General features: G+C 49.9%; 3 protein-coding genes, 3 long non-coding RNA genes and 1 other non-coding gene across 12 annotated transcripts; 5 read left to right on the forward strand and 2 right to left on the reverse strand.

Annotated features, from left to right (window-relative positions):
* Window positions 1-12,152: 12,152 nt before the first annotated feature.
* Fbxo7 (F-box protein 7) lies at window positions 12,153-30,926 on the forward strand. Of its 3 annotated transcripts, none has more exons than XM_046429449.2 (9): window positions 12,153-12,405; window positions 15,918-16,212; window positions 18,811-19,038; window positions 20,363-20,504; window positions 22,265-22,348; window positions 24,920-25,015; window positions 27,022-27,198; window positions 29,042-29,079; window positions 30,247-30,926. In XM_046429449.2, the coding sequence occupies exons 1-9, from the start codon at window positions 12,284-12,286 to the stop codon at window positions 30,628-30,630; spliced, it is 1,566 nt and encodes a 521-aa protein (XP_046285405.1). In that variant the 5' UTR covers window positions 12,153-12,283; the 3' UTR covers window positions 30,631-30,926. The 3 variants fall into 3 exon arrangements, with proteins under 3 accessions (XP_046285405.1, XP_046285407.1, XP_046285406.1); XM_046429451.2 differs by lacking the exon at window positions 12,153-12,405 and adding an exon at window positions 12,492-12,621; XM_046429450.2 differs by lacking the exon at window positions 12,153-12,405 and adding an exon at window positions 12,497-12,621 and having other exon boundaries at window positions 16,070-16,212.
* Window positions 15,029-15,132, forward strand: LOC124083176 (small nucleolar RNA U13). Its single transcript, XR_006848676.1, has one exon. It is a non-coding gene; the product is annotated as a small nucleolar RNA U13 (small nucleolar RNA).
* Window positions 30,927-36,538: 5,612 nt separating the features above from the next.
* On the reverse strand, window positions 36,539-464,268 carry Syn3 (synapsin III). 2 transcript variants are annotated; one of them, XM_046429615.2, is made up of 14 exons: window positions 464,158-464,268; window positions 424,510-424,943; window positions 396,248-396,305; window positions 359,233-359,324; window positions 306,946-307,102; window positions 303,508-303,597; window positions 96,094-96,156; window positions 60,675-60,817; window positions 55,528-55,602; window positions 51,727-51,829; window positions 47,800-47,934; window positions 46,969-47,056; window positions 41,885-42,176; window positions 36,539-38,755 (listed from the first exon to the last, which is right to left on the reverse strand). In XM_046429615.2, exons 2-14 carry the CDS (start codon window positions 424,818-424,820, stop codon window positions 38,623-38,625), a joined length of 1,740 nt encoding a protein of 579 aa, XP_046285571.1. In that variant the 5' UTR covers window positions 424,821-424,943; window positions 464,158-464,268; the 3' UTR covers window positions 36,539-38,622. The 2 variants fall into 2 exon arrangements, with proteins under 2 accessions (XP_046285571.1, XP_058430310.1); XM_058574327.1 differs by lacking the exon at window positions 464,158-464,268 and adding an exon at window positions 458,398-459,071.
* On the forward strand, window positions 112,517-121,850 carry LOC124083058 (uncharacterized). Its single transcript, XR_006848587.1, has 4 exons — window positions 112,517-112,659; window positions 114,292-114,542; window positions 118,915-121,433; window positions 121,535-121,850. It is a non-coding gene; the product is annotated as an uncharacterized LOC124083058 (long non-coding RNA).
* Window positions 251,564-301,838, forward strand: Timp3 (TIMP metallopeptidase inhibitor 3). Its single transcript, XM_046429617.1, has 5 exons — window positions 251,564-251,964; window positions 290,903-290,985; window positions 297,043-297,154; window positions 297,742-297,863; window positions 298,083-301,838. Exons 1-5 carry the CDS (start codon window positions 251,844-251,846, stop codon window positions 298,278-298,280), a joined length of 636 nt encoding a protein of 211 aa, XP_046285573.1. The 5' UTR covers window positions 251,564-251,843; the 3' UTR covers window positions 298,281-301,838.
* On the reverse strand, window positions 274,580-277,529 carry LOC124083060 (uncharacterized). Of its 2 annotated transcripts, XR_009225451.1 has the most exons (3): window positions 277,012-277,529; window positions 276,595-276,665; window positions 274,580-275,693 (listed from the first exon to the last, which is right to left on the reverse strand). It is a non-coding gene; the product is annotated as an uncharacterized LOC124083060 (long non-coding RNA). The 2 variants fall into 2 exon arrangements; XR_006848594.2 differs by lacking the exon at window positions 276,595-276,665.
* LOC124083059 (uncharacterized) lies at window positions 343,689-436,199 on the forward strand. 2 transcript variants are annotated; one of them, XR_006848590.2, is made up of 4 exons: window positions 343,689-344,169; window positions 356,197-356,284; window positions 412,115-412,186; window positions 413,766-414,339. It is a non-coding gene; the product is annotated as an uncharacterized LOC124083059 (long non-coding RNA). The 2 variants fall into 2 exon arrangements; XR_006848592.2 differs by lacking the exons at window positions 412,115-412,186; window positions 413,766-414,339 and adding an exon at window positions 434,730-436,199.
* Window positions 464,269-487,587: the final 23,319 nt, after the last annotated feature.

Genomic DNA, 487,587 nt, shown 5'->3' on the forward strand with positions numbered 1-487,587 from the left:
AATGGGAAAGAGAGGAAGAACATAGGAAGAAGATTACCTCTAGATAGGGAAGAGAGGTGGGAGGGAAAGGGAGGGGGAAGTGGAATTGCATGGATGGTGGAAGGAGACCCTCATTGTTATACAGAATACATGTATGAAGATGTGAGGGGGAAAAAGAATAGTGTTACCTTAGATTAGGTAGAGAGTAGTGATGGGAGAGGAGGGGAGGGGAGGGGGAGATAGGAAGGACAGTAGAATGAAACAGACATTATTATTACCGTGGGTATATATGTGACTGCGTGACCAATGTGATTCTGCAACCTGTACACTCAGAAAAATGAGAAATTATATCCCATCTGATTCAAATGTATGATATGTCAAGGTCATTGTGGGGTCATGTATAACCAATTAAAACAAATAAAAAAAGACAAAAAGAATCCCTGTGCAAATAGAGACAAAATGGACAAGTATATAATAAAATAAACAAAAATGTGACATGTACTATGCCATATTTTGGATGTCAAATATCTCCAAATGCTCATTTGTTAAAGGGTTGTCCCAGCAGGGGACATGGGAAGTAATGGGACTTTGGGAGGTGGAGCCTGGTTGGAGGTTCTTATGTCACAGGGGGGCACACTCTTGAATGGGATTGTGGGATCCTAGCCCCTTTCTTTTTCCCTCTGTTGCTTCCTGGCTGTAAGTTGAACAGTTTTGCTCCATCCAAAGCTCCCCACCATGATGTGCCCCCTCATCACAGGCCCAAAGCTAACTAGCATAAACTAGGATCTCTAGAACTGTGAGTCAAAATAAACCTTTTTGCTTTATAGGCTAACTATCTCAGGTATTTTGTTATAGTGACGAAAAGCCGACTAACACCTACTATGAAGGGAATAAGAAAACGTAGTTGGTGGAATGGCCAGGCAATTGGGGGAGGAGGCCTGCTCACTTTGTTAGGATAGTTAAGCAGCCATTTCTGAGATGGTGAGATTTGAAGTGAGATCTGAGCAAGTAGAATCCAGCCAGGCAGAACCCTAAAAAGGAAAAACATGGAGGGAATAGCAAAGGAGGCCAGTATGTCTGGAATAGAACGAGGGCAAATCAGTAGTATTCGACATTGATATGGTGACATCAGAGGGGACCTGGAGTTCAGAGCAGAGGTTGCCTGAAGTATGAATTTCCAAATCAGCATCTAGAAGTTGAAGAGATCATCTGAGGCAGTTTCCCATGGTGCATGTGCTCTTGGAGGCATGGGAGGTAATTTCAGACGCTATACAGATAGGCTCTTGAAATTGTACTGTGGTTGTTCTCAGTGCATTAGAAAAATACGAGCAGATATAGATGATGAGTGACCTCACATATCATGGGGAAAAAAATTCATGAATTTCAGTATCTTCCTTAGATGGTGACACCAGTTTCTTCTCTTTCTCCTTCCCTATCTCCCCCATTTTAAGAAGTATACAAGTTTAGCTTTTATGGTACAATCATCCTTTGGCATCCATGGGGGATTGGTTGCAGGATCTCCTGCTACCGGAATCTGTGATGCTCTAGTTGTTTATACCAAATGGTGTAATATTTCATATAGGCCAAGCACACCCTCCTGTATACTTTAAATCCTCTCTAGATTACATAGTATGAAGGCTAGGTAAATAGTTGTTTACTGTGTTTTTTAGGGAATGATGACAAGCAACAAATTCTGTACACGTTGAGTGTACCATTTTAGCTCAACGTTAGTTGAATGGATGGATGTGGAACCTACAGACATGGAAGACCAGCTGCATTTATTTTTTTACAGTTACCCTCTTTTGGAATTAGTTTTCCCTTTACATTTCACCCCCTTTTACATAATTTATGTACATTTAAAGAAATGGGGAAAACAGATCAAGTGGAACGCAGAATAACTTCTGAAAGGGGGACTGGAATAGTGAAAGTTCAGGAAACAAAGATCTAAGAAGAGAGCGTGGTTTGCTTTGTTTCATTTGGAAAGGATTGTAGAAACTGACTTTCCTTTCTGTTCAAGGAATTATTTAGGGCAAATTTGCCGAGTTCATCATTAAAAACAACAACAGAATCCAGGTTCGTCTTTGGCCTTAGGTTTCCCTATTTGACTGAAGATTTGCTGGAAACTCCTGTTTATTCAGCCACTCATGATGGCAATCTAGATTAATTATTTCACTTACGGATGGTTGACAGGGTATTATATTAGTCTTTGCAGGTCAAGGGACACCTTTAATTAAAACTCCCAAAGAAAAGTCATAATTAACTAGGTAGAAATAATTGTTCATTAAAGGGAGATGCCCAGATATGGCGTGAAGGGACTGAGCACCCTTAGTTCTTTGTTTCTACAATGTGTGGGCTAATCACACATAGAAAGCCGCTGTCTGCAAATCAGACTTTTTTGAAGACAAATTAAGCTTTCATTTTTTTTAAATGGGAGTCAAATTGGGAGGGGACAGAATTATGTGTAGGTTTGGAGGACAGACGGGACAGTTTTGGAGCAAAAGCCATTATGAGCTCAATATTTGTCTAAGTGAAATATGGTTAAAAGAAGACCCTGAGCTGGACTTGGTGCTGAGGAGGCTGAGGCAGGAGGGTCTCAAGTTCAAAGTCACCCTTGGCAATTTATGGAGGTCTTAAGCAATTTTGCAAGACCCTATCTCAAAATAAAATATTAAAAGGGCTGAAGAGAGATGTGGCTAAGTTATTAAGTGCCCCTGGGTTTGATCCCTGTACTAACAACAACAACAACAACAACAATAAGGCGACCGTTAAAAAGGGTAAAAGAGAAAAATGAGAGCTGACATTTATTGAGCATTGGTTATGTTTTGGATGGCATCTGTATATCAACTCACTAGATCCCTACTGAGACTGTGAAGAACCAATACAATCTCCCTTCCATAGGAGAGGAAACGGAGAAGTGAAGCCACTTGCCTGAACTTGGGATGCAGGACCTGGGCCTTCTGCTCCAGGAGTCCTTCCTGTTAACCACTATCCTATGCTGACTTTTTAGGAAGGTCACTAAAGGGCAACCCACAGCCCAGAGAGAGGAGGATGCTGTTGTTGCTAGGCAACCCATCTGGTTTGCCCAGCTGCTGAGTCTGTGTGAGTGACAGATACATGTGTGTTGAACCACTAGTTTATTCCTGATTAGAGGAAGTGGCCTCAGTTCATTTGGTTCCTGAGACTGAGTGACCCTGCGGTCTGGCAGGATCATCCTGTTACCTGGCTGTAGCTCCTCCTCTCTCCCCTGCTCTGTCCTAGGCCACTCTCTCTTGAGGTCCGTGAGGATGTTTCCAGGTGGACACCAAAGACAGATTCAGACCATTGCCTCTCCCACCAGTGACACTCTGGGACAGTTCCCAGTACTGACTACCTCTTGGTTTAAAAAGATAAACCTACTCACCCTAGTTCCTTCCATTATTATTAGTTACCTAAAAGGGAGTCATATTTTATTATCACAGTTTAACATGAGTTTAAATTCATGCTAAAATTTAAATTCACCGATGCATGACTGTTTAGAGCTATAAAGGATTTTGGCATCAGATAAACAAGATAGTGTGATATTACTCGGAAAAGTCTGGGAATCACCGGTGTGAGTCCAGTTCAAATAGAAGAGGATCTCTCCATTTCAGCCAAACAGAACAGGATTTCTGCACTTCCTTATGTCAGTTGCAATTCACATACTAATTCATAATTATGTGACTTATTTGGGCTACATAATTCTTGAATGTAGGGGGCTGACATGTACACTATAGAATATTTGGCAGCATTTCTATCTCTGCCTCTTAGATGCTGGTAGCAATACTCCTTCCCACCCCAGTTGTGACAAAAATGTCTCCAGATGATGTTAAGTGTTTCTTGGCCGGCAAAGTCATTATACGTGAGAACCTCTGAGATAAAGTATAGTCATGTGCCACATAACTACCTGTCAGCCAATGATGGGTGGCATGTAGGATGAGGGTCCCATGAGGTTGGAACAGAGCTGACAAATTCCCGTCACCTACTTAAGTTGTAGCTATCATAACGCAGAGCAATGCATGACGCTCAGTTTTGTGGTGATGCTGGTTGAAAACCCGCTGCACAGCCAGTTGTATAAAAGTACAGGGCACACAATTATGTACATAATACGTGAATAATAAACACCCATGTTATCAGTTTATGTATGTCACTGGTTTATGTTTGGGTTTGTGTGTGTATCCTTTCATCATTATTTTGGAGTGAATACCTTCCACTAACAAAAAATGTTTACTTTAAAACATTTGCCACACCACACCAGCAGGAGTCTCATACGTCTCATGTTCACTGTGTTTCTTGATTGTATCAAGAGCTCATGTCAAATGATTTCCTTATACCTAGGTTTGGGTAAGTACAATCTGTGATGTTTGCGCAGCGATGAAATTGGCTAATGACGTAGGTCTCAGAATGTGCCCCCATCATTAGGCAACACACGAGGGTATTCTAGATGGTGGTTGCAGTAGTAAACAGCATTCTTGAGAATCAGATGCCAGTATTCCTGACATTTTTCTTATCTTCCTAATAAATACATGAACACATTCTTGGGTAAAAGATGCAAATAATATTGGTTTCCAGATCAAGCTGAACATCCTTAAGCACCCTCGATTCTCTTCACCCCTGTCTCTTTTACGCTTCCTAGTAGTTTGTTTTCTAAGAACTGTGTTTTTATTTATTTTTTCTCAATAGGCTCCAGACATCTTCATTTGGTCTGTGGATAGAGCTTTAGCTATTTCAACAACAGCTGGAGATTCTTTTTCTAAATTGCACTGTTCTGATCTCTCCTCATATTTTAAAAGGCTGACTGCAATTTCTCACCAAGCACAGCTACCTCTAAATCTTTTATATTATTTAAAATAAAAACAAAAACCACAGTGAGATCACATGGTTCTCAAAGTGTGATTTTACTGCAGCATCAATGTCACTTGGGAATAATGAGACATGTAAGTCTCAAGTTCCTTTCCAGGCCTGCTAAATCTGGAACTCTGGAGGTAAGACCTAGAAATCTGTGTTTTATTTAAAAAATTTTCTTTGACAGTGCTGGGCCTTGAAGCCAGGGCCTTGTACATGCTAGGCAGGTTCTTTACTGCTGAGCTAGGTACCCAGACCAATCCATGTTTTAGAATCTTTCCGGGTGATTTTGATACATCTGCAAATGTAAGGGCTTTTGGTATGAAGCTTCAGAATCAGAAAAAAAAGGATTGGATTTGTAAAACAGCATCCCAACCTAAGGCCACCCTGACTTTCTCTAACAGAGACAGAGTGAGGATTTCACTTTTTCAGAAATACTAAGAACCCAGAGACAAGCAAGAATACCTTTATATACTTTTTATTTTTTAGTACTGGGGATTAACCTACCACACGAGAGGCAGATACTCTACCACTAAACTACATACTAAGCTCTTTTTATTTTAGTTTGAAACAAGGTCTTGCTAAATTACCCAGGTGGACCCTGAACTTGGGCTCCTCCTGCCTCAGCCTCCTGAGTAGGTGGGATTACTGGTGTGCAGGATCGGAGAAAGGCTGGTGAGTCAGTGAGCATCCCGTGCCCTGACAGGTAACGTTGAAGTATATGTTCCCAGTGCCTTTGGAAGGATAGCAGGGAACAACACACTTCACTTGGAAGGAAAACTATTCCAGGTAGAAGGATCCTATGTGCAAAATCAGAAGCATGTAAACTGACTTGGTTAGTGGGGGTGCTGACTTGGTTAGTGGGGGTGAGTGGAAAGGGGAGGTGTTTGGGAGCAACGCAGTATGAATAGTCTGTAGGTAGGAGTCATGGGACAGAAGGAAAAAAGTGGTTTCTATCTGGATTATGAAGAGTTTTCATTATGCAAAGAGATTTGAATTTAATCTGGAAAATTAAGGGAAACTCAAGAACAAGAAAACCAAAAACCAACTAAAAAGTGGACAAAAGACCTGAACACGTCTCACAAAGAAGACAGACAGATGGGCAGCATATGAAAGGATGCTCAGCATCATTTTTTTCTCTTGGAATTGTAAATTAAAGCAATAAGATGTTATTCCACATCTACTGGAATGGCTAAAACCAAGCCAAACCAAGTCCTGTTTCTCTGTCCCCTTGACATCACAAACCGATGGCAAGGGGTCAAAGGAACAGGACTTCTTGTTCATTCCTTGTCCGTGGGAATGCGAAATAGTACAGCCACTTTGGAAAAGAGTTTAGCAGTTTCTTAAAAAATGAAACGTGGTCTTACTCTACGACCCAGAAATAGCACACCTACTGATTTTAAAAGTTATCTACCTGATCGAAAACTCAAGTCCACATAAAAACCTGCACACAAATGTGTCTAGCAGTTTTATTCATAACTTCCCCAGCCTGAAAGCAACCGTGAGGGCCTTCAAAAGATGAACGGATAGACAAACTATGGTCATACAGTGAAGGTTATTCAGTGATTTTAAGAGAGAGAGAGAGAGAGAGAGAGAGAGAGAGAGAGAGAACACACTATCAACTCACAAAAAAGGCCTGGATGGAGCCAGGAGCGGTAGCTTGTGCCTGTGGTCCCAGCTACTCTGGAGGCTGGAGACAGAAGGATCCCTTGAGTCCAGGGTTTTGGAAAACACAGTGAGACTGTCTCCAACAAAATAAAACAAAAACAAATAAACAAAAAACAAAAACAAAAAACAAACAACAACAAAAAACATGGATTAATTTTAAATTCATGCTGCTAGTGAAAGAAACTGGTCATGAAGCTAGAAAATGCTACACCCTGTGTGATTTCAATCATGTGACATTTTTAGAAAAGGCAAAACTAGAAATGTTAGATCAGTGATTGCTAGGAGGTGGGGTGTGGTGGAGGAGGAGTTGAAGCACAGTGGAATTTTTTTTAGGGTCGTGAAACGTTCTATTTGATACTATAATGGTGAACATAAGACATTAGGCATCTGTCAGCTCACAGAATTTTACAGTTCAAAGAATAAACCATAATGTATGTAAATTAATAGGGGATGGAGGGATCTCAGATACAATACAGGATGTAACAGAAGCATCTCAATGTTTGAAACAACATTACAAATGTTGAAACATCCTAACTGAGAGGTTAGCTGGGAGTAAGGTGCAGGTCTGAGTAACTTCTGGAATGAATGGAGTCTGCCAGATTACAGGCAACCGGAACAGCACACATTATTATCGGCTAATAATCTTGAAACCACTAGACATGCAAACTAGAATTAAGCAATTAACTAAAAGAATGGTGGAATGTTGGAGCCGGGTCTCTCATAGTTGGATTGGGAGGTTACAGATAAGCAAGGGAGGAGGCCATATGACTCATGTAGTAATGGATCAGAGCAGGATGCATGGGGATGATCTCATGCTTGACTTAACATAGATACAGATGGTTACATACAGAAACAGTATTCTATTATATGATAGTGCATATCCTTGCTCTGTCAGCTGAGAAGCCTTCCAACTTAAGGAAACTCCAGCAGCAAAGAGCATACCTCCTACCCAGATCTTGGCTTCTAATACCATTCCCCCCAAAAGGAAGTAGCTAGGGCTTCTTGGATAAAGGGCCAAGCCTAAGACCGGAACAGGAAGTACACAAAATGATCCTTGAGTGTCTTGTAGCACCAGAAAGCAAGAAAATTCTCAAAAGTAGGACAGAACAAAATACATAAATTTATTTCTTAAGTACATAAATCCACAATGATGTCAAATGAATATAAGAGTGAATGGAAAGATCTGAATAATAAAAAATGAATTCGTATTGGGTTATAATGCAAAATATAGAATAACAAGTTCATACTGACATAGTAAATGATAAAATAGAGAGGGGAGGAAAGAGCAAGACAAAAAAGTCCTGGACAGAAGAAATCCCAAGCACTTCACGGAGACACTTTACCCCTGAGGAGGTGGAGCAGAGCTCCTACTCAAATTGTGGGCTGGGCACTGTGGCTTTCTTCCAAGGGACACAATATCAAAGGGAGAATAAAAGAGTAACTCTACAGCGAGAAGCTAAATGACAGGGATGACACCAGTGAGGAGTCCTGTGGATGCGTGCACTGCGGATATGCTGTGGAAGAGTGGAACTTCACCTCTGAGGTCTTCCTCCCAGGAACACATGGCCTCAGTCTAATCACGTGATGAGTGAGCATCAGACAAATCCCAACGGAGTGACACTTTACAAAACACCTGACCAATACTCCTCAAAACCGTCAAGGTCATAAAAAACAAGGAAAGTCTAAGAAACGGTCACGACAAAGAAGAGCCTGAGTCTGATGTTGGAATCTAATGTGCTGCCCGGATGGATGGGATCCTCCTGGAATAGAACACGGACGTTACCTAAAAAGAGGAAACCCCAACGGAGTGTGGACTTTTAAAAAATGCATCAATACTGGCCAGGGTTGTGGCTCAGCGGTAGAGCGCTTGCGCAGCATGTGCGGGGGCCCTGGGTTTGATCCTCAGCACCACATAACAATAAATAAACAAAATAAAGGTATTTGTCCATCTACAACTCAAAAAAAATTTTTTTAAAAATGCATTAATACTGATGGATTGTGACACATACTAATCTGTTAATAGGCAAAAATAGATGGTGTAGGATATTGAAACTTAAGCTGTTTTTAAAGTGAAAGTTGATTAAAAACAAGCAAATGAACAAACACTTGAAGGGAGCCAATGAATGGATTCCCACAGGAAAACAGGAGTGTTCTAGTAGTATTCTATGAAGTGGTCCATTTTTTTAAAAAAGGAAATTTAAGTTTCTGAACTCTTGGAAAGTTTCCGTGTCCGTAGCTTGTAGACACTTTTAATGAAGGCAGCATCCTGCCAAAATATATATATGAAAAAATCCTCAGGGAATGTTCTGGTTTGAATATAGGTGTCCCCCCAAAGCTCCCATTAATGCAGGGATGTCCAAAGGTGAGATGATTAGATTATGAGAGCTGTAACCTAGCCGTCCATCCTAGTTTGAATGGGCTGACTGGGTGGTAACTGTAGGCAGGTGGGGCATGGCTGGAGGAGGTGGGTCACTGGGGCCCGCCCTGGAAGGCTGCATCTGCCCTTTGGTCCCCTCTCTGCTTCCTGGCTGCCACCAGGGGAGCAGCTTTCCTCCGCTGGGCCCTCCCACCTCATGTGTGGCCTCACCTTGACCTAGAGCAAGGGAAACTGAACCCTCTGAAATGGTGAGCCCCAAACAAACTTTTCTTCCTCTAAGTTGTTCTTGTCAGGTATTGAGGTCACAGCAACACAAAAGGCGACGAAAGCAGGGAGGGCGGTAGCTGAAGGAGGATATCTAAGGTTCTCTTGGACCTTTGGAGGACTGCTCCTCCAACCACTTCAAACCTTGGCAATGCCGTGGGGGGTGCTGGTTCTCTTCAGGATCCTTCCACACTCCTGTGGTCGCACCACCTCTGCCACTGACATTGGTAGTTACACCGTGCAGGGCAAAAAGGACTCTGACAAAGATCCCCGGTGTGTTAGGTTTTTATTGTCACCCTAACAAATTATCACAAACTTAGTGACTTACAAAAAAACAATAATGTATTATTTCTTTAAGCTGTTACAACACAGCTGTCTGACATTCTTGTTATTATTGCCTTTTTTACAAGTGGTAACTGATGCAAGTTTACATAGTCCTCAGGGGTGGACTGGCCTCCAAAGATGGCCACCACATTAGCCTTGCACTGTTTTCTCCGAGTGTTATTTCAGAGAGAAATACTTTCATCCACTGTTGTGTGGATCTGTTAGAGCAACTGAAGCTATTCCTAATATACCTCCTGAGCATAGTCATTTTCCACATTTTCTTATTTCTACCTCTGCAACATCTTCTCTATGCATGATTGCTGCACCCCATCATTCCATGAATTCCTTTCTTCTCTCAGGTACCAAAAGAGTCTCCTAACTGAGATGATTTCTACAGTGGTTCTTAAGGTGACTTTGCCTCTCACGGGATATTTGGCAGTGCTATGATACATCTTTGGTTCTTACAACTGGGGAAGGAAAGGGTTCTACTGGCATTTTGTGGATAAAGACCAGAGATGCTGATAAACATCCTACAATGTACATAACAGTTTCCCAGAACAAAGACTTATATGGCCCAAAAGATCAATATTGTTGACGTTGTGAAGCCCTAATCTAATCCACCATTCTCTACCACTGATATATTTTAGATGTGAGCATGCCCTTAGGGGTTCATGGCTTCCTATCCTCTTTTGAATAGCTTTCCCTAAACTTGGGTGAGTTCCAATATTATGAGTCCTGCCTCCCCAACGAAGGAGTTCAGATTCTGAATCCCAGTCTCCTTTGTAGGCAGGACTTAGGTGTGGGACCCACATTTCCTCAGTCAGATGCACCCCTGTGAGTCTTTGATTTGGAAATGAGGTGGGAAAACACAATGATTTTGGAAACTTGGAATTTTATCAGTACAGGTGGCTACAAACAACAACAACAACAACAAAAATACCTGTGGCAGCCATTCCCCAGTGGTTCCTAGAAGCAGTGACAGCAATGTCCTTCAGCATGGGGTGGGTAGCAGCAGCAATCTCAGACATGGTAGTCCTCATGAGTTCTTCTGCATGGTTCTGAGCTTTGTTTATGGAAGATTAGTCCGGGCCATTTCTCTAGTCCTCCCTAAAATTCCCTAAGCTATATATATATACAGTACCCTTCAGATATACCCCTTACCTGTGTAGTTTCCCAGAGTCAGCTTCTGTTGACCAGATCTATGGACCATGATAATAAAATCATCCCCTTACAAATCTCTATCAGCTTCTCATATAGTCTAGAATGCATCCTAAACCCTTTACATAGCCGAAGGCTTATTATTTATTTTTTTGGGGGGATGCATTCACTCTGTCATTTATTCTGGTCACACAGAGTCACTCTGGTCCTGCCACCTTTTCTCAATTTCATATTTCTTGCTATTAAAGAATCCTCCTGCAGAGCATCCCCCCTCGATGTATCTATCTGTATTATTAATGGGACATTTTACACGACTGCAAGAGTTGATTCACTCAGTTGTGAACTGCATGGGCAGGACTCTGTCTACAACACTTGGTATGTGATCTGTCACAAGCAGGCAATCAAGACGTTTAAGGAGTGAAGGGCAGGACACGGACAAGTGCTGCCACCTATGGAAGAAACTTTTAAATTTTTTTAAGTTGTAATTGGACTCAATTTTTAAATTTTATTTATTTATTTTTGTTTGGTGTTGAGAATCCAACCCAGGGCCTCGCACGTGCTAGGCGAGCCCTCCCAGTCCCTATTGGAAGAAACTTTAGTCAACTCTTATGAAGACTTGGACAATGGTTCTGAGAACACAGATGAAATTTGATAATCTCTCTCATCTAAGTTGACCCTCTAAGTGTAGCCAGACTCCAGGATGGCCCCCAGTGATCCCCTCTATGGCTAATCATGCCTTTGGGTTGATCCTCTCACACTGAAGGGCTGATTTGGCTATGACAGAAGCAAAGGTGACTTGAGGCTAGCCCATAAAAGACATTGTGGCTTTTGTCTTGGTTTCTCTCTTGGGTCACTTGCTCTGAGGGAAGCCAGCTGCCATGCTTTAGGGACACTCAAACAGCCATCTGGGGTGATGCATGTGGTGAAAACAGGTCTCCTGCCAACAGTCCTGTGAGCGAGGCATCTCAGAAGCTGATCCTGCGGCCCAAGTTCCAATTCTCAGATGACAGCAGCCCTGGCCTACATCTTCACCGTAATCGCACGAGACCTTGAGACAGCACTAGACAGCCACACCACCCCCAAATTCCTGAACTACAGAACCCGTGGGACAACAAACGTTTGCTGCTTCAGCTAGTAAGATCTGGGGGAGACTGTCAAGCAGCAACAGATGACTAACGCACGGTCCAACCAGAGCAGCGACCACGGTGTTTTACGTCCTGTAACAGGACACACCCGGAGCTGCACTCAGCCTCACGCTTCTGAGGGCAGTGCCACGGGACACGGGGTAGGACCTGGTCCTCGGGGACTGGTGAGCGGTGCAGACCGCAGCATCCTTTCCGGCGCCAACGTCCCTCCAGCCACAGCGCAGCAGAAACTTGCGGACGGCCCCTAGCTGCGGCGGACTCTGCGCCTGCGCAGTGCGCTTCGCGGCCCAGACCGCGTCGTCGAGCGCCGAGCCATCGATCGCAGGGGCCCCGCGGCAGGCTGGCGGCGCGGGCTCCAGGGGGCGCCCTGCCTGGAGCGCCAGAGAGCGGGCGTTCCAGAGACACGGCAGGAGGAGCGGCCTGCGCCCGCTGCACCTGAGCACCCCCAGTCAGCTGCGGCGGTCGCCGCCGCCCAAAGCCCCGCGGCCGAAGTGGGACCGCCGCCGCCATGAAGCTGCGAGTGCGGCTGGAGAAGCGGACCCGGCCGCTGGACGTGCCCGAGGCGGAGCCGACGCTGGGGCAGCTGCGCGCGCACCTGAGCCAGGCCCTGCTGCCCACCTTGGGGTACAGGTAGGCGGGCGCCCTGCGGGAGTAGCGCGGGGCGGGCGTGGCCGGGCGGCTCGCGGGCGCGGGACCGGGCTGTCACGTGGGGGCTGGCTCTCGGGGCGTCGCCGCCCGGGGGACCCGTGACTGTGACGCGCGAGGCCGGCGGGGCGCTGGGCCGCTGCGCGCCAGGCCGCTCGGGGACCATGGCCCAGCCTCCCGGGGGCGCCGGTCCCCTCCCGGGTGAGTAGCCGGCGGCGTCCGCGGAGCGGAACCGGGAGCCGGACCCACGGCGTGCACGCGGCTTGCGGGACTCGAGGCTGGAGGCGAGCGCGCTCGCGCCACCCTACCGTTAGCCCGAGTCCTCCTGAGCTGCTGGGGTAGTTCAGTGGAAAAGTTCGCAAAGTTTTGCGCCCAGAGTGAACAGCCCGGTCCCCGTCGATGCCGCCCGCGCTTGTCCCCCGCTGCAGGGCCACGGTAGTGTTCAGCCTGTGGAGTGCGCGGGTGCCGCACCGGCGGGCTCTGACTCTCCCCCTGCACTTTAGCCAGGGAAGCGTGCAGGTGGGATTCAGGTCTGGGAGTTTTCCTGGGCGTGATGCACTTTTTTTTTTTTTTTTCCCTCCTCCTAACATGGAGGTAAACGTTGTCCTTGTCCCCGGAGAACTTGAAATTTGGGGCCGAGAGGTTGAGAAAGATCAAAATTGTCATGAACTTAATGGGGTTGAAGATGAAGCTGCTTTGTGTCCTTGGAGGATACGTCTGGGAATAATGATAATCTGGGGGTAGAGAGGACGATGTAAGGATGGCCTCTCTTCAAATGCAGAACTTGTGAATTTGAAATTTTATTGTGCCCAGAAAAAAATATTTGCTGGGGCTTTTTAGGCGAATTTTTCAAAAGAAAACCTTTTGAAGAGTATAAAAATCTTTTATAAGAGTTGTACAAAGACAAAAAATGAGGTATTATCATAACTCCTTTGAAACATTATAGTCAATGATATGTTTATTGCTACTGCTTGGGGTCAAGCCTAAGTGTATGTGCTGGCATCATTACCCCACCAAGCATTTTTGAAGTTCTCTTGAAGATGTGTGTGTGTGTGTGTGTGTGTATCTACATGTGTATGTATAGACATACATGTTTTGTTATTTTTTAAATAGGCAGGATAGTCTTAAAAGGATGTGTAACCTAAAAGGATATGACTGCTTGCACAAGAACCCAAGTTAGTTTCTCTTTCAGGTTTGTTTTTGCAGTTGAGGCTGGTTAACTGCCAGGAATTTAAGTTTCAGTTTGTGAAACTAAATTCATTCTTTTCAAAGTATTCATTTGTTAATAATGTGTTCATTTGATAAAAATATGACATGATTATTTTAAAGTGTCTTTACTGAGCAAGTGGGCTCAGAATTACTATAAAATATTTTTTAAAAGCCTGGAGTTTCTAGAGTTTCATTTTTCTGCTAAAGTTAACCCCCCGCCTCAGTTTCAGAAAATAGAATCTTGGAAAACTACATATAACTTTAGCAGTAGTTCTTCCCTTTTTCTAGAGTGGGAAGGAAAGTTGACATTTTTATTAGGCAAACCATTTTCTACAAATAGGTATTTAAATATACATTGTACTAGATACTGCTTGTAAAAAAAAAAACTCACCCTTTTGCAGTGACTAATGCAACACATTATTCATTTGAGGTGTTTTTTTTTTTTTTTTTTTTGTCAAAGTTGGAATGGTGTTTCATGGGCAGCTTGCAGATTTTCAACTTTTTGTTTATTAAAGCATTTAGAAAAAGCAGAGCCACTTGTGTTCTAATGAACAGGAATAGTTTCTACTTTAGTAATTTCTCTATCAAGAAATGTATGTGAAAGAAAAAAATGAATTACTTTGGAGCAACTTTTCAACACATAGAATTTTAAGAAAAACATAGAATTTGATTTTCAGAGGAGTACATCTTCTGTTAACCTCTCCAAAAATTAATCACAATATCATTGCTAAGTGTAAATGTCTTATAAAATATTTTATAATGCTTTGGTAATTATGCCTCACCACTATGTGATAAAAAACAATGGTATTCTTCCCAGGTCTAACAGTCCGTTATGCAGAATGGAGAGGTGTTCATTGATTTGTGCTTGGAGTTCTTATCTTGTGTAATAGTGGTTTTTGGGTTTGTGCTGTATTCCATATAAAAAGACTTTTTTGCTGATTATCAGTAGGAAGGATGAACCTTGTCTTTATTTTAAAAAAATATATATATATTTAGTTGTAGTTGGACAAAATACCTTTTTTTTTTTTTTAATTTATTTTTATGTGGTGCTGAGGATTAAACCCAGTGCCTCACATGTGCTAGGCAAGTGCTCCACCACTGAGCCAGAACCCCAGCCCTAAACCTGTACTTTATATCAGTAGAAGGATGGATTTGTAACCAGTTATTTACATACATTCATCTAACTTTTTATGGTTATGAATATTTGGGGCATGGTTTGGTTATTTTGGTATCAATGTAAGCATATTGTTCTGTAAGCACATTGAATAGGCAGCCATAATTTTATCATCATTCCAGTCTTCCAAACTCATATTTGGTGGTGTGTCCATTCCATAAATACTTTATTTGCCAAGAGCTGGATGTACAATTTCAAACTAGATACAGGAGATCCCTGATCTGGATCCTTTTTGATTCATAAGCGTGGTGATTGGGTGTTCATGCTATTGTGTGAGATGTGCCTCCCTCTAAGCCTGTTACGAAGTTGGCCTGTTAACCTGTCTGACATGGGAAAAAAAAAAAAAGATCCCTGATCTTCTGAAACTTAAGTTCTAGTGGTAGGTGTGGGGAAGACGGAAGATAGACAAGTAAAGGCCTTGTTTTTATACAGTGGTGTTGCAGTAAAAATAAAACTTGAGAATGAAATAGAGAGTGCTGTAGACTGGGTGGAAACCTTTTCTGAAGTGACCTTTGAGCTGAGCCCTTAGTGATGAGAAGGAGTCAGTCATTTTAAGATCTGGAAAAGCTAACCAGAGGCCCAAAGGCTGCAGTGAGTTGATCTACTCTTCTGAGTGGCTGGGTGGAATCTCGTGACAGAGCCCAGTGAGAGAGAGAATGAATGGCACAGGTGTGGTGGTGGTGGTGGGGGGTTGGGTTTTGGAAGCCTTGGTGAGGATTTCATTCAAGTTCAGGTCGGAACCCTTGGAGGGTTTTAAGCAGAGGAATGATGTGATCTCATTTATGTTTTAGAAAGAGTATTTCATTGAATTTATTTGTAGCCAATTATAAGACACATTGCTTTACTTAACACTAAGGGGAAAATGCTGTGAATTAAACTAGTATGTCATTGCTTTTGAGAAGCATCCCAATTTCAAAGATGTCAAAATATAAAAAACTATGTATCTTAGAAGTGTTGAAAACATGTATTGATGGTAGGGAAGTAGGCTTAAGTTTTAGCCATTAGAAATCTATAATCTAGAGTCATGCCATATACCTTATATATATTCCAGCTGTATCATTTAGGGTGGTGGTAATAGGTAGCTCTTACTATCCTTATCCGTCTTTCTTGGCAGTTCTGATACCCGATTTGCAATTACATTGAACAACAAGGATGCCCTCACTGGAGATGAAGAGACCTTGGCTTCGTATGGGATTGTTTCTGGGGACTTGATATGTTTGATTCTTGAAGATGCCATGCCAGCACCTAACTTACCTTCATCCACAGATTCAGAGCATTCCTCACTCCAGAATAATGACCAACCCTCTTTGGCCGCCAGCTCCAGTCAGGCCAGCGTACCTGATGAACAACGGAATGATTCATTCCAAGGACAGGCAGCCCAATCTGATGTCTGGAATGACGACAGTATGGTGAGTATAAAAGACAAAGAGAGTAAAGTAGTTGATAAGTCGTTGACACCTCAGCTAACTTCTGTGCTAGTGGGTGTAGTTGGCATCAGTATGTTGCAAATCACGTTCTCATAGAACATTTTCTTTTTAACTTCTAAATACCTGGACCAAGGTATTTGGGCTGGCATTCTGAAGTACCTAGCTTTGCTCCAAGTATTTTGTTCAAGTACTTACTCCTTCAGATCAATTATCCTTTGGTTTCTGTCACTGTCTCTAAGCTTAGGGTGCCCAGTTTTTCTTCTCTGTTCTATTCCAAGGATATGTAATGTTCTGAATTAGGAAAATCATCTGTGTCCAGATATTTGGATATCAGTTTATTTTAGAAGAGTTATTTCTGCCTTATGCAGGTAATCTGGGGGAATGAGTAAGGATATTTAGCTATATATTTAAATTACATTTCTGAGTCTTTTTTTTTTTTTTTTCTGATAGACTCACTCAGAGATAACTTTAGTAGAAGGGCAATTCCCTTTAACTTCTGTGTACTTTTTAAAATAGTTCATCTTTATAGGATATGTGATAGTTACTACTTTCCCTTTGAAAAATTTTGACAAATTAATGTTGCCACAAGCTAGTAATTTCTTAAAATCACATTATTTTGTATTCTAAGGTTTGTATAGGGTAACTGTAAAATTGTAGCAAGAAAACTGAGCTTGATGCTTTAAGTCCTTGAAGCAGTATGATCTGCTAAGTAAATGTGGAAGGGAACATTAAAAAGGGAAGTAACACAGATGAGTAAAACTTGAAACCAAAGGAGGTGAATTTTATAAATTAATATAAATTAATTCCTCAGTTCATTGCATTTGGTCATTCATCCAGTGCCTGGTCTTTAAGGAGAAACGGGGATAATACATATCAGAGCTGAATGCTGTTCTAATGCAGTTTGGTTACTGCTTTCTGTGTCTTGTAAATGATCTGTGGCAAAATGGTCTGTGTAGATGGTGTCAGTGTTTTCTTCATGTCCACCCATGGGAAGGACATGATAAACACTCCTATCAGAATGGCTCAGAGGATGGCAGTTGGAGAGAGGAGTTAGGAGTCAGGCTGATAAGCCCATGGGGAATTCAGATCTCTCACATGTAGTTTTCAGCTTAGTGTAACCCTTTGTTAATTTTCCAAATATATTCTGTCTCACAATACTGTGAGTAGTAAGTGGCCCAAAGTTAGACATTATAAGCTCTTATTTTTCATAATTTAGCTTCATGTTAAGTGGTTTCTGTTTGCTCAAAAAAAAGAAAGAAAGAAAGAAAGAAAGAAAGAAAAATCCCAGACAGGGTTTTGTGCATATGTTTTATGTAGACAGTGTGAATTGTCATTGGCCTCTGGGCTTCAGCAAGTGGATTTGGATCGTTCCACAGTAGGGCTTAGATCCTCAGAGATTTTGGAATAATGTGAAGTATGTATTGCATATAAGAGCCTTAGACGGTGAGTCTGGGGATGTGGGTTGGTTTCAAATTTTTATTAGCTGGCTACCTTGATTGTGTTATATAATATTTCTGCATTATATCATCTATAAAAAGGCATTATCATCTGTCTTGCCTAATTTATAGGATCATTGTAAGGCACAAATGAGAAAACACTTTGAAATCAAAAACATTATGCAGTTGTGAGATGTCATCCTCTAACATCTGTTTGACAGGCATTTATTGAGTATATTACTATGTGTCAGGTACTGTGTTGGGGTTACATAATGGGTGACTTGTGGTCTGATCCTAGAAGAAAGTGAATGCAGGATGGGTGAAGGAGCAGGGGATGAAGGGCCTTCTTTGCTAAAGAGTTTAGGAATTTTGATTTAATTTTTGTAGACTTGCATTTCTCAGTGTGTCCTCTATGAAAAGCATGTTTTATGGGATTTTAAGTGTCACAGGGATATTGAGGAAGGACAGTGTGTCTTGGTTAAATGTTACACATTGCTGTTATTTTTAGACTTCTCAGAGCTTTTATAATACTGATGTATTTTATGAATATGGTGAGTGAGGTTAGCTGACTGTAGCTTGGAGCATTTTCCATACTTATTTGATTGTGCACTGACTTTTTTCCTAAGAATGTCAAGGGGCACCAACTAAGCCATGATTGAGGGAAATTCTGGTGCCTGTTTTGGGGAAATACTGGTGAGTTTTAAACTGGGACATAGGACATGATTGGATTTTTAATGGCCAAGAAACTGGCAGCAGTGGGTAGAATGTACTAGAAGACAGAAGGTGGAGGCAGGAGGAAGCTGCTGGAAGTCAGGAGACAAGAATGAGAGGATGTTCCAGTGGAGTGGGAGGGGCAGCTCGTGGAGCCGCTCACAGTGAGTGTACTGGTTTGGGGTGGGTTAGTGAGGTGGAGGGAGGACTCAAGGATGACTTCTAGGGTGTCTTTGGCATGTCAGCCAGAATTATTGCAGTCACAGGACCTGGGGTGGAGGTTAGGTTCCAGGCTCACTTCTTCATGAGGGCTCCCTTAAAATGTCATCTGTTTCTAAACCCAGTGTTGTGCTTTGGCTTTGAGCCTAGGATGCAAAGTGTACTGTATAAAGATAAGTATTTTGAATGAATTCTTTTTCCTTATCCTCTTCAGTCAGGGCCTAGTCAAGCCTTTGAAGCTGAGTCAACCCAAGATGTCGTGAATATGGAGGAGGGCTCAGGCTTCTGTCCCTCAGAACCCATGCTCTGCAGCGAAGCCACGGAAGGGCAGGTGCCACATTCCTTAGAGACCTTGTACCAGTCAGCCAGTTGTTCTAATGCCAGCGATGCCTTGATAGTGTTGGTCCATCTCCTCATGTTGGAGTCAGGGTACATACCTCAGGTAGGTGCCACTAGCAGCACCCACACACCTCATGGGTGTGTGTCCACTGCATCAGTAAACGTCACCAGGGCGTTGTAGTGTTCAGGCTTCTTTATTTAATGGGGTTGGATATTGAGCATAATTGTCGAACACAGTGATAGGCATTCAGTAAATGTGCCCTTCCCTCTTTTCCTTCCTATTTTTTTTGATTCTTCATTTCCTTTTTCAGTATTTAATATTGCAGAGGTAATAGTAACTATAGTTTAAAAAAGACAAAACATTATGTATGATAATATGTACTGAGTGTGGGTTGGGTGTGCCTAGACAGCTGGTTATTTTTTATGTTAATGGCTTTATGAAATGCCAGTAATTTAATATGACTGAGTTAGGAAGAGAGACATTGTTCTTATGTTGTAGTTGTTTATCTGTATTCTCTCATCCATTTGTTAACCGATAAGCATCTACTGATGTCAGGTGCAGGCTTTGTCCCTGCTCTCTGATTGCTCATACAAGTGGGTGATCCCTATTTGCAAGTTGCTCAGAGTCTGCAAGTGGCAGAGATAAGTAAGCATATAAACTGTAATATGGTCTGGGTTAAGTTTTAGGAGAGACATGATGTATATGGGATGCCAGGGATCACAGAGGAAAACATTTTAAAGTAGAGCTTCTCAAACTTTAATGTGCTAAAGAATGTCTGGGGTCCCATTAGAACACATATTCTGACTCAGTAAATCAAGGGTGGAGTTTGAGCTTGCATACTCCTGCACATGCCCAGGCTGCTGGCCCCTGGGCCACGTGGTGGGTTTCAAGGTGTGGTCATTCACAGATCCTTCACACACGTGGTGTGCTGTGTACTGGGCCAGGAATTAGAAAATCAAAATATTGAACACCCCTGTGCTCAAGTCCATAAATAGATGAAAGAGATAAATAAAAGGAATTATAATATAAATAACAAATAAATTGAGAACATAATAAAACTATATAAAAATACAAACAGAATGTGAGGGAATGACAGGTGTTTTGAAAAGGGCTTTACAAAGAAAGCGATATTTGAAGTTGGGATCTTGAATAATGCCTGCTTTGCTGAGGGGAGAAGTATCTTTGAAGAAATTAACCCTTATTTCTATGATGTTATTTTACCTATTCAAACAAAAATTTTAATAGAAAAATGTTACAATATTCTGTTCTTCATTAATGGTAGGATTACTGATGGGGGGGCACATTTTATTAAGGGAGCTGTAAGGAAGGCTCATTTTTAAACAAGTTAGGGGTCTTTTGGATCTTTAATTTTTTTGAGAGTAATGCTTTTCTTCATTGTTCATTTTCCTTTTATTTTATTCCTCAGGGGACTGAAGCCAAAGCTGTGTCCATGCCAGAGAAGTGGAAGTCGAGCGGTGTGTACAGACTGCAGTACACACACCCTCTCTGCGAGGGTGGCTCTGCCGCACTCACCTGCGTGCCTTTGGGAAACCTGGTCATCGTCAATGGTACCTGGATGGCACAGTCATGGTTGCTGGTTCATGAATTAAGTACAGAGCTTAGGAACTTAGTGTGTTTCTCTTCTGAGTCACTTCAGTGATTGGTGATCATGATGTAATTGAATCTCTCAGCTTTCTTTAGTTTCTAGACCAACGACAACATGTGTCTGAGAGATTATAGAACCTGAGATTGATGTGTAGGCCAGCAGCCTTCAGTCTTGGGGCAGCCATGCTCTTTTGATATCTTCACCTTTGCTTTGGGAGCAGCTGTGATAACAGGAGTAAGATGAGTCATATGAACTCTTCCAAGAATATTTTTCTTTTTTTATGCTTGTCGCATATGGCTTTACTTTATATTTTTAATGAAAGTTTTGAACTAGGCTGGTGAGATTGGGCTGAGGCCCCTCTTCACACAGTTTGGCATCTGTGTGACTAGCAGTGCATAGAAACACTGCTAAGAGTTCTGAGACTTTAGTGTGTATGTTTTTCCTTCCCTTTTCCCCATGAAAGTTATTCTGAATGAACAATTTTTTAAAAAGTTCTCCTCTTTCATTGAGAAATCTCACTGAGAGACAGTACATTCCTTCTTGTATTTCATTTTAGCTCACATGCCACGTGGGTCCATACCGGCTTCCAGTATTCTCTGGGATTGTCTCATTATCACACAATCTGGGGGTTCATTTGAGTGACCAGGATTTTTTACTTTTATTCTGTTTTCTTTTTGAGGTTTGTCCTTTTAGCTGGTTAAGACGGTATGTAAGATTGGAATGACAGCATTTTTATTTGTTTCCCGTGTTTGAAAAAATGTAGGCATTAGGATGACCATCAGCATTTTGTCAACAATTCTTCACAGTTGGCCTTCACTGTTAGCCCGTGGAGCTTTTAGTTTGACATTCTTACTCGCAGAGCTTCAGTAGCTTCTGCCTTTATCTAAATGTTCCTCTGCGCACATCACGGTTAAAGTTACCAAGTAGTCAATGTGAAGTTGTAATTTTTGCCTCAATTTCTTAAGAAAGCACTTAATGACATGCATATAATAACCTCTGATTTCTTAATTTATGATTAATTTCTTATTCTGATGTTTTGTGCCTTCACTGTTCTTGGCAATTGGCTACTTGAAGGCTTGTGTGGCAGCCAGCCATTCCAGGCTTGGTACTTTGAAAAGGAACAGTGTCCTTAAGTCTCTCCTCACCCAGGGCAGCCTGCTTGGTGCACGTGTGGGTGAACACATCACTGGCTCTTTCATGATGTAGATGAAGTGCGCCTTTGTATGCACGATTAAAATTGAACCCTGTGGTGATGTCAAGAATATTGGTCCTTTGGGCCTAGAGTGTGATGATGCTGTGAAAACTAGCAGGATTCTTTTAATGAACAAGGATAGAACCATTGCCAAGGATTAAATTTTAAAAAAAGAAGAATGTTGTTTTTAGTGACTGCATTAGAAATAATGGTTTTATTGTGTTTGGCTTTCTCCTATTGACCTTGTTGCATATCTCTCAATTGCTAATGAGCGGCTGTTGGTGATTCTTAGTGGGCTGTGTATAAAGATGCTTACTGTAGTTTTAAAAGGTGGCGTATGAGGGTGAATTCACTTCATGCAGGTTTACACTTTTGACCTTGCAGTGGGAGAAAGAAATAGGTATAGAGCAGTTTGTTTTATATAATGTGTCCTTAGTGCTTGTGGGCAAGGAAATGCAGGCCTGTCTTAAAAAAGGAAGGCGATTGATAAAGTGACATTTAAAAATCATATTTCTTTTGCTTATTTATAGCTACACTAAAAATCAACAGTGAGATTCGAAGTGTGAAAAGATTGCAGCTGCTGCCAGAGTCCTTTATTTGCACAGAGGAGCCAGGTGATGTAACTGTGACTTGACATGGGTAAAGCTTTGAGAAGTTCACTTTAGAAAAACCTAGAAAGATAATGTTCAAAATAAGCTAATCCCACAAAGCCAAAGGCTGAATGTTTTCTCTAATATGCGGATGCTAATTCGCAATAAGGAGGGGGGGCACTAGGGAAGAATAGTGTTACTTTAGATTAGGTAGAGGGAAGTGATGGGAGGGGAGGGGAGGGGATATGGGGATAGGAAAGACAGTAGAATGAAACAGACATTATTACTGTATGTATATATGTGACTGCATGACCAATATGATTCTGCAACATGTACACTCAGAAAAATGAGCAATTATAACCTATCTATGTATGATATATCAAGTGCATAAATGCATTCTGTTGTCATGTGTAACTAATTAAAACAAAAAAATTTAAAATAAAAAGACTGAAACTTTTAAATGAGATTAAGATGACAGGAGATTGTTCATAATGTCTTTGGTTGAACATAGAACTTGGGCATTAGCTGAATTAAAAATCTAATGTGAGATTAGACCAGTATTAACCTTGTTTTTTTTTTTTTTTTTTCCTTTTTATTAACTCCCCTGAGGAGTGTTTGTAAATTTTTTTTCCTTAATTGCTCTCCTCCATTAAGCTTTAATACCACAAATATACTATGACCCTTTGGAAGGTCACAAACACTTATAGAGCTAGGGTATTGTTTGCTCTCCAGAACCAGGTTTTGTTCCCTTGGGGGCGATCTTGAATTGGATGCATGAACTAGACTGATGAATCTATAAAGGTGCCTTTCTATTAGAATCATAAAAACTTGAAATTCCGTGGCTGTATCACTATATTCATCTCTACCAGGGAGGACTTTGGTATGGAAGAAGTACCCTACACTCTACAGTAATTTTTTAATGACAATTTGATAGGTCAGTAAATAGGTCTAGAGGAGATTAAGTTGCTTCACAGGTATAGACCTAATAAATAGGGGGATTTAGAATTGGAATAGATACATCTGGCTGCTATAATTTTAAAAACAGCTTCTGTAGAGAATCTAGCTCAGATTCTTCTTAATCTTATTTCCCTTATGGAAAAAGGAAATGGAGGCAGAAAGTTAATACCTTTATATAATTTTATGGACTATTTCAATTAAGTATTTAAAAATTTTTTTTTAGTTGTAGATGGGCACAATGCCTTTATTTTTATTTGTTTTATTTTTATATGGTGCTGAGGATCGAACCCAGAGCCTCACCCACATTAGGCGAGTGTTCTACCACTGAGCCACAACCCCAGCCCCTAATTAAGTATTTTTAATAAGGTGCTTTTATGTTGGGTAGAGATTTGCTGTTTGGCAAGTCATTTTAATGAATTTTACTGTGGGTTATAGTGTAGACCCTAGTAACTTTCTGTAAGTACTGTTATTGGACCTTTTAAGTCCCTAATTATTTATAAGATAGGTTGCTAAAGGAAAACACTGAAAGAAAATCAGTTTCACACTTGAGGAAAGGCCTTGAAACAAGCTTATTTTTAAAATGAGGTCTGGACATTAGATTTCAGACTTGAGATTGCAGGTTCACATGGCAAAGATTTAGAGTTTAACTGCATCTATTTCCTTGTGCTTGTGAATCAATTGATAAATAGCATGTTGCTATAGATAGTGAAGTACATAGACATGGGTGGGAAGGGAGCAGGCAGGTGCTGTTGGTGTATTATGCACTATGTGTGGAGCTTTCCATTTTAACAACTCTTCCCAGGTAGTGGTGGTCTCTTCCTTAAACAGGTGAGAGTTTGATAGGTAGGTAATTTGTTCCAAGTTGTACACTTGGTAAATGGCAGAAGTAGAGTGGGAACCTCGGGGCAGTTTGGTGTGCTTCCACACCTTACTGTACTTGTGGATCCCCTGGGATCTTATTGAAATGCGGGTTCTGATTGGGCAGGGCTGACATTGCCTGGGTGATGCCAGTTCTGTGGGTCCATGGGGTAAGTTCTGTGGAGCTAGATACCCTTAGGTTTGTACTCTCCCTGCTCTGCCACTCACTGTGGGGCTGTGGACAATGCTTATTGTACTTTGTTCTATTTTTAAAATGGGAATAATAGTATCTGTCTTTTTCTTAGGGGAGAATTGCTGATGTGAGAAATGCTCAAAAAAATGCTTGGCACTGCTGATACCTAGTCATCATGGGATAAATACTGTTATTTTACTAAGCTCTGAGCTCCATCAGAGCAATTCCCTGCTGTGTGCCCAGGGTCCAGAACGGATTGGTGGACAGTCTGGAAATCCCTGCTTTATGTGTGAATCTCACACAGCAGTTTTCTCTGTGGTCATAGCCTAGGAGCTAGTGGGCTGGGCACAGCTCTGGTGATTTGATTTGGGAATTTTAGCTTTACCTCTGTGATCTATTTTAATCAGTCATGCACTCTGCCTCTTTCTCAACTAGGGACTTTGGTTGCTGTTTATCTATGAAGGAATTACTTATGAATATTGTTTACCACCTTGATTTGGTGGATACAGAAGACAGTCGTCATTTCAAGTTTTTCTACTTGAAAACACTTTTTGTGTTTTGATTTTTATTTTCTAAAAATCTTCTAGGGGAAAATGCAGCCAAAGTGTACAAAGACCTTCAGAAGCTGTCCCGCCTCTTCAAAGACCAGCTGGTGTACCCTCTTCTGGCTGTCACCAGGCAAGGTGAGGAGCGGTGAGGAGTCGCCCCAGTTTAAGACTGGGAACAGCAGTCAGGGGACATGGTATGCTTGGTGACTCTGATGTCTCCCTTCTCTCTTTAAGTTTCTCTTAAGACTGGGCTTCAGTTTACGTCTTCAGTGGTATTACGTCCTTTGTGTGTATTTTCGTAGCATTTTGTCTGTTTTCTTATTGTAGCTTTTTACAGTGTCGTAATTGTGTGATTTCTTTCCTTGTAAGGTTGTGAATGGAAAGTAGAGGTAAGTCTTACTCACTTTGACATTCCATGGTTTAGCACAGATCCCCAAAAGTGTTCAGGAAACACACAAATAACATTAATAAATAGCTTGTACATTGGGCCTAAGTTTTTTGTTTTTGTTTCTTAAGCCAACATTGACTGGGGACTCTGTCCAGCACTTTGTCAGATGTTTACAAGCTGGTGGATATTTAGTGCTAGTAACATTGAAGTAGATTTTATTACACTTGCTTTATGGATGACAGTATCGTGATTCTGTGAGATTTATAGTTCAGTCAAAAGCCTTGTTATTCGTTTTCTCTTATTTGTGTTGCAGTAAAAAATATTTTAAAACTCTTACTCACTTAAAGTGAGCATTTTTGTCAGTCGTGTGCATGTGGTGTGTGGTTTGCTTTCTCTCAAGGTGTGGTCTTTAGCCAGGACATGCTCTCCCTGGGGCAGTGGGAACAGTGAGCAGTGGCCCAACACTGTGTGGGATCTTAAAGCTTTGGCCCAGAAATGAAGGGTCACTTCCGCTCACATATCACTGGACAGAGTAAGTCAAAAGGGGCCAAACCTGATAGTAGGGGCCCATGGAAGTCTAATCACGGTGGGAAGTAGTTGAGAACCAGCATACGATTTACCACAGTCCTTCAGCTGGTAAGGAGTTTCGGACTTGCACAAACAGATACGTAAGCTTTATGTACTATTTATATGTTGAGAAATAAATATTTTTGATTTCAAGCTGCATGGTGCCCTGGCTATTATTTTCTTCTTTAGTTGGTGATGAGAGAATTTGAAATTTGAATTTGAAAACTCTTGTTTGTTGGGTTTTTTGTTTTCTTTGCTAGTACAGACTAGCATTGTAAATATTGCAGAGGAGCTAGTATAGGTTGAACATCCCCAGGTCTGAAAGTTGAAATCTGAAATACTAAAAAATTGGAAACAAGACCTTCAAAAGGTTTTGGATTTTGGATTTTTGGAATAGGGATGCTTGATCAGTGAAGTTTGTGCAAATATTCTAGGATCAAAAAAACTGAATTCTAAAACACTTCTAGTCCCAAGCATTTCAAATGAAAGATACTTGATTTGTAATTAAAAAAATAATTTTCTTTTGACATTGGTACATATTCTTCTTTGTTTTCCTTTCTTGGCTTTGCTTCTGAATTTCTCTATCTTCCTTTTTCTTTAGCCTGCTAAATGTCAGATAATAGTTATTTCTAACTCTTGAGTGCTTGTGTTACACCAAATGTTTTCTAAACATGGTGCTATTTATGCATTTAATTTTCACAACATGGTAAGGTAGGTGCTAGGTAATACTACCAACCCACTGTGCAGGAAATTGACTTAGTTTCACTTGTCCTGAGGCACAGAGCTGGTAAAAGGCAGGGGTGGCGGGGGTGGAACCATTTCTGAAAAGCCAGTGGGTTGTCCATTCACTGCAGCTGAATAGAGGGATTTTATTGCAGTGAATATTGCTGGAGGCAGAATAAGCCAGTGGCAAGTATTTAGCAGTTGACCCTGATATTTATTTAATCTGTATTAAAAAGTATATGTCTTTCTGCAAAATGTAAAGAGAGTGAGGAGCCTAGAGTTGTGTGAGTTCGTGGTAATAGAGTCAGGTGGGGTTAAAGATGTGTGTGGAGGATGCGTACTGGGATAATCGAGAATGACTAGTCTGTCACTGCTTTAGAAAGGAACAGGTGGCAGCTTTTGTGTGGGGAAAACCTGGATGCCCTTGACTCAGTGTACCTGCTGCTTCTCTCTTCTCTTTTAGCCCTGAACCTTCCAGACGTGTTCGGGTTGGTGGTCCTCCCATTGGAACTGAAGCTGCGGATCTTCCGACTCCTGGATGTTCGCTCTGTGTTGTGTCTGTCTGCAGTCTGTCGGGACCTCTTTATTGCTTCAAGTGACCCGCTGCTGTGGAGGTGTCTGTACCTGCGGGACTTTCGAGGTGATTTCCGTGCGGCCCTGTTAGCTTAGGAAGAGGGTCTTTCTCACTCTGGCTGTCAGGGCCAAGGGTACTTGGCTTTGCCAGATGGTTTGTTTTTTGAGTTGCGAATGATAAGGAACACCCTTAGCATAAAGAGATCCTAAGTCTTTGCCTGTGTTCCAGAAACTCTTTCCACTCATTTTTGTGTTCTCAGCAACACAAATAACCCCTTAGACTCAGTGTATTATTTGAGGATAGAGAAGTGAAAGTAAGACAGGTTTGTTCTCTAAAGCCCCCTTCAGCGTCTTGGAAATGAGCTGCGCTTCTTACCCAGTCAGTGGTTGAGGCCTGTTTGTAATTAGGGAGCTGCTCACCATTGACACGCTAGGGCAGTGCCAGGTTCATATGGTCACACTGAGGTGACCTGGTGATCATTTTGGTGGTGGCGATGACATTAGAATCTGTTTACCAGGTCAAGGCCAAAAGCCTGCTCGTGGCACTTCTTTCTGGTGCCTCTCGGTATGTTACTGCATGTGGTGTCTTTCAAACTGTTTGGCCCTGGAGGGAGTCGTGATGTCAACTTAATGTCATTTACAGAAACACATGCACCAAAACAAAGCAAAGCCACAATAGAAAAATCAGTATTTATTTTTTATAAACAGTATCTGTTTATAAAATAGAAATAGACTCCTATTTAGTTATGTTTTTGTAGGTATAGTCTCTGTTGCAGTGCAAAATACATCTTGTGGTTCATATAATAAAAATGGATGATAAGATTTAGCATGTCATCTCAGCAACTAAACATCTGGGGCTAGAAGCCTTTTTTTAAAAGCAGGATACCATGTGTAGTCATTTGGACTATTAAAATTTTTGTTTTTTTTCTTTTAAAACTTCAAAATGTGGGCAGTGTGCGTGCCCTGGTTTGTTCTTTTCCTTCTCCCTGTTACCTACTCTCCTGAATCTAAAGTCTAAAATGCTATTTTGTCATAATTGTCAGCAAATATCATTTTTAAAAGTTTTAAAAAATATTTTAATAAAAAAATAAAGACAAAGTGATGAGCACATCTGGAGAGCGGATAAGGATCGCAGGTTGTGACATGCAACAAAGGACAGACGCCCTTCCTTGCATGTTGCAGTCTGGGTTTCCAGGGGGATCCAGCTCTCTCATTTCCAGATTGTACTCACAGGCTCCTCCACCAGCTGCATGTCCCTGTGGACAAGTGTTGCAGAGTTGGAGCCTTGACTCTGACTTCTGTGGTTGCAATAATTGGTAGAGAAGACATCGCCATCTTTAATCCAAACTCTTCCGTAGTCCTAAAGTTGGTTGGTATCTTCTGTCCTCATGTCACATATAAGATATAAGCACACAAAAAAGATTTAATTGTGCTCATACTTTTGGTAGTTGAAATCATTCTTTGTGGTTGGGAGGAAATAATCTAACCCAAATATGGAAGAAAGCCTAAATCAGCTTGCCCTGCAGCAAAGAATGAGGATTATGATAGGAACCTTGTTTGGTGCAACAGGGGGAGCAGCTGGCACACCTGGATGAGGCTGGAGAGGACAGTGTGCATGTGACCGGTTGAAGGGTGGGGCGGCCACATGACCCTCCAGAGTCCTTGGGATCACAGTGGGAATTACCACAGTGCACTGGGCAGTGACAGCCGCCCCCCCCCCCCCCCCCCCCCAGTGCTATTGAGAAAGGGTTTGAATTAGTTTCAGGAAAGGAATGATGTGTTATGCAAATGTCCCGTGTTCCTCTTTATGCTAAATGGGTAAGTTTCAGTTTCTTTAGGACAAAAACAAATGATGTTTAATCCAGATGAATGAAATGTTTTAATTCCTCATTTTTTGTTTTACTTTCTAGATAGTACTGTCAGAGCTCGAGACACAGATTGGAAAGAGGTAGGTATTTTTAAATATCAAGGCCAGTGTGCTTGACCCAGAAGTATCCAGTAAACTAATGCATCAAGAGTATATTTTCACTTTTATTATGATGTAATGAAACCTAGCTTCAAAAATGAAAACGTTTTCAACTTTTACTTTAGATGTAGTTCTTGTGTTCCTGTAATTATACAGAAAAGAAATTTTTTTTACTAAAAAAAAAAATTATTTTTTAGGTGTAGATGGACACAACACAATGCCTTTATTTTTTTTTTTATGTGGTGCTGAGGATTGAACCGGGTTCTGCCTGTGCTAGGGGAGCACTCTACCACTGAGCCACAATCCCAGCCCCAGAAAAGAAATCTTAACAAAAAGCCTAAGATTGCTTTCATCTTTACATAAAACATTCTTGCTTTGTTGCAAAAAATAATTTGATTTGTTGTCCTAGAATAACCTTAACCATTTAGCTAGTTAGCATAGTGTATTGTGCAAAGAACAAACGATATTGATATTGTTTTATTTGCACGTGATTACTATAAAATACTTTGATAAGACTGAGAAAAATTCTTTAGAATGAAGGACTATTATTATTATTCTTATTCTCTATTCAGCACTCATCGGGTGAATAGAGAAGAATAAAATTCAGTGAAAGTTCTCAAATATGTAAAAAACACAGTACTATTATTTAGGATATGTTCCATACTCAAAAATAGGCACTTATTTTGTATTTTAAGTGGAGGTCCATTGGGGATGTAATTTAGGTGAAAAAAATGAATTAAGTGCTGCCCCTCATCCTTCCAATACCTGACTTTATGTTTTGTGGCATGTCATTTTAAACACATATTTAAATTTCCCATTTTCACAAAAAGCTAACCTACACTTGCGTATCAGCTGGGAGCTCTGAAAAGAATGCCACTCACTTGCCCTCTTTGGATTTACTGTGACCTCAGATTAGCCCAGTGGCTCAGTTGCAGTGGTGTTCAAGAGCAGAACTCACTTGGTGCTGCGCTGAGCGGGGCTGCTGCCCTGTCTGCAGAGACACGCTGGCCTCAGCTCTCCTGCGCACTGCTGTCTGCCTGGACGGTGTGGGAAGGAGGGTGGGGACGGGTGGACGCTGATCAACTTGACTGCTGGGGAAACATCTAAACCACTTACCATATCTTGTTCTTTTTTTTTTTCTTTCTGTAGTTATACAGGAAGAGGCACAAACAAAGAAAAGAAGCTCAGAGAGGGCGGCACGTGATGTTCCTGCCGTCCTCCCCCTACCCCATCCCATTCTATCCCAGCCCCTTGCACCCCTTCCATCCCAGCTCACTGCTTCCTCCAGGAATCATCGGTGGTGAATACGACGAAAGACCAACACTTCCCTATGTCGGGGACCCTATCAATTCACTCATCCCGGGGCCCGGGGAGACACCTGGCCAGTTCCCTCCACTCAGACCACGTTTTGATCCAATTGGCCCACTTCCAGGACCAAACCCTATCTTGCCAGGGCGAGGGGGGCCCAATGACAGATTTCCCTTCAGGCCCAGTAGAGGTCGGTCACCTGACAGCCGGCTGTCATTCATGTGATAGTTTGCAATCTCACTCTGAAGCTCGACTGGTTTTGTTTATGTGTTTTAAAGCTGCAGATGCCGTCTCCCTGGGGTGCCGATCTCTAGTGCTGATCCTGAACATGTGGTGAGAGTTGCACTCCCAGAGCTTTCTGTGGGTATTGACAGCTTCAGGGGTGGTGTGGCCTGAAGGCTGCTCTGTGGAAAGGTTGGCCACAGGAATAGTTGGCTACTGAGTTCCCTGATCTGGATTCCTCTCTAGAACGGAGTTGTTATACTGATAATGTGCAACAGATTAAAAAACCATCTAAGTTACATGGCTATCTTGACTTCTTTTACAGAAAGATATAGAATAAACATTTAGAACAAGTGCACAGTGTTACTTGGATATTTTAAAAGTATCAAAGAACCTACTGAGTTAAGTAGATTATTATTGCAGGGAATTTATATGTTTCTTTTCTTTTTCTTTTTTTAAAGTGGTCTTCCTTAAGTGAAAACTGAATTTATAAAATCAATAAAAGCAAAACTAGTTCTGTTAAATTTGGGCTGGGTGCGTGCTTTCCCTTTCTCTGTAGCTCTTTCAGGTTATGGTGGAACTTCTGGGCGCTGAAATAGCCCTGGCTGAACACTGCTGGCTTATGGGGATTCTTGGTACTGGAGCTGGCTGGAGCGAGGTTGTAGAGACTTCTCTCCCCTCATGTTTTGAACACAGTAGCTTTATTTATAATCTAAATAGATGTCTTCTTTTTACAACGGTTATGCTTTGAGTGCTGATCAGCTACTTGCTTTTCAAAGATAGCCTCTTATTTGAAGAACATTTGAAGAATATTTGCTTTTACACAAAATTCAAGGTTTATTTTTCCTACAACGAGAAAAAGGCCAAGCACAAGTGACTTATCATATATATACAAACAACCATAGAAACATGCTATAGACACGGATTATAATCTGAATCACAATAGGAATAAAACATGAATAGCATTTGCAGAAAATATTTAGGAATATTGCCAATGTCTTCCTGCTTTTTTAAAAATCTGTTTTGCATATAAGGAGATGGCTTGGAATGTTATGTGCTGCAAGAATATTTTGAGTCATATCACAAGCGTAACCTTTTTTTTTTTTGCTACACATGTACATTGAGTCTTTCCATCACAGTGAAGAAAGTCCAGTCAATATGATTTTCTAAAAGCCACAAGACCTTTAGTAGCTTAATGTATGAAAGCGGATCAGGGCTGTTGACTTTTCTTTCTGTGGTATTTTGTAATATCTGAGGTACAGGTCAGTCTTTTTAAAATGAGTTTCTGCTAGATGCCATATGGCTTTTTTCGGCGGGGAGAGGGTCTTGGCTAAAAGGGTCACCCCGAAGCTTTTATGGGCCCAGATATATTCTAATGCTCTGTACACCTCTTTGTGGCCATATAATGTTGAGTCACACTGAATAGATTCTGAGAGGGAGGGAGGTGGGCGTGGGAGACGGTGATAACCAGAAGCACTGGTTTTCGGGATGCAGTCATTTTTGAGCAGTCCTCAAGAGCCCACGATGGTGCTGGCAACCATGGGTACAGGAGCTGCTTCCCTGCCTCTGCTCAGGCTTACTGGCAGGTGTCACAAACCCTCTCAGTTTAGAATTTTGGCCACGGGCCCTAAACCTCAATTTGCGCATCTTTTACAATAGTTCATTACATATTCTTAAAACAATTTTCAACATTTTTGCTCATGACAGTAGCTAAATTCACAGAAGCTTGTGAAACCCTACAATCCTGTCCCTAGACTGAGACTTGTGAGCTGCACATGTTGCTGGTATGTAATGGGAGGGAAATGGCGGTTTGGCAGTAGCCTGTTCAGCGTGTGATTTTCTGACATCAACTTGACCACAGAAGCGAGATGGAGCTCCGGGGCAAGTGTCGAGTGAGGTGCAGATCTACAAGAAAGACTTGAGTCTGTCTTTGGTCCCTTAAAATTCCCCCTTTAGTTATTTTGAGTAACAGGTGCTTGCTCCCCTCTCCCACCCCTACTTATAAATGAAAATTATTGGTTTGGAGGGGCTGGTGATCCAGACATGGGAGGTGGGCTTGCTTTCCAAATTCTCAGTTTAGAATTTTACTGGGATTCCTTGTGTAAAACTCTTGGATTCTGACCTCTCTGGCTCTTACTTGGTTCTTTCCAATGGCTGAAACCACTGCTTTGCTCAATATCTCTGTACTACTTTCTTATTCCTCCCTCTGCTGTCTATTCTCAGGGCCCTGCTCCTGGGCAGTAGTGGCCTACTTACAGAGCCTCCCAGAGGAGCTGGGCAGCCCGCCCCTGTTCTCCTCTGTGCTGGAGCATGGGCTGACTCCTGGGTAGACTCCACCAGACTGGAGGGCGCAGGGTGGTAAGATTATTGCAGTGGCCTAGGTAAGTCACAGAGATTTAACTAACATCACTGTGTCCCCTGGGATTCCCTGACAGGTTGGAGGACTTGTTTCTGATATTCCATAGCAAAATGCTGATGGACAGGGAAATGTCCACTTGCTGCTTAATGGAAGACCGTGGATAACAGACACTTGCAATAGGAGAGTTTGGAGAATGAAATTAAAATTGGCAGAACCAACCGTGTAGATATTATAAAAGGTATTTAAGATTTTAAAGGATTCACACGCGTGCACACACACACACACACACACACAGAGGCGATGCTTCAGATGGGTTTTCCTTAAAGAAATGCCTCACTAATTCCAAAACCATTTCCCAACTCTTCTTGCCTTTTCCTCTTGGCCTATCCATTGAGAGCTGAGCACAAGGTCTAAGTGTCCACATCTCATCTCTGTGAGCTGCTTGTTTTGTTTGTGGAAACACAAGGGAGCTTTTATGTCCTGTTTTCACCAAGCTTGATCAATGGAGCGACTTGGCCTGCTTGTTGCCCCGCCGTCCATTTGTGTTCAGCCAAGCCCGAAGTGCCACCTCCTATTAGAGTCTAAATATTAATTAGGCTGAAACCGTTAATTTAATCAGTGGCCACTTAGGGGCCTGGACAGCTTTTGACCCTTGTCAGTGTGTTTAGTAACCAGCCAGCTCGCCCTCCAGGATAAATGCATGCTATACACATGAAAGGACTTGGGCACTGAGCTAGTCCCCGTGGATGAATTAAGCGACTCCTTGTATCCACAGGCTGGCTTCACTAGCCCAGCCCCTGACCAACCTGCGTCCTTAGTAAAATTCCAGATACACAGAACAGAGTGAGCCACCCAGCTGTTTAATGGAGCTGAGTAAAGTAGGAAAGATTGGCCTGCTTGCTGGTGCTGGGAGGGCAGGGCTGAGGCTGTGGGGAAGCTGTGTTCTGGGGAGGTGTGATCCATATGGCTTGCAAGAAGGCTGCTTCCCGCCCTTGGCCATGGCCTTGGCTGCACTGGCCTCGCGGCACCCAGCTGTGGCTCCCTAGTCCTTCTCCGGCTCCCAGCAGTGGCAGCCATGGGTCCCCTGGCCTCAGGCCCATGCTCCCCAGGATGGCTGTCTCAGGCTCATTCAGGTGGCTCCCCTTCCTTTTCAGATTCAGTTTAGAGGAGATCTTTCTGAGGTTAGAAAACTGTCTCTGATTTTTCCAGTTTCTTTATTTTACCACATTTTACTAATCTTTGGTTTGGTTCTAGGCAAGTGACTTCCTTACAATGATACACTTTGAAAGACAGCCTTTTTCTTCGAGTTTAATCTTTTATATTTTATTAACATCACAGTTTGCTAGGAGGGCCCACTTAAAACATGCCCTGAGCACCTACTACGAGCCATGCGTATACTCTGCCTCATGCACAAGGTACCCCACTACAGGAACTGCAGTGAGATTTCCTGATGTTCTGTTTCATGCTGCTGTGTCTGTTATCACGCGGAGAACACCCATCACCCCTGGAATTTGGGGAAGGTAGCACTGACTGCCCTATCTATGCGCAGGGTGTGAATATTAGGAGGGAATATAGTAATGAAAGAACCAGGGAATGGTGGGAAAGAGGATACACGCACTCTGGTGTCCCTGGAAAGGTGACTTGAACCTGTAAGCACAGTACCATTTTATCATGCTGATGCAGGAAGATCTGCAGGAAATTTTCCCTGGCTGGCGGGTGTCCTCTGAAGCTGTGTTTTTAAATCCCTACCATTGTGCACAAATTGAATGGATCTTTGTTGTATTTCAGCTTCAACAAGTCAGCTAGGAGGGAAAATGCTGGCCTTTCTTTGGGTCAAAGTGTAAAACAAAGCAAAAAACAACAAATGTAACCTTTCCAAATCTATATACAGTGACTCCCCTTTTCTTTCTGTCCTTTCCAGTTTCTAAATGCCACAGTTATTAAAGGTTAGATTTTTGGAAGGAACATGTGCTAGTATATGGGAGAAAATAGTCCATTTGGGGGCTCCAGGGTCTCCATCCATAGGCCTCTCCATCCCTGGCCTCTAGATGCATGTATAGACCCATGGAAAGCTATTCAGATTTGTTGACTATAAACTAATGTTGTTTGTCATGGATCTAGACATATCTGTGATGGCTGTAAAGTTCAGGATGATGAGGAGTTTAAAAGGACTGTTACTGTAGTTGGAGTATTAGGGAGGACATTTAAATGCTGAGATGTTTCTAGGAACAAGGGACAGAATATAGGAAAGCGGGAAAATTTAGGCCATGTGGTCACTGTTTATGGAGCCACGAATTTGGCTCCTCAAGGGACCAGGTCCCAAGCTACTGGTGACTGAAACACATCCAGACCAAACTGCCTCTCGTGCCCGGCCTCCCGCCCAGCTGAGCTCAGAGCAGCTGATCTTACTTCAGTAGACATGGAAACACCACCAGGGAGACTGGCCGAGGCAGGTTCTGGGCCCCTGACTAGAAATTCTGACTCCTTTGGTCTGAAAGGAGGCTTCATTTGCCTTTGTAACCACTCTGCACAAGCCACGGCCACACTGAGAAGCTCCCTGCAGCCTGTGACCACCTGGCTGTGTGTTTGGAGCTGTGTGGTATCACAGAGCGTTGGGGGGGTGGTTGTCAAGGACTGATGATGGCCACTGGGTGTCCCATGTTCTTCAGCTCCTACAGCACGTGGACTCTGCGGTCCCACATCCTGGGACCTACAGTTCTTCTCTCACCCTCTGATTCAGAAAGTAGCTCAGCATTATTTCTTTGAAGGATCTACCCATGAAAAATGGGGGCAGGAAATATACCTTGTAAAGTAGAAGAACCCAGACTGCAAGTCCTGTGACTCTGCGCTGGAATCATGTGATGGACACCTAGGGGCAGAGCCCCTTGGTCCTTCTACGGGAGCAAACTCAACTGCCACCATCAGGAGAGAAGCGAGGGCCCCAGGCCTTGAGGCCCCTGAGGCTGGGGCTCTGCTTCTCTCAACATGGGACCTACATGAGTGACCCCTAACTTCTCAGGGCCAAGTGGGAAAGCCGTGGGTTACTGAAGCAGTTGTCAGAGACCCCCTAGAAAGAGAACTACAAACTAAAAGGTGACAGGATTTTAGGATGTACCCGTGTCCATGTCCAGTGGTTACCTCGGCCTGGAATCGTGGGCACTGGAACTTCCAGGATCCTGGATCACTGACTGATCAGGACTAATGAGCAATCTTACGTGGACTGATATTTACATGCTCTTTGGCTAGGTGTACCGGGCTGGGCTGTGGCTCAGCGGTACAGCACTTGCCTAGCACGTGTGGGCCAGGGTTCAATGCTCAGCACGACAAAACCACAGCTTTCAAAGGCACCCGCCTTGGACACCACTGTCTTGTTCCCTTTGTCCTGCCCGGCCCGGTGTCCTCGAGAAGTTGTTAGGAAGAGGGAGAGAAGGAGGTCAGGTAGCAGAGGAGAGGAAAAGGAGGAAAAGCAAAGTTCTGTTAATTATGAACTGATCTGTTCCCCACCTTCAGATGACCTGCCCAAAGCCGGGGTGGGGGGGTGGGTGGGGCAAGTGTTGGCTCTAAGGCCCCCGCCGCCTCCTGCCTGGGGGTGTAGTGAAATATGACGAAGGTGATGCTCCCAAGGCAGCTGCGGCTCCCTCCAGGCGACAACGCTGGCCATCTCCCAATCTGAGCTGCCCCGGGATGCCCCTGTGGCTCCTGGCCAGTAGTGGCCTGCTTACAGTCCTGCCACAGGGCACAGGCTGAGAGGGGAGGAAGGAGATGCGGCACAGTGAGGTCTCCCGTGCCACCAGGGATCGTCCCAGAGACACTGAACTCAACAGGACACAGGCACAGAATAAGGGAGGTGGGGTCTTCTGGGTACTGGAAAGAGAACCAGGCCCTCACCAGCTGTCCCCTCACCTCATGCCACGGCTGGGTTGTTTTGTTTTGTTTTTTTTTTTTTCTGCTGATCCTAGTCAGGGCCAACCAGGCCTCGGCTGCCAAACCATGGCTCTGAGTGGTCACTGACAACAGGAGCTCTCTGATGTTTCTTATGCTGGAGCTGCTACTTATTACTGAATCCAAGACCAGGGATCCTGACCAGGAGGAGGAGAGGATCTCTAACGTAGCTCAGGCTCTCTTACTATCAACACTGACCTGATCATGAGGGAGGAAAGAGGGCAAGATGGGGATGACCCTAAGGTCCAAGTGGGCCTCTGTCAGCCAGTCAGGTTAGCACTTTGATACTGAGCCAGTATCAGTCTCTAGCCATTAACCCGTGAGGCCCAGGGTTCTAGTGACCCAATGCAGGAGAGAGTCTCTGTCCTTGTCCTCACCACTTCAGTCTGGGTGGAAAGGACACAAAGGTGGTGACTGTTTATGCTCCGGGGAACCTGGCTAGGCCTCAGCTGATTGCTAAGCAATCTGCAGGGCTGGTCATTACTAGAAGCCACTCCAGGCCACTTTAGTTTCCACCTCCTTCCCGAGGACAGTGAGGGGAAGACATACTCAAGTTTCCCAGTGGGCTGTGAGGAAAACATGGTGAGGTCACAATACTCTGGGACCGGAGGCTGCTTCTGCACCTATGATGTTTCTAGCACCAGGTGCTTGGTGACTCGGGACCGCTCTGGCTCCACTGATCACAGGAGGTGGGCTGGGACAGGGGAGAGAGTCCTGTCCACTCTGCCGTTCACTTGCTTGGTCAAATAAGTTGGATAAAATAAAGTTAGAGCTGATCTTTTGTCCTGCAGGAATTCCAAGAGCCTTTGCCACCTACTTTGCACTCTGCGTCTCCAAAGGAGTCCCCTAACAGCCCACTTGGCCATGGGACCCTCTTGGAATTGAGAGGCCCACCAGGGCCTTGCGGGCAGGGTCAGTGCAACGCTGACCTGGAGCCCTTCGGTCCCCTGTCTTGGTCCGCTGATTCTCCCTGGGTCCTGACACACGGGGAGGTGGCGAGGATGGTCAGGATTCCTACAAGAGCCTGTGCCCACCGCGGCCGTCCAGCTAAGGGCAACCCTCGGCCTGGGGGCACCCGAGGGCGTCTCTCTGCTTCTGTTGTTTAAAGGCCCCACCTGTCGCCCAGGTCTGGCTTCTTCCTGTTACCTCAGGTCTCCCTCCCCCGCCTGCCCTGGCCGTGAAGGGCCTTTGCCCGCTGCTCTGAGGGCAGGTGCCCAGCATGGAGGGTCAGAGCGAGCTTGGGCAGGGGGTAGAGTCCCTGCTGGGGTTTTTCTTTCTTTGCTGTTAAAAATTATTGCCTCCTGTGTTGCTAGGTCAACTCCAGGGGCTGCATTGGATCGGGGTGGCCAGGGCCTGGGAGGGGACCCGGCCCAAGGGCAAGCACAGCACTAAGGAGAGATGTGGAAACTGTGGAAACTGGGGCACAGACGTCACTGGTCGGGGCAGGGGAGCCAGCGAGGGGACGGCGGGTGTTGCGGTCTGTCTAGAGGCCGATGTCGGGGAGCCGGGCGGCTCTCCAGGGCCCACCTCTCATTCAGACAGCGCTGGGGTCATGACGAAGGACAGTGGGGACACATGGAGATGGTCAGTCAGTTCCTGGGTCGAAGACATTTAGAAAGTGTGTTCTCGGGCCCTGCCTCCTCTTCCTGCCAGGAACGAAGGCCGAGGAGGAGGCTGCCCTCCGCCCGGCGGGGCTAGTCCGAGAAGAGGCTGGCGAAGGACTTCCTCAGGTTGCGGATGGTCTCGGCCTTCGCCTCGTCCTCACTCGGGGTCCCGCGCTGGGAGGTGTCCGAGGTGCTGAGGCTGTTAGTCAGGGACTGAGATTTGCTGCAAGACAGAGGCCAGGAGGTTGCGGGGCCAAGGCCCGGGCTCCCGAGGACATGGGCCTGGGGCTGTCCCAGAAGCCAGAGGCCTGAGAGACCAGAACCCAGGTGTGGCAGCCCTTACCTGGGACTGGTGGGGATGTCACACAATCTGCAAGCGCTTGCTGAGATCCCCGCTTGTTAGGTACAGTGGCAGAGGCAGGTCTTGCTCTGGTGGACTCTCACAGCCAGAGGGGGCCGCCCCCAGGGCTCAGCTCCTTCCGCTCACCCAGGCTGCCCAGGCAGCAGGCCTCGCCAGGGAGGCCGGACCTCCCTAGGGAGGCCAGACCTCCCCCGGCCTGTGTGCTCAGACGTCCTGGGCCAACTAGGGTGCCCCACAGTGGGAATCCAGATCTGACCCTCTGGGCTTCTGTTCCCACCTCTTTCCCGAGGCCTTTACTGTTGCCCCCACCCCCACCATTTTGGAATTTTCATGGTCCCAGCTGTTGGGACCCCAGTGCTTCACAGGAGCTGGCCTGCAGCCATCCTGCTGAGCCCTTCCTGTGTGCCAGCCCCGGGGCCAGCTGATGGGGTGCAGGGACAAATGCAGCATGCCCTACCCTTGAGACCTTCACAGTCCAGGGGAGGTGACATAGGATGGGACGATGTGGATACGTCACGAGTTTAAAGGGTCTGCACACCGTCTTGTCAACACATTAAAAAATGGAGATAACTCTTCCAAGTGGGGACTAGTTTTGCCCCCCGCTTATGACCCCACAAAAGCCTTATCCAGGATGAGGCCCAGAGTGGGTATCTGGTAAATATCTGCCAACTTGAACTAAATAAAACGATACTCTAGGGCTACGGGTGTAGCTCCGTGGTGGAGCACTTCCTAGCATGCACAGGGCCCTGGGTTCATCCCCCAGCACTGCCAAGAAAATAAAGATGAAAAAATAATAAAGGATATGCTAAACAAGGAGTCAGGAGACGTATGGGATTCCAGCTAGATGACCACAAAGCCAGTGCCCAAACTGGCTCAAGTTCCAAAGCTCTCGCCTGCCCTGTGAATAGCTGCGGTGATCTTTGTACACGGGGACAGGCCGCGCATTTCCAAGCTTGCCTGGTGCCTTAACATTCTAAGCACACACTGTGCAGAAACTCATTTCATTCTTACAATAACCCCGTGAGATACTGTCTCCATTTGCATGTGAAGACACTGTAGCACAGAAAAGTTGAGCAATTTATTGGAGGTCATTCAGCTTTTAAATGGTGGATCTGGGATTGCAACCCAGGCAGTCTGATTGTAGAGCCTGTGCTGTCAGTTACCTGAGGGTCACTTGTTAATATCTATCAAACTGGGTATTTTTTTTCCCCACAGTGACAAGGAGTCAAGAGATTTATGAGTTTCTAGCTAGATAAACCACAAAAAAATAGATGTTCAAGATTGAAACATTGTTTAAATTAAAGCCAGATATTTACTTAAGTGGACTAATTAGATAATCATAGTACAACAATGTAGTGGAATACTATACAGCTATTAAAAATCTCAATGAACAGGGTGGAAGAGGTCTAGGTTGTATTGTTACTGAAAAGTAAGAAGCCTAGTGGTGTGGATAGGGCCATAGTGTAAGAAAGCGAGGAGGGGATCAGAGGGTACATATTTCTATTTGTATAAGGAAACACTGGCAGGACAGACAAGGAATCAACAAATATGGTCATCTCTAGGGACCAGGGGAGCAAAGCACTGGATGGGAGTGGGGTTGGTGTGAGGCTTTTCAATGTCTATCTTTTATATCATTAGTGTCTTTAAAATCTTTGAACCATGTGAATATATCACCTATTTGAAAAAAGAAACCATGTTATCACGGATGCCTTGGGTTCTGTCCTCACCCTTCTATCTACGAACAATGGGAACTCGGCCAAGTTCTGCAGTCTCCTTCTGCTTATTCATCTGTACGACGGGGATAGTGAGAGTCTTTAACTTCTAAGCTCACGGGGACCTAAGAAAACCCAACCTCACAGAGTGCTTGGCCCCGAGCAAGTGGGCGGTGGTGTGGTCTGGGGAACTGTGATGATCGCTGTTCGTGTCCAGGTACAGGGACAAGTTTCCAGGAGCCACATGATTGGGATCCCTCTTCCTGTAAACTAAGAGCGAGCCCTGAGGGGAAGCAGGATGTGCGTGTGTGTCATGAGGGTTATTTAAAAAATGACCAGGCCGGGCTGGGGTTGTAGCTCAGTGATAGAGCACTTGCCTAGCATGTGTGAGGCACTGGGTTCGATTCTCAGCACCACATATAAGCAATTAAGTAAAATAATAACCATCAATAACTAATAAAAATATTAAAAAAAAAATGACCAGGTTCCTCCCACCCTGTGGGCCACCCATTTGCAAGGTGCTTCCTTCCGCCAAGACTCTTTCCCCACCTTGTGAATCTGGGCACGGCCAGGTGACCTGCTTGACAAGGGCAGGTATTCAGCTTCCCAGCCGGGTCCCCAACGCCTCAGGCCTCTACTTTTGCCCTGTTAGAAGCAATCCTACCAGGCGAGGAGGAGATGCCCTGGAGACAGGGCCAGCTGACTGCCAGCACCACCTGGCCCCAGTCAGTCCACCAATCCACAGGAGTGACCCGGGGAGGAGGGCTGCCACACTTGGCAGGGAGGAATTCACGTCACCCAATTCAATTTACATTTCAGGCGAAAAGCAAGTATATATTTTTAAAGTATCAACACACCCCATGCAAATACCCCAAATGATTCACGGTTATCTGAAATCCAAATCTACCCTGGTATTCTTCATGGTACCCGGAAGTTCTCCAGGAGACACAGCAGAAGAATCGTCCAGCTGTGTTAAACTCAGAGTAAACTGCCGAACCCCCAAATCGTGAACAAAGGAAAATGGTTGCTTTCTTAAGCCACAAAGTTTGGGGGAGGTTTGCTAAGCAGCAAGAGGTGACTAGTTCATGGCTTCTGGAGGGGCACACTGGAGCCCTTCCCCGTCTCCCTGGGCCCTGCCCCACCCAGGCAATGCCCCAGACCAATTTCCTCCCATTTAAAGCCCAGGAGAAAGGCCTCATGGGGTCTGTCTTTGCTCTGAGTCCCTGACCCTGAAGAGCCCGGCACCCAATCTCCTGCTCCCAATGGCCAGAGCACTTACTTGAGATGGGGATGGGGTGGTGCTGTCTTCTTGGACTCGTCGCCCTGCTGGGAGGTGCTGCGGCCCTGCACGGGGGGCCGGGGCTGCGAGGCGAGGCTGGTGCCCAGCTTGGAGGCCTGGTTCGGGGAGCTGCCCCCAGATGCCCGGGAGAGCTGTGGAGATCCTGGCGACCGCTGCTGCTGTGGGGATCCAGACTGGGGGCTCAGGGGTTGCTGGCCTTGCGGGGAGAGCCTCTGTTGGGAGGGGCTTCCGGATCTGGGGGTCTGAGGAGACTGGGCTTGACGAGGACCCCCTGCAGGCCGAAGGAAGGGTTAGGTTCGCATTCATGAGGCTCAACAGGGCTGTGCCCAAATTGTTGTTTACAACAGTAAACACTGAAAACGAAATAAATACAAAGCCATAGGAAGTCTTCAGGTGCCCCGAGGCGCATCTGTCCAGTGGAAGAGGCTGGGGTCATCATATCGTAGGATGTGGCAGAATAGCATTAAGTGACAGGGATGCTATTGATGGTATATGCTGAACACATACTGCTAATAAAAGTGGCTTATATGACAGCATAGATGTTTTATTCTTTTGGCACAAATACATAAAGCTATGTGGAAAAGAAAGATTGAAAGTTGTTCATAGAAAGTTGTTCATAGAATCCCTGGGCCTAAAACTCCAATGTGCCCATGGATCATTGGGGATCTTGTCAAAATAAAGAACTTGACACAGTAGATCTGGGCTGGTGATGCGGACCACATCGTGTACCCCCAGATTGGTACGTTGAAGCCCTAACCCTCAGTGTGACCGCTTTTGGAGGTGGGGTCTTTGAGGAGGTAATTAAGGGTGGAGGAGGCTATCAGGGTGAGGGCTGGTCAAGTGGGTGGGGTCCCCAGAAGAAGGGGAAGAGACATCAAATGTGGGTGTGCGGCTGGGGAAGAAGGAAGCAGTTGCCGTCTGCCAGCCAAGGAGAGAAGCTGCACCCAGAACCAGACCTGCTGACACCTTGGTCTTGACCTTCCAGCCTCCAGAGCGTGAGAAATAAAGCTGCTGTGATCTACGGCCCTGTCTACGGCTCTTTGTTGTTACGGCAGCTGGAGCAGAAAACTGCAGGCAGGACCCGCAGATCTGCGTCTCCTACAGGTTCCCAGGTGATTCTGCAGCTTTGAGTTACAAGGCCCTGAACATGACCGCAAAGGCGGGGGTCATGAGGGACTCGGATTCTTCTCTTGCTGTTGAGCAGGCAGAAGAGGTGTGGCTTTGAATCATCCCTGAGTTTTGGGATTGCTCTCTACATTTTTCTAAGAACTTTCGAGAAACTGGTGGAGAAGATGCGACTCTGCTCTTTGTGCAGAGGTGGAGACACAGTCCTTCCCTTCCCAGGGCTGCCCTGAGTCCTCACGACATCTTTGTGTGAATTAAGAAAATTTAGCTGCTTTCTCTGGTGGCAGCAGCTCTGGCCAGGTGCAAAGGGAACAAGGACTAGATTTTAGCTGACCCTTCCCCTTGGACACGGAGCCAGTTGGGCACATTTGCCGAGGGCATGACCTGTCTGACTGGTGGCCCTGACTCTCTGCTGGCCCCAGGAGCCCCAGGAGCCCCAGGTCCTGACTCAAGCCTTGTCAGGAACTTGCCACGTGACTGTGGGGAAGTCACACAATGAAGTCATTGGGCCATACACCAAACAGCCCTCCCAATTAAACATTTTTGTGTGCGTGGGGAACACTTTCTAAATTGGATTAAATTACAACCCCAGTTTAGCAAATGATGGCATGTGGCTTTGAACCTTGACCTCTTTCATGACCGTAGATGGGAGGACCCCTTGATTTCAAACTCCAACACCTCCGGGCCAGGCGGGTATGTAAATAAACAAAGTGGAGGAGTGTCAGAAAAATAACTGCTTTAAAAAACCCTTCCCTCTGGACATAATAACAGTTCAGAGAACTTTCTCTAAAGAGGTGCGAGCCTAAAGAAAATAGCCATTGACCGCCTGTCACCCTGGAAGTGACAACACAGAGGAGCAGGGCCTGAGGCAAAGGCAGAGTCCTTGCTGGGTCCAGGGATCAGCCCTTACTAGCCTGCAGCTGATGGCTCTATGTAGGAAGGCAGACTCACTGTTTCTAGAATTTCTGTATCTGTCATTCTAGTGGCTTGGGAGGCTGAGGCAGGAGGATCAAGAGTTCAAAGCCAGCCTCAGCAACTTAGTGAGGCCCTATGCAACTCAGGGAGACCCTGTCCCTAAAATAAAAAGGGTGGGGGGGGGGAAGGCTCTAGAAATTGACAGGGGGGGAGGGTGGGAGGCTTAACATAAAATCTAGATGTTTAAGTAAAAGTTCCCGATTTTTAAATGTTGGAAACTGTTTTATTTCTAAACCCCCTGCAGGTCAAATAAAACATCATGTTTTCTACATGGTTCTTAAACTCCATCCCCACCCTGGGCCAATAATATTTTGAAAACTCTGTGTGCTCAACTCATCAACTTTAAGTCTCTATATATCCCTTGGATTCATTAAAAGACACCCTCGTTATTTCTTTTAGTTTTTTTTTTTTCGGAAAAGCATACAATTTAGCATTTTTTATTTGAGCACAGACACAAAATATTATGTATAAAAAGTCTTTGCCGAATCACAGGATTGCTGCTAGAAAGCAAAGTTTATTGAAAGGAAACCTTCACTGTTACTGAGTTTGAACAATAATGTGATCTTGTCATTGGGGGAAATTGGTGAAAACCTCAGTCTTCAATTAGGCTTGTTTGAGAAGATAAATTAGCCTTGTTATTTTTAATCCGGATTGATAATTCTTGGAGCGTTTTCTTTAGTTACCTTAACTGGTTTTAAATCGATTATTTTTCAACGGACTAGAAGTGTGTTGAGCTGCATGTTCCTTAAAATAATCTCTCTTTATCCGGCGTGTTTCTGCTCTGGGCAGAGAGGAAACCACAGTCAGTAGCTCTCTGTTTTGAAAGGGGGCTCTGTTCAAATGTGTTTTTTAAAAGTCAGACCCGGGCATAGTGGGAAAGAGGGGGCAGGCAGAGCAGGCCAGGAGGCTGGGGGGTGACGCGTGTTGTTTGGAACATTTAGAACTAGGGAAGTCTTGCGAGGCAGACAGAGGGGTTGCGTGAGGTACAAGGATCCTTGATGATAACCAAGAACAACCTGGTTTTTAGATTTGTGAGTAAGACAGGTTACTACCAGTCAGAGGTTCGGAATGGTTGTTGACAGTGCGTGACAGTAGGAAGAGCTGATGTCTTTAGGCCTGCTCTCTCTGTCAGACACCTCGCTAACTTCTTCACCCGCATTATTCTGGGGACAGTTCCTCATCAATACATGTGACCACTGCTTTGTCCTCCTTTATCACTGAGGAAATTGAGGCTGGGAGAGGGGATGACGTGAGGTCACTGGGGTGTGTTCTTGAAGGGCCTGTTGGGACCCCGGACCCTTCTTCTCTCTCTGCCTCCTTGACTTGAGGGGAACAGGCTTCCTCAGCTAAGTCCTCCTGCTGTCCTGACGGACTGTGCCCCGGGCCCCAAGCACAGGCGCACATGTAGTTAACATTCAATAAATGTGGCTTTCTTTCAGCCCTGGGGTTGAACTCTGGGGGTGCTCTACTACTGAGCCACATCCCCTGCCCTTTTTATGCTTTATTTTGAGACAGGGTCTCTTTAAACTGCTGAGGCTGGCTTTGAATTTGTGATCCTCCAACTTGCAATCCTCCTTCCTCAGCCTCCTGCGTCCCTGGGATTACAGGCGTGCAGTACCCTGTGCGGCCCTAGTGTTACTGTTTTAAATTGTAGAGGGAACTGAGCATCAAAACTCTGGGGATTTGTCAGAATAGAGAATGAGAGAAAACTTCAGGACAAAGAAAAAGACAGGAGCAAGAGTAAGCGGGGAAAGCCTTCTCTGGCCTTTACAGTGGATGTGAGTCTGAATAAGCCATTGTACTGCGAGACCATGCAACTACAGACACGGAGGCTGAAAGGTCAACTAGCCCAGCGTTTTGACAAGTGTGGTGATTTTTAGTCTGTGGTCAAATATAATTTCGATAATTGTGCATATATTTTGGAGTGTATCGGGGGGAAATAGTGAACATCAAATTCATTTATGTGAAAAAGTGAGATAATATAAAAGAATACACTGAATAAATGACAGTAACAGAGAAAGGGAGGGAGGAAGGAGAGGAGGAGGAAGGAGAGGAGGAGAGAGGAAGGAGAGGAGGGAGGAAGTCCTGAGGAAGGAAGGGGCAATTTTCCTTAGATTTATGGAAGAGGAGACCATCTGCTGCCTAAGGTTGATTTTTTCCAAGAAGCAATACATGTATTGTGTTCACGATTGTGGCTGGGAGGCCAGACGTGATAGAAGCTCTTTCTTTCTGGTCAATTTTAAAGCAGATCTTTAGAGATTGCAAGGAAGCTGCCCGGCCTGGTGGCTCCCTGCAGAGCTTCTCTGGAGCTGCCGTGGACCCTGGACCCCAGGAGGGCAAGAGAGCAAGGAGGGGTTTCCTCCCTGCACCTGCTGGCTGCATGGGAGAGCACCTGGGCCGCACAGGTTCCCGGGAAGTGCTCCTAGCTGTTCTTGCCATCTGGTCTCATGGTGGTATCCATACTTATCCGTCCCCTGACAAAGGTGGCATTTATGTAGTACTGCTGGAATGTTTTTGAGGAAGGATTTCATTTGACAAGTCATGTCTTGTGTTCTGCTTTTTCTCCTCTCTCACTCCAGCAGGTTGGCTCATGCATCTGGGAGCTAGAAGTGAACACGTTCTAGAAGGTCTAAAAGGCCAAACTGTCCATCTGCCAATTGCTTCTGCCTCCCTGGGCAAAGCTTCCACGGCCATCGCAGAACAAAGGAAATACGGATGTCTCCCCCGTGGAGAGCTTGGGAGGCTAGAAAGTGCCTAGCCCCGTGCACAACCCGCACTGAAACGCAGGTCTACGTTCTCTTTCCTTCCTCCTTCCCTGTCGCTAAAGGTGTGTCGTGACGCACCTCACGGTCGGTGTGGAACAGGTGTAGTGTTAAGATGGATTCTTCCAGGGTGCCCTCTGGAGATCCCGTGCGCCACCCTCGACATCCTCCCTGAGGTTCCAGGGCTGTCCTGGCTCTTACCTTGTGGAGGTGGGCGTGGCTGGGGCTGTCCCAGCTGAGGCCCCAGCTGGCCTGGCCCAGGGGATTTTGCGGGTTTGGTCTGCGGGGCCTAAAGCGGAAGAGAAAGGAAGTCTGTTGCCATCCCCGTGGCCATTTCCTTCCTGGGTGGCGCCAGCTTTGGAGAGAGGGTCCTTTACTGAGGTGAGACCTAAATGCAGGCGTTCTTAAGTGTTCTGTGTAACAGATCTCACACAGGTACGTGTTGGGGTGGCCACTACCCAAGACAGAACATTCCAGAGCAGAAGGCCACCCGTGCCCTCCTCAAGTTCAACCATCAACCTGACATCTGTGATCATGATGAGGTCTTGTGGGGACAGCAGGATCTGGGTGGGGGCAAGAGCAAGTCTCGGATGAGACTGCAGCCAGAGGGTTCTCTGCAGAGTGGGTGGGTCCTCCTTGGTGGGGGCTGTGAGGGGAGGAGCCTTGTGGGAGCTTGTCAAATTTGGGGTTGGGGGCTCAGGAGCACAATAGTCTCCATCATCTGTGCCCTAGGAACACACAGGGGACCTGTGAACACAGGCTCTTGTTCAGGCCCAGGATGCGGGCAAGGGATTGTGACAGCTGTCAGTGCTCTCTGCCCACAGGTGCCTGAAGGCCAGGTGGGACCAGATCTCTCTCTCCAGTAGGGAGGAGGGGCCCCTAGAGACGTCCTGAGTCCCCCCATGGGGACGCCCACCTCTTCCCACCTCATTCCTATCTACCCACTGTGGCTCCTTCCCTGGGATCCCTCTGTTGGATCGAGAGGCTCCAAGTCCAGACATCCAGCATGTTCTTTATTCTGGAGAATCTTACCCATGGCTTCAGGGGTGAGGGTACTGTGCCCCCTGGCATTAGGAATTGGCTCATTTTGGAGACAACGAGGTCAGCCATCAGCTGCTTGTCCTCTTCCACATGCTCCCCGATCAGGGGCATTGAGCTGTCCATTACCTGTGGGAGAGAAAGGAGGGGTGAAGGACCCCATGCCTGCATAGCGGAGGCAGCAACGTCCAGGAGCAGCCCTGGGCTCAGGACCGAAATGACCACTAGATGGCGATGTCCTCCATGCAAACCACCCAGCCCTGCACCTCCAGCTGCAACTGGGCTCCTCGAAGACATTCTGTTCCCCCCTGTTCAGTCTAAACCAGCTCCCTGGGTTCAGCTCTGGTCTGCCTACAGATGTTGGACTAGGGCAACGTGACCATGACCCAGGCTGGGAGTCTTTGCTGACCTTTTCCGTATTTTTCTTTGGGGAGCTGGTATCCGCCCCCTCCTTTCCCACTGGGCCCCCTCCAAGGGTTGGGTCTGGCCTCCTCTCCTCTGGCCCAAGGTCAAGACTTTCCACAAAGCCGGAAACAGTAAAGGTGGGGGCTCCATCAGGACCAAAAAAAAAAAAGGGGGTGGGGTGGGGGTGGAGGTTGGAATTGACCCAGGGTTCAGAGAGAAGAGGAAAGAGGGGAGGGTTGTTCTGTAACACGCAGGCCTGGGGCCAAAGTCACTCTGCAGAGACCTGGCCTTTCTCTAAGGAGACAAAGAGGTGGCCTGAGAGGTGAGGACTGCCATTCTGCTCTTTCTACAGATGGAGAAACTGAGGCCCAGGGATAGAAGGGATTTGCCTGAGGCCACATAGGACAATGACCCGGGTGAGTCCCTGGGCAAGGGCAGCTATGGAAGGCCCTGAAGGAGCGTGGGCCTTGGCAGGCCTGTGAACTAGCTGTGTTCTCACCCTGTCTCTCTCTTCTACCTCTGGAATCCAGCCGCCAGTGTTCACCTGCTCCACCCACCTCAAACCTCCGGACTGCTCTCCCCTCGTCACTGGCTCTGGACCAACCAGCTTCTCGTCCTCTGGGTCCTCATGTTCATGATTTGCTCTTCCCACTCCTGGTGGCCTGGGTAGCTGCTCCTCCCTCAGGGAGCACCTAGCCAGCCCTTCCTCCCGGAAGCTGTCTCAGATGGAGGGAGCCAGCTCTGGGAGCTGATGCTCCTTCTGCCCTCACTGGTTGGCCCACTGGAGAGCTGTGCTATGGGCTGTGAGGTGGAGTGGGGGGACGGAGGTCCTGCAGCCGCCCGCTCATCATGCTAGGGGTGGGGCCTGCCCCGTTGCCTTGGGCACTTGCCAATCTCAGTAGCTCTCCGAGGCAGGTCTTGTTAGTGTCCTGATCACGGTGGTGGGGAAACCGAGGCTCACAGAAGTGGCACCTTCCTTGTCACCAGGAAAACTCTCACCGGCTCTCCAGGGTCAGAACCCAGAAGAGGCAACAAGGGTTCCAGGCCTGGTTCTGCCACAGACTTGCTGTGAGACCCTGGGCACGTCACTATTCCTCGGTGGGGCTGTTTTTCCCTTGGTGATAGACTGAGGGGTTTGAGCAGCTGCGAAGACCCCTCCAGCTGGACCGGCGGGATCTGTGAGTCTAAGGCACCCCCTGAGCCTGGGAGGCTGTGAGGCCGACTGCCCTGCGGATTCCTGCAGGGGCCTGAACACTCCTCAGGGGCTCCTGGTCTGTGCCCAGGTCTGCGATACCGGGATCCCAGTGCCCGCCACATGGACAGTCTGGGTTACAACAGCTGTGTTGAGTTACAGCTCTGGAGTCTGTCCCCGGCCTGTCCTGTCCTCTCCCCCTGACCCTGCCTACCCTCTTTTGGCCTGGTGCGTTCTCCACATTCTCTGCAATGGAAAATAGTGACCACGCAACCTCAGGTCACACAAGTTTGGAATCCCCACAGTGGACACAGCCGAGGAAAGTGGACACTTGGTGTCCCCAGGGAGACATGCTTCCAGTGAGCAATGTCATTGCCTGGACAGGTCAGAGAGGGCCTTTCCCCCGGGGATTTCACTGTGAGGATCCTCACCAACCATCACAAACGCTCTGTTCTCCCCACAGTGGTGGCTAGGAATCCATAATTTTGGATCTCTCCTGCCTTTTTCTTTCCTTAATAGGAAAAAAAAATACCTTTTAATCTTAGTGGCAAGCTTCCCCTCTCCCCTGATCCTACCCCAAACCCAAAAGGAAGGGGAACAACCCCGTAATGTTTCTGAGAGAAAAGAAAAAAAATAATTCGAAAGCCACTTTTTTCTGGAACATTTTTGAGAAGCTGTTTTCTTGTGTCTTGAAGTCCAAGCCCACTGCTTCTCTTTCTTTTTGATTTGTTTTTTGTTTTTAATGTGAACAGTCTTTCATCCCTGAATCTGTGGGGGCAGGAGCCTGGGCCCACGGGTGCACATTTTTCCTTCCTAAGAGTGAAAGTTGAGAAAACCCGGAGGGGCAGGCCCTCGGGGGACCCCTAGCTGCCACTTATGGATGGCGGCAGGGCCTGGGCGGGCGTCTGGCGTCCCCGGGGAGATGGGAGCGGGAGGGCCCGTGGGGTCCCAGGAGCTCTGATGTCCCAGGCAGAGGAGCTGTCACCCCGCGCTTGCTCAGAAGCTCCCAGGGTCTCCCCAGGAAAGTGGGGGACTGGCCCCTCCAGGGTACTGTGTCCCTCAGTGATTCTGTCCCTGGCTCTTCAATATCTCCTCTGAGGAGGGGACACTGGGGAATTTGAGGGACAGTGACAGCCAGACGGAAAGTGTTCTTGCCCGGAGAGGAGCCCTGTTTCCAGGGAAGGGCTGGCTCTCCACGGTAGGGGCCACTCATCTGCAGGGAGCCTCCTGGGGGCGCTGGGGACGCTGTCCGTCCTGGACTCCCGAAATCGCCTCCCTGGTCACGTGTCAGTGCCCACTGAGTCACCTGGTCCTGCTGCACTGTGGCTCCCTGGGGAGCCTCGAAGCATGAGGGCCTGGGGGATGGCTGGCTCCTGTGGTCACCCTGGCCATGTGCTTCCCATTAGCGGCCCACGCCCTGGGGAGGGGGCAGCCACAGGCCTGGTGTCAGCACCGGCCTCCCCTGTGCTGGGGAAGTGAGTCTCACGGAGGGGGGGGGAGGGCGGTGTGTGCGTGTGGGGGGGCACGTGTGCGTGTGTGTGTGTGCATGTGTGTGTGTGTGAGCATGGAGAGCCCAGGCCAGAGTGGACAGCAGCGGACAGCAGGGCAGGGAAGGAGCTGAGGAGAGTGGGGAGGGCTGGGGACCAAGAGGGCCACGGGGAGCCACGGAAGTGGGGGATTGAGGGGTGGGGGGCTGTGCAGAAGGAGGGTCTTGGGGGGGCTCGCCGCAGCCCCTCTGGGGGTGTCCCTTACAACTTCGTTTCCCAGCATCTTCCCCCGTCACCCCTGCACACTGTGCCCTTCTGGACATTTGACACCCGTCCTTTACCTGTTTGTCACCCTCTGCCCTGTCAGCCTGCAAACTCCATGTGCCGTGGGTTCACTGCTGTGTCCCCAGAGCCACACGCCGAGCCCACAGGAGCCCCTGAAGCTCATATTTGTTGAATGAACAAATGACAGAGTCTCTGCATAGTGGCCAGGGGAGTGTGTCTACACGCTTGGACACGGAGGTCACTGACAGGGCCCAACGGGACAGGATCTTGCTGACTCTTGGCCTGCCACTCTTCTGTTAGGGTCACAGGCCGGGACAGCTGTTCAGCTGTGTCCTGAGCTCTGGAGGCCGAGCCCCTGATGCTGCTGAGGTGGGACGGGGCGTACGAGGGGCGGGCAGAAGCTTCTGGAAGCTGCTCACTACAGCCTGGGCTGCCTGTGCCAGGCCAGGCGCAGGCGCAGGACACAGCTGACCGTGCTGAAGCCAGGACTGGAGTCTCCCCTCTGGCGCCTGCCAGGTAGAGCCAGGCCGGGGACATCGCTTCAGGCCTCACCTCAATGATGTAGTCCCTGCCGTCCTTGCTGTGCACGGCCTTGACGGCACAGATGTCCAGCCCGCCAAACATTTCTGAGCAGCTGTCCACCCACAGCCTGTACCTGTAGGGGAGGACAGATGGACAGAGTGAGTGCTGGGGAGGGCAGGGGGAGGGGTCAGGGGGAGGGGGAGACACAGCCATGCAGAGGCAGAGAGTCCCAGCTGACAAAGAGGAGATGAGAGACTGTGAGGGGCATTCAGGAGAGACAGGGACACTGGGGGTGGGGGGGTGGGGGGACAGGGAGCCACGCTGGGAAGGAAGGCAGAGGGAGAGAAGGAGTGAGTGTCCATGATCTAGAGACCCTCACCCCTGCAACCCGGGCCCCGCCGGCCCCCCAGCAGTGGGGAGCTTGTCCTGCTCCTGCCTGAGCCTCTGCAGCCCTTTTCCCTTGGGAAAGCTGCTCCAAGGCTCCAAACATCCCCCTGGGACCAAGGCCTGCGGGGGACAAAGGGCGCATTCTCCCCCAACTTGGGGTGGGGGTGGCCGGGCGGCCTGGCAGGCTGCTCCCGCCTGGCCCCGGGGCCTGGGCCTCTGGACCCTCGGCTTTTGTTCCCTTTCCAGCCACTCCAAGGCTCCAAGGCCAGTTTGCTTTGCTGGGGACAGATCTCAATGCTGGACTTTGACCTTGCAACAAGGGGCCGGTTGTATCTGGAGAAATCTTCCCGCCTGCACTTGGCTTCCCTTGTGGGCTGGATTTGGGAGTCACAGGGGACTCTGTGTTAATGTTCTTGCTTCTCTCCCCACTCTCCAGGGTCACACGGGGCACGCCTGCTCTCAGATCTATTTGTGTCTCTGAGCCGTGAGGCCCAGAATGAGGAGGGATCATGGCTGAAGTGCTCTTAGAACTCACTCTCTTATGAGTGCCACTGAGGCCCAGAGAAGGAGGGCGGCTTGCCCAGGTCACACAGCAAGGCAGTAACAGAGCCAGGATTACCTAGGTCTCCTGGTTCCTGGCCGGGTTCTCTCATTCAGCCTCAGCGAGAGTGCAGCACGATTAAAAGGAAGGATCCAGGCCTTCTGTGCCTGGGGGACCGACTCCTCATTCCTACCACAACTCCATTAGGGAGGTTTCAACCCCCCTTTATTGATGGAGAAACTGAGGTTCAGAGAGATTAATAGAGACTGTGTGGCTTCCAGCCCTAAGTCCTGTCTGATTCCCGATCTCACGTAAGCTGCGCTTCCTCTCGCTCAGGAAAGCCACAGCCCTCCTGTCCCTCCTCAGTCCAGGAGGCAGGGACGTGGACTATTGCTACTATTTCCTCAGCAGTTTAGGATGATCCTTTCCCTCTTGCAGCCTCAGTTTCCTCATCTGTGAAATGGAGTGGCCAGATGGGGTTCTGGTTGTGTGCTGGAATCACTGGGAGCATTCAACCAACACTCAAACAAGTATCTATTTTTAAAACGCTTCTCATGTGAGTCTGATATGTGGTCACATCGGGAGGCAAACCTTGGAGGCTCTCAGAGTCCTCTGTGTTCTGATCAGGGTCCCTATATTCGGTTCCCAAGGCTCACTCGTGGGGCACTAGTTTAGGGACAGCTGCTCTGAGACACTCGTGAATCAGGCCTCTGACAATGGAAGAGGGATGTCTAGACCTCAGGCCAGAGGCAATTGGCTTCCAGAGCCTGTTTTCAAACCATGAGTATCTGGGTGGCCTTTGGCTGCACCCAGGCGGCCGGTAGCCAGGGTCAAGGCAGGGACTGCAGGGTGGAACCCTGTGGGAGAGGCTGGAGAGCGCGGGGTCCCTGCCCGCTCTGGCCGGGCAGGACTATCACCAACCCAGCCTCATCCCTGGCTTTGCCCAGGACTCAGCTACCTGGTAAAACCGTGAACCAGGCGGAAGTAGGGGCCAGAGCCTGGTTAAAGGGCCCCAGGGATTTTGGCCATGTGGGCATGGGACTGAACAGGCCCTGGGGTACTGCCCTTGACCCTAAAGGGAAAGTGAATTCCAGGCCAGAGCAGCCCCATTCCTATGGTCGGTTCCTGCAGAAATGGCCCTTGTGGCTTGGGGCCAAGCAGAGCCAAGAAGATGGTGGCTTGCTGCGGACATCCATGAGCAGCTTGGGAGGCCCTGGGGAGGGCTGGGCTCCCATTCCTGAAAGGCTGTGGAGAAGGGATCCAGGAATGTCACATGAATACCCATGGGGAGAGGTGTGGGTCCACTCCAGTCCATCGGACTCCCTGGAGCCAGGTGATGAGCTCAGCCTCTCCAGGCTAGTGAGGGCAGGTGGGCTCCCAGGTAAAGGCAGCAGCTGCCAGGTAAGGTAGCTGGGAAAACAGGCTCTCCTCCCTGCCCCGGGCTGGACTGGGTCAGGCACTGCATATCCCTCTCTTCATCTTTGCTGGAGCACATAGCCTTCATCTTATAATTGAAGAAGTTCAGAACAGTTCAGAGCTTCTCCAAGGTCACACAGCATGGGTCAGGGCCACTCACTGCAGTTCATGGGGACTTTCTAGTCCTAGAACCGGGCCTAGCTCAATGACTGGCTCCCACTAGGTGCCCATCGAATAGCTGACAAAGAGATGAAACAAGTACCAGGTCCTCTGACTCCTCCATTCTTTAGGACGTCATCAGGCACCATGTCCTCGAGGGACCCTTGACCATTCCTCCCTGGTCCCCTCTGGGCGCCCCTTCTCTGAGTGCCCACTGCCGGCTTAGGGCTCCCTTCCGCCCTGTTCACCACCTCGCCCTCTAGTTGTTTCTTTGTCCCCGTTCTTAGTGGGGAGCCAGGGCAGGGGTGGCTGCTGGGCTCTGTCCCAGTCCGTGGGTCAGTTATTTTCCCTCCATTTAAAGACTCCTCGACGCCCCTCCGCACTGATCGGCCGCAGGGGGGCGGTCCCATCCGACCTCCAGGGGTGGAGCCTGGCCTGAGCCCATCCAATCACAGCACGCGGCCTTCTCGGGCACAGTGATTGGTTCAGGAAGGGTCACGTGCCTCAGCCCCGGCCAGTTAGTGACTAGGGCTCAGTCGCTGGCTTTTCGGTTGGTCCCTGGGGAGCTAGGTTTTCCGTCTGCCGGACCTGACACCCTGAGGGCCCAAGCCCGGAGGCTCCGGGGCCGCCATAGGAGAAGCACCCGCGGGAAACGCTCTCCTGAACAGGGTGGAGAAGGAGTGCCCAGGCCTCCCGGAGCCTGGCCCTCAGGAGGGGAGCCAATAAGTCCTCAAAGCAAGACCCCGTCACTTGGACCCTTCAAACGGATCCAGAGTTCTTAAAGGGAATGATTGGATCTTTCTACTGTGGCCTCTTTAGTGCTCAGCCCAGTAGGGCATGCAGTTGGCACTCAATAAATGTTTACTGAATACTTAGAGCTTTCTGACCCCAAAGCCCGCACTAAGTGCATTGCTACCGTGTACTTGTGAACAGAGGTCACCCGACAGGCAGGAAAGAATGTGGGTGATTGGCCCGGGAGCAGGTGACAGCCCTATTTCAAGTGAGGATGGCTTGCAGCAAGTGTTTGGAGGGAGAAAGGCCTGCATGAGGCGCTCAGCCAGAGTGCAGCCAGGAAACACTCGAGGAGGTCAGCCCTTCCTGCGGGGAGGATCAGGAATCTGGGAAAGGAGCGATTCCATTTCCCCTGGTGCCCTAAAAAGGGTGCTTCCTAAAGAGAAGCATGGGGACTCCCTGCTCCCTTCCCAGAGCAGTGGGCAGGGGAGGCTCTGGACAGGGTGGTGGCATGCTTCACAGGGCTCCTTGATGTCCCCTCCCAGGTCCTGCCACAGCGGCACACCTTGTCTCCCTGCTCCCCATCCGTCTCTTACCTCTCAGTCATGGCCACCTGCTCCAGCATGGCGGAGCCTGTGTTGGCCTTCCAGTTTCCAGAGATGGAGGTTCGCCTGTGTCCAAAGACAAAAACAGAACAAAACAAAAACAAAACCCAACAGTACATCAGGGACATTAGGGATCGCTGTCACTGGTCTATTTTCCTTCTTTGCTTTGGTTGTTAGGAGGCTCTGTTTCAAATATCTGGCTCACATTAGTTGTGGTATGCACCTTTTTGGTATGTACCCTGTCCTCAGCCTTTTTTTTTCCCTGTTTTTATTTCCTTTTATCCTGATTGCTTTATTTACTTGTGGATCTTATGTAACTGTTCTCTAGGAAGGTTTTGGAATATAAAGATCAAATTTAAAATATACTGATACCATCAGATAAAATCCCCCCAACCTTGGTGGTATAGGTTGGAGCTAAAGTGTTCCCAAGAGGCCCACATGCTAAAGCTTGGTCCTCAGCTTGGTGCTATGAGGAGGTGGAGGAATTTTTTAAGAGGTGGAGCTTCATGGAAGGAAGTTAGGGGGATACTGAGACACTGGTATTTTTCTTCCTTGGCTCCCTGGGTGAGCAGCCTCCTCTGCCATGTGCTTCTGTCACAATGTACTGTCAGCCCAGGCCCAAGGCAATAGGTCTAAGTAACCATGACATGAGATCTCTGAAACCAAGAGCCAAAATAAATGTTTCCTCTTTGTAGGTTGATTTAGCTCAGGTATTTTGTTACAGTAACAGTAAGCTGACTAATATACCTGGTGTCTCCTTTTTGAGGAGAACTAGGGCCATGTAGCTTCTGATGATTCTGGAACTTTTTGTGGGCCCCAAAATGTAGGAAGAATGATCCTTAGAGACAAGTGGTTACTTTTCCATGATGAAAAGCAGGACGTTCTGGCCTGTGCCTGATTTGACACCCTTCTCTGTTCCTTTTCTGCAGCTTGATCTGCTCCAGCAACACCTGACCTCCCTTCCCGTGCCCCAGTGCACATGGCCCCTCCCTAGGTCATGGCCTGCACACATTCTGCCCTGTACCCTGTGTAGCTTTTGCCTCCAGCTTGCCCACCCCACCCCAAGTTCTGATCATACTTAGGCTTCATCTGAAACATGCCTTCCCTCCAGTCTACGTTATCTAACAAACGAAGACTGCTTGGCACCACCCCCTGCACTAAGCTCTGCTGTGCTGATCCAGCTTGTAGTGATTGCTCTAGTGTCTTGTCTTTCCTGACGTGGGGATCCCCTGAGGGCAGGGGATCTGTTTCAGTGCATGCCCTGAACCCCCAGAGCCCAGTGGAACCTGGCATGTAGTAGGTGCCCAGTAGCTACTGAGTGAATGAAGGATAGTGTATGCTGTGGGGGAATCCAGAGAAGCCACCAACCACCACGGCACCTTTGCACCCACCAAAGACCCAGTGAGCTTAAGAAAATGGCAGAGGTGAAGCCGTCTGTCTGTCTTAGGGGCAAGTGAGGGTATGTGGTTGAGATCAAAGAGTGAACTGGGGAGAGGGATTGACCCAAGAATATGTCTATAAAGAGAAAATCAGATGTGTAAGTGCTGAGAATTCATGGCGGCCACAGAGTGGACACAAGTTCATTTTGGTTCCGTTCAGATCGACTTGATTCAACTCGGTTTGGCAAATGCTCACAGGGCCACCCTGTGTCCTGGGCACTGGATGAGTCTGAGTGTGCTGAGATGACTCCTTGGGCTGCTCACGGTCTTCAGGGTGGACCAGCCTTGGAGCCAGGGGCTAGTCACGGTGGGGTTAGCAATGGACACAGAGTTAAGGGCTCTGGGGAAGTCAAGGTGGTAAGAGAAGGTAAGAACTGATGGGAGTTATGCAGACGTGAGTTTGCATCTTGGTTCCAGGGTTTTCTAGCAATATAACCCTGGGCAGCATCTCGGAGTCTTTATATCCTCAGTGGTAAAATGGGAGTATTTGGAGTCCCAGCCTTGTAGGGACTTGTGTACGTGAAAGACCGCATTCCCATAGGCCTCCGAGCACAATGGGAGCTGCTATTATTTTTAGTAAGTGGACACAGGACAGGCAGGCAATCTAAGGACTGAAAACTAGCCAGATGGCGTTCCTTCCAAGAGGAGCGTGTAGTGATAGCTGATGTCTGAGGAATGCTTTCTGTATCTGAGACACGATCCAAGGGCTTTATAAGTCCTGGCCCATCTCAGCCTCTCCAAATCTCAGGGGATGGGCATTCTTCTCCTTTTTTCTCACTGTGTGGCAGAAGCCACCAAACTGTGTTCTTAACCTTGACTTGATCTTAACTTGTTCTTAACCCTGTCTTCTTAACCTTGACCTTGACCTTCCATGGTGGAGCCCAGGGGGCCCATCACAGAGGGAGGGAAGGAGGTCTTGTTCTTGGCCCGAATGTGACACTGTCCCTGGGATTAGGATGAATGGAGACTGTGACAAGAGCATCCACCTATACAACAAGTTGGCTTAGTCCACTTGGGCTGTAGAAAGAACAGAGATTCGTGTCTCCCTGTACTGGAGGCCAAGAAGCCAAGGTCAAGGTGCCAGCCCACTCAGGGTGCGGTGAGGACCCACTGTCTGGTCCCGTGCTGGAGGAGGCAGGGGTCTTTCTGAGCCCTCTTTAGAAGAGCATTAGAAGGATCCCATTCTTGAGAGCTCTGCCCTCCTGCTCCGATCCACTCCCAAGGTCCCTCCACCTCATGACATCACCTTGGGGGTTGGGATTCCACACGTGACTTTTGGGGGACAGAAACATTTAGAGCACAACATAGGGCTATGGTCTAACCTCATTGGAGCAGGTGGAGGAAGAGGTGCTGAGTGACTTTGGACCGAGTGGGGACAGTGTGACTGAAGATGAGAGGTACTGCACCTGGCTGTGTGCTACGGTGGGTAAAGTCATCTCCACGGCAATGGGTGGATGGGCTGGAACTGGACACATAGATAGATAAGTCAGTGGATGGCTGATGGGGGGAGCCAGGATCTCCTCTGTTGGAGTGGGAGGGTGCAGATAAGCAGTCAAGAAAAGGCCAAGAGGAACCACATCATGCCAGATAAAAGTCACAGACATCGGTGGGACTGTTTTGAGCTTAATGTCCATAGGATGGCTATGTAGAGAAATGATCGTGGACATACATGTTCGTGTGGGTGAGGAGTCACACTCCTATTTCTTTGCCATATCGGACGAGAGAATCTAAAAGCTGTGACACCTTAGTAGCAGCCACCACAGCCTGCCCCGGGTGCAGGGCAGGATGTGGGCCATCGAGGAGGCTGAATGGTCAGGGCAGGGAGGACATTCCTCCCTGAGCTCTGGCGTGAGCCGCCTTCCTTGGATGTGAACAGCCCAGGGTCCAGGAAGCGCCACGGCATGTGCCAAGTCGGAGCTGTCAGGCCAGCGAGGCTCAGATGAAGAATGGGGCAATGAGGTCATCCTCAAGAAAAGAAACTGGGACAAGGTGTCGTCAACGTCAAGTGCCAGCTCCAACAATGCAGACAGGAGGAAATGATATCATGAGGGCTGGTGGGGGCCTCAGGGACGTCGGGTGGCCTTGCTGCATGTGGCGTGACTCAGAGGGGCAGGGAGGGGATTTTATCACCCTGAGGACATCTGAGAGCAGTGGCAACTCTGGCTCTCCCTGGGGCTGGGAGAGGGTGATTGACGAGGCAGGAGAAGGATTCCTTCAGCAGGGGCGCCATCCCTTTCCTGGGACTATCTGCCATCATCTCCCCCAGTGCCCCAGGCAATGGCAGAGTGCAGTGGTGACAACAGAGACGGCAGGGTCCTCAGAGTCTGACATCACCATCTGGCCCTTCACACAGGTCTGCTGACCCCTGGCCTAGGCCATCCAGGTGTTGCAGAATCAACTCTCGGCAATCCAGGGGCAGACCTGCATGGCCGAGAACAGCAAGACTGTCTTTACAGAAACAGGAGGCAGCTGGATTTGGCCCGGGGACTGTGACTTGCTGACCTGACCCTGGGCACTTGCTGTCCTGTATGGAAACATGTGGACAGAAAACCTTTCCAACTGTCTGGGACAACCGTTGAGGCTCACCTACAGAGCCACGCAGTCCGAGCTCCGTACACCCTTGGCGGTCAGGCTCTCTGGGTCTCATCATTGCAAGTGGAACATTCCAAAGTGAAGACAGAAGTGGCGTAACAGCTGAGTCCTCTCCAAAGAACGAGATCTGGCTACTCCAGAGCTCTTACGGCCTCAGCCCTGGGGGGTCCAGCACTGCTGAGCCACGTCAGGGGTGCAGGTGGGCTGGGTCCTTCTGTCTCTCATTTCTTCCTTTTCCTTTAGATACGGGACCTCCATTCCCACTGGGGAATGGCCCTGAGCGCATGGCACACCTCCCCTCTGGGACGCCCCTAGGGGTTGTCTGCCTTTCTCCAACCAATAAGAGCATGGCCTAACCTGGCTGAAGCTTCCCTGGTCCTGCAACCGTGATCTTGAGATAAGCCCTGAAAACGATTAGGACAGGTTCCTCGCCAGCCGCAATGCCCTGGGAGCTGCCTAGTATCTCTGGCTCTCAGATCTTGGGGCCCGCTCTGGATCTTGACATTTCTAAACTTGGTAATTCAGAGGCTTTTTTTTTTAAGTTTCTTATCACCCATTGTTTTCTAGCCATTCACTTGAAAAAACAAAACAAAACAAAAAAACTCTTAAGATAGCCAGCTGTGGTTTCTGTTCCTTGCAGCCAGAGAAACCCATGTCACCTTTGGTCTTCTGGGATCCAGAGAAGCCCTCCTGCAGCTCACGGTCCCCAGTTATCTTTTTATATACCCAGATCGGATCATGTGCAGAAAACTGAAGAAAATCCTAACCCAGGCGTCCAAAGGCCTGCTTGACTTGTCCCCAGACTTTCAGTTTTGACTGCCAAGCGTGCTCACCCGCCTAGCTGCAGTCCCCAGACAGGCCAAGTGGCTTCTTTCTCAGAGGGGAGCAGCCCTTACTTGTTGGAGGTCCACCACGGTGTCCACCATGACACACTATGAGCCCCTCAGCCTCACAGACCAGAGAGGAAGGGCAGGGAAGGAGGCAGAAAGGGCCAGCCGTGGTGTGTGGAGGGAGGTGACCGTGTTTGGGTGGAGGAGATGGCAGCAGACACCCCCATCCCTGTCGCCCCGCCCCTCCTCCCAGCCCCCAGCCCTGCGGGGGACTCACATGTAAGCCTTGTAGTTGGATCCGATTTTCTGGATGCGGATGTCATACTTGGAGTCGATGAAGGCCTCGGTGGTGGCATAGGTCTTGGCCATGGCCACCACGCTGGTGATGTCCTGGTAGTCGTGCTGGTTTTCTACCTTGATCTGTGTGGGAGGATGAGGGTGTGAGGGCCACCCACCCCGTACCAGCTGCACCCCCCAGAGCCAGGATGGCGCTGTGGAGAGGCGGAGACCGAGAGGGCCACCCGCCCAGAAGAGGGACAGACGCAGAGGCAAGTCATCCCTCTACCTACGTGCACGAGGTAGAGGACGAAGGAGCCACCCCATGTGGGAGGTCAGGACCCCTCTGTGGAAGGGCCGGCTCTGCAGGGTCTGGAAGGACGACTACAGGGTGTGGATGGGCTGTGTCTGTCGCACAGCTGGTCTTTGGGGGCGCAGCAAGAGCCTGGGTCACAAGGTGTGGTGGGGAAGGGCCTGGCCCATGGGGACAGGAGGGTGGGGACAGCTGGGTGGGGACTGAGGCCGTGAGAGCTCTGATCAGGAGCTCAGCCTTTAGCCTGAAGGTTCTGGAAAGTCACAGGAAGAGTGAGAGGAGTTCAGAGAGCAAGTGGTTTACTTTGTGTTTTTGAAAAAGTCACTCAGGCTGTCAGTGAGTGAGAGGCTGCTCCCCTCTGAGAGGGTTAAAGGGAGGAGTGTGCAGGGGGCACAGAGAGAGCCGTTGGAAAGGAGTGTGTGTGTGTGTGTGTGTGTGTGTGTCGGGGGGAAGGGCCTTGCTGGGAGTTGTGCTTGATGTTCAGTGTGGGGAGCAGGTGTGTTGTGTCTGCCTGTGGGTGTCACATGCTGCTAGTGTGTGTGTGGGTCTTTGTGTGTTCGTGTGGGGTGTGTGTGTGTGTGGTGTTTGCTATGTCTGCAGAGTGTTTGGGTGCAGTATGGAGCATGTGATGTGTGGGCAAGCGCTGGGCATGCTGGCTATGGGTCCCAAGGCCTGGGGACAAATTCTGTTTACTGGGCTCAGGCTGGGATCACAGGGTGGTGTCCAGGGGTCAGGGAGAGGTCCTATCCCAGGGGAGCTCACAAGGCCAAGTGTAGGGGACAAGGCCAAGACTCCAAGACAGTGATCTCAAGACAGAGCAGAGGCTCCCAGCAGCCATGGACAGCTGGGTGTGCTGCCCCCTGTAGGTGCCCTGCAGCTGGCCATGGGGCCCCTGCTTGTTCAGGTGGCTCTCTCCCCCTTCTCGCCTCACCCAGATAATGGAGGACTCTGCCGGCCCAGCGCAGGCCAAGTCCAGAGGCCCTCAGAGGGCCGGGCTCTGGGCGGTCAGTGTGTGGGAGGCTCCCCCAGCCCTTTCCTGCCTGCCCCTAAGTCTCAGTGCTGACCAGCCATGCCTCCCCGACGATGCCCCCGCTGTGCGGGCCAACCTCAGAGCCTTGTGAAGTGACTTCACAGCTCTCCCAACAGCAGTGCGAGGCAGGCAGACTGGGCACTGTCAGGGCACTTTGCAGAGGTGCATCTGAGGTGCCTTGGCTTGTCCCAGGCAGACGGCAGGTAAGCCCAGAGCTGGGAAGGAAGCGCTGGCCTCCTGGGCACAGCTCTTCCTTGACCACCTCAAGGCCTGCGGTGGAGGCCTGCTGCTCTCCCAGGAGGGCTGAACCCCGGGGCCAGCTTGGAGAGAGGCTGGCAGGCCTTCCCTCTGTTGGCCCCCGAGAGCAAGGACTGGAGCCCCACTTTGCAGAGAAATAAAGGAGACCAGCAGGGCTCCCTGTTTCTGTCCCTATCGCACTCATCCGATTCCCTCCTCCCTCCCTCTACTCTTCGTTCTAATCTTCGGTGGCTCTGACTGCTGGCTGCTCCCTCTTCCTTTAGTAAGAGGACCCCTAAGTTTAAGTGGGTACCTGGTGTCCCAGCTAAATTACTTTGTTCCTGTCTCCTGTATAGATACGGTCAAGTTTCCAAATCCAGCCAACAAGAATTGAGCCCATGGGATGTGAGCAAAGATGAAGGGAAGCCTCCCTTTCCCTTTTTCTCTTTGGCTCTGGCTGGGATGTGGACGTGATGGTTTGATCAGGAGCAGCCTTCCTGGCCCCTGAGAAGGAAGCCCCGTGTTGATGATGGCTGAGAAGCCAGATGGTGTTTGGGCCTCCAGCTCTGTGGAGCCCCCTCTCCATGCTTGGCTGTTATGCTCAGACTCTTACAGGACACAGAAATCAGCTTTGATTTGTCTGAGCCACTGTGACCTTGGTCCTGGGTAAAGCGGCCACTCTGTTTCTGCCCCGTAGTTTGAGCCTCTTGCTTTTCCTTGGTTCTTCATCCTGGGGATCAGCCTGATGGAGGATCTACCGTCCTGCTTCTCGCCCCCAGTGACTCACCTCTGTGCCTCTCTGGCTGTCTCTACACCCTCATGTCCCACACCAGAGGCTCGCTCTTCAGATGTCACTCCTCCCTTCCCAAGAAAGTGCATTGGTAGAGGTCACCTTCGACGCCCTCGCGTGCGTCCTGCAGGAGCTCCCGGGTCTTCCTCCTGCTGTGGCACTCAGTAGCATCCAAAGTCCGTGAGCTTTTAGAGGTTTGGTTTCCACCCACCTGCCCTCTCAATCCTTTCCCTTTCTTTCTGGAACCTTCTTCCGTCTATCTTGCCTTTGTCCATCTTCAGCCGACACCTGGGGGTCAGGTGGGGGGAGTTGGGGGAACCAGAATGGAAGGTGGAAGCTCGCAGGGAGCCCTTGTCTAAATCCCCATCCCTGGTGGCTTTGGAAAAGACCGGAACTGCTCCTGCCCCTCGGCTTCCCAGGACAGCACAGCCCCGGAGGCTGCCTCGGAGGCGCCCATTGTCTTCACATCCATCTCCTACTTCTACAGCCACCGAGCATGAATGCTCCCCTTCTCCCTGGTATTTTTGTGTGGCCACGTGACCCCTTTTGGACAATGGGGTGTGAGCAGAAGAGGGGTGTGGACTTCCAAGGAGAGGAGGGCTCCGTGTCCTCTTCCTCTTCCCGCTGGCTAGGGATGTGGACGTCCTTGGCTGGTGGCTGAAGGACGGACGATCTACAATATGGAGGGGGCCTGAGGGCTGGGAGCCACAGCCCTGGGCAGCTGCTACTCCATTAGGTGAGAGAGAAAGTCCATTTTGAGTCTTTGTTGAGGCGGTTGAAGGCTCCCAATTGTACATCACCTGGGCACCACAGAGCCCAGTCCTGTCCCTGGGTCCACTGGGCCTGTCTCCCCATTAGAGTGTGAGCTTCCTGGGGACAGGGTGAGTCTTGTTCCCAGCCACAACCCTGAGGCCTGGAGCATTTGGGAGGAATTTAGAAGACGGGATGAGACCCTCTCATAATTGGGGGAGGGGCAGGGGACTGGAAGGGGAAAGAAGGACGCTCAGAAAGGAGGGGGGATGTGTTTCAGGGACATTTATGTTTCGTAAGGTCAATGCTTGGCCTGGATGCTACGGGTCAAAGGGACACAGCTTCGGTCCTGAGTCCTCAAGAACCTGGGGACAGACAGCTGGGTCCCTGGAGAAGTGGGCAGGAGGTCTGGAGCCTGGGTGGGCAGAGCTGGAGGGGACTCTGGGAAGGTCGCCAGGCCAGCGGGTGGCTGGGGTCAGAGGGTGGGGCGCTGTCGCGGCAGGGAGCCTCGCACTGTGCTTTATTAACTGGCGGGAAAACCTCTCCAGGGTTCACAGGGAGAAGCAGAAAACAGGAAGCCCCGAAGGAGCTGCGACTCAAGACTGTCCATGTGCTGCAGAGGGGCCCTGGGCGGGGCTGCCACCACCAACGGGGGCCACCCTGCGCCTCCCCTCCCCCTCCTGCTTCTCCTCTGGCCTCTTCCCCGTCCCCCACCCTTCGCCCTCCACCCCTTTCCTCTCTCTCCTCAGGTCACCTGTCCCTTGATCTTCGTCCTTTGTCATTTCTTCCTGGTTTTTCTCCAGTCCCCATGGCCCTCTCTCCCTCTCTCCTGATTTCCTGGTGCTCCTGGGCGTCACCTCCCTCCTCTGCTCAGCCTCCCGCACCCTCCGGCTCCTTCCCTTCACGTCCCCACTCAGGGTCGCGCACGCACCTCTCCCCACTGCGTCACCTCCCGGACCTGCTGACCTGTGCTTTGTCCCCAGGGTGACTGAGAGGGAGAGTGGACACAAAGAGGCAGAGAAACCACAGGGGTCAGGACCTGAGTGGGACTCAGCTCAGACTTCCAGCTTCAGGTAGGAAGGGCTCGTCATCCTCAGGGGCTGCCCACTCCTGGCCCCATTTCTGCAGCAGCAGGGGACTCTATGTCTGTCTGTCTGTCTCTCTGTATATCTATGCCTATAGATAGTTCATTCATTGTTTAGTCTATAATTACATCCAATATGCTCCAGAACTTCTGCAATGAGCCTTAGGATGCCCCAGAGACCACAGAGGAGGTCCAGGATTTGGATGATCACTGGGAGGTAGATTTGTATCTGGATGGATAATTGTGTTAAAGATATTTATTGATGTTTCGTTGTCAGCAAAGATGATCATAGTAGCGCTGGGGATGTGGCTTAGGGGTAGAGCACTTGCCTACATCTCTATCTGTCAATCTGGATAAATATAGGTAGATATCGATCTCGTTGTTTTGGTACTGGGGATCTCACCCAGGAGCATTCAACACTGAGCCGCATCCCCAGTTCTTTCTTGCATTTTATTTAGAGACAGGGTCTCACTGAGTTGCTTAGGACCTTACTAAGTTGCTGGGGCTGGCTTTGAACTCTCCATCCTCCTGTCTCAGCCTCCCGAGCCACTGGGACAGGTGTGCACCACCGCGCCCAGCTCAGGGAGCTCGATATTGAGCAAAGTTCCGATTCCTCTTTAGGGAATCTCTCTACCTGGTTCTACTGTATATTGTGCCTAGAATGAATGAAAGGTCCCAACTGATGGTTTTAACCCTTTACCTGTATTGTCAAGTCCACTGGGCAGGACAGCACAGAAGGACCTTATGCTCTGGTAGGTTATCATAGTAGTGAAAGTTAACTCACCAGGGGACTGGGAGGGCACCGACTTTCCCACACTAAGCTCTGTTACAAAGTCGCTTGAAATAATCCTGTATGACTAAGCCACAGTGTGGTACATGGTCAAGTTGAGTCACTTCATTTTGTTTTCTATTTTCAGGAATTGTTTTCCTATGTTTGATCTATTTTGTCTTAACATTATATAACCACATTTACTTGGTTCCAAAATTAAAGTTATAAAGCAAGGTACATTCAGAGGAGTCTAGCTCTCTTCCTTGTTAACTTCCTCCCAAAGCACGATAATTAGAGAATGGATAAATGATGAATAAATAAATGAATCTAATCATCCTCTAATCCTCCAAATAAACAGACATTTAGCCAAGTAATTTATTTAAGCCTATAATTATTACAATAACATCTAATATGTTCCAGAACTTCTACAATAAGCTGGATAAGCCTTATGATGCCCCAGAGACCACAGAGGAGGTCCAGAATTTGGATGATCACTAGGAGGTAGATTTGTATCTGGATGGATAATTGTGTTAAAAATATTTATTGGTGTTTTATAGTCAGCAAAGAAAATCATAGTAGGGACTGGGGGTGCGGCTCAGGGGTAGAGCACTTGCCTAGTGTGTGCAAGACCCTGGGTTTGATCCCCAGCACTGAAAAAAATTCTAAAAAGTCTTAATCCTGCAAAGTAGTAGTTATTATCACATGTCAGAGATAAGGAAGCTGACGCTCAGAGAAGGAACATAAGTGACATCAAACAGCCGGAATAAGGCATGGGAAGGGAGAGGGGCTCTTAGCGATTCTCACGATCCCTTCTCATCGGGTTATGGAGGGAACTGAGGGGGAGTCAGCAGGTCAGAGACAGAACCAGCGCCAGAAGGTGGAAGGACAGAGATGGACCCGAGCTGCCCTCCAGGGGGGTAAATGCACTGTCCTCCTCTGGAATTAAAGTGTGTCAGCCACTCCAGTCCACACTCAGGGAGATCCTGAGTGTCCAGATTTGTGTTTAAAAATGACCCAGAGGGGGCTGGGATTGTGGCTCAGCTGTAGAGCACTCGCCTAGTACGTGAGAGGCCCGGGGTTCCAACCTCAGCAAGGCATAAAAATAAAATAAAGCTATTGTGTCCATCTACAACTAAAAAATAAATAAATAAAAATAAAAAATATGATCTGGAGGTATTGTCTTAGGAGAGCTCCACATGGACCTTGGAAAAGCTGAGGTATTAGGCTGCATTAACAGACATGCGATGGTGGATGGGCTCAAAGCTCCCCTTGGACAGGAATCATAAGCCCTGCAGCTGTACTGCCCAGGGGACTTGTTCCCTGCCTTCACGCCCTCAGATACAGCCCGGCCACTACTTGTAAAGCATCTAACTGTCTTGGAGGTGATCTATAGGATACAGGAGGATGCATGTCAGTTGGATGAAAATACTTCACCATTGAGATCGGTGACTTGAGCCCCTGCAGATTTTGGTGTCTGGGGGAGGGAGTCATGGAACCAATCTCCCGTGGATACCTGAGATACTGTACTTAAGTATCATTAACAACCATTAAACAAATTCATTGAGTTGTTACAGATGCTTGTTATTGTTTGGATCTGGAATATTACCCACAGTCCCATGTGTTAGTGGCCCAATCTGTGGTGCTGTGACCTAGAGTGGGGAGGGGAGTTAGGTCACTGAGGGAATACCCTGAAGGGGATACTGGGACCCCAATCCCTTCCTTTCCCTCTTTGCTTCCTAACCACCACAAGGTGGGCAGTTGTGCTGCCCCCCGATGTGCTGCTGCGCCACAGGCTCCAAAGCAGCTGGACCAACTGACCCCAAACTGGAACCTCCCAAACTGTGAGCCAAAATAAACCTTTTTAAAGTAGATTATCTCAGCCATTTTGTTACAGTGATGAAAAATGGCCTACACAGTGTTTAAAATACAGCCCCCCCTTGCAGAGTTTATTTTCTAGTGGAAGAGTCTGGAAGAAAGAAAACAAACAAATAGATAATGGTGGGACGTGGTGGTTGAAATGCTATGGAGAAAAATAAAGCAGAGTAAGTGAATGAGGAATGCTGGGTGGGAGGAGGAATCTCACAGATGGCGCTTGTTGGGGAGAGAGCTCTGAGCACAGGTCTGAGTGGAGAGAGGGCGTGGGCCCGGCAGGCGAGGAACAGAAAATGCAAAGGCCTGGAGTCAAGAATATGCCAGATGCATTCCCGCAGGGACAGGGACAGTCTTGACTGATCTCTGCTGGTGAAACCACATCTGGAAAATGTTGAGTAATTCTGAGGACCATGTCGTTTGATAGATTTTAAGGCACAGAAGGTCTGGAGCTGGCTTGTATTGGGAGTGGGTTAAAGAAGAGGGAGACCCAGGTGTACCTGCGACCTGTGTCAATACTCGGCACATGGCACTTGTTCCCTGAGTATTTGTTCAATCAGGAAAAAACAAAACCTGATACAACGTAACTATTCACCCTTAGTGGAAAATATCCAATGGATTTTTCAAAATTGCTAAGAAATATATGATTTTATTCAGAAATCCTATTGTTATAATAATAATGCTGCTATTTAAAGACATTATAATAGTAATAATGTTGATGCTCTTAGGAGCCAAGATTTTTTTTTTCTGTGCTGGAGTTTAAAACTAGGGCTTTGTGCATCCCAGGCAAGCTTGGATCCAAGAGTTTTTCAGTGTAAATGAAAAGGCATGCATTTTGAAAATCAGAGAAATTAAGTTAGATCTGTATTACCTAAAATGTGAATTCAAAATGTCAGTATGAATTTCTAATGCATTTTTCTCTTAAAAACATTTATGAGTTTTCTCCTATACATCAACAATGCCTGGAAGCAATGGCCAATTGGCTTTTATTAAATTTTATTATTAAATTAAATTGATTTTATTAAATAGTAATGAACAGATTTAGCACTCAGATTGCATTCCCTAAAAAACTATATTTTTATTAAAGGCTCCATTGGGGAATGGCTGATTCCAGCTTTTAGATAGCAAATGTGCAAGAGGAGCTTAGAATACGTCACTGTGGTAGAAATAGGGTAGCTGTCCTGTCAAGATCATAAATCAGCTTGAAAGGCTCTTACTAGCCACAGAGGGGACAATATAAGAAAGAACGATGACTTCAATGGAATGATATATAGCAAATTGTTAAGAACTGTTAAGAAAATGTCATTGGTCACCTTTTGGTGGGTGCTAAGACACTACCTCATCATTCTGAACATGGGTAAATAAGGGGAGGAAGAAATGTTCTTTTTTGATGAATTTCAGGTAGTAAATGCAGGAGCCGAGGGTTAGAGAGTCGTCTTTGGCAAGCCCCAGAGCAGTTAGGAGGGAGGGTCTGGAGATCAATGAGAGACAATTGGGGAATGTGGATGAGGCAGGCAGCCCCCCACTCAGACCCACCTTAACATCAAAGAGAAGGTAAGAGAACCCCGCACCTCCTCCACCCGCCCAGCCCAGGGATTATTCCCCCTGCAACTCAGAGCTTGAGTCAGACCAAGTCTCAGGACCTAAGTGCCAGTTTACAGGTGATAGAGGAGCACCGTGGAGCTGCCTGCCTCCAAACTTAGAGAGTAGGAGATTCTGCAGGAAAAATGACCTGTTTCTCTCTCAGTAAATAAAGGGCACAACACACACACACAAAAAAAAAAATGGAGGGACTTACGTCACGCGGGTCTTGTTTGCATGTCATGAAAACAGATCCATGAACTAGGAGTTATTGAACGCCGACTAGGTATTAGTATTAAAGAATCATTACAGTTTTAGGTGTAATAGTGGCATTTGGCTCTGCTAAAGAATAAAGAAGGTTGGGCGTGGTGGCGCATGCCTGTAATTGTAGCGGCTCGGGAGGCTGAGGCAGGAGGATCGCGAGTTCAAAGTCAGCCTCAGCAACTCAGTGAGGCCCTAAGCAACTCGGTGAGACCCTGTCTCTAAATAAAATACAAAATAGGGCTGGGGATGTGGCTCCGTGGTAGAGTGCCCCTGGTACCGCCCCCTCCCCCCAAAAAGGAAGAACAGAGAAGGTTTTGTTTCTGGAATATCTATAGGTGAGATGGCATGCTCTCTAGGATCTGCCTTAAAATCATCCAGTGATCCACAGAGGTGCAGCAGAAGAGGGTTACCACGAACAGGGGGAGGGGGATGGGCACTGGCTGCGGGCGTGGGCCGAGAGGTGTCCTGGAAGGCTGGGGTGGTGATGGCTCTTCTTGTGAAGACACTAAATAGCTGCTGAATCACATACTTTGGAAGGGTGAATTTTATGAGGATCAGATCTCCTTTTCCAAAAGTGAAGAAAGGTCTCTGGTATCTGAGAGGAAGTGTGTGTGTGTGTGTGTGTGGGGGGCACGTGCAGGACCAAACTGGCCCCCAGGGGCTGAGGTTGAGCTTGGTGGTGGGTCTGGGCTGCAGTTTGCCATTTCCCTTTCTTTTGTGTGTGTTTGAGAATTTCCATAAAAAAACACGAGAAAACAGCAGGACTAAAGGAAAAAGACAAATGGGTGAGGACCCAAATCTGTGCCTAGAATAAGCTTGAAAGGGCGTCTGGTGATGTGTGGCGACGGGCTGACCCCTTTGGTGGGTGTCCACTGGAAGAAAGGCAGCTTGGGTCAGTTTCCTCCAAGAGGAAAAGGGCCGCGGTGCTAAGCGAACCCCAGCCCGGCTTCAGCAAAACCAGCATGACATGCTCCCAGCTCCTCCTAGGGACATGTCACAAGTGTCAGCCCCAGAGTGCTCGGCAGAGGCTGGATGGCCCCCGCAAGGCCTTTCTGTGCAGGCTCCGTTTGCTCTGGAGGCTGGAAGCCCAAGGTCAGGGGGCCGGCATGGTGGGGCCCTGGCTTGCAGAGGGCCGTCTTCTTGCTGGACCGGGGGGAGGGAGAGTGGGGACAAGCTGTCTGGCATTTCTTCTTATAAGGACACTGAGCCCATCGCGAATATCCCGCTCAGGTGAACTTGTCTGAACCTCCCACAAGGCCCATCTCCCAGCACCATCACGTTGAGCGTCAGGGCTCTGACAGATGAATCTGGGGCAGCCCAGAATTCAGTCCCGGCGTCTCACATCTTCACGTCCTTTTCTTAAAATACGGTTCAAAGAAGACAGTTCACAAAAGGCCAGTAAAATGCGATCCAGGGATCACTTTGATCTGTTTTTTATGAAGTTTTTTTTTTTTTTTGTACTGGGGATTGAACTCAACCACTGAGCCACATCCCCAGCCCTATTTTGTATTTTATTTAGAGGCAGGGTCTCACTGAGTTGCTTAGGGCCTCACTAAATTGCTGAGGCTGGCTTTGAACCCGCAATTCTCCTGCCTCAGCCTCCTGAGCTGCTGGGATTACAGGCGTGCACCACCACGCCCAGCATAAAGTTAAGTTTTTTAGTTGAAAAAACAATATACATGTGTGATAAAAAGAGTCCAAAATACAAAAAAAAAAAAAAAGAATCTGGAAAAATTCTAGATCTTACTGTCAACCCCAGGCATCCTGGTGATAAAATTTCTTTTCTTTTCTAGAAATATTCTGTGAACAAAGCAGGGCATGGTGGTACAGGCCTGTAATCCCAGAGACTTGAGAAGCTGAGGCAGGAGGATTACAAGTTTCCAGGCCAGCACTAGCAACTTAGCAAGGCTCTAAGCAATTTAGTGAGACCCAGTCTCAAAAACAAAGCATTAAAAGAACTGGGGATGTGGTCTGGGGTGGTGGCTCAGTGATGGGGTGCTTGCCTCTCATGTGTGAAGCACCGGGTTCGATTCTCAGCCACACACAAAAATAAATAAAATAAATAAAGATATTGTGTCCATCTACAACCAAAAAATAAAATAAAATAAAATAAAATAAAATAAAATAAAATAAAAGGGCTGGGCATATATCTCAGTGGTTCAGTGCCCCTGCGTTCAGTCCTCAGTACCAAAAATAAAATAAATAGAAAATGATATGAGTGTGCCTATCTTGCTTTGAGCTGAGGCAAGAAGACAAAGAAGCCACCCACCAGGCATGCTGTGGCGGGCGGCTGTGTCTGAGGGCTGGCAGCCTCGCCGGGCGGGTATGGCCAGGAGGCTGTTGCAGATTAGAGGTTTTTGAGATAATAGTTTATGGCAGCGCTGCCTCCCCTCTTCACACACCTGGTGTGAGCTTCAGGGGGACACCCAGCAAATAGTACGTGCCCTGCATGGTGAGACGGGGCTTGGTGGGCTGTGTGGAGCCCCCAGGCCACCTTCAGCCAGCACCCCACAGTTGATCCAGGCCCAGCACGAGAGCTTCCTGTGGACCCCAGTGGGAGAAAGGCCGGCTCAGAGCCGCTCCAGATCCTTCGTGGGGAAGCAACAGGAGAGACGGACACCTCCTGGGCCACCAGCCTGGCCTAAGCCACCATCCCTGGCCAGACCACTGTGGTCACCTTCTTAAAATCCCCCTTGTCCAGGCCAAAGGCCGGGTGGTCTGGAGGGCGCTGGGTGGTGCACTTGGCAGTTCTGCATGCAGGGCTGTGAGCAGCCCAGGCTGTGTGACTGGACCCGGCTTCTGGCCTTCTCTCCTTGGCCCAGCCCTGCTCTGCCCAGCCTCTGCGCCTGCCGCCTGCCTCTGCTCGGAGCCTCCTTCCCTGACACCTTCCCACCATCGGCTTCTTCGGGGCAGACCAGGCGACCCCTCTGTGGGCCTTTCCAGCTCCCTGGGGCTCAGCTCCTCCCTGCCAGCTGAGCACCCTGGTTACTGTGAGTTTCCCCATCACCTCCCACGACTGAGATCTTTGGTCCGTTGACTGTGCATTTACTGGAGATTCGGTCTGAGTGTCTCCAAAGGCTCAATGCTGGAAACCTCAGTCCTCAAAGTGCTGGCACTAAGAGGCGGCGTGGTACCCGTAAGAGGAGGCCCCTAGTGGCAGTGGCTGGTCACGGGGTGCTGCCCTTGGGAGGAGGTAGCTCCCGTGGGAGCCTGGCTTGTTCTTGGGGAGGGTGCTGTAAAGGAGCAGGTGGGGCTCCTCCCTGCTCTCCGGGGTGCTGTCCTGCCAGGTCCTGTGCCATCAGCTGTGGGGATCCTGTAAGAGTCCCCCAGAGGCCAGCGCCATGGTGTCGGACTTCCAGAACCAGGAGCCTTCTTTACAAATTACCCAGCATCAGATATTTTGTTGTCAAAAGAGAAAAAGAGACTGATAACTCCTCCACTGAAGGCAAGCCCATGAGACCAGGGACCTGGAGTGTTGCTACAGAGGCATCAGGAGAGCCTTTAAGAAAGCCAGCTCAGGGGCTGGGGATGAGGCTCAAGCAGTAGCGCGCTCGCCTGGCATGTGTGCGGCCCGGGTTCGATCCTCAGCACCACATACAAAGATGTTGTATCCGCCGAAAACTAAAAATAAATAAATAAAAAAATTCTCAAAAAAAAAAAAAAAAAAAAGGCCAGCTCAAACCCCAGTTCAAATGGGAGTTACTGACCTCTGTATCTCTCTTTCCTTATCAACAAGATGTGACTCACTCGTTGGCTTGCTGTTGAATGTCAGATTTTAGTTGAACATTAAATGAGATACTACATGCAAATAGTCTGAAAGAGCACTAGCTTATCACAAGCATTTCTTTATTTTTCTTCCTTCTTATACCACCATGCCCAGCATAGGGCTTGGCACACAGTAGGTACTCAATAAATATTTGCTGAAAAGATGAATGAAGGGGCCCATCATGGGACCTCCTGGGAAAAGGGGCCCTGAGCAGATGTACAATGGCCCTGTGGCCAGATGCTTTGAAAGAGAGTCACCAACCCTAGCAGAGAACCAAGACTTGACATCTCAGGGAAATCCAGGGCACATCAGGATCCTGGGCTGAAGAGGGGTGGTCCACTTCCCCTTTGGAATGAGCTCAGGGAAGGGGGCCCAGATCCTTCCCGGAAAATGGTTTGGAATCAACTCCCGTACAGAGACGCCTGAGCTTGGCTGAACTTCCCTGCCCGACTTCAATCCCCTAGAAAACACTGAAGGCGAGTGTGACCAGCTGCTCACTGTGGCCGAATGACCTCCATCAGGTCTCCACCCAAGACCCCGCGTGGAGCGTGCTCTTTCCCGGGAGGAGGCTGAGACACACTTGTTTTTTAAAAATGAAGAGAACCACATGAGATGGTTCCTGACCCAGGATATTGACACATCAGCTCAAAGCGGGAGGATGTCGACCAACAATAATAACCGAGGGCCGCCACAGTGCCCTGTGGGCTTTCTTTCTGGAAAAAACTAGCTGGCAGAGGCCGCTGGAGACCCAGGCGTCTCCTCGTTCAAGATAATAAAACCACAACCCGGCACACAACGCACAGTTGTTCTCTGTTTTTATAACAGGAAGGCAGGCACCCAGCACATTCCAAAGCACCATCAGCTCGTTAAGAACTAGTTAGCTGGAGAAAGAAGGAGGGGCTACCCTGTTTACCCTGGTGAGATTTTAACCAGTCCAGTAGCCCCTGGACTTGCAAGGCAGGACTGAGATGGACTTTGTGGACATAATATGGACATCAGGCCACGTGCACCGCAGAGCTCAGCCTCAACTCAGCCTCAAGAACCTTAAGGCAGTGGTTCTCGAACTTTCTCAGCTTAAGCCACCCCACTCAAGAATTTTTTCACAGTAGTCCCTGGACCAAAGAAATGCTGACCGATTTCACAATTTCATATATTAAGTAGTAAGAACTAACCAGCCTAGCATTTATGTAATTGTTTCAAATAAAAACAATGTACATAATATTGTCTCCTTTTCAAATAGCTATAATCACGTGCTAATGGGATGTGTGTGCATGCTGTGTACTGCACAAATTTCCAAACCACTGGACATCTTCACCCTCGTCTCCTGTTCCACACCTACTTTCACGTAGCACTTGCTTTTTAACACAACTGTCATTAGAAAACCTGGTTTACCCAAGGTGTGATGGTGTGATGGCATGTGATCTAATCTATGCACTCTGAACTACTTTGGCCAGTAATCTGCCCAGTTTCTGATAGATGACAAGATGACATGATGCTTCTCTTGGGAATTTAAACTATATTGTGCTGCTCCTGTGAACGAGGGACTTCCAGATTGTCCTGATGGTGCATCTGGGGACTGTGAGCCTAGTGTCGTTGATTTCTTTTGGGGTTCTCATCCAGAAGCCTCTGCTGGAATCCCCCCAGTGGGCAAGCCTATCTGTTCTTCATGGAATAGGTAAGTTGGGAAACCGATGGTGGGAACATCCAATACTCTAGTCCTCACTTGAAACCTGTCTGCACCTTAGGAAAATCGAGAGGACGTCACTCCTTTAGGATGGTCTCAACGCCCTTCGAGATGGAGGCCTCAGGACCCTGTTCTTCAGCACAAACCAAGGTGGGTAGTTAGTGGGGCTGAGCTCACCGTTTAGACGAGTCCTCAAACATGTGGCGAGACAAGTCATCCAAGTGCTGTAGGAAAAGATACTGAGATACAGTCCCTGTGCACCCATGGAGGTGACAGCCCCTGGGAGACACGTGGAGGACACCTCAGTAGAGAGTGACCAGCCAAGGACAGAGGCCACGGCAGGATGCTGGGGTCCATCTCCGCACTGACATGAGCTGAGGGAATAGGGCCCAGATCCTGCCCAGAAAGTTATTTGGAATCAACCCCACTGTGGGCACGCTGCAGAGGCACCCTCACCCCCCAGCAGGGAGGGGATCCCAGGCGAGGCGAGGGACTCCATCTCACTTTGTCTGAAATGGACAATGGATGGTCTCTTTCCACAATGTTGGAGAAGAAGATGAGCCCCGAGTCTGCACCTGGGCACTCTGACAACTTCTCAGGGTCCTGCAGACAATGACTGAGGAGAGCCACATGTAGGGCCGGAGCTCTCCATCAGCCTTTTTCTGTATTGATACATTAAGACCTCGTCTGGAAGAAAAGCAATGTCTAGGGGTGCAACTCGGTGATGGAGAGTGGCCTCGTGTCACGGGGCCCTGGGTTCAACAAACAAATGAGCAAACGAAAATGGTGAAAATACTCTTCAGAGTGGGTGCTGGGGGGGGGGCTCTCATCTCAACATTTTCACACTCATTCTTTCAAATACCGCATCTATTTTTTTTTTTTTTTTTAATCGAGCACGGGCTACGTGCCAGGAGCTGCACTGGGCAGTTTACGTGTAGTATCTCATCTAATCTTCAAAAACAGCCCGGGGGCCTTCCGGCCACGATGGACCCAGACAAGCCCTGTCCTTGTAAACAACTCATAAAACTAGAAAAATATGATGAGGCAATCGTTTGTCGGCAGTGGGAACAGGAGATGCCAGGATGTGATGGCCGAGAGGAGGGACAGGAGGAGGTGGGCCCCGTGTGGCCCCATCCCGAGTTCGGCCCGGCCGCCAGCGAGATACTCATGTGCTGTTTCCCTGGCACACCCTAAACAACCCGAGCTCTTTCCTGCCTTTGGGCTTTTGTGTAGACTGTTCTCTGCCCAGAAAGTTCATCCCTCTTGCTTTAGTGCGCGGCTGGCTCTCGCTCATTCTCATTTTTCATCCTTGGCTGACATGTCACCACCTCAGAAGTTTCCTCTGATATTGGAGCCATGTCTTTCTCTCATTTAACAGCTTATTTTCCTGCCCAGGGCTAAGTAGAGATCATAACTTGTGTATTTATTTGCTCATTTACGTGTCATCGGTATCTCCCAGTGGATCATGATTTCTATACCCAGGAGTTAGTACAGTACCTGGCACGTAGTAGGTGCTCAATAAACAGTGCTGACTGAGTGGAGGAGAGAAGCACTGAATTGGTTCCTGCCCTTCCTGGGGGAGCTGAAGTTAGGAAAGTTGAGAGGGGGAATTCCTTTTCTCCTTTTACAAATGCCACCCAAGCTCAGAGACCTTGTTGGGCGGATCTGAGAAGGCTTTGAAGGATCTGGGACAGACAGGAAGACAGTCCACTCAATAAGTCCTCCCTGTGACCTTGAGGAGTACTTTTTATTTCACAGACAAGGCTCAGAGAAGTGAAGAACTTGTCCAAGGTCATCCAGGTAGTAAGTGGAGGAATGGGGACATGAATTCAGAACTCCGTGTTCTGCCCTGGATACTGCAGAGGAGAAAGGTGACGTTTCTCTTTTCTACCGACCCTTTCCCCTTTCCACTCACCCCATCTGGCTCTCGCACAAGCTCTACTGACAGATGTATCGGAGCTGGCCAAGTGCTCCCGAGAACACCCTGGGGCAGGTGCCCAGTCTCTTCCTGGAAGGACCCAGGAGGGCAAAGCTACCAGCCAAACCCCATGGCCAAGGTACCCCCCCGCTGGAATTGTGTCCTGATGATTCAACCTCAGGGCCCCTTGGCCAAGGCGGCCTGTGCCAGGGGACCCCAGCGTGGCTGAGTCACAGGGCAGGCTGCCACCACCTGAATCACTCACTCCACCTCTGGTTGGGGAGCCTGGGGTGGGGCACTGGCTGAGACCATGTGACTCAGCCTGAGAATAAATAATAATGATGATGATGACGGCAAGAACAACAGGGACGGGCGGTGACAGCTGCTTCTAATGGGTGCTACTTTATGTGCCAGGTGCTAGGCTACAAGCTGTGCAGTAATTCATTTAGTCTCCATGATAATCCTATGAGGTCAGTACTATTATTTTCCCGTTTCATATATGAGAAAAACCGTGGCCCAGTATGTGAGTCCTTTTTTCATTAGTGAAAGACCTGCATAGAGCAGCTTAGGGGGCAAAGTTTATTTGGGGTTCATGGCTTCAGAGGTCAGTCAATGGTTGGCTGACTCCTGTGCACTGGGCCTGAGTGAGGCAGAGCATCAGGGAGGAAGAGTGTGACCAGGGAAGCATCTCAGCTCATGCACCCAGGAAGGAGGGAGAGAAAGAGGTGGGGAGAGAGACAGGGGGGGAGGGAGAGAGAGAGAGAGAGAGAGAGAGAGAGAGAGAGAGAGAGAGAGAGAGAGAGAGAAGGGTTGGGGGAGCTCATGAGCCCAGGGGGCCAAGGAGCCAGGGACAGGATATAATCCCAAAGACACACCCACTGACCTGCTTTCTCCAGCCACACCCCACCTGTCTACAGTTCCCACCCAGTAGTCCCTTCAAATTATTAATCCATCAAGTGGATTAATCCACTGATGAGGTTACAGCTCTCATAACCGAATCATTTCACCTCTGAACGTTCCAGCATTGCTGAGCATGTGAGTTTTTCAGGGGACTGCTCATATCCAAATCATAAGACCCAGAAAGGTTCTGTAATTGGCTGCGTGACCTGCAGTTGGCATATGGAAGACTGAGCTTCCACCTGAGATCTCTTGGACTCTAAAGCCCAGTCATTCACTTGACAGATGTTACTGAGCCCCAGCTATGAGCCAAGCACGGTCGTAGGTACCAGGGATATAATGACAGGGTTGGGTGGAAAGACAAAGAACCCTGTGTATTAGGTGGCATGGGTGTTAGAGGAGAATAAGTCAGGCCAAAGGGAACGGGGATCACAGCGGGTCAGGGCAAGGCTACTTCCTGTGGGGCTTGTGGGAGTTTTCCCTTGAAGGAGGCATTATCACAGACCTAAGTGCAGCTCCCTTGAAGGAGGCATTAGCACAGACCTAAGGGCAGCTCCCTTGAAGGAGGCATTAGCACAGACCTAAGGGCAGCACAGGTACCGGTTGCAAGCCAATCCCAAGGATCCAGGCAAAGAACGCAAGTGCCCAGGTCTGGGGCTGGAGACAGTGATGTCCTTGAAGAATGCAGAGAGACCATTGATGGACGCAGTGAGTGGGCCAAGGGCAGTGTCGGGGGAGGCTGAGCAGAATGTGGGGTTGGGTCACACGGGGTCCAAGAGCCATGGCAAGGATCAGATTTTCCTCCGAACGGCTGAAGAGCAGGGGGACCTTGGAAAGCTGGTTAAGAACACAGCGAGAGTCAACAGTGGCCTGAACAGGGAAGCAGATTCTAGAAATATTTTTCAGGTGGTGCTGAAAGTATTTGCTGATGGGTGGAATGTGTGGTATGAGGGAATGCAGGACGGAAGGAGGGCTCTGGCTGTGGGCTTGGGACAACTGGAAGGTTAGGTCCTTTCCCCTTTTGCACATGGAAAAGGCTGGGGAAAGAGCAGGCTTTGGGGGGAAGCAATTGTCTGTGCATCCACCATCTGAGGTCCTTGTGGACCGGCCTCCTCTGGTGGGGAAAGGACATCTTCTCCAGGTCTGTATTCCTCCACTACAGGGACCTGAGCAGCCCAGGGTGCAGCCAGCACAGAGGACCTGGTTCGAAAGGAAGCTGGCCCTGGGGCTGGAGAGAGGAGATGGAAATAACCTGGGGCCTCTCTGATTTCACCCGCCCCGGCCCCAGTGGGAGGTGGAATTTCCCCTTACTTCAGCCAACAATCTCGACACAGGGTGGGTGTGCTCACTGGCTCCTGGCCCCCAGCTGGCTTCGCTGGCCTGCAGGTGTCTGTGGGAAGGCCTCTTGCTCGGGTCTGCAGTAGGATTTTTCACTCTAGAAGGCCCTGGGGGCCGGGAGTCCTTTTCTCTGGCAGCCAAGTACCTTGGGTGGCGAAAGGGAGTCTCTTCTTTCAAAGGCCTGCAGCTTCCTTCCATGCGGTGGGAGCGGCCCCGGGCTGCTGGCTTCATCCCTCCCCGTGGGGCCCATCGATTCCCACTGGAGGGTTTGCAGGAGAAACAGGGCGAGAGGAGCTCGGCCCTCCGCCTCCCCTTCCTCTTTTCCCACGATGAGTGTGCCATCTGCTCTGCTCTCCAATGGCAGGTTTTCCCAGGTCAGGCCTGGGAAGCAGAGGAGCTTTGAAGAAGTCGCATTGACATTGAAGATCAGTAGACTTGACCCCGTGTGAGTGGAACCTGTGATTGTGAGGAATGGAATGTCGCAGGCAGAGACCTGCGATTATCCTGGGCTATCTCAGGACTTTGAAGAAAAGCAGCCATTTACTATTAACCTTGGATTTGACCTAATATTCTCATGACTGTTAGGTGAACCTCTCAGAATGTGTTGTGAAGCCTAACAGACCTCCAGCGTCCCTAACCCATGGGTGTCCCACCTGATACCCGTGGGAAAGATCAGCGGTCGCCCACCCACCAAACGCTCCCACCAAAGGATCTTGAATGTGAGATTTATGATTTTTGTTCTGTGGCTTTAAACGTTCATGTAACCTCTTCCACAGCGGAATATGTCATCCAGAGTAACTGGAATCCATGTCCCTGGGCCATGGCCTCTCATATTTGACTCAGGAGAAACTACTTTCTTATTTCCTTTAGAGCAGAGTTGTTATTTTATGTCAACAGGCTCCTTTGTGGGGACACCCTTAGGGCCCAACGCTGCCTGGTTGATGGGCAAGTCTGTCTAATTCTGGGGACGGGTATTGAGAAGCCCATCGAATGCACAGTCTTCAGGATCTTTATTCATACTGAATGGTATATTTGGCTTTTCAGATTTCTTCCCCTGTCTCCTCCCACCCAGAGCCAGCATCAGGGCTGACCATTGGAAAAGCACTTTGTAGGGGTGAAGTGGAGCCCGAGGTGGGTCAATGTCCTGTAATGCAGCCTCTGATCTCTGTTGTCAGACAAAGAGAAGTGCCCGTTCTGTCCAAGACAGCTCCCCCACCCAGCCCCTCAATCAGTGGCTCCTCCTAAGAGACCACACGTGATGATACCTAATGGCACCCTTCCGGGAAGTTCTGAGAGATGCTGACACTTGTCCAGACCCCTGGAACTTGCCCCCTGCCCTTCACCATCCACCCTGCGTGGCTTCCTGGCTATGTCAGGCTGGGAGGCCAGAAGGCTCTCTGAAGGACCCATGAAATCTGTCCTTTACTCAAGGGGACCCTTGTTGTCTCCCCGTTGGGGTCTGAGAATCGTGCCATCTGGGTTGGTTTGGAGAAGCATCACTCACCCATGCAGTCCTCTGCCCCTGCCATGGGCCAGGTCTCTGTCCAGCACTCCCTATGTCTGATCTCTCATGCACAGTGCCCAACACTGGACACTGGACTTGATTGGCTCTTCCAGCACTTTTTTAGAGCTAACCCCACTCCTTCCTTTCCACTCAACAGGAGAATACAGGGGCTCTCTCCTTTCCAGCTGGGGTTCCAGGTTGCAATACAGATAGACAAAGCTAAGCAAATGGTGCCCAAGCCTGCTACGATTCCAAACTCCATTGCTCGGGGCAGGGTATGCAGGTGTGCTGCTCATGTGCCCTCCTCCCCGTCGTTGGAGGTCAGCCTGGGCTTTCATGGGAAGGACCATGGCCCACTCAGATGAGGAGAATGCACACTGGGGACCTCACGGAAGCAGCTCTCCCTCGGAACTGTCAGCCCAAAGTCAACCACAGGAGTTTAAGTTATAAAAGTAAATCGAGGCTGCAGATAGAGCTTAGTGGGATCGGAGGAAGAACACGTGCCAGGCCCCGAGCTGGATTCCCAGCACCACCGAGAAAAACGACAACAGCCAGAAAGTAAACTGAGGTTAAGAGTGCGGCATCTCAAGCCAGCTCGGCTGGGTTTGGATTCCGACTCATCAAATGCTGGAGTGAATTTCGCCAGTGACCCCTTCCTGCTCCCTCAACTGCGGAGTGGTTGTTAGAATCCACCTCAGAGGCATTACAGGAAGAGGGTCGGGTAAGTCAACCCAAGCAGAGGCCTCAGGCCGGTGCTTGGCACATAGTACGTGCTTAATAAATTCATCATCATTATTACTCCTAAGAGGCTCACAGTCCGTAAGGGAAATGAGACAGGCCACTAGTGTACGAGTGTGTTACGGATGGGCCCCGGGATCTGCGTTGGCACAATGTGGGTACAAAGTGTGTGGGGGGCGCTCATGCCAACTGAGGGACGGGGGAGAAGTTCAGGAAACTCTTGAGCTGAGTCTGGTGTCAATGAGGTCGAGACAGAGGTAGGGTAAAAATGAAGGGGAGAGACAGAGAAGCATGGGACAGTGAGACGCTTGGTGTGACAGGAGCACGAGGTGTGATTGAGGAGGTGTGTGCCCAGAGGACCCTGCAGAACTGGTGGGTTAGTGTGGATCTTTGTGTCCGCAGGTTTGACTAGGGACAGCATGGTGTCATGGTCGGGTTTTAAGCAGAGGGATGTGACAACCGCTTCTGAGTTTTGGGATCCCCCATTTCAGCAGCCACCCGGGGAATGGAGGAGGGGCCGGCCCAGAGCAGAGAGATCCCTGAGGGGTGACTGCTGAGCTTTGGACTCAGCGCCTCCACGCGTCCCGGAAGACCAGGCTGAAAATGAACATGGAGTCACTCCTGCTAAAGTCCCAGTCACCACGCGGGGACGAAGCTGTTAATCTCCCTTGTGAACAATCAGGATTAGAAGAGGATCGCCAAGGTTCCCAAATGGGTCATTTTCAATTGTCATAATGAAGTTCCCTCTTCCTCAGCCCTTCCACAAAAAAATGTAACCGGAGTAACCTGATATCAGTCTCGTTTAGGTTGTTCCCTGTCCCTGCCTTACAAGGTCAGTGACTTTGGAATGACCACTCCCCTCTTGGTTTTGTTTCTCTTTCCTCCAGCCCCTTGATGTCTATATATATATAGATGTCTATATATATATAGACTTATTCTATTTTGTGAAATGAAGTGTTGCCTGATTCTAGAATTGGAAAATAAGGCCCATGAAGACCTTGAACTTGTTATCATTTTGAGCACCCAACATGGAAGTCAACCGTAGAACCTTCTGGAGGGTCTTCCGTCTGCCAGGTATTGTTCGAAGTAACGTTCCCAAGTCCACTCAGCTAGCAAATGGCAGGGGTGTGATTCAAAGTCTGTGAGAGCTTTAGTTATAAATTAGAAATGATAAATTTTATAAGTTACAATTATGAATTTCAGAAAAGTTTTGTTTTCACACTAAAAGTATAAAAAGAAATGAGTGAAATTAATTTTAATAGTATATTTCATTTAACTTATTTATTGTGGTGTAGATATGAGGTGTCCCGCCAAAAAAACTCATGTGTTAATTCAGGAATGTTCGGAGGTGAAATGATTAGATTATGAGAGCTATAACCTCATCAGTGGATTAATCCATTTGATGGATTAATAATTTGAATGGACTACTGGATGGTAACTGTGTGTGTGGGGGTGTGGCCAGAGAAAGTAGGTCAGTGGGTGTGTCTTTGTGGATTGTATCCTTTCCCTGGATCACGAGCTCCCCCCACCCTATTCTCTCTCCTCTCTGCTTCCTGGGTGCCTGAGCTGAGCTGCTCCCCTCTGCCACACCCTCTGCCATGACGTTCTGCCTCCCTTCAGGCTCAGGGTTACGGAGTCACCCAATCATTGGCTGAGACTCCTGAAACCATGAACCCCAAATAAACTTTTCTTCCTTTAAATTATTCTAGTCAGGCCTTTTGATCACGGTGACACCAGCATATCAAAGACTATATATTCAGTGTATTAAAGTCACGAAACCTCCCTTTCTCCATGCCTTTGGAAATCCTCTTGAACCCTGATCCTTGGGAGCCATGAAGGGGCCAGGCCGAGGGAGCCTTCCTATGAAGAGCAGGACCACGACAGACTCATCATGCCGGGAGCCCAGGTCTGAGAATGGGGTCCAGTTCTTCAGCCGCCACTTGCTCCTGAGTCATGAACTAGAGATGTTCTGGGTGATGTTCTTGATTTCCTTCACCTGCCTGGCATCCAGGCAGTCCCCCAGGTCCGTTCAGTGCTGCCTGTCCCATGTCACTTAGCTGTATTGTCATCTTTTGGCTCACTGCTTCGGTTCCTGCCTGGAGTCAAACCCTTACCTTCTTCTCTGAACTGCTGTGGTTTCCTCCCTGGGGGTCCTGGCCCTCTCCTCTCCTTCTCCCCATCTCCACTCCTCTCTGAAGCTTGTCACTGCTGTTATCTGCCTGCAATTATCTATCTCATCTTTTGGAGGTCTTCCCTGGACCCTTCCAAGGCGCTCCCTGTTCCCTTGACATTTCCTTCTGTGAGGATTTAATTGCAGGTTGAGCGTCCCTAATTCTAAAATCTGAAATCCAAAATGCCCCAAATCAGAAACTTTTTAAGCATTTATGTGACTCTACCAGTAGAAAATTCCATACCATGAAACGTTTTTTATGCACAATATTATTAAAAATGTTACATAAAATTACCTTTAGGCTCTGAGTCTATGGTGTGTACTACACACAAATGAAGTTTATGTTTAGGCTTGTGTCCCATCCCCAAGATCTCTCATTATGAATATGCAAATACAGGTTGAGCATCCTTATCTAACATCTGGAATGCCCCAAAATCTGAAAATTTTTAAGCCTGACATGCTGCCATGAGTGGAAAATTCTATACCTGTCCTCAGGTGATGGGTCACAGTCAAATTCAGGGGCACCAAAAATATTGTAAAAAAAAAATTACCTTCAGACTGTGTGCATAAGGTCTATATGAAACATGAATTGTGGGTTTAGACTTGGGTCTCATTCCCCAAATATCTCATTACTTACATGCAAATATTCCAAAAATGGGACTAAATCTGAAATCTAAAACTCTTGGAGTCCCAAGCCTTTCGGGTCAGGGATACTTAACCTGCATTTGCTCACAGGGCTGCCGTCCCACCCCAGGGAGGCACGGTGCCTCTGGGTCTGACCGTCATGTCCGCGTGCCTCAGCCAGTGTCTCTCTCCGCGTCACCTGCTCTATGGATAAACGGGTAAATCGCCGGCGATCGTCCTCCATCGAGGCTCAGCTTCACTGTAAGCCCTTCTCAGTGCTTGGCTTGTATTTCTGCGGCAGGACTTATTTCATTCTGCTCTGATTGGGCACACGGTCTGCATGGTCTTCGGCCACCACCTGTCTCCCTGCCCAGAGCTCATTGCCTGCTCTTTCCTACATCAAACGTTGGCTGCAGCCCTGCCCCAGGGGCTCATCTGCTGGTGTCTCTCTTTCCCTGTCTTTCTCCACCCCTGGGTGGCCCATGCTTCCTTTGAAGAAAGCCCCCCATCACATCCCCATCACGCTCCCTCCCTCCCCGCAAGCATCTCTCTTCTTCAGGGCCCTTCTCGTCACCTGACATGTCACAGATTTGTTGGTCATTCTTTAACTACCTGTCTGTCCCCTAGAGTGTCAGCTCTGTGGGGACAGAAGCTTTGTGGTGCTGGAAGTTGCATCTCCAGTGCTAGAATTAGTGCCCGACATGTAGAGGGGAATCCATGGATGAATCCATGAACCAACGGATGTGATTTACTTTCCAGTAAACCCTGGGCTCTTCCAACTGTGGGTTTGAAATGGGTCAATCAATTGACTGGGTCACAACTAACATCTCAAAGAAAGAAATACACTGGGGCTGGGGATGTGGCTCAAGCGGTAGCGTGCTCGCCTGGCATGCGTGCAGCCCAGGTTCGATCCTCAGCACCACATACAAACAAAGATGTTGTGTCCGCCAATAACTAAAAAATAAATATTAAAAAAAAATTCTCTCTCTCTCTCTCTCTCTCTTTAGAAAAAAAAAGAAATACACTGGATCAGGAAATATCAGAATGGTGTGCACATGGTAAAGGCAAGTATTAGTCTGTGAAGCTTCTCTCTCTCTCTCTCTCTGGTATCTGGGAGTTGAGTGGCAGGGCAAAATGTATTACTCATTGAGGTTGCTCTACAAAATTTTGGAAAATCGTTGTATTAGGCCAGGGATTGGCAAACTTTCTATAGAGTCCAGTGGTAAATATTTTGAGCTTTGCAGTCCGTAAAAATGATTCAAGTCTGACAGCATAGTGAAAAAGCTGCCATCAGCAATATGTATGCAAATAAGCAGGGCCATGTTGCAATAAAACTTTATGAGCAAAACCAGGTGTGTGTGTTTTTGGGGTGGCTGGATTTAGCCTGTGGGTGGGAGTTGGCCAGGCTCTGCCATAGAGTATCCACTAGGTGTGTTTCTGACTTGTATAAGTAAATTCCCTGCCAGGAGCCATGTCTGGATCCTAATCAAGAGTCCTCCACCCGACATCTAGCACCCGGCTTGCATAACAAATGTTACAGGATGTTATTTGTTACGTTACTCGTAATGTAACATTAGGGAGGTAACAAATGTTCACAAAATATTTGTCAAAATATACGGTGAACATCTATTGACTCCTTAACTTTAAATACCTGGGCACCAAACCCCCCAATATTTGTTGAATGAACACAAGAGCCATGCCCTAATCTATGTGGGCTTCTCTAGGAAACGACCTTTAACTGTGACATTTATAAGTACAGATACTTATTGCTCACAGTTCTGGGGGTCGGGAAGTCCAAGATTAAGCTTTGCAGTCCATAAATACAATTCAGTGTCTGGTGAGGGTGTCACAGATGTGCCCATCCCTGCGTCCTCCCATGGCTGAAGGGGTGAGGGAGCTCCCTCGACTTCTCTTACAGAGCACCAACCCCATTCAGGAGGAGTCCCCCTGACCTCATCACTTCCAAAGGCCCTACCTCTCCATGGGGTGCCTCCTGTACCAGGGTCCAGCTTTAGAATTTAGGGAGGACTCTAACATTCAGACTGTCACAAGCCACTGGTCTCATTCTCGGAAGACTCTGCCCCTTCCTAAGGCTTCAGAAGGTCAAGAGACCCAGCCCAAAGGATGTGCTCAGCCCTGGCTGCCCGGTCAGGAGCTGCCAGGGGCCGGAAGAGGTGGTGGAGGGCAGCAGGAACAGGGAGGGCTTGATGGCTGTCGGGGACTATCTATTATCCTCTTATCAGGTTGCCGGTTCCTTCCATTGCTTTCCCCATAATAAATCAAATCTCCCTCTGTTGGTACTGAGCGCTGGGGTCACTGCTTCTTTCTACCACACTTTACAGAGTGACAAATGTGACTGGGAGATTGACTGGAAGGGAAGGGAGTTTCCAGGCCGGTGTCAGCCTGCAGCTCCCTGCTCCTGCTCACTGTGGAGGGCACCTGGCCATGCCCAGGCCCTGGCTGGATGGGGAGGGAACAGCGGGTGCAGCTTATGACCCATGGGGTCCCCAGTCTAGCTGGGAAAGAAGAGGACCAGGCTGAGTTAAAGATGACCCTAGGCTGGGGTGAGTGAACGGACCCCCGAGGGCCGAAGCTGACCCTTCCAGCCCTCCCTGTTGCTGCTGCCTCCTTTTTAAATAATGGAAAATAAATTAAAAGAGCGATGTTCTATGAAAAACATGAAACTGAGATTTCAGTGTCCATAAATAAAGTTATATTGGCACACGGTCACATTCATTCATTGACATATCGCCCGTGGTTGCTTTGTACCGCAGAGCAGACGGAGCAGCTATGATGGAGATCACAAGCTGAAATATCTACCATCTGGCTCTGTGCTGAGCCAATTTGCTGACCTCTGACCTGGATCACGAAGTAGCAGCATCAGCATTACCTGGGAGCTTGTTAGAAATGCAGAACCCCAGACAGGCACCACCCCAGGCCTAGTGGACAAGAATCTGCATCTTAACAGGAGCCCTAGGTGACCTGTGTGCACAGGGAAGTTTAGGAAGCCCTCAGGTATTGCGATGTGAACAGCATGTTTATCTATAGATTTTTAAAAATGCTTTACTCCCAGGGTAACCCCTCACTCATTGGGGGGGATTTGTTGGGGCCATTTTATGGATGAGAAAGATTCTAGTCAAATGCTTGTCTAAGGTTATATACTTAGAAAGTGGCTGACCTGGGCTGACCTGCCTTAGGCTCCATGGTCCCCTGTGGCAAGGTCAAACTCAAGTGTCTGCAGTTCGAAGCCTTGAACTTCTCCAAGATGCAGTGACTGTTTTATTGGACATAGACCATATTTTGAAAGACTTTAAGATTACTTAAGATCATATTGGAGATGCAGGAGATTGACTTCTTAGAATCAGAAGACCAGGGACCCCTGGGCTGTATGGTCTCTCGTGGTCCTGACTGGCTGGAGCTGAGTCGTGGTTGCCCTTGTTGGCTGGCCGTGGCTTCTCTTGGTCACCAAGTCTCCAGCTGGGCTCCTGAGTCATTATGGGAGTCGCCTGTTCCCTTGCGCATCTGAGTTTGCATCCCTGGGTTCCACGCTGGCTGTGCAGAGCAGCCCGGGACTCACCTGGGAATCTTGTTAAAATGCAAGTGCCGATCCCATCCAGCAGGTCTGGGGCAGGTTAGCATCCGGCATTTTGAGGAAGCTCCAAGTGTTGCTGAGAGGCCTGTCTGCCCCCCAGGCTAGACTCGCTGGGCCCATAACTCAACCCCTCCCAATAGGCGCCTTTGCTGTTATCTCTAGGTGGCCGGGGCCCCAGGCCCTGCTGGTCAGCTCCGGCAGCTTTCTCCATCCACCTGCTGAATTGTCTAAATGCCACCGTTTTCTACATGTGACATGAGGCGGAAAAGGCTGAACAGCATCCCCTGCCCCACGGCACCCCTCCTGCACATTTCAGGCCTCAGCCCTGGAGGGGGAAGGGGTGTTGGTGCCGAGATTTCCTGGGCTGAGGCCAGGAGTCAGGGCAAGAGACGGGCTCTGCGGTGCTGTGTCATTTCTTTGGTGGCTTCATGGCACCTGAGAACTGTGCTTCATTCAGGTAGTCGCGTCTAACACCCCCGCCCCCCCACCAGCACACACACTCACAGCGGAACAAACCCACAGTTTACAGCCTCCCTGGCCTTCCTGGACAAACATGCCTGCCGCTGCCCCCTGTCAGTAGCCCAGTGCCCCAGGCCCCAGGGAGGTGGGGCGCTGTTCCTGTCTCCAGACACCACTTCTCCTGCCCGCTGACAGTCAGAGGGGCCATGCCTGATCATTTGGGTCAGTGAAGGCCTCAACAGACTCATGGGCTGTGTTCTCAATGGGCTGGTGGAACTCTCTGGAGGCCCCCCTTTCCCTGGCATGAGCATCAGAACCCACAGAAAGAACGTGGGCGTGGGAAGTGCAACCTAATGCGGGTCTTCTCTCCTCCTTGATCTCAGCTTATCTCATTTGTAAAATGGGTATCGCGATAGCACCTCAAAGGACTGCCTGGAGCTTCCACCAGCTCCCAGGGCAGACTGTGGCGATGACAGGGCTCCTTACCCCGCAGGATGGGAGGTGCACCTCCTCTTTCTCAAGGTCTCCGAGGGCAAAGCTTTGCTGCCTTCATTATGCACAAGGCAGGCAGGGTGGACAGGGGTCACCAGGAAGCAGAGAAAAGGAAGAAGGCAATCTTGTGATCCTCAAGGTTGTCAGTTTTAAAAAAATAATGATACCCAGTGTATTTCACGGAGGGGGGGGGGTGTGTTCTGACAGCAGGTGACTTACTCCTTCCAAATGAGGTTATTCCTGGGCCTCTGTCCCTCTTGGGAAAATGGGGCTTGGAGGTGGTGGGGGTGCAGGCTGTCTTCAGAACACGGTGCCTGAGCTGGTAGTCAGCATCCTCGTCACCCCTTGAGAGGCGTGTTCCTGGTCTTGGCCTCAGGCCTGGTGTGAGATCAGTGTACCAAGACTCAAGAGCAGTTCATCTGTAAAGGTCAGTGCTTGTCTCCAAGGTACTGACGAGCTTCTGAGGTGGGGCCTGGAGGAATTCTTTATAAATCCACTCTGCAATTAAGTTGGCTCGTTGCCTTGCGATGGGAAGAGATGATTCTACTAGGGCGTCCCGGGGGGTTTCTGTCAGCCAAAAGAAAAGGGCCAAGGACCTGCCGGCCTTGGCTGCAATCCTGCTCCAGCTGGTACGTACCTGTGGCCTTAGCAGGAGTCTGTGCAGACCACGGTTCAGCTCTACCTCTCAGGGAGCCTCTAGGGGTCAGAGGAGAGGACAAACAGGCACACGGCCTGGCCCAGGGTGCTCAGGGACTGGGCATGCCCTTCCCTCTCAGCCTGTGTGCACCCTCTGATCTACTTTGAATTATCCCACATAATTGAGGCCCAGCGGAATTAAGAAATTTGCTGAAGGTCACAGAGCTGGAGAACGGCAGAGGCCAACTTACAACCTGGGGATAGCATTGAAGTCCAAAGCCCACACTCTCCTCAGCTGTCCTCCCCATACCACAGTTATGCAGAAGTTCCTGATATATATATATATATGCTGGGGATTGAACCAAGGACCTTTTGCACGCGAGGCAAGCACTCTACCGACTGATCTACATCCCCAGCCTGACCCCTTTTTTTTTTTGTTTCTTCTTTTGGTACCAGGGATTGAACCCAGGGGCATAAACCCTTGTACATGCGAGGCAAGCATTCTACCACTGAGCCACATCCCCAGCCTCTTTTGTATTTTTTTTACAGACAGGGTCTCACTGAATTGCTTAGCATCTCACTAAATTGTTGAGGCTGGCTTTGAACTTGTGATCCTCCTGCCTCATCCTCCCAAGCCACTGGGATTACAGGCGTGTGCTACCAGACCTGGAGAGCTTCCTGCTTTTAATGCATTCCCTCACCTGCTCTTCCAAGGGATGGGGTGAGGACAATCATGCATCACTGAGTGTGGAGAGACTGCATTTATGGTTATGTGACTGGCCCTTAGGGACACTGCTGGTCCTGGCGGGTGCAGGGCTGGCAGGACAATCCAGGCTGCCTGAACCCAAGCCAGGGCTCTTTCTAGTGAGCCAGGGGCGATGCAAGGATGTGGGAGGTGGTGGAGCAATTGTCGTTAAGTCAAAAAATGGGTCTGTGATCCAGATGATTCCACCTGAAACATGTCAGTTGTCAGGCTAGACAGAGTGACAGATTTCCTGTTTGCTCTGTGCTTAGAAGCATGGTATTTTAGCATTCACAGGCAGAAAGAAAACGTAAGGACGCTTTACGGGTTGTGTGTCTGTTTTTCTGTGTGACATACACAAAGTGATTATCTCTCTTCATGGCAATGATGACCTGTCCATCGTGTAGGCATGTTGTATAAAGCTGAATTAGCAAATAAGAAAGCATGGCTCCAAGGAGAAGTACAGGGTTGGGTTCCTTGAAGCCTCAGGTGACAACATGGTCATTGACTGATCATACATACCGTTGTTTTATGTGTATTTCTATTGAAAGACCCTTGTTTAAGATATACTGCTGATTCACCACCCTGAACTCACCACAGTGCTGCAGGGCGTACCTGAGCAAGACTGACTTACCTGTCCCTGCGTTTTTCCTGTAAAGAAATGGAGCATTGCTTAGGGCCACTAGACGGCACTTCAGCCCTATACTTGGGGGGTGTTTAAACAGTGGGAAATAAAGTATGAAGGTGGGTAAACACGGCACCAGAACCTGGGAAGGACTGTTTACAATACGAGAGCTGGAACAAGAAGGCAGAGGGGCACCTTGCTCCACTCAAGTTTCCCACCCGTCAGCCGATGTCCATGAAGGACCACGAAAGCCTCCTGAGGGGGCATTTTAGGTCACAGATGGATCTCGGGCATCGAGGTGAAATCCAGAACCACCAGGTCTGATTGTACGTCTCTCATTAGGAGGGACAACCTCATGCCGGAGGCTCTGACAGGGGACCCCAGGGCCCAGGATCTCGATCGAGTGGTGAAGGACCAACAGATGCCCGTCTAAGGGGCCATATTGCTCAAGAGAAGCAGAGACTCAGTGAGGCTGGTGGTGACAGGAAGTAAAGGTGAGAGGGCAGAGGAGGGACATGGGTGATGCGCGCCTCGCCTCCTTTCCTCCTGGGGTGGGACAGGGCCCCCTTCCACACTGCTCCCCTGCACACCACGTGGCCGAGGCCTGTCCTTGCTCTCCCTGGGCCTGGCCTCTGCCGACCATGAGACACACAGCCCCTCCTCTCTGGCGGCCTCCAGTTGTGATTCCTCACGGGTCCCCTGGTGCCACTTCATATTTTTCTGCTCTGTCCAGCACTGAGCCACCTCCTCCCACTTCAAAGCGGATTGTGCCAGGAAAGCTAATCAGGTGAGTCAGCCTAGGAGACGGATCCCAGTCCAGGTCGCCTGCAGCTGATGACAAGAGCAACCCGGGCCAAGGAGGCGATGCCGGGGCTGCTGGAAATGTCACATCCAGAGCTGCCGCTCGTCCTCCAGGACGGACAGGGCTGTTGCAGGGGTGACTCAACCCTGTCTCTCTTAGGAGGACGAGAAACCCTGTGCGTGCAGGCGGAATTGTTGGGACACAGGGGTCTCGGCTTACTAGCCTGTCATCTTGTCAGTCCTGAGCTCAGCCAGACCGTCTGGGGATGTGCTCCAACTCCACCAGAGCCTGTCTGTGCCTCGGTTTCCTCATCTGTAAAAAGGAGGTACCAGCAGTGCCTACCTTGTTGGCTTGTTATGAGGGCTGCACTCAGTGAATGTACATATCAATAGAGCATTCATTTTATTACTGAAGTGATTGTAGTCTCCTCTTACCTCTAGTTTTACCTTCTTTCTTTCTTTTCTTTTTCTTTTTTTTTTTTTTTTGGTACCAGGAATTGAACATCCCCAGCTCTTTTCATTTTTTATTTAGAGCAGGGTCTCACGAAGCTGCTGAGAGCCTCTTCGCTAAGTGGCTGAGGCTGCCTTTGAACTTGTGATTCTCCTGCCTCAGCCTCCTGAGTCAGTGGGATCATAGGCAAGCACCACCATGTATGGCTCTATAGTTTTACTTTCTATGGTCAACTGTGATTTGAAAATATTAAATGATCAGTTCCAGAAACAAATAATGCATAAGCTTTATATTGCACGTTGTTCTGTGTAGTGTGATAAAAAATTGTGTCCCGTCCTGTTCCAAGCTGCCCTGGGTGTGAATCCTCCCTTTGTCCAGTGTATCCATGCTGTGTACACCACCTGCCTGTCACTTGGTAGCTGTCTCAGTTGCCGGACCTACTCTGTAGGTACTGCATGTGGTGCTTGTGTTCAGGTGACCCCCTTTTACTTAATGATCTTAAGCACCAGGGTGGTGACTCTGGCAATTTGGACATGCCAAGCTGTGCAGTGCTGTAGATATGGGGTTTGCTACTGTCAATGGTTTCAGGCATCAGCTGGGGGTCTTGGAATACATCTCCCCTGGGTTGGGGGGACTATTATATTATTATTATTATTATATTTATTTATGATATTATTCTTGTCTCTAAAGTATGGAATGAGGCCAAATATTCCAAAGGGGTTTCTTGCCCTTCCTGTTTTTGGGACGCTTGTGGATGGGTGGCCCTGGGCAAGGCCCGTCCCCTGTCTGGTCCCGGGTTCTCATCTTTTGATTGAGGTGCTGAGGCTGCATCTCTGATGGCCTGAACCTATGAAATAAGCATCATGAACGGCCAGGGCGGGGTTAGCTTGCTATCTTGGCCTCACCCTGGGGATGTTAGAAGATGTTTTCTTTAGAAATTTACCCAGAATTTAATTAAATTCCCTGCCCTTTTGGTTTATTATGAACAACTGCTTATTTCAGCTGAGATAAACTATTAAGTCATCAAAATAACAGTTGATATCTGCAGTGGGCTTTGAAAGTCCCATTCACTCCATGTTTACCAGACACCTTCCTAAGTCTGGATCAACGTAGTCTATCATTATTACAACCCCCAGGAAGGACATTATTATCCCTGTAATAGAGGAAGTTGAGGTCAAAGAAATTAAGCAACTTGCCCAAGAACCCACAACTGTAAATGGCAAGTCCAGATTCAAATCAGAAACCCTGACTCTGGACTCTATAAACTTGGTCCCGTGAGTACTGGCAGTTGGCCTTGAACTTGACTTCTAATTCTATGATGGTAACCTGACATTATGCCGTTCCTTTCAATAATTAAAACCTCAGAATCTCATCATTGGAAGACAACAGGGATCACCAAGGTGTCTTAGTTGGGTGGCTCATAGGACACTGTGAGAAGCTGAAAGAAGTCCTGGACACTTTCCCAGCAAAACATCCATGTGACAGCCACAGAGGCACATGCGCACAGATGCGCCTCAATTTCAGGGGTTCAAACACCTCAGACGGAGAAACTCAGGTAGTTCCTCCTCTTCTGATAAACATTCACTTTTGCTTGGCTTTTCCGGAGCTGAGAACCTCCCACCTGGAGAACCTGCGGACTCCGCTGAGTTTGCCTTTGATTGCTACAAAGCTGCTGCTTCAACTTGATTGACATTCCATGACTTTGGTTCCACTCTGCCCAGCAGATGTTGGTACAGAATCAACCTCCTCCGTCTTCCTGCGACAGCCCTTCGTGATTCTGAAGAGGTGGGTCACATGGTCTCTGGTCCTTCATTAATTGGTCCATTCTTCATAACTAGTTCATCAATGTCCCTCTCAAATGCCCAGAATTGGGGACAACCCAGAATGGGACAATCTTTGGCCGTACACTGATCGGCATAGTGGAGGGCTCTCCCTTTGTCCTGGGTCTCATACCTCCATGAACACACCTTAAGAGTGGATTACGTTTTTAAAACTATCTGATTTTGAAATATAACAACTATGGAGAGGGGCACCCACAAAAAAGGACAATTCAATGAACCAAAACCAAACATCACATCACCACCACCCAAGTCAAGACACAGAATATCCACCACTTCTGCCTCATCTCAACGACCGTCCTCTTTCTGCTCCAAAGAGAACTTCAGTCTGACTCCTCTTTTTTTTTTTTTTAAGGTGGTGAGGTAGGAGCCCAGGGGCTTGTGCATGCTAGGCAAGTGCTATACCCTTCAGCTACACGACCAGCCCTTCTTGTGCTTCTTAAAAGTTTTATCACCTAAACATGTACCTCAGTCAACACTATGATTTTTCTGGGTTTTGAATTTTATGTAAATAGAAGTATAGGAATGGGCTTTCTTTGCTCGACTTATTTCACTCATGGCTTGTTTGTAAGATCCATTCATGTCGTTACGTGTAGTTTAGTTCATGCAGTGCAGCTGTTGCTGAAAATATTCCATTTGTATAAATGGACTACAATTTATATTTTCTGTTGTTGATGGGCATACAAGTTTTGGAAATTATAAACAAAGCTATTATAAATAAGTGCTTTTGTTCATACGCGGTTCATACATGTATATATTTAGGTTGGGCAAATCTGAAAGAATCCTGCACAACTTTAACTTAGCAGATAATCTTAAACTATCTTCCAAAGGGGTTGTACTAATTTATACTTTCACCAGGTGTGTATGTGTGTGTGTGTGTTCCAATTGTTCCATGTTTTTACCAACACTTAGCCTTATTAATCCTTTTAATCTTGGCTCTTCTGGTGGTTATATATGGCATCTCGTTGTGGTTTTATTTTGCATTTCCCTGGTGACCAATGAAGTCGAGGCCATTTCCATCTGTTATTTGGCATTTGTCGATTAGAACTTTTGGCAACCCAATACCCGTCTGACTCACACAGACTGGGAGCCAAGTGAAACAAAGTCTCTGACATAGGATGCTATTTAGTAATCTCTCTCCTATTGACTTCAGTTGGTTTCCAGAGCAGGTCAGATATTCTTAATTATGATGATGGATAATATTCATTCAGTGTTTCAGGCACTGAGCTGAGTGCTTGCCATGCATAATGTCCTTTGATCCTTGCAACCGGCTTTTGAGGTCAATACTATCATTATCTTCATCATAAGAAGGAACTACGGTTGGGGAGGCTCAGCAACTTATCTAAGCTCTCCCAACTTAACTGTAACTAGATTCAAATTAATACCCTTAGTTGCTATAACATACTGTATATGAACAAATTTATGACTCTGAAAAGTTCTGCACTGAAAACTTACTTTAACACAATTTTTCAAATCTATTTGAACAAAATAGATCCTAACCTCCTGAATAATTGCAATTTTTGGAATATAGTATCGTCCCTTGGTATCTGTGCAGGATTGGTTCCAGGACCAGTTCTACAGAGACCAGAATCCACAAATGCCCAATTCCCTTACATAGCCTGGCACAGTATTGATATATAACCTGCACACATCCTCCTGGGTATTTTAAATCTAGATTACTTACAATACCTAAAAGGCTATAAAAATGCTGAATAAGTGATTGTTACACTGTATCATCTAAGAAATGATGTCAAGAAAGCAGTCTGCATGTTGAGGACAGATGCAATTTTTTTTTTTTTCCCTGAACATTTCTCTGTGTTTGGTTGAGTTCATGAACATGGAACCCATGGACCTATAGTCCCCACGGCCTCCTCTGGTTTCTAGTCTGGTAGAACTTTCACCAAAGGAAATTAAGTTAGTGTTGTCCAGGGATCTCAGCCTTGACACATTGACATGGGGCTGCATAATTCTCCTGGGGGACCGTCTCATGCACTGCAGGGTGCTTAGCAGTGTGCTGGCTTCTACTTGGTAGGGGCCAGTAGCATCCTATCCCCCCACCAAATTGTGGCATCTAAAATTGCCTCCAGATATGGCCACCCCCCCCCCCCGGGCAGCAGACCCCCAACTGCTGGTCTAACCTGGCTTCTGAGTGCGGTCTTCTTTATTCCCGGTGATCGCCTCTCACCTGTCTAAGCAGTCTCAAAACTGCCCAGCATGCCAATCTATTCTTAGGGAACAAGGAGCATTCTCCCACAGCAGAAGAACGCGCCCGCATCACGCATGCCCTCTTGAGTCTGCAGGGAGAACTCGTTTCAAACACCGCTATTGCAATGAGACACCAAGAGAGGTCGGATGGTGACTCGCTGGAGGTCACAGATACCCAGGGAGCAGAGGGCGGGCGACAGGTGCCCTGGGGAAGCGGGGAGTGTGTCCGCGGTCATCGACCTGCTTCACCTACCTTGCCCATTCCGGCGTGGGCGTGTCCCAGCTTGATCACCACCGGGAAGTGCGGGGCTGTGAGCTGAAAGAGGCAAGAGGAAATCACCTGTTAGCATCTCAGAGCATGGTCACCTGGGCTGTGGGCACTTCCTGTTCTGAAGTCAGGTTCACCCATCTGATGCTGCCCTGGGTCCCCACGGTCATGCTTTGTGGGTGGCCATCCTGCCGTGGCTCACGCATCCCACCCACCCGCGCTTTTGGCTTCCGAAAGGGAGCTCTGAGCTCTTCAACCAGCCTGTCTGGGGCACCCGTCAACCCACAGAGACAAGAAGGTCCTTCATGTCGCTCCTGTGCCTTTGAGGTGGGTTGTTGATTTCTGGAAGTCTATTTTGGGTTGCTTGAAGGCAAAGTCCCCACACCCCATTGTGTCATGATAATGCCACTCCCTTCCATTTAGATGACCTCCAGCCAGAGGTCACCACGACCCACGCTCTGGGCTGCACAGATGTTCTGATGCCTGTCATTGGAGTGTCCCCTGGCAGAGCTGTCTGTCCTGTCACACCAGGGCACCGAGGAGCCCAGCTTTCCCTCTGGGTGGCTAGTGCCTGGTCGCTCATGTCGTAGCTGCTGTCACTGCTGCAGGAGGGTCCCTATAGGTCACGAAGCCATTCTCTGGAGCTCATCCTTCCACTCCCAGGTGGCCCCGGGATGCAATCGGGGAAGGCAGCTTGTTACCACTTCACAGACAGGGGAACTGAGACTCAGCTCAGCAGCTGGGAGGGGTGAGCTGAGGACTTGAACTTGACCCTGCTGGACTCCACACTTGGGGTGAACAAGCTTCCTGTGGTGGACTCCGAGTAATCCCCCTCCCCCACACCAGGCTACGGGTCACCACACCCTGGTGTCGAGAGCAAGCACACGCATTAAGGAAGCAATATTTGATTTTGACTCCAAAAGCAATATGCACAAACCAAGAAATTGGGAAAATAGAATAAAGTGGTAAGTTTAAAGAAGATTATGACGATCACCCTCAGACTTCCAACAGTTTCAGTGTATTATATGTTGGTCTTTTTTTTTTTTTTTTTTTTTAAAAAAAACCCATTATGTGTTTCTCTCTTGATTTGTTCTGTTTTTACAAAATTGGGAGTGTAGCACATATCCAGTTTTATTTCCTGTTCTTTCCACCTAATATTATGTGGGAGAATGTCCCCGGCTGTTATTTGTTAGTTTAATAGGTGTTATGAAATGCTTCACATATGAGAAAAGCCTCCATGAACCCTGTTGTGGGCAGCACCTTGCTTAAGAAATAAAACAAAGAGAGGAAGCCTCTGCTCTCATTCTTTCTATCACACTCTCCCCTCCCGTCCCACAGGTACCCCACATATGAATTCTGTGTTTATTAGTCTCTTGCATTTATTCATAATTTTCCTATTATACATACTTCCCAAGCCATGGGTCACACATTTTTAAGCTTCGTGTCAGTGGTACCAAAGAGTCGATTGCATGTCTGTTTCCACATGCTTGTGAGATTCACGTGCGTTCATAATGTAACTTGGACTCATTTTCCTGCTGCATGGTATTCCATTCCTTGGATACGTTACCATTTACTCGTTTTCTGCTGATGAACATTTAAGTGATTTCTGTTTTTCCAGTTACAAACAAGACCACTGCAAACCCTCTTGAGTTGGACCTCCTCTAAGCACGTGGGATGTTTCTCTGGGGCACATCCATAGGGAAAGAATTGCTGGGTTTGGGGGACGCTTGTCTCCATGGTCTAGATGTTGCCAGATTGCTCTGCAAAACGGTTGTAGCAACTTAGGCTCTAAAGGGCAGAGAGAGGGAAGTCCCACTAGCGGGGGTTCAAAGTCTCACATCTTACCCATCTCATCAGTGTGAGAGGCCGAACCCAGGGGTGTATTTTTATCCAGGGGCTTTTGTTCCCCAGCCATCCATGCAGACTTTAAGCACCCCCGGGAGTCCAAGGACTTGGGATTTCACTCATCTCATTTTAAGGGGGGGGGGCTCGAGGTGGAGGAGAAATGGGTGTTCTTCTCCCTTGACCCCCACCATGGACACTGGTGTGCCAGAGGCCCTGCCATTTGCTCTCTGTTTAACCTTGGGCTAGCTATTTATCCTCTCTGAACCTCAGTTTTCTGACCTGCAAAATGGGGCTGATAATGCCCAAGTCCCAGGATTGTTGGGAGGAGAGACAAGGAATGTAAGATGCTCAGCTCCCGATGATGCTAACCTGGCATGTAAAGAGGGGGGCAGGGAGGAGATACCGTGGGGAGGTGGGAAGGGGCAGGGAGACTGGATAATGGAGGAAGGAGAGTGGAGACTGTGGCCTCACAACCTCTGATAACACTGGAGGGAATGAACCGAAGACACAACCAGAAAAATCAGAAGCTCACACCAGAGGGAGAGGCCAAGGTGAAGACCATGGGTCCGGACAGGGGGTGGGCATGGTGGATAGGGTGGGCCGCTCAACGAGGTTTCCTTTCTTTCTTTCTTTGGTAGCAGGGAATGAACGCAGGGGCACTCCACCTCTGAGCCACATCCCCAGCCTGATTTCGTATTTTATTTAGAGACAGGGTCTCACTGAGTGGCTCAGTGCCTCCCCGTTCCTGAGGCTGGTTTTGAACTCGAGATCCTCCTGCCTCATTCTCCTGAGCTGCTGGGATTATAGTCGTGTGCCCCGTGCCTGGCTAAGTTTTCTTTTCTTAAGTGACGCTTTTGAATTGAAATGATAGTGTTAAAAGGGTTATGAAAATGAGAGATGAGGTGGACACAACCCCATCATTTAATCAAATCAGTATGTATGGGTCCACGCTGTTTTATTGTCCTCATTTTTATGCCCAATTAGAAAATCCAGGACAGTCTACGATGTTAGAGAGAGAATTTTACATCTACCTCATCACTTAATATTATACCATCAGTATTTTCCTATTTTTGCTGCAGACATATTTCTTAGCTCTCCTCCCCGCAGCCCCAGGTCACTAATCTTGCTTGTTTGGTGCATCTGATGTCCACCCCCCAAGGTCACCTGCTCCCTCTTGTCAAAAGTGGCCATATGGCTGATTGAGGGTGATTTTTCCCCCCCAAAAATAGCTCTCAAATCCTACCAGGCACACCCCTCTTCCAAGTTCACAGGAGCGGTCCTAACCCCACAATTTTATGACTGCGTAATATTCCACATCTGAATGTTCTGAAATCCTTCCCAAAGCTGCTTTCCTGGTAATGGGTGTCTGCAGTATCCGTCCTCTCTCTGTCCCCATCCCACTCTGCTCCCTACAGGCAGGACGTCTCTTGGAACCTCTGGACCCAGGTCCTCATGAACTTGAGCTAGTGTTTTGCTTCCTGGAGGCCAGGCCAAGAGCTTTTCTAAGGGAGACCGGCAGCATGTGGCGATGTTGCACTGTCAGTTGTTGGAGCGCAACAAGTGGCAGTGGGCATGGCCTGTGCACTGGGGAGCCCACCCAGGACATCTTCTCCTGGGCAGGCGTGACTGGGCTGAGTGTCAGTGAGGGCCGGGGAGGGGAGCCAGGGACCACGAGCATTAGCGGCTTTCCCTGCCCCTCGTCACAGGGAAAAAGGCGGAGGCCAGCCGTCGGTGCTGCTCAGGGCCACCAGGCCTCCCCCTACCCTCCCTCCGGCTGTTGAACGGGTTTCAAAGGCCCCCCCCCCCATTTCCACCTTTGCCACTTGCCAGCCGCTCCCCAAACACAGACAGGTCACAGAGGACAGAGCATCTTGTTGGCTGTTTTCTGTCTTCCTTTCCCAGCAAGAGCTTCATTTGTTGGAGGCCAGGCCAGCCTCCCCCAGGCCCGTCCATCATGGGCCCCCAGCGCTGCAGAGTCCAGCTGCCCCTGGGGGAGGCCTGGCATCCTGTGGGGGGGGGGGAATCAATTTTTGAAAACAGAGATCTCCACCCTGCTAAGGGCGTATTCAAACGTATCCCCAGAAACTGCAGTAGGTGGGGGGCCTGCGTCCCCGCAGGGTGCTCCGTGGGGAGATCAGAGGCAGAACAATCTAAGCCCAGAGGGTGGTGGGCCACCCTCGCCCTGGAGCCCCGGAGCTGGACAAGGAGGCCCTCAGCGCCTGGCCCAGCTTCCCACCCAGGGAGGCGGGTCCCCCCTAGTCTGGGCTCTGGCACTGGGACCATGAGCAGTGTCTGACCCTGGCTAAGTGGCAGTGTGACGGTGTCCCCCAAGGTTCTCCTGTGGGGCCCTGGTTCCCAGTGCACTGGTGTTGAGGTGGAGGACCTTTAAGAGGTGGGGCCTAGGGGAAGGTCACCAGGTCACTGAGGTGCTCCCTCAGAAGGGATTAAGTCGTTCTCGTGGGATTCCGGGGCTAGTCCTCAAGAATGGATTGTGAGAAATAAGCAAGCTCCCCTCCCCTCCCCTCCCCTCCCCTCTCTTCCTGCCTCACCCTGTGGTGGCTTCCTCTCCCATGTGATCCTGCCACTGTGATGCCACTGTCCCAAGAGCCTCACCAGAGCCGAAGCCGATGGGGCCATCCAATCTCTGACTTTCAGTTCCTCAAACTGTGAGTGCAATAAACTTCTATTTACTGAGTACCGGCCTCGGGAATTTCATTATAGTAACAGAAAACAGACCAATATAGTGATGGAAAAAGCAAAGCCAAGAAAAACTTGGAGGAACTCACTGACCAAAATCAAGGACGGAAGTCTCCCTGAAGAAGTCTGGAAGAGGTGGAGGGGGAACGGGGCCTCCGCTCTGTGACTATGAGATGCTGCCTGACCTGGCTTTTGCCTGCCTCTTCTGTTTCATCTTGTACTTTTCCATCCTCCCAACTTCAACTCTTGGCTACACGTTATGTTCCAACCCACAGGCCTTTTGGTTCTTTACTAAGTGGACCATGTTACCTGAAGCCTCAGGACCTTTGCTTATGCTGCCCTTTCCCTGAAAGACCTTTCCTAACACTCTTCAGTCCCTTCTCATACTTCACGTCTTTATTGAAATGCTCTGTTACTGGACAGCCCTCCCTGGCCACTGTTCTAAAGGAGGTGCTTCCCACTGCCTGTCTGTTGTATCCTGAACTCTTCCTTCATGCGCTAGTCACCAGTTGCATTTATATATTCATTTCTCTGTTGTCCATTTCTCTGCTCTCCTATAGGTGTTCTGAAGGCAGGAAATGGCTTGTTTTGCTACCACTGTGGCTCCTGGCTCCACACAAGATCCGGCACACAGCAGACACCCTGAGGGCAGCATTGTGAGTCACATTTCCATTGCTGTGACAAAATACCTGAGAAAAATAGCTTTAAATAGCTTTATTTTGGGACATAACTAGCAGTTTCAGAGGTTTTGAAGTGGGCACCCCCTTTCTCCATAGAAAAACCCTCTTCACCAGGGCTGATTTTAGGGCTATCAGCAAAAGAGTCTCTGAGAAAGAGTCCAATGTAGATAAACTTCCTATTATTGTGTTGCCCCGTTGACTTGGCCACTGGCCGAGAAGATACCAGCACTCCAGGTGCTGGACACCCCCGACTAGTTTTTCACAAACATATATCCAGTAAAGTACTTTGTAGAAATGTGCAAACAAGGCCTCTGGCCTTGAGCTGGGCTTCACAGAGCTGTCTACATTGTTAAGATAAGTTACAACTGGGCCCATGGTGACAGCTGGCAGGGGAGGAAAGAGAGGGGAGAAGAAGCTCTCCCCTTCTCAGGTGCTGTCCTCGAAGGGTTAACTTGCCCAGAACAGGGAGAGAAAAAGCTGCTTTTATGTGAACTTCTGCAGACTGTGAGCTTCTGAGCCCCTCCCCTTACACACTGGGGATAAAACTCCAAAACTCCCTGAACTCGGGGTTCAGGGGCTTGACTGATTACAGCAAAAGCTGTGCCCCCTGAACCTGGCTGCAGCCAAACAAAACTGTTTCCTGCTGTCTTGGGTGCCCTGTCTCGGCTGTCCCTACAACAGTTTCAGTTCACGGTCAGCTGACGCATGGCCTTTGGGCCAATGGCAAGGCAGAACAACATGGCCGGAGCATGTGGTGGAGCAGTCGCTCGCGGTGTCCAGGAGGTGAGAAAGGAAGAGGATGCCTGAGTGGTGTCTGAACATCCCCTCAAGGGCACGCCCAGTGGCTGGATTCTTTCCCATCGGCCCGCCTCCCCCCAGTTCCACCACCTCCCTCCAGCGCCTCAGGCTGCAGAGGAGATCTTTGATGCCTGGGCCTCTGGGGGACACACCAGGTCTGAGCTCTAGCCAGGGCTCAGTTTGGTGACTGCCCGTTAGACGGAGCCTCCCAGGACAGGAGGGGGGTCCTGAGCAAAGAGAGTCAGAAAGACCCTGTGGGACAGGGTCTGGTAAGGCCAACTCCAGTGGAAGGTTTCTTGGGGAGAGTTGTGACTTTGGGTGAGGGAGGACGAATGGGGAGTGACAAGCTTGTGAGGGACCCAGTCACCAAAGGTGGGAGTGGGGACAGTATCTGAGGTCACCGGACAGCTATGGAGGGTTTGGGCACATGGGACAGCCACCCACAAAGCAGGTTCAGGAAGATTCTTCTGCAAACGGCTCTGGTTCCTGAGCACGTTGTGTGCCAGGCCGGTCTCGGGGTGCTGTGGGGAGGGGGCACCTGTTTTTTTATTCCCTTTTTATACAAAGGAACATGAAGGCCAAAGGGGGCGGAGTTTCCTGCCTAAAGTCTCATCAGGAAGCCACAGAGCTGGGCTGCACCAGAGCCCCCATCCCGCCTCTGATGCTCTTGGCTCCCGTGTGCCCAGACTGTGCCCTCTGGATTTGGCTGGAGTGGGGATACTTAGGACAGACCGGCCACTGGTAACCGAGTGAGGCAGGGTGAGGTGGCAGCAGCTCCGACTTTGGACTCAGAAGGACCCACGCTCACGTCTGTGGGCCGTCGGGCACGTCACTGAGCTCCATGTGACTCAGTTTCCACCTCCCCGGTTAGAAGATCATTTAAACCCCACCTCTGTCACTGCAGTGTCAGCCACAGGGACTCGGTCCCTGACTCATCATGGCCAGGGCAGAGGCGTGGGTAGAGTTGGGGGGTGTCCAGGGCCTGGCATGTGACAGGTGGCAGTTCATGTCGTCCCCGTGCTGTCTTCATCTCTGGTCTCGGGGTGAGGTGACAGGGGTGGGTGGGCCGTTGTGGGAGGCCGATTGACAGGGCTCCCTTGCCCCTTGGATACAGAAAGGCCCGGGAAGCAGGAAGGAAACCGGGGCCTGGGGGGTGGGGCGCAAGGCTCCTGGAGCCTTTGGCAGGAAGCGGAGGCCCAGGAACGGCACAGCTAGAGGCACTGCGCACAGATCCCTCCAGGGAGTGGAGCAGCCGCACGGCTGCCCTGTGAACTCTGCCCTGGTCGGTAGCATCTGACAGACTCCTCGGAACTTAAGCATTACAAGTGAAGAAACTCCGGTCATGAGGGAGAAGGCCCTTTGCAGTCCTTTCATGTGTGACAAATCTACAAAATACCACCTGGTCACGTGGCGGACAAAGTAGGTCAAGATGAAACTCCTGCCCATGGCCTCCAGGGCTCTGTGGGGTCTGGCCTCTGCCTTCTTCCCAGGCCCGGTCCTTCCCACGCTCCTCCATCGGCCTCTCTGCCCAGCCTCGCTGGCTTCCTTCCACACCCTGGGCACAGGGCCTTTGCATGTGCTCTTCTTGTTTCCTGGAAGGCAGTCCTGCTCCTCTTCATTGAGTCAACTCTTAACCTTGCTCAGGTCATAGCTCCAATGTCCATGCCTAGGTCACCTCTCTCCTGCTTGGCACTTCCATCGTTTGGATTCATCTGTGTGCTTGATCCACAAGTGTCTGAGGCCCTCCCTAGGCTGCAAGCGTTCTGAGAAGCTGTGGGTCTCATATCCTGATGCTCATGACGGACCCTCAGGCCCCTCCTGAGCTGCAGACCCGCCTCCTGGCCTGGCCCCCCGGTGGTCCTGCACCGGCTACTCAACACCTCTGACTCCACATTTCCAAACAACTTCAAGAACTTCAAGAACATTCTTCCACCTGGGTTCCAACCTCAGGCAGTGGTCCCACCCCCCACCGGGTGCCCAAGATAGATATCCTGCCTCCTCCTCCATCCTCGCCCAGCCACGGGTCTGGCACGCAGGCAGCCCCGGGACTGTCTGCTGAGCGAACTCCACAGGCTTCCTGCCCGGCTGAAGGCTCTCTGCCCCTGGGATTCCACCTCAGAACCCTCCATCACCTCTCCCTCCTCAGTGTGTCTTGGAAAAATACCGGCAGCATATTTAGAATAATTAAGCTAAACCTGCCCACCAAAGAGCAAACATTCCTTTCTCTTAGGTTTCCTGTTTCCCTGAGAAACGGAATCATCAGGAATAAACAACCTGATAGTATTTGTCTGTAAATAGGCTTTTCTGGTTCTTGCCTGCGTGATGTTTATGGTGTGGAACAGGCTCAGGCGGCCAGCCTTTCTCCCACGAGGCCCTTCCCTAGGGATGCAGACAATATCCTCATGGGGGGCTGAATGACCCTGAGTGGCAGGCTGCAGGAGACCCCCCTGGTCCAGCCATGAGAGCCATAGGATCTCGAATTTCCTGGGTTTTCCATCATAATGTGCAGTATGTATTATTTATTTTTATTTTTATTTTTTTTTGTACCAGGAACTGAACTCAGGGCACTTGACCACTGAGCCACATCCCCAGCACTATTTAGTATTTTATTTAGAGACAGGGTCACACTGAGTTGCTGAGGCTGACTTTGAACTTGTGAACCTCCTGCCTCAGCCTCCAAAGCCGTTGGGATTATAAAGTCTGTACCTTGATAGGAAAGTTCTAGAACCATCTCTAAGTGGAGAAAGTGCCCTTTGCAATTCAGGTGATCCTTAATATGGGCACTTACAAGCCTCTTCTTGGTGGCTTCAGGAAATAGCCAATCATAACCGGGCTACTCCAGCATCCAGTTCTGGACTTCAGTTTATGTTCCCACATACAGTGTCCTAAGATTACAGCACCGAGGTTGCAAAGGTGGACTTGGCGTTGCAGACGGCAAATACTGCTTCCCTGGGGCATAGGCAAAGGACACGCCCCTTGTCTGGTTCAGGGAAACTGTTTGCAGAGTGCCATGGAATGAGTGGAAGAGTGACCACAGGCTGGGAGCCGGTGGACCTGTGTCTAGGCACCACTGGTGGCCTCCCTATGCCCCCCCCCTCCAGCAACGTTCTGAGCTGCTCAGGTCTCTGTCACTTCCCTGTAAACGGGGGTGAGCGCTCCAGCGCAGGACATCACTGTCAAGATGAGAGTCTGTGTGTGAAGCACATGTTACACTTATCTGGATCTTGGACAGAAGTTCTTTGGGAATAATTTAAAATGACATTCACTTAAAATCCATCTGAATAACCCCCAATTACCACTTGCTTCAGTTATGGATATTTTTTTTTAAATAAAAGATTTTCTTTTTTTACTGCTGTTTCTTATAAAAATCTAATTTGAAATTATTTGAAAACTTATCAGTTCATGGATATAATGGGTTTATCTGACATTCCTTACATGCGGAATGGTTCTATATGCATTTCCTACGTACAACGATACCCAGACTCTCATTGCGACACCCCGCCTGGTTTTCATCCCTTAAACCTTGGGTAATCTTTTATTTAACACCATGACTTCTGATCTCTATAGTTCTAGTGATACTGCCTGAATTTTCTTTTTAAATAAAAGCTTTCCTGAGATAGAGTTCACATACCATAGAATCCACCCTTTTAACATGCACCATGAGAGCCGGGCACAGTGCTGCCCACCTGTAATCCCAGTGATTTAGGAGGCCGAGGCAGGAGGATCGCAAGTTCAAAGCCAGTCTCAGCAACTCAGTGAGGCCCTAAGCCCTGATCTCAAAAAAAAAAAAAAAAAAAAAAAAAAAGCATGATTTGGTGTTTATATTCTATTCACAGAATCGAGCCACCATCGACACTATCTAAATCCAGAACATTTTCATCAGTCAGAAAGAAACCCTGCCACCACGGCCAGTCACTCCTCATTCCTGCCTCCCGCCAGCCCCTGACAACCACTGACCCACTTTCTGTCTCTGGATGTGCTGATCCCCGACATTTCCTGCACACATGTGCTCCTGCTGGTGACGGGCTCCTCTGCGGGGGCTTTCAAGATTCCTCTGTGCTGAGCAGCCATCAGTGCTTCGCTCCTTTTTATTGCTGCATAATCTGTTGTATGAATGGTGTTTGATTTTTAAGTGTATTTCTAAATCAGTTAATTAATCAGTTAATTTACTTGCTTTTGTGGCACTAGTGACCAAGTCCAGGCTCTTGCAAGTGCTGAGCACGTGAGTTACACCCCAGCCCCAATATAATAGTGCGTCCCTTGATGGGATTTCCTGTGTCTGCAGACCCTGAGGGCAAGTCCCTGTAGGTCTCTAAACTGTGGTCCATCCTTTGACAACATCCTAGATGAGACATCATTACAATAGCCCCTTGACTTCCCCTCTGGGCAGGAGGAGGGTTTCACTGGCTGATTCCGGCTGGAGGGACTGCATCCTTTGGTGGCGCGGGGCTCAGACTAGATCTTGAGTGTCACCACTGGAGCAAGGACTATCTCTGCTTTCAGCTCCTTCTTAATGAACCTCGTCATCCCATGAATAAGCTGATACCGCGACAGGGTCAGAGGGAAGAATGTTTCAGGCCGAGACACAGTAATCAATGTGTGTTTGGTTTTTGCTTTGCATCTCCTGACACAGAGCTCCCTAGACCCTGTCACCCCTGAGTGACAGGGATGCTTGGAGCATCTTCTGTTCCAATGGCAGCCTCCTGGATAGCTCAGGTGGGCACTGGTCTCCGATGGACCAAGCCATGATTAGAATCCGGGAGCTTCAGCCCCACCTCCGTCCTTGAGAGGAGAGGGTCTGGAGGCTGAGTGGGTCACCCATCGTGCCTACGTGTAGTGACCTCCAGAAAAAATCCCTCAGCTGTGGGGTTCAGAGGGCTTTGGTGAACACACCCTGTGCCAGGAGGGTGGAACACCCCGATGTCCTGGGGGCAGGAGCTCCTGTGCCTGGGACCCTCACGGACCTCACTCGGTGCACCTCTTTATCGGGCCACCCTTTGTTCACTCTGCAGTGTCCCCTGTAACAAGCCAGGATGGCGTTAGCGTCGTATGGGCTATAGGTACATGATTCCTGTAACTGCAGCTGTCTTCCTCCATCACTTTTGGAGGGAGAATCTGAGCCAGGAAGAATCAGGGGTCCCATGTTAAAGGTGGGCAGGGAGTGGATGGGCTGTATCTGCAGCAGATGGTTGTGTGTGGGCATCAGGAAGGGACATCCAGAGAGATGGCTGTGAGCCCAAAGAGAATGATGGACAAGGGCCCCTCTGGCTCTCTCCTGGGCTGGGGCTCAGGCAGCTCTGCTTATATGGCAGAGTGATACGACGGTTCCTCCAGGGTTACTCAGCCACCAAGACCCCCGACTCTTCATCATACTGCACCAGCCCCACCCGCTGCCCCAATCCGTACAACAGAGCGACTTCATTGCACAGAGGAAGAAACGGAGGCCCCCAGAGCAGAGGCGGGGCAGGGTGGAGTTCAGTTCACACCCTCCTGTTGCGGGTCAGGCTGCTCTCCTAGACATTTCATGAGAAGTGAGAGTGGAGGGCGGTGCCTCCCTTTGTAAATAAGAAAATGTAGGGGGAGGTCCCAAAACAGAGTTGCAAAACCAAGACTTCAACTTAGGGGTCAGGGCCCTGGGAGTCCAGCGTCCCATGCAGCCAGTCTTGACCTCAAACGAGTGCTACAGAGCACACGCCGCGCACCCTGGAAGCCGCTTACTGCCCGGGTCCCACCGCAGTGCCTGGAGGACTAGGGGTGGGGGGTGGGGGCATGGGCAGGACCCGGGTCCCACCCCGCTCTGCCTCATGGAGCCTTTCAATCTGCAAACGCCACGAATGTGGGAACAGTACTGTCCAGCGGGGAGAGCAGCTGTGGGCGGGGGACAGCTGTGGAGGAGGGACTGGACTTGGGGTACTAATAGGATAGAAGTTGTCCTCAGAGGCTGGCCATGGGGGCGGGGGGTTAAACAGTCAGAAACAGGACGGTGTTCAAAGACGGGGACAGTCATTCCCCTCATAGGTGGGGCTGGGGGTGAGTGGGGTCCAGGCTCACCTTCCCCCTCCCTCCGGCCGACCTGGCCCGGGGCTGGGCAGACAGTGCAGCCCTGGAGGCAGGAGCCTGCTGGTGGGCGGGCTCCCCCACACAAGGGGACCATAGGTCACCATGGCCTGGCCCCGGCATTCCAGAGGGTTCTGGGCCAGCTGCAGGGGAGCAAGGTCAGGGATGGAGGGGCACCCAGGGGCCTGCTCTCCTTCACAGGGAAGCAGGAGGTGAGGGTGGGCAGGAGCCGGGGCAGCATGGCAGAGCTGGTCCCCATCTGCCACTGTGGGGCCTATGGCTCAGGACCAGAGGGAACCTTTCAGAAACTACCAGGACGTGGCAGAGGTGGGGCTTTGTGACCAAGGGCAGTGTGTGTCTGGCTAAAGAGGCCCGGTTAAGAGAGGATTGCTGCTTGGTGCGGTGGTGCACGTCTGTAATCCCAGGGACTCTGGAGGCTGAGGCAGGAGGATCTCGAGTTCAAAGCCAGCCTCAGAAAGAATTAAATTACAACAGATGGGGTAGAGAGAGAAGATGGGAGGGGAGGGGAGGGGGGATAGTAGAGGAGAGGAAAGGTAGCAGAATACAGCAGTCACTAATATGGCATCATGTAAAAATGTGGATGTGTAACCGATGGGATTCTGCAATCTGTATTTGGGGTAAAAATGGGAGTTCATAACCCACTTGAATCGAATGTATGAAATATGATATGTCAAGAGTTTTGTAATGTTTTGAACAACCAATAAAAAAAAAAGCCAGCCTCAGCAACTCAGTGAGGTCCTAAGCAACTCAGCAAGACCCTGACTCTAAATAAAATATAAAAAAGGGGTGGGGAGGAGGCTCAGTGGTTAAGTGCCCCTGTGTTTGATCCCCAATACCAAAAAATAAATAAAAGTTGCTGCTAACACTGATGTGGGAGGCCACAGTTGTCCCTGCTCTCCCAGTGGCCGGCTCTGCCCCAGCAGCAGAGACATGGCCTCTGATCCACACCAGGCCCCTTCACAGTGCCTGGACCTGATTCCCAGCCAGGACCCGAGACTGAACTAAACACCGTGTCCAGGTGACACTGGAGGCAGAAGCTGTGCCTTGGAGCCGGATGGCCTGTCACGCTAGCCCCAGGGGGCACAGAAAAGACCCAGGCTCTTTCCTGAAAAGCCTCCCGGGCTGGTGGGGTCAGCAGATACTTTAATGAAAGAGTTCAACTTGGTGATGTCAACACTTAAGAGATTTATGATGAAAACACTCTAGGAACAAAAAACAGGGAGTGGGGACCAGGCTTATTGACACCGTGTGGCCAATGTATCATTTACAGTGGGTTTTGCAGGTCAAGTAGGAGTTTGTCAAGTAGAGAAAAGCATGTTCCAAGGGGGAAGTACTCACAGGAGAAAAGGCAGAAAGGTGCGAAGTCTCCTGGAGGATCCAGGAAATGTCAGGGTGACCACAGGACCCGGAGGGGGGTGGAGGGCGAGCCTGGGAGGGCAGCTGGCCAGGGTCACGTTCGAGAAGGATCTCAGATTAGATCTCCATTGCTCAGTGCAAATGAGGGTAGACACACTGTACTTTGTGCGGGTGGGCGTGCATGTGTGTGTGCGTGCATGTGGGTGTCTGGGAGTGTGTGAGGATGCATGTTACAAACACTGGTTTATTATATGTGCACATTAAAACTGAACCACAAATTTGGTTATCCTGTCTTGGTTGTTTTCCCTACAAATTCAGAACCCCCAAAGATGAAGACCTGCCCTCACCTTTCAGGGTCACATGCTGAAGGATTCTCCCATGGAAGGACAGAATGTCCTGGGATTTGGCTGGGCGGGGAAGCCAGCCAGGTGTGCGGGGACAGTGTTGGGCCTGCCTTGGAGCCGGGCCCGGGCACACGGGAATTCCTCACGTCCCTCTGTGTGTCCTTCGGCATGTGTTGGGACATTTCCCTCGTGACCCGTGTCTTCTGGAGGGACTCCCTCACTCTGCACGGTTCCGGGGAGGCTTGGGTGTCCCCTTCCCAGTGAGTGACAGGGAGGGGGACCTTGGGCCTGAGAAGCACATGGGAGCCAAATTGTAAAAAACCTCGTGAACTCTCCTGAGAGGTTTGGACTGGATCCTGGGCATGGTCGGAAGCCCAGCAAGGAATTTTTGGAAGGGGGATGCCACCGTTTTGATTCTCCCTTGGGAAAGAACAGCTCTGGCCGGAGCCTGGAGGGAGGAGGGGGCGGGAGTGGGTGGGGGGAGGGGCTGCCTTCTCCTGCAAACTGTCCCTAGGTGGCATCACGGCCAAGGTCACTGGCAGCCATGGGACAGGAGGGAGAGAGAGCCAAGCAAGCAAGACCTCTTTCACCCGTGGGCCCCAGCATCGCACTGTCCGAGACACTTTTCACAAGAGGCATCCGAGTGCCAAGAGGTCAGCGGGGGGCCTGACTGAGGGTCGCCCTGGCTGGACTAGGGGTAGCCATGCCATTCCCCAGGCCTGCAGGACGCCTGGCCGTGGCCGATGGCTGGATGGAGAGTGAGCGGCCCGGGCTCCCCGCTCACTGAGCCTCTGCTGCATGAGTGGATGAAGCCAGCCCAGCGTCTGACCCGGGAGCGGAGGAGCCCTCAGTCAATGTCCGTGGGCTCAAGTCAATTGATGTGAAAACGTCGGTTTCCAAGCCCAGCGAGAGGGGCCGCGGTCTCCTTGAGGGAAAAGCAATCTCCTCTCGGCCAGAGCTTCCAGAAGGGCCCTGCTCTCCAGGCTGAAAGGAGCTGGGGAAGCCAGACCAGGCTCAGGGTCTGCCCACTACCACGTCAGCCCTGAAACTCCCGGCTCCATTTTTCTCTGGTTCCTTGATGTGTGCTTCCTCCATTTCCGATGGATGGATGGTGTGTGTGTGTGTGTGTGTGTGTGTGTTTTATTTCCATCTAAAAAAAGCTTCTAGATGCTTTTAAATTAGGCAAATGAGTAAGGGCAATGCTCATTTCCCCCCCTTTCATTTTGAAGATGTGTGTCGTGCCAAAAGGCCTTTGGACGGAATGTTCAGAGGCTGCATAATAGAACAAGAGAAGCTGCCAACCTCCTAAATCACTCACCAGACAGGACAATCTCAGGCCCTGGGACTTAGTGACCCCTGGGCAGCACCACAGCCGAGTCCCCAATAAACGGAAGGATGCCTCAGAGCCTGCGGTCCCGGCAGGAAAGGAAGCCCCACCTTGAGGAGCTGGTGGTTCCAAGTGGACCACAACTCCCTGAGCTCACTGCTCTGAGAATTGCCTAGTGATGAAGGAAATTGGGTCCCAATCTACAAAATCTCAGAGAGTGGGCTCGATGCCAGTATTTCTTCTCTGAATCTCAGTTTACACGTTGGTCAAATGGGTCTAATTGAGGGACTGCATGAGAATAGAGAGGGCTCTCATGCAGGGATGCCTACCTATAAGCACCTCTCTGGTGGTCCTTCCTTCTCTGGAATATGTGAGGTCCTGAGCCTTGATATTCAAAGTTTGATTGCAGGAGCAGCGGCGCCAGCATCAGTTAGACTCTTGCTAGAAATGAGATAGAACCACCCCAGAACAACTGCTCAGAGTCTGTGTCTTAACCAGATGCTCCGGTGGTTCCTGTGCAGGTTAGGGTTTTCAAGTGCTGCCCTGCCTGACCAGATGACCATTGCAGTGGACTCAAAGTCATTTGTAAAAGGAAAGCAATTCCTTGAATGACTCTAGATCTGAAATACTGTACAGTTTGAAGTCTGCTAACCCCTGGGTGTATGGCGTGTTTTCAGTCTTGCTATCTCACACTTCAGTTTCCTTTTACAAAGTGGAGGCAATCCTTCTGCCTTTTGTACCTTACTTATAGTAACGAGGAAGGCAGGGTGAAGTGGAGATCCAGGTCTGTTCACTGGAAGTGGCGCCCTGTCCCTGGGCTCGGCCTCTTGGGCCTCAGTTTCTTCCTCTGTGCCATGAAGTGGCTCCATGGTGCTGACGGGTTGCTGTGTCTGTACTCAAGTTCACCAGCCAGGAGATGGCAGAGCAAAAGCAGGTCTGTGATCGCCCTGATGCCCCGTTGGGGCTGAGAGTTCTGGACTCAGAGCAGCCTCACCTGCTGGCCCTCAGTGACTCCCCTCCAGAGAGGGCAGAGCCAGGTCTGTAGGCACAGGGCTGGGCTGGGTCTGAGCCCCACAGAGGGCTCTGTTTGCTTATAGTCTGCACAGCGGGGCTGGATTAGTCCAGCTTGGTAAATAGCTTTGGAGACCAGCAGGCTGGAAAGTCGACTTTGTCCAGCAGGAATGCACAGGGCCCCGCCCACACGCATCAGTGTCCCCTGCCGGGCTCCCCAACCGGACCTCTCTGTTTCATGGCCCATTTCCATTTCCTTCTCTGGGCCTCAACTGAATATAAAAAAAGTCTCTTGGCACTTTCTCCCCCAAGCCCTGTCCTTACCCCAATCAGACTCTCACAAGACACAACAGAAGGAGCCACAGGACAGGGGAGTCCTCTCAGGCCGGCTTCCCTCAGTTCTCTGGGTCACCTGGTGAGGTCGACCGGTGCTGACTTGGGCCCCGCGTCCTGAGGAAGGTGGAGGCTGCATTTGTGCCACTAGCCAAGCCCAGGCTGCCTCATTCCCCAGGGTGGCCCGCAGGGTGGCCAGGTGGTGGCCTCGGAGGAGGGCAGCTGGAACATGTTTTCTCACAGCCACACTCCGGTTGACATTCCAGAAAGTCAGAGCAGGGAGGGACTCACGGAGCAGCAAGTCTGCACGGTCCCGCTCTTGGACTCCCAGTCGGGCTGCCCGGGCTCTGGAACTTCAGGAACTGGAATCAAAATGGCCCTGTGTGCAGGAACTTGACAGGGCTGCAGGGAGCACTCCACGTTCCCTGTTTCCTAAAGGGGGCTGAGAGGCTCCCCCTAGAAGTTCCAAACGTTGTCAATTTCTCGTTTGCCTTGCGTGTTATGTACTAGGGGAAACTGAGGCCCAGGGAGGGAAGTGACCCGCTCAAGGTCCTGGCCAGGATTGAGCTCAGCTGAGAGCACATCAGAAGTGCAGCCCGGGCCGGCAGGGGGTGCGGGGGCGGGGGGCGGGGTCGTTCCCTGAACACCTCTCCCTGGGGTGGGGCCTTCTGTCGGTGCTCTCAGGCTGGTGGACCCCACAGCTGTTAAGAGGGGGATTAAGGGCTTCAGGGGAGGGACTGAGAAGGTGAGACTGTGGACCAGAGGCTGCTCCAGAAGGTGGCCAAAGTTTATCAACTAACACCCCCAGTGCTGGTGATCAAACTTGAGACTCGTGCATGCTAGGAAGTGCTCTGTTACAGTTTGGAGATGAGGTGTCCCCCCAAAACTCTTGTGTGAGACAATATAGGAATGCTGCAGGTGAAAGGGTTCCATTGTGAGTGTTGTAACCTAGTCAGTGGATTAATCCTAATCAGTGGATTAATCCACATATATGGGTTCACTGGACAGTCACCTGAGGCAGGTACGGTGTGTCTGGAGGAGGTGGGTCACTGGGGTTTTGTTCCTGGTCAACAGACCACCCTCTGCCTCCTGGCCACCGTGTCCTGGGCTGCCTCCCTCTGCCACGATGTCTGCTTCACCTTGGGCCCAGAGCTATGGAGAGAGCCGACCGTGGACTGAATCTCTGAAACCATGAGCCAACATAAACTTTCCCTCCTTCTATATTGTTCTTGTTGGGTCTTTTGGTCCCAGCGATGAAAAATGGACTCAAACAGGCTCTACCACTAAGCTCCACCCTCAGCCCAAAGAACCTGTCTTTTAAAATATGGAATGTGTACCTCCAACCCCCACCTGCCCACCCAGCTGGCCACCTGGGCAAACCGGCGTATGCCCCTGGGTCCCCGGAATACGGGCACGTTCCGTTCTTTACTCCCTCCTCCCTGCTATCCATCCAGCCAATACTGATGGATTTCTTAATTCTGCCCCAGACGCCAGGGATACAGCAGTGAACCAGGCCCCTGCCTCCTTGGAACTTATTCAGATGGAGAAACCTGGTGACATTTTCATGGCAGAGGGACTGCGGTGCAGGGTAGGGTGGCACAGCTCTGTCGGGAGACTTTTTGGAGGTGTCCCGCCCTCCCTAAGAGCGGGTCTGCCGGGAAGAGGTGACTCTGGTGCTCATTTGTTTGAGATTGGATGTTCTTCATCCTGACAGGGTCCCCGAGGTTTTCCTGACTCCAAGGACACTGCCACCTCCCGGCTCATAACAAATGATGCTCAGGAGCATGCCAGCCCTCCCGCTCTATGAGGCAATCCTCGGAGGCCCTTGCCAAGATCAACTGTTTGGCCTTCTGCCTCGAAAGCTGATCCTCTTCCGAGTCTGATTACTGCTTTTCTGAAACACAGGCACCATGACATCGTCGCCCCCTCCCTGGCTTGGGGATCTGATGGTCAGCATGAAGTCAGGTTTGGAGAGGTGCCTGTGCCTGGGGCGGGGGCCCTGGAGTGAAGCAGGCTTTGGGGGGGGGAGGTCCCCAGAGACTGGGAGGGGGTTTGCTTTCAGATCTGTCACCAGCATCTGGGTCTGCCCCTTGGTGCACGGGGACGCAGCCTTGTGGTGGGGGCAGAGCTGACATTCCGTGGAGACGCAGCGGCCTGGTTTGACTAAGTTGTATTGGGATATTCCCAGTGTTACGGGGAACCACCCGCGGGGTGCCTTCCTGTCACTCCAGCTCCCCGGGCTCTCCCCTGGGCCATCTCTAAACAAATCCTACCACCAGCCACCTCAGGCACCTGTCCAGCCGCCCTCTGCCTGTTGGTGTCTGCTTGGTGAACAGTTCGGCCATCCCCCCAGGACAAGGGGTGACACTGTGAGGACTCAGGAGGCCCGTTGGTTGTGGGGCACCTGCCGAAAGACACTGTCATGTGAGAGGGGAGGCTACGTCTTAGGCTCACAGGTCAAGGCCCTGTGGACAGGAATCCCCTCTTGCCACTGCGGGGCCGTGGCCTTGCATCAGAAAGGGTTCCTTCGTTTGCCAGAAGCTGGGAGGACCTCAGGGGTCTTCTAGTCCTGCCCACTCATGGCAGGAGAGGAACCTATAGCTCAGCACGAGGTCACTTGCTCCTGTCCTGTAGCAAACCGGCAGCCTGCCTGAGCTTCCCGACTGTCCCCACTACACCGTACCCGAGGTGAGAAAAGATCTTGACGCAAAAGACCTCAGAGATGTTCCAGACATTTCTCGAACCCCTCCCCTCTGCCTTTCTGCACCCGGGGTCACTGAGTTAGAACACCTGACAGTTCCTCGAGACTGAGTGGATTTTAGAGCCAACCTCAGTCAGGGCTGGGGACAGGGCTCAGTCTCACATATGTGACTCAGAAACCTGGAGACCCCCCGGATGGCGGTCTCCAGACGGCAGCCTGCAGGCCAGGTGTGGCCCGCAGACCTGTTTCACCGGGACCCCCGCGAGTTGCTGGTGTTCTGATTGAACAGCTGGCCGACCTTCACAAAGTGGGAGACTTCACACAGAGTGTTTTCTTAAACGAGGGATTTTCTTAAAGAAAATCCAGCCACCGGTGTGCCCCATTTCTCCAGGCAGGGCCAGCTTCTTGTGGTTGGGACACATGCCCTAGTTTGTCCCCTTCTTGCTAGCTGCTCTCGGTCATTCACTGGCCAGGAGGCACCCGAGTGGCTGGCCGGGGTCTTTCTGGTGGCCTCCCTTGGGCCATGTGTGTCCTAGATGGAGTCAGGCCCACAGGAGCATCTGGGGTCCTTCTTCAGGCGCTCAGGCCCTTTTGGGCCAGGGAGATGTTCAGGGCCTCAGGACGGTCACAGGACTGTTGTCGATCGACTGTGATGTTGGACAGCTGGCTGGGATGTTGGACACCCCCCCCCCCGCCTCTGTGCCCATCTACCCCACAGTGCCCTTCTCTCTCTAGCCAGGCTGCCCGGGGCGGACACTCCCCAGCTGGGCTGGGCCTGGTTATTCTCTCAGGCAGGTGTTTTCTGAGCCCCCGGAATGGGAACAGCAGGGGGCTGGCTTCACCCAGGAGGGAGACAGAGTCACAGAAGATGTAAGTCACGGGCAAATACGTCTTTTGAAAGCTTCCAAAAAGGATAGTGGCTCACAGCTACGGGAGGAGCCAGGGCAGGCTTCATGGAGGGGGAGGTGTGTGCGGTGGGCCTTGAAGTTCAGGGATGAGAATCGGGGAGGGGGAGGCAGGGGAGCGGGCTCCAGACAGGCAGGGGGGGGAAAGGCTGGCGGAGGCCGGGGTGGGAGGAGGCGTGTGCTGAGTGTGGCTGGCCCACAGAGGCAGGGGGATGGCATTTCAGACACGGCCCCGTAGGAGCTGGGGTTAGATCAAGGCTAGGAATTCACTCCAACATATATAAAGGGAGGAGTCCGTCAGGAATGGACATCTTTGACTCAGTGAGGCCGGGGGCAGGTTTTGCTGAGGGAAGACAGGAAGCAGGAGCGTGGCCGTGCCCCTGGTGGAGGTATTTGGTTCTTGTTGAAATGCTAGTGTGGCCTTCTGCCCCAGCTGACCTGGTACAATGGTAGGGAAGTCCCAGGACACCTGCGGCCTGGTATCATTTCCACATGAATGTTGCTGTGTGTCAACTGTCTGTCCCTCCAAAGCTCAGGATGACATCTGCTGGTCCCTTGGTGGTGTCGGGAGGCGGTGCCTTAAGATACGATTAGGTCCTTAAGAGGGTTGTGGCCTATCTCGTGGACCCGGGCTAGTTACCGCCAGAGCAGGCTGTTAGAGCTCAAGGCTGCCTCTACCATACCTCTTGGCCCTTCCATTGTCTGCCGTGCGTTGAAGCAGCTGGGGCCCTCACCAGAAGTTGAACTGATGCTGGCTGGCACCATGCTCTCGGCCTCACCAACTCCAGAATCATGAACTAAAATCAACCCCTTTCTCTTATAAACCATCCAGTCTCAGGTGTTCTCTTATAGCAACAGAAAGTGGACAAAGACAGTATCATCTCCTTCACCAACTTTAAAGGAAGCCCTCAAATGATACGGTTAGGCCTTCCATGGGCTCCCAGTTCCCAGCCAAGGCCTGCCACTGGCTCGGGAGTGGAGGTGCAGTGAGCTGTGTGCTGTTCCTTCCTGCCCCCCTCTTCCTGGGCCTGTTATGTAAGTGGGTGGTGGTGCCCAGCAAGCTGGTAGCTTCCTGCTGCAGTGGCAGGGCCGGGCATCCGAGCTGGCACCGCTCAAGTTCCCCGCAGCATTCTGAACATTCGGGAACACAGGAAGGGCTGCGACGTTTAAGCTCCTTTTGTTTTCAAGGAGGGTTGGGAGCCCATTGGGAGGAGAGGAACAAAACCAGGAAGGCAGACTTGCTTTGCAAAGACAGTGTGTCCGCTTGCTCGGCCTCTGGGAGACCCCGTGCGCCCCTGACTGCACAGCCACACGTTGCCACCTGCTCACAGGCAGGACACTCCCATACCCCTCCACTCACCTTCCTCAGGCACCCGGAGACGCAGACACACGGGTCCAGGCACACACAGAAGCTGGGGCTTCTGTACACAGGGCCACCACCTGAATCCGACATCTGGGGGACATCCACACACAGAGATGGGCAAGTGTACCCAGGTGGCGCCCCATGCAGAGACACCCAGACACACACCACACAAGGACACCAGACACAGACGCACAGAGACATTCTCTGAGTCTCAGACACGTCCCCTTGGAATAAGTGACAGGCTGGACTCCCACGTTCACGCGCACCCCCATCCTGTCTCCTTGAAGAAGCAGCTCCACAGAAAATACAGGGAAGAGTCCCTTTCCCAAGGGGCCAGGGGGCCTGCCCCGCCTCAGCCCGCTGCCCCTTGGGCCTCGGCCCTGAGGAAGGGGTGGCAGGCTAGATAAAGTCCCACCAGGGCTCCACGAGGGGACGGCAGTGAGTTCTTCAATTTTTCTCCTCCCCGTTTATCTAGAAGATTCCACGCCATGTCCTTGATTGGGTTCCAAGTTTAGATTCTTCTTTCACAAAGTGAATGGGTTAAGAGTTGAGGGGAGAGAGGGCTGGCGAGGCCCTGGGGGAGGTGACTGGGGCTGGTGGAGCCGCCGCCATCTCCCCAGCATGGAGATTTCTCTACCTTCCGTCAGCCCCAAGCTGGAGCCTCCGGGGGCCGACAAAGGAGGTGAAAGAAGATCTCAGGGGTTCCCCACAGTGTCTCTGACAACAAAATGAGAAAGATGCCCAGGCCATTTGCGGCGGGGGTGGGGGTGGGGGGATGGAGCTTGGAGCTGGGGAGGAGGAGGAGGAGGAGGCGGAGGAGGAGGAGGAGGAAGCCAGGGCTAGCAAATGTCCGAATGCCTCCCACACCTTTGATGAAATCACACCCTTAGCCGTTGGCTCCTGGATCTGGGTGAGTGACAGCAGAATGGCAGCCGTGGAGGTAGAAATGGAGGCTTCCCCAGCCTCTAGGAATTTCCATGAAGATACCAGAGAGAGTGAGCTGCATGAAGGCCCCAGAAAACCACACCTAGGTCTCAGAGAGGCCAGGAGAGGGGCCCAGTGGCCGTCTGGGCAGCATATGGAGAGGCTCTGCAATACGGTAGGATGCGAAGACAGATCAGCGACCCTTGTTAGAACATGTACAAAAACCTTCCTCAAAATGTTTGTGTCCAGGGACTGAACCTCACCGTGAAAGAGGCTCCCAGGGTCCACAAAGGCCAGGGGCGGCCAGCTCTGGCTTTCTGTCCAAATAGGTGGTGTGGCGTGGTGGGGAGGGGCTTCCTGGGCCCAAAGAGCCAGCCAGCTCTGTCTTTTCTGCCAGCTGCAGCCTAAACACCTTCTGAACGTCTCTCTCCTGTTCTGCCGCAGCCTCTTCCTGGAAATCTCTGCAGCCTTCCCTCTCAGCCAGTTCCTGGGACAAAGCCTCTCTCTGCACGTCCTGCAGGGGTTCCTGGAATCCTGAAGGTGCCACTGGCTGGGAGAGGCCGCAGTGCTGTGGGATGATTAAGGGGAGGCACCCTGGAGGGAGCCGGGGCTGGGAGACCAGGCCTGGACTAAGATAAGCAGGGTGGACACTGCCTGAAAATCACGTAAAGAATGAGGTGAAGGAAAACAGAATGAAAACTTCAGAGGCTGCCTCCAAACTCATTAGTTAGAACGATTTCAACATCATATTTTAAAAAACGAGCATCAGGCAAATCAATCCACGGACATCTTCAAGAAGGACAGGATCTGGGCGGGCGAGGGCCTGAGCGGCCTCCCTGGCCTCTCTTGCCTCCCGGAGGCCGGGCCTTTCTGGATTCGCATCTCAGCGCTCCTCCCGCGAGGTGGAGGTGACATAGAGTAAACTGAACGTGCCTCAGGAGGGAGATTGGTAATGACCTGCGGCCCAGCTGTGTGACCACATCTGCGTTGTGGCACAGGGGCCCTGCAGGATTTCCTTTCTTGCTTAGAACTCTGTGTGGGTTCTAAGGTGAAGGCCAAACCTGTCGCGCTAGCCCCTTCCCTGGAAGCCAGAAGACACCGTCCGTCTGCCACACTGTGCTGCTGAGACCCCCGGGCTGACCTTGGCCCTGAACTTCACATCATCCCAACCCCAGCCCTGACCACACCCCGAGGGGCCTTTTAAAGTGCCTTGGAGTCCCGGTGATGTTCGAGGTCTCCTCTTTTGCATCTGTTTTGAAGCCCTGATCTCTGACGGCCCTTAAGACATCGGGGGCAGCTGTGCTTAGGGCTTAGGTTTGGAGATACTATGGTTCCTTCAAGGGCAAGGAGAAGAGAATATAAATTCACCAGCCGTCATATAAGTTCACAGATCCTTAAAGCAGGCGAATCTTAGGAAAGCACTGGATGCAACTCCGGGCTTTCAAAGATGGGCAGCTTTAGAGTTGCATCCAGAGTTTTCTAAGACCCTCCTGCTTTAAGGATCTGTGAACTTATATGACATCTGGTGTCCCTTTCCCAAGGTCACAGGAATAATTTTATTTTTTGTTAAACAGCTACTATGTGTCATGCTTCAAAGTGTTTTATATTCATCAGCTCATTTATTCCTCCTATCACCCGTGAGGTGGGGACTGTTAAGATTTCTGCTTTCTAGAGGAAGTACCTGAGGCCCAGAGAGGGAAGTGACTTGCCCATAGTCACACAGCAACATGTGGTAATGTGGTATCTGAACAAGGGTAATCAGACTCTAGCACTTCCAGGCTAAAGTCTTCTTTGCTCAAGCCAGATTTCTCTTTATGACACTAAAGGCAGGGAATGAATAATCTATGAGGTGAGGAATTTGCTTTTTGGCTCTTAGATTTACTCCCTATGAAAACAAGTCAGAGAGCGAAGGGCCAGGATCCTGCTGCCCCTTCTGTTGGTTGACCAGGCGCCAGAGGGACGCCATGGCTCAGCAGCCAGGGTGGGGCTGCCCCGGACAGATAAAGGTCTAGTGCTGATTCTTGGACCAGTGACTTGGCTGCACAATGCAGGGTCAAAGGGGGTGTGAGTGCCAGTCCCACATCACCAGGCACAGCACGGCCCCAGGAGTCCCAGCATGGGCTGCCGTGATGGAGACCACGTCTGTGAGTGCGAGGTGCTGGGTGAGCCCTCCGTGAGTGGGACCAGCAGGGTGGCTCGGCCTCCAAGTTACTTGGTCATCTGTGAACTAATGGGCGTGGCCGGAGGATCTCCAAAGCTCCTTCCTGCCCTCGGATTCTATGACCCTGAGCTCTGGGCTCCAGGGTGTGGGGCAGGGAGCGGGGTGCTGGAGCATCAGCCTCCAGATGGCCAGCAGCTGTTTGGAAACACCCCGTGCACCTTCCTCGTCCTCTCTATTTCTCGGCTTGGCTCAAGGGCCGATTATATTACCAGTGGAGAAATAAACCAAAAACCCAGGGAAATGGCTGCTTCCCTGTTTTCTTCATCGCATTTTCCACGTACGTCATGCACAAGGCTTTTGCAAGAGCCGGGGACCGCCATCGGCGGGTTTTGCTCCTGCTTCCATTAGTTCATTGGGTGGTTATAGATAATGACATAAAACTTGTTATTGGGCCAGCCCTGGATGGTCTCTGGAGCAGTCATGTGGGTCCACTCTGAAGCTCCTTCCCGTGGAGGCGTAGGACTTTATTTCCACTCGGAATCTCAGTTTCCTCTTCTAGGAAATGAAGGTACTAGAAATACTGTTTGTCCCACAGGAAGGGCTAAGAGGAGGACTGATTGATTTAATATCCTGTAAATCCAGGCCTAGAGGAATAACTGGAGGATTAGCTGCTGTTTTTACGAAGCACTTCGTGTTCGTTTACGGATCTGACGCATCCACCGACGCCACCCGGCTGATGGGATCTTACGAACCTGGTTCTTGACTTCAGAATGAGAAATAGTGACTTGTTCCGGGTCACACAGTAAGTGGCAGGGCCCCTAGTTTCTAGGGTGGCTTTTTTGAGACCAAGGTTAGACTATCTTCTGTTTTCCCACTGCCAGCTAACTTCTGCTTGTCCTTCAGGACCACCCAGACATCACCCCTCCCAGGAACCAATACTTGGTCCCCCAGGCTGGCTTCCAGGACCCTGTGCCCCCTCTGCCCACCTCTACTTCCCCACTGCGGGCAGAGATGGTGTCTACGAGGAGCACTCACGCCGTCCTCAACTCTGTCTATCTTTCATTTAACATCTTTCTGTCTCTTCCATCCATCCATCCATCCAGCCAGCCAGCCATCCTTTTATCTTCTTGACTTTTCGTCTTTGGAGTTTGCTACAGTCTTCGGCTTACATTTGGGGGCTCAGTAAATGCTGGTTGAAATAAATGGATGGGAATTCCCAGGGGCTCTGACAGAAGGAGTGTTTGTTCATGGCTGGTGCTGGGTCAACCCACAACTCCATATTCTTCCCCCCAATCAGGACCTATCCACAGACACACAGTGGTGCCAAATATTTGAAATAGGGACACCCTGGAACATGGGTGTGAGTACTTGAGAGATGCGTTGAAGGTCCCCAGCGTGGTCCTGGGTTTCAGGGGCGGGTGAGTTTCCTGGCGCCTGGCGGGGTGCCTTGGCAGGGTGTCCCTGGATGCCGTTCCTCTGTGCAGTGTGCTAAGGTGGCCAGTTACATGGTCTGCACGGGGGTGACGGCCTGTGTTCTCATGAACCTCGCCTCCTCCCTGGGGTTTCTTCTGCTCCCCAATGATCATGAGTCAGGCTCTTCTGGGCCGAGGACTGGTGTGAGCCCATGTTGGAGAGCCCTGGATGCTGCTCAGCGTGGCTCTCGGTGACATGGGTCCCACCCCTCTCATCAGATCCCGGTCCACCTCTTCAGCCTCACACTCCTACTGTCCACGCGTCCCACAGATTCAGAGCCAGCTGCTCCCGCAAACACGAAGGCTCCTCCTGCCTCTCCCCCCTGGGCTTGCTGACCCTCGGCCTGAGATGCCCCCTCTCCCCCTCCCTCTGCTGGGTAGGACCCCTGTCCTCAAGCCCGTGTAGACCTCCTCCTCCAGGAAGCCTCCTGCACCCTCAGGGCGTGCCAGTGGCCTGCCTGCCCATCCTCCCCAGATGGGCTTTCTCCTGTGTCTCCCTCTAGACCTGGGGGCACACTCGACCCTTCGCACTGTCACCTGGAATCTACGGCGGTAACTGACCCAGGCAGCGCTTCAGACCTGTTGGTGGACTCACGAAGCGCATTGATCTCATCAGAGGGAGGACGTGGGTGCAGCCTGTGGGCCTCGGCATCCGGGGACTCCGCTAAGGGACCCCAGGGGCCACCGCTGGAGCGGGAGGTGCTGGGCTAGACCCCGCTTCCAGCCCTGACCCCCTCGTAAGCACATCCCTGGATTCACTCTCCTAGAAATCAGTCAGGAGGGGGGTCATGGGACGGCCGGGAGGCCGGGCTGGCCCTCAGATCTCAGCTGGATGGCGCGCCCCCCCCCGTCTCTGCAGCAGCACAGGGACAATCAGACTGGCGACAGAGTTAGACCGAGTCCCGTGGCATCATCCCATAGGAAGAGACCTTAGGCACTGTGCACACACGCCCACCTGGTGGTGATGACCGGCCCCGGGCAGCGCTGCCTCCTTCTGGCTTGTGACCCGACCAATAGAGCTCACCGGCTCCAAGTGAGCGTCACTCTCCGGAGTTCAGTGGTATTATGGGATGGATCTTAAATGTCCCCCCAAGGCTTGGTCCCCAGTCAGCAGTGTCCCGAGGTGGAGCCTTGGAGAGGAGACAGGATCAGGAGAATTGAACCTCATCAATGGATGAATCCACTCTGAATTCACAGCCTCACGGGCTATGGGAGGTGCTGGTAACTTCAGGTGGTGGTAACTTCAGGAGGTGGTCTTAGCTAGAGGAGGTAGGCGGGTCATGGGGCACGCCCTGGAAGCTGTATTTTGTCCAGTTCTCCCCGCCCCCTCTGCTCCCCGATGCCAGGAGGGGAGCAGTTTTGCTCCTCCAGGTCTTTCCACTGTGGCCTGCTGCCTCATCAGGGGCCCAGCCACGATGAAGCCAAGTGCCCATGGAATGGACCTCTGCAACTATGACTGAGAATAACCTTTCCTCTTTGAAATTGTTTTATCTCAGGTACTTTGTCACAGTGAAGGAAAGCTCACCCAGGGGCTCTGAGAATCCTGTGCACTTCAGGATCCCTGGGGAGCTAAATGTCCAAATGCATCTTTAGGGTCTCTTCCGAGAGTTTGATGTAGAGGGTCTGGAGGTCCGGGAATCTGCACTTTAGTCAAGTGTCCTTCACTCAGAAGTTCTACCCTTAGGTGTCTCTCCAAGAGAAATGAAAACATAGTGTCCACTTAAAGACGTGTGTGTGAAGGTTCAGAAAGCTTTATTCACATCAGCCCAAAGGTGGACACAGCCCACGGGTCCCTGGACTAATAAATGGATGGGACGCTGCTCATCCATACAAGGGGCTTATTAAACCACCAAAAAGGGACGAAGTGGTGACGCATGCTACAACATAGATGGCGCTCAGAAACATGCTCAGAGAGAGACGCCAGACTCAAAAGGCCATGTATGAAGTGTCAGGCAAACCTATAGAGACGCAGAGCAAATTAGTGGTTGTTGGGGGTCGCCGGGGGCTCAGGGATGTATACTTTAATAAGTGAATTGCACAGTATGTTCATTATATCTTAATAAAACCATTATTAAAAAAATACCAAATGAGTCGCCCCTGGGAAGGTGGGAGACCCAACTATTTGAGAAGCATTTTTCAGAGGCGTAGACTATGCCTCCCTGGCCTCTAGAGGGGGGGTGTCCCTGCTTCCAGAGCATGTCCTTTGGAAATTCTCACACTGTTTCCAGTTAGGAATTCCCTCCATTTTCCGGAAGGGTAAACCAAGGCGTGAGCTCTGAAGGGACTTGGGGTGTGATTGGTATCCAATCCCAACTTTTTTGATCAGGAACCATATCAAAAACAAGTGAGGCTGCATCTTGGGAAGGATGACTAGTTATTTGCTTTAAAAACTCACACTAAAAATTATGCTTGTACTCTATACGGATCCACTATGAACACCGTGAAATAAACACAGTTTACACCTTAAAAGGCGAGTTTCAACAAGGACAAGAAAATCCTCTTTGGGTAAGACTTGAGCAGAGAGCTAAGGGAGCTTAATTCTCACCCTCTCCTGCGGTTACCCAGAGAGCCCCAGGGATCATTGAGCTGGGTATAATGAGAGAGGCTTAGGAGAGGGCATATGGGTCAGCAGAGCTGGCCCTTAAGGCCAGACAAATGAAGAACAGAGACTGGACTGAGGAGAGAATGCCACGGGAGATCGAAATCAGAAGAAATCACGTTCAGGCCCCCAGGTTTCAAAATTCCAATATTTTACTCTTGGTGTGGACTTGACCTTGACCTTGACCTTCATTTTGCAAATGAAGATGATAAACACTTCTAGGATTCTCCAAAGCACTAACTGAGGATGTATTTAAAGACAGAAAAGAGAGAGTCGGAGGGAAGCAATATGAAAGGAAGGAAATAGGGAACAGATTCCAGTTTCACAAACATCGATTGAGTACCTACTGTATGCAGAAACTGCTAAAGAGGAATTTCACTGGAGTCTCTAAGCTTTAGGGAGCCCCTGGTTTTGTGGGAGACAAGACCTACAAGCAAGAGCCTCCGTACCAGGCCATGGGGAGAGGGCCAGGAGTATCAGGGCAGGAGATGGGAACAAGTCACAGCTGAAGGTAGGTCCTTCTATGTGCTGGGTGGCAGCTGTCCTGCCAGGCGAGTGCCCAGGGCCCTGGGGTGCCTTTGCAGAGGCCCTGGCTCCTGGGCACCCTCCCACATGAACCCCTGCAGTCCACCCAAGCAGGGCGCTTGCGGGGCTGATGAAGGACACGGGCACAGGAGCAACACAGCGCCCCAGGTCATCCGTTTCTCCCCTCCCGCCAGCCCCTTGGGGCCATCAGTGACATTCCTTTCCCTCCTAAGCAAACACGGTTGTGTACTGCAGCCTGCCAGGAAGTGGAGCGCCCCCAGGGACAGCCCAGCCTCCTCCGGCCTCCCTCCCTCCCTCCCTCCACGCCTGGGCTGGCTGCACGGGCCTCCCCGCGTGGTGGCCTCGGCGGCTTTCTCCTCTTTCTCCCAGTTCCCAGAAAGGGGAGGAGGGGACGGGAACTTGGCCGAGGCCTCCTTTTGGAATCGCCCTCCCCAGCTCCATCCTGGGGAGCAGTTTCCACTGCGGTGACCTGCGGTGGTTAGCGGGCGGGTGGGAGGACAGTGAGAGGTGACACGTGGGGGCGAGAGAAGAGGCCCCAGTCCTGTGAGAAAACGGAGGAGGTGGACAGCAGAGGACGCGGGGCCAGGGATGGGCACTCGGGCTGTGATGTTCTTCCCTCCAGAGCAGTTTTCTTAGAAAAATTAAGAAAACAAGTACAAGGAGCCCACGTCCGTCCTTAAAGCCAAAGAATGAAAGTGGACCTCAGGGTCTAGGAGTGGCCAAAAAAATGCCTCCTTGTATTTACTTTTTCTTTTTTGGTACCGGGATTGAACTCAGGGACACTCGACCACTGAGCCACACACCCCAGCTCTGTGCTGTATTTTATTTAGAGACAGGTTCACTGAGTTGCTTAGGGCCTCACTTTTGCTGAGGCTGGCTTGGGACTCGCGATCCTCCTGCCTCAGCCTCCTGAGCTGCTGGGATGACAGGCGAGCGCCCCTGTGCCCCGCCACCTCTTAGTGTCTTAAGCTCCGCAGCTTTATCTGTTTGCTTTTGCGCATGCCCAATACTTGAGAGGCTGGGGGTGTTTCTGAAATGTTAATTGGTGACTGTTTTCACCGTGGTATGTCCTTGCTCTCTGGAGAGCCTCCCGCTTCGAGCCACATGGCTGTTCCATGGCTTCAAGACAGAGTTAGGAAAACCAAAATAGTTCTCAGCAGAGCAGATCGTAGATTTGGGGAAAATGTGGGGAGCAAGCCCAAGGCTTCTCCTCTCTGAGATGGGAAAAGGGCTCCCCTGACTGGAGCAAAGGGGTGCTGAGCAGATAAATCCACAGATGGGGAGATTTTTTTCTTCCCCTGGAGGTGGTGATGGGAGCTGAGCCCTGGTTCTGGCGCATGGGCCCCGAGGCCGGTGTCTTGGAGTTCAGGCTGGTAAGGAACTTGCACGCCATTTCCTGGGGAGAACTGCGTGATGGGAGAGGCACAAGACTCTACAGAGAGGAAATGGCTCCAGGAAAGGCCTGGGAGCATGGAGTCCCCGACAGCATTTCTGGTGCCTAATGAAGTATGGACATAGCAGAGAGATTCCTGTGTGGCAGGAAGGACACGGAGCTCAGCACAGAGAGCTGAAGTAGACCCCAGGGATGGGATGGGCGACGGACTTAGAAGCTGCCGTGAGGCCCCTTAACTGTGTGCCACAGGTGACGGCTGGCTTGGCTCCCATGGTACCCATGACATTGACCCTCCCCTCCCTGTCCACTGGAGCTAGCTCACGCTCCAGAAGTTTGACACAGCTCTAGAAGGAGGGGAGGGGATCCCAAACAGCTTCATCCATGTTGGTGCTCAAAGTAGAAAATACACTGAACCCTAGAAACATCCATCGAACCCTAGAAACGATCCTACCTTGACCGCAGCCGAGTCCTCCTGGGGTAACGGACGGAGGCTCTGACTCCTGTGCTCACTCAGGGTTGGCAGTTTCAATACAGATGGATGTCTGAGTTCTAAACACTTCTTGAGCACTTCTTTTACCAGGTTTTTTGGGGGATAATAGATGAATAAAGATGCAGTAGATGTGCTTACGACGGGTGCTCCAAGAAGTTTTCAAACACTGCGTTACCAAGGCAAGAAGACCCCAGGGGGGTTTTTGCAGGCCCCACAGTCTGTGGAGGGTGTTTTCTGGTGTTTGAATGAAGGACAGAGGGACTCTAAGGGGCCTGATTTTGTCAGCAGAGGTTGAGGAACCATGAAGTGGAGGGGGAGAATGGAGGCAGATATCGCAGGAATACTAACCAGCAACACTGCCTCCTCTCCCTGTGGTTCTCCGTTATAGGAAACATTCAGGCAGAGCAGTTGGAGTGAGAGGAGACCTGTTCAGCTCATGGGAGAGGTTTTTGGTGAACACTTCTGCACTGATAGTAAGAAGTTAGGAGGAAATGCAAGGCCTGAATCTCCTGAAGCCACTGGCTGAAATGTTCCAGGACGTGAACCAGTTCAGGTCTGTATGTTGCTGCATCTACCAAAAGCTTGGGACTGTCTCTCACCTGTTTTTATTTTTATTCTCTCTCTCTCTCTCTCTCTCTCTCTTTCTTTCTTCCTTTTTTTGTGTATACTGTCAACTTTCTGTTACTGTAACAAAATACCAGAGATTATCAATTTGTAAAGAGGAAAGGTTTGCTTTAACTCATGGGTTCAGAGGTTTCATTCCATTTGGGTCTGTGTTGAGGCAGCACATCAGATAGGATCATGTGACAGAAGGAACTTCTCGACCTCATGGCAGCTAGGAAATGAAGAGAGACACAAGAGGACGGGGTCCCCAAATACCCTTCAAGGGAACATGATGACCCAACTTTTCACGAGGTCCCACCTCCTAGTAGTGCCCCAAGCTGGCAACCAAGTCTTCAATGTGTGGCCTCTGGGGAACATTCCAGGTCCAAACTCTAATGGTATGTGTGGGTTTTAGCTCTTCTGTCTGTTCTGTGTATCATGGGACACTGCTCTTTGACCTGGAAGATGCCACCCAGTTCACCTCTGCGGGTTTATAAGGAGCAAATCCAAGGGGCCAGCAGGAGAGGGATTGAAGGACCTCTACAAGGTCCCCTGGGTCTTTTCTCAGAACCTACTGTGGACTCTCCAAGGCCACAGTCATGTAAGGCAGGGCTGGAGTTCTGGGGTCGGAGATGATTTTGGGTGGTGCATGGATAGATCAGTGCACTGACCCACGTACTGAGAAAGGGACTTCCTTCCCATTAATTTTGTAGCCTTGAGATTCCGTCAATGGAGTCTCAGTTTGGTGCCAGAGCATCTAGAACCTTCCCAATGCTTGTAAGCTTCTAACTCTGGGAGACTGGAGATTGTGGCAGGCGAGAGTATCCAGCATGAATTTAATAATATTGCTGTGTGTGTGTGTGTGTTTACATCTTTTAATGGTCATTTTCTTTTGTTTAGGGCAGGAGTTGTTGGTCTCCCTTTTAGGCAGTCCTATAGAGTTTCTCTTGAAGTAACTTATTCATTGAAGTTAAGATGGAGGAGATTTAAAGAACAATCAATAATTAGATCAATCCTAGCCTCGATCGTATACAGCATGGTAAAGATTGTCATGGTGGTGACCGATGACTGAAGTTTGCGAAAGCTGGACTTGAGGTCTTGGTTCCAGGGAAAATTCTGTCTTTGGCGGTTGAATGGGAAGGACGCAGCACACCTTGCTGCCAGGTACCTACGCTGGCGACTTGGCTTGGGAAAGCTCTCCTTGGGGCCAGTGGGTGGCTTGACCTCAGGTGGTTTGCTTCACTCCAAGGCTCCAGTTTCCCCAGTTGCAAATTGGGACTATCCCTGGGTGTTGGGGCAGAACGCTCAGAGAAATCTCTTGAGACAGAGTCTCGTGCTCAGAAAGCAGAGTTTATCGACAGGAAAGGCTGCCAGTCTGCCCAGCAGAGTGGCACAGCAGCCAGAGTCTCTCCAATAGAGGTTTTATGTCTCTTTAGCAAGGAACAAGAGCAAGCTGGACTTGACCTTGGGGCAGGTGGCTGGGAAACAACAGATTTGTGCATTTAGGGACCTGGAGGGGGCGGTTACGGGAACAGCGTATCTTCAAGTTTTCTTGGCACTTTATAAGTTTCAGTCCCAGGATTAACATGGGGTTACTAATGTCTAGGTTACCCCATCACTAAGTCCTGGGGAGGTGCGGGGTGAAATGGGGTGGCACCCGCAGAACAGGCAGGCTGAGCTCAGAGCCTGGTGCACGGGAAGCACCCAGTGAGCAATTGCGGTTTTTGTGGTTAGAAAGATTTCTGACCCGAGGTGCCGGGCGACAGTCCCTGGTCACTTATACCAATGAGCGTGTTTCACACTCTTTCTTCATCGGGAGCTTGGATGGGGGAGGTGACGCGGAAGCCCTGCATGGGAGGGAGAGTTGGAAACAAGGAGACAGGCTCCTCCTGACCGTCTTTCAGAGCAATTGCCTCCTTTGCCCTAATTCTTCATCCTTCTCTGTGTCGATTCCTTTCCAGGTGACCCCTCTAGTTTGAACATGATCTGTGCCTCTGAGGTCCGTAGGCCAGAGACTTGGTTCCTGATATAACGGTATTCAGAGGCAGTTTTTAGGAGTGGGGCCTCGTGGGAGTGAGTAGGTCCCTGGGCTCCACCCTTCTCGGGTTGGTTACATGAGGGTGGGTTGTCATAAAGTGAGTTTGGTTTGCTCAGCTTGTCCCCTTGCTGGGTGACCTCTCTGTCCCATGCGTTCCTGCCAGGTGGTGCTATTTGCCCTCATCAGGAGCTGAAACTCATGCCCTGCTCTTGGGCCTCTTGAACAGTGAGCTAAATAAACCTCTTTTCTTTTTAAAGTAACTAGTGTTAAGGCATTTTATTATAGCAACACATTTTATTATGGCAACTTTGTCTTTCCTTTAACGGAAGAATTATACTTCCCCTGTCCTTAAATTGGGCAAGGCCACGTCACCTGCTTGGATCAATGGGATATTAGCAGACACAATATAAGCAGTTGCTTAAAGTGCATAGGTATTTGGGCATTGCCCTCTGCACCTCTTTAATGACCAGAAAGGAAAGAGTTGAACTGACGAAACAGCAGAATTTGGAGGCCCCCTGTCTGCTGACGTGGCTACGTCATGGGAGGAGGGGGTGGGAGAAGGAACACGAGGTGACTAAGTGCCCAGCTGAGACCAGGACCAGTCTTGCCCATAGTCATCCCCGAGACCACACCAGCCAACATCATAAATCCAGGACTGTGACATCACAGGGTGACTCAGGCAGGAGGTGGCAGGACAGGGAAGCCCTGGTGAGGGGCTGGCCCGTCGTAAAACCTCAGTCTAAATAGGGACAGGGTGGGAACATTAGGAGACAGGGCTGGGCTGCGGCACCGGGTGGTGTAGGTCAAATAATAACTTGAAATTTATTTTGGAAAATATTTTCCCAAGTATCTCGCTGAGCCCACGGGAATGAGAGGTGGCAGAGGAGTGCCCGGGGGAGGCTGACAAGGTCGGGGCGGGGCTTCTGAGCAGCAGGGCTCGACTTCAGGGCATCGGATGTTCCTGGGGACAAACCCCTACCCATCCCCAAACTCCCCTGCTCCATGAGTCGGGTCTGTCTTAGGAAGGACTCCATCCCAAATCCCTGGACCCATTCTCCAAGGACCGTGGCAACAGCCAGCATTTGCTGAGCACCGACTGAGTGCCAGATGCTGTTCTAAGCTCTTTACACCTTTATTGGCACACTTGTCACCACAATCCCGTGGGAAGAACTCCCATGAACTCGATAAGAGAAAACAGCACAGAGAAGTGGAGGAGGAAGCCCAAGATCACACAGCGAGGAAAAGAGAGCTGGGGCAGCCGGCAGAGAGGCTGTTCAGAATGACTGTAGTGTGTGCCTGCTGCCCAGCCCTGGGGCGCTCTGAGTTTGTTATTAGGTGAGAGGATGCACGTGAAGCACTGAGCTCACTGCCTAGTATTCAAGAGAGGCCCCCAATAGTATAATGCCAAGTGTGTTTGCTCGTTTGTGTCCCTACAATGAAGTACCTGAGGCAGGCTCACTTTATAAAGAAAAGAAGTTTGCCTCACTGTTCTGACCCAAGGTCAGAAGGTTGCATCTGGTGATGGCCTTCTTGCGGACAGAGTCCCCAGGTGGCACAGAGACAGGGAACTCATGTGAGTTTTTGTGTGTTTCTCTCTGCTGAATGAAGACACCAGGGTTCAATCTCGGGGACTCCACCCTGATGACCTTATCTAATCCTCGCCACCACCCGAGGCCCCCACCTCTAAACACCGAAGCTGGACGACGTTTCCGCCTATTAAAACCTCACAGTGGAGATAAACTCTCAACCCGTGAGACCCAGGGGGACACTCAAACTCTATCCGGACCAGGGCGCCAAGTCCCTGTGGTACTGATGTCCACCTGCTTTCTTACCTCCTGGCAGTGACCTCTGTGGTCAGTCCTCCTTGGGAAAGGCCATCTTCGGGGCCGGGGGGGGGATGCCCTGGTCCATGACTGGGATAGAAGGTGACTGTGCTAGGACTTGGGGTCAGCGGCAGCAAGGCCTCAGGTGGCACTGGCTGCCCCTGGAAAGTCAGGGAGAAGAAACTGGAGATGGTGGCTGACCTCGAGGGGGCCAGGGCCAGGGGGCGGGGCTCCCCAGGAGGTGGGCGAGTCTACCCAACACGTGGGGCTCAGCACTGGCCAGGGGTGGCGTGGGGGTGGTGGCCCTGGTGGGGGATCATGTCCCCAAGGCTGTGGATTCAGGAGAAGATGAGCCCACCACTGACTTTTCCCTGGGTTCTAAAGGGACATGGGGTAAGGTCGTGGTCACCTGTGTCATGACCAACGTGCTGGCCTCTCTGTGGAGCGCATGCTCTAGGGTGGGGGCTCTCTCTCCCCCAGGGCCAGCTCGGTGCTGGACTGAGGGCCAGGCGAGCAGATAAGGTGACTGGGCCCTTCTTAGTGCCTCCTGGTGAGAAGGGGCTGTGTGCCCTGGTGTGGCCTTTCCCACCCGCCCGGCGCTTCCCGAGGTGCTGCCGACGACGCCACCCCGTCCAGGCTGACTCCTGATTCGGATCAGGGAACCGTGTTGCTGGGGCCTGGTGGCCGCTGACGGTAGGGCAGTGGTTGTCACCCGGGGGAGACTCTGTCCCTCCGTGGACACTCGTCCATGTCTGGAGACACTCTTGGTTGCTGCAATTGGGGCAATCGTGACCAGCGTCTAGCGGGAAGGGGACAGGGAGGTTCCTAAACATTCCAGAACACGCTGGTCTGTCCCCACACCAAAGAATTTTCTTGTCCCAAATGCTAACAGCGCTGAAGCCCAAAGACCCTGCGTTCAAGGGTCACGGTTAGGAGCAGATTTACTGAAATCTAAGAGAACTGGTTGGAGCCCACACCATGTCACTTGCTTCAGAGGCAGAGGGGACCATTGTCTTTACGGAATGGTGCTGGAGGGTCAATTTGAGTCTGTGTAACAGCTAGCTGCTGTCCTCTTCTCCTGGCCGGTCCTCACCCCAATACACACACTCTGTGCAGAGTGGGTGGCCAGGGTGGTCCAGGGCCTGGGGACAGACCTTGTCAGAGCCCAGGGGCCTGAAGGTCCATGTGCTGCTAGTGGCGAGGCCAAGCGTGGAGAAGCGCATCCTCTGTCCCAGGATCCAGGACGTGGAAGGTCCCCTTCCACGTGCCTGAGTCAGGGATGTGATCCGCTCTGCGGCCAGTGGCCTTAGCTGCCTGACACTCGGGGACAGCATCGAGGTGCCACAGAGCTGCAGACACTCACGCGCAACCAGGCAAACGAGATCCATATAAACGTCTGGTTTCCCCCAAGGAAACTCTTTCCCGGGGGGTGGAGGGGGCAGCAGCTCCGTGCTAAGAAGCAGGAGCCGGCCTAAGGGAATCCACGCCATAAAAATCTGTCCCACATGGACAGAGCCTCAGAGCGGGAGGTGACGTCAGAGACCGCCTTGTCAAGCCCCCTCATTTCCCATCTGGCCGTCTGGGACCCTAAAGGGAGGAGACGCTTCCTCAGGGCCACACCCTGGTTATGGGCAGTGAGGAAATCAGGGCACAGGGCTCCATTCTGATTCCCAGCCGGTTTGTAGGCGAGGGGAGGCCCTGCCTGGTTGGATGGGGACATGGTTTTGCCCCCCGAGTTTCCAACGAGAACTTCGCACCAAACAAGAATTCGATGCTCGACCACGGCCTGCGACTGGACTTTACTGCTGACTCTTCTTCTCCTGGCCCAGAGGCAGCACTGAGGCAGTTCCCTGCGAGGGCCTCGCTCCCTGTAAACACACACACACACGTCGGCCACACACACTCACACACACTCACACAATCACACACTCACACACACTCACACACACACTCACACACACTCATACTCACACTCTCACACTCACACCCAAACACACACACTCATACACACTCACACACACAATCAAACACACAATCACACACACTCACACACACACACCACACACCCAAACACACGCGTGTGGTAAGAGAGGCCTAGAGGATGCCCCAGGCTCTAGCACTTTCTATCAATGGTAATAATGATGTCACCTGAAAAATCACCACCAGGCTCTGAAGGTTGTTTTTTGCTTTAACTTATGAAGACCTCTGCTGTCCAGCCCAGAGGGATGCACAACCACAACAAAAGTATGAAGAAAGGTCAGGAGACATGGTGAGGAGAAAGTGCTGACCTGCTACTTCCAACCAAAGCTCGAGTTGGTGTCCGTGGGAGAGGATCTGGGGACCGGGGATTGGAGAAGGTCATGAGGGTGGGACCCTGTGATTGGATACAGAGGGCTTTAGGAGAAAGGGGACAGAGATTGGAAGAGACACACATGCACTCCCTGTCTCTCACCATGTGATGCCTTGTGTCACCTTGGGATTCTGCCAGCAGGAAGGATGTCACCAGAAGGGGCCCCTCACCCTTGGACTGGCTCTGTGAGCCCAAACAGACCTTTCTTCTTTATAACGTATCCAGCCTGTGGTACTGTGTTATCAGCCGCAGGAAACAGACAGGCACAACCAGTATGTCATTCCATGCTTTGAGTCTCTGGAGGGCAGGTCACACAGACCTTTCAGTGGTTGCAAGTCAGACCTAGTCTGTGTTCCGATTCTGGCTCTCTATGTGCTTCTGCTTGACCCTGCACGCAGGAAGTCTCAGTCTGCTTGCGTGTGAGATGGGTAAATACAGAACCAACTCATTGACTCTCAGGAGGGTTCAGTGACATGACCCCAATCAGGCGCTTGGTCCTTGGTAAGTGCTCAGTGTGTGTCAGAGAAGTTAGTTAACATACCGAGCTCACAGCAGGGAAAAGGAGAACCGGGATTTGAACCGTAATCCAGAACCCACTCCTAACCATTCCTCAGAGCCTCCAAGCCGCAGCCTGTGTTAGGTTGAAATTGCCAGTTTTCATCTGATTCCTCCGAGGCCTTGGAGCAAAGACGGTGTGTACTTGATTGACTTTGTAACCCTAGCAGAGAGCTCAGGGTCCATTGTACTGTGAGTGCTCACATACATAGCGAATCCTCCCTTGGTGCCCAAGGGGATGGGCTCCAGGACCCCTGTTAAATCTGCAGTTTCTCAAGTTCCTCACATCAACAGTGTCGTGTTTCTATCCAGCCTATCCACATCCGCCTGCGTACTTCAGATCATCTCTATGTAAATAGTCATTATATTGTATTGCTCAGGGGTAAAGCCAGGAAAAAAAACGTCAGTCCACGTGCAGTACAGATGCGATTCTGGGAGGACATTTTCAGTCTGTGGTGGCTGAAGCTGCAGATGTGGGACCCACGGATACGGAGGACCAATTCAGTTTGCATTTGGAGCCACTCAGCAGCAGGACAGCAAAGCCACCTGGAACCCAGGCTCCAGAGCAGCCTCCCCAGACTCGAGGCCCAGCCTGGCCCCACTCGTCACGAGATCCCGGGCAATGCCTTCGCCTCCGTGCGCCTCCTTTTCGTTTGTATTGAAATGGTGTGACGGGCTGCCTGTGGGGCGGCTGACTTCGGGCTTAGAGAGCAGTCAGGGGAGAGGCTCGTGTCGATGGTGAACCGTCTGCAAGTTTTGCTGGTATCCTCGCCCCTGGTTTAGGACCTCGCTTGCAGGCCCTGAACCAGCGTTGGAGATGAGTCTGTGGTTCATCCTGCAGGTTTGGGGCTGGAGGAGTTCAGCCACCTCGGGCCTAAGGGATGATGGTCAGCAAAAGGCAACATGTGGCTCAGGCCTGCCCTCAGGATGCCGAGGTCCCCGTGGGCTGATGTGAAGGAGGGAAGTTCCCCTCTCACAGTTCTGGGGCCAGGGTGCCCAGGATCATGTGCTGGAAGATTCTGGGTTTGGGGAGGCTCACCCCCTGGGTCATGGATGGCGCCTCCTCACTGTGTCCTCAATGACCCGAGAGGTCGGTCCCTCTCTGGGGCTTTCACAAGGGAACTGATGCCATTGACCATCTCCTCACAGTCTGATCACTTGGGAAAGTCCCCTTCTCCAAAGGCATCAGCTTGGGGTGAGGACTTCGACACACGTACTCGGGGGACACAGCCTTCCTTCCAGAGCGCTCCTCGTGGGCTCTGGCTCTGCTCATGGCTGTGTGAGACGCGTCTCTCCTGCTGGGTTAGAGGCTCTGGGAGGCTCTGGTCCCTGACACCACGCAGGCTTGACATTTTGTCTCTGCTGTTTCGGTGGCAGTATGATGTCAGGCGCGGCTCCCATCTCGTGCGTCCTCAGTGAGGTCATATAACAGAACCGATCCCAAGGCGGGGTGGCGGGAACTCGGGGGACTCACCACGTCTCTGGCAGGTGCCAGCAGCACAGGGCAGACCCTCAGCCAGCGTCTCCTCGATCCTGCCCCTGGGGCCGTGGGCGCCTCTCCTTCCTCCCCAATCTCCCACAATGCCTTGCAGAGAGCAAGTGTGTCACATGATGCTTGCGGAGTGGATGAAGGGAGGCTTGTTGAAGTCCCTGAGATGGACTCAAGGACATTAAACTAGCTGAGGGGGAGGAGGGAGGAGGGGGGACCCTGGAGGGGACTTTGCCATCCTACTGGGATGCAAGACAGGAGGAGAAGAAAGGCAGAGTCGGGGTGGGGGAGGCGTGGGAGTCGGGGAGGCCCAGAGGAAGGCAGTGGGTGGGCCTCGGGGTGGGCCCTGCAGGCAGCTCGGGACCTCTGCGCCCCGGGGTGAGTGGGCGAGGCCTGGAGCAGACAGCTCCTGGGAAGCAAGTGTGATCCAGAAGGTTCCGCGGGAGTCTGTGCGAGGGGCTCATGCTGGAGGCTGATCCTGGGTCAGGGTCGCACAGCACAGGGCAGGCCTCAGCGGGTCAGAAGCCAGGCGGCCGACATCCCGTCCGCGAGAGCAGACATCTCTCAAGCTGGGGAGGCTCTGTCACTTACGCAGCCTACAGGATGACGGCGGAGTCACCTAGGGGGTCCACCATGACGGGCGGATGCCATCACTCGCATCATTCAGGGTGTCAACGGGATTTCCATGAGGAACAAGCAAGAGGGTCGTGTACACGGGCAAGGAACTCCCGGCTGCTCAAAAGGGGACTGGAATTTGAAGAATGAGCCCTTGTCCCACTGAAGGGAACAGAGAGGGGGATGTTTCACAACAGGGAACAGCATATGCAAAGAGGTGAGCAGGAGAGAGCCTGGTGCACTTAGGGACAGCCACAGGAACGGCACCGGCATTGCGAGCACTCCACCCGCTCGGCCCCACCATGAGCTTCACGTGGGGATTCAGTCAATGCTCAAATGACGCAGTCTGCGGGAGTGCTGTGACCTCTGCTTTATAGATGAGAAGGAGGCTCAGAGTGTTAAGTGATCTCTTTAAGGTCACAATGATAAGGAGTGGTAGAACTGGCACACGGGACAGGCAGACAGTGTGACCAAGGTGGTGCGGCTTAGCCGGAGGGGATGAAGCATTCGGCCAGAGGGACGGAGCAGGACGGTGATAAAGGAAGGCACTTGGATTGTGCCCTGTAGCAATGGGGAGCCACTGATGGTCTCGGCAGGAGGGTGTTGAAGGTCAGCGTGGCACAGGGGGAAGATATTTGGAGATCTAGCCAGACCAACCGGAGGCTCTTCCCAGCTGGATACCCATGGCCTACCTGGAGCTCAGGTTCACATTCCAAAGGGACATGGTTATGCGGCTTCACAAGCTTCTTCTAGAAGACAAGGTCACTCCCTGGCCCTGTGACAGGGCTGTGCTGCCCACATCACATTTTGTGTCCTCAGTGCCTGCCTCTCGGCTCTCTCTATGTTCCCGGGATTGCTGGATACTTTTCACCTCTTTATTCCAGTGCTAGCTGGGGTTCCTTTTGTGCCCTAGGGGTGTAGGCCAGTCCTGGGGTCCTTGAAAAGACATTCCGGGAAATTCTCAATGGAAACTCTCCCACCAGGTGTAACCCAAGGCAAATGCCTGCTTCCTCTTTCCTGTGCTGCCTTGCCTTGGTCCTCACTTGACCTGGGCTGACCCTGCCTGGCCACCAGTGGACATGCCCACCAGTCCCAGCTCTGGGACTGGCTGTGTCACTTTGGGCCAGTCACTGTACATTTCCAGGAAGCACCTGAGAGGGAGGAGGTTGTACTGGACAATCCAGACAATCTCCTGCAGCTTTCTAGAACGTTGATTCCAAGTGTCTATTTCATTCATCAGCCCGACTTTTGTTTGTAGATCCAGGCTCTGCTAGGTGCCAGGTACCACCCTGTGAGCTAGGCAGGCCCTGGCTCTCATTCCAGGGGCTCATTCCATTGAGGCTCCAGGTGCCAGCACCCAGGAAGGGTTAGGATGTGGGTCAGACCCGAATGAGCTTTTCATCCAAATTTACCTCCTTAAGGGGAGGCCTGGGCCAGCTGAATGTGCACAGGGGTCTTCTGAGAGAGTGTCCCCTTTACTCTCTGCCACTACTGCACCAGGCCCCGGCTTCTTTGGAGTATTGCTTCCAGGTCACCCTGTCTGGTAAGATAGTGGTGAGGTGGAGCTGGCCGGGCATGCCCACCAGGGGGCGGCGGTCCAGCATACTCCCAAGCAGCCAGGGTCATTGGGAAAGAGCGCCCTCTGTTGGCAGGGAGGGGAGACCTTCATCTCTCCAGGGGCCTCCGGTGGGCCTTATCTCAGCCCAGGTCTGGTCCTTCTGGAAAGTCCTTGGGAGATGCAGGAGTTGGGGCCACGGGAGGAAGAGCATCTGGGCAAAGGAAAATGGCGTGACATATTGCTTTCTTCAAGCCAGCAAAGCTTTCCAACGCGTGTCCCAAGGTGTCCTGTCCCCGTCTACATTGGGTGGTCTCCTCTGGGCCCGTCCATCAGAATCTTGCTGGGTTGAATTCGCATGGTCTCCTTGCCTGTTATCCTCATTCTTACAGCTGGGACCACGTCCAGGCCATGCTGGACTTCCTGGTGCCCACACATGACCTTGCCCAGAGTCAGGATCAAAGTTCTTCCTCGAGTGAACGAAGCTTATCTAACCCTAACTTGAAGCCGACTGTATTACTCGGTACCAAGGCCCCGGTAAGGGCATCGTGGGGCATTGACTCTGTCTTCAAAGATGTGGGAATGGCAAGAGGCGCCAGCGAGGTGCAGTTCCAGATGCCCCCGTGTGTGTGACCGAAGGAAGGACTGGGATTGCATTCACATCTCATGCTGCCCCAAAGACGACCATCCTGTGCACACGACTGGAAGGACAGGGGAGAAGATGGGAAACCCAGATCTGGCGGGGCCAGGTGCCTACTGCGGAAAGCCGTGGCCTTTAATCTGGGTTTTACTTCACTTCCATCCCTAACCAGGGAGGAAGCAGTGAGTCTGGGGGTCCACCCAGCGGGACGAGCAGATTCAGCCTGTTTCTCTGCCACCCTCCTTCAGGCCCTTGGCGGTGCCACCTGGCGCCTCCACCTTCCCGGCTGGAGCTCCGGCAGAGGGGAGAGCGGGCAGAGCCTTTGGAGAGGCCCAGTCTCCTTTCATCCCAGCCCTGGCTGAAGCCAGCCCGGGAACAAGTGAGGAGCCCCTCTGGAAGGAAGTGATTCAGAGACCGCGATGGCCCGATGGCCCGGCGAGCGGGCGGCTGCCGTGACTCACAGCCCGTCAATGGGGGGATTGTCTGTGGAGACCGAGAATACCAAAGCTCTTTTCTTTCCTTCCTTCCTTCGTTTCTTATTTTTTTTCTTTCTTTTTCGCCTCCTTTTGGTGCGATGAGCAACCTCAGAGCTGCCCAGCAACACGTGTTTCTCATTATCGGCTCCAGCAGCCACCTTGGGGGACGGGGAGAAGACAAGACAGAGGAGGGCCCGGGACACATGGGTGGGTGGGAGGTCTCCCTTGAATTGCTCATCAACACCAACGTCCTCAGAGAGCACCTGGAATTGTCAAGAAGAGAACGTTGGGTCATGGAGAAAGCTTCGAGTACATCTGTTCAAATACCTTTGTCTACAGATGGGGAACCGGAGGCCCCCCGAGAGGCTCTGAATGACCTGACAGATGTCCCACAGCCGGGCTGCATCTGGCATCTTGCTGTAGTGACTGCAGTTTGACAAGAGATTTTTTTTTTTTTTCATAAATTGTAAAAGGTGAGCGACTGTCCCCGACTTTGGTTCTAAATCAACAACTGGTCCTTTTCCTTTGTCTCCCCGTCTAGGGAGACTGTTCTGCTTAAGGTCATCTGCAAGGACAATCACGAAATCTGAAGCGCTTCTTGCAGTTCTCCCTGCTCGGCTACCTCTGTAGAGTGGGACATGGCTGCCATCCTCTTCCAGATGTCACCACTCTGTTCCCCTCCTCCCTCTCCAGCTTCTCGGTTTCTGCTTCTTTGGCTCCTCCTGTGGCACCTCGAATGTCTGAGGTCCACAGGGCTCCGTCTGAGGTCTTTTCTTCTTATTCACATCCACACTCAGGGTGTCAGGGGTCACCTGTCGGTTCGGGACTCCCAGATCTCATCTGCAGCCCGTCCATCTTCCCTGAGCCGCAGATGTGGACACACTTGCATCCTCAGAGCCTTCTTGGGACACCCTAAGTGGAGGCCCCATTTCCCTCCAAAGCTCTTTGGCTACTTTGATTTTATTGCCCAGCAACTATAAAACCAGTCTGGTGAGTGCCCCAAACCACAGAGTCTTTGGCGTCTTGAAGACCTGGCGGGGCCTGACTCCCAGTCACACTGTTTACCTAGCCATCGGACCCTGACCAAGTTACTTGACTTTCTAATTTCTTGGTCTGTAAAATGGAGATGATAGCAGCACCTGCTTTGCAAAGCTCATGAGTGACATGAGCAGACACCTGGCAAATAGCACATGCTCCGTTAATGCTGAGCTATTACTTTTCTTGGGTATCTCAGCATCCTCCCCACCAGAGCCACACTAAATTGGCACCGTTTGTTTCTCAAACACAATAGCCCTTGTGTGACTGCAGGCTATTCTGGTTTAGGATGCACTTGGTACCACGCACTCTGAGGCCAACTCTGCACTTCCCAGGTGGGCTTCACCTGCCGTTTCCCTGGGGAGAAGTGAGCAGCTCCTTCCTTTGTTCTTAGGGGGTCCTGTGGTGGCCCTGCCGCAGCGTCATCATGCCGAGCCCTGGCTTCCGCCCCTGTAGCTCATTGCCCCGTGACGCCCTCACAGAAGCCACGTTCTCCCATGGGGCCTCTTGCTTGGTGCCTCTTCATATTCTGCTCTTTCTTCTTGGAAGACCTTTCCCTTCAGGGCTCACTATCCTCGAAAAAGACACCTCTGAGGATCCTTCTGGAAAGCCCAAGTTTGGGTTTCTGTCCCTTCTCCTGTCTTCATAGTGCCTCCCTGAGTTTCTCTAAGGCAACTCCCCGGGCACCGTGAGGAGTCATGTTGTGTTAGCAGAGGGAGATGTAAGGACAGCAGGGCTGGCTTCCTGGGTGTGACCCTGCTCACAGAAGGTCCTGTGCTTGACTTAATGTTCCCCGGTTGCTATCTTGAAATTCCTCATATGTTCACCTTTGAACTTATGTTTTCTAAGTGATAACTGATGGGACAGTGGAATGTGTTTGTGAGCAGAGGGGACGCAGGCAAGATGCATGTCTACGGCTCTTCCTTGCTGCCTCATTTGCATGAGCACAGAATCCCCCTTGCCCAGAAGACCCTCAGAAAGGATGTCAGGAGACAGGCTCCTGCGTCAATAAAAACAAAAACAGCTGACTTGGTTCGCGCAGCCTTTCCGTCATTCTGGCGAGAATGAGAGACCTACCTCTGCGTGAGCTGTGAGATACGAATCCTGTAATTTCCTTGATTCTGCTTTTGAGTTCCGTGTCCTTCTATTTGTATTTAAAATTTGGCATTGCCCAATGTAAAAGTGGACGGTAAAATTCTTGCTAATGTTGTATGATTTTATTTTATGGATGTATTCAACTTACAAGGAAATGAAATTGCAAATAAAAAAACCCCCCAAAACCAACACCATGACAGGCCCAGAGACGGAGGTTGTAGAAGAAAGGAAAAAGTGTTCTATTTGAGTGACCTCAAAGGAATGCTCCCCCTGCTCTTTGAAAAAAGGGACCCTGCCCATGATATGGCCAGCACTCACCGAGAGGGCGGGAAGTGTGTTTGAATGTGAGACCTGGGTGGAGGATATGAAAAGGATCTCAGTGGTCCCCTGGTCACACCTCTGCTTGCGAAGAAGCTGAGATCTAGGGGTGGCCTCAAGGTGACACAAGGAGCCAGCGGGGAAGCCAGGACTAGCCCAGCCTACTGGCAGGGTTCCGTCCTGCACCAGCCTCCTGCACCTGCCGTGTGCTCCCGTGCCACCAGGACCTCACCTTGGAGCTGGAGAGAGGATTTCTCCTCCAGCACAGGGCAGGTGAGACCCAGAGTCTGGCTGGACCAGGACTGTGTTCGGGGACATCAGTGGTCAGGGCTGTGGTTCTCAGAGTTCCTGACCTAGCAGCAGTCTGCAGTCACCTGCTATTCCAACCCCTGCTCCCCTGGGCTTCTAGGACCTTCTGCCCCACCCACGGGGGGGGGGGCTGCCGTCGCAGGGCCCTCTCCACCTTCCTGGCTTTGTGCCCTTGGAGGGTCCCAGGGTTGCTTCTCAGACCTTTGCTCTCCGTTTTCGTCCCGCTCATTCCTTTAGTGACCTCATCTGTCCGAAGCCCTGACAGGTCTCCCTGTGCGGGTGACTCAGGGCTCCAGCTCCTGCCTGGACCTCTCCCTGAATTCCCTCTGCTTACTCAGCCTCTCCACCGCGGTCGGCAGGGGTCACACTGGACCTCCAGACCAAGCCCTCCACTCCCCACCCCGCCCTAGACTGCCTCCCACCCCGGTTCAGGCCGCGCCATCCCCCAGCTGCTGGGGTCAAACCCCAGGGTGGCTCTGACCCTGCAGCATTCATCTGTCACCTCCAATCGGTAACCGCTCCCATCAGGTTCCAATAGGTGACCCCATGGCTCTGCCTGCCAAGGACGTCTAGAACCCCCCAAGGCCCAGCAGCTCCACTTCGGCTTCCCCTTGGTCCTGGTCACCGTCACTTCCTACCTGGGTTATTCCAGTAGCCTCTGACCACTCTCCCGGTGCTGACCTTGACTCTTGCCCCCAGAGTCCTGTCCTTCAAGTGCAGGTCGGGCCCCGCCCCTTCTGCCCAAACCTCCCAGGGGAAAGCAGTTCACATCACACTCACAGCAAGAGAGCCGAGAACCCTGCAGCCTCGGGGACCTCTGGGCCGTGGCTCTCACTTGTCCCCAAGTCCCCTCTCTTCTTCACTCCAGCGTGTGACCCCCTTCTCCTCCTCCAACTCACCAGGGTCTCTCCTGCCTCAGGGCCTTGGTCACCCTCCCCAGGAATGCGCTTTCCCCTGAAATCTGCAGGCTCACTTCCTCCTCATGGAATGTCACCTTATCGTGACACCCTCCCTGGTCCCCTTGTGGACCTGCTCCTCTACCTCGCATCTCTGGTTTTATTCCCACAACATGACCCCGTCCAGCACAGCTTCTGCCTATGTCTGTCCCGTCCCTGGAGAGCAACTGCTTGTTCAGTGCTTGGGGAGTCTGAGCTGCCAGGCTGCGGGCTGGGGTCCAGATCCCTTATGGCCAAGACCAGGTGTGACAATGACCGTGACCCATGAGCTTCTGGGACTTGACATTCAGCCTTGGTTCTGTTCTCTGAGTTGGAAGTCATGCCATCCTTCAAGGTCTGATAAACTCTCCTCTTGGAAGCCTTCCCTGATCCCATCTCTCCTGACCTTGATTGACCTTCACCCTACCAGAAAAGTAAGCAAAATACAGCTGAGCCCCTCCCACGACTGCTCAGCGAGATGGAACAGAACACAGCGAGGAACGCGAACGCGCTGGGTGTTGGGAAGGTGGCCTAGCACAAGCAGAGTAACACGTCACGCCTTCGACCAAGGATCCCCTTCCAGGAGCTTAGCCACAAAACATGGTCAACACACAAAGGCGCGTGTGCCCAGGTGCCGCAGCACGGCTGGCCATCGGCAGAGCCGGGGTGGCACCTCTTAGTGCTGCAGACTCCTCCATGCTGACGGAGACATAGGTCATAGTGTGTGTCAGGTGTAGACAGTGTCAGCTGGTGTAGACAGATTAGCCCATTGCTCGTAAAGAAACAGGAAGGGGGGAAAGCAGGGGGGCGGGGAGGAAGCCGGGCAAGAAGGAACCGGTTGATGTTACTCTGAGGTTTGGTTCTGAGGTGTGGAAATCAGACAAAAAGTCTGCACACGGTGAAAATATCCCTGAGCACGTCCATTATGGACCCCGCACAGAGCCCCGCCATTCTCCCTCCATAGTCCTCTGCCATGGGATCAGATCCTGGGGTTTGGCCTCGAGCCCTGGGTAGGGCAAGGTGAGAAGTTATTTAAAGATGGCAGAACACCTGCGTGCGACTCGGTTCCGGGAGGCAGTGGTCCAGGCCTCCCTTCCCGGACTCCTCTGGAGCAGGAAAGGGAGGGAAGGAGTCCCAGGGTTCCTACAGCTCATCTCTGGCGCCATCTTGGTCTGTTCGGCCTCTGAGCCCACGCACCATGTTTTGAACGCCACCTGACCGCACACAGCTACGTGTGTGACTTTACCCTCCTTTGCTGTGTTTGAACTTCATGTAAGTTCACTTTCATAACGAGTAACGAGATGTTTGAAAAAATGGCTCATAGTCACAGAAATTAGAGTCCACACCAACCATCTCTCCATCAGCTCTTTAAAAAAGTCATTGTTTAGACGTGCTAAGAAGCAGCTATGGGTGATCAGTTCTTAGGTGATCATATTTTCAGTGTCTCTTGGCAAAGGACTGTTTCCCTTCCCTTCCTCTGTCCCCCCTCCCTCCCTCTCTGCCCTTCCTTCTGTGTTCGTCATTGTTAGAAGCTGTAGGGGTCTCAGGCTTTAGCAAGTCCCTTGCAGAACTAATGTCAAGGGATCGGCTGAGCATGACATTAGGACCATCTATAATGCATGCATGGGACACGAAATCGCTCCAGGGGAGTCGAGTTGGGGCGGGGGGCAGGGGTAGGGAGGGGGCTGGGTTCCAGCTTCACGTGGTCCTCTGCTCTTCAGGACCTCGCCATCTGCCCCATGAAAGGCCTCAGTGTTCCCAGCTCTCGCTCACCCACCCCTGGCCTTGCTGCGCTCAGAGGGAGCCTGTGTTTCTAGGAACTGCAAGACTTCCCCGAGTCACCCTCCAGCTTGCCACTCTCCCAGCAGGGTCCTGGGCCACGGGGACACTTATCGAGAAGAGCTGGCCTTCACGGAGCCACACCAGGGTCGCCTTTTGTAGTCTCTCAGAATCCTACCAGGCAGGTAGGGCAACCTGCGTGTCGCAGAGAGCCACCGAAGCCCAGTCCGATTTAGGCTGATTTCCCCTGCAGGCGTGTGGGTCCGGGATTTGAAACCAGGTTCTCAGGACGAGTCCTTCTAGACGCCACCCTTTCCTGCCTCCAGGACCTCTGTGTTGAATGAACCCTGAGTGGACCAGACTCGCCCTTCTAAGGGTCCTTTCAGAAAATATTTCTCATATAAAGTCGGGTGGGTGTAGTGTGCAGGCAGAGCTGAGTCATTCACACTCAGCTTGTCACTGTCACGAGCCAGCAGGTCCGAGAGGGCCAAAGACCTTTGAGGAAGAGGCAAACGGAACCAGGTGGGTAGTTCCAGTTCAGCCAGAGGTGAGAGGGGCGGTGAGGACCCCTGCCCCCTGCAACTGCTAGGGCGGTGGCAGAACTGGTCAGGGTCGAAACAGGGACGATAACAGCCGTAACAGTGGGCACGTTTTTCTCCAGTCTCCATCCTAGCCCTCTTCTGTGGTTACAGAAGTCGAGTCCATGGATTCCCAAAGTCAAGGCTCTATTTCCCCGAGTCATTTTAAGTCAGTTATGGCTATATGATTCTTTTCTGGCAAGTGAGATTTAAGTGGAAGTGTTGTATGACAAATTCTGAGAAAGGTCTTGAGAGGGGACTGACACACACTTTTCCACTCCTTCATCCTTTCCTCCTCCTGGTTGGATGAATACAGGTGTGACGGCAGGGATAGGAGCAGCTATCTGGAGCTACAAGGGCAGGGATATCAGTGTGCACACTGCTTATAAGGAAACTGGAAATGCAATCGATGAAGGCAGCAAACTAGAAGGAGTTTGAGTCTCCAGGTCTTCCTTGAACAGAGCCACCGTACCTCCCCGGCTTGCTTACTTCTGATGCCTAAGTAAAGGTTTCATCGTGTTTAATTAATATACATCATCTTGGTTTCTTGGAAAGAATTTAGAATTGATAATAGGAAGACTTGTTTTACTTCTTTGGCCCTTGCCTTTAGCTCACATGATTCTAAGTTTGTTTTTAAGATAGAAATCAGAACTGAATATAACTCTCTTACACACATTGATTTTTATGGTGAGATATATTTCATAAAAAGGAAGATAGAAAATTGAGAGGTGAATGCCAAAAAGTTTGAGAGGTATGCTCAGATTGTCTTTGGATTTTTGGGTTAAGAGGGAAAAGAAACCTTCATTAATTAATCTAAGCACAAAGAGCGCACACTGGTTCGCAAAACCCACAGGTGCGTCTGGGTGTCAGGAAAATCTGGATGGCCAGTTTCCTGGCTCCTGGCTTGGCCACTGGGAAGGGGTGGGAACTCTCTGGCTCTCTGCTGTCAGTCCTCCCAGGGAAGAACCTGATTGGCCCGTCTGGGTTTAGCGGCTCTCCTTGGAGACCAATCAGTGGTTGCCAGGAAAGGAAACGTGCTCTGCGGGAGAACTGCCTGCAGAATGTGGGCTTTATGCGGCTGTATTGAATGCGCATGTGTGACTTTTGGGACTACTGAAATAGGCCTGTAAGTAGGCAGTGGGGAGGTGGGCACTGTGCCCAGAAGGTGGAGCTGACAGCGCCCCCTGGGGGCTGCCATTGAAGCGGCACCCCCTTTCTTCACTGAAAAGTCTTAACTGGGCCTCTCCAGAAATCTTCACCCAGACTGATTTTAGGTCAGCAAAAGAGTCTCTGCAAAAGAGTTCAATGTAGATAAACTTCCTGTTTTCGTGTGGCCCTGTTTACTTGGCCACTGGCTGAGAAAATACCAGCACTCCAGGTGCTGGACACCCCCTAGTGAAAAAAACCACTAGTTTTCCACAAACGTATCCAGTACAGTACTTTGAAGAACTGTGCAAACAAGGCCTCTGGCCTTGAGCTGGGCTTCACAGAGATGTCCACATTCCTATGATAAGCGAAGTTATCAACTGGGCTCCATGGTAACAGCTGGCAGGGGAGGAAAGAAAGGGGAGAAGAAGCTCTCCCCTTCTCAGGTGTGGTCCTTGAAGGGTTAACATGCCCAGAACAGTGAGAGAAAAGGCTGCTTTTATGTGAACTTCTGCAGACTGTGAGCTTCTGAGCCCATCGGGGTTCAGGGGATTGATTGATTACAGCAAAAGCTGTGCCCTCTGAACCTGGCTGCAGCCAAATAAAACTGTTTCCTGCTGTCTTCGGTGCCCTGCCTCGGCTGTCCCTACAATACGTTTCCAGGAATGATCCTCTAGCCTTGCAGCGCTGCGCAGGTGCAAGAACAAGCTCTGGGTTCAGCCTTGACACCAAGTGGCTGCGTGCACGTCCCCTCATGGCTGTGTGCACGTCCCTTCCTTCAGCGGGTCATAGCTTCTGCATGCCTGGTGACGAGGTTGTTTGGACTCTCTTGAATTAACCCGGTTTTTTTCAAAGCTCTTTTAGTTTGCTGAGGTTCTAGGGGGCCAGAGACCCCCACCAGGTCTTCTTCCCATTCCCTGCAAACCACCCCCCTCTCCTGGACCAACACGCTCACATATGCAACCATGCACACTCATACACACTTGTTCTCACATGCGCGTGGGCACAAGCATGTGAGATGCACAAGATGCACCCCCAGTCCATCTCATCTCTATTTGTATCTGTTATCCGTGTGTATCCATCTAATATTTATCTCTTTATCTTTTTCGTCCATTAACTCATCTTTATCTTCCTCTCTCATCTGGATCCATCCTTCACCTGTCATCGATCTCATCTCTACACTTATTTTCTCTATATCTATTTAGCTAATATATCTCTTATTTATCTCTGTATGTATTTAATTTATATCCGTATCATTGTCTTTCAAATCTCTAGTGTATTATCTTTCAATACCTGTAGGTCAGGAACAAGATTACAGAATTTTATAGAATAAAAAGTAAAGGTCTAAATATCTGTAAGTCAGGAATACAATGATGGAATGATAGGGTTTTATGGAATATCTTTGGATTTGGAGTTACTTTCTCACTCTACAGTCACCCAGCAGAGAAGCCCGCTGTGTGGGGCTGGAGGAGAGGCCCGGGAAGGTTTTCCTGAGTGGACTTTTGGGTCAGGCATCTCCGCCCCTCCCCAAGCTGTCCAGCTTGCCTGCTGCCTGGGGCCAGGGCGGCCCAGTCATCTCTCGCTGGTCCCTGTGATCACTCCACAGGACACTACGCCCCTCTGCCTGGTGAGAAAACAGATTCTCCGCAGCACAAAGCCGTGCTGTCTGGAGCTGGCAGCTTCCTGTGTGGGAACTCAAAGCCACTCAACAGCTCTTTCTTTCTCCCTGTGTCCTGTGAGCTGGGGAGGCAGCCAGCTGGGTGGTTCCCACATTGAGAAACTGGGTGGGGCCTGGGGAGCCCTTTGGCCTTGGTCAAGAAGCCAGACTAAGGCCTCTCCCTGGGAATTCCATATAATGTAGAAATGGTGAGAGAAAGAGGGCTTTGTGGAGTGTCCCTTCCCATCAGGCCACCGACATTGGTTTGGGCAGGAAAAAGTGGCTGCTGTCTTATCAGGGCCCAGGCCCCTTGGTGTGAGAGTGGGGGTCTGGTGTGGACTTCCTCCTGGGTGATGCAAAACAACAGTGGTCCCCCTTCCTTCTCCCAGGAAGTGGAGCACAGTTAGCACAACGAGCAAGGTTTCTTAGGGCCAGGGGTGGGGTGGGGTGTTCTCTGGCCAAGGAGGGTCATGCTGCAAGGGGGGTGCTCTGTGGACATCTGAGGGTGGAGAGAGAGGAGGAGCCGTCCCCACACAGAAGGGGGTTGTGTGGAAATTGTGGAAGGAGGTGGCTTCTCCTTCCTCACGTCCCTTCCTCCAGCCAGGGAGCCAGCTCATGGGTTGTCCCAACAAGACTGGACACTTGGCCCCATGAATCTGCATGCAAAGCTCTGGCTGTGTTGTGATGGTGCACGGAAGAGACCACCGTGTCTCAGTGAGCAAGAGGCACTAGCCACCCAGGAGAGAGGGTGGCCGAGCCCCCAGGCAGATTTGGTACATGGGGAACCAGGCTTTCTGCAGAAAGCCAAGTTTACCTGAGTGTTCTAGGGCCAGCTGGGAACAGGTGCGGAGTGTTCCAGAGGAGAGGAACTAGACCTGCCAAGGCCGTGGGGCAGTGAGAGAGGCTGAGGTCCAGAAGTCCACATCCAAGAATGTGCATGTGAAGGCCCCGGGAGAGGAGGTGAGGTCAGAGAGGCAGGCCCGGGCCTGTACGTGCAGGGCAGGGCTGAGGTGCCTCCTCGAGGCAAGACACCCTGGTGCGCGCTGAGCTAGCTCGAGGAGGGTGGCATGGCCAGGCGTGAGCTTCAGAGTGTGCGCTGTGGCTGCCCTGTGGAGCCGGGTTAAGGGGATAAGACCAGAGGCCACTCTGAGCTCCAGGGCAGAGATGGTGGGGGCAGTGGGATGGATGGACCCAGGCAAGGACAGGCTGGCTGCGGGGAGCACGGGACAGGCAAAAGAAGGGGTCAAGTCTTCTGGGGTTGGTGGTTTAGAAGGGATGGAGATTTTCTAAGCTGTGACTTGCGCCAACTCTGCTGCCCACTGAGCCCTGTGGGACGGCTCTGGAGTCAGGGTCAGCGGTGGGGAGAGCCCAGGAAAGGCCTGGCCCTGCAGATGCCGTGGTCCCCTCGGAGACCCAGGCTGTGGCTTGCGTATTAGTCACCTGTCTTCCCCATGAGAACGGTCGTGTCACCAGGGGGGGACTCTGCTGGTGCTGTTCTCCATTGTATCCCAGGGGCTAGAACAGTACCTGGTGCCCAGCAGCTTCACAGCAGATCTGTGTCAGGTGGAGGAATGACGGAGGCCGCAGCTGGAGGAGTGAGGGGATTCGCGGTTCCCGTCAGTGGGACGGAACGGCCAGATGCCTTTGGTACGTCCCAGAAGTGTCATAAACGGGGCGGGTTTCATCATTCCCTTTATCCAAAAGTGACCAGGATGGTGGAAACATCCAGAATAGAGATGAGGGATGATGGCCTAGGTATGCACATGCAAACAGACGAAGGAATGAAGGACACACTCTGTGGGTCAGTAAGGAACCCCACGCACAAAGCAGCCCTGATGTCATTGCCTGGGTCTTGGTTGTCACTTGTAACACTGAGGGAGACCTCAAGGTACATTGTCTCGCCTAATCGCCACCGTCACTGTGGAGTAGATCCTGTTAGGATGGCAGTTTCACTGACCCTGAGAGCAGGAAGGTAACCGAGGGGCCCCAAATCACGCAGCACGGACGTGCCAACCAGGAGCAGGTCTCCGAGTTTAAGCCAGGTTCCCCACCCCCTATTCCGATCTCCTGTTCTATGGACGAAACAAAAATGCGGTGGAAAGAGAGATCGCGGACAGAGAGAAACCCCTGTGCTGTCCCAGGAGGCCCCTGGGCTCTTCAGAGTCGGAATGGGCTGGAAAACAGTGCTCTGGCCAGAGCTGGCCAGACGGTCAGTGGGCAGTGCTCTCTCGTTATTTATTCATCTGTCATCCACCCTTGCTGTGGGGCCTTGCCGTGAGCCTTGCCAAATGGTTTCCAGACTGGACAAAACGCCAGGAGACCCTCACCTAACACAAGGCCACCCCAGCTTTCCCCCAAACCCTCGCCAGGTGTGTGTGTGCTTTCTGGAACCAGGGGCCGAGGCCTGCTGTGTGGGCTGTCAGTCAACGGCCTCGGATGGAGCACATTGGCCTGGGTTGCTTCTGGGGCCACTGGGCGCTGTGAACAATGGTTTCACCAACTCCGCACCCCGCCCAGCCCTGGAGCGTTGAATTTCTTCTATTGCACCCCAGGGCACAGTCGGCAGAGATGAGTCACTCCTCTGGGGGAAGAAGGTTTCTGTGGAACCCGAAATCAAAGGTGCCACCTGACTGAGTGTCAGGCTCCAAGCCAACAAGGCAGGAAGGTTCACTTTTGGCTTAGGTTCTTTTTCTTTTATCACTAAAAGCCTGATTGAAGGTCTCCCTGAGCTAGTGGTGAGGTGGGAGGTGAGGCCACGGGTAGGATCTGAGTGAGGGGGCTCTGACCACCTTTGTCCCAGGAGAAGCCAGAGGTCGAGTGAGGGCTCAGGTGTCCTGATCATCACTGTGTCAGGAGGACCGCGGGTGGATTTCTGGAGGAAGTAGTGACCCTCAAGACCCTGCTCAGTCCTTACCCAGACTTACTGTGTGGTCAGTTTCCTACCCAGGGGTCCTTAGGTCTCATGAGCCCCCAGAGTGGCCTCTGAGGAGGGACTGACCAGGCGAAGAAGGGAAAGGAGGGTTTCACCCCAACTCCCCCTGGGGAGCCCTCCAGCCCCACCCTGTTGCTCAGTACGAATGGCAGTACCAGTACTAAAGTACTCAGCACTCAGCACTCAAGGCTGCCCTCCATCCAGCCTCCTGCCCGCTCCACACAAGGTGTTGGCTTGGAGAGGTGTCCTGGGCAAGGCCCACAAGCTTGCCCATCAGGGTGTGTCGCAGAGAACGGAAGCCAGAGTTTTCCATCCGCAAAGGGCTTGGGTATTTGGAAGAGGGAACAGGTCCCAGACAGCTTGGCACCAACAAGATGTATCTGGACCTTTGTCAGGGAAATGCCAACTTGTCCCGGGGAGTTTCCCTATCTGCCGAAGCCTGGAGGTGCGCGGACGGGGCCAGGCGCCAACCCAAAGTCTCAACCTAGCCTCTGTCCTCAGATGCACGCCAATCATAACAGCTTCCTATTTCCAAACAGCGCCATGTGCCAGGCCCCGAGCTCCAAGCTCTCCACAATCTTGCTTCATCCTTCCTCCAGCCAAAGACAGCCGGGATCCTCCCTCCCTGCGCAGGTGAGAAACAGCCTCGGAGACCACGATGAGTCCAGCGCTAGCCAGTCTGGCTTCAGAGTCCAGATACTTTGCAATTTAATTCCACAAGTCCATATCGATAGGACACATTTGTGTGGAGGACTCCATGCTGGATTGAGAGATGAATAATACTGACCCCATCCTCAAGGAGTTTACTAATCATTTCAACACTCCTGAAAACGGTACAGCAGGGATTAAGCACATGCAACTGGAGGGGCATCGAAGGTGTGCACGTGGTTTGCTCCCAGTGGTTCACGAGGTGGAAGCTTAGTGTCCAGGGTGGAGGAGTGGTGGGCCTTCAGGAGGTAGGGTGTTGCGGGGTGTGATTGGGTTGAGACTGCCCTCCTGAAGGACTCGTGCTGGTCTGTGGGTTTGGTCTGCCAGGAGGAGATCAGTTCCTGGGAGAGGGGGTTCTTATGAAAGGGACAACCTGGCCCCCCACCTCCAGTCTTTTGCTTCCTCATGGACACAGAGGCCAGTCCTCCTTCCACTCCTCCACCATGGTGTGACAGAGTCAAGGTGGCTGTTTGAATTTTCCAGCCACCTGAATCATGAGTCAAATAAACATCTTTTCCTTATAAAATACCTTGCCTCAGGTATTTTGTTATAGCAACAGAAAAATGGACTAAGATAGAAGGATTCACTTTTTCTGAGTGATCAGTGATAGTTTCCTTAAAAGCACTGATTCTTCAACCAACTTTTAAACTAGTGGGAGTGTGCCAGGAGAACCTTCCAGATGCACAGATGCACTAGAATGTGGAACTTTCCTACGAGGATGTTTACTGTACCTTGTTCATGGAAGACTGTGGGGGAGTGTGACTATCCAGCGCTCACTGGTACGGGAGTGGCTGGATAATTCCATTCACACCAAGGAGTGTTTTGAAACCACTGGAAGGAATGTATTAGAGTCATATCAAAATGACACTACATTTTTTTTTTCTGCATAAAGCAAGCTGTAGAAAGTGTTTTTGGGTGTGTACGTGCGCACACATTCAGATAGCCACACACCTCAGAGGGACGCAGGAGGCTCCCGGAAGCGTGAGGTCCTAGTGAGGGCTCGACTTGGCAACTGGGTAGGCATCGCCAAGTGTTTGCCTGTGCTGGGGAGACTGCGGGCTGAGTTTGGACCAGGACTTGGTGACACGGTCGTCACCATCGTGGACCGCGGGCTGGGCTGGGTTGGGTCTAGATTGGGAGTCCAGCAGGAGAATCCAGGTACCAGTCTAGAGCAAACCCACTGTGGGCTCTCAGAAGTCCCTCCCCTCTCTAGACCTTGCCTGTCTGTCCCCAATTCCCTCAGAGTATAGGGTGTGGGATCACACACCTACCCCAGGTGAGATCCTGTAGCAGTTAGCCCAGGCAGGACAACAGACTGTAACAACATCCCTGGACCCACGGCTCCCCAAAGATGCTCGGGCCCAGCTCCCCGAGGTCCCCAGCATGTCTTTCTTCTCACGTCTTCCCTCGGGAGCACGGGGCTCAGGGAAATGCTCTTCCTTTCCACCCTTGGCCTTTGGTTTTCTACCTCCATCTCTGCTGGTCCCTCTTTCTTTATCTGAAATCTCAATTCTATCGCTTTAACTATTCACTCATGTTAGAGGGCTGGTGCGATACTTGGCCTCCATGACCAGCGTATTCCACCTGGGGCTTTGTCCTCCAGATCCAACCACGTTGTCACAAACCTCAGGACTTTCATCTTTTTAAAGGCTGAATAGTATTCCATTCTATGTATACATCACATCTTAACTCTCTTCATTTAATTTTTAATTAAATTTTTTTTGTAGTTGTAGATGGACACCATGCCTTTATTTTATTTTTAAAAAATTTCTTATGTGGTGCTGAGGATTGAACTCAGTGCCTCACATGTGCTAGGCAAACGCTCTGCCACTGAGCCCCAGACTCAGCCCCAAATCTCTTCATTTCTGGATGGGCATTTGGGCTGCTTCCACATCTTGCTTGTTGTGTCTACAGTCGCAGTGGAGAAGGAAGTACAGCTTCTCTTTGAGATCCCGATTTCAGTTCTTTTGGATATGTACCCAGAAATGGGATTGCTTGATCACATGGTCACTGTATTTTTAATTTTTTTTTGAGGAAACTGTTTTTCTCAGTGGCTGCTCATTTGACATTCACGTCAATGGTTTACAAGGGCTCCAGTTTCTCCAAAAGCTTACCAATGCCTTTCTCTCCTCCTCCTCTTCTTCCTTTTCTTCTTCTTCCCCTCCCTCCTCCTCCTCCTCCTCCTCCTCCTCCTCCTCCTCCTCCTCCTTCTCCTCCTTCTCCTCCTCCTTCTCCTCCTCCTCCTCCTCCTCCTCCTCCTCCTCCTCCTCCTCCTCCTCCTCCTCCTCCTCCTCCTCCTCCTCCTCCTCCTCCTCCTCCTCCTCCTCCTCCTCCTTCTCCTCCTCCTCCTTCTCCTCCTCCTCCTCCTCCTCCTTCTCCTCCTCCTCCTCCTCCTCCTCCTTCTCCTCCTCCTTCTCCTCCTCCTCCTCCTTCTCCTCCTCTTCTTCCTCCTTCTCCTCCTCCCTCTCCTCCTCTTCTCCTCCTCCTTTTCTTAAAGTAACAGCCATCCCACCAATATAAGGTGACGCAGTTTTGATTTCTTTCCATAATGGTTAGTAGTGCTGAGCAATTATTGGCCTTTTGCATGTTATCTCCAGAGAACTGTCAATTCCTGGCTTTTTTTTTCCCATCAAGAGTTTAAAAAATATTCTTTTTTTGCTATTGGGTTTTAGGGATTTCTGGTGCCTTTTGGAAACGCATGCAGGTTGCCCATGCTTTCTCCTGTGCCACAGGCGGCTCTGCCACTGTGTTGGTTGCCTCCTTGGCCACGCAGACACTTCTCAGCTTGACAGGACTTTTCAGTCCTGCTCATCTGTGTTGGTGGGCTGCCTGTGCTTTTGGTGTCAAATCCAAGAACCCGCAGCTGAGACCAAAGTCAAAGGAATAGAAGGGGACAACTGTACGGTGTTTCCAGGGCACAAGGGGCAGGGTGGGGGTTGTTCTATGGGATAAAATCGCAGTTGTGCAGGGTGGGCAGTGGACCAGGATCCCAGGTGGGGCGTGGGGGGGGCGAGAAGCCTGACGTACTTTGGTGAGCTGAGGAGAGGGTTTGGGACGGTGAGGTCACAGAGGGAGAGGGGTTGCAGATAAAGCGGAGCCCAGGGCCACTCTGACCCCAGGGGATATTTGGCAATGGCTGCAAACCTTTTTTGGTTGTCCTACTGGTGGGGGGATGTGTTACCAACATCTGGTGGATAAAGGGCCAGAGATGCCGCTAAACATCTTTCAAGGCACGGACCCGCCACGCCCGCCCCACAGGAACCGTCCAGCTTCAAATATCAAGATCATCAAGGTTGGGAAACTCTGGATTCTCAGAGCTCAGGACTCTGGCTTTGGCTGCAAGACGGAGAACCTTTTGGGGACTTTGAACAGAGGGGTGACAGGATCTGACCTAGTTTGATGGGAGCCTCTGGGGGCCGTGCTGAGGAGAGATACGTGTCAGGTCGGTGGCGGCGACTTGGTGGCGACTTGGTGGCGACTTAGAACAAAGCAGCCCGAGCGGGAAAAGAACATCAATCAGATGCCGGCGGAAACACCTGTCAATCAGCCAGATCTCCTGACTAACGCCTGTCAATCAGCAGGACCCCCTGGCCAGTCCTGGAGTTCAGCCAACTCCCCTGACCAACTCCAAGGGGGCAAGGGACCCTAGAAACACCTTTTCCTGTCCCAAGCCCTGCCCTTCCTGCTGTAAGCCCCATAAAAGTCCAGTCCAGTGGAGCTTCCACGTGGTTTCTCCTCAGACCCCTCCCCTGTCCCCTCTGTGGGTCGGATCGAGTTCCGCCCAGGAGTGATATCTCAATAAAGCCTGTTCAGTGGCCCTTTTAAATCTGCCTCCTCGGGTCGCTGCCCGCCTCGCCTGATCTGGGGGAGGGGCCGGGGGGAAGCAGGGAGACCAGTCCAGATGATGCCGGAGGGTTCCAGGCCTCGGACACCAGACCACCCCACCCTCCTCTGGGGTGGAAGGTCCTAGAAGCCGGGGAGGGAGGGCAGTGGCATTCATGGAGCACCGAGAGGGACCGGCCTCCACGCAGACTGTGATTTCGTCCCTACCTGACCTTTGTGAGTGCAGCCCTCCTTCAGCCTGGGGTTGAGGGGCAGTGGTTGGACTCTGGATGCCAACAAGGCTTTGAGCAGGAAGAGGAGGGTGTGTTTCTCTCACTGCTTCTCGTCACTCAGTGTTCGTTCTGGGTGACGCTCTTCTGTCACCAGCCTGGGCTGAGGCGGGCCCAGGCCCTTCTAGAGGCACATGAAGTGGCAGACCTCTTGGGGATGCCCAGGCAGAACCTCCCACGGTGCGCATGTGCCTGGCAAATACGCCCAGGGCGGCCCCTTGGCCCGGCCGCCTGGGTCACGCTCCGATGAGAAGGAACACTCGCGCCAGGCCACTGAAGCCAGGCAACGGTTGCCATTCTTTCTTGGAAGAGTCAGACCCTTGCAAACACCTGTGTTAGGGTCTTTCCTCCAAAGACTGGAAGGGCCTCCCTCCAAGAAGACAGACGAGGAGATGCTCCGGGCGCCGCAGGAGCAGGGGGCAGCTGCGGCCAGCTGGTGGGATGAGGGTCCAGCTCGTCCCTGTCCCCTGTGGTGGCAGCAGGGTACTTCACGGACACTGTGGCCGGCTCTGCCTCTGCTGGGGAGAGGACTAGCGCAGTCCCAGTTGTCACAGCATCTTTTCTCCATCTTAGTGGCCTTGCGTATCCCTCGGTTGGTGATCAGCCGGAGCAAGCCCCTCTTTGGGGGAACTCGTTCTTCTAGAGCCTTCTGGGGCCCTTGATAGCCTCTATTTCGGGTGTTTCTTCTGCCTGGATTAGTTTCCCAGGGCCTCAGAGAAGCAATGGGCCACAGTCTCTGTGACTTAAAACGGCAAAACCAATTGTCTCTCGGTTCTGGAGCCGGGGAGTCTGAAATCAAGGTGCCGGCAGGGCCACACTCTGAAACCTGAGGCCGCCTCCTCTTCTAGGTCCTGGTGGCTCCGATGGCGGCCCGTGTGCTCCTCGGCTTGCAGGTGCATCACCCTGATCTTGCTTGCGTCACCACACGGCGCTGCCCCAGGTCGCTGCTGTGGCGTGGCTGTCTTCCCAGGCCGCTGGCCCACCCTGCTCCGGGATGACCTCAGCTTAGCTCATTACATCCACAGTGACCTGTTTCCAAATAAAGTCACATTCTGAAGTCCGGAGCATTGGGCGGGGGACACCATTTAACCCATAGCCATGTTTCCTCAAGGTCAAGTCCATGAGCAAGGCTGGGCAGTATTGCTCCCTCTGGGAGGATTCCCAGACTCTCGGGAACGGATGAGGTGGAGTGCTTCAAATCCCTGCTTTGCTGCTCCAGTGGCCTTTTGGTCAGCTCTTATTTATTTCGAAGGACAACAATGCCATCCCCACCCATGTAATCTCAATGGAGTGTCAAATAGAATGGGGACATTGTTTGGCAGCAGTGGTTGATCAGCCAGCAGATGTCCCCGGGCACAATGACTGATCCAGAGGTGTGCCCATGGCCCAAGAAGTTACAATCAGAGTTCCCCTGTGAAATATTGAGACGAGGCATCAGGAGGGTGAGTCGCCCCTTTCTTTTGGGCTCATCTCAAGAATCCAGCAGGGACAAGCACAGGAGAGGAGAGAGAGAGAGACAGAGCCTTGATAATATCATTTCAGGCCCTGGATCCAGCTGTACCTGAAGTTATTACCCCTGGACCTGAGTTAAAGAAACCAATGATTTTCTTTTTTTCCTTCTTTTTACTTGGAGTCGGGATTTTTTGTTGTTGTTGTTGCTTTCAAAGGCAAGAGTTTATCCATTCAGCTGCCTTCCACCATTGACAAATTGTTTTCTCAAAGAGCAACCACATAGCCATCAAACACCACCAAAGACTGACTTCACAGAGCAGAGCGCTTTACAAAGCACATCCTTCTGTTGAAGGCACTGAATCATGATCTCCCTTGCTGAACTCCGAGCCCTCAAGCAGACTATGCATTTGGCCAAATGCCTTGAGCAGTTTTTCTTTCTTTGTATCCATTGCTTTTTATTTGACTCTCATGAAAAGGGATGCCTCATGCATTAAAGCGTTTTCTAAACTACAAGTCAGAAAATGTGGGTTCAAGCTGCAAGTCTCCCAGTGATTAGTTGTGTGACTGAGGATAAGTTGCTGGGATTCTTGGAGCCTCAGTTCCACTGGGTAAAAGGCATCCTCGATCCTGCCTACCTACTTACCAAGATTATTGGGAGGCAGAAACAAGACCGAGCAGAGGTCCGCAAACTCTGACTCATGGCCAGAGGCAGCCTATGGACCTTCTGCAAATAAACACAGTTTTGTGGAACTCAAGGACGCTTCATTTTTCACATATTGTTCTCAGCTGCTGTTACAGGGAAACAGCGGAATAGTTACAGCAGAGACCTTCTGGCCCGCGGGCAGAAAACCAACCTTACGTCAAGGGCATTTTCTACTCTCTTTATTATCTGGTCTTTCAGAAGAACTTTGCAACCTCTGCTCCCCAGACTTCTACAAAAACAAGGCATGGTTTCTGTCCTCCTCTGGGTCCCCTTACATGCCTCACATGCCTCCCGTGTCCCCTCCAGGAAAACTCTTGGGGGAGTTTGTCTAAAGTGATAACATCTAGTATTGGCAAATCCTGGTGGATGGTGGAGGAGCAAAACAAGCTCTCGGGAGAGCAATTTGACAACATTAAAGCCCTAGAGTTACATCTTTCCTCTTGACCTTATCATCCTGCCTTTAAGACGTTGTCTTAAGAAATAATCAGAGTTGAGATGTGTCTACAAATTTATGAAATGAGGGTGGAATAATTGCATAAATTATTCAGCAAATTATACAGTCATTCCAAAGCTTGTTTGCAAAGAACCTTTCCTAATACGAGAAAGTGCCCTGGGATCGTATTAGTGACCAAAAACAAAAAAAAGGCATTGTAAAAAGTTGTTATATTGAATATGACCCCGATTTTATCAGGCGGGGCTGGCAGGAAGCATGTGCATGTTTTGATGGTAATTTGCTCCAGGTAGTGGAATTACAAGAGATTTCGGAATGTTCATTTCACTTTTCTTCTAGAATTTCTTTTTTAATCAGAAAAGGGGTCATTTAGCAAATAATCATTGGTTTGAGAGAGAATGATGATTTGAACTTACTCTCGTCATTATCTAGAAATAGGGGGTTCCCCTCAACAGGGGCCAGGCCGGGCACATGTGTGCATGGAAGGGGGTGAGTGGGTGCTGGGATGAGTGGGACTCTGTGTCTTGCAAAGTGGCATCTGTCACTCCACTGCACTGACCCTCGCCACATGGGCTGCACTGACCCTCGCCACATGGGGATCTGCGTCAGACTCAGTGCCCTCTGTCTTCTAGATCCTCTCTCAAGACAAGCTAGACATCAGAGTGTGATGGGACTTCACCAATGACTAAACGTTGGGATCTCAGAAACACTCCCGTTTCCTGAATCCAGGCCCCAGTCGCCCATTTGAAATGCCTTCTCTGGAACCAAGAGTCTTCGGAGGCCACAGGACAGCTGCAGATTACCTGCTCCAACCACTCCACTTGATTTCGACGCTGTAAATGCCTTGTCCAGGTCTCAGCTCCTGCAGAGGTGGAACTGGGGCCAAGAGGTTCCGATTCCCAGACCAGCACTGTTCTCTCTGACACCGTCCCTGCCCTGCCCCAGCCTTCTCCATCCCAGGGAATCAGGTGCCCAGGGTGTCGTCCTTGGCCCCAGTCAAGCACGTAGGTTCAGTGTGGCTGGCCCAAGTCCTGCTGCCCTCTCTTTCTGTTGCTTCCCCCTAAATCCAAGATCCATTGCCTCTCAACTGGCCAACTGCATTAGTTTCTTCTTCTGCTTTTTAATTATTTTTTATTTGTTTACCCAGTTATCCTACTCCTCAGTCTGTACCCAAAGGACTTAAAATAGCGTACTACAGTGATGCAGCCACACCAGTGTTTATAGCTCCCAATTCACAACAGCCATGCTATGGAACCAGCGTAGGTGTCCTTCAACGGATGAGTGGGTGAAGAAAATGTGGTACGTGTATACAATGGACTATTACTCAGCCATAAAGAAGAATGAAATAATGGCATTTGCCGGTAAATGGATGGAACTGGAGACCATCATGCTGACTGAAATAAGCCAGTCCCCCAAAACCAAAGGCTGAACTCAGTTCACTCTGGTTTGTGGATGCTGACCCACAGCAAGGGACGGTGGGGAGGGGAAGAATAGAAAGCCATTGGATTAGACAGTTGCATCAGCTTCTTCACTTCTCTCTGATCATTCCCCTCTTGTTTAACACCTTTCTTGTTTCCAAAACTTAAGATCAGGCCCTGCACGGCCCCGTCTGTCCCCCCAGTGGATGCTGCCTCTCTCCCCTTGTTCAGGCCCGGCAGCTGCTCTGAGCCTGCTGAGGGACTTTGTCCTTGTCACCCCACCTGTCTGGAATTCTCTCTCCCCATCTCTCCCTGTTGTTAATTCCAGCAAATCCTCAAGGTCTCAGCACACGGCAGCCCCTCCCATGTGCCCCGTGTCAGCTCTCGTGATTTTTAACATGATCATCTCAGCCTAGATGCCACTTCCCTGCGGAGTTCTCCCCCAGTCAGGTCACCCTGTGGTCTCCTTTCTAGCAACTGGTACAACCGAACTCCTAATGAGCTGTTTTTATGTGTTTCCATGAGTGACTGTGTCAACCTTGTTCAACACTTAAAACCCCAGTGGATGTCAGAATGCAAAGAGCAGGGCTTAATAAATATTTGTTCAGTGGCGTTGAGTCAATGCTTGTACTCCAAATCCAGGTCAACTCTAAACTCCAGCGGCACCTCAGCCCACTGCCCTATTTGCCATGTTACAGATGAGGAGATCGAGAGTAAAAGGGTCAGCAGGTGGTTCCAAAGGCCTGTGGCACATGGGAACACAAATCCCCAAATCTGAGTCCATAGCACGGGGCCCCGTCCCGGGCTTCTGGCCCTGCTGGCTGGGTGGCTGTTTACTTCTGCTGGTTCTGACTTCAGGACTGATAAACATCTATATTTTTCGGTGAAGCAAGTCTCGCCTTGGGGGATTGTGGCTTGCTTTAAGTCTGGGGAGAGAGAACTGCGTTTCCCTTTGTTAGCCGGCTCTGGGCAGCTGGAAACTCTTGATCCTGGCTGTCTGCTGTTCTGGACATAATGACCTGCTTTCAATCCTTTTCAATTACGGGATTTCTGATAGGAATTTGGAAATCAACTCCTAAATCCCATGGCTTGGATAGTAGCCCATGTCTCCTGTCCACGTCTGTCTACCCAATGGGACAGAGAGGTGTTTCTCACGTGGCCCCCAGGTGGAGCCCCCTCCTGCCCCCTGCCATTTCTCCCCGGGTCCCCACCTGGGGGCTGTCTAGCCGTGCCTATTTCCTGACTTCCGTGCTGGGTGACACCTCCTCTTACCTTCTGTATTGGACTGCTGTCCAGGGAGGAGAGAGGCCGCTGTGGACAGAGCCTAGAAGTAAGCAAAACCAGGTCTGCTTGCTTCTTCTGGGTTAGTCTGGGGCTTTCTGCACCTGACCTGAGAAACCCAGACTCAATTTCCTTAACCACAAAATAGGAATAATAATATCCATGTTTTGGGGTTTGTGGCCCAAACGCCCAATTCAAAATTATTTCCTTTCCTCTTCTAACTTTTGGCAGGATTGGGGGTAGTGGGGATGGTGCATGGGTTGAAGATCCACAGATTGAGTGGGCAAAGGAGGGTGTCTACCAAGACCGGGCAGTTGAGACCCACGTCTGGGGCAGTGGCCAGGGCAGTGTGAGCCTTTGTCGGGTGTCCGTGTGAGTTCCATCCAGGAGCGCACCGTCAGGGGCCTTTGGACATTAGAGCCAGGTAGACCTGGTTTGAATCCTAGCTCTGCCACCCAATGTGGCTCTTAGGGACCTAAGCTGTTATGACCTTATTAGGATTCGGCCACTCCCACAGGGAGCAGCAGTTTTACCCATGTCCCTGAATTGTGAGGTCCCTCTAGCTGCCAGTGCCCCAGGCTCACTTACTGGACTGTCCCCAAGGTGTCAGGCAGAAGATATGGGGAGGGGGTGGCGGTGGGGATTCTGTACCTGCCCTGAGCCTCCCACCAGCTGGGAGTTCTGGCAGATGGAAGGGCAGATTGGATACTCCCAGGAGGGCGGGAGGGGGAGCTCAGGACTATCAGGAGGGGCACCTGAGAGAGTTCTGACCCCAGGGCAGGAGCCACTTCCCTTCATTTCCTCTTCCCAGTGGGAAGGGGAGGGCCCTGGCCCTTCTTCCTGCAGAGGAGAGGGGATGCCCACAGGCCTGGCACTCCTGAGGCAGGGCCTGCACCACAGGGGGGAGGCGGTGGCATTGGATATGGGGCCCGGGCTGCAGGTGAGGGGTTCGGGGTGATGCGTCCGTGGAGTAAGTCCCCTTATTGAAGCTGATTCCTCAGCCCCCTGTGGCCCCCCTTTGGTTTCTTTTCCAGAACATCATTGCTGTGCCTTCCTGTCCTCCACCTGCAGTCTCGTGGCCTGGCTGAGACCCGGCCCCTTTCCCCTTTCCCGGACCCTAGAATAGCAATGCAACATGATTGAAATTCAGGAAGAAAACTATTCTCAGGACAGCTCCGTGCTGTCACACGGGCCAGGTGTCAGACGGGTCAGGAGGAGGCCACCTGTGAAGGCTGAGCTAGAGGCAGTTGTTCACCTTCTTGAGCTGCTGATTAGCTGTGAGGAAGAACTTCCCTTAGGGTGGAATCTGGGAATGAGTAGCGGGGGATGCAGGCAGCCTTATCTCCTGGGAGACCTCAAGGAGGGGGCAGAGGATGGCTAGTCTTTGGTCATCCCTGCAGGAATGTCCTTTTCTTGGCTCTGTAACTTTTCATACCTGAGTGTGGCCTGCCAATTAGCATGCGCTTAGGCCCTGTGACAAGCAGAGCCCAGCACATGTCCTCTGGCGCCCCACATGCCCCTTCTATTTCTGTCTTGTTGGCTCAATATGCACATCAAAAAATGACGGTCATTCCTTAGAGCCCAGCTCCCGTGTCACCCAGTTTCTGAAGCCTTTTCTAGATCTCTCAGGCTTGATGAATTCCTCCCAATGTCCTTTGCATGTCCTGCTACCATGGCACTTTTCATATCGTGCTACACTTCATAGTGAAATTCCATCTAAAATACAGGTAGGACACATATTCTCTGTACTCTTCTGTTAAGTAAAGAATAAAATCACTCCCCCACTCCCCAATCCTTCCAGCACCATTCCTCAAAGCTAACCATGACCAGCCACTTCTTTGGAGGGCTTCCAGAAATGTCTCTGTCTAAGGAATCCCGGAGAAGAAGGTTTGTATGGATAGTTATTTAGTGGACCCAAAGATGTCATAGAAAGTTAATTTTCTGCAACTTGTGCTTTTTTTTTTTCTTATTAAACTTGTGGAGGAGCACACCCCTCACCTGAATGCTCAGTTGGACATGTTTGTTCTAAAGCTGTGGCTCCATTTGATTCTCTTTTTCAAATAAAATGCTGACTTTGTTTTCTAATTGTTTTGCTTTTCTTTCTTTCCTCTTTTGTTTGGATTGTGACAGTTCTCTTCTTCCCTCCTTCCTCCTCCTAAGGGTTTGGAAAGTTTATATAGTCTGTCTGAGTTGGTTACCCTCAGACTTTAAACAGTGTCCCTGGGCATCACTTTCTTGATTTACCAATTTTATTTGATGTTCGCAGACTCTGCGCTGAGAGAGAAGCAGAACCCCGGGGCGTGTGCACCTCTCCCCACACCCTTCCTCTGTCACTGCTGCTCGTTAAACTCCTTCTTTTTATAATATTGTGGTTTAGGACATTTACATTCTGTTCTGCGACCATAATCCCCACAGACGTTTAGCCTTAGTTTTGGATTTAAATGATCAGAATGTTTACCATCAACTCTTGTGTTTCATGAATTCTCCCTGAAATGACAATTCTGATGGCCTTTTGGGGGACTTAGATTCCTAATGAAGCCTGCAACCATCCACCCCCACCGCCGGGTGAATTTAGGAGCACTCTGTGCTATTTTCTCTGAGTCTGTGTTGGTGAAATCTGTGGTTAGGATAAGTGTCCCCCATAGGTCCATGTGTTAAAGGCCCCCAGAGAGGTGCTATTGGGAGGTAGGAGAACCTGTAGGAAGTGGAGCCTTAGGTCATTGGGACTGTGCCCTTGTAGATTATGGGGCATCTTCTTCCTCTTCCTCTCCTTTTTCTCTTCCTCCTCCTCCTCCTTCTCTTCTTCCCTCTCCTCCTCTCCCTCTTGCTCCTCCCCCTCCCCCTCCCCCCTCCTCCTCCCTCCTCCCCTTCCTCCTTCTCCTCCCTCTCCTTCCCCTTCCCCTCCCCCTCCTCCCCTCCCCCTCCTCCTCCTTCTCCCTCTTGCTCATCCTCCTTCTCTGGTTTTTTTTTTTTTTTTTTTTTTTTTTTTGGCTTCCTCTCTTTGGATGTAAGTGGTCTGCTCGGCCAAGTCCTTCCTAGTACTGATATCTGGCACCTCCACTAGAGGTCCAAAGCAATGGTTCAGCCTGATTTTGCACTAACACATGCAGAACAGTGGGCTTAAATAACCTTTTTCTCTGTATAAGTCAACTTTTTCTCCCCCAGATATTTTGTTAGAGGAATGCAAAGCTGACTACTATGGTAAAATCTTTCTGCTACTTTCATATGTGAAAGACCAACATCAAATTTGTCTATCAATTTTGAGGTTGAACTTATTTCCTTTAGAATTTTATTGCTAATATGTCTTTTGGCAATAAAGGGTAAATAGATGTTGAAGGATAGCCTGATTTTTCCCTTAGAATATTTAATGATTTTGCTGTTGCAACGTTTTCCATCAAAGTCCCATGATATATTAAAGGTATTTTAAAAAAAATTTTATTCTGTAGGTTCAGGCACTTCTTTAGTTGAGAAAAGTTTTCTTCTATTATATCTTTGAATATGTTTTGTTGCAGTATTCTGTTCTTTTTTTCAGGAATGCCCAGTATGCGTATATAAATCTTCTTTGGATTTCATAATTATAGACTTTCCACCATTTTATTTTGTTATCTTTATTATTTCTGTATTTTTTTCACTTTTGATAACAACTCTTTGTGTAACTGACTCTGTTCTCAACTGAATAAACTCCACATGTTTTAAGGTACTATTTTTTCTCTCTGTAATAGTTTTTATGATTATTTTTTAAAAAATTCCACCCCATGTTGGGTTCTGCCTGATTATTTGTGGGTTTTTCTTTGGAAATGTTTTATGATTGCCTGCAATTTTCTTAGGGATATAATGGGATGGGAAGGGAAAGTGAGCTCACAGATTCCCCTTGAGTTCGTCATCTTAGAATTTGTTACCAACGGTGCTCTGCCCTGGGGGGGCACCTCTCCCTGGATTTTCAAGTATTTCTCTGGATTTTCAAGCATTCCCTGAGCATGTTTGTAAGTCATAAGGAAGGACTCTAGATCGCAGGTCTTCCGATGGGACCTTTCTTCTGGAGACAAGCCTCCAGGCGGATTGTGCCCCCCCCTTCCTCCTGACCTCTCAGACACTTAAGCAACGGTGCTCTGGGTTGGAAATAATGATGCAAACTGCTTCCTTCAGCCCTGTGACCCTTGCCCCTTTACCTTATGGAAACGAGTCAAGTTTGGACACCCCTCTTTCCCAAGGTCCACCACAGCTCTGCTCCTTCTTTCTCCATGAAATAATCATTTATAGTCCTTTGGGGACCTTTTATGACTCTCCAGGAGCTCTGGCAACACACAGGACTTCTTTGGATGAAGTCCAAGCTTCACTGAAGGGCAGACATGGACTTCAGCCTGTTTCAGTTGGAATCACGTTAGGTTATTTATTTTCATTATTATTATTTAAGGTTCTGTAACAAACAGCTCTACTTTCTAATTTCCATGGTTTGATGTGATACAAGTTCATTTCTTCATCGTGTAAGAGTGCAGACGTTCCCGGCCATCAGGCACCTGCCACGTGGTGCGTTAGAGATCTGGGTTCCTTCTATTTTGTGGGGTCGTAGAATCCCCTGAATTCAACCAGGGAAAGGGATAAAGAGTGAGGATGGAGACGGTTGCCCACCTCTTAATTGTCTTGGTCTAGAAGTGACCCAGATCACATCTGTCCGAATGCCCGCTGTGAGGACCAGGTGTGTGGTTCAACTCAACTCAAAGTCCAGACCGGGACATGTGGCCCCTGCCTGGGCAGCTGTTCTGCCCATCATGCTCTTCTGGAAAGACAAGAATGATCTCTGGATAACACTTCCTCACCTCATCCCCCAAAGCCATTTCCTAGTTTCTCCAAAGATGGGATTTTCTTGATTCAGATTGTTGTGTTCTGTGGGTTTCAGAGAAGGGCGCAGAGTCCACCCCTAACTCATTTACAATTGTGGTGTCTCTCCACTCCCCTGGGCTTCCTCTGAGGGAGAGGCCTTCAAATGGGAACCTGGCCTCACTCTTTTCTAGATCCACACCCAGCACGATGGCTGACACAGAGTCAGGGCTCAAGAACGTGCTTCTTGGATGACAGTGTGAGCGAATTCCGGTCCTGAGTGGGGGAAAGCGACTTTCCCTTCCTCATTCTTGGAGTCAGGAGGAGGAGTCACCAGGGCGGTCCCTTCTCTCTCCACTGGCCCTTCCCGTCCGGCTTGGCTCCGGCCTTTCGTCTCCTGTTTCCCTGTCCTGGTTTACCCCTCCCTTGAATGAAATCTGGCAGCATCCGGCCGGCCCTGTGGCTCAGCAGGGCTTCTGCTGCCAAACCAACGCTGATCCTGTGCCTCCTTGCAGCTGGGCTGTGGGATCGGATGCTGGGAGGAGAAACGCTCTGTCTGTCTGGGGAAATAGCTCACTGGTTAGGATGCCAGGGGCCGCTCCACTCCAGCTGGTGCTCCAAGTCCTGAGCCCTAAGGAGGCCGGGGGTGTGGGTCAAACACGTGCACAGGCGCGTGGCCAAGGAAAGACGCCCTCCTGCTTCGCGTTCTCCCTCCTACGTGGAACACCAGCTCTGGCAAGTTACTTTTATGAAGTGGACAGTCCCCCAGGGGTTGGGGGCATCCATAGAAAAAAAGTACAACGGAGTAGGCCGAAGTGGGAGCATGAGAATCCAACAGGCCTGGGTTTATATTATGGTCTACCATTTATTGGCCGTGTGATCTTGAACAAATTATTTGAGCAATTTAATTTCAGTTTTTTCATCTATAATAATATTGAGATAACCATATCTCTCCTGCTGGGCTGTTAAGAGGTTGAATTGAATTTTAATCTTAGCACCAAGGAGATATTTGATATTTGTTGAATGAATAAATGCCAAATGTACCTAAAAAAGTTTTTCACACCATTCCTGGCACGGGCCAAGTACTCCATAGAGGATTGGTTACGTCAGGAACTGGAGTCCAAGTTTGCTAGGTTGATTGCAATAGCAAACCCCCGCAAATTTCATGTCTTAAAACAAAGAAGGTTTGTTTTAAGTTTGTGCTACATGTTCAGGGAGGATTCTGCTCCAGGCCATCCTTAGGCTGATGGAATGCTGTCAGTCACTCTTCCTTAAAAGGCAGCGTGGTCATCTGGCTGACTCTAGCCAATGGGATGTTAATAGACTTGGAGCAAGTAGAGGCTTGAACAAGAACTTGCGCATTTTTCTTGGGCTCCCGTAACTCTGCCGTCAGCTTGATAACATGCCTGAGCTAGGCCCCGAAGCAAGAGAGACCTGGAACAGATCTGCCATTCCCCAGTTGTCCCAGTCAAGGCTGTCCCAAATCAGCTGACACCCAGCTGCCCCCAGACACGTAAGCGAGATCAATCAAGATCAGAGATGATTCTAAGCCAACCCTTACCAACTTCAGATTCATAAGCCATAAACACTGTCCTATAAGTAGAGGCCCAGGGGTTGGTTGTTACACACCATGATCGTGGCAATAGATGACTGATATACCTTGTGTTGACCTCAAACTCCATAGTATAGTGCAAACCTCTTTACATTTCTCAGAAAAAAAAAAAATACACATGTGGGTTTTACTGAAGACCTCAAGAGAAAGTCAGAAAGGGTTTACCATCACATAGATTCAGATGTCACCAGTTCTGGTGGCTTCTCTGAGATCCTAACCAGGGCTTTTCCTTCACTCTTCCCTTACACCACACATGATTCTGCAAGCTTTTATTTACTCTGTTTATCCTCCCCTTAAAATCTCTCACTTTTTCTTTCACAGAACAATTCACCATGTTCCGAATATTCCAGACTCAAGTACGTGGCAAAGTCCTTCATTTGTGGGATTTACTCTCCTTGGCAGCAGACTTATAACTAACAAGAATCCTTGTTTGTTTTTCTTTATCGCTAAAATAGGCAGGGAAGGTTATCCTTAGTACCTAGCATAAGCTCTCCGATCATTTTAGGCAGCTATTAAATGCATTTGGAAGTGGTTCCTGGAAGAATTCTAAAGCATCCACACACTTAATATCATTTCTTGGTGCGTCAGTTCAGAAAATAAATATTTATCTCTCTGCACTTGAGGAAGACGAGAGACACTAGACTTCTGCAAGTACTCAGGGAAATGAGATGGTGGAAAATGGATAGCGTGTTCCAGGATGGCGAGGTGACACACTGTCTCTGTTTTATCTGTGCAAGATCATGAGGCCCCCAACAGGTTATCTAGACCCAAGGTCAGAAAGTCAGTAAGAGAGAGGTCAATGGGAGACAAGCATCTGGATCTTTTACTCTCCACTGAACCAGACATTCAGCCCTGGCGCTGGACGCTCTCAAATTTGGCCCAGTTTCACATAAAGCTTGGCGCAGAGTCTCCCATAGCTCCATTGAGCTTGGCGGGGCATGATGACAATTGGCCCAGATAGGGTCCAGGACAACACCCAAACGCAGCAGTGTCCCCAACTCAGACCCCTTGTTTGGGGGGCTTGACCTGGATGAGAGCAGGGTGTTGGCGATCCCTGGTGCGTGGACCGAGGTGGGTTCTGACAACCCAGAACTCCGCATGGGCTGCTGGGCTCCGTTTAGGAGAAAGGAGGTTGCCAACGGGCAGGGAGATGGAGCATTCCGCCCGGCTCTTTTAATCCTCTCTGGGCTGGAATGTTCCGCTGTAGAAACAGCAAAGCCTGCAGACAGGAGAGGGGTGCCAAAAGCCGGGAGGGTGGTGGAGGAATAGCTCTAATGGGATTTAGGGTGGTGCGGATGGGGTGGGGTTGGTTGGACTCCATGTGAGTCCGTTGTGTGACCTTGGACAAGTCACATGCCCTCTGGGGACCCTGTTTCTTCATCTTCAGAAGCAGAGGCCATCATGTTATGTGAGATTCAATCAAGACAAATTTCTGAGAATTTAAGAACCATTTCAGTTGTGAAGTCCAAGGTGGGATTTGTTTTTGTTTTTAATCTATAGAACCTGTCCTGCACCACTGCATAGATTTTAGACAAGCATTTTTTTCCCCCCAGAAATAGGGTGTATGTCACGGGGGGGGGGGAATCTCAAAGGGACAGTCCACTCCTCAGTTCAATTCTAGGATTGCAACCACCTTGGGACAAGGCTCATAGCTTGTGCTTCCCCACACAGAATTCCTCTGAACTTAATAAATGGAAGGGCCCTTTGAAGTCATCTGCCCAGTTTTCTCAGTTTTATGTGGGGAAAGGGACCAAAGGAAGGAAGTTATTTCTCAATATTATAGAATGAGACTCAGACCCAGATCCTAGGTTCTCTGATCCTCAGAACAAAGCTCTTTCCAACGATTGAACATTTCTGCCTGGAATTTGTGGTCTTTGAATTCTGTGGACTTCAGAGGGTTGCCTTTTAGAACAGGTTTGGCTCTTCCCTTCTTGGGGCAACTTTCAGGTTGACTCAGGGATTGACCGTGGAGATGGTCAGAGTCTGAGGGTCATGGGAAGTCTGTGAAATTCCAAAGGTATAAGTCTCCCTTGGGAACCCTGGAGATTCCTCCCTAGAAGCTCAAGCTGTGGACAGCAGCTCCTTCCTGGAAGGGTCACGGCCTCCTGCAGAGCTGGTCCCCACTCCAGACCCAGGATAGGACTTCTGAGTTGACATAAAACAGCCCTATTGTGCAAAAGGGAGGGCCGTGACCCTTTATGGTGACTCACATGCTAATCCGAAAAGTCTGCCTGGAACCAGAGAAACAACAAGAACAATGAAACTCGGAGCAACTCTTCAGACACCGGAGGCTCAGGAACATGAGAGAAAGAATCCCTGATGGCCACGGTGTCACTCACAAACATTCACTCAGCATCTACCGGGTGTCAGGCAATGGGTCAGTCACTCCGGGGGATACAAAGAGGAAAACGAGCCTTGCCTCGGAGACCTCAGAATTTAAGGGGCCTGTATGGCTGGTGTTTCCAGGTAGCAGACGGAGAGCAGCTCATCTGTCCCCCAAAACCTGAACACTGTGTAAGACCAAGGAGGTCCAGCCCAGATCTCTCTCTTGAGCTTCAGTTCACAGCCTAGGCAACGTCACCGGCTTGTGTGTCTCTCAGGCCAATGACATCTTCAAAGCGGCACTCTTGATCTTTCACCTCAAACTTCCACTCTTCGGTTAAAAAGTAAATGATACCATCGTTTACTCAGTAGCTCATTCCAGAAGTGGGAATCATCCTTGATAACTACCTCACAACTGGTCGCGGAGTCATGGAAACCGTGAATGTACTGAAAATATGCCTCAAGGTGCCTCAACTGTTGCTCCCCTGTGTGCGAGGCAGCATCGTTTCTTGCTTCAGTAGATTCAGGATTGACCTTCTAGAACTTCAAACCCATTCTCCACCAAGTAATAAGACTTTTTTTTTTAAAAAAAATTTGATTCACTAATCTTTCTGCTTAAACTGTCTCAGTGAGGATTTGTGATCGACCTGTGGATGAAGAGCTGCTGTGGGAAAGTCCTTTCTACTGTAAACAAGTAGAAACTGGTTTACAATGTTTTTCAGACATGGAACAACAGTAAGCAGTGGACTGTGGTTCCTGAGAGAAAGGAAAAGCAAGGTGAGCCTTTGATTGCCCAGGTCATGGCTTGAAACTAGCATCCAGGCTGTGGCACAGAAGAAGAGAAGCAAAGGCCCATAGTCTCACTGAGCTCAGGAGATGGCGATTCACATTTGGGGGTGCTGAAGCACCTAGAAATTGTGGGCAGAGGAGTAGAGAGGAGGAAACTACAAACAGGGAGAGAGAGAAAGAAGGAGGAGGAGGAGGAGAGAAGTGAAGGGAGAAGAAAGAGAGGCACTCCCAAGCTTCACTGAGTTTCCCTTGAGTCGAAAACTAAGCTGAGCAGACACAGAGGAAGATCCATGGCCCTGGGGAAAACATCCCTTGAAAAGTAATGGGCCAAGTAATATCCAGCATCACACAAGGACGGGAATAATTTGTGACCTCAAAAGTCAGAGAGGAGAAATCACGTAGTTCAGGGTTTTGGGTAAAGTCTTCAAAGGGTCACACCTTAGTAATGATACTAAATGAGTTCCTAAGTAAAAGCTGCTTTGGATAAGTCAAAACAAACCTTAAGAGAAATCCCCTAAAGGATAAGAGGACTCCACATTTACCTAACGGCTCACCAGAGTCACAGCCAATGCTCTTGAAATACATATAACAAAATCCAACACACATCAACATCAAGAAATTCACAGTACCCAGTATCCAGTAAAAAATATCAGGTATGCAGAGAAGCAGGAAAATATGAGCTACAACCAGGAGAAAAGTCAATCAAGAGTTGCGTCTAGAAACAAGCCAGATGGTCAAATTGGTAGACAGAGATTACTAATTTAAAAGCTTTTATAAGTCTTATAAATTATGTTCAAAGATATAAAAGAAAACATGAGTGTGAGGAAGAAAGAAATTGAAGATGTATAAGGAGTCATGTGGAACTTCTAGAAGTAAAAAATACAATATTTGAAGTGAAAAATGTATTAAATGGATTTCACAAGGGATCTGCACTGCAGAAGGAATGGTTACTAAAGGGACTTGAAGTTGTCCCTACAGAGTCCATCCACTGTAAAGCACAAGAAAACAGAAAGCAGTGCCTCGGGGAGTTGTGGGACATTATCAAGCAGCCTCATATAGGTGTAACCGGAGTCCCAGAAGAACAGAGGTAGGGTACAGAAAAAATGTTGAAAAAAAAATTAATGGAAATTTTAAACCCAAGAAACTCAATGAATCTCAAATTGAACAAAAACTAAAAACCCTACTATGGAATTTATAATCAAATTGCATAAAAACAATGAAAAAAGGAGAGGGGAGTCACCTTAATTAAATACAGAGGGACAAAGACGAGAGCGACCGCAGACTTCTCGTTGGGAACCATACAGACCAGAAGGAAATGGGTAATAAAAGTGCTGAAGCAGAACATGCCAAATTGGAATTTTGCATTCCACACAATGATGTCTTATAATTAAGGGAGAATGAAGGCTTTTCCACATCCACCCAAATTGAGATAATTCCTTGCCAGTAGATCTGCACTAACATAAAGGTTAAGGAGAGGGAGACCAAGGGGAGACCAAGAAATACAAAGGGGGAAGCTGAGGGAAGAGAGGAGGTAACCGAGGGGTCCGTGGAAGACCTGCTAAAGGAGACCAGAAGGTGGAGACCCCTCAAGTGGGTCAAGTCCACGTTCATCAAGGTTGTTTAGCGCCCTTGGCGCTGAGACTCTTTTTGGCCCTGACCAGGCAGGCGCATGCACAGCCCACTCTTCTCCCTCTTTTCAGGAGAGCCTTGTGTTGCCCTGGGCTTCCTCCCTCTCTCCCTCCATGTCCCTAACCCTCGTCTTCAACCCAGTCGGCCCTTTGCCTTCTCCCTGGGCCCCATCTTTCCTGGAGGCTCTGGACATCTCTCTGGGCCTCTGCGCATCACTCCTTCAGGAGGCTCTTTTCCTGCGGCCTCTTCTGCCGTCCTGTCCGTGATGGATGCTCACTCCCCTTAAGATGATCTCCTGTGACTTTTACTCAGTATAAGCCCATGTCACCTCCATCATCATCATCATGATGCTAATGATCTCAATAAAGACCCAGGTCGGTAAGGAATGAACGCACAAAGGCAGAAGGATTCCCAGGCCCAGGCTATCTCAAATTTAGAGGCAAGTTTAGAGGACTGTGAGCAGACGTGGACGTGTTTCTAGTCTCCCCAGGAGCGGTGGGGACTTGCCACATATTGACCAGGATTGTTAGCGTAAGTCAGGAAAAACCCAGGCCGCGTGGAGGAGACTTTACTCATCTTCCACCCCTAGACCTCAACTTGGAACCACAGTGGTTCTGAGAAACGTGGGCCTCCACACTCCTTTCCCAAACACCCCTTGCTCAGAAGCTCAGAGTCCTCAGCCCTGCTCAGCCTCCTCTTTGCTCGGACCATGTGACCCCATGAGAGGCACAGAGTCGTTGATTTCAAACTGACCAGGATTTGCTTTCTGCCTCTTACTTGTCTGGGTCCCTACAGATAAGTAACCATCACCTTCTGGAGATTTGGTATCTTTTCCTGGGACCAGAGAGAGCAGGGCCTGCCTCTGGAGGCTTCTGGGGGGCCCCAATGAGACAAGTAGGGAGACCAGGCATGAGATTGCACTGTTTCCCCGTCTCCTCTCTGTCCCAATGGATTGACCTCTAAGTGCCAGTGGATTGGTCTCTTGTCTTCTGAAATACCCCATGGGTGGGCCACTTTACCTAAGCCTCTGTCTTCTCATCTGTAAAATGGGCATGATTATACCCACCTCATAGGACCAACGTGAGAACCAGGAAGGAATGTACAAGAACACTTTGTAACTTGCTGATCTCGAGCACAGATGAGAAACTGAAGTTTGGAGCTACTGGATAATCTCTCAGGATTGCCCCATCTGTGGTATCACCACTTCGAATTCACATCTGAAAGCTGGATTCTTATTATATGTAAATAAGAGCCACTTATGCAACTGTTAATGCCTTCTAGTGATAAAGGAGCACTAGCTATCATTTATGAAGTGTGTAATCTGCAGCAGCCCCAGAGGGGCTGGTGGAGGGGTTGACGTGGATGACAGAGTATTTGTCACTGGCATTGTTTGGAAATGTTGGTGTGAGTGGATCATAGAAAGCAGTTGGGAGCTCCGTCAGCTCCATAATGGTTTTTAAATGATCCACAGATGACGCACCTTCTTGCCTGCACCCCAGGTGGCCAGTCTCTCTGATCTGGTGACGGGCAGAGTGGGCAACTGTAAAAATGATTCTATCTGATGTTCATAGCAACCCTGCGAAGCACGTGCCCGTCCTCCTCCACCCTGCATCTGCAAATCAGGAAACTGAGATGCACTTGAAGACGTAGCCCAAGAAAGATGGAGGTCCTTCCCTGAGAGGCTTGGATGGTCTCTTGGAAAGTGTTAAGATCAGGGGCCTTCCTGGGCCCAGGTGGGGGGGACCTCACCTGGTGAGTTGGGGAAAGTGGGTGGCCCCGGTTCTCTTTCCCCATTTTTAAATGCAGGTGGTTTGGGTCAGGAGCTCCGAGTCCCTTCTGACCTTAATCCCATTGACCTCCCACTCCTCACATTTTCCTGTCTTTCCAAGAGAAAGGTGCCAAGTCCTCTGCCCAGCTGTGGATGCACCTTAGGAACCTCTGAAAGGACCAAGATGCACGTTTTGGTGAGGACCTCTGGTCACCTCTCACATGGGCCCCTGCAGGCCATTTCCTGGTTTGGGGAACTGGGCCCACAGCATCACTCCACGCTGAAAGAATGTTACCACGGGGCGCAGTCCCCTGGAGCTGCTTGGGAGATGGGTTTGGCATGGGAGAGGGGAGCGCCCAGGCCCTGCTGGGCAGTGACAGGAAGTGGAGCCAGCTCCTGTCTCACAGCCAGCAGAGGGCAAGAGCACCAAGGGGCTGAGGTCCCAGGGCAGTGTGGCTCCGGCTGCATTGTGGTCAGTGATGCTGGGCTTTCTGGAAATGTCCCAGCCTTGGCTTCATTTGGCACTGGAGGAAGTGGCCATCTTGCAGGCCCTTCCAAACTGAGAGGGACAGTCATTTTCTGGGCGATTCTGGCTCCAGCTCTTGTCTGCCTTCATTTCAATTATCCAAGGTCACCGCGGGAATTCTGCAGAATGACTTGAACTGCGTCTAACATGAACCCAGAATAGGAACTAACCGCTCGACGGGTCGGATCTGGAACCAAAGCCCAGTATTGATGTGCTTATTATAAGTGACACTTAAATGGGATCCATAAATTTTTTTTTGTCTTTAAACAAAACAAAACCCAAGTAGAACCCGCATCAAAACCTCTGTTGTGTTCTAAAATTACTGAACCAGAACAGAACCAGAACAAAATTGGGAAAATCAAAACATTTTTGAATGAAAACACTGTTTCATCAGTCTTTTTGGACCAGGATATGTTTTATGTCTCTTTTAAAAATGGGACAAACATCTACATAGGAAAACAATGATCCCTCAGTACAAAACATTCAAACTCAAAACAGTTTAAAGATAAATGTCCCTTGCAATCCCACCAGTGGGACATTTCTATAACTTTCTCAATACTCATATTTTCTCATTTTCTCTCCTCTTTATACACAAATGTAATCATTTTATAAGAGCTATTTAATCACCTGCTTTTTTTTTTGTTAAAAATCTCCTGTGGAAAAGTTCTGTATCAATATGTAGAAAGCTCTATTATTTTTAGTAGCTGATGGGTACTCTGTTGGCTCTATACCGGCTTCTTTCACTAGTCTTCTAGTGGTAATTATTTAGGGTACCTATATTATTTTACTTTTACACATAATGCTTCATTAAGTAGCTTTGTATATGAATCTTTATACCTTGGATTGAGTTTTTGGGGTAAACTATCAAAGGGTTTCCAAGTCAAAGAATATACATATTTTTTGGTTTTCATACATATTTCTGACTCCCCCACTCAGAAAGGTCATAATAATTTTCATTGTCACCATTAGAGGATGAAAATGCCTATTTCTACATCTCCTGGCATATTTGTCAGCTTCTCATTACTATAACAAAATACCCGACACAGGATACTTATGAAGAAAAAGATTTATTTATCTCACAGTTTTCAAGGTTCAAGGGCATGGGGTCTGCATTGACTCAGTTCTGGATAGCAATGGTGGCAGCTGATGTCAAAGCCAGACATCTTGACTTGAGCCAGGAAGCAGAGGAAGGGAGGGACCAAGTTTGCTCCTTTTCCAAAAACCCTCTTACAAGAATGAAGATGGAGTCCCACAAGAGCTACCTCCTGAGAGCATGTGTCCAGTGACTAAGGACTTCCCATGAGGCCTCACCTCTTCACCCCCCTCAATACTATCACTTTGGGGACCAAGCCTCCCATCACTTGGGCCCTGGGTGGGACATATAACCATAGCACCTGGCTACCAGAGACATGTCAAAGATGCCTGTCACTCTACTTGTCCTTCCAGAGTCCCAAAGGGGGCAGGTTCACCCACAGACATAGGGGGACTAACTGTCCCAGTTTGCTCAGTAGAAGGGGCCTCAGACAGGGGAGGTTCAGTTTGAAAAACCAGGACATTCTGGGAAAATTGGGACAAGTTGGTCAGGATTTTTAAGAGAGGCCCACATGCTCCAGTGCTAAGTTTGGATAGAGCTGGTTGGACTGGAGAGGACACCTGGCCCGGGGACAGCTCATTACTTGGCATGAGGAGACAATTGGAGCCAATTAGATTCCCCGCCCCTGAGATATTGTTTGGTAACAGGGAAAGAATTGATGAGCAGCGGAAAACCATCTGCAAGTTCATTAACTAAAGGGTGGCAGGAAGGTTCAGTCAAGGAGTGAGGGAGAGGGACTTGGGGGTATGGAAGTGGAGCTAGTGCATCGATGGAGAAGCAGATTCTTCAAGGCCTCCTGCCGGCCCCAAGGTCTGTTTTGTTCTTCTTTGAATTTCTCTGCCAGTGTCCTCAAAGTAACTGCGTAAGCCCCTGCCCTCTAGTTCACTCGCTATCACTGGTGAAATCTCAGTTCCTCGCAAGCCAAGAGGCCTTTTCAACACCCCTCGGCGCTGCCCATCAGTTTCATCTTTGGCCTCCAGCCTGACCGGCCAACATGGGCTTCTCACCTAACTTTGTTAGAACTTGTACATCTTGAATGATGCCAAGTTCAGAAATCTTCTTGGAAAAGTTGCTTCTGGGTGGTAGCCTGTGGGCCAGGGGCCGGCGCAGGAGGGGGCCCAGGATGAGACTGTCTGGGTCCCCTGGTGGGGTATCTGGGGCCCTCGCTTCCTGACCTCAGCCTGCCTCCCCTTCCTACCTCCTGGCCCTTCTGGCCTCGCCTAGGCCACACCCCTCTCTGCAGCTGAGAAGGGAAGATGTCATGTTGACCCCTCCGTTGACTGCCGTGCCTTGGGTCTTTCCTCTGCTGGTCACACTATAGCTTTCTTGTCATTCAGGTTTTAGGTCAAGTATCGGCTCCTTAGGGACATTACCTGTGCTGTCTCAGCTACTCTCTTCTTCCTCTCCCCAGCTCTTAAGAATTTTTTATTTTTTTTGGTACTGGGGATTGAACCCAGGGATGCTTAGACTCTGGGCCACATCCCCAGCCCTATTTTTCATATTTTATTAGAGACAGGGTCTTGCAGAGTTGCTAAGTGCTTCACTAAGTTGCTGAGGCTGGCTTTGAACTCTCGGTCCTCCTGCCTCAGCTTCTGGAGCCGCTGGGATTACGGGTGTGCGCCACCGCGTCTGGCTCTCAGGCACCTTGACAGCACTGTTCTGATTTATGTTCTCATTCATCTTCCTGCAATGTCAAACGATGTGACTGCCTTTGGTGTTGTTCTGTCCCCTGGGCCTTGGGCAGGACTTTCTGCCTGGGTCTCTCCAGAGTCTAGGACGCCACCTCCCAGGGGAGCAGGCACTGTGGCTGGGTGAGTCCATCGGTGACAGGGAAAGACAGCTTGCTGCAGTACTAGCGGTTTGGCCCCCGTCATGGTCAGCCTAAGGGGGCAGCTGGTGACCATCCTAGCTTCCAGACCATGAGTGTGACTTGGAATCCTAATGCTTTTAGGGAATGGGGTATGCTTTGTGGGAATCCTCTAATGTCTTTCCCCTGCACACGCCGTGGCAGGCTCTGCAGGGCTTGACCTCAGATGACCAACGTCATCTCCTTCCTGTGTTCCTTTGTCAATCAGCATCTTGTCATTTCTTGAGTCGGGTGTCTCTGGGCCTCCCCACACACTGCTCCCCACGCCCAGACTGTGCCTCCTCTTGTTTTATCTGCAGCCCAGAGAAACCTTGCAGGACCTCACCGAGCGTCTTCCACAGGACTTTGGCTCCAGGGATCCCCTTACTCATTTGCTTATTTGCTTTGGTGTCATCCGACCGGCCCTCCCCACCCAACTCCATTCAAGTTTCAAAGTGGAGACATCATCTTTTTATTTTTTTTTCCTATCTCTATATCCCCAAATCCAGAACATATTTGATAAATATGGATTGAACGGATGAATGGAAGAATGAATAAAAAAGCTGTTTTAAAACCAGAGCCAGGCGCCGCGGGAGACCATCTCCAATATTTTACTGACTTATGGCCAATAATTCTGCACGTTGCATGATCCCATTCAGTCACCTGTCAAGGTTTGCATTCAAGGCACCTTCAAAGGCACCTGAGGAAGTCTGTGCTTCAGAATGAACGCTGTGTGTTTTACGGAAAATGTCTCACAGGCTTTCAGCTTCACCCCAATTAAAAATGTTCCCGTTCCCGGAGCCCCTGTGCTCTGCAGGGACACCCCCAGTCCTTGCTTTGCTCCTCGCACAGGCCTGCACTGGGCCCCAGCTCATTTTCCAAAGATCACCTGGGCCTGTCATTCAGCCCTCCTTTCCCAGGTGGGCTGGGCCTCCTTCAGAATGGATGAGTTCTTGCAAACAGATGCTCCAGAGAGCATTGACATCTACAGGAGCATCAGAGGAAACCAGAGCACAGAAAACAAGACGCTGCTGAAAGATCCCCTCCGGTGGCCTTCCCGGGGCCCAGCTCCTGGAGATTAGGAAGGAGCTCTCCCTCAGGGTGAGCTCAGGGAACTCAGCAAGAGCCGTGTGGCCTGATCCCACATGCAGCACAGGACAATGACCTCCTCACAACAAGCAGCATCTTTCCTGAGTGCTCTGAGAGGAGGGTCTGGCCTGTCCTTGGGAGGAAGTAGCCAAGCCCTGGTTACCCCCAGAGGGTTTGCATTCCTGCTCAGATCATCCCTGTAAAGCAGTGAAGTCTGAAGACCTTTTGTATTAAGTGGAAAGAGTGTCACCCCAGACTCTGGTCTTGTTCTGCAACTGGATGTCATGTGACTCTGGATGGCTCCCTTCCCCTCTGTGGCCCTCGGGGTCCCCATCTTTAAAACGAGGCTGTCTGACTGGACTCTGAGGGTCTCCCTTTTTTGTTTTGGTGGCTCTTGGTCTTGGCTGCAGGTTAGAATTGACCTGGGGAGTGAGGAGAGCCCAGGAGGTGGCATTTTTTTAAGGAGTCCCAGAGGTTCAGAAATCTGGCCTGTTCTAGCAGGTCAACCCAAGGAGTGGCAGGTTCGAAGACAGGACCATGAGCCTGTTGAGGCTTTTAGTTGTTTTATTTTCTAGAAGTGTCTGTGGTAACTCCAGATGACTGGATTCTCAGTATAGCTGGTGGCCTGTCTTCCAACTGTTGAATGGATTCTTCTGCACCTATTACTTAAATCTCCTCGCCCACCCCACCCCACAGGACCTTATGATCTCTGATGGAGATAAGCTCTGGGCTGCTACTTCCTGGCTGTGTTGGGACATTGTTTTGATCTTTGTTTCCTCAGTTTAAAACTGTAGGTGACCTGTGCCTCTCTTTTCCAGTGCTATGAGAATTGCAGGAGGTAATGCACATACAGCGCCCAACAGCATTCCTGGCACATGATAGATGCTCACTTAATATTACCTCCATTCATCTTCCCTGACATATATTAAAATGTCTTTGCACAGGACTACTTCCCCCCAAAGTACATTCTGAGGAGTACTGCTTCCTGTACAAGAGGCTTCCCACAAGATGTATTTTAAAGGAATTTTATGATTCAATGAATTATAGGAAAATCTTTATGACATACTCTCTTTTTGAGGCAGTATTCGGTAACATACTGTTAAACCAGTTTACTTAAAACCCACAAATAAAACCCCAGACTTGTAGCATTTGCTGGTTTCTGGGTCTTAAATACTCCTACTACGGTCAAGTTCAAGTTCCCAATGTAGCATATTGAAAGGTAAAAGCTGACTGCAGCACACTGCTGAGATCGTTGTTAGCATGCCGTCGACGCTGATATATTCTCTAACAAGGCTGTTTGGCTTAGTTCACTGTTTCCCAAATGTGTCAGATCATGGAACCCCCTTGTCTCCTCCTCATCGCTTCCATCCTGCAGAAGTGGCATTTCCTGGAAGTCACTTTGGGCATGGCTGATGTGAGATGTCGTATGTGTCTGCTTATTTTTTCCCCCCAAGCTTCATCAACACTTCATCATTAAAAAAAGCGAACGTGTGGTTCACACAGTTGGGGTGCCCTGCAAGGAGAAGGGTACAGAGAAGCCACCGCTCCCTGCTTTAAGGAGGAGATGGAGGCTCAGGGTGGCGTGACAGTTGAGCAGGGGTTAAGCAGAACACGGAGGTTTGATTCTCTGTGCCGAGCATGGGCCCAGCCAGGGCTGGGTGGCTGTCAGCTGAGCCTTGGAGCCGGGAGGATGAGGGCGGTTTAGAGAGAAGCAGAGGAGATGCTGGCACTGCCATGGGTAAAGGCTGAACAGAGACCCGGACAACACGAGCGTGGTTTTACCTTTTGTTAAAGGTGGAGTGTGTGACGCTATTCCTACACATGTTCACAGGGGGTGCTGACCAAATCAGGATAATTTGCATTTCCATCTCCTTAAAATTTCTTTGTTGGGGGTCTTGGAGCTCTCCTATGGTTCTTCCTTCAACCACAGTCACCTGGGTGCACCACGACGGAAACTTCTTCCTCCTGAAGGAGCTTGTTTGGCTGCCCTGCCCCCACCCCACCTGGGTCCTTCAGATCTTACCTCGAGCCCCCAGAGCTCCATCTCCAAAGGGCAAAACTCCCTATTTGAAGACCACGCCCCTTCCTGTGGCCTCCTCAGACCTGTGTGTGTCCGTCTCTGACACAGGGTACACCTCTTCGCGCCTGTGTGCTTCATGGTCAGCTCTTCTGAGGGCTCCCCTTGCAACCGCGTTCATGGGTGGAACCACGCGGGTGCTTTAGAGTTCGATTCTCTTGGGTGGAAGAAGTGGCTGGAGCCTCATGCTGACCCTGAACTTGATATTGAAGGAGAGCACTCTTTTTCCGGTTGGCAAACATTCTGTGCCTACCCTAGAGCCCCATGAGGAGCAGAGCCACCCCGTCAAGTAATAATAGGGGCTGTTACTTTTTTGTTGTGGTGAAGACACACACATCACCTAAAACTTGCCATTTAAGTATACAGCTCATTGGCACTAATTTTTATGCACCATCACCACCATTTCTAGAACTTTCTCATCTTTCTGAATGAAAACACTTCATCCATTACTAACTCTCCATTCACTTCTCCTGCTCCGTGGGTCCTAAGTGCCACCCTGAGACACTTACATATATCAATCCACTTAACCTTGATGTAACCCATGAGGCAACTTTCTCCACTTTACACAGGAAGAAACTGAGGTCAAGAAGCTTGCTCAAGCCACTGAGCTAGCAAGCAGCAGACCAGAATCCAAACTGGGCTAGATCCACCTCTGAGCCCACCGTGCACTACTTGGGCTACTTTGTCTGACCCCCTGGGAGGCCCTTGAGTCTCCTGGGTGGGTGAAGGCTGTAAGTCCCCAGCCCCTGGGGGACCAGTGGCCAGCATGTCCTTCTCTCCCTAATCAGATGAATGAGGCTCTGGCAGAGATCTGGGGTAGCCAGATCACCCTGGGCCGTGAGCCCAGTGCATGTGACTAGCAGGGAATCCGTCTCCCTGGGTTGTATCTAGACATGCTCAGGAAGGAGTGGGACCAGGTCTGGCAGTCCCAGCCTCTGAGGTGGCTCTTTATCCTGGAGGTGGCAGTGGGAGGCTCAGGGTGATGTCAGACTTGGGCAAGATGAGGGCTGGGGCTCGGGAAGTGCCGGGCAAGACAGGCTCTTGGCAGAGGCGGCTCACTCCGCACTTGAAAACAGCCACCTCGGAGCCGCCTCCAGCTCACAAGAATAGTCAGGCTGGAGAGGGGGGCGGAGGTGAAGGATTCCTGGCGGCGCGCGCAGACATGTGGAATCTGACTGACAAGGCTGCCGAACACCCTCCCTGGGGATCTGACGGGAAACCCAAGCTCTGGTCTCGGGTTCTGTCTGCAACCCTCCGTGGCCTCCCTCCCTGGTGGCCTCCCCTCCAGCTCGCCTGTGGGCGCATGTACGCATGGACGTACCTCTGTGTGTTCAAAATATTCAACAAGCAGGCTTTCTGTAGCTATTTCAGGTCCAATCACGTCAAGCCCAGACAGAGATCCGAGGCGACTAGCTGGTGTTGCTTCCTGTCAAATTCCTCGGCCTTCTTGGAATCAGACTCACAAGGTTCGCTTACAGAGCCAGGATGTCTTTCTCAGCTGCAGCGGGGCGCCCAGGGAGCCATTGTGGCCATATTACTCCCAGACTGGCGGGTAGGCGACGACGGGGAGGGGCCCGGGTTGGGGCGTGCACACCCTGATCCCCACGCTCTTCCATATCCCCTCCGGTCCCCGTCAGGATCGCCCGGGTCCTGTCCCCACCCAATACACCCATCCTGGTCTCTGCTATGTCTGCCGTGCTCCTCGAAGTCTCGCTGCTCTGCCCTCCAGCTCTGCCAAGGAGGAGAGCAAAGAACGGCCACTGAGGGGACGCCAGGGGGACCCTGGACCCAAAGTCAGCCAAGCACGCTATGAAAGGACACCAAGGGACAGGACGAGGCAGAACGAAGCACAGGAAAATCGACAACATCATCGGATCCACAAGTGGTCTGCACAGGGGGTTACCAGCCACAGGCTGGTAGCTCATCGATACGTTCAAGGAAATCAAACAAAAAGGGGACAATTTTCACAAGGGACTTGAAATCGACAGTCAATTCCAGAACTGAAAGGTGCACGATGCGTTTTAAGTAACCAAAATAAAGGGTTAACATAGTTCAGATGCAGCTGAAGGAAGGGCCAAGGACCAGGGGACAGGTGGGTAAAGCACCCTGAGAGGCCACCGTGATGGCGCCCATGCACCTGTCTCTCTCCACCTCTCCCCGTCGTCACCTGCTCTACAGGCACCCAACGCCCCCTGCGTGTTCTTGCGTGTGTCTGCCCTGCTTCCCAGAAGCTTTCCCTTTCCATCCGATGGATCTACCCTTGCTGGTCAAGGAAGGCCATTTCCTTCCCCCAGGCCCCCTCCCCAGGCTTCTCTGGATTCTTTCCTCAACCCCTTTTTGAGGGCTGGGCGGGAGGTGTGACTCCTCCGAAGCAGTTCTTAGAGCCATGACTTGACATTCACGGGTCTCTCCCTCCTTCTGGACTAGGACCTGACCCAAGCTAAAGCACAGGGACCTCTTATCTTTTTCAATTCCTAGTGAAACGCCTGGCTCCCCATTGGTGCTGCCAATCACGGTGAGTGACACAAGGACCAGATTCCTGTAGGACGCGGCTGAGCATCTTCCTGACCAGTGACAAACCAATCCAGGGGAAGCTGTGATTTGAACTTGAACATCTTCACTTGTTTGTTTGTGGCTTTCTCCCCCACCACATCTAAACTCCATAAGGACAGGGGTCCTTATGTCGGTCTGTTCATGGTTGGATCCCAAATGCCCAGAATATACTTGGTGTTTAAGAAATGTTTGTTGAGCGAGGAAAATACTCCTTCTAACACCCTCAAGGAGACGGGGCCAAGGACGGACAGCGGGCCATGCAGCTTGGGTGTTTTGAGTCCACTGAAGGTTGGACTCCAGAGGCGACAGACCCCGCAAGAGAGGGGAGAAGGCTGCAGGGAGAGGCTTTGAAGCCGCCCAGGGACTTAGCACGTCCGGAGAGCAGCCTTCTCTCTCTAAGTCTTGGTTTTAGCCATTTAAGGGCAGGGGTAGTACCTGCCCCGTGTCCTCCTCTGTGAGCTGGACCTGGATCCTGAGAAAGGAGCATGAGAGACTGTTCTGTGGGTTACCCACATTGTGTCATTTGGCAGGGGGTCACCTGAGTCACCTGAGTTTGTCTTCCGGTTTGGTCACAGATTGCCTGTTCCTTCCAGTTTGGACACACCGAGCTCCGTCTCCATCCTGAGCACCTCCGAGGGGGTTTCTGTGCTCTTCTCAGTGGACCTCGCTACGCACCCACAAGATGATTGTGGGTGCTGGTTAAAATGAGGAAGCAGCCCAGAGGAGCCAGATGACTTGCCCAGGCATTCCCTGGGGAACAAGACGGCTCAGAACTCCAACCTGCTTCTTTTTGTGTTATCCAAGCTCATCATTCTGGCCTGCCTCGTTCAAGGTCATGTGCTCGGCCAAACCAAGCCTAGAACCCAGGTGTCCAGGACCTCTGTCTCGTGTCATTGCGCTGCCTGACAGACAGCCAGGTTGGGACTCTCACTCATCACCCCGGGGTGCTGTTTGGCCAGCTGAGAAAACTTAGGAACAGAGTCCACAAGTTAGGCACCGTGGCCACAAACCTAGTGGCCTTCCACCGTGCCACCCACAGCTGGCACCCGGCAGCCCAGGATGAGGAAGCTGTTATGAGTGTCGCTTGACTTGGTTCCAGGCCTGGAAGGAACTCAGCATGACTGGACGGCCGCCCGCGGCTCAGAAGCCCCCTGCCCAAGGCCCTCTCCGCCCTCTGGGGACTCTGCCCTGCTGCACAGCCCCCTCTGGGTACCCCTCTCCCTGCCCCGGAGGGAGGGAGGGGGAGCAGCCGCTCACATCCGGGTCCTGGGGGTTTCCAGTGCCCGGGCTCGCGGAGCTGTGGCCGGAGCCAGAGGGTCTGGTTTCCATTAGCTGTACTTTTGCTGTGAAATGAAGTGCTCTTTGAACCTGTGGAGCAGGAAAGCCGTTTACACCCTGAGAAGAAGGGAGCCGGCTCCAGCACATTCCCTGCCTTTTATCTCCTGGGCGGGGCCCTTGGCAGGCGGCTGCCCCCACCTTCTGGCCCAGCCTGGGGAGGGTGGCTCTGGGGTGGGGGGATCACGCCTCTCTCCCAGGTGGGGGGGGAATCACACTCCCACTGCAGGAATCTACCCTCTTTCATGTCCCCATCTTTCTCCTGGTCCTTCCCCTGTCCAGGGGGGCTTCAGTAAAGCCCCCAGAAATGGCCCATCCATCCACCTGCTCATCCTTCCATCCCTCCACCCATCCCTCTACCCATCCATCAGCCATCTATCCTTCTGCCATCTATCCACCCATCCCTCCATCCATCCACCCATCCCTCCATCCATCCACCATCCCTCCATCCATTCACCATCTATCCATCCACCCACCATCCCTCCATCCACCCACCCAGCCATCCATCCATCCTCCATCCATCCACCCATCCATCCATCCATCTGCCCATCTATCCATCCACCCACCCACCACCCACCCACCCATCCCTCCATCCATCCACCATCCATCCATCTACCATCCATCCATCTGCCATCTACCCACCCATCCATCCATATATCTACCCATCCATCCACCCACCCACCAACCCATCCATCCATCCATCCATCCATCTACCATCCATCCATTCATCCATCCATCTACCCACCCACCAACCCATTCATCCACCATCCATCCATCCACGTATCCATCCATCCACCATCCATCCATCCACGTATCCATCCATCCACCATCCATCCATCCACGTATCCATCCATCTAACATCCATCCATCTAACATCCATCCATCCACCCACCTATCTATCCATCCACCATCCATCCATCTGCCATCCACCCACCATCCATCCATCCATCCATCCACTCACCATCCATCCATCCTTCCATCCACCCACCTACACAACCATTGATCCTGATAGATTCAGACAACTTTGGAATCAGGAAAGTCCTTGGGTACAATCTGGCGCATTCTTTCGCTTTACCAATTATAAAGTGGAAACCCAGAGAGTTAAATTGCTCAAGGTCATACAGCAAGTTCATGGATTGACTCCACAAATAATCATGGAGCACTTGTTAAGTGCAGGATTCCTGTCCCACCCGCACCTGTGTACTGTGACTATAGCTGTGAAAACATGCATGCAAGTGTCTCAGACTTCATTATTATTCTAGTTAATAAATGAACATGACAATATCAGGTGATGGTAAATGCTTCAAACTACAGCAGAGGTGCCAGAGAAGAGTGACTGGGCTGGGGGCGGGGGGAGGGCAGAGAATGAATGCAGACAGGGTCTGGGTGATGACGAAGGATCATGCCATGGGAACCTCTAAGGGAGAGCATTTTAGGTCGGGGTAGCTGGTGCAATGGCCCTGTGGTGGGAATAAACTTAGCTTACTTAAGAAGCCTGGCACAGCATGATCAAATGAGCAGAGGAGGCAGGGTGTAAGACAAGGCAGAGGGTGAGTTCATCCTGAAGGGACTACAAACCCCAGCATTTAATTTTTTTTTCAGTTGGAAGACATGAAGGGTCTTAAGCTGGAGACTGGCAAGAAGGGTTTTCTCAAAAAGGCTTCTCCATCCACCACCAGAATAAGAGTGGCCAGGGAGGGGTGTGGGGGAGGCTGGCTGCAGGGTGCAGGGACAAAGAAAGTAAAAGACGAGGGTGGTCTCTGATCCTGGCCCACGGCGGGGAGGGCAAGAGTCGGGGCACACTTTGGAGACAAGGGGGTGGTGTTCACGATCTGCGTGTGCCTCGGGCTTGGGCTGTGGAGGACAGAGAAGGCCAGGGCTTCGTTCTGAGTCCCCTGGGTCTGTGGCCATGCCCTGGTGGGAGGGAGGGAAGACGGGGAAGGAGCCGGTGTCAGGACGGAAGCCAGGCGTTCTGTCTGGAAGCTCAACGGGAGAGGCCCCCTGGGCACTCAGGTGGGCAGGGAGGCGGATGGACAGACGCCTGGGGAGAGTGGCCGGGGCCCGTTTCTGGGGCTCCTAGGTCCACGGACGCCTGCACACACACCCACGGGGCTGGGGGAGGTGCTGACCCTCAGAAGGGCCACTGCGCGCTCTGGACAGGGGGTCTCCAGGTTCTAGGAAGGTCTCCCCCGTCCCAGCTCCAGGCTGGGGAAGGGGCCTTGGAACTGTCAGGATCCAGGGGCAGCAGACCTTGGCCACGACCCAGGGAACCAGGGTGGGCCGGCAGACGCTGGCCCCTTGGGAAATACCACTCATAGAAGCCTCCTGGGAGACGCTTGTCAAGGTCACCAGGCAGCCTGCCCTGCCACCTCACTGTCCCCAGCGTCTCCGGGGCTCAGCAGCCTGGGCCCAATCAGCCCCATTTCACTGACGAGGAAATGGAGGCTCCAGGGAACCCAGTGACCTCTCCAAGGTCACCCAGAGGAAGAGTCCAGCCTCCAATGTGGGCCCTCTGACACCAAACCGATTCTGCTGCGCTCTGGCCCGGACCCGTCTTCAGTGGCAAGGGCCAGGGGCAGAGTCTGGAGTCGGGCCACCAGGGGCTCAGCTGACCTGGCCACTCCCGGATGCTGCGACCTCGGGTGCAGTCCCCCTCACGGCTCCTGTTCCGTGGGGCTAGTCGGAGCGCCCACTCCAGAGGGTGCTTAAGGGGACATTATTGACAAAGTGCTAAGAACAAGCTGGAAGCAGACCGGGCGCCGGCCTCCTGGTGACAACTGCTTCAATATTCGCCCAGAACCCGAGGGAGGGCCGACCTGCCCAGGGACAGCTGGGGAAACCGAGGCCAGAGGAGGAGGTGAGGCCGCCTCCCAGGCCAGCTGGCTCTGGGACGCGGGGGCAGGGGAGCTCTCCTGCCTGCCAGGACCTCCCCCAGGAGCCCGGCCTCCATATCCTCCATTCAGGTGGACTTTCTGCTCCGGCTCGGCTCCCGGAGGAGCCCCTGCGCCCCTTTATGAAAACAGCAAGAGTCACTGGGTGAGGCCTCAGCCGGATGCTCTTAAGGAACTGGCAGGTCGCGCAGGAAACGGTGCTAAGTAAAAACCGCAGAACAGCACATGCTTGCGGCTGCTGGCTGCGGCCCCGTCCCCGCCCCAGGACCCGGGAGACGGTGGCTGGAGGCTGTGCCACGTGAAGGGGCCTCGGGAACCTGGTCCTGGCGCCGCTGACCATACGTGGCCATGTGACAGCAAACGCCATGTCTCAGGGCACATTGTAAAGTCATAGCAAAGTAGGGTGGCCGGGTGGGCTACTGGCATTAGAAACAGGGAAGGCTAACCCAGAGCAAAGCTGCCCGTGCTGGGCGAGCCTGTCATAATGTATCTTTTGAAACTAAGGCCCAGAGAGGGACAGCAAGTTGTCTAAGACACCCAGCATGCAGTGGTGCAGCAGGGGAAAGAACCTAATCTAATGCTGCACCCAATCTAATGCTGTTTAATAGTCCTTCCTTGCTGAGCAGCCCACCCCCTGTCCACCCTCTAATGCACCCCTTTCTGTGTGGGTTGATTGTTTAAGAACATAAACTCCAGGGCAGAAGATCAGCATTCAATGTATCCTCTGCATCTTCCTAGCTGGGTGACCTTATGCAAGTTAAGTAACCTCTCTGTGCTCAGTTGTTGATATGTGTGGTTTTGGTTTTTAATAACATGGAGGAGAATAAGGTGAGTAGAAATCCCTAATAGGATTTCTGGAATGTTCAGTGTGATAGTCCATGTGAAGCTCTTAGTATAAAGTCTGACAAACAAGTGAGGGCTCAATAAAGTCTTTCTGATTTTATAAATAAATAAATAAGTAAATAAAATGTGTGTGTGTGTGTGTATTTTTTGGGGGGTGGTACCAGGGATTGGATTCAGGGGTACTTGGCCACTGAGCCATATCCCCAACCCTATTTTGTATTTTATTTACAGACAGGGTCTCACTGAGTTGCTTAGCGCCTCACTCTTGCAGAGGCTGGCTTTGAACTTGTGATTCTCCTGCTTCAGTTCCCCGACTCACTGAGATTACTAGCGTGCGCCACTGCGTCCGGCTCTTATTATATTTTTAATGTATCAAATGTCTAGTGAGTGGCTGCTGAGTGCCCCAAAGAGTTCATCAAGGGGGAGGAAGAAATAAAAGGAAATTTTGGTTTGCGGCAGCGGTGTTGAAACCCAAATTTCCTGCTAAGAAACTGAACAGACACTTCCCAGAAGAAGAAATACAATCAATCAACATCTATATGGAAAAGTTCTCAATATCTCTGGCAATTAGAGAAATGCAAATCAAAACTACTCTAAGATTTCATCTCACCCCTGTCAGAATGGCAATCATCAAGAATACAGGCAGCAATAAATGTTGGTGAGGATGTGGGGGAAAGGCACACTCTTACATGGCTGGTGGGACTGCAAATTGGTGTGACCACTCTGGATAGCAGTATGGAGATTCCTCAGAAAACTGGGAATGGAACCACCATTTGACCCAGTTATCCCACTCCTTGGTCTATACCCAAAGGACTTAAATCACCATACTATAGTGACGCAGCCACATCAGTGTTTATAGCAGCTCAATTCACAATAGCTAAACTGTGGAACCAACCTAGATGCCCTTCAATAGATGAATGGATAAAGAAAAAATGTGGTATATATACTCAATGGAATATTACTCAGCTTTAAAGAAGAGTGAAATTATGGTATTTGCCAGTAAATGGTTGGAGTTGGAGAATATCATGCTAAGTGAAATAAGCCCATCCCACAAAACCAAAGGGCAAATGTTTTCTCTAATATGCGGATGCTAATTCACAGTAAGGCTGGAGGTGCTAGGGAAGAACAGCATTACCTTAGATGAGGTAGAGGGAAGTGATGAGAGGGAGGGGAAGGGATGTGGGGATAGGAAAAATAGTAGAATGAAGCAGACATTATTAATGTGTATATATATATATATATATATATATATATATATATATATATAACTGCATGACCAATGTGATTGTGCAACATGTACACTCAGAAAAATGAGAAATTATATCCCATCTATGTGGGATATATCAAAGTGCATGCATGCCTTCTACTGTCATGAATAACTAATTAAAACAAATAAAAATTAATAATAGAAAAGGAAATTCTGATACTTTGCTAAGAATGCTCCACAGGAGGTTAGAGTGGGTGGCGGGCAGGACAGGCAGATACTGGTGGAGATTAGGATCCAGGCCGGGGACTCCGGCCCACGTCCGGTTTTGGGCTGCTTTTAAGGGTCATGCTGGTAGCGCACGTCTTGGATTCCCAGGAGTGGGGACATGTTCACAGAGCCACTCCGGTTCTCTGGCCTGTAGCTGTCTGGGACTGCTCAGAGGCCACCTGAGCCCCCATGACAGGAGCCAGCTATTTCTTGTGAATCTTGGCACAAAAGTTTGGTTCCAATCTCTAAATCTAAAAACCCACCGGCTTCGTGCGGCAGAACAGGGCGCCTCCCCCACCAGCTGTCCACCTCCTAATCCCCTGACCCTGGACAGGGGCTCTGCAGATGTGATCAAGTCCAAGACCTTGCACTGGAGAGGTGGTCTGCGTAGCATGGGGGCGGGGGGCCCAGTGTTATCACAAGGGTCTTCACGAGATGGGCAAGAGCCTCGGGGTCAGAGGTAAGGGACAGACAAGAAAGTCAGAGGCCGGAGTGACGTGTGGCAGGGGCCGGCAGCCGAGGAGGATCGCAGGGTTCTCCCCTGGAGACCCTGAAGGAACCAGCCCCGCCTTCCAGCCTCCAAAACGGTAAGACAATGACCTGGGGTTGCCTGAAGCCCCTGGGTGTGCGGAGACCTGTGCGGCAGCCACAGGAGGCTGGTGCCCTTGGCCGGGTTCAACTGGACCTAGCTCCTCTCAGCCCTGCCCTTTGCTCCTCGGGCCTTCAGCCCTGGTTTTGGCACATGCCCCGAGTACCAAAGTGTCCTCGCTTGTTCTGCTCCTCCCGGCAGCCCTTCCCTTATCCGAGGAGAGGGTCTTGGAGGACCCCAGACTATATAAGTGTGTCACGGGAGCGCTGGCCTCCAGAGAGCCTGCGCAGTAGTCCTCGAAGTCCAGGCCTCTCCCCACAACCGGGCGCAAACCTCTTGGGGGAACACAGAGGGGGACTGAAGTCTGTGCCCCTGTCGACTTTGGGTGTCATGCTCACAAAATGTGTCATCAACTGTCACACGGCCACTTCTGGGCAGCCATGAGAGCAGAGTGTGAGACCCAGGACCTGGAGGAGAGGTCACTGGCCCCTGGGTCACCACACCCAGGCATTTCGGTCTGTCCAGCTGCTGCTGCTGGAGCTCGGGTCTCCCACCCCTCCCTGCCAGGTGCTTCCAGGTATGGGTGCCTAAGTACTGCACGGGGGAGGGAGCGGGGGAGGGTGTGGTAGGAAAGCAGAAGGTGGAAACAGACGGAAGGGCATCTGGACTTGCCTGGTCTCTTTGTTCCAATCAAGTCCTCCAAGGATGGGTGGGATCCCTGTTTATAGCGGCTCAATTCACAAGAGCTAAGCTGTGGCGCCAACCTGTGCCCTTCAACAGATGAATGGACAGAGAAATTGTGACATATGTACACAATGGAGTATTACTCAGCCATAAAGAAGAATGACTTTATGACACTGGCTCCTAAATGGATGGATCTGGAGACCACTATGCTGAGTGAAATAAGCCAATTCCCCCCAAAACCAAAGGCGGGATGTTTTCTCTGATATTTGGCTGCTGACCCGCAAAAAGGGAAGGGGAGAAGAATAGCAGTTCAGTGGCTAGACAATGGGGAGTGGAGGAAAGGGGGTGTTGGGGAGAGGAAAGACAGTGGAATGCGTCGGCCATAACTGTCCTGGGCTCCTATGTGAACACACCACGGGGAACCCCACCTCGTGCCCATGCGGTCCTGGTTAGAATAAGACATGCTCCATGCTTGTATAATTATATCAAAATGGACTCTGCCGGCGTGTATAACTAAAAAGAATCAATGAAAAAAGACATTTGGACTCAGAATTGTTAAAAAAAAGAAAAGAAAAGAAAGAAAGAGGAGTGGGTGGGGACATTACAGGCAAACCCCGGTGAAATCACTTAAGGGTGACGAGAGACTCCGGGCACAGCTGAGCTAGCCTCTTGCTGGCTCCTGTCTTTCTGTCCCACGAGCATCCAGAGGATCTCCTGATGACGTCATCAGACAAGCCCCCCCTCCTCTTGGCCTCCTGGTTCTGTCCACACCGGCTCGCTCTCTGGTCCCTGAACACACGGCGCCCTCCTGCCTCAGGGCTGAACTGCTGCCCTCCCTTGGTCTGGGAGCCCTCCCTGCAGAACTCTGAAGCTCCTCACTCCACATAATTTGGGTCTCAGCTCAGACACCACTTTCTCAGCGAGGGTGACCTTGGCCGTGTACCTTGGTTTGAGTTCCTCCTCCCAGACGCTGAAAGAGGTTGACGCGGGGGCTTCTTGGCGAGGTGATCCCCGGGAAAGGGTGACGGAGATGGCTGTGTTGCCAGCGTGTGCTCCTGATTGTTACCCCTGGGGGAGTCTGAGGTCTGGTCCCTAAGGTATCTTGTAGAACACGCCATAGAGCCACCCCACAGAGGGACAGAGGGCTTGGAGGGTTTGTCCCCTGGTTCTGGTCCTCTTGGTTGCAGGTTACCCAAGGGGTTGGCCAGTCCCTGTGTGTGGTGGAGCATGCTCAGTGGGCACCAGGGAAGGCTTTACAAAGGGGGGGAGGAGAGACGAGGTGGGGGATGTCTGCGCTGGAAACTGGCTATCGAAGGTGCCAGCGAAGGCAGGGAACAGCCGAGGGGGTGCGGGGTGGGCCACCCATCCCACCTAGGGCTCCTCTGTCCAGGAGACCTTATCTTCTTTATAGTCCTTCTCTCTACGGGGTTTGCTTCTTCAGCTGTCCCTTTGTGAATTGCTTGTTTCTCACTCTTCTAACCACAGCGACCCAAGGCTGGGGACCTCGCAGCTCATGAGTCTCTCCCCAAGCCCCAGCATGGGGCCTGGCACAAAGTAGATCCTCAATAAACATTGAAAGAAGGAGTGAATGGACAAATCTGTGGATGAATGATCCCCCTGGCCTGGGGGCAGAAGCTGGGGTAGGGCTTAGTGGGAAGCTGGTACCAGGCAGCCAGGTGGATGATGCACAGGGAGCAGTGGACGGTGCAGACCGTGGGACAGGAAGAGGGGGATGGACAGCTGCTCATAATCACCGTGGGCAGGTTATAAGGCATCTTTGGGGGACCCTCCCATATACTGGGGATTACACCGAGGGGAAATGAAGTCCTAATACCCAGGTTTGGGAACTTTCCAGCCCTAGCCACCCTATTATCAAGAACTGAGTCTGTATAAACACTTCCTCTCTTAATAAATTAGAGTGGGTTCAAGGTCACCCCTGTAACGACATCACTCACTGACTCACATCCAATCCACTTTCCTGCGTTGGGGGGTGCGGAGGTCGGTTTACAGCAGGCATCTGCTCGGCAGGCGTGCGAGGCAGAGGGCCGGTGTGTTCCACGCCATCGGAGTCCCTTCATGTCCACGGCTTGCTGAGGGACCTTGGGCAAGTGATACTGCTCCTCGGAGCCTCAGTTTCCTCTTTTGTCACCTACAAGCTGAAGGTGGTAAAACTACCCTTTAAGATCCTGTGGGCTTTGGTGGAGTTTAAGAGTGGGCCCTGGACCCGGAGCAGTCTTTAGATAATGACCTAATAATAGTGCCCTGACCATCATGATGCAGAGGCTGATGGAAAGGTGAGGCTCCTGGCTCCCTCCCGACTCTACCCTGGATGAGTAATGACGGCCCCGCTAGTCACACCATGTTGGCTCCATTGATGTCACCTGGTCTAATGCCCTTAGACAATGACATTGTCTAAGACGGAGAATAGTCCTAGCGGTGGTGGCTGCCATGACTGAGTGTGTGTTTTGAATATTTTCCAACCCACGGGGCCAGCTGAACCTACTGTGAGCTGGTTCCATTGAACATCACCTTGAGTGGTGCCTGTCACTTTGACACTTCATGCGCTAAGTGTGGGGACCCTGTGGCTTCCCATGTGCGAGTCCTGTGGCTCCCGGGCTTTCCCATTTCAGTTGATGTTCTCCTCGTGGGTCAATCGACTGATCCTGATCCGATTCCCTGTGTATCTCGATGCGCCCAGATGAACGGCTGCTGTCATGAAGAGTGCTCTGGTCTAGGTGCGCTGCTCAGGGTTTGCGGATGCCTGAGGGTGTGGGGCCTGTCCTGCTGGTCACCTTGCTGGCCGCTGTCCCCTTCGCCGTGTCCTCTGCTGCACAGGCAGGACCTCTGCTGGGGTGCACCTCCCTGCCTTCCCCTGGGAAACTCCCTCTACCCTTTGTGTCGCCATCAACGTCACCTTCCAGGTTGGCCTTCCTGACCCCTGGACAAGGTCAGTGACCTGATCCTGGGTCCCAGAGTTTCCCGTGCTCTTCCCTTGTCACATCATCAGAGCTGCAACTACTCATTTCCTCACTGTCTTTCCTGCTGGCCTGTGAGCTCCCTAACGGCAGGGACCACATCGGCCTCGTCCACTCTGGTATCCTTGGTGCCCAGCTCCTGAGGCAGAGGTGGCGTCCATCAGCGCATTTTCAGTGAACGCGTGCGCACGGTGCGGGCAGGGCAGCGTCTTGGAGGAGGAACCAGGAGCAAAGGCTCTTGTCTGACCTCTGCCACCCTCACCGGGGGGCATGGGTCCTCTGGCCATTGAAGCTTCAGATAGCGTTCTGGGGCTGGGATTCAGGAAGCCCGGGGACATCACCGCACCTTACTTTATTGGGTGACCTTGAAAAGGTGACTTCCTGTTTCTGGCGCCTGCAGCATCACAATCCATAAATCTGGGATGAGGTTGCAGCCTTGGTTTCTGGGGAAGCTGACAGAGGACAAGTGAGGTAATGCCCAGGAAGTTCCCAGAAAGATACCGCTTCCCAAGAGCCTGGGCCAGGCCTTTACATGCAGGACACAACCCGGCTCCTGGCTTGGCCATCAGTGATGTCAAGGCTGGTCGCCGGGGAACTGCCAAGGCCGGACTCTTGCCAGCCAGGGCCGTGGCACTCTGCTCCCCAACCTGCAGCCTGGCGCCCGTCTCCCTGTCTCACGTTGGTGCAGGATCAAGACCAGGGATGGACTTGTGGGCTGCATCCTCCACAGTGAATGTAAGGACCTTTCCAGGGTTTCCAGATGGTTCTAAATAAACTACTGAGAATCAAGAAGCCAGGAGCTGTGGTAAGAGGCCACTGGGGGTGGCACTTAGGACAGACCTAAAGGCAGACCACCTGGCTTTGGAATCCAGCTCCACTGCTCGGCTCAATAATGAACCACCTCTCTGGGCCTCGGTTTTCTTGTATGTAAAACGGGTACCCATTAAAGCCAGCACAGAGGAGACCTTCTATACACATTGCTGTTAACCTTGTTGTTTTCTTTTTATGACGTCCCCATAGAGTGGCAAGCCCTTTCACTGAGATGAGCTGTTGGGGTGGAACTCCCAATGAGATCCCATTATCTCGTTGGTCAATGAGGCAGGGACCCACTGGAGATGGGACTCGTCCTGTTCAAGGTTCATCCCACACAGCACACAGCAGCCTTTGACAAACACTTGTTAAGACAATGGATTTGATAAGACCAACACAAGACCTCTGGAGACAGGGAGTATTATAGATGTCATTTTGCAAATGAGGAAACAGGGTGCCATACCACAATGGGGGACTTCAGAGTTCAACCCGCCCTACCCTGCATCGGACACTCTTTCCACCACCTTCTGTCTCTTGGTGACTCCCTTCACCACCCTTGCTTAGCAAGATGGTGCGGGCAGCAAAACAAAATGGTAAGATCATGGTCCCTGGATCCAGAAGGACAGGTTCAAATCCCAGCTCCACCACTTTCAAGCTCTGGGACCATGGAAGAGTCATCGGGTCATCCTGGGCCTCCTCACCTTATCTGTAAAGTGGAGGTCAATAGTGCCTACATATCCCCTGAAGTAGATCTTACTGCCCTGTTGACTCTTGGGGCTGTGACATAGGTGAGCCTAATCACTAAGGACAGTACATTTCCAGAAGGTGGGGACCATTTACTCCACTTCACCAAAGTTGCTTAGAACCTGTGGATGGGAACCATGTTTACTGAGCATCTACTAAGTGCCAGGCGCAGTGCCGGGGCTTTCCATTTGCTCTCTCATTTAATCCTGATATCATCTTTCTCAAGATGATTTCGTAACTCTTCAATAATACGTTGGAAAGAATCGAAACGAAACAACCTGAGGTTCAGAGGATCATTCAGCCTTCACAGCTGATCAGTGGTTCAAACTCAGGGCAGTTAATCGTCAAAGGCCACGTCCCTCTCCCCCACCGTGAAGTCTTTCCCTGGACGCGGCACCCAAAGCAGTTGGGGCATTGGTGGACCCCAGTGGCTGAGGGTGGGAGCCAGGGCAACGGAAGGAAGTGACCCCAGATCCTCAGCTCCTTGAAAGTCTGAAGCAAAGGCCACCGAGGAGCCTTGATTGATGGTGGCCATGGCCGCAGCGGCAGCAGCAGCAGCAGGAGCAGCAGAACTTGATCTCGCCTGACCAGGATATGTCAAGGGTGGGGCGGAAAGAGGGCAACCATGTTACACAATTAGGATGACGCACGGACTTTTCTTGGGCCTAAAGTGCTTCCCCAGTCCCGAGGGGAAGAGCATGAATACCTCATTGTGCCCCTGGAGGAGGAACTAACAAAGACTTCTTATCCTCCAGCTCGCCGTGTCGGTATCGGGGTTGTCTCCGCCATCCTGGGCTGCGGAGGGCTCTCCTTCGGCTGTATGCGCCTAGGAGAGGGCTCCTCACAGCTGGCTCTTGGTGGCTACCCAACGTCTGACACAGAAAGTGCCTGCTCAAGCTGAGCCTCTGCCCCATCTATGGCCGGCTTAAGTCAACAGCCTTAGATGCTTGTCTCTGCGTCCTGGCGCCTGGATTGGGATGGAGCCCAAACTCATGGAGTTTATCCAGTGCCAACGGCAGACGCCCACGGGATGCTCTTAGAGTCCTCAACACGGGCACCTCAGGTTGGTTCAGCCAGGCTGTGACCAGCAAGAGTTGGGGCTGGACTTTGAGGCAGTGGACAGTGGCCTCCCTGAGGAAATTCTGTGGGCCAAGGCCAGTGGCGGCCTGGTTGGGAGAACAGAGCCCACTGTGGAAATCAGGGCTGACATTGAGATGGGAGGTCCAGAAACCAGGATCAGGCCGAGCCAAGAGCCAGGACTCCAGCGGAGGCGGGATGTGAGTGCGAAAAGGACCAGACATAAGTGAGGGGCAGGAGAGGCTGAGGCTGCCGTCTTAAAGGGCCTGAGCTTAATCTCACGTCCGAGCGTCATCAGCTTGAAGGTGTCTTTGTAGGTGAGGCAATCTGAGAAATTCCCGAGCCTGGATTAGGCCATTTAGCAGTGTGAGTGGACATGTGTATGAAGGACATTTCTACCGCATAGGGAAGGTTCCTAGCCTATGACCCAAATCCCCCTCCCCAAATCGTCTTAACCCCGTACCCCCTTCTCTAGTGCCATAGACAGGTGGGGGAGGAGGAGGGCCGCTCCCCATGGTCCTCAACGCACGTGACGGGAGGTGGGGAGAAGGTGCTGACCCAAGCCCAGCCAAGCCTCTTCCTTCTTGGAGTTGGTGGAAGGAAGGAGAGAGGCCAAGAGACAGGCACAGAGACGGTGACTCTCTGTAATGGCAGCCACGCTCTTGTTGCCTGGATCTGAGAATCAGCGGAGCTCATCTGCAGGGAAGGACACAGCGACACCCAGTGAGGGGCTTACATGGGAGGTGAAGGGACAGTCCTGGCAGTTTCCTGGTCCCAGGCCATTTCTGGATTTACTGCCTGTGGATTCCATGAGGCACTCCCATGAGTCTGGGGCACCGGTTTCTGCCGCCCGTTATCTAGGGCCTGACCTAGCTCCCTGCGTACCCTCTGCGTGGCCTTTGGCTCTCCCAACCTCATGTTGCTTCTCGGAGTTAACAGGACCTTCAACATCATTCTGGTTTCCTTCTGAGGTTTCTCTCTGTTCTAGAAGGTTCAGGAATCGGTGAAACTCTATTCCTAGACTCCTTTGGAGCTCGGACTCCAGGTTTGAATGAGGTTTCCTGGGTTCAGAGCACCTGTGCCCGGGCTGGGGGCAGAAGGGAGAGGCAGGCCACACCCCAGCTGCTCTGGAGACACCCCCAGGTCCCTGTGTCTGGCCTCTGGCTGTGTGTGTGTGGAGGAATAGGACAGGAGGATCTGCTCTCTGCAGACTCTAGTGTCAGATGCACCAGGTTCAAGTTCCAGCTCTGCTACTCCTAGCTGTGAGACTTCAGGCAAGTGACTCAACCTCCCTGTGTCCTCACTTCCTCGTCAACAAAATTGGCAGGATTTCCCAAAGGTGGGGGCTGGCCGCCTTCTCAGTATGCTAATTTGTTGTCAAAAATAAGGTCCAGACCCTGATGCCTCACCACCAGCTCACGGCCCTGCTGCCTCCCACGCTGACTCGTGAGTCATGGTCACCAGCTCCTACAGGCAGAGGGGTCACCCGTTCCCCTGGCCTAAGGGAGTGCTGCGGGCATTTTCTTTCAATTATGAGCTAATATCCATGGATCCCACTTATGTCTGGGACCTTGTGTCATGTGGCCCACGCCCTTATCTTAGCTTATTGACAAAGCAGAGGCTGAGCTGGCTGGCTTGAGGGTAGAGAAGGGGAACAGAGTGTGTGCTCTTGCAGCGGATGCGCACGGGAAGGGGGAGCTAGAAAAACGGGCTCCCAGCCAGGAATCGCTATTGGCGGGCGGAGCTGGGGGCATCTCTGGCAGGACTTTGTGGAACCAGTTACAACGCACCCGGCCCAACCCTCTCATTTTCATCTTTGTTTTTTATTTCTTCTACATTTGTCTGATTTTTGATTGTGAAGTGTACCTGACTCAGCTGTACCTGCAGGCAATAAATGCATCGATTTTAAGGGCTCAGGTTTAAGAGCATGGATAAATGGATACACGCATGATCACTGAGACACAGAACGTTTCCATCACCGCCCCAAATTCCCTATGTTCCAGGTAACCACAGATCTGCTTTCTGCCGCTCTAGTTTAGGTTGGTCTTCCCCACAGTTTGGTGTAAATGGAGTTATATGCATCGGACTTCTGCTCAGTGTAACGTGTTTGAGATTTATCCATATTGTTTCCCAAACCGATAGTTCATTCTCTTGTGTTGCCAAACGGTATTCCAATGTATAAAGCAGCCCCCCCTTTTAATAATTTTACCCAACCTTATTGGATTCATGTCAAACACAGTGTGAATCGTTTGTAAAAAAAAAAATTCCCACAATAATCCTATGAGATAGGTATTATGATGCGATTTCCATGGATAGGAAAACTGAGTCCCAAGAGGAATAAGGCAATTGTCCCAAAACGCACAACGTACCAAACTTAGAACCTATGTTTAAACCAAGGTCGCCTGACTCCAGCCTCTGACCTTTAAGATTCATGCTCTATGGTCTTCCATTTTCCAGATGGAGAAACGGAGGCAGGGTAGACGCAACCAAGCAGGGCTACACTACATTACATAGACCATTTTGAGACCCCAAGAGCGTCCACTATCAGCATATCATGTGGCTTCCTTTGAAGGGAGCCCCCACAATCCCACCGGCACTATCTTGACTTGCTTGAAGCCTGTGCATCCTTCAGACGTTCCCAGACTGTTCATTCATCACATAAGAGCAACCAGCTCAGGGTTGGGCATCCCAGGAAGCCATCAGACACGGCTTTCTGAAAATAAATCAAGGGATCCAGAGCACCTGCCACAGAAGGGCTGAAAGGGGAGAATGGCAAAGAGCCCTTCGGGATTCTCGTGTACGCTGAGTTCAAAATGTTCAGTGGCGTTACACACCCATGAAGCCAATTACAGCTGGGCTCCAGATCCTTCGAATTGCTACAGAATCGTCTTAATTGGTCAGCTGGAGCCTCTTCACTGTCATGTTCATCAACTAAACCTCAAAATAACCCCATGGGGTTAGGTACTCTTAGTACTCCCATTTTGATCTAGAGGAATCAAAGGATTCGTGAAGTTAATAATGCCATGGAGCGCCTCCTGTGAATCTCTTCTATAAATGATCTCCTTGTTCCCAAATCCATTCTCAAATGAGGCGAAGGGCAAATCTATTCCTCTCTCCCTCCATAGCTGCTACGGAGGTGGCATTAACCGACATCCCTGCCCATGTTCCTCCATATTTCCCATCCTCCTTAGAAGTCAGACTTGGGGCACTCTGACTAGTTCTGACCAATGGACTCTGAGCAAAAGAGGCTGAAGTGTTGCTTCCAGGTGGAGGCAGTTAAGAGCACACCTCCTTTATCTGTCTCTTCTTTCTCGTTGACATGACCTTGGAGGCCACATGTTCCAGAGAGTGTTGTTACCAGATGGAGGAGTACAGCCTGGCCCATAGCACTTGTCATATGAGAAAGAAATGAACCTGTAATCTGGTGAGTCACTGAGATTTCAAGGCTTCACTTGTTGTAGCAGCTAAGCATTAATTATCCTGACTACTATAATAATAACAAACATAACTCCCACCACATACTCCATGTTGATTCTGCACTAAGCGGAAAGGCACTCGGCTAAGCACTCTACACCCGACATTGCTGGAATTTCAGTAGCTTCCCTATAGACTTAAGCAGTACGTGATCTCAAGTGGGCTCTAGATTTGTTAGAGGAGCAGGAGGCAAAGACTCTCCTCAAGAAGCAGGATTCTCAGGCCTAAGCAACTTCATGACCAGAGATAGTATAAGCAATGGCACAAGCTTGGAAAATGCCCTGTCCCAACTGTGTGGACACTAGACCACCAAATAGAACCCGCCCTTGTTTCAGGGAGCAAGAAGCGCAGGGCTCAAACAGGAAACAGACATTGAAAGATGGGAAAGAAAAGCACCTTTTAGGAGGAGCCCGTCTCGCCTCCCCTGTGGGTAGACCAGAAGGCCCAGTTGAAGCTCTTGCTGGATGGCTTTGAATGTGATAAAAGCCCTTCCTGCTAATCAGCTTCCTGCAAAAGCAGGCTGGCTCCCTGCTGGCTTCCTATTGCCCGGGATTCAGCATGACATCCAGGGGCTTCATTAAAGTTTAAGTTCACAGGTAGGGCTAGGCTTTTGGGGGTGTGTGTGGGGGTGCATGTGAGCCAAGTATTAATAAGTGAGTAGGAGTTTGTTGGCCCGAGAAGGGAGACAGAACATTCCAAGACCAAAGAGCACCCGGCGCAGGCATGGGGCGATCAGAAGAGGTGGTACGTTTAGAAATGCCATGGAACTCAGTGCGGCTGGAACGAGGGTGGGACAGGTGAGACTGGAGACCTCGGTGGGGACAGCACTGTCCTGATTCTGGTCCAGAACAACCTGTGACCTTGCAGGGGAGTGGATCTCATCCTGGCTGAGTGAGCCGCCACTCCCTGTAGTACAAGCCCCCACCACAGACTGTGCTCAGGTACTAAAGGAGACATTTCCTCTCTCATCGGCTCATTTGTTTTCCCCTATTTCTCAATTAGTTCTGGACTTTGGCATTTGTTCTGGGCATGAAGTGGCCAGATCATGGGAAGAGAACTGGTCTTAGGGGAAGTTGACATAGGTTCAAATTCACTCTGACATCCCTCAGCTGGGTATCGATGATACCCCAAAACATTTAACCACTGATGTGGCCCAGGAACTGACCGATCAACTATAGCTTTGAAGCGGGATCCAAAGGCCCCTGTTGTACCCAGTATCAGCCTTTAGGTTTTCGGATCATGAGAGTGGTGAGAGAGTGAGAGGGTAAGGACGGTAGCTAATTAGTAATTAGTAAGAAGTAACCGAAATATCCAAGTATTTTTACCGCTGGTCCATATGGTCAGGCCTGTATGGATCAGGTAGATGTCGGTCGTGGCTATGACCAGATTCAAGAGACTTCAGTACCCCAAGCCTCAATTTCCTCATCTGTGAAATGGAGTTGAAAGCAGTACTTACTGTTGGGGACCTTGAAAGAACACAAATAGTAACACCCGTCTTCCCTGCCAAACACAAGCATTCTGCCTAGAGCCCGGTTGTCCTTCATACTGTGCTGGTGAGTGTCATTCCCTCACTGAACAGGTTTTTAGAAAGTTGTTAAACAAAACTCTAAGCTTAGTACATATCTTTCTCTTCCAGCAGATAAATTAGTGGGAGACAGGATGGATTTCTCATGGATGGATTTCTCACTAGGTTTCTTGAAGTAGTATCTTCCCAAGTGTCTGTTATTGATCCCTTTTGAGAGAAGTGTCCCAAGTCAATGCATTCCACAATTCTACCCATAGCCAACAACCCCTGCCAAAAACTGAACTCCTACCCACAACTAAGATAAAGCAAAGATGAAATTCCAAATGCCAAAGATGGGATCACTTTTTCAGTTTGAAACTTTCCATTTCACCAGACAGGAAGTTAAAGAAGTGGTACTTAGACACACCATCCAGAATGGCTCCTGGAACTTGGTGTGGGTCCTTTTAGGGTCTCGTGGAAACTTCTGGAAGAGAAGAGGACAGAAAGGCAGAAGACATGGCTCAAATCAGAGCTTGGATTCTGGCTAGATTGGAAGTTGAGGCAAGAGGGGAGAGGTCGGGAGGGGAAGGGAAGAGACAGGACAATCATCACCATGGCAACCAGTGTTGTGCCTATTCTGTGCCATGCACAGACACGATCTACCTAGCTTCATAGAAGAGGAGACAGAGGTTCAGAGAAGAAAAGCAATTCTCCCAAGAACACCCAGAGTGGAAGCTGATGAGCTGGGTACCTAGCTCTGCCTGAGTCTAGAGCCCATGTCCCTGCATTTGACCATATGGCCTTCCCATTTTGCCTCGTGGGGCTTATTTTCTCATCTGCAATGGGAGAAGTCTCCCCATGGTGCCTGCTGAGCTTAAAGATATTCCATATTTCATCTGATTATTAACAACGATGCTAACAAAAATAGCTAGTGATTCATATTATCAAGTCCCTGGAACTGCCCTAAACATTATAGAAGAGGAATCAAAGAAATCAAGTAACCTACCCAAAGTGACATAGTGAATTGTCTGTTAAATAATAGTGAATAGCAACAGATCGATCACTCTTTGGATTGATCAAAGATTTCTACTAATAACATTCTGTTGATTACTATGAGATGGTCGGCATATTTAACATGAGCTATTTCAGTAGCCCTGGAATCGACGCAGATGTGTGATTCCTGTGTGGCCTTGGGGAATGGAGGAGATAACTAGGGCATTCCTTGCAGTGGGGGACAGAAGTCACAGTAGCCAATGCTGAACACCTGGGTGGCACCTGAAGAATGGGACTAAAGGGCAACTCTTGGCTGGGCTCTGCGGACAATGCCCAGCTACCCTGTTGCCATAGCCAGCTGGTGACCTGGAGTCCCTTCTATCCCCGGGCAGCGGACCCAGTGGGAGCCAGAGGAGAGGACAGGAACATCAGGAGAGGAGAGAAATGGAGGGGGAGCCCCTACAGGCTGAGCCAGTCTCCACAGCTGGCTTGGGAGGTTGGGCCAGCTGCCAACCCTCTTGGAAGATTTGTCTCGTAGGTTCCATGGATTTCACCAAAGAGGTTCCATGTTTGGAAGTGGGGGCATCAGAGAGAACCCAGTTCCCCACCCCAGGTAGACAGAGTGGCTCTCTGTCCCTGGGGCCCATGGGGTCAGCTGACTTCAGCCATCACCTCTGTGGGCTCTGATTAGCACAGGTGAGCTGAAGGCCCACTGGACGGCCGTCCTCTCAGAGAGAACCTCTCAAAACAGAATATGCCTCAGCAGCTCGATGAAGGGATCAGGAGTGAGACAGCCGTTTTGTCCCTCGCCCCCACCATCTTCTCTGTGTTTTCGTAGGGGACACGCAGCTCTATGAACCTGGTTATCAGAAGGTTAAGCAGATGGCTCTCCCTCTCAGGGCCTCATTTCCTCCTCCTGAGTGTGAACATGGGCGGCAGACCTGGGTGGTTCCAGAAATCCTCCTGAGTCTGGGGCTGGACACTCTCGGGAGCCTCTGTCCAGGCCAGCTGTAATAGACAAGTCACCAGGAGAACAGTTGACCTGCGAGGGTTGATCATTAGGTTCTGTCCACCTACAGTCTCTGTGCCCAGCAGTAGGCTAACTATGGGCTGGAGTGAGAGCCCAACCTGATTTCCCGAGGGCCTACTGTGCTAAGCTCTTTGTCATACTCAATCCTACTCTCATTATCCCCATCTCATGGGTTAATAAGCAGAGAAGGTCAAATCCAAATCTGGGTCTAGCTGACCCTAAAGTGCTGGCTTTTCCCCATGTGCTCAGGTGAGCACCTGACTTTGGTTGAGAAACTGTCAACAAGAACCAGAATTCGTCAATTTGCCACTACTATAACAAGATTCTAGAGGTAGATTGCTTATGAAGAAAAGAGGTTTATTAAGTTCATAGTTTTGGACGCTCCAAATTCAAGATCGGGTGTCCCCACTGGTTTGGGGTCTGGTGAGGACAGAAGATGTCATTAAAATCCAATTATGGTGGAAGTGTGTTAGGAGCAAGCAGTTACCTCCCGAACCAGGAAGCAGAGCGAGGGGTGGGGCCAGGCTTGCTACTTTTATAACCACCCTCTTAAGAGAACTACCCAGGGGTCCCCTGAGAAATGCCTTAATTTCTTTTGAGGGTGAACCCCCGATGACCCAAGGACCTCCCACTCAGCCCTACCTCCTAATGGTTCCAGCACCTCCCAGTACCAGCGCCCTGGGGACCAAGCCTTTAACGCCTGGACCCTTGGGAGGGAGACATCAAGCCGCATCTAAACCGCAGAGCCACAGCGGGGAGGAGATGGCGCAGGAGACAGTCAGAGACCTGACAGTGACAGCAGTGGTGTGGCGAGTCCCCCGCAGCCAGGCCGCTTGGCAGGAAGACAAACAGCTGAAGGGACAGGGGGCGGGAGAGCCAGGACCTGGGCTTGTCCTGGAAGGCGGAGGAAGGGGACCAAAGTGCCACGAGTCTCCAGCCAAGCTCTGAATGTCCTAGAGCCTGCGAGGGAAGAATGGTCCCTCCTTCCTGATAGGGGACGCCCGGCCGTCCAGGGAGGCCTGGCTACAAACTGTGAGGAGCCAACGCCTGAGCCCAGCTGGAGGGGATGAGGGGCGCGCTGAGTCCATCCCTCTCCCTCTGTGCCCCCGCTTCCCCCCCCCAGTGACCCATGGAGCCTGGACTCGGGCCCTTCATGAAGACTGGCTCCTGTCTCTCCATGGTCGTCCTCTGCAGCCCTTCTTAAGGGGGCTCTGGAGTCACTGTCATCTCTCCTGCAAGCCGCGCCAGCTGGAGGCTGAGGCGCCATCTTGCCTCCCACCAGAGGTCTGGAGAGCGAGGCCCTGGCAGGTGCATTGCTGTTGACCAACGTCCCCTTTCCTGTCCCCTCTGGAAGTCCTCTCCTTTGCTTGCCAGGGGAATTTGTAGCTTCAAGCAGGGCCTCACCAGATTTCCTCAGTGGCCTCCCCTTCCCACTGCCCCCCCAGAACTGAAGGCTGAGTCTGCAAGAAGCAGCCCTGGACAGGCCGGGGTTCTTGGAGCAAAGGTCTCGGCTATTCTGAGTATCTTGGTGGGGGAGGGGTAGAGAGGAGGGAAAGGGGACAGAGCTCGCGAGGGACCCAGGTAAGTCATGAAGACAGCTGAATGGGAAACGCAGGGGGAGGCGGGAGCCATGCAGAGACATGGAGGGTCAGAGGCGGGGCCCACGGGCAGGAAGAAGCCCCACTGCCACCGTAGGACAGTGACTTTTGCTTCTTAAAGACAGTTTTATAAAAGAGAAGGAGAGAAGGCGAAAGGAGGAGAGGGCCAGGGAACAGTCACATGCTCTGAAGTACCCAAAGTGACTGCAGTTTGAAGTGTCAAGATGCTGGCCACGGGCTCTCTGGTTTCTGAAATCAGTTTCCCATCAAGACTTAAAGACTTTTGTCCAGACTCAGTTTCCTTATCTGTAAAACAGGTGGAATGAAGTCACTCCATGGAGTCACTGTGGGGACCAAGCAAATGGGACACCTGCCTAGATTCTCAAGTGCCGAGCAAGGCCTGGGCTCGCTGTCGCAGCCCGGGGGCAGGAGAGGAGGGAGCTCTGGGATGCCCTTGGACTTACGTCTAAGACCAGTTTTTGTCTTGGCCCCAGGGGCTCCGTCGGGTTGGGAATGGAATATTGATGGTCACATAGAAGTCGCCCAGTAGTCCCAGAGACCCATCTGGGCGACCGCTGAGAAAGTCGTTGCAGCTCGCTGAGCCTCTGTGAACGGACAGCGGGGCCCGAGGATACTCTAGAGCCTCCTTGAACTTCAGCGTGGCCAAGTGCTGAGTGTCGGGATGACGAGATGCCGTGGAGAAGCTTCAGATTGGATGTGACCCCGTGAGGATCAGGTTCTCTTCCAACGTCGCCTCCTCTAGGAAGCGGGGGTACGTGCCTCCTCTGGGGCCCTGGACGAGGTACAGGGACTTGTGATTGTGGCTGTTCTGTGATTCGACCCTGAGGGCACAGCCTGTCTTGCTCACCCCGGGGTCCTCAGTGTCCAGGGCCAGGGACAGAGCAGACGCTCCAGGCATGCTGTGGGCCGGAGCGAGAAGTGCTGATGTTTTCGAGGAGGTGGGGCTGGGGCCGGGCCGAGCGTTGGAGGCTTTGGAAGCAACCTTCGGACAATTTGTGCTGAGCTCTGAATCCTTTCTGGGAGCCAAGTGAGATTCCAGGGCAGCCGAGGCCAAAAAAGTAGGGTGGGGGGGAGACTGGCTGGCTGGCTGGGGAGAGCCGGAGTGGGGTGGGGGACCAGAAAGGCTCACATGTCTGAGGCATTTTGTGTTTTACATAATGTTGCCACATACACTGTTGCATTTGAGCCTTGCACGAATCCCAAGGGCGGAGTGGGGCAGGTCCAAATATCAACCACTTTCTTTCTCAGATGACCAGGACAAAGACCTAGAGAGAGGTCACATGGCCGGACTTGGATCTTTGGACTTCAAGTCTGTGTTCTTCCAAGACCAAGAAAAAGGTGCAAAATGGGGGTCTGTGAGGCTTGGATTGTTTTCTGTGGTCAGTGGTGGCTTAAGGGATTGTTCAGACTTTCTTGACCCACCTCCGCTGAATCCTTAGTTTGACTGGTGCTGCTATCGATCCTCCAGGTACTTGTCAGCACTATCTCATTTAATCTGATCTATGATGCTAGGAGACAGGTTCCGTTATTAATCCCGTTTTACAGAGGAGGAAGGTGAAGCTCAGAAGGAATGACAATCTGAAGGTCATACAGACAGTGAACAGTCTAGATTTAAACCCAGGAATGGAAATTCCAGAGGCTGAGCCCCCAACCACCCACCATTTTGATGATTTCATTCTCTGCATAAAATCAGGAGTCATGCAGTAAGCAGCCTCCAGGGCCCACAGGGAGGCCGTGAGCCCTGGACAGTGCACAGACGTGATGCTGTCTCTGTTTGCTGAGACGTGGAGGTGCCCTGTCCTGGGTCTTCCCTTCACAGATTCCTGGGGCTCCTTCCAGGTCCGTGCACAGTAAAGCTGGGATGGCTGCATTCACACGGCTGGAACTGCACGAAGAAAATCATCCAAGGAGGAGCAGACTGAGGCCTCGCTCTCAATAGCCAGTGTCCATCGCCGAGGGTTCACCAGTCTGGACACTGGTGGATACGGATGTTGGGGTCAAACAAAGTCAGGTTCTAAGCCAGCTAGGTGACCTCAGGCAGCCTAGGTGATCTCGCTGAGCCTCAGTGTCCCCATTTCTAACAGGGGGCGAACACAAGTCTCCTGGAGATCAAATAGAACAACATACTTGAGAGGTCTCCCCGCAGCGGCCAGTACAGACACTCTGTATTCAGGAGAGGGTGGCCCAGGAGGAAGAGCATGGGATTTGGAGTCAGACAGATCTGGTTTCAAAGGCTGGTCCCTCCAGCTCTAAGTTGTATAACTGTGTAGACAACGATCTGCGTTTCAGTTTTCACATCAATGAATTAAGGCTGGCAACAATCGTCTTAGGGGAATTGTAAAAATGAGAACAAGCGGGCGTTGGGTGGATGGTTGGCTTCCTCTTCCTTTCCTAGGAGCGGGTGTGTCCACTCACTCAGGCCCTGGGCTTGTTCCTGGGGTACCACGTCCAGGTCCTCGTCTTCCTATCGATGTGGAAGAGACAAACGGCCATGTGGATAATCATGCTGACATGTGGAAGGGGCGCAGCTGGAGCTGTTCACACAGTGCCACTCTAGGATCAGAGGAGCTGGGGCAGGTGCGCCAGCCTTGTCCCGCAGCAGCAGGATGGAGCCGGCCCTGGATGGCCCAGGGTGGACTTGGATGGAACATTAGCAGCCTCTGGTCTCGGCCCCAGATACCTCTCGCAGCCCCTGTGGCCTCTGCTTCCCTCAGCCTTCCCGAGCCCTGCCATGGCCAAGGTCTGTTCTGGTGACACTCCTGCGTCCTCTGCACCCGAGTTTACTGAAACCCCCGTGACATTCTGTACTCCTCACTCTCCCCCATCCCTGCCCAGGTCTCTTGCACTGGGGCACGTCCTCCGTCTTAGTTCAGGAAGAAATCACCATAGATTGGGTGGTTTGTAAACAGCAGGCATTTATTTCTCACAGTTTGGGAGGCTGGAAAATTCTAGGTCAAGGTGCTTGCAGATTCAGTGTCCTCACCTGGCAGGCACAGCCGGGGATCTCTCTGGGGTCTGATTTAGAGGGGCATTGATCCTCTGAGGGCAGGCCTCAAGACCTGACTGCTTCCCAGAGAGCCCACCTGCTGATACCAGCACCTTGGGGGTTCAGTTTCAGTATGTAAATTGGGGAACACAAACTTTCAGTCTCCAGCTTCATCTGAGGACCCCGGCTCTGCATCCTGTAGGCCCGACCCCCAACCCCGCCATCTCTGGCCAGTGATGAACAGCAGCCTGCTAGGGTTTGACTCGGGGTTGCAGAGAGGGGCGAGGTGAGTCCAGGGACCGCTGAGGATGCCAGACCAGCTGGAGGGCCACCGTCAGGGCTAAGTGGGGGTCTATTTGAGTGAGAATCTGAGGACTTTCTCCATGACAGTAGTGGAGTTCAAGGTCATGAGGAGGATTGGAGGCAGCTGGGGGTTGGGGTCAGTATCCTTCACAGATTCATTCTGTACAACCCCTACTACATGCCAAGCCTGTTCTAGGTGCTGGGGACACAGTGGAGCTGGGACATAGACTTGCAGATATGTCACTGCACAGCATGTCAGCTGGGCTGTGTGCTGCAGGGACAGAGCCACAGAAGGGGGTTGCGAGTGCTCTCGGGTGGGACGGGCTCCAGTTGAAACAGTGTGGGGGTGGTGGGGGCTCCATTTAAGTAGGAATTGGAACTAGGTGAGGGACAGAGCCACATGAGTACCCGGGGGGACTATTACTGCAGGTAGGGGACAGCAAGGACAATGGCCCTGCAATTGGAGCACACCTGTTGTGTGCTTTCCAATGGCCCCTGGGCTCTGCTGAGTGTGTGGAAATAACAGGAGGTAGAGATTATGCAGCCCCTTGTAGGACCTGGCAGGGATGTGGTCTTGGACTCTATGTGAGATGGCAGTCACTGGACAATTTGGGGCAGTTGGAAGGGTGGACCTACATTTTCAGTGTCACTGTGCTCTGCTGAGAATACAATGGCCCCTTGGTACCCACGGGAGATGGTCTTCAGGACCTCCCACAGGTACCCACGTCTGCAGATGCTCAGGTCTCTTTTATAAATAATGAAGGATTTCCATACGACCTACGCCCGTCCTTCCACAGACTTTCAGTCACCTCTGGGTGACTTAGAATACCTAAGACAACGTGGATGCTGCGTAAATAGTGTACCAGCTGATACTGCTTAGGGAATAACTGCCAGAAAGATCCTGTACCCGTTCAATATAGATGCAATTCCCCCCCCACCTCCCCCAAACTTCTGACCCTCACGAGTCCACAGATGTGGGATCCAGGGCTGGGAGGGACAACTAAGAGTGGACAAGGACAGAAAGAGCAGAAGCAGTGAAAGGTAGCTGTGATGGTGCGCGCTGGGTTCTGGAGAGACGTTGAGGGCCGGTGGGTGGACTAGGTCGGGGGTGGGGAAGGCTGGTGAGTGAGGAATGTCCAAGGAAGACCCTCAGGTTTGGGGTCTCAGGTGCAGTGGCCTAAGCTAATGGGGATGGGGAGGGCTCGGGGGAAGCAGTTGATCAGGAGCTTGGTCTGGGACACGTGGACCTGGACACCCTGGAGACCTCCAGGGCAGCCACACAGCAGCCTCGGCTGCCCACGGCTGGAGTTCCGCTCCTCATCCTCGACACTGGGTGACATCAACCTGGGAGTGGGGAGAGGCGCAGGCAGAGGAGAGAAGAGCTGGAGCCCTGTCCCCAGGCCCCAGCCCATGTGAGGAGGCGGCAAGAGGATTCACAAGGAGCACAGGAGACAGAGGGGGGCTCTGGGGTGAGCGCATGGCCCTGGGTCTGAGTGGCGGGTGCTCCGAGGAGGATCAAGGGCTCCGCGTAGGTCAAATGAGATAAGACGGAGCAGCAACATTGGAGGCCACTGGGACCTCTACAGGAGAGGCTGCAGTGGGGTGGAGGACGGCAGGGCCCGGCAGGAGGCCACTCTGCACACCCCACACGGTCCCCGAGGATTCAACTCGGAGTTCCAGGTGAGGTCTGTGTCTTTTTTAAAGGGATGGGGGACAAGAGGTGCCTCTCCAATGTCCCCCTGGGATCTGGGGAGTGCAGGTGCTCATGGTCACCAGAGGGATGGGGCAAGCCATTGTCGGTCAGCACTTGGGCCTGGGTGGGTGCCTGGCAGAGCTGGCCTGTGGGAGATTTCTGGTGACTGTGACAGAGGGTGTTGGAAACAGTGAAATATACCACTTTGAGTCAGAGCTGAAGAATCAGAAATATTGCCCTTTTTTTTTTCCCCAAGTGGACAAATTCTGAGAGTCCACGTGACAAGCCCTCCCAGAGTGGCCTGGGAAGGGTTTGCAAGGACTAAAATGCTTCAACAATGGAAACATCCTGCTCCAGGATGGCCCCAAGCTATGCTTACACCAAGACTGAGGAGGCTAGAATTAAAATAATAAGAAGCATTTATTGAGCACTTTCTATGTGCCCGCCGGGCACAGCCTAAGTGCCTCCCGTATGTTCCTGTTTTAAAGCACAAATAATCTTCCCCTGAAGAAAATCAATGCATACAACATATTCTCTGGCTTGTTCATGGGTTGCCTGCTTCTTCCCCGATAGATGACAACCTCTCTGAGCACAAGATTCATTCACTGCTCGGTCCCCCCACTCCTAGAATCGTGCATGAAATTTAGTAGGTGCTCAATAAACAGAACATTTTCATACACGCGTTTGTTGAATGAGTGTGCATCATAACTCCCAACCACCCTGAGGCTGCAGTTTCCCGGTGACCGCCTCAATACTGAATATACCCTCCTCCTCTTCCTCACCATCTCCCCTTCTCACTCCCAGCTCATGTGTCCCCAGCCCCCTCCTGGTCTCTTCTGTGCTGTTTGCACATCTTTCTTTCTTCTCTCTCTCTCTGTCATTAAACCACAAAACCCTTCAGCACCTCTGCTGCCCCAACCACCACTGCGAGCTGCCCTATGACTCAGCACTCGCAGGTGCCCGCCCTCGCCTGCCCCTTCTGAGACCCCTCTGGTCCCCACAGCCCCCTACTTCACAGACAAGCAAGGGACCTGGCCTCTGCTGATAGCGCCTCCTCCCGCGGGGCCCTGGTTTCCTAGGCCAACCTCAGTGTCCAGGAGAGGCTCCGGACGGAGATGGCCACAGGGTCGGGCTGAAGTGCTGGCAGAGGCGAGCCCTGCGTCGTGCTGCGGGAGCACATGTGGGCAGCTGGACTCTCTGGCCAAGGGCAGGTGGGGGACAGAGAAATGGAGGAGGGTGGGGGGAAGCTGTGGGGCAGATCAGGGGAAGTGGAGCCCTCTGGGGAAAGCTCCCGCCTCCCTCAGAGCCACTGAAGCCAAGGGAAGGGCCAGGGGCTGCCCAACGTCCTGGACGTCCTCCTGGTAGCGAGCCTAGCTGGAGGGGTCCAGTGGGGACGGAGAGAAACCATGGCCCTGAGCAGGACACCCTGTGACAGCGCCCTCCCACCTCACCCGAGCCCTCCCCTCCTTCCAGCAAAACAAACCCTGGAGTCCGTCAGGGCCAAGAGGTCAGGGAGCACAGAGGGGCCAACTGTCAGGGGTCCGCGCAGGCCTGCGGGATGCTGACCATGGGACCCACTCAGGCAGGCTGGGCTCCTTCTCAGTCCCAGGGAGCAGTCCGACCCGGTCGGCCTTTGGCCACCTCCACACATTCTTCATTCCTGACTCAGGCTGTCTCCAGAGGGGCTACAGCTGCCTCCTGAAGACCCCAACGCCCCGTGACCATGACATGCAGGGAACTTCCTCTGGGAGGGTCACAGGAAGGACTTGCTCAACCACAGGAAGGACCCTCGGCCAACAGACTCCCCAGTGGGGACTTGCGTTTGGCCATAGAGGGCTTCCTAGGTCCACCAGGAACCCCCCTGCTTTTTGGTCCTCACCAGTAGAGCCGTCTCTGGGCTCCACGGGTCAAGGGCATCGTTTTCCTTGAGCCCCCGGATCAGACACTTGACATCGTGTCATTCTGCAAACAGAAGGGGGTCACCCTGGGCCATCCGTTGTTCCAGGCCTTGGCCTCTCAGGTCGGATGAGATCTGGCCTGCCATGTCCCAGCTGCGGCTCAGGTTCCAGTGAGAGGTTGTCACCCATTTCCCAGAGGAGGACGGTCGGGCGGTGGCGGAGCAGGGCTCTGAACACAGGTGCGTCTGGCTCCAAAGCCCTTCTGTCAATCCCTGTCCTCTCTCAAAAACTCTAGAAGCCCCTGGACCATGATGGCACCCCTGCCCCACTTCTGGGTCCTCATACAACTATTTCCTCGGCCAGAAAGTGCCCCCTCATCTCTTCTCCAACTAGCGGAGTCTTTTGTTTTACTTTTAAAAAGAATCTTCCCTGGTTTTCTGGAGGCACAATTGACAAAAAAAGGTGGAAATGTTTAAGGGGTACAGAGGGGCGTTCTGACGTGCACACTGTGAAGGGACTGCCCCCAGCAGCTGATCCACAGACCTGCACCGCAGAGACGGCTCGCGGTAAGAACCTCAAAGATCTCCATTCAGCAAATGTCCCGGTCACAGAACAGCACCACTAAGTGGTCACCAAGCTGCACGGTGGGTCTCCACGAAGTACTCATCTTGCATGGCCGTCCGTCTTTCTTTCTTCCTTTCTCTCTTTCTCTTCCTTCCGGGCCTTTCTCACAGTCACCTCCTCTTGGAAGACTCCCCCCTCTGACTGGGAGAGGCGTCCCTTCCCGTCCCCTCCCAGCTTCCTCAGGTTCACAGCCAATGGGTAGAGTTCCTCACTCCCTCCTCTGGTGGTCATCTCCACTGGAACATGGGTCCCTTTAGGCAAGACGGAGTCTCCTCTGGTCCGAATCACCAATGTCCATCAGGAGAGGGGCTCAGGAGGCTCAGGGCCCTTTGGCTCAGTTTTCCTTGTTCTAGACTCTTTCCTGGGGAAGAGCTGCCCTGGAGGGGCACTTCAGGAAGGACTGTCCAGGGCCAGTGCCTGGGTCTCCTCCCTCCAGCACCTGACTAGTTCTCATTCCTGGATTCCAGAACACTCTCTGGGTCCACCGTCCCTGGGCAAGGCGAGCGGGGCTCTCCAGGACTGGGCCTTGTCTAGGCTCCTCTCCCTGGCTTCTCTTCTCCCCACTCTCTAATCTACTTTATGAATCCCAGCAAGTTCTCTAACGGACAGTCTTATCCCTTGGTGCCTTTGCTCCTCCAGCTCTGGCCAAGAGGGAAGGCAAGGGTCTCCGTCCACCTTCAGCCAAGACCTGTGCAGAGTTCCCAGGCTGAGGATCCCTCTCCTCCGCTTCTCTTGGTGGGTGGAGCCTTGGGCCAGGGCCAGAGAGGCTTCCAGAAATTCTTCCTGTCTTACTCACTTTTCTCCCCCGGGGCCCCACAGCTGTCCCAGAGAGGGAGGTGGAAACTCCCCAGTGTAGGAGGGGATTCCTAACCTCTGCCGTGGGGGCAAGGACCTCGTGGAGACTCAGTGCGTGTGAGTTCCTTCCTTTCCCAGCCCTGCTCTGGGATCCAAGACGGGGGGAGCAGAGCAGAGGGGCAGAGCCTTGGAACTGGTCTTCGGAAGTCGGGGAAGTGAGGGATTTGGGAGGAAGGAAATGAACATCTGACACGTACGGAGAACTGTAGAGTCCTGCACTTTTCGCAAATGACCCCTTGTTAGACCTCATTCCCCCCTGGGGTAGGACTGCTGTGATGCCTATTTCACCAAAGCTAAAACCAAGGCTCAGATAAAATGACCCGTTCCAACCAGGGGATTCAGACTCTTCCAGAAGGGATCTTGGGATTCCTCAAGGACAGATCCTACAGCTATGGAACGTTACACCGCAAAGTCACCTCGTTCTGGACCCAGGGGCCCCTGTTTTAATGGAGACCCTGAGGCCAGCGAGGTTTTACCTGATCTCAACATTAACTGGCCAAACCAAGATTCAGACTCAGATCTTTTGACGATGCAGCCCGTGCTCCATGCATTCATTTATCTACTCGAAATACAAACAGCTTTCTCACCCAGGAGATCACGCCCCAAATCGACTCCAAGTCTCCTAAACCCAGTTTCTACTCTCTGTCCTCCGTGGAGTGACGAGAAAAGCCTGTCACCGTTAGCCCCACCCCCACCTCACCCACCCAAGGCCCTTTCACAAGAGTCTTGTAATGTTCCTTGTCCCACGTTCAAATAAAGTACACAGTTAACCTCATCCACACAAAAATAGTGTGTCCTACTGTGATGCAGAGGAGAAATCAAATAGCAACAACTTATAATAAAAATGAAATAAGTTAACTTATAATTAAAAACAAACCACATGTATTTCCACTTATAAGTACTTGCCCACGACTCCCCTGGATAACTAATGCCGTGGCCTGATGCTTGCACGGGTCCCAGAATGGCCATGAACTTTACAGCTCCAAACCTGGGCTGACTGAAGCATTTCATTAGCTACTCAAATGCCAGAAAGGGATTGTCATTAGTGATGTGATTCTTAAAAATGACCAAGAGCTCTTGGTGGTAATGTTTCAAACAAAACAAATCACAATCTTCTTTTAGCTTACTTGGTGGTTGCATTTTGGGTGGGGAGAGTTCAATATTGAAAGTATGCCAGGCCCGAATGTTTTGTATTTAAATTTAACATGCAGTTATGCTCTAGGCTCAGGTAATCATCCATGAGTTTCCTCCTGTATGGTGTCAGGTGGCCCAGTCAATGTTCCCTGGGGAGCAGGATGGCTCTTGGCTGTATACATTCACCAGGGTACATTCCTGGTGTCTCCCCTAAATGCCCTGTGTTTGTCCATTTTATGTTGCTATAATAAAATCCTTGAGACTGGGTAATATATAAAGAAAAGAAGTCTATTTTAATAAGCTCACAGTTCTGGAAATTCAAGAGCATCTGTGTAGCTCTGGTGAGAACCTTCTGTCTGTATCATTGTTTGGTGGATGGCATTGTGGTGGGTGAGTGGGCCAGTGGCAGAGATCATGTGGCAAGACAGGAAGCAAGAAGGGTTTGGGACCAGGCTTGCTCTTTTTATTACAATTTGTACTTTCAGGAACAAACTAGGGTCCCCTGAGAACCACACTAATCCCTTCTGAGGGTGGAATGACCTGGCCACTTTTCACCAGGCCCTGTCTCTTCAACTTTCCCCCTAAACACCACCACCTTGGGGACCAAGCTTCCAGCACATGAACCTCGGGGGGACACCCAAGCCACATCCAAACCATGGCCTGCCAAAGTGCCTGCTGCTATAACAGCCAAGAACAGCATTTCCAAGCTTTCCCAGTGTTCTCCAAGGGCTGGTGTTGCCCCCGTGGAGAACCAAAGCTGGCACTGGTAAGGTTCACTCATAAAATTATGTCCCAACCTCTTAATATCATTCTAAATTATTCAAGCCCTGCATGGGGTTGTGGTGCCCAGATGGAAGAGGCAGCAGTCCCAAGGAGGAGGAAGGTGTCAGAGTTGGAGTGGGGCCCAGGTTACCTTGCTCACTGCTCTATTTCCAAAACATACTGGGTGTTCAACAGATTTTGAGCAATAAAATGATTAGCTGTGTGGCCTCAGGAAGATTGCACAGCCTTTCTGTGTCTTCGATTTCCTCATGGTGAGTGGGTGGTCACATGGTGCTCTGGAGGGGATTAAAGGAGACCCAGTGCATGAAAATCCAGAATGGGTGGAGCCAGTTCAGAAACTCTGTTGACAATGTGACTCAAGATCCTGCTGGGACCTAGCTAGGGGGAAATTCTGGGATCCTGGAATAGTTAAGAGAAACGTGCTTTCAACGTGCTTCTAGATCTTTTGGAAAGGCGGGTCCTTCCTGAGATCTGCTAATCTGGAGGGTCCTGTGTAGGCAGAGCTGGTGGTGAGGGGAGATTCTCACCCTCCCCTCTCTGGTCTGCTTCCTGCACACCCCCACCAGCTGCCCCCCACATTCCTTCACTGAGTCTAAGCTGAGCTCTCCTTATCGCCCCCACTACCCTGCAATTCAGCTCACAGAGAAGCATCCTTTACTGAGCACCACCCTTCACTGTGAAAGAAGCTGGACTTTCCCCTAAACTCGGCCATTCAATCTGGTTCTCCCACGGCACAAGCTGGGCATGTTCCACCCACGAGGGTTTAGACATGTGAGCAACTTAACTTGCCCAGGGACTCAGTGAGCATGAGGGGGTCTTTCCTTCCTCCATAGAGGGACAAGCAGCATCCAGGGAAGGTACACTTAGGGCACCCTAGGGACAGAGCTCCTGGGCCAGCCTCCCTCACATCCCCCCAGCCACATGCCCACACTCAGGCTCTGAGACTCACACGCAGTGGGACCACAGCTCTGCTGACTTCAGATTCCACATCAGCAAGTCGAGGGGCCTGACGAGTTGATGACCAAGAGCTCCCGGTCATTCTCTTTCTTTTTTGTTGTTTTGGTACTGGGGATTGAGCCCAGGGGCACTCAATCACTAAGCCACACCCCCAGTCCTTTTTTGTATTTTATTTAGGGACAGGATCTTGCTGAGTTGCTTAGAGCTTTGCTTTTGCTGAGGCTGGCTTTGAACTCACGATCCTCCTGCCTCAGTCTCCTGAGCTGCTGGGATGACAGGCCTGTGCCACCGCACCCAGCTGTCATTGTCTTTTCATGAAGGGGAAGCCACAAGGGTGGCTGGTGGAAATCATGTGTACAAGTCACAAGAAGAGGTGGGTGAGCCCCAAAGGAAGCCAAGCAAATGCAAAGGACATCAGACCCCAGGGCAGGGCCCTCCAGGTCCTTCTAGTCTGGAAGGGAGGCGAGAGGACAACAGCAAGGTCAAGGGACCCAGAGGCCCTGGGATGTGGCCAGCTTGTCCCTGAGATTGGCAGCCGGTTCTGAGCATCTCTCAGAGGGTGGGGCAGGTCCTTGGGGTGGGGGTGCCTCTGAACCTCTAAAGTGAATTATAGCCCTGAGAGGTCAGATCTTACAGATTTCTTCTGTGATGACAGCAGCTTTGTTTTGGAGAGAGGTTAAAAAAGAATTCCTTTTGAGCAAGGTTTCCTTCCTCCATTTATTTATTTACTTTTTGCTGAGTGATTCAGCGAAACAACCTCAAAACCAGTCTCCAGTGGAAGCAGGAAGAACCGAACCCTCAAGCCTCAGTAGCCTTGTGAGGTTTCGCCCTGTGGAACTTTCCTTAAAATAACCCCATCAGGAGATTGTCAGGGTGGGGGAGGCGGGGGGACCTCAGACAGCGATGAGGTGCTGGTGAGGGACTTGGGAAGCCGGAGTGAGGACTTTCCGGAGCCTGGCCTGGGGTTTCCCCACAGCAAGGGCTTGGGTGGGTGTCTTAGCATTGGGCTCCCCATCTGCAGATTCCAAAGGGCGCCATCTTCCTGAACTCTAAGAGAAATTGAGTGAACTGCACCATGGCCCCCAGAGGGTGGGCACAGGGACCTCTCACCATTGTCCATGGGCTCTTCCTCTAGGCTACAGTATGTCCCTATTTGCAACACACTGGCTTTGGGGCCTTTAATTCTGAGGGAACAACAGACAGAAAATGTCTTTCTCTTTGTTACAATGCATCTGGAAATGGACCAACACAATAAAAAAAAGAAGGCTGTGGTATAAATAGTGCCATCCTGGAAATCAATTCAGGAGGCCTGAGTTCTATTTCAGCTTTGGCATATGAAGCTGTGTGACCTAGGGCGGGTCACTTCCCTTAGGGCATCGAGAGATCCCCAGGATCAGGGAAGCCTGGCATCTGGAACCAGGAATGGAGGAGCTGATGGGCAGAGCAAGCTGGGGGGAAGCCCTTGCATGACAGTCACAAGTGGGGGACATGCCCCGGATCTCCACTTCTTGGCTGGAGGTTCTCTTTTACAGATGATGGTTTCCTCATCTGTAAAGAGAGGAAATTGGCACCTGTCTCAGAGGGCTGTTGAAAGGGTGCATAGGAAAAGAAATGAGAGCCCGGTCAGATAGGAGATTGTCATTATTCTGAACCCTTTGGAACAAGGACTGGGAACTGCATAGAACATTATTCCACAACAGCAGGTGTCATTTACTGAGCTTCCCATGTTCTAGACACTTCTTTGAATGTATGAACTGCAAAAACTCATTTTATCTTTTTTTTTTTTAAGTATGACATTGGTCCTTGAAATGCTTTCACCTTAAGAGTACTCCTTGATAAAATTTTACATTGGCACATGTCACGTGAACTTATTTCATCTTCACAATCCCCTGCACGCTTTATCCCCATTTTATAGACCTGGAAACTGAGGCTGAGCTGGGACTCAAATCTAAGCAGTCTGTGTGCTGTTAGCCATGCAGCACTGCTTTAGGGATGTGGCATGTCAAGAGAGTGTCTGGAGTGACCTGGAGTCTTAAGAGGTTCCCTTGAAGCCAATTGGAAATTTCTAGAAACTTTTATTTACTGCCCCAGGTGAGAAAGCCCAGGACCCAGAACTGAGGACAAGACAGGGGGTGCAGCTGACCAGGAAGGGGAACAGAACGGGGCAGAAGCATGCTCTGATAGCAGGGCACTTGAGGGACCAGGCAGTCACAGCCCATGGCCAGGGAGGGTTTCAATGCCCCCAAGGGTGCGGGCAGAGGACACCCCGTTGTTAATCCACCTTCCTGAGACGAGGTTCAAGCCCAGAAAGGGAATTTCTCCCTCTGTGTACCTGCTCACCACTCCGGGAGTGGGGTCCCCAGTGGCAGGCGCCCACTACCTTCTCCAAGCTCAATGCCCGCCTGTTGCCCCTTGGTAAAGAGCCCGAGGTCCTGCTGAGAGGGCAGCTTGGGAGAGGCGCAGCCGACCCACCCCGGGCTCCAAGTGCAGGGGGGTCAGAGCCCAGGTCCCAACACATGGATGGGAGACACAGCAGGAAGCCCTGGGCTGGACCCAGGCAGCAGGCTCTACCTTGGGCTTGGCTCTCTCTGGATCCACATGGTCTCCCACCAGGACCCCAAACGGCAGCAGTCAGGCCACATCTCTGAGCCCTGGTAACCCCACCATGGAATTAGAGCCAGGAAGAAGGTGACCTCCGGGTCCTCCACTCTAAAACTCACTGCCCTCTCTGCCTGAGGCTGAGACCCGTGAGAACCTGCGCTCGGCAGCTCCGCAGGTCCAGGCGCATGCGCGGGGTGAGTACTGGGGGGCGGAGCGTGGCAGGTGTCTGTCCTGTTCCCATTTCTGCCCGTTTGTCCTGTCTCAAGCTTCCTCTCTTAAAAGCTCCAGGAAGGTCCTGAGCTCCTAAATGATGCCATGAACATCACGCCTGTCTTCGGGAGGCAGGAAGTCCCCCCATCTCTTTGTCCGCCCCCCCCCCCATTCAGTTTCCTGCTTCCTGAGGGTCTTGGAGCTGGTGGGGGCCATGGCCGTGAGCTGGCCTGGGTTGTCATGCTCCTCCGAGAGTCCCACTGCGAGCACGAGTGCGGCTGTGTGGGCCGGAGAGCAGGGGCCACCCCCACCGGGCAGAGGGGAGAGCCGGGTGAGGGTCAGTGGGGACAGGCCAGTCCCAAGAAGCTAAAATTAGTTCTGGGAACTGGAATGTTGGGGTCTCCAAGGAGCAGCAGCTGTGAAAAGAAAGCACAAGACCAGAAGGAAAATGCAGCCGGCCCCCGCCCCCGCATCCCCCCTCGCCCGCTGCGGCCCCGGGGTCTCCCCGGCCTCGCCGCCTGCCCCTCCCGAGCTGCGGCCAGGTCCGCCGGCTGCTCAGGGAGAATTTCCTCCGCATGCCGTCATGTTCCTCTCTGGTAACCGCAGAACAATGTGGCCTGGGATTCCTGATAGGACAAAGTTTAATTGGAAACAGGAAAGAGGAGGACAAGTTTGGGTCTGGGGTGGTGAAGATAATGAGAAAATGACAGGCCGGTCCGGGCGGGCGAGAGGGTGACAGTGGAGGGGGTCACATGGCAAGGAGGGTGTGCACACGCTGGAAGGCGTCCTGGGAGAGCCGGCCACGTGAGAGCGAGCTGGGGCCTGGCTGGTAAGGGGGAAGGAGCCTGGGAGAGGCTGAAGAGGGGAGCCCGGCTGGGAGCTGAGTGCCCCTTTGCACAGATGCAAAGAGAGGGTGTTGAAAAAGAGGTCCCACCCTTTGGTGGAAGAATGTTGGGGAGGGCTAAGGAGACAATCTGAGACACCCAGGTGGTCCTGTAGCTCTGGGGCCCCAAGTTCTGAGCTTCCTCTTGCAGCTCCTCACCCAGATGAGGGACCCAGTTTTCAAGGGTACTTGAGGTGAAGAGAAGGTGGTTGTATTTTGTGGTATGCAGGCTGGGGGGGGCGCTATTCAGAGCCAGACTTTAGCCCACCATGGAGAGGAGGGCTGGGGTTTGGGAGGGGGGATATGAAAGCCTTTGGAAAAGCCACTTAGGAAGGGAAGGGGTGGAAGAGGAGATCTGTTATGCATCTGTTATGCTTGCCCCTGGCTCTGTGCCCAAGATTGTCACTCAACTTCTCACCATGGTCTGGAATGAAAGCATCTAGAATGGAGGAAGAACCCGGAAAGATTTCTTTACCAAGAAGGGCCCAGCATTGAAGACCAGGCCTGCCATGTGGCAGCCTTCCACAAGAGCCCACTGAATAAAAGTGTTACTTGCAGAAGCTGTGTCAGTGGGTATTGCCGTCCTTTGTTACAGACGAGGAACCTGGTGCTCAGAGAAGCGGAACCATCCTTTGGGATTCTTCTGAGATCTGAACCCCCGGGGGCTCAGAAGGTCATGCCCAATGCATCCCTCAGCCAACCCCATCCCGGGTAATGCTGTTTCCTAAAGTTACGTGGTTTGAGGCAGGTTCCTGTCACTGTCTCCATGATGCTTTCCCACATTCATTATGCACTTAACACACTTACACATGTTCATTATGCACTTGCACAACTAAGCATCTCAATGCTTCCCCACTAAGTGCCCAGGCTAAGACTCCCAAATGGACTTGGATCCATCTTTTTTTCCAAAAAGAAATCATTCCTGGGTGTCCTCTGGCTGAGGGACAGTGGATAACCACACAGAGAACCCAGCTCTCCATGCACGACTGGGATGCCCTTTCAGATTACGGAATTTAAGATGCCAATACCAAAATGCAGGTGTTCATGTGTGCCATCCTGGTAGATGGATAGCCATAGAAGACTGTTTTCTTTGTCTTTCCTCCACTTTCCTTCTTCCCTTTCTCCTTGTGATTATCTCTCTCTCTCTCCTTCCCTCCCAAATAAAAAAATAGCCAAAAGCCTGTGCCTTTAGGAATAGAAAAAATTCTATTCTCAAAAATTATCACATTGATTTAATCCTTACTGTGTGTCAGGAATGTCACATATGCTGTTTGTGTGCCTTGCACCCCTGCCTACCTTACTTCTGCCTGTAGTATGCTTGACTTTTGCTTTTATAAATAAAGTCCAGTATTGTTTTCATTCTCTGAGTGGCTTCTTTTCTTGTTTTATCTCTACATTTCCTTCATTTTGAAATCTTATTTTTATTGAATTTTCACTTGATTGGAGTATATCCTTAAGTAATTTCCTCAGAAAGGGTAGCAATGACATACTTTGAGTCCTGGTATTTTGGAACCTCTTTGACATGAATGGCATCATGGCTGGGTGAGGGAATCCTGGACCATACACATTTCTCTTATTAGTCTGAGAACCCTGTTCTGTTCCACTGTCTCTGAACTTCCATTGTTGCAGATGGGCAATCTGGTGCTAGTCTCCCCCTCTTTCTTTTGGAAGTAGACTGTAAGCTCTCTTTCTCTAAAGAAAGATTTTCTCTTTACAGTAGAGTTCAGAATCATCACTAGATTCTTTTTCCTTTGTATTTATTTTATCTCTGATCATGTTAGGACTTGGGGAACTCCTTTGATCAGATGATTCAGATCTTTCCTTAGTTCAGGGACATTTTCTTCCATCTTTAGAGTATCACTTCTCTTCCAGCCACTCCTTTCTCTCCTTCCAGAGCTCCTGGGACTTGTCTGTAGCTCTCTCGTGCCTGGTCTTTCACTCCCTTTATCTTTTTGCTCGAATTTCCTTTCTTTGCCTTTCTGCTAAGGGCTATGAGATAACTCATCTCCCACTTCCTTCTGGGCAAATTTAGTGTTCTTTTACCTTCTTCTTGGCCTCCCTGAATGACTTGGCATTCTTTTTTCTTGACTCGTCTCATTTCTAAGCTTCAGGAACCACATGCTTCACCTTCATGTTCAGCTCCTTTCTCTGCCTTCTCTGATGGATCATTTCCTTCCTGCTAACCCCAAAGTGAGGACATTTCCTCAGTTTATACCCAAATGTCTTCTTCCTCTATATTTCCCTCCTTAGAGAACTCGCCTACTTTCTCAGGGTCAATTACCACCTGTTTGCTGATGATGCCACCTTTATCCTGAGCTCTGGACCACACACACACACACACACACACACACACACGTATATATAGAATTGGCTGCCTCCCGGCCATGTGGTGCATTCCACGGGCGCTCCAAACACATGTTCAGAACTGCTCTACCACAAACATCAAACATCTTTCTACCACAGACTTGACTCTGTTCCTTCTTAATCTTTTCCCAAACGCAGAGGTAAGAAAACTGTAACACCTCAGAACATGGCTGGATAAAAATGCGATCATTAACCTCAGGGCCCAGGGCTGCCCTGACATCCTACAGTTCTGGCCAGCCGCTCCCTCCTCCACTCTTGAAGGTAATGATTTAGCAAAGTTTTTTCCTTCTCAAACTTCTCAGGTCATCCTCCTCCAGATCCTCAGTGGTGAGGATTTGGCTTCATAGGTCACTGAGAGCACTAGACGCCATCAGAAGAGAATTGCTGAACCCCTCACGGCCCATGTCTCCACCCTCTAGGAGCCATAGGCTCCACCTGCCACTCACTGGGGAAGGCTGTACTGTCCCCAGGGAGTCCCTTGCACTCTGTTAACTCTAGGACATTAGCTCCCTAGCTTCTCTCTGTCCTGCGTCACCTGTGCTTTACTATTAGATCATATCCATTACGTTCAAACCTGATATAGTAACATCCCCATTAAAAACCCTTTCTTGGTTCTAGATTCTCCATCAATTTATCATTTTTTTTCTATCCTACTTTACAGGAAAGAAGCCTGAACTTCTGGTCTCTGCTTCCTCTTTTCTGTTCCCTCTTGAACCCACCCAGCACCCCACTTGTCACCATGAACAGTGCCTCCATGCTGTGATTCCTAATGGCCAAATTCCAGCTCTCACTTTTAGTAGCCAAGCAGCTGCATTGGACATAGTTGACCGTCCCACCCCGGAACACTTTCGCCATCTTGCTCCTGGGACCCCATGTTGCTCTTGATTCTCACCATTGCCTGATCCCCACCTTTGTGGATCGTTCTTCACCTCCTGACCTCCAAACAGAGGAGCCTCCCAGGCTCGGCCCTCCCCGACCCACGCTCCCCCCAGTGTGATCTCATCAGCCTCGTGATTTTAGGTACCATCTATGTGCTGATGGTTCCCAAGTTTATGTAGCTCCAGCTGCTCTTCCCACCTCACTTGGAGGCCTGTAAGGCACTGCTCACTTAATGCGTCATCAGCCAACCCCTGACCTCCAGCCTCTCCAACGCCCGGCCCACAGCCTCCCCCATCTCAGTTAATGGCAGCTCCTTTTATTTGAACAGTCCCAAAGTCTTGGGGTCACCCTCAACTTTTCTCTTTCTCTGACACTTTATATCCATTCAGTCATCCAATTCCGTCAGCCACACCTTCAAAACCAGTCAGAACTGGCCACGTGGACCACGTCGATTGCTAACCCCTGGTCCAAGTCATCGTCCGCTCTTTCCTGAATCATTGCCATCGCCTCTATCTGCTACCAGTCCCTTCTTCTCATAGCAGGCAATGTTCAAATATGTCACTTGTCACTCTTCTGCTCAAAGCCTTCTCAATGGCATCCCATCTCACTCGGAATAAAAGATAAGCAGCTTCCTATGGGACACAAGGCCCTACTCAGAACCTTCCCCCGCGGCATCTCTGACCCTCCAGCTTCTCCCCCTCCCTCCTTCTGCAGCACCTGCTGCTCCTTGGCCACGCCCAGGAGGCCACCACCTCAGGGTCTTTGTACTTGATTGTCCCTTGGCCTAAAAAACTCTTCTCCCAGTTCCTCGGTGGCTCTTATCTTTGCCCTCATCCCTGCTTCTGCCTCATCAGAGAGACTCCACCCACCCACCCATACACGATAGCAGACACCTTGCTCCTGGCCCTCCATGTCCCCCATGTAGTAGGCGGGTGGCCCTGAATCATGGCTCTCAATGGTTTTGTGTCTTGGTTTTCTCTTCTGTAAAGTAGCTAAAATTAGAAAACACACCTTCCAAGAAGGCTGTGGGGATTGAGTGAGTTAATATACATAGGACACATGAATAGTGTGTGACATATACAAAGTGCTCAGTTAAACATTAATTATTGTGATTATTTTGTGGAACCAGCTGGGCCCTTGAGGTTAGCCACCAAGTAGTTAAGATGTTGACAGTGGAGTTCGGGAGAGGGAAAGTTTACCCCAACGTTAGCAGCAGAGGAGGCCTCAGAAGCAGCCCCCAACTCTAGGCCAGGCTCTTTGTACCCTCTGCACAATTTCTCCTGTACATGGACGCCCTGTGGGCTGGTAGAAGTCTTGCTACATGGGGAATGGACTCCCACCAGCTCTGCCACCGACCAGCCTGTGTGACATTAGCCCATTTCCCTGACCTTTCCGAGCCCCCGTCTCCCTTCTTTAGAACAGAGACAATGACATTCGCCCTCCGTCACAGGGAAGGATCACATGACATAATGACGCCCAAGAATTTTGATGCTTGTATTCAGTGTAGGTGATTGACCTTTATAAAGGTCCCACAGAAAGATGAACAGTATCTTTTGTTCCTTTTTAAGCTTGAGGACCACATGAAAGATGCTGACTCCACCGGGCGCTTGTGTTCTCGTTCATTCCCACAGCTGATGGTCCTTCATCACTCCGTGTTCGAGTTTTACCAGCCAAGGAAGACCTGGGAACTGGCTCATATCTGTGTTTCCATGATCAAGCTTGGAAGGGTGGGAGCACGCTCTTGGGGAGCTCTCGTTTGGGGGCAGGTTTACACGAGCCTTGGAGAGCAGAGCTGTTGGCGAGAGGCAACCGGTCAGGTGAGGCTGGAATAGGAGGCTGGTGGCAGAGTTAGCCATGGAGGACAGGGAAGCCCTTCTAGGGCATCTGGGAAGGTTGTCAAGGCTGAAAAACAAGGTGAAGAAAGGATGCTACGTAGAAAACAGACCTTCTCTGCTAAAAAAAAGACAGCTCTGGGCCACTGGGGAGATAACAGCAGAACCAGAAGGTCCAGAAATATTGCAGATGTTGGTGTTATTTGTTCTTTATTTGTAGGGGGACGGGGGCAGGGATGAGGGGGATAAAGACAGTTCTAGAAAGTGTTCCACAAAATGGAGAAAAGGTGGTGTGGGCCAGATATCACTGTAGAAAGAGTCTTGAGTCTGTCCAGTCTGGGGATAGGTGTCCTGTCCTTCCAGAACAGGGGTCAGCAAACGTTTTCTCTAAAAGGCTGTGGGGTACACTGACCACCAAAGACCTCCTCATCCCTAGAACCTGTAAATGTTTTTTTTTTTTTTAACTTGGAAAAGAGGCCTGTGCCGATATGATTAAGTTGAAAATTTTGAGGCAGGAAGATTACCATGAATTATTGGGTTGGACCCCAAAGCAATTGTATTTATTCTTAGAAGAGGGAGACAGAGAAGGATCTCAGACAGAAGAGGATAAAGCAAGGTCACCATGAAGCCAGAGATTGGAGCAATGTGCTCACAAGGCCAGGAAGGTCAGCAGCCACCAGAAACTGAAGATGCAAGAACAAGATTCTCCCCTAAGGCCACCCAAAGGAGCATGGCCCTGCCAACACCTGGCTTTCAGCCCCATGAAATTGATTTTGGAACTTCTGGCCACCACAATTGTGAGTGAACAAATTCATGTTAAGTTACATTTCCGTAGTAGCTGTTACAGCAGCCACAGGAAACTAATACTAGCTACGTAGTGAGTATTTGGGACTGCGCAGTCTCTGTGACCACTACTCAACTCTGCTGGTATAGTGCAGCCAGAAGTCGTGCACAAACAAGCAGGCCCAGTTGTGTGCCAATACAGACGGGAGCGTGTGCCCCGCCTAAGAGGCAGCATTTGTTGAGCTTCAGCAAATAGTTGCTAGATAGGAACAAAGACCCTGGGTGACCAGATCCATCAGTTTTCTCAAGGGAATCTGCAATTCCTGGGTTTTATGAGAAATTTCCTAGATTTGATTGCCAGCAGTGATTTTCAATTCTGGTCAATAACATGCAGACCGCATGAAACACACCTGTTTGTCCACAAGTCTCCAGGTGTACCTGTGGTCTACAGAGTGCCTGACCCTGGTCACTGAAGACATGGTGTCTGTTCTGCAGGGCTCAAGTGAGGAAGACAGGCTCTTGACCTAGGGCTGCAGTAGAACTGGGCAGAGGTCGAGTGGGGCGGGGGTGAGGGGCTGCTTCTACCTAAGAGGAGGAGGAGGGGAGGGTGGGGAAAGGCCACCGGAAGGGCCGATGCCTGTGGTGAGTCTTGCAAGGTGAGCTGAATCAGAAGCAGGCGAGGGTTGCAGTGGGATGCTGGGGAGGGCTGGCAGGAGCAGACCAAAGGCCCAGGAGAGAAGGAGGTGTCTGGGCAGGAACAAAATGCTCCAGGCTGCAGGTCCCGAGGGCGGGAAAGAAGAGGACCCGGCGGAGTTGGGCCAGGAGGGAGAGAAGGGAGTGGACATCAGGGCCAGGAACGGCCTTGGGTTTATCTTGAGGACAAGGGAAGTCATGAAGATGATTCGTTTCTTATGGACTGAATGGGGGCTCTCCAAAAAGATGAGTTCAAGACCCATCTCTCCAGATCCCTGAATGCGAACTTATTTGGGGGCCGCAGATGTCACCTAGTTAAAATGAGGACACACTGGATCAGGCTGGGCTTCATGTAATGATCTGGTGTCCTCCTAAGAAGAGGAAATGGGGACACATACCTAGATACCGAGAGAGCTGGGTGGGCAAAGAGGTAGAGATCAGGGTCAAGGGGGCAGGGGCCCCAATCAAGGAGCACAAAGGGTTTCCATAAACTATCAGGAGCTGGAAGAGGTAAGGAAGGGTCCTCCCCTGAAAGCGTCAGGGACATGGGGCCCTGGTGACACTTTGGTTTTGAACATCTGGCCTCCAGAAACCCGAGAGAACTCATTTCTGCTGATTTAAGCCACCCGGTCTGCGGTACGTTGCTATGGCATCCCCAGAAAGGAGTACACCCACTATCTCAGTGCATCCTGAAGGTAACCTGTGAGGTGGTAAGCCACTGTCACCTGCCCTGAGCCAAGTTGTGCTCTGTCCACAGCCAGCGGAGGCAGAGACTGTTGTCATCTGCTTCCCAGATTAGGAAACGGCAGCCAGAAGAGTGATGTGGCTTGCCTCAGGTCACCCAGCTGGCACCTGGGAGAGAGGGGCTGAGACTGGGGGGCTCTGGCTCCAGGTCCCTGCTCTGGGCCACCTCGAGCCAGGCTTCCTGGGGGGCCACGCAGCCTCGAGCGGTTGGTTACTGCCCTCCTTCTCTACTACACTAAGTGGCCTCGTCTGGGATCCCGCGATGATCAGATGGGACAGAGGACATGAGAAGCGCGTAGTAAACCTGGAGCAAACCGTAAAGTGGCCCCGGGGGGAGCCAGGAGAATTCCAAGTGGAGGCAAACGCGCTGGCCTGGCTGGGTGTGGAAAGCAGTCCTGACCAACCCGAGACCCGTGGGGAAGCCACCGCTCTCCCCTGAGCACACACAGGGGGGCTCCTAAGCCTGGAAACACCCCACATGACCTCACAGATGCCACCACCCAGAACCCTGATGCTGACCCACGCGGCATGATGACAGGTGTCCCGGTGACATTTCTTCAAGCCTGGCACTAGCCCACCAGTGCCGTCCCCGCTGCCCGCCCTGGACGACTACTTCTCTGAATCCTGGAGTCTCTTTAGCGGCCACGAATCCTTCATCCTGCAGAGGAGCCAGCTGGGACATGGAGTGACCTCTCCAGGAGCACGCAGCTGGGGGATTCTGTCCTAAGCGTCCTTCGTGCCCTGGCTGTGAGTGCTGGCGTCTCAGCTCCCCGCTTACCCAGGGCGCTGGCAGCCCTGTGTGGTGGAAGGATCTGAGAAAGGGGAGCTGGCGCTGGAGCACTTCAGATTTCATTTCTCGGCCTGGGCCAGCCCGGCCCTCATTTCCCCATCATCGCACAGAGACCTGGTTAGAGCGACAAGTCCCTGCTCAGAGCAATGCTGTCCCCAGTGCACTGGGAGGGATCCGACCCCAGTGAGTTTGAAAGAGCCCACGATGCCAGGGGCTGGTGGGAATGAGACCCAGGTCCGTGGGGCTCTCCAGCCGGGCTTCGCCTGCGAGCTACGCGGCCTCCTCAGGAGATGCGTTAGTGGGAGCTATAGCTTGGGTACGGAGTGTCCCTCGAAGGACAAGCCTGTGTCACTAGTCAGCATCCCATGCACCCCACACTCCCCGAGTCTGTCCAACTCCTGTGTCATGTAAGGGGCCTTGTGCTGGGATCTAAAGAAATAAAGTCTGTATCTCCAAGGAACTCAGGGACCAGTAGGAGACCCAGGGAGATGCAGAACCGCCAGAGTCCGGCTTCCTGAGACTCGCAGATCGGCTCTCGAGTTCAGGGTTGGCAGCCTTTTCTGTAACAGCTGACTCTTCCTGCTTACTTCCCACTGTCTTGGGATGAACTTGTTTTTCCCCTGTTAAATGCCAGCCTTGGGGTTACTCTAAGCAACAAGATCCCAGAATTTGTAGGTTCCACTTGCTCATTAAATTGGCTTCTACCACACAGTGTGCCAAACAGTTCGCCGCTAAATAAAAAGGGCACGAGGATGCCCCCAAACCCTCGCATGCTGTGCTCACGCTGTTGGGTGGCGGTAAACAGTTGCCCAGGTAGCAACTGTGGTGCTAGACTAGAGGCCCGCCCGCGGCCACACCACGAGGCGCATGGTTTACCCCACCAGGCCTGGCTGGTCGACACGCAGCGGGGTCCACAGTCTGATAAATGGCATCTCTCAGGCAGGGCCGGTCGGGCAGGAGGCAGACAGGTCCGGGCCTCCCGGAGGGTCTCGGAAGCATCAGCGTCTCCATGCTTACGCCCTCGGAGGGGGGACAAGATCACCGGCATTTTCAGTTTTCTAGACCAGAGGCTACAGGCAAAAGCGACCTGTGAGGTAAGTCCACATTTTTCAACCTTGTGTTGCCATCAGGACCCAAGATGGAGGGATGGGTGACATTCCTGTGGGAGTCATTCTCCTGGGCCTACGGCCGGGGAAGGATCATCCTGAGGGCTTGCATTTAGCCACGGCCCCACCCCGGCATGCCTACCGACAAGCAAGGGAAAGAGGTTGACATCACCTTAAAGGCAACCCCGAGCATGCTTTAATTTATTTCTTAAAAAAGAAAATAATACACAAAGTCCGGGACTTCCACGATCGGTAACAAGAACTTGTTTGTGCCTGGGATACGCCCGGGCCTTGGGGTACCGCTTCTTGTTTCATTAAAATTGTCTGCAAATATTTGCTGAGCACCTATTATGTGCTCACCCGGCTTGTGAGAGATGCTGGGTTGACAGTGGTGGCCCAAGATAGAGTTTCTGCCTCCAGGCGGTAGGTGGGTGAGGATGACATGAACTAAATAATCATCCAATAAATGTAAACAGTCATGTGATCCCCATGGGGACAGACACCTGGTGCTGGTTTCCAACAGCTGATTCTGTCTAGGACCAGGTCCGAGGAGGTTGCTCTGAGAGAATGATGATGGCCAAGGACCCTGGCGGTCAGACTTGGGGGACCCCATGGGAACATTACTAGTCACTCTGTTAGGTTTCAGGCCCAGTCTCCTGGACTGTTCGCTGTGACATTCTGACGTCAGAGTTACCATTCCTGCTTCACAGGAGAGGAAGGAGCCCTGGCTCGGAGGGGACACAGCCAGCTAGTGGCAGTGCTGGGGTCAGACTTGGGTCCGAGGGACTCTCGAACTGTACCTTTCCTGAAGGTAAACTGCCTGTCCCAGAGACGCATTAGCGGGTACTGTAGTATGTCACTCAAAGGCTATGTGTTAAAGGCTCGGTCCCCAAGGTGGGAATATCGGGAGGTGCTGTGGCCCTTGGTCGGGCCCCATGGGAGGTTCTTAGCCCTTTTGGGGTGTGCCCTTGAAGGGGATTTTGGGACCCCCATCTCTTCTTTTTTCTCTCTGCTTCCTGACTCATGATGTGAACCATTTGTTCCATCACGTGTTTTCCACCATCGCCGTCCAGTGCCCTCACTAGAAGCCCAAAGCAATGGGGCTGCCCAATCTTGGTGGGGAATCTCCAGAACCATGAGCTAAATCAACATTTTCTCTGTATAAGGTTAATTGCCTCAGGGATTTTGTCATAGTAATGGAAAGCTAATACAATAGGAAAATATTACAACTGTGATGTCATCTGTGTGACCTTCAGTGTCATCAATGGTAAGTACTCATGCCTCCATTCTGCAGTGAGATATCTAGAGCCATAAAGCAAATCATAGCAGACAGAGGGAGCTGGGACAAAGAGCTCCCTCTTATAGCAAGGCTGTGTGTGTGAACTGCAGTCACCTCTACGCCTTGCCAGGTGTGACGCAAGAGTGCTGCACCCTAAACCGAGTCCCCTGAAGCCTCTGCCTAGCTCTCTGTCCCCCCCTGGCCTTCATGCCTAGTGACACAGTAGGCAGAAGCCAGCGGTCAGCTGTGGGGCACCACAGCTGGTTTGTGCCTGGCTGAACTGGGCTGTAATTTCGCAGGCTGTAACTGGCCCTTGGAGACCAGCAGGGACAGGGGGTGGGTGTTCAGCAGCCTGTCCCCGGGAGAAACCTGCAGGCATTGATGACTGCTGCTCAGGACGGAGCAGAGCCTGTGGACTGGAGCTGGCCCCGACTGCTCTCCGCCTCCCGCGGGGCTTGGTATTTTCCACCCGAGTGTTGGTGGCGAGCTCCTGGCGGAGGTCCCGGAAATTTCTGTCCCCATCTCCACCCTTGGAAGCCATGCCACAGAGGGGTTTGTAATCCGCCAAGTTCCCTACCAAGGGGAGGTCACACCTTGATCTCAGAGAGTCACCGTGTTAGTTACTGGCTAAGAGCCTGGGCACTGGAGTCACCGGGCCCAGGCGGAATCCACCAGCCGCGTGACCTGGGCAACCTGCGGGGCTTCCTGCGCCTCCTCCCTGCATCCTGCAAGTGGAGGTGAGGATATCAGCCCCAGAGTGAGCTGCTGTGAGGGTCAGACGAGGGGGTGTGGGTCAGCACTTAGCAGGACCGGCACAAGGAGCTCTGGATTAGAGGCAGTTGTAATCAGCCTTAGTACTTCTTCCCCCTCCCTCCCTCCCCCTCCCTCTGCCCTACCTGCCATCTTACCTCACTTCCTACTTTTTCTGCCTCTCTTCCTTTCTTCCTCCCTCCTTCTGTTAATTTTAATTAATTTCTTTTTTTTCACCAAGACCTGCCTCATGCTGAAGCTCAGAGTCTCACCCCAGGCCCCTCAGCCCGGGAGCAGACGACCTGTGAGAGGTCCAAGCCCAGGATTTCCCTTTCCCCTGACTCTCCACCATCCTCTCTCCCACCTCCATGGGCCGGAGCTCACCGCCTTACACAAGCACACACAGCAGAATGTGTTCCCCTCGACTCCCCTTTCACTCTTTTGCAGAAAGTTTTCATTCTGACCAGAAGGATCGAGCAACAGGAAGGGTCCCCTCGCCTGGCCATGGAGCTGCCCTCTCGCGTCCTCCCCTCCCTGTCTTCTCAGGGGGAGGGGGGTCTTTCCCCATTTAAAACCTTTTCTGGAGGGAAATTCCGTGGTAAGAAGGAAAGGGAATTCTAACAGCGGAGCCTGGCGTCCCCGGGCTTGCTGGATCCCGGCCCCAGCGGCCGTCAGGAGGGACTGCATTGGTTCTCTGGCCCCCACTGGACCCCCAGAGACCAGCGGGACCAGAACTGTCCTCCCCACTGGGGAGCTCGGGGAGCTGGGGACCCACAGAAGCTGGCACCCGGCCTCAGTTTGCCGCAGAGGCCAGTCCTGATCCTGGAAGCCGTGTCCTTGGCCCCCTCTCTGCACCTGCTGAGCGTCCCTGCTGGTCACTGAGGCCCGGCTTCTGTCCCCAGGTTTCCGTGACCTGGATGCCTGTCCTGGGAGCTCCTGGGGCAGAAACAGGAGAGAAACGACAGGAGCACGCCCTCAACTGAGAGGCAGGAGGGAGTGGCGTGGACTGTGGTGTCCCCTGGTCACCGTCACCTTCTAAGACTGCTGGTCCTCGTGCCGTGGGAACTCTGGAGCCAGAGCGCCTGCCTTCAGAATCCCAGCAGCACCGCTCAACAGCGGGGTCACTCGAACTACCCGTGCCTCGGTTTCCCTGCCTGTAAAGTGGGGTGATAATAGTGTCTACTTTGTACACTCAGACGGGGGCACAGGGAGCCAATGGACGAGAGGTGCTGAGTCCAGGCGGTGGGTGCTGTCAGGGCCCTCTCCCTGGCTGAGTTTGCAGGTGCCCTCCGCGGCTCTCTGACCCCGTGGCTTCCAGGGCCCTCTGTGGAGGGGGAGTCACTGCGCCCCGCGGCCCTCCCTCCTGGTGTTCTCACCCTTGCTCGAGCCTCGCCCCTGGAGGGTGGGCCGGGCTTGTGACATGCCTTCCCCGGGACAGATCACGGCGGAGGAGGTGCCAGATGCACGTGGCCACGCGAACGGCCTCTGGAGAGAGTCACACGGCAAGGACGGAGGGGCTCCCGCCACAGCCAGTGGGGAACGGAGCCACCGAATGGCACCATCCGTCATGTGAGCCAGGAAACGGGTCCTTCCCCAGGGGTCCCCCTAACGGGCAGCCCCCGTAGACACCTTGGTTTTAGCCCCCAGGAGACCCCGACGAGCCGTGCCCAGAGCCGCCAGCACAGGAACCGTGAGATCTCAGGGTGTGCTGTGGTGAGCTGCCAAGTGGTGGCAATGTGGTCACACGGGTAGTAATCCGGCAGTCCCTGTCCCCTCTCCGCAGTACTCAGACACCCTGCGGTGCCCGGGGCCTGTTCAAGGTGGGGGTCCCAGAACAGAGCAGCCTTCTTTATGCACATGCCCAAGGCGTGGCCCTGAGCTCTGCCATCAGGTTTGGCTTGGCACAAGGGGACAAAGGCGCACAGATGCCCCTGCACTCACGAGGATAGGCCTTGAGCACCACCTGAGAGGCAGGGGAAGACCTGGGACCACAGTGACCTCTGTGTCTTCTGTGGATGGAAGGTCGGGGAGGGGTGGCAGCCAGCTCTGGGCTACAGGGCGAGGGGACCCTCCATGGCTCCTACGTGGCAGGGACAGTGCCAGAATTGTGTCTTCTGACATTGGCACAGTGTCCCTCCCCGAGTTAAAACCTGCTGCTCTCCTCCTCCGGAGCACAGAGAGGTGACACCGTGGTTCCTGGTGGACTCTTGGGCCACTTGGAGTCAAAGGGCCCCTCCCTACTTTTTGTTCTTGGGCAAATGAACGTCCTCCTCTGAGCCTCGGTCACCTCTTCTGCAAAATGGGCTCATGGTGCCTTCTCTCCAGGGAGCCCTGGGAGGCTGATGGGGACACCACCCATCGAGTGCCTGGCTCCAAGCAAGGGGTGGGAGCTCGGCCGGCTCCCCAAATTATATTCCTGCGCGAGGATTAAGAGCACCTGCACCCTCAGTGGTTGAGAAAACTTGGGGCAAAGTGCTCCCGACATTTCCCAAGTGGGTATTTAGATGCCAAGGTTCAGGCCCAGGTGCTCCAAGTTTAGCTGCCAACCCGTGGTGCTGTTGAGAGATACAGGAGGAAGTTAGGGCACTGGGGATGGGCCCTTAAAGAGGTATCAGAACCCCTGGCTCTTCCTCTCTCTCACAGCCCCCAAAGCATCAGGGCTCAGTGACCATGGACTGAAACTGTGATTCCAAATAAACCTTTCCTCCTTTAAGTTGATCATCTCAAGTATTATGTTACAGTAACGGAGAGCTGACTGATAATCCACCAGATTAAAATGACCTAGTAGAACTTTCTCCTCTGGCAAGAAAGAAGTCTTCTCTGGTGACCTTTACTAAAGGAGCCCCCTACGTGTTCCAAGAATAGGATCAGACCCTGTGTAGGTGCTCAGTAAATACCGTCGGGGTGAATGACAGACTGTGTCATGCTTTTGCCCATGAGACTTAACCCAAGGAGGAAAAGGAGGAGAAGAAATCCAAGGAATTTGAACCACTTCAAAGAAAAACGTTAAAAAGACAACATTCTAGCAAAGCACAACCTCATGTACTCGCTGGGCACCGTCCAGGTACTAACTGTGCTGAGCCTTCAATGTGAGGTCCCTCATCTAATCCTCATGTGGCCTTAGGAAATAGGTGCTCTTAGTACCCCTAATAAATAGATGAAGATGTTGAAAAAATATCAGCTAGAAAAAACGCAACCTTTTGCGTAAGAGCTCAGGAAGGTTCAAAATTAGCGTCTGGAATGCATGTCTGGCTGGCTCCAGGCTCAGCTGCTCCACAGTGCAGAAGCTGATAGTGCCCTTGTTTTTAAGAAATATGTACTGAAATACCTAGGGGCATGGGGATCACGTCCACAACTCACTCTTAAATGAGGGAAAGTGTGTGGGGGGGATAGTGGCGGGGGGAGGGATGGGGACACAGTACTAGGTTAACATTTGGGGAGTCCGGGTGAAAAATATGTGGTCATTCTTTGAATTATTCTTGCAACTTTTCTCTAAGTTACATCAAAATAAAACATTTCGAAAAGTTAATGGTCGGAAGGAGACGCAAGCGTGTCACAGGAGGAAAGCACGAAGGCCACATGCTGGACCACAGGGGCAGCGGGGAAGGCTGGGCAGGCTGTGGGCAGGGAGGCCAGGCTGTTGGGAGAGGACCAGAGACACTGCCTTGACCCCTCCGTGAGCATCCTGAAGGATTCCAGAACCAACTTCCAAATCCAGTCTGCTCTCCCCTGTAGCTACTCAGAGACAGGCACGCCCACATGGTCAGGGAGAGTGGCTTCCCCAGTGGAGTGGCCTCTACTATGGAGGTCCATGTGACATGCCACCCTCCCCAACGCAGGACAGGAGAGGGGCATTGGGCTGCTGGGCCTCGTGAACATAACTCTCTGGGGAAGTGGGAGAAATACACTCTGAACAGGTACCCAGAGAAGGTGATGATGAATCCCTCCAAGGTCACACAGGAAGCTGGACTGCACTAGAGCATGGAGTTGGAAGTTCCCAAGTGCATTTTCATTCCTTTCCCCACCAAGACTCTGCTACAAAAGGGCTCCTGTTGGTCTCCAGGCCTGGCTTCTTGAAATTCAGATACCATCTCTCCATGTTCCCCGCGGCAGCTGTCCGCGAGGGGAGGCAATGTGCGCCCTTCCCCAAACAGGGACTTTGGATCCCACAGGCCTCGGTGACATCACTTCTACTGGGATGGCCTTGGGCAAGTGACGTAACCTTCCCGGGCTTCAGTGTCCTCAACTGGAAAGTGAGGACCACGAAGCCACCCGGAGGGCCTTGTTGGGATATTGAGTCAGGATGTTAGCGAGACCCACGGGCCCTGATCTAGGTGCCCCCGCCTGCCGCACCCCCTTCCAGTTGGCAAAGACAATCGGTCCACACAGAGGGCAGCAAGTCCCGGACCCAAAATTAATCTGAGAATTAGGACCATGGGAGGCACCAGTGACCAGAGGTGGCTGTCCCCTTCCTGGGACAGGCCTCTCTAGGATGGATCTCTGAGCTCAGGATGAGAAGGAGCCCAAGGCCGTGGCCAGATTGGAGAGGCAGAGGGAGGAGGACCCAGGGCCATCGTGGAGCAGGGACTGAGCTTGCAGTGGGGACGGAGGGACAGGGCAGGAGGCGAGGGCAGCCCTAGCAGGTCCCTGAGCTGGGGCTGGGAGGGCCAGGCCTGAGCATTTATTGAAGTGCACTTTGGACCCAGCAGGATCGTGAGCAGGAGATATACGGACGTTTTGCTTGAAGTCAGATAACGTGTGTGTTGTTAGCGCCTGACACACAGTAGGTAGTTAATAAAGGAGAGCTTTATCGTGGTTCATGGTCCCTCGGCTTCACCACGAATCACTAGCCTCCCAGAGGTCGTGTGCCTTCATTCTGGAGGGGCTGGGGGACACGGGCTGCACCTGCCAGGAGGAAGGGAGAGGCTGGAGCCAGCCCCGATCCCTGTGATTTCCTCCCCGACCCCTCCGCCAGCTAGATGCCACCACCTGGCCAGGCCAAGGGGCAGCAGGGCAGGCTGGCCGGGCCCCCTCCAGCTGGCTGTAGCCCCAGGCCTCTGAGCTGCTGGCACATCGTTGTAAAAATGCGAAGCATCCCAGCCATTTTAATTACCGGGTGTTGCATAAGCAGCTACCAGTTCATACAAAGGAACAAAAGACAAAAAATGATTTTTCAGCATGTCTCAGCCTCACCCCTCCTCCCCTGCCACCAGGCTTCAATCACAGGCTCCCAGGTCTCGAAAAACACTCAGGTATGTGCAGTCTCCTTCAAGGTCGCCGATAGGACATCGAGGTCTTTTTTATCCACATACTTGAGGCAGAAGCAGTTCCAGCTACCTCTGAGCAGTGGGAAAGTCACTGGTCATACTCCTACCTGGCAGGCTGACACTGTCATCGGCTCCCCATTGCACACAGCGAGCGTTTGTAATGAACCTGAGTCCAGGGGGTGGTGGGTCTGTCTGGGCACCAAGTCAGGGGGCCGTTAGTTCCTGGATTCCAGAAGTGACTTCCTTCTATTGAGAAGGTGTGCACCCCCCCACACACACACACTGCCCCAGCAAGACCTCAGAGGGGAGGATGACTGAGTAGTTCCTCACATGGTTAAGAAGTCCTCCATGATTCCTTGGAAAACTGGGAATGGATCCACCATTTGACCCAGCTATCCCTCTCCTTGGTCTATACCCAAAGGACTAAAAAACAGCATACTACAGGGACACAGCCACATCAATGTTTATAGCAGCACAATTCAATATAGCTAAACTGTGGAGCCAACCTAGATGCCCTTCAGTGGATGAATGGAAAAAATATGTGGCATATATACACAATGGAATATTACTCAGCATTAAAAAAGAACAAAATCATGGCATTTGCAGGTAAATGGATGGCACTGGAGAAGATAATGCTAAATAAAGTTAGCCAATACCCAAAAAACAATCGCCAAATGTTTTCTCTGATATAAGGAGGTTGACTCATAGTGGGGTAGGAAAGGGGAGCATGGGAGGAATAGACGAACTCTAGATAGGGCAGAGGGGTGGGAGGGGAAGGGAGGAGGCAGGGGATTAGCAAAGATGGTGGAATGTGATGGGCATCATTATCCAAAGAACATGTATGAAGACATGAATTGGGTGTCAACCTACTTGATATACAAAGAGAGATTTTTAAAAAATTGTGGTATATATATATGTGTATTAAGAATTGTAATGCAAAAAAAAAAAAGAATAGCGTCACCTTAGATTAGGTAGAGGGAAGTGAAGGGCAGGGAAGGCAGGGGATGTGGGGATAAGAAAAGTAGTAGAATGAACAGACATCATTACTTTATGCACATATGTGACTGGGTGACCAATGTGATTCTACAATATGTGTACTCAGAAAAATGAGAAATTATATCCCATCTATGTATGATATATCAAAGTATATAAGTGCATTCTACTGTCATGTATAACTAATTAAAATAAATTAAAAAATTTTTAAAAACAAGTCCTCCATGCCTCTTGATTCTGACCTTTTGATAGTCTCTGAACTCTTTTTTGTAAATCTAATCTAATGATTTGCTGTGGACCAGGCACCATCCTGGTAGAGTGTGATGAATTTAAAGTCAGATCCCCCAGGGGAAAGGCTATCCCCAGGAGGCAGGGCCTAAGAACTAGAGAGTCTGATAACAATACTGACCGGGGCCATCCGCCACGCTGGTCCGGGCCTGTGCAGGCTGCTAAATGTCCCTGGGTACCATCTCATTCACTCATCATGAGTCTGAGATCAGCTCCAAGGCTGTGCCTTTGCTGCACATAGGACACTGAGGCTCAGGGAGGTCAAGGTTCTTGTTCAGGTTCATACGGTTCGGTTCGGCCACCGCAGTGGTGTGTGCTTAGAAATCCTTATCAACCCGCTCTGCAGGGCCAAAGCCCTGATTTGCAGCGTCTGCCAAAGGCTGTGGTGTAAACACCCCTCTATGGCCAATTTCAAGTTACCGCATTGGTGCCCCAGATTGCAGAGCTGGGAAGAAGGTGCGGCAGCCCAGGGTTAGGTCATGTTTGCACACACAGATCGCGACAGAGGGGTAAAACCAACCGGAAGAGAGGACGATAACGCAGTGAAATCCAGACGGTCCCTAACTTCCGATGCTCTCACTGATGATTTTTGCAGTTTCTGAACTTCATAATGGAGGGAAATGACATCCTGCACTTCAGATTCTGAATTCTGATCTTTTCTGAGCTACGGATACCAGGCACGAACCCCTCTTGGGCTGCCAGCCCCCAGTCAGCCCTTCCATCACTTGGGGGACACCTGAACCCCCACAGTGGACTGCACTGCTAAGCTCTGCGACACCCGACAGGTCAGGTATGCAAAAAGCATTTGTGACTCGTGATATTTGTCACCTTCAATGGGTTTCAAGTCCAGGAACATTTGTGGTTAGGAAATGCTGAGTTTCAAGTGTTAATTGTCCTTGCTTTTAATAGACATTATTTAACTGAGAGGTTTTATAATTGCATTTTTAATAACTGCGATATTTAACACCTGACTCACAGAATTCTGGAAAAAGTAACCATTGGGTCTCCTAAGCCTAAGTGTGTTGGTGCCAGTACACCACCAGCGCCCCTCGCCCTCCTCAGCCTGGACCCGCATTCCTCGGCCCGGGTAGAGAAGCGTGGTCAAGTGAAAGGAGGACACACAGACCAGGTCGAGGAAGAAGTATAAGCAAAGACCTAAGGCAAGGGTAGAAGAGGAAGAAAAACAGTAGTCAGTGCTTGTGGAATGTTTTTAACTGATCACCGGAGTGCAGAAGGATGGTGAGAGGCCCAGGGTTAGGTCGTGAACTTCAAATTCTGGTTCCTGCACTTACTGTGTGACCCTTGTCCAAGTCACTGAACCTCTCTGTGCCTCAGCTTCCTTTTCTGTAAAATGGGCATCATCATAACAGCCTCGGCAGCACAGAGTGGTGAGAATCAAATACATTTACACCTACAAAGCACGTAGAACAGGACTGGGTACATAATGCTCACTCAGAAGGTTAGTTATTTATGATTTGATGATTTCATGTCTGTCCTTGTTTTATAGAAAATAAATGTGTGCTTAGAGAATAACTTGGTAGATGGAGGAAGACAGGACTTGAACAAATATCTGGATTCTGGCTGCTGCGGCCATCCCGATGGCTGGAAAGCACACTGACCCCGAGGAACACTGTTCCCTAGGAGGATGTGCTGCCAAACACGGATCCCCACGGGGCTGTAGCCAGCTCTCGTGGTCGGTGGGTACGAGGCGTCGGGGGAAGGAAGACCTACCCATGGCGGACACTGGGCATCTGCCCCCTGGTCTCTTATTTTCTAACCTCGCCTTCTCCAGGAAGAGGCGGCGGGCAGCAAAGTGGTCAGGAAGGTGGGCTCCCGGGCCAGATGGCTCTGGCTATGTGACCCCGAGCAAGTTACCTGTACCTTAGTTTCCACGTCTGACCCCAAAGGGCTGGCAGTCACCATTGCTCTCAGGGTTAGTGGAGAGCAATAAAGGTGCAAGCCACCTTGAAGAGGGCCTGGCATCCAGCAGGCGTCCCACGGGAATTGACGGTCACTCTCCAGTCTTTATTTTCTCTGCCCTTCCCCCTCCCTGCTCTCTTCTCTGGGCATCTCCTGGGGTGGCCAAAGGGGGTCTGAGAATCTGCTACTTCTTTTTATTTTGTTGGTACCAGGGATTGGACCCGGGGCCCTTAACCATTGAGTTACATCTCTAGCCCTTTTAATTTCTTAAATTTTGAGACAGGGTCTTAGGGTCTTGCTAAATTGCTGAGGCTGGCCTCGGACTTGGGAATCCTCCTGCCTCAGCCTCCTGAATTGCTGGGATGATAGGCATGTACTAGTGCACCCAGTGGGAATATGCCACTTCCTATAAGTAGAAACCACAAGACTGCGGGCTACTTGAGGCAAGGGCTGGTCTCATTCACCTTGATTCCCCTGGGGTCACACCCCGCAACAGGTTCTCAGGGACAAATGCCACCGTGCCCAGTTGATCCTCAGGTAAATCCTGTGGGATGAGAATCTCTCCTTCACCTGACCTTGAGGCATCTAAGAGGAAGAGAGAAGAAACAGCTCGTTCAAGGCCACAGTGAAAAAGTGAAGAAGGATTAAAACCCTTCACAGGCCTTTGTCCCTAGCTCCCTTGTCGGGGCTGCCTTCCAGAATATTCCACGGGGAAGTTAAATCCAGCCTCCTGGTTTTACACGTGAAGGAACGGGATCCAGGGACTCAGTCAAGGTCACAGGGCTTTGGTGGGTGGCAGAACGGGGACAAACACCTGGAGTACTGCCTCAGTCTCGTGTTTGAAATTCGAGGAGGAAATGGTGTCATATTCAATCGCTGCTAAAAAATGTCCTGCTCCTCTGTGTGCCATCAGCTCCCCTCTGGGTTCGGCCTGTTCTTTGTAATACAAATGTAGTTTTCCTGTGGCAACTCTCCAGATTCTGAGTCAAGCAGGGCACACCCACCGCCCGAGGTCGCCTGCCAAGTTCCTTCTCTTGCCTGCAGACCAGACAGAAGGGGCGCTGGGTCCCTCTTCCTGCTGCGCCCCCACCCCTGCCCCAGCCCTCGGGGGCAGGTGCTACGCCTCTGTCTGCTGGTTTCATCACAGAATGATCCAGAGCTCTGAGCGCTGAATGAGAGAAAGAAGAGATCAATGACCAGCTCCAATGACCAGCGGACCTGTGGGCACAGTGACCACGGAAAGAGTGCCCGCTTGCAAAGAGACCTTTGGGTCTAAAAATCGCAGCTCTGCCACTTCCTGGCTCGGAAGGCACCGGGCCCAATGGTTGCAGGTCTCTGAGCCTCAGTTTTCTTGTCTGCAAAATGGGCAAGCGACGACCTCTATTATTTAGGGTTACATAAGGTTTAGAGAAAATACTGCATCCAAAGTGCCCTGTCCACCAGCGGATGTTGGACGATCGTGAGTCCTCTTTTCCTTGTTTTATAAATCTATTTCAGCTTTACCGTCTCGATGAAAGTTACAGGGCGCGGAAAATAACTATTTGCTGAATGTTTCTCCCTGGTGCCTCGCGCTGAGTTAGAAAACCTGGAGTGAGGGGGAGACGAGAAGGTCCTCAGGGGCCTGGGTCTTTCTTCTGCTTCTGTCAATAATCCTGTGTGACCGAAGAAAAGTCCACCTCTCTGGGCCCAATTCTGTGTCTGTAAAACGAGGAGGTTGAACTTGGGGATTTAGAGCTCTCTCCCAGCTGCGACCTTCTGTCCATCCAGGATACGGGATTCCAAACGCCCCCCTGCTCCACAGTTGGTGGCCCAGCTCTAGGATCTCATGGAACCCATGCAGGGTCCCTCTGCGGTTCTGTCCCCAGGCGTTGTTCTCTTAGGTTTTACCTCCTGGGGACTTGGCGCACCTGAGGGCAGGTCTGAGCTTCCTTCACAGATCCAAGCCCAGTGCCTGGCGTGGGGCAGTGGACACCCCACAGGAGAGGAGGAGGAGGGGAACCAAGTCCCTTGCCCCTCCAAAGAGCTGATAACCACACCAGGACACTCCAGCCGGGAGGCACAGGCCGTGCTGGGTCTTGGACACCGTGGTAAGTGGGACACTCTAAAGGTAGACTTGAAAACCTGGGGGTCCAAAGTAGCTGCTCTAGGGATGATCGGTGGCTGGTGACCGAGATCTAACCTGCAGCGCAGAGTGGAAGGGCCCTTCCAAACGGGCAAGTCCAAGGCCTCAGGGGAAGTGGTTCTGGTCCTGGCTGGATCTACTCCAGAATCTAAAATCGAGATGTACATGGGTAACAGGAATCTCAGACCACCCCTGTAGCCACACTCGGCCGGCTGCCATTGACCACTGTCCCTGTGATCGACATCTGCCACGGGGAAGAAGAAAATCAGCAAGAGGTGAAAGATGAGGTCTTTTGTGACAATTTCTAGCTACTGTCACCTCATGGCCACATGGTGTGCTCTGTGCATAGCCCTGGGACAAAATCCTTGCCAAGGAGGTCACCAAGACTGGTTCCACAGTTCAGCTATTGTGAATTGAGCTGCTATAAACACTGATGTGGCTGTGTCCCTGTAGTATGCTGTTTTTACGTCCTTTGGGTATAAACCAAGGAGTGGGATAGCTGGGTCAAATGGTGGTTCTATCCCAAGTTTTCCAAGGAATCTCCATACAGCTTTCCAGATTGGCTGCACCAATTTGCAGTCCCCCCCAGCAGTGTATGAGGTTGCCTTTCCCCCACACCCTCACCAACACTTACTGTTGCCTGTATTCTTGATGATTGCCATTCTGACAGGGGTGAGATCATATCTTAGAGTAGCTTTGATTTGCATTTCTCTAATTGCTAGAGATGTTGAGCACTTTTTCATATATTTGTTGATCGATTGTATATCTTCTTCTGAGAAGTATGTGTTCAGTTTCTTATCCCATTTATTGTTTTTTTTTTTTTTTGGTGTTAAGTTTTTTGAATTCTTTACATATCCTAGAGATTTGTGCTCTATCTGATGTCAATGTGGAAAAAAGTGTGCTCCCATCTGTAGGCTCTCTATTCACCTCACTGATTATTTCTTTTGCTGATAAAAAGCTTTTTAGTTTGAATCCATCCCACTATTAATTCTCGATTTTATTTCTTGTGTTTTAGGAGTCTTATTAGGGAAGTCGGGGCCTAATCTGACACGATGAAGACTTGGGCTTACTTTTCTTCTATTAGGCAAGGGGTTTCTGGTCTAATTCCTAAGTCCTTGATCCACTTTGAGTTGAGTTTTCTGCATGGTGAGAGATAGAGGCTTAATTTCATTTTGCTGCATATGGATTTCCAGTTTTCCCAGCACCATTTGTTGAAGAGGCTATCTTTTCTCCAATATACATTTTTGACACCTTGGTCTAGTATGAGATAACTGTATTTATGCAGGTTTGTCTCTGTGTCCTCTATTCTGTACCATTGGTCTACCAGTCTATTTTGGTGCCAATACCATGCCGTTTTTGTTACCATTGCTCTGTAGTATAGTTTAAGGCCTGGTATAATGATGCCACCTGCTTTACTCTTCTTGCTGAGGATTGCTTTGGCTATTCCGGGTCTCTTATTTTTCCAGATGAATTTCATGATTGCTTTTTCTATTTCTATGAGGAATGTCATTAAGATTTTGATTGGAATTGCATTAAATTTGTATGATTCTTTTGATAGTATGGTCAGTTTAATAGTACTTATTCTGCCTATCCAAAAACAAGGGCAGTCTTTCCATCTTTTAAGGTCTTCTTTAATTTCTTTCTGTAGTGTCCTTTAGTTCTCATTGCAGAGGTCTTTCACCTCTTTTGTTAGGTGGATTCTTGATGCTCTTCAATAGATGAATGGAGAAAGAAACTGTGGTATATATACACAATGGAATATTACTAAGCATTAAAAAAAAGAATGAAATCATGACATTTGCAGGTAAATGGATGGAATTGAAGAACATCATGCTAAGTGAAGTAAGCCAATCCCAAAAAACCAAAGGCATAATGTTTTCTCTGATAAGTGGATGCTGATCCATAATTGGGGGGTGCGGTGGGAAGAATGGAGGAACTTTGAATGTGACCAAGAGGAGGGAGGGGAAGGGAGGGGCACAGGGGTAGGAAAGGTGTTGGAATAAGGTGGACATCATTACCCTAGTTCCATGTATGAAGACATGAATGGTGTGAATATACTTTGTGTACAACCAGAGACATGAAAAATTATGCTCCATTTGTGTACTATGAATCAAAATGCATTCTGCTGTCGTGTATAACTAGTTAGAACAGATAAATAATTTTTTTTAAAAAAGGATGTCTTCAGATGTAAGGCCCAACAGGGGGCCAAGGTCAAGTCTGAATTAAGCTCCAAAATGGGCAAGAACAAGCAGTTCTTCCAGAAGCTTCAGTTTAAATGTTTTTTTGTTTCCATCAAAAATCCTTGAAAAAAATAGAGAAACCAACGAATTGCAATATTCCCAGTGCAGAACACTCTGGGAGGAAGGCAAGGGAGGGAGTCGTCGGTCTGGAGCAGAGGACTGAGAAGACCAAAGAGCTCAGAGGGGGCATCATGTGTCGGGCATTTCACTGCCCCGGGAGAGGGGCTTTGGCCAGGGGGCACGGTCGTTCCCTGGGCACAGACTTTGCTTACATCAAAAGGAAAATTCCAGACTCTCAGCCTAAGCCCTTTCTTGCGATGACCTCAGTCCTTGGGTCTGACACCCACCGCAGCAGTCAGATGAGAACCTAGCTTCGCATGCACCTCTGTGACCATCAGGGAACAATACGGGGTCCCAGTGACCTGAGTTCTTGGTCCTGTGAGGCTACCTCACGGGAAACAAGGACAAGGGGCTTGTGGTCAGTTTGCTGGTCTCTTCTGAATCATTTGTGTCCCTGAGACTGCTCAATGCTGGGTTCAAGAAATTGGATTCCAGAACCTCTGTTCCGGTGATTTTTCAAGGTGATACTGGCTTCGCTCCTTTTCCTGCCATGTGTTGATTACTTTATTCTTTTGATATTTGGTGAGCACCTACTATGTGCAGGTTCTGGGTAAGGCATCCGAGAAGCACCCAGGTTTGCAGGCTGACTAGAGGAGAATCAGACCTATTAATCACCAGGGACAAGAAGGGTGTGGGAGGTGCCCCAAAGGAAGTCTGGGGAATCCACGGTGGTGGGAGCAGAGTCATGGGGCCGTGGGGGGGCGGGTTCAGTTCTGCTGGGGCAGGCAGAGGGCCAGGAAAACACGCATGAGCTGGTGACTCCAGCCGAATCCTGACGGATGAGTATGAGATCCCTGGAGGGTGGGGTGCAGGTTGGGGCATATGAAAATTGAGATGGGAGCGAGGACAGTGTTCTCAGGAAGGTCAGGGCCTGCTGTGGGGTAACTGCAGGGTAGTGGCCACATCATACTATGCACGAACAGGGCCGCCTCTAGCTGCGGTCTGGGACGCCACCGTTAGGAGCCATATCCCAGAGGACCTTGCACGTCTTTGGAGTGTTAGGACTTTGTTCGGGAGGCCATAGGGAACTTCTGAATCATTTTAAGCCAAGGAGGACATGATTGCAGAATTGCATTTGAAAAGCTGTACAGGAGCCACAGTGCGAAAGCTGAACTTGATAAAGACTGCAGGCAGGATGACCAACCATGTGACTGTTGACACTGTCGGGAATCTGTGGGGGCCTGGACCAAGGAAGAATCAGTAAAAACAGGGAGAGAGGGATGGTTAGAAGAGACGTGTGTGGAGAATCTTGAGGACTTGGTGAACGGTGGTGTCGTAGGAGGGAGAGAGGGGAGAGGACAGGGAGCTGTGGACACCTGGAGTCTGGGGAAGCCCTGGGACCTGCAGGTGAGATGGTCCAGGAGGAGACTCATGGAGGGTCCAGGAGATCAGGGATACTGCTGTTTGCAGGCCTCTTCCTGTGCACACGGCCTAGGTGGAGGAGAGACCTGGAAGGTAGGTGAGGATGGTTGGGGTGAGTATGGAGGCTAACAGAAAGGGAAAGTAAGTCGGGGACAGAGGATCCCCAACATTTGATGTCAGGAATGGCCTAGGAACCTGCCAAGGAGATCGAGAAGGTACAGCTAGAGAGGTCAAAGCCAAAACCCAGAGAGAGAGGCGTGTCAGCCACCAAGTTTAAGGATGGGATCAAAGCTATCAAGTGCTCTGCAGACCGTCCCCACAGCACTGAACAAGGCGGTTTCAGTTCCAGCAGGTTCTGCTGAAAACAGGTCAGGTGCCTCTGCAGAAATGAGATCTCTAGCCCAGTCCCACAGGAGCCGACTTATGCCTGTCGCGGTCCGACCCAAGCCCCGGGATTACCCGGCGGAGACGGAGACCAACGCGCGCCTCTGCGTGAAGCTGAGCGTGCAACCTTCAAAGGAACCACAGAGGAGCTACTCATCTTTAAAGGAAAAACACATGCACTCCACAGGCATACGGAACGCATTAGAAAGGGGTTGGGCTGGAGAAGTTCTCGTCCTTCCACTTCATATTTTTTTTTAAAAAAATATATATTATTTTTTTCTTCCACTTCATATTATCCTTCACAGAAACTGTCCACTGCCCGAGCCCATGGTCATTAAAAAGAAAAGAAAAACAACAAAAAAGGAAGAGCTGCAATATTTAACGCCGCTTCCCATCTCCCACCGTCCCAGACACATAAGACACAGAATGTCTCTATTGCACACATGTGTTTTCTGGCTTAAAATTCCTGGGAGTAGCTCCCTGTGGAAAGAAACGTGAAAACCCCAGATTCATGTGAAGGCAGCCAGAGACTCTTGCAGAGGGGTCTTGGCTTCCCCGGCAGAGCTGAGGGAGAGCTGGGGCGAGAGGCACCCTGCAATTCGACTGCCACGAAATTGGCACCACATAGAAGCAAGGAAAGGTGTTTACCCGCTGCTGGTGCCCGACACAGAGGTACCTGCCATCCTAGGTTCATGATTGCCCAGAGCTGGGCAGCAGCCCTGCTGAGGGTCTGGCCGGGGCTCATGGGGAGGGGTGGACCAGGCTGTCTGTTGCTTGGGAAAGGCTATTTTGAATGTAATGATTTTCAGCTGTGGGTTGGGGGAAGGCACTGCGGCTGGGGTCTGACGGGGAGAGGGAGGGAGCCCAGGGTGCTTCCCTGGGAGGCACCAGAAATGGACCATGTCCTGTCAGCACCTTCCCCGGGTCGCATTTCCAGAACCCAGCTCTGTTCTGGAAGAGTGGGACCGTGGCATCCTCTGCGGTGTTCCCAGACCACCCCCACGGGGCCCCAAACTCGTGATTCACAAGTGTGTCCCTTCCCGAGAAAGCTTCCAGCCCTTGGGTGGACATGTGGCCAGCACAGGGGTGGAGGAGCTCGGGCAGCTGCAGACCCTGACGGGATGTTGACCGAGCGCTCTGTGACCACTGCAGACGGGAGGGGTCAGCTTCGCCCACTCAGAGGCACCCGCACCCACACACCACGTGGAATGGTGCCTGTCTTCCTGGTGAGACTGCAGGCAGCCCTGGGGTGTTCTCTGGCTTACAGCGCCCCCTAGCACTGGCCAGAGGGATAAGGCTCAGGGAGCCTCCCAGGACTCCCACCTGCCTAGGGATCGGCTGCAGAACTGGATCTATTCCACCCATACTTAATAAACTCTGTGTTACAAACACTGGATCCCTGTCCTCAAGGGGCTTCCAGTCCAGGAAGGGAAACAGGGGAGCAAACATATCAGAGGCAGCTAAATGCTGTAAAAGAAGGAAACAAAGGCTACTATGGGGACACACCGGAAGGGAGTCAAATGGGGCTTCTGGAGAAGGTGGCATCTAAGCTATGAAGGATGTGCAAGAGTCCCATGAACTCTAGAGTCAGCAGGACTTGTTTCCTGACATTTTAATGCTCAGAGTCCAAGAGGCGGAGAGATGGGCTCCATTAAACTTGAGACCTGTGGTCTCTTACCTGCCTTTTCTATCACACTCTCCACTGAGATTCTTTGGTTTCAGCCTTGAGTCTGGAGGAGAGGGCGAGACGGGAACTCAACAGTGTTGACTGTGAGACGGATGGATGTCCTTCAGTCTCGGGTACATTTACTTTGTGTCCAACTTGCTTAAATGCGAGATCTGTCTTTCCTTCAGAAACATTCACTGTGTCCCTGAGAATTCCCCATGGGGTTGCAGCCTTTCTGAGCCAAGGACCACCTTGGAGACCATTCACTTATATCTTTTGCCAGATAAACCTGGAAGTTGAGGACCGGACAGGTATGGTGCCTTATCCAAGGGGCAGGTGCCTGGTTGTTCCACGGCTGTGCTCACAACAGATTTCAGATCTGGATTTCTTTTCTACCCTGGTCTCCTTTTATCCCCCAGAAAAGTGCTCATGCATCTCTTCTCAAAGGTATACTCCGAATGTTTTCATAAGGTGTCTGATAGTAATCAAGAAAGGGAAAAGGCAAATGCCCCAGAGATAAACCTCTTAATAATAATAATGAAGCACTATTCTTGTAATGATTGGCTCCCACAAGGAGAGTCTATGATCATAACAGAGGACTGTTTAGTAAGCGTGGGTAGAAGTTCTCCAGGAGCTGGGCACTCTTTGAAGAGACTTTGAAACAGATTTGCCTACAGGTCAGAAACGCAAATCCAGGATCTGCGAATGGCTGGAGTTTTCCAGGTCAGAGTGCAAGCATTAGGTCACATGCTCTAGGTAGGAGGGCTGAGCCCCATGAATGTGATGGAGCCAGCCAGATAAGGAATCCTTGGTGGCTGCAATACACTCTTGGCCATGCTGATAGCTGACTGTGAGTCTCTGGGCAAGTTCCTTCACCTGTCGGAACCTTTCTTTTCTTACCTATAAAGTGGGGATGGGCAGTCTCTGAGGTTCTTTTCATGACCTTTCCATGTCCAAGAAAACACTTCCTATAGACTCCAATATCCTGTAATTTGATACATAGGGGGTGTTCAGCCTCAGAAATTTGAGGACAGGCCAGGTGGGTATTAAAACATCTTCGTTTCATTCCAGATTTATAAATCTGTCATTGTTCTTCGCTGTCAAAAGAAAGCAGGAGACCTGGTGTCTCCATTTTTACCATTAGCTCCAGGTTCACTGTATCTAGGTTATGCAGTGAACTTGAGAAAGCAATTCTTACGCATTATTAGACCCAGGGACACCATGACATCCTGCTTGATGGCTGTGACGCCTGCCCGATGGAGGGACCTACCAGGATCCATAGAGTTTGCTCTTTCTCAGGGTGAGGACCCAGCTGGCTTCACAGGGGTGGGAAGAAAGGAACCACCTCAGCTTGGGTATATGGCAGAGTTTCCCACCTGAAAAGTCCTTACAGTCTCTGAACTCCAAAAAAAAAAAAAAATGCCATTTGAACTAGATTAGGAAAGAGAGTGACAGGTAAAAACCCCAAAGGCAATCTCATTACCTTTCAGCTACAGAAATAATCAGATCATGTTTGCACTTTCATAATTATGTAGCTGCTGGAATCCAACGATTTGGATGGTTTCTGTGAGGAATCTATCGCATGGTGTTCAGCAGAAGTTATCTCCCTGATACTTGTGTGCCAGGCAAGGCATTCCCTTGGAGAAAATATTGGCACTTTGAACATAACTGAATGTGAAAAGAAAGAGAAGAGAGGGCCTCTATCACGTAAGATGCTTATCCAAAGTGGATTTGGTCCGGAAATTCTTCTAAAACCTTCCACATGACTGGCACCATGAGAGTTTAAGTGAATCTCTTAAATCCCCCTAACTATGTCCTCGTTCAACCTGGTTCCTCAGAGTGGCCCCAGGGTGCCCATTGCTCAGGACTCAGAGGGCTGCTGGTCACATACTAAGTCTCCTGAGACCTTATTTTGTTCTCAGAGGGCTAAAAAGTAATGTGGGGGAAATACCCCTGTCTTCCAAGTATTTCTAAGGTGCTGGGGGAAATAATTCAACAGTATCCCGTGAGAAGGTCCTAAGAGCTGGGTGGGGAACAAGACAGAAAGATGTGGAAACTCTTTTCCCTGCCCTATGCCAAAATGTTTAAGGGTAGAAAAAAAAAGGGTTTTAAAATGTTCTTGGAAATACCATCTCCCACAACACTTTCCTCTGCTGACATCCTATATCCCTTCTTTGGGGGGAAAACCAAGGCAGTTCTCATAAAGAGTAACTTGCAATTCTCCCAATCCTTTAAACATTCATTCTAGGGCCCCAATGGACAAGTTTCATTCTAAACAAGAAGAAGAGGGAGAGTGACGAAAGTATAGGAAGATGGAAGGCCCTAGCTGCAAAAGGGCATTTGCACAGCTGGATCTAACTTCCGCCCAAGTGGAGGGCATAAACGTCTTAAGGATAGTCAGCAAAAACGGGTGAGCTTAGCTCCTGGCTGGTTGCCAAGTCATCCCACCTTTCTGGGCTCCTATCTGCATCCAGAAAGCAGAAATGATGCTTGTGCAAGGATTATTGTGAGATATACCGGGGTGACTATGGAACCCCACTTTTAAAAATACATAGCAGAGTCAAGAAGTTAGTTAACGATAGGATTGTAATTATATTTGTTATTTCCAATTATCCAGTACAGTCAGTCATCTGAAATCCTGGATAATTCTCCAGGATCTGGTTTTACTCCAGTTTTGGATCAGTTTCACTTCAAAATTCCTTGCTGAAAGATGGAGACCAGTCTGCCATGCACAGAGCTACTACTTCCTCAGGCCCTTTCTCCTTTCTGCTCTTGAAAGCAGCTCAGGGCTTTTGCACCTGCTCTCCCTGCCTGGCGCCCTCTCCTGCTGGCTGCCACAGGACTGATGCTCTCGCTCACTTCTCAGAGTCCTTCTCTTCCTCTCCCATGGAATGCAGCACCTTTCCGGTCATTCTAACCCAAGACACTGCTTTGGTTTCTTCATAGCACTAGAGCCATAGAAAATGACCCTATGTGCACTCCTAGATTTCCACGGCCGCCGGGGCTTCTGCCTTTCTTACGCCAGCATCCAGAACAGAGTTTGTTGAATGAATTCACTACTCCATTTGCTGGGAGGGAGCTCAGATAAGCAACCATCTTTCATTGCTAGCTTCTTAATGGCAGAGGACTTCCCCATATCCAGGAAAGTAAAAGAGAGGGTGGGAAAAGGGTTTGGGGGAAAGGAACAGAGAGAAAGACAGATACACATAGAGAAAAGATGTCATCTGTCTGGGCCTGTCTCCTCTCTCCCTGCTCTTTCCAGAGCAAGTGGAGAGGTAGCATTTCTCCCTAGACTTTCCACCAGGTCCGGTCAAGGTTTCCAGGGCGGGGGCCACCTCTGCTCCTCGGAATGGGTGGGTGGGTGGTAGTTGGCTCTAGTTTGGGTGCGAGGCGCTCAGAGGGAGGAGTGGGTGTGGCAAGAGGGTGTAGGTTACTGGGGACACGGGGGCGCCGTTCGGGGGCCAGGCAGCCAGCGCGGGTCCCGGGCGCGCCCCAGCCCACCCACTCGCGTGCCCAAGGCCGCATTATTCCCTATAAGGATCTGAACGGTCCGGGGCGGCCCCGCCCCGCCGCCCCGCGCCCCCGGCCCCGCCCCCTTTTTAGGGCCGATGAGGTAATGCGGCGCTGCCATTGGTCGGAGGGGGCGGGCCCGAGCGCCCGCTGCGAGGGGGGGTCCCGGCGGCCGCGCTATATCCCTCGGCAGCCCCGGCCGCAGCGGCGCGAGCAGCGGGCAAACAGCGAGTGTGCAAGGTCCTCCTCCGGCTCCGGCTCCGGCTCCCGCTCCTTCGCCCCAGATCTCCCGCCGGCCAGCAGAGCCCAGCGCCTCGCCACACTCCAGCCTGTCCCGCTGGGCACTCCAAGGGCAGCGCAAAGTTGCCCCGCACGGCCGGTCGGGCGAGCTCGGGCCGCAGCAGCCCCGCCGGCGGCGCGCAAGGCAACTTTGGAGAGGCGCGCAGCAGTCCCCGCAGCGGACGGCAGCGGCGGCGATGACTCCCTGGCTTGGGCTCGTGGTGCTCCTGGGCAGCTGGAGCCTGGGGGAGTGGGGTGCCGAGGCGTGCACATGCTCGCCCAGCCACCCCCAGGACGCCTTCTGCAACTCCGACATCGGTAAGAGCTCGTGGGGTTCCACACGAGCCCCACGCTGCAGCCAGAGATCCGGTTTCTTCGGGCGGGGGGCTCGCTGGCGTAGCAGAAGGGGGAGATGCCCAGCAGAGGAAGCTCCCCGCGGCCAAGGGTCCCCCCTAGCAGCCTTTTGCTCATTTGGGGCCAGAGATTCCTTGCTGGCTTTTTTTTTTGACAACTGGAAAATTTGCCCGCTCACCCCTGGAGGAGGAAGAGCTGGGGGCGGAGGGTGGGAGAGGGTTCCTAAAACTTGGAATGCTGAGTGAAGTGCTGCGATGTGATGTTGAGTACTTTTTGAAAGAAGTTGCTAGCCATGTGCATGGAGAGTTGCAGGAGAAACTTGGGAGTTTTCAGAGTTTGCATCATCTGCGCCCTTGAAGTTCATTCTTTTGCCTGAGACCCAACCCAGACTAAGGCTTTCCAAGCAAGTGCTAAGGGAGCTTTCTGCACTGCCAAGTTTGGGTGGATTTAAGGAGAAAAATGAGAAGAAAACTGTGGGATTGACCCTCCCCCTGGACTGTATTTGTGGAGTACTGATAGCAAGCAGGAGATGGTGTGCAAGGGATCACTTATCACATAACTGTGAAAATTCACAGGAAGCTCCCCCCCCCCTTGAGTGCTGTGGGGAGGGCTATGAGGACCAGTGGAAAATAAATTTGTCACCCAAAGAACAAAATGCCAAAGGTCCCATTGTAGTTGTGACAGTTCTAAACTGGACTTTGTGTCTTCATGAGACAGACAGAGGCTGGGTCAGAAGCAGAACCAGTTTTTATGGAAGGCCTCCAGAGTCCTGGGAGAACTTGTTTGGGGCTGTTGGTCACACTGGTTTGGAGGGCCAGAGGTGGAGTGGCAGCTGGAAAACATCCCTTCCATCCATCCTCCAGCTCATAAAGCATGCGGGCCAGCGTTCCGCTCTGAGTGTGTGTGTGTGTGTGTGTGTGTGTGTACACGCCGGGACGGTGGGTGGGACATGGTCTAGCCGCTCTCTGCTTGTGTCGATTCAGAGGTGAAGAATGGAGTGTGTGTGTTTTAAGTACAGTCATAAAGGAGAAGGAAATTTTCCACTGGGTCTTGGGTGAGGGACTCCACAAGTGTGTTGCGGTGGGGCGGGGAGGAGGCTGGAGCCTGGCAGGAGAACCAGCTGAGGCTGGGAGGGGCGCTGCTTGGTGGGCCAGGCCAGGTCTAGGAGAAGGCAGGGGTGGCTATGGTGACCAGAAAGTTGGACCAGTTGGCAGCTGAGGGTGTTTGGGTGACCCCAGGGTAGAAGTTTCCCGGGACCCACAGGCAGGCAGGTCCTCTCCCTGGGGGACCCTGGCTGGCCCCTGGCTTTGCATATTGCTTGGAAAAATTCTTTGGGCTGCCTGAGGCCTGGGAAGGTTTTCTCCCTCCTCCCTGAGTGCCCCTACCCAAATCCTACTTGGCCTGGTGACATTCCGCCTGAGCTGCCGCTCAGTCCTGGGTTTGCTCAGTAGGGAGCACACTGGGGCCAGGAGTCCAGCAGGTGGGATGGGGTGTGCAGACATTGGGCGAAGAAGTCCCTCTCTGCTTCAGGACTGGTGGGGTGTGTTTTGGTGTGTGTGGGGAGGCGGGGACTTTGTCTCTTCCACTTGCCCTTTGCTTTGAGGTTTCTACCCTGGAAGTTGACCAGGGAGAAGTGGGAACAGGAGCCAGCAGATCCTGCTTCCAGGGGGGACCCCCCTGGACCTCGTTGACGGCTTCATTTTCCACTTGGGGTTCCTGCTGGAAGTCTGGGCCTATGCTCCCAGTGTTTCTTGTCATTTCTCTGGATTTACTCAAGAAATAGCTTCTTCCTCCTCCTTTATTAAACTTCCCAGAGAAAAGCCGAGTTACCAAGAAGTGCCCTCGAACCAGAACATTGAAGTAGCAAAAATAAAAAAAGAAATGAAAAATCTTCGATGCTCTGGCGCCGATCCAAACTCGCGCTGCCTGGGTTTGGCGCACTGCACTGGAGGAGCGATGAGATAATGCTTTTAAAAATGGGAGGTGTGGGTGTGGGCTGCTTGCTTGTTGACCTCCTGCCGCCTCCAGCGCACCCTGCCCCTCCACTGTCCAGTAGGTGGCTCCCAACTGCCCTGCTCACTGCTGTTCTGGGTGGATGTTCTGGGTTCTCTCCCTGAAGGGAAGCAGGAGGGATCTGGCCATGGCCTTGACCCCTGCAGCCCCACTAATGGATGCCCTAGCCCACCGAGGGCCATCAGGTCAACCTTCCACCGCCCTCTTCCAGAACCTTCCCGGTTGTTTTCTGCTCCTGGCTGGATGCCACGTTGCCAGGGAAGGGCACCGAGGCTTGGCCCTCTCTACTGCCCGCACCCTCATGGCCTTCCCTGTCTCTGCAACCACAGGTGTCTCTCTTTTTTCCTTTCTTCTGCCGAAGCCCAGGAGACGGCTGCAGCCTTCTGGGTGAGCAGGAGTTAAAAGGTGTTTCTATGGCAACTCCGGCCCTGTACCCTATCGAAGTGTTTAGGAGAAGAATAAACTACATGCTGGCTTATAAAGCACACTGCGGGGCGAAGAAAGGACTTGGCACCAGCCAGGATGTCTGCGGCCCCCTCCCCACCAGTCACTGCCCCTGAAACTCTTGACAAAACCTTGACTCTCAAGGGGCCCGGAGGGGGCTGGGAATGAGGCGGCAGCCTTGGCTGGGCAGATCCTGCTCTGGCAGCGCCGTCCAGCTCAGGAAGGGTGGGCAGTGCCAAGAGCTTTCTGAAAGTCGGAGAGAGTGTGTGTGTGTGTGTGTGTGTGTGTGCGCGCGCGTGCGTGTGTGTTTTCTGCAGAGGTGGGGGGCAGTAGAAAGAGAATTTGCTTCAGAAGCACAAGCCCTGCTCTCCTCCCCCTTTGCAAGGAGCGGCCGTGCTGTGCTGAGAGGTGGATGTCGGGGGCCTGCTCTGAGCTCGTGGGAAATCGAGAGTGGGGCTCGGCTTGGGGTCGGCTGCCAGCTCTGGAGGGTGGCCCTAGATATCTGTGAACTATTTTGACAGGGGCGTTGCCAGTGGATTCCTTCAGTATCAGATCTGAGGTGTGGTTTTAGCCAAGGAGCCGGGTTAAAGGAACCAGGTCCCTTGCCTCTCCCTCTGATACGCGATTCTGCCTCCGTGCTGGGCTTTGTGACTAAAGGATCAGACTTTGGAGAGGAGCCAGGCACTTGGTGGGAGTGGGGCAGCCCAGACTATCAAGATCTTGGGAATTGTGGGAACAGGACTGCTGTTGGTCTGGAGAAAGGAAGGACCCCTGCAGACGCTCTCATCCATCCACCCAGCCATCTTAAGAATACAGAATGTGCCCATTTTTCAGATGGAAAATACTGAGGCTAAGAGGGGTTGTGCTTGTCCAGAGCTACCCAGCTATTAAATGGGAAGGCTGAAGTTAATTCTTAGTATGCCAATCTTCAAAAACTTCGATCTTCCTTGACCCTTGGTACTATAAAGCAGGTGATGGCCCCGAGGATGGTGATGTAATGGACAGAGGTTGGGGGGGAGCAGTAGAAAGAGAATTTTGCTTCAGAAGCACAAGCCCTGCTCTCCGGCAAGGATTCTGGATTTGGGGAGTTTTCCTAAAAAAAATTTGAAGGCAACCCCAAAGGCCATAGGTTTTAATTAAACATCATCCTTAGGAAAGGAAAACTTAGATTTTTATAATAGAGAAACAACAGAGAAATTTCTACTGTTCTGTGGCTGTTAGAACTGGAAAAGACCCTTAAATCTCAAGCCAAAGTCAAAGAGACTTGCGTGGTCTCTGAGATCTGGGGGGTAAGGCTAGCAGAGACAGCACATCCAGGGCTTCAAAGAAGTTTCCCCCGGCAGGTCCGGCCAGGGCTCCACTGCCCGGTCCATGGGATGGGACAGCAAAGCCAGTGAGAGGTCAGGAGACCCGGTCTGGCTGGTGAAGGTGCCTCTCTGACCGTTCTGTGTCCCTTTCCCACTCCCTGGATAGATAAGGCTAGAGAGTGGCCACGGAAGTGGCTTGGGGGAAGGAGTTGTGTTTGATTTGCAGAACAGCAGGAACTATTCAGCCCCACTGCTGAATGGCACATTCCAACAGGTTCATTAATTAAAAACAAAAACAACAACACAATTCTCCATTGCGTTTGGCTTTTACCATTGCAGCCAGTGTGGACAAGGAGGCCCCTTCTTCTTTGTCATAGTCAACTCCTGGGTGGCCTTGGGAGGCGGTGTGGGGTGGTGGAAAGGCCACGGGGGAGGGCAGAGCTCCGCTCAGATCCTTCCTCTGGGCCGGTTGGCTGTGTGTGCTCAGGCATGTTGGACACCTTTAAGCTCCTCATTGATAAAAGGCCACTCATACTTTGTCCTGCCTCAGACATTTTTTTTTTAAATCTACACTTTTAAAGTTTCAAGTATTATCTGAATACATCCAGGTGTGTATGTATCCATCCACCCCTCTGTATGCACCTGCCTGTCTGCCTGTCTGCCTACAATCAGAGAAAGGAAAAGTCCTGTCGGATCCCTGCTTCTAATTCTAGTCTCTTTTCCAAATCTTTCCCTCCATATGCCTGTCTGTGTCCATGTATTTCCATCAAAAAATCGATAGTTTATTTGCCTTAGAAACATAAATAGTAGAACCCTATGTATATGGAATGCCACATATAGTATTCTGCTTATTTTCATTCAACAATGTGTATCCGATCTCTGCCTCAATTAATATATGTGATTATAATTAATATATATAATTTTTTATGTCTAGTATGCCATAGGTTTATAATTAAAAGAAAAAAACTCACGGGAATAAGAGCCAGGCACCATTCTAAATAATTAATATGCATCAATTCATTGAATTCTCCCGACAGTGCTATGAGGCAGGTGTACTGTTGTCATTTCCACTTTGTGGTTGAAGATACTGCGGCTTAGAAAAATGTGGTGACTTGTTCAAGGTCATACAGCTGTGAAGGAACAGAGCCAGTGTTTAAACCTGTGTAGTCTGCTTGAGGATGTCTCTAACTGCTGTATTAGGTTATGTTGTATTACACTGTATCGTGTGTCACGTTGTCCATATGTGCTACTATGTCATTAGAATAAGGCAACATCCCTATAGGTATATCTTAATTTACTGGTGGATATCAAAGTTCCTAGCAAGTTTTCATCTTTATAAGGGTGCTGGACCCAGCGGTCGAGGTATAGCCCTCTTGTTCATGTGTACAAACATTTCTCTATGGAAAATATGCAGTCGGAGCTTTTGGACCCAAGATAGGTGCATCTTCCACGTTCGTAGTGCCTGCTGGTTTGCCCTCCAGAGTGATTTAGTTCTTTTCTGATGTACGACACCAAGGGATGGAGGGACGATCACAGCCCTGTGCCTGAGAGACTTCCAGTGTCCTCTCAAATGGGAAAACAATTTCGAATTTTTATTGACTTTCTGAGGTTTTGTCTCTTTTTGCCTAACCCCTTTGTCTCTTTGAAAGGGATCAAAATTAGGGCCACTTAGATCAAGTTAATGGGACCGTTTTTATGGAGAGAGAAGAGCTTAAGAGCCAGGAAAGCCCTGCCCTTGACTGGTTGCTGTCTTGGAGCGGTTCCTCCGGAGATGGTTTTAGCTTTTTGCTTTCATAATAAGCAGTGGCCTTTTATTTCACGAAGTCGCCTGACCTTGGGGTTTTTCAGAAGCATGTGGGTAAACACACAAGCACAGGGTTTTGCTTTTTGACTCGAAGATGCCCCTGGATCGGGCTGGTGGTGGCAGCAAGAGGACTCATGCCTCTGTCCCCCTGCCCCTCTTCATGTGGTGCATGGATGGCTGCTGAGACCAAGGCAGGATGGGCCCCGGTCAGGAAAGACTCTGGGAGCAGGAAGGGCTGGTCCGACAGAACCCTCCGCTGTCCTGATTAAGGCTCTTCCACGGACTCTTGGGATGAGTGTCAGAAGGTGGCTTTGATGGGGCCAGTGTGGACCCCACCTGTATCTTCATTGCCTCCTCGGGGGCCCCTCCAGCTCCAGCAATTCATGATGCCCCTCTGGCTCTTGGTCCGTGCCGTGGCCTTGGTTTTGTCCACCCACATTCACTTTTCATCCTCAGGTCTCATTTGGTTCCATTTTCCTGCCCATTCCCTCTTTTTGGTGCACAACAGTCTAACCCTTGCTCCAATTTTAAATCTACCTCAAAGCACCGTCTCTAGTGGAAGCCTGGTTCTCGAAGGCAGGCGGCATTGGAAATTCCCAAGGGCATCATTCCCGGGCGAGGAGCATGGCTGGGCTGTGTACCCTGCAGAGGGACACATCTGACTCCCCTGAGAGGTGATACTGGATAAGTCCATTCCCACCCCATGGGAATGGGATCCAGCACCCTCCCAGAGAAAAGAGAGAAGGTTTCTGAATGCCACCCCCGCAGAAAACACCCACTGCGGTCATTGCTTTTCACCGAGGCTCACCTAGTACGCTGCAGGCACTGCACTGATGACCTCTGTACTTCCCTGTCCGCCATCCCATGGGGAGGGGCTTGCCCAGCCGCTTGAGGATCCGTCTGGAGCTAGAGAGGTGACACCGCTTGCTCAAGATCTCACCACTAAGAAACCGTCAAGCCAAAACCTGCAGTTAGTTTATATGCAAAGTTAGTCTATCTCCACAGCCTGGGTTTTAGTCACTCTTTCCTTGCTGTGACCAAAAGACCTGACATTAACAACTCAAAGGAGTCAAAGTTTATCTTGGATCATGCTTTTGGAGGTTCAGTCCGTGGTGGGCCAACTGCACAGCTCTGGGCCCGAGGTGAGGAAGAGCATCTTGGTGAAAGGGTGTGGTGGAGGGAAGCAGCTCAGGACATGTCAGCCAGGGAGCAGAGAGAGCTCCGCTCACCAGGGACAAAACAGAGCCCCCAGAGGCATGTCCCCAGGGACCTGCTTCTTGCAGCCATACCCCACCAGCCTCCAGTTACCCCAGAGTTTATCCGCATCAGTGAGTTAATCCACTGACTAGGTTAAAGGCTGCACTATCTGATTTCACTTCTGAACATCCTTGAGTGTCTGTGGGGGACACCCTCATGTCTAGACCCTAATGGCCACATTCTGATCCAGCCCCTCCTGTGGACCAAGGGCTAGACCCCCATAGACTCGGGAAGGTCCTGCTCTTTGGGCGACCTCCGTGCTTGGTCTTGGACTCCCCACTGCTTATCTGTGAGTGTATCCCCTCACCAGCCTCTTCAGGGTCAGCCTCCCCCGCTGTCCCCACTTCTACCCACATATCGTCAGTTCTGGGATCTTTAGAAAACCAGGCCTTGCGCCCTCACTCGGCGACAGTGGTTCCCAGTCTTCTCCACCCCAAAGAGCATTTTCTAAAATTAACTTTCCCTTCAGTGGATTCCATGTTTGGAAGAATTGTCCATCACGGCTTCGTGCATGGAGCGTTGATTATTTATTTCCATTAAAAACCAAGTTAAGGTGGAAAACCGCTGATGCTGGACAAGCTATCTTTCAGGCTTCACCTGTTAACAGTCATCAATCACAGCCCAGAGCAAAGCGGCCTGGTGTCCTCTGAGGCCCGGGAAGTTTTCTCATGGCTTGCCGGTGGCTGGATTATAATTTGGGTTGGATGGCCACAATGCCGGACCCCTTAGTAAATCATTGCCCTTTGTCCCTCTCCAGGATGAGTATTTACTTTCATGACTGTCGTCCTGTGGGTGGGTCCCATGCATTACCGCCCTCGCTGCCTCTGCCTGTCACCCTGCTGCACTCCTGCCTGGCCGAGGAAGCAGGTGGCTGGTGTCCTGGTTGATGAGGAGGCCCTCCTAGAGGAAGTGTCTTGAGTTTAGGTGCATCTTTCCTGTGTCCATCTCTGTCAGAAAAAGTATTGACTCTAGCGAGAGGGACTCAGTAAACAGCACTTGACAGGAGGCCACAGGTGTCCCCCGGCTGCAGTGGGGACTAAGAGGTCGTTCTGCTCAATTGCTAAAGTAAAGATGTGTCGGAGAGACCGAGGAGGCTGGGAGAACCTTTCCTGGTCCCTTTCGAAGCCATCTGTGGGTCCAGAGTGGTGACCATCATGCTGCCCGGTGCTGCCCAGCCCCAGGTCTCATCCACCTTCCGCATGGCCGTATCGCTGGCAGTGGCACTCACAGCTCAGAGACTAGAGACTCCCGGGCTCCCAGGCCTGTGGCACTTGACTTTCTGTGGAGGTGGACAAGGGAAGGGAGACTATGCCACTTGGCCTCAGAGAGGCCAAGGTAAAGTTCAGCCGGTGGGAAAAACAGTCTCAGGAGTGGGTGCTGGGGTGAGGGGTGGAGAGGGGATTCCTGAGCAGAGCGAGCCGTTGGAACCAGAGACTTACTACTGCAGGACAGTTGTCCACGGCTCCCACCCTGGCCCAGGACAGCCCAGCAGCCTACAAGGAAGGGCGGTTTCATTCTGCAGTCTCAGGGCCCCTGAGGTCCCCATTGGGGAGGGGAAGGCAGGCCTCTGAGCCAGCTGGGATCAGACTTCATGAAGACGTAGCTGCAGGACTTGAGGGGTTTGGCTACAGTGCTGTGTTTCATCTGTTAGGAAGGGTCCCCTTTTGACCCGGAATCTATCATCACGAGTAGACACACAGCCTTCTAGATTTGGGAACACACTAGCTCTTGTGACCTCAGCTCCAGCAAGATCTTTGGCCTCTGGTAGCTCATCGGTCAGCGGGAGCATTCGTTGGTGGTGTGTGCCACGTTGGGTTAGTGATTATGTGAAAAAATTCACAGTATTTAGCATAGACCCTGCCCCGAGGTAAAGGCCTAGTGAGCATCAGATCCTAGTAGCGTGGTTTTGCTATAGGTCACAGCCAGTGTTCTCATTTTTTCTCCCCACTGAGGAAAATGGGATTCTGAGGGCTGATGGATGTTTTCCAGGGTCACATTTAGAGAGCTGAGTTTCAAAATCATGGTTGTTTTATGCCCCACCCCCACCCCCCATCCAATGCATTCTGCTTTATAACCTGCCCCCTACAGGACAGAGAGACAAGGAACTTCCTACCCTAGTTTCAGAACTCTCCACATCTGAGCCTCAAGTCCTCTGGATCTCATTCAATGGTCACAACATCCCAGTGAGCAAAGCAGGATGGTGGTTCCCATTTAAAGGTAGTCCGCTCTGAGAAGCGGTGTGGTACGGTAGCTTAGCCACAGAGCTGATGCATGGAATTGGGATTGGAACCCGTGTCTCGTGAGGCCAAGTTCGACACTCTTCAAGGGCCCGGTGCTGCCCCTCTCTCTGTAGACTGCTGCCGCCCGTTTGCCTCTGACAGGCAGGTAGGAGATGCCGGGGGACCACAGGGAAGGCCCTGCAAATGGATCGGTGATACCGACCTTGGATGACAAGTCGGTACCCCTGTCCCTGCCCAATGCCAGGTGCAGCATGGTGTGTGTGTCGGCGGGGGGGGGGGGGGGGGGGGGGGGGGGCTGTAGAGGAAATGGCCTCCAGTCTGGAGACCTGAGTCCCCTTCAAATTCATCCCCTGACTCTGGAATTAACTGGGTGGTGTCAGCCGCCCTGGTTTCACATGTATTTTGCTGAAGGCTCATTTTATATCAAGTGTCTCCGGCCCCAAGTTCCCTTGGAAAGGACTGGCTAGTCCAGCTGAGCACTTGAGGGCTGGAATCTGTCCGCGACGCCCTTAAGGAGGTAACTTCAGTAGAAATGTGTTCCACAGAGCAGAACCAGGATCTCTGCAGTTGCGAAAGACGGATCTCTGACTGAACAAAACCTCTCACGAGCCGAGACCCGTCCTCAGATGATATATGTGACCACCAAACTTCCTGTTGGAGCAGAGATGATTTACCAGACAGAAAGCAAGCTCACAGGCTCAGCATCAAGGTCACTTCAGGGCCTGTCATTGGCTGCTGGAGGGCCTGGCAAAAATGGAAACCCATTAGCCCCATGACGAAGCCGATGGACAAGAGATAGGTTGAGACGCAACAGTCACCCAAACAAGGCGGCCCTGACAGTCCGCCGAGCAGTTCCTGGCTCCAGGGCATTTGGTCATTGGCTCTGTTTAAACATCTGTTGTAACTGAGGAAACTTCTCTTAGGAAGCCCAGCTCAGATGCAGGTCTTTGACAAGGATGTGCGTGGTCTTCCAGAACCCTTGCTCCCCGAAGGGGGGAGGGCGTGGAAGAGCCCGGTCAACCCATGCCCACTGAGCACTCACAGGGCACCTCCTGTCCAGTAGCAGGAAGGAACCCCAGCCCCAAGATTCCTCATGACCAAGCCACCAGAAGGACTGACGTTCGTGAGAATCCCAGTATTCCAGAAGGTTCTGTGGGACACAGTGCTGAGCAAACGGGTTCATGGAAAAGGCCTGAACCTGCAGTGGGCAGGCAGATGTGGGCTCCAGGTCCTTCTCTGATGGACTCTCTTTTGACCTGGGTTTTCTCACTGTCATCCAGGCCAGGTCAGAAACCCAAATGTCCATGGGGGCTGGCCACAGAAGATGAGTATTTGCATATTGAACACATTGGAATATTATTCACGTGTAGCAGATATATGTGTATATGTATATGGTTAAATAAATAGATAGATTTATGCAAATATTTATGCAAATATATGTATATTTATATTTACATAGTTTCCCAATATCTTGTTTTCCCACTTTGGGGGGATAAATGGGTATGAAAATTATTTCTTTATTATAAGATTAATGGCAAAAACAGCGGGCATGTGTGATGGTGTGGAGCAACTCGCCTTTGGCTGTGGAATTAGGGAGGCAACAGAGAGTGGTGGGGATTGTGGAGAGCTGGAGAATCCACCATCCATGTGAAGGGGCAGCTGCTGACCAGCCCTAGTGTATTGGGATGTGGGTCCCCTATTGCTAGATTTCATAGGATAAGCTAGAAATCTGAATATTTTAATGTGAACTCTTATAGTTTATGTGTGTGTGTGTGCGCACACACACGCGCGCATGCAGAGCAGGTCCTTGGGCCAGATTCAGCTGGTTTTGTGACCTTGAGTCCAGATGATCTTGTGAACTTCCTTTGGCTCTTGGCTCTCTGAGTGAATATGAACAACAGCTTTTTTGAGCAAATTGATGATCCCAGAAATGTTGCTTAGGGGCTGTTCTTGCACTTTCTGTGCTTTCTGAGATGGTTCTGGAGTTGGACGGCCTGGGACAAACCTCAGCTCCCTTAGCTGCTAGCTGCGTGGCCCTTCTTGCTCTGTGTGTTCCAGTCTGTAACATGGAGCGTGCAGCCGTTCTTCTAACCTCTTGGGGTTGTGGGAAAATTCATGGAGATGATGGAAAGAGAAGGCTTGGCCCGTTGCCTGGCTGCGGTGGGGCCTTGGTGTTATCACGGCTGGGTATCACCGATCCCCGGGCGGGGCCCGGGCTTGCTCTGCACTTCTGTGACTGAGGTTAGCAGGCGTGTAATCAAAGTCCTGTGGATGAGTGAGGATGACTGAAGAAGGTGGCATTGCAGCCCGAGTCCTCGGCTGTGTGTGTGTCAGAGAAGAAAATCAGATTTTGACATCTTGGGCACTGACCGGCTGGATAAGAAAAAAGCTGCTTGGAAGGGCTAAACTCGCATATTAAACAGAGGAGATGACCTTGGGAAGATCCCCAAGAACCACGGCTAGAGAGGACAAGCGACGTCTCTGCAAACCAGAGCAAGATGGAGAGCCCTGGGTGCTGGCAAGTGCACTGGCGCCAGGGTGTTTTGGCAGCTTGAGGGATTTTATTTATTCAGGTTCCTTATTGAGCCAGAGGAGATTCTTGGAGGCTCCTAAAACTTAATGCCCCACCTGGATCGTAAACATCTGGGTTTTATTTGGTTAAAAAAAGGTTAACCCCAAATAGCTCGAATTCCTTCTGGCCTCCCTTCGAGGGGCGTCTTAGCCACAGCCCACAAGCAGAGGGACAGAAAGGGAAAGAAAGCCCCCACCAGCACCTTCCAGGAGAGCGCGCATAGTGCCACAAATACAGTTTTAAGTTTTCCCTTCGTCGTATTATAAAAGAGAAAAAAAAGTGAAATTAATTTAGATAAAATACTTTAACCTAATATATCCAAAAATTAATTTCACTATGTAATCAGAAGTTATCGGTAAGATTTCACATTTTTTAGATTAAGCTTTTGGCAGGCCATATATCCATATATGTGACCCCGTAGAAGACACCTGGCCCAGTTCTCTCACTTGACAAAAGGCAAAACTGAGGTCCAGAGAGGTTCAGCCTAAGAGGTGCAGTAGAATTGGAATCCAACTAATCGTCATACTTGATGATATTCAATAGTTATCATGGTTTTTTTTATATGCCAAGGCCTTTTTATCCTGAATCTCCTTAAATTCTCATTACTACCCAGTGAGGTGAACACCCTTACTTCCGTTTCACAGAGGAAGAAGCTAAGGCCGAGGAATGGATATGAAAGCATGTTCATTGCCGCTGTTGTAAGAACTGTGCATTCACGCAGGTGTACACAGATTCTGTTGATGACTGCAAACCTGCAGGAGTTATCATCGCCCTGATCATCGTCATTATTCCCCCACCTCACAGAGGGGGCCGCTGAGGCTGGAGAGGGTAGGGAACTTGTCCAATGTACAACTGGTACCCGGGGTGCCAGGCTTTGCACCCGGGCCTCCCAACTCTGCCCCCGAGATCTGTGTGCTGTGCACAGATGGAGCTGGTATGGGAGCTGGGAGTCCAGCTCCACGGCCCGTGCTCTTCACTGCTAGCTCTACTCCTCGGCCAAACTGTGCTTGGTTCCTAGCACTTTCTGCCTCACTCCTGGTAGGAAAAGAACAGGGAGACTCCAGGCTCCATGACCCATGGAAGGGTCCAGGCAAGGCAGACTTCCTCGAGGTTGGCTGATTCCCAGGCTGGCCTAGCCCAGGGAGGCCACATTCCTGGCCGAGTTAAGCAGGCTGGGAAGAACACTTGTCCATTCCGCCTTCCCAGTTGGGCGAGGTCAGCGCATGAGGTTGGAAAGTGGTATGTGTCTAATTGCAGGGGGGGGGGGAGGCGCAGAAGATTAACACTCTTTAAATAGACATCAGAAAACTAAGAATAGCCGCACTGCCTGGAAGTTGATGGGTATTCCTGACCACAGGCCATCACACTTAGTAGCTGCTCAATAAATGAGGGTGAGATGAGGGATAAACAAATACTGAAGGTGGGCCCCCGGAGGCAGGAAATCTCGATGCTCTGTATGAAGAGCACTTTGGAGGGAGGTCATTTGAGTTTTCCTGCAGGTGGCCGAACTTTGCTAGTTTTAGTTCATGACTTTGGTCGTCTTCCCTTTTTTAATTTTCCGGGAGCACCGCGCACGGTTGGGATGCCAGGGAAAGACAAGTTCGGTTTGCTTCCCCCTGTCTCTGCTGGTGGCCTGCTGTCCTGCCAGGTTAGAAAGATGAGCACGGCCTCCTTTTGCCCCATCGTCAAGACTTGGTGTTCCCTAGAGCCTTTGCAGATTCCAATTCCTTGGAGCCTCCCAAGTTAGGACAGACCTGGATCAGCCTCTGATTCAAAGCTCCAGGACCCTTCCTGAAGGCTGCCTCGTAGTCTCCCTCCGCACCTCTTGCAGGTCAGCAGGTGAGCCGTGAGCACAGAAGCAGGCAAGATTTCCTGGTGCTGTGGGAGGGCCTAGATCAGAATTTCCCAGTACGAGTCTGAAGAACTGAACTTTAGGAAATCTGCTGATTGTATTCACCCTTTGGAGTGGAAAAGGACCGTTAGCATTTAAAGGCTCTGAGAAGTCCTGCTGCACAGTGACCTGTTCAGCTTTGTGTGGTCCACTGTTTCCCAAGCATATCTGGCCAAGGAACTGGTTTTTCCCAAGAAGCACCTGTGAGCCCAGTTGGCGAGACACCGCCCAGATGAGGATTCTGAAGACCCTCTTTGCCCATTTGCCTATCGTAAGGTTGCCGAGTAGAAATAGAAGAAGGAAGAAGTATCTGCTTTACACAAGGAAGGTGCTCATCGGAGGTTGCCAAACAGAAATGGCTGCAGCTCTGAATGGGTACTTTGTTGGGGAAAGGGACGGGAGCTTTATGTGCTAGGTTTAAGGACTTGCTTTATAATATTACTTGATATTGATATTACTTTATGACATTATTTGACTCAATTTGGGGCACACATCACATTTTCAGATCCTACTCTGAGAGTCAGTTTTCTGCCACTGTGACAAAATGCTTGAAGTGATCAACTTGATAAAGGGAAAAGGTTTATTTTGGTTCAGAGTTTCAGAGGTGTCTGTCCATGGTGACTTGGCCCTGTTGCTTTGGGCCTGTGTTGGCATCATGCATCATAGTGGGAATGTGTGAAGGGGCAGGCCTGTTCACCTGCTGGAAGAGAGAGAGAGAGAGAGAGAGAGAGAGAGAGAGAGAGAGAGAGAGGAAGGAGAGAGAGAAGGGGGTGGGGGCGGGGAGAAACAAACAGACCAGTGTTCCATAATCCCTTGAAGGGCACGATTGCAGGGACCTAAGACCTCCCTCTAGACTCTGCTTCAAGCTTCCACCACCTTCCAATAGCGTTCATTTAAGGACCATACTTTTAACATATGGGGTGAGGAATATTCTAGATCCAAACTATGGCACCTGTCACCTTGCTTATACCATTGTGGGCTCAACGGGAGGGGGAGGTACTCATGATTTGCAAGTCCAAAGCACAAGTGCAATGGGGAGACGGTGCTGAACTGTCACAGACGTGTTGGTCCCCGGGTCACCGGGCTGCTTCCTGCCCTCCCTGATCCCTTCCATCCACGTCTGGATCTTTCTTGCGGACAGGAGCACATTGGGGAATCAGATTAGAGCTCTTACACCTGCGAGGTTCAAGAGGTTCAGACGTTCTCCCAGAGGCCACTTGTCATTGTCAGAGAATCACTGAGTCAACACTTGTGCCAAAACCAGCCCGTGACAAGCACAACAGGAAGAATCATCAGCACGTCATCCAAAATCGCCTGGAAGCCAATGCCCTCTCATCTCAGCGGGTGCTTGGGGGTATTTTGGTGAAGCGATTATTCCATGGATGTTTACCTCCGTCCACCCAGGACTTGAGGTGGCCCATTGGGATTCCAGAGCCGCGGACATGGCCCAAGGCACAGTAGGGCTGCACACGCCACCGGGCCTCTGCAGAACAGGAGTGGGTGCCGGGGTCAGCATGGGGTAGACCAAGGGGCCAGTGCCTGGGGAGGATAGGGTCCCGGGTCTGGCTGTGCTGTGCCCTTCTGGGTGGTCCCTTGGCCTGGTGGTGCCATTCCTGGGACGTCTTGGGTCTCTTGGAGGTGACCATGCAGGGTGTTTAGATAGGCAGGGGACGGGAGCAGCGGGCGGGGCTGGCCGAGGCGGAAGGCTGGGTGTCCCCCCGCCCACACCCTCGGGGACAGTTTGTCCAACTCTTCTCCCCAGGGCCGGGCCCCCTGCCTGCCCCCTGCCTGCCCCTGCCTGGTCCCCAGCTCTGCTCTATTAACTAGTCGGAAAAGCTGGCGTCACTGCGGTCAGCCGAGGAAGCCGTCTTGGGATGGAACTGCTTCCACCTGGGCCTGGACTAGGGGACGCTGGCAGCAGGTGGGGCCCCGCAGCCAGGAGCGTCTGGGCTGGGTCAGCGCTCGCCGTCCAGGGCTGACGCCACGGGCAGGCAGGCGGCGGATTCCAAGCCTGCGGGGCCACTCAGCCCCTGCTCTCCTCCTGTCCCCTCCTTCATAATTTCCTATTTCCTGCCTCCTCCTCCTCTGACACAGCTATAAATAACCTGCGAGGCCGCCCCTGGGCCAGGCATAGGTGAGGGGGGGATGAAGGTGCAGCTGAAGCTGGCCGCTGGGCCAGGGGGTCACGGGGTGTCCGGTTGCTCAGGGGAAGTTTGTTTTCTTGTTTTTTCCACTAGGCACTGAGGGAGCGAAAGAGGAGATAATCTGTGTTGGCACGAGGAGGCTTGGCCTCCCTCCGCCGGTGCTGGGTTACACCTGCCGGGAGCTGCCCCTCGGCTCTCTGCAGATCCCCAAGGCCAAAGGGCTGGAGGGAGGCTGAGAGAGAAGGCATCTCAGGACACACAGAGGACAGGGTGCCATGTTGGCAGGACCCGAGGTCTCCTTCCCAGACCCCAGCCTGGCCCCAGGTGGAGGCCAGCAGATGCAATGGGGCTGTGTCTCTGCCTTCCTCGGAGTCCCCAGCGTCCCCTTCCTTGAAACGAGGGCCTTGAGAGCCATCTCGCATCTTGCTGTCTCCCACCCAAGTGGGTACTTGCATCCAGGTCCTCATTCATATGAGGGCCACAGACACATCTGCCCCTCAAATGTTTATCGAGCATCTACTGTGTTTCAGGCACAAGGTAAAGCCCTGGAGGCCACAACAATGACTTAGTCCCAACTCCTACCCTGGGGGCTCGGCCTGTGCCCCACTTCCTGTGGATCTGCACTCTCTTCTCCACTGTTCCAGCTCTGACAGCTGAGCAGGCACCTCGGTGGCCCCCGTTGGCCACCTCATCTTTTGTTTTCAAAAGGTCAGAACAGAGCAGACGCACGTGGCCTTCCGTGTGGTCCTGCCATGCCTGACTTCCTGTGCTCCCCACGGGCCCAAGGGAAGTCCTTACAGCTAGGATGGTTTTCTGTGGGATCCATCTTACCACAGGATTTTCTAGGAAAGTAGGAAACCCATTGGCTTTTTTTTTTTTTTTTTTCCTGGAGCCCAAGAGCGTCAGGGCCTGGAAGGTTCCTTTGGTTTGCTGCAGAATGCAGCTGCCGGCCCCCCTGGGTGACTTTTTCTGATTCATATAAAGGTGCGGGAGAGGCATCATTCCTGGCTCAGCAAATGCTGTGAGTCAGCCCTGTACCCTGCTCTGGCCATCTCTGAGGCTGGCTCCTGGGCCTCAGGCCCTCTTCACTGTCCCTGGGCCTGGTGACAAGCCAGCTCCCCAGCATTTCCTCCTGTCTCCTGTGCATGTGCCTTGTCTGGTCACCCACTTTTTCTACCACCTCCCTGGCACCACCTGGGGGCCTGGCACCTCCGAGTCTGCAGTGAAGGACAAGTGGGCATCAGCTCTTTGGCATTTTTTCCTTTTAAACCCCATTAACTTTTAGAGTGAGGACAGTCTTTGGGGTTGGCCTGAGAGTTTCCCCAGCCCGCACTGAGCTGGAACATCTTGCCCCTACAGTGTGCCTGGCTCGGGGTGGGCAGGAGTCCAGAGGACATCCCCAGGGCCTGGTTACCTCCAGGAGCCAGAGAGCACTGGAGACCCAAGGGCGGTGCTGCGTTGGGATGAGTTCTGGGGCGGGGGGTCACAGTAGCTCAGGAACACCGGCAAAAGCCAAGTCTGTGGGTGTTGCTTCTTGGAAGGAGGAAAGGAGACCACCGGCTCCCTTGTTAGGTTAGAAGTTCAGGAATAATGATAGAGAGGGAGGCTGATTTCGCCAGATATTGCTAAGTCATTCTCTCACTGCTTATTTTATAGATGGGAAATGTTGGGGAGAGGTGTGTTGATTGGCTTCAAGGTCCCTGAGAGATCTCTTTCAGCCCTCACGTCTGCCTTAGGAAATTCCCTGCTTCTGAGACCGGGAGTCTTCCCCGTGCCGGCTCCCAGCTCGTCTGTAGGGCTGGATCGGAGCAACAGGGGAGGATGGAGAAAGGTCTGCTTCAAGCAGACCTGAGATGGAATCCCAGCTCGGCCTTTTATCAGAGCCGGAGTTTGACTAGAAATCCTGGCCTTGGTGTTCCCAGCTGCAGAACTAGGAAGGATCCCACTTCCACCTCGGGGCTGATGGGAAGGTGGGTGGGAGATGACCACCACAGGGTCCTCACTGCCGTGCTCGTATCAACAGTGGCCCTCGTGAGGGGTAGGGGTCATAAAAATGGATTCATAATGAACAGATCAAGGACAGGGAAATGACTGGGGACATGGAGGGCGGAGAGTGGGGCCCTGTCTGCTCTGAGCTTAAGGCTGGTTCTAAGATCACAGAGGGAAGAAGGTCTCAGGGGAAGGACAGGACAGACGGACAGAAATCAGGCTGAGGGAGGTGAAGCCCTGCCCCAGGGCCACACCTCTGGTTGGAGAGGGAAGGAAGGCAGCTTCCAGTGGTTGGGACAAGTATTTATCATGGCCCCAAATAGGCCCTGACACTCCCCGCCCACGCTGCCTGCTTCTGAGCTCTGTGGGGGGAGGAGCCGGACCCCCGTCTGTCAGGTCTGTCAGTCCTCTCCCCCGCGGGCTCTTCTCATGTGCCAAAGCCTTTGGGGATTTCCAGGTGGTATTCTGGGCCTGGCAGGACCCTGGGGGGAAATCCTGGTACTGGCATTTCCCATCTTGGCAACACTGGGTCTCACCTTCCAGGGCTGCTGAGAGGAAAAGCACGTGTTCACGTGTTGTCACCTCTCAGGAGAAGAGTCTAACCCTCAGCATCCAGAGCAGCCCCCCAAATGTGCAATTAACTAGCAATCAGACTTTTAGAAATTTAGTGCCCCCCCCCCCCCACAATTCATAGGCAATGCGAAAGTGTCTGTTGCAAATAGATTGCCTCAATGATGGCGCACTCATTCAGTGGACAGCCAGGGACCCATGAAATATGCTTGAGGGTTTTTGTTGTTGTTGTTGTTTGTTTTTTTAAGTGCATCATTGTGGGAGTAACCCAGGATGCACTTTTGAGCAACAAAAACTGGTTTATTAAAAATAAAATTATGAATATCCATATAGATGCTTAGAGAAAGGTCTGAATGTTTATATACCAAATATCCACCCCAGTTACCTCTGGAGTGTAGGATTCTGGATGGATTTTAATTTTGGCTGGCATTTTCTGGAAAATAAAATTTCACAACAGTGACACATGACTTTTGTAATCAGATAAAAGAACAATGGTGAGAAAACAAGGCTCAGCGGATCCCCTGCTTTAGGATCCAGAAGCTTCCGTGGTGGGAAGCCAACACAACCCATCCCTTCCCGGGGTGCTCCCCCTTGGCTGCTGGGGGCTCTGCATCCTGTGCTCTGTTCCCTGTAAGCCCTGATTCCTCCTGTGAATTCTTCCTCTGTCTCTGAGGCACCCGTGGTGGGAGAGAGACCCGCTGGGACCTGCCACGGGGGTGAACGTAGCGGGTGTTCCTGGGCAGGGTTGTGGGTGGGGTGGGTTTCCTCTGCTCCTCTGCTAAATAGAGGAGCCAGATCTGTACCTGGGGGCTTGCCAAACAGAGCCGTAGAAATCAGGATGCAGTAGGCCCTTCCTGTCCCTACAAGTAGCCAGGGTCCTGTGCATCGGTCAGAGCTGGCCAGGCCTGGAAGGGGTGGACTGCCGTGGGTGAGCTCCCACCAGCAGGAAGAGCAACTGGGGGGGGGGCGCAGCATCACAAAGGGAGACGTGGGGGCCATGAGCTTTGGGCTCTGGGCCTGCAGCATGGTGACTGACGGGCAGGAAGAAACTTGGTGGCCGTGGCAGTGAGAAAGAGGCCACTTGGGGGCTGGGAGGGAGGCGGTGTGAAGAGACCTGGGTTGCAGTCAGAGTGGAATCCCCGTTGGGAAGTGCTGAGGGCAAGTCACCCTGCCACAGACCCCACCACCACCTGTACAAGGGGTGCAGGGTGCGGCAGGTGAAGGTATTTTGACACCTACAGATGGAAAGGTCATGCAGTGACCTTGTATGCAGTCGCACGGAGGAAGGTGAGAGGTGGTGCTTAGGAGGGTCAGACACCTCTCAGGTGGCTTTTGAACACGGTGCCTCCTCCCTATCCCTCCACGGGGGCCACCTCTTGCTTCAGCTTTGAGTTGCTTTGCAGGGCGAGGGAAAGGGACAACATAAGACAGTCTCCTTCTGTATCTTTAAACCCCATTATCATACGGGGACTGCTACCACCTGAAATGACAGCAGACCCCTGCCAGCTCCCAGGAATCACTGGGGAGGAAGTGCTCTTTTAAAATTGAGTGTGTCTGCACACGTGCGTGTGCATATTTTGCACAGTTAAAAATCATATTTATATGTAAATGCATTTGCCCATGCCAAACAGAATTGCTGAATCCAAATTGACTGGAGGTGCGTGTGCATGGTGCAGACTCCTCGTGCCCTGATAAAAGGCAGGTTACTTTTATTAGTTGAAGGGTCATTAGCAAGGCTGCCTTCAGAAGGCACATTGGGACCCATTTCCTCTGCTCCCGTCCTTTTGCTCTAGGACCAGTGCGGGAGGCAGATGCCTTTGATGCCTGAGCAAAAAGAGGAGGCAGTTTTCATTCACTGTTTGACCAGAGGGATGCTCCCTACGCCTGTGGCATACTAAAGCCGCCAGCCGGGCTCGGGGCCTCAGAGCCAAGGAGCGCGTGGAAGGCTGGGAGGGACCTCGTTTGTGGTCTTGACCAGTGACTTTGGGGCTTGTGATTGAGCTCCTGGTGGCCCCATCTGTCCTGGGATGTCAACTTAGACCTTGTAACTCTGAAGTAGCAGGCTGGGTCCAATGAGACTGGAGAAGGAGTCAGGCGTGTAGAATTTGTTTCAGGCTTGGCCACCAGCTGGACTCTGTGGAGTAGGGACAGTGACCATGGCTGGGAGGATGTGAGGAGGTAGGATTGAGCTCGTGGGGCCCGGATAACCACGTTTAATGGTTTCTCAATTATGCTATCTGCAGAGGGGCTTGCTCATGGGGGCAGAGGGTCTGCTGATTGGAATTCAACGACTACTAAAACGACAGGTTTAAAAAGAGGAGAGGACTTCTAGACCCAGAGGAAATCGTCGGGTCAGGATGTCAGGATGCCTCTGTGTACGCACATTGTGTATGTGCTTGTGTATATATACAGGCATGTAAATATTTATCTGTACATATGTGTATGTATCAAATATAAACAGGCAAGGATGTTTATCAGAGTGGTTTAGGAAAATGTCCAACAAATGGTTCTGCATCTATGCAGTCGAACACAACACGGCGATTGCAAGGGAAGAGGCAGAGCTATGTGAACTGACACATTTGCATGGAAAGAACCTGGATTGCCCACGAGGATGGTCTCTGTGATTCTCTACAGGCTTATAGCAGCAGAGGGAAAAGTCCCGGATGTAAAATATAAATGCAAAGGGTACCTACCACTGTATGGTGGGAGTTTCAGGTTATTTAAAAAATGATAGTTTTCTTTCCATTTACTTTTTCCTGCCTACCCCCCCCCAAGCAAGTGAAGTTGCAAAACTTATATGTCAAAAGAAATAAGATAAGAAAATAAAAACCACAGAGAAGGCTCTGGAAACTACAGGGAACGTGAGGACCAGGAACTGCAGTAGGAAAGCAGGTACCCCAATCCCACTTTGTCAAGTTTTGGGAAATTTCGGCATTTCTGTTGTACAGGTGGCAGGGAGTGGAACTCTTGAGAAGTTAACACAGAATTCTTTTTTTTTTTTTTAAACCGGATACACCCTCCATATCATCTTGTTGATTATTTTCTTCTCTGCACTTCCTGACATTTTACATGGTATTACATTTAGCAGGTTCAGCCCCAGCCTCTCACCCCAAAGGTGCCCAGGAGCGAGCCATTCAGCTTTCCCTCTTGATCCACATGGCACCCTCCAATACGTTCTGGTCCCTGCCATTCCACTGTAGGGAACCCAGCGGCAGATATTGGGATCGGCCTCCAGCCTCCGAGTTGGAGGCCCTGGGGAAGGAAGCGGGCTGCGGTCACCATACTTTAAATCCCTGGGCCCTGTGTGGGTGCCCAGTCATTATCCTCTTGGGAGCCACGCTCAAATGAAAGGTCCCTAAATTAGACAGCTCTCCAGCTCTCTTGGTCTTTCCTTCCCAGTCCTGAAAGGGAGGTCAGGAGAGAAGAGCGTGCACCAGGCCAGGAGTTGAGGAGTGGAGAGTCAGCCTCTCTGCATTGCTGGGTGTTAGTTTACCCCTGTCCGGCACCAGCGGCAAAAGCAGAGCCGGGAGTGGCCCAGAGCAATGCTCCCGGTTTAAATCTGTGGATTCATCTGGGCCTGGACAGCTGCAGAGCTGGGCAGGGCAGAGTCTGCCACCCTGCCCTGGTTCCTTGAAATCTATACAGGAGCCTGGTTCCAAGTAGCCTGGTGCCAGGCCCTGCAAGCTCCTACTTGTGCAGGGGATTTTAAAGCATGTGACAATGTGTACCTCCACCCGTGCCTCTGGGCTTTTCTGGGTGTCAGCATGAATCTCATGTGAGGTTTACAAGGCCCTGGGGAGGTGGACAGGGAAGGTAGCTAGGACTATTATTAACTCCTGCATTTTCTCGGCAGGCCCCTTCGATCCTTTCTCCAAAAAAAAAGCAGCCGGAGTGCACTTTTTGAAATGTCACTCACATCTTAGCAATTCCCTGTTCAAAGCTCTCCCATGGCTTCTCCACTCCTTAACAAGTTCTAGAAGGTTCTGTGAGGTCTGGCCTCTGTGTCTCCCTGCTTTACTCTGACCATGCACTTCTAGCTGTTCTTCAAATGCTCCTGGCTCCAAGTTTGTTCCTGGCCTCGTGGCCTTGAGGGAACTTGTCCCCTCTGCCTGGATATCTCTGACTTCTTCTCATCATGGAGGTCTCAACTCAAGATCACTTCCCAGACAGACCTTCCTTTAAAAATCCCTCCCACGCCTCCCAACGCTGTCTCTATCCCACTTTCACCTAGTACCTGGTTTTGTGTTGGGGCTTTGTTTACTGCCTGGTCTGTCTCTTCTACCATCCTGTAGGCCAATCCGCCCTCCCCAGAGTAGAGTTCAAGTTCAACTTGCTCACTGCTTCAAAGTTACTTTGAAACTCTAATGTTTATTAAATGCATGAGGGAGTGCCCTTTGAGGCATGGGGAAATGGGGGTTCAGACAGGTGACGTGTCCTGCCGTACTTCCCCAGACTGGAGACTGGCAGAGCTGTGCTCCAGGCTTGGAGTGGGTGAAACTCACGCAGAAGTGTTCTTAGAGCCACTTAGGGGCACACTGCCTCTCGGGGCCACATTCTTCCGTGTTGATGGAAAGCAGCAGATCATGCCGAGATACCGGCCCTGGGGCACTCTGCCATCTGTTGGTGGTTGCTGCCTGAGCGGGAGTCTCCGAAGGAGGTCAGGGATCCAGCCACCTGCTGCAGGCAGACTCCCAGGGAGGAGGGGCCGGAATCTCAAGAAGTCTCTTCTGCTCCTCCAGGTGAGCTTTCTAGACACAGGCAGGGCACCCGGACTCACAGACTCTCCACTCCCCAATGGGGGACGCAGGCCCAGGGACAGGAGGAGACGTGCCCCAGGAGTTAGAGGTCCAGGCATTTAGAACTAAGGCTCCCAGCCCCTGCTCACGGGGCAGCTGACCTGGGGGACACAGCACCCCACCCTTGTAGCTTGCGTTCCTTCCACGTGTTGGGCTCCTCCTCGGCACCCCTACACTTGGCCTTCCCAGACGGGCAGGGGGAGTGGCTACAGAGACAGTCACGTGGAGGAAATTCACGCACTTTCTCCCTCATCAGGGGTCCCCCTCATGGGGGAGGGAAGACAGAAATGGGGCTCTCTGGGGGCAGATTGGTCCTTCCCTCCCCACGGCCCCAGGGTCAGCCTCGAGGCCTGGAAGAGGCCACCAACTGCTCCCTGCAGTGGACGTGAATTTGGCACAAGTTCCCAGCTGACCCTGGCACCAATTCTACCCCTCGGAGTGTCCTGTTGAAGAAGAGGGGACAGGGACAAACAATGACCTGTTCGATTCAGCTTGGGACTTCTCAACATCCGCCCTGCACCACGGCCGACTTCAGTCCCATGCCAGAGGCCTGAGCGGCGTGAACACGAGGCCGATGCCCTCTTTGATTGGAGCCTCCTTTCATGATCACGCCTGGTGGTTCAAAGTGCTCCCCGGCTTCCTGTTCTTGTTGGTGCCGAAAGAAGCCTGTAATTGTTCCCAAACAGCGGGCCCAGTAAGGAACATGTCCCCTCTGCCCCGCTGGGCCCCCAATTGGCACCTCATTGCAGCAGAGACGGGGTGGGGGCGGGGGTGCCACCCGGGCCCCGGGCCCTGGCGTTACATTCGCGCCCACATGTAGGCCTGCTTCTTGGCCTGGGAGCTGATGGGAGCCAGATGCTCCCGTCTGCCCCGCGGCCCGGCCGCCTGCCTCCTGTTTCTGAACAGTGGTCCTGCTTTCCATCAGACCCTAATTGGACTGGGCCTGGCCTTCGTTCTGCTGCGGCCTCCCACAGAATGCTGGCCACTGGCTGTTCCCTTCTCCAGCCGGAACAATGCCGGGCTCTGGCCGCTGACCCTGGCCCGGGCCGCCCTGCCAGCCCATGGCCCTCCGTCCTCACTTGGCTCCTCGGGGCTGGCTTCCCACACTCACGGCTCCTCCGGAAGGCAGGCTCGGGGGCTGGTGCACTCTGACATGCCTCCGGGGACCCGTCCAAACTCTCCCACCCGCGGGTACAGGGAGGCCGGGGCGCAGCTGGGCCGTCGTGAGAGGTCAGCGTTTCTAGTGCTGCCTTTTCTGCCCGCCTCTTGCCGGGCTCTCCGCACTCCGGGGGCTCATTCCACTTGGACTGATACTATTCAGCGTCCCCAGCGCTACAACCTGACCTGAAACCCAAATGCCCTGAACAAGAGTAAGTGGGGCAGCCTGCGCTCCAGGCCGGGCAGGGTTGGCACGAGGCTGTGAGCCTGCAGGGGCCCGTGTGGGGCCCGCTGGTGCCGTGCGTGTTCTTTTTTCTCTTCTCGGAGGCACTTGGTCCTCTCTCCTGCTGTCCGCTGGCCTCTTCCCTCCCTTGGGAAAGGGGACCACCCCCCGATCATCACAGCTCACAGTTTCCTGAGTGGCTGCTGTGCCCCGAGCACCGGGCGGAGTCCTTTTGCTCATATCTCCATCCTCACGACCTTGTGGGGCATATGCACAGGGAATGCACAGTGACCTCTCCAAGTTCAAGGTGAAGAAAGTGAGGTGTTTGCTCAAGAGTAGTGGAAGTTGGAGCTGGGAATTGACTCTGGGTTCCTGGCTGCCTGAGTCCTTGTGCACTTGGCCAACTGCACTGTGCACCCCTGTTACAGAGGTGGCACTTCTGCTAACATCAGGGTTAGAAGACCCTTGGGAAGTCACCTCTCCCCTTCCTTCTAGAGTCTCCCTAGCACAGAACATGCATGGGCAGTGGGCAGTTGGGAAAAGATAAGCAATTAAAGGAACCCCCCCTGGGAAACACCCGAGGGATGGACAAGGCCCCACCACCTTTGTGAGTTAGCCCTCTGGTCCCTGGAGTTCCAACGCCGTTTCCTGTGCCTGGCCTCAGCAGCGTATCCGCTTCACACTCCTCTGGCTTCTCCTAGTGGGTTCTGCAAGGTGTTTCCTGCAGATCCTGCTGACGGTCACTGCTGGCACGTAGCAGAGTCCGCCCGGAACATGGTGAGCGGCTGGCCTCGGCCTGGACAAGGTTTTGTTTTTGTTTGGCCTTAAAAAAAAATCCAACTGCCCCCCTCCCTCTGCCCACCAGGGGCATGGGGGTGGGGAGGAGGGAAATGAAGGTCAAAATACTGACAAAGCGAAGAGTGAGGACTATTTTCAGTTTCAAAAATAGAAACTCCTACGGCTGGGATCAGGCTGGCTGGGTTCGGGGTGAAGCGGTTGAAGTTGAAGTCAAGGTGGTTGCTTGGCCCCTGTGCCTCCCATGGGCCCTTCTGGACGACACGGAGCCCCCGCTGGGGGGAAGAGAGTGCCCTCCCGTTTGGAGAGCAGCTTTTCCTGAGGAGCTTGGGGAGCATTTGAAATAAACCCTCCAGGGTGCTCTGCTTCTCTTAGGAGAGATAATGGGGTGGGGAGTGTCCCTTGTCCCATGCCACAGGGGAATTGGAAGGACCAGGGGAGAGCGGAGTGGGCTAGCGTCCTCTGAGGGGGCTCCTTTCTGTTCTCTCTGAGCCACTTGGGACCCAGCTGCTCTGGGCAGGAGCAGCTGGAGGTCATCTTCCTGGTGGTCCTCGGTACGTGGCACGTCACCTGCTACGTGGTACTTGGTTTTGTCAGCTTGTGTTCCTGCTGTGACTGAAAGATGAGAACATTCAGAGGAGGAGGAGTTCATTTGAGGGCTCATGGTTTCAGAGGTGTCAGTCCATAGATGGCCAACTCCATTCCTCGGGGCCGAGTGGGACATCGTGGAGGAAGAGTGTGGGGAAGCAAGCAGCTCAGGACATGATCAAGGAAGCAGAGAAATAGGGTGCTGCTCACCAGGACAAAGACAAACCCCAAAGGCACACCCATGGCCCCCCTCCTGCAGCCATGCCCTACCTACCTACGGTTACCGAGTTAATCCCCATCAGGGGACCAATGCCCTGGTGAGGTGAAGCCCCTCATAACCCAATCCGCTCATCTCTAAACCTCCCTGCGTTGCCTCACAGGGGGCCTTTGGGGGAACCTAATATCCAAACCATAACAGTACTTGCACTTGATGGTCTTTGTACTTGGTCGGTGGGGACAATAGATGGCACCCTGGGAGATGCCATCCCAACAGCAGTCTCAGTTCCGAGGGTGAACACAGGTTTGGGAGATGAGAGACAGAAGCCCCTCACCTTCTCAGCCTTCTTAGGACTTCTGTAGGTGGGATGGGGACATGTAGATCGGCAGTCATGTCCAGCGCCCCTGTAAGCACGCTGACAACAGAAACCACCCCAGGTTTGTTTCCATTTTGACTGATCAGCTCTCTGTTGGACTGTCCGTTGGAAAACACAGTGTTACTGACAAGAGGGAGAAGGAGGGGGAGGAGGAGATGATGCTGGTGGCTAATGAAGAAAACAGGTGATGGTCACTAAAATTGAGGGAAGGAGCCCAATGGGGAACCCTGATATCGCCGCACTTGGTGGCAAGGTCATGGGTCTGCAGAGTGCTCAAGGTAGCAAACAGGCCCTGCCCGTTTGAATGGCGCGATTGACTGGCCAGGTGGGCTAATGAGAAGCCAGATCTCTGTACCTGCTTCTAACCTCGGTCTTGACAACGTCAAATCGTACAGACAAAAAACAGGCTGAGAAAGACCTTGAAGACAAGGTCAGAGGGGGCATCAGAAGCATCCTCATTGCTGACGTTGGATGAACCTTTCAGAAATGCAGTTCTGGGCAGCAGGGAGAACAGGGCACCTTGGACTCTCACTGGTGAAAAGAGGCATGAATTGGAAATAGAAGGTGATAGTCCAATAGCCTTAAGCCTCAGGTTGCCAGGTGCATTCAGACACACCAGGTCCGAGTTCTTCATTCTGTAGAATGAAGGGCTCTGAGAGGAACTGATTTGTCAGACTCACACAGCAAAGGAGTGGAAGGACCAGGAGGAGAGTCTGCCTCCCAGCTCCAAGTCAGGTGCTTCCTGCTCTCTCTCTCCGCTTTCCCCACCCTTTCTGTGTAATAAGACCCCCTCCCCCCCCGCATCCTGTATTTCCACACTCAAATAAGCACAGTTAATTAGTAAAGTATGCAGAGTTATTTATTAAGTCACATCAAAAGTTGGGAAACAGTATCTGCTTTAAGTGTACAATACTAGAATTTTCTTAATTTTCTTTGATTGTGATAACATTTAACATGAGATCCACCCTCTCAACCAATTGGTAACTAACACTGGGGGTTTTTAATGGTGATGGTGAACCCTTACGAGGAATGACCCCCAGCGAGAGGATCTCGAGTCGGGAAGACGGAAACTCTCTCACCTCTGTACACTGATCCCTGAACCCTGGGGATTGGTATTCATCACTCAGAAGCATGTCATAGGAGGGGAAGGACCGTCAAGATGGAGAGTGACTAGGGAACATGGGCACACTTTTCAAATATCTCGTTTTGTGTAACCACAAGGCGTTAACGAGTTGGGAGCAGGCTACACAGAGAGGCAGTACGAAGGAGAATTTTCTTATAGTCAAAAAATGGTGCTGGCCATGGTGTTGCACGCCTATGATCCCAGTGACTCAGGAGGCTGAGGCAGGAGGATTGTGAGTTTGAGGCCAGCCTCAGCAACTTAGCCAGTTCCTAAGCAACTGGGTGAGACTGTCTCAAAAATAGATAATAAAAGGGTCTGGGGAATGTTAGCTCAGTACTAAAGCATCCCTGTACCAAAATAAATAAATAAATGAATGAATAATAAATAAATAAATAAGGCTGAACATGGGCACAGGCTGACCTAGGTTGGACACACCTGTACACTGGGCAGATTAACCCTGGGAGGGGACCGATGAAGAAATTCAAAGGAGGTTACATTGACCTTGAAATTCCCACTCACCCTAGAGTCTGCCCATGGAATATGCCCCCCCCCCATGGTACTATGGACAAACACTTGCTTCTGGAAGGAAGGTGTGGCCCACTGATGGCAAACAGAGCTGCAGAGTCAGGCCACCTGGACCAGCATGGTGGGGCCCCTGTTTCCTTGCAAGAATGATCTTGAGAAAGCCACTTATTCTCTGTACACCTCGATTCTGTAAGACGGGGCTGAGGACCAAGGACCACCTGAACCTCAAGGTTCAAATAGAACAATCCACATAAAACATTCATTGCTGATCCTGCAAGGTAAGTACCTGATGAAAGATAGTCCCTATTACAATTAATAACCTTAAAAAAAATAGTATAATCAGCAGCGTGAACCACGCCAGCAGGATTCTTATCACGGATCTGTGACCAATGACCATCCTCCTGCTTTCTCGGTCAGTATTTAACAAACTGAGTTCATCTCTGGTGCTGTCCTCCTCTGATAATTCAGCCTTTCCCTTCATCCAATGCACTCGGCTTGTTGACTGAGGGTTTCAGATTTGTTAAATATTGAGTAGCAAAAAGAGGGTGAGCTTGGTGCCTGGGCGTGTTTGGATTTCATTCCTCGCCGTGTGGCCTCTGTCAGGTTTCTTAACTAGCCTGAGCCTCGTTTTCATTCTGTAGCCGCTGGAGACGCTGCTGCCTGTCTCGCAGGTGTGTTTTAAGGATTGGCTCTACTCTCTGAGGTGTGCATGTCTTGCTGGCGGTCATCTTCCGCCACCCGGTTCAGTGCCTGCCACGTAGTAGACACTCGAGAAGCATTTGCCGAATGGTCAGAGGTGCAGGGTCAGTGGGTTGCATATGTCAGGTGGTCCCGGGGCCCGTGGTCTTTTTCTTGTGTGTCACTGATGCTGCTGCCTCTGCCTCACAGCCAGGCCAGGCGGCTTCTTCAGAAATCAAACCTTTGCCTTTATATTCACGTCTTTACCCACATTAACCAAAGGGGGCAGCCGTCAGCATCTTTACCATTTATTTTATTTAAAACAGAGGTTGGCCCCCTCCAAAGGCACCCGGGTCTCATTTCCAATCATTCCTCCACACCCTCCACGTGAGCTCTTTCTGAGAAGCCGTGCTGGGGCTTGAAGACCTATCTTCTGGGCTCGTTTTTCTCACCCCTCTTTACTGAGTGTCTCTCAGTGACGGTTGTGAGCGGGAGGGAAGTTTCCCGGCTGGGAACCCCTGCATGCAATGGGCCCCTTGGATCGATGGCCACTGGTGTCCCCAGTCTTCCTTACTGAAGCTTGTGGAGGTTAAAGGTGGGGGAGCCTAGTTTATTTTAAAAGCCACCCAAAGGGTATGTCCAAGACAGTGGTCCTTGGCATCTGTGCTGTATGGGCCCCAGAAAGAGCAGACGTGGCTGTTTGTTCAAATCACTGCAGCCCCCCTCCCCATCCCAGGGCATTCTGGGAATGGAGTCGCTGTCTGCAGATGTGGTCTGCAGGTCTGGGTGCAGAGGGGGGAGGTTCCTTGGCTTAACGGTGGTCCTGCTGCTAGGCCTGTCCTGGGGCCCCTGGGCTCTCCTAGCAAACAAAATCTCCAGTAAGAGGAAAATAAAGCGCTCTGGACAGCTCCTGAGATGTTGCCAGCTGTTCTGCTCTTACAAACGACCTGACCCCCCAGCTGGAAGTCCTGAGAGCCGTTGGAGGGCACGCTATTTTTCTGGGCACTGCTTCAAAGGGGCTGTGGTTGAAGACCGGGCTGCTAATCTGGTGGCCACTGTGAGGGATAAAGTTTCCCATGGGCCCCTGGGGAGGGGCTGGAGCGCTCACAGGAGGTGGGGGGTGGCCTGAGCCCCCCGGCCAAGTGTGCTCATACGGCCAAGTGTGCTCACAGTGGGCATCTCTGACCCCTGAATGTCCTTGAGCTTCAGGGCTTCAGGAAGGTCACCATGCACTGGGACCCTGTGCGGCACCAATGGCTAGCCACATGCCCTCCAAGAGGGTCAGGGGTCCTAGCGGGGAGGGGGCAGAGGGAGACAGAGGTTCATTAGATCTTCATCGTGAAGATTAGAAATGGCGAGTCAACTGGGAGGGGATCCTCGTGGGTTGATGTTGAGGGCGTGCAGAACCCGAGCTTGTTCCTAGGGGTCCTCTATGGCCCTCCAGCTACCAGACCTGGGCCTCTGCTCCGTACTATAACTTCCCGCCTTCTGGCCTCACAGGATAGAAAGATGGTTCCTGAAGGTAGGAACCTTGTCTACCTGGATGCTGCCGGATCCCCAGGATGTGGCATGGGATTGCAGACACGTTCTCCCTTAAATGCTTGTGGATAAACATTGAATGAGTGAATAAGTTAATTCCAAGCACACTCGGCAGGAGGAGGGGGAGGACAGGAAGGGGAGGGGACAGCATCAAAGTAAAACAAGCCGACAACCCCACACCATGACAGAGGGACATAGGACAGGAGATGGGGCCCACTGCAGGGGACCAGGGCAGTGGCAGGGCTAGAAGAGCCTTTGGTGGGGACTCCCGGCAGGCAGTCGTGATGGGGTCATGGCAGTCAAGCTGGGAGCCTCGGGTCCTCATCTGTAGGTGGCTTGGGCGTTTCCTTTCACAGAGCCGTCAGCCAGCTCACTGGGGACTCCTGTAGCAGTGTCCTGTGACTCACCTCCATCTTGGTGTGAATCTTTAGTATTTTGGGAAGGGTCCCTTTTTGGTCTCCCAGATCACACTATTAGGCACCTCTGCCTTCAGGACTTCCGACCCCACAGGATCAACCCAAAACCTTCCCATCTTCCCTACCCGGTTCCTTTGGTCCGCCCCCCCCCCCACCAGTCTTGTTCATTCATTCAGTGAACTTTTGGGAACCTCTGCTACATTCTAGACACTATGCCAGGTGCAGGTGTCCCAGGTTGTCCTTAGGAATGCTAGTGACCCCCGAGGAACCGGTCACTAAAGATCACTGCTGGAAGGAGCCGCAGGAGGACCCACTCCACCTTGGGGCCGGCAGAAGCTTCCCGAGGTGGCGGCCTTTCAGCCTGCGGGCCTTGCAGGAAGACAGAGGAATGGCAGAAGCCCAGGGAGGGAGGCATTTTTGCTAAGACCGGGGACATCCCAGGACAGGCCAGCGTAGAGGGGGCATGCTGGGCAGGGGCTGGAAGACTCGCAGTGGTACATCTTAAAGTGGGGCCAGCTCTGGAGAGTTGGTCAAGTGAATCCTGTAGACTCTGTGAACCCCCCGGGGGGGGGGTGGACAGGGGCTTGGGGGGGATGTGGGTGGAGCCTATGGGTCCCTCTGGCTCTAGGAGAATGAGAGGGGCTTTGTGGCCCAGGGCCACCTTTCCCTCTTGCGTCTTTACGGCTTCCACGGACCATTCCTGACCTCCCTTTGCAGAGTGAGCCTCGGTGATTCCTGGCAGGCTTGGTGGCATTTCTGGCTGCTTGCAAACCCAGACCTCAGAAGTGCCGTGTCCCTTCCCAGGTGGGAAGTTCTCCCTCCCTGGGAAAGTCAGCCCTGCGTCCAGAATCCAGCCAGCCCTTGGGCTTTTCCCCTGGTTTGGACCCAATGATCCGTATCTTTCTCCCAAATTGCCAGTGGCCCAGGAAGCAATTAAGGGTGACTGGCTTTAAAAGCAGTTAGATTAGAAATTAAGTGCATTAATCCCAAACTAAGCATACGCCTGGGTGGTGACGCTTACATTTGGCCTCTTAATAGTTGACCATTGAGGTCGGCTCTTCAGCCAGGAAAACAGGAGTGGGGTTCCGGGCTTGTTCTGCGTTCCTCTTGGGTCATCTCCAAGTTCCAGGTAGCCTGACCTTCTGGGCCCGCGTGCCCTCCCTCAAACCCTCTCTGGCCCCTTTATTTCATACCCAACAGATACCAGCTGGGGCCTGGTGCTTCCCGGGCTGCCCAAGCAGAAATGCTCGGTGCTTAGAAGGTGAGGGGAGCCCCACGCTCCCCCTCCCTCCCGGGAGGCCCAGTTCAGGGCATCCCCGGGACAGCCTTGCCCGGGGGACCCCAGAGCACAAGGCGGGCACTGAGCCCCGGGAGGGAGCACCGGGAGATTTTCATATCCTCTCGGTTTTAATAGCCTTTGCTGAGATGGAAACTTGGGCTGAAATGATTTGCATCTCTCCAGATTCCCTGAGTGTGTGTGTGTATTTGGGTTTATTTTTAGCCACAGGCGTTCATTTCTTGCCAAAAAAACCTGCTTAAATAAAACCAAGATTAATATTTTTACTTAACGGAAAGAGTTAGTCAGGGCGGGCTTTGAACTGGAGACTGTTATCTTGATGGGGAGGGCATCTGAACGTCTGGCCTTGGCTTTGACATCAACGAGCAGGGCCTTTGAAACTGACAAGAGAGAAGGGCCCTGGGGACCTGGGTAGGATGCAGGAGGAGCCTACTTGTGGGGGCCAGGGGGGGCGTCTTCCTGGAAGGGCGGGAAGTGGGGCCTGGATTTGCCTGGGCCCAGATGCTCTTCTGCCGGTCTCCTCACCCCTCCTCCCAGGTCTTCTCCAGACTTCTGCAGCAAACCCAGTCTCTCCTGCAGGACGGGCCAGATCCCTCTCCCCTGTCACCCCCAGGCAGCTCCCCCGCCCCTCCCCCAGGCAGACTCCACCCCCTCTGTGACTGGGGGACTCCTGGTAGCCCTGTGCCTGCCTCGCTTCCCTGGGATCGCCTGTCACCTGTACCTCTGGCCCCTGAGTTCCTAGGGCCCTCATTTCTCCTGGTGTCCTTGAGGCCGGCCAGTCCCTAAAGTTCGGTAGCGTGGCCCCCGGCTCCTGTGACCCAGCAAGGCCCAGGACTTGGTTGTTTCCCACAGTGGACACCAGAGAGTTATTTATCTATTTTTAAGTCACCCTCCTCCACGTGGGGCGCTTTAGACACCAAATAATATTTAGTTTCATGTATTCAGCAAAAATACACTAGGTGCCCTACTGTGTGCCCTGTGAGGCTTCTGTGTTGTGTCTAAAGGTGCCAAGTGTCTGGTGGGGCTCTGTGAGCCTGGGGCATGGTGTGGGGGCTGCTGGGGAGGGGAGGGTTGTGCTGGCATCAGGGATCAGAGACGGTCCCCTGACCTGGTGACTTGAACAGGGGAGGGAGGGAGTCCCTGTGAGGGAGGGGGAGATGCAGGGGCAGGGCCTGGGGTGTGTTTGGGGTGCTGGGAGCTGGGGGACTGGAATGGAACAAGTCACCATTTCCTGCGGTGGAGAGGGCCCTGGGACACCCAGGTGTGGGTGAGGCTCTGTGTTGGAGGGCTTGGACTTCAGAGGTCTTACTGGTCCTCAGGTGTAAAAGCAGACTAAAGGTAGGCCTTGGAGAGATGCGTGCAAAGGTCCTGGGGTCCTGGCTTGGAGTCCGCACAGAAGTGGGTGGAGTCATTGTGTGGGTTGCATTGAAAGCCACGGCGGAGTGTGAATATGAGGAAGACTCAGAGCCCACTGATGAATGGATTGGAGCCTTGTGAAGGTCATGGGTGACTCTGACATGGGCAGGTCGGAGGGGGGGCTTAGGTCACTGAAAGAACCCATTGAGTTTGGCCATTGTCACCCAGGATTTATATGCCAGGATGGGCAGTGACTTGCTCAGGGTCATCCTGAGGGCCAAGGGTGCTTCTCTAGGGTTCTCTCCATCTGCCCAGCCAGCTTCTGAGTCTTTTAGAAGATTTTCAGGGGGGACGTGGGACAGCGGTGACCCACAGGCTGGAACCAGCTGGCCCGAGTCAGGGCAGGGCCAGGCCCCTGCTGTCTGCCTTCCTCTTTGTGGCCCCCTCTCTACTCAAACATGGACATCATCAAAGTCTCGCCAAAGAAATGGCAGAAATTTGAGGCGGACCTTGAAGTGGTCACCGGGGAGGATGCTGCAGTCCCTCGGGGGCTGGGGAAGTGCCAAGTCCTGGGCGCGTCCAGGCCCCTCGTGCTGTTTTCCTGGGATGAGTGAGTTGAAGGGGCCACCAGGGCTCACCAGCAGCCCTGTCCGCGGGTGTCACCTGTCTAGCTTCGAGGTGACGAAGTGCCTTTGAACAGGGATGTTGTCTCATTTAGTCAATCAGCCTGGTTAATCGAAACTCCCAGGGTGGCGGGAAACACCATCAGGGTTCCTGTGCTGGGGAGCAGGGAGCTTGCCTTTACTACCGTGTGTGTGTGTGTGTGTGTGTGTGTGTGCGCGTGTCTGTGTGTCTGGGAAGGGTGCAGTGGGGTGGCTAGGGGCTGTGGAGCTGTTGGGGACTTAGGAGGGGTCCTTCCTCCTTGCTGTCAGTCCCCTCTGGTCTGCAGCAGAGTGGACACGGGGGTGGGTGAGAGTACAGTTATCAGCTATTCTGCGACCGGCACAGATCCTCTGTAAAGACTTAAAGGTCGTCTCCTAACCCGGGAGACTCTCCGATTTCTTTCCCCCACTGGATTGCAAAACTGCTCCCAAGGTAGCGGATCCTCCTTTCCATGATTGGGAAACTAGGACAACCACCATAACTGCCACCTTCCGGGGTCCGTCTGACGACACAGGTGACAGGCACACAGTGGTGGTGTTGGGTGAGGGGTGGTCGCTGTCATCCAGCTGCCATTCTTCTCTAGACTTGGGGATGCAAAGAAATGGCCGCCCTGGGTGGGAAGGGGCGTGGGCAGCGGGGAGCCTGGCTCTGCCTTCCCTGCACGGCCTGGGATGCAGAGTCCTGGCCCCCCCGGGGGCTGCTGCAGTTGGGCCTGTGCTTGGATGGTGGAGCCAGGGTCCTGTAGGGTCCCTCCTCGTGATGGGGACAGGAGGGGAAGATGAGCTGAGCAGGGAGACTGGATTCAGTGAAGGGTCCTTGTTCCCCAACCTGCCAAGCCGCAGCCTGGTTTCAGCCCCCGGCCAGCCTGGAAAGCCCGGCCTTCAGTGGGGCAGAGAGGTCTGGATGTGGATGAGGATGTCTGGGTGGGGAGTGGAGGGAGGAGGAGAGCCAGGGCCGGCTCCGGGGTGTCCTCGGGATGGCTGATGAGCAGCAGATGTGCCGTTCCCAGGGACCCCCGGTAAGCTGCCCTGGGAGCCGAATCCTGTTTGCTGTGGAAGTTGTTTTTGTTTAAACCTTGAGCTGCTGAGGACCACGTGGCCAGGGAATGGAGGCCAGGGATGGGGTGGGGAAGGGACGCTTCTGGAAGAAGTAGGCTCGGGTGGCCTTGTTTTTGCAATCTCTCCCAGCCTTCCCGCCAAGAAGATTACTTCAAAGAAGGAAAGACAACTCAGTAGACTTTCGAGCCTGCATCCCCAGGGCCTAGGATAGACTTAAGAGGTGTCCAGATGTATCTGTAGGTCAGTGTGGCAACTCTGAACACACGTGCGTACACGCGCTTGCACACACACACACACACACACACACACCCCAGTTTCTTTTTTCAGGACCACTCACATCCTGGGCCAGCGCTTGGCCATGGGTCAGTTTCTTAGAAACTTTTTAGTTCAAATATTACTTACTCCTTAATCTCTATAACCCCAGCAGGCCAGATTCCCTTCCCAGGGGCAGACCCAAAGGGACAGGAGAGGCGAGAGGCTGAGATTCAGACTGAGCCGCATTCCTCCCTGGCCTGACTGGCACTTCTGTCCCTTTGAGATTTGTCCCCTAACACCATCTGTTCACCCTGTCTCCCTGCTACACTGCGTCTTCGGAAGCCAGAATCGGGGCTTCCATTTCTTGCTCTTGCCTCACGGCCCACCCAGTGTTCCAGATGCCAACCTGGTTCACACCGGGTTTGGCTTTGCTGTTAGAGGACAGTGTGGGGGCTACTCCCCAATAGGAGCAGGAATCAGGAGAACCTGTGTCCACCCCGGCTTGTCCACACAGCGGGCTTTAGCGGCCACTCCCAGGTGGAGGGAACAGCCGAACGCAGCCAGCGGCCAGTTTGGGAGCTGTGTTGCCCTTGGGGGGCCGTGATCCCCCCTTCTGTGACCCCTGGGGGAAGGCCCGGGGGAGCCCTTACTGTTGGACACAGAAGCCCAAGGTCGCAACAGTGCACATCTGAGTTGCAGAGGAGAAACCAAAGCAAATGAAGATGTTTTCATTCACAGGCCAAAGAGGCGGATCTGGAGTTGGCCACGATTTGACGGGAGGACTTTGTGACTCTGTCTGGAAGAGAACTGAATGTCACTTGATCTTAGTTCAGTTTAGTGGAGTTTTGTTTTTGTGAGGAAGACACTGGCGTGGCCTCTGTCCTGGGCCCTCTCGCCTCCGTCTTTCTGGACCATAAACACCTCTCGTCGTCCCGGGCCTGCTGGGCTGCTCGCGGGCTGTGTGCAGGTGCCGAGGAGGACAGGTAGTTGGAACCCAGCAGGTGTGTGCCAGGCCTAAAACACCTTGCACACCTGATCTGACTGCTGTGTTTAGGTCCCCACCTCTCCCTGCAGTCCCACAAGGAACGCTCTGACGGGTTCGCCTTTCCTCAGGTCCTCAGGAGAACCCCTGGCCTTAGCTGACAGTGCTCCAGGATGCTAGCAGAAGCATGGGGCTTGGGATGCGCCACGCTCTGCTCTTAGTGCTCATACTCAACCCTCACAGCAACTTTAGGAGGTTTTGTTTTTATCACTCCCGTTTTATAGATTCGGATGCTAAGGCTCAGAGAGGTTTAGTAACTTCCTGAGGGTCACATAGCACCGATGCTGAACTTGTCAGGTTCAGGAGAAGTGTGTCACTTCTAAGCTGCTTGAAAGGCACTGGGCCAATAAAGTCAGAGAGATTTAGGAGAGAAAAAGACTCAGGAAGGCCACCTAGTAATGGAGGAACTCTCTATGGTAACTTTTTTCTGTTTTAACTTTCTGACAACAAAATCCTATTCTCATTTTCACAAGGCCATCCTGCGATGCAAGGGTTGGCGGCTTAAGTATGACTTGAGGTAGCGAGGAGTGACAGGACCTTAGACTCCCGTGGCTCAGGCCACTTTGGGTAAGAGCAGTGTTGCAGAAGCCCCGGGCAGTACCCAGGTTTGCGGGGCAGGGCTGCTTAAGCATTTTATGTCTGAATCTTGGAGCCATTTCTGAGCCAGGAAAGGGTCGAGGTTGCTCCTCAGAGGCTCCCCTTGCCCCCCCCCCTCCCTGTTGAAGCAGCAGATGAGGTCAGATCACGGAGGAAGGATCACGGGAAGGTCCGGCAGGCCCTGTTCTCTGCCTGGCGTTTAGCTGTTCCAACCTGCCCATGGGTGACGGAGGGGAAACTGTCCCTGGGCCTCGGGAGGCTGGCTGGCTGCCCAGGCTCTGCTCACGGTCAGACCTGGAGGTAGGCGCGGTCTCGGAGGCTGGCCTGGGACCCCGCCAGCCTCTGGTTTGTAAACAGATGCGGGAAGACCCCGCGCCTCCTCCTAACTGGAGCTGCCCGGGCTAAGTCGCAGCCTCTGCCAGTGGACGCGGTGTTTAGCCATCCCTGGCAAGGCAGGGCTGGAGGGGCTCTGGAGGCATCTGAGTCCTGACTTCATGCCTGACCGGAAGGGGAGGGTCCAGCCTCATCTGGGAGGAATCCAGAAGGGGTGGGGGTTGTGTAAAAAATTCTGTTTATCAACCGTTTTTTAAAATATCTACTCAAAAAGTGGCCTGGAACCAGGGTGTGTGCCTATGTGTCTGAGTTCAGTGGAGGCTGGGGTAGGCCGAGGTGACAGAGTCTCAGAGCTGGAAGGCTTCAACTTGCAATTCAAAATTCCAGCAGGACCCCTTGCCTTCCCCTGCAGGTCCTGGGGGGAGAGCACCAGCCCATCTGTGGAGGCCCCCGCAGCGGGCCCCTTGCCCTCCGTGCTCCTTCCTGCCGTTGGAGGATGTCTCCTTTGAGTGCCACTCTCTGCAATGTCTTCCCTCCTTTCAAGACCTGTCCACTTGCTCCTTCCTGTCTGGTTTGCAGGAATACTTGAGGATGCTCTTGGCGGCCTAGCTTCTTATCATCTCAGAGTCAGCCCCTCTGCGTGAATCAGAAAGTCTCAGAAAGAGGATGTGCCTTCTCTTCGCCCTCAGTGTCCTCATCCCCGTGGTGTGGACGCTCACAGTACTCTTGTCCAGGAGTAGAGGAGGGAACGGGTACACATAGTAGGTGCACAGTAAACAGGAGCCAATTCTATTGTAACCATCCTTCCCTGGTCAGCCCATCTCATGATGATATTAATAACATCTGTCTAAGTAAACTGCATCAAAGACAAGGTCAAGTTCACCTGTACCATCCTGCCTAATCCTTCCAGGCCGGAGTTTGGAAACATTGTGATTCCTGTTTATAGAAGAGGGAAGGGAGTCCAGAAACAGAGGGCACTCGCCAAAAACGATGGCCATCAACATCTGGGCTTGGAAGGGAACTGCTCAGCCTGGCCCAGGAGCGCCGTTCCAGCCCTTCCTGCATTCCCATAGAGCGGTTCTCCTGTCCCCCTTGGTATCAAGGCACTGGGTCCTGAGAGCCCAATCAGAATGCTGCCCAGGGACACTGAGGGAGCTTGGGTGCATCGATCCTGTGGACATGTTGGACCTGGATCATTCACTTGTGCACCAGAAGCGCCCCAGTGAGGTGGAGGTCAGGCATTGGTGCTAGTGGACAGGGAACAGGACTGGGGGACCATGGTTTTGTCAGTAGGCATCAGAGGGAGGACAGGAAGTGCTGACAGAAGTCGATTTGGGACTATGGTGTAGCCACAGGGAAGAACCCCCAGACTGTGCTGGGGTGAGGGTGGCCTAGGGACTTGCAGGCAGACAGTGGGGAGCCCGGGGTCCTTAGCATGGACGATGGCTGCATCTCCTTCCTCTACCCTCACTCGCCCTGGGTCTCAGCCTCCTCCTGATACACACTAGCGTCTGTTCCCATTGGCTTGAGGGCAGAGAGCCATTCCCGGCCCTGCCTGGGGTTGGTGACCCACCGAGGTGCCCCCCTGTGTGGTCAGCTGCGTAACCTCGGCCCTGTCTCTCTCCTGTCTCTGCAGTGATCCGGGCCAAGGTGGTGGGGAAGAAGCTGGTGAAGGAGGGGCCCTTCGGCACCCTGGTCTACACCATTAAGCAGATGAAGGTGAGTGGCTTTATCTCCCCGGATCCAGGAGGGTCCTGGGGGTTGCCCATGGGATCCTGGCCAAGGGAGGCTGAGTCGGGGGGATGTCTGAGCCCTAGGCCTTCTGCCTGCAGGAGAGGCTGCAGCTCAGGCAGCAGGAGGTGACAGGCAGGAGGAGTGGTGCAGGTGAAGCCACCCAGAGGTGCTCATTAGGAGGCCGAGCTCTGGAGCCAGAGGGCGGAGGGCCTTGTTCCTGGGCAGCCGTGAGACCTTGGCCAAGCCATTGGTCTTCCCTGGGCCTCTGTCTTCCTCTGAGGCCACCAGGTGGCCTGAGATCTTCACACTGACACCTCACCCATCATCCCCGGGGTGGGGGGGGGGCGGCGTGCCCCCCTCCCAGCTCTGGCTGACTCCTTCATCCCAGTGAGTTGGGATGTCATGTCGTGAGATCTGTCGCTGAGCATGAGGACGTCGTGAAGCACTGGGGAAGAGACCTCAGACGGGACATCCGGAGAGGCTGTCCCCTGGGCTCAGCCATACTTCTGACTCGCTCACTGGCCTCGGCCTCGGCCTCTTTCCTGGGCCTCAGTCTTGCCGTCTGTTCCTCTTCATGGCTTGGGCTTGACCTCTAAGGGGCCTTCCGGCTCGGGCATTCTAATTCCAGGGGGTTGGCAGTGCCACTCCAGCAGGAGCTGGTGGTGCACTCTGGGAAGGTGCCTCGTGTTTCCTGGGCACAGAGGCCTGGGGCTTCACCCTGAGCCGAGGCCACTCCTGCAGCCCTGCCTTAGTGAGGGTCTCCTGTGAGCAGAAGCTGGAACCAGGACGCCCACGGGGGACATCGAGTTTCTTTCTCGGGACTGTGGTCAGGTTGGGAGAGGAGAGTCCTGCATGGGACTGAGCAGTAGTTCGAGATTTGATGTGCTCAGGTCCAAGGAAGCTGCTGGCCCTCTGACTCATGGCTCATATGATGTCCCCAGGCATTAGGGTGGGACCTGGCGTGCAGTGGGGACTTGGTGGACGTTTTTCCACCTGATCGTGGGATGAAGCTGGGACCCTAGAGATCTGGAAACTGCCGGAGGAGATGAGCTTCAGCCCTCATGGGGACTCGAGCTGGGGGAGGGACAGAGTCCACAGTGGTAGCCGGCCACCCGGGAGGCCAGCCTCAAGGCCTCATTATTCCTTTCCTGGGGCCTGAGGCTAGCTGCTCTGATTTTGTGGAACCTGTTGCTTTGGATTCAATTTTGGAAACATCTGCAGCCTTCTGGTTATGTAATTCCAGAGTCAGGCCTGGCCAGTTGCCCTCGCCTCCCTGAGCTCAGTCATGAGACCGCTGGTGTCTTCAGAGGCCCTGGGGAGCGGAGCGTGGGCGGAGGTGGGGAACCAGCAAGGGCAAAGCCCACTTGTCAGCCCCTGGCGTCCGGCACAGGAATGCCAGCGCATATTAGACCCGAGTAGAGTTTGGCAACACAGTGCCAGCCTGCCCTGCCCTGCCCTGCCGTGGTCCTCATCACTGGACCCCGAGGCTAGCAAGGAGCCAGGAGGGAGCTAGCTAGAGGCGGCAGTTCCTAGGCTGGCTGGCCTTCCCTCCTACCTTCCAGGCCAGGGTGACCAGAGCCCTGTCTGTCTGCAGAATGTCCCATCCCCCTGACTGGTGTCACATCAGCCAGTGGCACTTGTTAAGAGCCAGATGCCATGTGCTCACCCGCCAGCCTCTGAGCACAGCCTCCACTCCAGGCTGGGGGCTCAGGCTCCTGTTCATCCTCCTCCCCTCGTTCTTGGTACCCGGGGTGAGGAACGCCACGCAAAACTCTTTCATTGACTTCCGACTGAGGCTCAAAGGGGAAATGTAACTCCAAGAACCGGGCATTGAATTCAAGACAGATCTGGTTCCTAAGCTGAGGTATCGGGTCCCCTCCTGGTCCTGTGTGTCCTCATAGGAATTCCCAGATCTCCCTGCTCCCTGACTTCACTCACCAGTCACACTGACTCTCCTACTGGCCCAGCATTATGACCCTTAGCTCAGGCCAGTGCCTTTCAGGCCACCTGCCTGCAAGTCAGGGAGGATGCCGTCCACCCACCCACCCACCGTATCCTTCCTTCCACCTTCTCTGTGCTTAGCCCTGGGCCGTGAGCTGGGGCCGCAGTGATAATACTTGTCACACAGGACAGCATGCAGGTGGCATGTAGTGAGCATTTGGTCTGCACCAACCATTCTGTTAACCTTTGCAGAGGTCAATCCTCATGTCTGGGTGCAAAACAGCCACACTTCACCATCTATTTTACAGGTGAGGCCCCTGAGAATTGGAAGGTTATGAGACAGTCAGGATCGTGCATCTAGAAAGTAGTAAAGCCGACCTAGGCCGCAGGGTCTTTGCCAGCAAGGAGGTAACAGAGATAGTTACTGATAATAACCAATCGGGGCTGCAGGCCGACTGGTTATTCCCACCGGCTTTGGGTCTCCCCCTCACCCCCCTTGTGCTAGGTCCCCCAGGGAACCAAAAGAGGTCGGCCTGGATTCCTCCGTGCATGATCCCGCCCGTAGCTCTTGACATGCAGCTGCAGAGGGTGGATCCGAAAAATCTGGGGAGGAGGGAGGCAGGAGAGCCAGGAGGCGGGTCCTTGTGGGTTTTGGCAGGGTTCTTGGGAGGCTCTGTTTTGGCAGATTAGAGAGTCAGAAGGGGGAGACGGGGGCTCCCCTCAGCTGAGGGGACTGAAAGAGCTTAGAGAACATGAGACCCCAGCCCTGCCTGGCCTCTGATGCCAGGCGGGCAGACCCCCCCACCAGCTGCTAACTCCACAGCCTCTGACCCTTCCCTAGGGCAAACCTCGAGTGTGCGGAGACCCCTGGGTGTGTGGTGAGGGGTGCAGGTGCCAGAACGTGGAGGCAGCTCATTGCAGACCCAGACTTGGAGGCTAGCGGGGGCCCAGGCACTGAGCCGTAGTGCAAAGGTGGAAGTTTCCAGAACTGGCCGCTGTAATCTGTGGGGACCTTATCTCCCATCAGGACCATGAGAAAGCTGTCCACTTTGCCAGGAGCTGTTGTTTGTGCAGGCTCTCGGGCAGGCTGCAGGGGACAACACGTGGGGGACATTATGTCCCAGCTGGTCCCAAGAGAATCCTGGAGGACACGTGCTGGTCATGAGCTTTGCACGTCCTGACTGTGAGCAGGACAGATCTGCTGGGCGGTCAGAATGCTCGGCCCCTTCCCTCAGCAGTTTGTCTAATCAAATAAGCAAAAGCAGGTCTGGCTTTGAAGCTGCAGCTGGAAGGCTCTCTGGCCCCCAGCCCACAGGGAACCGCCCTCCCGCCCCCCACTCTCCTGGGCCGAGACTCTATGGGGTAGGCAGAGTCCAGCTGGATGAGAATGGCCTGCTTCTGAGCAGGGCTCTGGGCCAGCCTGAACCACCACCACTGCTCCTGAGAGATGACACTGGGCAGAGCAGGGACCAAACCCTCCACTCCTCTCCTCCCCAATTTTGGAATAACTGGTTTTAAGCTAACTTTGACTCAATGCTGTCTGCCAAGTGCTATTCGAAGTCATCTAATTCTCAAAGCCACAGATGAACAAACTGAGGCCCAAGGAGAATAAGGAACTTTCCAAGTGGCTAAAATAGGTCAGGGACAAGATTCAAACTGTCAGTCCACGGAACCTGCCTTTATCACTAATCCTCCGAGACACTGGTTGGATTAGGTGACCTTTGGTGTCCTCTCTTATCCTGATTTTCTATGGTTCTCTGGTTTCAGGATGTTAGAAACCTAGTCTAAGCCTCTGAAATTTGCCAAACCAATTCTCAGTCTTCTGTGATTGCAGACACAATATGCCTGTCCATAATCAGACGATTACTATAAAGGGAAGACGAGTCAATGGGTAGAATCTACCTTCGCCATATTGTTATTTTCAGATTTAACCCCCAGCATGTCGTCCCGTGTTTTTCAGGCCCTGTTTTCTGTCCTGTACCCACAGCTCTCCTGTGGGTGAGCTCGAGGAGCCATGTTAAAATACGGGCTCCTTCAGACGGAAGTAGTGGGGAGGCCCAGTTGATTGCAGTGAGCATTTCAGATCTCTGGACCCTCCACAGGGTCTTGACTATGCCCATAAAACAGAGAGAGAAAGGAGAGACAGACACAGAACGAGCCGAGGTTCTCATAGGCTGGGCCCCAAAGACCTAAGCAAGTGCTCAGTGGAAACCTTCACCCAAACCTCGAGGAACTCTTGCACCAACGTGAGAACTTGCTGGGCACAGAAGTAAGGGTGGGGTGTTCTTTGCGGGCCACACTGGATGGCTGCAGCGGCAGGTCCTCTTTAAGCCAGCCGGGTGCCATCCTGACCTGATGCCCTGCTGACCCCCGTGGCCTAATTAAAAACCAAGTGTGGCCAGCACTTTGGCTGTGTTTCCTTGTGTACCTGTGAGGCCTTCAGGGAGAAGACGGGTTCAGAAAGGAGACATCTGAATCCATTATGGTTCTACTTAATAATTATTAAATGCTTAGTTAGAAATCTTTGCATTTTGTGTACATGTTTATGAGGCTCCTCTGGAGTAACGATCCTAACGCCTTCCCCAGATGCTCAGTTCGGCTCTCACCCGCCGCACAGAATTTCTGTCTTAAACAGGCAGAGAGCTTCCCAAACCCCTGAGGTCCAGTGGGAGACTTTAGGAGGATAAAGGTCCTTGTGACCCTCTACCCTTGCCCACCAGCCACTGGTTAAGAGAAGACGAGTTGGCAGTCAGCCCATCGACCGAGTGCAGGCATGAAGGAGGCACCAACGGGGGTGTGTGTGTCTGGCTTTGTATTAATTATCATAAGTAAATTAATAACGCATGCCAGGGACTAAAGTAGGGACATTGTCCTATTGTAAAGCCTTGGGACAGGCCCAGAGACCACACGTGGCCCAGGGCCTGAGCACTCTGAGGCCCAGCCTGGGTGCCCAGCCCGCCCTCCGCGGCTCACACGGAGGATACAGTTGCCTGGGCACATGGAGGCCTGCTGACACTTGTGGACTCAACCCGGAATCGCAGAGTGGATTAAGCCTCTGTGACAGTCCCTGGGTCTGTGAGCGCACACTGACAAAGGAGCCTCAAGAGCCATAAATGGAAATGGCATTTGCTGCAGCAGAAGACGGCGCAGGATGAGGGTGAAGAGCGCGGACTCCGCGTAGACTCTATGGCCTCGGAAAGGCCACGGGACCGTCCTGCGGCTCCTGCTCCTCGTGGGTACCAGGGCAGGATGAGCCGCCTCGCGGAGCCTTATGGGCATTAGATGAGTTGGGACCACAGCAGACTCTCCAAACCTCGGGGCTGTGGCCGGACGGCTCTCCTGTCTCTCCCTTCTCATGACAACCAAACGCATCTCCAGACATTGCCAGGTGTCCCTCCCGTTTCCAAGGAGGGAGCAGTGCCTCCATTCAAGAGCCACTGTATTAGATTACGGCATAGATGAAAATGGTGGGGTGTCAGCGCTCGCATACGGTTCCACTTAATAATCATTAAATGCTTAGATAGAAACCTTTGCATTCTGTATACATGTATATGAGGCTCCTCTGGAGTCACCATCCTAACACCTTCTCCAGACGCTCAGAAGAATACAAACATGGGCCCCCCAGGCCTGGGTTCAGGTCCCCCAGCCACACAGAATTCCTGAGTGTCGTCTGCAATGTGGGATTCATGTTCTCAGGATACCCGTGCACTTTTGTACCTGAAAAGTGTCAAGGATGTCGTGCGAATGCTGGTTGGCTGCCTGTCCTCTCAGAGCTCAGGGCTGTGGCGGGAAAGGCAAGGGGACCCGTTTCATAGCAATTTCTTTGGATTTATGAAAAGGTGTTGGGATTTGAGAAATATGTGGCTGGAGGGATGTTGTGGAGCAGCTAGAATGGGGAATGGGACTGGCAGGACCGGGTCCCCAGGAAAGGCACAAACTAACTCAGAAAAAAGGACAGGTGGCCTCCTCTGGGTGAAGGAGGTCCTGGGTGGGTAGGTCTATGACTTAATGTCTGCAGAGGGGGACCCTGTCCTTTAACTCAGATGACAGTGTGCTGTCTGGGCCCTGGGTCTCTTCTCATGACGTCCTCTCTGCCCACAGATGTACCGAGGCTTCACCAAGATGCCCCATGTTCAGTACATCCACACGGAAGCCTCCGAGAGTCTCTGTGGCCTGAAGCTGGAGGTCAACAAGTACCAGTACCTGCTGACAGGTAATGGCCACAGAAGCACCGACGCCAGGTGGTCTTGGAGCTGACAGGTCTGGGGAGCTGACTCGGGGTCCTGAGGATATTAGCCTGGGTCCCGTGATCCTGAGGCGTCCCCACTGTCGAGTCCAGAACTCTTCCTCAGCTGGACAGGGCCTTTGGTGGCTCCCACACCGAGGCCGGGTTTCGGGTCATCCTGGGCCCTCTCGATCTCTAGTTTGTCAGCTTTACCGTGAGTGCAGATTCTGTCCCACTGCACCTTGCAGACAGCCTGTCAGGCCTTTGTCTGAAGGTCGTCACCTTGGGCAGTCAGTGCAGTAACAGGAAAAAGCAAACCCATCAGGAGGGGAGCGAGGAGCAGGCTCTAGGCCTTGTTCCGAGGCCCAATGGTTCTGGTACCGGGGGCCACGCGCTCAGCCTCTTGGGCCTCATCTCCTGTGAACAGGGGGCCACGGCCGACTCTGAAGGGGTTGGGGAAAGTGAAATAGAATCGTGGGTCTGATGACTGCCCAGCACGGTGCCTGGCCATAGGGCCCTCCCTCTGGCTGGGCTCTGGACCCAGCAGCTCTCCTCTGGCCCCGCCTCCTCCCCAGGCCGCGTCTACGATGGCAAGATGTACACAGGGCTGTGCAACTTCGTGGAGCGGTGGGACCAGCTGACCCTGTCCCAGCGCAAGGGGCTGAACTATCGCTACCACCTGGGGTGCAACTGCAAGGTAAGCCTGGGGCAACTGTACCAGGAATTAAGGGGATTAACATAGCAGCTCAATATCTGGTATACAGTAGGCATCAATAAACGTGAGTTAGTGTTACTTATGTTACCACTAAAGGACTGGTGTGTTCGGCCATCCCCTGCAGTGGTCCTAGGGTCTGAATGTAGACTTGGAGCGGCACCAGGCCCGGATTCCCTCACTGTTGGTTGTATCTTATTGCAGATCAAGTCCTGCTACTACCTGCCTTGCTTTGTGACCTCCAAGAACGAGTGTCTCTGGACCGACATGCTCTCCAATTTCGGCTACCCTGGCTACCAGTCCAAACACTATGCCTGCATCCGGCAGAAAGGTGGCTACTGCAGCTGGTACCGAGGGTGGGCCCCCCCGGACAAAAGCATCATCAATGCCACAGACCCCTGAGCCCAGACCCAACCCCGCCTCACCTCCCTCCCTTCCCGCTGAGCTTCCCTCGGACACTAACTCTTCCCAGATGATGACAATGAAATTAGTGCCTGTTTTCTCGCAAATTTAGCACTTCGAACACTTAAAGAAACGCCTGTGCTGTCTATGGAGTTGATTTGGACTATCCTCCTGGCCCCCTGCACCCTTCTCTTTGGTTTTGACATCACCCACTTCCACCTGAGAATTTCTGGCCCATGCCTATCTTCGTGATAGATAGATAACGTCTATTTTTTTAGGAAAACAGAAATCGAAAAACCTACCACATCCAGGCATTGTAATCCCTACTCCGCTCTCTTCTCTCACACTTGACCATCTCCACACCCTCCTCCCTGTGTCCTCCTCCACCCACTACAGAAAGGACACAGACAAAAGAAGCTGCCGGAAGGCCAGCTCTTTCTAGATCAGTCTAGGGCAGCACCAGGCAGACTCAGGGTGTGCAGAAGATCTTACACCCGGAGGACATGCTACTGCAGGTCCCAGCCAGACTGCCCATCCGAATCTGCGAGCCAGAGTGCGGGAGGGAGGAGCCGACTTCAGGGGAGGGTCTGAGACACGCGGCACACGCGGTTCTCCCAGCCCTGTGATGCTTGGGTTGACCAGATGTTTCTGAGCCTGGAGCAAGCAGCCAGGCCAGATGACAGAGCTTTCTCGGTTGGTGACGACTTAAACATCTGCCTGCAGTCAGGAGGCACCTCGCTTCCTTGTGCACAAGCTCAGGTGAAAGACTGAGATGAATGTCCTTCTTCTCCCCCACCTCCCTTAAGATGTCCCGGGAAACTCTTTGGGAGGTCTGGCCCGGAGGTTGCCTTGATGTAAATCAGAGAAAGACACACACTTTACGCTATCCACAGATATAGCCATGTAGATTTGGGTAGAGATTACTATTTCCAAAGTAGAGTTTAGCTCACCTGGGGGGGATGTGTTTGTATCCACATTTGCATACGCCCACATGGGGACATAAGCTAATTTTTTTACAGGACACAGAATTCTATTCAATGCTGTTAAATACGCCAATAGTTTAATCTCTATTTTGTTGTTGTTGCTTGTTTGAAGAAAATCATGACATTCCAAGTTGACTTATTTTTTTTTCATTTTAATTAAAATTTGGAATCCTGAACATCTTCAGCACCCTCTCTTCCCTATAACTGGGGTCCTCTGACTTCTGTCCTGCTCCTTTTCTTCTGCTCTGTGTTTGGGGACTGTCACATAAACTGCCTCGCTATCTTGGCAGGTGGCAGTGGAGTTTCTGTGGGTCAGGGGCCGTGGGACAGCTGCAGAGCGTCCGGCCTCAGCCAGGTGCCCACCTCTCTTGGGCTTCTTCCCAGCTCCCTGGTGGGTGGATGCCACCTGCTCAGGTCCTCACCTCATGGAGATAATGTGGGTGGTCCCCAGAGAAGCCCCACTCTGGAATCAGCTGTAGGGTTTTTGTTGTGGTTTTTTTTTTTTTTTGGAAATAAAACTATAATATAAATTCTCCTATTAAATAAAATTATTTTAAGTTTTGAGTGTCAAAGGCGAGATGCTGAGAGTAGGTGATGATGTATATTGTTCAGAGCTGGGGGTGGTAGGATGGTGACCTTTAACCTGATCGCTCTCTGTCCCTTTTTTCAGATCATGGGTATTTATCATCTATTAGTATTTGTATCTTCAGTTTATTCCACTTTAGGAAGCAGAGCTGCCCGTTGTAACAAGAGGAAAAACAAAGAACAGACGTAGACAAGGAGATGTAGTGTCTCTCCCACACACAAATACCCAGGCAGGATGGGAGAGGCGGAACTCGGGTTGGATTTCCTTGAGATCATTTCCCCTTGTGGTCATGCCATTTGGCCAGGGGGATGTGGGAGGCTTGGCCTTCTCTGGGGGGCAGCGTGAGCAGGAGGAGCTGAGGGCAGCACATGAGTGGTCTCCAAGGGGTGAGCCACAGACTTGGTTTGGGATCATCTCTTTCAAGCTCAGAGTCTCGCGAGGTGGAGCTCCTGACCCAGCGCGCACGAGTGTCCCCCCACAAGTGGACATCAGCCTCTCCTTCTGGGAGGTGTCTGGCCATTCCCGGTCCCTGTTGTGGTCACCCCTACTGACATAAGAAGGGACTTGGGGTGAGGCCTGATCATGAAGCACCTGAAGTGTCCCTGCAGAGTGAATCAGTTGGCCAAACTGTGGCCCCGTCTGCTGGGCCCTGGGGGGGAGGTCCTGGGCAAGGAAGGGGTGTTTTGCAAAGTGACGTTGTCAAGAGGGCGGTTTTTGAGCTTTCTGTAAGCTATAGCTTTGTTTATTTCACCTGTTCACTTACTGTATAATTTAAAGTCATTTATGTAGCCGAGACACTTCTGTATTTCAATCATATCGTGACTGTTTGATTTTGCTAAATCTTGTGTCATGTCTGTAATATGTGTACCTTGTGTCTAAGAGACAAAAAAATATGGAACCCACATGCCGCCATTTTCCTGAATCAAATTCTACAGTGGAATCGAGGGTAAAATACTTCTACTTGGGCAGGCAGCTGGATTGGCAAATTGGGGAAACTAGAAGGAGCTAGGATTGGGGACACTCTTCCCGTCTCCTCTCCACTGGAGTCCCAGGGATTCCCTGAGTATGAAGGAGAAGGAAACAGACCAAGTGCGTTTCCTGTCCTTGTTTTTTATCAGCTGGCCCTGGTCATGCCCTGCCAACTCCCATTCCTGTTCCCCTGAAGCCCTTTCTCCCACCCCGTTGGGAAGCCATGATTTCTCCTAAAATTCCAGAGCCATGGGACACTTTGGGGCACCTCTTCTGCCTCCTCATCAAGGAAGCCCAGGCTTTTGCTTCCCGGCCAGAGCTCTGCTATGACCAGGGTAGATAATAGTAGATCTCACTTATTTACCATCCCCCACCCCCAACCTGCCTCAGGGCAGCTGAGCTACAGCCCTAGAGCACCGTGACCTGGGACTGGCTCCATCCAGGAGAACTGTGGCCCCAGGAGTCGGTTCCCTTCCCTGCCTCAGCCCTTCCCCTTCACCTTTTACATGACGTTGGACAATGTGGATTGCCCCAAGATGGCACCCAAGGATTTGGCTCTTACCCACTTGAAGTAAAATGATTTTGAGTATTTCCATCAGAGAGAAACATGGAAAAAAAAAAAACTAATGTCACAAGCACAACGAAATATGTCAGGGAGGCGGATATCAACAACTTCCAAATCGGGCTCTTGGCGGGCAAGAAGTGGGGAGAACTGCGTCATGCTCCGGGGCGGGGGCTTCTGAGAGTCTCCCGATCCTCCACCTTCCCCTTTAGCCGGTCTGCTGTGCTGAACCCCAGAAGTGATGGAGAGAAACCACCCAGAGGGAAAAAAAAGAGAAAACCCTGTCCGGAAGGAATGTATTTGTTGCTAAATTTTGTAGCACTGTTTACAGTTTTCCTCCATGTTATTTATGAATTTTATATTCCGTGAATGTATATTGTCTTGTAATGTTGCATAGTGTTCACTTTTTACTGTGTGTCCTTTATTCTAAACAGTAAAGTGGTTTTATTTCTATCACACACCCGCTGTCTCTTGCCTTTTTGTTTACTGTCCGCCTTTGGCGGGGGGGGGGGTTGTACGGACATCGAGGGGCCCTGGAAGCCTGTCCTGCCTGCCCCCGTCCAGGCCCACGCACCTTCCCACCCTCCACACCTGGGACCCCCTGCCCCAGGCCTTTCCCTAGGTGGGAGGAATTTCAGGGAGGAGTCCCAGGTTCCCTTGTGGTGGCTGACCCGGCTTGGTCTTTGTCCCCTCCTGCTACTGGTGGAGTTGTTCCTACTTCTGAAGTGTCTGGGTCTCATCTCATCACCTAGGGGTGGTGCAGGTACAGCCAGCCCGGGGCCTGGCTCAGCCTTCCGTATTTTCTTCCTAAGCATCACCTCCCATGGGGAAGCAGGAGCGGGAAGGCCCCATGACAAGTGGAGATCCCCTCCAGAGATTATAGTGGGACAGTCACCCTCAGGCAGCTCACTGGCCCAGCCGTCACCCCTCCCTTGACAGTCAAGTTCCAGATTCTAGCTTCTGCTCCTAAATCAGGAGGTACTCGACCTACTCTGTACGTGTCTGGCCCAGCAGTTATACACACGATCATTGGGATCTCAACCACCCGTGAGATTTCCCCACTTCCCAGGTTTCTTAATGGAGGGAAACCAAGGCTCACAGAGATCTAAACGCAGTCCAAGGTCCAGCACAAAGACCAAGCTGGAATTCAAACTCAGGCTGGCTTGAGAAGAAGCCCTGAATTTTCTCCCTTGTGTTCACACTTTGTTGGCACCCATGGGCTTCCATGTGTGTCTTTATGCACAAGCCCGATTCTGGATCAGGCACAGGGAAAGAAAATCACTGGGAAACTTCCACTTGGTGACCGGCTCCCACTGGAGCCTGCACCTCTTCCTGTAGGTGTCTCCAACAGGGATGCCCAACTTGGTCCTCCACAACCAGGCCACAGCCCCCAGGGTACAAGGTACACTGTTCATTATCTTGTTCTTCAGAACTCGTGATACTCAAAAGGCCAAGTCCAGGGCTATGGCCCTGCGTTCCCTTGACCAGTTTAAGAAGACCACCGACCGGGCAAGAGGTACATCTCGGGCTGCTTCCAGATGCCAAGAACTCTTCACCTACCTCTGAGCTACCAGGCTCAAAACACATTAACCTGTCCCACCAGGTACCTTCCGAGTGGGAGGCAAGACCAGCCACTCTGACCCGAGTCCCCAACTGCTTCCCAGAGACAACCTCAGGCGTATTCAAAAGTTGGAAAACAGAGCACACACAAGAAGTCACCTTTCAGTAATCAGTGCAGATGAAATATTACCGCTTTTATTAATATAAGAGTTGAAACCAGGTCCTGGCAAGTGCCCTAGTGTAAGCAGCAAGCCGCACAGACACGCCTCTTCCCCTCTCCTCAGCCTCTGGCTCCAACATTCCAGCTCCCCGACTTGTTGACCATTTCCAAAGCCACAAGGACTGCTGTTCACCCCGTCACGTGCCCACAGCCTGCATTTCCCTGGGATAAGTGACTCTTTCGCTAGGAAAGCAGGACGTTCCCCCAGGACCCTGCGGTTCTTCCTCGGTCCAAGCGCTCAGAGAGCGATCTCCAAGCCCAACTTCCCTGTCCAAAGAGACCGAGGACATAGACACCTGTATCTGCTCCATATCAGCAAAAGAAACAGAGTAGAGACGGTGACTCACCATTGGCTTATGGTTGGGGAAGAACGTTTGCTCCACAAGAGGGAACTTCTCAGGGCCCAGGGAATGGAAGATCTTAATGAGCTGCGAGAACTACGGATGGAAAGGGAGAGAACATTAGTCGCTGTTTTTACCTGCTAAGGGAAACCACCCACTTGGTCCTGGGGGTCAGGTGTCTGGCCTCCAGTAGCTTTCACCACCCCTCGACAAAAGCCAGCTTCCTGGGCTGGACAGTCCTCCTCTCCAGCACCTGGCTGTATCCACCCCTCCATACCTGCCCAAGGACCAGGAAGCAGGTGGATCTCTGGGTTCAGCACAACCACATTTAATGAGCACTTACTACATTCTCAGCATTCCACCCAGGGTCCTCGTCCACAGCACAACCTGCGGGCTGGCCTTCACGCCACCCCCGCTCGCAATGCCTTTCTTTCTACCGTGGTGGGGTAATTTTTGGTGTAGACACTGGGTTTAGCATTCCTGGGTGCAAAACCTTGATCTGTCACTCACAAGCTGTGTGAGTTGGGAGGTCCCTGAAGGTTCCTGAGGTTTGATTTTCTCGATGGTAAGGAGGGGTCCTACTTCGTTGCAGTGTTAAGGATACATGACAGAGCAGCGCCTGGCCCCTGGGAGCCTAGAACGTGAGGCGCTATGATTGACACACATTTTTCTCTGCTCTTCAACCTACTTGTTTCCAACGGCTCAAGCCACGTCCCCTCCCACTGTGCTCCTCCTGCCTGTGCATTTCCCCACTGGAGGGAAGATTAGCTCCTGTCTCCAGAGAGAGAGGGAAAGTCCGGGAGCAGGCTCTCAGGCTTCGTGCCAGAACTGGGCTCCACTACGGGGACCACAAACTGCACCTGGGGGACAGACTGCAGGTGCACATTTGGGACGCTGATGGTCTTGCTGGAGTACAGCATGAGGGTTCTGGGATCTGGAAACCAGTCGGAGTGGGGAGGGAGGGTCCCTGGAGCAGATGACTCATGGCATCTAAGATTCAGGTGCCACTATTCGGCAACCAGTTACTACTAGGTACGCAGGCTTGGCTTTCCTCATCTGTAAATGGAGATATTAACAGCAGGGAGGGGAGTCAGAGTGGGGGCCGGGGAGGGCCCTGGAGCAGTAAGAGGGTTCAGGTTCTCTGGGTGTGCAGTGAGGGAAGTGTGTGCTAAGAGCCTGGGAGGTTGCCAGGGCAGTGGCCTCAGGTGCAGGGGACAGCAATTGAAGAGTCTTGACGGTGTCCACCATAGGCTACCAGGACCCCCAGGCCAGACCAAGGAGCTTAGAATCCACCCAAAAGGTGAAGAAGAGCTTCAGGGAAGAACAATTTAGACTCTCAAAAGAAAACAAGCTGGGTGTAGTGGTGCACGCCTATAGTCCCAGAGGCTCTGGAGGCTGAAGCAGGAGGATCATGAGTTCAAAGCCAGCCTCAGCAAAAGCTAGGCACTCAGCAACTCAGTGAGACCCTGTCTCTAAATAAAATACAAAATAGGGCTGGGGGTGGGGCTCGAGTGCCCCTGAGTTCAATCCCTGGTATCCTCCCTCATAGAAAAGGAATTGTGATTTGCTGCTGGGCGCAGGTGGTCAGGGGCTGGGGGCAAGCCTTATGCAGACTGGCTGGGGGCACCTCAGTACCAAGCCTAGACAGAGAGAACAGGGCAGCCCAGGAACTTTCTGCCTCAGCCCAGGATTGCTGTGCAGACTATAGGTGGAGCCTGCAGGTGCAGTTCAAACTAGAGCCAACTGAGAGGGCTCGAGAGGGCTCGGGAGGCCTCGGCAATGTGTAGGGGGAATGATGTTGGGTAGGGGGTCCCTCGCTTCCCAGGTAAGGGAACTGGAGTCCAGAGAGGGAGAGAAATTCTATGCAAGCTTTGGAGAGGCTACCAGTTACTTCTTGCTCCCCAGGCTTGGGTTCCTTCGAGGAAACGTCTGCACAGATGGAGATGTTAACAGCAGCTACTCATCAAGGTAGTTCTGAAGATAAAACACAATCTTCACGCCAGGGGCTCAGAACAGAGCACAGTGAGTGCCAGAGAATTCAAGTTGTGACCATCATGACCACTACGTGGAAAAACAAAGCAGATGAGCTAATATTGAGGAACCTTTCCTAATAGTGGCACTTGAATCTTAGATGCCATGAGCCAAGAGGCTCGGTTAGAGCAGAATGGGAAGGAGCCCAGGGATGGTTTTGGTGGTAAAGACTGTATACAATTAGTGCATGTCGGTCCTTCCATAAATATTGAGTGACAGCTCAGCATAGACTTGTCCCATATACAATGGACAATGATAACTGTCACCATTTACTGAGAGTGTGTTGTGCCAGCCACCATTGTAAGCACTTTACGTGTATGAACTCAAAACCAGACCAGAAAGCCTCTCCTATTATCACCATTTTCCAAAGAAGAAAGAAGTTGAGTTCGGACAAGTGAAGCAGCCCTGCCTGAGGGCCCGCAGCTCCAAAGTGGAGAGACCTGGACTGGGCGGCCGGGCTGCAGAGCCCACGCCTCGGCCGCTGCCCCACCCCCCATGTGGCCACAGAGAGACAGGGAGACGGGGCCAACCCGACGGCCCCGAGCCGCACAGAGCACATTCTGTATACACAGTCTCCGCTTCCCTGTCCTCTGTCCTCCTTCATGTCCCCCTTGGTACTTATCGCAAGGCATAGCGCCTAGTTGACATGTTTACGAAGGCACTTCAAGTGCTGGAGCCCTTTGGAATGTGAGATCCGCAGGGTGGGCAGGGGCTGGGGGCTGATTCCTTCCCCGATGTGTTTCTGGGACTCTGGACAGTCCCCGGAACACAGTACACACTCAAAAAATCATTTGCCGCGCCTCTGAATTCCTTCCAGTAAGGGAGACAGATAGTTCACAAATGAGCAGATATGGTTCCAGGTGCAGATCAGAACTGGGGGGGGGGGACAAAAAGCAGAGTAAGGGAGGGGGGCGTGGGGGGCTGGCTGTTCTAGGAGAAGCCGTCTTGGCGGTATTTGGATGGAGGCTCAAACAAATCAAGTGAATGAATGAAACTAATGAGTCACGGGGAGAAATCAAGTCTCCAGGGCGGAAAGCAACGGCTTCAAGTCCCGTCTTCGCTACTCCTTGGCCGCGAACCCTGGGTGGGTTTCTTACCACGTAGCATGGTTTTCTGTTCTATAGTAAGTGCTCACTAAATGACACCTGCTGTTAGCAATAATGATCCCGCCATGACGGAATGCTGAGAACAGTAAATTGCCCTTTGCGACCGATGTCAGGACTCGCACTGTACCGTAATTTGCCATCCCATAATATTTGTTAGGCAGCAATCTCAAGAGGACTCTCCAGAATGCTTTGAAGGAGATACTTTTCCCGACGGAAGCCCCCATGGGGGCGAATGGGCCCATTTCAAGACGGGGAGGCCACCCGCCGCCCCTCTGGTCCCTCTACGTGGGCCTGGCCCGTCACCTACCACCCAGGGCTTGCTGCAGAAGTTGTAGACGGAGTAGAGGGAGTTGACGGCTGGCAGCCCTCCGTACTGGAGGCCGATGACCAGGCTCCGGTAGTCCTCACCCAGGGCCATACTGTAGGCATGCTGACGGACCAGGATGAAGTCGGGCTTGAAGGATCTGCCGAGAGAGAGTCACCAACAGCGTCAGTACAGGATGCGGGGGAGCCTCGCTGGGGCACCAGGGCATGGGCCGTGGCTTGCCAGGCATAGGGCTGACCTGGTCACTGGTGTGGTCACTGCCCCTTGGGAGCTCTTAGCTCAGAGTCTGTGCAGGGCTGGGAGGGTGAGGATGAAGGTCAGAAGCGGATGCAGCCACTCATCTTTCAAGTTCAAGACTGAAAACGCCATGTACTCTCTCTCCTGTGATTTTTGCAACCAGGAGAAAATATATTAAATAATTCAGTGAATAGACCAGATTCTGCTGGGCTGTGGGTGCTACACTGAATGTCATCACCTGTGGGGAGACCAACTGCCCCGGCAGCGGGTATTGTGGCCATCAGTTTTGCAGATGGGCACCCAAGGCTCAATGAGACTAAACTCCTTGCTCAAGAAGATGAGCTGTAGGTGAGCCAGGGCGCAGCTGCTTGGGAGGCTGAGGCAGGAGGATCTCGAGTTCAAAGCCAGCCTCAGCAATGGTGAGGCGCTAAGCAACTCAGTGAGACCCTGTTGCTAGATTAAATACAAAATAGGGCTGAGGATGTGGCTCAGTGGTTGTGTACCCCTGAATTCAACCCCTGGTCCCCCCGTCCCCCCCAAAAAAAGACATGCTGTAGTTGAGTGACAAGGCTGGTCTGGCTCTCAACCATTTCAGATCAAATGTGTAGCAGTAGCAACCCCCAGAAGGTAGCAGGAGTATTCACGTAATGGTCAGATGCGTGCCAGGCTCTCTGCCAGAGCTGGGGCAGGTCTGGACCTTTCGTCCAATTTATAGTTGGGCGTGCTGCAGCTCAGAGAAGTTAGCTGACCTTGAACTTGGGTCATCTGGCTCCAAGTCCATGCCCTTTTTACCTCATTGCAGGGCTCCTGGTGGATTTACACATTGTTTTATTCACACTGTCAAGGGCCAAACTATTTCTGGATTCCTCGCTTCTAAGTCACATGAAAAAAAAAATCAGCCTCTTTGTAGGTATGGGGTTTATGCTCCGCATGGTGTGCATGATCAATCCACTTGGCTCTTTTGGAGCCAGGCCCTTAACTTCAAATAAATGGTGTCTCTTTAAAATAATTCAAATGTAAGTTAAAAATAGCTCTCGAAGGGAAAGGACTGGTCCCCACTGAAGACAGAAGGAAAGAATGTGCAGGTGCGGATGATTCTCAAATCACAGTGAGCATGGTCCCTGCCCTATGCCCCGGGCCTGACACGGTGGCAGCAGGTGTGTAATGAATGTGTTGAAGGGCAGGACAGTGAGCAGGAGCCTCACTCACCTCACTGCCAAGGGCAACACCAAGGTCTCCTTGGCTAACTGATAACTCGGGTGAAGGAAGCCACTTGGACAGCGGCATCCTCTTCCTGCAGGGGATGCCTAGTGTGTTCAAGGGATGGCAGTGGGAAGAAATGGAGTGTGTGTGTGTGTGTGTGTGTGAATGTGTGTGTGTGTGTCTCCAACATGGATCTGATGACAAAAAGGAGCACTTGTTTGTAAATGTAACCATTTTCTGCCTTTATCTGATTTTTTTTTTGGGGGGGGAGAACTAGGGATTGAACCCAGGGCTTTGCAAATATGAGGCAAACACTTTGCCACTGAGCTACATCCCAGCTCCCTTTATCTGATTTTAAAAACAGTATCAAAAAAATCTATGGGAATGCTTTGACAACTAAGAGAAAATTTCTAATAATCTACTATACCGTATTTAATATGCATCCATACTCTTAAATGATTTTATACTTTCTGTTAATTATGATTTTTGAATTTTTTCACATAGTATTATTATGTCAGTGTTTCTCCTGCTATCAAAATACCAGCAAATATATAGTTTCTGAGAGCTGCGTAACAATCCACTGAATGACACGCCACAATGAAGTACCCAGTCACCTACACTGCCTAGAAGGGGGTTTTCAATATTTCACTAGTCCGTAATTGCAGACAAATCAATGCCAACATTTTAAACTATGCTTGTAAGACAGATTCTAAGTGGGATTAATGGATTAAAGGATATGAGTTATTTTCAAAAAATGTTTCTTTTTCATCTTTTAAGGTACTTTCCACCAATTTCCTATGAGAATGTCCATCTCACAACAGTCTCATCAACACTGCGGTTTTGGAATACTGTGTTTTTTTTGATCATGGACTTCCCCCAAGCTCCTCTGCATCTCATTGTTGTTTCGGTTTGCATTGTTTGCACACTAGTTACATTGAATTTTTTTTTCTTAACCATTTGCATTTTCTTTCCTGTTTCCATCTTTTCCTGTTTTAAAATAAAAGGGGGCCTTTTTTTGCTCATTGATGAGGGCTTTGTGTGGTAGGGACGTTGGCCTTGACCCAGTACACACGCCAATGTCTTCCCTGGAGGCTGGCTTATCCCTTCTTTCTAAAGGGCTGTCCATCTTTTTCCAAAGCACACAAACACATTTTCCGTTGCTCCCAGTCCAGTCTATTAGGGGTTCTTTTTTTCCTTTCTCTCTCCACTGTGCTGTTCAGAGAGTCCCCAGGGTTACGGCTCTGACCATGGCCCTCCCTGACAGTGTGGGTTCCAGGACGGACCCCAGTGGCAGCAAACATGGCGTCTCACTGGGGATAACACCCCCTTCATCTGTGGGGAAGAAGCTGGAGGGCTGATGTTGACGGGCTCCTAGGTCTTCCTTATTTGCAGAGAATTCATGATGGGGTGCAACCCAGGTCAAACAAAAACAAAACCTGGCTGCTGAGAGAGAGGGCGCCCAGGCCGAGTTCCAGGAACAGAACTCTCTGGATTGTCTCACAATGTCTTGTCCCAGACATCTCTCTTCAAAGCTTCTAAAAGCCACACTGAAGTCAGACTTATTCTGATGCTTTGACACAAAACACAAAGGTCACCTCCAATTCATCTTCAGGATTTGGACATCAATCTCCAAATTCCACAAAATGCTCTATCAAAATTATCCCCCTTCCTAAAGCCCCCTAAAGTCTCCCAAGGACAGCTCCTCATGATGCCACAAGGCCCCGGGGTGGGGCTGGGGGCTGTTGGTTTTCCATCTTCCTCCCCTCCGTCACCCCTGACCTCCCCCTGAGCCTCACTGGCCACTCTCCTTCCTCCAGTTCCTCTCCCTGGATGGTCTTGTCCCACGGGGTCAGAGGGGCCTGGTCCTTTAAGACCCCGTCCCATCTACTGTATCAAAACTCGCCCCAGCCTTCGCAGTGCCTGCTTTCTCTTCTTCTTGGCTCCTGTGGGAATTTCAGTCGTCCTGTTCCGTTTAGTTGCTTTCTGTCCCTCCCTCTCCTTGAAAGACGTCAGCTCAGTGAGAAAAGGGATCTGCTCGTCTTGGGCAGGGGAACCCTGACGATGTGTTCGGGTGAAGGATGGCATTAGTGGACGTGGGTACCAAGGAGTAGCTCGCGGGCCACCAGGCAGTGGAATGGCCACTGCAAAGGGAGGGGCCTCTTCCCTCGTGGTCCTAGAGAGGAGACCAGGTCTGGTAGCCAAAGTATCCCGCGGGTAACATGCGTCCCCTCTTCACTACAGGGCCACAAGTTCAGTATTTACAGAGAAAGGTTAGTATTACCCAAAAGTTTTTAGCCCCTAGGAATTCAAGTTGGTCCCCATGACCTCTGAGGATTCTCACATCCAGGGTGTAAAAGACATTTCCCCAGGGTGACGTATCAGGGTGGACCAGCGTGGTAGAGTTTAAGTTCTGTTTTTCATCACTACGGAGAATGCTGAGTCCTTGCTGCATGTCCAGGTGGGAGAGATTGGCGAGGATGATGGAGAAATTAGTGGCTCAGGCCAGGTGCCCAGTTCCTTCCCTTGAACCCAGCACCCCAGCTTCTCCATCCAGCCAGGGGACAGCCAAGTCCTGTGTGTCACCCCAACCTCCGTGAATGTGTCCCCCAGCCGTTACCAAGCCCGGACAGTGGACCAGAGGTGCCTACAGAGGTCGGGGATCCCGAGGTGGCTGGGACATGATCCCTGCTCTCATGATTCTGGCGACCCAGGCGGCTTTGCTAAGTGAGGGAAGGAGCAGGAGGGCGGGGGGGCGGGGAGATACTAGGGCGCCAGGTGTGTTCAGCTTTTTCTGCGGGTAGGTATGGGTAAGCGGGTGGGGGAGGCTTGGACTTAAAAGAAAAGCAGCAACTTGAGAGTGGGCAGGGGTCTGAGGGTGCTCCAGGCAGTGGTGGCACCTGCGACCAAGGGATGGGCTCTGTAACAGGGCTTAGTGGCCTCGCTGGCTTTTGCTTGGTCTGCTCGCCTCCTCTTTCTCTGCCAGCAGAGCTCCCATCAGGGGACCGCATTTCCTTCCCTGGTCGGGAACTGAGTGAGGATTGAACCTCGGAGGCCCAATGTGCCTTCTAGGGGGTGAGCTGAGGAGCCGGCTAAGGCCAAGAAGCAAGCTGGGCTGTCGGGGACCACTTTCCTGCTCCACGGAGGTGTCCCTTCTGTCAAAAGTGCTGGTTGGGAACAGAGACACAGGCCCCGTCAACACCAGCAGAGCCTGAACCCTACTGAGCCAGAACCAGAGTTATCTTTCTCTTCTGAGCTGGGTGAGCTATGAAGTGACCCCTGCACCCCGTTTCCTGTTCCTCAGTAGGTTAAACTGGGTCAGTTGCTTTCTACCAATATTGCTCTGATATTGAGAAGAAGGGGCCAAGTTTCCAGATAGTTCCATGATTGGAGTATAGGTAGGATTTGGCAGCAAGAGATGAGGTTGGGTAAACAATTCCAGACACCCCTGTTAGGCCCCTTGACACTCCGCTCTGTCTGCCATGCCACTGGCCCAACCCTGTGTCTTTCATGCCTGGGCAAGGAAGGTCCCCTTCAGTCCCACACAAGAGGGTACTTCCTGGTTGGAGACTTTCACTGTTTCCCTCTCTCTCTCTCTCTCTCTCTCTCTTGTTATTTCAGCTTTAGATTTAATAGGACTCTGTTAGTTGGGTTCTTGATCCGAGGTATTTCTCAGAAGTGGCTGTTGGCACGGCAGAGGAAGCCAAGGAGGATGGGCAATTAAACGGCAAGGACGAGACAGGTGATTCATGGTAAGGATTATGGCAGGCTCCAGGCAGTGTCGAGAGGCAGGGGGCCAGAGGCTGAGTGACTTCTAGCCGTTGGAGAAGTGTCATAATTCCCTCAACTATGCAGAGGCCGCAGTAGCAAGAAGGGATCTTGGCGGGGCTTTGCCTGGGACCTAAGTTAATGAGCAGAAGCCTCATTATTCTCAGCCGCTTGACTGCTATTTTGTAACTGTCCCCTGTTCTTCACGATCCCAGCTGGCCAAGAGGGATGATCACGCTGATTGGGGGGGGTGGGGGTCACCTGCTGGCTCCTCGTACCCAGATCAGATCCCAGCCAGGCCCTGGGGAGGTTCCAGACTCTCTGACTTCATGTATACCAGCAGAGAGAACTCAAGTTTTCTTAACGGTCTTCCTGCTTCCCTGAACTTCTGTCCTTTCCACCTCTGAAAATGCAACCTGTGGTACCACATCTAGTGGAAGGGCACCCAGGAGGCCGAGCAAAACAGCAGAAGGAGGGCAACCCATCTGCAGGGTCTCCAGGGTCCCCAAGGCTTCCCATCACACCACCCCGCTGCAAGAAGACACCAGAGGAAACGGGCGCTGTGCAGATGGAGGGCTTGGCCTGACCATATGGAAGGATTTTGGGAATGAGCGATGCTTCCCGCCAGCCCGGGGACTGTAAGAAATTAGTCCAGGCCGAAAAGCAATGAGGTGGCAGCCAACCAAGAATCTGAGGAAGAGCAGACAAGGGGAGGCCACCTCCAGGCTGTGCGGACGGGCGTCATGGCAGCTTCCAGCTGCAGGCTGGAGGGGAAGGGGCCCCGTGGGGACGACAGGCAGCCAGGCTCTGTGATGAACCCCGGGGCCCTCTCCGCAAAGCACTGGGAGGTTAATAAAACCCAGATGCGAGTTGCTGGAGGAAGTGAATTCCTCATCTCCCGTCTCAGCCCCAGGATCTCGGTGTCTTTATCCTGATCAGTTCCTTCCCTTTCATGTCAGAGAAGGAGTCCCCCAGACTCCATCCTCTTCCTCTTTCACCCTGGAAAGATCCTGCCTGTTATGGTTTGAATTGTGTCCCACCCAAAAGACAGGCTGAAGTCCTGAGCCGTGTTACCCACGAAGGTGACCTGATTTAGAAATAAGGTCTTTGCAGAGATGGGGTCGCGCTGGAGTCGAGTGTGCCTAATCTAATGACCGTGCCTTTAGAAGAGGGGAACTGGGACACGGATAATACCCAGAGAGGGAGAGGAGAATGTCATGAGATGAAGGAATGAGTCAGAGATTACAGTCATGTGTCTGGGATCCAGGGAACGCTTTGGCAACTCTCAGAAGCCAGCAAGAAGCAAGAAAGATTCTGCCCTAGAGCTTCCTGCTGACACCTCAATTTCCAGCTTCTAGTTTCCAGGATTCTGGGAGAGTAAATTTCTGTTGTTAAAGCCACCCGGCCGTGGCACTGTGTTCTGGCAGTCTCCAGAACCAAATCTACTGTGCGTCCCCAATATTCCCTCTTCTTAGCAGTTTGCATGGCTTTCTGGCTTTCCCAAGCACAGTCTTGTTCTCCAGTGGCCAAAATAGCGCTTGTCTTCGTCTGTTGAAGCGACTGTAGCAAAATGCCCCAGGCTGGGTGGCTTATAAACAACAGAAGCTGATTTCTCATGGTTCCGGAGGCTGCAAAGTCCAAGGTCAAGGCACCAGGGGATTTAATGTCTGCTGAAGGTCTACTTCCTGGTTCATGGTTGATGTCTTCTAGCCGTGTCCTCACAAAGCAAAAGAGACAAGGGAGCTCTCGGAGACCTCTTAATAAGGCCGCGAATCCCACTCATGAGCACTCCACCCTCAGGACCTTATCACTTTCCACAGGTCTCACCCAATACCGTCACAAGGCGCGTCCCTCAAGCATAGCAAGCCCCAACCTTGGCAATAAGAAAACCTTTATTTCGAGGTTAAAAATGAACTGAAAGTTTGGGGATGTTCATTTTTATATGAAACAATGAGCAAATTGGCAAACCCATAAGCTCACAGAGGTTGCTTTTTTTGGGGGGGGGGGGAATAGAGAGTCACTCAAAGGCTGACCTCATTATTTGAAGGGTAAGGTGGGAAATAGGGATAAAAAGAATGCAACACCTTTTTACAAGCAGGAAAAAGCAGTGAGGTTATCTTCACTGTGGAAAAAATGAAAGATGTAGCAGTGAGATCATATCATGGAAAATGCCATGGTACAAGTTCACGTGACCTAAAACAATAGAAGAGAGAAACGGTTTTATGATTTCAGCAGTGAAACATGTTGGAAGGAGAGATGGAAAACGGCTTGTTAGGTCAGGCGGTGAGATGGCAGTGTGTGATTTCTTTTGAAAATTTCCAGTTTTGTTGTAACCTGGATTGAGCACTAACTAGAGATTTCAGTTGACACAAATTGGATAAATGGATGGACGGATGGATGGATGGATAGATAGATAGGTGACCTTATAGACCTAACCCTTACAGCCCCATGAGCTGTCTCCCTTCTTCCTTCCCTCTCTAGACCTGTTGGACAAGGCCATCTGTGCCTGCCAGCCTCGGCCATGCACCCATCTCTATGGTCCTCTCTGGTGGCCTCTTTTTCACTCCAGTGAAATTGCACTGAGGTCCTTTATAAATGCCAAAGCCTCAGATCAAATGGCTTCTGTGTCCTCGCTTTCTCTGATTTCTAATTATAGCTAACGTACAGTGACACTCTAGTCCAAGCCCTCTTTGGAGCCTGAAGAGGGAAACTGATAGGGAAACTGAGGCCAGGAACTATTAAGGAACTTGCCAAAGTCACACAGCTATCCAGGGAAGAGACACGCGTCAGCCCCCGCAGCCTGCTGACTCTGGAGCAGGGTTTCTAACATCAGCACTACGCATATTTTGGAGCTGGATGATTCTTTGCTGTGGAGGTGTGTGTCCTGTGCATTCTAGAATGTTAGGCACATCCCTGGCCTCAAGCCATTAGACACGGTAGCAATTCCATGCCCAGCGGTGGCAACTAGAAATGTCTGCAGACATTGCCAAGAGCTCTGTGGAATCATCTCTCTTTAGGGGCTTTTCCCATCTTGTCCTCACAGGCAAATAATGAGAATGACTCAGATTTATAGATCACTGCGGCTGTGCCAGGAATCATTTCTAGGCCTTTAATTATGTTATCTTTAATTCTCACAATGACCTTACAAGATATCCTCATTTCAGAAGTAACTCAGCCACAGAGAGATTAAGCAAAGGGGGAAGGAGATCCACCTAAGATTCGGATGCGTGTCTTTAGGCTCCAAAACCAATTTGCACAACCCTCCTCCAGGGCAGAGTAGGTGTTAGGCACATAGTAGGTGCTCAGGAGGTCCACATGGACATGAATCCAGAATGGACATGGCTTCACTTCTCAGTGTCCTGGTGCATCTAAAGTCAACAACATTTCACCAAATAACAGGAAAACAGTATCAGAACATGCCAGAACATTATGAAGGGTGGCAGGGAAATTAAGGCGTCATGTAGTCGCGGCTCTGTCCTTGCCTTGCAGAGTCTTGGCAGAATCTGGGCCTCAGTTCCCTTGCTGGTAGCAGGGACCTCTGAGGGTGCTCTTGGACCCTTCACTTCCGAACATGGCTTTCAACTCCTTCCCTCTCCTGTGCATCCCCTTGCTGTATTCTGTCACCTGGGAAAGGTCTCTAAGAATCAGTTCTGACCGTCGGGTATTCGCTGAGTGCCAGGAATTTGTGGAGGGCCTTTTAAGCAATGTGTCCTAGAATCCTCACACAAAACCTCTGTGAAGTCGGTAAGTAGCTTGACCTGGGTTCCCCGGATGCAGAAACTGAAACAGAGATTCCTGGAGAGAGCGCTCTGCATGGGGAAATCTCTGGGTAAAAGCTGGGCTTGGCCAGATCCACGGGGGTCCCTGGATCTTGAAAAAAGAGGGCTGGGCCGTGTCCTCAGTAGCAGTCACAGATTCCCCTGGCAGGTGGCGGTGGGGGGAGTTTGGCCTCTCCCCTAGCTCAGAGATGCAGTTACCCTCAGCTGAAGGTGACGCAGAGGGCCATGGGCATAGCCACTGCGGGGTGCACCAGCTGTCACAGAGGTGCTGAGCAAAGAACAGGCCTGAGTTACGCAGAACTAGTACTGGCCCCTGTTGCGGAGCAGGAGAACTGAGACCCGAGGGCTTAGACCCATTCCCAGGAATCATCAAGCCCACAGGTTGGAGTGTCAGATTGTTCGGATCACACCCTAACCACCCTAACCGCATCTCCGATAAACAGGCCCCACCCCCGAGGGGCAGGACACAGGCCTGTTTCCCAGGCACAGTGAAGACACCCGTGGGTGCTGGGATATGCTTGGAGAGACTGTGCGGGAGCTGCCACCCTCCAGGCTGGGGCCTCTGGGACAGGGCTCTGGAGGGTGCTGCCCTCGCCCAGGAGGGTCCTGGGGCAACGGCCCTCCAACAGCTGCCTGAACTCCGAGAGCTGTCAGTGGCCTGCTCCTGCGCAGGGCCGGCCTCCTGCCAGCCGCCCGACAGGGGACAGGAACATTATTCACGGGGAGATAAGGCAGCTGGTGAGAGATGGGCCTCGAGCAGCTGTTGCTCAGCCGCAGCTGGAACGGATGCTGGAGCAGTAGAGGGAGCAGGGAGGCGGAGGCCCATTTTAAGATAAAAAATGATGGTGTTGCTGAGGGCTGACGGGGACTCCTTTCAACCCAGGCCGGGAGCGAGGACGCACGGATACCCGGGCCTTCCCCGACGGTGTCCGCCTGACGAGCTGCACCAGGGCTTCCCTCGGGCCAGCTGTGGGACCAGCCAGGGCGGCCCAGCTGTCCCCTGGGCAGGAGATTCCCACCTGGTGAGTGGCCCCTCCATGCCGGCCAAGGAGCTGGGTCCAGGGAGATCTCCACGCTCCTATCTGGGTCACAGCCTGAAGTCAGTAGGTGGCCCCCACAGTGACCTGGTGGCACCCATCTCAGAAGACCAGGCCCCTTCGGGCTGCTGCCCTAGACCTGCCCTCTTCCCTCGCAGCTAGCCCTCGCAGATGGAAGTTTCCAGATTGGGGAGCCGAGGGGGTACGGGGTCTTTTTTCATCCTCTGTTTGTTTTATGAAGGAGCCATGAAGAGGGTTGTGACGTCTGTCTGTGGAGGGACCTGAGTTCCAGACATGAAGCTCTGGTCGTCTTCCAGGGCAACGTGTGCTGTCCCCACGGCCCCTGGGTCACCTCCCTGCCTGACCCCATGGAGAGCTTCCTCAAAAGCCAGGGCCTGGGCCCCCGGACCCACCAACCCTCCTGTCTGACTCTGTTAGAGGCCAGCGCAGGGGAGGGTGTGCCCAGGCTCCTTCAGGGTATCTGTGATGTTGGATTTCTCTCACTCGAAAGCCCTACAACAAACGCAGCAGAACGTTGAGATTTGACAAGCTCAGTCATGAACATGAAAGGCGGGTCATGTTTATGAAGTGTTAGGCACTTGTCTTTTTAAGAGCTTTAACTTAATCCTGACAGCTGCCCTTTGATGGGTGTGTGTGTGTGTGTGTGTGTGTGAAAGTCAGAGGCTCAGAGAGGTTAAGGAACCCTCCAACCTCCAAGGTGAACAACCTTCACGGTGGAATCTCTCAACTCCCTCAGTGTATTGGTATCTGACCTGCTATTCCCTGTACTTTTTCTCTGTTTGAAATAGTTCACAATTCTCTGAGAGGATCGGAAAGAAATAAACCAAAACGTTATTATTTGTCAAATCAGCGTATTCCACCTCCTAAGCATAGAATCATTCCAAATTTTAAAGTACATGTGAATATTTAAAAAGAAAAAGAAAAAAAAAAAAACGCCGGTGTTGTCCCTGCTCCCCAGGCCTCTGAGGCTCCTGCCCTTGTGCCGGCTCCTGTAGGCCCCTGCTCCCCCCTCCCAGTCTCTGCCAGCCCCAGCACACCACAGCCCAGCTGTCCCTTGGGTCCTGTTTCCCTCCAGGGCGGTGAGCCCCAGCAGGGAGGGTGGACGCTGGGGTGACATCTATACTTCCAGGACCTGGCCAGGTGCAAAGACTCCAGATGCTCAATAAAATTATTCAACTAAAGGGAGCCCCTCAGGGGGACCCCAGTGTGGGGACTGAGCAGCCCTGGAGGGAGAGACCCTGCGGGGGGTGGGGAAGAGGGTGCCCCCCCCGTGCCCCCCCCGTGCCCCCCCCCCCCCCCGCTGGAGACACATGGCAGTGATTTGCAGGACCATCACCAGGTGGGGTTTCCAACTTAAATGCTTCCAGCCGCACCTCCGCCGTGGGCAGGAACTTCTGAAGACAGGAGCTTGGCTGCTCCTGCTCAGCCCAGGGGAGAGGACAGGGCAGGTGTAGAGCGAGCTTCCTGTGTCTGACTTGTCATGTCTGGGGCTGTTGGCACTTGCCAGCCCACCCTCTTCACTCGGCTCAGGGATTCTCCATCTTGGCTGCATTCAGGAATCCCCCGGGGAGCCCTTAAAACTATTCACACGGAGTCCTTCCTCCTCTTCCTCAGCCCCCGGATATCCTGATATACAGCCAGGGGCCACATCAGGATGCTTTGGTCAATGACCAGCCATATTTACGAAGGGGGTCCTAAGATGATAATGGGGCTGAAAAATTCCTACCACTCAGTGATATCATTAGCATCACGACACCATAGAGCAACACAGTGTTAGTGGTGACGTGGGCAGACACACCTACCGAGCTGCCCACCCTGTAAAAATAGAGCACAGATGATAACGTGCAGCAGATAATACTTGATAAGTACAAATAACTATGTTGCTGGTTTTATAAATACTGTACCACACTTTAAAATCATTCTAGACTGTATTATTTCCATTTATTTAAAAAAAAAATCAGGACCAGGCACGGTAGCATCCACCTGTAATCCTAGCAGCTCAGGAGGCTGAGGCAGGAGGATCATAAGTTCAAAGCCAGCCTCAGTAAAAGTGAGGCACTAAGCCACTCAGTGAGACCCTGTCTCTAAATTAAAAAAAAATAATAATAATACAAAATGGACTAGGGACGTGGCCCAGTGGTTAAGTGCCCCTGGGTTCAATTCCTGGTACCAAAAAACAAAACAAAACAAAAAAGTCAGTTTACTATAAAATGTTTGTTGTGTTATCCCAGCAGCAGCTCAGACACCTCATGGTTGCATACAAAGGTCATGTCCAGCGACTGACCCATGCCACCTAGGTGTGGGTGAGTACACTCCATGATGTTCACTAGGGATGAAATCGGAGCACCTCGCCTTTGTCGAATTCAGCATGACTGTAACAGCCTGATGTGGTCAATTGGGATCGGGGGTAGTTTTAATGTGAAGTCAAGGTTGAGAACTCCTTCCTGTTAGGTGCTCCTTGCAAAAAAAAAAATAGCTGTCCCAAGGTGGGTGGTGATGACCTCTTCATTCGGTGAATATTTATTGAGCATCAATTATTTAAAAGGCATTGAGGAAGGAATGAGTTTGAGATCCCTGGCCTCTGGAGTAGCTAAGTGGAGAAGAGGTGTCCGTTGGCTGGTTCTGGTGTCCCTGGGTCAAACAGCAGCCTGGGAATGGGAGAGTCCTGGTACCACCGAAGCCCTCTTCAGATATTACTGACTGATCACAGGATGAGCTCCTGTTGAGTTCAGTAAGTGACTGTTGGATAAGTGAGCCAGGTGGCCATGACACACGTGTTACCTGGGGTGTTTCTCCAGGTTCAGCTGGGTGTGGATTTCTTCTTTCCCCTGCCAGGTGGGACTTCCCACACTCCTGCCAGCCGAGGAGCACGTTAGCATGAGGGACCACGTTACACCGGGTTTGGCTGAACCAAGGAAACATTTCTAGGTATTTAAATATGCTCCTCACTGACGCTGTTTGTTGATGGACTCCCTTCAAGGAGTGCTGCTGGTTAGGCCAGCACCAGATAAGCACACGTGGGCTCCTTAACCCTTCCACCAACTCCAGGGCCAATTAACGAAGTCTAAACGTTAGTGGAGTGTAGACTTGGGGTTCAAACCCTGGCTCTACCACTGCACAGTTGTGTGATCTCAGGAATACTAGGTAACATTTCTATGTCTCAGTTTACCCATCTGTTATGGTTTGGGTGAATGGTGTTCCCCAAAAGGTTCATGTGTGAGACAAGGCAAGAATGTTCCCAGGTAAAGTGAATAGATTAGGAGAGTTGTAACTCAATCAGTGGATTAATCCACTGATGTGGATGAATTGGGTGGCAACTATAGGCAGGTAGGCTGTCACAGGAGAGTTACGTCACAGGGGGGCAAGGCATTGGGGTATATATTTTTTCTCTGGTGAACAGAGCGTTCTCTCTCTCTCTCTCTCTCTCTCTCTCTCTCTCTCTCTCTCTCTCTCTCTCTCTCTCTCTCTCTCTCTCCTTCTTCATTGTCATTTCCTGAGATACTTTCCTCTGCATGGGGTGGGGATCCTGTTGCTCTCCCCTCAGGCCCAGAGCTTTGGAGCTGGCTGGCTGTGGACTGAGACCTCTGAAACTCTAAGTGCAGAATAAACTTGTCCTTCTCTACATCGTTCTCGTTGGGTCTTTTTGTCACAGTGATGGAAAACTGACCAAAACATCATCTATAAAAAACAAAACAAAAAAACACAGGGTGCAACAATCTTATGCACCCAGGCTGTTGTGATAAGGATAAAATCAGCCAATCCAGACAGAGTTAGGGAGCATCAGGCAGCCGGGAGTCCTTAATTAGTGATGAACCCTCAGTTAAATATTGATGCTGTCAGCTGAGTGTCATTTATTTATGACACATGCCAGAGTTTCCATGCATGCGATATTTTAAAAGAAAGTTCTCTCACATCTTCAAAGTAGGTGGTCCGTGGTTGTGGGCTCACATACGGTGGCCCCGCTGCAGGGCACTGATCTCCGAGCCTCTTCCTTTAATAAGTGGGTCTGGAGAGCCATTTCCGTGTCATGGGCCCACGGGCAGCCCTCCCAGCTTTCCTGCTGCGGCAGGTGGTATGGTTCGGGGATGTTCTCGGTGTCCTCCTGAGCATCTATGTGTTAAAGGCTGGGTCCCCTGTGTGCTGGTGTTGAGAGAGGGCAGAACCTCTAAGAGATGGGGCCTAGAGGGAGTCCTTTGGTCACAGGGGGCATGACTTGGGAGAGATGTAGGTAGTTCTTGTCCTCCCTTGGATATTTCTCACAAGAAGGTTGGTACAACCTTCTGAGCCCAGCCCTCAGTGGACTCTGGCATGTTGGTTCCAGATGGGATGCTCCCCTGCATGCACTCTGCCCTTTGCCATGGGTGCCTCACTAGAGCCTACACCATGGGGTTTGGACTTTAAGCCTCCAAAAGTGTGAGCTAACTAAACCTCTTCTCTTAATAAAGTGAGCCGCCTTGGGATTTTGTTGTAGTAACGTAAAGCTGACTAATAGAGCTGGCAACACGACTTCCTAGAGTCCCAACACCATACGCAGTGTCCTTGGTAAGGCAATCCATGGTGAGAATTCTATCTAGGGTTTTGCATTCGCCTTCCACATTCCTTTTCCGTACCACAACAGTCTTGGTAATGAACTTCAGATGTTTTTCCAAGGCCATGGATTAAAAGTCTTCTGTGTAGCATATTCTGGAAATTGCTTCATATCAGTACAAGAGAGAAGCATCTTTATTTTCAATTTCATCTCAGCAGATGATTCTAGTTTATTTAATAAGTCCCCTGTGCATGGACAATTGGGTTGTTTCTAATCTCTGGCTATTAACAAACACTTCAGAGAATAAAACTAATCTTAGCATTTACGTGATGTAGCACTTCAGTTGCTTGCCACCAATTTGGAATGTCATGCATATAAGTGATTATAAGAATATTGCATACCGTGGAGCTGGGTATAAAAATAAATAAATGAGGGATGTTTGTCTGCAGCTGCTCTATCATCTGCACGTAAGATGGCTTGGGCTGTGAATGACAGTGATGAGTGAGTCAATAAAGGAAATGCGTTCGCTCCTACCACCGAGATGGGGCAATCACAGGGCTGAGAAAGTCAGAGGCTCAGTGTCACACTCAGGGACCTAAGTGCTGTCTGTTCTGATTTCTGTTCTCTCTTGTCTTCACACTGTTCCTCCAGGTGTTCAGTGAGCCCCCTCGGCTCCCTGGTCACACTCCCTGCCTTCGAGGAAGAGCCCCTTTCTTGGGTTACTATTAAGAAGCTGGTGAACTTTCCAGAATTCTCAAGCAGGCCCTTCTCCCAGGCCTTACTGGCTGGAACTGTATCACGTTCCCTCTTTACGCACCTCCCTCAGTGGGAACAGAATGACCACAACTGGCTGAAACTAAGAGGGTCATTTGTTCCTTGAAGCATATGGCCACAGATCCACTGAATAAACTCGGGGCCTGGCAAGCCAGAAAGGAGGCGGGCAAACCGGACACAGCGGACCTCCTGAAAGCCCTGTGCTATTCTTTCATAGAATCGGCTCTTGGAGTGTGTGTTGAAGAGAAGGCATTGCTAAGTGGATTTTCCATGACACACATCAATAGATTTAAAATGCAGTCGTCACTCTTAAATTCTGGCTAGACGGCTTTAGTGAGGGGAATCAGAAACTGCAAACTTGAGGCTCCCCGTCACTTCTGCGTGGCCTGGAGAACTTTCTTTGCTCTCTGGACCTCCTTTTGTCTCCCTTGTAGAAATGACACCATGGAGGCAGATTTGATGTCAGGGATAAAGAAAAGGAGGTGGGCTTTGCACTCGGACCTGGTTTAGGACCCCAGCTCCACCGTCACCGTAACCATGGAGTGCTTTGGAACTGCCTCCTCATCAGTAAATGGGGAAGAAAATCTGCAATTCTCAGGTCCATTGAAAATATATAAACTATAGAGGTGTTGTCTGCATAAACTAAAATGTACATTTAAGTTGCACAGTCTGATGACCTCGACAAATGTATACACCCCCGGAACCATCATGCCAGTCAAGAGACACACTTTCACACCCCAGTTTGCTTTATGCCCCTCTAAGGTTAATCCTACACCTAACCAGCCCTTATTCCCTTGGCCCCGAGTGGCCTCTAGAGTTTCAGTGACTATGGAGTAGTTTTGCATATTCTAGAATCTCATATCAGTGCTTTCTGCATCTAGCTTGTTTTTCTTACCATAATATCATCATAATGTACCACAATGCGAGTGTGGGTCGGACCCGAGACTTGCTTTCATAATATGGCAGAGGTGATGGAACGTCACTCCTGCGATGTTACCTTCCTGAGGCTCCACCCTACTAGCAGACCGGTTCTCCCTTGCGTACTTTGAAGAAGCAGATGGCCATGTTGTGGGAAGACTCATGGGAAGGGCCAAATGACGACCTCTAGGAACTGAGGGTGACCTCTAGGAGCTGACGGAAACCTCCACTTACAACCAGCAGGGAGCAGGGGCCCTCAGTTTTATAGCCACAAGGAACTAAATCCTGCCAACAGCTGAATGAGTTTGGAAGTAGTTCCACTGCCAATCTAGCCTCCATATAAGACCCGAGCCCCAGATGAGGGCTTTCCTCTTTTTTCTTTTTTGCAGTACAGGGGACGGAACTCAGGGACATTCTACCACTGAGCTACATCCCCAACCTTTTTTTTTTTTAATTTTGAGACAGAGTTTGGCTAGGTCTCCCAGGCTGGCCTCAGACTTGCAATCCTCCTGCCTCAGCCTCCCTCGTCGCTGGGTTTACAGGCATGGCCCAAGGTACCCAGCTTCAGGTGACCTCTCACCTTGGAGAAGATCCAGCTAAGTTATTCCCAGACAAACACCCACACAAACTATGAGATGATATGTGGGGTTTTAAGGCAATAAGTGTAGAAAGATAATACACACCTCTTGGTGGTATACTCCTCTTGTCACTGAGAAGCCTTTCTCGTGTGGCTGTAGCACATTTTGTTTATCTGTTTACCAGGTGATGCACATTGGATTGAGGGCTGTTATGAATAAAGTTGCTCCAAGGATTCTTTTAAAAGTCATTGAGTGGACATGTTTCATTTCCCTTGGGAAAAGTCTAGTAAGAGAACAGTCGGACTCTGCGATGCATATATATTTAACTTAATGTCCACCATCTCACGTGCCCACCAGCTATGGACAAGAGTCACAGCTACTCCATACCTCCTGCCCCTGACAGCTTGTCCTCTAGGTTCTTAAGATTCCATATCTCATTATAGTCTTTATTTTCATTTTCCTGATGGAGAATGGTGCTTGATTTTGAGGCTTGTTGGTGATGTCTTCTGTATCCTCCTCTGCCAGGTACCTGTCTAAATCTCAAGAGACTGCCATCCACAGGGACGTCTCCGGACCACATTATGAATGCAGTGAGACTGATATTGAATAAACATGAAGTCAAGGAAGACTGTGATGCTTGGGGTGTTATTATTTTTAAGGTCACTTAGAAAGAAATCTGTATGATTCTATAAAATACGCTTTTAAAAGATCTGTTCTAAATCATCGTCCTGTGGGAGAGGAGGGGAGAAAGAGAGAAAGAGAACGAGGTGAAGTAACAGGGAGGGGGCAGGGAGGCAAGGGGTCCTCAGGCCTGGATCCGGAAGGCTTCACGGGAGGGAGGCTGTGCCCAGGCCAGGGGCCAGGGGAGTTCTGCCTTAGAGACATCAGAGTGAAGCCTCTGTCCGTGGCTCTGTCCCGGCCTCCAGCTCCGCCAGACCTGGCATCCAGAGGGTGGCAAGCACCTCTATTCAAAGCAGCAGAGACTCAGGCTTTGCATTAGTGCCTGGGCCTGCCTAGCGCTCAGCAGGGTGGGGCTGGAGGACCAGGCCCAGCACATGGAGGGGCTGCTGCGGGCACTGAGAGCCGCTCTCCATCAGGGAGGCTAAAATGAGCAGGTCCTCCTCCCACTCCTTGACCACCACCCTGCACCTCCCGGCTGGGTCTGAACAGCCCTGCTCCCAGGGGCTCCGGAGGCCTGGCTTCTGAAACTCCCAAAGGGGGTCAGGCGGGGACTGTGCCCAAAGCTTCCCATGACTCAAAATATCCTCAGGGGGAATAAAACATTTGACAGGGACTTTCTCTTTTTTTTGCTAATAAATGTGACATGGGCTTATTTAAAAGGTGGGGAGACCACAGCAAGATATAAAGAAGAGGGTGAGAAACAAACGTTTCAGAATTCACAGATAATGATTCCGTTTCAATGTATTTCCTCCCAGATTTCCAACATGTAAAGATATACGCAAACACATGCATTTCTAAATAACATCAAATTATACACACATGCCCTCCTGGGACTTATTAGTTTCAGGGATCTTTATGTTCCAAACTATGAACATCTGGACTTTTTTTTTTTTTTAACAATCTAAGTTTTTCATGGTGGGTGAGAATTTCGACTTTTATAAATTATCACAAAGGTTTCTGGAGAGAATGTCATCTGTAAGCTCATCTTTTTTGACTTCCCTAATCTTTTCTTGCCAAAAGTAGTAGAAAACTTACTGGATCAAAGGCCATGAGCATATACGTTTAGGCTGTCAGGTAGACGACTCATTAATTTCCACTTTTATCAATAGTTTATTAAAATATCAGTTTGGTTTACTATCGGCAACATTCAAATTGATTTTTTAAATCTTTTTGATTCAGGAAAAAAAAATGTTTTCTGGTGTTCTTCATCTATTCTTTGATAATTTATTGAGATTGAGCATCTTTTTTATGTTTTTGTTCACAGATCATTCCTTCTTTTTGGTGGATTACTTATTTACAGCTACTGCTTATTTTTATGTTGGAATGTTAATCTTTATTGATTCCTAAGAACTATTTACATATTGAGGCAGTAATCTGTGGCCAAAGCTTGCAAATATGTTCTCTGAATCTATCATTTCTATGAGCCATGGCTCACAATGCAGCAGAAGGTGGTCTAGATGTTCTAGATCCTTCCATCCCACTGGTGGGCAATACGTGAAAGCTCCTTTTTGTGCTCTCCTGGAATGGTTACTCCCTAAGGAAATATCCCATCCGCCTATTTAATGTATCTTCTTGTACTGCAGAGTGTGGAGAAGCGCTGTGGCGGGGATTTTGAATAGAAGCAGAATGAGCAATTAGAAGCACTTGGGGCACAGAACCCTGGGGGCAATCCTCTCCCACTTTGGCTGTTTCCTGCTGGCAGAGAAGTTTCTGGAAAGGCGAATCGGTGCGTCCGTGGTTTCTCTAGGGCCCTGCTCCAATGTGCAGTGGAGTTGGCGATAGTTTCCGGGACTTGTTCTGAGTCCTGGCTGCGGCAAAAGGCATCTGAACTGAAACATGCCCCCCCCCCACCACCGGGGTGGCTCAGGTCTGCAGGGTTCACAAACTTCGGGACGTCCAGGCTAGAGCTTGCCTTTCTAGATGGCTCAAGATGTCTCAACCTCCTTTCTGCTAAACATCCCTGCAATCTTTTCTGTGGCCTGCACCAAATCTTGATAAAACCTTCTAGTACTTTCTCTGGCTTCTAAGTCCTGCCACTCTTGCGGTCTCTCCAGGTCTTGCAATCCTTTCCAGTCATGGGGCAATTCACTCCTCTCTGCAGGGAACCCAGAGTGCTCGCTGCAGTATCTTCAGCATCCTCTAAGGGTTTTTATAAATTCTTTGCATCTATATTTCTTTGCAAATGATACAGCACAATGAAAGGGTGGGTTCTGCCTTGAGTTCATATCCTGGATCGGTCAATCCTACTTGAGCCTCAGTTTCCTTGTCTGTAAAGATCATACCACAGGATGTTAGTGTCCACACAGGACTATCTCAGGCAGGCAGCAGGTGCTCGGTACCTACCACCATATAATCCATCCAGTCCCCTTTCCGTATCTTAGCATGGCTCTGGGAAAAGTACTAATCTAATCCTCCGTTCCTCAACTTCCTTCCTTGCAAATGAAGAAGCCTAGTATCTACCTTGCAGAATCTTGAAGTTCAGAGGAAATAATAAAATTGGAGGCATATTCTGGGTCTACATAGAAGGTGTTATTTGGGGTCCAGGTTTTGTGTCCAGCCCACTTTTTAGTTATCAACAAAAGCCATACTACGCAGAGTCATTTCCTTTATTCGGAAGGTGTTTATTGTGCACTTACTGTGTGCCAGGTACTCTGCTGGAATGAGAGATGGAGGTGAATGGGATAGATGTGATCTCTGGTCTTAGGGGCAGCAGTGGGGGGACAGAAAAAACCCCAAACACATTTAAACATGTGCGTACCATTGTGGTTTGTGATGAACACTGTAAAGGACACAGTTAGGGGACTGTATGAATCGAAGGCTGGACCCTGGTGCAGGGATGAGAGGCACCTGTGTTGAAGGTGGGGGGGGTGAAGAACTCTCTGCTCTTGGCTTATCTGGAAAGTTTCATGAATGAAAGAGATCATGGGGAGAACGGCCCATTTCTAGGGTGGGGCAGGTAAAGGAGTGAAGAGCGAGGACTTGGCTGAGACTAAGGGGAAAAGAGAGCAGCCCAGAGAGTCTGAGAAGTGGGACCTTCAAGAGACACGTGGGCGAGAGGCCAAGGGAGAGGGGCAGGGAATCTGATTATCCGGGATCCGTTCCTGGCCTCTGTAAGGTAACAATGATGAGCCCTGCTTCCTTCTGGAGGCAGAATAGATTAGAAAGAAATGGAACCCAGTCCCCTGACTTGGGTCCTAGTCCTGCTCCCTCACATACCCGCTGTGTCACTATGGACTTGACACCCCTAACGGCCTTCCCTGGAGTCTGTTCATGGAATAATTGTGCCCGCTGGGGGCTCATCCATTCCCTCCATTCCTCAGCCACATCTCGGGTAGTGACTGGGTACCAGGCACAGTGCCAGACGCCGGCTGTCCTTGCTCCCACTGAGCTCGCAGAGAACTGAAGGGACTCATGTGCACGCAGACGCGCCCAACTCAGTCGGGGACCTGATAGAGACATCCCAGGGGCACAGAGGAGGGAGTGGCTTCCTGGAGAAGCCGGCTCTTCAGGACAGTTTGAAAACAGGTAGCCTTGGGCAGGAGGCGGAGGAGGGCGGGAATCAGGAAACTGCCCTGACACGCAGGTGTGCGTGAGCTACACGACTGCTTGTGTGGACAAGGGGCGTCTGCACTCCAGAGTCAGATGAGAGCCCTGGGAAGCCCACCGGTCTACACCCCTGCATGAGACCCAGGGGAACACCACTCATTCACACCCTCACATGAGACCCAGGAGAGCCCCAGTGGTCTACACGCCCCCATGAGAGCCAGGGGAACACCACTGGTCCACCCGCTCACATTTGCATCCCCTGGTCTGCAATCCCCTTTACATTCAGTCTCCCTCCTCATCCCGCATCTTTGTTCAAACATCTTCTGTGTAGAGGAAGTCTTCCCTGAGCATGGCACGTGAGCTGACCGCCCCTCTGCTGTCCCTCTCTCTGCCACACACACTTCTCCCTGTGGCCCTCTGCACCCAACCGCACATCTTCCTGACCATTAGGTTCCCCCAGGCTACGGGTCCACGTAGAAGGCAGACGGTGCCATCTTTCTGCCACACATCACAGCCTGTGACTGCAGCAGAGAGCCAGCAGGTGCTCAGTCACCACTGGATGAATAGCGTTGGGTCTTGGTCTACAGTGGACCAACCCCTGTAGCTGGCTCTGGTGAGAGTTCACCCTCTGAACACTTCCGCCCTGTAGTAAATGCTTCTGTTTTCTAGACACCAGGCTAAGAGCCAGGGGCTGGTGAAGCCCCGCTGAGAAATACCAAGGTGCCACTCTTTCACGTAGTGTAGGGAGGGGAGAACCATCCCGGGCTCTGATTCTTCCTTTCCTGTGACCATGCACAGGTTGCTGTGATAAACACTCTTGGCTGGCTACCTCAGTGACCCCACCTCCTTCTGTTTTGTCTCTTTCCACTGTGGAGGGTGGAAATCCAGATGTTTAATTTTCCCAAATTCCCTTGTAGCTAGTTCTGGCTAAGTGACCTAATTCTGGCCAATGACACAACATCACAAATCTGCAAGGGTCTCTTGGGAAAGTTTGGCTTCCCTCCAAAGGAAGAGGCGAGAGAGAAGAACTATCTGGAACCATTCTTGTTCCTTATGGGAACATTGGTGCAATGGCTTCAACCGAGGCCACCCTGAGGGGACAGTGTGATGGTTAACTTTCTGTATCAACTTGACTGGGTCACCGGGTGCCCAGATATCTGGTTAAACATCATTCTGGGTGTGTCTGTGAGGATGTTTCTGGATGAGATTATGAATCATCCCTAAAAAGGGGGAACAGTAAAACCCCATGTCCCTGAATGTCCCCTTTCTGTTCCCAAAAATCTAGCCAAGTTGAAAAGAAATGATGAGAACAAGCCAGCCTGAGCCAGAAAGTCACATACGTATTATCCTGAAGAACACTGCTTCCTCTATGCGTTCTGGAAACGAGGGCAGTGGGTGTCATCTGTAGAATACTTCCTTGCATGTGGCAGGACAGCTGCTCCTTGGGATGCTGGTCACACGAGCAAGCTGATGCTGAAGATGTCACAGCTTCTGCAGCCCGACATAGAAGACCCTCTCTGAGTGGGGACTGGGATGGGACAGAGGGCACTGTGGAAAGGATACGTGCCTCTTGTCCAGCTGGTGGCCACTGGACAAAGCATGTGAGGGACAGAGGCCGTGCCTGGAGAAGCACCTTGAGGGACGGAGGTGCCCTCTGCTCAGCCTGTCACCACTGAATTCTTCTGGGAGCAATACTGATCCCTTGTGAGCTTTCCCCAGTAAGTCACGTCTGTCACACTCCCTCCAGGCACATTCTTTGGCCTTTCCATCCCGTCCACTGCCTGGAACAACTGGGCTGCATATGTGGGAGCTGACCTTTGAATCTGCAGACGGACAGAAGCAGATTTCCCTCCCCAGGATGGGGGGCCTCATCCAGTTAGTTGGAGGCCTGAGTAGACTAAAAGCAGAGTAAGGAAGAATCCACTCTCTGCCTGACTCTCTCCAAGATGCAAAGCTCGTGTCCTCCTCTGCCTCTGGATTTGGGCTCAGGCTGGACTTACCCCGTGGGCCCTTCTGTCTCTCAGGCCGTTGGACTCAGATTACTACACGGGGCTCTCCTGGGCCTCCAGCCTTCTTCTCAACCTCCATTTATCCTGTGAGCCAATTCCTTATTCTTAATTTATATCTAGATCTACATATCTGTCTGTCTGTCTGTCTCTCTATCACTTATCCACTATTGGTTTTGCTTCTCTGGAGAACCCAGGCGGACACAGACAGCACATGTCAATCAGTGATATACTAAGGATGGGAAGAAACAAGCCAGAAGCCCCCAGGATACCTGGCAGCAAATCCCCTCACGGCGCCGCCCAACCTGGAAACACCAGACTCTTGTTACGTAACAAAAAGAAATGTCTTTATTACCTGTCCCGTACCTGTCAGATTTTCTGCTTCTTGTGGTTGAAAGTGTTCCTGGCCCACGCGATCATCTTACATCTCTGAGCCTCATTTCCTCTGGGACACAATGAGGGGACAACAGAGAACAGCCTTCCTTGATACCAAGGAGCACTCGCAAGTGCCTCAGGGAGGGGCTCGGAGGGAGGCGGGGGAGCTGGGGCTTGAGGGCAGGGCCAGGTGCCTGGCTGGGGCCCAGGTCTCTGTGCACACAGTACATAACCTACCCAGGGACAGCAGGCCTCAGAACAGCACTGTTTAACAGAGTGGCGGGAGGACTGAGTGAGTCCTTCTTCATGAGGCCTTAGAATGGTACTTAGCTCTTCGAAAAATGCTCCATAAATGCTAATTGTAACTAAGAATTCGATGTGGATCAGGCGCCCTGGGAGTACAGAGACTAGCTCAGAACACAGACACAGACACAGACACAGACACACACACACACCCCGAGATGACACTGAGACTTTAAAGATGCACATTTATGATGAACAAAAAGAAGGGGTCCTTGTGCTTCTTTAATTCGAGGAGAAAGCAAATCTAGAGATGAGCAGCTGCTGATTGGATTGCCTTCAGGGAAGATTCAGCTCAACACACAGGTGACAAGAGCACACTAATAAAGAAACTAGGTCAAAGAAACTAGGCATTCTAGGGATGACCTTGGAATTTGAAATTGATAATATAAAATAGCAAGAGATAATACTTTGTAGCATGTTGTTATGGTTTTTAAAGCATTTTTTAAAAATATGTTTCGGTAGTCGTAGATGGACAGCATGCCTTTATTTTACTTGTTTATTTTTAGGCGGTGCTGAGGTTCAGACCCAGTGCCTCAGACGTGCAAGGCAAGTGCTCTGCCACTGAGCTACAGCCCGGGCCCCTTCGAAAGCATTTTTGTGAGTTTGAACAACTTCTCCAGGACAGGGCCAGTTTGTGAAATCTCTCCAGATCTGATCTCATCTTGAGCCTCATGTCACTCGAGATGAGCACAGTTCTCACTCCCAGAGAGACCTCGGGCCTGCTGGGCTGCTTCCCTGAGAAGGTGGTGAACGAGGGACTTCTCTACCGTAGTTTCCATGTACGACACTAAAGCTCTTAGCATAGTGCCTGGCACACAGTAAGTGCTCAATAAATGTTAAGAGTTATGGTTTTCATAGTGCATTGGCTCTGGGAGGCGCCAGGCACAGCACTAAACACAGACCATCATCACCAAGCTGTGGCTCAGAAACCCCATCTTCAAGGGGGGCAGCCAATGACCTGTGCCCGACTCCCACCCCGTCTCCCAGTTTAGGTTGTTTTAAGTGAATTTCTCCCTCTGGGCCTTGGGCGGCAGGAACCGTCCTGCAGAGAACTCTTTCCGGCTCTCTGGCTCTCCAGGCTCTCTTGGGTCGGGTGGGTTGTGAAGGACCTGCTTCTGTCCTCTCTTGGCCCAGGCCACCTGCCTCACTGCTGAGCCCCGGGAATGTGAGTGCCTGACCTTGGTGGCCACGAGGGTGAAAGAGGCATGCCAGACACCACGCAGCTTTTTCTGGAAGTTTCGATTCCCCAAGCACAAACCCTCTTCTCCTGGGATTTGGGGGTGCATCCTCAGGAAGCCCCCCTACTGCACACAGGAGCTGTAGGAGCCAGGATGCTCTCCAGATGCTGCTGGGGGGCCATCACTGCCTGGGGACCGGATCTGGCCTTCCTGATGCTGCACACGCTCAGTCAGGAGGTCACGCAATTCCGCACTGAGGAGGCTCCCGCGATGCCGCGAGGGGCAGGGGTTAGAGACCTGCATCCTCCCCGGCTTCCCCACCTTCAGAATCCCCACCTACAGAAACAGCAGCAGCGGAGCGTCAGACCTGAGTTCACAGAGTGAAGGACACACTGGGGCCGGTGCCTGGGCGGAGGTCCTGACTCAGCCCTGCCAGCCCTCCATCTCAGGCAGGTCACATTCAGGTTCCGTGACTCAGGTTCCTTTTGGAAAACGAAGATAATAAATAGCACTTATTTCACTGAGTGTTAAGAGGATTTTACTGAACTCAGGAAAAATGCCTGATATTCACCTCGCATGCGAGGAATTTCAGCTATGTTTACGATCTGTCCTATGATTTCGAGCATGTCTTTAACCTGCCTGCCCCTCAGTTTCCTCTTCAATTTAATGAGGATAATTATACATGTCCAGAGGCCACTCCTTTTTCTTTGGAAACCCCATCATGCTGGTAATTATTCATATAATGTCTGTCCACCTATTGATGCTGCATGTGCCTGCAGAGGAACTCAAGTCCCTGTTTGCTGAAGTCTCCCGAGGCTTAGGAGGAGTGCCTGACATACAACAGTTGCTCAATAAACATTCATTAAGTGAAGGAAGGGTACCAGCGAAAAAAGATAGGCAGTCCACTTTAATAAAATGATAAATTCTCTGTGTGTGTCTGTTTGTCCATCTCAGAGAAGGAGGAATTTAGGTTGTCATGAAAGTGGATTACTGTCCTGGTTTAGTCCTCACTTTCTCTGTGACCACAGGCAAGCAGCTGACCTCTCTGAGTTTGTGTCTTCACCTGTTAAATGGCGAGAGTGGACTGACCTGCATTTCCTTAGGAAGATTAACCCTGGCAAGCTATGGTCTGTGTTCAGTGTTGTGCCTGGCGCCTCCCAGAGCCAATGCACTATGAAAACGATAACTCTTAACATTTATTGAGCACTTACTACTTACTGTGTGCCAGCACTATGCTAAGAGCTTTACTCACTGTTATGGTTTAACTATTAGGTATCCCCCAAAAGCTCATGCGTGAGACGAGGCAAGAAGGTTTAGAGGTGAAATGACTGGGTTATGATCACCTTGACCCAATCACTGTGCTCTTCCCTGTGGTCGCTGGGTGGTAACCGTAGGCAGGTAGGTAGGGTGTGGCTGGAGGAGGCGGGTCCTTGGGGGAATGTCTTTGTGGTTTCTATGCTGTGGGTTGAACTCTCTACTTCCTGGTGCCAAGACCCCAGTGGCTCTCCTCTGCCAAACACGTCTGCCATGATGCTCTGCCTTATCTCAGGCCCCAGGGGATGGCGTTGGCCACCTAGGGACAGAGACCCCTGAAACCGCAAGCCCCAAATAAACCTTTCCTCCTCCCATGGTCCCGTTGGGCCTTTTGGTCACAGCAGAGAAAAAGCTGATGAGACACTTCATCCGTAGCCGTGGTCTTGAAGTGGGGCTTAGGAGGAGTCTGGGCAAGCAGAGGCAGAATTGGAGAAGCGAGACTGTACTCACAGCACGCTTTCATAAGACTGAGCAGACGTTATGCCTGTCGAGGAAGGAGTGTGTCCTGGGAGCTTGTCCTGATGGAGAATATGGGCCACCGCCGGCCCTCCATATGGTTTACCAGGCACAGCTGAGTCTATCCAGCTTAAGTGGAAATAAGAGTCCTACATCTTAATATAAAATCAGATAAATAAGTTTCTAAAAGAAACTTGGAAAGCCCTAAAACAACAGAATAACACAGGCCTGGCATGAAAATCCGTTTCCTGTCCTGGCCGGGACACTAGGTAGCCAGAGCCCTTAGCAAGTCAATTTCCCCTCACTGCTAGAACATGGCGGATGGACTGGACGACTCTTGAGGCTGTTTAGCTAAGCGATTCTGAGAGAGAATGACCAACCAACCCCTGCCCCCGGGGAACACTCCCTGCAGGGGGACGTGAGGCAAGAGAGGGTTGGCACGGAGCAGGGCCTGAGCGGCCAATCACGATCAGTTCAGATCCTTGTTCTGAGCAGATGCTCCTCCATTTGTCAGCCCTGGCGGGATCTCTGACATCCTGATCCCTGCCAAGTTCTAGACAAACTTACTGGAAAACTTCTATTCATGCTTCAAAACCCATTGCAAACGTCACGGTCATTTGTTCATTCAGTAAAGATTGAGTATCTACAACAAGCTGGGATTCTTCTAAAGGATGTAGCAGTAAACAACCACCAAACAATTCAGGCCTTATGTATTGTGATGAGAACAGCTTTTTCTAACCAACCCATCCTTTGCACAGATGTCAATGGTGGCCCTACTGTTTCAACTTACATTAGCGTCCCTACTGGACTATAAGCTCTATGGTAGCGAGAGCTGTTTGTACCTCCCACTTCCTCCCTAGGTCCCTGGCGTGACACCTGGTAGACAACCGGCACTCAGTGCGTTTTTCTTTCCCTGAGAACACAAAGACCTGGGTGTGTATTATTCCCCATCACAGACAGCTCACTGAAATTCACTCAGTCTCGTCTCTGGGCGGGACTCCGGCCAACACTTTCCTCCTTAGATTCTGAGATGGCGCATTTGATTATTTGCTGACCATCTGTCCCTTGCGCGTAAGGCCAAGCCACAGGAGGGCAGCGAACCAGGCCTGTCTGGTTTCCTGAGTTAGCAACAGCCTGGGACATGTGTGTTGAGCACAGAGAGAGACCTCAGAAATGCTAGTTGAAAGAACGGCATCAGAGTCTGGAGAGCAAAGCAGGTCACGCACAGAGACGTACACTGTGGTCCTTGGTGCCGAACCATCTGGTTGAGGACAGGAAGCCCGGTGGGTTCCATGCTTAGAAGGCACTTACGAATGTGAGGTTGGCCTTCGAATACGGTGACAAGTACTTGAACTTGGACTAACATTTTGCTGAGTGTGACCACGGGCTGCACTCTTGGTTTAGATAAGGGTTGGAAAGCAGGCTGTGGAACCAGTGAGATCTGGGTTCAAATCTCAGTTGTGTGACTTACTGGTGGGATCTGAAACACACCTGAACATCAGTTTCCTCACTGGGAACGTAAGCATTGCCTTAGCCAGTGCACGGCCAGGGCACGGAGCCTGGCTTTTAGCTGATGCTTCATCAGTGTTAGCGCTTATTCTTTTCTGTCACTGAGGAAACTCATTTCCATCCTCACAGGCTCAGGCAGCATTCCTTAGCCCCAGTGGGCACTTCCCTTCTCACAGAGCTCACACCCATTCCTTCTCCGAGGGCCTGTCTTAATGACCAGCCACACAGGCTGGCTTCAGCCATGAATCATTGTTGTCCAGTGCTTTTATTATGCTTAATACACACCACATCCTATGCAGAGTTCTTTGCAGATTTTAGTTCCTGGATCTCCAGAACAACCCTCTGAAGTCAGCTATCATTGTACAGATGGGGAAACGGAGGCCATCGAGATTACAGAAACTGGCTTAAGGGCATATAACTTGAAAGTATTACTGCCAGGATTCGAACCCAGGAGTCTAGCTCCAGACACGGCATTTGGAGACCTAAGGGCCACGTTGCCTTCAAACGCTAATCAATCAGGGGCTGAGCTAGAGCAAGCCCTGCATGCCGAAGCTAATGCCCCCCAGGCTCCTGCCTGCCAGCATTCCATGCTGTTCCCTGGTCCCCATTGCTCCCAGCATGCCACTGTTTTGTATGAGCTTAGAGCTTGGTTCTGGGGACAAACTTGAAGCAAGACACAGGCTGCCCCAAGTCCAGTAGGCTGAGAAACTAGGAAGGACAGGGGACAGAATCCAAGCAGCCACAAATCCCAGGCTGGGCCTCCCCAAGGGGAGCACAGTCACTGAGGTCTCCTGAGCACTCAGGGGCCAGAGAAGGGGTGGGAGTCACTGGGGATTGCTTCTGGAGCTGGGGTTGCAGTGCGGAGATTCCAAGTCTGATTGAACAACAGCTCCAAGGCCTGGAGAGTGCGAAATGCCTTCTCTCCTTCAATCCCCCAACCTTGTGGAACATGGATTGTGTTTTTATTAGCTGATTTCTCAGCTGAGAAATCAAGGCTCAGGAAGTCCCTTGTTTAAGGTCACCTTACTAGTTAGGGATAGGCACTCTACCAGGTCTATACCAGACTCTGGGAACAGAGGCTTTTGTAAACTTGCAATTAAAACAAGACTGGGGCCGTGGGTGGGCTTGTGGGCCCAATTCTAACTGAAGATCCGGTACCCTCCCTGGCCATGGGAAAGCTACTGGAATCTTCTCCACCCCAGTTTCCCACCTCCGTTGGCCTCTCTGCAGGGCCATTATCACTTCTGTTGATAAACGGAGCAGATTTGAAGATGCTCCAGGTCAGAGATGGCAAAGTACAGCTGATGGTTTGAGATGTGCTTTGTGGAGAAGGAAGCTAAGGTTGAGATCAGTTAAGAACATTTCCAGTTTCCAGAGCTAAAACACAGCAGTACCAGGCTCTCAACGCCGGCGGTCTGGATTCAGTACCCACAGTCTTACGCAGCACAGGCTGTGCTGTATGTGTATGCAGCACACCCTGTACTGCTTTTGCAGAACAGAGACATGATAATGGACACTCGGCCCCTAAGTCTGGGAGACATTTGGGAGTGGTGGGGACTTTGGTGAATTGCAGAGTCCATGATAAAGGAGCACACCTGTGACCCTGAGTAAGGCCAATGAATGTTTGATACCTCAATATTCTCCTCTGTAAAATTGGTATATTAACTATGTCTTCCTCACAGTGTTATCTTTTAGATTAAACTAGTTGATATGTTTGCACATGGTACACACCATATAAATGTGAGCTGTTACTATTTGAGAGGTGACTTCTGCCTAACTGGTCAAAGCACCCACTTATACACAGTATGGGGTGCTGGACATACCACTGACCATCAAGTTCTGACAGCATCTCTGGGCCCTTTTCCTCCTCTCCCACTGGAGCTTGGGGTGGGTGTGGGTTAGACTGAAGGACTGGGGTCCCCAGGCCACAGGCCACAAACTTCACCCCCCACCCCCCGCATAGCTGGCCGTAGCAGCCCCAGTAAGCACAGGTTACTGAAAAGAATGTGAGGTCCAGCCAGCAGCCTTTCAAAGGCCCAAGAAGGAAGGCTTCGCCTCTCTGGATTCTCAGCCTTCAGATAAAACCTTTGCTGTATTCAGCGAAGGTGGCTGGCAGGGGCGATGGCCAGGGATTGATGGCAATGGGGACGTCCTGGGAAAGACGTGTGTGTGGGGACAGACCAGCTCCCCAGGGAGCACACATTCAGAAGGCTGGGGCGGAAGTCCTGCAACTGCACGGTGGTTTGCTTTGCACCTACTATGTTCTTGGCCCCGGGCCAGACTGAGGCGGGGCGAGATTAATGACAGTGACTCCGTCTGGATGTCCTGCTGCGGAGCTCAACGGCGGACATCATCTCTCTTGATCCTCCGCACAAATCTCGGACGCAAACAGGCCTCATTTCCTTCGCTCAAAGATGGGTCATGGAGGAGACTTGCTCAAAGTTACAAAGTGTGGCAGTGACCAGGCACTCCTTGGCTTTCGGCCCAAGGGCCCAGCCGGACTACATTTCCCAGCGGTCCCTGCGGCTGGGTGTGGCCATGTACCTGACTCCTGGCCAATCGGATGAGTGGAATGTTAGGGGTAGAGGTGGACGCTCTGCCTGGGATGGCCTGTGTGCATCCTTCCAAGTGTCCTGTGTCTCCCTGCCTCTGCTGGTCCGCAGATGCAGGCAGGCTGCTCTAAGGACTGAGGGGTGAGCGGGTGTGAGGTGGAAGGGGCCTGGCTGGACCCCAGGGCAACTAATTCTGCATTAAGCCAACTGCTGAAGGCCGCGCTCAACTCTTAAGGGTACAGAGGTTTCTTTTAGGTCACCAAGTTTCTCCCTTCCCTTCCCCCCCCCCTCCTCTCTCTCTCTCCCCCACTCCTTCCCTCTCCCTCCCTCTCCCTCCCTCTCTCTCTCTCTCTCTCTCTCTGCTCTCCTCCCTCCATCCCTCCCTTCCTTCTCACAACAGCCATCCTTTCCTGACATACAGAATAAAGGCAGACCTGGGTTTTAGAGCCATTTTGCTTGCACCTGGGATATTGTTCTTTTTTCTTTTTGGTGGTGGTGGGGGACCTTCTTCCAAACAAGCAGAAAAAGCCACTTATGCACGTAGGGTCTTTGAATTTTGCAAAACCCTTGGCTCAGGAATGAGACAATTTCTTCCTTCCATTTCACGAAACCCTGGGCTGTGTCTCTTGCCTGCTGTGAAATGTTTTCAGGGAGGGTAGGGTGTCTGGGCTAGCTATGGTTCTGGTACCATTAGCTCCACTGTTCTCAACTAGTTCAGGGAGAACACAAAGTCCCAGTGTCCTAAGGTGTCCTGTGTGTCGAAATTCAAGGATTGGCAAGTTATGTACTACTCCTGGGAGAACCAGGAGTTTCTGTGTTCCGAGGTTCTGTTGGGGACCCCAGTTGCAAGCCACTTTCCCTCCAGAACTTCTGGTTTGTCGTGTTAGATCACAGGGTGGAATTAGGTGAACTTGGAGTTTCTACTCTCACCAATGAAATCAATGTTTTGAATGTTGGGGGCCATTTCCACATTAATCCATTTAGTCAGGAAATGAAGGGGGATGCAGATGAGTTATTTATTTATTTTTTCAAAAGTAGACGAAAAATTGGAATTCCCCACCAGGTTGTTTTCCTATAGTTACTGTTCAATAGTACAGTGCTGTGCTACTGCAACCTGAGCTGACAACCTAAGAACCACATATACCCATCTAAGACAGATCCCAGAGTTGGGGGAGAACGTGGATGGTCAGGAAGAGGAAGTCTGAGCAGAGGGCGAGAGGGGAGCCTCATCTTCAGGCCCACCTCCAACCCCTGACTTTCCAGATCCCACCACCTCTGGACCTGTGCTGTACACAGACACCACTATGGGCTTTGCCTCCTGCAGGCCACGCTGCTCTCTCATGCTCTGCCAGGGGGCTCGAGTCTCCTGGTTAAAGAAGAGTCCAAGAGGCCGTGGAGGCGAAGTCACCTAGTCAAGGCTCACACGGCTGCCAAGTTCCAGAGCCATGGGTGGAAGCAGGCCGTGTGGCTGGGGAGCCCCTGCCCCCCTGCTCTACCTCTGCCCCCCCTGCTCTGCCTCTGCCCCCCTGCGTCCAGCTGCACGCACTTCCCAGGTCTTGCAGGAGACACTGTGGCTGGTCCTCTAGGGCTTCCTGCCCTTGGACAGTTGGAATCCCTGCCAGAGCTCACGCACTTACTGAGGGGTGCAGGGGGCTTGGTGCCCTCAGCAGAGCCCTGTGTTCTCACTGGGAAGCCTGAGACGGGAGGGCCAGAGGTTTGCACAGCTGCAGGCCCTGGGAAAGGCCCTCAGCAGCCGGGACTAACAGAGCCCCACTGGAGGCGGAGCAGAGCCTCCTCCAAGGACCCACACAGGAAGGAGCTGGTCTGGTTTTTCTCAGGATGCTCAGGCCTCCTCGAGAACCAAGGACCAGGGACTTCTCAACGTATGTGCGCACCTGGGGCCTCTGCGTCATGTGGACTTAGCATGTTGAAAAAGGGGATCCTCAGGCCGCTAGCAGAAGGACTCCAGATCCAGGGAGTGGGAACAGTCACCTATATTTAAACAAGCTCTTCCAGTCTCAGAACTGGATCCCTCTTCTCAGGAACTGTTCTAAACAGTTCTTCCCCAGATGCCCTACTCATTTTTTCACCATTTTGCCTATCAGTGACCCTTAACCCCCCCCCCCCCCGGGGGGGGATAATACAGGTGTTAATATTAATCATTATGTTATATTAATCATATGGAGCCCAGATTCTTCCAAGCTCTTTAGATAGATCAAGTCATTCACAATCCTCACATCCCCTTGTAAGGTGGATACTGTCATTAGCCTAGTATTACATATAAAGAAGTGAGGCACAGAGAAGCTAAGAAACTTTAGAAAGTCACACAGTAAGTAGTTGGGCCAGAATATAGAACAGGTGGACTGACTCCTGAGCTTGAGCTCACAAACATTGTGACCTCCATTCATCGAAGACCCACGTGGTCAGCACAGGTGTGGCACTTTCATGCATCCAGCATCATTCATCGAATGTCGACTAGGTGCCAGGAATTGCTGTAAGTGTTGGCCAGACTGTGAGATGAGTGAAGCTCTCACTTTGGGCACAAAATTTAAGGATTGGCAGTGTGTGCCAACAAGCTTAGTAATCTACATAAATGATGTTTTACTGCAATATCTCCAAAAACCAGCAAGCTACACCTGTGGACTGGCACATAAAGTTTATATCATCAAAGCCCACGTAAGGCCTAATGGAGCTCACACGAATGACCTCATCCTCTTCCCCAGGGCGACACTGATGTCATCACCGTGTCAGGCTCACTTTTTCTCCAAATGTGACCAATGACGACAGAGGCTGGCCGTCGGGGGCATGCGGCACTGTTTCTTTCGGTGCCTCTTAAGCCTAACTTCCCCCCTCTCGGCCTCCCTCTAAGGAAGCCTCACGAAAGGAGAGCGCCGCTGTGCCCAGCGCCAGCAGCGCCCGAAGGGCAGAGCTGGAGCTGAACCGGCAGCCACTCCACCGGCCGCGCCGCAAATCAGGTTCCATCAGGACCAGCTGCGCTTCCTCACGGAGGGACTGTGCATCTGTTTCAAGGGCAGAGCTGGGAGGTGATGGCAGCGACCACGAGGGTCCCAAGCTGCGATCCATGGCCCTTGGGACCTTTAGAGAAGGGCCTGGGCTTTGCCACTGCACGGGGCTCAGAGGGTGAGGCTGTGCCCACAGTGGACCCCGGCGCGTGGGAACCCAGGCGCGACCCTTCGCACTTTGACAGCGGACTCTACTTGGCCCCGCCCTCGCCCCGCCCACCGGGACCACGCCCCGTGCCTCAGGGCCCTCGCTCCGCCCCTGGAGACCACGCCCCTGCCTCTCAGGCCCCGCCCCTCCCCGCCCCGCCCCTCGGGGATCAGCCTCCGTTGAGGCCAGGGAAGGCGCTCCTCCCACCTCGGGCTCCCTGCGAAGTCCCCTCAAACCCAGAGAGACAATTAGAGCCCATGTGTGTGTGGGGGGGTCCCACCTTACAAACCACGCCTGCCCTAATTTGCCACGGCCACCGCCCCAACAGCCTAGATGACTTGGTATTTAGAGGGGTTTTTAGGATGTCTTAATCATCTCCGTGTCTAGAATTCTGCCCACCCCAACCTCGGGTCCCTCACTGGTTTCCATCACCGTGTGACACTCAGCTTAAACTGCTTTGCTCTTGGCCCTGAAGGGCAGCACCCTAGTCTTGGGACCTAGTCTTAATCCCCAGAGCGAGGGCTGGGGTGTGGGAGAAACCTGGTTGAACCCCCTCTCCTCCATCAGCTGTGTGCCTTGGAGCAAGTGACTTCCCCACTCTGAACCCCGCTTCCCTATCTGTGCAGGGAGGGCCGGGGGAAGGGTGTCCGGCAGGCTGTGAGTTCAGTGGTGGTGGTGGCTCCTCTATGATGACGAGGGAGACCCTTTACGAGAGCTGTCTGCTACGAGACCCCCAATCCATTATGCATGTTTTATCTTCCCGCTCCCAGAGTCTTGGATAAACAAGTTTCTAGAAGACGCTCTGATTCCGCCCTTCAATCTGCTCGCTGCCCCCCCACTGAAATCTGGCCGGCCCTCGCCTGGCTGCTGGCCCCGGTTCCCAAACACCGTGGGTTCAGCATTTCTCAGCTGCATCCCATTAACACCCCCCACCGGCCTCGCAGCCTCCCCGCCTCCTGGGCTCAGGGCTGAGGCTCACAGTGAGATGGAGCTGCCTTTGTGAAGGACAGTGGTGCCCGGGCTGTCGGCTGGGGCCGGGGGCACCTGTCAGCGTTTGCCCGAGGGGGTGCCCCCAGGGCCCAGCAGACACTGGCCGTGTGCTCGGAGACTGGGAGAAGGCGCGTTGGAATGAGGGGCTCTGGGAAATGCGGGCAGGACGCATTCTCTGGGTGGCCACTGAGGGGAAAAAACAGGATCCCAGAGGAGACTCACAAAAACCACTGCCCTGGGAATCAGGAAGCAGCCCTGCGCTGGCTCAGTCCCCAGCTCAGGCTGTGTGTCTGTGATTGAGCTGCTGCCCTCTCTGTGGTGCATTTAACTTAACAATGAACAGGTTAGGTGAGGCGCCCCCTGACCCCGCACCCGGTTTTTAAACTCTTGCTTGGCTGCAGACTCATTTTAAAGAAAAATTTCTTCTTGGGATTTGGATGTATAAACAGATGAACATAGAACAGTCTCTCTGGATACAGTAGGTGAGGGGGGACTGGGATCCTGCCCACTTGACAGTAAGTTGAAAGAGACCAGGAGGTACCCCCGTGGAACAGGGGTCGAGATCCATATCTATGACATGATGGCTGCTCTGTGGAACTCCCTCCTGCCCGGGCAGACTCGAGCCCTCCGGCCTCTGCTGCTGACAGTCATGGCAAGGATTTATTGAGCACCTGGTTTTGTGCCAGGGCTGGACTTTACTCACATATGTTCTGAACTTTAATAGACAACCCCGATTCAATGACCAGCATCACCAATTTAGGAGCTCTGTGACCTTGCACAAGTGAGCTAACTAACCTCTCTGTGCTTCAGATTCTTTATCTGAAAAATAGATTGTTCAGAGGATTAAAGGAACCAATCCAGACAAAAGCATTTAGAACAATGACAGGAATATAGGAAATAATTGATACAAGGCATTTTTAAAAATCATGACTGCCTAAATGATACCGGATCTTTCTAAATACCATCCTGTTCTTAGATGAGAGAGCTGAGACTCAGAGAGGTGAAGTGAGGGCCCCTGGGTCACACAGCTAACAAGCGATGATCTGGATCCAGGTCTGCTCAACTGTACAGACTGTGGTCTGAACACCAAGCCTCAACAAAATTGCTGTTGACCCTAGAAATCAGGGTCCTTGTCATAGTACTTTGCCTGAGGTGCTCCAAGTCTGGATACCAGGGTAATTAGTGCTGGTCTGGTGTCAGCAGGGTCTGGACTCTGAGCATCTTAGGGAATGAAGATCCCCAACAGAGAGGAAGCATTTGGCTGTCAGAGACCACAGCTTCCAGGTATCTTTTCTCCAAGCCACATCCTTCTGTCTTTCCTGCTGACCTGTAAGATGTCTTCGTGCAAATTAAAAAAAGGGCAGAGGCAGCTCCAAGCTACTCCACAGGTGAGCAGAGACGAGCTAATTTCAGCTCCTATTTGGAGGGCACCATATGCCTTTGCACAGTGCCCAAACTGCACAACCTTACATGACGACCCTGACTCCTCTACCTCAGTACTTGGCGGGGAGAAATGCAGGAGGAGAATAATTTAGGCTTGATGGGAGACAGAATGGTCACAGCCTTGACCTGATGCATGCAGAGCTCTGGGTGAGGGGAAGGGGCAGCAGGCGGTGCAGTCAGGAAGCACATGGGAACCATGTAGTCACTTTATCTCTTTGTGTTCCTTTTTCTCGGCGCCGAGGGTGGTAATAAAAGATGGCTGCATGGCTCTCTCCAGGGAGCTGAACAGGAGCCAAACCATCATGTGGTGAACAAATGCCACAGTTGCTCAACTGCCGAGTCACCGCCGCGCCGTGTTAAAGTGGTGACAACGTCTCCCTGAGTCCTAACCCAGAGGTGGACACTTGCCAGCCCACCCACCGGGAGAGCCCAGTGTCTCGTCACCCAGGAGGCCCACGCACCTGTTCTGGCACCAAGAAAGGCAGAGGTGTGGGGTTGTATGAAGACCGGCCTCCGACTCCAACAGGACTGGGCCCACAGACCAACCTCACTCCTCCTAGTCTGTGGGACGCTGGGCAGGAGGCTGAGCCTCTCTGAGCCTCAGCTTCACGCCTATGAGATGACCTCAGCACCCTGATCTCCTGGGAGAAGGTGAGCATGAGAAGTAGACAGGCCCAGCGCCACCGCGGGAGACACAGGAGTGTGTGACACAGGGTGGTGCCCATCTGGGTTGCTTGACTTATCCGACAGAGATGGGTGCAGACCCCGAGCCCCCGGGACAGTCAGGGCCCACGGGAGGGCAGAACGGCTTCTCCGAGGGACACTGGAGCTGAGACCTGAAGGTGAGCAGGAGGGCTTTTTAGGGGACCAGAGCTCTCCAAGGAAAGGGTCTGGGGTGGGAAGGGACAGGGAGTCGGGGTGGCTGAGAGAGAAGGGGGAGGGGGAGGGGGAGGGGCAGGTCCACACCACGGGGCCCGTGTGGACTGGGGCCTGGGTCTGCAGGGAAGCGTTGGAGGCTTTAGCAGAAGGAATAGCGTCACCAAGTCAGAGTTTTAAGAATCCCCATCAAGGCCACTGGCTGTGTGAGCCCCCCAGAGGCGTTTGTGTAAGAGACAAAGAGACAGGAAGAAGGTCAGAGGTTGCCAGGCTCGGGGAGGAGGGGGGCCTCGGCAGAGCTGTCACCACTCACAGGAGACAGGACACCGAGGGTGACCCCTGGCGTGAACTAGGGCCTCCAGTGGTCACCATGGGCCAGCGCGGGTGACAAAGGGACACAGGTCCTCGGGTGAGAGGGTGGGGCAGGCCGGGCAGGGGTGGGGCAGGGGCTTTCTGGAAACTCCAAACTTCCTGCTTGACTTTGCCTTGAACCTAAAGATGCTCCAGAATAGAAAGTCTCACAGCAGCCCCCAGAGCACTGGTCTCTTCAGCTGGGCCGTGGGGTCAGGGGGACAGAGCCGCCGCAGCGTGTGAGCAGGGCCTGGCAGGGAGCCCGGCCCAGGGCGGACGTTCAGCTCACACTGGCTGATGGGAAAGAGCAGCCACAATGCAGCGGAGAAGGTGTCAGGGACACAGGGCTCTTTGTGCGGGATGTGAGCATCCCGGGGGTGCACTGTCGCAGGCCTCTGTGTTTGGCCGAGGCAGATAAAAATGCTGTTTCCTGGCAGGGGACCAGGATCTATCCGAGTGAGTGTCCCAGGTCCTCAGCTGCTGTTTCCTGCTTTGGGGACAATAAGCAAGGAGATTGAGTGTGGAGATCCAACCCTCAGCCTGAGTGCTCCCTGGGGATCAGCGCGCCTCACGGGTGGGTCGCTGTTAGTGGTATTTGCATCTGGGGAAACTGAGGCACGGGGAGACTCATCGGCCTGCTCAGTGTAAGTGACAGAATAGACTTAAGAGAGGACCAGGAGATGGATACAGAGCTACCCGGGAGAGAGGAGGAGTGAGCACGGACGGTCAGAAGGACGGAGCCCGCGGCAGGTGGGTCGTGGCAAGGGACAGGGTCAGGAGGGAGCTGCCCGTCAGCGGTGGAGAGCGGGGCCTGGGACGCGCTGGCGGGTGAAATCCTGCCTCCTCTGCTTTTTGGGTGACCTTGGGCAAGTTATTTAGCTACTCTGTGCCCCAGTTTCCTCATCTGTATCGCAGGGATTGTGACAGGCTGGGTGACGTGGAGTTGTTTGGGGGACTGAGTGAGAAAATGCCTGAACTCGCTGGCGTATGGCGTAGTGTGGTGATTTGTCTGGGCTCAGTATGTTTCCAGACAGAGAAGGCCACGGCCCAGGAGTTTTTAAACGTGCACAGAGCCTCCAGTGAGGCGTGGGACTCAGACGCACCGCATCACAGAAGCCTGATGGCCTGGTGACCACATGGCTGTGAAGAAGCCCCACAGCGACACAGAGAAAGACAGGGCTATGGAGGAGCCCGGGGCACCAGACCAAGTGCTCGGACCTCCTGGCCCAGTCTCACCACAAGCCACTTGTGAATCACTCTGGGCTAAAACTGTGGAGACAGAAGAATAGCCCCTCAAGCCTTGCCCCAATTCCAGACCCACAGACTGAGAGCAAACAAACAAACAAAAAATGGTTGCAGGTTCAGACCACGAGATGTGGGGTCATTTGTTACACAGCAATTACTAACTGAGACAAAGAACAAGGGCAGAGGCGAACCAGTGGGGTGGTGCTGCAGAAATCCAGGTGGGAGAGAGGTAGAGAACGCCTCTTTCAAGGAAGGAGATCATCCCAGGGCTGGGGGCACTGCAGATACTTAGGGCCATTAGGACAAGCCCTGCAGAAGGTAAGTGGCTACATTCCTGAGAGCCAAGAAAGACCAAAGGCTACAGAAATACTACTTATTAGCAAAATAAAGACACATCCCAGGAAAAATGCCCATCTTAATAGAACATCTCTTCTCTATCCTATTCTGTTCTGTTCTATAGAACACTTGTTATTTATTATTTATCAATCGCATTCCAACATGTCACCTCGTCGCTCTGTCCACCCGTCTGTGGAGTTGGCCTTGCCATCCGTACTTTACAAATGAGGAAACTGGCTCAGAATGGACACAGTGAGTGGTCTAAAGCCCCAGGGCACATGGTCAAGGTAGACTCTGAACCTTTAACTCTTCTAGGTGAGTAGATTTCTTGTTGGGACACTTCCATTGCTAAAATTGCCACGTTTATTTTAATTTTTGATACCAGGGATTGAACCCAGGGGTGCTTTACCACTGAGCCACATCCTGGCTCTTTTTATTCTTCATTTTGAGACCGGGTCTCGTGAGGTCACTTAGGGCCTCTCTAGGTTGCCGAGCCTGGTTTTGAACTCGTGATCCTCCTGCCTCAGCCTCCCGAGCAGCTGTATTACCAGCGTGCACCACCATGCCTGGCTGCACATTTATTTTAAACTAATAAAACAAAGAAAGCAGCATCTCATTCTGTCTTTCTGGCCTGCCTGCTGTCCCTCTCCATAGGCCGGCGGGCGATGGCTTTTAAAGTGGGGGTCCTTGGATGCCCAGGATTGGAATCGCAGAGCCCGACAGCATGCGGACTTCTGCGTCTCACCCAGGAACCGTGTCTTTCTGGGAATAAGGCCTAAGCATCTGCATTTAAAAAAAAAATAGGAGCAGGGCTTCCTGATTTAGTCATGTTACAGATCAGTTTGAGAGTCACTGAAGTTGTGGCTCAGCAGGAGCCCGGAAACAGTGGGTCATGATCAGGTGAAGACGGTGGAATATCACTCAACATTAAAAGAGAATAAAATCATGGCATTTGCAGGTAAATGAATGGAGATGGAGAATATCATGCTCAGTGAAGTTAGCCAATCCCCAAAAACCAAAGGCTGAATGTTCTCTCTGATAAGTGGATGCTGATCCATGACGGGAAGTGGGGAGGCTTGGGAAAATGGAGGAACTTTGGGCAAAGGGGGAGGGAGGGGAGGGAGGGTACATGGGGGCAGGAAAGATGGTGGAGTGAGGAGGACAGCGTTACCCTAGGTACATGTGTGACTGCACCTAGGTGGGACACTACGTCGTGTACAACCAGAGAAATGTAAAGTTGTGCTGCATTTATGTACGATGAATCAAAACACATCCTGCTTCATATACACCTAATTAGAATAAATCAATCAATCCGAAAATATTTAGAGAGAAGAATTTCAAAATATTTTTTAAATATTGAAAGATCAAAACTTTTGTTATCTTACACAATAATACCTAAAATAAGGTGCATAATGGGTGATCTATTTTTTCCTAATCCACAGTAAAATAAAGAAATTTAATAAAAAAAAATAATGAAGAAGGTCTCTGAGCAGCTCAGCCAAGGGCACATGGGTCACCCAGCCCTGATCTGGGTTCTCACTGCTCCATCCTGCCTGCCGAGGGACCCCAGAGTCTTTTCTTCTGTCTCCCCCACCCATGAGGCTTACTCCAGTTCCTGCAAGACCGGTGGAGTGTGAGGGGACGGAGGGGTGGGGACACGTAGGAAATCTCAAAGAAACGCTGTCTGCATTGTGTGTTGGAGGACCTGGGAGTCAGGAGGTGAGTTGCACAAGGCCACACAGCCAGCCAGCCGGAGTCTGCAGTGGGACCCAGGGCCGCCTACCACCAAGGCTCCTGTGTAGTCCAGTGGGAGGCTGTGCCAACGGGGTCAAAGGTCAGTGTGCTGGAAGGCCGGATCTGGGCCCCTCCTCCACTGCCTTAGCTGTGTGACCTCAGGAAATGGTCCCTTGCTGCCGTCATGGGGCACAAAACCACCTGCTCTGGGAAGCGCTCGGTAGCCAGTAGCCTTTTAGTACAAAGTGGCCACTTCTGAGCGAGAAGAGGCCCCGAAGCCAAGGCCAGAAGGGTGACGGGAGCTACTGTCAAGACAGCAGTGGGTCCCAGGGCTGGGGACATTCTGGCTATGGCCACGGCATTGGGAAGGTCGTTAGGGTGGGCAGGGTCCGGGCTCACACAGGTCTATCCATCCCCGATTTCCGGGCATCAGGAGCCACAGTTTCCCCCAGCGTCCCGCAGCTGCTCCCTCCCCAGGGCAGTTGGCAGACCTGCTGCTGACTGCTGGGCAGCGGAGCCTGGCACTTCTCTCCGGGCGTACACTGTCCCTCTCTTGTGCTGCTCTCTTCCCGTTCCCACGCCCCACCTCGGCCAGTCCCCAGGGATCCTGCTGCAGGCAGGGCACAGAGTGGATCAGGACATGTCCCTCCAAGAGTGCTGGGCCCTGCACTGCCCCGGTGTGCCTGGCCTGGGGACCCAGACCCTGCCCCCTCCTGGGGACGGAGGGCCTGCTGTTGGGAAGTCTGTGCCCGGGTCCAGCCGTGGCCTGAGATCTCTCAGCGGTGAGTTCTCACTGTGCAGAGTGGGGGGATTTTTATTCGTGGGGACAGTCGGCCAGCCGTGAGTGCCTTCAGCGAGGATCCAGGCGTCCTGCCAGGTGCTGGGGCATCCCTCCTGAACTTGATCCTCGAGGCGGGATCAACCCAGGGGAGACAGAGCGGAAGGGCTGGGGCATCCCTCCTTCACTGTAGGGCGAGGTAGCCAGGCCTCGGTAGGGGACAGACACTAGAGAGTACCACGGGGACGAGGCAGACTCCTGCCTACGATGCTCATCCCAGGAAACAGTTCAGCGGACGAGATCACCCGGCGGCTCTGCGGACTGAACATCTCCGTCTCCGTTACATCTCCGTCCTCCGGCAGGGCCCAGCCCTGTGGACCTAGCCACCTTCATTTCAGGCAGCGATAAAAGCTTGAGGGAGAAACGTCCTTGCAGCGGGAGAGCGGGGTGGCAGGGTCTGGCAAGGTCCCTCTGAGAGGGGACATTTGAGAGGAGGCCAGACCCCTCACAGACGGGAAGCCAAGGGCGGAAACAGGGAGGGACGGATCTAAGGTGGCACAGCTTGGGCGCCACCCAGGGGGCTGCTCCACTTCTGCAGGTGGGCTCTTGGCCACAAAGCCGTGCCACCTACCTGGACAGGTCCTAGATGCTTTGTGAGCACGGAAGAGGGGCATTGGACTCCCCCTTAGGGCAGGGAGGCAGAGAAGGAGCCGTGGAAGGACAACCTCGAGGTACCCAAGGACTGTGGGGGGGCCAGGGAGTGGGTCTTTCCTCTTTTCCCTCCTCCAGCCCCCGAGCTGCCCCTCACCCGAGTGCAGGGACGCTCACAGGCAAGAGGGATGCTTCTTCTGCTCTGCTCTCTCTGCCTCTACTGAAGCCTCCTCTTCCAGGAAGCCTTCCCTGCTTGTCCCACCTCGAATACCAGCCGCGCCCTATGTCCTCTCTCTGCCTCACCATTTCTCACCACCTGCCAACCCGCCTTTGGAACCCATATCTGTTTTCTGCAACTTAAATGTCAGTTCCACAGGGGCCACGGTCTGTTTCCTTCTCCACTGGGTCCTCTGGGCCTGGAGCATAGTTAAGGAATGAAGGGAAGGAGAAGGAGAGGCTCGGTGGGTGTGGACCCCTTCAGGAGAGCCCGGGGGGGGGGGGGGGGCAGGGGGGACTCTTCCAGACCCGGGAGGCGGAGGAGGAGCTGTGCTCTCGGGGACGTTTGCCAGGCCCTGCCTGGCACCCGGAATGTGCTCAATAAATACTTGTTGAATGAATGACCATCTGGAATTTGAAATTCAAAGTTGAGGATGCCCAGGACAATGATGTGTGCAATCGAGAGTGAGGAATGTTATTAATGAAAAGAATATTTTTTAATGGGGTGTTTGAGAGTTCCCAGGACAAAGGCTCCGGAAGGTTGGGGGCGGATCCTGGCTCAGGAGCTCAGAGTTGGGGATTTAGACAAGTCCCCCTCCCCGGGTCCCTGGGCCACGATCTGTCCATCTGTCCAGTGGCAACTCCCAGGAGATGCTTAAGGGGCTTTTCCGACTCTGGGTCTCTAGGATTTGGTAGAACATGCCCGCCTCTGGGACAAGCCCACGCATCCACCTCTTGGCCGAAACATCGCCCCTGTAAACCGTCAGCCAGGGCGGCTGGCTCCTGGGGGCAGGAGGGGCAGACCTGGGAGTGTCCAATGTCGGGGTTTCTGCCGTGTCCTCCAGCTCCGCCTCCCCCTCCTCCAGGCTCTCGGCTCTCTGGGGTCTGACCTTCTAATGAGCGGATTCCCATTATCAGTCTAGGTGGATTGAACTGTGGTTTGAACGGGTGCCTGCAATTTAGTGTTGCCCCATGCTGGAGACCGAGCGCCTGGCTTGTGTAATTAGACTGGGGCCTCATTAACGTCTGCCTCCTCGAGGGATTGCATCCTTAGCTCCTCCTGACCTGTGTTTCAAGCCCATCTGTGTGGACAGGGCTCCCCAGCCCCAACCTCCCCTGTTCTTTAAATCACTCTGTTTGGAGCCAGGCTTGAGCTTGGGCCCAGAAAGGGCCGCAGCTGCCCACAGAGCACGGATTTCAACACCCCCTGGGATGGCCTCTGTTCTTTCCCAAGAACCTGGCTGTCTGGCTGGCCCTTGGGCACCTCGAGTGGCCAGCTGTGGCTCACATGTGGCACAGAGAGTGGAGCTGGGAGGGCCGTCCATGCCATGGCTGCAAGTTCTGCTGATTTAACCGACTCGTGTGTTACGCTTTGTCATTTGGAAAGCCCCCCCCCCCCAGAATCCTCCCTGGGGAGAGGGGCTTGCGGTACCTGTTCACTGAGATCCCCTAAGGGATAGCCTCCTGGGACCCAGGGCAGCGAGGGAAAGAATGGAGTGGGGTCAGGAGGCATAACCCAGCTCTCCTGCCCACCCGCTCTGCCTGGCTTTGGCCTCCACCGGAGACTGCAGGTCAGAGGGAGGGAAGGCCACCTTCATAGGTCCCACCTGCCTCGGTGCCATGACGTTGGAGGTATCTGGGAGCGTCCACAGCACCAGCTTCCACAGGGCAGCTCTCCCGCTCGGGTCCAGGTCAACCCTTCTAGATCAGCCTGTTACATGTTGGGGAATCCCTTAGCCCAAGTGCCGAAGCGTCTTGCATTTTGCGTATTTTGGGATTTGGAAACATTTGCATACACATAATGAGAGATCTTGGGGACGGGACCCAAGTCTAAATACAAAATTCATCGATGCTTCATATACACCTTAGACACACAGCCCGAAAGTCATTTCAAACACTCATCTTTTGAAATTTTGTTCAAGAAACAGTTTCGTGCTGGGGGATTCTCCCCTTGCAGGGTCGCGTGGGCGCTCTAGAAATTCCGAATTTGGAAGCGGTTCAGGTTTTCAGAGTCTGGATGCTGGACCTGCAATTCTCTCTCCCTCTTGTGCCTTCTGAGCGCCTCCTTTTCCCTTGGCCCCCCACATCCTTCAGTAAGTACCTCCTTGAAGTCTCCTTTCTTAAGCCATTTGGGGGTGACCTCTGCCTCCCACCTGGCCTCTGTCTGACACAATTTCTGTTACTGGAAACGGTGTTGGGGACATGGTCGGTCCTTAATGAGCACTTGTGGAATGAACGGGCTTTTCACATGCAGCATCTCGCGCAGCCCTTGCAAAAATGATGTTAAATGAGATTTTTCTAGATAAACGAGGGATAGGTTTCTAAGTGAGAGAAGCACACCCCTGCCGCGTCCTGGGTGACCTCCAGCCATACTCCACCCTCTGCAGAGATTATGCCCAGGTTGGATCTGGAATGTTCCTCAAAGGCCCATGTGTCAAACACTTGGTCCCCAGTCCCTGGCACTGCCGGAGTGGTGGGACCTTCCTGGGTAGGGTCCAGTAGAAGGAAGTTAGGTCACTGGGTGTGTCCTTGAAGGAGACATTGGGACCACGGTCCCTCTTTCTCCTTTTGCTTTCTTGCCACCATGAGGTGAACGGGTCTCCTCCATCACACCCTCCTGCCACGCCGCACTGTGCCCCCGCAGGCCCAGAGCAAAAGGGGCAAGAGATCCTGGACTCGTGAACCAAAACTAACCTTTCCTTCTTCTAAGGTGGTTGAGCGTGGGCATTGTGTCACAGTGACGGAAAGCTGACTAACAGCGTCTCCCACCCCTTGCTACATTTTAGAGACTCGGGGTCCATCATGCCGGCCTGGTGTGGGAGCAACAGGACCAGATGACATGGGGCAGACAGCGGGAGAGGCAAGGAGTTAAAGACACCTGAAAATTCACTTGGGATCCCATCAGGTTCAGACCTGATGCTGCCACTTTCTAAAAGTGTGACTCGGTGCAAGCGATTTAATGATCCCCAGTGTAACTCAGTAGTTGGGACTCAGTTTCTGCTTCTGTATAATGGGACTATAGTAATAATTATCAGCCCTTAATTTAGTGATGACCCTGGTCCAGACGCTGTTGCGAACCCCTCATGTACACCATCTTGTCTCACCCTCACTCCGGCCCTCCGAGGAGGAGCTATCAGCATTCACATTAGTAGAAAGTATCCCAGATCAGGCACTGTCACGGCCACATGGCTGCTCTCCCAGTGGCAGATCTGGGAGGACCACCCAGACTCAGCTCTCACCACTGGGCCGTACTGCCTTACTCTGCAGTTAGACCATCTTGTGAGGATGTGATAAGATCATGCTTCACATAAACACTGAGCTCAGACCTGGTGAACAGAGGCCGCGGATAAGTGGCAATTAGCTCTTCCCTCTTCCCCGCTCAGAGTCAGAGATCTGGATTCTCCCAGTGTTTTCCTCCCAATGGTTGCCCATTGCACCCTGCCTTCGGCTCCTATGGGGAACTTATGCCCTTTAAGGAGCCTTGGCTGTGACACTCTGCCCGGATACAGAGGCAGTGCTGCCCTAGGCTGCCACCCACAGGCTCTGGCCAGACTTGGACCCCGCTCTCCCACTGGCTGGACACCTGGGCTCCATGACCCTGCCTCGGTGTGTCGATCTCCTTATCTCTAAACTGGGGGTGTTGAAAGGAGAAATGACTTAATGTATGTTAAGTGCTTGGAATGGAGCCTAGCGCGGGAGGGAACGCTGTAACAATGTTTGCTAAATAAATAAAAGTCATGAATTTTCTATGTTCTATCCAAGCTTCAACCAAAAGGGATTTTTTTTTGGCTCAAGTTTTGGGGATGAGTGAGATCCCCAAGATCCAGAGCCTCGAGCACCCCATCAGGTCCTAGGGTCTCTCTCGCGCCTCTTCCCTTTGGCTTGGCCTCACCCTGGGCAGGTCATTCCCTCAAGGGGAGACAGAGCGACCAGCTCCGGGGACCACCTCCCCGGCTCAGCAGTCCCAGCGGAACTCACGGGCCCCTCATCCCACAGTTGCACCTGAAGTCTTCTGAGGGATCCTGTGGGCCTGGCTTGAGTCCCAAGGTGAGAGTCTAACAGACTGAGGCTGTCACCTGTCACCAGCTGCACACACCACACAGGCTATGGCAGGGAGCGGGTGGCCCCCAGGGGACATCTCACAGCCGCTTCCCAAAGCAGAAGGGCTGGACACTGAAGAAAACCAGGAGCGCTCTGCTCTACCCCCATCCTGGACTCCTGTATTAGGGTTCTCCAGAGAAACGGGGGCCCCAGGATATATGTTAAAGGAGATTTGTGATGGAGCCTGGTGCCCGGGATGATGGAGACGGAGCAGTCCTACCACCTGCCGTCTGCAAGCAGGAGGCTCAGGGACGCTGGAAGGCCTGAGAACCAGGGGGCGATGGTGTAATTCCCAGCTAAGGCCAGCACTGAGGGGCCGTGGGTGTGAGTGCTGGGGTGTCAAGACCCCAGCAGTGGGAGCTCTGTGGTCCAAGGGCAGGAGAAAAGGATGCCTCAGGCCGAGAAGAGAGGGATTTTCCTGTTTGGCTGGTGCCTGCCCACATGGGTGAGAAGGGATCATCTTTAGGCAGCCTACTGATTCAAACGCGAACCGCTTCCAGAAACACCCTCCACGTCACGCTCTGAGACAGTGTTTTAGCAGCTCCCTGGGTCTTCCCGAGCTTAGTCAAGTGGATCGTGCTCTTTTCCTGGAAGGTTTTTCTCTTGAGCAAAACTGCAGAAGATCCAGGCCTTGCACATTTGGGAATGCTTTGGGGGCATTGTTGATAAAACACCAAAGTGTCTTAGAAAGAATATTGTGCAAGTGAAGACCAGGATCAACATTCCTATGTGGGAGACCACAGAGAAGGCAGGCTAGGGCCCTGTGGGGCTCAGGAAGAGTCTACTGATTCCCCACCTGCAGGACACAGTGTTAATCAGTCTGGGGCCCCCTGGTGTGCATGCATGGTTTTAGAAGTCTGGTTCCCTGAACCTAGGGCTTCCAACCTTCACAGCCCTAGCTACTCAAAGCGTGGCCTTCCACCAGCAGCATCAGAGAGCTCGTCCACGTCCGCATTGCTTAAATGGAGTCTGCAGGACCAGAAGCCTTAACTTCACTGGGGAGCTGATGGGAAGTTCAGATCTCAGGCTCTACCTGAAGACCTGATGGACAGGAACCTGTATCATCATCATCATCATCATCATCATCATCTTCATCATCACTGTTATTATTATTTGCCCTGTAATAAGATCTCCAGGAGATTGTATGCACGTGAAAATTTGAGAAGCGCTGCCATGTTTACAGTTCTCCAGGGCTGCTTTAACAAAACACTACAAACTTGACGGCTTAAAACAACTTATTCCCTCACAGGTCTGGGGGCCAGAAGTCCAAAATCAAAGCTTCCACAGATGTGGTTCCTTCCGAGGACTCTGAGGGGTACTGTGTTGCAGGACTGTCTCCTGCCCTCAGTGGCTACAGGTGACCCTTGGCACCCCTTGGCTTCTAGATGGATCACTCCAGTCTCTGTCCCCATCATTACTGGCATCTTCCCGGTATTTCTGTGCCCCTATTTTTCTCTCCTTGTAAGGACACCGTCATATTGAATCAAGGACCCACTGTGTTCTAGTATGACCTAACTCATCACATCTGAAACTACCCTATTTCCAGATAAGGGCGCATTCTCAGGTACCAGGGGTTAGGACTTGAACCCATTATTTTTGGGGGACACAATTCAACATGTAACAAACTACTTCAAAGTCTGCCGTTCTTAAATACTGGGAAACTAGCTGACTAAGAAATACCTGGAATAGCTCAGTAAATTCATTTTTGTAAACAATTATGGAAGTTCAGAAAGGAGTAGGTAGGCCTGGAAGAAGACTGTTTTTGTAAAGTGATTCTTGTGTCCAGACAGCATATCCCAGAAGCAACCTCACCTGGCCTCAGAGCCAGGTCACCACAGGGACAATCTGGGAAAGTTTGGCTGCCCAATTGGGGGGTTCCACTGTGATTGGCCTGAAGTATTGCCTAGGCATCAAAATTATGAACCTAGGTGCTTCTAATCTGCAACCAAATTTGAAATCTAATGGGATAGATAGTCTCATTTCCTCTATAGTCCAAAGAAGGAGACTCCCAAATATATTAGTGGGACATAAGTACAAAATATCGAATATGAGCACATACAGATCACTAAATAGTATTTTTTTTTTTACAGTTCTTGAGGGTGAGAAGAACAAGAATGTCTATATCTAGCATCATTCTCAAAATATCCTGTGATGGTGGACTTTGCTTAATTCTCCTGAAGTCTTGTTGATTTTTAAGTCCTATTTTAGACTACTTTTATTTGGTGCTGATGAACTCAATTATTCTTTCTTCTCGGTAAATGAACCCTTTATCATTACATATTGCTTTCTCTCCCCTAGTAATTCATTTCACCTGGAAGTCTATTTCCCCCAATATTCATGTAGCTGCATTAGCTAGCTTTCTTTTTGCCTAGTAGTTATGTGATGTATTTTCTCTGTTCTTTAACTTTTAAACTTTCTGTAATCTTACGTTTTAAATTAATCTCTTGTATAGAATGGAGTCAGATTTTTAAAAATTTGCCATGGAAACCTTATTCTTTAATTTGATCATTTAGTTCATTTATAGTTAATGTAATTATTAATGTACACTGGTGACCAAAATATTTTAACTGCTCCTCTGCAGGGGTTGCAGTTCTCACAAGTGACCATGAGAGGGCGACTCCAGGAGATGCAGAGAAACTCACAAGCCTAGAAGAAACTTGGGGAATCAGGTATTTGCTTTCTGGGGTTCTCTACTGCCTTTGAGGACACGGCTCCCCTATGAGTTCTGGACAAGAAAGGAGCAAGGGTATGGAATTTGGAAACAGGACTATGGTAGATTAGGGGACACAGCTGTTCCATGGCTGTGCCTGTTGGTGGGGTGAGGGCAGTGGAAGGTACCCAAAGGAGAGGTCATTTACCAGCTTATATAAAAAAACTGACATTTTAATAACTAGTCCCGCTAGATGAGAAGTTCAGAACATCATCCCTGCTGATAAGTTTGTGCTTAAGCCAACTCTCTTTTATTGCATTACATATTTGTAACATTTTTCTGTGTTGGTTTTGAAGCACTACATCCTATTTCTATTTCTAAATAATTATGCTAAAATGATCTCATGCGTCTTTAAATTTGCATCAAAGCCTATTATTAATCAACACACTGACGTTCTTCCCTGACAATAGAAGGGTCTCAGTAAACCTGAATTCCTTCCACCCTCCCCGTCTCCATTAACTCAGTGTTGTGTATTTTAATCTTTCATGTTTCTCAGATTCATAAGATCTTCCTGTTATTGTCCTTTGGAAGCATGGTTTTTAAACATTTTCCACCTCTTCACATCCTCTTATAGTTCTATGCTACCCAAGGGTCATTTTCCTTTGGCCTGAAGGACATACTTTAGAATGACCCTAGCGTGGGTCTCCTTTTGGTCTGTGAATGTTTTTATTTTGTCATTATTCATAAAAGATGTTTTCCTGAGGACAGAGTTAATTTCTTTAAACACACTGAAGATAAGTTTACTGTGACCCTCAGAAGCTGTCTGTCACTACAATATAAGAAATATTTTTTTCTCTGGCTACCACTAAGGTATTTTTCTCTATCTTTCCAAAGTTAGTTACATTGTTGTTCTAAAAGTACACACCATAAAATAGAATTCTTTTAAAAAATGTTAATGGTGCATTCTAATCATACGTAACCAGGGATTCATTTTGCCGTTTTCGTACGTGCACATAACATATCCTGACCAGTCTCATCTCCCGCTGTCGGTTGAGCTTCTGCTTGGGAAGTTTGGAATCTTTCTGAAAGAATCATTTCCTGGAAAGCTGCCTCTGTTCTATTCTTTTTCTGAGACTGTGATTAAACGGCTGTTCTATCTTTTCCTGGAATTTCGCCATCTCTTCTGCATTTCCAATCTTTTTCTCTTTGTGCCTGTTTCAGGATAATTTTTTTCAGCTGTGTTTAACACAACACACCAGTAATTTGGGTTATTATAGTTTCTTCATTTCTGGAAGTTCTGTTTGCTTCTTGTTAAACCGGTGGTCACTTTAATGCTCCCTCTTTCCAGCAGATATTTTCGAGCCTGATCAGATATTTTCTACCTATCATCTATTTTTTTCTTTTATTAATCTGTGTCTGACAATCCAGTATCTGGTGTCTCTAAGGTTGCGTTTCTATTGTCCCTTGTTTCATTTTCCCTAATCATGGCACCCGTGCCTAGTTACCTTTGACTGTGTGTTAACCATTGAATAAAGAATTACTTGAAGTCAAGGATGAAAGTGTCCTCCCCCACCTAGGACTTGCTTTGACTTCTCGGTGTCTGCGATCACCATGAACCAACTTTAACACTTCTGGAAGGTCCAGGTGATTCAAACTGCAATTCAACTCACAATTACTTTGAGGGCTCATCTACTTATGGTCCGTGTTCACTTTGAAGATGCGGTCCTTTGGGGTCTTAGCTTCTTGTCGAGAGGGTCTGTCATTACAGTCCATGCTACGGATGGCCCTGGTGTTGGTTTCTGTCTCCCTTTTCCTCCCTCGGTTGTCACATCCAGCTGAAAAATTGACTGACTTAACAACTACACTCAGAAGACAGCTGATTTTATAAACTCATTTATCTCCTTGGGTTTCCATCATTTTATCATTTCTTTTTGGTAATTCCTATTGTTGTGCCAACCCCTTGAAGTGCTGTAAACATTATGACTACTGAAAACTAGTTTTAAGTTGTTTTCAGTGGAAAAGTTGGTTCAAATAATCTAGCTCACCATTATTGGAAGTCTTTCTTGGCACACAGTAGGTGCTCAATAAATGATGTAGAATTGTCATAATTTCCCAAGCAAGCACCACTCTCTGGGTTATTTGTAAGGCTCTTTCCTACTCGTGGAACGCATTCCTCATTTCCCGTCCCCAGCCTGAGACACTCACGTCCTAACATTTGACGAGACTTGAAACAAATGCCAAACAAATTCCCCCCAAAGTGTTTCCTGTCTCCCGGCTTCCCCAGATCTGATCCTGTGTCTTGCCTCCTCAAGCCCTCACACAACCTGGTATGCGCCATTCTCTGGGGACTTCACTAGAGAGGACCGTATGTGTACACGTACTCATCTCTCCTGTGGATTTATACTTCCTTGTCATTTCTGGCTTCTGAAGAATTCCCTCATTTCCTCTCCGTCTTGGCATACAGAATAAATAGACTTCTGGAAAGTATTATGGCCAGTCCTGTTCAGACCTGGAGGGGATCCTCTGAGCATCCAGTCTGCGGTATTGCTAGAAGCAGGATCAGATGCATCCTCAAAACCCTTAAAGTGAAAGGGTCGCCCTCCCACACCCGAGACCGTGCACACTCCAGTGGCCTCTGACTTGAGTGTGGCTATCGCTGTGCTACAGATGGGACCTGAGATTCAGAGACACTAAATATCTGACAGAACAGAGTCACAAAGCTGGAAACGGAACTCACGTCGTTCCACTCCCAGCCTGTGACTTGATCCTGGACCTCATAGATGCTTCCCAGGTGCTCTGTGCCATTAGTCATTTTTTTGGTCCCAATAGCACCTCTTTGGACGCAGACCTTCTGCATGGAAGAGAGCCGTGTGCGGGAGTCAGGTGGCAGGCAGGAGGTAGAGCAGGCGATGGGAGGTGTCCCGTGTGCACCTGTCGGAAGGCTTTCCGTACCTCTGTCTTGCTTACCTCACGACTTTGGTCCCATTTCTCACGACTTGCATGTCCACCATGCAGCCCCCGGTGACGTAGGCAGCCAGGTTCAACTCCGAGAACTCTGCCTGAGGGAGAGAGCAAACAGAAGAGAACCCGCTGAGTCCCGACACCGTGCAGCTGCTCACACGCACCCCGTGGGTATCCGTGGGAAATGCGCATTAAGCTCCAGCTCAATCTTAGCAAAGCTGCCTGGAGCTTCATTTCTGAAAGATGAGGAAGCTGAGCTACACAGTGTCCTGGTGACACGCTCGCGATCACACAGTGAACCCAAGGCAGAATGGGACCCAACTTGTGAACCTCTGATTCAAAGACCCATAATTTTAACCACTATTCATTTCTGCCTCCTTGAAGGGAGAAGAGGCCACTCTAGCTCTGGGACCAGGAAATGACCAAATGCTGTTAATGGGCCAGTTTTTGCTGGACTTCTTCTGGCTCATGCTGCAGGGGTGCTGGGTCACAGATCCATGACAACGTATCTCTGGTCCCAGAACCTTCCTCAAGTTATTTGCCTGCACCTCCCTTTTTTGGTAATGACTTCTCTCACCTCCACCCACATGGCTCTGTGCCTGTGCACTGACATGCTGCCATTTTGGCCACAGTGGGTGGGGTGGGCATCGGACCCAGGGTGGAGGAATAAGATGGTCCTCCCTGAGAACTTGAAAGTGCTGAGTGCTCCACACAGGTTCTTTCTAGGTGGTTGTCTCTTTACTGTACAAACCTGGGTGCTATTTAAGACCATGTTTCCTGCTGGCTGCAAATGGAGAACAATAGGAAACCATAGTGGAGTGTGGAAGGAGAGAGAGAGAGAGAGAGAGAGAGAGAGAGAGAGAGAGAGAGAGAGAGATATCACCATCACCAAGATAGGGAAAAAGACACAGGGGCAAGAGATGGGGAATCCTGTTGACATTCATGGACCAGCAATGGTCCTGCCTCTGGATTTGCAGTTCCATCCTTTTGCGTACTTATTGGTTTAAGCAAACCTTACTGAGCATCTGTTGCTCTCAGTTAGAATCCCATGGAATTCATTCCTCTGACCACAACACATGCCCCTGAGATGGAGGTTCATTGTGACAATCATCTGTATGTTTTGTAAGGTTGCTGTAACAAAGTACCACCACTGGTTGGCTTAAACAGCAAAGATTTATTGTGTACAGGTCTGAAGGCTAGAAGTTCAAAGTCGAGGTGCTGGTAGGGTTGGTTTCTTCTGAGGGCTTGTGAAGGAAGGATCTATGCCAGACCTCTTTCCTTGGCTTGTAAGAGAACCATCTTTCCCCTTTGTCTCTTCACGTCATCTTCCCTATGCATGTCCTTGTGTCCAAAGCCACCTTTAAGGATGTCAGTCACACAGGTACACTCTCACTTTAATGATCTCACTTTGCCTTGATTGCGTCTTTAAAAGGCCCATCTCCAAATAAGGTCACACTCAGAGGTACTGTACCTGAAGACTGCATGTGAGTCTTGGGAGGTAACAAGTCAGCCAATAATGATGTCATCTAAAGGGCATCTCCCCAAACTTATGCACAGTGGTGCCAAAAGCAGGTTTTGGACTTAGTGACTACACAAAACCACTCCCATATATGAATCCTGTGCTGGCCTCAGCATTCGCATGCATGAATTCATTGAATCCTCATTTTTCAAGATGAGAAAACCAAGGCAAAGAGACATCAGTAACTTCAATGTCACATACTAGGTAGCAGGAGTGACTATTCAACCCCAGGCAGTCTGGCTTCAGAGCCTGTGAGTATTTTGGGGGGCGGTGTGGGTCGGGGGTACCAGGCACTGAACCCAGTAGCACTTAACCACTGAACCACATCCCGAGCCCTTTTGTGTCTTTTATTTTGAGCCAGGGTCTCGCTAGACTGCAGAGCCTGTTGATATTGTGCTTTACACTGCATACCCAAGCTGTTCAGCTGAATGAGGCACCAGGTAGATCATAACTGGAAATTTTAGAGACCTAGAAATAATCCATTTAAAGAGAAAAGACAAGTTTGCATTGAAGGTAAATATGATTTTCATGGTGACTTAAATGTATCTCCCTGGAATCATTTAATAGGAATTAAGACCAAAGACCCCGCCCTCTCCACCAGAGCATTGAAGGAAACCTAGAATACTACGTCCCTAGCTCTAACTAACAACCTCATCGTGCTGTGATAAGGTGAAAAGAAAAGAGTTTAGGTTGGTAAACAGTGGTCATGACCTGGTTATTACGTCTGAAGCTTTGCAAATTAGCCCCATGATGCTCAAGCTACTTCCCTGGCAAGATCACCAAGAAGGGTGAAGAAAAGTTGCTGCTTGTGGGTGGCAGAGAAGTTAGAAGAAGCCTGCAAAACAGGGGAGCTGGTCACCATGAGGAAAGGAAGTTCATCAGAATCGTGGGGAGTAGAATCTCCTGCCAACCACGGTGCAGACCCAGGGACTGTCTTGCCGCCCGAATGCAGGGTCGGCTCTGGGTGGACTTTGTGAAGCTGGAGGCCTGTCTTGCTCAGGTCTAGTTGTGCGGGGTTCTTTTCCATCTGTGGTTTATGGATAATTAGAGTAGTAGATGCTTGGGTCACAGAGTAGCAGGCCTCGGCTGGATCAAGCATAGACAGTTGAGGTGGTAAAGAAGTACGGCCTTCCTCTGAATTTAACTTCTAAAATCTTCAATAGCTATGGAAATGAAATAGAGGATCCAAGCCGCTTCTTCAAAATAACTTGGTTTTCCTGGTAGAATCTCAAAGAGCAGCCACTTTGGAAGGGTCTCAGAGCCCCCGTAGAAACTGTAGTGGATTCAATTGTATTTCCTGGAAAGATGTGTTCAGGTCCTAACCTCTGATGCCTTGGGGTGGGAGGTGGGAGGGCTTTTTGTTTTTTTTTTTTTTTTGGAAATGGGGTTTTTGGAGAAGTAATTAAGATGTAATTAAATGGGGTTTTTGAAGTTGAATTACCCAAATTCAATGACAAGTCCTTAGAAGACAGGAGGGAGGGAGACAGAGAGACATAGGGAGAAAGGCCATGTGAAAATTGGGGCAGAAATTGGATCAATGCCAATGAATGCCATTGGATCCACTGAGGCTGGTGGGGGGCAGTCGAGGAAGGATTCTCTCTGAGAGCCTTCAGATGGGGTGCAGTCCCACAGAAACCTTAATTTAGGGTGTGTAATCTCTAGAACCAGAGAGAATACATGTCTATTGCTTAAGCCACCTAGTTTATGCTAACGTGTCATGGCAGCCCTTGGAAACTAATTCAGTAACTTTGGAAAATGAATGTAACTTCATTGTTGTGTGCAAAGTCACCAGAACTCATGGAAGATCAATGTGACGGGGTCAGGATCCCTCAGTCACTGCACCAAACACAGGCATTTAGGCACATCATTATGCACACGTATTCTTTCTCTGTCCACCTGTGTCTGTCTCTCTCTCTCTCACACACACAGTAATAAACCAGCTGTTTACTTAAACCATAAAGCAGTACGGTCAGAATCACTTAAATTTCCTGCATGAGTTAACCTCTTGACCTCAATATTGTTTTAGCTCCAGCTGGGTTAGGTGCGGTGTCTTTTTTAGATACTACACTTTAGGGACTGTGGTAGGAATAAATGCGTACTCGGGAGAGCACATTCAGATGTAAGTTTAGGCAAGTTACTAACTTGCATAAGGACTTCTACTTATGAAAAAAAATGAAGTCCTACAGATTGAATCTTAGTTTGGACGTCTCTGGAATAGAGACAATGGTGTTAATAAATTCATCTTCAAAATTTTTGTGAAGATTTATGATTATGAGACAACCAGCCCAGGACTGAGACATAGGAAGGCCTCTGTAAATAGCTGTCATTATTATTTTCAAATATTTCATTGTCTTCGTGAGAATAAACCAAAACCATCAAAAATCGTGTAAGCAGAAAAACAGCAACTACTTCAAGTATTTAAAACACATAAATTAAAAAAATATTAAGGCATAGAATATGCACAAGGACTTCTATTTACAGATTGACTCTATTTGAACCCCCATCTTAAGCAAGGAGGAAACCAGACAAAGTCCGTTAAGCAGCGGTTTTCAGCCATTATACAACAGGCATGTCAGGACTTCAGTTTCTACAAAAAGAAAGCAAATTAAATGATCCCCATGATTCCCCTAGATGACTGCCTTGAGGCAGCTTCCAGGAAGAAGAACGACTTGGGAGAATGCAAACAGAACTCTTCAGTCTCACTGAGTTGAGCATACAGAGACTGAAGTTCAGGGGAGCCATGACAGCTAGGATTTGCAGGAAAAAGTACAGGGAAAGATGGAAGGCACAGAAACTGAATTCTGCATGGAGAGAGATGCAGGTCTTTGGCTGAGTACTGATTTGAGCATGCCTGAAAGGGAACTATTGTTCACATTCTTAGGAAATTGTTGTTTCATATTCTCAAGGATGGAGAAGGAAGTATTAACATGACGAGGAGAGAAAAGAAAAAATCATAAGATCAATGAGAAAACCTTCATTAGCAGGCTCAACAATCTCTAGAATCTAGACAAGTCTAGAGGTAGTTCAAGTTCTCACTGGTTAGAGGATAAAGACCTTGTAATATGAATACCTTGGTTTTCCAGGTAGAATCTCAAAGAGCAGCCACTTTGGAAGCGTCTCAGAGCTCTCAAAGTTTAGTACTAGGACTAAATTATTCCTGGATTAAAGCATGCTCTGCGTCTAGGAAGACAAATTTGTCCTGTTTTGCTTTGGGCCTTCCCAGCATTAGAACTACAAGTACTAATTCTCAGATGCCCATCAGTTCCCATGTCTCGGGAACTTCCTTAGACCCAGGCAAAGTGGAAAGTTTGACCATTTTATCTAGCTTTGTCCCAAAAGAAGTTTAAAAGTAAATCTTGAATGAATCAAGCTTATTTCAAAGAGCTTTACTGTGTATTAAAGTATACTTCTCTGCAGAATAAATTATACCACTATTTAAAGGAATGTAACAAAATCCAGCGTACAACACTCATAATGAAAAAGTTATGGCAATTAATCATAACTTACTACGCGTGCAAAGAAGCAGAAAAACATTATCTCTAATAGAGGAACAGATCCAGAAATGGGAGAGCTAATGGGAAGAGCAGAAATGGAAGTTAAAGGAGACTTAAACATCCGTAGCACAAGAGTTAATAACTAGAATCAACAAATGGGACTTACTCAAACTAAAAAGTTTTTTCTCAGCAAGAGAAACAATAAGAGAGGTAAATAGGGAGCCTACATCATGGGAACAAATTTTTACTCCTCACACTTCAGATAGAGCCCTAATATCCAGAGTATACAAAGAACTCAAAAAATTAAACAATAAGAAAACAAATAACCCAATCAACAAATGGGCCAAGCACCTGAACAGACACTTCTCAGAGGAGGACATACAATCAATCAACAAGTACATGAAAAAATGCTCACCATCTCTAGCAGTCAGAGAAATGCAAATCAAAACCACCCTAAGATACCATCTCACTCCAGTAAGATTGGCAGCCATTATGAAGTCAAACAACAACAAGTGCTGGCGAGGATGTGGGGAAAATGGTACACTTGTACATTGCTGGTGGGACTGCAAATTGGTGTGGCCAATTTGGAAAGCAGTACGGAGATTTCTGGGAAAGCTGGGAATGGTACCACCATTTGACTCAGCTATTGCCCTTCTTGGACTATTCCCTGAAGACCTTAAAAGAGCGTACTACAGGGATACTGCCACATCGATGTTCATAGCAGCACAATTCACAATAGCTAGACTGTGGAACCAACCCAGATGCCCTTCAATAAATGAATGGATAAAAAAATGTGGCATTTATACACAATGGAATATTACGCAGCACTAAAAATGACAAAATCATGGAATTTGCAGGGAAATGGATGGCATTAGAGCAGATTATGCTAAGTGAAGCTAGCCAATCCCTAAAAAACAAATGCCAAATGTCTTCTTTGATATAAAGAGAGCAACTAAGAACAGAGCAGGGAGGAAGAGCAGGAGGAAAAGACTAACATTAAACAGAGACATGAGGTGGGAGGGAAAGGGAGAGAAAAGGTAAATTGCATGGAAATGGAAGGAGACCCTCATTGTTACACAAATTACATATAAGTGGTTGTGAGGGGAATGGGGAAAAAAACAAGGAGAGAAATTAATTGTAGTAGATGGGGTAGAGAGAGAAGATGGGAAGGGAGGGGAGGGGGGATAGTAGAGGATAGGAAAGGTAGCAGAATACAGCAATCACTAATATGGCATCATGTAAAAATGTGGGTGTGTAACCTATGTGATTCTGCAATCTGTATACGGGGTAAAAATGGGAATTCATAACCCACTTGAATCTAATGTATGAAATATGATATGTCAAGAGCTTTGTAATGTGTTGAACAACCAATAAAAAAAAAAAGAGAAGACATTGATGGAAGATGTCCTCACAATACACCAACCTGCCAGTGCCTTGACCTTGGATTCCCAGAATTAAGAAATGTGAGAAAATTAAAAAAAAGGAGACTTAAAAATGAGGAATGAGACAAGGATGGCTACAATCTCTATTTTTGTTCAGCATTATATTGAGAGTTCTAGGCTGGACAATCAGGCAGGAAAATAAAATCAAAGGCATCCAGATCTGAAAAGAGGTGGTAACACTACTGTTAGATGACATGATCTCATACTAAAAAATTCTAACAATCCTCTAAAAAAACTGTAAGAACTAACACGTTCTGCAAGGTATAAGATACAAGATCAATAAGCAGAAATCAAATATTTTTGTGTACTTGCAGTGAACAAATATAAAAGACATTAACAATTTCATTTGTCATAGCATCAAAAATAATATAACTGATGAACAATTCAAACAAAATAAATACAAAACTCTAAAAACTATAAAAGTAAAAGAAGTGGAAGTTAAAACAACCATTGTTAATATGTTTTATACTCACAAGAATGTGGAGGGAAGCATAATAGGATGAAGAGAGAAAGGAAAAACATAAAAGAAGGAAAATGAAATTTCCAGAGATAAAAACTATCACATCTGAAATAGACAAAAAAAAAGTAGTAAGGGGATTAACAATTGTTAATTACAGAAGAAAATGTCGTGAGCTTGGAGAGAAAGCAATAAAAATTATACAAAATGAAGCACCAGAAACAACAACAAAAAATTTTTTTAAGTGAACAGAACCTCTGTTGAGCTACATGATATCAACCAGTCTAATGCATGAGTAATTCAATTTCCAATAGAGAAAAAGTTTTTTAAATGGCCTACTTTTTCCAAATTTGATGAAAGCTGAAAGAATCCACACCCCCAAGATGTTCAATAAATCTTCCTTTTAATATTTTTATTTGTACTTATTAGTTACACATGATAGTAGGATGTATTTTGACATATCATACATGTATGGAGTATGACTTCTCATTCTTCTGTTTGTACATGATGTAGAATTACACTGGTCATGTGACCATATATGCACATGGGATAGTGATGTCTGATTCATTCTCCTGTTTTTCCTATTCCCATTCCCCATCCCTTCCCCTCATTCCTCTTTGTCCAATCCAAAGTACTTCTATTGTTCCCTACTCCCTCCTCCTCTTGTTGTGAGTTAGCATCAGGATATCAGAGAAAACACTTGGCCTTTATTTTTTTGAGGATAAAAAAATAGTGAAATAAGCCAATCCTCAAAAAAAAATCCTTTCAATACACATAATAAACATACTAAAAAGCAGTGGTGAGAAGAAAATCTTCAAAACAGTTCAGGGGTGAGGATACACACACACACACACACACACACACACACACACACACACACACACATATATATATATATATATATATATATATATATATATATATCAAAGATAAGAATGACAGCCAACATTTTTCCAGAAAATACCAGACTAGGAGAAAGTGAAATAACTTCTTTAAAATATAGAAAGAAAAAAAAAACAACTATCAACCTAAAAAGTATCTATTGATAATGAAGTCACAATAAAAACATTTTAAGGCAAACAAAAGTTGAGAGAAGTTATTGAAAGGCTCAGAAATGTTAAAGGAAGTTAGTTCTTCAGGCAGAATGATAATAATATATGGAGATTTGTACTGATGAACAAAAGAAGTGTTTTGGGTGTGATAAATATGTGGGTAAATAAATATCATTTTAGCTTTAAAATCTCTGTAAAAGATAATTAACTGTTTAAAGCAAAACATAGTACTTCATGTACTATGTAAATGGGAATTTACAACATATATAAAAGAAAATCATAGCAAGCACTAAGGATGGCAATGGGAATGGGAAATGTACTATGGGAAGTTCTTACTGTATGTGGAGTAGAATAATCTGTCTTGGAGGTAGACGTTGATAAATTCAATATGTATCTGCAAAGCCTAGAACAATGCCTTAAAAAGAGATAGAGTATAGATTTAGAAATATAATCAAGTGCACACATTACTATACATTACAGCTATATGGATTTTATTTGCATTGCGTCATGAATACCCAGATCAAGATATGGAATATTTCCAGAAGCTGAGAAGGTTCCCTCATCCTTATCCTAGCTACTTTCAAGCCCCACACCATGATGCTGCCACATAATGTCTTCATCTCCATAGATCAGTGTTTTTCTTGTGTAAGTGGCATCTCACAGTATGTATTCCTTGGTATTGGTTTTCTGTCACTCACATTATATCTGTGAGATTCATCCATGCTTTGCAGGGAGCAGGAGTCATTCATTGTTTTCGCCATGTAATGCATCGCTGTCTGAATGTACAATAATATATTTATCCATTCTGCTGCTGTTGGACACTTGGAAGATTTCTAGCCACTGGCTATTAGTAAAAAGCTGCAATGCACACTCATTACATATCTTTTGGTGGAAATATACACTTAATTTCCTTGGAGATATATATATATATATATCTGTATATATTTCCTTGGAATATATATTTACCTAGGAGTAGAATTTCTGGGTCATAGGGTAGGCAGATATTTAGCTTTAGCAAATACTTATGAATAAATTTCCCATGAGCCTTAGTAATTTTAGATACCCCCCAGCAATATGAGAGTTAGAATTGTTCCATGCTTTTCTATTCAACACTTGGTGTCTGTTTTTAATCTTAGCTATATTTGTGGATTTGTAGTGGTAGTACATTGTGGTTTTAGTTTGGTTCCATTTCTCTATCATTAACGCTGAACACTTTTTCATGTGCTAATTAGAAACTCAGATAACCTCTTTGGAAAAGTACCTGTTCATGTTTGTGTTTTGGTTTGTGTTTATCTTATTACTTTGAAAGAAGTATGTTAAAACATATTCTAGACATATGTTTTTGTTAAATGTTTTTACTTGCAGATATTTTCTTCTATGGCTTGTCTTCTTACTTTCTTAATTTTCCAATGTAGAATGTACGTACACACACACACACACACACACAAAAGAAATACTTCATATGAATGTACAAAGTAAGATTATTTAATATTATTTACAGTTAGCTTTTAGATTTCATTCATCCTAAATTTTTGCCTATTCCAAGACCATATAGACACTTTTCACTGTTTCTTGCTAGATACTTTATTGTTTTATACTTTACATTTAAGCCTATAATCCATCTAGAATTAAATTTTTATATATTATGTGAGGTAGGACTCAAAGTTCAATTTGTCTCTATGGTTATTCAAATTTTGGCGCCATTTATTAAAATGACCATTCTTTCTCAATAGAATTGCATAAGTGACTTTGCCAAACACCAAGTCACTTCATTTTGTCAGTCTGTTTCTAAATTCTCTCTTGTGTTCTCCTGCTCCATCTCTGTTCTTGATCCGTTTCACACTGACTCGTTGCTGTAGCAGACGGTGAGTCTTGACATCGGGTGGTATGATGTTCTAAAAAGAAAAGCAGCCCACACAGGCCCAGGGACAACAAGACCAAGGACACGGTAGGATGATGTTCTTTGTCCCCTTAGCCTGAGGATCGGATTTTTGCAAGTCTTCCTGTCCACACCTCCAGAACACACACAGACCTGGGCAACCAGAAGACCTGGAAGGCTTTGTCCTGAATGAACTGACCGATGTCCTCTTAGCGATGTGATTGATGGACAGATGTGCTCCACTGTCCTCTGCTTTACCCCAAACCCACCACAGAAGACCAGGCCTCTCAAAGATCTCCCTGACGAAATTTCCATCTTTCTTAAAAGTTAAAGAATATATATATCAAAAGCTCATCTTCCTCAGCTCTGTCAACAGTGGAGTCCCTTCTCAGCAGGTGGCCCGTGTGACCTGCCTGTTGGGAGGTTACCGCAGGGAGGAGCCAGCACCTCTATTGCTGTGGGTCTTCACCTGTACCAGGTCAAGGTGCCCGAGGCGCCCCTTCATTGCTGTGCTCATGGGCCCCTGAAAAGCTCCCTTTGCTTTATAAATGAACTTCCAAGTTTCTGGACAGTTCTCAACTTTATTATTTTACTTATTTTCCTCTTTGTTGAACACTGAGCCCACTATCTAATTTGCATTATTTGGGGCCAATTGTTGCTATTGAGCAGATTTAAAAGAATTTGTTTTCTTTATTTTTACAGAAAAAAAAAACCCACACCATAATATATGGCTTTGCAAAATAAAGATAATGGATATTTAATTTTGATTGTCAAGATTCTGTTTTAGGAGGGAAAATTGGCATGTGATCCATCTGTAGGTACTACCTGAAAACACTATTGAAGACAGGGAGGTGTAGATTCTTGAGTCCATCTATGGGCTGCGTACAGGGCTCAGGTCTTGGCGTGTTTACGACTCTTGTTAAAACCAGCTGGGGAAGGATTTCAACACTGACCCCAAAAGTAACTGTCAGTATGGACTACCTGAGTCTCCCTGTTTGTTTTGAACCATGATTAGACATGTGCATAAAGGAAGGAAGGAACAGTGGAAAGAGATTGGCCTTGAACTCTGGGCACCAGGGATCTAAACCTTGAATCTGACATTGACTTTAAGCAAACTTCTCACACTTTCTTTCCACTTTAATATTTACCATCTTTAAAATGAAGGAGCTGAAATCACTGGAGTTAATGACCTCTCTGGTTCCTTTCATTTTTACATGGTGTCTTTCTCAACCAGAGTCCTCCAGTTGTCACCAACTACAAAATCATCACAGCCACCTTGTGGGAAAGGAATGCTGAGCAAGAAGATATATATATATATATATATATATATATATATATATGAAAATACTGAATTGTGAGATCTGTGACCTCATCAGTGGATTGATCCATTTGAGGGATAACTTGAAAGAATGACTGTACTTGGGAATAACTCCAGGCAGTTAGGTGTGGCTGGAGAAAGTAGGTCACTTGGGGTGTGCCATTGGGATTTATATTTTGTCCCTGGTGCCTAGATTTTTCTCTTGCCCTATAGCACATTAGTCTCCCGTGGCACCTGTAACAAACTACCACAAATTGAACAACTGCAAACAACACATATGTATTCTGTCACTGCTCTGTATGTCAGAAGCCTGGGTCAGCATGTCTGGTTTCCCTGGTCTGTTTCACAAGGTCAAAATCACAGTGTTGGCTGCTGAGGCTCTTATTGGGAGCTCCAGAAAGAATCTGCTTCCAAGTTCATTCAGGCCCTTGGCAGAATTCAGTTCTTTGCAATCCTGGGTCTGAGCTCCCTGCTCCCTCGGTCCATGTGCTGCTTGTGGCCCTGTCATGTCACACTCTCCATCTTGTGCCACCCAGCAATGGCCCATGGGGTCCTTCTCAAGTTTAGAATCTTCCTGACTTCCCATTCGGCCCCATCTCCATCTCCCGCTAGAGAAACTCCTCTGTTGCTAAGGGCTTGTGCCTGGACTGGGCCTAATTGGAGGCTCCAGGACACTTTCTTATTTTAAAGTCCGTAACTGTAATCACATCAGCAAAGTCCCTGATGGGTAACATTTCCACAGGTTCCAGAGATTAGAGTAGATGTCTTTCAGGTGGAGAGGGAAACAGAAAAGGCTGCAGAGGGTGGTGATTTGGTTTTTAAGAGTATACATATATGCAGCCCTTTCTAAGTTCCAAGCTCTGTGGCAGGGGACAGATATGGGTAGAATCATATCCACTAAGAAAGCCTCTTCTGTAGCCCCCTAGATCAGAAGGAAACAGAAACTCCGGCCTATAACCGAGCACAGTTCCGATCCCAGAACACACACGTGTGGCCCTGCGTGCACATGCACAGAGGGAATGCAGTCTATTTCCTGCAGAGTCTGGCTACGTTCCCGTGAGCGCTGGCACCTGGCAAGTACGTAATGCCAAGCAGATACTATTACTGAAAGTATGGGGTATGCGTGTCTCGTTCCCGATGATTGCATCTGTGATGATAATAATGTTGACGACAGCCTGGAAATTGGTGACTGCAATCATCCTGATGATAACAACTTGAAGGATCCTATTAGGCCAGAGGATCAATGGGAAAGAATCTGAAATGGGGACTTGGAATGGGATGACTGACTGGAATGTACACCAGAAACCAAGAATGTGTGGGAACGTGAAGGTAACAGCCATCAGCCTTGACCATGAAGGCTGGCCCAGGGAGGATTTTGACACAAAGAGATGTTGTCCAGAGGTTCTGAGAAAGGCAAGATGCTGGCAGACAGATTGTTCTGCAATCCAAGGGTGACTGATAAGATCCTGGGAATTCCTGTCAGTCAGCAAAGACATATCTGGTCTTAAACCCTCAGAATATGTCCTTGCACCTGGCCTTATGCGTTCATAGATTTTGCAGGACAGACAGAAAAAAACAGAGACAGGCAGACAGACAGGCAGAGGCAGAAATAATAAGTTTGTTGGAGAAGGTCCCAGGCTCTCTGGGGACCTCTCCTGAGGCCACAATGATTCCTGATCCCTTGCCCTCCTGGACAACCTTTCTTATGACCTCTTCTAAAGAGCAAGTGCTCACCTACTGTCCAGGGCACTGTGAGGCTACTCTTGCTAGTGGCTGGGGTCATTGCGGGTTCTACATTCTGCAGTCAAGTGTCTGTGGCCCTGGGGGTCCTTGGGCCAACGTTCCCTCTTCTGCTTTATAGCTCCTGAGAGATGCTAACCCCAGGGCCCTTCCTTCTGCAGCTCTCTCTTCTGATCTGTGAGTAGGCAGCAAACTCGGATTCCCATGAGTTTGTAATTCCCAGGAGGCCTGAATGTTCTACTTCTCCTCGCATCATATTGCTGACTGGGCCCTGGGACTATAACCTCAGCCTCCTGTCTAGTCAGTAACATCCCCAAGGAGATGTGCCTTCAGGGGGGCTCAGGGGCCCCACTGCTTAGCATAAAGCCTAACCAGGGGAGCCAGGCAGCCGTACCGTACCCAGCACCTCACACTGGGGGTGGTGACCCCCCAGCTGACGCTGGGTCGGATTTGACTCTTATTTGCTGCTCCTCTGTTTCCAACGACCTTAACAACCTGGAGGGGTGGGGTAGTGGTGGTGATGTTGGGGGGTGGGGGATTCGGGCATTCCTGGATCCTCTAGGAAGTTATCATCAAGATTCCTGTCTAATCCCTAACAGATGGATATATTTACTCTTGGGAATGAAACTGTGTAGGAAATTCCTTTTAAGAAAAGCAGCGTTCTGCATGAACTGTGATCTTTCCTGCTGCCTAAGTTCTGTCATAGCCAGGGAGACTCATCAAAAAGATAAATAATAGCAGCAATAATTTTTTTTTTAAGTGCTAAATATAGAAAACCCAAGCCCTATGTGGCTCCGGAGATCCCACATGATTTAGTTTCTGATGACATCGCCTGCCACCATCCTGGTACTCCCCGTTCTGACTCTCCAGCCACCGCTGGGCTGGCCCCCTTCCCACACACTGAGCAAGCTCTAGCCTCCTGTCTCTGGGAGCCATCAGCCCACTGGCTTCCTAGAGCCAATCACGCCCTGCTCAACAGCGCCCCCAGAGGTGCCTTCCCTGCAAAGCACCCACAGAACTCCACACCCCATTATCTAGTTTGAGCATTCTTCAGCAACACATACCTCCATCTGATATAAACACTTTCATGGGTCTCAATCAAACTTTTAGCTGACCATCTCTCAGCAGGATGGAAGTTCTGCAGGGCAGAGATCTCATCTGTTTGGTTCACTGCCCTTCCTAGCTCCTAACCCAGTGCCTCGTGTGCAGCAGACCCTGCGCAAATACCATCGAATGCACCAGTGACAGTTTTGTGGATGTCAGAGATGAGACTCAGAAAGGCAGAGGATGGACCTCGCCCCAAATTCCACCTGGGTAACCACGTCAACTGGGACCCAGACCCAGGCCAACGCCCTTCCCACTGTGCCAAGGGGCTGCCGGGTTTTTTGTTTGTTTTTTGGGTGACATTCATTTTAATGTGTCAGCTAAAGGACTGATTGATGACCCAGGTCTGTGCCTGTGGCCCGCAGTGGCTCCGTTTTTTCATCTTCTCGTGTCTTGTGCACACGAGTTTGTGGCATCCATCAGCGAGGCCCAGGGGTCCTGCCTCTCCTTCTGCACTCTGCCTCTTCCGCCTGCCTACATCATTATGGCAAACCCTTGCTAAGCGGCCTGAGGCCTGCAGTTGGCAAGTATCTTCTCGGGTCCCTTCCCTGGCATAGGCCATGTTTTGAGCTCCCAGGCCGCCTTGGCTAACATCTTCAGGCAAAGCTCTTTTCCTTCCGTTCAGACTCACCTTGCAGACAAAAGAGGCTTTGAACATCTGCACACTCACTCGGTGGCCCTTTCCAAGTGAGGGAAGCCACACCCAGCATCTCAGTGAGGGCCTGGGGTCAGTGGCTCACAGTGTGCTGCCCAGCCTAACTCCTGCCCACCGTGCCCAGCACAGAAAATCATGCTATTGCTGTGTTGTGTACACGAGTACTGAGTGAGGGATGGGGTGTGTGTGTGTGTGTGTGTGCGCGCGCGCACGTGCGCGTCTGTGTGCAGGCATCTGAGTACTGCCAGGGGAGCAGGCAAGGTGGGGAGAGATAAATACATAAAAACATGTCAAAATAAACATAAAAGCACAGGAAAAATAAAATGACAAAACCTACATTCCTAAATGTTCAAGTAATGGAATACTCAAAATCAGGTGGGGTTTATGCACACAGACGTGCACACACACACAATCAATCCATTTACAAACCAAATTTGTAAACGTCGCAGTTGACGGGATTTGGCGCAAAGTAATGGTGTTTAGAATCAGTCCATGTGAGTTTCAGTCTGAGCCGTGCTCCTTCTTTGCTGTATCGCTTTGGGCAAGTCTATGAGCCTTTCTGTGTCTTTCTCTCCCATCTGTGACATGAGGTTGTGATGGTGCTGTCCTTGGGCACTTGTGAGCATTAAATGAATTTATCCACTCGAAGCCACTAGGGTGGTGCTGGGGTGAATGTAAGTGAGTCATGAATGTTGGTTATCCCGGTTTCGCTCTTTAATTTGATTGCCACATCATTTCTCCATACAAGAGCAGGTCATAGACTCCTCATTAGCTGATAAGAGAGTACAAATGACTTGTCCAAGATCACAGAGCCTGGCAATAGCTGGAACTTGAACTTAGGACCGTTTGACTCTGTGTTCCTTATCCAGATCGTTACTGAACAGCTCCTCTGTGAGGACAGGGACTGGGGACACAGCAGTGAGTAACAGACGGGGTCCCCGTCCTTGCGGAGCTTGTATTCCAGACAGATCACTGACGTCAGCTATGTCCAGAGAGGAAGAGGAACCCCGGTAAGAAGACAGAAGACTGGGAAGTGTCAGTCATATCAAATGAGGACACAACAGGGAGGTGACATCTGATGAGCAAAGTGAGGAATTAAATCTTGTTGGGGGGGGTGGGTTCCAGGCAGAAGGACCAGCAAATAAAAAGACCCCGAGGCTGGAGAACATGTGCAGTACTCAGGGAACTGCAAGGAGGCCAGCGTGGCTGGATTGGGCTAGTGAGTGGGTAGGTGGAGGGACTGGCTAGGGATGCAGGAATTTATTCCACAGAGGATGGTGAAGTGTTAGGACCGTCCCTGTCCTTGTCACCAACATCATCATCTTCACCACTGTCTATGAAGTGATAATTCTCCTCTCCTCCTCTTCCTCTTTCTTCCTCTTCATCACCACCACCACCACCACCACCATCATCCTTGGCAATGCACAAAGTCAGGAAGACGAGTGTGAAAACATTGCCAGTTGATAGATATCATTTTGATTTTTAAGAAATTTCTCCACGACAAAGTTTTGCTCTCAAAAGCCTAGATGGACGTTTGTTAGAGGTAAAGGCGGGCCTCTGTGGCCGGCAGAAGAGGACACAGACGTGCCCTGATTCCGCCTTCCTGCTCAGAGTGCTTGAGATGGCTGCATCCACAAGACACAAGGGACCTGAGAATCAAAGAATCCCTTGTCCTTCCCTTCCCCAGGGGAATCTTCAAGAGGCGAGAGACTTTGATAAAGTTCTGAGGATGGGGAGGACGTCCATCAAAGGAGAGGGGAGGAGGCGGAGTCTTTGAAAGGAAATGGAATGAGGAGACCACCGTGGTCTGGAGTCTCTCTCCGACTCCAGAGCTCTTATAAGGTTGTGAGATTTAGGGATAAATCTTGCCACTTGCAATGAATTTTTGCTGCCCGCAATCGATAGGGCAAATGTTCGGTGACTTTAAGACCATGGCTCAGCAATGGAGAGTGCCAGTTAATGTTCCCTTGACATCTGATCATGGCTGAGCTGGGTGCTATGAGTCGAAGCACCCGTCTGCTGAGTGTTTGGAAGAGTGCGTAGGAAGTCTCCCGCTCTCTCCTGATGGATGGGTTTGGATGCTTAGGGACTGGATGGGAAAGCAGAGTCCCGTGTTTGGCAGTGGTGCTCAGTAGCTTCGCAGGTGAGGCAGAGACTGCAAGAACAAGTGTGGCTAGAGTCCTGGGAGGAGGGCCTGCTTGGGGCGGGATGTGGCTGGACCCTCATCTGGTGCTGGGCCCTGTGGACCACGCCCCATGGACCAGTTGGGGGAGTGATGGAAGGAGCTCCAGTGGGCTGAGGTGATGAGATTTCTGTAGACTTTTTTCCAAATTGAGAATTGCAAATTATAATGTGATGACAGGAACATTTCATCCTTCAAAGCTCTGAGAAATCCAAAGGCTCTCTCCTCTATTTTTTAATTTTTATTTATTTCTTTCATTTTAAAGACCTAAAACCATTTTCAGCATCGCAGGAAATAAAAAGGTATGCTCCTCTTTTTTCTCCAAAGGGTGGACCTCATCTTCTGGTTCCAGATCGACTGTCACCTTATGTCCCATCTACCCTCCATTTGACCCAATCTTTATAATTAGGGGTCAGTTCTAGGAAAGAACCTGCCACTTCTTACCACCAGGGCCTCTGGAAATTTGACCAGGTTTGAACCCAGATCCGGAGACCCTCTTGCAGCTGTGGCCGAGCACTGGCCTCTTTTGAAAGGCCAGCAAGGTTAGCCTTCAGGGTGCAAAGTGCTGTGAAGACAGCAAAGCAGATTGGTGACCAGAAGTGACTGAGAAGTGTGTGGAAGAGGTGGCCACACATTTCTAAGGAGGTGACATTTAAGCAAAAAACCTGGAAACAGTGAAGGCGTGAGCTGTGTAATACGGGGGAAAGAAGCTTCCAGGCATAGGAGCAAGATCAAAGACTCTGAGGCGGGGTGTGTTTGCTTGAGTTTTCTTTCATTGTAGAACATAACATGAAATTTATTATTTCAAATGTAAAAAGGTAGTGACATTAAGTACATTCATGTTGTCGTGCAACCATCACCACTATCCATTTCTAGAACTTTCTCTTCCCCAACACAAATTTTGTACCCCTTAAACAATAATTTGTACTCTTTCCTCCCTCCCTCCAGCCCTGAAACTTCTATTCTATTTTGTGTCCTGGTGGATTTGACTACTAAAGTACTACTAAGTACCTTGACTACTAAGGTATTACTAAGTACCTTGACAACTAAGGTACTAATAAGTACCTTGTGCATCTTGAATCAAATCTTGTTCTTTCGTATCTGGCTTATTGGTAGAATATTTTCAAGGTTCATTTATATTGTGTCAGACTTTCCTTCTTTTTAAGAACTGAGTGATATTTCTTGGTGTAGACATCCCACACTTGGCTCATTTGTTCATCTGTTGATGGATATTTGGGTTGTTTCCAGCTTCGGGCTATTGTGAATCATGCTGTTATGATCATGGGTGTGCAAATATCTGTTTCAGTCCTAGTTTTCAACTCTTTTATGAACACACCCAGAAGTTAACATTGCTGGATCAGACGGTAATCCCATGGTTAGCTTTTTGAGGACCCGCCTTGCTATTTTCCACATGGATGCTCCATTTGCCGTTCCCGCCAGCAATGCCCAAGTGTCCCAGTGGCTCTACATGATCACCAACATGTCGTTTTCTGAAGGTCAGAGTAGCTGGGTCAGAGTGAGCCAGGAAGGCAGGCCAGTAATGGTTTCGAGACATCTAAGCATGCAGGGCCTCTCCGCCATGGAAAGGACGGTGGCTATTACTCAGAAGGAGCCTGGCAGCCTTTAAAGGAAAGTGAGCCTTTAGGGTCATTCTGCCTTACAGAAAGGAAGTTAAAAACTCAGTGTTTCCAGTTCCAGCAGCGTCAGGGCTCCAGATCTAGGCCAAGCCTCCTTCTCCCGAGCTGCCGAAGGGTTAAGTAAATGCAAACACCGGTAAATGCCGTGAAAGGGGATATTTCCTTCCCCTGGCGCCCACACCTGACACAGGAAGCAGACTGTGCTCTCTGGGAATGAGAGGCCTGGCTGCACTTGGACTTCGGCAAGCAATGAACATCGCCTGGACCCAGGACGGCTTAGCACTTCCCCTGTTAGTTCTGAGAGCTACCGAACGGCCTCAGGCCCCATCTGTTTTCAATCTTGTTAAAAGGGCCTCGTGTGCTGGCGCCTATTTAAAATAATGCACACACGGAGTTTCTAAAATGAAGAAAAAGCCCCATGTTTTCCCCGCCAGCATGGCTTATATGTTTATTTTGGAGCAAGCTTTGGGAGTTCTGAGACAAGACACAGCTCGTTTCTCTTCTCCAGGTTGATTTGCAAGTCCCTGTAGGCTTTTGCTCAGAGCACTTAAGGCAGCTCAGTTGGAACCGGTCACCCCTCCCAAGTCCACTGTGACACAGCTCCAGATTAAGCGAGGCTCAGGAAAGGGGGAGCCCAGGGCCCAGCTTCCTCCTTGCAAATGGGCTATTTCCTCGAATCCTTTTCCCTCGGGAGGGAATCTGCTTCCAAAGGCTCAGTTTCTTTTTTTCCAGATGCTCATTTTACTCCAAGAGGCCACAGTAGTTCCAGGAGAGTATGACCCAGATAAGGCCTAGGGCCAACCTGAACCTAATCCCCTAAAGGCGTGGTTCACGGTGGCACCCGTGAGTTCAGGGACCACAAATGGCTGCCACCTAGCAGGCTCAGAGGAAAGACCTCGAAATGTGGAATCTCTCCCATAACCTTATCCACGGCAGCCCCCCACGTCTGAGAACTTCATAAATCACTTCCCCTAAACCCAGAGACAGGGAAATGCAAACAGGACGTAAAGGCACAGGAAGAGTGTCACTGGCCCAACGGTGACTGTTCATGTCACTTTCTGTTTCCCATTCACTTTGACTCCAAAGGATCCAGGTGACCCTGTCCTCCCTTGGTGACAATGCCTGGTGATGGTGGTGACCTGACTGTGGTTCTCCTGGTAGGAACAGCAGTAGGAGAATCGGCAGCAACGGAAGTGGAAGTGGTTGTGTCTTTGGGGAACAGAAAGAGAAGCAGCGATACTATGGAGAGCACTGTTGACCGCAATAGCACTAGAAGTGGCAGCCGCAGGACCACCATGAGCAGGCCTGGTGGTCATATAATCCTACTCCATTAATATTTAGTATCATACATTATATTTACATTAGGAATTTATATATATATATATATATTTATATATATATATATATATATATTTATATATATATATATATTTATATATATATATATATATATATATTAGCATTTACTATGTGCCAGATGCTGTTGTGAGTCACTCAGTCCCGACAGCAATTCCATGAAGCAAGACCTACTATCCCCATTCTAGATGTGGGCACTAAGGCACAATGAGATTAAATCTATTTTGTAGGGCCCCATAACTCAGAGATGACAGGCCCAGCTGTTGGAGACTCAGCGGGTTCAGGGCCTTCAGCTATGCCTCCACAGAGCAGTGGTTCTGATGTTTCAACCTTCTTAAACATTGGGATTTACAGAAGATTTAATTGAAAGCTAAGAAGTTCTCTTTTGAGAGACTGCGAAGAAGCAGTGTGGTGGGGCCCTGGTGCTCGACGGGCATCTTGACCACACCTTTCATTCTCCCTGTTCAGATGCTTAGACACCTGGGGCCTTCCTTCCTAGAGGACCAAAGCCTGGACATACCAAGCAGCTGGCCTGGAGGGCACCTTCCAAGTGCCCACCAGTCGATCCAGTCGATCCAGAAACCACCTGCCTCCCCTGGCTCTCACACTCCAGGCCCGTAGCCACCTGCCCTGATCACCCAGGGCCAGCTACCCGACAAGAGCTACCGGTGCTCACTCTCCTGCAAGGCTGAAATCAGTCAGCCACACCATCAGTCCTGAGCCTCTTCACCCCACCTCCTTGATCCTTCCACAAGACCACTTTAAAGGCTCCTCCCATCTGCCCCCCTCCTGCCCCCTGGCTCCCTCTGTTCCTGACAAACCTTTCACAGTCCCTGTGTGGCACGTTTTACCTCTTGCTTCTAGGGGACCATGGATATAAGAGCATCTCCTCCATGATGGTCATTTATGTATCTGAGTGTTTTATGCACAAACTCTGGTACCTTTAACAATAGGCTGTGGCCCACTCCCATGTCTCGCAGGATTTTGATGGGCCCTGGGTTTCTGCTGGGCTCCTGGCCACACTCACAGGACGCACAGAGGTGTCCCAGAGCGCAGAGCATGCGGCTATAAACTCAGGCTTCAACTCACCCCTGGAACTTCTTAGCCATGGCATCTTGGGAGAAATCCCAGAAACTTCTGTCTCAGCGACTCTTGCTGTAAAGATGGGGAGCAGGTCCCTTCCCTGTTCTGTCCTGAGGCTCCTGCAGAGTTTGCAAGAGGCAGTGAAGGTGGTGTTTTTTGAGAATGAAGTCCGCACCACCATATACTGGATTCCCATCTCTTGTCCTTAGGGTCCCACAGGAGTCCTCCACAGAAGGTGTGACCTTTGAGCAGTTCAGTTGGGGACAGGATTTCTCTGTCCCAGCACTACTGATATTTTGAGCTGGAGAATTCTGTCCTGGGGCTGTCCTGTGCATGGAAGGATGTTTAGCAGCTCCCCTAGCTCTACCTACAGAGGCCAGGAACCTCCCAGGCTGAGACAACCAAAAATGTGTCCAGGCATTGCAGAATGTCCCCTGGGAGGCAAAAATCACCCCTGGTTAGAAACTATGGGCATAGAAAGACATGAGTTAGGCCAAGTTTATCTTCCTCTTTCCAGTCTCTCTCTGTCCCTCTTCATCCTCCCAAAGACGTCCAACAGGGACCCAGGTCCCTCTGAACATCAGGGCCATGAGGTGCACACCCAGAAGCCAGGTGCTTTGGCAGACAACCCAGGCTAGAAGAGAACTGGCGTGTCGCTGGTGGGCTTGGTTCCATCCCCACCCCTTATCTGCCAACTAAGGATGCCACCCCCTTGACCGTGACCTGCCACCCTCTTCCAGTAGATCTGGGTCAGGGCCAGAGCATGGGGGATCTGAACGCTCCCGTGGGGTCAGCCAGCGGGTTTCGTCTTGCTGCCAGCTCTGGGGGAAGATATGGAGCTGCCCCTGCTCAGCTGGGAGCCGTGCCTTCCCTGTCTGGCCAAGACGTGGGGTGGCGCTGCCCCATGTATACACCGTGCCTCCTTTTATAGACAAGACCTGGATCCTGAGCCCCTCAGATTTCCCTGGGATGGACTCAGTTCTGACCACGTACTGAACACGGCTACATTTACTGTCTCCATTTTGTGAATAAAGAAACTGACGCCAAGATCCTTCAGCCACTTGCTCTGAGCCCCAGGGGTAAGAAAGGAAGGAGAGGATCTTAGTGCTTGTCTGTGTCATCCAAGGGCCCCGCCCCGCCCAGCACACAAAACTGCCTTGACAGATGTCTTCTCTTTATTGGACAGAAAATGTTCCCTCCACACCAATAAAATGCTACGATACTATAGAGCAGAAATAAGAACTAATGAGAGTGAGCTGCTCACTTCCAGAATCTTAATGTAATCTCCCATTCAATATATGGAGAGGGCAGATCAGGTAAGGATTCAAAGAGACCTTTTAATAGCCAATGAGTATCCCAGGGATGAGGACTGAGTTAGGAAAATGGGATTGCAGAGAGGAGCCAGACAGAAGTTCACATTCTGCCTCTGTCACTTATAGGTCACACTGGGGACCTCACCTCCAGTGACAATAGTCAGCTCACAAGGCTACTGAGAGGGTAAAATTAGGTTATGTATATAGTAAAATCTTGGCAGAGTGTCTCATTCTTTCTGTCTTCTTTGCTATATATGTGTGGGGGCTGTATATATAATATGTGTGTGTATAAATATGTAGTGTACGTATAAATACACTGCTTAATACACAGGCATCATTATTGTTATCTTGACTATGTGTATTGTGCAATACTAAATTTCATAAAGGCTTTTAGAGGGAAGCAAACCTGATTCTGAACTGATCAGAGACCACAAAACAGAGCAGGGGCGGGGAGTTAAGCCTGGAGGATAATGAGATAAATGCACGGTCGACTGGCCGGAGAGGTGGATGAAGGGAGGGACGGTCAGACGTACCCATACGCATTGCATACAAACAATGTTTTTGGACACAGAGATGTAGAACTGGCAGGAAAGCCATGTTAAATGTGGAACCTCGTAAATTAATTATTTGGCCCCTCCAAAGTCACCCATGGGGACCACGAAGCAGAGAGAGGAACAGGGAGGGTGAGAAAGCTCAGCTGTGCCAGGTTAGGAAGGGGCTTGGTGCAGCCTAAAGACTTTGGCCTTCAGCCCATAGACACCCAGGAGCCTGGGCCACGGAGAGCGGAGGGAGCCAGAGAGAGACCAAAGCGATTGTACAGGAAGAATAAGCAAATTAAGACAAGTAATCAAAATCCGCTTCTGTCCAATGGGGGCCGAGTCTGGGGTTCCTGGCACTTGGCTGGCCCAGCCGGGGGAGGTTGGACCTCTCGGCTTCTCTTGCTTTTCCTGGCAGCCCCAGAGGGGCAAGACCGACTGTCTCCTCCCTGTCTGGACAGAAGGCGGACCCCGAGGTGCCGTGGGTGGGAGGTCACTGGTGCAGTTCCCCTTTAAACAGGCCGACATCCCACCCACAAGGGCATGAAAGGAAACTCAGGTCGTTGCTCAGGGAGGAAAGGAAGGTTCCAGCAACCAGACCCAGGGAACTCGGAGAGGCTAACTTTTGTACCAGAGAAAAATCAATCTGGAAAAGTGCTTTAGTTCAGAAGAAGCAAGTTCTGATTCTCAAGTTCAGCTGGGTACCAGGTGAACGGGTGGGAGCGGGGTTTCAGCTATTGAACCAGGAGGATGTAGATTGTGGTCACAGTTCTGCCCCTAAGAAGTGACCCATTTCAACTCTCTGCGCCTCGGCTGCTTCCTGTGCCTATAGACGAAGGAGCCTTCCTCCCCAGGGGTGTCTGAAGGGGACAGCACCCAGCCATACATGGGAGGCACGAAGCAGTGCAGATTCCTTCCCTCGAGGGGTTTTTAGGACTCTCGAGCCCAAACCCCGGTGCCCTACGATGACGGACGGGCTTCATTTCTGGCTGGAGCTTGATCACTGCCAAGTTCTTCCCCTTGGAATTCCCAAGGCCAGGCTTGGCAGGAGGGCAGGGCTGGCTCTGCCGTAACCACGGCCTTGGCAAGGAGCTGCACCCGGAGGAGACCCCGTGTGGGGAGGGGTCAGTGGTGCCCACGTCTCACCTCGGCACCTGCCAGCGGTGTGGCTTCCGGCAGGGCTCTCTGCCTCTCCAGTCTCGGTTGCATCCGTTCTCACTTTGTAGGACAGAAGTGGAGATTGAATGAAGGTATTCCAGATCAACAGCCCAGACCATGCACACCCCGCTGCACCTGCAGGGCGGCTCCTCTTGGACTAGGGCTTCACCTATCCTCTGTCACCACGCAACAGGGCATTTGGGCCGTCTCGGTTCTTATGGGACACCACATCTCTTCTCCGGGGCTTCTCTTTTTGCTACTTTGGATAAGTTTGAGAGATATCTATTGAGCACAGATTATGTTCTTGGAGCATGGATCATGTACCTGAATGAATGTCCCCGGCCAGCCTGCCCACCACATGCTGACATCACAGAGTGTGTGGGGGTGTGTGTGTGTAAGAGACAGAATGGGATTGATACCTGTTCTCCCCGTTAGGCTTTAAGCTGCCTCAGGTAGAAATTCATTTGTCTTGAATTACCATCATAGCCCTATCATCTAGGACATAGTAGGTGCTCAATGCATTTCTCTAGGATAAATAAAGATACACCTCTGTTCCCAGTGAGCTCAGCATCTACAGGGAGTGATGGGCAGGCAAACTAGTAATTTCAAAGTGAGCAGATAAGCATCACAGTGGCCCACGTGAGGTTCTGTGAGAGCAGGCAGGAGACACCCCTCCTTACCAGGAAGAGGAAAGCAGCACAGAAACAGTGCCTGAGCTAAATGTTGACACATTTAGGGCAAAAGTGGGAAAAGGATTTTCCAGGAAGAGAGACTTTCCCAAGCCAGGCAGGGACTGTGACTCCAGGATGGCTTGGGGACGGGGGTGTGGGAGGACTAGAGTCTAAGGCAGACCCTGGGAGGGGCTAGCTCACAGAGGGCCTTGCCTTTCCACTGGAGACCCACTGACCAAGTCCGCTGCACCAGCCAGCACTTTATGTGTGAATATGTGTCACCAGGTCTTCCAGGCGAGACAGCACAGTTGGGAATGACAGACACAGACTCTGGAGTTGGGCTGATTGAGAATTCCAGCTCTGCCACTTATTCATGGTGTGAACTTGGACAAGCCTCAGTCTCCCCATCTGGAGAATGGGAGAACTTAAACAAATAAACGAGTCCATCTGAAGGGCTCAGTGCATGCCTGGCACTCAGTGAGCACGGATCAGATGCTGACTATTGTCATAAATCTCTCCGGGCCCCAGGCTGTGCCGCTGTCATCTGCACATCACCGTCTGCGGACATGCTCCAATGCCACCTTCCAAGCTCCCTGAGAAAAGGGGTTTGTGGAACTCTATTCCAAAGAAAGAAGCTGTTAAGGGTAGACCATGGAGGACTTACAAAGTCATTCTGAGATAGCAGCCCCCTCTCGCTTTCTCAGGGCACTAGAGTATGTGGCCAGACTGGGTATGGCCAAAGGAAGCCATTGCAGCGCCTAAGTCCTGATGTGTGCCAGCCCCACCCGCTCCTCAGGAGACTGCCCAGGGTGGGCTGGGAGGCTCCTTCGACAACCTAATAGATTGGTTTTCAGTTTAGCATAACAGCCAGACAGAGTTTTGCAGTGAAGTCATCCAAGTCAATTACAAGGCATTTCCCCTGCTGTGATTTGAGGAGTGTCTCGCTCGGTTCCTTCCAGTTTCTGGGGTGTTTCATAATAGGTTCCACCCGGGTTAATTAATAACCCTGGGATCCTACTGCAAGGCAAAGCCCAAGCCCAGTGTGCAACCACATCCGGGCTGGGGCTGCTGGCAGGGCTGGGGGAGCCCGGCAGGGGCTCCTCTCACCAGGGAGTGGGCCAGACCCAAGTGGTGGAGACAAGCGCAGGCCTTGGGGGGAAAATGCAGAATGGCCAGGCCAATGCCCAAGGGCGAAGCGACCATGATAGTGCAGGGGGGGCAGGGGGTAGGAGAGGGGTGGGGAGACAAGGAGGCGTCTCAAGGCCAGAGATGGCACAGATTGGGAGAAGCTCGAGGTGGAGTGTGGAATGGGTCAGGGCAACTGGCGGTACAGAGTGGTGGATACGCGAGGCTGGCAGTGGCTTGCTTTACGTGACAGCAGCTTGAGCTGGCCACGTGGGTCTGAGGCCACAGGTCAGCTCTTCTATATTCTCAAATGCCAAGTCCAGGTATGAGAAGGGAGCTGGGATGGCTGGAGGACACCATGACAAGGCCCTGCACCCACATGCATTCAGGGGACAGTTGTGGAGTCTTTTCCATGAACTTCCTTCCCAAGCACAATAATCAAGGATCAGGCATCTTCTCCTCCCACCCACACCAAATCCAGAGCTGAGTTTCTCTGCCCCGTCTCAGGCCACCATGCCTATGCGGTGCACTTACCAAGCCCCCCATTGGCACGTGCATTCTATGGTGAATACCCAGTTCCATCGCCCAGACTTGAATGGTCCAGGGCACCCCCCCACCCCATTGCCTCTAGGACACAATTTCTAGTTGCACTCCTTGCACACAAAGCTCACCCTGGACAGACTGTTCTCTCTCTTGTTTTCTTCCCCCACCATCCCTTCTCCTGCACTGTGTAGGCTGACCTTCTCCCCATCTGTGACAAACTGAGATTTAGACCATGCTGTTCAGCTGGAAGACCTGATGTGCACATCTGCCCATTGACACTCCCTCGATTCTCTTCCTCAAACCCCAACTGGGCTTCTGCTGCTCTGTGAGGCCTTCCCTAAACAGTCCAAGGCTGATCCCTGACATGCTCACCATGACATATTACAGTCCCCAGCTGAAGGACTCTTCAAGGGTGAAGGGCTCTGTCAGAAAGACCAAGGACAGAGCAGGTGCTCAGTAAGTGTCTCTTGACCCAGGAGCAGGTTTAGATAAGACAAGTTCTGTTTATCTTTTCACGACTCATCCCTCGGGAGCTAATGGGCTTGCTGCGTTCTCCTCCAGAATGTCTATCGAATTTCCGTTGGATTCTCATTTATCTATCGTCCAGCGGTTCAGGGCCGGGGCCGGGCAGGTACTGACGAAGAGGAAGCCAGTAAGGAGAGGGGAACGGCCCATCGGTCTCCAGAGGCCAAGAACATGGAGCCGGGCTTCCTGATGTGAGTGAATCCCATCCCTCCTCCTTCACAGCCCTGCTCAGAAAATAACGCCTGTGCTAGACCTCACCCTCCCGGGACAGCCTTGCCCACATCCCCAGATGAATTCTCTAAGATCCAGCTCAGGTGCTCACAGGTGGCACAGCTGGACCAGGACACCAGAGGCTCCTCTAGCAGAGAAGACAAAGGGGCTCGAAGGACCAGCCACCTGACAGAGTGGCCGAGGCCCAACCGCATTTGGGATCACTGGGGCTTGGTCAGCCCTGGTCCCAGTGTTCCTCTGGCCCACCTGGCTGGATCTCTCCTTTGAGAAAAGCAACTTAAAGGAGGAAAGATTCGTTATGGCTCCTGGTTTCAGTCCAGGGTCAGTTGGCTCCATTGCTTTGGGCCTATATGGGGCAGATTGCCGTGATGGAGGGTGTGGCAGAGCATGTGAGCCAGGAGGGAGGGAGAGGGGACCAGAGAGAGACAAGGGCAAGGGAGGGGTGGGACAGGATCCCAGGCCTCACCTCCTCAAGTTTCTACCACCTCCAAATAATGCCATCAGGTCATGAGTCTATTGATGGATTAACGCACTGGTGAGACCAGAGCCCTCCTGGTCTAATCGCTCCTCACATGACCCACTGGGGGACATTGCGACACTGTGGACCAAGTCTTCAACTCATGAGCCCTTGGGGGACATTCAAGACCAAACCATAACAGTAACTTAATCTCACAACTCTATAGTGATTTTTGTTTATTGTTATTGCTTAAATGTACAAAGAAACTGAAGTTAAATTAGTTCCTCAAGGTCACTGAGGAACTCAAACCCAGCCCATCTGGCTCCAGAGTTTGATATAGTATTCATATAGGTTGGAGACATGTAGCTATGCTTAACGACAACAGAACACAGCCTTGGGGAAAACAGAGAACACACCCCCCTGTGAACAGAGGAGCTGAGCACTAAGCCAGAAACATCAAGGGATGAATAAGAGCCATCAGACTCGGTCAGGGAAAGAGGAGTTTTTCCCTAGAACACCACATATGAATTTGTAATTTATCCAGTTGATCAAAACAGCAGGGTGAGATAGGAGGGGGCTGTGGGGTTTGTACTCCAGGAACCTGAGCCAAGAGGGGAAAAGCAAAAGAGGTTTCTAAAGACAAATTCAAGAACAACAGCTCTTCTCATAGATCTACTTTATTTAACCTCTACTTTGGTTAAGCCAACACCTGGGTTCAAATCCTAGCTTCACTACATTCCTACCAGCTGTGTGGCCACGCCTGAGAAATTCATTAAAGCTCTCCAAGCCTCAGTCTCCTCAGCCCCAGGTATGCCATGGAGATGAAATGAGTTATTGCTCAGGAAGAAATTAACAGGGCACATAGCATGCAGTAAATGCTCAATAAAAGCTTGCTAACACCATCATTATTATTGCTTCTCTGTTCTCTATAGACTTCTCCTGTTGGTGGACTTAGGTAGGCCCAGGCAGCTGATAAACCCACATTAATCAAGTCCATGGCTAAGGAGAGAAGTGCTTGCTCTTCTGATGAGTTATGGTTCAGCGAGTGTGTCCTAGGATCCCACCTGCCTTTTGTTTTTTTAATTCTCCCAGCTGGTTCTTAGATTTGAAAAGAAAGAGGCCTCCATGGAGACCTGCATGCTTTTAAAAATAACACAAAACAGAACGTCTGAGGTCAGGGTAAGCCAAGCCAAACAAATAAATCTTGCAGGATTGTGTTAACAAAACAGGGCTTACTGGATCCGAGTAGCAGAATTCTGTCGGACTCGGCCCTGCACAGAAACGCCAAGCTCTGGTGAATTTCAAACACAAGGAGGTCAAACAGGAAGACCCAATTATGGAGCACTTCAGGGTTCAGCATCAATGTCTGGCCTGGAACCAAGAGAGCATTCTACCCAGGATGGACCCCAGAATCTGTGGGTCCTGCAGAGTCCTAGAAACCCGGATCTGAAGAGTGTTACAGATCATTCACGCAATCTCCATGGAGGGTGGTTGGCCAGAAGTTATAAATGTGCTCTTGAAGGTCATGTTCTCTGAGAGGCAGACTCTGGGTGGATATTGGCTTGAGACGTTCATTAGGAGGTCTCTGGGAATGGCTGTCACTGGACGGTGGAGGAAAGGCAGGGATGAGTACCGCATGGGGAGAAGTCCAGCCACACCAGGGTCCCAGCAAGATCTCTGTCAACTCCACCGAGACCCCGCGAGATGCCACGGCCTTTCAATTTGTCTCAAATTGGGGTGAAGTGGCCGGGCCTTTGTATCATTGGAGAAACTGTCCCCAAGAAAGAGACGTGGCCTTGGGCAAAGCAGTGCTCTTCAGCAGAGGCACTTCCACGAGTCGGCTGAGGTCTATCTTCTGGGAGCACTTCAGCAGCTGCAGAGGGGCGGGGAGTCCTTTATGCCTAGAGTACACTGTGGCATCTACGACGTGCACTGCTGGTGGAGTGAGTTGTTCTGCTTCAAGGAATGAATCCTACAGATAGGCTAACAGGTTTAGCATTTCCTGCAACAGTAAAATTAAGAAAAACCAACTATGACATGATAGAAACCCAGGCGATCGTTAACAAGAGCGAGATCTCTGCATGTGCCCCCTTGGAATAAACTCCAGGATGCATTAAGTGAAAAGTGGGGGTTTCAACGAGTACGGAGAAGCAGAAGGGCACGTGTGGATGTTGAGAGGCCAAAGAGACAGATGGTGCTGTCACCATCGTCTTTAAGAGGCCTATGTCCATCCCCCTTGGTTTTCTCCTACACGACAGAATTGACACCCCCAAATTTACACTCCCCAGATTCTTTTGCCGCATGGCTCCTGTTCCTTCCTACCAAGGGGAGGTGTTCATACAGGAACTGAGTTAGGGAGGAGGCAGCCAGCCTTCTGCTTCAGCTAATAGCCACAGAAAGTCCACCAACAGCAACAGCAGATGGAGGAGTTGGGGAAGGCCTGTGGCATCATGGGAGGGCGGGCTCAGGTTTCTTTGGTGACCACAGTGGCAGTTTCAACCATAGCAGTGGTGGTGACGACAGTGGCCAGAGGACCTCTGTGGCTCTGGGTTCTATGACTTCCCCTTTGGATCCATTTGTAATCAATCCTTTTTAAATCCTCCTCCAAAATACCTAGAATGGCTTATGTTTTTTTTCTGACCAACTACCCTTTATGAAATGTATACATGTGGACTTGAACACGGCATTGGAAACCTCTTTAGGAAATTGCCTGAGAAACCAGCACCAGTGGTTAGCTGCACCAAAGAGAAGCGGATCGGTGAGGGCAGGTTTGCGGGAAGACTTTTCTCCAGATACCACGTTGCACCTTTGTTTAATTTTTAACTCTTGGAATTTGTTACTTTTACTCCCCAAAATAAATAAAAGAAAAATGGATACAGTCTTTTTTTTTTTTAATCTTATTAGGTGATGAATTTCCAGGGAACTACTCCCTGAATTAGCCATCTGATATCTGCCAGAGCATTTCCAGGTCACAGGAATGTCCAAGGTCACAGGAATGTCCCTTTCAGCATTAGTTGGCTCTGCTCAGTAGCTTTGTGTTTATACCAAGTTGAAATCCATCTTTGTATTGTCCCTAAAGAAAAGGGGGATGGCAAAACACTATGTCCCCAAATGCCCCTTTTTCTGTTTTCAAAAAAACCTAGCCAAGCTAAAGGAACAATAGGCACTAACCCAGGCCAGGAAGTCCAGACACATATGATCCTGAAGGACGTGGCTTTCCCTGTGCACACAGGGAAGGAGGGCAAGAGAGCATTATCTGTGGAAGGCAGCTTTCCTGCACCTACACAGGACAGTTTCTCCTGGGGCTGCTGCTGACCAGGAAAACAAATTGAGACAGCTGATGCTGAAGATGTCACTGTTTCTGCAGCCTGACATCTAAGACCCTTCTCCAAGCGGGGACTGGGGTGGAACTGAGGGCTCAGCCTGTCACCACTGAACTCTTCTTGGAATAGTCGCTGATCTCTTGTAAACTTTCCCCAATAAATACTACGTCTCACACACTGTCTCGGGCACACTCTTTGGCCTTTCCAAACTAACCCCCTGCCCTGGCACAACTGGGGGTGGACAGATCCTCTAGGATTGTACCATTAGCCTGAACTCAACCCCAGGGAAACAAGCTAGGGTTCAAATTCCTGCTCTATCGCTCATTTCTGCTGATGGTTCAACCTTTTTGAGCCCCAGTTTCTTCATCTGCCAAATGGATTTGGTTGGATCCATTTATCTTAGTATGTCCTTGTGAGGTTGAAACAAGTTTATGTGTGGAAAGCGCTTTAACCAATACATACTGGTTATTGGTTATTGATCTTGATATCAGCAAAGCTGGCAGGAAAATGCAGTGAAGTTCAGCTAACTGGGTTCAACCAGACCCCTGCCGTTTAATTAGTTGGTAACTGTGGCAGGCCCTTCGCGCTCTGAGCTCAGTTTCTGTAAGATGAGGTGATAATGATGCCAACCTCAACAGTGAAAAGCATTTGGCTTTACCTTGTAAGGACTCGACTTTCGGTAGCTATTACTTATCAACCACTGGTTCAAGTGGTGGGATTCGTAGAGTAGACCGGGGCCCGCACGAGGCCTCTCTTCCTCTGTGCCAAACACCTCCAGTTCCTGGACGGGATCCTCTCGTCTCACGGGCCTTGGTTCCTATCATTCCCATTTCCTCAGGAGGCCTCCTGAGTTGTTATTTTCTCTTTATGGTCTGACACTACAACTGGATCTCTTGCTAGATTCGGGCTAGAACATTGCATATATTTGGTGTCGGGGAGGGGAGCTTAGGGGCCATCGCATTTCTGCATTCTGATGCTGCATATAGGTGACACAGCCTGAAATAGCATCAGTTTGGGGGTAACAACCATACCTATAGTTTATTGGGCATCTACCATATGTGTCAGAAACTACGCTAAGCATATTATACTAACTCATTTAATTCATAGATAATAGAAATAGGGGACAGAAATGGCTATTTCCATTTTTCCAACCAAGAAATTGATACTTGGAGATATTACAAGTAGATCAAAGACCATCAAAAGATGCCGGAGCTGAGATTCCATCTCCAGTCTGTCTTACTCTGAAGTCACACTCTTAACCTTCATGCCATATCCCCTCCCACAAATATTAGGCTGTGTTCAACTTAAGTCTTAGGTCTTTTTTTTTTTTTCTTCTTCTCATGTGATTTTAATATGTTGAGTCTCTTCAAGACTGGTCTTTTGCAGCTGAGTTTTAGAATGGGACCTGGTATTGTATTCCTATGCAATTTGATCATACCAGATGTAATCTGGCACATTCTCTCTCTTATTCTGCTTCAACTCATCAGCAAATGTAATTGGTAAATTATGATTAAGAAGGAGTGCAAACTGGGCATGGTGGTGCACGTCTATCATCCCAGCAGCTCAGGAGGCTGAGGCAGGGGGATCATGAGTTCAAAGCCAGCCTCAGCAATGGTGAGGCACTAAGCAAATCAGTGAGACTCTGTCTCTAAATAAAATACAAAATAGGGTTGGGGATGTAGCTCAGTAGTTGAGTGTCCCCGAGTTCAATCCCCAGTACCCCCTCCACCCCAAAAAAGAAGGAGTACAGAAACAGAGCCATTAGATTATTCAAGGTGCTTTTGTATCAAGTAATCATTCCCCACTAAGGGGAATGTTCAACCTGTTACCAACTCACAAAACTGAATTGACAGCCAACCACCATTACTTCATCTTGCTGATAACCATTTCTTGAAATATCACATGGTCGTCATAGTCAATGTCTACAGATAAGATCTAGTCCAAGAAAGGTTGTCCCAGAAAGAATTAGGCATTGAAGGCTGAAACTGGTATGAAGAAATAGGAAAACAGGTCGAGCTCCCCCAATCTGAAAATCCAAAACCCAAAATGCTCCAGAATCGGACATATTATGAGCATGAATGTGTTACCACCAGCGGAAAATTCCGCCTTTGACCTCATGTGATAGGATGCAGTCAAGATGGTGTTGCACTGACAATATTGTATGACATTTCCTTCAGTCTATGTGCATGAGGGTGTACATGAAACAAATGAATTTCACGTTTAGATTTGGGTCCCATCCCAAGAAGTATTGTAAAACCTGAAAAAAAAAACTGAAACACTTCTGGTCTCAAGTATTTTGGAGAAGAGATTCTCTATCTGTTCAGAGTCCAAAGTATTTACATTTTTTTAAGGGAAAAAAAATCTCATCTTTACTTTCAGAAGATATTTATGTTGAGGAAATATGGGAAGAGCAGAAGAAAGAGGTGTCCAACAGCTTTCGCTGGAATCCACACTGATCTATACCTATCTTCACCCCAACTCCAACACCACACAGGAACAAAGACTCCAAGGGAGAGCGAGGTATTCCCATGTAACTCTGTGGCTGGCCAGCCTCCTCCTCTTGCCTTTCTTACCTGCTGGAGCAAGGTGTGACTCTTCCTTCTGCTTTGGTACCTCTATGAACACTGAGGAAAGGCCAAACATGGGAATTTCAAATGCTTTTGTTTTATTGGAGACTCTGACCTCTCAGACTGCAAGTCTACTTAATGTTAATCCATTCATCAGTCTCATTTCCAAGTCCCACAGAGGGGTGACTTGCGCCTGTGGGAAGAAAAACCTCTGCTTCAAATATAAACAGAGGAGAGCTGGACATGCCAGCCACCCTGGCCTGATGTTCTCAGGTTCTCCTCGGACCCTGCTGTGAGGACCCCACAGAGGCAGCAGGGCATTCTGGGTAATGGAATGCAAATGGATGCACTGACCCCTGCGGGCCTCCCCAGGGCATCTTGATTCCTGCCTCTGTGAGAGCCAGGCCCCGCAGCTTTTAAATTGAGGGGAAGAAGGTGGAGAGAAGGGTGGAGGCTTCCTTCTAGGCCAACCACAACTAACTCTTTCGTTCTGTCCAGCAAACCCCAGACAGTGCAATTATCTGGTTAATTTGGCCCTTGGTTGAGAGACAAGCTCCCGAAATTCAAGGCCAGCTTAGACTAAATAGTGGCTTCAGTCCTAAACCTTTTCCCGAATGCTAGAGGATGCCTGTGAGATTCCTGAGAGGTCACTTACGTGACCCACCCATTGATCCAGATGGGCAAAGAGAAGAGACTCAGGCTCCAAGATGGGCTTGGGAAAATATATCTTCCAGAGGAAAAATGACCAAATGACCTGCTAATTTGTTTCCTGGCTGATTTACCTTCTGGCTTCCATGGAGAGGCATGGCCGGAAATGAGGATGACTCAATTAGCCAAGGTTTCCCAGCATGATTTTAGCCCTCATAGACCAGCTGTGCGTCTGTCCCCAGGGCCCCTGGGTGAGTTATTCTCATGACAATCCCCTCTGATGCCCCTGCTTAAAGATTTTCTACCTACAAGTTGGGCCAAAGGCAGCGCTGAGACGAAAGGGAGATATTAAGACACCCACCTGGGGTTGCCACAAGGGGATGAGACAGGGCCAGCTCAGCTGGCGACTGAGCATGTACCAGATGGTTTACGGAAACCTCAGATTTTTGAGGGAAGATTAAGGCGCGGTGATTTATCGCTTTTGGAAACCGAGGAGCAGCCTGGAATCTGTGGAATCTATCAGTTATTCATTCTGCAAGTATTTCCCTTAACTCTCATCTGTGCCAGGCCCTGTGCCACTCACAGAGTGGGATCCAGACAGCCAAGCTCCCTAGCCTCATGCAAACGATCCACCCTGGACACTTAGTACAAAACTCAGGTAAGAGCCAGGAAGGAAAAGCTGAGGTGTTATGCAAAGGAGTCACCAGGCTACCTGATTTAGACAGGGATGGGAAAAGGAGTCTTTGGGCAAAGGACTTTAACACTTAGAGAACAATTTTTTTTTTTTTTTTTTTTTTAGAAAGGTCACTCTAGCCTTTGTATGAAAAATAACTCAGAGATGGGTGGAAAGTGGATTTATGAGGCTGTGGATTAAGAAGCTCAGATGAGTGTGTGGGGACGCAGCTCAGGGGCAGAGTGCTTGCCTAGCATGGGCAAGGCCCTGGGTGGAGGCGGGGAGATGCTCTAGGGAATGATGGATGCACAGTCAGCAGGCTCTGGCGAGTGAAAGGGTGTAGAGGTGGAGGAAGAGGGGGGCACCCAGGAGACTGTGCAGGTTTCTGGCTAAGGTGGAAGGTAGCCAGTGGCACTCTTCACCGAAAGAGGGAATTAGGGAGGAGGAGCAAGTCAGGCGAGGGGAAGACAGTGCGTCCTCTTTAGGAGTCAACCAGCTGGGTGCCCACCCCTCGGCACCCTGTACTTAGGTCTCCTTTGCTCTCCCTGCCTCCATCTCACCTGGTCTCCCCGCGGCCATCTCCACTCGTTGAGGTTCCATCCATTCTCCAGGGCATCTCCATAGCTCTCCCTGCTGGAGGCCCGGCTCCCTCCATTGGTAGTGGCCTCTGCTGCCCAGGGCACCAAGCCTGGGCTCCCTGCCCTGACCTTCTGTGCTGAAGCTCTGTCAAGACTCACCGCACCTCCCTTCCTAGACGGCAAGCTTTTTGGGGACTGGGTCCCTGATTTGATCCTCATACCCTACATGAGCAGCTAGCACAGTAGACACTCGACAAATATTTGCAAAATGAACAAAAATAAACTTTTTTTTTTTTTTACCATGAAGGAAAAGCAGCAGACATTGGATCCACTTGAAAGCCACAGGATCACATTGAAATTCAAACCGTAGGTGCTTTGCGACGAAGCCAATTCAATTTGATGCTCAGAGGGCCCTTTCTCTCCCTCTGCCACACAAAGCTCCAAAAGTGCAGGGAGAGAAAAAGTCATGACCCCTTGCCCCAGTTTTTAAAAATTGTGCTTCTCCGAAATAATTTTATGCCAGGTGCCTTATCTCTCTTACTTACCGTTTGCCTTTGATGATGAGGAGGAAGAAGGAGGAGGGGGAAGAGGAGCATTTATGAAGTGCCAGTGTATACCAGGCACTCTCCTAGCTCTCTTTATGCACTAACTCACTCCCTGCAACCCCATGAACATAGGTATATGCGGTTATCACCCCAAGAGTTCAGGTGAAGGGCTGGAGAGAGCTTCTGTGCTGCAGCATCAATGCCACCAGCTGGTTAGGTGTGGCATTGGGATTCAGACCCAGAGGATGCCTCCAGAGTCTGGGCTCCAATGTGCTCTCCTAAGGCCAGCAGAGTGCTCGCAGCAAGGAGGTGCTCACTTGATGAGTGGGAGGAACCCCTCATCTGTACTAAAGGGACCAGCACCTTCTAGTCCTGATTCTACCACTGATTTCCAATGCACCCTTGAGCACATGTGTGGTTTTTTCCACATAAAACAAAGGACCTGGTGGGGCGCAGTGGCACACATCTGTAATACTAGCCTCTGAGGCAGGAGGATCGCTAGTTCAAAGCCAGCCTCAGCAAAAGTGAGGTGCTAAGCAACTCAGTGAGACCCTGTTTCTAAATAAATACAAAATAGGACTGGGGATGTGGCTCAGTGGTCGAGTGCCCCTGAGTTCAACCCCCAGTACCCATCCCCAGAAAAAAAGGGGGGTGGCTGGATATTGATAACTGGCCACAATAAGAGCTAGTATTCTCAATTCTGTTCTTTCTCAAGGTTTTAAGTAATTAAGTCCCAACAACAATTTAAAAAATTGAAGCACAGAGAGATGAAGTCATCGGTTCAAACCTGGAAAGCGAGGGCGCCAGGATTCAAACACGTCGCCCTCCCAAACTATACTCCCGATCCAAGTGGTTCTAAGGAGATGTCTCCAGGACCACAGGGAACAGGTTGGGGTAGAGATGAGATAGAAATACTTTGGGGGTCTCTATGCCCATGAACATCAGAACAGCTCAACTTGCCTCTATTTGTAGAATGAGCTCCTACTTTGTATTTCCTTTGAAGAAAAGTTGTGCTGCTAAAACAAAAAAGTTGGAAGTTGCTGGACCAAATAATTCTGGGATTTAATGAGACTCCCAGGTGTAAGCAGGACTGTTTCTGGCAATCATAGTTCATTTTGGCTGCAATAGATGGAATCAAGGTTCCTCCTGGGAAGGATCCCAGCTTAGAAAAGGGCAGGGTGGTAGAGCTCAGGAGTCCACTCCCACCTACCTGTTCCACTCGGATCTCAATCTCTCCATTCAGCCTCTTGCCATGGAAATACTTGGACCTGCAAGGAGAGGAAGAAGTCGACTGAGTAAGGATGCAGACTGCTCTACTGCTTCCTCCCAAAGGCCTTACCCAAGAAGTGCCCGCGCCTTCCCTCTCACCGCCCCTCTTGACTGATGACTGCCCCATCATTTAGAGGCAATGTGTGGTGGATGGAAAGAGAACAGGTGGAAGATGGAAGACTCAGAATTCTGGTGCTGTCAAACCACTTGACCTCCCTAGGTCTCAGTTTTATCCTTTGCAGAAGAAAGCTGTTAATTGATTGGGTTATTTGGTGTTTGTTTGTTTTTTTTTCATAATAGCTAAACTATGGAACCAATCTACATGCCCTTCAACGACAAATGGATGAAGACATTGTGGTATATATACACACAATGGAATATTACTCAGCCTTAAAGAAGAATGACTTTATGACTTTTGCTGGCAAATGAATGGATCTGGAAAACCAAAGGCTGAATGTTCTCTCTGACATGCAGATGCTAACACACAGTGAGGGGGTGGAGGAAGAATAGAAGTTCACTGGATTAGACAAAGGGGAATGAAGGAAATGGGAGATGAGAGTAGGTAAGACAGCAGACTCAATCAGACATAACTTTCCTATGTTAATTATGAATACACCACTGGTGAATGAAACATGTACAATCACAAGAATAGGATCCTGATTAGAATGAGTTATACTCCATGTTTAATATGTCAAAATACACTCTATTGTCAGTATATCTAAAAACAACATATAAAGACCTCCCCCCAAAAAAGATATTAATAGGTGTGCAACATATTTCTAAGGTTTATCTTAAAAATTAAATGAGATAATATTTACAGACACAGGGTTCAAGCTTGTAGATTAGAAGAAGGCTGCATTTCTAGCTGCTCCATGGCTCGGGATTCAAGTAATGGAAGTTGTGCTTCTCAGTGAGGTAAGTGAAAGTGAGAATTCACTGAAATTCAACTCTGGGCAGTCAGAGTGTCTTAGAGACTCGGAAATCCTAGTGCTTTCAATAAAGAACAAGAAAGAGCACCTTGGAGCCCATCCAGCTGTGGCAGAGGTGGCAGCAGTGGTGCCGGTCACCATCGCGGGGAAGGATAACGCACAGAGAGAACACACCGGGCAGGTGCCGCACGGACAAACCCACAGACCAGAAAGGCCCACAGACTAGCAGCCTGCACTTAGCTGATCCAAGGGCTGGAGAGTGAACCTGTGTTTGGAAAATGCTGTGTGTTTCTCAACTGGCAAGTGCAGAGCTGAGCTGGGGGCCCATCTGAGGAGGCCTCGCTGCAGCTGTTGCAGGAGGTCACAGCAAGCCCTGCCATACTGTCCCGGCTGGTGCCTACCCTGTGGCCTGGGGTGTACAGAGCATAAAGTGAGTGAAACAGGCACAGAGGAGATCACATCCAGGGGCTCAATCAGAAAAACAAAAGGGAGCACAGCTTTGCCTTTGAGTCTGGTGGCTCATGGACCAGATGAAGGGGGCCAGGGAACGGATGAGGCGGGTGTGAACATACTCAGGGACTCATCCTGGGAAGGTTGTCTTCATGGGCAGCAGAATGTGGAGAATGGCCTCCCTTACCCTGGGAACAGAACTCTTCGGAGGCTCCTGAGATCCAGACTCCCAGCCAAGGCTGGCCCCACGGGTGTGTGGATCTAATCTCTCTGGAGCAGGTACCACGCAGTGAAGTTCCAAGTCCCCCCCCCTCCCCCGAATTCCCCTCAGAGAACCGTGCCACAGCCCCACCCCGAGCGCATCCCTCTGGTCTGTGTGAACCATGCCAATCCACGGCTCTTCCCACTTCGTCCTACCTTACACTGATAAGAAGGGAAGATAAGAGCTATTTCAATGGGCTTCTTTTAGGCCACTTGAGCTGGCAGCTCAGTGAGCAACAACAACACAAAAGAAAAGAAATAAAGGAAGAGGTCAACAATCTCCAGTCCTCCCACCCCACCCCCTTAACAGTCCAAGAAGAAATGCAAAGAAGGACAGCTGGGCCTAGGAAGTGACCACTTATTCTTAGTGACTGTTTAGACCACCTCAGTGAAGACGACTCTTCTATTTTTCATTAAGAATCTTTCCTTTCTTTTTCTTTTTATTTTTTGTTGGTGTTTTTGATGTGTGGATAGCTTCATGGACATATGCATATGTATACTCTCATGCTTCTTTGTTTCCTCATTTTTTACCATATTTTATGGTGCATTTCCTTGCAATGTCTTTTGAGAGTTAGGATTTTGGTTGTCTTATTTTTGTGTTGGTTTGTGTCTGAATGATTCTCTTCTCTCCTTTTTTTCTCCCACAAAAATAGCCACATTCCTCTCATTCTCTCTTGCTTTACTTTGTTTTCTTATTTTTCTCCTCCATCATGTGCAGCAACTCCTCTGCATTCTCTCTGTCCACATTTTGAGCATGCTGAGCTTTCTTCTACCTCCTTATCATATTATTGTTATTTTCTACTAATGAACTATATTTCTACCATCTTTTAGAACTCTTTGGTTTCACTGTCTTTTAGAACGACAGCTCCTGCCCCCTCCATTAATGTTGATGCAATTATCAGTGCTGTGGGTGACACAGCTGACACCTGCTGTTTACTTTAATGTCACATCCAGTTCATGGTTATTTATTGTTTTTGCTGTCAGCAATTGCTGACCCAGCCATTCCTGTTTTTGTGGTGATTCGTGTTATGCATGTCTTACTAGGCACCAGGTATTTATTTCAATGCTGTATACTGTTGGCTTCAGTTGTTGCTATTATTGGTTTTCTACTTTTCTAAGAGGAATCTACAGGCACACTACAAGCTCACAGGGTAGACACCTTGACTGAACTGATCCCAGCCAAAAGACAGCACACCTCCCTCCATACATAAATTAACCACCTGAAACTTCAGCTGGACTTTAATACAAAGAATAGAAGAGACAAAAATCCAAACTAATAACCTGGCCCCAAGTAGGAACAGTTAGAGATGGTCCCTCGGGTGAATATGGACATTCACTCCTACAACAAAAAGAGAGACAATTAAGACAAAGGCCGTGGATACCATACCTACAAGGGGCTTACTCTAGATCATTCTAGGTTACTCTGGCAAATGAAGGTCGTGCCCTAAAAAGTCCTACATGTAAGAGGAGAAGAAAAATCTCTTCCAACAGACACATGAAACCCAACATAGGAATCCAAGAAATATGAAAAAATAAGGGAACAGAATGCTTTCTAAAGTTCATAATTCACCAGCAACTAACTCCAAAGATACTGAAATGGATAAAAAATAATAAATTCAAAAGAATGATTATAAAAATGATCAATGAAATTCAAGAGGAAACAGAAAAACAACTGAACAGATGAAGGAAGTCAGTACTGGAAACAAATGAAAAATTCAATAAGGAGACAGATTATATTTGAAAAAGAAGCAAACTTCTTGGAAATGAAAGACCCAATAAATCCAATAAAATGTTCAGTTAAAAGTCACTCTAACAGAGCAGACCCCGCTGAAGACAGTTTCTCAGAGATGGAAGACAAAGTGGCCAACACCGAACATTTGGACAGTATTAATATATCCTTGAAGAGAATATATAAGAACTCTTGGAAAACTTTAAGGGACCAAATTTAAGGATCATTGAAATTGAAGATGGTTGTGAGATGCAGACTCATGGAATGGATAACCTCTTTAGGAAAATAATAACAGAATGATTTCCAAATCTTGAGAATGAGATGAATATCCAGACGCAGAACACATTCAAAATCCCAAATAGACAAGATTGAACAAGAATCTCTTCATGACACATTATAATTAAAATGCCTAACATAGGGAACAAGGATAGAATTTTAAAAGGCTTAAGAGAAAAATATCAGGCCACATTTAGTGGCAAGCCAATCAGAATTGCTTTTGATTTCTCAGCATAAACTGTAAAAGCCAGGAGAGCTTGAAATGATGTGTTCTAAGCTCTGAAAGAAAATAACTGTCAACTAAGATTGCTACATTCAGCAAATTTTTCCTTCAGTGTTAAAGAAGAAATAAACTCCCCCAAGATAAGTAAAAACTAAAAAAAAATCATGATTACTAAGCTATAATAGTCACTATAGAAAAGATTTAAAGAAATATTCCACACAGAGGAAATTAAAAACAGATCCCAGAGCTCACAGATGAACAATCTCATTTGAAGAGCAGCCAAGCAAATGAGAAACAGGACCAAATCAAACATTAAAAATAAAGCAAAATGGTGGGAATGAATAAACTTCTCTATAAAAAACATTAAATGTAAGTGCTCTCAACTCTCCAATTAAAAGACATAGACTGACAAAATGAAATTTTAAAAAAGATGCAACTATATGTTGTTTGCAAGATACTCATCTTACCGGCCACAGGCTATAAGTGAAAGGATGGAAATTAATATACAATATAAATGGAGACCCCATAGCTACTCATGCTTGTATCAGACAAAGCAGAGCTCAAAGCAAAATTAATCAGAAGAGACATAAAAGGGTATTTCATACTAGTAAAGGGAATAATCCAACAATAAAATATAATTACAGTAAATATTTATGCCCCAGATGTTAGTGTATCTAATTACATGAAACAGACACTACTTGAATTAAAAACTCAGACTGCAGTACAATAATACTGGCTGATTTCAACATACCTCTCTCACTAATATAGGTCTACAGACATAAACTCATTAAAAACTCTTTGAACCTGAAAATATTGTAAATCCAATGTACTTAGCAGACATATCTTAAATATTTTATCCAACAACAGCTTAAATACACATTGTATTCTTCTTAAGCAGCTTATGGAACCTTCTCCAAAACAGACCACATTATAAACCACAAAGAAATTCTTAGCAAATACAAAAAAAAAGTTGATATAATTCCTTGCATTTTATCAGATCATAATGGAAAAAAATATTAGAAATCACAACAAAACCAAAAACAAAACACCAAATTCTACAGAAATTAGCACATTAAGATTGAACAATGTACTTTTGAATGATGAATGAGTATAGAAGAAACCAGGAGAGAAATTTTAAAATTATTAGAATCAAATGAAAATAGTGATACAAGGTACCAGAACTTCTGGAACACTATGAAGGTGGTTCTAAGAGGAAAGTTTATAGCTATGAATGCCTACATGAAAAAATCAGAAAGATCCAAAACATACAAACTGATAATATATCTTAAGACCCTTAAAAAGAAGGAAAAAATACACTTCCAAAAACCAGTAGAAGCAATTAAAAAGTATTAATTAATATCAGTGCTGAAATCAATGAAATTGAGAAAAAAATACAAAGCATCAATGAAACGAAAGAGTTGGTTCTTTGAAAAGGTAAACAAGATTGATAAATTATTAGCCAAACTAACCTAAAGAAAAAGAGAGAAGACTCAAGTTAATAAAAATAGGGATGAAAAAGGAGAAATCACCATAGATATTTCAGAAATCTGGAGAATAATTAGAGACTATTTTGAAAATGTATACTCAAAAAAATTGGAAAATCTAGAAGAAATGGATACATTTCTGGATACATATGGCCTTCCAAAAGTGAACCAAGAGGACATAGAAAACCTAAACAGACCAATAACAAGCAATGAAATAGAAACCATAATAAAAAGCCTTCCAACAAAGAAAAGCCAAGGCTCAGATGAATTCTCGGCTGAATTACACCAATCCTTTAAAGAAAAACTAATGCCAAATGCTCCTCAAATTATTCCATAAAATAGAAAGGGATGGAACGCTTCCAAATTTATTCTATGAAACCAGTAACACCCTCATACCAAAACCAGATAAGGACACATCAAGGAAAGAAAACTACAGACCAATATCCCTGACAAACTTAGATGTTGAATTCTTAATAAAACATTAGAAAATCATATTAAAAACATATTAAGACGATTGTTCATCATGACCAAGTTGTATTCATCCTAGGGATGTGAAGATGGCTTAACATATACAAGTCAATAAATTTAATTCATCATGCAAACATAATTAAGAACAAAAATCACTTAGTCATTTCAACAGAACCACAGAAAGCCTTTGGCAAAATTCAGCACCCATGCATGATTAAAAAAAAAAATCACCGAAGAAATTAGGCTTAGAAGGAACCTACCTCAACATTATAAAGTTCATGTATGACAATCCAAATTCAACATCATAGTGAATGTGGAAAAACTTAAAAGTCTGGAAAGAGACAAGGAGACCCACTCTTACCATTCCTATTCAATAAGTACTAGAAATTCTTACCATAGCAATTAGGCAAGAAAAGGAAATAAAAGGGATAAAAACCAGAAAGGAAGAAGTCACATTATCCCTGTTTTCACATGATATGGTCCAATACATAAAAGATACAAAAAAACGCCACCAATAGATTGCTAGAGAGAATAAACAAATTCAGCAAAGTAGCAGATTGCAAAATCAACATACAAAAACCTGTAGCTTTCTTATATACCAATAAAAAAAGAAAGAAATTGGGAAAACAATCCCAATAAAAATGGCCCCTTTTAAAAATTCCTAGGAATAAACCTAACCCAGGAGTTGAAAGACCTCTACATGGAAGAAAGAAACATGGAAGAAAGAAATTGAAGAAGACCCAGAAGATGGAAAGATCTCCCATGTTCATGGATAGGCAGAATTCATATTGTTAAAATGGCCATCCTCCCCAAAGCAATATATGGATTCAAAGCAAGCCCTCTCAAAATATCAATGACATCCTTCACAGAAGTAGAAAAAAACAAAGTCCTAAATTTCATTTGGAAGAATAAAAGGCCCAGAATAGCCCCAAAATTCTAAGCCCAAAAGAGCAATTCTAAGCAAATTATACTACAGAGTTCAAATAATACTGTGGAGATACAGTAACAAAAACTGTATGGTATTGGTATAAAAACCAACACATAGATCAGTGGTACATGAAAGAATATGGAGAAAAACTCACCCAATATAGTCAACTGGACAAATGTGCCAAAAACACACATTGGAGAAAAGACAGGCTTTTAAACAAAGAGTGCTGGGGAAACCAGTTATCTACATGTCAAAGAAGGAGAATAGACCCTTATCTCTCACCCTGCACAAAAGTCAACTCAAAGTGAATCAGACGCAGGAACTAAATATACCAGACACTATGTAACTCCTAGAAGAAACTGTAGGGTCAACACTCCAACATATAGACACAGGCAACTGCTTTCTCAATAGGACCCTGAAGTTCAGGAAATTATGCCAAGAGTTAATAAATGGGATGGCAACAAATTAAAAAGCTTTTGCACAATAAACAGGATAATTAAGAGCATGAATAGAGAACCTCAAGCTCGTGAAAAATATCTTTATCAGCTACTTTTCCAACATAAGATTAATATCTAGAATGTATAAAGCAGTCAAAAAAGTTACCATCAAAAAACTCCCCCAATAACCCAATTAACAAATGGACAAATAAACTAGACAGAAGAAATACAAATGACCAACCCATACATGAAAAAATGTTCAACATCATTAATAATTGGGTAAATGCAAATCAAAACTACACTGAGATTTCATCTTACTCCAGTCAGAATGGCAGCCATCAAGAATACAAACAATAATAAATGCTAGAGAGGATGCAGAAAAAAAGAAACACTTTTACACTGTTGATGGAATTGCAAATCAGCACAACCACTATGGAAATCAGTATGGAGGCTCCTCAAAAGACTAGGCGTGGAACCACCATATGACCCAGTTGTACCATGCGTCAGTAGTTATCCTGAAGAATGAAAGTCATCATTCTATAGGGCCATGCATGCCCATTTTCATAGCAGTGTAATTCACAATAGCTAAACTATGGAACCAGGCTAGGTATTCATCAATGAATGAATGGAAAAAGAAAATGCGGTGTGTACACACACACACACACACACACACAAACATACAATGGAGTTTTGTTCAGTCATAATGAAGAATGAATAATGTCATTTGCAGGAAAATGAATGGGACTTGAGAACCTTATATTAAGGAAATAAGAGAAAGTCAAGGGTCATATGTTTTCTCTCATATGTGGAAGCTAGAGATGAAAAATGGGGAAAAATGTTTGCAGGGTTCATTTTATGAAAATAGGGAGATAAATAGAGTAGAAGAAAAGAACCTGGAGGAGAGAGGAGGGAAGAGAAAGGGGAAATACTCAGGAATGATATTGACCAAATTATATTGTTATATTGTGTGCATGTATGAGTATGTAACAACAAATCCCACCATTATATACAACTATGATGCACCAATAAAATATGGAATAAATAAAGAAATGATGCAGCATTGCTTTAAATTGTACCTTATGCACTTTATCAAGGATGAAGTATTGCTCTATCCCTCCTTCACCCATTCCTGTAATTGTCCATGTGTCTCATTCTGTTTGTTCATCCATTTATCTGCCCACTGACACTTTATTTGACTTTCTTCTACGTTCCTCTGTTGCCCCTATTATCTTTAAATGGCATTACTACCTACCTACTGCTCAAAGTAGAAACATAGAAATCATTCTTGTAACCTCTTTCTTCCTGCCTGTCCTCATTGATTTTAGATTCTATTTATTTCTTAAATCCATCCACTTGCCCATTTATTCCCACAAGCACCCTGGCCATGACCCATAATTTATATTTCTTTGATAAGAATTATTTTTTTCATACTCTATTTCCTTTTCTCCTTCACATGGCATATTATAACTATACCTAAAAAGAATTAATAACTGTTAAATGCCCGTATCCCATTACATGATGATATGGCTCCTCCAGGTCAGGAAATACCTGTCTGATTCATCATTCTATTTCCATAACCCACCAGAGTGCTAAACACACAGTAGGAGTTCAATGAATATCTGTTGGATAAATAAATGAGTTCAAAGATGTTTAACCTTTTCCATTTAAAGCTCACCACCACCTCCAAAAGTAGGCATTTTTATTTCTATTCTATAGATGAGAAAACTAAAACTCAGAGAGACTTAATACTTTATTGAAGGTACTGGAATCCAGGTATTCTAATTCTGTATTTGTAATTTTGCTCAACCCTGAAAAACTAGCAGCTAAAGTTTGGGTGTGTTATGGTTTGTATGTGAGGTGTCTCCCAAGCACTCCTGCTAATGCAGGAATCATTCAGAGGTACAGTGACTGGATTGTGAGAGCTGTGACCTACTCAGTCCATCCTAGTTTGAATGACCTGATGATAACTGTAGGTCATCCATCTCCACTGTAACCAGGGGAGATGGATCACTGGGGGCATGCCCTGGAAGGGTGCATCTTTCCTGTGGCCCCTTCTTCCCTCACAGTCTCTGCTTCTTGACCCCACTGTGAGCTCAGCAGCTTTCCTTCTTGGAGCCGGAGGAATGGAGTCAGACATCTACACATTGAAACACCCGAGCCTGCGAGTCCTAAATAAACTTTACCTCCTGTAAGTTGTTCTTACTGGGTATTTTGGTCACAGTGATGAAAAAGCTCACAAAACACATTGGTAGCAAGAAGTGGGGGTCACTGCTGTGGCCAGCTTGACCATGTGTTTCAGGAGCATTTGGAGCTGGCTTGCAGAAGAAAATTTAAGAAGTCTACAGATGCAGGCTGGAAAACATTTAGAATGTTGTAAATGGAATTTAATGGAATTCTGGTGGGAGCTAGGGAGACCAGAAAGGGTATAGGAATGAAGACTGGGCCCACGAAAATTCAGAAAAAAATGAAGACTCTTTGTGAATTGGTCCAGAGGCTGCTCACATTATATTCTGGCAAAGAACTTGTCTATATTTTGCCCGTGTCTTAAGACTTTATTGAGGCTGAATTTAAAAGTGATAAACCGATGAATCTGGCAGAGGAAATTCAAGGCAGCACAGTATTCAGTCAGCAACATGAATATTGCTGGCAGCTTTTAACTGGGTTCACTGTGAGAATCAGGAGCAGAATGCAGAGTTAAAGAATTTTAAAAACTTGCAGTTTGACTAGAAACTGCATGGAAGCTGTGATTTTTGAAGAGGTTACAGTCCCTAAAGAGACGCTAAGTGCTTTCCACAGTGACACTAAGACAGATGGCTTGAGGACGTCTCAGGAAATGGCAAGACCACACCCACTGTAGGTTCAAGGATGTAGACTAGAAAATGTCTTTGAGAAGATGACCATGCCGGCACATGTTATCTCAGTCATGCAGGCACTCAGAGGCCACTACACCTATGATTCCAGGAGGCCCGGGTACTGCATGAGTGGACAGGCCATGACGTCGTCTACACGGTGCTGATTCTGCAGGAATGTAGGCTGTTCCAATTAAGGGGTCATGGAGGACTCCACCAAGATTTCAAAGGAAGGCCTTGGAGGCCAGCCGAAGTATAGCAGGATCTTCATCCCTGTGGGCTGCCCCTGAGAGGGCAATGCATGAAACTGTGAAGGTAAAGCCAAAGCTGGAATGGAAAGTCCAGGAACTGTGGACCCTCTGCCAAGTAAAGCCGCTGACTGCAGAGAGCCAGGCTAAGAGAGAGGGCACATGGGCTGTAAGCCCCAAGGCCATGGGGCAGGGTTGCAGAGCACTTTGGAGATCACATCTCACCGCCATGTGTTCTGGATGCTGAACATGGAACTAGAGAAACTCATGTTCACCCAGTTGGTCTTTGGTCTTGCTTTGACCCAATCCCTTCTTCCTATGCCCACGCAGACATACAGAACAGAATGGGAATGTGTAACCCGTGCCACTGTATTTGATATAGCGTAGAGCGGCTTGGGAAGTTGTTTCATTTTTTTTATTTTTACATGGGCTCCCAGCCAAAAGTGAGTCTCAGGGAAGACTCTGGACTTGAACTTTTGGATAATGCTAATGTTGTTAAGACTATGGGACTCTTGGCGATGGACAAAATACATTTTGCATTGTGAGGTGGACACGTGCTTTTAAAGCCAGAGTGGAATGTTATAGTTTGTTAGGAGGTGTCCCCCCAAAGCTCCTGTTAATGCAGGAAGTAGTCAGAGGTACAGTGACTGGGTTGTGAGAGCTGTGCCCTTCTCAGTCCATCCTGGTTTGAATGACTGGTGGGCACCTGGAGGCAAGTGGGACATGGCAGAAGGAGGGTCACTGGGGTTTTGCCCTGGAAGGGTGCAGCTCCCCTGTGGCCCCTTCTCCCTACAATCACTCTGCTTCCCGACCTTTCCATAAGCTGAGAAGCTTCCTTCTTCCGGGCCCTTCCATTATATTGGGCTACCTCACCTTGAACCCAGAGCAATGGAGTTGGCCATTTATGGGCTGAGACCTCTGAGACCATGAACCCCAAATCAACTTTCCCTTCTCTAAGTTGCTCTAGTTGGATATTTTGGTCACAGTGACACAAAAACTAACTAAAACAGAGTGCTTATAGGGTTAGGTATCCTGCCACATTACAAAGCAAAAGTAACAAAAGCTTCCATTTTCTCTGTTTTGATTGTTGGTAGAATGAAACTCTTAGCTCTCAGTCACTCATGGGACATCAGGCACTGTGTTAGGCACTTCCTTAGACCTCAGGCAGGGAAAGAGTCCACTCTTTCCTCTCCAATACACATTCCCCCCTTCTCCATAGAAAAAGAGTTTACAGATTAGCACATAAAACTGTATACCCCAACTTTCCCACCAGCTAGGTGTGACCACGTGACTGGGTTCTAATCAATAGTCTGTACGCATCACATTCAAGAGGCTTCTCCTTGGTTTCGTCTTCTATTCTTTCCCCTGGAACATGGATGTTGCCAACCATCTTTTCAACCTTCCCTTTGTGAAAGAATCCTTTCTGCAGATCCTCAGCCCCTCTTTCCACACTGTCAATGCCAGCACCGTCCATCTCTTCCCAACTGCAGAACTCACTGATTGACAGCTCTGAGATTGGTGCCTCTTTTTCCTTACAATGCTGAAGGGTTGAGATGTCACTGAGGCTGGGCCTTCCTGGGACAGGAACTATGAGTGTGACTTGAAAGCGAGATTTTGCTTTTTATCTCTCAGCGATGCTCTTCAATAAAATGTGTGTGCAGCCGGCCCCATACAAAGGGAGACTTTTCACACGGTTTGTGAGTTTTATCACAAATCCTCCACAAATGGTGGTGTCGGCCAATTCCAGACACCAGGACAGGCCCAGCTCCAGTATGTGTGGGACCCGAGGAAAAAACAGCAAATGGGGATCTAGGTGTCATATGCCTGACATTTTAAATTGAAAAATAGAGCCAGCAAACATTTAAATAAAACATGTATGCCCTTCTTCCTTCACAAGTACAACTTCACAATGACTTCAAAGACTCAGAGTTTAGACTCAGGATCCCTGGTGTTCCACCCAGAATTTGGCGGCCCAGGGATCCCCAACTCCAGTTCTCAGTCATTACCCATGTTCCTCCACCATCTTTCTCCCTCCCTGCTTTTCGTCTTGTACCACTGAGGGTTCCTGTGCAAGTCTGTGAATGGCCCCGACCACAGGGCCAAGTTTCATCTCCCCACCCCCAAACAGTTGTCCCTTGACCACCTCTTAGGGGATGGGCCAAGGAATTGGTCATGTGCCTCAGATTCTACATCTGAGAAATTGGGATAATTAGAGTAGCTACCTTCCAGTGTAACTGTGAGGATTTAATGGAATAAGACACTTATTAGAATAGTCCCTGGCACACGCTAGGCTCCAAAGTGTGTAACCCAGGCCCTGAAGCAGAATTCCCAACAATAAAGAACTATTGAAAGCTTAGTCAGTGCAGATAGGTCCAGGTCCATGCAGACAGGAGCCACAAATAAACAAAACACAATCTTTTTTTTTTTTTTTTTTTGGTACCAAGGATTGAACCCAGGGATACTGTGCCACTAAGACCATATCCCCAGCCTTCTTTGCCCTTTTTATTTTTTATTTTGAGACAGGGTCTCATTAAGTTGCTTAGGGCCTTGCTGAGTTTGAACTTGCAATCCTCCCGCCTCAGCCTCCTGAGCCACTGGGATTACAGGTATGCGCCCTCCATGCCAGGCTACAAAACACAACCTTTTTGTAGCTTGAAGTCAAACAGCTAGTCAATGACACAGGCAGCAACCCCAGCCCCCATATGACCCCAGCTATAAGACAGATTTGTGATTCTTTCCACTTTGACGTGACCCGTAAGTGCAAAGAGTGAAGGATGATGACATATGAATAGGTGGCATTGTATATAAGGACTTGAGCCCCTTAACATCCTCCTCCTATTTAAGCCTCATGTCTGCCCTGGGAGGTGATGGGCAGGGATCACTCTCCAGGTTCCAGATGGAGAAGCCCCAGTTCAACGCCTCATAACCTCCGAGTACGCTGGGATTTTCAGAACTTGGTCCAGGGTCCTTCCTGATCTGGATCCTGTGGATGAGAGAGTCCACTCCCATCCATCAGCTGATCTGCGCCTGCTTCATAGACATACCCAACTTCCGTGATCCCCTGAATGACTCTGCCACTCTTACACCTCTGAGCCTTTGCATGAGCTTAGGATACTACGTCTTCTTTCTTGTGGCCTCTTTCTTGTGGCCCAGATCCCCCTGGGTACAGTGGTGTTTTCCTTGGCAGTATCCTCTCCTGCCCCAGCTGGCTGGGCTGAGCATCCTGCTCAACTTCTTCAGCATGTTGAACCCACAGCCATTATAACCCTTATCATTCAGCCGTGTAATTATACATCCCTTGCCATCTCCTGTCTCCAAACACCTGTGAGCTTCTGGAAAACAGAAACTGATTCAGTGCTTACTGTGTGCCCAGTATCAGGCACAACATGCGGGGTACAGGCACATGCTGACCAAATGTCTGTTGACTGGGTAAATGCATAATGTAAACCTTCACGTCCACAGAGCCCACAGAGCGTCCCTTTCTTGAGATACTCTACTGCCACCTACTGGTATGTCATTGTAACATGTTTACAAATCAACACTGATTATGATGGGGGTGCGGGGGGGTCTTGTACAGTGTCCAACCTGCCCAACCAGCAGCCCTGAACTTGATTCTCACCTGGAACTCAGAGCACTTCGCATTACACCAATACCACCCAGGAAGCTCTGGCCCTGAAAAGCCTCAACTTCCTGGGAGAAATGCTTGTTTTGCGCATCCCTGGAATGTTTACGGCAGAGCCTGGCAGACGGACTCAGGCTGAGGTGAGGGTCAGGCGGTCCATTGCCCTGCTTGGCTGGGAGTCAGAAGTCTGTCTCCTGATGGGCCACACAGACTGCTGCCTCCTTGCCGGAGGCTCATTCAGGCTTGAGCTGCCTCCGAACACTTCTGTCTGGCAGAGGGGAGGGGAGGGATGGTCTGGAATTCTAGATGCCTTTGGGGGCTGGGTAATTGACTGGCTGTTTGACCTCAGGCAAATAGATGGACCCGCTGTGCTCAAGGGCTCTGTCTCCTCCTAGCTGCCCTCTCCTCATGCCCTAAGAGGTTCATTCTCAAAACAAGCTCCCTGAACACCTCGGCCAATCAATCATGGCTGTGGCCTTGTGAAGGGGCCTTCTATCTCTGTGGGTGGTCTCATATTTTACTGCCACATCAGAAGCCCCAGGAAGGAGAATATTATAAAACCAGTGTTGCTTAGGGTGGGAAATCCCTCATTGGGGGCGGCGGACTGTGGTGTGTGGGAGAGATTTATGAGCAGCAGCATGGTATTCTTCAACAGCAGCAGAGGGGACCGAAGGAAGAGAATTATCACAAACAGGATCCACCTGGGTCCAAGCAGGGGTCTCCCAGCCAATGTGTCCCGTGTGCGGAGACAATGTGGCAGGGCCCTGGCGATGCCCTTTGAAGGAAGGAGGGGTCAGGGATGTCCTGTCTCGGACTCAGCTGTCTTCCCATAGGTCATCCCCATAGGAAAAGGGTGGGGAGACAGTGATCTCGCTCCACAAAGAGATTCTGCTCTTTCACATGCCATCTGTCAGTTGCTCATTGTGGCCTGGACAGAGGCAGGGGAGAAGATGGGCAGCAGACCATGCCGGAGGCTGCCGTGGCACACTCTCAGGACGTCCTGGGTTAGCAAGACAAGGAGGGTCATCTGGTAGACCAGATGTGTGGGGGTGTGGCCAACACGGGCCTCTCAACACAGAGGGACCCCAGATCTGATCCTAGCTCTCTCTTTCCTCCTAAGATTGGCTCTTGTACCTGGCTCCTTCCCACTGCCAGATGGAAAGAACCCTCCAAGGATGGACAGCCCCTCCATTGTCCATGCAATTAGGGGGTGCCAGTGAGCCAGGAAGGGAGAGCACCCCTGGGGTGGTGAGGCTCCTGGGACCAGCCCAGGGATCTGTGGGGGACAGGAAATTAGATCCACTAGGGCACTAGGGCCCTGAGCCACAGGAAGTGACCCAGGCAGGCCCCACCCTCTTGTCCTTGGGCAGCAATGGAGAGGGAGATTTTTGTAGGTTGCATCTGGTCAAAATTCACATAACTTAATACCCATCATTTAATCCCATTATGGAACCTCATATGGACCCAGTTCACTGCCAGGCACTGTGAGAGGGAAGGCAGATGTGGTCCCTGCCCTTGTGGAGTGTGCATATTTGTGGACTAAAAGTTAACAGGTAAAAGGAAACTAGTAATGAATAGGACGCACAGGCCAAGGGGACTGAGGCTAAGATGTGGGCAGCAGGGGAGATGGGGCTTCTGCTGGTCAGAGAAGCCTCATAACTCACATGAGGCTTCAGAGTCTAAGAAACCCAGCAGGAACACCTCACATGCCCAGGCTCTGGGGCTTCCTCCCTCACGGGGGAGACACAAAAGGACCATCACCACACACTGCATTTACGCACAGATCCTGCTCATGGCACAGAAGGGGCACCCAGGCCAGCCTGAGGGTTGGGGACGGCTTTCCTGATGAGGTGGCCCAGCTTATCCATCAATCCCTCCACGATGTGGAATCTGTTCTTTGCCAGGAACTAAGCTACAAAGTTGGGGACAGAGAGACTGGCTGTGTCTGTGCACGTGGGCGATGGACTCAGGAGGAGGTAAGTGAGCCGGGCAGGTGCCGGGCCCTCAGGGGAGAGATGCGCTTCCTTCATAGTTTTGCATTTCCCCAAATGTGCAAGAAAAATGATCATCAGCACGGAGCATGGGCGCCCTCTGATTTTGGACTATCCTCTGCTTCCTCGACTCTAGAAAGGGAATAAAAAGATCTAAAGTTGTCAAGAGATTCAGTGAGGACATGCAGGTGGGGGAGCTGCCCAGAATATCCCAGCAAGTGAGCTGCCCGCCAGAGTGTTGCTGGGGTGCAACTTCGCCCTCCCAGGTGAAGAAAGGGGTGGGCACTGCTGGCCTTGGGGACAGCCAGCTCCTGTCCAGCTCTGCCATTTATTTCCTTGTGCTTCCTCAAGCAAACTTCAACCTTCTGAGTCCCGGTTTCCTCATCTATTAAAACAAGGACATTAGCACGTCTGCCACAAGGGCTCCATGAGTGATGACCCTGGCACACGGCAGGGGTTGGACTAACACTCTCTTTTTCCTCCTGTCCTTCACCAGGGTGGGAGGAGGACCGAGTTCAGTTGGGTGTGTCCCCGGGGAAATAACAGGTCATTTTCTCTAAGAGGGGGGAAGTGGCAGGATCTATGTGTGTCTAGCATGACGGCAGCCTGTCCGGCCCAGCGCAGACCTTTAGGGTAAACAAAGTCTCAGCCACCCCTCCTTGTGTCTTCAGTGGAAAGGCTACAATATTATCTCCAGTCTCTACTCCCTCCCCTCTAAAGACACACCCTGCCATGCCCTTCATTTCATTCACCAAATCACTCCTTCAGCATCGACTAAGGGCCTCCCCACCTGAAAAAATATCCACAGACGGGGGACAGCACACTGAAAGGGAATTCATATCAAGATGCAGGTCACTCTTATCTGATTATTTCGGTCAGTTTTTGCAGCACGGGGAACCACATAACCGACAAGAAGGACTTAGAGGAGGAAAAGTATATTTGGAGTGCACAGTTTTAGATGTCTTACTCCATAGATCTGGGTCCAAGGTGAGGCAGCCTGCCGTGGGGGGGGAAGATGCACCCTTCCAGGGCACGCCCCCAGTGACCCATCTCCTCTAGCCACGCCCCACCTGCCCATAGTCACGCCCAGTCCATTCCAACTAGGGTGGACTGATTAGGTCACAGCTGTCACCATTCAGTTCACCTCTGAATATTCCTGCATTAACACAGGAGCTTTGATGAGACACATCACACCCAAACCATTTTCTGATCATTCAGAAAATAGGTATCAGTGACATAAGGAAGATGAATAAAAGGACTATGGAAATGTTGGGTGTCTGATCTAGTTAAGGTGAAAAGAGCAGAAAAAGAAGGCCAAGAACATTTATTATCCATTCATTTATCTACCCACCCATTTATCTGTTCATCCTTCCATGGATCCACCCATCTTACCCTCCCTCCCTCCCCCCCCCCATTACCTGCTCAGTACTGTGCTAGGCCCTTGGGATCTCACTGAACAAAACGGCTCCCCAAAACAGAAAGGTGTTTACATTCTCGCTGGGATACAGCCCCAGAAGAGGAAACGGCTAAATATTTACAATAACTCCTGCCTTCTTTATCACAGGTTGCCAACTGTTAGATCTCAGGGAGGCCACAGTCTTGTCTCGTTGGGCTGAAATCGTGTACCTTTACTTTGAAAACAGAAAATTCATAGAAACATTCTTGCTTTCCTTAAATACCAGCAACCCAGCCACACAGGGCCCTTATCCCCTCCAGGTAAAAGCTGGCCTGCAGCCGCTGCCTTCAAAAGAGTCGCTTCTCACACCCTGCACGGTCCTGGCCTCTCCTTGTTGTCTCTGCAGTTGAAACCAAGTGGCAGATGCCATTTGTCACAGAGCCTGTGTGGCTGTTTCCCTTCCAGCAGGGAAACATCTCTCGATGCCTGGGTTTTCCCTCCCTTATGCCCCTTCACCCACTGGCTGGTCGTCTCTTATGAGCAGCTGCTCAGGAGACCCCTCATTTAGCCTGTAAAGATAGCAGATAGCTCACTGCCTCTCCTCGGGAAACCCGTAACCCTGCCCCTTCCACAAACCCTGGGTGGGGGGTCAGGAGAACGGACACCACGCACCATCCCTAATCCTGCCATCAGACGATCACTGCCAAGGCGGCTCATCAGAGGCAGGCTTCCACAGGCTTCCACAGGCCCCGGGAGAAGAGACATTCTGTAAGGAGCCTGGCGTCTGCCCAGAGCCCTGCCTCCCCCCAGGGCAAGGCTGAGACCCAGGCGGGTGAACTCCAGCTCCCCCCCCCCCCCCCCCCCCCCGCCCCACTCCAGCTCAGCAATAGCCACTGCTCCAGAGGACCCCTGCTGTGGGGAAAACACCTTCAAAAGAAAGCCACTCAGTGGGCCTGGGCCAGAGCGACACGCTGTGGGGGACGAGGCCAGACTCACAAGCAAGACAGCCGAACGTCTCAGAGCAGAGCAAAGCAGGGGCAGGAGAGGCGACCAAGCACAAGATCAAAGAGGAGAGAACGAAAAGCTCCAGGTCCCAGCCTCCTCTAAGGGACTGCAGCCTGGCCTCTTTATGGCCTGAGCCCTTTCTGCATTATTGCTTCCAAATGGGTAGCCCAGCTGTGCTTGCACATCTGCAAGTGACAGGGGGCTCACTCCCACGCCAGCCCTCCCACTGGCCTCTGTCAGTTCATTCTCCTTATTTTGAACTGTCTGTTGAGCTGAAATCCGTCTCCCTCTCTCTTTCCACCAGCTGGGGCCACGTGAAGAAAGTCTTGTACCTGGTGGGTTCTGAGCTTGGCTCTCTGTCATCTCAAAAGGCAGTTTCCTGAGCCCCGCTCTGGGTCTTCTAGCCCATCACTTAGGGGGATGCCTCAGCTGGACCTCTCCTGGACCCTTTCCTCCTGCGTCTGGTAGTAGTGCCTCCGCTTGCCCTGATGGAACCAAGCTTCCCCTGGTGCACAGTCTTGGTGGGACTGTTCCCAAGTGTCCTAAGAACAAAGACTAGAACAAGCCAGGCTTGTTCGTCTCCAAACATTTGATTTTTGAGCAGAGAGGAACACAAATGGGTGCAGACAGGAGCTGATTCTGCAGAGGCTCTCCAGGACTTCCTGTCCCCTAGATCCCCCGAGGGGCCCAGGGGGACCTTGACCTGAGACTCCTCCTATTTTCCTTTGCCTCTAGGAACTCCCTCCCCGCACTGCCATAATTCCCCTAAATCCCTGTTCGCCTAAGTTGGCCAAAGTCTATTTCTTTTTCCTACAGAGAATTCTATCCGACACAGCAGGTGTTGGGTGGCACCTGGGAAAATCATTCTAATGGAAACAGTTTGGGGGGACCATGAGGAAAAGAGACCCAGAGAGAAAGTACCTCCTACCCAGGATGGATCCCATAGAATCTGCCCACTCGGGAAGGCATGAGGAGAGAGCATCCCCCACAGTCTCTCCTGTTCAAAGACCATCCCCTTGGATTTTCTAGCCCCGATTTCTGAAGACGAAGCTCTCCCCAAAGACTCTATAGGGCGAGGGTAACGCCCCTCTCAGCCAGCCCCCCCTCCCTCTCTCTCCCCACAAGAGCTGGGTAGGAAGCGGCAGGGACGCCGGACCTTGGATTGGATGGCACGAAGACCTCACGGAGAGAGGTCAGCACTTGCAAAATTCCTCAAGTCAGAGGGCTCAGGGCTCGGTGCTGCACAAGGCCCTCACTGTGCGCACATTGTCTCCCTGATAAAAGGGGCTGGGCCTGGGAAAGCGGAGCCCGTCTCTAGGCGACTGGGCAGGCCGCTGGGGAATGCCCAGGGCCCCTCCCTCCCCCAGGCACCAGGGCCAGGGAAGGCCAGGGGAAAGCAGGGCCAGGGGACGCAGGGCCAGTGCCTGGAGTGAGAAGGATGAGTCCAGGAGGCTGGAGCCACTCCAGAGGGTGTCAGATGGCCTGTTGGGGGATGCAGTTGGGCCAATGGACAGAACAAGAAATGATGCACACCTGTCATTAGGCCCTACCCCCGTGGCTCCCAGAAACCCCTGCATTCGCCACTCAAGCAGGCAGGACCCATTGGCGTCAAGGAGAGGCTTAGGGTAGGGGCAGCCGTGGGGAGAGGCTGGGGATTTTGTTCTCCAGAGCCAAGCGTCTTCAACAGAGGGCTGTGTGTCTCTGTTTGCATCCTCTGACCAGCTCCAGGGGGAGGGACTGACTTGGAGCCCTTGTCGAATCTCGGAGCGAGTTTCGGCCAGCCTGCCAGGATCTGGATGCCCCTCCTCCAGGGCTTCTGGAAGACGGCCCTCGGGCCCATCCAGCTGAACTCAGAAGCTGCCAAGTGGCTTCCTTCCCCTGGCTCCCAGGACTATTATGTTCACAAGCAATTAGTAACTGTAATTAATTGTTAATAACAGTTACCATTTCAGGGCCTACTCTGTCAGCTAAGCCTTGCACCCACCCCCACTCCTGCCATCATCGTTCATCTTCACCACTGCCCTTCGAGAAAGGAAAGCGAGTAGTCCACCATCCTGCCCTGCGGCCGGGGAATGTGAGGGTCAGAGGCTGGACTTGCCCAAGGTCACATCTCCGAAAGGAAGAGCAGGGACCAGAGCCCACAGCACCCAGGCAGTCTGGCTTGAGACTGTCCAGTCAGTGTTGCGCCCTCCTTGCTGGTGACGAATGGTCCTTGTCACCCGCAGGGAAAGCTGGTCTCTGAGAATGAGGTCAATCAGTGGACTTGGTTTGACTCCCCAACCAGAAAGCCAGGCAGCTCAGGGGCCAGACTCTTGCTGGTCTCGTGTTTATAGGACCAGGCAGTGTCTCTCGTTACCTCTTTGCATAAGATGAAATAAAGGACACTCAATTAAATTCAGATGGAACAACAAATAATTATGTAGTGTAAGTCTATCCCCAACACTGCATGGGATAAACTTATGCTAATTCATTGCTTAAGCATTAACTCGGCATCCTGAATAATCGATGGCTAAAACTGATGACCCCACCCATAAGCCATGTCTAATGATGTCAGCTCTGAGTTCACAGGTGACAGATGAAATCAGTCACCATGGGGCCAATGAGGACCAGTGCATGTCCTTAGGGCCACATTACGGATGTCCTGAAGTCCTCCTCCCTTCAGCCAAAGCAGCCTCTCTGATGAGTTGGGCCTAAAGAGGTGGAGGCCACATCCTTGAGGGAAGCATCAGGGATAACCTGGGAGTGATCCGGTACTCTTCCTGAATTCCAAGCCAGCCTAGTGTTTTCTGACAAAGATTCCTCCCCAAGGCATCCTCCAGCCTGAACTTTCCCTTCAAAGTCATAACGACCTCTGGCAAGAACATCTATTTAGTCACTAATATCCACCTCCCCTGACTTCCCACGTGCCAGGCTCTGTGCTAGACTCTGCATTTGAACAGAGAAGGTGTAAACCCCGGCCACAAGGAGTTCATACTAGAGGCACAGGACTAAGTCTCAGGTGAACAAGCCACACACTCCGAAAAGGGCCCATAAAAGAAGAGAACCAGGCGCTCTCCTGGAGCCGCATAACAGCCCTGGGGGCCGAGTGGGAGAGGGAAGGAGGTGACAGTATGAACCGCTGTACAGATGAGGAGCCTGAGGCTCACATGGGAAAGGAACTTGGCCAGCAGCAGGGAGACGGGGCGTGGCAGGGCTGGGACTTGAACTCCACAGCGCCACCTGGGAGCCCTGCGTGTTCTGCAGCTTTTCTTCTTCCTGTTTTAATTCCCCAGGGAACACGCCAGTATGCGCTGGGAAATCACCTCTTTAATGTCGAAACATTGGGAAGAGAACAGGAAAGACCTTGCCTGCCACCCCTTGGGGCTTTAGAGAGAGGAAACTATTCTGTGTGCCTCCAAAGACACTTTCTATAAAAGGTTCCATTTGCCAACCTGAGACCATGAATGGTGGATGGCTGCAAGAACCCCCCTTTCTCCTGGTACCCTCTACTGGGCTGCCAGAGGGCGCCTGCAGGGTGGGGCCGCCTGGCTCCCGGGGAGACACTTTCCTCCCAGGCTGAGGTCACCAGAATCCTGTGTTGGCCACCGTGGTGTGACAAGGAGTCCTGCCACCAGTTCCCTCACTCTCCTCTCAGACACCGGGCGTGTGTGGGTGTGTGTGTGCCCATGTGTGAGGCACCAGAGCCCTGCTCACACGCAGCACAGGGGGCCTGGGCTTCAGGCTGGTGGGGAAGGTGGCAGGACAACTGTGATGTCCACTCTCATCCCGATGGCCTCAGCTGATCCCAAATGCCAGTGGCATCTGTTTTGATTTGGGGCCCAAAGCCTCCGTTTTTCTTATTTATAAAATGTGATGAGTACTAGTACCCATGCTGTCACCAGGAGGACTAAATGACAGAATCGATGAAAACCACTTAGCATGAAGTATGCTCTTGCAAAGTGCACCAACATGTGCCATATGACAGTGATGAAGGGGCTGGGGAGGGTCCTCAGAGGCCTCGGGCTGTTCCTCCCTTGCTCAGCCATCTGTCCCACCAACAGCATTTATCTCCTGCCACTCCCGGGAGCCCTGGGCAGCGTTCAGCAGGAAGGTGGCCCTGTTGGAAGGGCTTTTGCAAAAATGAGCCCAGTTCATGTCCCAACCCTGCCCTGCCTTTCTTTGTGTCCTCAAGTGGACCAGGTTCTTCATGGATCCTCTGCCTCCTCGCCTGGCAATGGGGGCTCTGATTTAAGTCAGGAAGTGCCCATGAACAGTTGTCACGTTGGACAGGGTGACAACATCCCTGATTGATAGTGCTTGCCGATTGCTGTGGTGTAAAGCTCCCACCGGGTCCACTGTGACTTTCTGTTAGGTTGGATATGAGGCTGGAGCTAAAAGGAGGGCCTAAGTATGCCAGCAAGGCCATTCCTAGGTCACTGTCACGCTTCCAACCATGTTATTATCAGAAACCAAACCATTTGTTTGGTCAGCAGACACCTCCTGTGTACCTGTTACCTGCACTGTCCCAGGCACAGGGACACAAGGACACCAACACCGTTTAGCAGTGGGTGGGCGGCTGGCCATCATCATACAGAGTAACGGTGCTTGGACGATGTAGGAAGGCACGGGTGCTCACCCAGGGCCTCCCTGGCCACCGCTGCCCAGGAAGATGCAGTCTGGTATCCTCCAGGCTGGAGGGGTGGTGGCTGGGGAGTGCTCCAAACCCAGGACACCCTTTCCATGTCACCTCTAACTAATAAAAGAAAAAGGAAACCCCAGGAAAGGATAGGAAACTAAAAAGAAGGTAACAATAGCTCACTGTCGAGATGGAATAGCAGACTTTCCGGGAACAGGGCTGAGGTCAAGGAGAGGAGAGAGGGGCCGGGGCTCCAGGCCCCGGGGAACAGCTGGGGCAAAGCTCTGGGGCTTCCACCTGGCCCTGCCCCTCCTTCCCACCCTCTCAACTCCAGAGGCCTCGTAGGGGGACTGGAAGCAGCCAACACTATGTGGTCATGGCTTTTTTTTTTTTAGGGGGGAGGTAGGTTAAATATTTTGATTCTGAGAATCAAAATATGAGATTCTGGTGCATTCTATAGGTGATAACCCCCTCCCTCTTAAACAGTCTCAAATATCAGCCTCACAGTGACTCTGGCATCCTGAAAAATAAATAGCCAGGACTTTCTACACGGGCTCATGAAGACAGAAATTCCTCAACTCTGCGCTCTATATTGCTGACCCCTAAGGTAAGGCACATTCAGGCCTACTATGTCTACTGAAGTTATCCTGATTGGGCGGGGGCAGGGACAAGGGCATGGGCTGATTGAACACTTGCAATGTGCTGAGCACTTGGGTTATAGAGAAAAATGAGCCAGGTGTGGTGGCGCGCTCCTGTGATCCAAGCATCTCGAGAGAGGAGGCTGAGGCAGGAGGATAACAAGTTTGAAGCCAGCTTCTGCCATTCAGCAAAGCTGAAAGGCATCTTAGCAAGACCCTGTCTCTCCATAAAGCATAAAAATGGCTGGGGATATAGCTCAGTGGTTAAGCATCCCTGGTTTCAATCCCTGGTGCAAAAAAAAAAAAAAAAGAGATGGGTCTCATTCTCATGGGAGGCAATTTTAATACAGTGTGGCATGTGCCAGTGTGGCACAGTGGAATGTTTTAAGTTTACACAGGAGCAGTGGTTTTTTAGCACTGTTAGCTGGGCATGTTGGGGAAGGCTTCACAGAAAAGGGAACAGCTGAGCAGTCCTCTAAGACTAAATGGGAACTGGCCAGGTGAACGTGACAGAGAAGAGTGTTCTGGAAGCAGGGAACAGAAAAGGCCAAGGTACAGAGGTGCTCTTGAGAACCACGAGCTGTTTTGTATTCCTGCAGAATAAACCCCAAAGCAGGAAGTGGAGCTGGAGACACAACCAGAGGCAGGCCAGACATGCTAATGACTTTGAACTTGCACATTTTAGGTCAACGATGCAGCAGCAAAGGATTGTAAAAGGAGATACGTGGGGGCAGGGGGTGGGGGAGAAGCCAACTGCAGCTGATCTGTGCTTCAGGAGGAGAACACGGAGGTGGTGACGGAGGTGGTGACGTGGAGGGTAGATGGGAGGCAGGGTCCAGCCTGGAGGCCTGTGGAGCTATTGGGGAATCCCAGGCAAGAGCACCAGTGCAGAGTGGGGGAAGAACACTGACCTTGAGACCCACTCATCTCATCCTCCTTCCCTGGGGGGTTCTCAAGACTGACCTGCCCCAGGCCCGGAAGACAGTTCAGACCTGCCATGGAGCTGGCCTTCAGGGGGTGGCCCGGGCTCCTCCCACCCCCTTGCCTAGCCAGGGTCACCTCCTCAGGCAGCCCCAACAGGTGGCTGCATCTTTGAATGCTGGGTCAAGAGTTCTGCCAGCAAAGGTGGCTTTGGAACCCTCTACTTCTCTTCAGAGGATGAAAGTCCCCCACTGAGGTCCCTGGCCAGGTGTCCGATGGTCCTGGGGAGGCCCCCAGTGGTTCTGAGAATCTGAAAGCTGGACGCCCCAGGAGAAGAAGGAGGCTTCCTACAATCCCCTCATCTCTCTGCAAGGAAACCTGGTGCTGCAGGAGGCCCTGGACCAGGAGGGAAGACAGAGCCCCAGCATCTGGGGCTGAGGCGGGTAGAAAAGGGGACCACATTTGCATTGTCCCCGGGTGGGGGGGAGCTCTTCAGTCCAGACAGTGGATGGGCTCCCCCCTCATTATCATCTCAAAGCGGGAAGAAAGGGGCTGTGTGAGCTGCCGTCTTCCCTTTAACAACTTCCTCCTCTCTGCAGACAGTTTGCACAATGAGGGAGCCTGGGGAGGGGGCTGAACCCTGGCTGCCAGGCTCTGCCAGAGCTGCTGGGACCGCGGGGCTGGCTCGCCCCCTGCTGGCTGCTACTGGTAACCAGGGACAGGCGTGTGGGGAATTCTACAGGCAGGATTGAAACTTGAAGGCAGCCAGCATCAGTGCGGGGAAGCATTCAGAGAAGTTAGGAAGTTCATGGAGACTCTCGGACGGAGCTCCATTTGAAAGGCTGATGGTCTGGGGCAGGAGGTCTCTGTCACAGACAGCCAGTGGACAACAAAGCCAACTTCCAGGTGAGTCCGTGGATCTGTTTCTTCTCCTCTGTCTTAACCCACCAAGGGCCACAAAATATGCCATGGACCAAAGGTAGTTGTTCTCAAGACCTAATTAAAGCACATGTGATATGTGATTAAAATATAATCAGGGAGACTGCTCTGGCCAGCAGTCCCCACCAGTGTGCGTGACCCAAAATGTATACACTGGCCATTCCTGTGGAGATTGAGACCAGAGCCAAAATTTAAGCGTCACATGAATGAGGCTATTCATTGCATCCCAATATTATTCATTGTGCCCCAACACTGAGTCACACACCACACAGAGACAGAGATTGACAAGATCCAATTTTGTCAGCCAAGAGCCAGCAGGGAAGACCTAGGAAAACCCAGTCCAATGGGACAAACCTTGTCCAGGTTGCCCAGAATTGGGCATGAAGAGATTAAACTAGCTTGCCCACGGGGCTGCTGTCAGGTTGGTTGATGGGACACAGGAAGGTTATAACAGTCTGCAAAACACCAACATGCATTTAAACGGCACCTTCTCTTGGCCAGACACCTACTACACATGTTCACATTAACTTAGGTGTCAACCCTACTTACATATACTAACTCTATGGGGTAGGTTCTGCATTTAGGTGCAGTGACTTACAGAGGTCACATGGTCACTATGTGGTAAAGATGGGATTTGAGCTCAGACAGCCTCGCTGTGATGTCTTATCCTGAACCATGACATCACGCTGCTATGTATTCAACTCCACCTCCATTGAGGAAGCAACTTCTCAGACAAAGTTGAGTATCAGATAACACAGCCAGCAAAGAACACTCTAAATCAAGGTCAAATGTTGGGTTAAAGGTCAACAGAAGACTTTTATAGTCTCTTGATGATGGGGCAGACAGGCAACAGCCTTGCCTGGAAAACAGTAACTCTGCAGACAACAAGCCCTAAGCTCAGACCCGAGGGCCACACTTTGTGGGAGGGAATGAGCAGAGAGGATAAACTTTGCGATGAGCACCTTCCAGCAAGCAGCGGCTCGGACAGCATTCAGACTGGATCAGATCTCAGGTGGCTCACGGCCACCCTGGCTCAGATAGGGCAATTACTTAGCAGAAATGCAAGGACTGATGTCTGAGTCTGCTGGACCTAATGAATACTGAGAATGCATTATAAGCTCTAAATAGCTCCCACTCCAAAGGGTAGGTTCCCTCAGCCCAACCTGAGTAACTTCTCAAGGAGGGAATGTGAGTGTCCACACTCATGCTAGACTAATGGAACAGCGGGGTGCCCCCGTGTATCCATGCAACACACATGGGCTGGGTGAGGACAACGAGGCGGCCTTTGGAGACACACGTGCAACCTTGTCCTCCCGCCACACAGGGGCTGCCTGAGGATTCATTTTCAGAATTTCTCTGCTTCACATCTGTTATAGTTTCCATCTGGAAATGTCTCCCCCAAAACTCATGTGTTAGGCAATGCAGCAATGATCAGAGGTGGCAAGATTGGATTATAACAGCTGTAACCTTATTAGTGGATTGATTCATTTGAAGAACTAATAATCTGAATGGACTACTGGGTGGTAACTTTAAGCAGGTGGGATGTGGCTGAAGGAAGTGTGATAAGGGGGTGAGCCCTAGGACTATATCCTGTCCCTGGCTCCTTTGGCTCCCTCTCTGCTTTCTGGATGTCACGTGATGAGCAGCTTCCCTCTGCCACCTGCCCCACCCCCCACAATGCTTCTGCTTGGTGCCAGCCAGCTGTGGACTGAGACCATGAGCCAAAATCAATCTTTCCTTCTCTAAGTTGTTCTTCCCAGGCATTTTGGTCAAGACAAGGAAAAACTGACTAGTACACTATCCATGAATTCCTCTGCCCTGAGTGCGGTGCTTCCACAATTTGGGCTGTCTTGAAGAAGGACACCGAAGAAGGGTTTTTAGTAACAGAATTTTTAGCAAATTCTGCCTCTGGCTAGATGAATAATATCTATCACTCCCCAGTACTACAAAGTGAGTGGAGAGACCTATTCCCCAAGTGCAGCTCCGTGTGACCACCAGACCTGAGCACATCAGCTGTGCTCAGTAGCTCAGTCGCTGACCTGGTGGCCGCTGCAGTGAGCTTGGGGAGCGCTGTCTGAGAAGCAGCTCAAAAACACATCATTTCCGGGCCTTTGGTGGTAGGAGGACAGGCTCTGGAGCCAGCCTGCCAGCAGCTGAAGTAACTGGGATACATACTGAGGCCTTCTGGTCCCAAGGGTTTGGGCTATGAGCCAAGGGCCTGTACTGATTTATGTCACCCTTACAACAACCTCATTTTAGGGCATGGAGAGTGACTGAGGCTGAAGAGGAATAATCTGGTAAATATTGCCAGCTGCATTTCAGGCTTCAGAAGTCTTCCAATATTAGAAAGGTCATGTGATTTCCATCCATATAGTATATAACATTTCCTGTGGGTTCCGGGAAGCAGCCCGCATCAAACACATTACGATGTTTGCATTGTCATATGAACGAGCACACCGAGTGACATAATCCAGACTGCCATAGCCTTACTGTCCTTCAGATTGGGCTTTGCTGTCAAAAGGATGACAATATATCTTCTAGTGGCCAGAGCCACTAAGTTTTAAACCGGCAGGTGGGGATTGTGGGCCTGTAAATGTAGAGGTCTTAGAAGAAAACTGGGCACGATGCAGATGCTGTAGGGCCTTGTGGGTCAGTGTGAATTTCCTTCCCTCTGGTCATTCTTTGAAACCACCTGAGCCCCTTAGGGCCCTCCTCTGTTCCCCCCAAGAGGCAAGACAGAACCCATGTCAGCTGTCACCCCGGCTGGGGGTGGTACCTGAAGACCCCGGCTTACCAGTCTGTGTGGGCATCATCGATCACCAGCAGGATCCTGGGTCTTTGAACCACAGGCGTGGAGGGACCCGGAGGCTCCATCAGTCCAGAGGGAGCCTGCGGGGTCTGCTTCATGGCACTGGAGAAAGAGCTAAAAAGGCTGGATCCTGGAGAGGAGAAGGAGGCTGCCAGGGGCTGGGGGTGCCTTCTCTCCATGGCGGGGGACGCGGGGGAGCTGGTGGAGCTATCTGGGCGCTGCAGGTCCGTCATGTAGCCGTTGGGCAGGTTGGCCACAAAGCTGCTGTCGGAGAGACGCCGTCGGAGGAAATTCATGGCTGTGGGTGGGGGCAGATGGCTCCCGTCTACTCCTAGGTGAGGCCCAGGACACAGGCTCCAGCCAGAGGCAGGGACAGGACTCGGCACAACCAGAAGTAGGCTTCAGAAGGATTCGCTTACCTGTTGGAAACAAGCCAATAAGCACATTAGTGTAAGTGACCTCCTTCCCTTTAAGAGCAAGCAGCTAAGCACTTTCCTGCTCCACTGTTGGTGGCAATGTAAATGGGACCGTCCTTTTGGAAGGGAATTTGGCAGTATGTATTAAGAGCGAACCCTTTTAACCTAAAAGCTCCATTTTCTGGAATTCTATCCCAGCAGAAAAAAAAATTGAAGTTATAGAAAAAAAATCACATGCATGAATGTTTATCACAGCATTATTTCCACTAGCAAAATACTGATGAGTAGCTCAACATTCCACCACAAGACATTGAATAAATAAATAGACATACAGCATAATCACTCAATGAGCCTTTTGTGGCTGTCTTAAAAAGGACACCAAAGAAGGGTTTCTAGTAACAGAAAAAAAAATTCATCTTGTAACATTAAATTAAAACATCCTGATAGAAAATCCTAGGTGTAGGATTCCTATAACCATGTAAAAGTTGAAATAACAAAATTTGGGAAACAAAATAAATCACGTGAGCAGTGGCTACATTTTTGTAATGTAATTATATGTCTTTTCTTCTTCTTTCCATTTAGTTATACTTTCCAAGTTTTCCAGAATGCATGTTGCTACTGACTGAAATATAGTCCCTCGAATTCATGTGCCGAAGACCTAATCCCTATGTGTTGGTATCTGGAGACAAGGCCTTCAGGAGGTGATTAGGGTTAGATCTGTCATAGGTGTGGGGCCCTTGCTATGGGAGTAGAATTCTTGCAAAAAGTGACATTGGAGAGCACTCTCCACGGGCCTTTCACAGGGCCCGTGTAAAGACACAGGTGACAGGCAGCCATCTGCAAACCAGGCAGAGAGCCCTTACCAGAACCCCACCATGCTGGGCACCCTGAGCTAGGACTTCCAGCCTCCAGAACTCTGAGAAAGTAAATTTCTGTTGTTTTGAAGCCACCCAGTTCAGGGTATTTTGTTATGGCAACTAGAACAGGCTAATACACACATGATTTCTTCTTTGAGTAGAAAACAAAATTTTAAAAGAAACAACTTGTTGACTTAAGATCAAAGTATCCTATTGAGAACAATGACTTTTTAATGGAATTTAGTTATATTTTTTATTGTAATACAATTTACTTAGACTGCACAGTGTTAACTGTACAATTCTTTGAGTTTTGGTAAATGCATATGCTGCTACAAGAGTCTATCACTTGAGAAAGTTCTTTTGCGCCCCCTTCTGGTTTATCCACACCCCGCCCATAGGAAAACAGGATGTGTGACATCACTTATTAATTTCCCTGTCCTTGAACTTCATATAAATGCGATCATATATATGACTCTTTGGTTAATGACTTCTTTCCCACAGCATACTCGTTCTGAGCTTCATCGATGCTGCATGATTCAACAGCCATTCTATTTTAATCCCTGAGTGGCTTTCCACTGGATAAACAAACCTCAAGTTTTCATTCCATTCTCTTTTTGATGGCCATTTGAAATGCTTCCAGTTTGGGAGCACCATGACTTCTAATCTATGAAGGTTTATATTGACAATATATTAACAAGCTAATTAAATTCAAGTATTGCTTCCACTAGTCGTTTACAGATCCCTTAGGGTTGTGTATTTAAACAATCACGTCATCTGTAAGCAGCTCTTCCCTTCTCTCTTTCCAATCTTAATGCTTTCTCTACTTTCACTTCTCATTATTCTAGCTAGAACCACCAGTACCGAATAGAAATGGCGGGGAAACATATTTAATTTGTTCCCAGTCTTGGGGAAAAGCCATTTTACATCTCTACTAGTATGACCCTGACTATAGGTTTTTATAAATGCACTTTATCATATCAAGGCATCTCCCTGGTACTCTCAGTTGCCCATGAGAATTTATCATGAATAGGTATTGAATTTTCTAAGATATTTACTAAATATGTTGAGAGTATTATATGATTTCTGAAATCATTTATTTGCTTAATGTGGCGAATTACATTTGATTGATTTGTAACTGTTAAACCAAATTTTCACTCTTGGGATAAATTCCCCTTGGTCATAGTGAATGAATCTTTTATATACATATATTTTAGGTACAATTTGACACTCTTTTGCTGTGGACTTTTGTGCCCAAATTTTATGACACAAGAGACTGGTCTGTAGTTTTTTCTTGGTAATATCTTTGGCACCAAGCACTGTTGGTTTCATCAAGTAGTGTTGAGAGGTGTTCTTTCCTTTTCTATTTGTGTAGTATTGGTATTTTTTTCAAATTATTAGCAAAATTCAATAGTCAAGCCATATGGGCTTGGTTCTTCTTCATGGGACAGTTTTTAATAATGAATTCAATCTCTTTTATAAATCCATTCATATTTCCTGTTTCATTTTATATCAGTTTTGGCAAATATGTGACTTCAAGCAACTTATTCATCTCATCTTAGTTGTGAAATTTATTGGCATAAAGTTGTTTGTAACATTTCTTTTTTTGATGTAGGATCTTCATGATTCCTCTTAATTTTCCTGATGTTGGTATATTTTTCTTTTAGATGGATCAGTATTGCTAAGAATTTACACATTTTATTGATCTCTTATAGAACCAACTTATGGTCTCTTTAACTTTCTCCTTTGCTTTCTACTTCACTTTTTCTTGTCATTTATTACCTAATTTCTTCTCCTTATTTTTAAGTTTAACATGCTCCTCTGTCTTCTAGAATTTTAAGACGGAAGCACAGATCACCAATTCTCGAATTTTCTTATTGACTAACATAAACATTTAAAGCAATGCACCATCCTCTAAGTACTGCTTTAGACGCATCCAAAGTAATTTGCTATGTCATATTTTTCTTATCATTTAATTTCAAATTATTGTCAATTTTCCCTATAACAATTTTGACCCATGTGCGGTTTAAACATGTGTTTATCTTCCGGGTTTCAGTGCTCTTTTATATATTTTCTTGCTCTTGTTTTTAATACAATTCATTTGTGATTAGCGAACATCGCCTATGAGGTTTGAATCCTTTGACAATCCTTGAGACTAATATCCTGGTTCATAGGGTCCATCTTGATGACCGTTCCATATGGACTTGAAAAGACCAGGCATGTTGCAGTTGTTGGATGCAATGTCCTAAAGAGATCAATCAGATGGTTGTAAGTTATGTTCCCCCGGGAGGTGGCACTCCTATAGTGACAAAAGCAAGACTTTTATTGAAGACATGATAACAACTCTAGGCTTGAATAAAAAGCAGAACAGGGCTGCTTCAGGGTTGGACTGCAGAACACGGTCAACAGAGGCCTCCGTCCACCTTACTGGGAGCCTACAGCTGGGCTCCTCTTTAGATTTTCCTATTCTCCCCCTACTCTGTTAGTGTGTACCCTGCTCACTCACTTGTAAATCCCACACAATTGAGCTCTCTGACTTAGTTCTGGATGTACCACGCAAGCAGCCCTCCTCCTCCTCCGGTCTAACTTAGTGTGTGTGACTCTCTTCTTTCAAGGGCCAAGTTCCCTCCACATTCTATCGACTCTTTGTTTCTCTCCAGCGACCTCCAGTAGTTTCTTTAAAATATTTTGTGCAGAGTATATAATTATCATCTCTGAGAGGGCTAGATCCACACCAGCTACGGATCATGACTGGAACTAATCTCTTCCACTTAAAAAGTACTGGATGGAAAGTTGACAAAACATCAGAGGGGAAGGGACCTTAGAGTTTATCTAACAGCTTGATCTTTGGGAGCTCTGTCCACCTCACACTGGTGGGCATTCCCCGCTCTCAGAAGATTCATCTCTTAGAATCTTTTGACCCACTCCAGTGATGGCCAAGACTCCTCCTGACAGTCTCCCCACTGTGTGGCCCAGGAAAAAGGAACAGCTATGGTTTGGGGCCAGTGTCAGTAAGGAATACGTGGGGTGCTGCCGTGGGGATCGACACGGGGCAGGGACTATTCAGATAGGAGGTCAGGGAAGGCCTCTCTGAAGAGACAAATTTCTCAAGAGAATTAATGGATAAATAATATTTACATATATTTATGGGGTACAATATGATATTGTGACATGTGTTTATATTGTGGAATAATTACATCAAGCAAATTTTAAAAATCAGCCCCCTCACATACTTCCTTTTTGGTGACAAAATAACTTGAAATCTATTCTTCTTTAAGCAATATTGAAATATCCAGTGCCTTGTGCATTTAATACCCACCATTGTCAACACAACGGATAACTGAAGCTCACTCTTCCTGTCTAGTTAAACTTTGAACCTTTCATCAGAGGTATCCCTTTCCCCACCCACTCCCTCTCACTGTCTGGGTAAATGTCATTCTGCTTTTCCATGAGTTTGACTCTTTTGATTCCACACACAAGTATTTTTATTTCTGTGCCTGGCTCACTTCCCTTAACATGTTCAACTGTGTGGCTGCAAATGGCAAAATTTCCGTATTTTGATGGTTGACTAGTATTCGGTTGCACATTTATATCACATTTTCTTTATCCATTCATGCAATGATAGATGCTGATGTTGATTTTACATCTTGGCCACTGTGAATAATGCTGAAATAAGCAGGAGTGAAGATATCTTTTCAATTTCAATTCCTTTGGATGTATACCCAGAAGTGAGAATGCTGCATCATGTGATAATTCAATGTGCGTTAGTCAGCTTTCCACTGCTATGACAAAATACTTGAGAAGACTTATAGGAAACAAGGTTTATTCTGGTTCACAGTTTCAGAGTTTTAGAGCATAGCTTCTTGGACTGGAAGCTTTTAGGCCTGTGGTAAGGCCATACCTCATGTCAGAAACGTGTGACAGAGGGAAGCTGCTCACTTTATGGCAGCCAGGAAACAAGGAAAGCAAGAAGAGAGAGGGAGGCTATGGGGATAAGATGTCCCCCTCAAGGGCACACCCCAATGGCCTAATTCCTCCAACTAGGCCCCACATCCTAAATCTTCCTTCACCAATAATTTAAAAATCCATCAATGCTACAACTAGAGACGTGAAAAACTGTGCTCTATTTGAGTAATATGAATTGAATTGCATTCTGCTGTCATATATAACAAATTAGAATTTAAAAGGAATAAAAAGAAATCCATCAATGGCCGGGTGCAGTGACCCACCCCTGTAAGCCCCGCAGCTTGGGAGGCTGAGACAGGAGGATCATGAGTTCAAAGTCAGCTTCCGCAAAAGCGAGGCACTAAGCAACTCAGTGACACCCTGTCTCTAAATAAAATGCAAACTAGGGCTGGGGACGTGGCTCAGTGGTTGAGTGTCCCTGAGTTCAATCCCTAGTAATCCCCCCCCACCAAAAAAATCCTTCAATGGATCAATGCCTACAGGAGATCAGAGACCTCATGATCCAATCACCTCCCCAAAGCCCCAACCTTAACCAAAACTGCACCAGGGACCAAGCCTTCAACTCACGGGCCTGTGGAGAACACATATTATCCAAGCCATAGTACTATTTTTAGTTTTCTGCACCTCCACACTGTGGTCCACAATGGCTGTATTAATTTAGATCCACACCTACCCTATCCCAAAGTTCCCCATTCTCCACACCCTTACCAACACCTATCTTAAATTTTTAAAAACAATTACACATCCTAGCAGGTAGGACGTGATATCTCACTGTTTTCACTTGTATTTCTCTGATGACGACTGATGATCATTTTTTTCATGTACCTTTTGACCATTTATATGTCTTCTTTTGAGAACTGTCTGTTCAGGTGCTTTGCCTATATTTCGGCTGAGATTCTCGTTTTCTTGCTGTCGAATTGTTTGAGCTCCTCATATATATTTGGATATTAGCTTCTTATAAGATGTATAATTTGCAAATATTTTCTCTCAATCCATAGGTTGTCATTTCACCCTATTAATTCCTTCCTTAGATGTGCAGAAGATTTTTAGTCAGATGCAATCCCGTTTGTTTATTTTTGCTTTTGTTGCCTGTGCTTAGGGGAACATATCCAAGAAGTCATTGCTTAAACCAAAGTCATGGTTTTCTCCTGGTAGTCTTACAATTTCAGGTATTACACCAGTATTAGTTCATTTCCATTTGATTTTTATATATGGTATGATATATGGATCCAATTTTATCCTTCTGTTTAGGGATATCTGATTTCTCTAATATATTTTATTGAAGAGATTATTTTTTTTTCTCCATTGCATATGTTCTTGGCAAGTTTGTTTTTTAAAAAATAACCATAAGTGCATTAGTTTATTTCTGGGCTCTCAACTGAGCTCTGATTGGTTGGTCAGCATACCTCTTTTTCTGTCAGCAACATGCTATTTTGATTACTATTGTTTTGTAATCTATTTTGAATTCAGATAATATGATGCATTCAGGTTTTTGTTGTTGTTGTTCAAGATTTCACTGCTTATTCACAGTCTCTTATGGTATGATACAAATTTTAGAATTTTTTTTCCTATTTTGATGAAAAATGACTTTGGAATGTATTGAATTTGTAGACCTCTTTGGGTGGTATGGACACTCTAACAATGTTAATTCATATAATCCATGAACATAGGATATCTTTTCATTTATTTGAGTCATCTACAACGTTTTCATTAATATTTTATAGTCTTCAGTACACAGATATTCTCACCTCACTGATTAAATTTATTTAAAAGTATGTTAGGGGGCAGGAGTTGTGGCTCAGTGGTAGAGCGCTTGCCTGGCACGTGTGAGGCCCTGGGTTCAATCCTCAGCACTGCATATAAATAAATAAAAGATCCATTAACAACTAAAGAATATTTTTTTAAAAAGCATTTTATTTTTCTATGCTCTTCTGAAATAGAGTTAGTTTCTTACTTTCATTTTCAGATAATCCACTGTTAGTGTGAAAAAATTCTGCAGATTTTTGCTTTTTTTTTTTTTAGTGAATTACAACTTTGCTAAGTTTGAAAATCAGTACTAACATTTTTAGGGAGTCTTTAGAGTTTTCACTGTATAACATCATGTTAAAAGTAACAAGAAACAATCCATTTCTTCCAGGAAGTAAACTGTAAGCTGAGATATAAAGAATGGAAAAATTGAAGCCCATATGCAAAGATTCCAGGTAGGAAAGGGTCAGGCACATTTGAATAAGAGAAGGAAGATGAGCTTTACTGGGGAGTAAAAATAAGATTTCTTAGAAGAAAGTATTTACAGAAGTAGAGAGGGATCAGATCACAAAAGACCATAGTGGGAAGAATCTGGTTTTAATCCAGTTGGGAAAGGATTACAAATAAGAACAATCCCTGATCTAGTCTAGCTGGCCACAGTGTGGGAAAGAAACTGAGGGTAATATGTTCATCATCACCCCCACCATATGCAGGTTCATTTTTTGTGGTTTCAATCAATCCCTTTCAGTTGTAGTCCAAAGTTATTACTAAATGAAAAATTTCAGAAATAAACAATTCTTAAAATTCAGAAATAAACCCTCATGGGTTTCAGCCACTGAGACACCAGGTCCCATGAATTCAATCTCCCCAAACATCTCTGCCACAGTCTAGGTTCACTGCATGCCATTCTGAGTAATGTGACGACATCTTACACTTTGCGGCTCCATCCCACTCAGTGTATCCACATTGTATATGCTACCTTCCTGTTAGTCACTTAGTAGTCCTTTTGGTTATCAGATTGACTATCACAGTATCTCAGTGCTTGTATTCAAGGGACCAGTATTTTACTTAACAGTAGCTGCAAAGTGGAAGAGCGGTGAAGCTGGCAATTCAGATGTGCCCGTGACAAGCTATAAAGTGCGTCTTTTAACTGAAAAGATGAAAACACAGTACAAATTTTGAGAGATCATATTAACATGACTTATTGTAGTACATTGTTATAATTGTCCTATTTTAATATTAGTTAACTGTTGTTAATCTCTTACTGTGCCTAATTTATAAATTAAAGTTCATCATAGGTGTGCATTGGGAAAACATAGGATTCAGTATCATCTGTGGTTTCAGGAATCCACTGAGGGTCTTGGGATGTATCCACAAAAGGTCAGGAAGGACTGTAATTGGAGGAGGCCAGGCAAGTTATGGGGTTGCAGCAGTCATTTAGTTTTTAAGTGTAAGAGAAAGAAGCTGAATAATGTAATCTCCAAAGTCTTTTCCTCTTCTGTAAGTCTCTCACTTCTTGTGAGTGACAATTAGGACACTAGTTATCTTTTTCATACCAAGCGTAATCTGATTCTGGGACAAGGAGTGAATGAGAGGGATTCTGGTGAGGAAGACCATGGGAAAAGCAGGACAGAAACACGGGGGGGATAGACCCAGGGAGGTCCCTGGATACCCAGCTCATGCTGTCCCTCCTTTGGCCACTAGAGGGCAGGAGTGGCCATACCAGATAAGAAAAATAAATCCCAACAATTTATCAGACAACGTTTGCAAACTAGCTTCTTGGAGGTGTGAAGAGAGACTGCATAGGGTAGTAGTGTATATACACAGGGTAAAAGAAGGTTGAAAGACACCTCAGACTTGGTGGTGAATCCAGGAGTCAGAAATAAAACCACCGGGTTACAGGTTTTGTGTCAAGGTGACAAGAGCTTAGTAAGAAGACAAGCTATCCCGGGTGCTTTAGCTACTTTGGTGAGAGATGAGCAACGGATCTCCCAGACAGGAAAGTGGACATCTCTTCTCCTGTGTCTCCTCGACCCCCCAGGTTCATTTACTTGCTCACTCTCAGGTGCGTTCATGTGCCTGGTCTTCCCACTTGCGGGAACAGTAGCAGCACCCATCAACTCAGGCCAGAAACCCGAGTCTCCTATGTGGCGCCTCCTTAGCCCTCGTGGGTTTCAGCCACTGAGACACCAGGTCCCACGAATTCCATCTCCCCAGACATCTCTGACACTGGCCCCTCCTCTCCATCATTTCATGCTGCTAAAAGCTCTCCCCATCGCCTGTTGCCACAGCCTCCCTCCCTCCTTCCAGCCTCAGCCGGTCAATCACCTTTCCACAGAAGAGCTGAAGAGAGCTTTCTAGACTGCAGCCCTTACACGGAAGCCCCGAACACAGAAGGACTTCACGGTTCGGTCACTGCCATTTTCTTTAGTGTTTCCCTTTTACTCTCCATCTCGACCTCTTCCAATGAGTCCTGCCCTTCCCCAAATCCGTGTCTTTCATGTATGGGGCTTTTCCCTCTGCCTGCTTCCCGGATCCCACCAGATCCCCTCTTCCTCACTGCCTGGCTCATGATGCCCAGGGAGGCCAGGAGAGAGTTAATGAGAGGGCGGGCTCCAGGGACAGGCAGGCCTGGGTTCCCTCCTGGCTCTGCCGCTTCCTAATGCAAAGCTAGGAGACTTATTGACCTCTGTGCCTCAGTTTCCAATAGGGATAAAAAGAATGGTTTCTTTGCCAATGAATGTGAACACGGAGTGAGGTGACAGATGTCACAGTGCAGAGCCTGGAATGACATGCACTCTGCCTATTAATTGCTCTTATTATTCATTACCATGGCTTATTATTATTGAACTCTATGAGGCTGCTGGGAAGATCAAATGAAAGAATGCCCCCAAGTGCTTTTGAGCCATGAGCAGTTATGCAAATGCTGATGACACACTATCATGGTCCCTGGTGGCATTTTTCAGTCCGACCAGGGTACAGGCTTTCGCCCTGGCCTCTCTTGCTAGATTGTCATTAATGCCCACATATTCTGTGAGCACCAAAAAGGCTTCTAGGCCCGGGTGCCCTCAACCCCAGTGACCTCAGGCGTTAGCTGCATCGCACACAGAACCTTAGGATGTTTCCACTGAACGGCTCCCTTGGGATCCGTTCTCATAGACACGCTCCTTGGTTATTTGAGAATGTTGTGAGGTTTGTTTCTGAATCCTGTATGTCTTGCCAGATGTATCTTCCTCCCTCCTGGCCTCTCTCAGCACCTCACCCCCAAAGATCAGACCTCTGGGCAGGATCTCACCATTGGAAGTGCTAACTCAGAGGAGCCTTGGACACAGATGGGAACTCCGGGGCAAGAGAGGGTGAAGAAGAGTGAGGCCAGATGCTCTGCCCACCTCAGTGCCATCACACCAGTTAGCAGGACTCTTCCAAAGGTATGAGTACGAGGCATAAGAATGTCAAGCAACCCTCCCACTTGGTCTTCGAGGCCCAGTGAACTGACTCCAGTGGTGGAATATTAGGCACCATGAAAAAAGAAGGGAGGGTACTTATTGGTAAGACTTGGTTGTAAAAATCCCATTCTACACTTACCATAAAGCCAAGTCCTACCTAAAAGGGAGCCTTCAAAGCTCTTCCCCGAGCCCTGGGTGAGGGCCACCACAGCCTCAGTGCTTGGCAACAGAAGCAGCACCCCTGGAGGCTGAGCTTATAGCCCTAGGAACAGCTCCTGTGGGTTTCAGATCTGCCACTGACTACACACAAGGCCTCACAAAAGCTCTTCGGCCTCCCTGTGCCTCAGGGTCCTCATGTGTACATGGAGGTAACAGAACAGTCCATGTCTCAGAGGCTCTTGTGAGAATTAAGGGACTTGGTATTGGCAAGGTACCCAGAGCCTGGCGCATGGTGAGCAACCGGTGTCAGGTGTGGTCATTATCTTGCTGGTTTTCAGGCAGTGCCAGAGGCAGTGTGGTTACTCTAGTTTGGAAGGCTTTGTGGTAGGGACTACAGTATTGATACGAGAACGAGCTTATGGAATGGATCTGACTTCGAGACCTCGCTCTGCCACTAGCAGCTGAGCAACCTCTCGACCACAGGCTCTTCATCTGAAAACCGTGAATATCAATACGTTGCCATAGGTCTTAAGAACCAAAATAAAATGTACTGAAGTGCTTTTCAAAATACTTATGTTTTAAGCTAACATGGAATAAAATAGACCTCGGGGGTCCATATAGTTTTATGAATTGTCATACATTCATGTACCCACCACCAAGATAAGGACCGTCTCCCCACTCCCCATGAAATTGTGTTGTTTTTATTTTTTTTATTTTTAAAATGCTCTGCAAAGGTCAAAGTCCTAGTGTTCTTCAGGCGGACACCTGGAGGGCCTACCATGGCGCACTAGATAGGGAAGATTCAAAGCCTGGCACATTTCTCACAAAACAAGCAGAGAAGGTGAATGCTAGCGTGGAGCTTCCTGTCATACGCTGCCTGCACACTGGCTGTTCCTCAGCAGGAACTCGGCCTCTCCAGACACTTGCCTGCTCACACTTCACCTCCTTCAGGTCTTTGCCTGAATGCTACCCTCTCCCGAGGCCTCCCCTCTGGGAGCCACCATCTGGTACTTTGGATCCCCACCCCTCTGCTCCACATGCCCATTATTTTCCATAGCCTCCACCCTCATCAATAAACCATAGAAATTATTTATTCTGCTTATTGTTCATTTCCTGCTCCTTCTGATAGAGGGCTATCTCCCCAAGAGCAAGGGCCACTGTCTGATGTGTTCACTGATGTGTCTCAAGAACCAAGAACAGTGCCCAGGACATATTTGGGCATCTATAACTATTTATTAAGTGAGCATGCTTTAAAATAACAGGAACAAAATTCAACTATCTTCACCTGTATTTGCAAAAAACAAAAGTGCTATTGTACTGAAGGAAGCACCTCTCAGTGCCTGACAGATAAACCTCAGGTGAACCAAAACTGATAAAATGAAGGAGACTCTGGCTCCTTTTATTTTAGTGGCCCTGCCTCCACTCAAACACCCTACAAACGCCTCACTCTACCGTCCACCCAATGTGTGCTACAGTAATTTTTTTGTCTCCCCCGTCAGGAACCAGTGTTTGGGTAAAAAGCTGGAAAATTCATGGGAACAGCATGGCCTGAGTTTCCTCAGTGTATTGATGATCATGGGAAGTGAGGGAGCCTCAGGTGAGGCCGAGAACCTGTGAGCTGTCACTCAAAGTGCATGGCTGTCACGTTTAAGTTCTTTAAGGAAAGGTCAACCACTCTGCTGCCAAGTGAGCTACTCTGTTCACACCTACAGACCTGCTGGGCCTTCTGTGCGCAGAATCTTGTCCAGCCACACCGACGGGCAGGCATGGGCTCTTAGAGTTCAAATCCACCCACGCAGGCCTTGACCTCCTGTAAGTGGTATCTGCTCGTGGGACACTGCGGATGCCAGACAAGAAGGATTCAGACTTTGGAGCTAGAATTCACAGGTGCGGGAGCTTTCTGCACCAGTGCTTTTGGGACATTTGTGGGAGGGTCTGCTTGAAGTCAGGAGAGGTGACATTCTTCCATATTCTTCCATTTATCTGCAGTCACCTCCCCACCCCAAATATATTCAAATAGAGAAATGCCAAAACGGTTCAAAAAACAAAGTCATGAAAATAAGCATTGACATTTGACAAATTAAGTCTTTAAATCCTAAGTTTATAAGGCAATTATAACTAAATTATCCCCAAGATAATCCCAGGATTTATTTAGGCACAGGATGCACAAGGCTCACCAGGCAGCACCCACTTGTCACCATGCCACCTGCCTCTGACTTATCCAGACTTTGCATCATGGTTGTGTCCCAAACCTGACCCTCGACACACTGAGGTCTGCAGCTCAGTCGTGGTCCTGTGTCCCTCTGTGACTGCTGCTCATGATAGGCCCTTCAAAATTGATTAAGGTGCTCTCTAGCAAGGCCAGCTTACCCTAAGATAAGTTACGTTTGTTCTGGTGTATTTCCCAACCCTACTTCTGAATGTTATCATTCCAAACTGGGGCCAGAGAGGTGGGCACCTCTAGGATGGTCATCTAGGACACTGGCAAGGTCCTCTCCTGAGGGTGAATGCCCTCACCTGCTCCCTGATGGCAGCTTCTATCTGCAGAGCGACCTTCACACCTGGAGCAAGCCCTGCCTGATGCAGTCTTCTTCTCTGAGGCATGGTGAAGTCTTGTTGTTTCTCAGGACTCCATTGCTGCATTGTCCGTTCAGTGTGGCCTCGAGGGCCACCCCTGCAACCTGCAGGTGGATACATGGGAGCATTTTCCTGAGAGACAGCTCCTGGGTTTCCTTCCCTCCTAGACTTATTGCTTTGTCAATTTTCAAGTATCAAACCCTAACATGCACGCATTTCACCCGGGGAACTTTCTAAGCAATGTGGATGGCCAGCCTTCATCTCAGGCTCTGATCCTGTGGCCTGGATGGGACGGGGAGCCTGGACTCCACATGTTCCCATGCTCTCCAAACGATCCCAGTGATTCACTGCCATTCCCTAAGCACCAGATTTGGTGAACCATTTCCCCAGACCAGATTCTCCAATTCTCCAAAATGGGAAGCTCATCCCCTCAGGATTTTCGAAATGATATGCTAGGGTATGGGAAAAGATGGTTAGAACTTTTCCAATTTTTATCACTCCCCAAATTTCTTCTCGGAAGGTCCATTTTACCAGCATTTAGTGATCTATGCTATGGTTTTGATATTAGGTGTCCCCCCAAAACTCATGTGTGAGACAATCCAAGAAGCTGTGGGGATGAATGGTTGGGTTCCGACAGCCTTAACCTAATGGGTGCATTAATCCCCTGATAACAGATTAACTGGTGGTAACTGAGGGCAGGTAGGGTGTGGCTGGAGGACGTGGGTCACTGGGGGAATGCCTTTGGGGTGTACATTTTGTCGTGTGAGTGCAGTAGACACTCTCTGCTTACTGGTGCCATATTTCCCATTGCTTTCCTCTGCCATGCCCTTCCTCCATGATGGTCTGCCTCCCCTCTGGCCCAGAGCAGTGGGTTGGCCATCTGTGGACTGAGACCCCTGAAAGGATGAGCTCCCAGATAAACTTTTACTTCCCTAAAATTTTTTTGGTTAGGTCTTTTAGTCACAATGGCAAAAATGCTGACTAAAACAAGATCTAATCACACAAATATGCTTGATCGAGGTGGGTGATTCACGTTTGAATTATTAGCCACAGTTCTTCGCCCCTCTCAGCAGCTGCCGGGTAGCCAAGTGACTTCTCAGTTCCCCCCAGTAGAGACCCTGGCCCTCCGACTTCAGGCCCCGTCACATGACTGGTTTTGATGAATCAGGGAACACATGTGAGTTAACGTCTCGAACCATGAGCTAAAGAGACATCATGTCATTCTTTCTCCTTGCCCTCCTGCACCTCTGCCGTTGCCATGAGAACACGTCTGGGCTGGCCCTCAGATCCAAGAAGGAAGAGAGACACGCAGAGGAGACCCGGACTCAGGCTGCAGTTAGATCCACCCAGATGTGCCCAGCCGAGATCAGCCAACTCCCAGGCAACCTTAAGTCACCTGAGCAGAACAGACACTTGTCGTTCATGCCATCGTGAGCCTGTGCTGTTTGTCAGAGTACTGGCTCCTGACAGTGGTCACTGGCTTGAATATCATGCTCAGGGAGGGTGACATCAGTATTTCAACTTTGCATCCATAGAACACGGTAGGCTGTTGGAAAATAATAGAGTAAGTGAATAAAGGCAGGGTTTCCTCTCTTTTCTGAGAACATTCTACTCCATATTCTCTGTGGCTCTGTCTGATATGGATAGATGGTCAACTCATCACACTTCCTGCTCGTCAGACTCAGAGTTTGGTGTCCAAGGGCGCCCCAGATTCTTGTGCTCTCCTTGTTACCCCCAAAATAAAAATTTGAAACTGGGCTCAGTTTCCTCTCTCTTCTTTAACCAGTTGGGCTCTCCATTTCAACGGCTCCCAGTAATCCAGCAAGGCCCTCATGTCCGGTCTCTGCCTTGAATCTTAGTCTTTGTCTGGGGTCCTCTTGCCTCTGGGAAGATCAGCTGCCCAACTCCTGGGAGAGTGGTGAGAATCCAGAGCCATGGCTGCCCATCTACCTGGCTGAGAGCCATCTGTACCCACTTCCAGAACCAGGGCTGACAGCACCCTGCTCCCCAAATCCTCACTGGGGGAACCCCAGAGATCACGCATCCTGACGCTGAATAAACGTGGCCAGCGCGTGCCTTTGGGAAAACGGGCATCTGAGGCAACATCTGAGTGTCTGGACACACGGACGAGGTGATGTGCTGTGCCCCTGAAGCACGAGGGAGTGACGCACCCTACAGCAGCGTGGGCCTCAGGGCTGCCGGTCCCACTCTTCAGCAACCAGCTGGGAAACAGGGCATCTGGACCCCCTGAATGAAGAGGACCTTCTAGGTCTGGGTGTGCCTCCGGGTGCAGAGTGTGGCGGGACAGGGGGCCGCAGCAGGACCCTTTCTGGTGGGCAACAAGGGCCTGGGGTCCTCTCAGGAAGAGGTGCCGTGCCTCTTCCTGTATGTGCTCAGCGAATCCAAGACGGGCAGCACCGACTCCAACTTTCTTGTTTTTTTAATTATTATTCCAACTGCAAAGGGACCTTCAAAGGAGGTTTCCTCTTGGGAAATGAATCCTCCCTTTCTTCCTTTCCTCCCTTCCTCTCTCCGTTACTTCTTCCCTCTCTTCTCTCTTTCCTGTTTCTTGTTTCTGCATGTTTCATTTCATTTCATTTTGAAGCTGAAATGGACCTAGGAGTTGACTCTACTCCTTCTGCAGATAAGACCCCCTTTTATAGTCTTTCTAACTTCAAATTAATTTATATCATTTATTGAGGACCAAAGAAATGCCAAACATTCTGATTTTTATATTATCTTTTTATTCTAATTTGTTATATATGGCAGCAGAATGCATTTCTATTCATAATAAACATACAGAGCACGATTTTTCATGTCTCTGGTTGTAGAGTCACACCATTCATGTCTTCATGCACATACTTAGGGTAATGATGTCCATCTTGTTCCACCACCTTTCCTACTCCATGTCCCTTCCTGTCCCCTACCTCCCCCTTGCTCTATCTAGAGTTCATCTAATCCTCCCATGCTCCCTGGCCAACCCCATTATGAATCAGCCTCTTTATATCAGAGAAAACATTTGGCATTTGGTTTTTTGGGGGGACTGGCTAACTTCACTTAGTATTATATTCTCCAGCTCCATTTATTTACCTGAAAATGCCATGACTTTATTCTCTTTCAGTGCTGAATAGTATTCCATTGTGCATATATGCCACATTTTCTTTGTCCATTCTTCTACTGAAGGACAAACAAAAACTATACAACAAAAAGAAAGAAATTAAAGAAGACCTTAGAAGATGGAAAGATCTCCCTTGTTCTTGGATAGGCAGAATTAATGACAAAATGACCATACTACCAAAAGTACTATATAGACTTAATGTAATTCCAATCAAAATCCCAATGACATTCCTCATAGAAATAGAAAAAGAAGTCATGAAATTTATCGGGGAAAATAAGAGACCCAAAATATCCAAAGCAATCCTTAGCAGGAAGAATGAAGCAGGTTGCATCACTATACTATACTACAGAGCAATAGTAACAAAAACAGCATGGTATATCTATCTATCTATCTATCTATCTATCTATCTATCTATCATCTATCTATCTTGATAGATCTTTTTAAATTCAGATGTTAATTAGAATCCATCAAGTAGGCATTATCATTTCTTTTAAACAAACAAAATAAAAATCTCAGAGGGTTAAGTCACTTATCTAAGATCACACAGCAGGTTGGTGGCAAAAGCAGAACTCCTATGCACACACCGCAGTGCTTACAATTCTAAAGAAGCATCTTCGGGGGATCTGGTTAACCAACCTCATCCTGTGAACAAAAAGAGCGGAGCCCACCAAAGAGAAGTGAGTTCTACTCAACACTGGTTCACGGAATCCTTGTAGAAACCTCACGAGATATAAACCATTGTCAATGCCATTTCTGGGGAGCCAATGTGGGAACAGAGGCGCAGGGCGACCAAGTGCTTTGCCCATTATCAGCTGGGGAAGCCGAGCGGGGGATGGCCTCACAGCTTCCCTGGCTTAGCACAGATTCTTCCTCTCAGTGACAGCCAGAGGCTGTCTGTGGGGTGCTGCTATGTCTCAGACTCAGAGGGGACTTGCCGCTGGCCTTCCAAGTGACAGAGGGACAGGCCCAGGGTGCAGCTGTGCATGGAGCCTGAAGAGCACCCGAGTCCCTGCTGCCCAGCAGAAGGCAGGCAGTCTTCAGGGCGACGGTGACCCCAGGTTGTAGCACACCACTTCATCTCTCCAGGTCGCACCACCCACCAGACTGCTGAGCTGAGTGGGAGCGGGCAGCCGCTGGGGCCAGATGCCCACCCGGAGGTACAGGCGCTCCTGAGTCAGGATGGGGTGGGTCCCATCGCGAGTGAACATCTGTAGGGAGAAAACCTGCTCAACCCACCTGACCTCCGGAGCATCACTGAGGACAGCACGGTGCCTGGGACTACCAGTCACCTCCCCTGTGCTCACGTGGCTCGTGGCCACTGCCCGCATGGAGCGGAAGGACGGCACAGTACATCACTAGCCCCAGAAAAGATGGAAATTCTCAATGGGTAGCACAGTGTCTGCTGAATGGGTGTCACTTTGTGTCACTGTCAAGCCAAAAAACCATGGAATCACAGCATCATGAGTGAGAGACCATCTGTGCCATAAGTTCCCTGGGGACGTGGTGACATGCAGGTGAAGGTGAGGGTGAGGAGGCTGTGGGGGTGGTGGGCCGGCTCCTGGCCACGGACCTCTGTCAAGAACGGGATAGTGCTCGGGCTGTCCACAGAGGATCCCGACTCTCCCAACAGCCCAGGCCAAGAAACGCCATCCCCCCACTCCACAGATGCGGAGGCCGAGGTCCAGTGATGGTAGGTGCCTGGCCTGTGGTCACTCAGCGCACACACAGCACTCACGGCCCCGCCAGGCTCTGCCGGGACACAGAGACTCATCCCTCCCCTTGTCCAGGTAGGGGTTCGATCATTACTCACAGGTGTGGACATCAAAGCCCAAAGTCATACCTCTAGTAAGTGACAGAGCTGCAATTTAAGCTCAGGTGACCCGGATCTGGTGGCCAGAACTCTGACAACTGAGTGGCACTGCCCCCCACCCCCTGGTGTTGGGGTTCGAGCCTGGGTCTTCCCGAGGCGGGGGTCTGTGGGTTTCCCAGGCAATGTTTCTCCCTTGGGAGGCTCAGCTGAGCTTGTTCATTGCACAGAGGTACCTACAGCCCCGTCCCCTAGACCCTGGCCTCACACAGTGGCTTCACCTCCCTGTCCCCTCCCCTGTCCTTCCCTCTGCTTCCCTGCTTTCTCCAGCTGGTTGTGTTTGACTCCTGCTCGATCCTCCTCTAGGAGCCTCCTGGGCCATCGTCACTCACCATCTAGGACTAAGTGAGTGGCCTGGCGTTCCCCAAGTGCCCCGTGCACCCTCTCTCTGTGGGCCTGGGGTAAAGTAGCAGACTTATTTTGAGTACCAAGGGACCAGGTCCGTCTTGGAGTCTGGCCTTGGAGTCACCTGCGTTGCCAGGACCTGGGAATCAGACACCAGCTGCTCTTCCCTGCAGGGTCAGAAAACTAGTGGCCTCCTTCCTAGAGACAAAGGGGGCTTCTGTAGGGCTCCCCAGGCCTGCCACCGCGCCTGAGAATGCAAAGGAAGAGACGAGATGGGGACCCGGGGACACCAGTCACCTGGAACACATGGTCAGAGCTAATGACGGGAGGGGGAGAGAAGCAGGAAGAGAGAGAGAGAGAGAGAGAGAGAGAGAGAGAGAGAGAGAGAGAGAGAGAGAGAGAGAGAGAGAGAGAAGCAATATCTATGGAGCCAGAGATGGACAGATGCAGAGCACACGCCGCTGAGCCCTGGCTGCGCGGCTCAGTTCTCGCTCCTCTTCCTTCAGGGACTGGCGGCCCCTGAGACAGGGCAGGTGGCCGCCTGGCAGTGCTTCTGGTGGCCAGGTGCTGCCCTAATGAGGAATTTAGCACATTCATTCTGGAAAGCAGAGAAGGCACAGCTGCCCTGCTCTGACACTTCAGTGGTCCCCAAGCTGTTTTGGGTCAAATTCAGCTTCTGTCATGGCCTTCGACCCAATGTGACGTGGGCCTCCCCTGCTCATCTTCCACACCCCGCCCTTTGTACTTGCTGTTCCAGGCCCATAGTGTTCTTCCCTTTCTGCCCCCTTATCCCTCAGGCCCCACCCCCCAGTGTCACCTCCTCAGTGTTCTTCCTTGACCACTCCACTTATTGTCCCCAACGTCCCCTACAACCCTGCTCTCCTTCCACTGTCCTGCAGCATTTCCCTGCAAGGGTTTTATTTCCTGTTAGACTCCCCCAGGAAACAGCCAGGACCTCTATTCCCAGTGCCTTTTTGGGGACACATAGGGTGTACACATGGTGATCACGAAGTAGAGTCTTTTGGAGCACCCTGGGTCTCCAGGAAGTCATGGGCTCTGCCCTGGTAGAAACAGCTTCCCAGCAGGGAGGAACATGGGAGGGAGGTGCGTATGAATTCAGAAACCCTCCACTATGGTGCTCTAACTCCATGACTGTGTGTCTGCCGGGAGTGCTGTCCCCACCAAAACTCACACGGAGGATTAACTTCTCCATGCAGCAGTGTTGGGAGGCGGGGACTGTTGGGAGGTGTTTAGGTCATGGGGGTGGAGCCTCATGAATGGGCTAATGCTGTCTCTCAGGAGCAAGTGAATTCTAGCTCTCACCAGGACTGGGTTAGTTCCTGCAAGAGCAATCACTATAAAGCAAGCTGCCCTTGTGCTTTGTCTCTTCTGCAGGAGCTTGCTTGCCACTCTTCCATGCACTCCTGCCGTGAGATGCCGGCAGCCATGTTATGCCAACTGCATGAGGCCCTCGCCAGATGCAGCTGCAGGATCTTGGCTTCCTCTGGCCCCAGAACCAAAAGCTAAATAAATCTCTTTTCTTTACAAATCTCCTAGTCTCAGGCATTCTGTTGTAGCAATAGAAAATGGACTAAAGTTAGAGACTGGGTGGGCACAGACAAGGGAATTGACCTGTCCATAGTCTCCCCATCCATCAGAGGTAATGTCAGAACACAGGTCCTGAGGCCTCAGCAGGTGCTTCTTTTCTGTCTCCAAAGTTACCATTATTAAAATATAACATTCTTAAAGTATCAGGCATACTTACTGGTCATTCACATCCCCCTCTTCCAACAGGAAGATTTTTCTTCCAAATAACTAAAGAATAATACCTACCCTGTGGCTGACTGCACACTCAGGTACTGAACTGATGGCGAGCACCTCCCCTTAATCCTCACCCAGCCTGGGAAGCAAGTATTAACATTAACCCCATTTTAAAGGTAAAGAAACTGAGGCTAAGGGGACTTCAGCAGTTTGCAGAACATTGTATACTAGGTGAGCAGTAAAGCCAAGTTCAGCCTCTGGATCATTCTCATCTATCTCAGAATACAGCCTTTCAACCACTGTGATATCCTGGGCTGCTGCCTCAGCCTCCCCTGGGGTCACGCATTGATGGAGTACCCCTGGGTATCGGGCACCTACGGTGCAGCACCTTGGCAGCCTCTGCAGTGCCCTTCACCTTGGAGAGCCTGAGGCTGCGCACTGGCTCAGAAAATCCCAGGCCCAGCAGGCCCAGCTGCAATGATGGGGACATCTTCCCCTCTTGCAGGCTGGGAAGCTGGCAGCCTTTCTACAGCTGCCAAGGAAAAGGGTAGATGAGGCTTGTGAGTGTGTTTTCAGGAAGGGAAGCTGGCAGCCACAGCCCGGGGCTCACTGGGTGACCCTCACAATGACACCAGCTAATATTATACCGTGCTTTCAAGGGATGCAAGATACTGTTGTAAGCCTGGTTCAAATATTTAACCCAGGAGTCCTGACAGTCAAAGTGACCAGAATATGCCACTTTGGCACAGGGACCATTTTGAACTGAAGGCCACTGAGAAGAAACAATGAAAACCCTCCACCTCCTTCAATTTCCCTAAAAGGCAGGACATAAATTGAGGAGGTGTCCACCCTCTGCACCAGGAGAGACAGAAGTTAATCTCTAGAGACGACCTGAAACCCTTTATCAGTCCCCAGAGGCACAGGGGGATGTCACTAACTTGGTCCACAAGTTCTTCCCATTTGCTTGTCTCTCCTTCCCACCCCGACCAGCCCCCTCTGCAGCCCAGGGAAGGCGTTGTCACCTGCATGTCCCACTCCAGCACAGATGAGGCTGAATTAAGACAGGAACACAGTTGACAGGAGGAGGGAGGAGGGAGAGAAAGGAAGGGAAGGCCAGAAAGGGGGAGGGGGAGGGAGGAGGGGAGAAGAAAGTTAGGGAAGGACAAAGAGAGAATTCAGTGATGGGACAAAATAATAAAACCGAAAAAAGAAAGAAGAATAAAATCAAAAGACCAAGAAGATGAAAGGAAAAAAAAAAAGAATATGGGGTAACTCTCTGCCCTGATGGCTCTGTCCCTCCTCATCAGGGAAGGGCCCCCTCCAGGCTTCCCGCCCAAAGCCACGTCCTGTGCCAGGGGAGCAGCTGTGCTCCAGCCAGACGGCAGCAGTGGCCCTTAGCCCAGGCACCGGGATCCCTAAAGGGTGATGACATGTGACAGACGGAGGGAGGCTGAGCTTCCAAACTGGTACCAGATTTCCTCAGAAGGTCCCCAGCCACTGTCCCTGGCAAGGCAGGGCTTTGTCACAGCCGGTGGAGCTCTGCTGTGACAGCTCCCTCTGCAGCCCCTGCAGGACACAGCCCGGTGCAGCTACTGGCCACGCGGCTGGAGGAGGCCCACTCAGCCTCTGCCCACGCGCTCCCTCCCACCTCCACTCACTTTGTCTTCTTTACAAAAAGTCCTTCCCGCGCCCATGTCCCCACCTGCTTAGGGACAGAATCCTTCTCAGGATAGGAGGAAACCAAGCAAGCGACCTTTGAGACCTTCCAGGGAGGCAGAACACCATATCAATTCAGCCAGACACCAGGCACCACACGGGCCCCATGGCTATCCCCGGCCCACGGCTCGGAGTGGAGGGAGGAGTCGGAGGGTCCTGCAGCACCTGCGGCCTGGCCCTCGCCCCAGGTGCTCGCTTGACAGAAAGGTCCACCTAGAAACCTGGACAGGAGTCAGCCTGGAACTCAGCAGCTGTCCCCACCCTAAACTGAGCCACCCTTTGCTGAGGTCATGTTCCAGGAGACCGTGGGCTGCAAATGGAACCCAGGCTGATTTGGGGCTGGTTCTGACTCTGTCCCATGTCCCTGGGACGCCGGTTCTGCAGTCTGCTGTGGTAGAACAGGGAACAAGGGTCAGGAGACCAGCTCCAGAGCCTCCAAGGTTCACCTCCCAGGCTCCTTCCCTGAAAGCCTGTGAGCCTCCACAGACCCATCCTCAAGAGCATGGATGTGCAGCCAGTTCTGCAAGAGGGACAGTGCCAGCCGCATTTTGTGGATGGAGACACTGGTACTTAAGGAGGTGATCACGTCTAGGCCTCCCAGGCAGAGTGGCAGGGGCCAGGATTTCACAATTAGGTCTGCCCAACCCAAAAGCCCGTTCAAATCTATCAGACCCCCATGCCAAGCCTGCCGAATCAATAGATGTTTTAGGTTCTAGGGGATCATCTCTCAGTAGCCCTGCACTCACCATCCTTGATCTCCTTCCCTCCATTAACTTTCTCTGGAATATCCATTATCATCTACCATACTGCAGACTTTACTTTTGTGGTGTGTTATTTCTATATCCCTGTTTTGGTTTGGGACTGGAATGTCCCCCTAAAGCTCCTGTGTCCCCATACAGCAATGTCCAGGGGTTGGGCTTTGGAGGAGAGGTTGGATCCCAAGGGCTCTGACCTCATCGGTGGATTAATTCATTTATGGCTGAATGGAAGCTGGGAGTTAGGACCTAGACGGAGGAAGTAGATCTCTGAGGACATGCCCTGGAAGGGTTGATCTTCTCCCAGTTCCTCCTGTCCTCTTCCTCCTCCTCCTCCTCCCTCCCTTGGCTCTGTCCTCTTCTGCCTCCTGGCTGCCATGATTTGAGAATTTTTCCCCTGCCATGTCCATCTGCCATGATTTTTCTGCCTTGGAACCAACCAATCATGAGCCGGATCCTCTGAAATGGTGATCCCAAACAAATCTCTCCTCTTCTAAGTTGTTTTTGTCAGGTATTTTGGCCACAGCAATGTAAAGCTGTCTATCACAACCCCCTTCATTTGAATGGGACCCCTCGGGAAGACAAAGCTTGGTGTTTATTTTCTTGCTGTCACATCTCTGGGACAGACTCCAAAGGACTGGGACACGGTAGATGTTCAAAAGATACTTGTGGATCCAAGAACTGAGTGAATCCACCTTTCGTGTTGTCAATGGGTCTTTAGATGTCCCTAGGCTACAATCTTTTTGAGAACAGGGATTATATCCAATTCATCTCCCTACAGCCCATAAGAGAGAAAAGGAATTTACTTGGGAGTGTGGATGAATGAAGGGATGCTTTGACCCTCCCTTAATGTCCCTCAACCGCTGCTCAGACATCTGACATCTCTTCCATGGACTGAGACACCTCCTCACCAGTCTCCTTGCACCCAGGTGGCTCTCTTTCAAACCACAGGCTCTTGGAGACATTTTTAAGAAACACAAATCTGACTGTGTCATTTTCCTCCTGAAACACCACTGTCACTTCTTAATATAGGTCAAGTGGGTCCACAGAGCCCTGCAGACCCTCTCTGACCTGTGTCTGCTTCATCTCTGGCTTCCTCTTGCACCACAGTGCCTTGCACATTAGTTTGCCGACTCTAATCCACTTACTGCCACACACGCCGTCCTTGGCACGTACTGTCCTTGCCTCCTGGAATGCCATCCTTTTCCGTTGCCTTCTAAGTCTCATCCTTGGCCATGGCATTAGCAAACCCCACACATCTTGCAGAACTGAGCTCAGGTATTAGCTCACCCAGGAAGTGCTGGGATTTAGATCTGGAAGGCGCCCGTCTTCCCCAGCTCCTGTGCGTTGAAGGCTTTGTTCTGAGTGCAGCAATGTTCAGAGGAGGGTGGGCTTTTAGGAAATGATGGGATCATGGTGGCCGTAGCCTCATCAGTGGACTAATGCACATGAGGGATCAATGACTTGAATGGACTATTGGGAGGTGGTAAAAACTGGAGGAAGTTTGGGCGTGGCTGGGAGAAGTATGTCACTGGGGGCATGACCTCGGGGGCCAGATCTTGCACTGGCCCTGCCTCTCTCTGCTTTCTGGCTGCCATGAGCAGAGCAGCTTTCCTGCACCACACGGCCCCTCTCTCACGATGTTTCTGCCTTGGACCGAAACCTCGGAAACCATGAGCCAAAATGGATCTTTCCTCCTCCAAGTTGTTTTTCTCAGGTATTTGTCACAGTGACAAAAAGCTGATTAACACAGTAAAAGCCTCCTGAGAACCAGACCCTTCCCTCTGCCAAAGGAAAGTCCAAACTCCTCCCAGACCCCCTTGCTCCCCTTCTGCAGCACTGGCAGCCCCTGTGCACAGCCGACCCAACTACCAGGTTCTATGATCTGTCTCCACAAACGCCTGAGTGGAGGTTCTAATCCCAGTGCTGTGGTATTTAGAGATGGGGCTTTGCCGGGGGTGATCAGGTCATGAAGGCGGAGCCTTATGATGAGCATAGTGGCCTTATAAGAAGAGACGCAACAGCTCTCTCGCTCGCTCTCTCTCTCTCTCTCTCCCCCCCTCCATTCTCTACCATGCAAGGACACAGCAAAAAAGCAGCCATCTGCAAACCAGGAGGAGCATCCCCACCCAAACCCAACCATGAACCATCAGAAAGAAACATGTGTTCTTTAAGTTGTGCACTCAGTAGGAACTTGTGAGAGTAGCCTGAACTAAGATACCAATAGGCAGAAAAGGCTTTAGGCCCACACATCTACAGGGACTCTTTGTAACCTACAAAAAGAAGCAAAGTCTTAGGTAGAGGGAAGTGATGGGAGGGGAGGGGATGTGGGGATAGTAAAGACAGTAGCATGAAGCAGACATTGTTACTGTATGTATATATGTGACTGCATGGCCAATGTGATTCTGCAACATGTACACTCAGAAATATGAGAAATCATATCCCATCTATGCATGATATATCAAAGTGCAGAAATGCATTCTACTGTCATGTATAACTAATTAAAACAAATTTACTAAATTTTTTTTTAAAAAGAAAGTCTTGAGTCAGTTAATTCTAAGGAGACAATGCACAGGTATTTGATTGTTTCTGGCTTTGACCAAAAAGTTATGGTAAATCAGAAGGATTTTGCTGGAGGAAAGTACACTGTATACTGCTTATGAAAGTGGGAACAGGTGGTGGTGGTAAAGGGAGACTACTTAGAAGAATTCTAAAAACAATAATCCAGGGCTATTGAAACAAGGGCAAAGAGCTGCACAGATAACAACCTTCAGGGGCACTATGACCACACCTGATGTTGTTCTCTTAGATCTCACAGAAGAGACAATGCTATTATTAATCAGACAAGAAAGAATAAAAATAGAAACTTTCAACCTAAAGGCTAAAATCAAAAAAAGAAAGATCTTTATGACTTAAAACCTTATTATTGAAATTGTGCCTTATGGAATAACCAAGAGTGACAATAGAATGAATCGGACCTCACTTTCCTTTGTTCATATATAAATACACAACCAGTGTAACTCCACATCTGTACAACCACAAGAATGGGAAGTTATACTCCACATATGTATATGTCAAAACACACTCTACTGTCATGTATAACTCAAAAGAACAATTTTTTTTTAAAAAGTCTCAAAACAAAAAGATTCAAGTGGGGAACAACAACAACAAAAAAGAATGATAAACTAGTGATGGGTTTGAAGAACTGTCCATGTACGTGGCTGCTCCTGCTCCTGAAGGGACACTCTCAGGCCAGGAGAGCATCCAATTCAAAGCTGGGGCTGTGCCCTCTTAGCTCCCCGGGTTCACACCCACTGCCATTTCTTAGCTTGGTGACCTTGGGCCAGTGGCCCATCTTTCCACACCTCAGTTAGCGCATGTCATGACAGGGGCACTAATCCTAGCTCATCCTCAGGCTTGTGGTGACGACTAAGCGAGTGCATCCCTGCTCTCCCCGCTCAGCACACAGCGATTGGACAATAAACTAGAAGTCACACTACAGCAAGATGTGACTCTGGAACCCTCAGGTAACAGGCAGGGGCTGCGGAGTCTGCGATGTGATTCAAGGAAGGCCTGCAGGGGACCAGGTAGGTGCAGGGGATCCCTGGCACACACCTCCCTGGGCTGGCTCCATTGTAATGCAGCTTGCCTTCCGAGGCCCTCACCGTACGAGGCGTTGAGGTGGCCCAGACAGCCTGCATGTGCTGCTGGTGGACTGCTGGGACACTCCACCACACAGTGGGTCTATTGTCAGTAGCTAAAGGGCAGATGAACGTCTTCCATCATGGGAGACCCACTGACAGGAAGCCATGTGACTCCCCCAGGGTCCCTAAGCGACATGTGGTTTTGGTCAACAGTCAGCACCCCCAGCCAGTGCTTCTTCTAGTTCTGCCATCTCCCTTTCTCCAGGCCTTTGCCTGGGCATCTCCCTCTGCCTGGCTGCCCTTCCCCAACCCTCTCCACGGCAGCATTCCTGCTGGATCCCGTCTCAACATCTCCTCTTTGAAGTCTCCTCAGCTCCCCACAGGGGTTCCCATGGGGTGTTTTACCAGTCACCACCTAGAACGGGGAGCTCGTACCCACACACCTTCTGCCTCTGGCATTTAACGACCTTCCCAGATGATTCTTAGACACACTAAAGGTCGAGAGCAGTGCCCAGAGAGCTGGCCTTGCAGACCCCATACTGGGGATCTCTCCCTCGCCCATGCACCCCAGTGCTCCCCACAGGACCTCTGAGAGCACAGCTTCTCACCCTCCAGGTGAGACACACCTTCTCACACTCCAGGGGAGACCACCTTCTCACACTCCAGGGGAGACACACCTTCTCACACTCCAGGGGAGAGCACACCTTCTCACACTCCAGGGGAGACACACCTTCTCACACTCCAGGGGAGACACACCTTCTCACCCTCCAGGTGAGACACACCTTCTCACACTCCAGGGGAGAGCACACCTTCTCACACTCCAGGGGAAAGCACACCTTCTCACACTCCAGGGGAGACACACCTTCTCACACTCCAGGGGAGACACACCTTCTCACCCTCCAGGTGAGACACACCTTCTCACACTCCAGGGGAGAGCACACCTTCTCACTCTCCAGGGGAGACACACCTTCTCACACTCCAGGTGAGACACACCTTCTCACACTCCAGGGGAGAGCACACCTTCTCACACTCCAGGTGAGAGAACTCCTTCTCACACTCCAGGTGAGTGCACACTTTCTCACACTCCAGGGGAGAGCACACCTTCTCACTCTCTAGGTGAGACACACCTTCTCACACTCCAGGGGAGAGCACACCTTCTCACACTCCAGGTGAGAACACCTTCTCACACTCCAGGGGAGACACACCTTCTCACACTCCAGGGGAGACACACCTTCTCACCCTCCAGGTGAGACACACCTTCTCACACTCCAGGGGAGAGCACACCTTCTCACTCTCCAGGGGAGACACACCTTCTCACACTCCAGGTGAGACACACCTTCTCACACTCCAGGGGAGAGCACACCTTCTCACACTCCAGGTGAGAGCACTCCTTCTCACACTCCAGGTGAGACACACCTTCTCACACTCCAGGGGAGAGCACACCTTCTCACACTCCAGGTGAGAGAACTCCTTCTCACACTCCAGGTGAGTGCACACTTTCTCACACTCCAGGTGAGCTGCTTATAGTAAACCTCCCTCCACTGGATGTTAAACCCCTTAAGAGCAAAGGGTATGCCAGAATTATAAAGTCTCAATACCACAAGCCTTACTGCCCTTCTTGCTTCCTCTTTTCCGTCACATTTCACATCTCATCCATCACAAGTTCAAGTGCCTCTATTTTCAAGTTTTTTTTGACCACTTCTCGCCTCTCTCATGATCCTCATCCAAGTTATTGTCGTCTGTCCCCCATGAACTACTGCAATAGTCCACTCACTGATCCTTCCTGTCCACCCTTGCCCTGACAGTTTCCCTCCCACACACGTTCAGAATGACCCTTTAAAAATATGGTGAACATTTGCAAATCCCCTATTCAAGAAAGTGTTTGTATTCAGAATCTTCTGGATAAAAAGTATTAAAAACTTAACAATATGAAAAAACTAAAGCAAATTGGGGGGTCCAGGGGAGTACAGATCTGGATAGACACTTTGCCAGAGAGGTTATAAGGATGGCAACTATACACATGAAAAGATAGTCAACATCATTAGCAAATTAGGGAAATTGAAATTAAAACCATAGTGACATTCCACTAAGGTCACAGGATGTTTGAATTAAAGTCAATACTGACAATACCAAATGCTGACAAGGACACAGAGCCACTGGAACTTTCACACCTTGCTGACGGAAATGAAAAATAGCACAGCCAGTGTGGAAGATAATTTTGCAGTTTTTTATAAAGTTAAATGTCAACTTAATCTGCATCCTGTGGCGTATATCCCAGGAAGACAACTCCTTCCTGGGTATTCACCCTAGAGAACTAAAAGCTTATGTTCACATAAAACCTGAACACAAATACTTAAAGCACCTTTATTCCTAATCCCACAAAGCTGCAAACAACCCCAATGTCTTTTAAGGAGTGAACAGACAGTCATGATTTATCTCCACCGTGAAACACCAGCCGGCAATAAACAGGAACAACTCCTGAGTCACACAGCATGGACGACCTCCAAAGACACTGTGCCGGGGGAAAGAAGCCAGCCTCGGAGGGTTACATACCAGGGGATTCCATGTATGTGACATTCTTTAAAAGTGACATATGTGTTGAGCGCGGTGGCGCATACCTGTAATCCCAGCGGCTCAAAAGGCTGAAGCAGGAGGATTGAGTTCAAAGCCAGCCTCAGCAAACGTGAAGCACTAAGCAAGTCAGTGAGACCCTGTCTCTAAATAAAATACAAAATAGAGCTGGGGATGTGGCTCAGTGATCCAGTGCCCCTGACTTCAATCCCTAGTACCAAAAAAAAAAAAAGTGACATTTGTGACATTCTTGGAAAGACACAACTATAAGGATGGAGAGCAGCTCCATGGTTACCAAAGGCTAAAGGCGGGGCATTGGTAACCTTCGAAGGACGGCAGGAGGGACCTTGCTATGTGGAGGATGGTGCGTTGATGTGCGGGTTCCTCACCATGGTGCTGGTAGCTGCGTGAATCCGTACATGAGCTAAACGTCATTGAACAACACACCCAAACAAACATAATTTTACCATGTGATAATTTAAAAACAAAAATCAATTAAAATAGCAAGCGAATGCTGGTAATTACCTTGCTCAAAACGTCCAACTTAGGATAGACTCCAAAGTCTCCTGCATGGGCCATGTGTCCCCAGCAGACCTGGCTTTGGGTACCCCTCTGATCACATCTTCCCTAATTTTTGCTTCCCCCTCCTCTCCACCTGCCCAGGGACTTGCTTCCTGTTCCCTCCTCTTGCAACTCTTTTCCATAGATATTTCCAAAGCCTACTCCCAAACTTCCTGGCTCTGCAGAACATGAACTCCTCAGGGTGCTGCTCTGACTGACTTCCTACAGTGACATCTTCCTAGGCCTTTATCCCACTTTATTTTTCTTCATGGCACTAATTACCAAGTGACATCATACAGCGTATTTGTTTTATGGTTATTTTCTACCTTCTCCACCAGAATATGAGATCCAGGTGAGCTGGAACCTTGTCTGTACTGTCCCCAACAGATCCCCAGCCCTTAGAAGGCTTCCTCCCAAAGGGTAAGAGCTCCATAAACATTTGTTGAGCTCCCCGGAAATGGGCATTCAATAATGCAATTCCCAGGGATTTGAATTTGAAGCTATACACTGGCGCGAAAACTTCTTTGTCTCATCCCTCAAATCACCAGCTCACTTGGCCCCTGAGTAAAGCAGCCCCAGCCCAGAATATTCACGTCAGTCATTCCTGCTTCAAAACCGTATTCAATTCAACATCTCCCTTCCAGTGCAACCTTCTGGTGCTTACTTAGGTAACGGGCATGAGGATGAGCCAGGAGGGGCTCGGCTGTAAGCACATGCATTCTTAGAGAAACGCCACGTGAGGGATCCCAAGAGCTTGTAGAAAGCTTCCTCGAGATGCTACTAATGTGAGCAAAGTAGTTTGAGATGAGATTGAAGAAAGAAAGAAAGAAAGAGAAAGAAAGAAACCCAAACAACAACATCTCCCTGTAACACTTTCCAAGGAGAATGAATAAATTCACATTTATTGATCCTACTCTGTAGGTTCCAGGCTCTCTCTCCACATCCTCTGTTATTCCTGCCATACACCCTCTAGGGTAGGTCCCAGGAGTCCCATTTTCACAAGTGAGACAAGTGAGAACACTGAACAGAGAAAGGTTAAGTGACAAACCAAATGTCACACGACGATAGGTAACATCTGGCGTTTGAACTCAGGTCTGTGGCCCCTCCGAGCCCATTCTTTTAGAAACTTTGGATTTTAGAAGCAAAAGTGAACAGGAACCAGAGAATCCAGAAAGGCCAACCCGGATGAGAGGAGCCACACTCTTTAAAACTTTTCAAAGACTGGCCCAGACAAGTCTGGTAGGCCAGGATGCCGGTCACCCTCCACCCACCTATCTATTCTGCCACAGTTCCTGGGCTGGGTGTTTCCACATGGAGCATCTCATTGAATTTTCATTATCATTAAAAACACTGAGCATGTAGGGAAGTATTAGAGCTGTTTATGCAAACAGGTGATGCAAACAGATTATGCAAACTGGCAAGCAAGCAAAAGCACCTGAGAATCCTCTGTGTCACCTGTACCAGCTTATGGCTTGACAGTTACCTTAAAGACAGAACAGGAGGAAAACACAGACCGATTTTCTTTTTCTACCCTTTAGTCTAGGCCAGTGTTTTGCACACTGGTTACAGGAATTGCTGTTCAGGGTTGCATACACAAACACTATGTATAATGCATATTTTTGATGGTTAAAATATTTTCAAGGGTATTTTTGGCTATGCATAATTTCCTGCCTGTAGTATGGCTTTGGAACCCAAAGAATGAGTAAGACACAGCCCTTATGTACTCTGACTTCCCCTCAGTTACTCTTGGCTTGAGAAAGGATCAAGAAATCTTAGATTTAGAAGGGACATTAAAGGCTGTGAAGTCTGACTCCTTGCCAGGGCAGAAAGCTCTGGGGTTTTCTGCCCGCTTCCAATAAAAAGGGCAAGTATGGTGCACTGTGTCCCCCGACCAGCTCCTGGTCAGCGTACTCTTCCTAACTGCCACCAACTGCTATAGCTTTTTCCACCAGACCTGTACAATAATAATAAGCCCTCCTCTTTCCTAGGATAATCTTTTGAATATGTGAAGCCTGGTGTTAGAATAATACTTTTTTAAATGTGATAGTGATCATGAAGTGAATCAAGTACTCACCCAGCACTTTTTAATAATTACTGGATGGTTTTTGTTTCTGGGTGTATATCACCATTCATCTATGATATTGGCACCACCCCCCCACCCCGCCCCGACACACACACACAAGACAGATCCACTAATTAGTTAAGATTAACATTCTGGGAGCCGCACCTTAGAAACATGCAGCAGAGTGGGAAAGACAAAGAACAGAAACCATGTGGCAAGAGCTCTTACAGGCCAGCCTCACATGAGGGACAGGGTCAGGGTCTCAGGCCCTCCACTGGGAAACATGACTGACTTGGGAGTGAGACCACTCATAAACGCTGCTCACATACTAAACCTGTTCCAGGAAAACGGCCAGGTCTAACGCCAGCTTGCTTACTGCCCTTCATGTCCCAGACGCCCGCCACAATGTCAAGTGCCGGACCTGTGTTCCATGGGTCTAGTCTGCTGGCCCTTCAAAGGGGCCTGGAGGTGAGAATAACTCAGTTCACCTCATCTCAAAGTTCCCGAATGAAAGCTTTAAAAACCTCACTAATGGTAAATACAGCTTCAGACACCTAGGACAGGGGCTGGGTCTTCATCTCTTGCTTTCACAGAGTGACATGGAACAGATCACCTAACTTTGCTGGACCTGCACTCTCTCAGCTATGAACTGACAGACCTGTTCCAAACAACGTGGCAAGGTTCCTTTGAGACACAGTTGCTCTGCTTTTCGGTAGTCAGACAGTAAATTGGACCATCCCCAATAATCTGGACAAGCAAGTCTCTCTCAAAGTCAGTGCACAATTGCTAGTGAAAAGAAGAGCATGCAAGGAAGCGGTGGTGGGACAAGAATTCCAGATCCAGACCCACCCTCACCCTGCCATGTGCTGCCCCCCGGTGTATTCACCTGCCCAGGTTTAAATACCAGCCTTAATGTTGCCCCAGTGGATGATCTTGGGCAAGTCCTTCAACCTCCACACGCCTTGATTTTCACATCTGTAGGATGGAGTCAATTCCACCTACTCCCGGGGATGGTGAGAGAGGGCAATGACTAAAGTACATGTAAAGCGCCTAGCACCCAGAGGACACAAGCTGCCTGGGTCCCTTTACTCCAACATTCTTTACCCGTCAACCCCACTTAATCAACAGGCTCCGATTCCAAAGGCTTAGTGCAATCCAAAGCACAGATGACCAGGTAAAACCAGCTGGTCTGACTCCTTCCTACCTCTGTGGTTTACAAATGAGGGAGGTGAGGCTCAGAGGGGCTGGTGACATGCTCAACGACCCACGTGTTCTTCAGCAGCAAAGCCTCCACACTGAGTGGCAGACGTCAAGGGTCACACAAGACACAAAGAAAACCCTCTGCAGCCTCCATTCTCCCTAAAGAAATTGGGAACTCCCACGTATAACCGAATTCTAAGAAGAAAAAAATAGCAGAACTTTCTATTTCTGTATCTTTTTGGAAGACTGCAAGAGACAGGTAGCATTGTAGTAGGCCTAAGGAAGGCAAAGGTACCTTGAATTGCCTGTTGTAACAGGAAGCCAGTTTCCTGCAGGCAGCCCTTCCCAGGTCCTCTGCTCCCCACTCCTATCCCCACTCCTACTCTTTCTGATCTGCCCCTTGGGCAGGCATGCACACACTGGGATCCTTCCTGGACAAGGTGAGAAGTTGCAAGCTGGGGTAATATCTATACTCCATTAAACACAAATAAGAAAACCATCATAACCATGCCATCTACAACACAAGCAGGATTCCTCTCCCCACCCTGAGAGCCCCAACCTGGAACACTTACGAAAGTGTCCCAATTCATTAAGGCACACTGATATCTCAAGGGTCAGGAACCCACAGGTTCCCCTCAAACAATATGATCAAGCCTTCAGGAATGTCTGGAGAAACCCCAGCCCAGAGTCTGCCCGTTCCACTCCGCTGAGGTAGAGCACTAGAGAAGGAGCCCAGACAATGTAAGGAGGGGCCTGGTCTAGAGCTGGCTTTAGAGATAGAGGCTGAGCGGCCCCCTTCCTGCCTCTGTTCCCAAAGGAAGGCCTTATCTTCAGGGAGCATTTACAGAAAGCTGCACCCAGGGCATGTTCGTCTCTAGGTCCAAGAGAGCATATTTCCAGTGGTGCCTGTCAGTCCCTGAGGGTCCTAATCCAAGCCCCACATCGTGCACATTAGCAAACAGATCCAGAGAGGGAGACTGTCCTGCCCAAGCTCACACCGCAGGCCACCGGCAGCCTGTACCTGACCTTCAGCTTAGGGCTGCTTCCTCCCACTGCCCCAGGGCTTCTCCCCACCAGACCCACTCCCTCTTCCAAAACCTTGGGCTCACCTCCTGGTTCTGAGGATTCCACCAGGTTGAACAAATGCTCAGAAGCAGGTGGCAGTTTAGCAATTCATCAGGGGGACATGGGGCTGTGCCCATCCCAGGTGGCTAGGAGAGACTGCAGCAGGGAACTTTGAAAGGGCTCCCTTTTCGCTAAAGAATCCTCCTCCGTCTCCTCCTCCTGCCCCTCCTCAGTCCTCCTCCCCTGTAGTACTACGGGGGACATGTGCTCTGCTTGGGAGGAGGTGAGGAGGAGAGGCTGGCTGTTATTGGAAAGAGAAGGGTAACAGTCTGCTGGGCCCTGCCACATACTCACACCTAGCAGAAGCAGGGGGGCGGTGGGGGGATGGATTCTGCTGCCACAAAATTATTAACCCTTGGGCTCCAGCTCTGCTCCTCACCCAGCAAAGCAGGAGAAACAATACACTTAACCAATGGAGTGCCAGCCCAAGACATTACATCACCAGACAGCACAGTCATTGGCTAATAATTCCTAGAAGGCAAAATTCTGCTTCTAGGTGCTTAACCCTTTCACCATCACCACAGCAAAGAGTATTTGGTCTAAACCCATGGTTCCTAAACTTGCTTCTAGCAGAACCATCTGGGGTGCTTCCTAAATGTACAGATTGTTACAGTCCGTCTCGGAACATCTAAATCAGAACCTTCCAAGGGAGCATGGAGATATATATATATATATATATATATATATATATATATATATATATATATATTTTTTTTTTTTTTAAACAATGAACAGAACATGAGGGACTCTGTAACTTCAAATGAGATAACATTATTCTGAGCATTGACAATGTGCCCAACACCTTGCGACATCATTTCATTTATTTCCTACACGGAGCAGTGAACATTAATGGTTCTGTTTCACAAATACACAAAGGAAGGTCCAGAGGAGACAAGTCACTTGCTCAAGGGATAAAGCCAGCCTGTTTGATACCTCCTCGAAGCTCCCACCTAAAGTGAAGCCAAGACATCGGTTTACATGCGCCTCCAGGATCACAGGACACAGAGATGCTCTTGATGAGATGGAAAGTGCCAGTGACCTGGGAATCCTGGGGAATGAAGGGAAGGGGAATTCTCAGAGCAGGTGTTCTAAGGTCACCGACCTCCAGGGAGTCTACTCTTTCTCAAGTTCATTCCTTCTGCTCCTACTGCAAACCTAAGCCTCCTCCCACCTCCAAACCTGAGATAGGTATCCCTGATCTTGCTTCTAAGGTCCCCATATCTGTGGTCAGTTGCTTGTGTGATGGGTCATACCAGGCGATACGAGCCATATCTACTTTCTCCACCGATGTAGGCCAGCATAGAACGGCCCTATGTGAATACCTAGTCATGGCTCTAGGAAAGAAGGGAGGAAGGGAGGGAGGTATTTGCTTAGTTTCTAAATGACATCATGCTAGTATGGAAAGGCAAGGGACAAGCAGTCTGGAGAGCCTGTGAATATATTATCTGACCCTGAGCAAGTTCATTTTGGGGGGAATCTTTAATTTTGACATATGAAAATGAGAATAGTAGCACCTTCTTCTTAAAGTAGTAATGAGAATCAGAGTAAAAAAATGATTGAGGACTTCAATTTTCTCCTCTACACTCTGTCCCCAGAACTCTTCTGTCTTATCGACTGGCAGATCTAAGTGCTACCAACGGCCATATTTATATCTGCAATCCAGACTCAACTTCAAGACCCTACACTTATGTCCCATGCCTATCTCCACACGGATAGTTTATGGGCATCTCCAAAAGGGTACTTGAATTTAGTCCCACACATACAACCTGCTCCTGACCTGTTTCTTCCATTATGTGAATAGTGTTTGTATCTACCCAATCTTTTTTTTTTAATTGAGGTGAAATTTACACAACATTAACCATTTTACATTAACCATTTTAAAGGATACAGTTGAGTGGCATTTAGTACCTTCACAATGTATGTAGCTACCACCTCTACCTAGTTCCAAACCATTTTCATCATACCAAAAGGAAACCATTCAACAATTACAAAGCCATGTCCCAGACACCCTTCTCTCTCAGCCTCAATCTGAGACATCAATCTGCTGACTCTATGAATTCACATCTTCTGATTATTTCATAAAAAGCTAACCATGCAATCTATAAATTTTGTGCCTAGCTTCTTTGATGTATATTTTTACATTTGCAAGCTCATTCATGTGGTAGCATGTAGTAGTACTTCATTTATTTTTATGGCTGAGTAATATTTTATTGCATGTATAGACCACCTTTAGTTTACCCATTCACCCACTGATGGACTTCTGGCATTTACACAGTCTTAAACCACATGCCTGGCAGTCATCCTTCATCCCTTTCTTTTTTGTCTTTCCCCATTCTAACATATCAGCAAGTCCTGTCCATTTTACATCCAAAATAGAGTTCAGCTCTTTCTGCCTTCCTCCAACACCCTGGCCATCCTCTGGGCCAGACACTCGGATCTCTCCCACTAGCTTCTGGTTGGTTACAAGGTCCCGTTTTTTCTTCTCTCTAATCCACTTTTCACTTTGTGGCTTTTGGGATCCTTTTAAAACATGACTAGGTCACCCATTCATTTAAGCAGCATTTACTGAGCACCTTTCATCATGGAGTTTGCCTCCTAGACACATGACAAAAGAAAAAAAAAAGAACAGGTATATGCTGCTAGATAAGGTCATTACTAGGCTTCACATCTTTCAATGACTTCATTGTGCACTGAATAAAATCCAAGCTCCCCATGATCTTCAAGGCCCCTCAACTTCACACTCCCCTCCAATGGCTCCATGAAACTTATCCATCATGCTCCAATCATGGTGGGCTCCGTTCATTCATCTTGTGGTCCCTGGACAAGCTGTTCTATCTGCCTCTTGATTTTGGCATGGCTGAGTCTTTCTTATCCCCCATGCCTCAGTGTGAATATCCCTTCTCTGAGTGACCTTCCCTGACTGCCCTGTGAAGCAGATCCACCCTTCATTCATTTCATTCATTCAAGAAATATGTGCTAAGCACTGCTGGGCTCTTGGGATAAAGTGATATATGATCCCCTGGAACCTGCAGTCTAGTGGGGAGAACCAGCAGCCGGGAAGTGGATAGATAAACGAGTCCTCTGAAGGGGGATCTGCTTTACACCGGAGGGACCAAAGGCCTTTCCAGGAGGTTATGTTGAAATTGAATCATGAGTGTCCACTGGAAAGAGCCCGTCATTCCCTGTCACATCCTGGCTCTGCAGTGTGATGCTCCATCCTTCAATGTTTGCCTTTCAAGAGTCAAAGTACTTAATGTCCTTCTCTGTCTCCTTAGTAGACTAAACTGTATCCCCAGCACCTAGGACAGCTCCCACTGCTTGGGAGGTACTCCTTACCCATTGCTTGAATTAACATGTGTCTAAATGAATGAACAATGAATCAACCAATCCACCAACGAAAGCACTTTGTAGAATGTAACAAATCATATGTTTGGGCCTGGTAATATTACTATTGTTTTGTGGCCAAAGGACATAGACCCTATTGGGTTTTGGATAAGACTGAGTTGCCTGCAAGGTGAGAAGAAAAGTCCCTAACTTTGAGTAATCCTGGGCAAGTATGAGAGAATCTGTAAACATAATGGGCACTCAATAATGGGATCTAGTGGCCACTGTGGTGTCATTATTGGAGTCTCCTCATGAAAACTGATTTATTTAATTAAAACTCCAAAATTCATTTTCAGATACAGTCAAGAAACTTAAAGGAGAGAGAAATGAATACTCTCTAAGTATCTGCCAAGTGCCAGGCACAGCACAAACACTATCTCATTTACTTCCCAAAAGTTGTCCTGGAGAGTGTAGTCCGTGCTGTGGGACGGCTCTCCAGGCTCTCCACAACCGAGACACTCATTACCTCCCCAGGTCCAGCTGCCCCTAGGGAGTCCCTATGCAGGAACTGTTCTGCTGAAGGGTCACCTAAAGTCATGCCCCCTTCCTGGGAGCAGCCTGCACCCACTGGCTGGTCAGTATGGGGCTTCAAAGGCCTGGCCCCTTGCCTCAGTGGGTGGATCGAGGCCCCTCTCACACTGTATCACTGTCCAACTTCTCCCTCTGCCCCATCCTGCTTCCCTCACTGTTTATCCTCTTGAGGTGTAAGGACACTTTTCAAGAATCTGCTTGTCTACAAATCTCAGAATTTCTGAGTCTTTTTCCATGGAATGCAACCTATGAACGGTGGTTATAGTGATTTCTCTTTATGTAAAACAAACAAACAAAAAACAACCAGAAGTTTGGGAGATTGGAAATGTCTGCAAGGCACTTAGCTAAAGTGACTTTATGTTCTGATTTCCAAGCAAACCCATGTTCTTTCTTCCATACCAATCTACACACAGCCCTGTCTCTGACAGTAGAGAATGGATGTGTACAAAACAGAAAGGGGAGCCTGATGAAAGGAAAAAGGCACACAGAGTTCCAGAAGGTGAGAAAAGGAGAGCAAAACACCCTTCAAAATCCTCCAGAGGTCATCCTGGATGACTAGATCCAGGCACAGGCTCCAGAAACAACACAAGAATGATGTGCAGGTTGCAGAAGCAAGCATCACATGGGCAACGGCTCCCACCTGAATCCATGCCCAGAAGCTGGGGAACAGCGCTCCATGTCAGACAGCAGCCTTAAGGGGCCAGGGTTTTTGCAGCCAAGTCCCCCAAACACCAGCTGCTACTACTTACCAGCTTGCCGATGCCAGCCTCCGTGGATTGTCCACAGAGCTGCCAGAGTGATCTGAGCACTGGTTAGAATTCTTCCACAGCCCTTCTGAACCCAGGCCAAAGTTCTAAATATTCTTAAGGCTGCATTTTCAGGTCTGCACGGTTTAGCCCCCTGTCACATGGACATTTCCTATGTACAACATCTGGTCCTAAGTTATTGTCTGATGTAGGATGATCTAATCAGGAGGCTTGACTTCTTAGTTCCTGCTTCCCTCACGAGAGAAAATCAACCTGGAATTCCTGCTATGCCAGCAGAGCCCACCCCATCCTTCACTCACGTAGTTTTCAGTCTGGCAACCCCTCCCCTCCCAGTCTTCCAAGTCCCCACTCATTGGCCACCTCCACTCTGATACCTCCCTGGCTCCCTCGCCATCTACTGCACTGAATCTTTCTTGTGACTATCCTTCAGCCCCAGGAGCTCCCCCAAGGCCTTTCTTCGTGCGGCTCGGGCTTAGCACGGTGTCTGGCGCTCAGCCCGCAGGAGCCAAACAAGTACCGAATAAATACAGCAGGCGATACACCGGGGCCGGTCTCTGCTCTTAACTTGGCCACGCAACCGCTCTGAGATTTCTTCCTGCGCCTCGGGGTAACTGGAAATAGGAAAAGGCAAGACAAATCGGACCCTAGCCCCAAGGCAACAGGTCGCGAGGACTCTAAAGACTTAGGGCAGCTGCTGGGTGCAGAGCCCCGATCCTGCTACTGCGGCTCCCGGCTCCCAGCAAGCTCTGCCCCGGGCCCCCGCGCAGACTCTAGGAGTCACGATCTGGCGCCCCGGCTCTGTGCCCCGCAGGCAGTTCCCGCACGCAGACCAGTCGGTCCGAGGGTCCAGCGCCCGGCCCGTCAGCAGCAGCTGGGGAAGGGGCTCGGTTCGCGGCTCCTCGCGTCACTCCCAGGCCCTCGGCTCGCCCGCACCCGCGGGCACGGAGCCGAGCTCCCGGGGAGGCACCCGCCGCCAGGAGGCACCGGCATTTCGGGCTCCGGGCTCGGGCTCTCGGTGCCAGAGATCCCACCGGATCGACTTTTCTCAGGTGCGCGGCTTACCGTGCGAGCCGCAGGGACAGGACTCGGGAGCCCTCGGCGGCCACACCAGGCGGGGGTCTGCGATCCGCTGCGGGTCCCGGGAACTCCGAGGCGGTCCCTGTTCGCGCTCGAGCGCCTCCGCCCGGCCGCCCGGCCTCCCCGCGCCGCGTCGCCCATTGGCTCGGACAGCGAGGCCCCGCCCCGCCGCCCGCCTGGCAGGGAGAGCGGCTTCCAGACCCTGGACGCGCCTGGACTTGGCCGCCGAGCGAGGCAGTATTTCTGCATCCCAGGAGCTGCCTGGTGCCCCTCTGGGAGTGCGAAGAGTGCAGCGTGCTTGGAAGCCGGCTTGGAGACAGTCACCTGACCTCCCTGGGCCTCAGGAGGCACTGGAGAGAGACCCAGCAGCCACTTGTCAGCAAATGTCCCAGGCTGCATGCTAGGCACCTGCGCCAGGTGCATCAGGGAACCAGACAGCCTGCCGCCCTCACGGAGTTAGCCTGGGGTGCGGTGGGGTAGGTTACATGTAAGTAAACAAAATAATAATAATAATAATACATAATGTCAGCTGTTGTAAACACCGGAGCCGAGGAAGAGGTAGGTGACTACAAATACCAAAGGGCCATCACTGCTCTACACAGGATGGTCTACCAAGGCCATCAGGGATGTTTGAATTAAGACTAGAAAGGTAAAAGTGATTCCAGACCTTCATAAATAGCATTTCTGAGAGGGGGAGCGAGTACATCCGAGTCTGAGACCAGGGTGACTGGGAATGGTGAGCAAGCAGAAAGTGAGCCCGGCCAGAGAGAGGACCAGAGAGAAATGACCCAGAACCTAGGACAGAAGGAGCGCTTCCATATAGGAATTTGGGAGGACCGAGACCCAGTACATAGCCAGAGGCTCGTGCAGAAGCCCAGACAAGAAATGGTTATTTAGACCATGGTGGTGACAGCAAGTCACAGAAAGAAGGACCAATCACAATACGCTTTGGGTTGGATTTGGAGGATGAGCAAAGAGATGGTCCTAGTTTTGAGCCGTACTTTGAATAATGCTCTTGCCAAGATGGAGAAGGTTCTGGCTCTGCATCCTCTCCCTACTGCGTGATCCTGAGTAAGTGACTCTGATCTCAGTAACTGAAAGGGCATACACTGGCTCAGGGGTCACAAACTCTAATACTGATAGGGTGGGTGGTAGTTATGTGAAGCTGGAAGGGTACAGGGGAATGGAAGGTGTGTGGGAAGGTGTGTGCTAACCTGCCTAAGGAGACAAGCATTACTCTGCTCCAGCCGATTTTGCCATATGGGAATATGGACCCAAAGTCACCAGATGTTCTGATTTTAATTAAAGAGCCAGAAGTTCAGTTTATGTTAAATTTCTAAGTTTTTTTTTTTTTTTAATGCTGACAATTACTTAGGAAAAAAAAATGAATGGATGGTCCAAGGCTGTTGGACAAAATCAAACCAATGTATGGGCTGGATTTACCCCTTCTGCTATTTGCTGAGAAATTTCCTCCACAGTTTCTATCCAGATTGGATGAGGATGATAGTGGGAAATAAGAGGACCAAGGAAATCTCAGTTCAGAAATTCAAAGGCAGAGTCTTCGGTGGTATTTGGCCAGATCCTCTCTCCACCTTACCTGGCACAATCTTTCTAAGCCTCTATTTCCTTAAGAAATTCAGAGCAGAAATCCTCCAAACCTTCTCCAAACTCCAACATTTGGAGTTATAATGATAGCGTCTTTTTTAAACTAGTGATTTTTAGATATGCACAGGAAAGTTGCTTGGGAAATATGGAAAGGGCGTTCTAACCTGGGTCTTAAATTTGAAAACCTCACAATTCTCAGTTTTAAGGAAAGAAGAGGAAACAGAAAGTGGGATAGAGGTTTAAATGAGAAACCAGTCAAATTATAGCAGGGAAAATTATTTTTATTGCACTATAAATAAGAAAAAAATGGCAATTAGATACAGGAGAGCTTAATGGCTTCTATTGAAAATTCGATGTCTTGCAGCCAGGTATTCATATATATAGCACCAAGGGATTTTCAGTAATGAGATTCTTCTGTCATGCATTGGAGGTCAGCTTCATTCTAGCATTATTTATTTTTATGTACTGAGCTCGAGTAATGAAAACGGCCTGAAACATAATCATGCTTAGTGGGGGGTCAGTCTCTCTTGCCCATACCTACCTCACCAGGGATACTGTTTAAATCTAGAGAAATAGCTTTTATAAATCACTGGGTTTTTTCTAGGATGGTGAACACAGGATGGGGAGTCAGAAAACCTATTTAATGACACTGCGACATTAGATCACATCTTTGAACCATCTCATTTTACTAAATGAGTTGGACAAAGGTGGCTTTCTAGAAAATATGTGTATTTCTTCTTCTACCACCATATTTTCTTGGGGAGATTTTTTTTTCATTGTGTGGAGACCTGGCAATCCCTAGGTCAGATGCTCCCATCATGTGCCACCCCCACTCCACTTCCCAATTGCCCTCCAAATCCTTGAGGCAGGATGTCACCCACGTGGAGCCTATCAGACTCTCATTCCTGGGACTTTGCCTCCCCAGAAGGTGACAAAATAAAGAACAAGATTGGACAGGAGACTGCTTACAATGAGAGTGGCAGAAGCAGCAGTGTCCTTTAGAGACTGGGCCACGTGGTCATGAATCTTGTTGGCCAGACTTCAGAATTCCCTGTATTTCTTCCAGTTTGTCAAGTCTGATCTCTCCAGTCGTCCCTGCCTCCCCATCCTACTATTTTTGTTGTCATTTATTTTGTGACTTGTCTTTCTGCTTAACTCCCTTCTTGTGTTAGTCACACAGACTACTTCCCTTGCTTTTAACGAAAATCCTGATGGATTCAAGAAGGAAAGAAATAGATCATATGACCTTTCCCCAATTGAGCACAGGGATTTGCACACAAATGTACACATTCTCTCACTACTCAGAAATCCAACTCCATGGGGTGATGGTAGTAATATTTTTAAAGAATGTTTATTTCTGGGGAAAAAAAGAACTCAGCTAGTCTTAACAGATCTAAAAAAAAGGGCAAGCTCTTATATTACCTTTACCAAAACCACCACCTTGGTATAAATAAGCCCTCTTGTATGTAAACTTGGTAATTTGCAAAGTACTTTCATATGAATTTTCTCATTTCATATGCATAGCTAGTGAGTGGCAGAGCTATAACTAGAGGCTTGAGCCTAATTCAAGACAGTTTCTACTTCAGTCCCGCTATGGCTTCTCTACACTTGCCAACAAGAGCAAAGTTGTTTTGTTGTCTATTCATACCAAGGTTTTTAAGGTGATAGAAAAGGCTTTTAAATACTGTCCACTACCTACTTATCAGGTGCCTAAAAGCCACTTGATCAAAGATGAATTGCTAAGTTTAAAAATTGATGGGGGTTGCCCGCCGCAGTGGTGCACGCCTGCAATCCCAGCAGCTCAGGAGGCTGAGGCAGAAGGATCCCAAGTTCAAAGCCAGCATCAGCAAAAGAGAGGCACTAAGCAACTAAGTGAGACGCTGCCTCTAAATAAAATAAAAAATAGGGCTGGGATGTGGCTCAGTGTTTGAGTGCCTCTGAGTTTAATTCCTGGTAACCACCCGCCCCCATTGATGGGGATTAAGTACAAATACAAACTTGCCTCTAGGGATAACATGCTAAATTTTATCAGATGAAAACAGATAAAAGTAGGAGAACTTTTCAATTAACTGCTTCCTATTTGGATTAAGAAATAAAAGCATCTTTGGGGAAGATATTGAAGATAGAATAAAAGCAACTTTGAAAATATTAATTTACTCTTCACCATGAGGCGCTTCATTTTATCTCTAAGTCCCAGTATAATGAGGGGAGTGTCGAGAATTTCATATTATGATTCTTCCCGAGCTTTCCCAAGTAAAGGCTTAGGCATGATCTGGCTCAGCCTCGGGCTGTGGTGGATTCTGAGCTGAGGACTTTGGGAGCTTTTGTGCTTCCTTGTTTGTAGCAGAGTATTTTTTGCTGACAATGCAAAGGATTGTCATGGCAACCAGCAAAATAAGTTTCCAAGTCCTTTCAGCCCCCCTTAGAGGGAGGCAGATGTCAGTGGGTGTTCCTTTGTAATTAAGGGTCCCTGAAGGTTTCCACTGATCATGTCACTCTCAAGGAGTTTTAAAACATCTGCTTCCACGACTCTCAGGACACAGCTGCAGGGAGGTAGAAAGAGGACCAAATCCCAGAATGGGCGATGAAAACACCTCAGCTACAGTTCTCGATGCTCGCTGCCCATTTGAACCATCTCTGGAGCTTAAAATGCGTGGATGCCCTGCCTCCTGATGTCCCAGCCAATCGGTGGACAGGGGGCGGGGCCAGGAGGCCTGTGCATGGCTTGTCATCTTTCCTTGTGTAGCGCCAAGGTCCAGGGTCCTAAGCTTTCTGTCTCACTGTGTGGTATTGAGCCATCCTCGTCCCTTCTCCAAGCTTTGAGGTTCTTCATCTGTGAAATAAATCAATATAATTAGCTTTTCAGAATTGCATGAAGTTCAAACATGGCAGTGCCTGGCAATGACGATGTCCTCAACTGCATTTGAGTTAGAAGCAGCATGGAACTGGAAATCCGGAGGAACTGTCCTTTGAATTAAAATCTTTCTTGCTTCCACTTCTATTTTGAGCCTCCCAGGTCTTTTTGCCTCCCACATATGTGGTTCTGCATAGGTTGATCTCTGAAGAGATCTCTGTCATTTCAACCAAGCTTGGTGACCAGAGGCAGAGGGAAATGGGTGGGAGAAATGGACGTTTTCCCCTTATCTACACCAGAGGCAAAAGCTATCATGGTCAAGAGCATGAAATCTGGGGCTATGCTGTCTGTGCTTAATCCTTCCTCTGCTACTTGCCATCAGGTGACTTTGGGTAGGCTCTTTGCCTCAAGCTATATGTCTGTAATATGGGGATGGTAATAATACCTACTTCTAGGCTTGCTACCAGCATGAGATCTGTTAAAACATAAGAAGTTGGTAAATTTGAGCCTTCCTCTTTAAGTGTTATCTATTTAAGATGCATCTGAATGATCTACTCCTTGATTTACTGGAAAAACAATGCATATATCTCATCATTCAAAGCTCACACACTGGGGGGGTCCTCTTCATCTGGATTTGGGATTTGGGTCCAATTTATAAGGCCCAGTGTCATGTTCACATTTTTTCCTTATTTGTCCCACGCCACAACATTTACTAGAGTAGGGGGCATGGGTGTTCAATAGCTCCCGAAGAGTGTGACATTTGCTGACTCCACCCCTGCCTCCTGGGGCCAGCTAGGAGTGCAGCAGCTTGTGCGCTCCTCCCTCCTTCCCCCTCACCTTCCTTCTCTTTCCTTGGGCCTATGGAGGTTGTGAACTGACTATGGCGTCACACCCTGGCGGATCTTTCCTGGCAGCTGCACAGACTTCAGGAGAGTCCCTTGGAGAATAAGAATGATGGTGACCATCACTGTCATCATGGTGGCAGCTGCCACGAGGTGTTCCCATATGCCAGGCATCATGCTAAGCAGTCTATAGTCATTTACTCATTGAATTCATCCAGATACTTTATTCCCATTTCACGGATTGTGAAAATTGATGTCCAAAGAGAAATGGGCTTACTAAGATCACACAGCTGTTCACGTGACTTAAGACTTAAGCATGTGACTCGGCTCCTCTGAGCACCTTGCCCTCTGTCGGGTAAATTCCAGATCACTTCCCTGTGCTTGGAAACTCTTCTCTTTCTTCTTGGACTTCAGCACTTCCTCTTTCATGGTACACCCGTTGTTTCCTTGGTTCCTTCCTGTCTGGTTATGACTGGGGGGAAGGGCTCAGTCTCTCCACCTTTTCTTAATATCTCTGAAAATGACCTCTTGCTTTCTGTGTCACTCTTAAGATAGCATACCTATGTTTTCATAAGAGTCTTCTGGGGACAATGGTTTTCCCCAAGAAAGGCCATTTGTGAAGAAATTCACAGCTATTGGTGCACATTGATAGGGCTTGTGCTTTGGGATGGAACCCTGGGCATCTCTCAAATCCTTCCCTTTACACATAAGCGTATCCCTCTGTGCATGATCGATTTTCCAAATCCATCTGTTCCTGTGCCCGTGGCATTATTTAATCAAGAAAATATTTTATCTCATTCTCTCTTTGGTGTGGAAGAAATCCTTCCCTCAAGAGACCAGTGTGCATCAAAAGAAAGGATTTGGGTGCATATGAAAATTGAAAATGCTTCTGTGTCATGATCCATCCATCTTAACTCCAGGATCCCTTTCTAATGATGTGCTGATGTAGGTGTACCCAGGATAAAGGTGTGCATTGTAGCTTTGTTTGAAACCATCCCATCATTTGGGAATTGTTGAAGGTACTATGACCTACCCATATATGTGGAATATTATAAAACAATAAAAAGAATGTGGTAAATTCCTATGTATTAATCATAGACTACATTGCTGAATGTACACTGCAAATCGAAAAATATATATAATTTGTGTATCTATGCACACACAGAAGCACTACAAAAACTCAAAAAGTGCTACCGATGATTAAGGACAGCAAATAGGAAACTTATTGCATGTATGTTTATGTGGGTGGGTTTAGTTTCATCCATCATATTTAAATTATTATGAGACTGTATTAACATTACCACTGAAACAGTTAAAATTTGATTAATGTAATTAAAATCCAAACTCTGACTTTTTTTCTTATTTGAATAATACAGTGAGATATTTGAAAATAGAAACTTGAGAAAGATTCTATATTCAGTGCTATGCAGAAGGAAGAACACTAGACTGGGAGTTAGGGTGTTTGTGTGACCTTGGGAAAGTCATTCTCCCTCTCGGGATCACTGTTGCTACTCTAGAGAAGGGGCTGGACTTGGTCAGTGGTTTTCTAGCTGTACTTTCCAGTGCCCTGGATTTCCCACAGGGGGCATGTGTGTGTGTGTGTGTGTGTGTGGTGTGTGTGTGTGTGTGTGTGTGTGTATGTGTGGAGAGAGAGAGAGAGAGAGAGAGAGAGAGAGAGAGAGAGAGAGAGAGAGAGATTTGCAGAGACAGAGAGAGATGGAGAAATAGAGATAAAGAAGGGATAAAGAGGGAGAAGGAGAAGTGGCAGTGCAGGGGACTTCTTTTTTTAAACCTCTTTATTGAAGTATGACTGACACACCAAAGAGAGTATTTCTGGGATCCCATTCAGCTCAGCTATTCTAAGCAGCTAAATGATTGGATAGAAATCATAGTGTGTGTGCTGGGTGGGGGGAGTGGTGGAGGGCACCTGGCTGGGATAGCCCTAACTGGCCACCAGCAGGGACAGTCAGCCTGAGCTCCGTTCATGGGCCACACACTGGGACCTCCTTGCTGAACTCCAGACACAGGTGTTTCCTTAAGTGGGGCAGACCGATGGGACTGGAGGGCCAGCTGATAAACTCTTCTTAAGACTCTGTGAGCCCCGAGGCTGAGTCAGAAGCTGTCCTGGTCACCTCTGCCTTGAGTTGGTTTCATTGCAAGGAGGGAGGGACTCCTCTCCTGAGTTTCAGGCCCCTGGAGAAAAGCAGAGGCAAGCAATTGCTTCCCTTCAAACCATCTCCACCAGGCAGCAGAGGAGTAGACATGGTATCCAGCCAGAGGGTGCACGGTGAAGGGCAGCTTCGTCTATAGAATGCAATATAAATTTAGGTATAGCTTCCCCCATTCTTACTGCTTTTACTTTCAAAGGAGGGATAAATCAAGGACAAAAGTCTGCCTGGGCATTACTAGAGATTGCAGTTCCTATCCTAGCTTAACCACTGGGGTGCTGTGTGTTACCCTAAGCAATAATCACAATAATCACAACAACAACAGCTTACGTAGTAGCCTCTATGTAAGTGTTTGGCTTTTGTTATCTTCATTTTCTCAGTGACACTTTGAGATGAGTGTTGGTGTTCCCATTTCATAGATGGAGAAATCAAGGCTCAGAGAAGCTAAGAAACTTAGTGTCACTCTGTAAGTGGCAGAGCCAGGAACTGAATTTGATCCCCATGACTTCAAAAGCACTGCTCTCCACCATTCTAAAGTTTTCCTTCTCTGATGAACTTCAGTTCTGCTTGCTTTGTGTGTGTGTGTGGGGGGGGGGAGGGGTGATCATGAGGCTCATTTGGGCCAAATTATATGACATGTATTATAATGTAGAACTGGAATATGTATTTAATGTCAGATGGAACAGAAGAAACAGCATTTTGTTTTGTTTTGTTAATGTGGAAGGAGATCTTGTATCAGCAATACCAAAACACACCTGTGTTGTGATTTTTGTGATAGGATCACCTCATTATGGGCAGGTGAAATTGTTCATAATTCTCCAACACGGTGCATAAGAATTTTTGCTGCTTTCAAAGTAGAAACATTTTTTTTTCCTTTTCTTCAATTATCCCCTTAGGCTACTCTTTCAGCAGGATGGGAAAAGCACAGTCAGGGCAGGAGAAGTGAAGGATTCTGCAGTGTGCCTCTCTGGCTGGGGTCCCTGCTCCCAGGAGGAATATCTTCATTCATTTATGGCTCCTCTGGGAATCAGCAGTCTCCATCATCATGTTGCCAGGCAACCAAAGCAACACCTGCATCAGGAGGTTAATAAACCAATCAAGACACTCAGAGGAGAAGCTTTACCTGGTTGTCCTATGAGATTAAAAAGAAGGCACTCTGTGTTTATCCTACGGCCATACCACGTTTAGCGTACCTGATCTCTGATATTGAAAGAGGGCTCTGTGGGTCTAATCAGTATCGGAGATGGAGGGAACTCAAGAAACTAGGGACTCTCATTTGGATGATTGAATGGAATCCTGGTTGGGTGGATGTGAAATATTCAGGAATCTTCATTTGGCCATCTAAACACTATCTCTGAAGACACGCCATACAAGAACAAGAGTCCACAAATAAAAACAAGAAAAGTGTCGAGTGCTACCCTTTGCCTTATAGAGATTGGCAACATACATTGGTATGATAGAGTCTCGGACAAATTTTGCATTAAATAAACTTGATTTATTTCATGTAGTTTATCCTAGAGACTTCTAAATTCATTTTACCATGAAAGGTTCTTTCCCAGACATCTATCTATGTAGATTCTACAGACCCATCTTTGGAAAGAGGAGCCACAGGACATGGAGGACTATTAATTGACTGTCTTTTAGAAGTAAAATGGTTAGATTGGTGTTTTAGGACAGTGGGTCTGCCTCTGGGTGGGGGAATTTGACACTAAAACATGTTTGTAGAGGTCAGAGCATTTGCTATGATGTTGTGGTTTTGGACGTCTTGTCTGTCTACCTGCTAGACGCCCAACCCTGCATTGCAGGGAACACATTTCTTAATCCTTGTCTTCAGAGGGCCCACCTCAAAGGTCAATGCATAGATATTGTTTCTAGGTCTTATACTAGACACTGAGGCCATGCAAGGCAGATGCAGTCCCTGTTTTCATGCAGTTAATGAACCAGCAGGCATTTAGGGGGCCCTTTATAATATGTTTATGTACTGACTGTTTGACCAGCATAAATAAAACAGAAGAGGGCAAGGACTGGAGAAGGGGCAGGGCCTGGAACCTGTTCTTTGAGCTAGTTCCTTCTGATGTCCAGGGGCCTGCATTTAGGGTTCACTGAGCTGCTGATCAGATGACATCTCTTTGATTGGCCAATGAAGGTCAAAACCCCAACTTTTCTATACCTGTTGTTCCTGCCTCTTATCACTTGGGGCTTTTAAATCACTGCACTCACTGTCTTTGAGTCATCACTCTGCCTCTTCTGGTCTTGCTTTGGTTTTCTAGATTGACCTTGAAGAATCTCTGTAGCCCAAACTTGGAAGGGGACCATCTCTTTACGCTGATGGGGTTGCTTGCTTCTGGTTTCTGCCTCTCCCCATTACCGTTCCACACCTGTCACCTGCTCAGGGCATGACACCATATTTCTGGGGCTACAAGAGTGCCTCTCAAGATCTGCTTGAAGACCCCTATGAGAGAAAACACTTTGCTGTTTTAATGTAGGCTGTATACACAATCAAGCTCTTCTTTGTTTTTTATATGCAAATTAAAATAAAGAAGACTGCAGAATATTTAAAAAGAGGCCTGGAGATTTTTCTTCATTTTGTCCCAGACAGATTTTTCTGTGGAAATGAAAAAAAAAATTTTCCTTGATTGACTACTCTGTGGCAAGTGGAATCAATTTCTCAGTCGGCTGGCGATAGAGAGAATAGATAGCTGTGATGGACAGAACTGGTGGTTCTCAGTGATACTTGAGGTGTCACTCTGAAGTTCCGCTAGTGGACAGAATGGTAATTGTCAAGAATACAAGCAACAATAAATGTTGGTGAAGATATGGGGGGGAAAGGTACACTCATACACTCATACTTCACAGGAAAAGCTTATGAGAAAATGTCACACTCGGGTCACACTTGAGATCTTTTGAATTAAGGTCTTGGAAGTGAAATGTAAGAATGTGTATTTTGAAAACATTCCCTGGAGATGCTGATATGAAGTTTGGCTTGATGGGGGCTGGGATATTGTGGGTGGGTGGGTGGGTGGTAGATCACTTCTCAGCTTGGCCTGATCTCCTGACTGTCTCTACTCCAAATCCAAGCTCAGGCTTGGATTATATGCCAGGCTGCCGTCTATATGTCAAGACACTCTCATCAATTCTTCGGTCTAGCACACAGCAGTGATGTGTGTTCACAGAGTGGCTGTCCAGTACTGGCCTCAGAAGCCCTGGGGCTGGCCTCCGTTGCATCTGCACCCCCGAGAATTCTCGGCACAGATATTTCTGGGCAAAGGAGAAAACCAATTTTTTTTTCCTGCAGCTGTCTCAAGGGATATACATTTCCTATCATTACATTTTGTAATTTCCCTGATGATGGGAACATCATGTCAACTCTCATCCAATTTAAACAGGTCATCTATTGACTGACCTGTCTCCCCACAGTGGACAAGGGGTGTGATTAAAGGACTCCTATTTCTGTGCAGGAAGAGATTGAAGGTTTTGTTTTAATCTCTTTAAGCTTGGTACTCAAAATTTGAATAAGCTTCACTGACATTATCTCATTTGCTATCTGTAGCAACCTTTAAGTAGAGTCCAGGGGTTTACCTTTAATAAAGGAGCTTACAAGTCTCAATCCTGCATTGCATGGGGCTGGGGTTCTAATGGTCAATGTGCAAGTGCACAACCCTGGGGCCAGTCTCTGTATATTTCATAGTCATATTTTTTTAAATCCAATCTAGCAAACAAAAAGAATTTTAAGGGAATTTCAAACAATGCCTGGCTTTCCTGAAGACCAACAACAGGGATTCACTTTATAACCTACAAGAGCTTTCTAGAATTCCTGTTCAGCTTCCCCGCCATTCTCTCACCTCATGAATGGTCTGTAGCCCACTCCTCATGAAATCCTCCACACCATTATTAACTTAAAACCCTTGAAAACTTTTTTTTCAGGGTTGAGGACCAAACTCAGGGCCTTGCACTTGCTAGGCAAGCGCTCTGCTACTGAGCTAAATCCCCAGCACCACGCTTGCCATTTTTAGATTAATTTCTTCTTGTCACATTCTTGGCAGTATTTTGGATTTGTATCCTAAAACCTGAAGAACTGAAAGAGACAAAATGTCACTAATTACTGAAAATGTAAAAAAAAAAAAAAAAAAAGCTCTTGTAATGCGGATGGGTAAAGGACATGGAAGCCAAGACCATAAACACGCTAGTCAATCCATTCTCCTTTATGAGAATCACCATCAGTACTACAGATCACAGTCCTGCACGCAGAGATTTTAATAGTGTTCCTGTAACCCTCTCACAGTGGCACAAGCTGTCTAGAACGGCTGCCTCTCCTGATTAGAAGCTTCCTTCCTGGGTCTCTCTCCCCTTCCATTTTTAAGCTTTTCCAGACCCATTATCTCCTCATTCTGGTGACTCACATTGTGTTTCCAGGCTCTGGACTGATGTCAACTGGCAAGTGGGCAAGCTGTGTGACTTGCTGCATCGGGGGAGGTCTGGCTTAGCAGTGTGAGTGGGGAGAACCCACCTGGGTCTCAGGGCTCCGCCTCCTTCACCTGGACTCCGCCCACATTTGTCTCTTCCATGAAATTCTACCTCCATACATTGGTGTAGCATAGAGCAAAATACTTTGGATGTGAATTCTCTCTCCTACAATTATGACCAAAGTATGAGTCATCACCCAGCAAGAAAGGGCCATGAGTTTTAAAAAAAGAGAGAGAGAAAGAGACCCGGTTCCATGATAAACAGGCCCACAAAGGAGAAAGCATTCCCTCTGGGGCTTGTACCTGAGAATTAAGAAAAGGGTTCACTTATCCCAAGAGCCTGGACTAATTTGTGTGTGGTTCAGCATGTTACTGATCTATCTGACATTTATTGAGCTCTCGGATACTGTTAATTATCATAATATACTCACAAAATAGTTATTTGTAGTCTTCTAGTTTCACTCATGTGGAATTTCGGGCTCAGAGCACTGAAGGGACTTGCCCCGTCTCTCAGATGGTGAATGGTGGAACCAGGATTTAGACAGGTCATCGTTAGCCCCTGCAGTCGGAACCACCATGGAGCACCTGCTTCTCCATCTTCTAATCCAAGTAGCTAGTTCGATTCCTCACCCAGACAGAGTGATCACCATTGTCCATCTCGCTGCAACCTAAAAATTGAAAACTTGGGGAGGGAGGGAGATATGGTAGGTCAGTCGTGACAGAGAAGGGACTGAGATCAGACATTCTTATTCCCAATACTATGGTCTCCTAACATTAGAATAGTTGAAGTATTTCTTTTTCAGAGACAAGGAAAGCCCTTCTGTCTATCTGTAGGGAGATTTCATTAATTCTTCCTTATAAAACATGAATCTCAGCTCCCGTAGGTGACTCAGCCCCCCTTGCTTCGTTTCCTGCCTGCCTCTATTCCACACTGTGGGGAGACAAACTTCATTACCCTCCACAATGTCTCAGTGAGCATCCTCATCATTCAGATGAGGTGGCTGAGGCTCAGGAACTACCGATTTCCCATGATCACATAGCTAGTCAGTGGTAGAAACTGAGTGTTGGAAGGATCTTAGAGGAGAGGGACTTATGGTGAACCTTATTTACATCGATAGAGACTTCCTTGAAAAGCTTTGTATCATATAATAAATATGGACATTGGTGGTCAAGCCTGTAAGTCTGTAGCCCCTCACAATGTCACAGTCTTTCACTTTCAAAGATACCCCTCCTAGCTGCTTCAGTTGGGGAGGACTTGAGGAGCCTGGCAAGTGGAAAGTTTTCCTTCCTCAAGCCCTGGGGACTCTCCACCTAGCAAACATCTTCCAGACAAGATGATATCATCCAGATTAGACATGTTCTTAGAGGATGATAACGCGTTACTGAGCATGAGTCACCTTCTTCTGGATATCAGGACGAGGCAGTATCAAATCTAATAAACACTGATAGGCCAGAAAGAATTCTAATGTATTCAATGAGGTCAAAGAAATTCAGTGTCTAAGGCAGAGAGCTGGTGAGTTAGACCTGTGTCTCCCCTAACTAACCTTGGAGCTCGTCTTTAACCTATAGAAGACAGGCAGGAAGTGAGAAATAATAAATAAAAACACTAGGAAATATACCTCCCTGACTAGATGAGGGATTTCTCTGGAACTTAAATCAAACTACTTAAAATATTCCTTCCTTCCAATCTAAGGAATTGCCAGAATAGACTACACTTGTGTCCCTGAAGGTTCATACAAAGCATGGTGACTACATACTTGAAATGGGATTCACTATAAATAGACCAAATTGTAGGAATTTAGTTGTTGACTTCATCTATGTGGCTTTGTGGATATTTTGGACTCATATTTGGTAGTTTCTAGGGTTCTTCTTAGGATTTTTTTTTTTTTTGCACACTGAGTTAGTGTGTGTATATGTGTGTGTTCTGAAGCACCAGATCTTCATGAATTCTGAAAGGAAAACTTCAGATATGGTCTAGGGTCCTTGGGATTCGTCAGCTGTCCATGGTGCTGAATCATAGGGGTTAAATGTAGCTGCTTCCAGCTGGGGAAGAGGTAAAAAAAAATATAGCAAAGATCCCGAGACCTAAAAAATATTGTTGAACTATGTGGCTCAGAGTAAAATGACTATAGACATGCTTAGAAAATGGTTTTCCTATGGAAATCATAAACTTTATGAGAGAGAGACCCTGCTTCTCTACTTTAGCATTGTGTCTCAAGAGCTGGAATGTGACTTGGCCCAGAGTATATTCTATTTTGAGTGGAGAGGAATTCAGACATCATTCTCAAAGAAGGTAACATATTTAATATTCAAGAGGCAGTCTGTGGAGTCAGATCACCAGAGTTCCTAGTCTGGTTGTACCTGGAAGTCATTTCACTTCTACCCACGAGACTCTCAGAGAATTGCTTCAAGGATCCAGGAGGTAATATAAAAAATTCTTAAAATCAAACCCGCAATGTTGAAAGTATTATGTGTTATTGTTATTAGTATTATTCCTCCCTTCCATCTGTTTTGTTAAGATTTTTGAAAAATACACACAAGTTATATAACAATCATTAAAATTTGTTGCATACTTATTATGTATCAGATATATTAATTTACTAATTCCCTACAGAAGTCATGATCTACATACTATTATGTTCATTATAAAGTGATGAAATTCATAGACACAAGGCACAAAGGAACTCCCCAGGGTAACACAGTAATTTGAGAATTCAGATTTAAACCTATTTTGTCTAGACTTCTGGGCCTTCATTTTGATTTATTAAGGTCTAAAAAAGACTGATAAAAAATTAGACAATACTTTGCTGCTCTTTGGTATTTTATGTTCCCCAGTGTTGGTAACATAGGGAGCAGCCTGGATATGGAGGGACCCTTTTCAGTAGGTAATAAGGTGGTGGCTTAAAGAGAATTTGCAAACCGAAAGAATAGTTACGTTAAAAATCTTTCTTCAATATTGAATCATAAAATCCTCACATAAAACAAGATGAATTTCCAACATTTTTCTCTTTTTCTCTTGAGGGATAGAAAGGTAAAGAATAAATATTCCTTTCCCCAGTTAGTACAGTTAGCATGCAGATCCTAAATGTACATTGTTTATATTTTACCTGTTTATCTTGACCCAGAGCTTAAAGCATTTTGTGTTTTTTTGATTTCCTGTCCTCACCCATAATCTGATTATTAAAATAACTTTGCTAATCCATTTAAGTTCATTGAGTCACTGAGTTTGAATATCAAACATTCTTCACTTGGTATTCCACTCATGCACTGAATATAATAATCCATAGTTCATGTCCCACGAAGATGAATAAATTTACTCACCATTGTTGGGTTTCCCTTTCCTTTCAAAACTAGATTTCTTTTCAAAGAAATCAGAATTGAATGTGCTATTTGCAATTTTCAGTAGAAGGCTAGAATAAAGAAGAAATAATAAAGGCTATTATTATTGTCCCAGAAAATAGCCGATAATGGTGTTTTCTCAGGGTTATTTCTTTCCCCCTAGTTTTGATTGCTTTACCTCCATCCACTTGAATGGGAGAAATGTTAATCACATGCTGAGAGCTGTTGGGCATGGGCTAAATTATCTGGATTATTGCAGCTATACAGACAAATTAGTCTACTCCTCTCTGTCTGCCAAGTTGTCATCATTTAGCCATATTCATATGAGGCTCTTTTCACATTATTCAGTGATATTATGTCAGTGGTAGGCATAGCTATAATACATTTTCTCTGAAAAATATGCCAGGATACTCAGACAATAGGAGCTAATATTTATTGAGCATTTACTCCATGTGTCAAGACTCAGGCTAGGTTCTTTGTTACATTGTTTCATTTTCACATTTCATTACATTGTTATATTGTTTAATGATCACATTACATTGTATTCTATTGTCCCCATTTTTAGATGAATGAACTGAGGCATGAAAAAAATGAATTCACATGACTAGTCATAACTGTTAGTATGAAAATTACTGGGATTTGAAACAAGGAAATCGGACTCCAGAGCCAATGTACTCTGTCACTACATTTGTGTACTCACATCTCTTGAATCCTTACTAATCAATTTACTAAAATAGACACTTAATCAACTTAATAACACCAGATACTTTCTAAACATGTTATTTTCATAAACCCATTGAATTCTCATGAGAGAATTCAGTTCAGTGAATTAGTCAGGCTCAGCTAAGTTATGCTGTGATAACAACAACAACAAAAAACTACTAAATTTCAGAAAAGAAAGTGATCACATTAGATAAGATGATAGCACCTTCTGGTCACATGTAGTATCATAATCTAACTCTACTGCACTCTGCCTATGACACCTATCCAGGCTTGTTTCTCACTCATTTTCTATATTTATTACTGGTCCATAGGAATTCTGATGCATGTTTTCCTTACCCCAGGATCCAGGGCAATAGAATGAACACCATTTGCAATATTTCAGATTGTATGTCAGGAAAGAGAAAAAGATTGCACTTTGACTCTTAAAAGCTTCCACGTGGAAATGACCCCACCACTTGAGCTCACGTTTCATAGCCATACCTGACTTCAGGAGGGGCATGGAAGAAGAACCAGATTATTGATGAACAGCGCTAATGACTGTCAATTACCTATCACATGTATATGGATGTTACACTTATGATTAGCATTTCACAGATGAGGGAAAAATGAAAAAGAGGCTAAGTAAGTTGACCAAAATTAATGGTTTATAAATGGCAAAGCTGGAATTTGAACTTAGATGTTCAGCTCTGGAGATTGTTCCTAAACCTGTTCAGAAACCTGAATTTTTCCAGGTTTCAGTTTCCCCAACTATAAAATGAGAAAATCAACCTTTCTTCTACAGCCCACAGAGATGCATTTATAAGTCATCCATCCATCCATCCATCCATCCATCCACCCATCCACCTATCCATCTATTCATCCATCCATTATTGCAGTAATTGGTACACCTCCTATATACCAATTATTATTCTAATTGTGAATCAGTGGTGAATAAGACTAAATTTCTACACTCATTGAGGGTCCAGTCTTCCATGGCCCATAAATAAGGGAATGAATCCAGGAAGACAATTAGCATAAATACTCTGAGTGCAATAAAACAGAGATTTTGCTAAATACTGACTTTTGTTCACCATCCCTAGAATTCATACATTAAAGTCCTAACCCCCAAGATGTGGTATGAGGAGGTGGGGCTTTGGGGAGATAGTTTGGGTTGGATCAGGCCATAAGGGTAGGGCACTTATGATGGGGTCAGTGACTTCACAAGAAAAGGAAGAGAGAGGTCAACCTGTATCTGGCATGTGAAGGCACAGTGAGAAGTGTCTCTCTCCAAGCCAGAGGAGAGCTCTGTGAAGATGGGGCGAGGGCAGAGGAGATTCTTGGCATGTTTGATGAGCAGAGAGGACTGAGGTGACTAGAATACAGTGAATGGGGAGAAGAGGGTAGGCAATGGGGGTGCGTGGAGGGCTGGGATCAGATCATAAAAGGACAATACATCCCAGGGATTTTAAAGAGCCCTTTAAGAATCTGCCTGAAACCTTGCATGCGCTCACTAAAAAAAGCCACGTCTGGCAATATTTTGCATGTCTGGCTACAGGGGTAATATCAGAAGCTTTGTGGCTACCAACTCTCCAAACCCTGGATCAGGATCTATAAAGACACTGAACACTACACAGAGAAAGGGAAGGAGAAAGAAACTGCCATGACTTGTAAGCTCTCTCTGTGCTGGGAACCAGCAGTGATTATTTATTTCATGTACTTAATAATCTTGTTTTACAAATGATGAAACCCAGATCCAGGGAGGCTGATCAACACACTTTAGGCTACATGGGTAAGAAGTAACAGAGAATTTGAATCAAGATGGGCTTCACTCCATAGATATCATTATTTTTAGGTAAGGAGCTAGTTTCACTCTCCGAGTGCCTTGTTATTATTACTGGAAGGGTCTGTGTTTTCAATCTGCCCAGGAAGCATCCATTTCCTTTTTACTAGTTCTAGTTGAACAGCAAACAGCTCAGACTCCAAGTTTCCCTTTCTCCACTGCCGCACTGATCACAGCGCCAGGCTTCATTGCTCCCCGCAGAGCGGTGAAAGGCAATCCGGATGCCACTAGCTATTAAGGCAGCATCAGCCCTGCCCACATGTGCTTCCTCTGTGTGGCTGCCAGTGGATCTGCTCCAAGGCTTGCACAGCGGTTTCCTATTCTGCTCAAAGGAGTCATTTGCTAATAATCATCTTTCTTAATTAGGGATCTAATGTATTGCAGCTGATCTCTGAATGAGCAGAAGATGGAGACCTGGAAAGAAGATGTGGTCATTCATTTCAAGGTAATCAGCTTTGAAGCTGCTTGTCAACTGAGATTGATTTCCTTGTGCCTGGAAAACCTCTTGAGGGAGGCTTCTGATCTCCGCAGCCTGAGCAATCTATGCATTTACTTATTCGCTCAAAGCTTGAGGCCAGGAAATGGCCCATAATGTGATGAGCAAAGAACCACCTTCTCTAAAATCCACATGCATGAGAATGACTAGAGGGAGCTTCCTACACCAAAATGAAGGAGAAATAGATGGCAAAAATAAGTTCAAAAACCACTTGCTCTCCATTTCTCTGCCCTGATAGCCTTATGCAGAAGCTAATACTGATTACTTCCTTTTATGAATGAAGGAATTAAGCACAGCAAGTAAATATATGAGCTGAGAATTAAAACCCGTGTTGACCTGGATCTAAAGTTTCTTATTCTTCTGTTATACTAGGTTGACTCATTTTTTTTTAGATATGTGTTTATCTATCTCCTTTGACTTTCTACTTGCTATAATTTTTAAGCCAGTTAAATCGGCATCATTCAGAGACAAAGATTGCCTACAGGTGGAATTTGCTGTCCTCAGGTGTCATATCCAGGTAGTTACACAATGCAGCAGAGCCAGACTACAATACTATATGATGTCAGCAGGTGTTGCCATCTTATCTAGTGTGATTACTCCCCACCCCCAAAGTCTTAACTGAGCACCTGCTACATGAAAGATTCTATCATGGGTAGTAGGAATGCAGTTAGGAGAAAGACAAGAGTCTTTATTTCATTAGCTTACATATCACTGGGAAGGTCTGAACCCTTAATCACATAAATATATAACATGTATCAGATTGCAACTAGAGAAATAAGTTCTGAAATTGAAGACTGCAGACCCTGTGAAATTCATCTATAGCGTGAATTTCAAGCATCGTATATGAGGAAGGCCTGAATGCAGTCGTATGAAACCCACTGTCAAGGAATTTAAGAAGTCATCTCTCAAAAAAGTCCCTACCACTGACTCTGTTCAACCAACCACTGAAAATGAGCAGGCCGCCCCTCCCCTAATGAATTAGACTGGGAAAGGGACACCTGGCAGCACCAGTGTCTGTGGGTCTCCTAGGTGTCCTTCTACACCACCACCAGAGAATAAAAGCCAATCTCAACAGGATCTGGGTCCTTCCTGATCCAACTAAGTTCCCAAACTTTACACCCTACCACACCAGAACTGGTTTTTATTCCACATGGTACAGTATACTATTTCACCCTGACAGACTCAGTAATAGTGACCACTCCATTAGAGAGTCATTTTTATTTATTTTCTCATTTATTTAACCCCTACTTCCCTTTTAAGGCCCAAACCAATCACCACCATCTCCAAGAACTTGTCCTTATTATCCCCAATCTGAGTCAGATGCTCTCTCTGACATTACTTCCACATTTTTTGGAGTCTATCTCTTGACTTCCACATCATTTTACAACGCGCTGTTCCAGGGTTTAGTTTTCTGCTGGAGGGAATGATCGAGGTCTCATTCATCTTTATATCCTCATCGCCTAACATGGTGCTGACTAATAAAAGCATGGTGTGAACCACATTCAGAATTTTAAATTTTCTAGTAGCCAAATTAAAAAGCAAAAAGAAATAGATAATTTTCATAATGTATTTTATATAACTCAATATATCTAAATGTTACCATTTCAGCATGTAACTAATATAGATAATTATGAATGAGATCTTACTTGTTTTACTATACAAACTCCTCAAAATCTGGTGGATATTTTACACTTTTTAGCACATGTTAATTTGGAAGCTAAATTTTTATTGGAAATATTTCACTCATATTTACATTTCATAAAATGTGTTCTCAAGAAAAGTAGAATTACATGCCCAAACTCCTTCTAAAAACGGAGTTAAACACTGACATCATTTTTATTTAATATTCAACTCCATGTTGACAAAACTGGCTCATCAATTTTAAAGCAATTAATTAGGTTTTAAAGCCAAAGCCTATGCATTTGGAAACTATGTGTGTCCATAGAAAATTCACTGACTATAGGGTTAATTCAGGAGTAATACTGGGTTCAAAATGGCAGTGCATCCATTGAAAAGAACTTTAAGTTTACTAATATCAATAAGATAGTATTCAAATTCTTCTGTTTTTGTCGCTTTTTTGCTACTGCAACTGAAAGACCCAACCGGAACAACTGTAGAGGAGGAAAGTTTTATTTAGGGGCTCATGGTTTCAGAGGTCTCAGTCCATAAGAGACTCCATTCTTTGGGGCTTGAGATGAGGCAGGACATCATGGTGGAAGAGTGCGGCAGAGGGAAGCAGCTCACATGTGGATCAGAAAGAGAGAGACTCCACTCTCCAGATACAAAATATAGACACCAAAGGCATGCCTCAATGACCCACTTCCTCCAGCCACACCCCACCTGCCTCCAGTTACCACTCGGTTAATCCCACCAGGGAATAATTCACTGATTAAGTGAAGACTATAACCCAATCATTTCTCCTCTAAAGCTTCTTGCATTTTCTCACATATGAGCTTTGGGAGGACACCACATCTAAACCGTAACATCTTCTCATGGTTTTTGTAGTCAAACATCCATAATGATTTCAATTACAATCTTCTGCATGTTGATTCACATTGAATGAATATGTACCATCATTGTTATTGATTTTTATAATGGAATTTTTAATTTCAGAAAATTCTCATAGTGGTCTTGCTGGGTCATAAACTTTTCCTTTCCACAAAACTTCAAATTTAGCTTGTTTATATGTAGTGTGATATTGGCTAGGAAATGTAAATCAACTGCCTTTTTTTTTTGGCCTTCTTTAATTTAGTGAATTTTCTTTCAAGAATATCTTGAACTGGAGTTAACATTACAGTAATTTTTTAATCAAACTGTCAACTGATGAAAACTGGGTAAAACCCATAAGATAATTCACTGAATTGTCTTTTACTGTGTTCCATAGATCAATAAATAGGCAATAATTCATGGATTTACACCTATGTACTAAAGAGTGTTGACAAATGTTCAAATGACACCTTTCATAAAATAAGAATAAGAAAACAAATAATGCCAATAGATACCACACAGTAATAATCATAGTATTGGTCTGTTGTTTAAAATTCCAATAAATCTGGATTTTTAAAACATCTAAACTTCTAGGGTAGTCAGAGATATACCCTAATAGAGACTTTTAAACTTAACATCTAAGTAAAACTCTTCTTTGATATATGTAGAGTATGTTTATATTTTAGACCAGGAACTGACAACGTGCTTATAAATTTGTAAAGCATTTTGAAACAACATATATCCGTAAGTATTAATTGTGCAACATCTTTGTTATTTTTAAACCTATTAAAAATTGAAATAAAGTGCTTTCAATTTTTCATATTTTGTAACAATAACAAAGATTATTGTTAAAAAGGTCTCATATTATGTTGGCAGTTTTTTGGTGTCTTAATTTCTAGTTTTTTAAATATTATTTTTAGTTTTCAATTCCTAATGAGATTTCCATAGTACAAACAATCATTAATTTTACTATCACTATATCAAAAAATATTCTCTGTCTCTCTGTGTGTATCTTGAGAATCTAATATCTTTAGTAGCTACCCCAAATTGCAAGCTCAGATTCTGTGAAGTTATTTAAAAGTTTTGGTTGATGTTCAATGCCAATGTCAGGTGACTAATTTAGTCAATTATTTTTAACTGTTAATAAAGAACTTATCAAATTCACTAAATATTGGCTTTAAATATCTGTTATCATTTTTTTTTACAATCTTCTTTTGTGGAAGAAAATTGCAATTGCTACTGGTTGTAAAGTTTACAATATGCTTTTTTCCCCCCAGTCTGTTCATCATTTTGATCATAATATTAGTTTCTGCATCTCCACTCAGTTATGCATGTGTAGACTGTCTTCATTTGAAGTGGAAAAAAAATTTGTCCATAAATATTTTTTACACTAAAAATAGTTTAATTGTATTGTAATCAAAAGAAGACTACATACTTCAATTTAATTACCAATTACAATTTACATGGTTATCACAGTAATTGGGATTGTCTGCATAAACTATTCAAAGATACACATTACATTGTTATATTGTTATGCAGAAAAGAAATTCTTTAAACTGAATCAATCTGTGGGCAATGACTAGATCAGTGATGTGTTAAGACAGGATGATGGGAATCATACGTGTACTGAGCAGTCATATTACTATACAACTGCATTATCTCACACAATTCAAAGGCCAAAGTGAAACTGAGTTCTACCAAAATAAAAGAGTTGTTTAATGGAAAAATAGTTTGCACAGTTTCTGCTTTAAAATTTAAATTTAAATTAATAAATTCACTGAAGTGTGACAATAGTCACATGTCAGTTGCTCCAGTGCCACACGTGGCCAGTGGCTGCCATTCTGGACAGCACTGGCCTAACACATTGTATACAGTCAACAAATGAAGCCTGATGTGTACTTTTTCCTAACTTTGCATCTGCACCCTGGAAGTGAAAACCTAGATAGAGTTGCATGAGGCTCAACTCCTCTCTGATCTCATATCAGTGACTCAGAGACAACAGTCAATTTCTGATAGACAGGGGGCTACCAGAGGTTGGAATGCTAGTCGAAGCGGCATGGTGTCCTGGGGAAAAGCCTTGGACCTTGGGCCAAGGGACTGGGTTTGGAGTCTCCAGTCAGAGCTCATTAGCTGTGTGTGCTAGAATTCCCTTGTTTAAAGGAGACTGCTTATGAGACTTCACACATTTGCTATGAGGATCAAATAAAAATATTTCTATTTGTAAGTTTTAAAACACAGTCCAAATGCTCGTGTTTTTATCTAGTCTGTGCCAGTAGCAAAGTTGTCTCGGGCTGAATGCCACACCATTCAGAAAGTACCCATGTCACATGAAGCAGATGCCTTTGTATAGAGTCAGGACAGACCACGTCACTGGAAGAACAGGTGTGAGCACAGTCAATACCAGAAAGATGTCTGACTAGGGGTTGATCACAGTTACACATGCAATTCAGAGTCTAGCACTTAAATGTTGTCCTTTTTTTTTGTTTTTGTTTTTGTTTTTGTTTTTTCAGGCAGCAGAATTTAATAGGTAAGACTGTGGGCTTGAGATTCACATTACCTGCTTTGAAGCCCCAGCTGTTAGGAGCTCTATATTTAGGATTTAGCAGTCATATAAATGTG

This window comes from Marmota monax, unplaced genomic scaffold, assembly GCF_021218885.2.
Source record: "Marmota monax isolate L192 unplaced genomic scaffold, Marmota_monax_Labrador192_F-V1.1 WCK01_AAM20220418_F8-fsc00051, whole genome shotgun sequence".
Classification (NCBI taxonomy): Eukaryota; Metazoa; Chordata; class Mammalia; order Rodentia; family Sciuridae; genus Marmota; species Marmota monax.

What these genes read in the sequence shown, in the direction of transcription:
- Fbxo7 (XM_046429449.2), top strand. Translation starts at nt 12,284, where the DNA reads ATGAAGCTGCGAGTGCGGCTGGAGAAGCGGACCCGGCCGCTGGACGTG. An exon ending in TCTGGAATGACGACAGTATG is followed by an intron (nt 16,213 to 18,810) that starts GTGAGTATAAAA and finishes TATCCTCTTCAG; the next exon opens with TCAGGGCCTAGTCAAGCCTT. An exon ending in GAGACACAGATTGGAAAGAG is followed by an intron (nt 29,080 to 30,246) that starts GTAGGTATTTTT and finishes TTCTTTCTGTAG; the next exon opens with TTATACAGGAAGAGGCACAA.
- Timp3 (XM_046429617.1), top strand. Translation starts at nt 251,844, where the DNA reads ATGACTCCCTGGCTTGGGCTCGTGGTGCTCCTGGGCAGCTGGAGCCTG. An exon ending in ACACCATTAAGCAGATGAAG is followed by an intron (nt 290,986 to 297,042) that starts GTGAGTGGCTTT and finishes CTCTGCCCACAG; the next exon opens with ATGTACCGAGGCTTCACCAA. An exon ending in ACCTGGGGTGCAACTGCAAG is followed by an intron (nt 297,864 to 298,082) that starts GTAAGCCTGGGG and finishes ATCTTATTGCAG; the next exon opens with ATCAAGTCCTGCTACTACCT.
- Syn3 (XM_046429615.2), bottom strand. Translation starts at nt 424,820, where the DNA reads ATGAATTTCCTCCGACGGCGTCTCTCCGACAGCAGCTTTGTGGCCAAC. An exon ending in TCCCCAACCATAAGCCAATG is followed by an intron (nt 96,157 to 303,507) that starts GTGAGTCACCGT and finishes TGCCTCTTTCAG; the next exon opens with CTCACAGCCCCGCACTTCCC. An exon ending in TCCAACTACAAGGCTTACAT is followed by an intron (nt 55,603 to 60,674) that starts GTGAGTCCCCCG and finishes CTTTGGACACAG; the next exon opens with GCGAACCTCCATCTCTGGAA.